Raw genomic sequence first — 576,716 nt, forward strand, 5'->3', positions numbered from 1 at the left:
CTGCACCATAAAATACACAAGTTACAGAGATTCTAGTTTTAATTTCAAAATATTCCAAACATTCAGAAAATAATGAAAAAGACATCTATGAAAATACTGTCTAGATGTAAGAGATGACAATATGCTGCCATACTTGCTTCAGATAGCTCTTTTAAAAAACAAATGAATCCTAATGGTGGAGAAATATTTTAGACAAAGGTTGCATCTGCATGTAACTGTCAGTATTGACTTAGCTTAAATTATCACATGTAGAATGTAGCTGAAATGTTAAAAGTCTCTTCTGTAATGTTTACTTTCCTGAAATGGGTTAAAAATCAATGTTGTTTTCTTTTCCAGAAGCAATTTCCATTTGAATTGTATTTCTTTCTAAAAATGGAATCAGAACACAGGCTCTACCTTTGCAAAGTCAAAATATCTGGTGGTTGATTGAAAAATCTTTTCTTCAAACATCTAGAATGAGCATAACATATCGTCTTATTGCAACAAGACAAGCTGCTCATTGAGACGTTCAATTCTTACTCTACTTGGTGACAAGTTTAGTGTGTGTGACAGATCCCTCATATCTTCCTCCTGACTTTAGAGACAAGAGTGGAAATGATGGCGGCCAAATTGGCTAAAGAGCACCAAGAGTTTGTAATATAAAATAAGTTTGAGGAAAAGAGTATAGCTTCATTACAGGAGAATTTGCACTCTATCACCAATAAGCAGACATTGTGCTGTATTGGTCACAAACCATCCTATCATATTTTAACCTTTTATAGATGTTTTATACTTGATTTTACAAGTCTTGATGATTTTTATACCATAATTAGGAACTTACTAAAATGCACAAATTGTCTTTGACTATAAAGTTTATTGGTAGAGGTCATTTCTACCTCTGAGCTTAATAACTTTAGAACATTTTTAATTGTCAATAAAATATTAATATTCATGTAAAAAAAGTTGTAAAGTCCCACTTACCCTCAACTTTTTCTCCCCTGAAGTAATCACTACCCTAACATTTGTGTTATCATTTTCATACATACTATTATACTTTTATCACAAATGTATATGTAATATTTTAAAATATTTTTATGTATTTTTAAATATTTTCAGTATGGGCATGGTGGCTCATGCTTGTAATCCCAGCACTTTGAGAGGCCAAGGTGGGCAGATTGCTTGAGGCCACAAGTTTGAAACAAGCCAGAGCACCGAAACAAGCCAGAGCACCAAACCAAGGCCTCGAAAAAAAAATTTTTTTAAGTAGCCCAGCATGGTGGCATGCACCTGTAGTCCTAGCTACTCAGGAAGCTGAGGTGGGAGGATTGCTTGAGCCAAGGGGTTCAGGGCTACAGTGAGCTATGACTGCACCACTGCACTCTAGCCTGGGCAACAGAGAGATACTCTGTCTCTAAAAAATAAATATTTTCATAAATATAATCACATCATATATATCATTTTATAACTTGCTTTTGCCAGTCAACTTTACCCTTTTAAGATATATTCACGTTGATACCTGAGATAATACATTTACTTTGCATTAGACTTGCATTTTTCTGTCTTGAATGATTTCTTGATTTCCTGATTTTATCTATTTAATAGATTTTATTAGGTAAATTGCAAGTCACTAGCAGGTCACTTAATCTATAAAGATAGTAGTGTTTAGTTTGTGAAAACACACTCTTTAATAGCAGCAAGGTATTTCTGCTTCCCCAGTTTTTTTGAAAAGTCACTTTCTGGGTCTACCTGACTTGCTTGTAGGGATGAAATCTCTTTCAGTGGCTAACAGTCAGTTCTATTTGAATCACCAAAGTAAAAAATTCCTTCTCTGTGAACTAGAGTTCAGATGCTAGTCTTTCAATTTGTGATAGTTGCGTGTGAATTGGAAAATGAAGCCATGAAGGTCAACTGCAGAGTTCTCAAATAAAAGTACAGGGGTACCACAGGAGGAATAAAAGAGAAAATACAAGATTAAGAGAAAAATATATACAAAGTGATCAGGTTACTAACTCTGATTTGGAGTGAGCATTCAAATCATGTTCATTTTGCCCTGGGTCATTTCTCCATGAACTATAACTGAGGCATCATTTTAGTTTGCCCTGTGCTTCTTTTTCCTTTATCATTTCAATCAACTGACTGAACACTTCCAGCAAGTTCTACAGTTCTCACTCTTCTTGCTTTTCATAAAACTTCCTGTACATGTCCTTTGTATTTCATATTTGTAGAGGAAGTAAAATCCAAATTAAAGTTGGCTTTACTTTGTGATGATGTTCCTTTAATACACTTTTTTCTTTTTTAAAAAATAAAAAGCTCTATTCTGCCTGGAATTGTTAAATTCCAACTTGCTAGAAGATAGAGATGGTTGAGATGAGCAAGAGAACTTCTCTTCAGTAATATGGTTTCCGATATGGTTAGGCTTTGTGTCCTCACCCAAATCTCATCTTAAATTGTAATCCCCATAATCCCCATAATCCCCACGTGTCAAGCGAGAAACAAGGTGCAGGTAATTGAATCACAGGGAAGGTTTCCCCATGCTGTTCTCATGATTAGTGAATGAGTCCTCATGAGATCTGATAGTTTTATAAGGGCCTCTTTCCCCTTTGCTCAGCACTTCTTGTTCCTGCCACTTTGTGAAAAAGATGCCTTGCTTCCCCCTTCACCTTCCACCATGATTGTAAGTTTCCTGAGGCCTCCCCAGCCATGTTGAACTGTGAATCAAGAAAACCCCCTTCCATTATAAAGTCAGCCCAGTCTCGGGCAGTTCTTTATAGCAGTATGAAAACAGACTAATACAGTCCCCTTCCTGAAGTTATATTATTATCACTGTCCAGACATAAAAATTTCATGAACAGAAAAACCAAAATTGAATAAATTTTGAAAAATCAAAATTGAATAATTGGGGTGCCTTTTTATTCTAAGATACAAAACTAATGTTTATTAGCCTACTAATGACCCTCGGCTTTCCTGAAAACTGTTAATCCATAAAATTACTGACTTGGGCATACTGTGTGCACATTTGTATGAAATTCAAAGAGATTATCTTTTACCAAGTCAATATCTCTCATCTTTATATGGTTCTTAATGGTCATCAATGACTTTTCAAATCAGAATTTCATTTAATCCTTACAACCATCAGATAACATAAATGGAAAGGATACCCTTAAGGATTTATAAGGGAATAAATTGATTTTAATCAAAACTAGGTGACTTGCAGGACACAGAGCAAGTGTGAGAATTAGTGATGAAACCACAGCTGCCGACACCTGATAATGTGAGGATTTTTGTCGAGATTTTTTTTTTCATATCATTTGTTATGCCATCTGGATTAGTTTGCTAGGGCTGCCATAACAAACTACTACAGACTGGGTGGCTTAAACAACAAAAATTTATTTTCCACAGTTCTAGGGGCCATAAGTCTAAGATTAGAGTTTTTGGCAGAGTTGGTTTCTTCTGAGGCCTGTTTCCTTAGTTTTTAGATGGCAGTCTTCCTCCTGTGTCTTCACATGGTCTTCCTTCTGTGTGTATGCATTTCCTCTTTTTATAAAGATACCAGTCATATTGGATTAGGGCCTACCCTACTCACCTTATTTTAACTTAATTAAACTTTAAAGATCCTATCTCCAAATACAGTCACATTCTGAGGTTCAAGAGGTTACAATTTCAATATATGAATTTGAGGGAATGCAATTTAACCCATGACACCATCATTGCCAAATTTTAAAATTAAGATAATACTCTTAATTTCTGCCATTTTAGCATAAAGCTTCCATTTTTCAAGTTTCTTTTCTTTGTCTATTTGCACACATATTTTACAAGTAATACACAGTACTGTATTGTGATTTTCTTTTTCTTACTAAATATTCCATGAGGAAAGAGCTGCTATCTCATTTGCTACTTATGTCTACAATATTTAGCAATTTGCCTGTTCAGTTCAATACATTGAATTGAATTGACTGAATGTAAATCAGTTGGTTGAGTTGAAAACAAACAAATACACACACACACACACACACACACAAAGCTTTAGTTATCAATATTCCAATTTAGATTGTTCCAAATATTGCCCCAAAATACTAAGAAGAGAGAGTAATGACTTGCACCCTGTAGGCACTCAATAAATGTTAAATGAGTGAGTGAATGAATGAATTCTCATGTAAGTTAGCAGGATGCTTTAGGTGCCAAAAGAGACAGTAAACACTATGCATCTTTTTGAAGTTGTTAATAATTATTATTTGGCAAATTCCTTAATAAGATAAATGTCTACCTTTATAAGGTGATGAGTATATTAAATTTTTTTCTCTTGATAGATTCAAGCAACTCAAACACATATGATTATCAGGTAAGCTTGTCCTGTAGAATCAGCTATAAGTAGATCATTTTCCAACTGATTCATTCTCATTTCCAAAGGAAGTATTATCTCTAGGGCAAGCAATAAAACCAGCAGACAGTGCAGCAGCAGTAGGAGACACTCTCTGGATATAATATGTGGTGCCTGATCTAGTGGTATGGCCAAATAAAGACAGATGGAAATTGATTGATTTTAATACTACACTGTGCAGGGCACTGTGGTCATTGCAGACTTTCCATGAATATTGTTTTTTTTCCAAAATTCTCATTTATCCACATTAATTAAGTTTTAAGAGCTAAACAGCAGTCTTTTGTTTTTAAAATGGCCTTATACCTTAAGTACTAAAAATTTAACATGCAAGGATTAAAAAGAAACATAAAATCACAATTTTAGGTACGGAAAAATGTACTAGTTCCTTTCCATGTATCACGTTATTTAATTCTTACTATAAATCTTCAAAGTGGTTATTATTTTAAGGGAATTAAAGCTAAAAGACATTGAGTCTGCATGTCATGTTATTTGAACCAAGATTCTTACCTTCCAAAGCCCATTGTCTTTCAAACACATGGGGTGGATCCACTTTTCATGGTATATTATGATCAACCTGTGGATTGCATGAGCACTCATCATTTTCTCACTTTCATTATGAACAACTTCTCAAACTATCCCAGACCATGAAAACAGGGAAGTTCTTGTTGTGAAGAGCTTTCTCAACTAAAGAGGATGAGCTTCTACAACCCAGGAAAAAGCATAAGTAGTTAGCCCTGAAAGAACTCAAGAATCCACATACATTCTCAACATCTAAGATCTGTTCCAATATCAGGCCACATTGAGACTGACTGCTTAACAACAAATTCTGTCTCCCCTTCTCTCATTTCCATCATCTCTAGCTCCTCATTGCCACTACAGGCTGCAGTTGATACTCATTTTATACACTTTTGAGGAAAGCATAAGAAAAAGCCATTACAGATTGATTTGCCTGGATTTTGACATCTTACATTTTGAAGTTATAAATTCTTTTGAGAACATGAAGAGAGTTACTAATCCTCTCCCCCTAAAAATGCACATTCACAGATATACCAAAAACCTCAAATAAAATTTAAATGAGAAGGCTAAAACAATCCCTTTTTGCTTCATACTTATTTTGTATAGACCATGTTTTCATGTCTTTGAATCATTATTGATCTTAGACATCAAGAAAGATAAGATTAATTTGGAGGGACATCATACACACACTTGGAGAATGGTCCAGAGAGTTGAGGACCTCAGAACTAAATATGTAAATTTATCTTATGGAGACAGATGCATTAGGAAATTCTGGGTTTCTTTGGAGGAAGTCAAGTTCTTTTACAGCAAAAAGATGAATACATATAATGTGTCTTACATATCAGTACTTAATATTCATGTGAAAAGTTATGTCAAAATACTGTTTCAACTGAAGTTTCCACTTTTCAACCAGCTTCTATGGTTCTATGGTACTGTGTAGAAAATCTAAATTGCTGGGTTCTAGGTAAATATAGTAAACAAAAACTTGTTTATATATTAAACAGCACAAAGATGATACTGAAGTTCAATATTTTTTAAAATGCCATTATGCCTTAGTATCTAGAAGTATAAAAACATTCACAAATAATATAATCATGGAGGTGATTGCTTCAATTTTATAGTAAATTGTAACTAAAAATCCACTTCAAATAAAAAAGCAGCCCTTATCTAGAACTAACTTCAGGGACATGAAGATATAATCATTAATAGAAATAAACCCATTATACCTACATTTCAATATAAAGTTTAGTTCAAGATCATTTACTCTCAGATGAACAGACAGTTCTCTAGTCAAGGTAAATTTTTCTGTTAAGGTGGTATACTTCTTGAAAATATTACAAGATAACTAACATACTTGAGAGATGCATTTGGGGATTTAAGCTAAATACAACTGAAATGAATTATTTGGGCATGCAGATCCTTACTTATGAGTAGTTTCTAACTGCTTTTTGCAGTGCAGCCCTTTTCAAAAAGAGTCACTAGAGATAAAGAAAAAATGTTACAAGAAGGATTACACTCAATATGAATTACACATGAAAGAAAGACTACCTTCAATGAACTTCATAATAAAAGAAACCAAAAGACATGGCAGAGCAATGGATCACTTGGAAAGAAATGTCACCATATACACATTTGCTGCTTGTGGAATTGATTTCCATAGACCTTGGAGAGCCTTGTGCTGTGTGTCAGATCTCCTTCATGTCAATTCATTTTGACTGCCTCCTAAAGGAAAATGTAGGTTCTTTCATTTCACTGGAAAAAAACAATGATGGAATTAAAATATTCAACCTCGTCTTTTAAAAGTAGGTTATTATTCTATGGAGTCAAAGTGGTTTATTGTGTTAACTCACGTGTTACTGTTTCCAACAGTCCTGTGTTTGAGACACTGCTCTGTCTGTAGAGTCTACTACAATCCAAGCTCCACAAAATCAGGACCTTGTCTGTCTTATTCATTGATGTATCTCTAGCACACAGAACCATGCCTGGCCCAGAAAATAATTGCTGGATACTGGAAGAATTTATTTGACATCTATAAACATAAGTTTCCTTATGTGTATAATAAGCCAGCTTCAAAAAGAGAGCATATGGGTGAAATGTGATTAAAATGTGAAAAGCATCTGACCAATGTAAGCACTCCATAAATACTTGCTAAATTTGTTACCTGAAAACCAAGTCAAAATTCTTATATATGCAGTTAAGCACACACTCTGTCTCATAACTTTAAGGTTTCACAAAGTGTGCTTCATTATTTCCTGAATTAATTGCTTATTACTATTTTAAGAATATTCCATGTTGCCTATTCTAGCCATCAGCCATCTTCCCTGGTCTCCCTACCTCAGACATTTTACCTCTTTAAAGCCAAATTTCTCATTGTATTAAGAATACTGCTAGTGAATAGTAAGCAGCCACATCACTCTACAAAACAAGAAACATCTAGTGCATAGATGTAAGGGTATTCATTTTTTACTATTTTTTTAACTGAAGATTTTTCCTCCCCAATTTTTACTGATGTCAGGGATTTCAGATTAAAATATAATGCTTGCATTTTTGGCCTCTCCTAAATAAATGCCACCGCTTTCATAATTGCTATTATAAAATTTACGGGGTTTTCTTGTTTTTTGTTTTTGAGTCAAGGTCTTACTCTGTCCCCAGGCTGGAGTGCAACAGCGTGATCTCAGCTCACTGCAACCTCTGCATCCTGGGGTCAAATGATCCTCCTGGCTCAGCCTCCCAGGTAGCTGGGAATACAGGCATGCACCACTATGCCTGATTAATTTTCATATTTTTTTGTAGAAATAGGGTTTTGTCATGTTACTCAGACTGGTCTCAAACTCCTGGACTCAAGGCATCTGCCCACCTCAGGCTCCCAAAGTATTGGGATTACAGGCATGAGCTGCCGCATCCGGCCCACAATCTGTTTTCTTAAAAAAAAAGAAATGCTGATTTTATTTGTAAGTTTTGCCTTTATATATTGAATGTAATTTATTTCGCATCCAGGAATATATTAACAATTATTTTTCTACGTCTCAAAGATAGCTTCTACCGCTAATAATGTATCCTCCCCAACTTCCTTCCCAAGGCCATCGAATCACAGAAAATTCAAAATGCAAGGAATGAGATCATCCATTTGTAGAAATGACTCATGGTCAATCAATGTGACCAGAGTACAAGCCTTCAGGAGAGTAGGTCTGCATTACATTTGCAGCTAAGAATAACTGTGTCCAAGTAGAGTTTCATATTAATCTCTACAAAAAAGAAAGAGAAAAACAAATGAAGACTGTCAAGATGGCCCCTCCGAAAGAGGATTCAACATCTGACATTGAAGTATGTCTCCAACACTTTGGGGTCCAGTGATCCCAAAACACAGAGCATCTCAACCCCTCCACTCAGGCCCAAAGATCATACAACCCATTCTCCTGGTCTTATCCCAGGCTCACTGAGCAAACTTCTAATCATAATTTGCCCTTGTGAGATTTCCCACAGATAAAATGTATTGATCAGCAAACACGATTTTTGGATCCTTTCAACACCTTCCGTTCTCAATGTAAATTAATACATTGGCATTCTGGTTTTTATTTACCAATCTGTATTAGTTTGTTCTGTGTAAATCTGTCCCCTGAGGTAGATTTGTTCTTGGTCAGCTGACAAATGATGTTTCTAAGCTTGTCAGGCCAGGGCCAGGGCCAGGCCCAGGAGTGGGTGAATTCTCTAAGGTAACCTGACCTGAGTGTATGCGTTTCCATTCAGGAAAGCAATGGCCCTAGTCATTTTATGTCCAATCTGTTATTTCTTCTGTCTTCTGTCTTCATAGCTTTGACTAAGAATATATCTCTACACATGCTTTTGAGTGTACAGCTTCCCAGGCAGGATGATAAAGGACAATGTTACATGGCAGGATTGATGCTTTCAGGGTGGACAGCTGGGACACAGTGGGCTGAAATGATCTGGCCTGTTGCCACTGGCCACATGCTGCCTCCTCTATTTGCCCTAGAATACCATGTTAATATTATTATTTTGTATGATATAAAAAATATTGGGAAGTGCTTAAAGTATTTCACTGCTAAGTCACTTACTAGATTCAGTGTTTTCAGATCCAGTAATAAACATACAATGACCTTCAAGTCCTTCCACAAGATTTCTCTTTGCCATCCACTCAATGTTATCTCTTGCCAAAATTTAGCCATTCCTCCCAATCTTGTCAAGTAAGCCATACTATAAAATAATACATTTATTTTCTTCCTAATGCTCATCCTGAGTTCAAAACGACTTTCAACTATAATAGCCACACTACATCTGAGACAACTTACTTTGAGAGGTTTTCCTTAATGAATCTAAACCAGAGGCAAATTTACAGCAGAAGTTACCAGTTTGATTGCAATTTGTTCCCAACACACATTCTCCTATTTTTACATAATGATAGAAAGGTATAGGAACATCTCATCTATGCAAAGATCACATTTCCAAGTCTTCTGTGCAGTTAGGTATGGACATTTGGATTTTGCATTCAGGTAATATTTTAGTTACTGAAAACTAAGCACACCCTAAGGGATATCAGTCTCCCCTTCAACACAGCAAGAATTCAAATGTTTTCCAAATTCAAGTTTTTCTTTCAAAGTACAAACCACACTCTTCCTGAGAAAACTGGGAAAATATACTTTTCTCCATCTCATTACAATCTATAAGGTTGTTTCTTATAACTTGGCTATATGAGCACTTTACCCACAATATCTCACCTCAAAAGTACAAAAATGTCTTAAAGTAAATGGTATCAAAGAGTGAAAGGTCTGAGAATTTGCCCTACTTCTAAGGTGACAAGTTAGCCTGCCACAGTTTTATAGATGTTGGCAGAAGACATGAGACTCCTGGGTCAGAGGCAAGGAATTTTGTTATTTATAACACAGCAGGCAGCATGACTTTCATGTTCATATCAGCTCTCCTGTCTCCATGTCTCTTGAGGCAATGTGTAGGGGCCCAGATACATGCTACATATACAATGAGTCTATGTCACATCTGAGGGATACTGAACTTAGTAAACCCCCAATCTTTTATAACGAGCTAAAAGCAAACTTGCCCTTTGCCCCAGAAGGAGACATTATTTTTATTTTACTGGATGGAAAACAAACCTACTCTTGGCTATAGAGAGAGACACTATCTGCTTAAGCTGTTTCTTATAAAAATCCTTGAAAATAATTTGAAAGACATCTATAAGTGCTGCTGCTGATAAAAAATACAGAAATGCAAGAATTCCATGGATAATTATGTCCTAAAAATAGAAACATCAGATTGAAGTACCTACTATTCTCTTTCCCCTCCCCACCAATCCCCTGCTAATGACCAAAGAAAAGAACAAGAGCAGTATTAATTACGCTTAAAGAAAAAACAAACTGTGCAACCAAAGTAGGCATGATCATCAAGTAATTATCCAATGAATTTGAACTAAAGTGTCAATTAATCTTTGCTCTGAGAAATCAACCCCAATCCTTACGCAGGCCTGTCCCTCATGCCTCAATCTCTGGCAAACTAGGGGACAAGGATTTGAAAGTGGTGCTTGGAACAAAAGGATCTTTCAGACAGTTGAATAGAGCAGGCTGGTGAAAGACACCGTTGGGTAACCAACATGAGCACCCAGAGAAACAAACCATCTGAAAAGAGGACTCTTGCTAATTTCTTTCTTTCCATGGTGATTTTTTCTTTATTTTCTCTTCTCCGTTATTCCCCATTCACATTACCCAAGCTCGTGTAACTGATAAGTTGATAGCATTGTACAACCAGCATAGTTTTAAAGTGCTTTGTGTATATTAACTCATTTAATACAACAATCCAATGAGATAGGTTCTAGCACCATCCCTGCTTTATAAAAGAGAAAACTAAAGCATAGAAAAAAAAATTAAAATCTTCCCCAAAGTCATACAGCTAGTAAATTACATAGCCAGGATTTGAACATAAGAATTTTAACTCCAAGGTCCATGTTTCTCATCACTATACAACAACACCTCTAATGTTAGCACCATGTCATGTGACTTCCATAACCTTATCCACACCAGAAGAATAATATACAAAGACATAGCCACCTACATAGAGATTTGGTACATTTTTGGTCAGTGTTTATTCCCTAAAATTGAAACTATTATGCCCATTTTTTAATGTATTCTTGCTCTTCTCATTTGAAAACATTTCCAAGTTAACTGCCAAAGATCCAATCTACACTTTTTAATGAAAAACAATATTCTATTGTAAGGATGTAACAATCTATTTGTGCATTATTCTATTCACAGGCATTCACTTTGTCTCCAGTTTGTTCCCACCACAAATATTCCAGCGATAAACTTCTTTTACATAAATCTTATGCACTCAATGCTTTTATTTCTATGGGCTCAATTCCCAGGAATAAGTTTGCTGATTAAAGGGTATGTGTATCTCTATATTTAGTAGGCAGTTCCAGACTGCATTCTGAGTCACATTTCAACAGCAATATATAAGAACCCCCTGTCTCCTCAACCCCATCAGAGTAGATGTAATTGCTCTTTTTAAATGGCACAATCTGATGGGTATAAAGTGATATCTCACTGCTACTTTAAGTTGCATTTTCTAAGTAGTGAACTTCAGATTCTTGACAAATGTGATTAGCCATTTGGATTTGTTCTATCAATTACAGAGTTAAATCTTTTTGTACATTTTAAATAGAGTTGTTTTTGTTTATTATTCAGGGCTCTGCTTATTATTTAAGGGTTCTGTTTATTTTAAAGATTAGTCCCTTTTTCTGTCATTTGCATTTAATTTTTTCCAAAATCTATATTTTCTATTTAATTTTGTGATGAAAATTTATTTATACAATAGATATTAATTCATAAATACCTGAATGTATGTCTCTTTTCTTTTATAGATTCTGAGTCCTACATTTGATAAGAGCTCTCCATCCCTAACCTTTACATGAAGTAACCTATATTTCCTTCTAAGATTTTCAGTGTTTAAATTTACATTTTATTCTATCTGAAGTCTGCATATATGATGTAAGGCATGCTTCTAAACTTATTTTCTTCCAAATGAATAGACAATTGTGCCAAGATTCTTTGTTAAATAAACCATTATTTTCCTATTGAATTGAATCTCTATCATATATTAAGTTCTCATATTTACTCGGATATATTTCTGGACACTAGTATGCTTCATTAATCCATTTTTATTTTTCTATGCCAAATACCACTGGAATTACTAATTATTTGAAGACTACACGAGAAGGGAAAGGAAATAAGCAGCAATCTGTACCAACTAGTAAAACTAATAATAAACAGGAAAAAAAGAGAAAACAGTAGCATAAATAATAAAATCAGATAGAAGTACACCTGAAAATCAGACAGAGGTATAGCTATTGCAGGACTAAATGCTACCATTTTCTGTCTTTCAAGCTTTGCTGCCGTTGTCCCCAACATTGCTACCACAAGCTATCAAATCACCTGGAGAACGACACTAAAATAATAAATTATCTTATATCATCACTAGAAGGGAATGTTTTCAAAAGAACATGGCTTCCTGCTTTACATAAATATCAAGGCTAATTTTTTGTATTTTTTAAAAACCAGTGCCACAGTAAAGCAAAAACTTGTTTTGCTTAAATGGAAGATACTAAATCAATGTCATTATTTCTATAATATGCCCCAAAGTTTTTATAGTTAACATTATGTTATCTGAAGAATATTAATAGGCAACTATGAACTAAGTGGTAGCTGCTAAGATTTTGGGATGACATTATTTAATCTGAGGAATATTGGTAGGTGAAAATCAAATAAATGGCAGCTGCTCAGGCTACCATTTTGGCCTTGCTAACTTCTCAGCAGCTTTAACAAAGAGATGGGTAAATTTCAACCAATCAGAAAATGGTTTAACCATTGAAACATGTTGTTTCTCTTGCTGTTTTTGTTCCCTGTAGAAGAGCTTACGTTCTACATCTGGCCATCTTTTTGGATGTGTGAAATAGTGCAGTAAATGAAGCTTTTTGCTTTCTCCTTATGGATTTGAGATGCTTTTGTCATTACCATTACGTTGCTATTATTTTAGCAGTGTTATCTTGGGTACTGTACATTGTTTAAGGTAAAGTTATATGAACAACAATGAAAATAATACCTATAGAATTCAGGTATATGTGGTTCACCTGTATTCACCCTCTTTAAACAAGAAAATAATAAGCATCTTGGCAATGTTGGCTTTATTCAAGTAAAACTTTTCCTTCAGTAAGCTCAGTTTCTAAAGTATATATACCCTTTGTTAAGTAAAATGGTTCATTAACAATATGGAGAAAAGTAGAATAATGGGCATTCCTGTCATTTCTTGGCATCTAGTCCTGATTTCAGTTGGAGATTAAATTGCCTGATGTCCTCACTTTAATAATTGCTAAGGCTGATTTTTTACAAGGCTATCATGAAGAAACCTTCAAGTTTTCAAAGGAATGTCATTTAAAAGACAGAAAATTAGATGCTGATATGCCTAAGTAACTGCTAATAATTAATTAAAGTGAGTTTCAATTAGTGAGTTATTTAATATCCCACCCACCCCCTTCCTAAAAATGTTAATAAGGTGGTAGTCAATAGGCATTATTGGGGCATTGTGGTACTAATATATACACAAGTAATGATCAACATTACATGCTTCTTAGTCGATGTTTACTTAAAAAAAAAACAATCAAAAGCATCTACTTCATGCAGAGGAGGTGCTATACTTCTATCACCCTAATGGTGTGAAAATGTAATGATGTTTTCCTACAAAGGAAAACCTCTTTTCTTTGATGTTTGAGCTTGGCTTCCATTACCACAGCTTCCAATAGCTGAGAAGAAAACATACATTACCCACACTATCAAAGATGTCACTGTGCTGCTGAGAAGCATATACTTAATTGTGGGATTTTAAATGATGTGTCTGCTTTTGATTTTCACGGTGACAACTCTTTACTAAAAAAAATATAAGTAGTGCTACCTAAAAACAGAAGATGCAATGTCTTCTTACTTCATAGAGGTATATACAGAAAAAGAATGATAAATCACTGTACTCTGTCATCTTTTTTATTTTATTTCATTCTGGGACATTCAATTTAACATAAACTTCTCAAAACTGCATAAGAATGAAACCCCCATTATACTGAGAAATACAAATTAAAATAGAATCTAAATGATTAGGCACTAAATGCATAAGATATTCTAGTAGATGTTACACTTTTTCAATCCAATTAGAAGGTGGTACTGCAAATTATTAATAAATGCTAGTCTATGAAAATCACTCTGTCTTAAACATACACACAGTCATTCAAACACAAATAGATGGTGGCTTAAAAAGAGGATAACTTAACTTGCAAAGTTGTTGCAAGGATTAAATTAGATAACACACTGCAAAGCACCTAGTTGATTATTAGGTAAATAATAGATTGCATTATTTATAAATTTCAGAGATAAGGACAAATATAAAGTGAAGAACTTGGAGTTTATAATATTTCATGGAAGACAGGAAATAAAAGGAGAGGGGCAAAGAAATAGGGTGAGAAATATAATGAGTTAGAGAAAGAGCTCCATGTGGGAGAAGAGGACAAGAAGACTGGGTAGGGGCAGTGAATAATCTACTCCAATGGAAGCCCCATTCGAGCTCTTTCGACCAGAAACTTTTGCATCTGAGAGGTCCTATTGTTTGTACCAGTGATGCCTAGCAAACTTTTCTGACACTGCCCAAAACAGAACTCCTTGTCAAAGAAGTTGTATAAGCTTTCACAGAAGCAACACAGAAAATGGGTTGATATATTCAGCACTTCAGTGCATATTCTGATACTAGGCATCCTAAATGAATTCTAGCTATAGATAAGAGTCAGTGGTTCTGCAGGTCGGCTGTCTATGCATCATCTACATGCCATGCCTCACATGTCATAATGCACATGTGTTATGTCGTAGGTTCAGTTCTGTTCAATAAATGTACTAATCTAACTTTGTGATGAGGAGGTCTGCCTTGTGTTTTAGTTATTTCCTGAAGTCCGGAGAAGGGCGGGAAATATACCACACTTGTATCCCATGGAATGAAACTTTGAAGAATTCACAAAAATCAGCAAAAGAAGTATTGCTACACAAGAAAATGTAGACAAAGCAACAGAGGAGGATGCTAATTCACTAACTTGATTAGAAATTGCTAATAAATGTTTAGAAATCTATGTTCAGCAAATTAAGGTTAGGTACTTATCAGTTCAATTTGAAATTGAGGCAAAATTTGACTAAAAAGCCCTGTGTGTTCCTATTCACATCTAAACATTGAGAATAGTATTATACAATTCAAGTGCTATTACAAATATTTCAGGACAAAGATTAGCTAGGTTCTTTGACTATATTTGCCAATTTTTTTCAGATAAAGCTCATACTATGAAATTCTGTAATTGTTTGAGCTGATGTTAATGATAAACTTTATGTTATCAATAATATTAAATTTATTCTGCACCCCAAAAGTAAGGGCTATGTTACTATAAGAAAAGAACATTCAAGCCAGGCACAGTGGCTCATGCCTATAATCCCACCACTTAGGGAGGCCGAGGCAGGTGGATCACCTGAGGTCAGGAATTTGAGACCAACCTGGCCAACATAGTGAAACCGTGTCACTACTACAAATACAAAAATTAGCCAGGCATGGTGGCAAGGGCCTGTAATCCTAGCTACTCTGGAGACTGAGACACGAGGATTGCTTGAACCTGTGAGGCGGAGGTTGCAGTGATCCAAGATCATGCCAATGCACTACAGCCTAGGCAACAGAGTAAAAGAACGTTCAGAAAACAAAAAAATGGCTCTTGGAGACTAAAAATGCAATAGCAGAAATCTAAAATTCTACATAAAGAATCTCTCAGAAGAAAAAAAACACAAAAATACAGAAGTGGAAACTATAACAGAAAACATAATTAAAGAAAAAATCCATATTAGATTATGATAGTAGGAGTTTCAGAGATATCACCAAATATGGGCTAAATCATTCAAGAAAATTTTCATAACTGATAGACATGAGTTTCCAAATTGAAAAGGGCTAAGGGCTCAGAGTAATGGATAAAACGGATGGTGATGTACAATACGCTTAAATAACATTGGATACATATTTAAGCATTGCAAAAAACTCCAAGTGAGAAATCTTCAATAAGATGAAATCAATAGAATTTCTCATGATTTTCAACATATGAGAGATTATTTACACATCTGGAGAAGATTTTATGGTTGAATTGGTGATAAATACAAAAAAAATAAGCATATGAAAGTCAAAATAATTATTAACTCCAGGAAAACCAAAGATCATATCCAAAAGAAAAATCAGAGTTTGCTATATGGGTCAGCTATAAATATCAATGACTCTGTCATTTAATGTAAACCCTAATAATTGATCTGAACAAAACCAACATATACACAACAACTACACTGGAAAAGTACATGTATGTGCTAAGGTCAGTGGTGATCCTGTGAAAGAGAGGAACCTTCATTTTCCAAAGTTATCCATTATTTAACAAAATGACAGGAAACATTAAAACATATTTTAAAAGTTGGAACTAGTTGCTTACAGAGAGCAGAAAATGAGGGAGGGTGTCAGTGCAGGAAGAGACTGTTGTCATTCATAACAGCTTAATTTAAGTTTAAAATTATTTTCACATATAACTTTTATAAAAACAAAAATGCCCTTAAAAATCAACCTACTTAGGCCCATTGCAGCCCCCATCAACTCAAACTCAAGACTTTTCATCAAGTAAGTTTGGATTCCTGCCTCCCTAATAGCCCTTATAAACTAAAAAGAGCTAGATGCTTTATTTAGCAAATGTCAGTCCTTGATTATTCTGCCCTTTGTCTTGAGATTAAACCAAAACAAAATTTTAAAAGATAGTCTTTTAGCATTATATGTGTATATATGTATGTGTGTGTGTGTGTGTGTGTGTGTGTGTAATGGCCATTTCAAATATCCTACATGGATCAAAACAATTTACTATACTAACCAACAATGCTGGTACTTGGAAGACTATAAAAAGTCACAATTGAAATATTCTTCCTGTCACCATTTATTAAATTGTATTTAGTGTTGATAGATCACCATTGTTACCATTGAAAATATTAAGCAACTTTCAAACTATCTTTAAAGAACTATATATACACATAGTCTGAGCCAAACACAAAGTTAAATAAACATTAGCAACAAAGCTAAGCTGCATATAAACAAAAATTGAAATGTGATATAAAATATTAATTTAATGTTCCAAAGAACACAGGTTTGAGAGGATACATGACAGAAACTTCTATAGGCATTGCTTGTCTTGAAGGAGGAGAATTCAGAAATGAAAACTTTCTCATGGGTGTCAGCAACACTTTTTCTTTTCCTCTGTATTCTCATGATCATTTATAAAACATGTAGTTTAAAAAAAACATGTAGCTTAGTTTTACCTTATGAAATATGATTATTAAGGCCAAATCTTTAAGCTCTATGTATTTTTCCCATATATGTGTAGTTCAACCAAACCTTGGTTATCAGTTGGGGCCATGAAGACCCAAAGTAACTGTATGCCAGAAAGGTCCCCATTAACTACTTAAATACTGCAGTCCCTTAGGATCTTGAAGTCCAAAGTTGCAGCAAGGGTCAGATCTGGGAATTGAGCAAGGCTAAATGTTTACTTAAAAATTGAGATAACTCACTCTGATGGTAATTGCTTTTGCTGTGCAGAAGCTCCTTAGTTTAATTAGATCCCATTTGTCAATTTTGGCTTATGTTGCCATTGCTTTTGGTGTTTTAGACATGAAGTCCTTGCTCATGCCTATGTCCTGAATGGTATTGCCTAGGTTTTCTTCTAGGGTTTTTATGGTTTTAGGTCTAACATTTAAGTCTTTAATCTACCTTGAATTAATTTTTGTATAAGGTATAAGGAAGGGATCCAGTTTCAGCTTTCTACATATGGCTAGCCAGTTTTCCCAGCACCATTTATTAAATAGAATACAGAAAGGGAGAAAATTTTTGCAACCTACTCATCTGACAAAGGGCTAATATCCAGAATCTACAAAGAACTCAAACAAATTTACAAGAAAAAAACAAACAACCCCATCAACAAGCAGGCGAAGGATATGAACAGACACTTCTCAAAAGAAGACATTTATGCAGCCAACAGACACATGAAAAAATGCTCATCATCACTGGCCATCAGAGAAATGCAAATCAAAACCACAATGAGATACCATCTCACACCAGTTAGAAGGGCAATCATTAAAAAGTCAGGAAACAACAGGTGCTGGAGAGGATGTGGAGAAATAGGAACACTTTTACACTGTTGGTGGGACTGTAAACTAGTTCAACCATTGTGGAAGACAGTGTGGCGATTCTTCAAGGATCTAGAACTAGAAATACCATTTGACCCAGCCATCCCATTACTGGGTATATACCCAAAGGATTATAAATCATGCTGCTATAAAGACACATGCACACATATGTTTATTGCGGCACTATTCACAATAGCAAAGACTTGGAACAAACCCAAATGTCCATCAATGATAGACTGAATTAAGAAAATGTGGCACATATACACCATGGAATACTATGAGGCCATAAAAAAGGATGAGTTCATGTCTTTTGTAGGGACATGGATGAAGCTGGAAACCATTATTCTCAGCAAACTATCGCAAGAACAAAAAACCAAACACCATATGTTCTCACTCATAGGTGGGAATTGAACAATGAGAACACTCGGACACAGGAAGGGGAACATCACACACTGGGGCCTGTTGTGGGGTGGGGGAAACGGGGAGGGAAAGCATTAGGAGATACACCTAATGTAAATGACGAGTTAATGGGTGCGGCACACCAATATGGCACATGCATACATGTGTAACAAACCTGCACGTTGTGCACATGTACCCTAGAACTTAAAAGTATAATAAAAAATAAATAAATAATTGAGATAACTCAACAATCTGGTTTTTACACTTTATAAATTAATTTCTATTTACTTTATCTGGGTAGTTGCCTATTACCTTCACTGCCACTGAAACCTGACCTTTCATTCCTAGGGGAAAAAAAGGTATTTTATGATATATAATATGGTCATATAACTATACTATAAGCATTCATTATTTATTATTATTCTGAGTCAGGAATTGTGGGAGACCCAAACATTTATAAAATACAGATCTCCCTACAGCTCACAATATGGAGGAGGTTAGGAGACAAATTTCTGGGAGTCAAGGCTGTAATTCAGAGCTGTACAAGAGAAAATCAAAGAAATCCTTAGATAATCTGTCCAGAGGTTTCAACCAATAATGAAATTCAGGACTTATGAACTGAACTTTTCTGGGACCTATATCTTAGATCACTTATACCATTTAAATACTTTTTTCTTGTAACAATGACATTTTTTGACTAGATATGTCTTAAGGCTCCTGGCAAAAGATACAGGATATTTCTGATAAGGTTTGGTTTCAGAACTGAACTCTCCTCGGTGGAGACATTTAGGAAAATACAGCCAGAGAATTAAAACTGCAGTGATCAAGGCTTTTATCACACATCCATTTGCTAGGCCCATTTCCCCCGTAAAATCAAGTTTCGTTGGAACGCAGAGCCCCGCTCATTCAAACCTCCACGGTGGAGTTGAGAAGTTGCCACACATTGCTGGGCACTCCTCACTGGACACCTCTGCGGGGCGCTCTACAGACCTCAGGGCCGCGATCACCAACCTGCAGCGTTCCCAGTTCCCTTCCTTAATGCCCACCCCGCTCCTTCCTGGGTCGCCACGGAGGAGTCCAGAATCTGTCCTCTGTCGAGGGTTCCAGGGACTCCGATACCTGCTCCAGCACCCCCAGCACTTACCCCATCTTCACCTGAGCCTTCTCAACTACGCGGCCCACCTTCTTCCCTCGTTCTGACCCCACTACAACAAGGCCCATGGCGGTGCCACCTCACGAGGAGAAGGACGATCACCTTGAGACCCATCGGCCTCTGAGGCCACGGACCACGCTGCCCCATGCTCCAGACGGCCGCTGGCTCCTCCTCACACTCACTCACACTTCAACCCCTGGGAAGACTGGCCTGCGGACCTACCAGCCGCGTCTCAGTAGGACAGAAAAAGTCCAGACAGCAGGAGCGCGACCCTCACACCCTCACAGCTCCGCCGCGTTCACCACGTGGGCAAAGGGGCCGACGGGAAGACGCCCAGTGCACATGCGCAGTGAGGTCGGTGCCTGCTTTGTGGGCTGTGGCGCCCCTCCGCGCCCCTCCTCGCTCTACCCCATCCAGCGCCGCGCAGTCCTCTGCCCTCTCCCAGGTTCCCACTGAAGACTTCGGAATGTGTCTTCTGTGGGCGGTTTCATATGCCTCCGGGACTCAAATACCACAAATGGTTTCCCCCTTCAAAACTCCATGTTCACTCGGCCCTCCTCCCTTCTATGGCCCTTCTTCCTCCCCTGTCTGGAACTCCCACGACAGCAAGGCCATGGCTGCGTCGCCGCCTGTTAGGAGAAGGACAGGGACCTCAAGGCCCTTCCCCCTAGGAGGCCATAGACTGCGCCGCGGGCTTCTCCTCACGCTCTCTCACACTTCAACTCTGGGAGGACTTATCTGCGGACCTAGTGGCTGACTCCTAGTCAGCAACACAGAAAGAAGTCACGATGTCTCCTTGCACAGTTCTGCGGGGACAGAAGGCAGACAGCAAGGCACATGGACAACAAGGGACTTGGGCAGCAAGGGGCATGCACACTGAGTCGGGCACATGCAAGGCCAGCCGCGGTTTTCCCTCTCTCCTCTCACCCCAGACTCGCATCCCTAAGGTGTTTGTAGCAGAAAGAAAGGGACTAAGAGGCTTTGTTCTCTTACCCTACCATTCTCATGCATCCAGAAACACTGGGAACAGACAGTCCCCATGTCACCATTAGTGGAGGATGTGTCTGAGAAAGACCTTTTGTGACAGAAATAAATTATTTTAATATCTTTAAAAAAAGAAAAAAGAAAACCTGAAAAAAGAATATGACAAACTAAAATTAGATGAAAGGAAAGACTGTCATTTTTCCTCATGTTTTATAAAATAGGTATTGCTTTGATGTGTTTTGTGAAATTATACTTTGAAATATCATGCTATTTTCCTTAACTTTGTTTACCAAAAGAAGGGTAAAAATGATAATTGATAAAGATCTTTCTCTTCAATTTAAAAATCCTGAAATTTTGTTATTCTAATAAATCTCTCCATCAAAATGAATATACATTACAATTTACAACTCTGAGAGCCTATTTTGGAAAGTAGGTTTGTCTGATACTATGATATTAAGACATTTGAAAGGGTTTTTTTTCCCTTTAATAACACATTATTTGGCATTATTTTCATTCTTTTTATGTGAAATTTGACCCAAATTTGCCTTCTTATTTGTATAAAATTCTTTTGATACCACACTTGAAAGAAAGAAGATAATGACAGAGTAAAGTAGACTCCCTTTTCCACAATAAACAAGCTACAGACTGACTCTTTTGATTATGTTTTATGATGGGCAAATCTTGATTATACAAAGGTTTTATCTAAATTACAGAATTCCAAAGCCATGACAAAAATTAAAAATAATTATTGTTTGCAAACGGACTCAAATAAGAAAATGTACAATAGTATTCTTTAAATAAGAGCATAAAATTCTTTGAAGAAAAAAAATAAAAGGAAAGTAGCTAATTGGCCAGGATTTGGTAATAATGTTTCTTAAGACAACAAAGAGGAGATAATGATCCTCACACACAGAGCTCTAGGGATGCTTAAATCTTAAAACTATTGAGAATGACATTTCTGCTTCACCTTGGATAGAGTTCTTAAAACAAAACATTTCCTTTTCATTTGTTAAGATGTGATACTGGTTATGTGGCCTTTAAATTGGCTTCATTAAAATCCATTTGCCTTAAAGGTGATTTGGTATCAGAAAATCTATTCATATATCACACCATATTAATAAGCTAGAAGAGAATAAAATAGATCTATATCAATAGATGCCAAATAAGAGCTCTTGGAAAACTTCAACAGTCACAAGAGAAGAATGTCCACTTTTACAATTATTATTTAATAAATATTAATATGTATTATATTTATATTAATATTAATATTTATTAAATAATTCACTCAGTGAAAAGAAATAAGATATATATGTATATATATGAAAGGAAAAGGTAAAATTACCATTACTTGCAGGTGAACTTTTGTATACATAGACTCAAAATTATAATAAAAAATATAAATTATAATAAATAATGTAGAACCAATAAAATTCAATAATGTGGCTAGTTATAAAATTATTACTCAATATCAATCATTTTCCTATGTATAATCAATGAGCAGCTAGAAAATATAATTTAAAAACTGTATCTCATTTACAATAGCAAAAAAAATTTTTAATATGAAGAACTTATGTAAAGAAAACATTTAAAATGTACTGAAATATAAAAGAATTATCTTAGTAATACTCAAAATTCTAAAGATTTAATATATTATGTAGAATTATTTTTTAACTTTACAAAATACTACTAAAGTTCATTTAGAAAAACAATGTGAGAATATCCAGAAAAATCTTGAATAAGAATATTAATGAGAGGTGACTAGTCCTACCAGATATTAAAATATATTTTGAAGCTACAATTAATTAATTTACTTTAGTACTAGGGGAATATTTAACAGACAAAAAATATTGTATGAATATATATCTAAAATAATATGAGGCCAGGTGTAGTGGCTCATGCCTGTAATCCCAGCCCTTTGTGAGGCTGAGGTGGGTGGATCACCTGAGGTCAGGAGTTAAAGACCAGCCTGGCCAACATGGCGAAACTCCTTCTCTATTAAAAATACAAAAATTAGCCGGGCATGATGGCGAGTGCCTGTAATCCCAGCTACTCAGAAGTCTGAGGCAGGAGAATTGCTTGAACCCAGGAGGCAGAGGTTGCAGTGAGCCGAGATCGTGCCACTGCACTCCAGCCTTGGGCGATGGAGTGAGACTCTGTCTCAATAAATAAATAAATAAATAAAATAATATGAAAACATCATTGATATTAAAAATCGTTTCTCAATGAGGAGGGAAAAATATTATTCAATAAATGACACTGAGACAACTGGTTAGCTCTTTCAAAAAACATAAATCTAGATTTCTTGTTTATTTCATTCACCAACATAATGTCCAAAATGCATCAAAGAGTAATAGAAATTTAAAAAGATTAAATGAAAAACATATTTGTAATCTCAGAGTTTAGCAGGTATTTGTTAATAGGAAACATAATTCAGAAGTCATGAGAAAGTGAATTAATAAAGTTAGATAAATTCAACATTTGAGCATGGTGAAAAATATAAAGTCAGATGACAAATTAGGGAAATTTTTTAATACATATGAAAAACTATTATTCTTAACTAAAACAATCCATGAAAATGAATAATAAGCAATGAAGTAATAATAGAACTAAAAAAATAAAATAAAATCAGTGGGACAAAAAAGTAGAAAAGGCAATCCACAGATTAGGGGTAGGAAAAAAATCATTAAAAAAAAGTCCAATCTTACTTCTAATTTTAAAAAGCAGATGAAACTACAATAAAAGGCTGTTTTTCACCTATTCTATTGGCTAATTAAAAAGGGAACATATACCTGTTCTAACCAAGATGTGAGGAAAATAAATAAATTGGTAAAACACTTGTGGAAGGAAATTTGGCAATGTCTCTCAAAATTGTAAATGTACTTTTGACACAACAATTCTGCAGCTACCAAGTTATTCTACAGAAATTATAACATAAGTATCCCAAAATATGTAAAAAGATATTATCACAGCAAAAATAAATAAATAATGAAAAACTAGAAATAACTCAAATGACCTTTCATAATAAAAAACAACTTGTATAAATGAGAACAAATGTATTGGGAATTGGTGTTGGCATTTGACAGAAGTAGATAGTTGCTGTTACAGAATTATGCTCAAATATATCTAGTGAAAAATATAAAGTACAGAATTATAGTAATATTAGTATACTCTTTTTATAAATAAAAAGAGATACATATGTATGTATAAATTTCAATTTTCTAGAATAGTCAAGAAACTGTTCACAGTCATTTCCTTTGGGGAGAACTATAGCTTTTTGTGTCATTTGAACTTTCTAATCATGTGCATGTCCAGTTTATAATTGTCAACAAAAACCTTTATTTTATGGAAATATGATCCACTTTTTTTCTCTGTTAAAAATAATAACTAATTTGTAAAAAGTAATTTGCCTTTTGTTATATGGATGGACAATTACAAGTGTTGGAAAAGATGTAGGGAAAGTATATACCCTGTTGTACTATTGGGGAAATTGTAAATGGGTTCATATTTTTGGTAGTCTGGCAATAGGTGTCAACTAGCAATTCTATCTCTAAGAATTTATCCTAGAATTACACAAAGATAACGAATTCTAGAAAACTGGGTCCCAGAAAAATTAGCAATAATTAGCAATGTTCATAATAGTCAAAAGTTGAAACAACTTAATGGCCTATTAATAAATAAATTTAGGCTTCGTAAATTGTGATGAATCTAAACAATAAATTTAAAAGACAATATATATTTATGATCATTAATATGAAAAATACCGGTATGCCACATTGGCTTTCAAACATTTCTAAAAAGTACATATATATATATATATATATATATATATATGACACAAATAAATTCAAATATTGTAGCCCTTTCCGTAAGATATATAGGAAGAAAATAAAATGGGAGGGAAAAAGAAAATTAAAGAACAAATTCTATACATAATTATGACACAATAAAAGAGTTGCAGATCAACGTGCACAGTCTAATCCCTTTGATTAAAATTACATATGTATTTATCATCATGGAAAAATTAACAGCTGTTGCCTATGAAGAGTGGGAGTATTTTTCATTTTCTTTTGTATACCTGTGTATATTTCTTGAATTTTCTATATCAGTAAATTGTATATTTAAATTAAAAAAATTAATAGCAGTAAATTTTGAATCACATGCTTCACTATTTCAGTAATGAACAGAACAATTCACCCTAAACTATAACAACAGACTACTAAATCTTTCATAGAAGGGATTCTATGAAAATGCTTTTAACATATATTAAAATATAAATACCAGGTTTAGAAGCCTATTCTTTCCCCATTCCCCCTCCAAAGAAAATCCCAAATTTGAAATGGTATTTATTCTACCGGAGACCTCCACATAATTATAATTTCATCTGGGTTCAAATGACACAATGCTAAGGCTAAGACACAATGCCTCTATTCAAGGGGTATATAAAGTCTACATAGAAAGCAAAAGAAAAATACAAATGTAACCACTTTATAGGATAAGACAGAATATAGGTGCCACTGGAGTAATCAAAACAGCAAGCATTAATTTTAGGGAACATCATTTTCTGAGGAAAGAGAAACCAGAGGAAAAGCAGGAAATCTCTTGGAGAAGGAAGCGTTTTACATCCCTTGCATAATTTTCAACCTTTCTTTTCCACCTTGAAGCTTAATAAGTTTTTGGGATTATTGGTGATGTTCCATTATTATCTGGGAAAATGTAGAGGGCTGTTAACCTAGTCAATAAGAGCTTCGAGACATGCTGATTTCCTAGGGAGAAAGTTACTTGCAGATGCCTCATCTCCCAACTCAACTCATCACATTATCACCCCAATACAAACTTCATTAAAAATCAAGGAAAAAGAAAAAAAAAAAGAAAACAATAAATATTGCTTTTTTTATTGTCCAGATTTCATAACTCATCGAAAAAGTTGGCAAAATGTAAACAAGTTTCTCTACATTTTCACCATTCATAGGTTTAAAATTATTTTAGCCAACTTTACTGCTACACAGTAGAGATTTCCAAAAAATTATTCGTCTCAGTTTCACCAATTCCATATTACCCCAGAATTTTTCTAAAAACGGTTCCATTCATCTATCTCTGGATTTCTATCATTATTTCAATCTGAGAATGCAGATAAAAGAAATCGTCAAATGAGGAAGAGATTCACTTACCTTTGATTATTATCAGCTCCAATTTTCTATTTCCTTTACCTAACTCTAATTCAAAGTTTCTGCTTTGTCTGAGAATTTTTTAATTACAAGAAACAAAATAATTAAGGGTTATTTTTAACAACAGTGCGATTTATATTTTAATGCCAGATGCATTATTTATATATATATATATATATATATTTTTTTTTTTTTTTTTTTGACAGAATTTTGCTCTTGTTGCCCAGGCTGGAGTGCAGTGGCGTGATCTCGGCTCACAGCAACTTCTGCCTCCCGGGTTCAAGCAATTCCCCTGCCTCAGCCTCCCGAATAACTGGGATTAGAGGCATGCGCCACCATGCCCAGCTAATTTTGTATTTTTAGTAGAGACGGGGTTTCACCATGTTGGTCAGGCTGGTCTCAAACTCCTGACCTCAGGTGATCCGCCTGCCTCGGCCTCCCAAAGTCCTGGGATTACAGGCATGAGCCAATGCGACCGGCCTTTATATTATATTTCTAACCAGGAAATATACCAATTTTAAACTATTAAAGAATTAAAAGAAAAAATTATAGATTCTCACAAGAAGGAAAACATTCTAGAACCCAATTAATTTATCTCCTATTCCCATCTGAACTGTGTAACTCAGAGCAAGCTAGGGAGAAACAGTAAAAACTAGAGAAATGTTTCTCTGAAATCAGCACCACTTACCAAAAGTCAGGGATCTCAACTGTAGTTTCCTTTGGTCAAACTAGCTTTTTTAAAAGAGGTCAAATTAGCTTTTTTATTTTATTTTATACTAGGGAATTTTTTTTTTTTTTTTTTAGACGGAGTCTCACTCTTTCGCCCAGGCTGGAGTGCAGTGGCGCGATCTCAGCTCACTGCAAGCTCCGCCTCCCGGGTTCACGCCATTCTCCTGCCTCAGCCTCCCGAGTAGCTGGGACTACAGGCACCGGCCACCACGCCCGGCTAATTTTTTTTTTTTTTTTTTTTTTGTATTTTTAGTAGAGACGGGGTTTCATGCATCTGTCTATTGTATCTACATTAACGTCAAAGTTCTTTAACGTTGTCTCTCTCTCCCTTTTTTTTTTTTTTAGATGGCGTCTCGCTTTGTCACCCAGGCTGGAGTACAGTGGCCTGCGATCTCGGCTCACTGCAACCTCCACCTCCTGGGTTCAAGCGATTCTCCTGTCTCAGTCTCCCGAGTAGTTGGGACTACAGGCGCGTGCCACCATGCCCGGCTAATTTTTGTATTTGTTGTAGAGATGGGATTTCACCATGTTGGCCAGGCTGATCTCGAACTCCTGACCTCAGGTGATCCAACCGCCTCAGCCTCCCAAAGTGCTGGGATTACAGGTGTTAGCCAGTGTGCCCAGCCCAACGTTGTCTGTCTTAATTATGCTTTGGGTTAGATTTCCCTTCACTTTCCAGGCCTGGGCCTCCAAGGGGCAAGAGAATTACTTCAATATTTACACAAACCAGCAGTGCTAAATCCTACCCAAAGATTTAGAGGAAGTTAATAGTCATTTCTTAAAGACTGATTCTTTAGAATTCTTTAATTCTAGAAAACCAAGCTTATAAATAACATTTAAGATGGTATTAATAAACATATGTTTCATTGATTATTAATGTGACCATAACAAAGTATTTATTTGGCTCTCAGAAAAAGGCAAAACAACCTAAGAATGGCTCCCAACTTTATAGACCTAAATACATTAGACAGAAATCATATGTATTAGACATCGAAGGCTTGCTGTCAGGTTTGAGGGCAAAGGACATGATGGAGACTTGCCCTAACAACCAGGAATAATGTCTTTCTTATTAATATAGAGGTAAACCCATTAGGACCTCACTGTAAATCCTATCTAAAAATAGGATGAAGAAAGAATTCATTCCTAAACTCAATTGATTTTTTTTTCAAAAAAACTTTCATTAATAAAATAAGCACAAGTGTTACCTTAAAATAAGCATAAATCAGAAACTTCCTGCTTTGGATTTCACTTTTAACTTCTCCCCCAACCACCTCTCTCAGATCTGTCCACCTCTACTGCTCTCTCTCAGGCCTGAACCTAGAATCTGCTCTCTACGTCACTCTACTGAGGCTATCTTCCTTAAATACTCCCAACTCAACCATAATCGTTATAAATACTTCCAATATTTGTATTTCTTGTCCTTTCATTTTATAACTGACCCAGAGAAGATTCCACAAACATGATTTCACCTATCCTTAAAGCCTCAATTACATTCTTACATACTAATAATTTTATAGATCATAACAATAGCTCACTTCATCAAAAATTAAATTCAATAAACTATTTTTGAGTTGCCTAAAATATAATATTAGGCTGTGGAAAAACAAAAATGAATAAGATAAGGTTCTTGTCCTCAAAGAGTTTAGCTTCTATAGGTAAAACAAAATCAAAATAATAATTACAAAATGAAATTTTAAATATAACTACTGTGCCATTTTTAAAAAGGAACCAAACTTTCATTTGTTGAAGATGGGAGTGCTAAATGGTACAGCCACTTTGGAAGACAGCCACTTTGGAAGTTTCTTACAAAACCAAATGTACTCTTACCATGTGATCCAGCAATCATGCTTCTTGGTATTTACTCAAAGGAGTTCAAAACCTAAGCCTGCACAAAAATCCAGACAATGAAATATTATTCAGTGCTAATAAGAAATGAGTTATCCAACCATGAAAGGCATGGAGAAAATTTAAGTGCATATTACTACGTGAAAGAAACTAGTCTGAATATACAGACTGTATGATTCTATACATACTGTATGATTCCAACCATATGACTTTCTGGAAAAGGCAAAACTATGGAGTCAGTCTGACTTGATTTGATCATTACACAGTGAATACCTGCGTTAAAACCTCACATGGTTTCCCACAAAGATGGACAATTATTATGTGCCAATTACACTTTTTAACTTTAAACTTGAGGAAAAAGATCAGTGGTTTCCAGGGGTTAGAAAGAAGAGACGAATGACTAGATAGAGCACAAAGGATTTTTACGGTAGTGAAATTACTCTGTATGGTAACAGAATGGCAGATATGTGTCCTTATAATTTTTTCCAAATCCATAGAACATACAAACCTAAGAGTGAACCCTAATGTAAACTGTGGACTTTGAGTGATAATGAGATATCAGTGTAGATCCCTTTTTTGTAACAAATGTGCCACTCTGCTGTACACCATTGGTGGTGGGAAGAGGCTGTGCACAGATAGAGTCAGGGTACATATAGGAAATATCTGTACCTTCTACTTTATTTTGCTGTGAACCTAAAACTGCCCTAATAAATAAAGTCTATTTTTTAATAGGACTAGAACGAGTGACTACAGAGAATATAGCAATTCATTCTGACTATGGAGAAAAAGATGATGCTATGGATCATGAGGCTAGAAACGACTGATCCTGGCTTAAACTGTGTTGTGTATGCAAGAGGGGCTATCGAATAAAAAATTGTAGGATTCCATCTCTTTTAAAAAGACGATTCTAAGGGAGACAAGAGAAATGAGGAAAGGACTGGAAAAGAGACTAGACTCAAATGCTAGTAAGGTAAGGAGAAAAGTGAAGCTGTGATAGAGTTGAATGACTTGCAGTTTTGATGTGACAGCATCAGGGTGGGTCAAGTATAAACAGAATGAGTTGTCATTCTATTTAAAACTTTTGAAAAGGAATGCCAATTATGGCTGTCCTTGGCTGTAAACCTCTTTTTGGAATTGGCTAAAAATCTACCAATTAAAAATGTATTTGTATTAAAAAACTTAAAAATATAAACACTCATGGTAAAATTAAGAGACTATCAGTAATTTATGACTTAGTCTGAACTAGCTCTGAACCAGATAGCCTTCCATTAATATTCCAGAAGAAATTGTTTGGGGACATTCTAAGGAGAAAGAAATCACAAAATTTTAACAGTAAAGGGAAAACCAAGACTGGCAAGAGCAGGCCTAAATGGCATGTAAAAATAGTGTTTTGGGGCTACAAAGAGCAGCTTGAGGAAACAGAGCACCCATGGTGGGGATGGGGCCATACTTAGCTGGGTGCAACACTTGGTACAAGTCACACATCACATCCTCCATCAATGTGCAATACAAACTGATTCTTCCTTCACAGGCAACAATTATCAAGAACAGGTTTGAAGGGAAAAGATAATCAAAAAATAACGTGCAGCCTCGGAAAACTATGGTAAGTAAAGAGAGTTCTGTCTTAATGCTTAAAGAAAAAAACTGACTTTTTTGGTAAAAAATAGATCACAGAATAATCTTTTGCTGTTCTTTAAGCAATAAATGGCAGAATCATCTTTCCCCCACATTAGACACCAGCCTGGAGTCTCTATTGAGTATAAAATAGTGATAGGTCTATGGAAATAGTCCCAAATTACTATTTGCCAAGAATGACTCAGAGTAAAGTTATCAAAAGTAATTTTACAGCATTTCCAAAGTCCAGCTTCTAATTTAGATTTTTAGTTTTAGAATTCAGAAACCTACACAAATAATTACAGCAGAAAATTTTTTATGGTATTTCTCTAAATAATCCCCTAAATTTTTTTAAACCTATTGAGCTACAATCAGCAACTGTTTCAATACGATTAGCAATCTCATTGGCACTGCAGAAGCATTACTATCATTGAAGCTCCGGGCATCAGTGGTAGTCATCAAAATCTCTAAATGGTTTACATTTATGGAATTTCTTTGCCCATTTTCTCCCTTTATTTAAATTCTTACAGAAAGACTAAAGATTTATGGAGGAAGTTTTTGGATATAAATTATAAATAGCAAATTATGGAGGGAATAATTAAAATATGTCCTATGGAATATTTGTTTCTCCTTCAAGATAATGGCATTCAGTAAAACCTGGTTCTTTACAATTGGTACTAAGGTATTACCTAACTGGAAGTCCAAACATTGGAAGAGGGATTTTTACAAAGAGTTTCTGGCTTAAATATTCCAAGACAATATTAATCCCCCGGTATCCACAGGGGATACGTTGCAAGATTCTCAGTGGATGCGTGAAAACTTGGATAGTATTAGGCACTATATACTGTTTTATCCTATACTTTCATACCTATGATAACATTTGATTTATAAATCAGGCACAGTAAGAGATTAACAACAATAATTAATAATAAAATAGAACAATTATAACAACCTGCCAGCATCTTGCACTTTGGAGACATTATTAAGTAAAATAAGGGTAACTTGAATGCAAGCACTGTGATATTCCAAGGATTCATCTGATAATTAAGCCCCCTACTAAGTTACTAATGAGCAACTTAGTTTTTGAGTCTACAGTGTGGATATGCTGGACCAAGGTGTGATTTATGTCCCAGTCAGGACACAGCAGGATGGTGTGAGATTTCATCAGACTGCTCAGAACAGCACGATTTAAAATTTATGAATTGTTTATTTCTGAAATTTTCCACTTAATATTTTTGGATCTCAGTTGACTGTGGCTAACTGAAATTGTGGACAGTGAAACTGCAAATAAGTGGGAACTACCCTACAGGAAAAGCAAAAAGTTGTGTCAGGTGTTAGACAGTAGGCCATGTTCTTGTTTACTTTTAGTGAAACTTTCCCTGAGTTCTCTAACTGCTTCTGAACCTATGTCAAGTTTTTTGAAATTAATCTTACATCGCATAAGTTTAGATGTGTTTTTGGCTTGTCTCCTTAAATAGATTATAAGCCTCTTTAGCACAATGACAAGCAAGTAGGTATTTGACAAATGTTTATCAGTTTGATTGGTTACCTATTTGTGATTTCTTTCTCTTTGCTAACTCTGGAATGACCAGATCAATTGGGCTATTTAGCTAGGTTGATGGTTTTCCATCTGTGCTTCAAAGAACCCCTCAAAGGTTAAAAGGGGAAAAAGGGAGCCAAGAGAATGAGGCTCTAGTCCCCCATCTACACAAGAAAAACAAAACAAATAAACAAATGAAAAAACTATGGATCATTAACCCAGATAATATATGTAAAAGATAATTATATCACAGAGCAGAGATGGCCAGCTTCTAGGAACCCTTCACTGCCACTAGGGAAATGGGTATGTTATATACGATAATACAACAAACTAAACGAATTAGCAAAGAATACATAGAATTTTGCATATGACTACTTGGGATGAGTCACAATCATCTTTAACTGCCTTTAAATCTGAAGGCTTCACTGAAGTAGAATATCAGTGCTTACTGGTTAACTGACAGTTCACTTTTCTGTTCTTCAGTCCATGAGCCTCTGATTGTTATCCTTCTATGACAGACACAACAGAGATTTTTCTTATGAAATTCATAGACGTGCCTAATGAAGGAAATTAAAATCTGACTTTAATATCATTTAGTAATTAAATACCAGCCTGTTTAAACTAAAATAAACAAACCAGAGATTACGATCTATGGAATTCTTAAGTTTGTATCTCATGATTGTAATTATCAAAAGTTACTCTTTTTAGGTCCAACAATTAGCGTCTACTTTCTTATACCTTTTCTTGATAGTGAGTCTCTATTGCAAGTTAGCTCCTTACTCTAGGCAATATCACTGGTGAAAATAAGGAACATGTCTGCTTTGTTCCTGACAGAGCTTAGCGCAGTGTCCAGTACACAGTAAACATTTAATAAATATGAACTTGTTAAATGGATAGAAAATGTAATATGATGGATATCCTAATTACCCTGAGTTGATCTTTATACATTATATAAATGCATTAAATTGCCACTTGTATCCTAGAAATATGTACATCTATTATGTATCAATAAAAAAATTTAATAAATTAAATTTAATAAATTAATGCCTGAAAATTATTTTCACTAATGTTAACAGCTTTCAACAATAGATTAGTCATATTGCAAATTGCCTCCCTTTAAGCAGCTTCTTATAATTTTCTCTATCACATCTCAGATACCCATACTTCGGCAAAGAAGGCAGAATGATATCCTGGAAAACAGCCTTGACTCCACAGTTACACAGCACTTAGTGCACACCTGACTCTCACGCTTGAACTCAAGCAAATAATCAGATATCTCAGATTCATAGATAGATATCGTCTCCTTACTTGTCTTTGAGGATCGCTGTGCGTATTAAGTAGAAAATATATATGAAAGTCCATGTCACAAAATTTGGCACATCGTAGCCATCAAAAAGTGGTGCATTTTCTTCCTCTCTCTGCAGCACACTTCTCTGTATATCCAGCTTCATTTGGATCTGATATCTACAAAATGGTTACTCTAAAATTCCAGCCCACAGGGCTCTGCCTCTGGAACCCGCAGCTCCTCCCCAGCCAATAGCCAAGCACCATGCCCTTGCCACCAACCGGTACCAACATTACATCTCCTTCACCACACCAGTAAAGAAATTTAAAACTCTTAGGTAACAAAAAAACACAGAAGATTCTAACCTCTCTGCTTCTTTCATTTACTCAAACTCAGATTTTAAGTTCTTTGTATTTAATCAAGTAATGCACTTCTAAGGGTTAATAGAAATTTTTATCTAATTAACACTCACTACTTTCTCTAAAACAGACTTTTAAAGTTAGTGGCTGAAATTTCCTTTCTTGTGTTTTATTACCTTTTGAAATCAAAGTAATTTGAAATCTTGGTACCCATTACTATTTCATTGAACATTTCTTCAAAATCTTAAGTAACTCAATTTCAATATAAAGTATTAATTAGCAATTTATACCTTCTCAATGTCATAAGTGACCTTTATTCAGAGGTTGTTGAGGTAGTTCTGTGAGGTAACCAAATTAAATTTCAGCCTTAGGCACAGGCAATTATTTTAAATCAGGTCCTTTAATAGTGACTAAATAGGCACTTGTATTACTTACAAGGAAACTTATTTCTCCACAGAGAGTTAACAACTGTTGTTCCTTTGTATAGTCATAATGCTTAAGAGTTTTCTATGAAGCCAAATCAAATGTATGCTTGCTCATCCACAAGCAGAAAGTGAGGAAATGCCTGCCTGCTCCCATAACAAAATATTTGATTTCAGTTTTGAAAAAACAGCTACCACTTGTCCCAAGGATATCTTTCTTTTTTTTTTTTTTTTTTGGAAAAGGGGACTTTCTTTTTTTTTCATAATTTCAATTTTCATTTTGGATTCAGAGGGTACATATGCAGGTATGTTTTATGGGTGTACTGTGTGATGCTGAGGTTTGGGATGGGAATGATCCCATCACTCAGGTAGTGAGCATAGTACCCTATAGACAGTTTTTCAACCCTTTCCTTCCTTCCTCCCTCCCACCTCTAGTAGTCCCCAGTGTCCACTGTTGCCATCTTTAGATCCATGAGTACCCAATGTTTAGCTCCCACTTACAAGTGAAAACATGCAGTATTTTGTTTTCTGTTTCTACATTAATTTGCTTAGGATAATGGTCTCTAGCTGTACCCATGTTACTGCAAAAGACATGGTTTTATTCTTTTTTATGGCTGCATAGTATTTCATGGTGTATATGCGCCATATTTTCTTTATCCAATCTACCATTCTTGGGCACCTAGGTTGATTCCATGTATTTGCTATTATGAATAGTGCTACAATAAAAACACAAATACATGTGTCTTTTGGTAGAAAAATATGTTTTCTTTTGAATATATACCTAGTAATGGATTGCTAAGTCAAAAGGTAATTCTGTTTTAAGTTATTGAAGAAATCTCTAAACTGCTTTCCACAGTGGCTGAATTAATATACATTCTCACCAACGTATAAGCATGCTTATATCCCAACAGTGTGTAAGCGTTCCCTTTTTTCCGCAGCCTCACCAACATCTGTTGTTTTTTGGCTTTTTAGTAGTAGCCATTCTGACTGGTGTGAGATGATGTGTCATCGTGGTTTTGATTTCTATTTTCCCAGGAGATCTTCTACAAAACAGTATGTTTTCTGGCTTTGCTTGCCTTCCTTCTCTTTGCCTCTAATTGTATTTTAACCTCCAATCTACACTCTAATACTAACTATACACTTATCTCCCAATCTTATCCACTTTTTCATTGAGACTATTCTGGAATGGTTTTCCCTAGCCCTCTCATTGATGCTTCTTCCTTGATTACTTTGTTTCCCTAAAACAAAAATACAGAAGCAATTTTCACCAAACTGGAACTATCTTGCTAGTATGCTACAGTTCTTAACATCTTATGCCAGATGCTTCACAGAAAGATATTAAATCATTCATCATGCTATAATAATATTCAATGATTTATTTTTCAAAAAATATTAATACCTTTACCATTTCCATGAAAAAAAGTTCAGATTCTATTTCAATCTATCTAGCCCAGAAAACAAGAAAGAAAGCCCTTCTGATTGTCAATAAAACTAGGATGACTTCATGTTCCACTCTTATTTAGCTACATATATATACACACATATATATACATGTATATACATATATATACACACATATATACATGTATATACATATATATACACACATATATACATGTATATACATATATATACACACATATATATACACACATATATACATGTATATACATATATATACACATGTGTATATATATATACACAATTATTTTGAAAAATTTATGACTGCTTGAGCCCAGGGCAATGGTGCATAGCTGTAGTCTCAGCCACTCAGAAGGCTGAGGTTGGGGATAGCTTGAACCCAGGAGTTCAAAGTCAACCTGGGCAACAACATAGTGGGATTTGTCTGTAAATACACCACACACACACACACACACACACACACACACACACACACACCCCTCCAAAAATAACTGGAGTAATAGAATGAGAAAAAAATCTTGCTGACCAGGTGCAGTGGCTAACACCAGTAATCCCAGCACTTTGGGAGTCCAAGGCAGGCAGATCACTTGAGGCCAGGAGTTCAAGACCAGCCTAGCCAACATGACAAAAACCCTGTCTCTACTAAAAATACAAAAAAATCAGCGGGGCACGGTGGCACATGCCTGTAATCGCAGCTACTCAGGATGCTGAGGCATGAGAATTGCTTGAACCCGGGAGATGGAGGTTGCAGTGAGCTGGGATCATGCCACTGCTCTCCAGCCTGGTCAACAGAGTGAGACTCTGTCTCAAAAAAAAAAAAAAAAAATCTTGCTGTTCAATGTGTCTCAGTTCTCTAAGGATGTAAACTAGGCATCACACAGTTGAATTTAATTCCACTTACTCATTCTACAAGTATATATTAAGTACATACTGTGTCCTGTACTTTGTATAAGAGTAAAATGATACATTGGTGAAGAATTAGAATAGTTCCTGCTTGTGTAAAGCTGAAAGTCTTGTACTCTTACAAACTTTGGTAAGTGAAATGGAGGAAAAGCATAGGATGACTTGAGAGAGTTAGAACCAGGTATCCAAGTTTAGATTGGGATATCAGAGAAGTCATCAATGACTAGGATTTGTGGAAATCAAATGAGATAGTAGGTGCAAATGTACAGCCCCAAAATAATGGATAAATGTGAGTAAGTATCAAATGACTATGAGTAAAAGTGAGGGAGGTGTTAAAAAGTAGAAAACTTATATGGTGGAGGAGGATTGCAGAACATGCTTGATGGTTGTATCCCAGAAAATGTCCTGTGTCTGGAAATGGGACATCCATCATTACACACTTACAAGCAATACACAGGTGCTTAAAATGGCTTTCTTCTCACCACAGCCTAGAAAACACCAGTCCTCAAAAATATTAAGTGAGATTTACTCTGAGAAGAGTTCCAAAATCAGGAGTCCCTGAATCCAGCTGAACCTTTCACAATGGTAAATTGTAGTGCCATTGCCATGTTGGTCCAACATTTACAAGGAAAGAATAAAAACTGAAAGAAGCCACTAAGAGGAAAGTTAAAAAGCCTCCTACATTATTAAAATTCCCAAACCCTCCTTTTCTGAATGGTGTCTCAGATTATTATAAGATGAGCGATAATTTGAAGAATATTGGAGAAGATGCTTTCTGGGGAATTCTCATTTACATAAGTTTTAGAAAAAGGTTGCTCAAGTAGTAAGGCAGTGGACAGAATGAACTCCAGGAGTTCTAAAGTATCTTCAGACAAGACACCTATCCTTCACCTTTTCATTGTCCTGGAATCTCAGCCACTAACACAGATTCATGAGTAAAGAACCTGGAACCCCATTGTGATAACAAACATCGCAGGTAATTTTGATTTTTAGCACAATTTTAAAAATACTATTATAGAGAAAGCTGGAGCCAAGTTTTATAATGCTGGACTAAGAAGGTAAAACATGTCTTACTAAGCCCATATTTATTTCTTCTTTTCGATGCTTACTAAATAATTTAGTTACAAATTATTTTTAAAAATTGAAGTTCAGATATTGAATTTTAGAACTTACAGATTGGTTAAATGTTTCTAGGGACTTAATTTCAAATTATCATTTTATCTAGATATTTATTAATATTTCCTGTGTCAGATGAATTTCCACAAACAGATTGCAAATTTTATAAAGATAAGCAGCTACATTCTTTTGAATGCCCCACAATAGTCCCTTCCATAACATATGCACATAAAACACTTGTTAAACAAATACTTGTTAAACCAAATTTAATTACAAAACCAGTTGCTGCCAGTCACATTGTCTCACACACATTAGAAGTTCTTTGGGGTTCCTGAGAAACCAGCAACCTCATTTTTAGTTTTGTTTTCACAAAACAGTTTACTCTTCAGGCTGTCAAGTTTATACCATGAATAGCCTACCTTCTTCAATTCTGTTCTGAAAAACTGTTTGCCATTTCTCTTCCTTGCTTGTCTGGGATTTATTTTTATTTTGTTTTACTTTCTTATCCTTAGTAAAGCATCACCAAACAAAGGACAAAATAAGGGCGATGAAACCATTGTGTGATGCCTTTTATTTCACAGCTCTGCTCATCTGCCGCACAAATAGCAGAACCCATGGTTAATCACTGCATACCCCTGGGTCCCAGGGCACTCGTGGAGCTTTCCATATGGTCTGCTCAAAACGGGGATTTATGTATATATCAAATACAAAATATGCAAAGAGATGTAATCATATAGTGAAACCAGGTCATAAGAGAAAAATACCTGTTCAACAAAAACAGAAACCTACTTAATAAACACTCCACATTTCTGGTTCCCAAGGCAAAGCAATAATGTGCACACTATATAAATCTTCATCCTAACATTAACTGGGATAATCTCTCAGACATACTCAACTGGAAGCTTTCATTTTCACTCATCCAGGCAAAAGAGGAGAAAAAGTTTAATTGATTATTTCCATTTTGTTCTTCCTTAATGTCTTAAGCTTTTTAAGTCTTGCTGCCTATTGGGTGACTTAGTACCTCTACGGTAAAGTCTTTAAGTTTTTTTTTTCCCCTCTAATTTCATCTATAAGCTTTAGTCTGTTCTTTTTCCTGCTGGTTTAAATAGATTATTTTTAGCTTTAGACAGGGTAACCACATAAATAGGGGCACTTTTGAAAGTGACAAGAGGCACTAAACAGAAAGGACACTGCAACGACAGGGAAAAACAGAGACTGCGCTGGGCCAGCTGCGAGGTACACAGTCACCTTGCCTAGGGTTCGCTTTGTGGCCAACAGAAAGATATTCCCCTAACTGGTAAGGTCAGTCCGAAGAGGACTTACATAAGCAGAAACTATTTTGACTGTACTTGGATCCTATTTCCCACACATTTCACATTCCTTATGACAGTCAATGAGAAAGGCAGAAAAATGTCAGAGTTTTCATGAGACATATCCAGTAACAAGAAAGCATGGAAATGAAAATGGAAAAAAAAAAAGCCTTTTGGCACAACTGTATGTCAGGCACCGTATCTATAAAGACAGAGGGAAAGCAAGCTATCATGTCTTCTTAATAATCCTACCACATAAGCATTAGAATTCCCATTTTAAGAAATGAAAAGTCCATATATTGATGGTAAACATGTACACTACTACAACCAGTTTTGGAAAGTAACTGACAATATCTATTCAAAAATTTAAAGTGCCTACTTTTAGACCCCACAATCCTACACTGAAGAATATTTTTAAAAACAAAAGCACCAGTACATAATCGTGTATGTACAAGGAAGTTCATTACTGCAGTGTTTTACAGGCAAAAAAAAAAAAAAAAATGAATCAATCAGAAATCATATCAATAAAAGCATGTTGCAGAATAATACATACAGTCTGATCTTATTTTTATAAAAAGGAAAAACCCCTGTGTATTATATATATATATCTTATTTTATTCACTCAGCATAGATATTTTGAGCTCTCAATATGTGGTAAGATGCTATATTGCTATAAACTTGAAAGTATATAGAGAAAGACAAATGAGGATTCACATCAAAATATTAATTACGTCAGGATGGCCAGAATGACAAGGGGACAGGTAAGAATAACAACTCTTCATACACATCTGTATTTTTTTGACAGTTTATATTTTGTATTTATTAGTTTGTATTTATTAGTTTTGTAACTTTTATAAATTCAGTTAAGAAGGAATTGCGTATTTTACAGCTGTGGAAACAAAAGCTCATTGCTCTTAAGTAAGTTAATGAATTGACCCTCCTGAGACAACTAGGAGGTGGTCAACATGAGCTTAGATTCATGCCTGACTCCAAAACACCACAGCACCGGTCTCCAGAAGAAGCTGTTGCTTTAAAATCAATTTATTTTTTATAGATTTAGTGGTTCACTCAAGATAAAACAAACCTAAAAAGAAATGGAAAGAGATATGAAGTAAGGTAACCTTTTCCACTTCGACAATAACAAAATAAAAGCTAATGTCCAATGCCATACACTCTTAGAAATATGTTCGTTCATTCAACCTTATTACAAATTTAAGATTGTTTCTTCATTTTGCCAACCTTGGTCTTGATTTTCCTAATTTCATAATTTACCTATAAGATTTTCTACAGCAGAGTTTGAGAACTCAAGGATTTTGTTAAGGGCACATAGACATGGTTTTCTAGGATTGTGAAATCAACGTGAGCTCTGGAAAGAGTGATGCTTCTTAAATAAATGGGGACAATCAAGGCACAATTTTAAAAGGAAGATATGTATTCTTTCTATTAAAGTCTAGCTTTAACATTGGGCATTTTGTCAATCACATAATTCACATGGATTCACCAATTGCAGTCTCTTTCGATGAGTCTAAAAGTTATTATGTCAGGAGACTCCATGAAAAACGAAAAGTGGTGGACTGAGAACTTAACAGAATACAGTACAACTCCTGCTTGAGTCAAATCTCTTCCAGTCACAAAGAACAGGGCCAAGGGGGAAGGGCCACATAGAATAGGAAGAAACTGTAAGCTCTTGATCCAAGAATTGAGGCAAAATATAGTCAGGTCTCAGAAAAATAGGAACTAAGATTTGGAAAGTCTTGAACCAAGGCTGTTGTACTTATCCCTCAGCAGCCCCATGGTCCCTGCCTGTGCTTCTCTCTGGAACTTTGCCTGCATCGTCTCTTCTCTCTCAGCAATCCCCTCAGCCAGGCTCCCCCTGAGTAGGGCCCAGGATGGCTGCTGTCCTCAACTGGTTACCATGTACCTCAGCTCCAGCAAACTTTACTGATTAATAATGGTTTCTTACTTCACATTTTTGTGAAAAAAAAAAAGTATCTGATTGGTTCATCCCAGCTGTTTTAATGAAAGCCTTTTGTACTACAGCATGCTGTAACTCCCAAACTATGAATTGTACCAAAATTGACAGCTCAGTCCTGATTCCACATGGACCCTGCCAACTCAACAGGCACTGTGGGTGACATGCCTGATCTAATAGATAAGTCAATAAACCTACTAGATAGACATGTTTCAAAAGTTTATTTGGGAGTCAGTCATGGAATTTTTAGAACTTTTTTCCATAGAAAAAAAATCAAAGAAAAGACAAATAAATAATGATTGCCTACTACATTAAGCACACAGATAAGAACTTCAAATTCATTTTTTAATTTCAATTCATTCATTCACCAATCCCCTAAGCAAGTTATTGATCATAAGGTGGTACATACATTATGATTGGGCTCCAAAAATAGCTATCAAATTCTTATTAAAATCAAAATATAGATTCACAGCATCCAAAATAAAATGGATGATAACCATCACACAAAACATTGTTTCTATAGAAAAGTATATTTCAATTTCCAGCATGGGCTGTTCATAGTACATCTTCCCTCAGTGGAAGCACTAACTACACTTCCTTCCTCTCCCCATGTTTTTTGTAGATCAGTGGGGCAGGTCCAACTCGACACCACAAGTGATATGATGCCCACAGCCTCAGAGAGGATCTGGGGTGAAGTACAGACATGAGAAGTAGGCAGTTGGCAAAAGTAAACTCACTATTTCGGGTTTGTTTTTTTTTTTTAAGTAAAAAGGCATTATAAGGGCCAAGGAAAAGGAAAGGGCTGTAAGAAATAATGTGAGAATGAAGTTTGTATATTTTTTCCCCTTATGTTTCCGCTCTTTTATCCAAGTTATTATTACTTCTAATGTGAGTACCATGTTTAAAATATATATTTTAAAATATATTTTTTTAATGTATTTAAAGATAGTGTGAAGTGTGAAGATAGGGGCAGCAGTAAGAGCCTGACAGGTACAGACCTCTTTGCCATAGCCTCGAAAGTGCTGGACTGATGAATGCAGCAGAAAGAGAAGGGGTGAAAGAAAAGAAGAATTCAGCTGGCCCTCTCTGGAGAACCCATTTGTAAATGCAAGGATGTTTATAAGTCAGGCATATGTAAGTCAGGGACTGTGTGTAATTGGATCGTATAATATGACATTCATCCCTGACTTTTTTCCCCTCACCTAGTCTCCTGGTTTTATATCTTACTATGATGTGAGATAATATGGTTGTACATGAGTGACTTGAGTTAAAAAATAGACGCATAAAATTCTCTCAAGCTAGATACTCAGCCACCTAAACTGTGAGGCACACTTTAACCAGAGACAACTGCATAGAAAAGAGAAATGTGGCACTGTATTCACAAATGGAAAACAGCCTTTATTCCCTTATTAAATTTTCAAAGAGTAGCATGGAGATTTAACCACAAAGCTCACATTATTTAGGGGATTTAATTATTGTTTGTTTCTTTCCTTCATTTTCTGTCTTCAAATAAAAGCATATTTCATTACATGGTGAGCGTTAATGTTTTTAGGAAGGTTCAGAAAAAAAATCAGCTTTTCACAAAAACAGAACCATATTCCTTATTATCTACACAAATTAAGGAAAGCCATGCTGCTCTAGCATTAGAGAGAAAAAAGAGAAGCAATGCTCGGGTGGCACCTTCTCAGATGACTTTCTAGCAGGCAGGCCTTTTTAAATTTTAAAATTTGGGACTGCCAAGGCCTGGTCTCAGAGATGGGGACGCCATAAGACTTAGGACAGTGATTCCTAAACACAATGTGCTCCAGACTCACGTGGCGAAAATCTTTAAAAGTGGAGCTTCCCTGGACTCCAGTCCAGACACTAGAAGCCAACTCCGACAAGTTTTATCTTGAATAAGGGGCTTCCCTCTGAATAGTTTATAGCTTACAGGCTACCTTTTTTTGTTAAACCATTGCCCTGGAGCAGTTTTTTCTCAAAGTGTGGTTCTTGTATTACCTTCAAGTGAAATCACTTAACATGTTTGTGAAAAATGCAGATTTCCGGACTGCACTTTAGATCAGCAGAATCAGATTCTCTGGGAGGTGGGATCCTGAAATCTTCCCTTTTTAACAAACACCCCAGTTAAGTTTTACTCCTACTAAAGTTTGAGAATCACTGTCTTAAGAGGCTTTCAACCAGGCATTCACCCCTTGTCTATTTTTCTATTTCTACTATGCTGTTAATGTCTTTATGAGCACAAAATTTCCCCTTCATATTTTGATTATTAAATTAATAATAAAGAAAAAAATCTCTTCAACATGTTCCCACATGACCTCAAAGTTTTACTAGATGTGCCAGGAAAGCTGAGGTTTATACAGTGGTAGGCAGAGACTTCTGGCCATTTTCCATGTGACCATCCTTCCTTCATCCCTAAGAAAATGAGATCATAGAGCGTCATCTGTGGGCTAGACTTTGGGGTTGTAAGGCCTTAACAACTTCTGCCTACCCACTCAGTTTCCCTTACATTCCGATGTGCTCACTAGTTCTCACCAATAACATAGCAAGAGCGGTGTCTCTTCCAGGCCAGAGATTTTAAGTCAGGCATTTTTTATTTAGTACCTCTCTCCCCATTTTCAGATGAATGTTAAGGACTTCAAGCCCCTAAGGGATGGTGGAGCCACAAGGTAAAGGTTCTTGGGTTCCTGAATCACCAGGTGGAAGAAAGCTGTTCACAGACAAGGGAGATCTACACCAGACTGTTAATAGGCAAGAAATATATTTGTATTGGGTTAAGCTACTAAATATTTAGGATTGATTTGGTACAGAAAATAACACTATTTTACTAGATATCTTGTTTCTTTCTGTTTCTAAATATAGAGTAAGCAAAATTAATTCAAAATATGCATTTTCTGAGTGGAATTGGACAACTCTCAGTCTAAAGTCCAGTTCCTCCACATAATCGTTCTGCAGCCTTACAAAAGCTATTTCACCTCCTTGTGATCAACAAACTTCTGGGGCCTAATTACAATAGAAGGACTAAGACTTCATCTCCCTTTTTAGCAAAGATCATACTTTATATTAGTAGTTAACTTCTCTTAAATTTAACTATTTATGCTCTTCAAGTACAAATCCTTTGGCGTTGCAACTGCTAACCCAAACAAGTACAAAATTAAACAACGACCTTTGACTCCCGACAAGCAATTCACATGCTACTGGAGATCATACTCATATGTTTGGTGCTTTAAAACATACATTCTATGTACCTATAGGTACTGTATATCTACTTCATAGAAAAAACATAGTAAATAGTTGGAATAGATAAAAATGTTCATTAGCAAACCACAGAAAATGGGAATTACTTATTCAATACTATCCCAAAACACAGCAAAAATAGATAATATTTACTTCTTGAACAAGGAAACCAGCAAATAATTTTTAATAATTTTGAAATAAAATTCTCACTTTATGTACAGGAAGGGCTTTTTTTTCTCCTTTGGCAAATCAACATTTAGTCTGTAAAACATGACGCTCACTCATAATGTCATGCATCTCACTCACAATAATTCTTTCTTATTAACTGCTTGGGTACAATTTATTTTCCTCTCAGGCTATGAAGGTGCATGCAAGTGCAGCACACTCTGGCTGGAGCTGATAAGCCAGCCCATGGCAGCAGCACTGCTGGCCTGATGAGATTTGTAAGAAGACAATATTCCACTGGCGAAGAAAACTATGCTGTATATCAAACCTATCAAAAGTAATATCTACAAACAATGCCTTGATGCATTTGCCAACTCTCACAGAAAGCTCTCCAGTGTTCTGAAAATATAGCTTGATTTTTTTTATAGTGAAGACATACAAGCTACTTTTTTAAAAAAGATCTTGCTTTTATTTACTTTTTTTTCACTAAGCATGATAGATCTAAAGGAATGTTTTTAAACCTTGGTTTTGAAATAGACATCACTATAATTCAAGAAGAGGATGGTTTGCCTATCCTTAGGGTTAGGACAATTTATTTTATAGCAGAGCATAGAATAAATCAAGGAATGGCCAAGAGAGAAACATGTCACAATCCCACAGTGAAAATTCTCATTAAGTTTTCCAATGCTTTTAAAATGAAATAGTTATCACTGAGGAAGACAAACACTTTCCCTTCAAAAAAAATTGCTTTTCCTTCTGCTTAGAAAAATTGTTTATTATTTATGTTATTTTAGCACCACAAATTGTTTCAAAGGAAAAAATTATAATATTAAGACAGGTATTATCTTAAATCACTGTGAGGAATTTAAATAGATGATGCAGTGGATAGAATCACAGAATTTAAAGGAAAATAAGCTATAATGATGATATGATATTCAAATAATACTTCACAGTTTATAACACATTGGCATATATTTTTCATAATGCTGTCATATGGATATGGCTAGTACTGGAATTAGCTTCCAATGCCAATTGGCTGTCATTTATTGAGTGTTTACTGTATGTTCTATGCTTTACATACATTACCTCATTTAATCCCCGTAACAACCTCATGAGATTTCCTAGAAGGCAATATTCCACTGGCTGAGATAAATCCCTGCTGTATATTAAATCTATCCAAAAAATCTAAAACAGTGCTTTAATGCATCTTTCAACTTCACACAAAAACTCTCTGCTGTATGTCAAAATACAGGGTGATTTATTTTTTTCCTTTTTTCAAGAAAGAATGAGGAACTTGAGGTATAGGGGGAGTAAATGACTTATCTTAAAGCAAAAGTAAAAAGACAGCTACAGGTTTTGAACACCAACAATGAATGTGCTAAGTGCTTTACATGCACACACACAATTACGCGAGCTCAGTTAATCTTACCAACTGCTACATGGCCTAGTATTATCATACCCCTTTTTGTCTCTGCTAAGTTTTACTTTGCAATTTTCTTTTTTTCAATTGTCATACAGTAAAATTTACTTTTTTTTAGATCTACAGTTCCATCAATTCTGATTCATGTATAGATTCATAGAACCACCACCACAATCAAACACAAAATAGTTCCAACACTCCATTACCCTCCCCTATACTACCCATTTACAGTCACACACATAAACCCCTCACTGCTAAACTCTGGTAATCACTGATCTCTATCTGTCACTACATTTTTGTCTTCTCAAGAATGTCATACAAATGGAATCATATAGGATATATAACCTTTTGAGACTGGATTTTTTCACTCAGTGTGATGACTTTGAAATTCATTTAAGCTTTTGCATCTATCAAAAGTCTATTATCTTTTATTATATATTTTTAAGTACAAAGAAAATAAAACATAAAGTATAAATAACTTGCCCAAAAACATACATGCAGAAACTAGTGGAGCTGGAATTTAAAGCCAGGTGTGACTGTAAAACTCATGAGTTCCTTCAACTAAGATTCAAAAATAAGAGTCAAGAATCACAGAAGAAAATGGGCTTTCTAAAACTATTAAGTACACTGAATGTATTATTATTAAAGGGAGTATAAATGGGTCACCAGTACTTCAAATAGAGAAATTCATCGACACTCAGGAAAAGAAATATTTCTTTGTGAAAATTCTAAATAGAAATACTATTTTATATTTTCATTTTAGAAAATGTAAACTCTCTAGTAATTTATTTATTTATTTATTTTAATTTTATTATTATTATACTTTAAGTTTTAGGGTACATGTGCACAACGTGCAGGTTTGTTACATATGTATACATGTGTCATGTTGGTGTGCTGCACCCATTAACTCATCATTTAGCATTAGGTACATCTCCTAATGCTATCCCTCCCCACTCCTCCCACCCCACAACAGTCCCCGGTGTGTGATGTTCCCCTTCCTGTGTCCATGTGTTCTCATTGTTCAGTTCCCACCTATGAGCGAGAACATGCAGTGTTTGGTTTTTTTGTCCTTGCGATAGTTTGATGAGAATGATGGTTTCCAACTTCATCTGTGTCCCTGCAAAGGACATGAACTCATCATTTTTTATGGCTGCATAGTATACCACATGGTGTATATGTGCCACATTTTCTTAATCCAGTCTATCATTGTTGGACATTTGGGTTGATTCCAAGTCTTTGCTATTGTGAATAGTGCCGCAATAAACATACGTGTGCATGTGTCTTTATAGCAGCATGATTTATAATCCTTTTGGTATATACCCAGTAATGGGATGGCTGGGTCAAATGATATTTCTAGTTCTAGATCCCTGAGGAATCGCCACACCGACTTCCACAATGGTTGAACTGGTTTACAGTCCCACCAACAGTGTAAAAGTGTTCCTATTTCTCCACATCCTCTCCAGCACCTGTTGTTTCCTGACTTTTTAATCATTGCCCTTCTAACTGGTGTGAGATGGTATCTCATTGTGGTTTTGATTTGCATTTCTCTGATGGCCAGTGATGATGAGCATTTTTTCATGTGTCTGTTGGCTGCATAAATGTCTTCTTTTGAGAAGTGTCTGTTCATATCCTTCGCCCACTTTTTGATGGGGTTTTTTCTTCTTGTAAATTTGTTTGTGTTCATTGTAGATTCTGGATATTAGCCCTTTGTCAGATGAGTAGGTTGCAAAAATTTTCTCCCATCCTGTAGGTTGCCTGTTCACTCTGATGGTAGTTTCTTTTGCTGTGCAGAAGCTCTTTAGTTTAATTAGATCCCATTTGTCAAGTTTGGCTTTTGTTGCCATTGCTTTTGGTGTTTTAGACATGAAGTCCTTGCCCATGCCTATGTCCTGAATGGTATTGCCTAGGTTTTCTTCTAGAGTTTTTATGGTTTTAGGTCTAACATTTAAGTCTTTAATCCATCTTGAATTAATTTTTGTATAAGGTGTAAGGAAGGGATCCAGTTTCAACTTTCTACATATGGCTAGCCAGTTTTCCCAGCACCATTTATTAAATAGGGAATCCTTTCCCCATTGCTTGTTTATGTCAGGTTTCTCAAAGATCAGATAGTTGTAGATATGCAGCATTATTTCTGAGGGCTCTGTTCTGTTCCATTGGTCTATATGTCTGTTTTGGTACCAGTACCATGCTGTTTTGGTTACTGTAGCCTTGTAGTATAGTTTGAAGTCAGGTAGTGTGATGCCTCCAGCTTTGTTCTTTTGGCTTAGGATTGACTTGGCGATGCGGGCTCTTTTTTGGTTCCATATGAACTTTAAAGTCGTTTTTTCCAATTCTGTGAAGAAAGTCTTTGGTAGCTTGATGGGAATGGCATTGAATCTATAAATTACCTTGGGCAGTATGGCCATTTTCACGATATTGATTCTTCCTACCCATGAGCATGGAATGTTCTTCCATTTGTTTGTATCCTCTTTTATTTCACTGAGCAGTGATTTGTAGTTCTCCTTGAAGAGGTCCTTCACATCCCTTGTAAGTTGGATTCCTAGGTATTTTATTCTCTTTGAAGCGATTGTGAATGGGAGTTCACTCATGGTTTGGCTCTCTGTTTGTCTGTTATTGGTGTATAAGAATGCTTGTGATTTTTGCACATTGATTTTGTATCCTGAGACTTTGCTGAAGTTGCTTATCAGCTTAAGGAGATTTTGGGCTGAGACTATGGGGTTTTCTAAATATATAATCATGTCATCTACAAACAGGGACAATTTAACTTCCTCTTTTCCTAATTGAATGCCCTTTATTTCCTTCTCCTGCCTGATTTCCCTGGCCAGAACTTCCAACACTATGTTGAATAGGAGTGGTGAGAGAGGGCATCCCTGTCTTATGCCCGTTTTCAAAGGGAATGCTTCCAGTTTTTGTCCATTCAGTATGATATTGGCTGTGGGTTTGTCATATTTAGCTCTTACTACTTTGAGATACGTCCCATCAATACCTAATTTATTGAGAGTTTTTAGCATGAAGGGTTGTTGAATTTTGTCAAAGGGCCTTTCTGCATCTATTGAGATAATCATGTGGTTTTTGTCTTTGGTTCTGTTCATATGCTGGATTATGTTTATTGATTTGCATATGTTGAACCAGGCTTGCATCCCAGGGATGAAGCCCACTTGATCATGGTGGATAAGCTTTTTGATGTGCTGCTGGATTAGGTTTGCCAGTATTTTATTGAGGATTTTTGCATCAATGTTCATCAAGGATATTGGTCTAAAATCCTCTTTTTTGGTTGTGTCTCTGCCAGGCTTTGGTATCAGGATGATGCTGGCCTCATAAAATGAGTTAGGGAGGATTCCCTCTTTTTCTATTGATTGGAATAGTTTCAGAAGGAATGCTACCAGCTCCTCCTTGTACCTCTGGTAGAATTTGGCTGTGAATCCATCTGGTCCTGGACTTTTTTTGGTTGGTAAGCTCTTAATTATTGCCTCAATTTCAGAGCCTGTTATTGGTCTATTCAGAGATTCAACTTCTTTCTGGTTTAGTCTTGGGAGGGTGTATATGTTGAGGAATTTATCCCTTTCTTCTGCATTTTCTAGTTTATTTGCATAGAGGTGTTTATAGTATTCTCTGATGGTAGTTTGTATTTCTGTGGGATCGGTGGTGATATCCCCTTGGTCATTTTTTATTGCGTCTATTTGATTCTTCTCTCTTTTCTTCTTTGTTAGTCTTGCTAGCAGTCTATCAATTTTGTTGAGCTTTTCAAAAAACCAGCTCCTGGATTCATTGATTTTTTGAAGGGTTTTTTGTGTCTCTGTTGCCTTCAGTTCTGCTCTGATCTTAGTTATTTCTTGCCTTCTGCTAGCTTTTGAATGTGTTTGCTCTTGCTTCTCTAGTTCTTTTCATTGTGATGTTAGGGTGTCAATTGTAGATCTTTCCTGCTTTCTCTTGTGGGCATTTAGTGCTATAAATTTCCCTCTACACACTGCTTTGAATGTGTCCCAGAGATTCTGGTATGTTGTGTCTTTGTTCTCATTGGTTTCAAAGAACATCTTTATTTTTGCCTTCATTTCGTTATGTACCCAGTAGTCATTCAGGAGCAGGTTGTTCAGTTTCCACATAGTTGAGCGATTTTGAGCGAGTTTCTTAATCCTGAGTTCTAGTTTGATTGCACTGTGGTCTGAGAGACAGTTTGTTATAATTTCTGTTCTTTCTACATTTGCTGAGGAATGCTTTACTTCCAACTATGTGGTCAATTTTGGAATAGGTGTGGTATGGTGCTGAAAAGAATGTATATTCTGTTGATTTGGGGTGGAGAGTTCTGTAGATGTCTATTAGGTCCGCTTGGTGCAGAGCTGAGTTCAATTCCTGGATATCTTTGTTAACTTTCTGTCTCATTGATCTGTCCACTGTTGACAGTGGGGTGTTAAAGTCTCCCATTATTATTGTGTGGGAGTCTAAGTGTCTTTGTAGGTCACTAAGGACTTGCTTTATGAATCTGGGTGCTCCTGTATTGGGTGCATATATATTTAGGATAGTTAGCTCTTCTTGTTGAATTGATCCCTTTACCATTATGTAATGGCCTTCTTTGTCTCTTTTGATCTTTGTTGGTTTAAAGTCTGTTTTATCTGAGACTAGGATTGCAACCCCTGCCTTTTTTTGTTTTCCATTTGCTTGGTAGATCTTCCTCCATCCCTTTATTTTGAGCCTATGTGTGTCTCTGCACGTGAGATGGGTTTCCTGAATACAGCACACTGATGAGTTTTGACTCTTTATCCATTTTGCCTGTCTGTGACTTTTAATTGGAGCATTTAGCCCATTTACATTTAAGGTTAATATTGTTATGTGTGTATTTGATCCTGTCATTATGATGTTAGCTGGTTATTTTGCTCATTAGTTGATGCAGTTACTTCCTAGCCTTGACGGTCTTTACAATTTGGCATGTTTTTGCAGTGGCTGGTACCAGTTGCTCTTTCCATGTTTAGTGCTTCCTTCAGGAGCTCTTTTAGGGCAGGCCTGGTGGTGACAAAATCTCTCAGCATTTGCTTGTCTCTAAAGGATTTTATTTCTCCTTCACTTATGATGCTTAGTTTGGCTGGATATGAAATTCTGAGTTGAAAGTTCTTTTCTTTAAGAATGTTGAATATTGGCCCCCACTCTCTTCTGGCTTGCAGAGTTTCTGCCGAGAGATCAGCTGTTAGTCTGATGGGCTTCCCTTTGAGGGTAACCCGACCTTTCTCCCTGGCTGCCCTTAACATTTTTTCCTCCATTTCAACTTTGGTGAATCTGACAATTAAGTGTCTTGGAGTTGCTCTTCTTGAGGAGTATCTTTGTGGCGTTCTCTGTATTTCCTGAATTTGAATGTTGGCCTGCCTTGCTAGATTGGGGAAGTTCTCCTGGATAATATCCTGCAGAGTGTTTTCCAACTTGGTTCCATTCTCCCCGTCACTTTCAGGTACACCAATCAGACGTAGATTTGGTCTTTTCACATAGTCCCATATTTCTTGGAGGCTTTGTTTAGTTTCTTTTTATTCTTTTTTCTCTAAACTTCTCTTCTCACTTTATTTCATTCATTTTGACTTCCATCACTGATACCCTTTCTTCCAGTTGATCGCATCAGCTACTCAGGCTTGTGCATTCATCACGTAGTTCTCGTGCCATGGTTTTCAGCTCATCAGGTCCTTTAAGGACTTCTCTGCATTGGTTATTCTAGTTAGACATTCGTCTAATTTTTTTTCAAAGTTTTTAACTTCTTTGCCATTGGTTCGAACTTCCTCCTTTAGCTTGGAGTAGTTTGATCTTCTGAAGCCTTCTTCTCTCAACTCGTCAAAGTCATTCTCCGTCCAGCTTTGTTCCATTGCTTGTGACAAGCTGCATTCCTTTGGAGGAGTAGAGGCACTCTGATTTTTAGTTTCCTGTTTTTCTGCTCTGTTTTTTCCCCATCTTTGTGGTTTTATCTACCTTTGGTGTTTGATGATGGTGATGTACAGATGGGTTTTTGGTGTGGATGTCCTTTCTGTTTGTTAGTTTTCCTTCTAACAGTCAGGACCCTCAGCTGCAGGTCTGTTGGAGTTTGCTGGAGGTCCACTCCAGACGCTGTTTGCCTGGATATCAGCAGCAGTGGCTGCAGAACAGCGGATATTGGTGAACTGCAAACGCTGCTGCCTGATCGTTCCTCTGGAAGTTTTGTCTTAGAGGAGTACCTGGCCGTGTGAGGTGTCTGTCCGCCCCTACTGGGGGGTGCCTCCCATTTAGGCTGCTCGGGGGTCAGGGACCCACCTGAGGAGGCAGTGTGCCCGTTCTCAGATCTCAAACTGCGTGCTGGGAGAACCACTACTCTCTTCAAATTTGTCAGACAGGGACATTTAAGTCTGCAGAGGTTACTGCTGCCTTTTGTTTGTCTATGCCCTACCTCCAGAGGTGGAGCCTACAGAGGCAGGCAGGCCTCCTTGAGCTGTGGTGGGCTCCACCCAGTTCAAGCTTCCCAGCCACTTTGTTTACTACTCAAGCCTGAGCAATGGTGGGTGCCCCTCCCCCAGCCTCGCTGCCGCCTTGCAGTTTGATCTCAGACTGCTGTGATAGCAATGAGCAAGGCTCCATGGGCATAGGACCCTCCAAGCCAGGGGCAGGATATAATCTCCTGGTGCGCCGTTTGTTAAGCCCTTTGGAAAAGCGCAGTATTAGGGTGGGAGTGACCCGATTTTCCAGGTGCCATCTGTCACCCCTTTCTTTGACTAGGAAAGGGAATTCCTTGACCCCTTGAACTTCCCAGGTGAGGCGATGCCTCGCCCTGCTTTGGCTCATGCACAGTGCGCTGCAACCACTGTCCTGCACCCACTGTCCAGCACTCCCCAGTGAGATGAACCTGGTACCTCAGTTGGAAATGCAGAAATCACCTGTCTTCTGCATCGCTCACGCTGGGAGCTGTAGACTGGAGCTGTTCCTATTCTGCCATCTTGGCTCCACCCTCAACTCTCTAGTAATTTAAATATGATTTTTATTACTTATCTATTTCCCATTCAAGTGTTTTGAAAAATATTCAGTTTTAGATCTATGGGGTGCTTTTTCAGTACATTGTATGTCTCCACAAAGAAAAACAAAAGTTCATATTTGGTCAGGTCAAAATACAAAATTTACACTCAAACACAATTCTGGAAGCATGGAGGTTAAATGGTGCTAGTAAAAGAGTTAGTCTGAAGTGGTCCTACCCAGCTTAAATTTAGCAGTTAATTGCCCAGTGCTGGCCACACGTATCTGGCAGCTCCAGTTCCCTCAGGGAATCTTCCAACCAAGAGCCAAGAAGCCACTACTCCCGGCTGATGGTGGGTACTGTGAAGACTTGTAGTTTTCCCAGAGAGAGAAACAACCACTCGACACAAGTGGCATAGGACCTGTGTTCCTGTCACCCCTTTTCTGCCGACATTGAGCTTATCCCTTCTTTGGTCTTCTTTCAGTTCTAGTAATATCTTAAAAGGCCTTTTTATAGTCCCACCATGTTTTTGGTGCCAAGTTTATTCTTCTTAACATGACCTATAGGTATCTGCTAGTTTCATATTCTCTCATGGCTTTCCTCTTTTCACCTTTTGTATATACTCTTTTAAAATTTAGATTTTGTGGCCACGTTGGTATATTTAAATGTTCCCTTGTTTCTACCTTATTGGGATAAAGTGTGATTGTGCTATTGGCATGTGGCATTTTGAAGCTTCCTCATCCGTCAAGATTTTCAGAATTTAGATATAAGTAGCAATGCTAGTTTAATAGACAAGCTTTCAGCAAAACTCCTTAGAAATAAGATATCAACTAATTATCTGGGGATGGTGCAGACAGAGAGTATCCAGTATTGGAAAAGGCACACTACTCAGGAAAAGTCTCAGAACCAAAAGATGATCTGTGCTTATTCTATAAATTTGTTACCTAGGAAAATTTCTTATTACAGTTGTAAATAATTCAGGTGTAAACAAATTAAACATTACTTTAATTAGAACCGCCTGGAAAATCAGGAAAATAGTACTTACTGAAGGGACCCTGCCTATTCATGCCCCTATAAATCTGCCCCTATGCCCCGAGCCTTGCCCCAGAGCACAGAGTAATCTTTTGCAGAAGGCGGCTCTCAAACATGGTTGATTAAATGACCTATTACCAATCTCTCAGGGACATTGCCTTCCTTAATGTTCTAGTGGCTCCTTGAAAAGAAATGTTTCCATTGTCCTAAAAGAGCAGATTTTTATTCCAAATAACATAACCAACAGATGTCTCCAAAATCCTAAGGCTACTAGGATGGTGGCAGTTTGTGGTATTTTCCCATCCCTTATGGTGCATTGGAAATATCTGTGCAGCCACCTGTGTTCTTACCTTTGGCCCATGCAATCAAAGCTGTTTCATAATTGAGCCAAATGAAACAATAAGATGACTCCAAGAAATCAGAAGCATGTCATATACATTACCCTCTCCAGAATAATAAAGAGGTGAATTTTAAGAGCTAAAAAGAGTATAATACATTTTTGATTCCTAAACTGTATTGCCTTGTTACAAATTAACTTGTCATGTATTATTGAAAGTTTTCCATTAACACATAAAAGAAAAATAATCCAGAAGTTATTCCACATTGTATCCAAAATATATTCATCATGATTATAAGGCTCGACACTTTATATCCATGATCTCATTTAATCCTACAATCCTATAACATAGAAGTGCTTGTCTTCATTTCACAGATAAACAAATCGAAACAGTCACACTGGCAGTAAGTGGCAGAGCAATATTGAGAGCTGCATCTGCTCAATGACCAAGTTCATGCTCTTTTCACCTCGACATGCTGCCTCTACTGAACAAAAAAATCACAAATGCCCCCAAATTATTTGTCACCTTTTATTTGTAAATTTGTTTCTAAAATTTAGTAATCCAATAGCAGAACATCAAAAAAGAATTCTGGAACATATAAAGGCTTCATATTTCACTCTACTCTGTGCCAGATCACTATTGTCAGTAAACAATATAAGAATCTCATTTATGTTCAAGGCGAGAAATTTTTTTTGAAAAAAATTACTTCAAAGCTACACTTTTTATTCCCAAAAGGAAAGCTCCTTTTTGCTTTAATTTTCAAAGTAGGCCTACATGCAAGCATTATTTTGCCAATGTATCTACAAAGAAAGATTACTCCTTGGGTACGAAAAGAGGATGTGCTACATTCTTCATCTGTTCCTATGCTAATTTTGGCCTTTTGCATAAAAGGCTTTTCTGAACAGTTGTGCCAAATGTGTGGTAATTTTGTGATATAACCTTTAGGCCACATAAAACTCAGCCAAAGTTACCAAAATAATTTCATCCAACAGAATTTGGATTCGGCCCCTTCATAAATAAAGAAAACTTAGGAACAAGGTCTTTTAAAGTAGGGAAACAAGGCCACACAAGGAAATCAGTATCTAACTTTACAGTGTCAGTGATAGTAAGGCCAGTGTATCTTTTCCTAGTGCACTTCAATACCAAGGAAAGCTTTCTAACTATGGAAACATTGTTAGAGAACTAGTTCACAGTATTGTGTCTTGGGCTCTCTCTTCTTTCCTCTTGCCTTAACCTGTATGCTTTTGCGACTACCAGTCAGCACTATGTGAATAATCCCCAGATCTATATGGGAATCTTTTAGAAATCTTGAGAAGCTCTGTGCCTCTCAAGGGAACAATGGTGTCTAAAGTAAGTTTATTCTTTTTCCTTCCTAACCTATTTTTCCTCTTGTGGTCTCATTTTTTGTTTGTTTCACCACCAGTTACCCAAGACCACACCTTTGGCTCTATCAACTCTTGTCTAAACTCTTGAAATCACCTTCCAATTCCTTTTCTAATTTTTTTTCAATCCATTAAAATCCATTTTGCAAATTACTTCCATTCCCTTCAAAACCCCTGAAATACTTTCTACTGCCAATGAAATGAAAATGTTGATGCTGATTTTTAATTATGGCAAACATGGAAATAGTACTACAGCTAACTACAAGAGAAACTAAGATGATTCACTTTGGTGCTCAAGTCTCTAAAATTTAATGGTTTGATATTAAATACTATGAATTCAGCCAGTTCACTCGGTAACTCTGGAAGATATTTGCCAGCTCTCTAATGGGCATATCAGAAGGCTACCTCTGTCAGAATCAGACATACCCCAGGAAGATTTCTGAGGTTTCTCCTACTTGAAGTGGAAAAGCTTTCCAGGTAAAAATCATCTTTCCTGTACTCTTTACTCTCTGGGAAATTCTAGATTTTCATAAGGCAAATCCAAATACTGGAGCAAACATAAATAGGTTATTGATGAAAATCTCTACTAGCAAAACATATGAGTCTACCTCAATCTGTTATGAAGAATACCAACATGCCACTCCCATACTCCATTCCAAAACCCAGATAAAATAATTATGTGTGGAAAATATTCTACGAGATATGACACTCATTAATTTACTTACTATATTTATTGAGTGCTTGTTATGTGCCTAGCACTCCTCTAGGGCCAGGAAATACATTAGTAAGCAAGATAGACAAAGTCTTCATGGTTCTTAGGGAGAAAGAAGGAGAGAATAAACAAACTGATTATATCATACACAACACTGTGGTAAGTACTATAGGAGAAAATAAATTAGTAGAAGGGAGTAGTGAGTGCCAAGAGGAAAAGGAGTGGCTATTTATATTGGTTGGGCTGGGATTATCTGAGCAGTAATCTGATAGGAGTAAAGAAACAAGCCTTGGCATTGTATTTATTTCCTAGGGCTGCCATAATAAATGAGCACAAACTGTGTGGCTTAAAACCAGATATTCTGAGCGCATTACTCTCTCATGTCCTTTGCACTGCTGCTTGCTCTGCTCGGAACAATCGTTCTCCAGACTTCCACATATGCCTGTAGTTGGTTCAATAGAGTTCTCCCAAAATTCATATCAACCCGGAACTTCAGAATGTGACCTTATTTGGAAATAGGGTCTTTGCAGATGTAATTAGTTAAGGACTTCATGATAAAATAAACCTGGATTTAGAGTGGGCCCTAACTTTAATGACTAGCATTCTTATAAGAGAGAGGACAGAGAGACATAGGGAAGAAGGTGATATAAAGACAGAAGCAGAGATTGGAGTGATGCTCCCACAAGCCCAGGAACATCAGGAACCATCAGAAACTGAAAGAGGCAAGAAAGGAGTGTTCCTAGAGTAACTAAAAGGAGGATGGCTCTGCCGGTGTCTGGATTTCAGGCTTTTGGCCTGCAGAGCTGTGAGAGAATAAATTGAATTGAGTATCTGGCTGACAGCAAGGTGGACAATGTGGCTGGAATACAGTAAATAAGGGAGAGAGTAGAAAAAAGTGATGTCAGAGAGGGAGCCAAGAACCAGAGTATGTACTCAAATATAGAGTCTTATGGGCTATTGAGGAATCTTGGAAAATTTGAGCAGATAACTTATACTCTAACAGGATTTCTCTGGCTGCTGGATGGATGAATATCTCTATTGGGGTTAACAAAGACAGTTTCAAACCCCCCAAATATTTACTTTCTAAATATTTATTTAGAAGACTATATTTATTTATGAAGACTATATATATTTATTTATGAAGACTATAATATTCATCTGATCAGCTGGCCACCTAGAATAAAGACTGCATTTTCCAGCCTCCATTGCACCTATGTGTAGCAACAAAACATCCCTAGGGGTAGAAACTGGAAATGGTAAGTGAAGTTTTCAGAAATTGACTTTTAAAAGAGGAAGCATTTTGTTTTCCTCAACTTTCCTGCCTATGTGCTGAATTAGATATGGAATTTATGTCTCCAGTGTCCAGCTTAGACTATGACCATCTTAGACCTCTTCATTGCAGATCAACAAGGTAGAAAAAGTCTGAGTCACTGATATAGAACAACAAACCAATCCTGAACTATCTCTACCTGGACTATTTTATATGTAAGAAAAATAAAATTCTATCTCATTTAAGGTTCTACTGTTGGTGAAGTTCTTTCATATATAGCAACACAAAATCCTAACTGACACTAGAGGAAGTGAGGAAACAAAAAGACTATTACAAGGCCATTTCAATAATCCAAATGAGGCTGACCCTAGTGGCTAATTCTTATAATCCCAGTACCACAGGAAGTCAAGACAGGAGTATTGCTTGTGGCCAGGAGTTCAAGAATAGCCTGGGCAACATACTGAGACACCATCTCCACAAAAATTAAAAAAATTAAAGCCAGGCATGGTGGCATGTACCTATGGTCGTAACTACTTGGGAGGCTATGACAGGAGGATCCCTTGAGCCCAAGAGTTCAAGGCTGCAGTGAGCTATGATTGCACCATGCACTCAAGCCTAGGCAACAGAGCAAGACTCTGTCTCTAAAAATAATAATTATTACTATTATTATTATCATCATCATGATCCAAGTAAGAGAGGAGAGTGGCTTTCATTAGGTGGCAGTAGTGGAAGTGATAAAAAATACTCAGATTCTAAACTGATTTTCAAAGTAGAACCAACATGATTTGCAAATGGATTAAAATTACTATCTATAATAATGAGAGGAGGTAAGTATATGCCCAAGATTATTGGCCTGAGCAACTAGAAGGCAATTGGCCCTTACTAAAATGGGGAAGAATGGGAAAAGAACAGGTTTGCGGTAGAGATATAGAGAGAAGGTATATCAAGAGTTCAGTTTTAGACATATTGAACTTGAGATGCCTACTGAACATCAAATAGAAACATGAGCCTAGACTCAAGGCAGAAGTCAGAGATGTACATGTAAATTTAGGAATCAACATTTAGAGATACTATTGAAACCTACATGCATGGATGGGATCCCCTAGAGAGGGAGTACAATTGAAGAAAAATAAAGTTTAAAGACTAAATCAAAGTTTAGATGTTGGGGCAATGAAGAGGTGCCAGCAAAGGAGACTGAGAAACTATGAACAGTTAAGTAAGAGGACAAGAAAATAATGTTCTGGAAGCCACATAAATAAAATATTTTAAAAGAAGGAAATGAGTATGTCAAATGCTGCTGATGGTTCCAGTAAGAAGACTAAAAGATTGACGCTAAAGCCATTGATAACATTGACAAAGCAATATCTGGTAGATTAGTAATGAGGGGGAAATGTTATTAGAGTAGATTCAAGAAAGAGTAGAAGAGGTTAAGTGAACAGTAAAATATATGCAATTTTGAGAAATTTTGACGTAACAAGAAGCAAAAAAATCAGATGGTATCTAGAGAATTATATGGTATAAATGGAGGTTTCTGTTTGTTGTTTTTTTTATTCCTTTTTGTCTGTTTATAGAGTCAAGGTCTCACTATGTTACCCAGGCTGGTCTCAAATCCCTAGACTCAACGAATCCTCCCACTTCAGCCACCCAAAGTGCTGGGATTGCAGGCATGAGCCACCATGTCCAGCCAGTTGTTTTGTTTTTAATATGGTATGATTTTATGTTCATGATTCCATATTCATATGGGAGATGACAAGTGCAGGAGACAGTGAAGACAGTTAGTGAGGTGATATCCTTGAGTAGGTCAGAAGGAACGGAATCTAATACATGAGTAGAGGCGTTGATCTTAAATAAGTGTTTATCCTGGTACCAGGAGAAACCAAAGTAAATACATACAGCTGCAAGTCATACATTTATGTGGTTTTGAGGATGTATAGATGTTCTCTTCTGGCTGCTTCTATTTCCTTAGTGAAGTAGGAAGCAGCTTCATCACAGAAGAGGGTAAGAAAATGCTGAAGGTTTGACAGTGGAGGGGAAGATCTAAAATGGTATCTACAAAAGAGAAAATGCGAATGAAGTAGAAAAGAGTAGTAGAATTTCCCCTGAACATTGCTAGTCTTGAATTTTAAATAAGATGATCAGATTGTATTGTGTCCAGCCACACTGAGTTACAGAGCTGCAGGCCCAAGGAAGGTATATGGATAGATATAAGCAAAATTGGGGGATTTACAGGCAAGTATGACAGCATAAACAGGATGTACAGAGTCAGAGGAGTATAAAGCGAGTGAATCATACAGTTTAATCATGGGTAAGAATGATAGTAAGGATATGAACAGGGTAAGTGTTTAGTTTTGCTCCTCCAAGAAGCAGATACAAAATGGGATTGAAAGCACAAAAATTTTATTAGGGGAAATGTCTGTATGAAGGGACATAAAAATGGAGCCACAGAGGGTGAGAACTGCCAGACCATAATGCAAATCTGAACACGAGTGAAAAATTCAAAGGAAAGTAAGTTGAGTGTAAGCATCCTAACCTGTCATGAAATCTAAGGAAAGTTCAACAAGCCACTGGAGAGTCTTTGAGCCAAAGCTGGCAGACAAAGGACTCCCGTGTCTCCCGGGAATGGGTCTTCCTTAGAATGTTCACTACACTGTCATTGGCCTTAGCACAAATGCAGCCACAGGGGTCCTTGGTCAATTCACTCCCTGTAGTAGGAGGTCTGCAAGGTGCATTCTCATGGCCACAAGTAAGCAACAGTTAAAACACGATAGAATCAAAAATTATGGGTCTCAATATGTACAAATAATTTTTTGGAAATAATATATTAGAAAGAGTGCGCTGGATAGATAGGAGGCAAAAAGCCTGAAATTAAGATTTAAGAAAGAAAGTAGTTACTGGTAGTGAAAAAGTCTAAGGTGCAATCATGGGGAGGAATAGCTGAAGTAGGAAGGAGACAAGATCATTGGAGAAGAAAAAAATCAAGAAGACAAGGGTATTAAAGAGATCTTCCACTTGGGATAGTGATCCCCCCAAAAATTCTGGCTGGAGTAATATGGAGAAAATGCCAGCAAGCCACATATTGTAGTCTTCTAAGAATTAAGAGAAGCAACCTGGGGTCTACCGATGACTGTGCATGGGGTGCAGGTGAGTAGTATGATCCAATGGTATGTGTTTTAAAGCTGTGGCTCTTTAGAAGGCTGAAAGAAAAAAATTGATAACAACAATGAAGAGCAAGCAGCATATCTATATGACTTTCCTGCCCAGTAGTTCAAAGAGTATGTGAAAGAAGGTAGTCACTGATCTAGAAGGATGGCGACAAAGTGTTTACAGTATTTGATTTCAGTTATTGACCAAAAGAAATATTAATGGCTCAAGAGAAAAAAAAAGTGAAAGAGATGGAGAAAATATTGAGCTTTAAAGCTGGGGTATTTTTGCTTATAACAAATGCATTCCAGAGAGCAGAAGAGATGTATTTTAAGAAATGAGGAAAGGTGGGTAATGGAATCCAGATTAGAAACTACACAGAGCCATATCAGAATGAGAATTCAAAAACCAATTCAAGTGGGCTTGGAGCTTTCTGTGGTAACTGATAAACAGAGAAGCAGGGCTTGATGTAACTGATACTGTGCCTGGCAGATTTGGGTAGGAAAGGCCTCCTCTAGACAGTCCAACTCTATTTTTTTGTGTAATTAGACCATCAAATTCTACGTACTTAGACGATAGTCTTTAAACATAATTAAATCACCTTTTTTAGAGCCTGTATTTGACTTTTTTTTCAGTTTCTTACAAGAAACGGCTACATGAAATCCTGGGCAACATAGTAAGACCCCATATCTACAAAAATAAAACAATTAAAGCCAGGCATGGTGGTGTGCACCTGTAGTCTGAGTTATTTGGGAGCTGTGGCAGGAGGATCCCTTGAATCCAGGAGTTTGAGCCTACAGTGAGCTATGATTACACCACTGCAGACCAGCCTGGGTGATTGAGCAAGACCCTGTCTCTAAAAATCATCATTATCATCATCATCCAAGTGAGATAGGACAGTGGTTTGGAATAGGTGGCAGTAGTGGAGGTGATAAAATATATATATATTTAGATTCTTAATTGATTTTCAAAGTAGAACCAACATGATTTGCAAAGGGATTGAAATTAGTATCTGTGACAACAAGAGGAGGTAAACATATTATTCAGAAAATATACTTGAAAATATACCTAAATACAATCCAAACCAAAATGATTGTAAATGTGTTAATGAGCTAAACACACTTATTAGAAGGCAGAAGTTATGAGGATGGAAAGAAAGAAAGACCTAACTATAAGTTTTCTGCAAGAGTTCTACCTTAATATAAAGAAACTAAATTGAAAGTATATAGATGGAAAAGAATTGTATTAGGCTATTCTTGCATTGCTATAAAGAAATACCTGAGACTGGGCACTTTATAAAGAAAAGAGGTTTAATTGGCTCATGGTTCTGCAGGCTTTACGCAAAGTATGGTACTGGCATCTGTTCAGCTTCCAGGGAGGCTTAAAGAAGCTTATAGTCATGGTTGAAGGCACAAGGGGAGTAGGCATGTCGCAGGGCCAAAGCAGGAACAAGAAAGTGGGGGGGGGGGGCAGGGGGAGTACTGAACACTTTTAAATGACCACATCTCACAAGAACTTACTATTGTGAAGACAGCACCAAGCCACGAGAGATCGGCCCCATGATCCAAACTCCTCCCACCAAGCCCCACCTCCAATTACAATTCAACGTAAGATTTGGGTGGGGAAAAATATCCAAACTATATCAAAGATTTACCATGCAAACACGAACTGTAGGAAGATTGGAGTTCCTATGGTATTATCACATAAAACAGACTTCAAGGTAAAGAGTTTTATCAGAGATCAAGACAGACAATTCATAATGATAAAAGGGTCATCAGTTAATTTCCCACTTAAGGCACTTGCCTCTCAAGGAAGCCAATAGGCAGCTATAATCTGACTAAAGCTCAATGAAATTGGAAGGAGCACAGTTCATCAAAACTACAAAGCTGCACTGTCTTCCTTCAATTCTCTCCTTTCTATCATGCCCCTGTCCATTAAGCCCTAATCAAATAATACTATTTACTTCATCATGCCTTATTACTCATTTTATTGTAATTAGTACTAAATGTTTCTGATCGCCTGGAGATCAATTCTCCTTGAGAAACTTCTTGGGTAATCCATCACCTTACAACATGTTGTTAGACATGTTTCTACCTGGTTATTTTGTGGAACAACTAATATAAATAGTTTCTCAGTCTCTTTTGACAACATCTAATAGTCTGAAGCTATCAGGATTATTCCATTTTTCTCTATCAATCTTTCCCTACTTTCACAGAAAAAGAATTTTGTCTACACCACATAGGTACAGGCTTAAACAAAAGAAACAGAATGTCCATATAGCTATACAAATGATATTGCATCATGATCTCAGAGGGAGTTATACACTGTCAAAGTGTGGGATTCCTTTTCTTAGAGAGTGAGAAATTCTTTTATAAAGGTGTTCCTTCTATTTCATATTTTTCTGCTATAAATCACTAGTAGACTGCTTTGTAAATTGAATCCCCTTAAAAGATAAATATGGCAAGTTTCTTTCTGCTGTATCCAACAAAAGAGTTGCTAAAAGATAACAATGCTCCCTGGCAAGAAGGTGAAAATACATCTCTAAATTCTTATTACAAGTTATACCAAATTGTAACAAACTTTGTAGAAGAAGGAAAACATCAAAGAGAGGTTATCAAAATAGAATGCTGTCAGATACTATACCTAGGCTAGAAAATATCACAGAAGATGAATAGATAATGCTTCACTTATGTTTGATACAATTTCAAAGAAGTGAATTTTACTCTATTAAAGACATCAGATGAAAAAGTTTTCTTTGCCACGTTACTGATTTCAAATCAATGTTATTTTAGATCACTGTATATATGTACATATATGTGCACATGAACACACACACACACACACACACAATTTCTCCTTAAAAGCATAACATTGGGGCCAGGCATGGTGGCTTATGCCTGTAGCCCCAGCATTTTGGAAGGCTGAGGCAGGCAGGTCACTTGAGGTCAGGAGTTTGAGACCAGCCTGGCCAACATGGTGAAACCCTGTCTCTACTCAAAATACAAAAATTAGCCAGGCATGGTGGCTTATGCCTGTAATCTCAGCTACATAGGTGGCTGAGGCAAGAGAATCTCTTGAACCCAGGAGGCGGAGGCTGCAGTGAGCCAAGATTGCACCACTGCACTCCAGCCTGGGCGACAGAGTGAGACTCTGTCTCAAAAAAAAATAAAAGGATAACACTGGTAAGCAGAATATGAACAAAATTATCCTTACTTCATTCTCCATTGTACATTTTTGTGAAAGCTTAAAATTTTCGAGAGATACTATTTGTTAAAACTTTGTTTGATTTCACTTATATTTATATCAACCTCAATATTTCTAGCTGTATTTCAGGAAACAAAAAGTTTCAAACAACAATCTATCTTGTTTGAACATAAAAAAATTAGAATTAAAGTGGCAAAGTTTATGAAAATGAGAAAATGGACATTGCCTTTTAACATTACCTGCTTCACTGCCAAATTGATTGTTCAAAACAAAAGTAAATCAGTGTTAAGGTAAATGATGTAGACTTGGCTATTCAAATTCATTCATTTTGGTTGCTTTTCTCATTAATTTAACCAGTCCTGCAGCAATCTACATTGATCAGGGTTAAATTAATAAATCAACTAGATTCCAACCTATTATTTTATCAGTGTAGCCAAAAGGAGTATCAATGAAAAAATAAAAATAATAGCCTCTGTTTTATTACTCTTTGTTTGTTTTTTACTTGTGATGAAGATCCTTGGAAGAAACTGAGCTTGCTTTATAATGAAAAGAGGAAGCTGTAGCCAGACCAATCAGGCGAGAGAAAGAAATAAAAGACATTTAAATAGGAAAAAAAGTTGTCAAACTATCCTTCTTCACTGAGGATATGATTCCGTACCTAGAAGACCCTAAAGACTCCTCCAAAAGGCTCCTGGAACTGATAACTTCAGTGATGTTTTGGTTACAATTCAATATACAAAAATAAGTAGGATTTCTATACATTAATAGTGTTCAAGCTGAGAGCCAAATCAAGAATGCAATCCCATTTACGATAGCCACAAAAAAACAAAATACCTAAGAATACATCTAATCAAGGAGAGGAAAGATCTCTACAAAGAGAAATAGAAAACACTGCTTAAAGAAATCACTGATGATACAAATGTTAGAGCGAACTATATATGGCCTGAGAAGGACTCCATACTTCTATATTCGAGTCCTTGTGGGCAAACTGTAACCTAACTTAATAGGTGGACAAGGTTGAAAAGGTAACTTAAGAGTATGTGCCTGTAACAGTAGCTGAGTCTTGGCCAATCCAAGCAGCCATACTTCAACCACTCATATACTGCTGAGTGTTCAGAGTGTGTTCAGATAAGGCAAACACTGAGCTGTAACCAATCCAGTTGTTTCTCTACCTCACTTCTGATTTCTGTACATCACTTCCCTTTTTTGTCTATAAATCTTCTTCCACCATGTGGCTGTGCTGGAGTCTCTCTGAATCTGCTGTGGTTCTGAGGGCTGTCCAATTCACATATCATTTATTGCTCAATTAAACTCCTTTAAATTTAAATCAGATTAAGTTTTTCTTTTAACAGATGGTGTCAGAAGGAGGATACAAAGTAGTGTGTCTAATGACCCCCAGGAGTGCTGAGTGAACAAGCAAGGACTCACTTGTGTCCCTTGATCTCTCAGAGTGGCTGGGGATCTTGGTAAGTTCTCTCTTGTATTGCAGAGCTCCAGGGATTTGTGTTTTGAGCTCTCTGAGTTTTTTTGAGCAAATTTCTGATCCAAACTGGGTTTGGAAGTCACGACAGAAACTGGACTGGGTTCAGGAAAAGATTTGATCTGGTAATTAACTGGCTTGGATTCAGTTAGAGGCCTCTTATATCTGACTGGGTCAGAAAGAAACTGGTAGTAAATGGTAATATTGTAGGGGTTTTAAAATTTTGCTTTTGGAAATTTGTGGGGAATGGAAAAATCTTACTAAAGATAATTTACAGTGGAATATTCCAAATGAACAACAACACACTGAAGTACATTTAAAATAATGGAGCTACCAAATTAGTCTCATCGAGGGATGCCTATTGACATGCAGAAGCTTCTAAAAAAAATTTCAATATTTTTATTTAAAGCACATATATTTTGCTCTGGCTGGAATGGGAAATATTAATTCAGGTCCCCCATGCAGTCAGTTGGGCAACAACTTATAAAACTAAGGCTTTTTCTTGTGGTTCCATAAAAATAGAAAAAAGATGATTTTCCTTTATGTTGCAGCTTGGCCCCCAGGGCTTTGATACAGCTAACAGGGTCACTAAGGCCACTCACAGAAAGAGAACCCAGAAACCTGGCATGCTGGCGAAAGGGCAGGAATTTCTTACCAGTCAGACTTCTGGCCTTGCTCTCTCTGTACAAACTAGTTGAATGAATGGCAAAAATCACTGTTTACATCATGTAAAGTTTGGATTAATGGGAAAAAAAGATTTGTGAGGCTAGTCAAGCTATAGTGAATCTGGTGTGCTTTGTGCTGTGATTTTGTCTTTCTGTATCTTTCTGTCAGAAAGAGGGGTACCTTAGGATAGAACATGGCCTTAGGACCCCATAAGCCCACTGTTCAAGATGGCCCAACAAACTGGTCAGTTATGTCCTTGGGAGCTTGACCTTGTAACCCAGTGGTGGTACTTTCTCTTGGTCTCCCATCCAGTAAACAGAAATTTGGGGGTTTATGTTATAGTTACCTCTAAAAATTATCTCAAGCAGTTAAAAACTATTGCAAGCTCAAAACTGACTGCTCTACACTCCTAGAGCAACGAAATCTTCCTAATTCTGTAGCTCAGTAGCTAAGTCTTCAACATTTTACAATGACAACCCAGGTTTAGGGTTCAATTCTCAGCTGAGAGAATGAGCCAAAAATATTGGGCATTTCGACTAAAGTCAAGTAATAAGAAATTTAAAAGGACTTTTTTAAGAGCACTATGGTTAAAAGTCAGCTTAATTAGAAGTGGATATTCAAGCTCTAATAGCCTGGACTCGTTGGGAAAAACAGAGGAGGTGTCACAGAGCGCTTTTGGGGAGAGACCTCTCTTTTCCTCATGAAACCCCAGGAATTGAAAGCAAATAAGTCCCTCTCAAAATCAAAGGCTATGTTCTGTTTTGCATTGGATTATCTGACATTTTTTACTTTTGGGGGTATCATAAATTACTTCAAATTATGAGAGAGCTTTGATGCGTAATAACTAGGTAGGAAATATACTTTGGGGGATAGCTAATGGCATTTTGGGGGAGTACACAGCTCTTTGCACATTCGGATCAGAGAAGCATGGTCTTGGCCACCTAAAAGGTATGGCAACATCCCTACCCCACTGAGAGATAAGACTCTCATGGGAGATGAGATGGGGGAAATCTGTTTCGCCTTCCAGCTGTGCCTGCTTTAAATTAGGTTGTAGAAACTGCATGCTTTCCTGGCTCTTTTTCTCCAAGGGCTCCATCCTGAAGCCAGTAATCCAATTAAGAAACTTAAAACTGGCAAATGAAAAATCTTACAACTACTGGATCTTCTGTCTGTCTGTCTGTTTAGTTATACATGTGTCGTGTGTGTGATGTTTATATAAAAGAGCTCTAATTAATTGGCTTAAATAAAAAAATAAGCACTTAAATATTTTGAAAGAAAAATAAAAACTGTAATGCCTTTCGGTTCACACGACTTTAGTAATCTTTGTGAAATAAAAACAGCTTTAAAGATTATTAGTAAAATAAAGACATTTAGTCTAAATTAGGCAGATGAGATATTAGCTTTACTAAATGCTTTAAGGTCCATAAACTGCCTCTTTGCCTTTTGAAAACCATTCAACTTGCATATTTTACAGCTAGGTAAGGCCTGGGGACATGTGGAGTTAGCCACACCCATCTCTATGCTGCAAAGAGTCAGAACTTACCTGCACTTTTCAGACTCCTGGCCTCAAGCAGCCCTCCCATCTCGGCCTCCCAAAGTGCTAGGATTGCAGGCATGAGCCACCATGCCCAGCCTCGTATCTCACTTCTGATTTCCTAGGCTCCAAACCTAGTACATAGTTAAAATCACTTACCAGGTTTTTTGACTTAAATGAAAATTGCTGAGAATTACCATTGTAACAGGTAATAAAGACTATTGAAAAAACAGTTTTACATGCAAGGTGTGTGAAGATAATGAAATGTGTTTTTGCTAAAAGATTATAAGAAGGCATGGGAATGTAAATTTTTGCACAGAGTGTTAAAGGATTGTTTTAAATTAGATAAGATAAAGCTAAAAGACTGAGCAAGTTGTAGATTTCTAAAAATCAATCTTGTAAAAGAAATTCTGTCTGTGAACATGACTAAATTTAAAGGGATTTTTTTTCCCACAAATTGAACATTGAAATAAAAGCACAACAGGGTTTTCTTAGAGCACAGATTTGCTCTTTAACAAAAATTTGTAAAGGGTTATAAAAGGTTTATGAGAATCTCACCTTATGGTCAAATTGATTAAGATTGAATCAATTTGTCTATAAAGTTTTATTAAGAATTGGGGTTGGCATTAATGGTACAGTAGTGTAAGGGTGAAATTTGTCTTTTTCTCTTGAATAAGATTTTTATGTAATATTAAAAATAATGCAAGATTTTTGTTTGCTTTTTTAATAAACTAGCAAAGAAGAGAAAGATAAGAGATAGATTGTTTGGGAAGCTGTCTTCCCTCTATCAATGAGTCAAGGTTTTTGCCTTTTTTAAATTTTGGGATCATCATTTTGGCTAAATTAATGACTTATGGTGATCTAGAATTCTATTTTAAAATATCAGTTGTTTTAAACCTTTAACACATTTGATAGGCTTCTCAAAATCAAATTCAGCTTCAAAATTATCTTTTCTGACCTCTAACTTTCAGATGCTACAGAGGGCCCCTGACACATCCAAAAGAGAGGTAAACAGGATTATTTGACGTATTAAGTTACATGGAAAGCATTGTCAAAATAAAAAATAATGTTTAACCTTCCTCAGGTTATTTTTAATGAATGTTATTAATATATCTTTTTAAATTGTATGGGATTCCTAAAATTCTAATATGTCTGAGTATAAGCTATCAATCATAATTATGGTTATTATGTTATTTCAGACCACAGAAATAATCAAATTTTCTTGTCAATTGTGTTTTTAACTTTGACCATTTAAAGTCATTTCCACAATTAATTGTTTAATGCTGATGCAGTTTCTGACAACTTCACAAGCACACAAAATCCTAGAATATGGCATCTTTTAGGAGGTTCGTGAAAGGATAAAAAGGACCCTGACAAGCCCTCTTGAATACAGGTTTCTAATAACTTTAAAATCATATCATTTGTACTGGGTAAGAATTCCTGAAACTTTAATGAAAAGACTGACTGGTTTATAAAACTGCTAAGTCAAGTAGAACAAAAATTAATTGAATACCAAGCAAATATTTTGCCAGATTTGTATGCTAAATCGGCCAATACTGAAATTGTTTAGATATACACTTTGAATGAACTCCATGGTCTAAGTCAAATTACCTATGATAACCCATCAGTTATCAGTGCTATGCACCTAATTTGGAGAAACAACTGGTATTCAGGAGGACATAAGTCTAATGTTAATTAAGAATGGACTCACGGAGAATCAGGATGGCCACCTTGTCCCTCCAGAGTCCTTTAAGCTTTTATTATTAAAGGTTTTGCATTCCATGAGTCATCATGGAAAAGATAAAATGATCCGAATTAAATATATATTGGTGTCATGACTTCTAAATTGCTAAAATAATTTATGACCAACGTTTGCTTTGTCAAACCCATATTCCTGGGAAAACAGTCGAAGCTTCAGGTACATTTGGTTACCTGAGGGACCATTTAAACATTTTTATAAAGGGCTTTCATTCCATTGTGATTTTCAATGCATGTTTTCTGGTTGTATAAAAGCTTTCCAATGCAAAAAGGCTGATGTTATAACAGTAGATTATTATGCTACAGTGTATTTTCACCAGGTAAAGAAAGCTTTTTATGGTTCACTGGCTGAAGACAATCAACCCCTTCATAATCTAGAACCTGAAGACTGGATCTTCTGAGAACATCAGAGAAAGACTGTCCTTGCCATCTACACTACAGCAAAACTTCGGGACATTAAACTTTGGGTTCATAATCTCACAACTGAGAAGGGTCACTCCACACTCTTGGAACTGTACACCCATTGGAACTCTTAAGGTAAAGCTAACCAGGGAAGTTTCTCCCCAGAAGAAGGCAGCATCCTTAATGTGAAAAGCTTTTCCCAAGATCACAGGTCAAGACTTCTCTACTATCATGAGACTCTTGTCTTTAAATATTTTTTTCCTTACTTATACCTCTATGAACAATAGAAGTAAAAAGATGGTCTGTTGTGTGCACTTAACGGGGTATATTTTTATTTGTAAAGGATTTTGTAGCCAGCCTTATGCATGGATAATCTTATATTTTCATAGATAAAAGATGAAGGCCCAATGTAAATGAAAAACTTTAATGGTACATACGTTACCTCATAATCAGTCAGAAATAGAACATTGGTTCACTCCTCTTAACTCACATCATGGGTTAAAGAGAACCATGCCAGGAGGCCTTCACTCTTCTAGAAGGCCATCATTTGTTAGGTCCTTTTTCCATGGTTTGGAGCAAAAGAAGCAATGACTAGAAATGTATTCCTCATGATAAGCTCTGTAGCAGATCCTACTGTAAAGGCTATCGTTACGTAACAGACTTTAAATTCTCTTGTGAAAGTTATGCTAAATAATAGAATTGGCTAAACAGAAGAGTATCTGTGCAATTGCTGGCCTTTGTGGACTATGGAGAAATAAATCAAACATAGATTATAGAAATTCAGTTGTAGGGGATTAATGAAAGACTGCTTAGTTAAGCGAGTAGACTCTTTATCTAGCTCATTCTTTGATCTATTTAATTTTAGGTGGTCTGGTTTATGGGGATGCTGGGTAAGGAGCATACTCCAAATGCTTGGTATTATCCTCCTAATAGTCATAATAGCAGTCTCCCTGGTGTGCCGTATTCCCTCAAAAGTTTTAAATGCTTGCATGCAGCCATCTCTAGAATGTCAAATGGTCTCACTTCAACTGAAATGGCATGAGCTGAAAAAAATGTGTGACCATGAGGACACTGTAACATATGAATCACATGCTAAGACAGGAAACCCAAAATGATGGTAACTGAGAGTGGCACTAAGGCCCTAAATTTTGGTCACATTCTCTCTTAAGTGAAAACCTGACCACAAAGGGGGAATTTTTAAACAAAATTATGGGAGGCCATTGTTTTAGACTGAGCTCATGCATTAGGCCCCAACAGACCAAATCAAATAAAAACGGAGCTGCTCATGCTAAATGTGACATAATCAAACTAAGACTTTAAGGAAGCGCATATATCCTAGAACAGACCAGGTTTTATTTTTCTCCTACAAACAGGATGTTCCAGCATAAGGTACCCTCTACTCAGTCCTTGATCCCATCTTGCAAAACCCACTGTTGCACTGTTTTCCAGAGGGTTTCAAGACCAAAGAAGTATATTTACAATGACGGTAGTGATATCAAAGACTAAAATTTTAGCCAATCTCCCAAAATTGAGAAAACGACCAAAATGGGGGAATTGTTAAACCGAACTAAATACGGCCTGAGAAGGACTCTGTACTTCTATATTTCAGTCTTTGTGGATGAACTGTAACTTAACTTAATAGGTAGACAAAATTGAAAACCTAACTTAATATGTGCCTGTAACAATAGCTGAGTCTTGACCAATCCCAGCAGCCATACTTCAACCACTCATACACTGCTAAGTGTTCAAATAAGGCAAACGCTGAGCTGTAACCAATCCAGTTGTTTCTGTACCTCGCTTCTGGTTTCTGTACCTCATTTCCCTTTTTCTGTCTATAAGTCTTCTTCCACCACATAACTGCACTGGAGTCTCTCTGGATCTGTTGTGATTCTGAGGGATACCTGATTCGTGAATCATTCATTGCTCAGTTAAACTCCTTTAAATTTATTTCAGCTAACGTTTTCTTTTTAACACAAACAAGTGAAAAAACATTCCATGATCTGAATTGGAAGACTCAATATCATTAAAACGATATTCCTATCAAACTACCAAAATTATTTTTCACAGAACTAGAAAAAAATGATTCCAAAATTCATGTGGAACCAAAAGAGAGTCCAAATAGCTAAAGCAATCCTAAGCAAAAAAAAAAAAAAAAGCTGGAGGCGTCACATTGCCTGACTTCAAACTATACTATAAGGTTACAGTAGCCAAAAACACATAGTACTTGTACAAAAGCTGACACATAGACCAATGGAACAGAATAGAGAACCCAGAAATAAAGCTGCACATCTACAGCCATCAGATATTCAACAAAGTTGACAAAAGTAAGCAATGGGGAAAAGACTCCCTGTTTAATAAATGGTGCTATGACAGCCAGCCAGCCACATGAGGATGATTGAAACTGGACACCTGCCTTACACCACATACAAAAAGCAACTCAAAATGAATTAAAAATTTAAATGTAAGACTATAAGAATCCTAGAAGAAAACCTAGGAAACACCAGCCTGGACATTAGTCTTGAGAAAGAATTTATGACTTAGTCTTCAAAAGCAATTGCAACAAAAACAAAAATTGACAAATGGGACCTAATTAAACTTTTTTTTCTTTTCCGAGCTTCTGCACAGCAAAATAACCTATCAAGAGAATAAACATACATCCTACAAAATAGGAGAAAATATTCACAAACTACGCATCCAACAAAGATAAAATGTCCAGAATCTATACGGAATTTAAACAATTCAACACACACACAAAAAACAAATAACTCCGTTTAAAAAAATGTGTAAAAGACATAAACAGGCTGGGCGTTGTGGCTCATGCCTGTAATCCCAGCACTTTGGGAGGCCAAGGCAGGTGGATCACCTGAGCTCAGGAGTTCAAGACCAGCCTGGGCAATATGGCGGAACTCCCTCTCTACTAAAAATACAAAAAATTGGCTGGGTGTGGTGGCACACACCTGTAATCCCAGTTACTTGGGAGGTTGGGGCACCAGAATTGCTTGAACCCAGGAGGCAGAAAGTTGCAGTGAGCCAAGATTGCACCACTGCACTGCACTCCAGCCTGGGCAACAGAGTGAGACTCTGTGAAAAAAACAAAACAAAACAAAAAAACAACAAAAAAAAGACATAAACAGACACTTCTGAAAAGAAGACATTCAGGCTGGGTGCAGTGACTCATGCCTGTAATCCCAGCACTTTGGGAGGCTGAGGCAGGCGGATCACTTGTGGTCAGGAGTTCGAGACCAGCCTGGCCAACCTGTGAAATCCTGTCTCTACTAAAAATACAAAAATTAGCCAAGTGTGATGGCACATGCCTATAATCCCAGCTACTACCCAGGAGGCTAAGGCACAAGAATTGACAACCACTTGAATCCGGGAGGCAGAGGTTTCAGTGAGTCAAGATTGTGCCACTACACTCCAGCCTGGGCAACAGAGCAAGACTCCATCTCAGAAAAAAAAAAAAAAAAAGAAGACATACAAGTAGCCAACAAACATTAAAAAAATGCTCAGCACGACCAATCGTCAGCAAAATCCAAATCAAAACGACAATGAGATACCATCTCACACCAGTGAAAATGGTTGTCATTAAAATACCAAAAGCAGTAGATACTGGCAAGGTTGTGAAGAGAAAATGCTTATACCTTGTTTTTTAAAAAATAATTTTTATTTCCATAGGTTTTTGGGGAACAAGTGGTATTTCGTTACTTGAGTCAGTTCTTTAGTGGTGATTTGTGAGATTTTGTTGCACCCATCACCCGAGCAGTATACACTGAACCCAGTTTGCAGTCTTTTATCCCTCACTCCCTTCCCACCATCTCCTCCCAAGCCCCCAAAGTCCATTGTATCATTCTTATGCCTTTGCATCCTCATAGCTTAGCTCCTACTTATAAGTGAGAACATACAATGTTTGGTTTTTGATCCTGAATTACTTCATTTAGAATAATAGACTCCAATCCCACCCAGGTTGCTGTGAATGCCATTAATTCATTCCTTTTTATGATTGAGTAGTATTCCACCATATGTATATATATATACACGTATATATACACATATATATGTATATATGTATATATATCACAGTTTCTTTATCCACTCGTTGATCGATGGGCATTTGGGCTAGTTCCATATTTTTGCAATTGTGAATTGTGCTGCTATAAACATGCATGTGCAAGTATCTTTTTGTATAATGACTCCTTTTCCTCTAGGTAGATACCCAGTAGTGGAATCACTGGATCAAATGGTAATTCTACTTTTAGTTCTTTAAGGAATTTCCACACTGTTTTCCATAGTGGTTGTACTAGTTTACGTTCTCACTAGCAGTGAAGCAGTGTTCCATTTACACCACATCCATGCCAACATCTATTATTTTTTGAGTATTTGATTATGGTCATTCTTGCAGGAGTAAGTTAGTGTCGCATTGTGGTTTTGATTTGCAGAAAATGCTTATACATTGTTGATGAGAAAGTAAATTTGTTCAGCCACTATGGAAAGCAGTTTGGAGATTTCTCAAAGAACTTAAAACAGAACTACCATTTGACCCAGCAATCCCATTACAGGGTATATATCCAAAGAAAATAAATTGTTCTACCAAAAAGACACACGCATTCGTATTTTCATCAGAGCACTATTCACAATAACAAAGACATGGAACCAATCTAGATGCCCATCAGTATGGATTGGATAAAGAAAGTGTGGTACATATTCACCATGGAATACCATGCAGCCAGAGGAAAAGAACAAAACCATGTCCTTTGCAGCAACATGGATGAAGTTGCAGGCCATTTTCCTAAGTGAATTAATACAAGAACAGAAAAGCAAATACTGCATGTTCTCACTTATAAGTGGGAGCTAAACAATGGGTACTCATGGACATAAAGATGGCAACAATATTCACTGGATACCACTTGGGGGATGGAGAAAGGGGTCAAAAGTTGAAAAACTAACTATTGAGCACTATGCTCAGTACCTGGGAGATGGGATCAATCATACCTCAAGCCTCAGCATCACACAACATAACCATGTAACAAACCGGCACATGTTCCCCTGAATCTAAAAGTTGAAATAATAATGATAATAATAATAGCAATAATGAAAAGAAAATTATGAGCCATGACTCATTTCATGGTCTTCAAAAGAAAGCAATCTACTAATAATCAAATACAGTCTATGTGGATTATTCTTACTCTGTTTCTTATTAACCAAATAACTCCTCCTCCACCCACCACATATCTATAATGAACAGGTTCTTTCAAATAGACATAGTTAATATTAAAGTTTCAAGTGCTGCCAGTACACTGGCTTGCTGGTTTTATTTTTAAAACACACAAAAATAGAATTTCTTGAAGAGTTCCTGCTTATTTTTAATCCTTAAAACACAAACACAAACACACACACACACACCTTTTAAGCATTTCACTTACAGAGTGAACATGGGCATATTTCTTTTCTACTTCCACTACTGAGGAATACTGTCCACTCTTCTGCCACCTTCTTTTCACTCATTCTAAAATACAAAAGTTTGTTGAAGAAGTATTTCTTGAATGTCTATCATATCAGGCATTGGAAATGGCATTACGCTGCATGGATGAATGTTTTCTTAGCCTCTCCTCTTTGTTGTACTCAGCGGAATGGTAAGCAGTTTGCAATCTCCCCCATTTCCTTTGCTATGTAAACTGTGTATGTGGGAACAGCTTTACAATCTTGGTTCTCATCCTGTGCTCTCCCAGAACCTATCTTAGTGTATAGTACACTCAAAATTAGACAAAAATTCAATCCTAAAATTGAAATTTTATCAAGTTTTCATCAGTAGGCAGTAGAAAAGTTATATTATATTACAGAGAAAAAATTTCTCACAACCCCATCAAATCCTGCTACCTCTCCATCTTCTTTTCACACAGAAATTCAAAATTCTCCAGCTGATAGACTCTACTCAGCAAAACAAAAGTCCAGTAGCATTCCAAACAGCTTCCATTAAATGAAGTCCCAGTGGTTAACTAAACCCCATGTAAAGAGTATTTCCATGTCCCTGAAAGGCATAGATAGATAGATGATAGATAGATAGATAGATAGATAGATAGATAGATAGATAGATAGATAGATAGATAGAGAATAGATGACATATACATACATACGTAGGTAGATAGAGGATATATACATACATACGTATATAGACAGATACAGACACAGATATAGATAACAGTTCTCATTTGAACGCTGGCCACTGAACTAATGGCTCATTCAGTCTTGTCACCATATCATTTACCTGAGTAAATGCACCGATGGCCATAAATTCTCAATTTAGAAGAGAATGTCACTCCTGGATTCTTGAGGGCATAGAGTGTACCCAGGTTATAAACAATTCTGGTTCTGCTTTGCTGCTCAGCCTTAAACTAGCTTCATAGCAGAAGTTTACATTGGTACACTGAAATCAGAGTTGTTTGGTTCCATACATAAACACAATGGGACTATCTAAAGACAACTCTATATATGCCTGTAGAGGCTTCTGTCCCCATTACCCCTCCTATCAAAATATGCCCATGCTTCCTCCATCTACTGCCTTTCTCAAGCCAAAACCCAAACACGTTTCCCCAGCTGCATGTTCGGAACGCTCTCTGAGCTCTTAGATGCAGAATAAGGAGAAACAAAAGCTGAACAAATGAGTGGCAGAGGGCAGGAGCATGCTACTTACTTGTCTATCTGAGCAATTTCTCCTCACTTTTTCAAGAGTCATCAAGGTTGAATATGTAATGTTGATATAAAGCAGATAAGTCCTCAATAAGCGTTCATGGCTGTTTTTGTTGTTGTTGCAAACACTGTTTCTATTGATTGAAATAGAACCATGGTTCCTCTGTCAACCATGGGAAAAGACAGCCAAGTCAAGTTATTCTTTAAAAATAGGCACTTGCTCTACAAAGAAATGAGAGGGAAGAGACTATCTTTGCCAAGGACAAGTTTTAATTGATGATGGCTGCAACACTAATGAGGCTGCCTCCCATCAATACCGCTCCTGCTCCAAAGGACTGCTCAAAGGGGCAGCTATAAAGGCAGACAGAAATGACCCACTCCATTGCCAGAACCTCCCATGTGGCAATATCAATAAATAAGTGGCACCGATCATCTCATCTTTAAGTCCATGTTGTCAATTCAGACCACGCTTAGGGAATCAGACTCTCCAGGGAAATATCAGTTAATAAAATAACTAGAGAGAAACCAGGAGTCCCTCTAAGGTGGTTATTATGGCAGTAAACAATGTATTTCATTAGAAAAGACTGTAACAGGTAAAACATTTTATTCAAGGCTTAAGAAAAATAAAATTTCCAATGGTAAATTTAGCAACTATAAAGAAAAATATTTCTATATATATTAATAGTTTCAATTCTCAAAAAAAGCAACTTTTCATAACCTCATCGGAAAGAATGTAAAAATTCTCAACAAATCACAATCAACAAGATGTTTTCAGGATGTGTTAACACATGTATATATATATATCTCTGGTTACCTGTGTCAGCAAATATTTTTCCTTGCCTAGTGGGCAAATTTCTGGGCAAACTTATTGTCTGTCTCAAAAATTGAAAGGTAACCATGTTTTTATGCCAGGAATAAAGACATGTAAGGAATATGCTAAAGCATGAAAATATTGTAGGAAGAGAAATCAGTGAGAAATGTGAAGCAAACTGGTCAAAGTGATACTCAAATCCCAAGGTCTAAGCCTGGTGCCGTGGCACACACTTGCAGTTCCAGCAACTTGAAGGCTGAGGTGGAAAGACTGATAGATCCCAAGCGTTCAAGTCCAGCCTGGGCAACAAAATGAAACTACATCCCTAAAAAAAAAATAATAAATATTGTTTTAAAATTTAATTTCAAGGTCAGAGAAACCTCCTGTGAAAAACCATCAATCGGTCATTTCTACCTAAATTATTGTTGCCTACAATCTAAGACTCTTCTGGGTTCTTGCTTAATGAAACATTTGTTGATTTCTTACTACAGGTATGTACAAAGCAATAGATGTGACTGAAAGTCAAATAATATTGAAATATGGCCCCTGCTCTTTAACTGGTTATAGTCTGCCCATAATCAGTTAAGCACACCATAGCCAACCACTGGCTCAAATATATCCTCCTTATATGTGGCAGGCCCCAGCTGACTTGAACAGACTTATCAACAAGTTCTTCATTGTGATGCTGTATTTCTATATTTCTAAAATCCTTTCACTGCAGGGGAAAAAAAAGTACTATAATTTAGCTGGGCACAGTGGCTCACCCTGTAATTCCAGCACTTTGGGAGGCTGAGGCAGGTGGGTCACTAGAGGCCAGGAGTTCAGAACTAGGCTGGCCAACATGGCGAAACCCCCTCTCTACTGAAAATACAAAAATTAGCCGGATGTGGTGGTGTGTACCTGTAATCCTAGCTACTCGGGAGGTTGAGGCACGAGAATCACTTGAACCTGGGAGGTGGAGGTTGTAGTGAGCCGAAATCATGCCACTGCACTCCAGCCTGAGCAATAGAGAGACTCTGTCTCAAAAAATAAAAAAGTAACTACTGTAATTAATTTGTTCTATCTTACCTGTACATTGCAATTCATTTTGGATATAGAGCAGCATAATACCTGTCATGAACGATGATAGTTTATGTACTGAATCATGTAAACCAAAAGCAAATCCTCTAGACATGATTCCAAATTCCTGACTCTGCCAAAAGTCAGGGACTTGTGTACAAGTATGAATGACAGAATCATGACCTCAGGAAAGAAGAGTAGTTCAAAGTGCTAAATCTGGCTAGCAACTGCAATATCATCTAATGCCCATCTATCGCTTTACCTGACTTCATAAGATTAACCTGATCATAACTTCAGTTTTAACATCAATTTCATGGAAAAATGAAATACTAATGGCAAAAACACTGGAAGGTGGAAATGAAATTTTATTCATTAAGTAATCTACAGAGCATCTAGTTTATACCTTGCTTGCACCCTGACTAGTTTCTCTTTAATTAGACAACATTTACACATCCTTTACTTAAGATATGCCCATACAAGCAAATATATGCCAAACAGAAATATGCAATATAATAAATGACATCTGTTTAATAAAACTTTATTTTACTTTACAAAGAATAGCTCGCCTGCCTTTTATTTTATATAATAAAAATTTGTTTTATTCAGTAGAGTACAGTGAAGTGGAGACACCAAGTTCTTTTTTAAATGTAAGAAAATACAGTGTCTGTTACCTTTACCTTTTATGAGTTGCCTGCTCTCCTGTATTTGGCAAGACAAATAGAATTACATACTGTGAGTGACTCAGAACAGAACTTCACTATCAATCATCTGCCTGGCTCTGCACAAATTCTGTAGGGCATTCAGGACATTTTGCTGCCTATGGATATTTTAGACAAGAAGAATTCCTGAAAGCTTCCTGATGGATTAATATAAGAAAGGAGGACATTTTCATGTTTTACAGCTATTTGCTTAAGTACTATGGCCATTACTACAATCCAATGAAAGGATGCCTCTTTAAAAAGAAAAAAGTGCCCTCATAGAAGATTTCTGGCTCCCTTTATCACAAACTGATTTCAAAGCAATGATATATAATATATAAATATTGCATGCACTCCTCTGCAGAAAATTAAATGCTGTACTGGTGCCAGCACCTTTACACCTAGCAACAACTGTGAAAAAAAGAAAAAGGAGGAAGAAAATCTATGCCAACCATTTAAGAAAATAAGTTTGCTCATGTACCTCTTTAGCTTTGCCAATGAAATAAAATGCAATTTATTAGCTTCTCTATCATTTTATTGTGGGATTCACACCTATAAATAAATAGCAGAGCACTATTCTCAATAGCATTTCACAACTTCTAAAATAAAGCTTATACTTTCTTTTAAAGGTAACAGAAAATTTAGAAAACACAAGAAAATAAACAGAAAAAATTCACTTATTGACCCACTAATATTTATATTTTAAAGTATTTTCTTGCAGTTTTTAATGTATTTTTACATGTAATATTCTGTCTCTTACTTTTCCCCGGTATTTAAACATTTCTCATGTTATAAACTCTTCATAAACATTTTAATGACTACATAACAGTCCATGAATAATATAATATATAACAAAGTTGATATGACATTTGTCCATCATCAGATATTTAGATGTTATACAATTTTTTATTATTATAATATCATTATTTCACATCCCTGTTTATATATGTATATCTTATTTTTGATAACTTGAACTTTTCTATTTCTAAATTAAGCAATATTTCTTCCATCTGGAAATGGTGAGATAATACCCCCCAAAAATGCTTTTTTTAAGCACCTCATCTATTACTAAGGACAATATATGGAAAATTCACATACATCTAGAGAACAAACTAATGACTACCAATTATATAACATGTTTTGCAATTTGCCAACATTATAACAACCACCCTGGGAGTATGTGTAATTATTATCTCAATTTTTAAATTCATAAATTATAGCTAAATGAGTTTAAGTGCCCTACTCAAGTTCAGACAGTTAGAAAGTTATGGGGCTGACATGTCACCTCTTACCTTTCTGACTTCAAAGTCCACCCTCTTCTCGCCATATTGTGCTTGGCAGGAAGCTGGGGGCGCTGGACTCTGCAGTTGTTGTGACCATGAGCACTTGAATCCTACAGCCTTGGCCCAGAACCCACTTCTGACTATTCTCTCTGTGAACTTGTGTAAATTTCTTATCCTCTCTGCACTTCAGTTTTCTAATCATTTGAAACTCTGATAAGGATATTGGATATTAAACCTAGTATAGGTTTGTTCCGAGAAGTAATTGAGAAAGTTCAGTTTATTAAGAACACCGTTAATGTCTGCATTTCTTTTTTACCTGTAAGCTTGTTTCCATACACTGAATTAACATTGTTTTTAATTCAGCAGTTTTCTATATTTCCTCACTCTCAGGTAGAAAATATACATTTCATTATCCATTATGAGTAAATATGAAACAAAGCCACATCTCAAAACCGTTACCCACAATCTAAAAAATTATACAGCAGATTACTTAATCAACCAATACTCAAATTACTAACATTTGCTAAGGACTCAAATGAACTGATCTAGCTAAATGTCCAATAGGAAGTGTGCAGTACAAAACAAATGTTTTATACTGTTCAAATAAGATCATCTGATTATTAACTGATACCACAGCCCAATGTGACTTTACACAAAGTCTTCAGCATGATCAGCTTTAGAAACAGTAGTTAAGGTATAATTATAGTTTTGGTTATGCAGAAAATATACTAGAATTAGAAACTGAATAACTCTAGAAGAATAAATTTAGACTTCTTGTTAATAATGGAAATCAAACTTACATAAGTCAAGAGAGAAGTCTTAAATTTGAAAAAAATATTGTAATTTATAACAGAAGAAAGTGGCAAAGGAAAAGGCATCCGAATAAGTTTCGGCACAAAGAATTTAATCAGTCAACATTTAACCAGGAAGCTGGCCCACCATGAGTTATGGAATAAGGGATGTATTATAGGAATTAGACCTTACGCAATCAGAAAAAGGACTGGGCAAGTTGGGGTCCAGGAGGGAAGTTGGAGAATCAGACCACCAACCAATCTGAGAAACCAAGCACATCAGGCCACTAAAATGGGGCTGTAAAAGGAAAGCTCACGGGGAGGTCTATGGGAAGTGCAGCTACCATTTCAGGAAGCCCACGCCAGAGAGTCTGGGTGTAGGATTAGAGCTATGGTGGCTCAACATGGTCAGCAGTCAGGAAGAAAAGCTGGGTACTGAGTAAAGACCAGCTGAAACCTGCTGGCACCTCTGCATCTTCCTGTCCGCCTAACCAAGCCAGCTTCCAGGGTAATAGTTACTGCCTCGCTTCTGCCTTCCAAATCTTGTCGAAGTGTTTTTTCTGGCCAATGCTAGGCTAAAATTATGCAGGGAACAGTGTTCCAACACACATGGTTTCTTGCATAACTGACACAGTACAAACCACCACAAGAGTTTGGATTAAATGGACAGGTAATCAGCATTGTAACACAGTATGCCTCTTCCAACAACAGTTCTAGCTTTCATAAAAATAAAAAACGTCAAGATGCCAACATCAGGGAAAACTGCAACATTAGTGAGGGGGAAAAAAGGGCAAAAACTTCCTTTGACACCAAAACATGAGAGGTGAAATGGAAATAAGCAAGTAAAATTGTCTAATTTGCATGTCTGGAGGAGAAATGATATAGTAAGATTACTCTTTCAATTGAATAAGAAATTGTTTCCTCATTAATCATCACCACCATTAAACAAGATTCACCTAGAATCTTTGTTGCTCATGTATCATAGCTTACGAAAACAATGCAGAATTTTTCAAAAAAATTTTTCGAATTTGTGAAGGGAAAAACAAAACTTAAGGGCCTGAAACATTAAAAAGGAAGAAGGCAAGAGAAACGCTAAATGATGGTACTCCATCAATCTGAGTGGGACTGATGGAATGTGAAATAAGTTCTAGGACAAAAATGTGCCACGGAACAATAGGAAATGTCAAATATTATTTATTTCCTTAGCATCATAAGGCACAGGTAGGAAAAAAGAAATGGAAAGATGTTTTTCTTAAATAAAATGTCTAAAATATTTTGGGCATTGAAATGTGCCCTATATCCCCTAATGAGAAACAAGGCCGTTGTTATTGTTTTGGAAAAAATACATGATTCTCTAAAGAATAAATTATAATAGTAATTATAGAATTTCACAGTGAGGTCAGTTTACAAAAACAAATTAAAATGAGGCATAATAAGCTAGTAGTACACTGTCTACATGACCAAAATGAAGGGGGCAATTTTTATCTGAATTACTCTAACTTGTTGTTAAAACAATTTTAAAATTCCATTCAGAATTCAGAATTATTTATTACTTCTCTTGTGCTACTACTACTGTATGAGTTGCTAAGTACACAAACATGAATAAGATATATGCAAGTGGAAATCTGCCACTTGCGTTAAGTAATTCAAAATCTGAACTCCCTTACATTTGTGTGGGGGTTCTTCACTCTTCACTTTATTATCTTGGTGGAGGGGTAAAAGCTTCTTTCCTCATCAGAGCTGAAAGTGTTAGTCACTCTGATAGCTAGTCATTCTTGTAGATGGAGAATAATTTTAGGCTCTGGCCATCAGTACAACCATATCTGACTCATGCACGCTAACTGAAGACAGTATCAGCAGTGGAGGATTCAAGGTCAAGGCACAGAAATGATATGAAGTAGCAGTTGTAGGAAGGTGAGGTATTGGCACCAAAGAGGCAGGAGTGCAAGTGTAGCACCTGGTGCTCTGCCGTGGTTTACTCATCAGACCAATTCCAATGTGGAATTTGGAGCTTTGTTTCTAGAAACATTTTCTCATGACTAGTGCTCCAGCCTTCCATTATAGCTGGTAAATACCGAATATATTTTCAATAAACTCCTTTCTGTTCAATTGGAGTCCACACCTCCTGCCTGAAAATAAGAAGTTTGAGTGATACAACATGTTTCCTAGTCTGAAAGAGTTAACATCTCAAAAGAGATGCCAATGATGACACCATGTAAAGGCATAAATATGGTATGTCTAATTACCAATCAACATCTCCACTGTGAGGACTCAAAGATACTTCAAACTTAGAATCTCCAAAACTAGGCCTGGGTCTTCTGTCAATTTTCTCTAAGTCAACAATTGGCACCACTCTTCCACTTGTTCATGACAGAAGCCAGTAAGATATTCTTGACACTGCCCTCCTTCTCACTCCCAATAGCCAATACATCACCAAGTCTTGTCAGTCTTGCCTCCTGAATCTCTCTGTAATCATTCTTCTTTCCAACATCACCACCACTCCTAAGTCTATGCTTCCAAGATTTCTCACTGGATTGCTGCATTAATAGCCTTCTAAAGAATGACCCACATTATGGCTTCCTTCTAAACCACCATTGACAAAGTGATTTCTTAAAAATATGTATCAGATCATACCATTCAACTACTCAAACACTTCAATGGCTTCCCAAAGCTCTACATGCTCTGGCCTCTGCATGTCTTCCCACTCATTTCTGGCCACTTTCTGCCCTTAGAGTTTGCAACCCAAACACATCAGTCTTCTTCCCTATCTTCATTACCCAATGCTTTCTCTTGTTTTGTACCATTAATTTCTACTCAACCTTCAAATTACAGTTAAAATATCACAGCCTCCGGAAAGTCTTTGCTAGAATGCTAGACTATATCTGGTGCTCTTATTATAAGTAATCAAAGCTCCATGTATTTTTAATCATAGCTTTTATCACAGTTTGAAATTTATGTGATTACTTAATTAACATTTGTCTCGCCACTAAAGAGTAAGTTTGGCAAAGGCCAAGACCATGTCTGGTTTTAGTCTTCATTGTGGGGCCCAGGGCCTAGCACATGAAAACATACTGGAAACAGTACATATTTGTTGAATGAAAGAATTAATTATATAAAAGGAAGAAACAGATTAATTAATTCTGTATAGACAGAGAGACAAATGAGGATTTAGAGAAAGGGTGATACTAAAGTTAAAGGGTGAGGCGGACTTGCTCAGGTAAGTCATTGTACCATCATTCACTCACCCTTGCTACTATAGACCCCAGTAGTCATAACGATAATCGGTGACAAAATGCACAATGCCTTCCTGTCCTGTACTCCCCAACTTGCTTTAAACCCCTAACAATTATAAATAAAATATATTTTTAAGCTTCTTTGATATAACCACCCACAAAATCAAGATAAGCATCATTATGGACCAGAAATAGAACAGAAAATTATAGCAGTACTAGAGCCATGAACCTGGTGCATTCAAAGTCCCTCAGAAAACCTGGGGGTTAACAGAGACTAAAGGTTACCCAGGCATAGCCAAGCTCACTCTGTAGAGATAGATGTTGGGGAAGGGCTCCTTATCCAGAAAAGGAAGCTGCAAATCCTGTGATTGCCCAGACCTACTGCCAGTGGTGTGCTGATAAATGTTTAAAAACAATGGGTACACTTGAAAATACAGAGTGGAAGAACAGATATGGGAGACTCCAAAAGGTAAAAGGTAGGTCAGGGGTGAGGAATGAGAAATTACCTATTGGATACAATGTTCACTTTTCAGGTGCTGGGTACACTAGAAGCCCAGATTTCACCACTACACAATATAGCCATATAATAAAACAGCATTTTTACCCCCTAAATCTATTTTTTAATAGTTTTCTGGGGTTAGGGGAGTGTATGCCTATATAAACTTATACATTTATTATAAATTTTATTAATATAAAGGATGTATAGCAATTTATAAATAATAATATATACAATACCCTTTGTTGTAAATTCCATACAGCCAATTGATTCTCACATAATTTTGTTGTTGTTGTTGTTGTTGTTTTATGACAGAGTCTCTGTCACCCAGGCTGCAGTGCAGTGGTGTGATCTTGGCTCTCTGCAACCTCTGCCTCCTGGGTTCAAGTGATTCTCCCACCTCAGCCTCCCAAATAGCTGGGACCACAGGTGTGCACCACCACACCCTGCTAATGTTTTTGTAATTTTTGTAAAGACAAGTTTTCACCACATTGCCAAGGCTGGACTTTTGTTGATTTTTGCTAAAGTCTTGTATGCATAGCCAACCTGTAGTTGCAACTGACAAACCACTATACTCACAACATGCATGTTGGTTGATAGTCCCCTTTACATTAATAAATAAGATAAAATAATGAAGATGTATGTCAAAACTTGACTTACTCATCAATGATGTGAAGAACTCCTTTGAAAGTAGTTTCTTAATACTAGAAGAATATTTCCTCATTTTTGTGCTATTCACTAATGGCTTAACTCAGCACACTTTTAAATTTAATCTGAATTATTAATATGCTCTCCATCACTAACTTAAGTCTAGATGAACAAAAAAACAATAAATCAAGCCCTGATTTACAGCATTTGCCAATTTCTTTGGGAAAATACTTCCACCATGGCCAATTGCGAAGTACCAAAATGTAAGTGAACAGAGAGTTGGGAGAGATGTACAGTATGACAACACTACATAGGAATTTCCACCCTAAAATACAATAGACATAAATAACTCTAACAGCATAGACAATAGTAAAGTAATTAGGAAGTGATGTCTTTAATATGTATTACCTTTGTTTTTAATATAATGTATTTAGTTATTATTTTATATAATTTAGTTTTATAATGGCTGTCTTTTTTTATTATACTTTATATTTTAGGGTACATGTGCACATTGTGCAGGTTAGTTATATATGTATACATGTGTATAATGGCTGTCTTTAACAACTGACTTAAAATATTCCTTGAAACTTTAGCAATTGACTCTTGCAAGCTAGTAAAACTTGACTCCAGCATATTGCGGGCACTACTTGAATGAAGATTCTGTGAACTTGTCATAGCTTGAAGAAAAGGAAATGATTCTCCTGGTTGGAATGAAACAATGACAACATCATATTTCTCTATTTCTTTTAATAACACTGAAGTACTAGTATCAATATTGGTATTTTATTGAATATGTTCACAATTTATTAAACTGATTTATTTCAATAGGTTTTCTGAGGAACAGATGGTGTTTGGCTACATGAATAAGTTATTTAATGGCAATTTCTGAGATTTTGGTGCACCCATCACCGGAGCAGTGTACATTGTACCCAAAGTGTAGTCTTTTGTCCCTCACCCCCTCCCACCCTTTCGCCCTAGTCCCCAAAGTCCATTGTATCATTCTTAGGCCTTTGTGTCCTCATAGCTGAGCTCCCACTTATAAGTGAGAACATATGATGTTTGGTTTTTCATTCCTGAGTTACTTCACTTAGAATCGTGGTCTCCAATTCCATCCAGGTTGCTGCAAATGCCATTATCTCCTTCCTTTTTATGGCTGAGTAGTATACCGTCTTGTATATATACCACATTTTTTTATCCACTCATTGACTGATGGGCATTTGGGCTAATTGCATATTTTCGCAATTGCAAATTGTGCTGCTATAAGCCTGTGTATGCAAGTATCTTTTCATATATGACTTCTTTTCCTCTGCATAGAGACCCAGGACAGGAATTGCTGGATCAAATAGTTGATCTACTTTTAGTTCTTTAAGGAATCTCCACACTGTTTTCCACAGTGGTTGTATTAGTTTACATTCCGACCAGCAGTGTAGAAGTGTTCCCTTTTCACCACATCAATGACAACAACCATTATTTTTTGATTTTTTGATTAGGGACATTCTTGCAGGAGTAAGGTGGTATCGCGTTGTGGTTTTGATTTGCATTTCCCTGATAATTAGTGATATTGAGCATTTTTTCATATGTTTGTTGGCCATTTGTATATCTTCTTTTGAGAACTGTCTATTCATGTCTTTAGCCCACTTTTTCACGGGAGTGTTTTTTTCTTGCTGATTTGTTTGAGTTCATTGTAGATTCTGAATATTAGTCCTTTGTCAGATGTACAGATTGCAAAGATTTTCTCCCACTCTGTGGGCTGTCCACAATTTTAATCCATTTCAAATATTTAAAATATTTACTTTTACAAGATATCAATAAAAATGTAAGTTTATTAAATATACTTCCTATATATTCTTATTCTAATAAAAATTACTGGCACCTAAACTAACAGAAATAAAATATTAATCAAAAATACTGAAATACATTAAAATGACTAAAATTAAATTATATAAAATGGAGAAACATTAATATTATTTAGCTTTGTTTTGTTTGTCTGTTTTCTTGATACAGAGTCCTGCTTTGTCACCCAAGCTGGAGTGCAGTGGCATGATCTCGACCCACTGCAACCTCTGCCTCCCAGGTTCAAGTAATTCTCCTGCCTCAGCCTCCTGAGTAGTGGACTACAGGCATGCGCCACCACACCTGACTGATTTTTGTATTTTTAGTAGAGACAGGGTTTCACTATGTTCACCAGGTTGGTCTTGAGCTCCAACCTCAGATGATCCACCTGCCTCAGCCTCTCAAAGTGCTGGGATTACAGACATGAGCTAGCGCACCTGGCAATATTATTCAGTTTTAAAAGCAAAGTGTGTCATACATCATTAATCATAAATACATTTTTATAAAAATTTTTCCAGCTGTTATACAAGCTCTTTCTGACTCAGCCCTGACCAGAAAAAAAAAATGATAAAGAGATGAGTATAAGCGATAATATTTCTAAGAATTTTTCTCTGATTCTTCTATCTTCAAAAAATTTTATCTTTTTGTAACTTGATAAAAATATCAATAACTTTGGAGAGCTCTTTTTGAAAAGTTTTTGCAGAACTACACTTTTCTTTTTGAGAAGTTTTCGCAGGAACTAGACTTTCTTTCTTTGATAGCAAGGCATAGATTTTTATTCAAATAAAGCATTTCACATTCCACGTCATCACCTTTAGTTTCAAATTGTATAGCTGGAGATCCCTGGACTGAGACACTGATATAATTTCAGTGCTCTCATGTTCATATCTTACTTGTTTGGAAATATTTTTAGGGTATGAATCAGTCTTGCAGAGAAAACTTGGCTTTGTCAAACTGTCATTTGCATCTGCTTCCTAAGAATTGTGAAGGTTTAGAAGAACTCATTTTCTAAAAGAATGTGCCTTTGTTCAGTTCACATTTTTACTATTATGGATACTAGTTAAATTTTTTTAAAAAGTGAAGGAGGTGTCCAGTAAGTTTTTCTTCTCCGCTATGAACTGAATATCTATGTCATTGATCATGATGTCAAAATACAAAAGAGTCAGGTTTCTTCACCCCTCTGGCAACTACTAGTTCTGTTGCCTTTTTGGATTCAGTCCCCTCTAGCCCAAGCCACTCCCAAAACTACTGTTTCTGATGTTGTAGGTGGAGTCAGAACATCAATACATCCCTCCTGAGTGTAGCTACCCCGAGAGATGCTTTGGTACTCACCTCTGTACAACTCCTACTGTCAGACCAGCACTCTGAGTTTTGCAGCAATTCTGATTTATCTCCAGCCAAACCAGATATCACGTATCTGTGATTTAAATCATCTCCTCTGCCTGCCAGTGTTTAATGTCTAGTTTGTTTGATTGTCTCATTGATGGCCAAGGTGGAGCAGAAGAGAGATACAAGACATGAACTGCAAAAAGGGGCTGAGGGAGTGTTGGTAACGGTGTTAGGAGAGGGAAGCGGAGGCAAGAAAGGGAAGGTGAAAGGATGGGAGAGAGAGCCACAACATGTCAATAAAACTGCTGATCAGTACATGAAATAACAGTATTCCCCAATAAGAAATATCACTTTCTCAATATTTAATGTTAGCTTAGGATACAGGTCATTTAAAAAAGAAACAAAAAAAAGTGTTAAAACACCACTACTGACTCAGTGATTGGAGTTGTGATAACACTGACATCAGCAAAGAATAGTGGTCCCAAAACAGATAAAATAAAATATGTTCTGGGCTTAAGGCCTTGTCTGCAAAGGAGCCAGAAAAGATGAGGTGGATACAGAGAGAAAAAAATTTTAAATTAACTTTAAGAATAAGCCTGAAACCTAAAACTCAAAAGCACAGGAAGAAAAATAACACTAAAAGAAACTCAACTAACAAATTCAACATTAGGGAGATACATTTACTCCCTACTCTTTTAAATGGCTTTAATGTAAGTATAGTTAAGATATTCAAGGAGGGATAAAGAAATAACATTCATCAAAGTAATATGACTTTTGGGAACAAAAACAGACCAAAGTGACTCAAGAACAAATTAGAACTACTAAACTACATGTAACCTTTTCAGGATAAAATAATAAATAAATAAAACCATAGTACACTGATAGTGGGGGAAAAGCAGATTTGAAATACAAAAGGCAACTAGATCATCCTCTCAATGCGGTGTGCAGTGAGTCAGTCTCATAACCTGAAAGACAAGTAGGCTACTTTAGAACATTTGAAATGAAACACAACACAATAGTCAAGGTAAATCAAGATGGAAACAATAAAAGAATTTAATTAGAAAGTGGTTTTGAGGAATTCATCTAGAATACATATCATCTTTAAAAAGAAGCCATGAAATATGGAAGATGGGCTGAGGCACCATGATTTGTCTAAAAACACATGCAGAAGTAGAGAACAAATAGAACAATAAAAGCAATATTTCTCAACTGAAGAAAAACCAAGCCCTCAAAATGAGCGCTCACATTGAGTACCAATCAATTAAAGAAAAACAAATCCACACCTGGGTATGTTGAAGCAGTATTGCAGAATAGCAAAGACAGAGTGAAAATTCTTAAAAGATACTAGTGAAAAGCCAGTAAGAAAAAAATAAAAGCGAAAGTCAATAAAAAGAGAGCCAACTTCCCATTAACAACAATCAATGCCAGAAAACAAAGAATGATATTTTCACATTGTTGAAGGAATAAACTGATTTCCTACAATACTCTAAATAACTATCTATCATTCCAGCATGAGTGGGAATATGGAAAAAAACAAAACTGGATCTGTTCCTCACTCCATAGCTACAATATGTCCCCAAATGATGAAAGATTTTCATGTTATAAAACAAAATTACATGAGTAATAGAAGTAAACACTGGAGAATTCCTCTGTAATCTGGAAGCAGAAAAAACTTTACCAAACATGACTCCAAATACAGAAGCAGTAAAGCAAAAAAAAAAAAAAGGTAAATTTTATTATATACAAGCTTTTAAAATTAAATATCAAAAACTTTCATGAGCAAAATAAAAAGACAGTTGGAAAAACTGAGAAAAAATATTTGTAGTATATCACAGTTTAAGTGTTAATATCCCTAATATGTTTTCTTTACATTTTCAAATATAGAAAGGACCAAAAGCCCCTTTTTAAAAGGGTGATAAATATCGACAGATGACAGAAAAAGTATGCATAAATGGCTCGAAAGTATATGAAAAGATGCTCAACTTTTATCAAAAAAAAAAAATGAAAGAAAAGAAAGGCAGGTTAGAAACATGCAGGAATAGCCAGGAAGACTGAAAGAGAGAACTAGCCTAAATCGACGCTAAACATACTCTATGACACTATAGTTAAAATAGTATGGTGTGTTGTATGACTAGACAAGTATACCAGTGGAATGGAATAGAATGTACAGAAATAGACCCAATGTATATGAATATATACCATATGACAATGGTGGCATCCCAAATTACTGGGGTAAAGGTAAATTTTTCAGTACACTGTTCTGGAGAAATGGGATGCCATTTGGAAAAAAATAAAATTAGATCCTTTTTTTATGCTACATACAGAAATGAAATCCTAATGTATGAGGGATACAAATATTTAAAAATGAAACTAAATACTAGAAGAAAACAAGAGTGAATTCCTCATTAATCTTTGGGTAGGGAAAAACATTTCTAGCTATGACTCAATAGTCAGAGGCAATAAAAGAAAATATTGATAAATTTAACTACATAAAAATAATAAAATTTGCATAATGATGAAATTAAAAGTAACTGACAAACTGGCGGGGAGGCGGGTGGAATATTTGTAACATATTCCATAGATAAAGAGCTAATATCTCTAATATATAAAGAACTCCTTAAAGGCCAGGCATGGTGGCTTATGCCTGTAATCCCAGCACTTTGGGAGGCCGAGGCAGGTGGATCAGTTGAGGTCAGGAGTTTGAGATCAGCCTGAACAACATGGTGAAATCCTGTCTCTACTAAAAATATAAAAATTAGCTGGTCATGGTGGCTTACACAGGTAATCCCAGCTAGTCGGGAGGCTGAGGCAGGAGAATCTCTTGAACCTGGGAGGCAGAGGTTGCAGTGAGCAGAGATTGTGCCACTGCACTCCAGCCTGGGAGACAGAGTGAGACTCTGTCTCAAAAAAAAAAAAAAAAGAAGAAAAGAAAATCCTAAAATAGAGAAATAAATAAAATCTAACAGAAAAACAGGGGAAAGACATGACAATTCACAAAGAAAAGGTATAAAAATGTCCCTCAAATAAATGGAAAATACTCAAACTCATTCACAGAGAAATGCAAATTAAAACAACACTAAAACACTGTAAGACTGACAAAAAATTAAAAATAAATATGACAGTGTATTCTGATGCCAATTTATGGGGAAAGAGGCACTCTCATACATTGCTGGTGGGAACTCAGATTGATATACAACAGTTATGGAGGGTAATTTCGCAATACATTTTAAAAAATGCACCCATCTTTTGGTCCAGCAATTCCACTTCTAAGAATCTGCCCTGAAAATAATATCCCTTTAACTATACAAAAATATATATGCAGAGAGTTATTTATTGTTGCTTCACTTGTAAACAGAAACAACCTAAATGCACATACATAGGAGAATGGTTGAATAATATATGTATACACAATGGAGTACTATATAGCTGTATAAAAAGAATGAAGATCTCTATTGAGCTGGTATGGAATGATAGTCAGGACATAGTGCAAGAAGCATTTCTCACCTTCAGGTGAGCAAAAATCTAGAAGTTTGATAACATTGTTTGTTGGTGAGACCATAGGGAAAAGTCATAAAATAATATCTATAGCATACTATCTTTTATGTAAGAAAGGTGAGGATATAAGAAAATGCATATTTATCTGTTCATGTATGCAAAAGAAATATAGGAAAGATAAATTTGAAACTTAAGAGACTGGTAACCTATGGAGATAAGTGAAAAATCAGTAAAAAGAGGAGGAAGAATTGGAATTGGAGTAGCTGAGATGATGAGGAAGTGACACATCTTGAGGATATATATTTTGTGTGTGGCTCAGACTCTCAAAATATAGTAACGTTTTACATACCCCAGAAAATTAAAAAATAAAACAACACCAGTTAGATAGAGTGGTGGTGGTGGTGATGGTGGATGAGGGGGACCCAAAGGGAATACAAATACTAACAAATCACCCTAATGTATTACAAATGGATAGCATCAATACATTGACAGTGATGGAAAATAAAAGAATAACCTACATAACTTTGAAAAATAGTATTTTAACTAGAAACTGTATAGCTAAAGACAAAAAGAAATGTACATAAATGCTGCAATCTAGTTAATAAATATGTTTCTCACAGGGATATGATTTAGTCATTCTGAAACTATGTGCATCCCAGAATTGAATGAATATTGAAATATTTTATAGATAAGGACGGTCAAATTTCTCAGTGTTGGAAAAAGAGACTACAAATATGAAAAGGGAGTAGGCTAAAATAAACCTTGTGGCATTGAACTGAAATCAGAAATATTAGTATAAACTCATGATATGACAGACTAGATAGGTAGGTAGATTAGATGGATATATAAATGATAGAGAGAGAAAGATGATTTCTTACTTCTTTCTTCTAAAAGAGCCTGGAAGTAGGGTTGCCAGATTTAGCAAATAAAAATATAAGACACCAGTAAAATTTGAATTTCAGAAAAAAAACAATTTTTAGTATAAATATGTTTCATGCACTATTTGTGACATACTAAAAAATTATCCAGTAATTAGCTGAAACTTAAATGTAACTGGGGTTTTTATATTTTATCTGGCAACCTTACCTAGAACCAATTACACTCCATTAGCAATGGTTACAACTAGCACCCAGATCTTATTTTCTAAACAACATTCTCCAATAAAAAAAATTTCATAGCTGACACAGAAAAATACACAAGAACATTCTGCAAAAGCTTGTGATGTCAAAAGGCAAGGAAGTTTTCAATGAAGGGATAGAGGTTTGTTTAAAGAATCAGAAGCCAAAATGAAAAAGATGATGAAAACATTCTATCTTAATTAGGCTGTGGTCACCCTGATATACACATTTGTCCAAATTCATTGAACTGTATACTTAAATTATGTACATTTTTAGTATTTGTAAATTATAACTTAATAAACTTGGGTTTTTTAAAAAGAGAAAAGTAAATTAAAACTGCACCATCTCTCACCTTCAGGTAGAAGAAAAATCTAACATTTGATAACATATTTTGTTGGTGAGACCATAGGGAAAAGGCACACAGAAATGACACAAAATAGTACAATCTATAAGAAGACTTGGCAGTACCTAGAAAAATTACATATGCATTTATCCTTTCACCTAGAAATTCCTATCAAAGACTACTAAGGATAGATACAAATGATTCAAGAATCTATTCCAAATATACACTGGTGAAAATACAAAAAAAAAAAAAAAAAAAGAGTAGGCATAATCCAGGTGTGGGGGCTCACACGTGTAATCCCAGCACTTTGAGAGTCCAAGACAGGTGGATTGCCTGAGCTCAGGAGTTGGAGACCAGCCTGGGTAAGATAGTGTGTAACCTGTCTCTACAAAAAAAGTACAAAAATTAGCCGGGTGTGGTGATGCATGCCTGTGGTCCCAATCACTCAGGAGGCTGAGGCAGGAGGATCGCTTGAGCCTGGAGGTAGAGGCTGCAGTGATCCAAGATTGTGCCACTGTATTCCAGCCTGAGTGACAGAGTGAGACACCATCAAAAAAAAAAAAAAAAAAAAGTAGGCATAAAGCTATCCACTGCAGAATTAGAATTATTTGTGATATCTACAGGCTGGAAACAACTAAATCCTCATTAATGCAGGACTAATTGAATAAACAGGATACATTTGCATAATGGAGCATAACATACATATAGAAAGAAATGGGAAATATCTACATTTACTAATATGGAATGATCTCCAAACTACATGATTTTTAAAAAAGCAAGTTGGAGAAAAATGGCAATAGTATGCTAGCACATAACTAATAAAGAGAGAAATACATATTTGCATATACTTTCTTTCAAATGGAAAGATTAAAAATAAAACAAAAAAGAAAATGTTCACCTATAGGGGAAGGGAAGGAACAAGCAAAAGGGGGCAAGAATAAAGCTAGGCTTCTCAGATTATATCTTGCTTTATTTATTTAATTTTGGGACCATAAAAATATTTTACGTAATTATAAAATAAAATTTTTAAAAATCACTAAAAAAATCAAAACCAAAAATAAATTAATAAACCATATAGTGTAACAAGCTAGCAGCAAAACCACACAGTGGCATTAAGTGATCTTAAAACACAATAATTTTGTCCTACATGTCTAGTGAAATATGGTATACACTAAAAGCTTCAAATATACCAGAAAGAGCTTCACAACAAAAATCTTAAATTATGTTCACTAGTCATACCACTGGAGGTAGTGTTGGTATTTTTATTCTGAATTTATTACAAAATAAAGCAAATAAGTAATTCTGTTGGTATGAGAACCAGAATTTTTAACAAGAATATAAAGAGAATCAAATATAAGACTCAAGAGGTTAACTACTCTAGGTTCTTGAATTTGAATTGAAATTAACATAAATTATGATGTATTTTATCTTTTCTTTTTTTTTTTTTCTGAGACAGAGTATCGCTCTGTCACCCAGACTGGAGTGCACTGACGTGATCTCAGTTCACTGCAACCTCCACCTCCCGCGTTCAAGCAATTCTCCTGCCTCAGCCTCCTGAGTAGCTGGGACTACGGGCGCATGCCACCACGCCCAGCTAATTTTTGTATATTTAGTAGAGACGGGGTTTCGCCATGTTGGCCAGGCTGGTCTTGAACTCCTGACCTCAGGTGATCCACCTGCCTCAGCCTCCCAAAGTGCTGGGATTACAGGTGTGAGCCACCGCGCCCAGCCATCTTTATTTTTAATACACACACACACACACACACACAGAGAGAGAGAGAGAGAGAGAGAGAGAGAATGAACAGCAACGATGACCAACGATGGAGCCGAGCCCAGGTGCTGTCGCAGCCTGGCCGGGTGTGTGCACGCTCAGGGCAGCACTGACACACCAGCCCCCTGCTGCGTTGGCCCTCTCCAGACTTTGGGCATCAAGGAGCACAGGAGGGAGGCCGAGGTGTGGCTGAAGACAGCTGGGTGCTGGTCTGCAGGTGCTCCTTGGCATGAACAGCCTGGGCACCATGAACCACCGCAGGAGGTAGACAGACTCCTGGGTGGAAGGGGACAGGTCCCTGGTGAAGCCCCACCTTCAAGCCAGGGAGGGCCTGAAGCCAGGGGGGCCAGGCTGCCGGTCCAGGAGACTGGAGTGGGAATGTGTGGTACTTTTCCCTGGACCTGCCCATGGCCACCCATGAACCAATCAGCATGCACTTCATCCCCTCTGAGGCCCATAAGCCACCCCTCCCCACCCCATCCTTCCCGACCCCAACTCAGCCAAAGAGACGATAGAGAAGGGAAGGGATGACCAGGGGCAGAGAGGAGCTACCTCTCTGCTGAGAGCTGAAAAGACAACAGAATGACCAACTGCAGAAAGAAGCTACCCTCTTTGCTGAGAGCTGAGCATTCTTCGGGACACCCTAGCTACAGAGAAGAGCTGCCCACTGCGGGTCTCCTCTGAGCTATTCTATTGCTCAATAAAGCTCCTCTTTGTCTTGTTTGTCTTCCACTTGTCTGCGCACCTCATTCTTCCTGGATGCAGGACAAGAATTCGGGACCCACCACATGGTGAGGCTAAAAGAGCTGTAACACAAACATGGCTGAAACATGCCGCTTGCTCGCCATATTGCAAGTGAAGAGAGAGAAGAGCTGCGGCCCTCCAGAGAGCCCAGACCTGGGAGTTCCCCAAGCCATGGCTGTGACTCCTCTGCAGGGCACTGCGGTTCCTGGTGTCTCCAAGCTTCCGGGCGCCACCACATTCCCTGGTGCCAGCTGAGGAAGTTGCTTGCAGTGCACCTGGTCCAGCCACAGCGTCGCAGAGAGCCCGCACCCATGTCAACACCTGGAGCTGCCTGCCCTACGGCAGCAGCCGGCATGTCTGTGTGCAGTGGCTGGACCCGACGCTTGCTCACACACCCGCCGCCACTCCACGCCTGACTCGCAGTCTCCCTTGGAGGCGTGGGATCCAGGCCAGTAGCATGAGCCGAGTGCAGCCTGCCAGGCCAAGTGGGCAGAACAAGCCTAACAGGCCCAAGCAAAATTCAGGCAAAGATGCCACTGGCCACAGAGTTTTCCAGCCAGAAAAAGCGACACACCAAAGATCCCGTAGATCAAGATCAAGCCTCTAAATCTAACTACTAATTTATATAAAATAAGGGGGATGCGTTTAAGAAAATCACAGGATGCAATACACAAATCCATACTGTAGAAAAATTTATGGAATAAATTGCAATGGAAAAAGAGAGAAAGGAGAGGGAAATGTAAACTAAATTGTATTTCAAGTATGAGACTTCAATTGATTGCCATACATGGGCCCCATTTGGATACTGATTTGAACAAATAAATTGCAAAAAAAATTAATATATGAGATTAGGAATATTTGGACACTGGATATTGGGTGACATTAAATAAATATTTAGGAGTAAAAATGGCAGTGAGATTATATTTTTTTGAAGTCTTTACCATTTTGAAACAAAGGCTGAAATGGTTACAAAAGGAATGTTATGAAATGGGTAGTATTAATAAAACGGTTGATTGTTTTGTTTTAATTGTAATCATTAAGGCTGGTAACAAGCACAAGAGAGATTATTATACTGGTCTAAAAACAGGTGTGTGTAAAAATTTTCATAATAAAAAGTTTTCTTAAGTGTGATTTAAACAGTATTTTTAGAAATTTAAAATCTAAAGAGTTCTTCAACAACATATTAGCAAAGGGAATATAACTGTGTAACTTTTGTGCCAAAGTGGTAGAATTCTCAGGAGTCCTAATAAATAAGACTGGAAGTGCAATTTATAGTTCCAAAGTAGCTCAGAAGTTTTTGTTTTTTTTTTTTTAAGAGGGGAAAGAGAAGGAATAAGTGAAACTTTATCATTCTAACTAACGGTAAGGAACGGGGGAAAAGAGCAGCGGAACGTAGGAGAACGGAAAACAGAAAGTAAATATTTGGCATAAAGCATAAACTGACAGAGGAATAACTAAGAGGAATTGAGAGATCAACTATAACAGTGGAAGAGATATGAAGTCTATATGCTCTAGAGTGCATCCCCTCACCTCCCCAAATACCACACCCAAGCACATGAGCACACGCACGCATGCACGAACATACACACACACACAGAGGAAGCTGTTTATTCATTTGTTAAAACATCTAACAAGAAGCCACTAAGTCCTTGATCCTGTCTAAGAACTAGTGACATAACAGTAAATGAGACAAATGTGAAGCTTACCGCATGAAGCTTACAGTCTACTGAAAAGATGCCTAAAAGAATAAAGGCAATTCCAATACAGTGTGTGAAATGCTATGATAGAGAAAAAGTCATTTTGTCCAAAATAAGTCTTGTATGTATTGTCTGCATTTCCTTTAAGAATGAGCTATCTTGGCCAGGTGCAGTGGCTCACGCCTGTAATCCCAACAGTTTGGAAGGCCAAGGCAGGCAGATCACCTGAGGTCACGAGTTCAAGACCAGCCTGGCCAACGTGGTGAAACCCCGTCTCTACTAAAAATACAAAAATTATCCGGCCTGGTGGCGCACGCTTGTAATCCCAGCTACTCAGGAGCCTGAGGCAGGAGAATGGCTTGAACCTGGGAGGCGGAGGTTGCAGTGAGCTGAGATCACGCCATTGCACTCCAGCCAGGTCGACAAAAGTGAAACTCCGTCTCAAAAAAAAAAAAGAATGAGCTATATTAAAATATGCAGACCCCAGGAAACGCCAACACATGTTACTGAAATATTACTCACCATCACATCATACTCATTAACAAAGCTACAGTGCACCTCTGATCTCAGGAGCCCAAAACAAATTAACAGCCACACAGATGCAATGAGAATGCCCACTCCAGGCTAAATATGGCCCAGTTTAGAACAGTTTAAGTTAATGCCAGAAAAATACTGTCAGGACAGAATCAGTAAGGTCTCATTGGGAAAACAGAAACCACCTTAAATAGTTCAAGCACAGAGTATTTACTACAAAGAGACTTTATGAAAATGATGGAAGGGCTTAAGTATCAAAAAGGTTGAGGTAAGATGAGGTAAACCAGAGAGTAAGAACCATGGAAGCTGCTACCACCTCTTGGGCTGGAATAACAGATGGGAGAAGGAAATGCTAGAACCTGGAACACAATGACTCTGAAGCTGCTAGAGACTGCTGTGGCCACTGAAACCTCTTTCACCCCTGCCTGCACCGCCAAAAGCCCCTGGGGTTAGTAGTTACCCTTACCCTCAGAGCTTTTACCGTTCAAACCACAGGAGCCACATCTGCCACTGCTGGAACTGCCAAGGGACATTACACTTAGAGCTGTATTCTGCTGTTGGAAATGCCACCAAAGCATAGGCTGCATCTCTCTTCCTGCCTTCAGTCTCCCACAGGTGCCCTCCCATTAGCCAACTCTAACTGGAAGCTACCAGGCCAAAAAGGCTAGAAAATGAAGTTTGCAGGAGTCCAGCTTACTGAGATACAGAGTAAGGCATGGAAGGGCAGGAGTGGAACGAAGCAGCAAATGGACAATGCTATACATCTCTTTAACTATTTAGCATCCATTCTCTTCTATTCATATTAACTTCCTTATAACAACTTGTTATTTGGAGGAATGTAAGTCAGGGATCAAAAACTGAGCAGAAGCCAGCAGATTCAGTGCTGAGCTGACTTCTACCACTTTAGTCTTTCTAACAAAACATAACAGTTCACCTGAAATTGCAGCTCCAGGCAATGGTCAATTCCAATGAACTCTAAACCAGAATTCCTAGTATGAACCAAAATGCCACCGACTGTTGGTTGATAGATATGATTCTATATAATGTGATTTAGCCTTCATAATAACAACAATTTGAGTTTTACTCCCCATGGACAGAAAGTAGCATACTACCAAACTATTTATTTCACTGACACTAACTTAACAATTAACTGTACCTGACATGATTTAAAGACCTTTAAATTATAGGAAGTACACCAATATATTACTATTTGGCTCCAGCAGTTAAACCAGTGATTATTGACATACTCAACAATGATTCAAAAGATGTATAATAAGAAATAAATCATTATATTGCTGAAGGTTTATTTTTAATTGGCCCAGCCAAATAAAATTTGTTAAATGGTAAACGTGTTATAATTTTATTAATCTAGAGTGGTGATCTATAAATTACAACTTTCATATTAGTACAAAGGCTGAGTTTTTTGTTTGTTTGTTTTGAGACGGAGTCTCGCTCTGTTGCCAGGCTGGAGCGCAGTGGCATGATCTTGGCTCACTGCAACCCCCACCTCCCGGGTTCAAGCGATTCTCCTGCTTCAGCCTCCCGAGTAGCTGGGACTACAGGTACATGCCACCACACCCAGCTAATTTTTGTATTTTCAGTAGAGATGGGGTTTCACCATGTTGGCTAGGATGGTCTCGATCTCTTGACCTTGTGATCCGCCCACCTCGACCTCCCAAAGTGCTAGGATTACAGGCATGAGCAAGGATGAGTTTTTTTAGATATTGATACTGATATCATCAATAGCTCATAAAATTACCACTATATTCCAGAAAAATATAATCAAATAATAATAGAAATCCTTTATTCTTTAATGTATGCTAGTGACAAAAATTCAGTTAGTTGACAAAATCATCATATTTGATATATCAGGATGACTTCCAGCATATAAAATGTCAACTACCAGGTGTAAATGTAAAATGATTCCCATTTTCTAAAATCCCCATTCATCCATTGTATAATATATCACGCTTCACGCTGTTTTACATTATGTAAAATAAACAACGAATACAGACTCTGTGTTTTAATGCCTGAGGTGTGAAATTAGTTCTCTGCCAAGTGTGTTTTTGATTGTTAGAGATTTAAAACGTTCAGAAGTGTGTCAATCTGAGACCACATTTCTTCAGTTCAGTTACGAGAAATGAAAAGCAATCTAGTCATTTAAAAGAACAGAATAAGACGGGGTTACAGAATGTACCGTGTTGTGATTTTGCACAGTCTTTGATATTCATTGCATTTTGTGCACACTACTAACTCAGGCAATAAATAATTTGCATAGTCAGTTTTCTTAATTTTTCCTCTGAGGCTCCCTTACGTTGCAGTTATCACAAATCCTCCATTATAACAAGATCATCTTGTTTACAAAAGTATAATCTCAAAAAACATTTGCTTCCTTATGTAATCAAGTACTTGTTCACATGATGGTGTGTCCCACCTAATCTTCTATTTGCACATTTTTATTTCTGCACAAGTAGAAATACTTTTCTGGCTAACAAAAAGCTTTGGGGACTTCTGAGCTGAGATGGTAGAATAAAATAGAATTTCCTCTCCCAACATAAAATTTTTTTTAAAGACAGGAAAGGGGTCATTAGTACAATATAAGGCATGGTTCCCCACACCAAAGATGAAACTCTGTCTCTGAGGAACTAGACAGCAGGTAAAGGAAGAGACCTTGAGAGGAGCAAAGAGTGGGCAGAGAAGGAGAGACAGAGAGAAAGACTGAGATAGAGACACAGAGAGAGGGAGAGACACAGAGGGAGTCAGAGAGAGACAAAGACAGAGACAGATGGAGAAAGAGACAGAGAGATAGAAAGAGATAGAGACAGAGAGAGACAGAGACTGAGAGAGAGGGAGATTCAGAAAGACAGAGACAGACAGAGACAGAGAGCATAAAATTTAGTGGAACAAAAAAAATACCAAAATCCAGGAAAATTTTGACAGCAGCAATTAATCAATCCAATGCCATGAAGCTCAAAAAGTGACAGTCAAGAGGGAAAAAAAAGATGAGATTCTGGAGCAAGGTGGAAGGTATTTAACAGGGAAGCACCTAACCCCTCCCCCATCACTATCGCTCAGAGGCCAAATAGTGAGTCGGGGAATGTGAGTCATCTCCTAATACCCCAAATGTGAGGGAAAAGGAACTGTGTGATGTTCCAATGGGGAAAAGTGGAAAGAGCTACAGGGAAGAAAGAGGTAAAGTTTGGGAAATGAATAATGACACTAAGAATGTGAGTCCCTCTAATGGAAGCAAAGGCCCCCAGGCTACAAATATAATAAGCAAAAGGGCAGATCCATTTCTTTGTTCCCTCAATGAGAATAGGACATGTATTCCAATTACTTTCCAGGAAGCCTAGGATGAGATGTTTAACAAAATCTCAGAAGTGAAAATAGAGCCAAAATATTCTAATAGACACTGCATGGAATTTAGCTCAACTCTTCCTAATTTCCCTCCCCACAGACCTTCACCATTGAAGACATAAGAAATACACAGCAATCCACTGTGATTTGGTGAAGAAATCCAAAAAGTTTCCCATAGAATTAAAAGGGAGTCACCTCGCAAATACAAGTTTTTGTTTTGTTTTGTTTTGTTTTTTGAGATGAAGTCTTGCTCTTATCATCCAGGCTGGAGTGCAGTGGCGTGGACTCAGCTCACTGCAACCTCCGCCTCCCAGGTTCGAGCGATTCTCCTGCCTCAGCCTCGCAAGTAGCTGGGATTACAGGTGCATGCCACCATGCCCAGCCAATTTTTGTATTTTTAGTAAAGACGGGGTTTCACCATGTTGGCCAGGCTGGTCTCCAACTCCTGACCTCAGGTGATTCACCCGCCTCGGCCTCCCAAAGTGCTGGAGTTACAAGCGTGAGCCACCACGCCCGGCTGCAAATGCAAGTTTTGTATGAAGCTACCACAAGTGCATGCATATGTGCGCACGCACACACACATACACAAACACACCCACTACACACTACACAAAAAAGGAGAAAAGGAAGACAGTGAGGGCTACAGGAAGAAAGGGAAGAAATGGAAGGGAAGACTACATGAAAAAATTGTCAAAGAATCCAGCCTAATAAGAACACATAGCCTACAGATGAAAATTCCGAATAATTTTAAAATCAATTTAATAGCCGTCGGTTCAAGACAACAAAAGTTCAAAGATTGGATGACTAAAGAACACAATGAGATAAGAAAAAAAGTGTATTAGTCAGAGTTCTCTAGAGAAACAGAACGAATAGGATGTATGCATATTTATTCAATAGGATGTGCATGTACATAGAGAGAGAGAGAGAAAGACAGAGACAGAGACAGAGAGAAAGAAAGAGATACCAAATTTTATTCTAAGAAACTGGATTCATGATTATGGGACAGGCAAGTCTGAGATTTCTAGGGCATTCTGGAAATTCCTGCAGAAATTAATGTTGCAGTCTTTAGTACAAAGGCAGTGTGGAGGCAGAATCCTTCCTCTTCAGGGGACCCTTGTCTTTTCTCTTAAGACCTTCAACTGATTTGATTAGGCCCACTCAGATTATGAAGGATAATCTGCATTACTCAGAACCTAAGGATTTAAATATTAATCCCATCTAAAAATACCTTCACAGTAACAGCTAGACTTATGTTTTACCAAACATGGAGTGCCATAACCTAGCCAAGTAAATACATAAAATTAACCTTCAGAGAGAAAGAAAGAGAGATGAGAGACAGAGAGATATTGAGGTTGCAAGCTTAAAAAAATAAATTGAGGGTCAAAGCAACATAATTAAGATAATTGGAAGGATTTGCAAAATAAAAAAAATTTAAAAAGATAGTAGCTAAATGAGAAACTAAGAGAAACAGAATAAATGTAGCTAACGGTCAAATTACTAACAGAAAAAAAGCTTGACAAAATTATGTTTTGTCTTTAAAATCCAAGTATAGTAAAGCAACAAAGATAAAGTACATAATATGAAGGACAGCAAAGGATGATCCAAAATAGAAGTAGAAAACTCAAAAAACATAAATTTTCATGGACAAAAACAAAATTATTCTATAAATCAACAAAACATGCTAGATTTCAGGGAAAAAAATTGATGCAGAATGCTAAATATTAAGACATATCCTAGTTAAGTTTTTCAACTTCAAGAACTAAAGAAACAATTCGCCAGATTTTTTAAAAAATCAAGCTGGCCTCAGATTTCTACACACAACATTTTTTAATGCTGTAAGCATAGGAGCAACATCTGCAGAATTCTAAAGGGAAGATAACCTAGCACACAGTCATCATATTAGTCAAATATAAAGACGGCAGGCAGTCATTCCAAAAAAAAAGAATTTGGAGACCACAAAACTCATAAGCCTTTCTTCAAAAACTACTTTTTTAAAATTTCATTTTTTAAAATTTTGTATTTTTAAGTAGAGACAAGATCACACTATGTTGCCCAGGCTAGTCTCCAACTCCTAAGCTCAAGAAATCTTCCCACCTTGGCCTCTCAAAGTGCTGAGATTACCTGTGTAAGCCACCATGCCTGATTTAAGAGACAAATCAAAATGTAAAACGATTTTTATAGGATGAATGAAATTTAAAAAGACCTCAGGAATGGTGAAACAATGTAAAAACAACAAATAACGAGTATTGGCTCCATTTACATATAGTATACTAAGAGACTTGTGTAGATTATGTCTATAGGGTGGTATATAAGTGCTATAAACTTTGACAGTATGAAAATAATAATGTTACTAACAAAAATTAGAAGCTTAAGGAAGAAAAGTAAAAAGAAATGTGGGAGTACTAATGCCCAATCCTGAAAGCAAAAAGTCAATCAACACCATCTTAAAGATGCATATTTTTAAAAGGCTCTAAACTCTAAACTCTTAATATTTTCCATAATCCTTTTATCTAATTTTTTTTTTTTGAGACAGAATCTTACTCTGCTGCCCAGGCTATAGTGCAGAGGTAAGATCTCAGCTCACTGTAACTTCTGCCTCCCAGGTTCAAGCAATCCTCTCGCCTCAGCCTCCCGAGTAGCTGGGATTACAGGCACATGCCATCATGCCCCGATAATTTTTGCATTTTTCGTAGAGACTGGGTTTCACCATGTTGCCAGGCTGGTCTTGAACTCTTCACCTCAGGTGACCTGCCTGCCTCAGCCTCCCAAAGTGCTAGGATTACAGGTGTCAGCCACCGCACCCAGCCCCCTTTTATTGAACTTTTAAAGGATCTTTTAGAAAATAATTCTTGTGGTGAAAAAACATTTTGAGTTTCAGCAGTTTCCTCTATCTTACCTCATTTTTGTTTGTTCCTGCTAATTTGTATAAAATGAAATTTATTTTGTTTTCAAAATATCACTTACAATATGATCCTATTTCATAAAAAATACTTCAAAGATTTCTTTCTAGCCTGTATTTGCATATGTACATAAAAAGATAATGGGAAAATGTTCACTTAATATGATGGTTGTTTTGAGGCAGTGAGATTGGAGATCACTTTTATTACTTTGTTTTCTGTAATTTCTGAATTTCTTAAGTTCTGTATTGCAAAAATAAGAGTAATTTTTCTGTGAAAAAAACTTTGGTGTTATTTGATAAAAATGAGTTCCACAGCCATAATAATGTTTTCTGCATACATAAATTTGAAAGTAACATGTATTGTGATGAACCTTAACTTTCTTAAATCATGTATATCTCATTTTCAGAATTAGATTATTTTTTGAAGAGAAAAATAAAGGTGTATAACTGTTAATATGTCTACCACATCACTAAGCACTTAAAAATTACATATTTGTACATGAAAAAGAAATTATAGGCTTCTTTTTGCACTTTGAGCACTAGGGAATTGTTCTACAGGCAATCAAAAATTATTCTGGTATTCAAATATGTTCATACTGTTTTTTAAAACACACAGAAACATTTAAAACGCATGATGCACAAATAATGCTGTAACATGATACTTTTTTAAGGAAAAAAATTAAATATATTTAAATTTGTTCATATATTTATAAAGAATCTCTAGAAGAATACAGAAAAACAATGTTAGTAATTTTATCTTGAACTTTTAAAATCACATATACTTCCATTATTACTCCCTAATCTTTCTGCAGAGGTTTTTTTCTTAATATCTAAACTGGCCAAAGCAATCTTTTTCAATAATAGTCATTATTCAAACTTCCATGAATCTAAATAGCAACTGCACTAAAACAAAATCCCTCACCACTTTTCCAGACCCTGTTCATTCCCTTGACAATAAAAAGGGTATGAAAAGTGATTAAATGCTCATTTACCCAGGAACCCTCTCAAGTGCTATTTAATTCAAGGTGTGTGGATTATAGCTACTGAAACGACCATGAGGTGGTAGGATCCATACACAAATAAGAAGGGTAGAAAATTATGTATAAGCAAAGTATATATACAAATACTTCCCCTGTGAGCTGAAAGGAGACACAGAAATGCACACCAATAAATAAGTACTTAAATAAAATACTTGATTAATTATGTCTTATTAACTCCCTTGACTTCAAGAAATGGGGTAGCATAAGCATAGTATAACAGAGTTTTTTAATTAAAATGCTAATTTCCGTATTTTTTATAGACCGGGGTCTCACTATGTTGCCCAGGCTGATCTTGAACTCCTGAACTCAAGGGATCCTCCAGCCTCAGCTTCCCAAAGTGCTGGGGTTACACCATGCCCAGCCCAGTATTTTTAATGAGTTTGCAACTGAGGAGAATCAAGGGGAAAGCAAATATTCTTTATGTTTTCTCCTCTTTAGACATAAAGCCTGATTTTATAGACCAGTGCTCCAAAGTTCAGACCCAGAAGAATTATGATAAAAAGAGAGCTGTTATCCAGGCCAGATCTTCTCCCATGCACCCATTCAATATATTACATTTACAGAGAACTGATGTACCCCTGCAAAGGAGCGGGGGCTGAGCCACAACAGGGGCAGCTTCATCCTCTGTCTAACTATCCTTTAAAAGATAGCAGTATTTTTGGTTTTTAATGAATTCATTAAGCAGAGGCAGAGTGAGTCATCGGAGTAAAGCTAGGTCTATTCTCAGAAAATGGGGGGTACCTCAGCAAAGCCATTAATGAGATGACTAGAAAAAAATATAGAGTAATTGATTTGAATCACTAAGAATGTCAAGTTGAATACATTAGTATTTTGTGATCCTATCAGTCAGTCAAAGGTAAACACAGCCTTTTAATCAAATGTAATTAAATTTTTGCTATAAGTCCAAGTCTTTTTTTTAATAATTTCAACTTTCATTTTGGATTCATGGGGAGCATGTGCAGGCTTGTTACATGGGTATATTAAGTGATGCTGAGGTTTGGGATACAAACAATCTCATCACCCAGGTAGTGAGCATAGCACCAAATAGGTAGTTTTTCAACTCTTTCTTCCCTCCTTCCCTCCTGCTTCTAGTACTCTCCAGTGTCTAGTGTTCCCATATTAATGTTCATGAGTATTCAGTGTTTAGCTCCCACTTTTAAGTGAGAACATGCGGTATTTGGTTTTCTGTTTCTGCATTAATTTGCTTAACTGGCCTCCAATTACATCTATGTTGCTGCAAAGGTGTAAATTCAAGTTTTCATAACCACAGCCAAAATGCCAGTTGAGCCACACACACAAAAAAAATCCCTTAAGTGTTTTTAAATATTCTTCAAAACACCATTCTACAAATCAAATTATTTTCATGTTTGTTCCCAAATGATTTGGGGTTAGTATACTTGTGGGTATATATATAAGAAAAGAGAATCTAAAAAAGGATTCATGGATATTTATGGAGATAATATACAGCATATGTATGCCTTAGAAAAAATACAGACAGTCTGAAAATTTATTTATTAGAATATATATACAGGCTGGAAAATGGTTATTTAATCAGTATAGTTGAAATCCTTATTTTATGTTTTATAATTTTGGTTATTTCTAATCTTTACAAATAAAGGGCCGGGCATGGTGTCTCGCACCTGTAATCCTAGCACTTTGGGAGGCTGAGGCAGGTGGATCACTTGAGGTCAGGAGTTCGAGACCGGCCTGGCCAACATGGTGAAACCCCCATCTCTACTGAAAATACAAAAATTAGCCGGACATGGTGTCTCACACCTGTAATTCCAGCTACCCAGGAGGTTGAGGCAGGAAAATCGCTTGAATCCGGGAATCGGAGGTTGCAGTGAGCCAAGATCACATCACTGTACACCAGCCTGGGTGGCAGAGCAAGACTATGTCTCAAAAAAAAAAAAAAAAAAAAAAAAAAAAGAAAGAAAGAAAAGACAAATATACTGTAAAACAGCTTAGTTTTCCATTGTTTTTTAATTAAAGCTGAGCAATAAAAAATCTTTAGGAAAAATAAATTCTAACCAATTATTTTATGTAAACAACTGATTCACATCCTAGGTAAGGATCTTCTAGGTAAGACAATCTCCTGGGTAAGATTTAGAAGCAGCTCACCTATAGTGAATTTTATAGAATCCAGATAAAACATGGGTTACAGATGTTATTATAATATAGCATTCTGTTTGAAGTTTCATATTGTTTGCCCTCTTTTCTTATAATACTTTTCTAGCAATCGTTAGATGCTAATTATGAATTTTGAAAACTCCCAATCATCCAAACAGACAGGTAGACACTAATTTATATTAAAACAGAAATTGTGCACTTTAGGCCTTAATCATATAAGTATACAAATATGATTGCTAGTCTATTCACATTTAAATTGTGTAGATTAATACACTCCTACTGTTACAACTCATGGGTGTTTTGAAAGGTAACCAAATTGAAAACACCACTCCTGCCAACGCAAGGATGCTTTTATTATTGGTGTTAAAGCAGAGTTTTGTCACTAAATATATATAACATAATAATTTAAAAGAGTTGAAATTATACAATGGAGTAATTAGTACTACGTAAATGACCTTCTAAATTACTTTTTAGACAATATTCAATTGTTCATGAGAAACTAGTCATTGAGATATAGGAAAACAAACCTGCAAAATGGAACAATCCCAGTCTAACTTGTGGGTTACCACTCCTCCCTAATCTGCACCAACAAATAACTTTATCTTTAAAGAGCTCATCATTTATATAAAAAGACACTGGTTGAAATGAAAATGTGTAGAAGAAAACAATCCTCATAAGATGAAATAAGCACTGGCTTGCTATAGGGTGACATAACATCTATCAGTGAAATGAAACAGCTGTCTCAGGAAACAAAGATAAAAGCCAAATGCCTTCATAAAGGAAAAGAAAATAAGACCATTCTGTATTATTCAAACTCAGAAGTCCTAGAGACAAAGAAAGGTCATTGACAGGCACATCAGCTCTGATAGTGGTACCTATACTGAACGCTGAGGTCCGGGGGTCAACCCTGTTCGCAATGGTTTCAGTCTAAATGATATCTGTTCGGACATCTTTCCTGGCCAGTCTCTCTAAGTGTTCTCTACTCATTCACCGAAGTCAGCAGCAACATTCTTTATCCTCACACTTGTCATTTCCTTCAAGGCACTTATCGCTTTACTCTCTTGCCTTTGCTGCTCCAGGAGGGCAGAGTTCACTTCAAATATATTCATTACAACATTCCCAGTAACTAACATGGTACCAAGCACATAGTAGGCATCCATAGTGCCAAGAACATAGTGGGTATTTGTTACAGAACAAATTAACAACTGTTCCACTGCCACAGAGAGTACACCTAGGTCAAACCAGTCCCACAAAGGTAAGCTATAACCCTCTAAGGATGGATTCTGCAGCTTTCACTTCATCATCGTAGTGTTCTTCCCAACTGACTTTATAGTGCTACTGAACTCATCATTGTGAAAAATGTTAACAGATCATTAACAGGCTCCCAAAATTAAACCCAGAAATTCTTCCCCTTTTATTGTGAAAAGGCTAGGCTCTGCTACCAAGGGGAAGAGAGAGGTCAAGTCTGTGAGAGAGGTCAGATCTGCAAGTTGTAGAGTTTTTGTGTCATGTTTATGCTACACATTATCATTATGTTATGGAAAGAAACATTCATTTACTGACAAACTTTAGGTACTTTATAGTTGCTGTAGAAACAAAAAGGAAATGGGCTAGGTGATGGTTAATTTTATGTATCAACTTGACTGGGCTAAAGGATGCCCTGATAGCTGAAAAAGTATTATTTCTGGAAGAGATTAGTTTGAATGGGTAGAGCAGATAAAGACTGCCCTCACTTTTACAGATGGGCATCATCCAATCTACTGAGGGCCTGAATAGAACTAAAAGGTGAAGAAAGCGCAATTTGCTTCCTGTTTGAGCTGGGACATCCATCCTGCCCTCGAACATGGGCAATCCTGGTTCTCAGGCCGTTGGACTAGGATAAGACTTAACACCATTGGATGCCCTGCCCCCGCCTCTCAGGCCTTCAGATGTAGGCTGGGAGTTACACCATGGGCTGTCCCGATTCTCAGGCCTTTGGACTCAGGCTGAATTACACCTCTAGCTTTCCCAGTTCCAAGCTTGCAGACAGCAGATTGTGGGACTTCTTGCCCTCTGTAATCATGTCAGCCAATTCCTATAATAAATCTCCATATACATTGTATCCTGTTAGCTCTGTTTCTCTGGAGAACTCTAATACAGGCTACCATCTGTACTTCAAGTGCAGACGTAGTATTTTTAAAACTTCAACATAACAATAATGATTTAAATCCTAATCTTGAAAATGACTAATTTCTCAAAAACATTAAATCTCAATAGAAGCCATAAATTAATATACTTTCACATTTTAAAATGTTTATTATGCCTTTAGTAGATAAAATGCATTAATTCTATTTAGAGTACTATGCCCTAGTAATCTACACCATAGCATAGTAACGATTATCATAAAATGAACACATACTGTCTATTAGGCATTTTATAAGTATTATTTCATTTCAGGAAATAACTATTTATAGCCCTGTTTTACATTTGAGCGACTTGAGGCTCAGAAAGATTAAAAAACTTTCTCTAAAGTCAAGTGGCTACTAATGATAACCACATAAACCTTGCAGTTAAGCGTTACTCTATGGACAATGAAAAGCACAAAGAAATGTTTTGATCAGCCAAGCAATATTCTAATATCAGAAGAAGAATCTTCATCTAGAAAAAAAAAGAAGAAAAATGATCAATCATTTTAAGATATTGAATATATAGGTTCTGCAAAGCCAAAAAATATAATTTCCTTCACACATTGTGCCTTAGGTAAATTTCTTAAAATAATTATTCTAAATCATTCTGAAACCTATCCTATACCTCTCTCTTCTTGAAAGAAAATCTCTTTGGGCCAAGCATGGTGACTCATGCCTGCACTCTGGGAGGACAAGGCAGGAGGATCGATCACTTGAGCCCAGGAATTCAAGACCAGCCTTGGCAACATAGCAAGACCCCTATCTATACAAAAAAAAAAAAAAAATCTAAAAAATTAGCCAGGCATGGTGGCACCTCTAGTCCCAGCTACTTGGAAGGCTCAAGCAGGAGGACCCATTGATCCCAGAAGTCAAGGCTGCAGTGAGCCATGATCTCACCACTGCACTCAAGGCTGGGTAACAGAGCAAGACGCTGAAAAATAAATTCTTCAGCCAGGCATTGCGGTATACACCTGAAGTTGCAACTACTCAGGAAGCTGAGGTAGGAGGACCCCCTGAGCCCAGGAGTTCGAGGCAAGCCTGGCCAACATAATGAGAGCTCATCTCTCTAAAAAAAAATACTTTTAATTTTAAAAAAGGAAACCCTTCTAAGTTACAGGCTTTGTATCTTAAAATATGGTATTAAAAATATGTGGAAGAAGATGATAAGTGATATTATTACCCATAAAACTCCAAATTCCAAAGGTTCCCTATGGTTGCTACTGTTGTTGGAAGTTCACAGCATAGCCTATTAATGCTGTTACATCCCACAGATAATCTCACATTCTGAAGGTGGATCCTGGAATGTGGAAGACAATTCATGCAAAATTTTATTTTCTCTATCCTCCTACCCTGCTTAGATTGAATATAGAATTTTTTTTTGCCAATTTAATTTCTATCCCAAGCAGGATACAAATAGATGCCTTATATCCTGCAACTACTATACGTTCATTCAAGTAGCTTTTTCTTGAATCCAACAAAATAGTTTTTTTCATTTACAATTGTATGTGTCTTGAGTGAGCATTGACTTTGTGTCCTTCCTAACAGATGACCATGAAGTCTGACATAGGTTGCTTAGCAACTGCCTTATGCCCAGAAGTAGAAATAACTCTTTGATATACTCACTATGTGTATTTCTCTTGATTTATTTCATTTGTGTTTAACATGGTAGATCAAACAGAATCATTAGAATCCTACTAACACCTCCAAGGGTAGAAGAGTTCCTGGTCCACTCTAAGTACTCAGAGATCAAAACAGCTTACACATCATCACAGAACAGTCCTGCAGAATTAAAGAACGATAAAATACACTGTGCCTGTTACCAAGGACAAGGTGTGTACGTTCTCATCAGCACTCACACCATTGTATTCTTTGAGACTTGAAAAGAAGTCTCAACATTGTTATTGCAAGTTTCACTTTTTGCTACATGATAAAGGACTGTATCTTTCCTGTTGTATTGTCTGCTAAAAAGTCTTTGATCCTGAAGGACAATCCATTGTTTTAATGCATGATATAGTGTAATTCATCATGCAGCAAGAACAATACTAATCACCCTCTTGTTTGCATCAACCATCACTCTTCAACCCTCATCACATCTGATCTAATCTAAGCTCATTTATATTATTCATGACTTGTTTGTGTAGAAAGAAGTCAACCAAATATGTAGTGGTATTGTACCTCAGAACTATAATCTATGCAGAAAGGTCCTGGATCTAAAATTAGAAAATGAAGAATTGAAAAGCTTTTAAGACATAATTTGGGGTTAGGAATATGAGGTTAATATTAGTATGTAATGAATATGAAAACTTAGAATATCATAAAGGTAAAAATTAAGAAGAACCTTAATAAAGAAAATTTCAGTAAGAGTTTTGTAAGCCTACTGCTTTTATCATAAGTTTAGGAATTTTGATGTTCTGGAAAACTATTCTTTTTTTACACTAAAGAAAATAACAAGTGAAAAACCTTTTGAAATTGTAAAAGGTCCATTTTAAAAACATAAAGTTACAAAAATAATAATATCAAGGTAAAATTCACTGCACTTACAAGATTAATGTTTAAGGGATTATTTTGTTTTAGAAAATAATTTAAAAATCACTGTCTATGAAATGGAGACTATTTTTAAAAATTATAGTAATCTATACAGTGGACTATAGTTAAATAAATTTAACAATCTATACAAGAATCCTGTGCTTCAGTTTCTTCTTCCCTCTTGTTAATGATGTAAATCTCTATGTACTAGTATGGAAACATTCCCAAAATGAATTGAAAGGTGAATAAACTAGAGGGTAGAATAAAGTAAGGGACATGATGCATTTGTGTTCAAAAAGAGGAGTTTTATATATGTATATGAGTATAAATATTGCATGTATATGATATCTTATATACACATACATACATATAAAATATTTCTAGAAGAATACATGAACTGGAAACAATTTTTGCCTTTGGAAACTGGAAGATATGGGTAGACAAGAGACTAATTTTTTTACTGCACATCCAGGCAAACCATCTTAATAGGAAAACTTTGTTTCTCTTTTTGTTCTGCTCATGTGTGATGACAGAGACAGAAAGATATACAGTTTCTTTTACTTATTGATATAGAAAGAGCACATAACACATAGTGCTCACTAGACCCAAGAGTTGCACAGGTTTATATCAAGAAAGACTGATTTACAATAAGAAAGCAAGGAACTAAGGGGAAAAACTTATATTATCTGGTTTATAGTCCAATCTTCTAACCCAAATGCCAGCAAACAGAATTAACAAGATTTCAGAATATTAAAGAATAGTACTTTTCTATGAAATATTATTTCTCTTAGGTCTGAAACCTGGCTTTTTATAGTTCTAACAGCAAAGGAAAATTTAATAAGGAATTATTCTAAATCAATGCAAAAGACCAAAACTTCTCTTAAGTGACCTAATTGTCAGAATGCACAAGCACCATAATTGTATCATGCAGTAAAGAAAGAGAGATACTCTAATGCAATGCATTCCAAAGTGCACTCCACAGAACACTGCCCCTATTAGTAGCTTTAACAAAAAAGAGTCCCATGGTCCAATAAGTTTAGGATGTTGCATACTATATTCCTCTCAAAAAAAAAAAAAAACTAAAAACATTGGTATATTGAAGGCTCTGTGTAATTGGTGTAGTAAAGAAATTTAACTTCTTTGACTACACACAAATGTGAAAGTCATTTTGACACACACAACTATTAAAATTCCCAGGAACTAGTAATTCATTGATCCCATTTTGGGAAACACTGCTCTGACTATATAAAAGCCAAACTGATGACTTTTCCAATGGGGAAAAATATACTTTATCAATGAATTGGTAAGATTAGTAATAAGAGGAAACGATTAAACTGATTGGTCTGCTCTAATTAGAGTTACATTAAGTTACTTGATAAGGCACTGCAATTAATTTTCAAGAATAATTAAGCTACCCTTAATCCAAATCCCGTCACATCATTGTTTTGTTTTTATCATAGTATCTGTCACTGCCTGGTTTTGGTTCATTTATGTGTTTATTTGTTATTGTCTATCCCCACATAGCAACGTAAGCTCCCTAAGAGTTGAGATCTTGTCTGTCTTACTCAATGCTGCATTTCCAGCACTTTGAATAGCATTTGTTCAAATTAGTCTCTCAACAAATGTTCACAGAATACTTGAATAAATCTAGTTTACTTCTCTTTGTTAACTCTCTAAGTCAAAAGAGTACCCTCTACTTTGTCTCCCAAGATGTTAGTGGTTAAAGAAATATTCTGTGCTGATGTACTAGCTATGCTACTATGAATAGGTCACCTATTCCATGCCTCAGTCTCTTTAGCCATACTAAAACTGTTGAGACAGTGAGTGAATACATACCAAGTGCTTAGAAAAATGTCTAGTGTGTGGTAACCAAAAGCATTAGCTATAAAAGTAATAATGATATCATTTAAGAAAAAATTATTAAACTCAAGTAAATTTGAAAAATACCTGACTTACAAGGTTAAACAGGTATTTCACTACATGTTCAGAGCTTTTACCATGCTGCTAATATGCTTATGTGAATCTATGAGAAGTAGATACAGTTGGAACAATTCCAAAACTTGACCTTCAAACTTTCACAGAACACATATTAATATCCCCTAGAATGCCAGCACTCCCAGAAACACAGTTTGGGAAGAACTCAATTAGAAGTTCTTGTCTAAAGCAAACATATGTAGAAGACCTCTCTCCACCCGCCCCAGAACACACACAAATTCCCATGACTGATGAACTGAAAAGTGAGTGGATGCAAAAGGCACTTCTATCATGGCCTAATTTATTACCAATATCTCTTTTACCTTTGGCTCTGGAGGTCAAGAATGGTTTGGATGTTAGTGTTGTCTTTCCTTGAGGTCCCCAATATTCTCATCACTTTAGCTGTTGGCTGGATGGTTTTACATGAGGCCAAATCCTGGACTCCTATCTTCCGACTTTTCTACCCTGGGGCTAGCATAGAACTGTTGCCACTCTTGTTTTTTAGCTACCTTATCTTGCAAAAGATCTAAGCTAACATTCTTTATTATAGCCTTTTCACTCAATGACACCTTGAAGGATAAAAGAGAATTTAATCATGATCAAAAGGCTAAAGTTGTAGTAAAAGAAAGAAAATTTGAAAGTCTTTCACCTAACAAGCCTCTACATAAATGAAAAGGATTAAGGGTTGATTTTTAATGCTATTTAAAGGGAAATCATTTTTACTTAAACATAGATCAAAACAGAATCAGAATCCCAGGGGCCAATAAAGGCACCTCCTGACAAAAGACATGGGAGAAGAACAGAGATGACTCAAAGCAAAGAAGTGTGTGGTGTTGTGAAAACATGGGCTCTGGAGCATAGAACCTGAACTGGAATTTCAGCACTACCGCCTCCCAGCTGTGGATCCTCTCTAAGTTTCCATATTTTCATCTACAAAAATATAAAACCCTATATAGATAATATTCATTGAGCACTTCCTAGGTACCAGGCCCTTTCTAGATGGTTTACATGAATTAACTCATTGATTCCTCATGTTCATGTCCTCTAGATGAGGACCACCAGGAACACACCTATAGTTAAACAAGGTTGGGTTTATTGACTTGTGACAACAAGAAAGATGACACATCTGAAAACTATGTGGCATCTCGGTAAGTGGTTGTTAGAAAGCACTGGGATTCAGGATTGAGTTTAGGTGCTTTAAGGAGAGTATGAAAGTGGAACCTTGCTCTGGATTTACAACAGTCAGAAAGTGAGGGTAATTCTATAATTGGTAAATTAATTGTTATCTAGAATGCAGGAAGAGTAGAATAAGGCTAGATTTATAATTGGGAAAGCAGTTATCATCACTCATTCTAGCCAAGATACGGGGATGCTTGGTCATTTTTGTAGCTCTTGTTTTTGTCTATGTTCAGACATAATTATACAGTGGTCTGGTCTCATTTTTGTCTTCACTCACCACAATCACAGAGTGGCCTTGTCTGATGTTGATGTTCTAAGAGCTTATTTACACTCAGCAGGCAAACATGGCAACCTAGCTGCCAGTGTCTGTCCAGTTTCCAGGAACGCCATGATCTAGATGATAGAGCCAGGCCAGCTCCTGGCTGTCAGGCACTGCTTTCTTTCCCTTCTCACTCACAGCAACCCTATTAGATAGGCATTATTTGTACAGATTTTTAAATTAACAAATAAAAATAGTATATACTTATTGTGTACAACATGATGTTTTAAAATATGTAAACATTGTGGAATGACTAAATTAAGCTAATTAGCATATGTATTACCTCACATGCATAGGGTTTTTGTGGTGAAAACATTTAAACTCTACTCTCTTAGCAATTACACTGCTCTTAACTATAGTCATCATGTTGAATAGGTATCTTTAACTTTTTCCTCCTATCTAACTGAAATTTTATATCTTTTAACCAACATCTCCCCAACTCCACCTTTCCCCCAGCCCCTGACCTCACACCATATCTAGATCTTAAAGATGAAGAAACAGTGCCCACTCAGCTATTTAATGACAAGTGTGGAATTTGAATCCAGATATGTACTAGACACTGACTCCTCACCTCTATGCTATTAGACTTCTAAGTGTTAGCAATCTTCACATTATAGGATGCTTGTGAAGGTTGCAGATGATGCATGCACATGCCTGGCTCATGACAAGACTTTGAACAAAAAAAAAATTGGGCTCCTATTATTATTAATCAGAAAAACTAAAACTTCTTTTTCAACTTTTGTTTTAGGTTCAGGAGGTACACGTGCAGGTTTGTTACCTGGGTAAATTGTGTGTCACAGGTGTTTGGTATACAGATTATTTCATCACCCAAGTAATGAGCATAGTGTCCAATAGGTAGTTTTTTGACCCTCACCCTCCTCCCACCCTCCACCCTCTACCCTCAAGTAGTCCCTGGTGTCTATTGTTCCCTTCTTTGTGTTCACAGGTACTCAATGTTTAGCTTTCACTTAAAGAGAGAACATGCAATATTTTTCTGTTCTTGCATTAATTTGCTTAGGGATATGGCCTCCAACTGCATCCATGTTGCAGCAAAGGACATGATTTCATTCTTTTTTATGGCTGTGTAGTATTCCATGGTATACGTGTACCACATTTTTCTTATCCAGTTCACTGTTGATAGGCATCTAGGTTGATTCCGTGTCTTTGCTATTGTGAATAGTGTGGCAATGAATATTCTACCTTATGGTAGAATGATTTATATTCCTTTGGGTATATACTCAGTAATGGGATTGCTGGGTCAAATGATAGTTCTGTTTTAAGTTCTTTGAGAAATCTCCAAACTGCTTTCCATGGTGGCTGAACTAATTTACATTCCCATCGGCAGTGCATAACTATTTCCTTTTCTCTGCAGTCTCACCAGTATCAGTTGTTTTGACATTTTTTTTACCTTCAAGACAAGCTCAATATTTTGACTTTTTAATAATGGCCATTCTGACTGGTGTGAGATGGTATCACATTGTAGTTTCAATTGGCATTTCTCTAATGATTAATGATGTTGAGCATTTTTTCATATGTTTGTTGGACAATTGTATGTCTTCTTTTAAGAAGTGTCTCTTCATGTCCTTTGGCTACTTTTTAAAGAGGTTGCTTCTTTTTTGCTTGTTAATTTGCTCAAGTTCTTTATAGATTCTGAATATTAGACCTTTGTTGGATGCATAGTCTGCAAACATTTTTTCCATCCTGTGGGTTGTTTGTTTACACTGTTAATAGTTTCTTTTGCTGTGTAGAAGCAATTTTTTAAATTAGATCCCATTTGTCAATTTTTGTTTTTATTGCAATTTCTTCTGGAGTCTTTGTCATGAAATCTTTGAGAGGGCCAATGTCCAGAATGGTATTTCCTATGTTTTCTTCTGGAGTTTTTAATAGTTTTAGGTGTTACAATTAAGTATTTAATCTATCTTGAGTTGATTTTTGTATATGGTGAAAGGAAGGGGTCCAGTTTCGGTTGTCTTCATATGACTAGTCAGTTATCCCAGCATCATTTATTGAATTATAAGTCCTTTCCCCATTGCTTGTTTTTGTCAACATTGTTGAAGATCAGGTGGTTGTAGGTGTGCAGCTTTATTTCTGGGTTATCTAATCTGTTCCATTATGGTCTATGTGTCTGTTTTTATACCAGTACCATGCTGTTTTGGTTACTGCAGCCTTGTAGTATAGTTTGAAGTTGAATAATGTGATGCCTCTGGCTTTGTTGCTTTTGCTTAGGATTGCTTTGGGGACTTGGGCTTTTTTTTTTTTTTTTTGGTTCCATATGAATTTTGGAATAGTTTTTTCTACTTCTCTGAAGAAATGTTGTTGGTAGTTTGGTAGGAATAGCACTGAATCTGTAAATTGCTTGGGCAGTATAGTCATTTTAATGATACTGATTCTTCCAATCCATGAGCATGAAATGCTTTTCCATTTATGTCACCTATGATTTCTTTCAGCAGTGTCTTGTAGTTCTCCATGTAGAAATCTTTCACCTCCTTGGTTAGCTATATTCCTAAGTGTGTCACTCTTTTGTACCTATTGTGACTAGGATTGCATTCCTGATTTGGTTCTCAGCTTGGGCATTATTGGTATATAGAAATGCTACTCAGGACCTGAACTCAGCTCTGGATCAAGTGGACTTGATAGATGTCTGCAGAACTGTCCATCCCAAAGCAACAGAATATACATTCTTCTCATCACCACATAGCACTTACTCTAAAATTGACCACATAATTGAAAGTAAAAACACTCCTCAGCAAATGCAAAAGAGCTGAAATCATAACAGTCTCTCAGACCACAGTGAAATCAAATTAGAATTCAAGATTAAGAAATTCACTCAAAACCATACAATTACATGAAAACTAAACAAACTGCTCCTGAATAATATCTCTTGGTAAATAATGAAATTAAAGCAAAAATCAAGAAGTTCTTTGAAACTGATGAGAACAAAGATACAATGTACCAGACTCTCTGGGATGCAGCTATAGCAGTATTAAGAGGGAAACTTATAGCACTAAATACCCACATTAAAAAAGCTAGAAAGATCTCAAGTTAGCAACCTAACACCACAACGAAAAGAGCTAGAGAACCAAGAGCAAACAAACCCCAAAGCTAGCAGAGACAAGAAACAACCAAGATCAGAGCTGAACTGAAGAAGACAGAGGCATGAAAACCCCTTTAAAAAGTCAACAAACACACGAGCTGGTTTTCTGAAAAAAAATAATAAAATAGATAGATCATGAGCTACACTAACTTAAAAAAAAAGAGAGAAAATTCAAATAAACACAAACAGAAATGATAAGGGGGACTGGGCGAGGTGGCTCATGCCTGTAATCCCAGCACTTTGGGAGGCCAAGGTGGGCAGATCACCTGAGGGGAAGAGTTTGAGACCAGCCTGGCCAACATGGTGAAACCCCGTCTCTCCTAAAAATACAAAAAATTAGCTGGGCGTGGTGGCACATGCCTACAGTTCCAGCTACTTTGGAGGCTGAGGCAGGAGAATCTCTTGAACCTGGGAGGAAGAAGTTGCTGTGAGCCGGGATCACACCATTGCACTCCAGTCTGGGCAACAAGCACAAAACTCTGTCTCAAAAATAAAATAAAATAAAAAAGAAATGATAAGGGGGATATCACTACTGACCCCATAAAAAATAAAACAACCATGACAGAATACTATAAACACCTCTATGCACATAAATTAGAAAATCTAGAAGAAATTGATAAATTCCTGGACACATACACCCTCCCAAACCAGGAAGAAATTCAATCCCTAAATGAACCAACAACAAGTTCTGAAATTGAGGCAGTAATAAATAGCCTACTAACCAAAAATAAAGTCCAGAACCAGATGAATTTACAGTTAAATTCTACCAGAGATACAAAGAAGAGCTGGTACCATTTCTACTGAAACTATTCCCCAAAAATTGAAAAGGAGGGACTCCTCGCTAACTCATTGTATGAGGCCAGCATCATCCTGATGCCAAAATCTGGCAGAGCTACAACAAAAAAAGAAAACTTCAGGCCAATATCTTGATGAACATCGATGCAAAAGTCCTCAATAAAATGCTGGCAAACCAAATCTAGCAGTACATCAAAAAGCTTATCCACCATGATCAAGTAGGCTTCATCCCCTGGATGCAAGCTTGGTTTAACATACACAAATCAATAAATGTGGGTCATACATAAACAGAACTAAAGCCAAAAACCACATAATTATCTCAATAGATGCAGAAAAAACCTTTGATAAAATTCAACATCCCTTCATGTTGAAAACTCTCAATAAACTAGGTATTGAAGAAACATACCTCAAAATAATAAGAGCCATGTATGACAAACCCACAGCCAATATCATCCTGAATGGGGAAAAGGTGGAAGCATTCCCCTTGAAAACTGGCACAAGACAAAGATGCCCTCTTTCACCACTCCTATTCAACGTAGTATTGGAAGTTCTGGCCAGGGCAATCAGTCAAGAGAAAGAAATAGTTTATTTAAATATGAAGGGAAGAAGTCAAACTATCTTTTTTTGCAGATGACATAATCCTATATCTAGAAAACTCCATCATCTCAGCCAAAAGCTTCTTAAGCTGATAAGCAACTTCAGGAAAGTCTCAGGATACAAAATCAATGTGCAAAAATTACAAGCATTCCTATACACCAACAATAGGGAAGCAGAGAGTCAAATCATGAATGAACACCCATTCACAATTGCCACAGAAAGAATAAAATTCCTAGGAATACAGCTAACAAGGGAAATGAAAGACTTCTTCAACGAGAACTACAAACCACTGCTCAAAAAAGTTAGAGAGGACACAAACAAATAGAAAAACAGTCCCATGCTCATGGATAGAAAAATAAATATCATACGTTGAAAGAGTTGAAATTCTGTGACAATGAAGTAATTAAATACTACATAAATGACATTCTAAATTACTTTTTAGGCAATATTCAATTGTTTATGAGAAACTAGTCATTGAGATATAGGAAAACAAACCTGCAAAATGGAACAATCCCACTCTAACTTGTGGATTGCAGCTCCTCTCTGATCTGCACAAACAAATATCCTTATTTTTAAAGAGCTCATCATTTATATAAAAAGACACAGGTTGAAATGAAAATCACACCAGGGCCTGTTGTGGGGTGGGGGGTAGAAGGAGGGATAGCACTGGGAGAAATACCTAATGTAAATGACAGGTTGATGGGTGCAGCGGGCCAGCATGGCACATGTATACCTATGTAATGAGCCAGCACATTGTGCACACGTACCCTAGAACTTAAAGTATAATAAAAAATAAAAATAAGAAACATAAAAAGTTTAAAAAAATATGTAGAAGAAAGCAATCCTCATAAGATGAAATAGGCACTGGCTTGCTATGGGATGACATAACATCTATCAATAAAATGAAACAGCTGTCTCAGAAAACAAAGATAAAAGCCAAATGCCTTCATAAAGGAAAAGAAAATAAGACCACACTGTATTACTCAAACTCAGAAGTCCTAGAGACAAAGAGAGGTCATTGACAGGCACATCACCTGTGATAGTGCTACCCATACTGAACGCTGAGGTCCAGGGGGTGAACTTTGTTCGCAATGGTTTCAGTCTAAATGATATTAGCTCAGACATCTTTCCTGGCTACCCTCTCTAAGTAGTCTCAACTCATTCACCCAAGGTAAGAAGCAACATTCTTTATCCTTACACTCTTCATCTCCTTCAAAGCACTTATCATTTTGCTCTCTTGCCCTTGCTGCTCCAGCTAGGCAGAGTTCACTTCAAATATATTCGTTACAACATTCCCAGTAACTAACATGGTACCAAGCACAAGCCTACAGTAACCAAAACAGCATGGTATTGATACAAGAACAGACACGTAGACCAATGGAACAAAATAGAGAACCCAGAAATAAAACTGCACACCTACAACCATCTGGTCTTCAACAAACCTGACAAAAACAAGCAATGGGGAAAGGATGCCCTATTTAATAAATGGTGCTGGGAGAACTCGCTAGGCATATGCAGAAAATTGAAATTGGACCACTTCCTTACACCGTATACAAAAATCTCAAGATGGATTGAAGACTTATATGTAAAACCTAAAACTATAAAAACCGTAGAAGAAAATCTACACTGGCAAAGATTTCATGATGAAGATGCCAAAAGCAATTGCAACAAAAGCCAAAATTGACAAATGGGATCTGATTAAAGAGCTTCTGCACAGCAAAAGAAACTATTATCAGAATGAACAGAAAACTTACAGAATTAGAGAACATATTTGCAAACTATGCATCTGACAAAGGTCTAATATCCAGAATCTACAAGAAACTTAAATTCATTTAAAAAAAACCCCATTAAAAAGTGAGCAAAGGACATCAACAGACACTTCTCAAAAGAAGACATACATGCGACCACAAATATATGAAAAAAGCTCAACATCACCGATCATTAGAGAAATACAAATCAAAACCATAATGAGATACCATTTCATACCAATTAGAATGGCTATTTTTAAAAAGTCAAAAAACAGCAGATGTTGATGAGGTTGTGAAGAAAAAAGGAACACTTTTATGCTGTTGGTGGGAGTATAAATTAGTTCCACCATAGTGGAAGACAGTGTGTCAATTCCTCAAGGACCTAGAGGAAGAAATACTATTTCACCTAGCAATCTCATTGCTGGGCATATACCCAAAGAAATATAAATTATTCCATTATAAAGATGTATGCACATGTATGTTCATTGCAGCACTACTTACAATAGCAAAGACATGGAATCAACCTACCTGCCCATCAATGATAGACTGGATAAAGAAAATGTGGTGCATATGTTATAGGAGTTATTAAGAAATTATTTTAGGCAGATAGAGAGGAAAAGGGGTCCTTGGGAAGGTTTTTTCTTTTTTTAAAGTGGCTCCAGAAACATTTCTTGTCTAGCAGAAAAGCCCTGGCTCTAAGAGCCAGGCTGGCAAACTTCAATATGCAAATGCCAGCCCTTAGAACTGGGTCCACCCGAACATGGCGATTCCCAAAGTCCTCTTCTTGTCCCAACATGTGCCTAGCAACATGGCTGCCCCCACATATCACTGCATGTGTAGGACATCATGGCGCCCTGCATTTGCATATTAAAAGTCTAGGGGGCGAGAGCCAGTTTTTTTGTGGGCTACTTGAATGACATACCTGGTCAAACGAATCCCCTGGGCCCTATGGAAATATCAGACACCACCTCCTCTAGCCTCCTCATATAACTGGCTGTTTCCACCCCACCCCCTCAGGGTTTCCTCTCTTGGCTTGGAGACCTCTCCCTCTGTCTCTGTAGTGGGGAGCTTCTTCCTTCTTTCTTGCCTATTAAACTCTGCATAACTTAAAACCACTCCACTTGTGTCCGTGTCATTTTATTTAAATTGGCACAAGACCAAGGATCCTGGTGTTCCTCCAGTCATTGGAGCCATATCACATATACACCCAGGAATACTATCCAGCCATAAAAAGAATGAGGTCATGTCCTTTGTAGGGACATGGATGGAGCTGCAAGCCATTATCCTCAGCAAATTAACGCAGAAACAGAAAACCAAATACCACATGTTCTCACTCATAAGTGAGGGCTCGATGATGAGAACACTTGCAGGGGAACGACACACACTGGGGCCTGTTGGAAGATGGGGGCTTGGTGGAGGGAGAGCATCAAGAAGAATAGCTAATGGATGCTAGACTTAATACCTATGTGATGGGACGATCAGTGCAGCAAACCACCATGGCACATGTTTACCTATGTAACAAACCTGCACATCCTGCACATGTATTCCTGAACTTAAAAGTTGTGAAAAAAAAAATTTTAAAGGAAAGCTACTGTTTTTGTACATTGGTTTTGTATCCTGAAACTGTACTGAAGTTGTTTATCAGCTCTAGGATCCTTCGGGTAGAGAATATGAGGTTTTTCCAGCTATAGACTTAACTCATCTGTGAAGAGAGATACTTTGATTTCCTCTCTTCCCATCTGGGTTCCTTTTATGTATTTCTCTTGCTTGATTGCTCTGACAAGGACCTCCAGTACTATGTTGAATAGAAGTGGTGAGAGTAGGCAATCTTGTCTTGTTCTGGTTCTCAAGGGAAATGCTTCCAGCTTTTGCCTATTCAGTAGGACATTGGCTGTGGGCTTGTCATAAATGGCTTTTATTTTAAGGTATATTTCTTCAGTGCCTAGTTTGTTGAGGGTTTTTAACATGAAAGGATGTTGAATTTTATCAAAAGCCTTTTCTGAATCTATTGACATGATTATGTGATTTTTGTTTGTTGTTCTGTTTATGTCATAAATCAGATTTAGTGATTTGTGTATGCTGAACCAGCCTTGCATCTCAGGAATAAAGCCTACTTGATCATAGCAGACTAGCTTTTTTGATGTACTGCTGGATTCAGTTTGCTAGTATTCTGTTGAGGACTTTTGTATCTATGCTCATCAGGAATATTGGCTTGAAATTTTTTTCTTTGTGTCTCTGCCAGGTTTTGTATTAGAATTATGCTGACCTATGTAATGAGTTAGGAAGGAGTCCTTCCTCCTCGATTTTTTGGGAATAGTATCAGCAGGAACGGTATCAGCTTTTCTTTACATGTCTAGTAGAATTCAGCTGTGCATTCATCTATTAAAACATTTTTAACTTTCATTTATTTTCAGTTCCTCAGGAACCTCATACTTAAGAAATGAGCATCTCAGGGGGAACAGGTAATTTGCTTTTGGGCCAGACTTTGCCACTGACCAACTATGCAAGTATGAGCTGCACAATTCTATAAAACCCTACAATGCTCTCTTTCCTAAAGAGGTCTAAGTGTTTTCTAGTCAAAATTATTTGATGTTGTTTTAAAAGGTGATCTCTAAATATTCTCTGGATGCAAACATAAAATATAAATACAATGAATATTTCATGGACTATGGAAGTATTTTTAATTGTTTATCATTAAAAAACATAAAATTGAAATTTCATTTTATTCTAGTGATGACTGCAATATTAAAAGCAAAGTCTAACAGAGATGATTCCACTGCTAAGTCAGTGCTGGAAGCAGGTATAAAAATATGACACTTTCTTTTTTTTCTTTTTTTTTTTTCTTTGACACAGGGTCCCACTTTGACACCCAGGCTGGAGTGCAGTGGTGTGATCACAGCTCACCGCAGCCTCCACCTCCCTGGGCTCAAGTGCTCCTCCCACCTCAGCCTCCCAAGTAGCTGGGACTACAGGTATGCACCACCATGCCCAGCTAATTTTTGTATTTTTTGTAGAGATGAGGTTTCACCATGTTGCCCAGGCTGGACTCAAACTCCTAGGCTCAAGTGATTCTCCTGCCTCGGCCTCATAAAGTTCCAGGATTACAGGCATGAACCCAGCCAAAATAAGGCCCCTTCTTTTTTTTTTTTTTTTTTTTTTTTAGATGGAGTTTCACTCTTGTTGCCCAGGCTGGAGTGCAGTGGCACGATCTCAGCTCACTCACTGCAACCTCCAACTCCTGGGTTCAAGCGATTCTCCTGCCTCAGCCTCCCAAGTAGCTGGGATTACAGGAGCCTGCCACCATGCCTGGCAAATTTTTTTTCTTTTTTTTTATTATTATTATTATACTTTAAGTTTTAGGGTACATGTGCACAATGTGCAGGTTAGTTACATATGTATACATGTGCCATGCTGGTGCGCTGCACCCACTAACTCATCATCTAGCATTAAGTATATCTCCCAATGCTGTCCCTCCCCCCTCCCCCCACCCCACAACAGTCCCCAGAGTGTGATGTTCCCCTTCCTGTGTCCATGTGTTCTCATTGTTCAATTCTCACCTATGAGTGAGAATATGCGGTGTTTGGTTTTTTGTTCTTGTGATAGTTTACTGAGAATGATGATTTCCAATTTCATCCATGTCCCTACAAAGGACATGAACTCATCATTTTTTATGGCTGCATAGAATTCCATGGTGTATATGTGCCACATTTTCTTAATCCAGTCTATCATTGTTGGACATTTGGGTTGGTTCCAAGTCTTTGCTATTGTGAATAGTGCCGCAATAAACATACGTGTGCATGTGTCTTTATAGCAGCATGATTTATAGTCCCTTGGGTATGTACCCAGTAATGGGATGGCTGGGTCAAATGGTATTTCTAGTTCTAGATCCCTGAGGAGTCACCACACTGACTTCCACAATGGTTGAACTAGTTTACAGTCCCACCAACAGTGTAAAAGTGTTCCTATTTCTCCACATCCTCTCCAGCACCTGTTGTTTCCTGACTTTTTAATGATTGCCATTCTAACTGGTGTGAGATGGTATCTCATTGTGGTTTTGATTTGCATTTCTCTGATGGCCTGGCTAATTTTTGTATTTTTAGTAGAGATGGGGTTTCACCATGTTGGCCAACCTGGTCTTGAACCCCTGACCTCAGATAATCCTCCCACCTCAGCCTCCCAAAGTGCTGGGATTACAGGTGTGAGCCACCATGCCCAGGCTTTTTTTTTTTTTTTAATGGAGATGGGGTTTTACCATGTTGGCCAGGGTGGTCTCAAACTCCTGACCTCAGGTGATCCAACCACCTTAGCCTCCCAAAATGCTGGAATTACAGGCGTGAGCCACCGTGGCCAGCCAAAGCCCTTTCAAATAACATTGGTAAAGACTTGGCTTTTCTTAGAATACAAATTCTGCATACAAAATTTTGAATAAGGAAACATTTCTTTCTCTATCATTCTATCATCCCTCCACCAGCCTCATCTTTCTTTAATTTCAACTTCAAGCTCCTGGTACATTCATAATAACTGTCATTGTCATACCTTGTCCCTTGGGTATTCTGAGTTCCATCATCCTTCATCTAACCACTCCTCCAAATTTTCTGTCTTACTTCTAATCCCTACTCTCTGCTAGTTAACTCAGTTAGAATAACTCATATGAACTTGGTTATGCTGATAATACATCATTGTGTTAACCCTCCAAGATGACATGTTCATACATTTTGATCTGAAAAAAAAAAAAAAAAAACCAGAACCTTATTTGAGCCAGATTCTATGGCACACACCTGAAGACCCTGAACCAGGAGGATGACTTGAGCCCAGGAGTTGGAGGCCGTAGTGTGCAATGATCATGCTTGTGAATAGCCACTGCCACTGCCCTCAAGCCTGAACAACTGAGCAAGACCCCATCTCTTAAAATTAAAAAAAAAAAAATATATTGCTACAGACCTTCCAGGAATCACGGCAGGATAGCAGGGGTGGCAAGAGATAGTTTTGGCTGTGTATACACAGGAAGAGAAGAAGAATCAGAGTTGTCTCTGTGAGTAGGAGAAGTAGGTAACGTATACTTGGGTATTTCAGGAGTACTCAAAATTGGTTTCCTCCCTCAACTCTAAAAATGTTATACATGTGTAACATGTTTATGGGCTTGGGCAGGGAGAACTGTGTCTGTAATCAGCAAACACACACACACACACACACATACAATGTTGCTATTTGACTCCTACAGAATTGGAAATTAATGATTTTCTATTTTGCAAGTAAATTAGCATCTAATAAAGTTTAAGTGATGAAATAACAGTCGCACAGGCACGCTGCTAAAACAAAATAACCTCTTGTTTCTTATTCTTGAAGGATTCCAAAAAGAAAACAACAGTAAGACAGATTATCATACCTATTTTCCAGGAAATATCCAGAATTTAGTTCTGTGAATCTGGTACCTGAAATGTCTCCTAAACTTAGATTATTTTCAGTTTAAGTGTCATCTAAGAAAAAACAAACTAAAAAACCAACCTACCCAAATTTCTAGATTCTCCTCTTGACAGAAGTATGAACTTAACTTCAGTCATTACCATCAGCTGTAATGATTAATCCTAAAGAAGAAAGAATACTCAGAATTGCAGATAGAACATTGGACTTGAATCAGTGTGACATTAAACAAGTGATTAAGCTATTCATTGGCAAATTGAGGGAAAAGAAATAGTTTCTCAGAGTCCATAGGAGTCCAGGGCCTATTTTCAATTTTTCCAAACTATAATATAATTAAGACATTTTTTCACAGTGAATCTGCACTAAATGCTAGGATTTTTAAAATTTGGTTGGAATTCATCATCTCAGGATGGTGTTATTGCTAAACCCACGCTAAAAAGATAAGCAGTTATATGTGTTTCAGACTAATTTAAGATGAAAAACCTAATTATAATTTAAGAAATGCTTTTGGTGAAAAAAATAGCCAAAATATTTCAAAATGTTGAATCACTAGAGACAAAAATAATTAAAAGGGCACTTGGCAGTAAAAAGATCAAGGACCACTTGCACTAGATGATGTCTATGATATTGTCTAGCTTTAAAAATCAGTTTGACTGTGCATCACTTTAAATCACATTTTTTAATTTTTTGCATAAAATTAAATGAAAAAGCAGATCAGATTTTATTTCCAAGCAGTTTTAAAGTTGTTTGATATTTTTAAATGTCTGTATTTTACATTTCTCCATGTCTATTCACAAGAAAGTAGTTTATCAAAAAAAAGTTTGTAGTCTAATAACCATAAACAGCCTCTTCAAATTTATCTACTTATTAAATTTTTACATAAAGGTATAAAATTCAAATAGCAATAACTTTCACTTTGAAATAGGTTTTTTTTTTTTTTTTTTTTTGAGACAGAGTCTCGCTGTGTCGCCCAGGCTGGAGTGCAGTGGCACGATCTCGGCTCACTGCAAGCTCCGCCTCCCAGGTTCACGCCATTCTCCTGCCTCAGCCTCTGGAGTAGCTGGGACTACAGGCGCCCGCCATCACGCCCAGCTAATTGTTTTTTGTATTTTTAGTAAAGATGGGGTTTCACCATGTTAGCCAGGATGGTCTCGATCTCCTGACCTCGTGATCCACGCACCTCGGCCTCCCAAAGTGCGGGGATTACAGGCTTGAGCCACCACGCCCGGCCTTGAAATAGGTTTATAAATAAATTTAAAAGAAATTTGAAAACAAAAACAAAAAAAGTTATTTGTAATCATACAGTGATAGTTAGAGAAAAGGAAATAATGAACATTTTGCCAATGTGCTTATCATTATCTACTACTTTAAAATTCAAAAATACAAGCTTTGGTTACAGAAATCTAAACTATCCCTTAGATCCTTTAAATTCTTCCTACCTCCATGACCCAAGGATCAGCAACCAAAAAGTTTAAACTGCAATAACGAGTCTTTTTATATTATCTTACAAATCCTCTGAAGATTTTACGGATATATACTAGTCTATTTAAAAGAGAATCAAAGAATCCTGGGAAATCGTGCTCCTTCTTCTTCCTCTTACATTAATACACAATATGAAACGTCAAATACTCCCCCTTCTGCTCTTCACATGTGTAAAACTAAATGGTGGGATCGCAACGCTGTTAGCCTAGCTGCATTAGGACAATTTGTAGAGACAAAGGAAGGAATGACGCTAGGCTGTTATCTCACTCTGTCTGCACAGTGTTACTGGGTTATAGTTTTGATTAAATAGATCAAACCAATCAATCCAGCCCTGGAATTTCAGACATCTTAGACATTTAAGAATTCATCCAGTCTTCAACTACCTAATTTGTCCATGAGAAACCAGAATCCCAAGTAAGTGGGAGTGACTTGCTCAAGGTCATATAAGTAATTGGTAGATAGACCTAGAATCCAGTTCTCAGGACTCCTAACTAGTGTCCTTTCTACCATCAGAAGTCAGAAACTGTTTTACCAAAATGTTGCCTCTTCCCATAGCTTACGAGCTACCCACTTCCTCACGCGCTGCCCACTTCCCCACGCGCTACCCACTTCCTCACGCTCTACCCACTTCCTCACGCCCTACCCACTTGTTACCCTGACAAGTGGTCCTTTCAATGGAGCGTGTATTCAGAGGATGTCAGAGCCATGTTGTCATGACTCTCTGACAACCCCAGTTCTTGTACAGACATCGTGCTTCCCTAATATGTGTGCTTCAAACTTTACTACAGCTTAATTCTATCCTTTCCTTCAAATGGATAACCTGGTAACCCATGGCTTTTGGCTTATTAAGTTGGTGATGCTTCCAAGTCTTCCTTTGTCTGTTTCAATCCTCCAAAAGGTTTAAGGTAAGTGCCTGTTAAGCACCTAACCCGTTTTAGCAATCTTGTTACTCCTCTATTTTGTTGGCCTCTCAAGTTACTGAATAGAACCTTTATTGCAGACTCCTTGAACCCAAACTTCCGTCTCTGCCCTGAACAGATGGTTCCCCAGACCTGGCAGAGCCTCTTTAGCCTATCGAAGCTAGTGCTCTTCCTGCCAGTTCCTGGCTTCTGCTGCCCTCTAGCATCCATTAGTAGCATGGCAGGACTTGAAACAATAAAGTCATATTTTTACTGAAATGAATTACTTGATGGGTTATTTTTGCTTCATGCAAATACAGATTTAAAAAAAGAAAACCTGTGACATATAATACCGCTACTGTTCTGTGATTCTCCTGCCCCCAGGCCTAAGTCAGAGCCTGGTTTTAAAGGCAGGGCTATAATGCGACTGATAATAATATCTAGGTATTCAATAGATTAGTTCATGCCTCAGTTTACTTGCCCAACTCTGACGCTCATCAAGAGTTCCTTTCAAGACTCAAATTTTTTTTTTTTTTTTTTTTTTAAGACGGAGTCTTGCTCTGTCGCCCGGGCTGGAGTGCAGTGGCGCCATCTCAGCTCACTGCAAGCTCCACCTCCCGGGTTCACGCCATTCTCCTGCTGCAGCCTCCCTAGTAGCTGGGACTACTGGTGCCCACCACCACGCCTGGCTAATTTTTTGTATTTTTAGTAGAGACGGGGTTTCACCGTGTTAGCCAGGATGGCCTCAATCTCCTGACCTCGTGATCCACCCGCCTTGGCCTCCCAGAGTGCTGGGATTACAGGCGTGAGCCACCGCGCCCGGCCTCAAGAGTCAATTCTTTAAGCCTTTCGCCTGCTCATTTGAAATCTTGGCATAGGAACCCTGCAAATAAAGAAGCAATAAAAACAACTTAAATATCTAACAATCAAGGATTACTTAAATAAATTGTGGTACGCCTTACAATAGTCTATTTTGTGACTATTAACTATTAGGTTTAAAAAAAAATCCAAAATTATGTGGAAATGCTTACAATGTAATATTAAATGCAAATAGCTAAACATTAAAAAAAAAAAAAAAGAATTACTGTAGGCCAGGCGTGGTGGCTCACGCCTGTAATCCCAACACCTTGGGAGACCAAGGCAGGTGAATCACCTGAGGTCAGGAGTTCGAGACCAGCCTGGCCAATGTGGTGAAGCCTCGTCTCTACGAAAAATACAAAAAATTAGTGGGGCATGGTGGCGGGCACCTGTAATCCTAGCTACTCGGGAGGCTGAGGCAGGAGAATCACTTGAACCCGGGAGGTTGCAGTGAGCCGAGGTCGTGCCACTGCACTCCAGCCTGGGTGACAAGAGGGAAACTCCGTCTCAAAAAAAAAAAAAAAAAGGAAAGAATTACTGTAAAATCCCAATAATAGAGAAAGAAATGGTCTGAAATGTTACTAGTTGTTGTTTGTATTATCCAATAAGCATGTGTTACATTTTACAGTCATAAAATCTGCACCTGTAAATGCTAAACTGTGGGTCACTCATGCCTGGGTATAAGACTGAGAGAGTAAGATCTCCAAAAAGAACTATTGTGGCCCATACAGCTGGTCATAGTGATGACAGCAGCATCACGATAGCCAAAGACATATTCGTTCGAGTAAGGTAAAATGTTACAATGGCAAGACAAACTAGAGTGTTAGTCACATTCTCTTGCCTCTCTGCCTAGGGTTTGGAAGATGATCCCTTTTAGCAAATTAAGCCCCCTACGTTTTTCAACAGTTTACAGGAGTGTGGCTTCAAAGTGCATTACCAGCTGTTTTTCTATGAGAAGGCAGAATCATGAGCAATTTACATAACTATATGTTTTTTAAACTAAATGTGACTTTTTATATAACCAGGCTGGTGAAATAGGATTTTTCACCATTTACATAAACAACACTGATACTATCATAGAAGGGGAATTGCGGTATCAACTTTCATAAATATGGTGAAGATTTCCTATCTACAGTCAATTTCCTTCTAGAAAGTTTATACCAATTGACACTACAGGTGTGGAGTACATAAGATAGGCTGCAGATTATGTACATCTTGTAGCATACTTGCTGCAAATCTGGTTTCTCTCTTTCAAAAACACAGAAAGGCTGTTATAAGAATAATCATGACATGTGCTCTTAGATTATTTCTTTAAGTAAATTCTACTCAAATTTTGATTCTTCCCCACTGAGGGTAGCAGACTTCTTGCCCCTCAACACATATGCACAATAATACATTGTGTCATGGCAAAGACAAGAAATTTGCTACCCACAATGAGGACCAGATGCCACCAGAGCACGTGCTGCTGCCCTGGAGTGAGTACTTACAGAGTACAATCAGAATCCTTACATTTTCCTTGTTTTCATTTTTAGAAAGTACTTTTGGTAAAAAGAAAACATTTAAAATTGTATTTTGTTGGCATTTCAGAGTTCCTTTCATTGTACTTCCCTCACATTCTATCTGTTAACTAAATACTAGGTTTCCCAATATTTTTCAGTGGTAATTTCTATGGCCATCATTAAAAAGTAAGATGTGAATTTCCCCAAAAACACAAAAACTAGATTTCATCTTTACTTCTTATTATTCATTCACAATTTAACAACCATTTGTTGAATATCTGTTATATGCTAGGCATTATTGTAGGAATTGGGACTATAACAGTAAATGAAAATGACCAAAAAAAAAAAATCCCTGACCTCATTAAGCTTATATTTCATGATTTTTTTCTCTTAAGTATTTGCTATCCATAATAAATTCAGATTTAGACATTTCTGAACCAAAGCTATTTTGTAATGAAATTTCAGGATAAAATTTTACCCACAGCTCTTCATGGTATAATTGTCCTTTTTGCTCCTCCGCTGTTACTTCCAGACCATTCTCCTCTTCCTTTTAAGAAAGAAACCTAACCTTATTCTCTTCATCAAGCCATATCACCCTCTACCCTCCTTGTTGTAGTCATCTGTTCACCTCCAGATCACTTCCTTTAATGCCTTGGATATTTGGGCTTTGGGCCCACTTCTAGTACTGTCTCCAACACTACTTGGGTCATAATTCATGATTATTTTAATGTCCTGATCTGATCAATGGTTCTAATACTCTGCATTCTTAATTACTTGATCTCCTCTTTTCCAATCAATGGTCTTATCCTCTATCCTGTCTCAGGCAATGACTCCCCATAGTCACACCTAAGTATTGTTATTACTGATAATTGCAGCTACCCATAATTTTTATTTCAGACATTCCATTCACTAACCATGATCTTTTTATCTCTCCAGCTCACTCTTTCCAGTTTTCTGACTGTAACAATTCTTTGATCTCATAGAGACCTATAGTCCATTGATCTTATCACCTTTCAGTGTTCCTAACTCAACTGAAATCTTCATTTTCTTATTTTCCCAGATTAATTGCATCGTTGCATCTTTATATTCATCCTTTAAGTATACTATCAACTCCCTTGCTCTTTTCTCACTGTCTCTATACTAGCCTCCACATTCTGCACCTGCATTCACTCAATGGAATGTGAATGGGGAGAAAAAAAATACACACACACCCCAAATCATTCCAATTAGTCTCTTGCTTTGAATTCATAACCACTAAGTAAAGGTGCTTTGCTGCCAAGCAATTATACTTTGTCTCTTCTAGTTTATTCTTTCTCCCTCTCTCATAGACCACTATTTCATGCTTTCTTCTTTCATAAGCATCTATCATCACCTTTTCCACCATCCTCAATCTCAGCTAATGATATTTTTTCCCTATTTCCTTGAAAAAAACTGAAAGCAAATCAGAAGAGAATATCCACAAACTCTTAACCACCATGTATAACCACCTGCCTTCTTCCGTGTCCAATACTCTGCCTTCTGTTTTACTGCTATGAAGGCATTTGCTATGCTCCTAGTTAGGTCAAGTCCTGAACCTATTCCCTGTCACCTACTGATATGGTTTGGCTCTGAGTCCCCACCCAAATCTCATCTCGAATTGTAATCCCCATGTATCGGGGAGGGGCCTGGTGGGAGGTGATTGAATCATGGGGCAGAGTTCCCCTTTGCTGTTCTCGTGATAGTTAGTGAGTTCTCACAAGATCTGGTTGTTTGAAAGTATGTGGCACTTCCCACTTCTCTCTCTCTCTCTCTTTCTCTTTCCTCTCTCTCTCCTCTCTCTCTCTCTCTCTCCTGCAGCCATGTAAGATGTACCTTGCTTCCCCTTCATCTTCTGCCATGATTGTAAGTTTCCTGAGGCTTCCCCAGCCATGCAGAACTGTGAGTCAATTAAACCTCTTTTCTTTATAAATTACCCAGTCTCAGGTAGTTCTTTATAGCAGTGTGAAAGCAAACTAATACATCTACTTAAGGACATAGCTCTAGCTATTTTCTCCTCTCTCATGCATTATCAATTTTCCCTTTCTACTGAGACTTTTCCATCAGCATAAAAATGAACTATAATATTTCTCATCTTGGCAAAATAAACTCTCTTGTTTCAACTTCCTTTACCAGTAACTTCCCCACTTCTCTGCTCTCTTTATATCAGAACTCCCTAAAAGGTTGCCAGTGACTTGCTTAATCCAGTTCTAGTGTTTCTGTTCTCTCTTGCACCTATTTCAATCAGGCTTTTGTTCTCATCACTCCACTGAAACAGCTCTCTTCAGGAATGGCCTCTATGTTCCTATATCTCGGTCCTTACCTTACTTGGTATTTCCCTTCTCCTTGAATATTTTGTTTATTCTGCTTCCAGAACATGTCCCTGGGCTTCCCCTACCTCACTAGTTACTTCTAACCATCTTTTATGCTTTGTTGGTTTTTTTTTTTTTTCATATTGTTGCCATGCCCCAGGGTTCATTCCTTAGTTCTCTTCTATTCATATTTTACACCCTTTCATCTAGCACAAGGCTTTGAATACTCTCTATATGATGAAACTTCCCAAAGTTTTACCTCCAACCCAAGTCTCTCCCCCAGCCTCCAGACACATATATTTAATTACCTATTAAATATGTCCCTTTTGATGTCCAATATACACCCAAACTTAATATGCTTAGCACAAAACTCATAATATTTTTGCTCAAACTTGCTTTTCCCACAGGCTAACCCATTTCAGTGAATGGTAACCATCCTATCAGTCAGCAAAACTTTGGAGCTATCATTGGCTCTTTGGTTTTTACACTCTACATCTAATCCATCAGCAAATCCCATCAGCTCTACCTTCAAAATATGTTCAGAGTCTGACCAATGCTCACCACCTCCACAGCAACCACACTTAGTCTAATTTCTCTTCTAATTATCTCAATAGTATCTTAGCTGTTCCCCTGTTTTCAACTTCCCTCTCCCCTACCTCCTGCCACCCCACACATACACCATCTACTCTCGACACAGGAACCAAAGTAATCCTTTCAAAACACGTGTCAAACTACATCACTCCACTGTTCAAAATCCTCCCATGGTTCTCCAGCTCACTTAAAGAAAAAGCCAAGACTGTACAATGGTCTACAAACCCTACAAAGTCTGATCCCCCAGCACTTCTCTGACCTCATCTACTACTTGGTCCCCCAGCACTTCTCTGACTTCATCTACTACTTTCTTCCTTGCTCACGGTACTCCAATGATGGTGGCCTCTCTACTTTATACATGCAGGCACCTTTGTGCCTCACAGCTCTTGCACATGTTACTCTCTCTGCCAGAATACTCTTCCCTAAATATCCACATGACCCTCCCATGCCTGCATCAACTTCGTATTTTCAGATCTATAATCTCAAATGCCATCTTAGCAAGGTGTTACCCTAGCATTCCATTTAAAATTGTTAACTTCATATTCTTCCTGCCTTCCTAAATAATTTAGTTCAAAGGCCCAGCAAGGTAGTCATTTATGCAGGGTTGGGGTGGGGTGACACACCTGTGCATTGTGCTGCACAAGGCAAGGAGGCCATCAGTACAGGGCGCTCTGGCAGAGGGAGCATGAAGCAGGCTGTCAGTACCTAAACAGGATAAGGTAGAAAGAGGATAAAGAGCTCAGTCCTGTCAAGGAAGGGTGCAAGTAGGAGAATCAGGAAATTGGTTCCATTCAGAAGGGACTCATCTAATGCATAAATATGTTAAGGAGGATGGCAGCCCAGTTTCTCACTGTGGGAAAAGGGAGTTACAATATGGAGAGATAGAAAACTATGATGAGTGGCTCATGCCTGTAATACCAACACTTTGGGAGGCCAAGGCAGGTGGATCACCTGAAGTCAGGAGTTCGAGACCAGCCTGGCCAACACGGTGAAACCCTGTCTCTACTAAAAATACAAAAATTAGCCAGGCATGATGGAGGGTACCTGTAATCCCAGCTACTCAGGAGGATGAGGCAGGAGAATCGCTTGAACCCAAGAGGCAGAGGTTGCAGTAAGCCAGGATCACGCCATTGCACTCCAGCCTGGGTAACAAGAGTGAAATTCCATCTCAAAAAAAAAATAAAGAAAAAAAAAAGATGATGAATCCTGTGGTTTTGGATTAGAATTGGAGGATATAGATATTTATTCATGTTTTCAGCATATATAAATATAAAAATGAAAATGTAAATAAATATGTGCATGTGTATATGTATATGAGCATATATATATACATACATACAAATTAATGTATTTATATGTATATTTATACATATAATTCCAGCTCTGTCCGCTAAAAATTTATGGGAGAAATAAAGGGCATCTAAGTTGGAAAGGAAGAAGTCAAATTATCTATTTTTGCAGATGATATAATTTCATATTTGGAAAAACCTAAAGACTCCACCAAAAAACTGTTAATTAAACAACATGAGTTTAAAACAAAACAAAACTATTAGAACTGATAAACAAATTCAGCAAAGTTGCAGGATACAAAATCAACATACAAAAATCAGTAGCATTTCTACATGCCAATAGTGAAAACTCCGAAAGAGAAATCAAAAAAGCAATCCCATTTACAACAACCACACATAAATTAAATCCCTAGGAACTAACCAAAAAAGTGAAAGGTCTCTACAATGAAAATTATAAAAGACTGATGAAAGAAATTGAAGAGGATACCAGAAAATGGAATGATAGCCCACATTGGTGGGTTGGAAGAATCTATACTGTTATAATGTCCCTGCAACCCAAAGCAATCTATAGATTCAATGCAATCCCTATAAAAATACCAATGACATTCATCACAGAAATAGAAAAAAAAATCCTACAATTTATGTGGAACCACAAAAGACCCAGAATAGCCAAAGCCACCCTGAGCAAAAAGAAGAAAACTGGAGAAATCACATTACCTACCTTCAAATTATACTACAGAGCTGTAGTAACCAACAGCATGGTACTGGCATAAAAACAGACACATAGGCCAATGGAACAGAATGGAGAATCCATAAACAAATCCACACACCTACAGTGAACTCATTTTCAGCAAAGGTGCCAAGAACATACATTGAGGAAAAGACAGTCTCTTCAATAAATGGTGCTAGAAAAACTGGATATCCACAGGCAGAAAAATAAAACTTGACCCCTATCTCTTGCCTTATACAAAAATCAAATCAAATGGATTAAAGACTTAAAATTAAGACTTTGAACTATGAAACTACTAAAAAAAAACACTGGGGAAACTCTTCAGGACATTGGTCTGGGCAAAAATTTCTCAAGTAATACCCCACGAGCACAGGCAATTAAAGCAAAAATGGACAAATTGGATCATATCAAGTTTAAAAGCTTCTGCATGGCAAAGGAAACAATCAACAAAGTTAAAAGACAACCCACAAATTGGGAGAAAATATTTTCAAATTCCCCATCTGACAAAGGATTAATAACCATGGATTAATCCAAAGGGGTAATCAAACATTTCTATAGGAAAAGATCTAATACTCTAGTTTTAAAAATGAGCAAAAGAGGCCCAGTGCGGTGGCTCACGTCTGTAATCCCGGTACTTTGGGAGGCCGAGGCGGGTGGATCACCTGAGGTCAGGAGTTCAAGACCAGCCTGGCCAACATAGTGAAACCCCATCTCTACTAAAAATACAAAAATTAGCCCGGCATGGTGGCGCATGCTGGTAGCTACCTCCAGTTACTAGGGAGGCTGAGGCAGGAGAATCACTTGAACCCAGGAGGTGGAGGTTGTGGTGAGCCGAGATCACACCACTGTACTTCAGCTAGAGCAACAGAGCAAGACTCCCTCTCAAAAAAAAAAAAAAAAAAAGAGCAAAAAATTTGAATACGCATTTCTCAAAATAAAATATACAAACAGCAGACATATGAAAAGATGCTCAACATCCTTGATCATTAGAGAAATGCAAATCAAAACTACAATGAGATAGCATCTCAACCCAGTTGAAGTGGCTTATATCCAAAAGACAAGCAATGAAAAATGTTGGTGAGAAAGGGACACCCTTATACATTGTTGGTGGAAATGTAAATTAGTAAAACCACTACGGAGAACACTTTGGAGGTTCCTCAAAAAACTAAAAATAGAGCTACCTACTGCTTCATATATACCCAAAAGAAAGGAAATCAGTATATTGAAGAGATATCTGCACTCCCATATGTGTTGCAGCACTGCTCACAATAGCCAAGATGTGGAAACAACAGATTAATGGATAAATAAAATGTGACATATATACACAATGGAGTAGTATTCAGCTGTAAAAAAGAATGAGATCCTGTCATCTGCAACAACATGGTGGAACTGGAGGTCATTAAGTGAAGTAAGCCAGGTATAAAAAGACAAGCTTTGCATGTTCTTAGTTATTTGTGTGAGCTAAAAATGAAAACAATTGAATTCATAAAGATAGAGTATAAAAGGATGGTTAACGGAGGCTGGAAAGGGTACTGGGCGATTGGGGAAAGGTTGGGATGATTAATGGGTACAAAAAAAATTTAGAAAAAATGAGTACGACCTAGTATTTACAAAACAACATGGTGACTATAGTCAATAATAATTTAATTGTACTTTATAAAATAATTAAAAGTTGGCTGGTGGCCCATGCCTGTAATCCCAGCACTTTGGGAGGCCAAGGTGGGCCAATCACTTGTGTTCAGGAGTTCAAGGCCAGCATGGTGAACATGGTGAAGCCCTGTCTCTACTAAAAATACAAAAATTAGCAAGGCTTGGTGACGCATGCCTATAATCCCAGCTACTCGGGAGGCTGAGGCATGAGAATCACTTGAAGCCAGGAGGTGGAGATTGCAGGGAGCTGAGATAGCACCACTGCATTCTAGCCTGGGCAACAGAGCAAGACTCTGTCTCAAAAATAAATAAATAAACAAAATAAAATAACTAAAAGTGTATAATTGGATTGTTTGTTACACAAAAGTTAAATGCTTGAGGTGATGAATATCCATTTTCTTTGATGTGATCGTTACTCATTGCATGCCTGTATCAAAGTATCTCATGTACCCCATAAATGTATACACCTATGTACCCACAAAAAATTAAAAAACAATAATAAATAAAAATTTTTTTAAAAAAGTTATGGTAACAGAAATACCCTATTAGCAGCTAGGTGTGGTGGCATGTACCTGTAGCCAAGCATGGTAGCATGAACCTGTAGTCAGCTACGTGAAAGGCTGAAAAGAGAGAAAAAGAGGATCACCTGAGCCCAGGAGTTCAAGATCACCCTAGGCAACATAGGGAGACCCCTATCTCCAAGGGAAAAAAGTAAAGAAAAAGAAATATCTCATTAGAAACAAGCATACCTAGCACTTAAAACTTGGTTTCCAAATATCAAATGCCATTCTCCACTAAAGGGATCCAGGGATTCTTGAGAAATGACTGATTCTAGGACTGGGGCAAAGAAATTACAGATGAGCCTGAATCTTATGCCAGAAAAAAAGGAAGTGCTCAAAGATGGGAGCTTTATCAAAATGTCACATATGTCAGCTTGAAGAGGCCCCCACTGACAAAATCTGAGAAAATTTGAGCATTGAATTTAATAATACTAAAAAAGAACTTATTGAATAAAATAAAACCTATAAATTCACCCTGATATAGATTTTTTGAATAATAAATAACTGAAAAAAGAGATTTTCTCTGTAGCAGAATGATGACACATAAATGTAGTGAACATAATGGACCACAATAGAAATAATCAATCAGGAAACATCCATCAATACTAAAACTAGTGGATGAAAGTCTAAGTGGCATGGAATATTTACATACTCTCAAAATACCTCCCAATAAAATGCTTTTTAATTACAAAGGAAAAAAAGAGAAACTTTACAGTGAAGGTGCCCAATAGATTCCTTCTTAATGAAATGATCAAAGTTACCAGTTATGAAACAAATTGAAATCATCTATCACTTGATAGGATGCAATAAGAACACAACATCACCGATGTGCATCCTTGCCAAAAATGTATAACTGACATCTAACTGTGAGAAACATCAAACAAATCCACGTAGAGAAATATTCTACAAAATAATTGGCTGGTAATCTTCCAAAGTGTCAAGGTTGAAAGTCAAAGAAATACTGAAAAACTGGTTTTGATTGAAGGACATCAAAAAGATAATTAAATGCAATGCATGATGCCAAATAGAATTCTCTTGTTAATAAGAACATTACTAGGGCAACTTTTGAAACTGAATGGGATGGTAGTAAAGAATCAGTACTAATTTCCCGATTTTGATGGTTGCGTTACGGTTATGTAGGAGAAAGTCCTTGATGGTAGCATTCAGGAGTGATAGCAACTTACCTTAAAATGATTAATGAAAACAGAAGTTTTTTGTACTATTCTTGCATTTTTTCATAAGTTTGAAGTTATTTCTAAATAAATAAAATTGCTGGCCCTGGGCAGTGGCTCACACCTGTAATCTCAGCACTTTGGGAGACCAAGGCAGGTGGATCACTTGATGTCAAGAGTTTGAGCCCAGCCTGGCCAACATGGTGAAACCCCATCTCTACTAAAAATACAAAAAAAAAAAAAAAAAAAAAAACTAGCCAAGCACAGTGGCACACGCCTGTAATGCTAGCTACTCAGGAGGCTGAGGTGGGAGAATCACTTGAACCTGGGAGGCGGAGGTTGCAGTGAGCCAAGATTGCACCACTGCACTCTAGCCTGGGTGAGAGAGCGAGACTCCATCTCAAAAAATAATAATAAATAAATAAAGAAAATTGTAAATCCATGCAAGGCCTACCCTATCCCCTTCTCCCCTTAATTTTTCTCCAGAGCACTTATCAACATCTGACATATATTTTACGTATTTGTTATTGTCTGCCTCTCTCTACCAGAATATAAACTATATGGAATTTTCAGCACAGTTTCACTTAATGACATACATGGAGTAGACTCTCTTGTCCAGAGGTAACACTTTCTGCAGAAATGCAATGTGACCACTCCTAGACAAACACAGATTTACTGTAAAGGACAGTTTAGCCCCTTACAGCTCCAGATTTCCAAACTCCTCCAATTTTGTTGGTAGTTGTATGTAATGAAATAGCCCAAAGCAGTTTTCCAGAACAAAAAGAAATAGTGTGCTTCCAAGTCAATTCTGGTTACCCCTCTTTCAAGTCAAGTTTAATATAAAAAAAATCTTCTGAGTTTGAATGGATAATTTTTCTAGCTTCCTCTAATCTTATCAAAGTTTTCAATGTTCTTTGGGCAAATCTAAGACAAGACATTCTTGTTAAATCATCTATTGACATTTTAAAATGTACGCCAGGAAAAAAGTCATAGAATATTTCCATTTGAAAGAGCAGAGCAGAATTAATCCAAAGTAAGTTTTTACTTTTTTGAATCCATTTTATTAGTCATAGAGTTCTCTAGAATTCTGTTAAATTAATATAAAAATGTTATGGGAGGCAGAGGAGTATTCAGCATAAAAGTATGAGTCTTTTTTTTTTTCTTTTTGGAGGCAAGAATCTCTCTGTTGCTCAGGCTGGAGTGCAGTGGCACTATCTCAGCTCACTGCAACCTCTGCCTTTCGGGTTCAAAGGATTCTAGTGCCTCAGCCTCCCATGTAGCTGGGATTACAGGAACCTGCCACCATGCCTGGCTAATTTTTGTATTTTTTTTAGGAAAGACAGGGTTTCACCATGTTGACCAGACTGGTCTCAAACTCCTGACCTCAAGTGATCCACCTGCCTCAGCCTCCCAAAGTGCTGGCCTTACAGGCGTGAGCCACCATGCCCTACCAAGCATGTGAGTTTTATAGTCAGAAAGACAGGTCTTCATTCCAGCTTCACCAATAATTAGCATTATAATGTTGGGCAGTTATTTAACCTATGCTCTTGTTTTCTTATTATAAAACTGGTATAATAATGCTAGTGCCTACCTCATAGGCCAATCATAAAGATAAAAAATAATAATAAAGCACTTGGCACAGGGCCAGCACATAGCGACAAACACATAAATGATAGCCTTTAATTTTTATATGTGTTAACTTAAATTTTAAAAACATATATAAAAAAATCAGGCCGGGAGCAGTGGCTCACACCTGTAATCCCAGAAATTTGGGAGGCCGAGGCGAGTGGATCACCTGAGGTCAGGAGTTCGAGACCAGCCTGACCAACATGGTGAAACCCTGACTTTACTAAAATTACAAAAAAAATTAGCCGGGCGTGGTGGCATGCACCTGTAATCCCAGCTACACTGGAGGCTGAGGCGGGAGAATCGCTTGAACCTGGGAGGCTGAGGTTGCAGTGAGCTGAGATCACACCACTGCACTTCAGTCTAGGTGACAAAGTGAGACTCCATCTCTAAATAAATAAATAAATAAATAAATAAATAAATCAGACTGGTCCGAGTGGTGTTTATAACTAATTGATCACAACCAGTTACAGATTTCTTTGTTCCTTCTCCATTCTCACTGCTTCACTTGACTAGCCTTGAAGAAATTGTAAAATATATGTAAAATATAAATATGTAATAAACCTAACTGAAGGAAATTACACAAAGTTGTGGCTTTTTCTTCCAACTTTCATTCTGGTAAAGTTTTACACAGGAGGTCTCATTTTCTATAATTCATATTAACATATCCTTGAAAAATTATGCCATTGTGTGATATAAATGTAAAAATGTGGCTTTGACTTTGCACTGTTAATGTTTACAGGACAGTCAAATTGTATGTAGAAATTATATTATTTCATATTGAAGTTGATTTGTACAATATGATGTTCTATTTTCATTTGCACACATTTGGCCCTTACTGATTAAATAATTTCCCAAATCAGCTTGAACTTATCATCTCTGTTTATAGCTGAGGGTAACAACCAAATTGTTTTTGAACTAATTTACATAGTAAGTATAGTAGAATTCCTCTTCTGTATAAAGTATCAGATATAAATATTAGTTCTATTAAGTGCTAAAGAATTTAGCAATGTAAATTACTTATGTGATCTGTATACATTTGTATTTAAAACATTTAATTTTAGAATAATAAAAACAAAGCAATTGTTACATGGGCTGCTGTTTTCTCATTTTTAATTATGTTGATAACTTATCCCTAGTTTCATAATGAATCTAGTTTTGTAAAGCTAGCCCCACTTGTTCCTAATTCACTTAACTCTAAAGTTAGGTGGCAAAATGTTTCCAGTTCTCAGACCTTGTTTGTTCTTGTCTTTGTTTTTAAGAAAGGTTCTCCCTCTGTTGCCTAGCTGGAGTGCAGTGGTATGATCATGGTTCACTACAGACTTGACCTCCTGGGCTCAAGTGATCCTCCCACCTCAGCCTCCCAACTAGTTGGGACCACAGGCACATGCCACGATGTCTGGCTAATTTTTCTTACTTTTTGTAGAGATAGAGTCTGGCTATATTGCCCAGGCTGGTCTTACACTCCTGGGTTCAAGCAGTCCTCCCACTGTGGCCTCCCAAACTGCTGGCATTACAGGCATGAGCCACTGTGCCTTGCCCAGGGCTGGTCTTGAGTTTCAGATCTTCTGTCTTATGCTAAACTCAGCCAATGGCAGGACAGCTTACATTGATTGATGATACAAGGATGGTCAGCAAATACCTCAGAAGCTACAACTCACAAGCTCAATGTAATGTTACTTCCATTTTAGCTAAGTTGTCTACCATAGTTTAGACATTTCTGGAGGAACAATTAAGCTTGTAGTAAACTTTAGATCAACTTACCTTATATATTCATATTTTCCAAAAAATTTCCAGAAGCTGCCAAACCAAAGATTGTTGTATCAGTCAGAGTAGGCTAGGTTGTCCTACAATAACAGTAATACTCTCACTACAGTTTATTACAGGTCAGCTTGGGTTGCTGTCCCACCAGCCTGCAGGCAGAAAGAGGCTCCATCTCCATATTACAAGCCAAGAAGAAGAAAGAGTAGCAAGTTACACATTAGCTCTTAAAATTATAACCAGAAATGGCATATTACCACTTACATTTCACTGGTAAAAGCAAGACACATTGTTTCATCTAACTGCAAAGGAACAAGGAAATGTAATCCTACCGTGTACCAAAAAAGGCGTGAACAGGGAAGATTTGGTGAGTAGCAATAATGACCACCATAATATGCCCTACACCTGACCAAATATCCTATTCGTTATTCTTCCACAGGCAAAATATACTTATTACCTCTCCATAGAGACAATCCAAAATGGCATCAAGCTCAGAGTTCAGGATCTCTGGGTCATATGCAAAAGTCTCTTACATCTGGGGTTAATATAAAGCCCTGGCAGTGGCTTCTCTTGATCTTAAGTCTAAGAACTAGAAAAGCAAGTTATCTGTCCCACAAACACATTATACAATAGTGAAGCAGGACAGGATAACCAAGATAACCATTCAGAAGATGGAAAAATGAAAGAAACACTCTAGAAGACATTGATCCTTAGCAATTCTGAAATCTACAGGGCAAAATTATGAGGATCCCATTACATGAGGTGAAAAATGACTTTTGATTAGGCCCTGATTTTACTTCCTGAAAGTAACACCCTTCCCATTTTTCTTCATGGTGCCTGGCTCCACCCTCTGAGAGAGTCTTCCTTTCCCATAGTTTCTTTGGCCACACGTGAAGGGGCACCAAAATATATACCCTCTTTGGAGTTCGAGCTGCTTTCTCCTGCCCATAGATGGCATTATTTTAAGGCTCAAACAGTCACAATTATTTTTACTCCAATCTAATGGTTTACCATTATCACTTTACTACAAACATAACAAACTTTCTGTCTATCTGATTCCACTTATTTCTATGTGCCAATAGCCACAGCCATCATTCATTTCTGGACATACTTCTTTGATTTGTTTTGTTATTTCTTTGTTTTGCTTTCTTGTCACCATGCCACACCCATCTCTAATGTAATTATGTATTCCATGAGCCTATCAAGACTAGAGGATAACTGCTTCAATCTCCTTTTGCTAAGCTACGTTGTTCAATTGAAAAGATTTACTGAATGCTCCCTGAAGTCATTCACGAGTTTTAGCAACAGATAAAATGAGCAAACACTTGGTTTGATCCTTATCATACATACAGTTGAATTTTAATGGCCTTGTCACTTTGTATTTACTAGTTGAGATTGTGAAGCAGCTGCCTTGTCCAGATTTGAACATTTCTGAATTTCCGGACTTACTCTATTCCCTTTAATCCTTGCTTATAAGTAGACTAATTCTTTTCTGAGCTTGTCTCTGTCTTGTAATACCCTGCCAAATGCAATCAATAGAAGCCAGCTTACATTTCTAATACTTTGCTTAAAACCTCTTTCCTAAGAGTTACAAATTCATTTGGATCATAATTCTTCTTCTAAGTCATTGCATGTAATATTTCCCCCAAGAATTGTTTCACAATACATGGATTGCTATCCTTCCAGTCTTCACTAACCATTTTTCGCAGGCTATCTTCAAATCCCTAAGCCAATGCCACAAATTTTAGACTTATGATGTTCCCTACTTCTGGTATCAATTTTCTATTGGATAGACTTGATTATGCTTTGGTAACAAATTTGGTAACAATCAAACCCAGTGTCTTAGAACAACAGTGGTCTGTTACTCATGCTACATGTCCATTATGAGTAAGCTTGGGTGGGAGTTAGGGGGTGAAGTTAGCCCTATATTCTCCTCACTCAGGAATTCCAACTAAGGAAAGTTCATCTGCCTGTTTCCATGTTTCAGGGTAAGAGGAAGAACAAATGGTAAAATGTGCACTGACTCATAGTTTCTGTTTAGAAGTGACTAGCATTACTTCTGTCCATATATCGTTATCCAGTGCAAGTCACCTCAAGGTACAGGAGAGTGCAATCCTACCTGCATCTGGAAATATTTAGTGAGTAGAGCTAATTACTCTCCCAACTGTTATTGAGTTCAATATGTAAGGATGTAAATGCTATATTATTTAGACATCTCCCACTTTACTATCACCTTATCCAGCGCTAATTCCGCCTTATGGAAGGATTCTCCTCTCTCATTCTATGTACCTCCTTTTTAAAGCTGCCTCTCTTAAAAAGGAACATTTATTAAGCAAAAGCAAACCCTTCCTTAGTCTACAATAGCTATGTTCTTCTTCTACATCGATCTCAATTCACTTTTAATATGACCTCCAAAAGAATATTGGCTCTTTAGCCAAAACAACCCTGAAAAAAAAAAAAAAAAGCAGGAGGACTCATACTTTCTGATTTCCAAACGTACTACAAAGCAATGCAGATCAAGACTGTGTAATGAAACAACGATAGACATAAAGGTAAATGGAATAGAGTTGAGAGTCTAGAAATTAGCCTATACATCAATGAATTCACCAATTTTTGACAAAGATGCCAAGACTCTCCAGTAGGGGAAGAAGAGGCTTTTCAACAAATGGTTCTGAGATAACTGGACAGCCACATGCAAAAGAATGAAGCTGGACCCTTCGTATTGTGAGGTATAACATTTCATGTGCTACTTTGACAAGTTTAAGCTTCATAGACAAGTTTAAGTTCCAAAGTTCTAACAACGGGACCCCTCACTCTTATTATGTTCTCCGAACCAACAGCAAAGGCTTCCCACCTGGCTAGTTCCCCTATCAGCTGCACCTGCTACACCCCACGTAGCCCTCAACCTAGTAAGTTTTACTTTCCTGCCACTCCATGAAATTCAAACAAGCCAATCACATCCTCTCATGGGTACCAAGAATTACCTCATCCTTTCATTACTACAAAACCTAACCTCCATGCCCCTGCTTGTTCTTTCTTGTGCAACCCCGATGGTGATGAAAATGTTCTAAAGTTGGCTGTAGTGATAATTGCACATATCTGTGAATATGTGAAACGCCACTGAATTGAACATTTTAAGTAGGTGAAGTATACGCTATAAGAATCATTTTCCAATAAAGCTATCTAAAATTATATATGGGCTACTATCAAGAACAGTATTGCAGTAGATTCAAGAAGATTAACACAAATGCACAGATGACTGATCCATAATAGATTATCCAGAAAAGTTAGCAAATTTGGTTTTAGTCCTTGCTTGAGAAAAATTGCTTTCCTAGAAAATATTTATTGGTGGCAGTATTCAAAGAAGACAGAGCTGAATGATCCAGTGGCCTAAATAAATATGGCACTGTTTTTATATGATAAAAAGAAAAAAAAGATAGTTTTCAGAATTTAATCTCCGAATTAATGAGCCTGCTCATTTTATCAAAATTTTTCTTGGTTCTTCAAGAGACAAGCTATCATCTCTCTTCTGACTTTAACCGTTATTCCACTTCTGATATTACTAGCCTCTTTATAAAACGTAAGCAGAGCTCCCTGAAACAATGCTGTCTTTAATCTTGGAGGTGGCACACTGGGACCTAGATCTACCAGGGCACCACCTGGTCACCTGTGGCAAAAAGCAGCCTTCTCTAGGGCTCCTCTGAGGGCAGCCCAATTGATGCCCACAAGAAGTGATGAGTAACATCTGCTGTCTCCTGTTCTGTCTTAAAATGATGAGAGTAGACAAGGGTGTGTTTTATCATCTGGATGTCCACAAAATCAATGTCAGCATGCAGCCACTGCCCATTACACACAATAAGCCAGGAAGCTGTTGAAGAAGCTTCTGTTCCACGCAGCCGAGTTATAACAGCCCACACTCCAGAAAGCTGGGGGTGAGGAAGTCAGACAGGCAGAGCTGGAGGCTGCATCCTGAAAATCTGTCATTATAAATAATTAATATTCATGGCTAATTTACCCTTTTGGTAGCCACCAAGCTAACTATAAGATGATTCCTCTAACAATGCACATGCATTTAAATGCTTGGTCTGAAAAAGTTTAATTATATGTGAAATCGCCTGATGGAAAAAAAAAAAATTCTAACATTACATTTGTCCACGAAAAGAAAGGAAAAGCTGCTTTTAAAAAGTTTTTGAAACTGATTTCAACTCTTCTAAAATTGAATTGTCCTATAAAATTTGTTTTAATTTTTTTATTACATACTTATGTGAATAACATTTCTTATCAATAATGACTGTTGAGAATTTAAAGGTATTATCATTTAAAAGTCTTGATAAGGAATTGCATATGGTCATCCTAGGGAAGAAATAATGCTGACATTAAAAATGGTATGCAGCCAGGGCCGGGCGCGGTGGCTCACGCCTGTAATCCCAGCACTTTGGGAGGCCGAGGCGGGCGGATCACGAGGTCAGGAGATCGAGACCATCCTGGCTAACACGGTGAAACCCCGTATCTACTAAAAATACAAAAAATTAGCCGGGCGTGGTAGCGGGCGCCTGTAGTCCCAGCTACTCGGGAGGCTGAGGCAGGAGAATGGCGTGAATCCAGGAGGCAGAGCCTGCAGTGAGCCGAGATCGCGCCACTGCACTCCAGCCTGGGCGACAGAGCGAGACTCCGTCTCAAAAAAAAAAAAAAAAAAAAAAAAAAATGGTATGCAGCCAGGCACAGTGACTCATACCTGTAATCCCAGCACTTTGGGAGGCCAAGGTGGGTGGATCACCTGAGGTCAGGAGTTTGAGACCAGGCTTGCCAACATACTGAACCCCCCCATCCTACTAAAAATACAAAAATTAGCCAGGCATGGTGGCATGTACCTGTAGTCCCAGCTACTTGGGAGGCTGAGGCAGGAGAATCGCTTGAACTCAGGATGCGGAGGTTGCAGTGAGCCGAGATTGCACCACTGTACTCCAGCCTGGTGAGAGAGCAAGACTCTGCCTCAACAACAACAACAGCAACAATAAAGTATGCTTATGAAAAGAAACTCAGGTTTTTTTCATTAAAACATTTTAGGCCGGGCGTGGTGGCTCACACCTGTAATCCCAGCACTTTGGGAGGCCAAGGCAGGCGGATCATCTGAGGTCAGGAGTTTGAGACCAGCCTGACGAACATGAAGAAACCCCATCTCTACTAAAAATACAAAAATTAGCCGGGCGTGGTGGTGCATGCCTGTAATCTCAGCTACTCGGGAGGCTGAGGCAGGAGAATTGCTTGAACCCGGGAGGCGGAAGCTGCGGTTAGCCGAGATCGCTCCATTGCACTCCAGCCTGGGCAACAAGAGCAAAACTCCGCCTCAAAAAAAAAAAATAAATAAAGATTTTATTTAGGATAGTATGCAAATTCAATAGTTAATATTAATACAGGAGTTATTAAATAATTATTTTTAGGCAGCTAGAAAAGGTTAAAGTTCTCCGCGCAATTTTGCTTTAATAAAAAGCAACCCCAAACCATTTCTTCTCTAATAGAAAGCGGCCTGATAAGTCAGGCATAGATATGCAAACTAGAAGCTTTTATATGTAAATGCAGGCAGCTGTACCTGGAAGCGAGGTACATTCAATGTGGCATCTCCTGCCCTCTTTTTCTTATCACCACGTGTGCCAGCTGTCATGGCAGCCTCCAGATGACACCACGTGTACAGGCATCATGGCGACCAGCCACGTGGAGGCCACGTTTACATAATAAAAGACTAGGGTGGGAGGGCCAGTCTTTTCGTGGGATGTGTAAATGGCACACCTGGTAAAACCAGTCCCCTGGGCCCCATGTAAATCAATCACCGCCTCCTCAAGCCTCTTTACAAAACCAACTGCATTCCGCTGCAAACGGAAGACCCTCAGGCTACCGACTTTCTCAATATGAGGAAGCTTTTTCTCTCTCTTTTCTTTTTCTGTTAAACTTTCTGCTCCTGAACCCACTCCTCATGTGTGTCAGTGTCCTGAATTCTTTCTCAACCACGACCAAGAGCCAGGATATATACCCCCAGACAATGGAGCCCTTTCAATATCTTACATAATATTTGCTATATTATAGTATATATTCCTAAAAAATAATTTTAAAAAATTTTCCCATCACATCCCATATAGATGCCTCCAGATGCCACAAAAACTATCATATCTATGTCCTTTTCCTGCCGTGACATGAAAAAAGTTAGGAAAGCATTAGTTTAAATCTAATGGCCAACCATTTCAATTATGTCTGTTTCCTATCACTACCCCCACGCTCCCAAACAGTCTTGTCTTTGTCTATCACTCCAATTCCCAATCCTGTTTACCCTGGCATTTTTACAAATTCCCATTCCCAGGATGCCCTGCCTTGCTTGGGACTGTAATACAACTACAATAAATTGATACACAGTCCTTCCATTTCTTATTACCTAAAATTAGTTGGGGATGCATCCTGCCTTTGTAAGACAAGTAAAATCATCTATTATGAACTGAATTGTGTCCCTGCAAAATTCATATGTTGAACCCCTGAACTTCAATATGACTATGTTTCTCAATTCCTCAATATATTGCCTTTAGGGAGGTAATTATGGTTAAGTGAGGTCATAAGGGTGGAGCCTTAATCTGTTAGGATTGGTGTCTTTATAAGAAGAGGAAGAGACACCAGCGATATCTCTATCTCCCTTTCTCTTTCTCTCTCTCTCCACATGCACAAAATGAATGTCCTGTGAGGACACAAGGAGAAGGCGGCAGTCTGCAAGCCAGGAAAGAGGTCTCCCCAAAGGAAGCAAGTTTGCTGACACCTTGATCTTGGACTTCTAGCCTCTATAACTGTGAGGGGGGAAAAATCATGCTGTTTAAGCCTGTGGTTTTCTGTTACAGCTGCCCTAGGTGACAAATACACCATCCTGAAGGAACTCCACACTTAGTCACCTGCTACATATTTTGCTGCATCTGATTACATCTTATAATCTTTACAGGCATCTTAGAAAAAGAAGCTCCTTAAATATATATATATATATATATATGTATGTAAAATGGGATCTTGCTAAGTCACCAGGGCTGTGCTGGCCTCCAACTCCTGGCCTTAAGTCATCCTCTCACCTTGGCCTCCCAAAGTGCTGGGATTACAGGTATGAGCTACCACCGGCCCAACAAAAGCCTCTTATCTCCAAAATAAATCCATTTGTCTGTAGCCTTCCTACCACCTCTTCCCATTTAAAGTCCTCTCTGTTTCTCTTTCCCACTCTTTCCTTTCTTTCTGGTATCAAGTTACTTTAGGACACTGAATTATTAGTGAAAAGGTTGTACAGTAGGCAAGAAATCAAAGTGAAGAGAGATGGAGAGTCTTGAGAAAATTTTTGTTCACACAATACGAAATCTGAAGAATTCTCCTGTTTCATTACCACACAACAAAGTCAGTTGTGTGGTTATGAAAGCAATCTTTCCCTCCAGGTTCATTGTCAAGCTCCTTTTGAGCCCACTGCACCAACAGTACTAGATTCCTGGACTTTGGTCTTTTCTAGGATCTATGTTTATTGTCACCTTCTGTTAATTAATTTTCATCTAGAGATAAGTAATATAATTATAACTGGTAAATTTTCCATTTACTCTAGAATATGAAGTTGCAATTTAATTATGTTACAGCTGTTTACTATCTAATATGATTTATTTATGCCTGGAGACCCTTATCTATACTCATTGTCTCTATTTCCTGATTTTCCACTCATTCCTCAACTCACTCCACAGACATAGCTCTTGTTATAATCTGCACGTTGCAAGGTTTGGTGGTTATTTTCTGTCCTTTGCTTGTTGAACTTTTCAGCAGCAATAGCACAATTACCCACCACCACTTTACCTTCTTTTTTTCTTTTTTTTTCTCCTTTTATTTCGTTCCGTCCAAAATGTCAACCACTTTATCTCCTTAAAGCGGTTTCCCACTTGGTATCCATTACACTACACTATGTCTCTAGCAGCACCTTCTTGGTCTCCTTTTCTGTTCTTCCTTCTCAACAAAAATCTCTAAATGTTGGAGTACTTCCAGATCTGTGCAGGACCTTCTTCTATTCTGTATCTACACTCCCCCTAGGCGACCTTAACCAACCTCCTGCTCTTAAATGCCATCAATATGTGGATGTCTCACTAATGTTTATCTCCATCCCAGCAGCCCCTCCATGGCACCATACCCACATACCAAGTGCTTACTTGGACATCTAACAAGTATATCCAACTACCTCCGAGCAGAATTCTTCATTTTCCCGCTAATCTTGTTCCTTCCAAGTTTTCAATAGGTCAGTAACATGGTACATCCATTCATTCAGTTGCTCAAGCCAGAAACTAAAGAGTGATGGAAAACACCTTTGCAAAATTATAACAGTAAGATAAATCAGACAGTTGACTCCATCTTGTTTCTGACTTCCAAGCTATGCTTGGTCATTCCTGGGTGTAGACCAAGCTAACTTTGGGAAGAATTTAGTTTGGGGTTTACCTTGAAATCAAGGTTAATAACAGTTCCTCCCTAAAACTAACTTCCTCCTTGCTCAAGGACCAAAAACTGCCTTCATAGGACTAATGAAAGGCCACAAGTATAAAATTATGAGAGGTGTCTGAATTATGCTAAGAAGTAGTCATATTTTCTATAACCCCTTACTGCTCAGGAGTTATGTGGCCAGAAGTCACAAGATTTGTGACTTCCCCAATTGTTCCCATAGATAACATCACTATTGTAGAACCTAAGATTGGTTTTTCAAGCTTTCAGACTGACCCCACCTGGATTCATGACTCATGACTCAACTGATTCTGTGGCCCAACCCAGAGGTAGACTTAGCACATGAAGACAGTTTTCCACACCCCTATGATTTCATTCCCAACCAATCAGCAGCACCCATTCCCTAGCCCCCTTCCCACCAAATTGTCCAAAAATAACCCTAACTTCTGAGCCTTCAGGGAGACTTATTTGAGTGAAAACTCTAGTTCACATGGCTGCGGCCAGCTGCATGCCAATTAAACTCTTCTCTGCTACAATGCCATGGTCTCAGTGAATTGATTTTGTGAAGCAGGCAGAAAGAACCAATCAGGCAATTACATCATCATTGATCTTTCTCTTTCTTTCTCCCTTCCATTCATCATCAAGTCCTATTGCTGCTAGTTTCATATTATATCTAAAATCCACCCTCTTCTCTCCACCTCCACTGACATCACCCTAGTCCAAGTGTCATTGTGTAGTCAAGATTGTTAAAAGTGCTCCTAGCTAGTTTCCTTGCTTTCACTCTTGACCTCTCCCATCCATTCTCCAAACAGCAATCAGGTTGTTCTCTGAAAAATAGAGGAGCAGATAATATCACTTCCTGAATACAAAGGTTTTTATTGGCAGCATAAAATTCAAACTCTTTATCCTGGTTTGGGTCCTACTTCCTTTCCCACTTCTTTTTGTTGCAGTTTTCCTTGTGGCTGCTGCATTCTAGTCACATGGGCTTCCTTTGGTTCCTCTTCTTTTTTTTTTTTTTTTTCGTATTTTCAGTAGAGACAAGGTTTCGCCATGTTGGCCAGGCTAATCTCAAACTCCTGGCCTCAAGTGATTCACCTGCCTCAACCTCCCAAAGTGCTAGGATTACAGGTGTGAGCCACCGCACCCAGCCCATTTGGTTCCTCTTCTAAGCTGCAACGTCTTTGCATTTGCTGACACTTGTGGCTATAAAGCTATTCCACCAGCTTTTCCCTTTGCCAGCTAATTTCTGCCCTTTAGGTTTCAGCTTATATGACTCCCTTTACAAAAAATGAACCTTATGACCAAATTCATAAGTCTTCCTACCTCTTCTTTGCCCTCTGTATTGTACTCCATCTTATCATCTTGCACATCTCCTTCACAGTACTTATCACAACCTATAACTATCTGTTTATCTGACTCCCTGAATAACAGGGACATCATGTCTTATCATTGTACATCCCTAGTCTCTATCACAGTGCTTGCCATTCAATAAATATTCATTGACTAAATGAATAGATGAATAAATAAATGAATGCCATTCTGAGCCCAAACCCTTCCAAGTCTGTAACTGACCGACTTGGAAATTCTTAAAGCTCATTCTCACATTCACTAAGTTCAGAGACAGTAATTTCTACTTGTGGCTAATTTGCATTCATTGCCTATATGTTCTTCAAAATTTCATTCTCAGGAAGTAACTTTATCTTATGCATTACCTCTACTACCACATGCACATCTAGATACATATATATACTCACTAAAACCAAGAAGGCATTTGTTGTTAAATGTATAGTTCAAAGGCAGATCCTGTTATCCTTTGGATCTGATTTATTTTCTGGATCTCTTTCCAAACATCTACTTTTATAATTTTTATATTGATTTTGTTTGTTCAACTTTTTCTATGTTTTAGTACCTTAAGCCCCCACAATATCTTTTATAAATGAAAAGTCTGACCAGCTGCTTATAAAACCAGTTTGTCTTCTTAGGCATAGAGCTAGTGTGTCAGTCTTTTGTGGTGTTCATTAAATATTTATGACTCTCTGACTTACAGACACAGGGTCAGTTGCTCTTTCTTGGCACTTTGATTTTAGGCATAGCCATATAACTTGCACTGGCCAATGAAAGAAAGAGGAAGTAGCAGTTGCCATTATTGGGCAGATGCCTTAAGAGTCAAATTTCCTTCCCACTGCTGCAGTGACGGTGTGGGGGCAGGACAGAGAGAGTTCCTGGGACACAGGACTTTCTGTTTTAAAACCAAAACAGTTCCAGGAAAAACTGCCCTGGTTTGATTGGAACTAATGGGGGTTTCTAGGATACAGGGTTTTCAAGAGTAAACCTGGGAAAGATACAAGCAAACTGGAATTATTTATTTACCCTGTGATTCTGGAAAAAGTATTTAGATGAAATTTACAATAGCCTTGATTCCAGAGTGAATATGAAGAGAAACTCTCACTCAACCCACACTAAGCATGTAGCATCAAAGAAAAATAAATTTTGGTTGAGTGAACCACTGAGATCTGGTAGTTTTTGATTCTATATCATAATGTGACCTCCCTTAAGAAATGCATAAATAGGTACTAACTGGACAGGTGCTGCCATAACAACAAAACCTAATACATGTGGCATTAGGTCCAGGCAGCAGGTGATGAGGAAGTCTTTTCAGAGACTGAAAACATGGTTTTTCAATACTATCCCATGGCAAAACTTTGATAATGTTGCTAACTGAAATAACTGAAAGATGATATACCTACTGAACTTGTGGCCTTAAGGGAAAAGGTAGAACAGAGAAGTTTAGCAGTGTGTTGGTTGCAGCTGACTATATTCAATGAGGTATTACAAAAAATGAAAAGCTCATGGAAATAATCGGCTGGTAATAAGTAGGAATATACAATTTAGAGAGAACGCACAAATTCAGTGATTTGTAGGGTCAGAAGAAGTAACTCTCTTCAAATACAAGTTGTGAAAGGTAAAACAGAAAAGATCTTTGAGTAAGAAAGAATGATTGAAACTCAGCCTTTGGAAGAGAGATTGAACCTAAGAGTTGTAAATGATTTTCCCTGACTCAGGGAAAATAAATTAGAAGACTAAAGGGGCTTTTGCCCCTGAAGTCTGATAAATCCAAGGTACTCCAATTAAGTTAAGACACAAAGAGAGAATGATGAGAGTGATAGAGTAATAGAGAGATGGAGAAAAAGCACATATGGATGAGAAAGAAAAGATATATAATACATCTAAGTATGCTTCAAAAGAACTGTGAGTATGTCACTGACACATGGAAATAACTGGAATCTGATTAAAATTCTATTAAGCTTACAAGAGCATTTTTCTGTCAAATAAATTATGAAACAAGACTAGAAATATCTGTGATTATTTGAAACTTAGACTGACCCTTGACCTCCACCTTCTTTGAACAGCAAGCAGGTTAAAAGAAAAACTATTCAGACTCCAAGAAGGGCATGTTCTCCAATGTCAATTTTAGATGAAATCAGGAAGAATAACAGTAAGGAAGAATTTTTTTTTTTTTTTTTGAGACAGAGTCTCACTGTGTCACCCAGGCTGGAGTGCTGTGGCATGGACACAGCTCACTGCAGCCTTGACCACCTAGGCTCAAGATATCCTCCTGCCTTAGCTTCCCAAGTTTCTGGGACTACAGGCATGTGCCACCATGTCTGGCTAATATTTAAATTTTTTTGTAGAGACAGGGTCTCACTTCATTGTCCAGGCTGGTCTCGAAATCCTGGGCTGAAGCAATCCTCTCACCTTGGCCTCCAAAACTTCTGGGATTTGCCTGGCCAGAAAAATCTTTAAAGAGGAAGACCTCTAATGGTCAATGACGTTGAACTTTTTTTCCTGTGACTGTTGGCCACACTTATGTCTTCTTTTGAAAAGTGTCTGTTCGTGTCCTTTGCCCACTTTTTTATGGGATTTTTCTCCTTGTAAATTTGTTTAAGTTCCTTATAGACACTTGATATTAGACCTTTGTTGCTGACGAGGTTGTGGAGAAAAAGGAACAGTTATACACTGTTGGTAGGAGTGTAAATTACTTCAGCCATTGTGGAAGACAGTCTGGCAATTCCTCCAAGACCTAAAGACAGAAATACCATTCGACCCATCAATCCACTGGGTATATACCTAAAGGAGTATAAATCATTCTATTATACAGACACATGTATGGGCTAGGTGCGGTGACTCACACCTGTAATCCCAGCATTTTGGGAGGCCAAGGCAGGTGAATCACATGAGGCCAGCAGATCACTTGAGGCCGTGAGCTCAAGATCAGCCTGGCCAACGTGGTGAAAACACATCTACTAAAAATACAAAAATTAGTCCGGCATGGTGGCACACACCTGTAATCTCAGTTACTTGGGAGGTTGAGGCACAAGAATCTTTTGAACCCAGGAGACGGAGGTTGCAGTGAGCCAAGATTGTGCCACTGCACTCCAGCCTGGGTGACAGAGCAAGACCCTGCCTCAAAAAAAAAAAAAAAAAAGACATGTGTATGTGTATGTTCATTGCAGCATTATTCACAAATTCACAATAGCAAAGACATGGAATCAACCTAAATGCACATAAATGATAGACTGGATAAAGAAAATGTGGTACATATACACCATAGAATACTATGCAGCCATAAAAGAGAATGAGATCATATCCTTTGCAGGGACATGGATGGAGCTGGAAGCCAATATCCTTAGCAAACTAACACAGGAACAGAAAACCAAATGCTGCATGTCCTCATTTATAAGTGGAAGTTAAATGATGAGAACACATGAACACATAGAGGGAAACAACACACACTGGGAAGTGGAGGGTAGGAAGAGGGAGAGGATCAGGAAAAATAACTAATGGGTACTAGGCAATACCTGAGTGATGAAATAATCTGTACAACAAACCCCCATAACACAAGTGTATCTATGTAACAAACCTGTACTTGTACCCCCGAATTTAAAATAAAAACTAAGAAAAAAAAAAAAAGAGACCTGAGAGCCACAGAGAACAAAGAACTGGGCGGCACCTCCTGGAAAGCAGATTGACCTAATCAAGCAACATTAAGCTATGCCTACGGTAAGGAATCTGCTTATCACATGGAGAGATTTCATGGACCAGGGACTACTGTGTGGTCCCATTTTTCCTCTTTCTAAATGGGAATGTTTATTATGGTTATCCTGTCCCTGTCATACCCCTGTATATTGAGTTTATGGGACGTAAACAGCTATTACTATAGTTCTTCAGTCTCTGGATCAAGAGGAACTTTATCTAGACCAAACTTAGAAATTACGGCACATCACTCCCTATAGATAAAATTCTGTTACTGAAGCCAGTGAAGTTTTGTTGTTGCTTTTTACTGTAGCATAACCTAGCCAACTTGACTGATACAACTAAAGAACATATTCCAGTCTCCCTTGCAGTCAGCTTTAGGCATATGAATGAGTTATCGTCTAAGGTGTATGACAGAAGTGATATGAATGAACCAATTTCAGACATGGTCTATAAAACCTCCCATGTAGGGAGGCTGGGCGAGGTGGCTCATGCCTGTAATCCCAGCACTTTGGGAGGCTGAGGCAGGTGGATCATCTGAGGTCAGGAGTTTGAGACCAGCCTGGCCAACATGGCGAAATCCCATATCTACTAAAAATACAAAAATTAGCCAGGCATGGTGACGGGTGCCTGCAATCCCAGCTACTCGGCAGGAGAATAGCTTGAATCTGGGAGGCGGAGGTTGCAGTGTGCTGACATAGCACTATTGCACTCCAGCCTGGGTGACAGAGCGAGACTGTGTCTCAAAAAAACAAACAAAAAACACACACACAAAAAAAACCAACAACAACAAGAAACACCTCCTATGCATGATCTTCCATTCTCTTTAATGAATTGCCAAATTAATGGACAGAATTCTAAGCCCTACAAGAGGGTAGAACCACACCACAGAAAGTTGCCTGAAGAATCCCATATTGAAAGCTTTCTGCCAATCAAAAACACCTGTTTTGAACTTCACTAAATTCTATTGTGTTAAACCATGGAGATTTGGGGGTATTATGGACTGAATGAATTCCCCCAAAATTCATATGTTGAAGCCCTACCCCCCAAAGTTGTGGCAATTAAGATGGAGCATTTGGGGGGTAATTAGGGTAAGATGGAGTCATGAGGGTGTGTCCCTCATGCTGGGATGAGTGCCCTTGTAAAAAGGAACACCAGAGAGTTCTCTCTCTATCTCTATCTCTCTCTGTCATGTGAAAACACATAGAGAAGGTCGCCATCTGCAAGCCAGGAAAAGAGCCCTCACCAGAAACTGAACTTAATCTTGGATTCCAGCCTCCAGAACTGTGAGAAAATAAATTTCTGTTGTTTAAGTCACCCAGTCTATGTATTTTGTTATGCCAACCAAAGCTAACGAACACAGGAAGATTTATTTCTTATAACAATTAATGTTTCCCTAATAAATACACGTAATATAAGTTATTTTTTAAATGGCCTTTCAGTTGGACTTCCTAACTCCTGTGTCTCTTCTGTGCAATTCACCATGTACAACTATGCCAGATGAATCTCCCAAAAGCAAATCTCTGATTGTGTCCATTATAAATATTCCTCTTCAGCTCCCACATAAAATCCCAAAATCCAATCTTATCTTTCATTCCTTTCTTGATCTGTCCTCAACACATACTTTCAGTCTTATCTCTTGCTATCAGATTACATATCCTATGTTACAAACTGTATACCTTATAAACCTTGTATCCCTATTTACCATTATATACCTTTTGTTTTCCCACTTCCCACAACATATGCAGAAAGCAGATGTGAGCCATAAACCAATCACCAAGGTAATGAATTAACTGCATTTGAGTTCCCTTTCCTCTCCACTCCCTCCGTGCCCATTCACATATATACCTCCCCAGCCACTTTTCCACAAGCAACGTAAATCACCAGAAGATAATGAAATCTTTGGTAGGGAGGAAAGATTACATTTCCTCCTCTATGAGGACTGGCATTTTAGCACAGTGGTTAAGTGTTTGTGCTCTGGAGTTACCCTGCCTGATGGTTTCAAATCCTAGTTCAGTAATTTCTGGTCTCTGTAACCATAGGTAATTTACTTAACTCTAACTTTCTCAACTGTTAAAGATGAATAAACATAACCCAAAAGCAAAGAACAAAGCAAGCTACAGTTAAGGCACGCTAAGCCACTCCCATCAGGTTGCAGATTTGTAAAGCTAGATTATTTTGCCAATGACTTTGGGACTCAAAATAATTGACACTTTTTTGTGGTCTGCCCCAACAAGCATTGCTACAAGTAGAGAGGAGCTTGCCAGAGAAGAGGCATAATATAGTGGGAAAAGAATTAATTTGGGAAGCTATGTAGACTTGGATTCAAATACTTGCTCTTAAAGCTAAATAGCATGACTTTGAAAAATTTATTCTGTTTGCCTTCCTGAACCTTATTTTTCTTATATGAAAATGGGGAAAAAATAGAAGCTCAGTAGGACTGATGGGAGGATAAAAACTGAGATAACCCCTGTAAATAGCCTTGCACATTTAAACACAAGTCCTTTCTCTCCCCCTCCCTATTCATTACAGAAGCAAGAGCAAAATTAATCCTTCTAATTCCTTAAGCTTCCTTTTTTATCCCTAGCAATCTGATTATTCAATGTTTCCCCAGGTTCTTTGCTTTCTAAGCATTTCTTTCCTAATACAATCTTTCATTCGGTGTGTGCTTTTAAGAAGCAATATAAATTAGCTAAAATGTGCTTCTGTTTTCTTTCTGGTGAACAAATTCTCACTGCATTCTAATAAATAAATTGCACTGTATTTCCTGCACTTGTTTATGATCTGTGATCATGTCTACATATTGATATGCCAGCAAATACCATACTCATTTCCTTTTCCTGGAAACATTTATTTGAACTCAAAATTATACTTATTTGAAACTTGAGCACAAAACTAGAATTACAATCATTTTTTGTACCAATACAAGCTGATAATATGATCCATTTTGTTTACTTGTTTCTGAATCTGAAAATTAATAATAGGCATCTATTTCTTATTTCTCCATGGCATAACTTATTCTCCTTATCCACTAGGTTCTTTGTTTTATTTGCCTGCAGTAATGAAACTAAAAGAAGAGGACATTTCATGTTCATAGTTATTTTGCTTCATTATGAAAAACAAGTCTATAAATTTATTCATCACTGTTAGGCACTGTGGGATTCTAGTTAAAAAAAAAAGAGGGTGTATATTGCCACTTTATAATGATAAAGTATAAATGCCTACATATATTATTTTTCTAGAATAATTCAAATTAATAGCTTCCATCTAGAAACATCACATAAGGTGTCTACATGGTAAACAATTATCAGTAATTAGGGTTTCTTCAACAGCTATTTTATTGCTGATCATATTTATATATGATCCCTTAGGTGCTTATAAAATAACACTTTACTACATTTTATTTTCATTTTAATAACCTATAAGTACTTCAGTTTCCACTTCTAAACATTCATTCAAAATTCAGTTACCATCTACAAATTAAATTATACTATCACTTAGAAAATGTCTATATATCAAAGCCTCTGCAATTGCTTTATGTTCAATATACTCAATCACTGAATACTTGTAGGCCTATTACATACCAGGTACTGTCAGGCCCTGGTGATACAGTGATAAGCAAAATAGAGACAGACCTTGTCTACATGTATATAGAGAGAACCTAAGTGCTGCACTCAAGATGTGTGTAATAGAGAAATAGGAATTTTTTTTTTTAAGACAGGGTCTCACTCTGTCATCCAGGTTGGAGTGCAGTGGTGCAATCCTGGATCACTGCAACCTCGACTTCCCGGGCTCAGGTGATCTTTCCACCTCAGCCTACAGAGTAGCTAAGACTACAGGCAAGCACCACCACGCCTGGTTAATTTTTATATTTTTTGTAGAGATGGGGTTTCACTTTGTTGGCCAGGCTGGTCTCAAACTCCTGCACTCCAAGAAATCCACTCCCCTCAGCCTCCCAAAGTGTTGGGATTACAGGCATGAGCCACCATGCCTGGCCAGGGAAATAGGATTTACACATAACGTTTTTGGAGACATCATAAACAGTAAATCCATGGCCATGTGTTGTGGGAGGTGCAAGGGAAAAAGGAGTTTGTAGATTGTCTGGAAGTCACACTCCAGATGTTAAAATAGAAACAGAACTACAAATAGATAAAGCACTCCCCCCATAAAAGCAAATAATAAATTCATAAAATATTACCCACTTTATATATTCCCCTCTCCCTGCCACCCCTTCTATGTTTTCACAACACTTGTGAAATTTCTGAGTTGACAGTAGCAATCATTTTCCTCTCTCCTCTGGCCAGATGTCCCAAGATTTGTGTCTTTCTGCCTAAGTACTACTTCTAATCCTAATGGTCTGATGTATCATTGATTATGCCTAACATGGCAGCATGCTTATTCAGATGTACCTTTTTTTCTGATAGAAATTTTTTTATTTATGAAATACGTATGCAAGAATTGTATCATATCTTTTAAAATGGCAATTTTAGCTGAGATTGAATATATAGCAAATATATTAGAATAATATCATATTAACATATTTTAGAATGCTTAAGGAAATTTCAAGATTACAGATTTGCAACAGGATGTAAGAAAAATTTGGAATTCTTGGAGGTTGAAATTATAGGAAACAATCTGTTTTCTCACAGAAAGACAGTATTTATGAGTTAAACTAAGAATAAATTGGACAATTGGTGTGGCAAAGCATGGCCAGTCTTATGTTATAATACTAGAAAACACACACATACACCCACATACTCAGAATATAGACCAGTGAAATTAAGGAAAAGATGAAGGAAAAATCGTTCACTGACTACTCACTGTTATGTGCTTTTTGTCATTTATTAATTCCATCAGAAAACAATTATTGAGTGACCATGTAAGGCAAAATAGAAAATGAGTGTGTCCCCCAGGACAATGGAAAAACAAGTAACAAAGTGCCACAGAATCCAGGACAAGCACCTTTGTAGAAAAAAAAAAAGAGAGCTCTATAGTACCAAATGCAGTGGAGACATTACATAAGACAGGATCCAAAAAATTAGTAATGACCATTCGATTTAGCAATAAGGAGATCAACAATGACCTCAGGGAGGGCAGTATCAGCAGGGTGATGGAGACATAAGCCACATGAGTAGTGAGGAAGAAGAGAAAATACAGGCAACTCTTTCAAGTTTTGCATATATTAATTTACTCAATATTGCCACCACAAATCCGTGAGACAGATATCATTGTACAGATGTAGAGTGAGTCTCAAAACTGTGTAAAATGGTTATATCAGATACCTCTAGCATGCCACTTCAAATTCTCTCAGCTTCATCTCTTATTCCAGCCACTGCTACAGCAACCAATTCTAGGCAGGCTTCAACCAGCTTCATGAAAGTGCACCTGACAGCATCTTGTGCATCTCACCTTGGGCAGGTGCTAAGCACCCCTCACTTCTCTGACTCTGTGATGCACTTGGCACTCATACATGTACAACTCCCAAGTCCAGGGGAGTTAATGCCTGCGACACCATCCTTGACCAATGGAAGACGGGAGCCAAAAGATGAAGATTCCCATCCCCTTCATTATTTAGGCAGAGAGTTCTGTGATGCATTTCATAAGGCTTCTCGGAAGTCTTACAACACGAAACACCAGTCACCCATTGTGATGGACAACACAACAAACCATCTTTGTACTGGCTTGTCTTTCTTCCTTGTTTCACCACTCCTCTTCACCACTCCTGATCCCAAATGAACTACCATGGCTGCAAGACTTTGTCTTAGGCTCTGTGTTCTAGAGAGCTCTGAGTAAGACACTGCCAGGGACAAACACCTAATGAGTGACTGTACAGGGACTCAAACCAAAGTATATGATTCCAAACCCCATGCTCTCTTTTCTACATGATTTTTACTTTTTGATTAAGAAAATTACTCTAGTTCCTGGCCAAAACTTTTTAATCTTATGGGAGCTAAAAAACGTGTACACACAGAAGCAGAGTGTGGAATAATAGACAATGGAGACTCACGGGGGTGGTAGGTGGAGAAGGGGTAGATGATGGGAGGTTGATCGGTGGGTACAATGTGTACTGCTCCAGTGATGGATGCACTGAAGGCCCTGACTTCACCATAATGCAATGTATCAATGCAGCAAAACTGCACTTGTACTCCACAAATATATAGAATTTTAAAAAAAATTAAAACAGAAAAAAGGTCAAAACAGCTTAAACAGAAAAGAAGAAATAAATGTGAAGTTGAGTAGAAAAAGGACAAAGTGGAACCTGAGAAGACAAACCAGAACCCACAAGGATGAAGGTGAACCTGTGTGGGACTCTCAATACCTTCAAGCTTCAAAATGTGATGGGATGTGTAGGTGATCTGCAGAAGCTGGTGCACTCTGTTATGGGAAGCTTGAGAAGCTTAAGAAAGAGGGCTGAAAGGAGATGAAGGAGCTACGGGGCTGCTGCTGCCCCAGGCCACAAGGTAAACTAGGAGATAAGGAACAACGTGGATTATCTGTGGCTTTCTTCAAAGCCAAACTCATCTGTCTCAGGAAAAATTTTCCTGGTGCCCTCCACAGACCTTCCAAGTTTAAACAGATCATGGTTGCTGTCACATTTCTTTTTTTTTTTTTTTCAAATCTCATGTGAAATACCTCTTGTGGCCCACAGTATTCCTGAATATGCAGAATAGGGAGTCCTCAGAAAGCCAGTACCTGCTTAACTAAATTGACGCAATACAAACCCACCATACTATCTCTTTTGTTGTGTCGCCCTTCTCCATAGTAGCACCTGAAACCTGTGTCCACGATATACCCATATACACACACCATAATCTAACAAGACCCCAAACACATGCCTCTATGCTTTTGTATAGACTACTTCTTCAGTCTGGAATTTCTTACCCTTAACCAGGGCCAACTTGATCGGCATGAGATTTGCGTGTAGGCTCTTGTGTTTGCAAGACCCCAAACTTGGTTTAATGCTGTGCTGTCACTGTCTTGTAATTCTTAATATTACAAGGTACTCCAAGTTGCCATTTTGCACTGGGGCCCATAAATTCAATAGCTGATGTTGTCCCAGTCTAGCCCTCGTCTTTCTGGCAGATTTGCTTCTTCAAAGCCAAATTTACCTGTCATTTGCTCAGGGAAAATTTTCCTGCCCAACAACTCTATCACTCTACACACACAGAAACACACACACACATACACACACACACACACACACACCAGTTAAACAAAAAATCCTTCCTCTGAACTGTGGCTTTTAACTACTGCTTTGAACTTATCACTATGAAAGATCATTGTTTATTTTCCCAACTTAACTGTAAGTTCTTAAAGTGGCTCTCATCTTTGTATTCCTGTGCCCAGCACAAAACTCAGCACATTATGTCAGTTGAGTTAAAAACAAAAAAAAAAGTAAAAACTTTAAAAATAAAAATTTATTAAAAAACAGCAGCTTTCTTATTTGTGCAAAAATCTTAAACCATCTTTTGAGGGGATAGGTGTGGTGGCTCATACCTATAATTCCAGCACTTTGGGAGGCCACACCTGGAGGATCATTTCAGGCCAAGAGTTCAAGACAAAACCTAGTCAACATAGTAAGACCTCTGTATCTACAAAAATAAATAAATAATTTTAAAAATTGCTGTAGTCCCAGCTACTTGGGAGGCTGAGTCAGGAGGATCACTTGAGTTGAGGCTGCAGTGAGCTATGATTATGTCACTGCACTCCAGACTGGGCAACAGAGCGAGACATGGACTCCAAAATAAAAATAAAAATAAAATAAACTCATTTTTTCATATTTGTGTAAAAGTCTTAAAGCTGTGATATTATGGCATGTACACACATTGGTTTTTGTCCATAGTTCCTGGCTAATAATTCCCATAGCCCTTGTTACAGTCCTTTGTTATGACATTGGGGCACTTTAAGCCTCAGAAGCAGGCCTCAGAAAACAAACTCTCTCTCTCTTAACTTCCCTGGCCCTTCTTTCACCAGCTCAAGGCAGGACTCTAATCTGATCGCAGGTCCTAAGACCCTCATTTCAGAAGGGGCTATGCCCCATCCCCTGAAGGAAGGAATGATGCACAGAGAAGCCAGTAAGAATGTGAACAGACAGGACTTGCTGGGTTTCCCCACTCAGCCCATTAATATTAGATCATATCTTTTTTGTCCAATCACATTTCTACATGGTTATTAATCATGCCTATCAAATGAAGTCTCCATAAAAGGTCTTAGAGGACTGGTTTCAGGGAGCTTCTGGATAACTGAATACCTGGAGGTTCCTGGAAGATGTCTGCACTTAGCCAAGCCTTAAAGTATTTACAGAACCAGGAAGGAACCATCTATAGCAATATAAGTTAATTTGGACTAAACAAGGTCTTATTAATAGCAAAGGATAATTGAAATCCCAAACTTACAAGGTTTTCAACAAAAGTAAAGTTTGCTAAAAGTTAACAGTGTAACATGTATTATACTAACCTCTAATCTTGTGGCCTTAGACACTAGACCGCAGACATGAAGGAAGTTTGTTTTGGAAAAGAATGGTTATCATCTTTGAAAAAAAAAAAAAAGTGGGGGGAGGGAGAATTTATGTAAAAAGAATGTTATGTGGTAAATTCTTGTCCTGAAGTAAATTAACTGGTTGTTTAAAGAAAGGGATGTTTGCAACAAGTCAGAAAGTTGAGGCATGTCAAAGAATTGTCTGTGAAAGTCATGAAAAAAAAAAGTGTGTTATAAAAGGGAATTTATGCAAGAAATGTTGTATAATTTAAAAGTAATCAGGCCTCCAGAATGTAAAACTATTGAAGAAACAGTTTATGTGCAAAGTGTATAAGGAAAGTAAAATATACTTTTGGTAAAAGGATTATAAGGAGGCATAAGAATGTGTGGATTTTTACCTACATTAAAAGGTTAAAATTTTTTTTGTTGTTTTGAAGGTTTAAGCAAGTTTTGAAATGTTAATTATAAAGGAAATTCTCTGTGTAAACATATTTCTTTAAGTTAGGGTATCATCCAGTTTTTCTGTGAACTGGACATTAAAATAAAAGCACAACGGGTTTTTCTTAAAGCACTAACCTGCTTTTTAACAAAAATCATAAAAAGTTAAAAAGAGTCTATAAAAATCTTACCTTATGGTCAGATGTTAAAATTGGATAAATATGTCTACAAGGTTTTATTAAAATTGAGTTTAATATTAATAACACACTAATATGGCCGGGCGCAGTGACTCACCCCTGTAATCCCAGCACTTTGGGAGGGTGAGGCGGGTGGATCATGAGGTCAGGAGATCGAGACCATCCCGGCTAACACGGTGAAACCCCGTCTCTACTAAAAATACAAAAAATTAGCCGGGCGTAGTGGCAGGCGCCTGTAGTCCCAGCTACTCGGGAGGCTGAGGCAGGACAATGGCATGAACCTGGGAGGCGGAGCTTGCAGTGAGCCGAGATGGCACCACTGCACTCCAGCCTGGGCGACAGAGCAAGACTCTGTCTCAAAAAATAAAAAATAAAATAAAAAAAACCACACTAATATAAAGGTGACATTTAGCTTATCTGGTATAAAAATCATACAGGAAGCATTGTGAAATACAAAATGGTGTTTGGCTTTCTTTGGTCTAAAAACTAATAAAAATAGGTGCTAAAGGAAATTTCTCAGTAAGAAGGCACCAAGAACTATAAAGTCCACTGCTGATGTCCCCACATTTAAAACAAAAGATCAATTTCTTAGAAATTATATACTTGATTTATCTTCCACTTTCCTTTCCCTCAAAACTAAAAGTGTTTTAGCACATGTACCACCCCTAGAATTTCCGGTAAACCAGCACCAGCCTGAGGATCACGTTCTCATCAAAGGATGGAAAGAAGGAAAACTCGAGCCAGCCTGGGAAGGACCCTACCTTGTGCTGCTAACCACCAAGACTACTGTTTGTACAGTGGAAAGGGGATGGACTCATCACACCCGAGTCAAGAAAGCGCCACCCCCTCCAGAGTCGTGGGCCATGGTCCCTGGGAAAAACCCTACCAAACTAAAGCTAAGAAAAATTTAACTCTCTTTCAACTATTCTACTACTCTTTCTTCTTTCCTCGCTCTATTGCTGACCATCTGGTTATAACATAACCAAGTCAATTTCTCCTCAAACTATTGCATTTGATGCTTGCCTTGTTATACCCTGTGGGGACTTGCCAAGTCAAAGACAGCTCTCTACTTCAGAAAAGTACTGCTGTCCCTCCTGACTCTCCTCAGACTGGGCCTTAGTAAATTGGGACCATTTAATCTGGGGAGATTTCGATAAAGACTCCAGTGTCAACCAGGAGTCTTGCCCCCCGATGTAGAGCTTTTATGCTGTAGTTGGTCCAGCAATCAGTGGGCAAGGATGGACTGCCCCAACCAGTTTTTGTAATTTCCGAAAACCATACATTCATTTCCCTAGAGGATCGTAGAAGTTAAAGACTTAAAACAAACTTTGGCAATTAAGATAGGTTACCAAGATTCAAATGCCTGGTTGAAATGGATCAAATATTCCATCCACACGTTAAACAAAAGCAATTGTTATGCTTGTGTGCACAGCAGGCCAGAGGCCCAGATTGTCCCCTTTCTACCAGGGTGGTCCTCCAGTCGATCACATGTGGATTTCCAGGATTCTATGGCCTGGAGTAACAAGTTGTGCCAAGTTCTCTCTCTGCTATATCCCAAAGTCCAGCACCCTGTGGGTCAGCCCCTGAGGGTCATCCAGCTTCCGTCTCCCAACACTCAGTTCACTTCGTGTCTCTCACAACAGGGAGGAAACTTAGCGTTCCTTGGAGACCTGAAGGGATGCAGTGAGCTTAAGAATTTTCAAGAGCTTATCAATCAGTCAGACCTTGTTCATCCCTGAGCGGATGTCTGGTGGTATTGCGGTGGACCTTTACTGGACACTCTGCCAAATAACTGGAGTGGCACTTGTGCTTTAGTCCAGTTGGCTATCCCTTTCACCCTGGCATTTCATCAACCAGAGGAAAGAAAAATAAGACATCATAAGGCGAGAGAAGCCCCTTAAGGGTCTCTAGACTCTCATGTCTATTTAGACACAATTAGAGTCCCACGGGGAATACCAGGTCAATTTAAAGCCCAAAATCAAATAGCTGCAGGATTTGAGTCAATATTTTGGTGGGTGACAATTAATAAAAATGTAAATGGATAAACTGCATCTACTAAAACCAACAGTGATTTATTAACTACACTAGAGAAGCTATTAACGGAATAGCTGAGCAATTAGGGGCCACTAGCCAGATGGCTTGAGAAAACAGGATAGCCTTAGACATGATATTAGCAGAAAGAGGAGATGTTTGCATCATGATTAAAACTCAATGTTGTACCTTCATCCCAAACACCGCCACCCCTGATGGAAGTATAACAAAGACATTGGAAGGTCTGACTGCTCTGTCCAATGAGTTAACCAACAACTCAGGGGTAAATGACCCTTTTACAGGCTAGAAAAGTGGTTCAATAAATGGAAAAGAATAATAGCCTCAATTCTTACTCCCCTCATAGCTGCAATGGGTGTACTTATTCTTGTCAGGTTCTGTGTCACACCATGCATCTGTGGGTTGGTGCAGAGGCTCATAAAAACGGCAGCTACTAAAACTTCCCTTAGCTATCCTCCACCTTATCCAGAGAAGCTTCTTCTTTTGGAAAATCAAGCAAAACAACTAAGCCAAGACATGTTAAAAAAAAGTTTGAAAAGAAAGAGCTGTAAGAAAATGCAAGAGGAAGGGTTGTTAGATATGAGTTCTAAATTCTTTTCAAAGAATCAATATGTCAGTATGTTCAATTCTTTGCCTTCTAGTTTTAAACTTAACTTCCTCATAAAGCAACTTTTTTGATTACCTGCTCCACCCTGGTTCATTCTAATTACCTGTTCCACCCTCATTCTGATTACCTGCTACCTGCCCCGCCCTAACTCATTCTCCACCCTGCATAACCATTTTTCCTGCCAAACCACTCACCCCTATCACTCTCTTTAAGTTAGCCAATCGGAATTAGTTTAGCCTGTGTGGTCTAACCCTAGCCAATAGGGGAACGACACAGCAGCAGGGTCCATGTGCCTCAGGGATAAGAACCCCTTCCACTCCCTTGTCCAAGTGTGCGCTCACCATTGCTCCATCTGTAAGGGCACACCCTTCTGTAGAAGTACCTTGCCTTGCTGAGAATTAAAAAGAAATTTTTTTTAAAAAAAAGGAAATTTAAAAAAAAAGAAAATGCATTTAATACATCTAACCTACCAAACATCATAGTTGAGCCTAAAAACATTTTCAGAACAATTACATTAGCCTACAGTTGGGCAAAATCATCTAACACATCTATATTATAAAATATAGAAGCATATTTTATAATAAAGTGTTGAATATCTCATGTAATTTATTCAATAAATGATCATGTCATAATATGCATATCACTTTTGCACCATTGAAATGTCAAAAAATCATAAGAAGAGCTAACATAAGTTGGGACTGTCTGCATATAACAGGGAAGATTAAATGACTCTTTAGCAAAGTTTTAAAAAGAAGCTTGCAATGTATCTTCACTTAGGATGGAGGTCTGAAAATCTTGTAGAATTAATTCCTTTCTTTTTCTGCTTAGGAACAAACAGAAAAAGGTTATTATAGAGTATACAAGCTGCTGCATTTTACGATTAAAAAACAACAGCAGGGGAAGAGACCTGAGATACATTTTTCCAGATGCTCTTTGTCATTCACATAGCATAAAATAATTCTTTGAACATCAGGCATGGTTTAACTCAGTATCATTTCCAACCTAGGAGAGATGACCTGCATATCAAGATTTTAATTCATTGAGTCACAATGCAAATCAGAGAGGGTAGAACATTATGGCACGCTATGTGGACAGGCATTGCTTTAGCAAACCTAGGGAGAAATATAAATCATCCCACTTCTTAAGACTTACAGCTCTGGTGTAAAAGCCAGTCACCTTGTTCACGTGTTGAAATCAATGATATTTGCAATAAAAAGATTATTTAATCAGATTGTTAACAGCTGAATAAGCTTTTACCAAATAGTCCTTTTCTTTCCAAGTTTTATATAATACGGCTTTTAGAATTTTCCCCGCCAGGCATGGTGGCTCACGCCTGTAATCCCAGTACTTCGGGAGGGCAAGGCAGGAAGATCACGAGGTGAAGAGACTGAGACCATCCTGGCCAATATGGTGAAAAGTCGTCTCTACCAAAAATACAAAAAATTAGCCCGGTGTGGTGGCATGCGCCTGTAGTCCCAGCTACTCGGGAGGCTGAGGCAGGAGAATTGATTGAACCCGGCAGACAGAGGTTGCAGTGAGCCGAGATGGTGCCACTGCACTCCAGCCTGGCAACAGAGCGAGACTCCATCTCAAAAAAAATAAATAAATAAAAATAAAAATAAAAATAAAATTCCCATTAAAGTTTCTAAAGGAAAAGAATAAATGAATTCCAATGTTTATAATAACTAAGTAACATGTATTCTGCCATGATATATACTAATCCCCTTACCTAAAAAAGCTCATTTAGCCAGATGTGGTGGCTCACACCTGTAATCCCAACACTCTGGGAGGCCAAGGCAGGAGAATTGCTTGAGGCTGAGAGTTCCAGACCAACTTGGGCAACATAGTGAGATGCTGTCTCTACAAAAAAATTAACAACTAGCTGGGTGTGGTGGCACACACCTGTAGTCCCAGCTACCTGGGAGGCTGAAGTGGGAGGATGACTTGAGCCTGGGAGGTGGAGGCTGCAGTGAGCCATGAATGTGCCACTGCCTGGGTGAGAGAGAGAGACCCTTTCTAAATAAATAAATGGAACAGAAAATAGCTCAGGAAACAAAGGGGCATGAGCAAGAGACTGACTAGAAAAGCCAGTGATGTAGGTTAACAAAAACAGTATGGTGTTCTAGGGACCCGGGAAGAGTGTTTCAAGGAGGAGCTGTATCAACTGTTAGGTCAAAGTGATACTGATGATCAACTTGAATTTACAAACAGAGGTCACTGATAAAACCTTAACAGAAGCGTTTTTAGTGGAGTGGTAAGGATAAAATCTGACCAGAGTTGGGTAATAAACTTGAAAGAAGTAAAATTTAGTATAATTATTTTTAGCTTTTTTGGGGGCGAACTGCTCTAGTTTGAATGTATGTCCCCTGCAAACCTCATGAAATTTAATCCCCACTGGGCACAGACGCGTGTGTCTGTAATCCCAGCTACTAGGAAGGCTCAATGGGGAGGATTACTTGAGGCCAGGAGGCTGCAGTGTACTGTTTGTGCCTTTGAATAGCCACTGCACTACAGCCTGGGCAACATAGCTGGACTCAGTGTCTAAAAGCAGATTTAAAAAAAAGGAAAAAGAAATTTGATCCCTAATGTTGGAGGTGGTGCTTAATGGGAGGTGTTTGGGTAATAAAACAGATCCCTCATGAATGGTTTCATGTAGTCCTCTCAGTAATGAGTGAGTTCTCACTCTATTTGCTCCCAGAAGAGCTGGTCATTAAAAAGAACCTACCACTTCCCCCTTCTCTCTTGCTTCTTGTCTATGTGATCTCTGCACACACCAGCTACCCTTCGCCTTCTATCATGAGTGGAAGCAGCCTGAGGCTTTCACCAGATGTCCAATCTTCCAGCCAACAGAATCACGAGCAAAATAACCCTTTTTTAATGTATAAATTACCCAGTTTCAGGTATTCATTTATAGCAACAGAGTAAGACAAGTACCTACTGGGAAGCATATATAAATTCTGAAAACTGCAAATTTTCAAATACATGTAAATACTACCCAAGGATATCTGTATTTAAATGCAGCTTTGCCTGCTGACTTCATTAACATGAGAAACAAACGCAGCAGTCTGTTTTCTGAATGAAGCATAGTAGGGCCAGGAGTAGTGACTCTCGCCTGTAATCCCAACACTTGGAGAGGCCAAGGCAGGCGGATCGCTTGTGGTCGGGAGTTTGAGACCAGCCTGGCCAACGTGGCGAAACTGTCTACCAAAAATACAAAAATTAGCCAGGCATTGTGGTGGGCACCTGTAAGCCCAGCTATTCAGGAGGCTGAGGCAGAATAGCTTGAACTCAGGAGGCAGAGGTTGCAGTGAGCAGTGAGCCAAGATCACGCCACTGCACTCCAGCCTGGGCGACAGAACAAGACTCAGTCTCAAAAAAAACAACAACAAAAAAAGCACAAGCACAATTCTAAACATTCAAAGAAAAAAAGTGTGTTATCTTTCGTGGCAGCATTGGTATCTGATGCATTTGTAAATGACAATTTCTTTTAGATTGCCATTGAAGTTTTTAAAATAGCAGTAATAGTTTCTTCATTAAGACATATCCTATTTCATGCCAAACTTCATATGTATTCTTACATTGCGAAGTCCAAGAATAGACACAAAGTAGAAAGATACTACTCAAAAGAATTTTTAAGGATGCATAAAATGATCCTCAATTCTAGAAAATGTCATTACTAATTTCTTAATGTAGCATTTATTTGGAGTTGCTTAATGTTTTTCAATTACATGACACACTGTTTGTTTACACAATTTTAAACTTTGAGGTAATTTGTGCCAAAGGATCTAGAGTAATTCTCAACAGAGGTAGGAATGGAGCAATTTTGCCCACCAATGGACATTTGGTAATGTCTCCATTTTTTTCAAAGGGAATTGGAGGGAAAGAGTGCTTTTTGTCTGTAGCGGCAGAGCCCAGGTTAGCTACTCAACAAGCTGAAACGCATGGGATGGTCTGCTAAACCAAACTGTCTTTGAGAAATAGTCAACAGTGGCAAGGTTGAGAAACCCTGTTCTTAGAGGTTCAAATTATGCCTGACACATACGAGGTAAAAGCATGGAGTCTGGTAACTGAAAACACTCTACACACTCTAAATTCAAAACTACATGGGTTTAAATATCCACCATTTGACTAACAGAATGAATTCAAGTAATTCAACTCGTTTAACAATTTCAAAATTTTTGAGATAATCCACGTAATTCAAATACTTAGTTCAGTTCCTGACATTTAAAATGTGCTTCTACTACCCTGTAAACATTTAATTGTATACTTACATATGAAAATCCAAAATTAATGTCACTGAATTCCTCAAGTTTCTATGATGTGATGACTTACACACACCTATGTGAAAACTTGCTATATTCCCCATCTTAAAATTATGAATATACTTCCTAGCCTTTGAAAACCTGCACCATGGCTGAGTGCAATGGCTCACGTCTGTAATCCCAGCACCCTGGGAGGCTGAGGAGAATGGATCGCTTGAGCTCAAGAGTTTGAGACCAGCCTGGGCAACATGGCAAAACCCTGTCTCTAAAAAAAATTACAAAAATTAACTGGGCATGGTGGCACATACCTGTAGTCCTGGCTACTTAGGGGCTGAGGCAGGAGGATCACTTAAGCCCGGGAGGTCGAGGCTGCAGTGATCCATGTCTGTACCACTGCACTCCAGCATGGGTGACAGAGACTATCTCAAAAGAAAAAACGAAAGAAAACCTGCACCCTGCACCAAGACTCAGCAGCCGAAATTCTCAAGATCTCTTGACTACTAGCACCATGGTTAGCACTGATAAACTCAGATTTCAACTTCAATCCTAGGACCAAAGCAACTTATAACCTTGAAAATCGCAACAAAGAGATGCCAAGTAAAAACCATTGTTAAAAACTGCACACACTTCAACAGCCAGTAAGAGAAACTCAGAGGTTTCCATTTTGCCAATGTCAGATGCTTGAGTATCCTTCCCAATTTACTTTTGTATAATTTCCAGTTCCAGTTGTTATGTATGCTCTAGTGAAGTTACCAACGGTCTATACACAAAATGGAAGTGTTTTATTAAAGCAGCTTAAAGTCGTATTTTCAAACTATAGAAATTCAAGAAATTCTTTAAATTCTAATAGTTAATTTCCTATACTCTAAAGTTCAGAGCATACTTTCAGCATTAAAAAGTGGCACATATCAAGTTTCAGTTATTTATTGATTTAATCAGTGTAACCTCTAATAGAGATTACAATAGAGATCTCCAACATGATTTCATGCATTTAGAGGAGAAATATTTCCTGGTTAAGTGGAAAATTGTGCGGATGTGGCTTCTGGAAGACCTTCATTCTAAAGCAGCGTTATAGTGAAACATTTCATTTAGAAATCTGGACGTTCCTTCTTCAGCTTGCTGTAATCCACATTCACTGAGTAGAACTTGGAACAGAAAAAAAGATATTTTAAGTAATCTCAAATACATAGAGACGGTACAAAGGTTTTAGAATTCTTTGTATTTGGTTTTCTACACTAACAATTACAGGTATGAATTTTTAAAAGAATATTTAACAACATAAAATCATTCACAGAAAAATACTGTACCTAAAATTCCAGCCTTCAATGATAGTTTTGGCAAGGTAAAAATATTCAATTTATTTCAGAAGAGCAGTGTTATAGTACAGTCTACTACTTGGAACCTATAAGGAAAATTCTTCTATTTCAAAGTGAATAATTAAGAATTCCTTCTGATACATACTTCCAATTTGGTAAGTTTTTGCCTTAACTCTACTAAGTACATGGAAGAATCACCAACAGAATAGAGGATTAACAAGAATTACCTTCCCTACTTGCTGAATGAACTGCTGTAATTTAGAGGGAGAGATCCTGCAACAAAAAGAGGCTAGTAATGTAAGGTACTGCTTTGCTTTGTGGTTTACATAACTTCTAAGATATTTTCTCTCTCTCACTAATTTCCTAATCCAGACTATATTCAATATCAAACTGACACTTCAACTCTGGTAATGGCTTTTAAATAATACGGTATTTTTGCTGTTTACATTTCCAACATTTCTTTATAATCAATTAAAATTAATTTTTAGAAATAAATCTTACTGTGATTGCTTTAAAAAAAAAAAAAAACTCCCTCTCTCAGTAACTTAAAAAAAACGACATATTTGAAACTGGTCCAGAGTTTCTACTAAGGACATATTAATGCTGGTACACAAGCCCAAATAAGGCTAAAATCTTGGGTTTACTCATTCTTGTGCCAAAGAATGCTAAAGAGGTTGTGCTATAATTACTTGAAGACTATGTTATTTATCTCCAAAAGAACCACAATTTCAGAATGATAAACATTTTCTTCAGGGTTTTTAAGCATGAAGTTCACAAATCTATATTCATTCTTTCTTCAAACCCCTTTTATTTCTTCAAATATACCCGAACTTATTTATTTCTGAAAAACTCTTAAGTATTTTACTGACAAAAAAAATCCTCAGGTTGTAAAGCTTATTACCAAGTTATCATTGAGATACAGACAGATACAGACTTTTATGGACAGAAAATTATAAATAATCCATAAAGCAGTATTCTTTGTTCTGACAGTGTTCTTTTAAGAAACAATTAACCTAGACAATAAGGTTAAAAAAAAAAAAAAGAAACTACTTGTGCTATCCTCTAACATATTAACAAAATATCAGAAATAATTTACAGAAGGGTCTGCAGGTATATATTAAGGAAAGAAAAATAAACAATTGTTGGGCTCCTGCCCAGGCACTGGGCTAGATGCTTTATGTATATCTTAGTTAATCATCACAATAACCCTTCTGATTCTTGATTTATAAAAGAGGTAATTGAGATCAAGTTCTACGATTTGCAGGATCAAGGCCCTACACCCACGCAGAGTCAAAAGCACATTCATGGCATTGTTGCCAATTTTCTTAAAACTAAGCAGGCTCCTGATTTACTTCCTTCATATCCAAAACTCTCTCTAGAATTTTAAAACCTGCTTTCAACTTCCCTACCTCTATTCTTTCTCTCAGTTTAATGCTGGCTACTTTTAGAGTCTCTGAAACAATAGTTGGGAAGGCACAACATATTCTGATCTTAGCTTTGGGGAGCTTCAACTGTTATTCAGTTGAGAAGTATTGCTGGGCCTTTAATGCTCAAATCTTATTTTGGTCCTGTCTCTTGCTGTTTTATTCATAGCTTTTGCTAGATTATAGCATGGCAACAAATAATCCTCTGCTACGGACTGAATGTTTATGTCCTCCCAAAATTCATGTTGTAACCTCAAACGCCAATGGTGATGGTATTTGGAGGCTGGGCCTTTGAGAGGTAATTAGGTCATGAGGGTGGAACACTCTTAACTAGTGCCTTTACAGGAGGGCTCACTCCTCTCCTTCCATCTTGTGAGGACACAACTGGATTGGGCCCTCATGAGGAACAGAAATGGTTGGCACCTTGATCTGGACTTCCCAGCCTCCAGACTGAGGAATAAATTTGTTGTTTAAGCCACCTGGTCTACAGTATCTTGTTACGGCAGCCCAAATTAACACACTCAAATCTTAGACGCTTACAACGATAAAAGTTCACTTTTCACTCACATTATATGCCATCTGTATGTTGACTGCTCCATATTTTTTTCATTCCAATTCTAAGGTGAATAAGTAGCCCTTACTTGTCAATTTTGGTCTCATGAGAGAAGCAAAAGAACGGAGGGACCACATAATGGTTCAAGAGTGGCAGGTATCATTTCCTCCAACTCATAATTTCCCACAGCAAGTCACAAATCAAATCTGATGTCAGTGGGCCAGAAAAACATATTCTCTTAGGTGAGAGATTGTGAATGATGGAGATAATAATCTAGTCTACCTGAATGGGTTTAGAAAAAGTATTAAGTAGGTTTCATTTACTCCAGGTTCTCAAGTTTCTGGATTTGGTTCCTTTTCATTTCTGTCATTTCATAACATGACACTCTTCATCTTTCCAGACTCTGCTATCAGTGTCATAGCTATTAACAGCTATGTTGTTGCAGCAACATTTCATTTTCAATTCCCAAGGCCTCATATTGGCATGTGTTGTGATATTTCAGAACATTAGTAAACTGGCTGCATTATCGGAATCACCTGTTACACTTTTTGAACTACACATACCCATAGATTCCAATACGCTCTTTGGTGGAAGAAGCAAAGCCTGCTAGTTTTTTTGTTTGTTTGTTTACTTTTTAAAAGTTTCTTGTATGTGGAATTATTTTCTCTGGAATGGACTTAGTTTAAACAAATTCATAAGACATAAAAACAAATCAGGATGCCTGTTTATCTTTTTAGAGGCAAAATATAACACAGATGAGATCGATGTTTCAGCTTAGCCATTGCATTTTTATTTTCTTCTTGTAAGGAGATCTACTGAAGGATTTAGAAGCCAAATTATAATCAGGTTAAGGGGAAAACGTGAAATCCACAAAGGGTGATGTTAAAAGTTGCTATCAGGCTGCGGGCACAGTGGCTCATGTCTGTAATACCAGCACTGGGGGGTTGAGACAGACGGATCAACTTGAAGCCAGGGGTTCAAGACCAGCCTGGCCAACATGGCAAAACCCCATCTCTACTAAAAATACAAAAAATCAGCTGGGTGTGGTGGTGCGTGCCATAGTTCCAGCTACTCAGGAGAGTGAGGCAAGAGAATCACTTGAGCCTGGGAAGTGGAGGCTGCAGTGAGCCAAGATAATGCCACTGCACTCCAGCCTGGGCGACAGAGTGAGACTCTGTCTCCAACAACAACAACAACAAAAAGTTGCTATGAGTAATAATCCATCATAGATGTACACCTGTCAAAGACTGCTGGACACACACTGATCGGGGACCCTGTTCTTCAGAGTGATAAATCAAACAGCCAGTTACTCTCTTTTGATGAAGTGGCTTGATATTATGGAAAATGCATTGAGTGAGTTATAAACTTTAAACACGTAAACTGTATGGTATGTGAATGGTATGGTATCTTAATGAAGCCGCCCTTGGTTTTTTGGGGTTTTTTTTTTAGACAGAGTCTGGTTCCATTGCCCAGGTTGGAGTGCAGTGGCGTGATCTTGGCTCACTGCAACCTCCACCTCCCAGGTTCAAGCGATTCTCCCGCCCCAGCCTCCCGAGCAGCTGTGATTACAGGCACCTACTACCATGCCCAGCTAATTTTTGTATTTTTGGTAGAGATGGGGTTTCACCATATTGGCCAGGCTGATTTCCAGCTCCTGATCTCAAGTGATCTGCCCGCCTCAGCCTCCCAAAGTGCTGGGATTACAGGCATAAGCCACCGTGCCTGGCCTGCCCTTGGTTTTGATGCTGTGCAGGGTCTTTGTATGCAAAATTTTTTACACATAAGGAAGGTTATGTTTGGGGAATCAATAAATGGTCTCAGTCCATGAAATCATTCTCTGGAAGAGTAGTTCCACAGACACTCTAAATTCTCATGCCCCACAAAACACCAGCTGAATCAGAATCTCTGGAGAAAAGGCTGAAGAATCTGTGTTTCAACAAGCTCTATGTATAATGAAGTTTGAGAACACTGTGTTAGACTACCTAAGAACTAAGAAAATGGTAAATGATAGCTATACTATTTTTCCTTCTTTTCTTATACTAGCAATAAAATACCTAGCAAAAAATATTTTAGAGCAATATACCATTTTCATTTCACAGAACTACCTAACAGCTCTTTAAAGTTCAATATAATGGAATTTTACTCGTATATCCAGTTTCAAGAAAACCCACCCCATGACAAAACTTATTACAACACAATTTCTAACAACTTTAAAACAATTTTGTAGTTTACCTTGTATTGATCATTGGGACCCAGTTTGTTCCAGGGCTCTGGGTTATTTCTGTCCCAACTAAAAGAAATAAAACATTATGACTGTTACAATAATAAAGCACTATTTAGTGTTTTGTACTAAGAATACATTTTTGAACAGATCAATCTTATTTTCTATTAGATGAAGTATGGTGTTATTTCATTATGAAGTTGAAACAGGTAGAGGATCTATAATAAGCAATCTCATGTAATCAATTAGAAAAAAGGTAGAACACAGAATCCCTATCACAAGATACTTTTTATCTGGCTTTCACAAAACCTTTCCATTTAATTAATAAAGTGATATACAGAAAAGTGCATAGAATAATGATGAATCAATCTTTTGATTGTCTATTGTTTTTCAACTGCAAATGTGCAAGTGAAGGCAAAACACATTTACATGTGCCGAGAACCATGATTATTTTATAAAAACAATTATTTTTATGTCAATCCTCAAAACATTACAAGATTTGGTATTAGCAGTTCTACTTCACCAAAGAGAAAACGAGACTCAGAGAAATTAGATAATTTCATGAACCAAAAAAAGTAAATGAAAACAGCAGATTTGAGATCTGAACTTATTATATGACTGTAAATGTAACATTCTTTCTACTACCCTGATGTTACCGCCCTACAAAGACTGTGGCTCCTAAACTGCCTTGATCAGCTATCAAAGTTTTAAACATTTTTAAGAACTTACCAAACATCTGGATTGAACAATGCCAGACGCAAGAGATACAGTGTCGCTCCAGTAGCTCCAGTTCCAATAAATACAAAGAGGGGGATCAACTAGAACCAAACACAAAATAGAATAACCATCTTCAAATACTTAAAACACTGGCCAACGAGAGATTACAGTAGTTTCTGCACATTGATTTCCAAGTCTCAAACTGTTATTGGACGGTTTTGTCTTAAAGTTTAAATAAAGTAGATCTTACATTGAGGTAAGATTTCTTATAACTGTGTTCTAAAGAAAGAAATGGAATTGGGAAAGGATGTTAAGATGACTCTGGTTTAAGTGTCTTACTTTTTAATGTGGAGCAAATTATAGGTACATTTTTAAATTTCCAAGAAAATGTATCGAGTCTTCTTCACCTCTCTAATATTTACATGTCATTCCCATTAAATTTTCTGGCTTCCTTTGTCCTGGGGCTTGAAAAACAAATTCTTTGCAAATTATTTAAGGGTGCCTCTATAAAGATGTATGAAAAATAGAGTCTGAATAAGTAAACGTATCTATTACAAATACTGGCTTTAAGCATCATCTCTGAAAACGTAATGCTACCAATGCTTGCTGCGTATTTAGGGAACCGGATTTAAGACAGATTAAAGATTACATAGACTTTTAGCTCTACAGCACGTTGATGTGCTGAGGAAAAATGAGATGCCAAAGAACTTAACTGCAATTTCCGCACTACGAAATTTTCTCAAAAGCAACGACGTCCAGACAAAGTGAGGATTCCAAGATCACGGACCCCTCTTATTTACCTAAAGGCCTGGTGGTGCAATGCGGCGAATACAAGATCCTCCAGAGATGGTATAACACATAGGGAACCTGACCTATGCTAGTCTCTGACCCACACAGCGCACATCTGTCCCTCCTGGACCGCACAACCTGCAAAAGAGAGCGGCCACCAGACTGTTCCAATATTCACTAACTAGGAAAAACTAGGTTTTTTTTCCTAGCAGTGTCCGTCTCCTTCCTCCTGTCAGACAAAACCCCACAATGCATGGCGTAGAGGGTCACAGAGGCCTGGGACAACAAAAATGACAAACACTAGGAGAGGCAGGCAGGGTCTGGTCTGACGGACGGTAAGTGGCTGTAAATGAGGACGCTCCCAGGGAACAGAAAGAGGCGCACCCCGAGGCAAGAAGGACAAGGGAAAACATTAGGAGAGAGGTCACGAACTTACGCTCGGATGCTTCTTGGCCTGACCGATGATCTGGCGGAGCATGTTTGCGGCAGAGGTCTCCGATTGGAAAGGACAGAACCTACCTAGCCACCAGGCCTAAGCTAAAAATTATCTGCAATGAGACACTGCGGACTTCCAAAGTCACCCAGGACCTCCTACCTGAAGGACCCTTGGCTGGGAGGGCAGCTTGCGGTAGGAGGGCCCGGATGCGACTGTCTTTAACAGTGCCTGCTTAGATCTAACCCCTCATATGTTCGTCCTGACCTGGTCGGACCATCATCATTCCACTTCATAGTGAAAACCCCTTCATTGCCGTGCTATGCATATTTCTGAGGGGAACTTTTTTGGTCGAAACGAGGACTCTTCGATTGACCAGACAGGCACTTTCCAAGGGTGCCACGTACTGAGGAATGCGGTCGGCGCTGGGGCCCACGGGCCGCGCGTTCCGTGAGTAGGGGCCTCTTCCGCGGCGCCTGAGAGCTGGGTCCGCGCGCAGAGGCCCTGGGGGCGCGCGTGCCGGGGGCGCGCTGGCCAGCTGTGACTGCCGCTGAGGGAGCTGCGCGGCGCCTCTGGGAGCTGAGCGCCGGGCGCCTGGAGGGCAGGTCGGGTCTCTTGCCGCTAAGGTCAGCGGCTGCGGTTTGAGAAGACTGCAGCTGCTTCCTGTGTTAGGCTGTCGCAGACAAGCAGAAGTTGAAAACGAGTAAATGACTTAAAGGTGATAATAGTCCTGGCAATGTATTTCTAAACCCTCAGATCCTGGCCCTCGGTTGAAAGTTCGTCGCCACAAAGACCTTTCCAACACGCCACTATCCCCCCTCCCTGGTCTCAAATTGCATCCTTAAAATGTGTTTTCAATGGTCGTGTAGCTACAGATAATCTTTCCCACTACCCCAATCGAATTTTCATTTGTCTTTTGTTTTGTTTTCTTCGTTTTTTTTTTTTTTACCCGAAGGTCTTCCATAGGACAGGCTTTGCGGGGGGAGCGGGGTGGGGGGGGGGATAAAATGTACGCTCTGAACCCTCTCCAATCTCATACGTAGCTTAAAGCATGAATCAAATGATCAAGCAAGTATTAATAATTGGGACTAGAAATCATAGGAGAAGGCTCCACCGGAAGTTACACTAGCTCTGAAGGAGGAGCGGACATTAACCAGGTGAAAACTTAGGATGCAGGTGTACAGGGCGGAGGTAATAACACGTGAAGGTCTGAAGCTAGTGAAAACCCAAGGAGCTGTATGAGGTCTAGTGTGGCTGGAAAGTAAAAGGGAGAGCAAGGTGGGGATCAGATCTGCTGGGCTAATAACCGCTTAAACATCATGGGTTTTATGTTGAGAGCTTGGGAAGGGTGTGTTTTTAAATGATTGCTTTGTGAATAATTGATTAGACGGGATAAGCGTGAAAGGGGAAGGACCTATCAAGGGGCCATTGCAATAGTCCATAATCTGTGTGACAGATAATGGTAGCCTGAACTAGTGTAGAGAATGTAATGATGAGAAAAAAAGATTCCAGAGATGTTTAGAAGGTGGCACCAACAGGACTTGGTGGTTGGCTATCCAGGAGTGAGGAGAGAGAAGTTAAGAATAATTTCAGAGGTTCAGTTTTGAGCAGCTCTGTGGTTGTTGGTGCCAGTTACTGAAATAAGCCGTAGAGAATGATGTATAAGTGCCTATGTAAAATTCAAGTGGATCTCTATGGGGCAGAAGAGAACTACACTATCAGTATAAATTTAGGAGTCAGTTTATTGATAAGAAATGAACGCATGTGACTGAATGAGATTACTTAGGGAGAGAAAGTTGACTGAGAATTTAGACAGAGGACACAGAGCCGAGGAATTCCAACATGCAATGCTTAGAAGAGGAGGTATGGCCAGTAGGTAGGAAAAAAAAAAAATAGATGGTAACTGTTAAGGTGATATGTCATGAAGCTTATCAAGACTGGTGTCTTTTTTCATTCATTCAGCAAATGTTTCTTAAGTACCTACTCTCCACTAGGCACTGTTCTAGCCACTAGAGTTATAGCAGTGAACAAGAAAATTACTCTGCGTTGCTAACAGAGCTTACATACTAATTGAGGAAGACAAACAATAAACAAATGAGATAATTTTTAGATAGTGACAAGCCAATAAAATAGAATAATGAGACAGACAATGACATGGAAGAGGTGGAGGAGAGCAGGTTACTTTAAGTAGACAGGACAGGGAAGGTCTGTCTGAGGATTTCTGAGTTGAAACCTAAATGAAAGGAAGGAAGTAACCTAGTAAAGATGTGGGAAGAACACTAAATTGGTAAGAGAAATGGCTTTGAGATTTAAAAAAAGAAGAAGAAGAAGAGTGCTTAAAAAAGTATCAGTGTGGTTGATCCATAACCAAGGAGAAAAAGAGGAAAATGAGAGCAAACAGTGGAGTCTGTAAAGTCTATGTCCAATTCTCTGACATGGACCTTATAGGCTATGGTAAGGAGCATGGCTGTGTTAAAAGATCAGCAGAAAAACATGGAAAATACTTAGAAGTGAACAAAGAAACCTTAGTGACTGTAGATAGGCTTTCAGCAAATAAATTAGAAGAAGGGAGACCTCTTCTTCCAATATTTTATTTTGAATAATAACAGTTGATAATAAGTAGGTATGTAGAAATGCCATTATTAATAAGAAAGTAAAATCCAGTGACTTAACTTTTTTTTTTTTTTGAGACGGAGTCTCACTCTGTCGCCCAGACTGGAATGCAGTGGCGCGAGACTTAACTTTTTTTTGTCATTGACCTAGCTTCTAGAGACAACAATAATATAGATAGCTAAGTGATGCCTTTATTTATTTATTTTTGTTTGTTTATTTTTTTGAGACGGAGTCTCGCTCTGTGGCCCAACCTGGAGTGTGGTGGCACGGTCTCGGCTCACTGCAACCTCTGCCTCCCAGGTTCAAGCGATTCTCCTGCCTCAGCCTCCCCAATAGCTGGGACTACAGGCACATGCCACCACACCCGGTTAATTTTTTGTATTTTTAGTAGAGATGGGGTTTCACCGTGTTAGTCAGGATGGTCTCGATCTCTGGACCTCGTGATCTGCCCACCTCGGCCTCCCAAAGTTCTGGGATTACAGGTGTGAGCCACCGCACCTGGCCTAAGTGATGCCTTTAGAGATGTTAACAAAGCAAGGTTACAAATATAAATTTCATTAAATATTAACCAAAATGTCAAATTGTGAAAGTTTAAATTTTGCACATTGAAGTTAGTGGAAAGAGTATGTCACCTATATTTTAAGTAGGGACAGGTAGAGTTGACAGTCTGGAAAAAGAAGCCATGGTAGAAGAAACAATGCAAAATTCCTGAGCTGCAGAAGTGGAATTGGTATGTGTTGTAGATTAAATTGTATGCAGATAGCTTCAGCCTCTACCTAGAAGGAGATATCACTTGCCTCATTAGGGTCAAGCTTAATAAGAAGACTTGCCTTATTAGCAAATTAGAAGTGAGAAGTAGCACATGCCATGCACAAGCAAAAACTTTAAGAGCCAACATGTGCCATGTTGTCACTTTTCCCTCTGCCACAAGACTAGCAATATTCTAGATACAGCCTGCTTATCAGCTTAGGTGTCAGGGTAAGAACTACTTGGAACAGAGCCACTACTGACCTGCAGTGTACATGTATTAAGAATGAGAAATAGGCTGGGCCTGGTGGCTCATGCCCGTAATCCCAGCACTTTGGGAGGCTGAGGCAGGTGGATCACCTGAGGTCAGGAGTTCAAGACCAGCCTGGCCAACATGGTGAAACTCTGTCTCAACTAAAAACAGAAAAATTAGCTGGGCATGGTGGCGGGTGTCTGTAATCCTAGCTACTTTGGGAGGCTGAGGCAGGAGGATCGCTTGAACCTGGGAGGTGGAGGTTGCAGTGAGCCGAGATCATGCCATTGCACTCCAGCCTGGGCAACAAGAGTGAAACTCTGTCTTAAAAAAAAAAAAATAGAGAAATAAACCTCTATTGTTGCAAGTGACTGGATTTGGGAGTAGTTTGTTAATGTGGCATAACCTAGCCTACCCTGACAAGTAAATAATTTGACACTGAAAGTGTGGTGACATGTTACCATAATAAAAATCCTAAAATATGTGGCATAGGATTTAGGTCCTGGTAGTAGGTGACAAAGTAACTGTTACCAGGGACTAGAAGGATGGCTATCTATATGTAATGCAGTATTGGAACATTTGGTGAAACACTTATTTCAATTAATTGGAAGGCAGTTAATGTTCCCAGTGAGCTGGTAGCTTTCAGTGAAACAGCAGGCAAAGAGTATATTAGCATGTATCAGTTACTATTGGCTACAGTTGACAAGGTAGTACAATAAAGATATGGAATCAAAATAATTGGTCAGTTTGCAAACTGTAATGACAGGGAGTAAAACATTCAGAAATTTAGAGACATGCAGAGTTGGAAGATCTGATTGATTCTCATATCTAGCTGTCTAAAATAAAGATGGGAAGGCATTTGGGCTACAAAGATGAATTAATAGGAAGATAATGGCCCAATCAAGAATGTGGCCATCATACCTTTGTTAAAACATTTCAGTAAATTAAGATGCCTTCAGTAAATCCTTTCAGCTGAACAATTTTAAAGTCTGGACAAGCAGGTAAGGATGTAGCTCTCCAACCAAAGCGTGATAGGATTAAGGTGACTGACATTAAGTCTAAAGAAAGACAGAGGTATGTCTCAAAAAGAATTGTGGCTGTGGCATTGGCACATGGAGTTGACTGAAATCAAATAGAAGTAGAGTAAGTACTGTGAAAAGAATGATCAGCATTGGATTAAAGAAACTTCATGGTTTGAAATGTGAAAAGACACTTGAGCTCCTCCATCTTTTGCAGGTAGGAAGCCGGTAGAGAGACATACTCGTTTTCCGAGGAGGGTCTGTTCTCTAATGGCTTTCTTAAACAGCTCTAAGACAAGACTTCCCACAGTGTGAGGCAAGAGCCACAGAGAAAATTCGACTAGAACTAATCCCAAAAAAATCCCAAATTGGCAAAATCAGGGCCTAAACAAGGACTGTTCCCCACTTTAAGTTAGCAGCAACTTCAAGACAGTGAAATTTCAGGACCATTCTTTACTTTCTGAGTAGTATCATTCATTATAGTTATCCAGTTCCCATTTCACCATTGTATTTTGGGTGTTGTGGGCAAATAACTTGTCTTTGTTCTTCATAGATCTCCAGATCAAGAGGAGATATATCAAGAACAGACATAAAGACTATAGCATTATTCATAGATTGTCGACTTTGAGCAGGAAATAATGACAGTATAGGGCTTTTAAGTTATCTCCAACTTGGTGAGTGTATTTTTAGGGAGGAATAAGACCTGAATGATTGTAATCAGAAGGACAGACTGTGGTAGATTTTCTTTTGCTTGCAAATATTTAATATTTTTACTGGTAAAAGATTATATTTTCTCTCTCTTTTGACACCAGGCTTAACCAAAGTGATTTGATTTGAGTAACGAAGAATACAAAAGTAAAAATATTGATAATACAGAGGCCGGGTGCTGTGGCTCCTGCCTGTAATCCCAGCACTTAGGGAGGCCAAAGTGGGTGGATCACCTGAGGTCAAGGGTTCAAGACCAGCCTGGCCAACATAGTGAAATCCCATCTCTACTAAAAATACAAAAATTAGCCAAGCATGGTGGTGCATGCCTATAGTCCCAGCTACTTGGGAGGCTGAGGCAGAAGAATCACTTGAACCTGGGAGGGGGAGGTTGCAGTGAGCCGAGATCATACCACTGCACTCCAGTCTAGGCAACAGACCAAGACTTTGCCTCAAACAACAACAACAACAACAAAAATTGATAATACAGAAAGAAGTAAGACTGTGGGGCCTGTGAAGAGTTTAATGAAGACTGTGACGTTGTACTGGGCTGTGCAGAATGATCAGGCCAAAAAAGAAGGAGAATTGAATTTCATACAGATGAAACAGTCTGAACAAGGCAGAGAAATGAAAGGTCATAATATAAGTGCATAGTGTGTGGAAGAAATTGAGATGAGTTCAGTGTGATGGGGGTGTGGATTGCATAGGAAGTAGTTGTAAGAAATGAAACTGAAGCCAGGCACAATGGCTCACACCTGTAATCCCAGCACTTTGGGAGGCTGAGGCAGGTGGATCACTTGAGGTCAGGAGTTTGAGACCAGCCTGGCCAACATAGTGAATCCCTGTCTCTACTAAAAATGCAAAAATTAGCCAGGTGTGGTGGCATGCGACTGTAGTCCCAGCTACTCAGGAGGCTGAGGCAGGAGAGTCGCTTGAACTCGGGAGGCAGAGGTTGCGGTGAGCCAAGATCGTGCCACTGCACCCTACCTCTGAGCAACAGAGCAAGACTCGGTCTCAAAAAAAAATAGATTTGGGGCTTTATCCATTAGGCAGCAAAGACTTATAAAACATTTTGCATCTAAGCACAGAATAAAACAACTGCAGGACATAAATTGGAGATATCTTTGCCCCATCTCCTCTGACACTTGGACTTGTGCTCTCTGGATTTCTTCTTCTTGTGTTTGATTTAATTTTGTGAATAATTTTAAAATACAAAAAATATATAAATATTAGTTGTCCAAATTAAATGTAAGACATGGCAAATAGCTCTAAAAATCCTATGCAGTATATCAGTAGCACCCAAGGTAAAGTATTTGTCTTGCATACTTTTCCTTATGTTTCAGGCCTAGAAAATTCTACAAGGTGTGGTGATTATGTGTTATTATCAGTGTGTGACAGTAAAGAATTAGTTTCTGTAGAGAGAAGTCATTTGATAAGTGAATCATGGAGTATAATTATATTAATGCAAATTGAAGACAGTATCTTATATTTTTTATTCTGTTTGCATTTAAGCACTTAATTATTTTTCTAGTAGATAAATTGACAACTGGTTGTTTTACTGTTAACACAAATACAAATTATACCTTCACTTGTTAATAAAGATTCTACAGCTATCCTTAATCTAAAAACAAATATGTTCTTCCACTAGTATTGTGGTTATTTAGCATAAACTGTATTTAATTATAAAATTTCTATTAGAAAAATGAAAACATTTTTTGGTCCGTGGAAGTTTACTTCCACCATCATAAATCTCAAAGCTTCACACATTGTCATGAATTTAAATTAAATACCTGAAGCACTTTATGTACAAAATTCAATGAATACTAAAAAGCATAGAGACTCTAGCAATTTTAAGTAGTGGTACTTCTTTTCACTGAAACCTTCTGGTTAAATAGTATTTTAGGAAAACTGTGTCTATGAATTTTGGAATATTATACCAAAGACCTAGGTCTTCAGTTTATAGGCTTTTTAGATTACCTATGTTCTATTCCTCTTCTATGATGCCACTTGTTATTTCTCTGCAATTTTTATCTTTTTTAAAAAAATCCATCCATTCAGTCATTTGTTCACTTATCTTATTCACTTATTAAACATATATTGAGTGCCTACTATATACTGTTCATTATGTTGAGTGCTCAGGATAAGGAGATTAACTCACTGGTGTCTTCCTTCAACACTTTTCGTCTAGTGGGGAGGTACATAAATATTACCAAGGTTTAGGATAAGCCCTGCAATAGGCACTTGTATATGACTTAGGTTATGGGTATATAGTGGTGCTACTTACCAAGATCAGGAATATGAAGTCATTTTTGGAAATGTTGAGTCTAGGATAGCTGTGGAATATCCTCAATTAGAGATACTCTGAAGGCAGGCAGAAACATCACTCGAGCTCATGAGAGAAGTTTAGGCTGGGGTTACAATTTAAACATAAATAGCATGTAAGTGAGAGTTAATACAATGGAAATTCATGAGCATGTTTGTAAAGAATGTGTAAAATGGAAAGTGTAAGAAGAGAAGAGGCTGAATGCTCAAACCCTAGAGAGAATATGAACAAATGAGGACCAGGCTAGGAAGAGTAAGTAAAGAAAAGTTAGAACAAGTCAGAAGTGTAAGCACTTATATTAGTCAGGGCTCAACCAGAGAAGCAGAGCTCCTAGGATGTATACATATATAATAAGAGATTTATTATAAAGCATTGACATTATGCAATTGTGGGAGATATGTTTCCTTTACAGCCTGCAGTCATTAGGGGACACAGTCAAAAAGGGAAGCAGCACATAAAACAGAGGAGCAAAAACACATCAGAACCTGTGGGGATAGTGGAATCCATGAGGACACAAAGACCCCATTGGTCTCTTGTTACTTTCAAACTCCCAACCTCAATGATGTGGGTGTCCTTCAGGAGAAGCTACAGCTCCTTGTTACAGAACTAAATACAAAACAAGTCCAGAAGTATAGAAATTAAAAGAAGAATTTGGCAAGAACAGGAGTCCTAAGAGGTGTCAAAGGATTTCATGCATTCCAGACATACTCTTTTGAAACCCCATTAAGTTGTATACCCCAAATTCTCCTTAATAATCAGGATCAGTCACCCAAGTTAATGGAATAACCTCTTATTTGCCTATTGATTGACTGACTTGAGGACCCCAAAGTGACCAGTCTCAACTTCTAGTGTAATGGAATCATTGCCATATCTCCTAATAAAAGGATTTCTTCCTTAAAACTAAGATTTCTAGACCAGCAAAGCCCAAAGTTGCTAGGTTGGGAATTTCACCAGTGAATCACTAGAAGTAATAGTAAGAAGTGCACTGCCATATATACTCCTTGATTCTCCTGCTATTTTCATTGAAAATAGCAGCATATATTGCTCATGAATTTAGAGTATACACCATATACTAGAGGATATTATTGCAGCTCTCCAAGGTGTTGCTCTCAACTGGCCCTGTAACTGAGCCTAATAATTCTATTAGGTCAATTGTTCCAGAGCGATGGAGCATGTAATAAGACCAGTGAATGACTATAAGTCCATCACCATATTACATTTGCTAGAAATTGAGTTTGTTAGAAGCAATACTATGTAGAATATTATTATAGTAAAGCATTTTATAAGTCCATGGATGCATTGCAGGCAAGGAAGGCAAATTCATGCCCACAGTGTCTATGCCAATGACAACAAAACATTTTCCCTTCCATGATTATTCATATCCTCCTCTACTGCAACAGCTCTTTGATTAGCATCCATTTGGAATACAAATACCTTCACATGCTGTGCCAACTCAGAAACATCTATCCATATATCTGTTTCTCAGATCTTGTTACCAATTTTCCAATTATATTCCTTCCAAATCCCTGGTCATCCAATGGAAATATTAGCCACACCCACAAGTAAATGTAGAGCCATACCTCTGGCCATCCTTCCTTCCAAACAAACTGAATATCAAGGAGAACTGCTAAAAGTTCCACCTTCTGGGATGATTATCTTTTACTACTGTCTTTCAGGGCCAATCCAGAGTGGGACTATAGTGCTACAACTGTCTACTTTGGGGTATTGATAACATTTCATATAAAACCATCTGTAAACCAACTTCACATATTGGTTCTTCAATTAAATGGGAATGGAGAACACTCCGTGGAATCACACATGCATGTTGAGAGGGGAGGAGGCACTGTTGCAGGAATCTGGACCATAGGCATTTGTGACACTTACTCCTGCAACGTACTTATGCCTTCAGGACCTGCTCAAATCCTAGTTTCTGCTATTTCCAATTGGTGATGTAATGTGGCTGTTCACGTACAATCTTATGGCTTTGTTTGTCAGAAAAGACCCAGTTCATGACGAACTTGCTTCAAGCACCAACAGATATGCTGTGTTATGTATCTCAGCTGAAGAGCAATTTGCATGGCAGCCTAGACTTGTTGCAGATCTTTGTTTTGTTCTGGGTCCCACCCAAAACTAGCAGCTTTTCAGGTTGCTCAGTAAATGGGTAAGAGTAGCACACTCAGTGAAGTAAATGTTGCCTCCCAAATCCAAAGAGGCCTAAATGGTATTATGCCCCTTCATGGTTAAGAGAAGCCAGATGCAGTAACTTATCCTTCACTTTAAAAAGGACATATTGGGCCAGGCACAGTGGCTCATGCCTGCAATTCCAGCACTTTGGGAGACCAAGGCAGGCGAATCACTTGAGGTCAGGAGTTAAAGACCAGCCTGGCCAACATGGTGAAACCCTGTCTCTACTAAAAACACAAAAATTAGTCGGGCGTGGTGGCACATACCTATAATCCCAGTTACTCAGGAGGCCGAAACAGGAAAATCACTTGAACCTGGGAGGTGGAGGTTTCAGTGAGCCAAGATCATGCCACTGCAATCCAGCCTGGGTGACAGAGTGAGACTCTGTCTCAAAAATAAATAAATAAAAATAAAAAGGACATATTGACATGTCCCAGTGAAACAGGTCAGCGTCACTGGTCTCATGTAAGGTGTTATCTGAGCTGGTCATTACATGACCAAGAGAATTAAGGAGCATGGATACACACGGTGAGGCTGGAGCAAAAGTTTAATAAGCAAAAGAAGAAAGCTCTCCACAGCAGAGAGGGGAGCCCAAGTGGGTTGCTGTTTTTACAGTCAAATTCAAAAGCTTTTAAAAGAAACTCCTCTTCTCTCTGTAGCTGTCTGAGTAACTTCTCTTGTCTGAAAAGCTACCTGCACAACTCCTCCTCATCTATATAGTTGTGCATATGACTCTAGGCAAGCACAAAGTGCTACTTCACTTGTTTGTATAACTGCTGGTTTGTTTTAGGTAAGTGCCCCCGATCCCTGTGCAAGTTCCCATTGGAGCCCATGGTGTATATGCCTGAGAAGGGGAGGAAGCTTTTCCTGGGAACCTGCTAATCACACAAAGAACAAAAGGCCTCTGTGTTGGAACTCATCTGCCTTGCCTGCTTATCTGTGCAGGTGCATTCTGAGTTTTCCTCAGGCTGCTCTATTTTTGCCTGTAGCTGTGATTTTTCAGGCAGGCTGCTTCTCCAAGGACCAGCCTTAACTGATGTTTCCTTTTCTTCTCCCTCATCAGACCAATGGGACCCTAGACATTTCACTGAGATGGCAGAAACCTGATTATTTGTCAGATTTGCTTCCCACCACCTGTCCTACATATATCTTACCAACATGTCTAGAGTAGTTGTTAACTTCCTTCTTACTAGGTCCAATTAACATCATAAAGGCATACCCAAGAGTGGGCAATTTACAAAACAAAGAGGTTTAATGGACTTACAGTTCCAGATGGCTGGGGAGGCCTCACAATCATGGTGGAAGGCAAGGAGGAGCAAGTCATGTCTTACATGGATGGCAGCAGGCAGAGAGAGAGAACTTGTGCAGGGAAACTCCCTCGTATAAAACCATCAGATATCGTAAGACTTATTTACTATCATGAGAACACCATGGGAAAGACCTGCCCCCATGGTTCAATTACCTTCCACCGGGTCCCTTCCACAACATGTGGAAATTCAAGATGAGATTTGGGTGGAGACACAGCCAAACCATATTAATGACATCATCCATGTAACTGGCCAGCATGATTTTCTGTGGAATAAAGACACAGTGAAGGCTCTGCAAAAGAGCCTGACTGGCATAGTCCTGAGGCTAGACAGTCAAGGTGTGTTACTAACTAACAGAAAGCAAACTACTTTTGATGGTCCTTAATGACAGCTATAGATAAAAGCCTTTGCCAGTGCAATTATTAAACACCAGAAGCCAGGGTATGTGTTGATTTTCTCCAGCAACGAAACCACATCTAGAATTGCAGCTGCAGGGCTGGGTGCAGTGGCTCATGCCTGTAATCCCAACATTTTGGGAGGCCAAGGCGGGTAGATCACCTGAAGTCAGGAGTTTGAGACCAGCCTGACCAAGACGGTGAAACCGCGTCTCCATTAAAAATACAAAAATTAGCTGGGCTTGGTGGCAGGTGCCTGTAATCCCAGTTACTTGGGAAGCTGAGGCAGGAGAATTGCTTGAACCTGGGAGGTGGAGGTTGCAGTGAGCTGAGATTGCACCATTGCACTCCAGTCTGGATGACAGAGCGAGATGCTGTCTCAAAATTAAAAAAAAAAGAATTGCAGCTGCAATGAAAATTGTCACCTGATTAAGTTTACAGTAATTCACTGTCATTCTCCAAGATCCATGTTTCTTTTTCACAGCCCCAGTAAGAAAGTTAAATGTGGTCGACCTAAGAATTGCTACCCTGTGTCTTTTAAATTCATGATGGCAGCATTAATCCTTTCAGTCTTCCAGTCCTAAAACTTTCTGCTTATACATGAAGATTTTAGTAGGTTTACCGTCTATTTTGGTTCTAGAAACTCCACAATCAACTAGCCAATGCTGTACATTTTGCAGCTACTATTCTTGTTACTGCTTTGGCTCTGTGGCCTAATACAATAACCATGCCTACCTTGTATTTAATAATTTATGTGTCACCACATGGTCCCTACCACCATCTGATCTCATCAACAGGAGTGACTCCTCCACTGAATTCAGAGAGCCTAGTCCAGGGCTTCTCTCACAAATCATATTTCTTAAAACTTTGAGTGCCCTCTGGACCCTCACAGGGGAAATATTCAGTGAATGGGCAAGCAAATCTTACATGTCTTACATGATAAATCCACTTTATCATTCTAATGTTCCTGAGTCTTTTGGTTGCTTTGTTTGTTCTTGAAGATTGAAGGGGTACAAGTACAGTTTTGTTATGTAATAGCAAAGTTTGGGCTTCTAGTGTACCCATCACCCAAATAGTGAACATTGTACTCAATAGGTAATTTTTTAACCTTCATGCCCCCCCCAACTTTACCTTCCCATCCTTCTGAGTCTCCAGAGTCTATTATTTCACTCTCCATGTCCATGTATACACTTATTTAGCTCGCACTTATAAGTGAAAGCATGTGATATTTGGCTTTCTGTTTCTGAGTTATTTACTTGAGACAGTGGCCTCTAGTTCCATCCATGTTGCTGCAAAATATTAATACCTGTGCTCATTTTTTTTAGGGCTGAGTGGAATTCCATGGAGATATACATATATATATATATAATCTCACATTTTCTTTATCCAAGTATCTTTTGATGGACACTTAGGTTGATTCCATATCTTTGCTATTATAAATAGTGCTGCAATAAACATGTAAGTGCAGGTATCTTTTTTTTTCCTTTTGAGACAGAGTTTCACTCTCATCTCCCAGGCTGGAGTGCAATAGCACAATCTCAGCTCACTGCAAGCTCCACCTCTTGGGTTCCAGTGATTCTCCTGCCTCAGCCTCCTGAGGAGCTGGGATTACAGGCACCTGCCACCATGCCTGGCTAATTTTTGTATTTTTAGTACAGAAGGGGTTTCACTATATTGGCCAGGTTGGTCTCAAACTCCTGACCTCAGGTGATTGCCTGCCTTGGCCTCTCATGAGCCACCATGCCTGGCTGCAGGTATCATTTTCATGTAATGATTTCTCTTCCTTTCAGTAAATACCCCATAGTGAGACTACTAGATTGAATTGTAATTCTATGTTTAGTTCTTTGAGAAATCTCCATACTGTTTTCCATAGAGGTTATACTGATTTATATACCCACTAACAGTGTATAAGTGTTCCCTTTTCTCCTCTTTGCCAATGTATGTTATTTTTTTACTTTCTAGTAATAGCCATTCTGACTGGTATAAGATGATATCTCATTGTGGTTTTAATTTGCATTTCTTTGATGATCAGTGGTGTTGAGTATTTTTTCCTATGCTTGTTAGCCATTTGTATGTCTTCTTTTGAAACATGTCTGTTCATGTTTATTGCCCACTGTTTTTTTTTTTTTTTTGAGACAGAATCTCGCTCTGTCGCCCAGGCTGGAATGCAGTAGTGTGATCTCTGCTTACTGCAAGCTCCACCTCCCGGGTTCATGCCATTCTCCTGCCTCCTGAGTAGCCTCCCGAGTATCTGGGACTACAGGCGCCCGCCACCATGCCTGGCTAATTTTTTTGTATTTTTAGTAGAGACGGGGTTTCACTGTGTTAGCCAGGATGGTCTCAATCTCCTGACCTTTTGATTCGCCTGCCTTGGCCTCCCAAAGTGCTGGGATTATAGGCATGAGCCACCGTACCTGGCCTATTGCCCACTTTTTAATGGGACTGTTTATTTCTTTTGTTGTTGAGTTGTTGAGTTCCTTGTAGATTCTAGGTAATATTCCTGAGTCATTTGATACCATCCTTTCTGTGGCACCAGGAAAGTTTTGGCAGTTTGACTCCTTTAAGTGTAGGCTACCTTTTAGCCCAGGTTTTAGTTAATCAACAAATAAACTGTTAGAGTCACTCCCAACCCCTCAGATAAACACACTAAATCTGGAATCTCTGCTAGTGAAGCCATGTTAATAAACTGAGTTTAATGCAAGTTTATATTCCCTCCACCCTGATACCACACTCTTTTTTTTTTTTTTTTTTTTTTGAGACAGGGTCTCGCTCTGTCACCCAGGCTGGAGTGCAGTGGCACGATCTCGGCTGACTGCAAGCTCCACCTCCCGGGTGCCTCAGCCTCCTGAGTAGCTGGGATTACAGGTGCCTGCCACCTCGCCTGGCTAATTTTTTGTATTTTTAGTAGAGACGGGGTTTCACCATGTTAGCCAGGATGGTCTCGATCTCCTGACCTCGTGATCCGCCCACCTCGGCCTCCCAAAGTGCTGGGATTACAGGCGTGAGCCACTGCGCCCAGCTGATATCACATTCTTAAGATCCATCCCTATACAGTTTCACCAGTATCTGTGAAAATTGACAAAATCAGCCAGTTCTTTTGGTGTGTATTGTTCGTCCTAAGTTTGTGTCTCACACATTGGAGTCTACTTTCACCTGAGTCTGATTACAGATTTAGAAGCAATGAGAGGTGGTAAAGGTAGATTGTCAGAAGGAACAGTAGTCCCTTGTAAAGCAACTACCTCAGGGGAGGCTATTACAGTTCTTCAGGCAGGGGTAGACTGACAACTTGCCCAGAATTTCAGCCTCAAAATTATCGCCTTCATCAGAATCTACTCATATGTCCCCATCCCAATTTTCAGGGGTGTCTTAATTTTATTAGGTTGGTGCAAAAGTAATGGCACTAAAATGTTCTGTGACAGCAAATAGTCATTCAATTAAGGCTAAGGAAGACAAGTTACAATAAGGTAAAGGTAATAAAAAATAAAGCTACAGATAAATCTTAATAAAAACTGAGTGTCTGGGCATGGTGGCACATGCCTGTAGCCCAGTTACTGAGGAGGCTGAGGTGGAAGGGTTGCCTAAGCCCAGGAATTCGAATCCAGCCTGGGCAACATAGCAAGACCCTGTCTTAAAAAAACAAACAAATAAATAAGTAAATGAGTCTAATTCATCTATTAAAAAAAAACTAAGGGTGGTATAATAAAAGGCACAGAAGAAATTTTTAAAAGTTATGATGCATCTAATGACATTTTTATAAAATAACACTTTTATAAGAAGATACACATAAACATAGTTGGCCCATGGTGAGGTTAAATAAATTAAATCAATAATGGAAGAAATTGAGAACACTCAAATAATGTTTAAGAGTATTTGTCAAAATGGTTTCATAAGCAAAATGCTGTATCTTCAAGGTATAGATAATTCCTATGCTATTAAATCTATCTCAAAACATTGAAAAAGTAACTTTCCAAATTCACATTACAAAGGTCATAACAAAACTTGACAAGAATAGACAAACTATGCTTTCTTTAATCTCAACCAGATTAGTTGCAGCAGTTTTATCAAATAAATATCAGATCTCTCAAAATGTGAGGCCCTATGAAATACTGTGAGTTAAAATTACTTGATTTTCCATCTGGGAAGTGGGGAGCGCCTCGGCCCAGCTGCTGGCTGCCGTGCAACCCTCTAGGTGTGAAGTGGCAGCTCTGTGTGGGATCTTTCTGCCCTCCCTAAGTTTGCATTTTTGACAGTAAAGTTTACTTTTAAATTAAAAGATTTAATTTGAGGAAGATTTTAAAAAATTACTTGATTTTAAAACTGTGCACGGACTTTCACTTTCAGAATTGACAGGCTAGGTTATTCAAATGGTTCAGACCATGGTTTTTTGTTCAAAGACATTGGGAAAGTGTAATGAGTTGAATAGTGTCCTTCCAAAATTCATGAACACCTAGAACCTCAGAATGTGAACTTATTTGGAAATAGGGTCTTTGCATACGTAATTAATCCGGTGAGTTCATACTGGATTGGGGTGGGCCCTGAATCAAATGACTTGGTATCCTTATAAGAAGAGGGAGGGACACACAGACACAGACACACACAGAGAAAGCCAAGTGAAGACAGAGGCCGAGACTGGAGTTATGCTACCACAAGCCCAGGAACACCAGAAGCCACTAGGAACTGGAAGATAGAAAGAAGAATTCCCCTCGAGCCTTTGGAGGGAGTGTGGTCCTGTTCACGCCTTTGTTTCAGATTTCTGACTTCCAAAACTGGGAAAATAAATTCCTGTTGTTTTAAGCCACCCAGTTTGTAATGATTTTTACAGCAGTCCTAGAAAACAAATGTAGATTTCGGTATCAGAAGTGATTTGCTGCTGTTAACAGATACCTAAACATGAGTTGGTAGAAATATAAATGTTAACATGCATCTGGGAAGGTCTCAGAAATAAATGAACATGTTGTTGGGCGCAAATTTGAAAATAGGCTTAGATTCAAGATAATGCCTCCCCTTAGGTAAGCAAGAGGGGCTCAAGAGAGGCTTCTTTGGTGTTGATGTGGATGGTGTTTATAAGGGTGTTTACTTCATGATGATTATTTGATCTATACATTTACTTATTTGTTTTTCATTTTTTTCTGTTATATTTTCCAATAAATTTCTAAAAACTGTTGTATAGATTTAGGACAATGTTAAGGAGTTTGCTTATGATTTGTCACTTAGAGATCTGATTGATTTAAAAGAGCAGAAGGTATCACTGTGCATTTTTGTTTGTTTGAAAGCTTCTCCACCTTTTCAGTTGATGACATGAAACCTCCTGTTCCTAACTAACCTTATTTGTCTGTCTAATATATAATATTGTATGCTTTACGACGTTGCTCTACTGATGCTGTCTTTGCCCATCTGTTTTGCTTTCTTGGGACTTGCCCCTTGTGAAAAACGTCTCCAAAGCCTGCCATTCATATGCACTGAAACATGAGTAAATACCTCAGCTTGTCTAAGAGATCTGTCTAATAAACTGCTATTGTAGCAAAAATTGAAGTACTCACTTCCCACTTTTGTCTTTTCTCCATGCAGAACAAATACTGATGGCATCTCACAGTATTGTGTTTATTTAAAAACAAGTTGTATTACAACATGGATGAGCCATGGAAACATTACGCTAAGTGAAAGAAACCAGACGCATAAGACCACTTATTTTTTATTCCATTTAAATGAAATATCTACAATACGAAAATTCCTCAAGACAGAACATAGATTAGTGATTATCAAGGTCTACGTGTAGGGGAAATGAGGAGTAACTGCGAATGGATATGGGGTTTCTTTTGAGGTTGATGTAAGTGTTCTGGAATTAGATAGTGGTGATGGTTGTACATTTTTTATATACTAAAAATCACTGAATTGTAAACCATGAAAGGGTAAATTTTATGGTATGTGAATTATATCTCAATAAAGCTGTTATAAAAACTCAGCCCTGAGCCAATCACTTTAAAAAAAAAAAAGCTCATCTTGTTGCTATGTCTAGAGAGATGACTGACTGGCTAGGGCACAAAGGAAGAATGGAAATTTCACTTTCATGGTACTCTTGTGCATTTAAACATTTTATACCATGTATACATATTATCTATAAAAATTAATTAACTTAAAACAATTTTTAATATTATCCATTTGCTAAATATGTGGAAAGTTTTTACTCATGTAATACCAAAGTCAATCCATGCTACCTAAATATTGAAGAAAATTCTGTAGTCTGTATTTTAACATAATTTGAAAACAGATTATCAATGAACTCTTTATTAGAAAATATTGAAATGATTTTAGAAGTTGCCAGCCATCCAGAATTGTAGTTGAGAATTCTGATTCCTATTCCTTTGTAAATATCCTGACTTTTCTTTCTGGGAGTACTTACGATTTTCCTGAAGTTCAGAAATTTCAGCACAATGTTTTCTTGCTTTATCAATACTGTTTTCTCTTGGATATCTCTGAAAATATGAACTACAGCAAGATAAAATGAGCCATTCTCCATAACAAAGGATTTATGATCTCTTTAAGTGATCATAAATGATAGCTGTTTGGCCAACTGCTTACTTCTGTAGTTTTATTTTATTTTCTAGAGACAGGGTCTCATTTTGTCACCCAGGCTGGAGTACAGTGGTACCATTGCATCTCACTGTGGCCTCAAACACCTGGGCTCAAGTGACCTTCTCACCTCAGTCTCCCTAGTAGCTGGGACTTCAGGTGAGCATCACCATGCCCTGCTAACTGATTTTTTTTTCTTTTTTTGTAGAGATGGGGTCTCACTATGTTGCCCAGGGTTACTGCCATACTTGTGGATTGCCAGGTTAGCTCTGCAAGGTAAGAAGGAATTCCTCTGGATGATGTAGGAGTCTTTTTAAAATGCATATCAGTCAAAGTACAGTATAGTAGAAACCAAAACCATGCTTTTTTTGAGCAGAAAAAATTTAGTAGATGGAGTTAGATATAAACTCAATATCTAACCTGGAGAAGAAGTTAGGGAGCTGCTTCCTGAATTTTGGCTCTGAGGCTACACAACTGTATTTGCAATCCAGATGTCAGAAAGCTGATGCTGTTAATGTTTTTGTGGCTGCCCAAACCATAACCACCTAACAGCCACAACACTCATATCTAGACACTGGAACAAGTCAGCTAGTCATTCCATATTGGAACTCATGCCTATTGGAGTTTGTTTGTCCACATCTACACCTGCAGAAAGTTTGCATTACCTCCCTCCTATTTTCTAAATATCACAGGATCCCTTGTGTGTTGCCTCACCAGCTGGAAACCTCTATGGCCAGCAGCGATGCAACTCTGCTTGAGTTTTGTTCATGCCTGCTGGGCTCATTCTGCCCATTCAGCCTGGCAGGCTGCACTCAGCTCATGCTACTGGCTCAGATCCCATGCCCACTGAGGATGAGCCAAGCAGAGTGGTGAGAGGTATGTAAGTGAGTGAGTGTGGGGTCTGGCCACTGCGCATAGCCAGGCACACCAACTGCTGCATGTGGGGTGGGCAGTTCCAGGTGCCAGCACAGGCACCGGCTCTCTGCGAGGCTGTAGCTGGCCCAGGCGTACTGCAAGTGGTTTATGCTGTGGGTACCGGCATCTGGATGAGGGGAACGCGATGGTGCCCCAAAACTTGGAGATGCCAGCAATGGCAGAGCCCCAAGAGTTGGGGAGGGGATATTACAGATCTCTCATTCCTGCCATCCATGGCACAGCGAGCCAGCCAGGAAAGTGGTGTTTCAGCCATTCAGTGAGTCCTGAGTTCTTGTCCCACATCCAGGAAGAATGAGGTTATGTGGACAACTGGAGGGTGAGCAAGGCAGAGAATAGCTTTATTTATTTTTTTAATTTTTATTTTTTAATATACATAGAAAGTTTATCTGGGCCAAGCTTGCAGATTGCAATGCAGGAGCACAGATTCAAGTTGCCCTGAATATACTCCAACAAGCAGTAGTTACAAGTGGATTTTTAAAAAATTATTATTATACTTAAAGTTCTAGGGTACATGTACACAATGTGCAGGTTTGTTACATAGGTATACATGTGCCATGTTGGTTTGCTGCACTCATCAACTCGTCATTTACATTAGGTATTTCTCCCAACACTATCCCTTCCCCAGCACCCCACCCCCCTACAGGCCTCAGTGTGAGATGTTCCCCATCCTGTGTCCATGTGTTCTCCTTGTTCAACTTCCACTTATGACTGAGAACAGGTGGTGTTTGGTTTTCTGTCCTTGTGATAGTTTGCTGAGAATGATGGTTCCAACTTCATCCATGTCCCTGCAAAGGACATGAACTCATCCTTTTTTATGACTGCATAGTATTCCACGGTGTATATGTGCCACATTTTCTTTATCCAGTCTATTATTGATGGACATTTGGGTTGGCTCCAAGTCTTTGCTATTGTGAATAGTGCTGCAATAAACACACATGTGCATGTGTCTTTATAGAATGATTTATAATCCTTTGGGTATATACCCAGTAATGGGATTGCTGTGTCAAATGGTATTTCTAGTTCTAGATCCTTGAAGAATCGCCACACTGTCTTCCACAATGGTTGAACTAGTTTACAGTCTCACCAACAGTATAAAAGCGTTCCTATTTCTCCACATCCTCTCCAGCATCTGTTGTTTCCTGACTTTTTTAATGATTGCCATTGTAACTGGCATGAGGTTGTATCTCCTTGTGGTTTTGATTTTCATTTCTCTGATGACCAGTGATGATGAGCATTTTTTCATGTGTCTGTTGGCTGCATAAATGTCTTCTTTTGAGAAGTGTCTGTTCATATCCTTTGCCCACTTTTTGATGGGTTTTTTTTTCTTGTAAATTTAAGTCCTTTGTAGATTCTGGATATTTGCCCATTGTCAGATGGAAAGATTGAAAAATTTTCTCCCATTTTGTAGATTGCCTGTTTACTCTGATGATAGTTTCTTTTTCTGTGCAGAAGTTCTTCAGTTTAATTATATCCCATTTGTCAATTTTGGCTTTTGTTGCCATTGCTTTTGGTGTTTTAGTCATGAAGTCTTTGCCCATGCCTGGGTCCTGAATGGTATTGCCCATGTTTTCTTCTAAGGTTTTTATGGTTTTAGGTGTTACATTTAAGTCTTTAATCCATCTTGAGTTAATTTTTGTGTAAGTGTAAGGACAGGGTCCAGTATCAGCTTTCTACATATGGCTAGCCAGTTTTCCCAGCAACATTTATTAAATAGGGAATCCTTTTCCCATTGCTTGTTTTTGTCAGGTTTGTCAAAGATCAGATGGTTGTAGATGCATGGTGTTATTTCTGAGGCTTCTGTTCTGTTCCATTGGTCTATTTATCTGTTTTGGTACCAGTACCAAGCTGTTTTGGTTACTGTAGGCTTGTGGTATAGTCTGAAGTCAGGTATGCCTCCATGTTTGTTCTTTTTGCTTAGGATTGTCTTGGCTATGCGGGCTCTTTTTGGTTCCATATGAAATTTAAAGTAGCTTTTTCCAATTCTGTGAAAAAAATCATTGGTAGCTTTATGGGGATAGCATTGAATCTATAAATTACTTTGGGCAGTATGGCCATTTTCACAATATTGATTCTTCCTATCCATGAGCATGGAATGTTCTTCCATTTGTTTGTGTCCTCTTTTATTTTGTTGAGCAGTGGTTTGTAGTTCTCCATGAAGAGGTCCTTCACATCCCTTGTAAGTTGCATTCCTAGGTATTTTATTCTCTTTGTAGTAATTGTGAATGGGAGTTCACTTGTGATTTGGATCTCTGTTTTTCTGTTCTTGGTGTATAGGAATGCTTGTCATTTTTGCACCTTGATTTTGTATCCTGAGACTTTGCTGAAGTTGCTTGTCAGCAAACTTCAGCCCAAAAGGAGATTTTGGGCTGAGACGATGGGGTTTTCTAAATATACAATCATGTCATCTGCAAACAGGGACAATTTGACTTCCTCTTTTCCTAATTGAATAACTTTTATTGCTTTCTCTTGCCTGATTGCCCTGGCCAGAACTTTCAATACTATGTTGAATAGGAGAGGTGAGAGAGGGCATTCTTGTCTTGTGCAGCTTTTCAAAGGGAATGCTTCCAGTTTTTGCCTATTCAGTATGATATTGGGTGTGAGTTTGTCATAAATGGCTTTTATTATTTTGAGATATGTTCCATCAATACCTAGTTTACTGAGAATTTTTAGCATGAAAGGCTGTTGAATTTTGTCAGCCTTTTCTGCATGTATTGAGATAATCATGTGGTTTTTGTCATTGGTTCTGTTTATGTGATGGATTATGTTTATTGATTTGTGTATGTTGAACCAGCCTTGCATCCCAGGGATGAAGCCAACTTGATCATGGTGGATAAGCTTTTCAATGTGCTGCTGGATTCAGTTTGCCGGTATATTATTGAGGATTTTTGCATCAATGTTCATTGGGGATATTGGCCTGAAATTCTTTTTGTTGTATCTCTGCCAGGCTTTGGTATCAGGATGATGCTGGCCTGATAAGATGAGTTAGGGAGGATTCCCTCTTTTTCTATTGATTGGAATAGTTTCAGAAGGAATGGTACCAGCTCCTCTTTGTACCTCTGGTAGAATTTGGCTGTGAATCTGTCTGGTCCTGGACTTTTTTTTGGTTGGTAGTTTATTAATTATTGTGTCAATTTCAGAACCTGTTATTGGTCTATTCAGAGATTCAACTTCTTCCTGGTTTAGTCTTGGGAGGGGTATGTGTCCAGGAATTTATCCATTTCTTCTAGATTTTCTAGTTTATTTGCACAGAGGTGTTTGTAGTATTCTCTGATGGTAGTTTATATTTCTGTGGGATCATTGGTGATATCCCCTTTATAATTTTTTATTGCATCTATTTGATTCTTCCCTCTTTTCTTCTTTAGTAATCTTGCTAGCAGTCTATCTATTTTGTTGATCTTTTAAAAAAAAACCAGCTCCTGGATTCATTGATTTTTTTCTTGAAGAGTTTTTTGTGTCTCTATCTCCTTCAGTTCTGCTCTGATCTTAGTTATTTCTTGTCTTCTGCTAGCTTTTGAGTTTGTTTGCTCTTGCTTCTCTAGTTCTTTTAATTGTGATGTTAGGGTGTCGATATTAGATCTTTTCTGCTTTCTCTTGTGGGCATTTAGGGTTACAAATTTCCCTCTACACACTGCTTTAAATGTGTCCCAGAGATTCTGGTACATTGTGTCTTTGTTCTTATTGGTTTCAAAGAACATCTTTATTTCTGCCTTCATTTTGTTCTTTACCCAGTAGTCATTCAGGAGCAAGTTGTTCAGTCTCCATGTAGTTGTTTTGAGTGAATTTCTTAATCTTGAGCTCTAATTTGATTGCAGTGTGGTCTGAGAGACAGTTTGTTGTGATTTCTATTCTTTCACATTTGCTGAGGAGTGTTTTACTTGCAATTATGTGGTCAATTTACAATAAGTGCAATGTGGTGCTGAGAAGAATGTATATTCTGTTGATTTGGGGTGGAGAGTTCTGTAGATGTGTTTTAGGTTTGCTTGGTCCAGAGCTGAGTCCAAGTCCTGGTTATCCTTGTTAATTTTCTGTCTCCTTGATCTGTTTAATATTGACAGTGCGGTGTTAAAGTCTTGCATTATTATTGTGTAGGACTCTAAGTCTCTTTGTAGGTCTCTAAGGACTTGCTTTATGAATCTGGGTGCTCCTGTATTGTGTGCATATATATTTAGGATAGTTAGCTCTTCTTGTTGAATTGATCCCTTTACCGTTATGTAATGGCCTTTGTCTCTTTTGATCTTTGTTGGTTTAAAGTCTGTATTATCAGAGACAAGGATTGCAACCCCTGCTTTTTTTTTTCTTTCCATTTGCTTGGTAGATCTTCCTCCATCCCTTTATTTTGAGCCTATGTGTGTCTTTGCAAATGAGATGGGTCTCCTGAATACAGCACACTGATAGGTCTTGACTCTTTATCCAATTTTCCAGTCTGTGTTTTTTAATTGGGGCATTTAGCCCATTTACATGTTGGCTAATATTGTTATGTGTGAATGTGATCCTGTCATTATGATGCTAGCTGCTTATTTCACCTGTTAGTTGATGCAGTTTCTTCATACTGTCGATGGTGTTTACCATTTGGCATGTTTTTGCAGTGGCTTGTATCAGTTATTCCTTTCCATGTTTAGTGCTTCCTTCAGGAGCTCTGGTAATGCAGGCCTGGTGGTGACAAAATCTCTCAGCATTTGCTTGTCTGTAAATAATTTTATTTCTCCTTCATTTATGAAGCTTAGTTTGGCTGGATATGAAAATCTGGGTTGAAAATTCTTTTCTTTAAGAATGTTGACTATTGGCCCCCACTCTCTTCTGGCTTGTAGTGTTTCTGTTGAGAGATCCACTCTTGGTCTGATGGGCTTCCCTTTGTGGGTAACCAGACCTTTCTCTCTGGCTGCCCTTAACATTTTTTTCCTTTATTTCAACCTTGGTGAATCTGACAATTATGTGTCTTGGGGTTGCTCTTCTCAAGGACTATCTTTGTGGTGTTCTCTGTATTTCCTGAATTTGAATGTTGGCCTGCCTTGCTAGGTTGGGGAAGATCTACTGAATAAAATTCTGAAGAGTGTTTTCTAACTTGGTTCCATTCTCCCCATCACTCTCAAATACACCAATCAAACATAGATTTGGTCTTTTCACATAGTTCTTGGAGGCTTTGTTCATTTCTTTTCACTCTTTTTTCTCTAATCTTGTCTTCTCTATTTTAACCATTTGATCTACAATCGCTGATATCCTTCCTTCTGCTTGATCGAATTGGTTATTGAAGCTTGTGTATGCTTCACGCAGTTCTTGTGCTGTGGTTTTCAGCTCCATTAGGTCATTTAAGCTCTTCTCTACACTGGATATTCTAGTTAGCCATTCGTCTAACCTTTTTTCTAGGTTTTTACCTTCTTTGCGATGGGTTAGAACATGCTCCTTTAGCTCGGAGAAGTTTGTTATTACCGACCTTCTGAAGCCTTTTTCTGTCAACTCTCAAACTCATTCTCCATCCAGTTTTATACCCTTGCTGGAGAGGAGCTGTGTTCCTTTGGAGGAGAAGAGGTGTTCTGGCTTTTGGAATTTTCAGCCTTTTTGCTGTGGTTTCTCCTCATCTTAGTGGTTTTATCTTCCTTTGTCTTTGATGTTGGTGACCTACGGATGTGGTTTTGGTGTGGATGTCCTTTTTGTTGATGTTGATGCTATTCCTTTCTGTTCTTATTTTACCTTCTAACAGACAGATCCCTCAGCTGCAGGTCTGCTGGAGTTTGCTGGAGGTCCTCTCCAGACCTTGTTTGCCTGGGTATCACCAGCGGAGGCTGCAGAACAGCAAATATTGCTGACTGATCCTTCCTCTAGAAGCTTTGTCCCAGAGGGGCACCCACCTGTATGAGGTGTCTATCGGCCCCTACTGGGAGATGTCTCCCAGTCAGGCTACTGGGGGGTCAGGGACCCACTTGAGGAGGCCGTCTGTCTGTTAATGGATCTCAAACACCATGCTGGGAGAACCACTGCTCTCTTCAGAGCTGTCAGGCAGGATGTTTAAGTCTGTAGAAGTTGTCTGCTGCTGCCTTTTGTTCAGATATGCCCTGCCCTAAGAGGTGGAATCTAGAGAGGTAGTAGGCATTGTTGAGCTGTGGTGGGCTCTGCCTAGTTCGAGCCTCCCTGCCTTTTTGTTTACACTGTGAGCATAGAACTGCCTACTCAAGTCTCAGCAATGGTGGACTCCCTTCCCCCCACCATGCTCCAGCGTCCCAGGTTGATCTCAGACTGCTGCACTAGCAACGAGCAAGGCTCCATGTGTGTTGGCCTCGCCAAGCCAGGCACGGGAGGGAATCTCCTGGTCTGCCTGCTGTGAAGACTGTGGGAAAAGTGCAGTATTTGGGCAGGAGTGTACAGTTCCTCCAGGTACAGTCATTCACAGCTTCCCTTGTTTAGAAAAGGGAAATCCTCTGACCCCTTGAGCTTTCCGGGTGAGGTGACACCCCACCCTGCTTTGGCTTGTCCTCCATGGGCTGCACCCACTGTCCAACCAGTTCCAATGGGATGAACCAGGTACCTCAGTTGGAAATGCAGAAATCACCCATCTTCTGCATCGATCTTGCAGGGAGCTGTAGACCGGAGCTGTTTCTATTGGGCCATCTTGGAACTGCCCCCCAAAGAGCTTTATTGAGAGACAGAACAGCTCTCAGTGAAGAGGAGACCCAAAATACCTAGCTCCCATCCTCAGGCAGGTAGTCCTGAAATGTGTCTGAGTCTGGCTGAGTCTGAGGTTTTTATGGGCTCAGAATGTAGAAAGTGCATGCTGATTGGTCTATGGGTGGGCCCAGAAAAATCACCATCTGATTGGCCGAAAGGCATCAAAGAACTTCTCACTCCTGGTCATGGACTCTACCCAGAACTGGTAGCCTGGCCCACAGGCTTCAGGCCATCCCTGGCTTGAAGGTTGGTCCTCACTGGGGACCTACCCTTTCCTGCGTAGGAACCTGTCTGCCTCCCACCACCATCAAAACCTTGAAAGCCCATCTAATTGGTGGAATCTAAATCATATCTATAATCCTAGTTTTAAGTGAGTCTGAGAAACGTAGTTTTTATTCTAACATGATCTGTAATACAGAGGAAGAGGTGAGAATGAAAGTCACCTGCTAGTGGACAATATCTAGCCCAATTTTATGCTTTGTCTACTCAGCAGCCAGATACACCCTTCTCTCCATAAACCTCCCCACAATAACAATAGCAATAAAACCACTACCACCAAACATAAGTTAACTCTTCCTAATATAGATGAAAACACTGTCTCCTTCAGGGTCAGAATTTGTCCTTGCCCCTTGGAACATACTGGGATCTGATTCCATTTATAGGGATGCAGTGAGAGAGATGGGCATGAGGAGAATCAGCATCCCTTTGCAAAGTAATGAACTCAGTTGAGTCCATTCATTACAGTGTCTTCAACAAGGCAGGTAGCTTCACCAAGAAAGAAGGGTCTAATTCTACTAAGAAAATGATGCTCTGAGATTTTGAGGCTTGGTTTTCAATTCTCAAGGTACCATTCTATCCCAATAAATGCCCTAAATTCTTACAAAGCTGCCTAAAACCTGCAACTTGTGTATTCAGATTTATCGATTGTTAATGATATCAGTCCTATGATGACATGGGATGAAATTAATTTAGAGTAGTAGTTTTCATTGGAGGGCTGAGTGATGGTGGTGCCACTGCTGTTGGTAGTGATTTGGCTGCCCAATGGATATTTGGCAATGTATGTCCATTTTGGGTTGTCACAATTTGGGTTAGGGAGAGCTGTTAGTGGCATCTAGTGGATAGAGTCCAGAGGTACTGAGATATCCTACAATGCATAGGACAGCCATCCTCAGCCTTTTGCCACAGGGCCAAAGAATTATCTGGCCCATCAATAATGACAAAGATAAGAAATCACAGAAGCTCTCTGTGTGTTGGAACAAGTTTTGAGTCAAGCAGTTAACGTCAGCTGGATGTAGTCACTCACACCTGTACCCCCAGCACTTTGAGAGGCTGAGGCAGGAGGATCAGTTGAGCTCAGGAGTTCAAGCCCAGCCTTGGCAACGTAGCGAGGTCCCATGTCACGTTTAGAAATTTTTTAAAAAAGTTAAAACCCTGGGCTTGTCATCATTGTTCTCTAATTTTTCAAAGGCTGTCAGAACTGCCACCTCAGCCCACCCCAGTCCATTTGTTGCTTATTTCCATTTTAGTATTCTATCATAACAAACAATTGCTAACAGATCTTGTGTTCAACAGGCACCTTATTTCAGGTGATGACATATGATAATTTAAGTAAATGTATTACCACTGCATGTCTTGGACTACCAATATCTTATTTTCCACTGGTAATCAAGATATCATTGCCTTTAAATCCAAACTGGGTCAAATAATAAATATCAAATTCCCAGTGTTGAAGTTTTATTTCTTTATTTTTCGAACATCTTTATATACCAACTATTGTATCAGACAAAATTAGTATAGCAAATAGAAAACACTACATATATTTCATGTAGAAAAATATTTTGGTATGTATAAAATCATTTAAAAGACTGAAGGAGTAAAAGTCAGAGATTCAAGGAAATTTTCAGTTTCAAGATCATATAACTGTAGCTATGATCTAGAGGTCAGAAAACTAGTGCAGCTGTTGCTGCTAACCCTCTCCACAACTGCTCCTCCATCTTGCCCTTATACCTTTGAATTAAGCTAGTGAATATGGATTCTATTCTTATAGATGATTGAGCTTCTTTTCTGCTGTTACAGCTACACGAACATGGCCTCTGCCTCCCTTACATTTTCTACATATCAAGATGCCCATGGGATACCTAATACATCTGACTTAAGTAATTGTTTAAAGTTTTTAAAAATTTGGTTTCTCCAATGTTGTTAGTTTTATTTAAATATTTAATGATTCTTGGTTGTCTATATATATTTATGTTCATAGTATATAATACGTAGTGTTGGTGGCCAGAATTGATGTACTTTGTCCAAATAAGAAGCCCTGTTCACCTGGCAGAGAATAAATGCAAGTTTTCATTATAGGCATACTGGTTCTGATGGTTGTGTGTTTGTTTGTAGGGTTGAGGAAGTTGGTGGTATAGGGAGGTTACATGTGAGTAGGCTCTTCTTTATGATTTATGAGTAGTTTCTATGCTGGATCTTCCTATTTCAGCTATTAAGACAACTGAAAGTCAGTGAGGTTACTATCAGTCTCCTTCCTATAAACCTGTTTTCCATTCTGGTAATCTCTGAAGTTAGACTTCCCCCTTAGTAGAGCTGTATTTGAAGTTTTATTCAGGAGAGAAATGCTATTTTCAGCTCCTCTGACAACAGAATTACTATGTAGCTCTTTTCCTTCTAATGAATTATCCAGTCTATTGTCCAAGTCTCAGCCCTTCTCACAACCCTCATTGTCTCTTACCTAAGCGTTATGCAGAGAATGTATTGGAAAAACTCACTTTAGTGATTCTTCTCTTTGATGATTCATCACCTGGATGAATTTATTAGCTCCTTAGTCTGTTGGATTTTGTTGGCAATGTGGACCTACTTCCAGAACTGTCAGAATTCCTCCATAGCCCTCAAAAGTCTGCTGGTGACATTACTCTCAGGTTTATAGCAATGCTATGATTTTATGGATTTATTTCTATTTGTATATTTCTTCTGTGATTTCTGTGTATTTTGGGGAGGGTAGTGAGGTAATTCACATGTTCAATTAGTTTAATTAGTTGTGAACCAGCACTATTATCCTTAGATTTACAGCAAACTAATTTTACTTTCTTGGTTTCTTAAAAAATTAATCAGAATCTGCAGTTTCTCTCTCAACAAAATAAGACAATTCATTTTTTTCTTCATTTATCTTATTTTACTTTCCCTAAGCACTTCATCTCTTTACCCCCTACATCTTGGATTTGGTTACCATAATTTAGAATTATAACCCCTCTAGTTTGCATATCCTTGCTTAATAAAACTGTATTAAATCCCACAATCTCAGTGTTGACAATTATTCACAATTAATTCTAACTGTTATTTTCTTTTTCTCTTACATAATTTTTTCATTGCATGTCCTCTAATTTCTTGGATTGAAAAGACTTTTTTCTTAGAGTAATTTTGGAAATAGGGTACACTGTTATCTGCTTCTCAAAACTTTAAGTAACAGACAGGTTATTAATATTATTTCCAGATTCTGGGTGATGAATCAGAGGCTCAATGTTGACTTTTTTTAAGGTAACACAAATTCAGTGGCAAAGCCTAGACCCAAATTCGGATCTCCAGACTCTTAAGTTTGCTGTCTTTTGTATACATATTTGTTTCTTTTTCTTATAGTAGGTGTCCACAACAAGCTGTTTATTTTACTATCTTTTGTTGGAGTAGTTTGAAAGACCATTTCTGAATATAGATCTCTGCTTTTCATAATTATTACTGATGCTTGTGCAGTCATATTCAGTTTGCTTAATTAGACAGAATTGTGGACATTAAGAATATTATTTGGCAAAATCCTACATTGAGGCAGTTTGTGGTTGCTGTTTTTTGGAAATAATAATTATTATATAATTCTTCTTCTTCTTTGTGTAGTCATGCATAAATATCTTGAATTTGAATACCTGGCAACTAGAATAAAAGAGAAACATGATGGATTACATAACATAAATATTCTACCAAGAAGATGGCAGAGCATTAGGAGACTCAAAATTTTCTGAGTTAAGGCTGGGTGCGGTGGCTCACACTTGTAATCCCAGTACTTTGAGAGGCTGAGGTGGGCGATCAGTTGAGGTCAGGAGTTGAAGGCCAGCCTGGCCAACATGGTGAAACCCTGTCTCTACTAAAATTATAAAACTTAGCCAGGGATGGTAGCAGGCATCTGTAATCCCAGTTACCAGGGAGGCTGAGGCAGGAGAATCACTTGAACCTGGGAGGCGGAGGTTGCAGTGAGCTGAGATTGCTGCCACTACACACTCCAGCCGGGGCAACAAAGCAATACTCCATCCCCCTACAGCTCCCCCAAAAAATTCTGAGTTAAGAATGCCAAGAGTAATTGATCACGTATGCCTTAAAGATGTTCAGCAGAATATTATTGGAGATGCTATTATAGCCAGTTTACAACCAATAAAGACAAATTCTTTATATGACATCAAAATGTAATTTCCTTTATAAATATGGGTGCAAAAATCAACAAAATACTAGCAAACTGAATCTAGCATCTATAAAAAGATTTATACAACATGACTAAGTAGAATTTATACTAGAAATGCAAGGTTGATTAAACAAATAAAAATCAAGCAATATAATAATATACCATATTGAAAAAATAAAGTACAAAAATCACATGATCATCTCAATAGACAGAGAAAGAGTATTTAATAAAATTCGAAGCTCTTTCATGATAAAAACAGTTGGCAAACTAGGAACAGGAAAGTTCCTCCACCTGAAAAAGGGCATCTTTGAAAAACTATAGATAACATAAGACTAAGTGGAAGACTGAAAGTTTTCTTCCTAAAGTCAGAAACAAGACAAAGAAGTCTTTCCCTCACCACATTTATTCAACAATGTTCTGCAGGTTCTAGGCAGAGCAATTAGGCAAGAAAAAGAAATAACAAGCATTCACAAAAGGGAGGGAAAAGTTCAAGCCCCTTCATTTAATGTCATTTCCTGGAAGTTGCACGTACTGTTTCTGCTGACATGCAATTGGCCAGAACTTAACTGCATAACTCCAAGCAACATCAAGAAAGTTGGTATATTATGTCTTTATTCTTTGAAAACTTATGCCCAGTTAAAATTTGGAGCTTCAATTTTTGAAGAAAAAGGAGATAATGGGTATTGGGAAACAACCAGCAGTTCTTTCCATGTTTATTGAATGCAGGTCAAAAAAAGGAATTAGGTAATTTTTTTCCTTTCTTTTTACTCTACTTTTCTTCTTCCTTTTTCCCTCCCTCTCTTCCTTCCCTCCTTTTCTCCTTCTTTCCTTCTCTTACTTTCTTTCAATACATGAATGGCAAAAGATTAATAACCTAAATGCAATATTGTCTTCTGGATTGGATCTTGGAACAGAAAAAAGGACATCAGTAGGAAAATTAGTGAAATATAAATAAAGTGTTTAGTCAACAAAACTGTACTCATGTTAGTTTCTTAGTTTTGATAAATGTATTATGGTTATATAAGATACTGATATTAGTGGTAGCTAGGTGAAGGATGTACAAAAACTCAGTATTATTATTGCACTTTTTGGTAAATCTGAAATTACTTCAAAATTAAAAGTTAAAAAAAAATGATTGCTGATATCCAATGGCCACAGGTTTGGAAAACTAGAAAGAATTCTTATCCACTCTTGGTGGTATATATATTAGTACAGACTTTTTTTTTTTTTTTTTTTTTGAGACGGAGTTTCACTCTTGTCACCCAGGCTGGAATGCAGTGGTGTGATCTCTGCTCACTGCAACCTCTGCCTCCCAGGTTCAAGTGATTGTCCTGCCTCAGCCTCCCAAGTAGCTGGAATTACAGGTATGTGCCACCACGCCCAGCTAATTTTTGTATTTTTAGTAGACACGGGGTTTCATCATGTTGGGCAGGCTGGTCTCGAACTCCCAACCTCAAGTGATCCACCCGCCTCAGCCTCCCAAAGTGTTGGGATTACAGGCGTGAGCCACCGCACCTGGCAGTACAGTTTTTCTAGAGCAACTAGGTGTTATTTATTAAAGTAAATGAATTAATACATTTTGATTCTGAAAATCTCCTTCTAGAAATTAGTTTTACATAAACACGAATGCCAGATTTTGAATTTCTCTTTTAGATAATTCAGCATAATTGCTCCAAATAAATCTAAAAGGCTATTGTCAAACAGTGGAATATTTGGATTTATAATTTCATAGGTAAAACTATCAGTCCATGATATGGTTGGTGTTTAAAGTAGAATGGAAGTGAAATTCCCAGAGTGGAGTTTTTAAAATAACCAAGTTCCTAGGATTTTAACTGGAAGAATAAATATCTGAAAGGCAATGAGGAGTATTAAGGATGGGGTGCCACTTTTGCACCTTGAGAAAATGAAGTATGGAAGGATGAGTGGTTTTCATTTGAGAGGGCTGCAGGGTAACTGTTTCTATTTCAGATGAGGAGGTAAAAAGAATGGTCATTGAAAAGGAAAAATGTTTACTAAGTAGGTTATACATTTTGGAATAGAAGTTTCTATAGCACAATAGAAAAGTTTGAGAGGTCACATGGCAATGATAGTTTGGGTGAGAGTGAGGCAGGAGAATAGGGTGTGGAGGCAGGGAACCTAAGGATGTGTCACTCCGACATCCTAGAACTAAATTGAAAGGAAACCCCTAACTTTCCATGCCTAAGTAACAAAAGGACCAGAGGCTACTCCCTTTGCAAACCCCCACTTTTTCTGCAGGGCAGATGGGAAATTGGCTGTCGGCAGCAAATCAGACTGATTGCAGGCGAGTCTTCCTTTGCATAGAAGTATCACTTTGTAACTTCACCATCTGCAAGAAATCAAACTGATTGCAGGGGAAATCTTCCTTTGCATAGAAGTATATCACTTTGTAACTTCACCCTAGCCTCTGATTGATTGCTTTTTGCACCAATGTTTGCACAGGAGCATGACCTTTGTAACTTCACTTCAGCCTCTGGTTGGCTGCTTTCTGCAACCAATCAGACTGATTGCGCGTTACTTCATTTACATGAGGTGAGCATTAGGTGGCCAATAGGAAGCTTCTAGAGGGTATTTGGACTCAAGATTCTGTATCCGGGCCCTTGAGCCGCTGCTCAGGTCGCTTCCGTACAGAGCATGCTTTAATTTTCAATAAGTCCCTGCTTTTGTTTTGTTGCTTCATTCTTTCTTTGCTTTGCTGGGCGTTTTGTCCAATGCTTTGTTAAAAACGCCGAGAACCTGGACAACTTGCAGTCACGACCCTCTACCGGTGACAATATCATTTAAATATTGGTAGTGGCTTAAGGTAGCAAACATCCCTTTGTGGAACGTTTACTCAGTAAATCCTTAAAAAACAGATCAGAAACAAAAACTGGCCTCCCAGGGATTTGGACTCAGGAGGTGAATTAGGCGCGGAGAGGGCGGAGCCTTTGGGGTTTATGGGCGGAATTGCGCAGGGTTTGGCGGGGATCTCTGCTCCGCCTTGGCACTACTCGGCTCCGCTCGCCTCCGCGCGGCTCCCTGGGCTTTCACTCGGCTCTGTTCGGCTCCTGCTCCGGAAGGGTGCGCGGGGGCGAGTCCTGCGCATGCGCCCTCAATTCCTGCTGCTCTCAGGGCTGCGCTCAGCCTCGTGTTTTCACTTCCTTCTTTTCAGAGCTGTATCCGGGTCGCTGCTTTCCCTATTGTCTGAGGCAGCCGCCCTCGCGCTGTGCAATTTCTGGTCTTTCGTTGCTTCTGGTCCAGGCTAATAAAGTTTTTCTTTCTTTGATTTTTTTTTCTTCTAGTTTTAACGGGAGAAATTAACTCCCCGGGGCCGCCGGGTTGACTGCGCTGCCTGGGCCGGAGGTCTTCTCCGGCCAGGGAGCGCTGTGGGAAGGGGCTCGAGCGGCCAGGGCCAGGCGAGGCCGGGGGGGCGGGGGGTTAGGGGACCGCGGGGCTACTCTTGGGAGCGCCCCTGTCCGGTTGGCTGCGCGCCGGTTTTAAATAGCATCTTTCGGACTTGTCTTCGCGGCCCCAGTCCCCGACCTCGGCGCTGCCTGGGCTCCTGCAGCCTCTCCCTAAGTCTTCTCCAAACGACCACCTCACGGATTCCTTAGTAAGTGTATCCGAGGCCTCTGCGGCGAGAGGTCCATTTCAGCTATTCTAGAAGTCAGGGCCGGTGGGAGCAGGGCAGGGGTGGGAGAGTCCTGCGGGAAAGCTGGATTGGTGGACCCTCGCCCTCCGTGGTCCGCGGGAATGAAGCCCGCTTGTTTTATTCCCTGATTTTTGCCGTTTTTATTGACTGTTACGATGTCTAAGTGGGGGATTACGAGGCAGGTGCAGAAACATCTCGAAAAGATGAGCAAGAGGGTCAGCTTCGATTTTAGCTGGTCTGAGTTGGCGTTGGCAGCATCAGGGCTGGAGCTGCCTTTGAAACTGCCCGTGGAGCTGTCCAGCCCTCCCCACCCCGCTTCTGCACCCCAACCTTCTCCTGACCCCTTTTGCTGAGAACTCAGACAAAAATTCCTTGTGCGAGGTCATCTTTATGTTCTCTTAGCACCACAACTCTCCCCTGTGTTTGGTGTGATTATGAATGACAATGTAATTTTTTTCTCTTCACAGTGGATCGCAGCTCCAAGAGGAGGCAGGTGAAGCCTTTGGCAGCTTCTCTGCTGGAAGCTCTTGATTATGATAGTTCAGATGACAGTGATTTTAAAGTTGGAGATGCCTCAGGTAAATATTTCCTTCTCTCTTCCCCTTTCCCAGCTTTCTGGAGTTAGGCTTATTTTTAGACTTTTTAAATCGGTTTTGATTAAAATGCCAATTTTAAGTGAAAGCACGTAAACTTCATTTATTTTGTCCATTTGATTTCCCATTTTGCCTTTAGATCCTGTCACTAGACCTATAATTGCTTCTGTTTTCCTCAGAGATAATTAGCAGTCAGGGGAAGGACTTTTTCCAAAGATGCAAAAGGATTTCTCTGTTTTACACCTTAAAATATATTTATGCTTATATTATAGAGGAAAAAACTGAAAGATATCCCGAAGTAGAAAAGTATCCTGAGAGGTGTGTGGACCATTAATAGTCCCTGAGCAGGGTTCTTCTTTTTTCAGATCACTTGACAATCTCTTAGGGGAGTTTTGCTTTTTTTGTGTATTAGCTCTTTTACTAGAATAAAATTGACCAGAGTAAGAGTTGCACTTCAAATTATAGTGGGTGCTGGACCTTGTGGATTGGGCCTTTCAGATGTCTCTGAAGTATAAGTCATGCATGCTTGCTCACTATATTTAGTAATTTTAAAAACTTTTTTTAAAGGTCGTATATTCACATTGTACTAAACTGGAAAACAGAAAAGTATGATTTTCCTTTGTATTTTCTGTTCAGTGTACCTTATGTATATATACAGTTTCAATTGAAGGAATCTGAGAAACAAAAATTATGTTTAATTTAAATGTTTTATGGGAAAAATACTGATAAACATGAACAATAAAAATTATGTGTAATTCCACCTCTTTTGAAAATTTTAATAAAGTGAGATGAAAATTTAAATAAAATGAGAAGTAAAAGCCTTTCCAGTTTCATCTCTTCAACAGTTTTTAAATATCCTTCCAGAGAGTTTGCTGTGGTTAGTCACATCTCTCCTTCTTCTGGTTTTCCTTTGTCTTTTTCCTGCTAGGGATAGTAGGAAGGGATGAATGAAATTATATTACTGTTGCTACTTTTAGTAGCATCAACAGCAGAATTTGCATTGTGATTTACTGATAACTTTTTGTTTGCATAATCTCATTTAATTTTCACAGTAACTTAGTGAAGGAGATACCATTTTACAGGTAACAGGGGTATTGAGTTTAAAGAACTGGCATGAGGTCACTCAGGCAGTAACGGATCCAATGGATTTGACTTCAGAATTTAGTCTGTTTATCTGCTTGGATCCCAAGAGTTGATGGACGGAATCTTAAACAGGAACTGACTATTTGGTTACTAATTGAATTCATCGACAGCAATCAAAAATTGATAAGTTTATCTTGATTAACTGTTTTTTTATCCTTTACTTCTCAGCTCTTTATCTCCCATTTAGTTGGTTTGCTGATGTTTGGTATTTCCAAAGAAGGGAAGGGGAGGGGAAAGGAGGTAAAATTTAAATCTTAGTTCTCTTCGTAAAGACCTTGGCAGATAAGAATATTCCTGGCTAGGATGTAGTTTTGGTTTGTTATGGTTGTGGTTGTAAACTTTGACAAACATAGTTGGGTCGTGGAAGTTACGAATTCCTTGAATATGGGAACAATTCTAAAACTTACATTAAGTATTACATAATTATGTGACAATAAATCTTGACTTTATGGACAATTTGTTTCCAAGGTTTGTTCATTGAGATGGAATATTCACAGGTATCACTTCTTTTTCAAGTGGTAAAACAATCTGATACAAACATAAAGTACTTTCTCAAAATATTTTATGATATCGAGCTAAGTAGAGATTTCTGACCTTGTTAAATCCTAATTATAGTTGAAGAGAACTGTTATTTGTGAAAAATGATAGGATGAGTTTTGTTAGGTTGATATATCTATATATCCCTTAAACACACTAAAAATATTTACTTTCTGTTCCCTCTTGTAATATAATGTCTAGTATGCTGCACTCATAATTTACCTTCCTGGCCCCCTGGGGAGCTTAAATTTGTGACCTATGGTCTCAGGTCACAAATTTATATGTATAGTTCTTGGTATTTATTGTAAAAGGGAATTTAGAAGAAAATGATTGTATTTAAAATGATTAGTAGTCAACAGAAATTGAATCATATTTTTGACTCTTGTTTTAGGTGCACTGATGCTCTGCATAGCTGAGATATTGGCTTACTCTAGATTACCATTGTTTTCCGTTTGAATCTTTTCTGTGCCTGAGATAGTATGTATTTAGTTGGAGTCTTGTAGAGAATAAGACATTAGTCCTATCACTGGTTTCCAAACATGTTGAAGTTGTGGATTTCCAGCCCTACTTATGAATAGGAGATTAAATTGGAAGTAGAGAAATGGTAGCTAAACATCTGTCTGATCATATCTTCTTTCAAAACAACTTCTAGAAATGACTCGTTCAATGAACTACGGACTTCCTTAGAACTTAATATTAAAGTGGTTAGATTGGTTGGCCTTAATTTTGGCTAACTGGATTCCGTGGATCAATTTCTTCTTACCTTCATCTTGATATCTGAAATTCTGACTATAAAACTTTTTATATTTCTGTTTGGTTTTAAGAATAAATATAGAAAACATTTGCAGATAAACATAATTTAACTCTATCATAAAATAGAAACAAATCAACATTGGTAAAGAATGACCCACCCGTAAGATTGGCAAGTGATTACGAGCCTGTACCTTTAGAAAATTATGAAACTGAAGATAGTTTATATTTTATTTTTAATGCAAAAGCAAAAGTAAGCTTCTCATTTTTGACTGAAAGCAGTCAATAAAGTTTGAAATGAGTAAGTCCTAAAATAGGATATATATGCATTAGAATTATGGTGATAACCACCAGAAGAACCATATGTAGAAATGTTAGGTTGAAGCATATGGAATTACCAGTTTTGTAGGTCCAAAACACACAGTCAAATATTAGCAATTTCATGGTTTTACCTAGTTAAAGTGTTGATATTTGAGACTTGGGCATAGGGTTGGGAGTATGATAGGAGACTTATTTACATTTAGTTATCTGCTACTTTAATTGAATGTTTTAAAGAATGTTTACATCTTTTTAAAGATGCAGACATGTATTACTTTTATTAACCAGACAGATTAGCCATGCTCTCTACCCCTATCCCCCACCAGGCAAAGTAAAATGGGGTTAACTTTAGATCTTGATCAAAAGTTAGTTTAGTTAGGCCATATTGCCAGGAAATAATTTAATGAGAAGTGTCAGCCTGAGACTTTGGTGGTATTTTGTGCTTAATCTGACTTTGAATAAGTGGACCAAGATGTGTTCATTGATTGTCCGTAGTTTAGCCCTTTGCTAGATGTTTGGTGAATTTACAAAACAGTAGTAATAATATTAGAATAAGTAAGTAAAATAACATGTAAGTAAAATAAAAATTAGAATAATTAAATAAAATAATTGATACAAAGGATGGTTGATCACTTGTGTAGTTCAAGTCTTTCATAGGAAATGAGATTACTTTAGATTGATGTAGAACAATTTCATTGAGGAGAGGAGGTAAGAGTGGAACTATGAACAGAAGGATTTAGATAAACAGCAATCTTGGTGAGGCAAAAATTAAAAGTGTTGAGACTTGGAATTGTTTTTTTATATTTGGGGATCAGTGTTGAGTAAAAGTAGAAGAGATAAGCCTGGAAAAATAGAATAAGGTCAAATTGTGGCTGTATATACAAGTTAACGTTTTCTCAGCCTTGGCGCTATTGGCATTTTGTGTTGGATAATTTTTTGTTGTGGAGGCTTGTCCTGTACCCAGTAGGATGTTTAGCAACAACAACCTTTTCCTCTACTAGATGCCAGTAGCATCTTTCCTACCTGCCCCAGCCTCACCTCCACCTCCACTTCCACTGTTGTGGCAACTATTGTTTCCGGATATTGCCAGTTGTCCTCTGGGGGAAAAAAATGTTCCCATTTGAGTACCACTGGCTCATACAAACCAAGATGACATCGCTCGAACTAGAATCGGAAGTGGAGGATGAGTTGTGTTGACTGATTGGCTGTCTTCAAGACATATACAGTTTTGGTCAAACATAGCCCTGGGATAGCTGTAAATAACTAGTAGAATAGTGATTGATCTGTTATCTATTGTGTATATTTATAGTAGTAACACTGTTGTACCAGATCAGTGAACAGAATTAGATTGATGAAACTGATGAACAAATTTATATTGCATATATTGTATATTAACATAAAAGTAAATTAAATCATATTGATTTTGTTATGGGGAGAACATTGGATGTAATGGTATTGATGGTTGATATTAATTAAATTAATTTTTATTTTATTATTTGATATTGTAAAGGGATTCTTGAAGGTTGGTGTTTTAAATTCTAATTTTAAAATTTATTTTATTTTTTTGTCTGGCCATTACCACTCTGAGGAGTTTTTAAAAATTCTGTAATGGTAAAAAATTTCTTAACTGTCTGTTAGTTGAAATAGCTGTTGCTTGGAGAGATTCTGATATATTGTATGTTTGAGAAAGGTTATCTTTTATTTAACCAAATGGGAAGTAGGATTTCAATTTTAAAGACATAATTTTTTCAAACGTAAGAAAGGTTTATTGTAGACTTGAAATTAACTCTTTCTGCCTAAGATAATTTCTCCAGCATATTTCTTTTTTTCCTTTCCTTTCTCTCTGTTTTTTTTTTTTTTTTTTTTTTTTTGGAACATAGCACAGAGTCATTCTTTGATGACTAGGAAATTTTGTCTTTGCAGCCTATGGAAAAAATAGACAGCCAAGGACCTTGATTTTTCTCATTGTCATTATTACCCAGCTATGCTTGTAAATAAATATGGTTTATCTCCATTCCTCCAGTGCATATGTACAAAAAAGAAATAGTGACTAATCAGATGAAGAAGTTATTTTTCAGATATCAGAGAAAGATAAGATTTGATATATTGCTGATCCCTATAGAAAGATAAAATTTGATATATTGCTGATCCCTGTAGTTGGAGTCTGACTAATGTGCTATATTTGGAGAATGAGGGGTTGGGTAAGCTATTAGGAGTTGGTTTTGTGGAAAAATGTCCATTCTTCTAATAATAGTTAACAAACATAAAACATTAAAAATTTTTTTTAAAATTGCTTTCTATTCAGGCATGGTTATAAATCAAAAACAGAATCAAGGAGTCTCAATTTACCTCTCATTTGAAAAAATAATTAATTAATTGGCATTGGCAACTACCAAAACAAAATCACAAAAATCTCTGACATTTTGTAAAATTTACCAAGTAATAGCAAAGTTGGATTGGTCTCAATTTTGATCAGCTACCCACACTTCTGCCCCAGTTAATCTTACTTTTGCGTCTATCATGAAGTTTTGATTGGTAAAAAGCCTTCTAGAAGGTTGATCCAGAAGAAAAGTACCTTTTCTTTCATCTTCATCTCCTAGCTCTCTTAATTATGGTATTGCTTCCATTCTAGAGCCTAAGGTGTTTCAGTTTTCTTTAGTCAGTGTGCATAAAAAATCTTTCTGTGTCTTAGAAGTGTTGAGTCAACTCTGGTTATTATTTATTAAATCATAATTTTAAAATGTCAAGAGATTACTATTATTGTTATTTTTACCAGATGTGATTTTTCTTGGTAGGTTGGCTTTAATTGCTGTGAGTGGCTTACAAAATCATAATTTTCTTAATGCTTTAGAGACTGAAAAGAAGTCACTTGTTTGTGAGTAATATTGGGTCCACACTCTTGAAATCCAAGAAGCTTAAAAATCCAAGTGTTTTGTAAGGTTCACACAAACTTACTTGATGGCAAAGCCTAACGGAACTGATAGGAGTTTATTTGTAGTATTTATTTCTCATACTCTGTAAATATTTATACTTTTCTCCGCAGAAATAATGTTTGATTATAGGATAATACCATAGACTTCACTGGGGGTATTAGTGTAATATATGGTGCATGTTCCATGTTACCCTTGAAAATCTGAGAAATTATGAATTCTGAAACACATCTGGTTCTTAAAGTTTCAGATAGGGAATTGCTGACCCGTATGATATTGCTGTTGTATCCTATGCAAGGTTGTTTAGGATAAGAGTGTTTTTTTCAGAACAGTCCCAAGTAAGCTATGGATACCTACATGACAGTTGTGAGATTGATAATGATTTCATAGGGTCAGTCAGTATCTGTTAAATGTTAGTGTTTATTTTTTATGCAATTTTGCTTGCAGGATGTTTTTGTTAGCAGTCATTTGTATGTGACTTGTGGGGTTCACTAGATACCAGATACTAATTACAGACAGCTTCCTTCAATTTTAGTGCTTAGTTAATTACAGAGGTTAAGCCTAGTTGAGTTAATAGAAATTAAAATGATGTGGAAACACTTTACTTTTTCCACCGTTTTATCATTACCTTTTTCTTGGCTATAGGTGCAAAAAAATTCATCATCCTGTGGATTTTACTGGCTAAGACTTGACTGGTTTCTTCCCCATCTCCTACTGCTCCCTGTCCTCTTTCCCTCCTCCCATTTATTTCTCGCTTCAAAGATTTTAGATTGTTATTTACTTAATTGGGTACAAAAAGAATGGTTACTGAGTACTTACTGAGTAATCATTACTGAGTTACTAAGTAGTGTTGGGTTGAGAGGGACTGGGCTGCCCTAGGCAGGAGTGGAAGAAACCTGCTAGAAAGCTTACTGTCCTGTGAGCTCTTTAATGTCTTCAGCCTAACTTTTTAGTAACCTCTGTGACTGCTCATTTTCAGGATGGACTGCTTTATTCATCAATTTCTTCCATTCTAGAGCATATAGTAGTTACTGCGTAGAAGTTTTGAAAGTGTAGTGACTCTTCTTTTATTGATATGAACAGTGTCCTAATAAACAGGAAGATTGATAATTTCTCTTGCAACTTCCTTTTTCTGTGCCATTGCTCTTGTCTCTTTTCACCTGTGTTCTTGGTATTCCTAAAATTTGTTTGGTATATTAGAGTTGTAGTATAAGTTGACTATCATAAATATCTATGCTTATTTTACTGGGTAAAGAGTAAAATAAATGAAGCAGTTTTATGGGTTAGATTTATCTTGTTTTGGTTTTGACTCAATACTTACAAGTCCATATAGTTTATAAAAGATGTTTAAGGGAGGAAGAATTTTGTCTGTATTATCAGTAAAATTAAAATCAAGTGCCCAATCTTAAAAGAAGCACATTTACTTTAAAAAATAATTGCTTTTTCAGTACCAAATATTGCCAAATGACACAAATTAGTGCTTCTCTTTTTAAAGCATATTTTAATTTAGGGTTATCTATAGTCATCTTCATTAGCACTATACTGAACTAAAACCATTGTATCAACTTCATTGATTTATTATTTGATCAGGTTGGGAATGTCTACCATTCTTTGACTTAAATTTGTTTATATTGTTTTGCAAGTTATTCACAAATTTTGGTGGTTTCATTTGTGTCAGCGTTGTGTGTGTGTGTGTGTATGTATATACATATGTGTGGTTTTTTTTTTCTCATATTTTCAACAGATTCTGAAGGGAGTGGTAATGGAAGTGAAGATGCTTCAAAGGACAGTGGAGAAGGTTCCTGTAGTGATTCTGAAGAAAATATTTTAGAAGAAGAACTGAATGAAGATATTAAAGTAAAAGAAGAACAACTTAAAAATTCTGCAGAGGAAGAAGTACTATCATCAGAAAAACAATTAATTAAAATGGAAAAGAAGGAGGAAGAAGAAAATGGAGAAAGACCTAGAAAGAAAAAGGAAAAAGAAAAGGAAAAGGAGAAAGAGAAGGAAAGAGAGAAGGAAAAAGAAAAAGCAACAGTGTCTGAGAATGTGGCTGCTTCTGCTGCTGCCACCACACCAGCCACAAGTCCTCCTGCTGTTAACACATCCCCTTCTGTTCCCACTACGACAACCGCTACAGAGGAACAAGTCAGCGAGCCAAAAAAATGGAACCTTCGACGAAACCGACCACTTCTGGATTTTGTGTCCATGGAAGAGCTGAATGACATGGATGACTATGACAGTGAGGATGACAATGATTGGCGACCTACTGTAGTAAAGAGAAAAGGGAGATCTGCATCTCAGAAAGAGGGAAGTGATGGAGACAATGAGGATGATGAAGATGAGGGAAGCGGGAGTGATGAAGACGAGAATGATGAAGGCAATGATGAAGATCATAGTAGCCCTGCCAGTGAAGGGGGTTGCAAGAAGAAGAAGAGTAAAGTTCTTAGCAGAAACAGTGCTGATGATGAGGAACTGACCAATGATAGCCTGACCCTATCTCAAAGCAAGAGTAATGAGGTAGATCAACCCAATTTTTATATCTGTCTGTCTGGGGAAAAGGGAATTCTTCTCTAAATCACTCTACACATTGTATTAAGTGGCTTCCTTGAAATCCTATTTATAGACGGCTGTGGGATGAATGAGCACCCTAACTGTAACATTTTTTTCATTTGGCCAACAGACTTTTATTAAATATCTACTATTTGTCACCGTTCTCAAGGAGCTCACAATCTCTGTCCTCAAGGAGAAATATTTAGAGAAATATTTTTATATCCATAGACTTGGGAAATGACAAAGTTTTCCATTCTCCTTTTTATCCCTTTACTCCTTTGTTCACAGGACTGCTGAATGGTGCTGAGTGGATTATGAAAACAAAGGTCACCTTTCTTTCAACTTAGTTATGTCCATATCCATATTAAAATATAGGCCTTTAGAATACCTTAGAGCAGGGCAACAGTCTAATGATTTTCTGAAACCTTTAGAGATTCCTTTTAAATATTAATTCCTTTACCAGTTGTAGCACTCATCATCTTTTTAGTCACCAAATCTTTGCTTTATGTGTATGGGACATACACATAAGTATGAACTATTTTTACATATATTTAGTAAATAAATTCTCTCTACAAAGAAATGGAATAAAAACCCAAACATTTCCATCATAAAACAGACATTTTTGTCACAAAACTGCAGTAATGGCTCAGTGCTTCTACTTGAAGTTCTACTACTGAAAGTTAGGTTTATCCATTGATCTCAGAGATGCATCATTCAAGACTCTTCAGTCAAACACATTTGTGTCTCTTTGTCTGTGTGTTTTTGTATATGTTTTTCTTCAAAAGAAAGATTGAGTTGTTGTCTTACATGTAGATGTATCTGTTACATCACATGTAGAACTGTAATAATTCTGTCATTTCTGTTAATGTGTTTATATTCACCAAAATTTATTTCTTTACCAAACACTTATTTTTTTCCATATCACTGAAGTAAGTTAAACTGGTAGAAAGATTTTTCCTCTTATGCTTTATTTGTTCTTTCACATTTTTCTGCCTACAAGTTTTACATAGCAGTGATTATCTATTTTAATTGCTTTGCTTAAAAATTTGGTGATTTCGTTACCAAAATAATCTATAGCAGGCTGTGAGGTTATCAGTGGAGATGAGACAGCAGTTTATATTTGGATTATAAACATTGGTTAACTTCTGAAACCAATATTTTGTATGAAAAAATATTGCCTGCCTTCAATGTCATTCTAATTCTTACCTTTAAAGGAAAGTTGTCATTTGGGAAATAGTGTAATATTTTTCATGATATAGCACAGGCAGTTCCATATTATCAATGCTATCTTAAACAGGCATGGAAAAATCTTAATTGTTTGTATTTAATTTAGGCATGCATGCAGTTTATGTTATAGCAGTTAATACTCTATATCTAATGAATAAGTTTACTTTTGACCACATCACTTTCTTCATTTTTATTAGGTTGATATTCTTAGAAGTAGTCTAGCTAATGATAGAGGCAGTGTGGATTAGATTTATGCTAAAATGTGGGGGACACCTGCATGTCTTTAGGAATTTGCCACGTAAAATGTGTGTAGTATCTGTTTATTAAACCTGTACTTCATAAATACTGCCTAAGAGGTTGTAGACTAACATTTATGATGCATTTAAAGTCCATGTGTTGGTTGTTTAGTTTTTTTTCCCCACTAGAAGACACTTTAGTAAATAAAGGGACCTTTTATGTTTAGGTTAATAGTCCCAAACACAAACACATTCCAGGAATGAGATTCCAAAGTGCTTCTTCGAAAAGTGCCCATGTAGAAGAGATTATAAAAAGTTACTTTTTCTCCAGAATAATTCTCCTTAAAAGCTTGAGTCATTTTCCCCTCAATTCTATTATTCAAGCTCTACAGTAGTTTTTTGATGATTTTAGTTTATTTAAATTATGTCCCTCAAATTAGATAATTACATTTTAATTAAAAAACTAATCAATTGTGATTATTAGTTATATTTCTAGTTTTCTTATTTGTATGATCTTAATTTTGTGAAAAGATGATTAAAGCTAGTCCTTGTTGCCTGTGGCCAATGTTTGGGTCTTAATCTTCCTGGTTATTTTAGCTAGTGATAATTTCTGTGTCCAATACATAGTTAAGTATATATTTGATTATATTTGAAGTTTGATTTTCCCCGCTTTTACTTTGTTTTCAGAAACTACTTTGTAGTAGAGTTAGGTGAAAATGTAGCTTTAGAAATACATAATAGAAATATATAATTATACCGTATTTAGTTTATAAGCAGGCAGACATTTTTCTTAGCTGCTAAGTTCATTTGTAGCAAAATAATGACCTGAAACTTTCATAATTTTGAAGTTTCTTATGGGAACTTGATATTTATTTTAGCAGGGCCCTTTTATAATTACTGCTCTTAATGGCCTTAACATATGCTTAATGGCCTTAACAACATGCTGCAGACCCTGAAATACTCTCTAGCAGTGATTCTCAAACTGTTTTTTTTTTTTTTTTTTGGAGACAGGGTCTCACTCTATTGCCCAGGCTGGAGTACAGTGGCATGATCTCGGCTCACTGCAACCTCCGCCTCATGGGTTCAAGCAATTCTTCTGCCTCAGTCTCCCAAGTAGCTGGGACTACAGGTGCATGCCACCATGCCCAGCACATTTTTGTATTTTTAGTAGAGATGGGGTTTCACCATGTTGGCCAGGCTGTTCTCCAACTCCTGACCTCAAGTGATCCACCTGCCTTGGCCTCCCAAAGTGCTGGGATTACAGACATGAGCCACCACACCTGGTCTCATTTTAAAATTTTTTAAATGTTTATTTTTTTTGAGACAGAGTCTCGCTTTGTTGCCCGGACTGGGGTGCAGTGGTGTGATCATGGCTAACTGCAGCTTTGATCTCCCAGGCTCAGGCAATTCTCCCACCTCAGCCTTTGGAGTAGCTGAGACTACAGGTGTACGACAACGACTGGCTAATGCTTTTATTTTTGATTATTATTTTTTTTTTGTAGAGATGGTATATCACTATGTTGCCCAGGTTGGTGTCAAATTCTTGACCACAAGCAGTCCTCCTGCTTCTGCCTTCCAAAGTGTTGGGATTACAGGTGTGAGCCACCACACATAGCCCCTTTACAGTTTTAAAAATTATTGAGGACAACCATTAATATTTGTGTAGATTATATCTGTTGATATTTACCACTTCAAATTAAAACTGAGGAAGCACACAAGTTATCAGATCCCATTTCATGTAGTGTCTGGAAAACTTCATGGTACTCCCATGAGAGAAAGAGTGAAAAAGAGAAATAATGTCTTAGTATCATTATGAAAACTGCCTTTACCTTTTATACCTGCTGAAAGAGAGTTCACTGGACCACACCTTGAGAACTGCTGCTCTAGAACTGGGCATTAGATAAACTGCATTTTCCGCAAACGGACACCTGTTTTTGTCAATAACCTTATGGCATTTTTTTAATTTAGTGCAGTCTGAAGAATCCCCTTGAAATGTGATTGTATGTCTTTTTCAGCCGTTAATCTTGCAGCTTTGAGATTCCTTAAGATTATCTTGCCCTTTAGTTTTCTGAGGTAAGTTTTTTGGGGACGGCAGTGTACTATTTTCAGAAATGGTTCCCATTTTCAAGATTTTGAAACTAAAGTTTTGCATGAGAATTAATCCATGACCGTAAATTATATCAATAGAATTGGCATTTTTGTTTTGTAAAAGAAAGAAGAGCTCTGTTCTCACAGAAAATATTTAAAATTAGAGACAGTTTGGATTTTGGATTACTGCTTTATAAATGTAACTTTATGTTCTTTGCTGAGTAGAATTTTTTTTCCATAAAAGGCTCCGTTAAGTATATTAGATGTCATGTTGAGAAATGGCAATTGTCACCTGATTTTTGTGAATTAAAATGTAAATGTTTTGCCAAAATTTATAAATATCCACTTCTATTTGGGACTTCTAACTTATTAATCAGTTGTCTTTTTACACATTGCAAAATGAAACAAATTGCTCTGAGTCCTAAAAAAAGGTCCGTTCTGTAACATTTATAAATATTGAGATTCATGAGAATTTAACCTTTTCTAAAAATGTAGAGGAAGTATGATTGGTCAAGCTTTTTGTTGTAATAATTTTTTCTTATCTTCAGGGCAGTAGGATTCTTTTAATTCTAATTTTACAGGAAATGTGCTGGAATTTCCTTGTATTAAACACATGTGATTTAGATAAAATTTAGCCTATTGTATATATCATTTACAGTCATATGTGGAATATATATATATATATATAAATGAACAGTAAGTATATTTTAGAGCCTGTGGAGAACATTGATCAGTATTATCATTTTGGGGGTAAGTTTTAAATCCTGATGGAAAGAATGAAATAATTTACTATAAGTAGTGATTGATTTATTCATATACTGTCATTTATTCTTCCTATAATTACATTGGATTCCATTAAATTATTCCATCATAATAAAGTTATTTTCTAGGTAGTACTTTTTTGCCATTCAAAACCTATTTTCCTGATGTCTATTTTTATGTAAAACCATATTTTAGAAATTTTATGTTAAAAGCTTCAGCTTAACTACTTTCTCTGAAACCTTGAAAGATGATATACGTCTTCAGAAATATACTAACAACAGTTGATAATAAATCAGGTTTTGTATTGATCTAATCATAAGTGTGCTTAAACTTGTGTTTGATCTGTTAAAACAGATCTAGCTGGGCGTGGTGGTACATACCTGTAATCCCAGCTACTCGGGAGGCTGAGGCAGGAGAATCGCTTGAACCCGGGAGGTGGAGGTTGCGGTGAGCCGAGATCCCACCATTGCACTCCAGCCTGGGCAACAAGAGCGAAACTCCTTCTCAAAAAAAAAAAAAAAGAAAAAAGAAAACTGAGATCCTAATTTTTTTTAAGGAGGATGTGTTACTTAGATTTTCCAGTTGAAACATTGTCTGCTAGCCATTTGGTTAGGGAAATATTTTATCTCTAGTTTTCCCTATTTCCCTCTTTGCGTTACATTTCTATTAAGAGCCTCAAGTCATGAGGATCAGAGGGCCAGAAACATTAGTTAATGTTGTTTTCTCTGCCTCTAAATGATAATAGATGTGGAGAGAAATTGGCGTAGAGATATGATTTAGGCATTTATGGTTTTTCTGAGCAAAATGGAAAAATAGGAAAATAGAGGAATTAGAACTGCATTTTGATACAACTTTTTCTGACCTTTAGAAATTTACTTGTTTCCCATATGGGTAAACCTTTTTTCCAGGGCTGATTAATTTTAATTCCACCAGAGAAATTACCACACAGTCCATAAAGACATGTAGCATCCTAATTTTCAAACTGTGATTGTTTGCTAAATTAGTTTCTAGTCTGTTTTTTTTTTTTTTTTTTTTTTAACCTAGATGTGGTATTCTAAGGAAAGTCTTTTTTGGACTTACCGTGGGGATGATATTTAAAGTAGTAGTGCTCATTGGAGCTTGCAAGTTTTCTTTTGGGGGTACAAGGAAGATCCTCAGTGTAATAAATTATGAGTTCATGTTCCTCTTTTTGAACCACCTTAACAAGAGATACAGCGGAAAGGAAAAGGCATTGACCATTTATTGAGTGTCTAGTTTGTGCCAGGAACATTCTTGCCATATATTGTTAATTCTTACAACCTCCTGAGGTAGATATTATTTTTATCGCCGTTTTGCAGATAAAGAAATTACAGCTTCGAGGTTCAGTAGGGAATAAGCGAGAGGTGAGAAAGAAACTTACGAATGTTTGATTTCAAGTCAACTTTGAAGCAAGGCTAGTAGTATGAAAATCTGGGCAGATTTTTGTTTGCTTACTCTGGTACTGTAAAACCAGATGAGTTTTCTTTAGGATGTTTTCAGTTTTATTTGCCAGCCATTTGTCAGCCCCAGACCTATTTTATTTGGTTTTATAACCCAGAGAAGCAAAATACAGAACTTAGAAATACTAGAATTCTAAAGAGAAATGATACTATATTCTTGTTGATGTTTGCATTCTTTTCTGATTGTTTTACAAATCTGCCGCAATTTTAGATGTTATACACAAAGTATATTGGAAGAATTATTAATTGTGACCTTCAGGTGTATTCAAGTGTCAATTACAAATTGCTGTTGAAATGATGGCTCCAATTGTTACTTTTGGATATTGGTTGAGTTTAAAAGAATATAAAAATTAATAAAATATATTTATGAAAAATATATATTGTGTATTGTATGAAACTAATTTATTAAATTTATTTCTGCATATTGTTAGGTTCATAAATAAAAATGTATGGACCCAAGTGCCTTCTTTTATTATATGTAATGTTAAGCACAGTATTAAATATGCAAGAATCATTTTCTTAACTTATTTAAAGTTTAAATGTATAACGCAGAAGGTTTAAATGAAAACAAGCAGACCCTCTTCTGAAATTTTATCTTTTAAATATTAGTTTATTAATACGTCTTCCTATACTTTTTCTTTTTGAGACAGGGTCTTGTGCTGTCCCCCAGGCTGAAGTACAGTGGCGAGATAATAGCTTGCTGCAGCATTGAATTCCTGGGCTCAAGTGATCTTCCCGCCTCAGCCGCCTGAGTACCTGGGACTAAGGGCATGCATCACCACGCCCAGCTAATTTTAAAATATTTTGTAGAGACAGGATCTCACTGTGTTGCCCAGGCTGGTCTCTAACTCCTGGCCTCAAGTGATCCTCCTGCTTCAGCCTCCCACGGTATTTGGGATTACCGGTGTGAGCCACTGTGCCCATCCTCTCTTTTTATAGTATCACTAGCTAGATGTCTTTATTACCAGTTTACACTGGGTATTTCTTGATAGAGACCTAATTAATAGAGTTCTCTGACCCTTCTAGCAGCTAGTCAATCTGGATCCTTTTTTAGATTATTTTCTGTATCTCTGTGTATTCATATACCTACGCAGGCTTTCATGGATCTGTCTTACAGTAGTTTGATAATGCTGGAATTTCTGAATTTCCCGGTACTTAAGGAGTATAGAGTCCTTAAGTGTGCCATCACATACATACTTGCTTATATGTTATTTTGAATTGATTTTTTCCTATTTTGTATATGTGCGTCTTGTCTTCTCTAGGTAGGATTATAAGCTCCTAAAGTGTAAGAATCATGTCTTGTGCTTTTAAAACACATGTATAGCATCAATGATTACTTTGATTACTTGTGGATTCATTTTTCGTTTTTCCTAGTTTAAGGGGCAAAGCAGAATAGCAAAGCAGATCAAGAGTTGTTAGTTGCATGCGTGCTTTTTCATTTCCTAGAGGAGAGAGAATACGAAGCTTGCAGAGAAGTGAAAAATTAAATAAGAGGGTGCTTATAGGGGTTCTTTGATAAAGAGGTCAAGTATATATTTCTCAAATATAATGTACTTTGAAGTTAATAAAAGAATGGAAAATGGGGCATACATTTGGAAATGCATATAATAATGTTTAAGTAATAAAGAATTTTAGTGATTAAGTTTTTTTTTACTTTAAATGTGATTTTCTGATATATGTTAATATTTTAATATTAGGACTCGCTGATTCTTGAGAAGAGTCAAAACTGGAGCTCTCAAAAAATGGACCATATTCTGATTTGCTGTGTTTGTCTGGGAGATAATAGTGAGGACGCTGATGAAATAATTCAGTGTGACAATTGTGGCATTACAGTCCATGAAGGTAATGTTGCTTTCTTTTCTCTCTTTTTAGAAATGGCTGACTGTGGCTCTTTTACATTTGTACTAAGGTGGTTCTACAATATTTCATGGTGTTTCGGTTGAAATAATGCTAAATCATCAAAGTATGGATGCTATTTTTCAGGTTATCTTTTCTTTTATTTTGAGATGGAGTCTCACTGTGTCGCCCAGGCTGGAGTGCAGTGGCACAATCTCGGTTCACTGCAACCTCCACCTCCCAGGTTCAAGCGATTCTGCTGCCTCAGCCTCCTGGGTAGCTGGGACTACAGGCGCCCACCACCACACCTAACTAATTTTTGTGTTCTTTTTTATTTTATTTTTATTTATTATTTTTGAGATGATGTCTCGCACTGTTGCCCAGGCTGGAGTGCAGTGGTGCTATCTCAGCTCACTTCAACCTCCGCCTCCTGGGTTCAAACTATTCTGCCTCAGCCTCTTAAGTAGCTGGGATTACAGGCACGAGCCACCACGCCTGGCTAATTTTTGTATTTTTAGTAGAGATGGAGTTTCACCATATTGGTCAGGCTGGTCTTGAACTCCTGACCTCGTGATCCACCTGCCTTGGCCACCCAAGGTGTTGGATTACAGGCATGAACTACCACGCCTGGCCAATTTTTGTGTTCTTAGTAGAGATGGGGTTTCACCATATTGGCCAGGCTGGTCTCAAACTCCTGACTTTAAGTGATCCGCCTGCCTCAGCCTCCCAAAGTGCTGGGATTACAGGCGTGAGCCACCACACCTGGTCCCCCGGTCATCTTAATTAAAAAAATTTTTTTAAATAATGAAAATAGGAATGCTATATGAAAATCAGTATTTCTTTAAAGGTCAGTGTTCTGGTATTGTATTTTATGGTACTATTTCTTGTTTGTTTTTTTTTTAATTTTTTAATTTTTTAATTTTTTTTTTTTTTTTGGTAGAGACAGGGTTTTGCTATGTTGCCCAGGCTGATCTTGAACTCCTGGCCTCAAGCAATCTGCCTGCCTCGGCCTCTCAAAGTGCTGAGATCACAGGCATGAACCAGTGTGCCAGGCCTTATTTCCAGTTTTTTTTTTTAATTTTAAATTTTTAAAAATGATTTCTAGTTTTTAAATAAAATTCAGAAGTAGAAAAAAGTTGACTATTTTAGTCTGATAGAAAGCATTCTTAAAAAACTTATATTCTATCAATTTTTTGTAGCTTCTTCTTTCATAGTTGTATTTTTATTTTTGAGACAGAGTCTTGCTCTTGTCCAGGCTGGAGTGCAGCGACACAATCTCAGGTCACTGCAACCTCTGCCTCCCAGGTTCAAGCGATTCTCCTGACTCAGCCTCCCGAGTAGCTGGGATTACAGGTGCCTGCCACCATGCCTGGCTAATTTTTGTATTTTTAGTAGAGATGGGGTTTCACCATGTTGGCCAGGCTGGTCTCGAATTCCTGGCCTCAAGTGATCCACCCGACTCAGCTTCCCAAAGTGCTGGGATTACAGACATGAGCCACCGTGCCTGGCTGACAGTATATATTTCTTAAGAGCAAAGGGCCGGGTGCAGTGGCTCACGCCTGTAATCCCAGCACTTTGGGAGGCCGAGGCGGGCGGATCACCTGAGGTCAGGAGTTTGAGACCAGCCTGGCCAGCATGGCGAAACCCCATCTCTACTAAAAATACAAAAATTAGCCGGGCGTGGTGGCTTATACCTGTAATCCCAGTTACTCGAGAGGCTGAGGCAGGAGAATCACTGGAACCCAGGAGGCGGAGGTTGCAGTGAGCCGAGATGGTGCCACTGTACTCCAGCCTGGGCGACAGAGGAAGACTGTCTCAAAATTTAAACAAACAAACAAAAAAAGGCATTCTCTTACATAACCACGTAATTATCAAAGTCAGGAAGTTAGCATTGATGAAATGCTGTTTTATCTAATTTATATAGATTGTATTCAAATGTTGCCAGTTGTCCCAACAATGTCATTTCTAACAAAATCAAAGCCAGGATCATGTATTGCATTTAATCGTCATGTCTGTTTAGTCACCTTTAATGTAGAACAGTCCTTGAGTTTCTGTCTCATAGACATTTTTAAATATATAGACCAGTTTTTTTTATTTTGGTTTGTTTTTACAGAATGTTCCTAATATGATTAGATTTGGGTTATATGCTTTTGGCCAGAATACCACGGAAGTTATATAGTGTTCTTAGTGCATCGTATTAGGAAGCATATGATATTTATTTGTGCAGTTACTGGTGATATTACTATTACTTTTTTTTCTCAGTTTTATTGCATAAGCCCACCAATTTAGAATACTGGTGATATTTTGATCACTTGGTTGAGAGGGTGTCTTTCTGGTTTATCTGTGGTAAAGTTATTTTTTCTTACCAATTAATTATTATTATTATTATTATTTTTTAATCAGGGCTGTGACTACCACAAAACAGTATTTCTATGGCCTTTCTCTTACCTGCTTTTCTGGTCTTACAGCCCTTGTCCCAAGTAATTCTGGGAGTCTGCTGGACTTGTGGGACTTTGCATGATCTGTGATTCTCTAGCTAATGCTCTGATCTTCATGTGGAGCTCCCCTTTTTTGCTGCTAACACTCACTGTGGGAATATCTCCAGTTACTGTTATTCATTTATATTTTTGGTAATGTTTGTTGAGTACCTTCTATGTGCTTGGTATTCTGTAAATTTTAGGCATATGAAATAGAATGTACACATTGTTGACCTGGTGGAACTTAATGTCTGGACAGACAGGCAGTAAACAAACCAATAAATATCTCTTAGTTGGTGGCCCAGATTCTGAAGAAAAATGAAGTAGGACAAGGAGTATAGGAATGCTATGTGTGAGGGTGGTTGGGTGAGTTGCAGAAGTCTGTATTTGTAAAAATTGATAAGGGGCTGGGTACGGTGGCTCACGCCTGTAAATCCCAGCACTTTGGGAGGCCAAGGCAAGCGGATCACCTGAGGTCAGGAGTTTGATATCAGCCTGGCCAAAATGGTGAAACCACGTCTCTGCTAAAAATACAAAAATTAATCCGGCATGGTGGCACGTGCCTGTAATCCCAGCTACTCTGGAGGCTAAGGCAGGAGATTTGCTGGAACCTAGAAGGTGGAGGCTGCAGTGAGCCAAGATTGCGCCAGTGCACTTTGACCTGGGTGACAGAGGGAGACTCTGTCTCAAAAAAAAAAAAAAGTTGTTAAGGGAAATCCACTCTGATAAGAGGATATTTGAGCAGTGACCTGAAGGAAGTAAAAGAGCAAGTCACTTAAATATATTGGGAAAGAGCACTGCAAGCGGAGGGAGTAGTGAATGTAAAGATCTCAGCCAAGCACAATGGCTCACGCCTGTAATCCCAGCACTTTGGGAGGCCGAGGCAGTGAATCACTTGAGGTCAGAAGTTTAAGGCCAGCCTGTCCAACATGGTGAAACCGCATCTCTACTAAAAATACAAAAAATTAGCTGGGCATGGTGGCATGTGCCTGTAGTCCTAGTTACTCAGGAGTCTGAGGCAGGAGAATGGCTTGAACCCAGGAGGCAGAGGTTGCAGTGAGCTGAGGTCGAGCCACTGCACTCCAGTCTGGGCAACAGAGTGAGACTCCGTCTCAAAAAAAAAGATCTTGAAGTGGTAGCATGCTTAAGAGTGTTTGTATAATGGCACAGAAGTTTGTATGGCTAGAACTGGGTGAGCAAGCTGGTTAGTGGTGGGAGTAGAGATGGGAGTAATCCAGCTGGGGTCTCGCAGATTCTGGTACTGATTTTAGATTTTATTATTGTGTCCGGAATTGGTGGGTTCTTGGTCTCACTAACTTCAAGAATGAAGCCGTGGATCCTCGCGGTGAGTGTTAACAGTTCTTAAAGGTGGCGTGTCCGGAGTTTGCTCCTTCTGATGTTTGGATGTGTTCGGAGTTTCTTCTTTCTGGTGGGTTCGTGGTCTCGCTGGCTCAGGAGTGAAGCTGCAGACCTTCGCGGTGAGTGTTACAGCTCATAAAGGCAGCGCGTACCCGAAGAGTGAGCAGCAGCAAGATTTATTGCAAAGAGCGAAAAAAGAACAAAGCTTCCACAGTGTGGAAGGGGACCCGAGCGGGTTGCCATTGCTGGCTGGGGCAGCTTGCTTTTATCCCCTTCTCTGGCCCCACCCACATCCTGCTGATTGGTCCATTTTACAGAGAGCTGATTGGTCTGTTTTGACAGGGTGCTGATTGGTGTGTTTACAATCCCTGAGATAGACACAAAAGTTCTCCAAGTCCGCACAGAGCACTGATTGGTGCATTTACAAACCTTGAGCTAGACACAGGTTGCTGATTGGTGTGTTACAAACCTTGAGCTAGACACAGAGTGCTGATTGGTGTATTTACAATCCCTTAGCTAGACATAAAGGTTCTCCAAGTCCCCACCAGATTAGCTAGATACAGAGTGCTGATTGGTGCATTTACAAGCCTTGCGCTAGACACAGAGTGCTGATTGGTGTATTTACAATCCCTTAGCTAGACATAAAGGTTCTCCAAGTCCCCACTAGACTCAGGAGCCTAGCTGGCTTCACCCAGTGGATCCCGCACCAGGGCCACAGGTGGAGCTGCCCGCCAGTCCCATGCCGTGCGCCCGCATTCCTCAGCCCTTGGGTGGTCGATGGGACCGCGCCACAGAGCGGGGGCAGCGCTCATCAGGGAGGCTCAGGCCACGCAGGAGCCCACGGCGGGGCGGGTAAAGCTCAGGCATGGTGGGCTGCAGGTCCCGAGCCCTGCCCCACAGGGAGGCAGCTGAGGCCCGGCGAGAATTTGAGAGCCGCGCCGGCGGGCCAGCACTGCTGGGGGACCCGGTGCACCCTCCACAGCTGCTGACCCAGGTGCTAAGCCCCTCACTGCCCGGGGCTGGCAGTGCCCGCCAAGCCCATGCCCACCCGGAACTCGCGCTGGCCCGCAAGCACCTTGCACAGCCCCGGTTCCTGCCCGTGCCTCTCCCTCCACACCTCCCCGCAAGCTGAGGGAGCTGGCTCCACCCTCGGCCAGCCCAGAGAGGGGCTCCCACAGTGCAGCTGCAGGCTGAAGGCTCCTCAAGTGCAGCCAGAGTGGGCGCCAAGGCCGAGGAGGTGCCAAGAGTGAGCGAGGGCTGTGAGGGCTGCCAGCACGCTGTCACCTATCATTATGATGGATGTGGGAAGCCATAACGTGGCTTTTCAGCAGAGGATTAATATGGTTTGATTCATGTTTTGGAAGGATCACTCAGACTGCTGGGTTGGGAGTAGACTGAAGTGAATCTAAGGTGGGAAACTAGGAAAATATTTAGGAGACCATTGCAATTATCTAAGAGAGGAATTGGTTTTGAGGTAGATAGTAAAAGTTTGGTTTTAAACTCTGTTTATGTAAGATGTTAGGACTAGAAATTTAAATTTGGGACTTATCAGCCTGAAGATGTTATGCAAAGATATAAGACTAAATGCTTGTAACAAAGTCATCCTAGTACTTTAGAGGAGATGGGGAACACATGGCCAGTGAGATATGAGAACCATGGGTGATGACCCAGAGAAAACTGTTTCAAAAAGAGAGTCAGTAAATGTGTCAAATAATGTTTTTAAGAGTGGGAAATCACCCTAATTCAATGCTGGACTTCAAGTACACCACCAGGCAAGCTATCCCAGAGGTTATTGAAAAAAAAAAAACTAATTGATAAAATGTTTATATCACATAATTCATTAAATAAATATAAAATACACAGAAGCAAGGGGAAAGATAGAGGATAAGTTAACACATTTAGGCTGGGGTTTAAGTAGGATAGAAGGACCACACTACCTAAATAAATCCTGGGGTACGTAGTGTTGATATGTTTTGGCTTATCAACCTTCTTTGCTAATGCTGCGGTTGTGAGAACCAGAGCCCACAAGATAGGTGCCCAGGGCCAAAGATAGGCACACTCTCAGGAAGATACAGGAACAAGTATGCCTGGTCATGGCGTTAGCTCTCCAGTTAATCTACTCAACAGCCATAGGTTTTATTTTTATTTGTTAGTGGACAGAGTAGGTATCACCAATGGGTGGCCAAATTAAGGCCTCAGGAATATTGAGTTCTAAGTGTCGCATGTATATTTAATGTATTCTGACTCTTTGGTGCCTTTTGCATATTTGCCTCAAGAATATTAGATACATCTTGGTCCTTCTATCCCTTTCTGTCTGTATTTAATGCATACATGCTTTACTTACTTTTTATCTATACATACACATATAAGTTTTATTGATCTCATTTTGTTTCTGTATAGTAGAGTTTAATATCCTCAAGCAGAGCAAAAACACATTATTACTGAGAATATATCACTGAATTTATTAACATGAGGGTCATTGGCCATCTTGACCTGAGAGAGTTCAAAGTGAGAATAAAAGAAGGGAAAGTGCAAAAAGTGACCAAATGCAATTCCTGTGATGAGTTTTTATATAGAGAAGCCAGGAGATGGGACAAGGGATGTGAAATTGAGGGAGGGTTTTTTTCTTTCTTATTTTAGATGCCGTATTGATTATCTGCTGCAGTGGAACAAATTATCCCAAAACATAGCAGCTTAAAACAACAAACATTTATTATTTCACATGATTTCTAAGGGGTAAGAAGCTGGGAGCAGTTGGTTGGGTTGTTCTGGCTTAGAGTCTCTCATGAAGTTGCAGGTCAAACCATAGCCTGGGCTGTAGTCATTTTAAGATTTGGCTGGACCTGGAGGATTTGCTTCTAAGCTAAGTCAAATAGTTGTTGGTAGGCTTCAGTTCTTTGATGGCTGTTGGCCAGAGACCTCAGTTTCCTACTGCATGGACCTCCCTCATAAGCTGCATGAATGTCTTCATGAAGGGCAGCTGGCTTCAGAGTAAGTGATCAAAGAGAGAAAGAGACGGAAGCAGTTGTATCAGAGTGCTAGTATATTTTATAATCTAATATTGGTAGTGCATACAACCATTTCTGCCATATTCTGCTGTTCACACAAGCCAACCCTAGTCAGATGTAGGTGGGGGCATTCTAAGAGTGTAAATACCAGGAGGCACTGATTATTAAGGGCTATCTTAGAGGCTGCCTACCACATGTGCAGAGATTATATAGCATGTTGTGTGCTCATGGAAGTGACCCAGTGGAAAGGGAGAATTGGTGATATAAGGAAAATAGTGAGTAAAGAAGGGGGAACAATTGCTGGAACAAAGGTTTTGAGTGCAAGATTAGAGGGGATGAGATCCAGTACCAAGTAGAGAGATTGAGTAGATAAGAGTAACCATAGTAATTTGGGAAAAAAGGATATATGGGTCCAGATGTAGCTAGGTTGTTAGATGTGGTAGTTGGAGCATGTGTAAGTTATTTTTAAAATGTTTCTTGTTTTCTCAGTGAAATAGGAAGCAAAGCCATTAGCAGAGAGTGGGACAGTGGGGAGTTAGAGATTTGGGGAGGCAGAGTTGTATAAATTTATTTGGGAGAATAAACTGAATAAGGAAACATATACCTAAAATATGTATGTATACACACACACACACATATATGTATATATACACACACATACACAGCAATAAGACCACTTGATATTAGTGGTAATGAATATAAAGGGCTCATTAATATAAATATCATATTCATATGAATATGATATTAGTGGTAATGAATACTGTTACTGAGAAAAGTAAACATGGTTGAATATATGTGTATTTTTCTTCTCCAGGTGTGGTTCAGATTCCTGGGAGTAGGTAAAGAATATGTTAACTCAGGAGTAGCAGCTACTTTGGCAGTGTTTGTTACATTGATCACTGATGATCACAAACATGTTACTGCTGCTTATATCCATGAATGTCATTGCTGATGTGTGATACAGTCATGATGAGTTCTGTCAGTTTTGGTGATTCTCTTATGATGCTGAGGGCACTATCTCTATTTTTCTCTGCTTCATTATAATGCTGAGTACCATCTCTACTTCTTAAGTCGTTCCTAGGTCTACTTCTTAGATTGTGGTCATTGACTATGGATGTATTTTTTTAGGCCAGCACAGTAGTTTTGAGTAATTGAATTGGTTGCTAACATTTAGACATTGGGAAATGGTACACATTTAGGATTTCAAGCTTCTTTTGCAAAGTTCTGGCGGCACTAGGGTTTTTTGCTGTTGTTGTTGTTGTTAAGTGATGGAGTGCCCCAGGCTTGCCTCAAACTCCTGGGCTCAAACAATCTTCTTGTTTCAGCTTCCTGAGTAGCTGTGACTAAAGGCATTAAAGGCATATGCCTGCCCTTGCAGTACTTTTCACTTTCTTCTAGCACAATCTGCTGGAGCTGAATAAGGCTGCCCCCTGCTAGTAAGGCCTGTGGTCTCCAGTTCACTACAGTCCTCTCTCAAACCACTTACTCATTTTTGTTAGTTGCCTAGTCCCTGGAGATATTTGAATATATAGTTCCTTATCTGCTTTGAGGGTACTGTCTCGTTGCTGATATTTGGGCTGCTGATGCCTTGTGGTCTCAATGTCTCACATCTATAATAGTAAAGCAACTCTTTTACTATAGCTTTTACTTTAGGACACAAGCTTGAGTCCACTGGGGACTAGTTCCATGTACATTTCAGAATGAACCTCACTCTCTATTTTGTTGTTTTTGAGTCATGTTTTGCTCCTTGGACTCTTAACTTAGGATGAGTTCTTTCCCAGTAGATTCATTGTTCAGATAAACATAGATTTCTGTAAGGGCACAACATTAGTTCCACTGACATGCTTACAGCTATTAAAAGTTCATAATACGACCCTTGCTTCAGATGAATAGCCTCGGTACTGGAAAATCTACCTTCTTTCCAAAGTAGCTTTGATTTTCAGAAACATTTAAAAAGTCTGAATCAAGGCAGACAAATGAGATGATCAAGCTGAGTGGTAATGCCAATTAAGTCAACAGGATGTTGTGTCTATATAAAGTCATGTAACAACTCTTCTTGTGTAATTGATTTAACTGACTTTGATGGCAGTCCAAGTTATAAATATTTTTGAGACTTTGCTAATGATAACTCATTTAATTCCTAAAACTAATTCATTAGAATTGGAGACCTATTTTTGTTACAGAGAAGGAAGAAAGTAGAGAAGGAGAGGGAAATTGATGCATAAATAGGGAAGCTGAATAGTCTTTGACCACTTTAGGTGAATCTTTATTTTGTATAATTAATTTATTGGTAGTAATTTGAATTCTGTGAACTTTATATATGTTCCAAGTAAAGATGCAAAAGATGCAAAAAGGTCAAAAATACGTTTTGACTTAAAAAATTACGCTACTACTTTCATCCTCTAGTTTAAATAATTTCCCATTTCCCTTTTTAATTTTGGAGTTTCTGTTGTATGATTGATTTTGTATGTTGTATTATTGGACTTTCTGTTGTATGATGTGGAGTATCTTTTCATATGCTTATTTGCCTTTTTTTTTTTTTTTTTTTGAGATGGAGTCTTGCTCTGTTGTTCTGGCTGGAGTGCAGTGGTGGGATCTTGGCTCACTGCAACCTCTGTCTCCCAGGTTCCTGCAATTCTCGTGCCTCAGCTTCCTGTGTAGCTGGGATTACAGGCACACACCACTACACCTGACTAATTTTTTATTTTTAGTAGAGATGGGGTTTGCCATGTTGGCCAGGCTGGTCTCAAACTCCAGACCTCAAGTGATCCACCTGCCTTGGCCTCCCAAAGTGCTGGGATTACAGGCGTGAGCCACCACACCCACCCTTATTTACCTTTTGTATATCTTCTTGGATGAGGTGTCTATTCAGATCTTTTGCCCATTTTTAAAAATTGGTTTGTTTTCTTATTGTTAAGTTTTAAGAGTTCCTTGTATATTTTGGATAACAGTTCTTTATCAGATAGGTCTTTTGCAAATACTTTCTCCCAGTCTGTAGCTTGTCTTTTTATTCTCTTGAAGGTATCTCTCACAGAGCAGAAGTTTTACATTTTAATGGAGTGCAACTTATAAATTATTTCTCTTGTTTATTACGCTTTTGGTCTTGTATCTAAAAAGTCGTTACTATGCCTGAGGTTATCTAGATTTTCTCCCGTGTTATTTTCTAGTTTTATAATTTTTTAATTATAAATTTTCTTAATTAAAAATTTAAAAATTTTTATAATTTTGCATTTCACATTTGGGTCTGAATTTATTTTTGTTACGAGTATATGGTCTGTCTCAGAATTCATTATTTTGCATGTGTGTGTTCAGTTTTTCTATCACCATTTGTTAAAAAAGCTGTCTGTGCTCCCTTATATTGCCTTTGCTCCTTTGTCAAAGATCAGTTGACTATATTTCTTTGGGTCTTTTTCTGGGCTCAGTTTGTTCATCAACTGACCTATATATCTATTCTTTGATTAATACCACACTGTCTTGATTACTGCAGCTTCATAGTAAGTCTTGAAGTTGAGTAGTGTTACTCCTTTGACTTGTTTTTTTTCCTTCAATATTATGTTAGCTCTTCTGGGTTTTTTGCCTCTCCATGTAAACTTTAGAGTCAGTTTGCAGTATCTACAAAATTACATCCTGGAATTTTGATTGGGATTTTATTGAATCTATAGGTCAAGTTGGGAAGAAATGACATCTTGACAATATTGAGCTTTTTTATTCATGAACATAATAAACATTTATTTATTTAGTTTGATTTCTTTCATCAGAGTTTTGCAGTTTTCTTCATAGAGATCTTGGCAATATTTTGTTAGATTTATATCTAAGTATTTTATTTTTTGGGGGGTGCTAATGTAAATGGAATTTTGTTTTTAATTTCAATTCTACTTGTTCATTGCTTTCATAAGAAAGCAATTGGCTTTTGTATATTAAGTTTGTATGCTGCAGTCTTGCTATAATTGCTTTTTAGTTCCAGGAAATTTTTGGCTACTCTTCCAGATTTTCTACTTAGACAGTCATGTCATCTGAAAGCAAAGATAATTTTATTTCTTTCTTTCCAGTGTGTATATTTTTATTTCCCTTTCTTGTCTTATTACCTGATGTTGAAAGCAGTACTGACAGAGAACATCCTTGCCTCATACCTCATCTTTGTGGGCAAGCTTCTAGTTTCTCATCGTTAAGTATGATGTTAGCGATAGGTTTTTTTTGTAGTTTCTTTATGCTCTAGTTGAGGAAATTACTCCTTATTTCTGTTTGTGTTGTTTTTTACTTGTTTGTTTTGAGACAGAGTCTCACTCTGCTGCCCAGGCTGGAGTGCAGTGGCGCAATTTCGGCTCACTGCAACCTCTACCTCCTGAGTTCAAGTGATTCTCCTGCCTCAGCCTCCCCTAATGTGTATAATTTTAAAAGGTGCCTCAAGATTCCTCATGCAGGAGATGGGAAGGATCATCCTTTGAGAGACATTGGTTTAGAAGAAAGTAAAAATGGGGGGATAAAAGGAACTCTACAATGTGGACGATGTCATGCTGGAGCTTAGACAGCCACAGGTGTAGGTCAAGGGGGAAGCCAGAGCAATGTAGAATGAAGTATGGTTCCTGGTATAAGGCAAGTATCAGGTTGACAGTGAGGTTTCTAAAAATTAAGACTTTTTATTTTATTTATTTATTTATTTTTGAGACGGAGTTTTGCTCTTGTTGTCCAGGCTGGAAGTGCAATGGAGCAATCTCGACTCACTGCAACCTCCACCTCCTGGGTTCAAGCAATTCTCCTGTCTCAGCCTCCCAGAGTAGCTGGGACTACAGGCATGCGCCACCACGCCCAGCTAATTTTTTGTATTTTTATTAGAGACGGGATTTCTCCATGTTGGTCAGGCTGGTCTTGAACTCCCCTGCCTCTGGTAATCCACTCGCCTCTGCCTCCCAAAGTGCTGGGATTACAGGCGTGAGCCACCACGCCCAGCCAAAAATTAAGACTTTTTAATCCTCTTAATAATGGTTAGGGCAAACACAGGAAAGAAGAGGCAAAAATGAAATGCTGATGACAAAAATTAATGGTGTGAGCACCAATAGAAGGTTGAGGGTCAATGCAGATGGAAGCTTGGGTAGTATCTGCTAAAGACATGTGCCACCTCTTGCTCCAGCTCTTCTACTGTCTTCAGGGTGATTTTTCTTTCTTTTTTTTTTGAGATGGAGTCTCGCTCTGTCACCAGGCTGGAGTGCAGTGGCATGATCTCCGCTCACTGTCGCCTCCCAGCTTCAAGCAATTCTCCTGCCTCAGCCTCCCAAGTAGCTGGGATTACAGGCGTGTGCCACCACACCCAGCTAATTTCTGTATTTTTAGTAGAGATGGGGTTTCACCATGTTGGCCAGGATGGTCTTGATCTCCTGACCTCGTGGTCCGCCCGCCTTGGCCTCCCAAAGTGCTGGTGCATATCTGTTCATATTATTTTCTGCTTAAAATCAGTCCCTTAAAATAAAGTTCACGCTAATAGCAGGACTCTCTGAGATCCCATACCCTGACCATTTGAATGACTTGTCTTTTTCTCCAGTGTTTGGGGGCTTTCATATATGCTTTTCCTTTTACCCAGATTCCTCTTGTTCCACAAATATAACCTAAATACATAGGTGTTAAGCCAGTGTTTACCATTTGTCTTCCTGTTATTTGGAGATTTGAAAAATCTTTTTAATTTTATTTTTAAAGATTTTATTGTGTATATTTAAGGTATACAATATGTTGTTATGGGATACATATAGATAGTAAAAAGGTTACTGTAGTGAAGGAAATGAACATATCCATCATCTCACATAATTACCCAATTTTTAAAAAGTTTACCAAGTCCATCCTTCTGCAGAAATTACCTATTTTTTGTTTTTGTGACAAGAACAGCTAAAATTTACATTTAGCATGAATCCCATACACAGTACAAGTTTATTACCTTGAAAAATCTTAATTCATTAAAATATTCTTAATTATAAGTGACATATGAGTAGATATGTAAAAATAGTTATGCTGTCTGTCTCAACTCGACTTCTCTTTGCATAGGGAATCACTGTTAACAATTTGGTATGTATCTACCCCATCTGTTGTACCTTGTGTACCAGGGGTTTTTTAACTTTATTTTATTATGTAGATATATGTCCATTGTGGAAAACATCAGTAGAAATAAGCTAAGAAAACATCTCCCAGTTGGGCTTGGTGGCTCATGCTTGTAATCCCAGCACTCTGGGAGGTTGAGGTGGGTGGATCGCTTGAGCTCAGGAGTTTGAGACCAGCCTGGGCAATGTGGTGAAACCCTGTCTCTACAAAATACAGAAAAATCAGCCAGGTGTGGTGGCTTGCGCCTGTAGTCCCAACTACTTGAGGGGCTGAGGCAGAGGATCGCTTGAGCCAGGGAGTTCACGGCTGCAGTGAACCAAGATTGCACCACTGCATTCCAGTATGGGCTACAGAGGAAGACTTTGTCTCAAAAAAAAAAAAAAAAAAAAGAAAAGAAAAAGAAAACATCTCTCATAATCATACCACCTAGAGGTAAATATGCTTAAAACTTTAGTGTTTGTTCTTCCAGGCTTTTTTTTTTTTTTGGTTGCTTGCTCATACATATACACAAATATATATTTTTAATTTAATAGCCAATAATATGCACACTCTTCTTATAATCTGTATACCTCTATTGTCACTATGGTTTCTCCACACCCCACAGGATCCATTCAGGTACCATGAGTTGCACTTGTGTTATATCTCTTTAGTCTCCATTAATCTAGAACAATTTTTCTGCCATTTTGTGGTGTTCATGATGTTGACATATTGAAGAATCTTAGTGTTTATAATGTCATATTGAATATCTCTCAGTCTGGATATATCTGATTGTTTTCTTGTGATTAGATTCAGTTTACTTTTTTTTTTTTGTAAGAGTATTGTGCTGGTGTTTAGTTCCCATTATATCACATCAAAAGACGTATAATTATACGTATAACGTATAATCCCAGCACTTTGGGAGGCCGAGGTGGGTGGATCACTTGAAGTCAGGAGTTCGAGACCAGCTTGGTCAACATGGTGAAATCCCGTCTCTACTAAAAATACAAAAATTAGCCTGTAATCCCAGCTGGTTGGGAGGCTGAGGCACAAGAATAGCTTGAACCTGGTAGGCGGAGGCTACAGTAAGCCAAGATTCTGTCACTGCACTCCAGCTTGGGCAATAGAGCGAGATTCCGTCTCAAAAAAAAAAATGTATAATGTCAATTTATTGCATTATTGGTGATAGTTTAGGTGGTGTCAACCACAGACCTCTTAATTTTAAAGGTTTTTTTTTCTATTTGTAATTAATGATAAATCTGTGGGGTAATAACTTTGAGACTCTGTTAATATGCCATTCTCTAGCAACTTTCCACTTAATAGTTTTAGCATCCTTGTCAAAGTCACTGATTACAATTACACTGATTACATATGTAGGCTGCAAGATGGAAATTTGCTAATTCCAATTCTAATTCCTCCTACATTTATTAGGAAGCATTTACTGTGTAAAGAAATTCTCTTCCCCTTTTTTCCTTTTCAGTATTACTGTGAGCTCATATGTTATAATCTATTAACTGATTGCTGTTTCTGTTACTTATTACATTGTCCAAATTTGACCAGTGAGAGTCCTTTAAGCAGGCCCTTGTGTATACACAAACACTTCTCTCTCTTTCTCTCACTCTTTCTCTGTTTTGTCCACCACTTTTCTGTCTCTACCTCTAAATAAACTGGATAAATCCCAAAGATATTTCTCTACAACTTGCTTTGTTTCACTCATCTGTTAATTCTGTAATTCTTCTCATGTCAGTGTATATGGGATATTTCATTCTTTTTAATGACGCATAGAATGGCTCAACCATAATGTACTTATTTTTTTGTTTCAAGTTTTTCACTTATATATAGTGCTGACAAACATGTGCCATGTATATATATGTAATAATTTCTGTGGGATAGATACCTAGAAGTAAAAATTCTTTTTTTTTTTTTTTTTTTTGAGACGGAGTCTCGTTCTTTTGCCAGGCTAGAGTGCAAAGGCGAGATCTCGGCTCACTGCAACCTCTGCCTCCTGGGTTCAAGCGATTCTCCCGCCTCAGCCTCCTGAGTAGCTGGGACTACAGGCATGCGCCACCTCACCCGGCTATATTTTTGTATTGTGAGTAGAGACGGGGTTTCACCATGTTGGCCAGGTTGGTCTCGATCTCCAGACCTCATGATCTGCCCACCTCGGCCTCCCAAAGTGCTGGGATTACAGGGAAGTAAAATTTCTTAGTCAAAAGATAAGTGTATTTAAACTTCTAAAAACCATTTCCAGATTGACTACCAAAAAGACTGTACTAATTACCAACAACGCACAAACTACTTGATAACATTGCATATTTGTAAATTTTCTTTTATTCTTTTGGATATAATCTCTTTATTACAATGTGCATTCACCTTATTAAGAATGAAGTTTGGCATCTTGTGGCCATTTGCCACATTTTGTTTTCTGTTACTTGCCTGTCATTTTCTTAGTCATTTCTTTTCTTTTTTTTTCTGGTGAAAACATACACATATATTTAGAATTAGCCAGCTGGACTCAGTTTAGATGATCCCAATTTTGTTGGCAACATTCAAAGCATTGTAATCAGGAGCCAGTCGAACATATGCCTTCTTTTCTCCATCAGGCCGAATTAGGGTGTTGACACCTTGGCCACATCGATGTCACAGAGCTCCTTCACAGCCTGTTTGATCTGGTGCTTGTTGGCTTTAACTTCCTCAGTGAACACAAGCATGTTGTTGTCTTCTATCTTCTTCATGGCAGACTCAGTGGTCAGCAGAAACTTGATGATGGTATAGTAGTCAAGCTTGTTTCTCCTGGGGGTGCTCTTCCGAGGATATCTGGGCTGCCTCCAGAGTCTCAGTGTCTTGGGCTGCTGGAAGGTGGGTGACGTGTGGATCTTTTTTTTGGTGGCTGTGGACACCTTTCAACACTGCCTTCTTGGCCTTGAAAGCCTTCGGTTTGGCTTCAGCTTTAGGAGGGACAGGAGCTTCCTTCACTTTCGGCACTGTCTTGTGAAAAGCATAGTCATTTCTTGTCCTGGCGCGGTGGCTCACACCTTTAATCCCAGCACGTTGGGAGGCCGAGGCATGTGGATCACCTGAAGTCAGGAGTTTGATACCAGCCTGGTTAATGTGGTGAAACTCCCTTCTCTACAAAAAATACAAAAAATTTGCCAGGTGTGGTAGTGGGCACCTGTAATCCCAGCTACTTGGGAGGCTGAGGCAGGAGAATCGCTTGAACCCAGGAGGGCTTGAACCCAGGAGGCGGAGATTGCAGTGAGCCGAGATCGCGCCATTGCACTCCAGCCCGGGTAACAAGAGCGAAACTCCGTCTCACAAAAAAAAAAAGAAAGAAAAGAAAAGCCTAGTTATTAGGTTCTCTTTTTTTCTCATTGACTTATTGGAATTCTTTTTTTAATGGTCTTTGTCTGTTATATGTGTTGCAAATATTTTCCATCCTTGCAAATGTTTTTTATGTTCTCCATCCTGTTCTGTATCCTTTAACTTTGTGATTTTTTTTATTGTTTACAATTTTCTGTACAGTTAACACCTGTAGATTTTTTTTTCCCCCTTAACTCTTTTGGGACTAGTTTTTAAGTTTCAAAATGAATTTTTATCTAAAACTCAATCCAAAGAAAGGGACATTTTAAAAGTGTAATAAGTAGCTAGTGTTGCTAGAGTCTTTTGTTTTTAAATACGGGTGCTTACAGTGACAGACTTCCATATTGTAATTCAGCCATGCAATTTTTAAAAAACATCTCATGGTTAAATATGAACTTCATGAATACTTTATTTAGAGAAAACTATTTGCCTATCATAATACATGAATATTAAATAAAATGTGGAAAATATAGAACAGAGAGAAGAAAAAAACATTTCTAATTGTCCTGATATCCAGACAGCCATAGTATTTTGTTGCATTTCTTTTATCTTCTTTTTTTTTGAGAAATATGCTTATTCTCAAGTAATTGCATAAAGATTTTTAAGTTGAGATTTTGCTAAAAGATAGTATGCCAAATTTCGCTTATTGAATTTATAATTGTTTACTGTAATTACTTTTCAGAGTGCTCACTTCATCTAAATCTCTTTTCTTTTTGAAATTTGAGGGCTGCAATGTGTCACTTAGTATAAATGTCTTTGTGGGAAGATCTTCTAATATTAGGGTACCTCTGACCGTGATGTCACTTATCCTGATATCCTGATTGTAGTGTGTCTGAAGGAGAATGTCAGGTATATGTTAGTACTTGACAGAAGTTAGGTAGTGTACTTACTAGCAGTTGCCCTCAGGTTTAGTTGCTATTCATTAAATGAGATAAGGCTTACTAAGAGATGTTTCCCCCTATTTATTTTTCAGTTTACTGTTAGCCTAGCCCAAGGCCATTTTTGTTTTTTAGTGTATGCAAAAAGATATCCTTAGGAGTGTTTACTGGATAGTAGAATATGTTCAAGTTATAACCATTTGGTACTTTACTTCTTTTGTGCTTTAGGACAGGGGTCCCCAACCAGGTGGTACTGGTCCTTGGCCTGTTAGGAACTGGGCCTCACAGCAGGGGGTGAGCGGCTGGTGAGGGAGCATTACTGCCTGAGCTCCATCTCCTGTCGGATCAGTGGCAGCATTGGATTCTCCTGGAAGCACGAACACTATTGTGAACTGCACATATGAGGGATCTAGGTTTCATACTTCTTATGAGAATGTGATGCCTGATGATCTGAGGTGGAACAGTTTCATCCAAAATAATCCCCCTGTCCCATCCATGGAAAAATTGGTTTCCACGAAACCAGTCCCTGGTACCAAAAAGGTTGGGGACCAATGCTTTGGGATATATTTCTGACAAGTATTATGCATGTTGTAGGTATTGTCTTTCTCGTAAACAATATTACTCATTTTAAAATCTTTTTTGGCCGGGCGCGGTGGCTCATGCCTGTAATCCCAGCACTTTGGGAGGCTGAGGTGGGTGGATCACGAGGTCAGGAGATCGAGACCATCCTGACTAACATGGTGAAACCCCGTCTCTACTAAAAATACAAAATAATTAGCCGGGCATGGTGGTGGGCGCCTGTAGTCCCAGCTACTCGGGAGGCTGAGGCAGGAGAATGGCTTGAACCTGGGAGGTGGAGCTTGCAGTGAGCTGAGATCACGCCACTGTACTCCAGCCTGGTCGACAGAGTGAGACTCTGTCTCAAAAAAAAAAAAAAGTCTTTTTTATTGATGAGTTTCATAGTCAAAAGTCTAATGATATATTAAGTACAAAAAAAGTGTTTTAAGTTTTTAAATGGCAACTTTTATATACCTGTTTTATATATACTGAAATATAATTAGGATAGATATTATTAAACACATACTGCAGGTGAAATAACTAAGCTTCAGAGATTTGGTTTGTTCAAAGTTACACAGCTAGAAGATGGAAGACTGAAAGTCCACTGGCACCTGTGTGAAAAGCTGAATGGGGAACATTTCCACTGATTTGAATTATCCATACCTTTGTACAACTCAAAACAATTGTAAACACGTATTTTTATTTTCTTAAATATGAGTTGTGTACATTGCATATATTAGTCAAAGATTGATCCTAATTAAGTGGCCATAGAAACATGTCTTCTGTATTACCCATTGGAAACACATTGAGCACATATGAAATGAGTTTTATGTGTTTATACATTGTTTATTTTGTTTACCCATATGAAAAAGAAAATATGTTTCCCATACTCATGTTTTATATGGAAGAGAGAAAGATTTTAGAACGTATTTAGTCACTAATTAAAATGAATTGGAGCAGATGTACAGTGCTAGAACTTTGGTCTAGAGCTCAGTAAACCCAACAGGTATGACAGAGAAATATGGGATAAGTGGCAGGTAAAAGTGGCAAGTAAAGAACTCTATAAAGATAATGACACAGTATGGATCATTTTTCAGGGACAGTGAAGCTGAAGAAAAAATACATACAGACTTGCTGGTTGTTCTTTGAGCTTGCACAACACCATTCTTCCAGATTACAAAGGAAGAATTTCCTGGGAATGGATTTCAGAATCGTTCCTAAGATTGTTTGTAGGAGGTTTAAAACTCTGTGCAAATGTGCACGTTTGCTATGTGTGTGGAATATTCTTTAAAAATATAATTGAAAATTTTCTTTATTCTGAAAAAGTGAACTGCTGTGATTTACCTTGATTTGGCTGAATGAAGTTAATAAATTGGATAGCTCCTTAAGGGCTTTATTCTCTTGGTAATTGCCTACTTGTGTGAGTGCAGATTTTATCTAGTTTGAATTTGTTTCAAAGGAACATTATTTTGTAAATAAAATATATATTTTTTCCCATGTGGTATTGCATAGCACATTGAGAAAATAGATTGATGATATTGTTTCATTTTATGATTTTTCTTTGAATATAATGTTTTATTCTTTTATTGGAAATAAAACTGATCGCAAGAATAAAATTATATTTCCTTTTAATTTTATGATAGTGCATTTAAAGTAATGTATATCTACCCAAGGTGATGAAGATGATGATTGCCAACCACAATTTGATGACATTAAAGAAATTAATGAGTTTTGATTCCTTTGCTTATCTTGTGTGTTATAGTCTAACTCCTTTTAAATCTCTTCTTTGACATTTTATATGACTTTCAGATTGTGTGCGTATATATGATACATATAATTATGTATTAAAGTATATTAATTAAAAATATTAATTAAATGAAATTAATTATATAGTTTAATTTATAACTATTAATATTAACTATATTTAGCATAACTATTAACATAGTATATATGAAATCCATATATACATATATACACACACACATGCATAATCTGAAAAAATATATATACTTTTTTGAGACGAGATTTTGCTCTGTTGCCCAGGCTGGTTCACTGGCACCCTCCACATCCCAGGCTCAAGTGATTCTCCCACCTCAGCCTTTCTAGCACCTGAGACTACCGTGTGTGCCACCATGCTTGGCTAAACTCTTTTTTGTATTTTTTGTAGAGACAGGGCCTTACTATGTTGCCCAGGCTGATGTGAAACTCCTGGGCTCAAGCGATCATCCTGCCTCAGCCTCCCAAAGCATTGGGATTGCAGGCATGAACTACACGCCTTGGCTGACTTTCAGATTTTATTAAAATTCACTGTTATAAAACCTTTGAATAGCATAAGGATAACAATTAAACAGTTGCTTGAAGCAGCTTGTGTAAGTCATAGCTGCAAACCAACTTTTTAGTTTTTTGCTATTAGGCTATTTTAATTATGATCTATATTTGGTAAGTAGTGTTTTAATGAAATACTTACGTGTAACCACTGACATATAATGACGTCTAGTTAATTAATGTTGGTAATTTAAAAATATTTACTAATTGTATATGGCTCTTTTCCTTTCTCGTGGGTGATTTAACTCAGTATTCATTCATTTATATACTGTAGTTATTTATTTTAGTTTGAATTTCTTTGATGGTTGTGAGAGGTCACGCTCCAATTTAGGCTCCTGGTTGTCTGGTTGTCATGTCAAATAATCACATGATCTTACATTGGATATATATAAACTTACCCATATGGTGAAGTCTTTTAGGAGACGATCATGTTAAATATTTCTCATTGTGGCTTATTTAATGTCATCAGTTTATTGCGTGTTACTTTGGGTGCCCCTTAGAACTTGGCACCAAGACCTACCCTCTTAGAATAAACCTGGTCAAAAGGATGTTGGGATGGTTGCTATTTTATCTTTAGAAATGACCTATTTTGAGATGTAATAAATGTGTCTCAGGAGACTGGAGAAATGCCCAAACCTAAAGGTGATACTTCAGGACAAGAATTAAGTTGCAATGTATTCATTATTATATATGCTTTAAATTGTTTCTTTGAAGGATGTTTTACATTAGGGCAGTGCCTTCCTTTTTAGAGGAAGGGAAATTTGATAATAAGTTAGTGTATGTCCATTACCATTTGGGAAAAAGAAATCTATTTAGGAGTCATGACTATCATCAGTAGAGAAGTGTACTTCATTGTTGGTTATCAGTAAGTAGTTCAGCATGGTTTTTTATAGTCTGAATGAAATACTCTCTCAGAACTTTTCAATTTCCATTTATCAGATTCCATGTTTATTATACTTTGGTGGTAGTAATAACAAACTTTTAGGCATCTCGATGCTGAGAAAGTTATTTATGATTATGGATGTGACATTGCTTACTAGCAGATTTTGTTGGTTTCTAAGGTACCGACAGCCTCATCAATGCTGACTGAGTTCACAGACAAAATTGAGTTGTAGGAATTTTAATGATCAAAACCTGATTTACCAAGATATTGTCAATGAAGTCCTGCCTGAACTTCTTATTGCAGCTTTGATAAATAATCTACTCTTTTAAACTCAAAATCAGGGAAAATACTTTAAAAATTTTAGGCAGATCTGGAAGCCTAAATAGTAACTTTAAATATACAGTCACCCCTCAGTATACCTAGGGAATTGGTTCCAGGACCCCTGCAGATACCAAAATTAGCACATATTCAAGTCCCACAGTCGGACCTGGGGAACTTCGGTTTATGAAAAGTTGATGCTTTGTTTATGTGAGTTTTGTATCCCACAAGTGTATTTTCACTCTGTGTTGTGTTGAAAGAAATCTGCATATAAGTGCACCTGACCAGTTCAAACCTGTGTTGTTCCATTGTCAACTGTAACTTGTAATTCCAGAGATGTATCTAAGGCAACTTTGCTTTTGATAATTGGAGGGCAATTGAATTGAAGTATGACATGTCCTACTCTAAAGTGTAAAGAGCATTGCCAAGGTATCTTGTTTGTTGGGTGTGTTCATGAGAATCTTTAAGGATTTTTATTGCATTGGCTGCCTAAATAATATGATGAACTCCTCTCAGAATGTTGAGTTTTGTGATAAGAGGAAAAAAGAGAATGACATATTGTTTTCATCCATTTCAGTTATAGACAAATTTTCACAGAAAGAATAATTTAAAGTTTTTGAACAGATTAAATACATCATAGAGTTAGAGATTGGCTCAGTTGTGCATGGAACTCAGTCTGTCTAATGTTACTACTCTGAACTTTTCAAACTGTTCTATAGCTTTAGGTGCATAACTTTGCTTTTACAATTGTATTATACCTGTTTGTATTATAATCTGCCACCTCCAAAATTAGATCAAAGACTTTTTGGTTTGTATCTTTGTTTTGTATGAGTTTGATCTTTTATGTATATATTTTAGTACCGGGTACAAAGGGACCTCAATAAGTGTTTGCCAACCAATAATTAATCTAAATTATTTAATGACAACTTGTATTTTTTATATTTTATATTTTTATTTTTTATGAGATGGAATTTTGCTCTTGGCACCCAGGCTGGAGTACAGTGGCGCAGTCTTGGCTCACTGCAACCTTTGCCTCCAGGGTTCAAGTGATTCTCCTGCCTCAGCTTCTCGAGTAGCTGGGATTCTGGGCGCCTGCCACCACGCCTGGATAATTTTTGTGTTTTTAGTAGAGATGAGGTTTCACCGTGTTGGCCAGGCTGGTCTCGAACTCCTCACCTCAGGTGATCTGCCCACCTCGGCCTCCCAAAGTGCTGGGAATACAGGCATGAGCCACTGCACCCAGCCTAATTTTTATATTTTTTAAATTAAAAATTTATTGTTTTCCCACCTTTAATGCTTTTACAGTAGGACTGAAACTATTTTTAAAATGTCTTTTATTTCATTGTGTATACTACATTAGGTGAAAAAGTATATAAAATGAGTTTATTTCTGTATTTTAATACATTTCTTATAAATCATTGGTGTTTCATATCTTTTTCCTCATCTCTTTGCTATTCTTTTTCTTTTGTGATTTTATGTGACTTTAACAAAATAAACCCTATTTAATCATAGTGTTTTTGTTTTTTTTAGGTTGTTATGGAGTTGATGGAGAGAGTGACTCTATTATGAGTTCAGCTTCTGAAAACTCCACTGAACCTTGGTTTTGTGATGCCTGTAAATGTGGTGTTTCTCCTAGCTGTGAACTGTGTCCTAATCAGGATGGAATTTTCAAGGAGACAGATGCTGGAAGGTTAATGTCCTAATTATGTTGGTTCATATGTTTGCTTTATAATGTGTCTGCCTTTGACTTCCCTGTTCTTCTGTTTATGATTATCCAGGTTACACACTTTCATTTGATTGCTTCTTTGTATCTTCTTGGCATAGAATAAATGACCAGTGGGATACAGATGGAGAAGGGTGAGAGGAAAGACCATTTATTGAGTACCTGCATTTGCCTTTACATCCATAATCTTATTTAATCTTAATAATTGACCCTATGATGAGGCAAGTGGTAACGTTTCTCATTTTATAGGTGTATAGTACCCAGGGCTCCGATTATTTAAATAACTTATTAGTTCAACACCACAAACTGGTGAATGGTCAATTTTGAACCTAGATCTGTATAATTTTATATCAGGAGATAGAACTTAATACAGTGATTTAAAAAGAAGTTTAGTATAAAGAATTTTTAAGCTGTGATAAAAGAGTCACTATAAGGTATAAAAAAACTCTAAAGGATGCTCTGGGCCTGAGGGAGATTATCCAAGGAATGACAAAATTGGAATGATGACCTCCTACCCTAGGTTGGGGTTCAGGCTTTGTTGGAGAAATTATAGTTAAACCCTACTGGATGGAGAGAAGTATGCTGGTTATAGCCTAGGCCAAATTTTGTCTTCAGTTCGTGGCAAGTAGGTGGCTGGGTACAGTCTGCAGGGAGAACTGGGACACTGGTTTGAAACCTGGAGAGTATGCTATCTGTGTTGAGAGGGCCATGGAAAAATGATCTTCATGTTGGGCCAGGGCTGTGAGGTCACTGAGGGACTGTGTATATAGCTGGGTCAGAGCACAGGAGGAAGTACTCCACCCATACCTGCTGAAAAGCCCCTCCGTTCTACGAGACCTCCTGCCATTGAGTTTATAGCTCCCTCTACCATTGAGCTTAGTGTTATGCTCACTCTGAGAAGAAATGCTGAAGAAATTCTGTCCATTATTGCAGAGTAGGTATCGAAGCATGCGTGAGAGGCAATTAAATCAATAAGTGGCACAAAGACCTGTGTTCTTTTTACTACATTCACACTCATGTTTGTTAACACATTTGAGCACTTGTCATCATAATGGTGTTGCCATCTTCCATGTTTTTTTTTTTTACAGGAGACTACCATCTAGGGTTGGTGACTAAAATTAAGAGTAATTTTCAACCTTTTGTATTTCGTGGAGATCACGCTCTGCCTCTTCCTCTCCAATATAAGGGGGGGGGGGTACTTAAATTTTTATTTTGTCACATAAGGATGTTTTAGTATTTTATTAAACATGCTTTATATTAAAAACAAGATTAACAGCAAAGCAACCTATATAAATTATCACCATCATTTCCTGTATTTTAACATAAAAAAACTAGGGTACATTATGTCCTAAAATAAAGGATAGGCTTTTAAATTTAATAAATTTTACTTTAGTAAAGTAAAACAAATTTTCTCTTATTTTTATCATTTTTGCCTCAATTGGTGGACTGATCCTTGAGAAATGTTGCCATACAAGATTGCTGGGATAGCGTAGAATCTACCATTGAATCTTGGAGAATCCCATGTGTTGATGTTCAGGACAAATGACCAAAGAATCTTACCTCTCCTTCCTTATTGTCTATCCAAAAATAAAATATATAACAAATGATTTGATGTATTGACATGAATCTGTGGTCTGTATCATAGGCATAGGCATTACTCTAAGTTGGGCCTGACAGTGGCCTAGTATTAGGGAGTTTAGTAAGCATTAAGTGCACCTTCAAGTTGGACTGTCTATTTTTGGATTCTAGTCTTTTTTTTTTTAATAGCTATAATTTTAGGCAAGTGATGTAACCTTTTTATGCCTCAGTTTCCTTAGCAGTGTTGAGAAGACTAAATGAGATGATCCATGAGAAACAACTAGCAGTTTCTGTAACATAATAAGTGGTCAGTAAATGTCTCCTTACTCTTACTACTGCCGTTACTGCTGCTACTAGTGCTTTCTTATTACCATTATTGCTCCACTTATTTTAGGTAATCATGGAGTATTAGCTCATGCATAGATTTTTTTTTTTTTTTTGGTAACTCTTCCAGTCCTGAGAATTGAAATTTTTGGTGATAAATTGTGGTGAATAAGTAAGGCAGTTTTGGAAAGACAGAACTTCCTTTTAGGGAAGAGAATTTATTTTACTGTTTTTCTTGTTAATAATTTAAAAGTTCTGTTAGGACACTGTCAAGTAGTGGTTACTTCATGCTATCATAATAGACAAAACAACTGGCAAAGTTGTTTCTGAATGAAGAAAACTGAGGCCTCTTTACCATTTAGGTTTACTGAGGGATTTTTTTTGGATACTGTGGACGTTACATAAGTAGACACTTCCTGTGATGGTGCAATCTGGCAAAAATTGTTTTATATACTATTTGAACACTTGTGCTAATGTCTACACTCGCCTGTAGGCTGTACTGGAAATTATAGGCCTTCACAGTATTTCCAAGGACGTAATACTAGTTTGATTAAAGGTATAAAAAGCCAAGAAAATTCAACAAGCCTTTTAGTATATGAGCTTCAAATGGAAAACAGGGAAAAAGAAAGAATATTGTATATAAAGAATAAAAAAGGTTTTGAAGTTCACTATCACATGAGATTAATTAGACTTTTTTCCTTCTATTCTTGATGGGAGCCACAAGTTCTACATAGAAAATGATGTGATTTAATGTAAGAAAACCAGTACATTCTTGTCATTAAATTTTTATTTTATATCTTATGGAGAGTAAGACTTATAAACCTGGCTGTGGGAAATTTTTTGGCATGCTCTCCTTTTTTATTTTTTATTTATAGTTTTACTATTTGTGGGTACATAGTAGATATGTATATTCGTGGGGTACATGAGATGTTTTGATACAGGCATGCAATGTGAAATAAGCACATCATGGAGAATGGGGTATCCATTTCTCAAACACTTGTCTTTTGAGTTACAAACAATCCAGTTACCCTCTTTAAGTTATTTTTAAGTGTACAATTTAGTTTTTCTTGACTGTAGTCACCCTGTTGTGCTATTAAACAGTAGGTCTTAGTCTTTCCACTTTTTCAACTCATTAACCATCTCCCACCTCCCCCCGCCATTTCGCCCTTTCCCTGCACTATCCTTCCCAATGTCTAGTAACCATCCTTCTCCTGTCTGTGTCCATGAGTTCAGTTGTTTGGTTTTTAGATCCCACAAATAAGTGAGAACATGTGATGTTTGTCTTGCTGTGCCTGGCTTATTTCACCTAACATAATGATCTCTAGTTCCACCCAAGTCGTTGCAAATGACTGGCTGTCATTCTTTTTTATGGCTTAGTACTCCATTGTGTATTGTGTACCACAATTTCTTTATCGGATTCATCTGTTGATGGAAACTTAGGTTGCTTCCAAATCTTAGCTATTGTAAACAGTGCTGCGACAAATATAGGAGTGCAGATATCTCTTTAATGTACTGATTTCCTTTCTTTCGGATGTATACCCAACAGTGCAATTGCTGGATTATATGGCAGCTCAATTTTTAGGAACCTCCAAAGTTTTCTTCATCATGGTTGTACTAATTTACATTTCATGCAACAGTGTACAAGGGTTCCCTTTTCTCCACATTCTTGCCAACATTTGTTATTGCCTGTCTTTTGGGTATAAGCTATTTTAACTGGGGTGAGATGATATTTCATGATAGTTTTGATTTGCATTTCTCTGACGATCAAGGATTTTGAGTCCCTTTTCATATGCTTGTTTTAGCATATGAGCTTCTTTTTATATGTCTTCTTTTGAGAAATGTCTATTCAAATCTTTTGTCTATTTTTAATCAGATTATTAGATTTTTTCCTGTGGAGTTATTTGAACTCCTTATATATTCTGGTTATTTATCCCATGTTAGTTGGGTAATTTGCAAATATTTTCTCCCATTCTGTGGGTTGTCTCTTCAGTTTGATGATGTATCCTTTGCCCAGCTTGTTGTGATCTTGCTTTTTAAAAAACCTGATATGATATCTTTTGTCTATTTTTGCTTTGGTTGCTTGTGCTTGTGGAGTCTCACTCAAGAAATTTTACCCAGAGCAATGTCCTGGAGTCCCCAATGTTTTCTTGTAGTATTTTCATAGTTTGAGGTCTTAGATTTAAGTCTTTAATCCATTTTGGTTTGATTTTTGTATATGGCAAGTGATGGGGTCTAGTTTCCTTCTTCTGCATATGGATATGCAGTTTTTCCAGCACCATTTGTTGAAGAAACTGTCTTTTCCCATATATATGTTCCTGGCACCTTTGTTAGGCACTAAGTTCACTTAGGTGCGTGGATTTGTTTCTCAATTCTGTATTCTGTTCCTTTGTTCTGTGTATTTGTTTTATGACAGTACCATGCTGTTTTGGTTACTGTAGGTTTGTGGTATAATTTGAAGTCAGGTAGTATGATTCTTCTTTGCTTAGGGTAGCTTTGGCTCTCCTGGGTCTTTTGTGGTTCCGTATACATTTTAGGATTATTTTTTCTATTTCTGTGAAGAATGTCATTGGTATTTTGATAGGGATTGCATTGAATCTGTAGATTGCTTTGGGTAGTATGGGCATTTTAACAATATTGATTCTTCCAGTTTGTGAACATGGAATATTTTTCCATTTTTTGGTGTCGTCTTCAATTTCTTTCATCAGTGTTTTATAGTTGTTATTATAGAAATCTTTTACTTCTTTAAGTTAATTCCTAGGTATTTAATCTTATGTGTGGCTATTGTAAATGCCATTACTTTTAAACTTTCTTTTTCAGATTATTCACTGTTGTCACATAGACATGCTCCTGATTTTTGTATGTTGCTTTTGTCTTTTGCAACTTTACTGAATTTATCGGTTCTAATAGTTTTCTTATGGAGTCTTTAGGTTTTTCCAAATACAACATTATATTACCTGCAAACAAGAATAATTTGACTTCTTTTTTTCCAATTTGGATGCCCTTTTTATCTTTCTGTTGTCTGATTGCCGGAAGCTAGGGCTTCCAGTACTATGTTGAATAACAGTGGTGACAGTGGGCATGCTTGTCGTGTTCCAGATCTTAGAGGAAAAGCTTACAGTTTTTCCCATTCAGTATGATACTAGCTGTGGGTCTGTCATATATCGCTTTTATTATGTTGAGGTATGTCTTTCTATCCCCTGTTTTTGGGGAGTTTTTATGATGAAGGGATGTTGAATTTTATTAAATGCTTTTTCAGCTTCAGTTGAAGTGATCATATGGTTTTTATCCTTCATCCTGTTGATGTGATGTATCATGTTGATTGATTTGCTTATGTTGAACCATCCTTGCAACCCAGGGATAAATCCTACTTGGTCATAATGATCTTTCTAATGTATTGTTAAATTAGGTTTGCTGGTATTTTGTTGAGGATCTTTGCGTCAATGTTCATCAGAGATACTGGCCTGTAGTTTTCTTTTTTTGATGTGCCTTTGGCTGGTTTTGGTATCAGAGTAACACTGGCCTCGTAGAATGAGTTTGGAAATACTCCCTCTTCCTCTATTTTTTGGAATAGTTTGAGTAAGATTGGTATTAGTTCTTTTTTAAGTATTTGGTAAAATTCAGCAGCGAAGCCATCAGGTCAAGCAGTCCCAGGCTTTTCTTTACTGGGAGACTTTATTATGGCTTCAATCTCGTTACTTGTTATTGGTCTGTACAGGCTTTGGATTTCTTCATGGTTCAATCTTGGTAGGTTGTATGTGTCTAGGAGTTCATCCATTTCTTTTAGATTTTCTAATTTATTGGCATATAGTTGCTCATAGTAGCTGCTAATGATCCTTTGAATTTCTGCAATATCAGTTATAATGTCTCCTTTTGTATTTCTAATTTTATTTACTTGTATCTTCTCTCTTTTTTCCTCAGCCTGGCTAAAGGTTTGTCAGTGTTGTTTACCTTTTCAAAATACTAACATTTTGTTTCATTGATCTTTTGTATATATTTTTTATTTCAATTTTATTTATTTCTGCTCTGATCTTTATTAATCTACTAATTTTGGGTTTGGTTTGCTCTTGCTTTCCTAGTTCTTTAAGATACATCATTGGATTGTTTATTTGAAGTTTTTTCTCTTTTGATGTAGGTACTTATAGCTATAAACCTCCCTCTTAGTAGGGCTTTTGCTCTATCCCATAGATTTTGGTATGTTGTGTTTCCATTACTATTCATCATACTCTTCTTCTTTATGTCCTTTGTTGGGTGTCCTCCCAGCTGTTCTGAAATGAAATATGGCTTTGAACTAAATTCCTTAATTTTTAAAAATAAGCTTTATGTTGCAATAAAAGGCAGCATTGACATCTTTATGTCTCAGTTCTTTCTTTTTTTTTTTTCCGATCAGACAGGCTAAAGTGTTCCCCAGGCTAAAGTGCAGTGGCACGATATTGGCTCACTGCAACCTCTGCCTCCTGGGCTCAGGTGATCCTCCCACTGAAGCTTCCTGAGTAGTGCAGGTTATAGGTGTGTGCCACCACACCAGGCTAATGTTTGTATTTTTCTGTAGAGACGAGGTTTCAACCTGCTGCCCAGGCTGGTCTTGAACTCCTGGGCTCAAGCAGTCCTCCCACCTCAGCCTTCCAAACTGTTAGGATTACTGTACCTGGCCAATTTTTTCTTTTTTTCTTGAGAGAACGTCTGGCTTTGTCACCCTGACTGGAGTGCAGTGGCATGATCTTGGCTCATTGTAAACCCCCGCCTCCTAGGCTCAAGCAGTCCTCCTACCTCAGCCTCCCAAGTAGCTGGGACTACAGGGGCATGCCACGACACCTGGCTAAATTTTTTATTTTTTGTAGCGATGGGGTTTCACCATGTTGCGCAGGCTGGTCTCAAACTCCTGAGCTTAAGTGATCCTCCTACCTCTGCCTCCCAAAGTGCTGGGATTACAGGCATGAGCCACTGTGCCCGACCACTTCTTTCTTTTTTTTTTCTTTAAAATTCTAGACTTAGTAAGTCTTAGTTCTGTCCCTTGCTAGACTTGTTATATTTGAAAATCAGTTAATCTTTCTGAAACCAATTCTTCATATGTAAATGAACAACCTCCTACTCAACAGAAGCTTTTAGGCTTTTTTTTCCTTGTAGTTACATTTCTTGAGTGAAGACAGTGAGCCACACTCTGCTGTAAGCACTTCACATACATCTTTATAACTTCCAAACTACCTTTATGGTGCTCTGTGCCTAGTAGACACTTATAATTGATTACTGAATGAAGGAATGAAAATAACGTACTTGACGTGAATTTGTTTTACATGCTGTAAAGGCATTACTGATACAGAGCACTTTAAACTCCAATTTTATTGATTAATATAGTTTTCATTCTTAAATGAGTCTTTTGAGAAGTATCATTCTACTTAGTCTGCTTTATTAAAATATATGAATTTACAATAATCTGTTAATAGTTTGTGCTAGGATGACAATTCTGACTGTTTTTTGGTGGTTTTATGTGATGCTTATTTCCTGTTCCTTTCCCCAGTCAACATCTGTCATAATAGCTTCAAGCAAAATTAATGGTAAAGTAACAAGGAAGATTTTTTTTAAATTGTAGATTTGTCTTAATTACAAAGTTATAAATAATGTGCATCTAAACAGATGAACAAGAAACTGTTTACAGCTGGTATTAAAAGGGACCATAGTTGTCTCGGCCGTGATTTTCATTGACTTTGATAGGTATTTTAATGAGGACTCAAGTTGGTATCCTCACATGAGTGGTTGGGAGAATGATATCCTTGTATGCCAGTCACATTGAAATGGCAGTTTAAATCTGTAGTACTTGTGTACTATATTTTAAGAAGGTCAGTATGAAGCAAGCAGCCAGCTGTTAGGTTTATCAAAGATAAACTCCTACAGAGTATAGCGACATTTATTACATCAGTGGAGCATGAAAAAACTGAACAAATTAAATTGAGAAAGCAGCTGCTTGTTGAAGATGTGTATCTTTATATTGAACTCCATAGGATGTATTTGGGAGGTTGGATTAAAACATTCTATCAAGAAAATCTCAAAACCTTGGCTTTTTTCCCCAATAAAAAAGATAATTTTTAAAAAAGATTTAGAACTATTTTTCCCAGTGCCTCTAGAGAATAATTTTTGGTCTTAGTCCTCTAAAACTCATAATGCACCACAAAACCCAGAACCATGTAGCATGCATAGCCTCTTAAGTTGTGATAAAGCAGAATTTGTTGTTAATATATTCACAGGGTTAATAGAGATTTGCTGCTGTGACCCTCTTTCTTACAAAAGTGCTAAGATCTACTGTTTAAATTTCAAAGTCAGTGATCCCACATTTTGTTTTGTTGTAAGCAAGCAGAAAGAGTGCCTAATATATTAAAAAAGGTTCAGAGCAGTTTTTAAAAAATGAAATTAGAAACAACTGCAATTTTTTTCAGTGTACTGAAACTCTGAGCATTCTTTGTTTTAGTCTTATAGCATCATTCAAACTTTAATAAATATTTATATTTGGGGCATATAAATTTTAGTATATAGATTGTATGGTAAACAGATAAGATGAATAAAAATGTGAATTGCTTATTCTGTACCTTTTCCCAGCAGTTTTAATCTGGAAAGGAAGTTAAAACTGTATACAAAAATTGTAAAATATGTCCTTAAAGATTATTACCCCAGCAGCTTTTGGAAAAGAATAATAAGAGAAATTTTACCTAATTACTGCAGAGTAAATTCACAGTTATTAAATTAGTATCCTTAATTCTCAAAGGGCTTGAAATAATGAATGTGACTACCTTTCCTTGCATATGAAAATGATGTTTTGTTTCATTTGAATAGTAGTTTTATGCAAATATTTAAGAATAGATAAGTGCAAAGTGCAGTGAGTGAATTTTAAGTGAAAGGCAATTATAGTTGTTAGCTCTCAGTTTTGGCTACGCTGCTGGAAAAGTAATTTCAGTCCCCTTTTTTGTAACTAAGTGTTATTCTGTAGGTGTTTCATATTTTTTAATGATGTGCCTGAGATTGGGAGATTTTAACATTTGATTACAGAATTCTCTTGGTAGTATTTTGAGATGGCAAGTGTTTTATATGTTTGTTTTGTGTGTGGGAATTTTATTAAAAGATTTGATAGCAAAATCATATCTTCTCTTCTTAGATGGGTTCATATTGTTTGTGCCCTGTATGTTCCTGGAGTAGCCTTTGGAGATATTGACAAATTACGACCAGTAACACTAACGGAAATGAACTATTCCAAATATGGTGCCAAGGTGAGACACAAAGCATTTTTGATTGCTTGAAAGAGAAAGGTTTTACTTGTTAGTTTACCTGGCTTTTTATTTGTATTATGTTGACTGCAGAAATGCTTACTAGGAATCATTCTATTTAGCACTAAATCATTTATTATTGATAGTAGTTTTCCTAGAAAGCCAATAATGTATAAATTCTTCTATACATTCTTAATTTAGAATAACGTATGAGGTAAAATGATAATTGGTACTACTACCATTTCCCTGGCACTGTTCACAATGCCTAATACATAGACCAAAACCTTATTTACAATTAGTTGGATCAAATATAAGCCTAATTTCTGACTTTACTTTTGAAGTGGAATTTGTCAAAATTATGAAAAAGAATATTAGAAGTGATCTTTGATGCTGTTATTGTAATTGTTTTGGGGCGTGCCGTTAACATGCCCTTAATAGATGGTGAACTTAATTGATATATGTTATGTGTGTTCTGACTGCTTCACCAACCTGGTGTTCCCCTATCTTTCTCCCTGACTTGGTTGGGGCCTCTCTGTTCGCTGAGACACAGTGAAATTGAAATTTGGCCAATTAGGGCTGGGTGTGGTGGCTCACACCTGTTATCCCAGCACTTCGGGAGGCCAAGGTGGGCAGATCACCTGAGGTTAGGAGTTCGAGACCAGCCTGGCCAACATGGCGAAACCTCGTCTCTACTAAAAATACAAAAAATTAGCTGGGCGTGGTGGCGCGTGCCTGTAATCCCAGCCACTCAGGAGGCTGAGGCAGGAGAATCGCTTGAACCCAGGAGGTGGAGGTTGCAGTGAGCTGAGATTGTGCCACGGCACTCCAGCCTGGGCGACAGAGTGAGACTCCATCTCAAAAAAACAGAAAAAGAAATTTGGCCAATTAATAATTCTACAGTGGCCTCTAAGTGTTCAAGTGAAAGGAAGAGTCATACATCTGTCACTTTAAATTAAAAGCTAGAAATGATTAAGCTTAGTGAGGAAGGCATGTCGAAAGCCTAGGTAGGCCAAAAGCTGGGCCTCTTCTGCCAAATAGCCAGTATGTCAGTGCAAAGGAAAAGCTCTTGAAGGAAATTAAAAGTGCTACTCCAGCAAACACATGAATGATAAGAAAGTGAAGCTGCCTTATTGCTGATAATGGAGAAAATTTTAATAGTAGGGATAGATCATAGCAGCCACAACATTCCCTTAAGCCAAAACCTCATCCAGAGCATGACCCTAACTGTTCAATATTGTGAAGGCTGAGAGAGGTGAGGAAGCTGCAGAAGAAAGGTTGAAAGGTAGCAGAGGTTGGTTCATGAGGTTTAAGGAAAGAAGCCATCTCCGTAATATAAAAGATGAAGAAGATGCAGCAGGTCCTGATGGAGAAGTTGCAGCAAGTTATTCAGAAGATTTAGCTAAGACAAGTGATGAAGATTCGTACATTCAACAAAGATTTTCAATGTAGGTGAAACAGTCTTCTATTGGAAGAAGATGCCATCTAGGACTTACCATAGCTAGAGAGGAGAAGTCACTGTCTGGCTTCTAAGGGCAGGCTGTCTCTCTTGTTTAGAGGTGAATGCAGCTGGTGACTTTAAGTTGAAGCCGGTGCTCCTTTAGTATTGTGAAAATCCTAGAGCCCTTAAGTATTATGTTAAATCTTCTCTGCCTGTGCTCTGTAAATGGAACAACAAAGCCTGTACACAGCACATCTGTGTACAGCATGGTTTACTGGATATTTTAAGCCCCTTGTTGAGACTTACTGCTCAGAAAAAAGATTCCTTTCAAAAGATTACTGCTTATCGACAGTGCACCTGGTCACCCAAGAGCTCTGATGAAGTACAAGGAGATTAATGTGTTTTCCTGCCTGCTGTCACAACAGCCATTCTGAAGCCCATGGATGAAGGAGTCATTTTGACTTTAAAGTCTGATTATTTAAGAAATACATTTCATAAGGCTATAGCTGCCATACGTAGTGATTCCTCTGATGGATCTGGGCAAAGTAAATTGAAAACCTTCTAGAAAGGAGTCACTTTTTTAGATGTCATTAAGAATATTTATGATTCATGGGAGGAGGTCAAAATATCCATATTAACAGGAGTTTGGAAGAATTTGATTGCAGCCTTCATGGATAACTTTGAAGGGGTTGAAGAATTCAGTGGAGGAAGTCACTGCAGATGTGGCAGAAATAACAAGATAACTAGAATTAGAAGTGTAGCCAAAGGTGACTGAACTGCTGCGATCTCATGATAAAAATTTGAACAGATGAGGAGTTACTTCTCATGGATGAGTGAAGAAAGTGGTTTCTCGAGTTGGAATCTACTCCTGGTGAAGATGCTATGAACATTGTTAAAATTACAACAAAAGACTTAGGATATTACATAAACTTGATTGATTAAGCAGCAAGAGGGTTTGAGAGGATTGACTCCAATTTTGAAGGAAGTTTTACCATGGGTAAAATGCTGTCAAATAGCATCACGTGCCACAGAGAAATCTTTCATAAAAGGAAGGATGAATCTATGCAGCAAACTTCATTGTTTTATTTTAAGAACTTGCCAGCCGGGCACGGTGGCTCACGCCTGTAATCCCAGCACTTTGGGAAGCCGAGGTGGGCGGATCATGAGGTCAGGAGATCAAGACCATCCCAGCTAACACGGTGAAACCCCGTCTCTACTAAAAAAATACAAAAAATTAGCCGGGCATGGTAGCAGGTGCCTGTAGTCTCAGCTACTTGGGAGGCTGAGGCAGGAGAATGGCGTGAACCCGGGAGGCAGAGCTTGCAGTGAGCCGAGATCGTGCCATTGCCCTCCAGCCTAGGTGACAGAGTGAGACTCCGTCTCAAAAAAAAAAAAAAAAGAAAAAGAAATTGCCAGGCTGGGTGCGGTGGCTCACGCCTGTAATCCTGACACTTTGGGAGGCCGAGTTGGGTGGGTCACCTGAGGTCAGGAGTTCGAGACCAGCCTGGCCAACGTGGCAAAACCCTGTATCTACTAAAAATAGAAAAATTAGCTGGGCGTGGTGGCACGTGCCTGTAACCCCAGCTACTCAGGAAGCTGAGGCAGGAGAATCACTTGAACACAGGAGGTGGAGGTTGCAGTGAGCCGAGATTGCACCACTGTACTCCAGCCTGGGTGACAGTGTGAGACTCCATCAAAAAAAAAAAAAAAAAAGAAGAGAAATTGCCACAGCCACTCCAACTTTCAGCAACCACCACCACCCCCATCCGTCAGTGGCCATCCACATCAAAGCAACATCTTTCACCAGCAAAAAGATTATGACTTGCTGAAGGCTCAAGTGATCATTAACATTTTTTAGCAATAAAGTATTTTTAAATTAATGTACTTAACATTTTAAAAATACATAATGTTATTATACATTTAACAGACTACAGGTAGTGTAAACCTAACTTGAAAATACATGGAGAAACTAAAAAATTGTCGTGATTTGTTTTATTGTGATACTTTATTGAAGTGGTCTGGAGCTGAACTTGGGTTATCTCTGATGTATGCTTGTAAATTTAACAGAGGTTATTTGAGCATTAACAGATGTATTTATTGGGCAGCACTTACAACTAGAAAAGGCTCAGAGATGCCCACTTCAATAGTGTGAGCAGTGGGCTTCTATTGGCTGAATGTGGAACCAAAGTAAGGAAATTACTTAATTGACTACAGCTGTGTTGTTTTTCTGTATGGGTATGATTTAGTAGAAAGTGTCCAGTTACATTATCTGATGTCTAGTTGGCTGTTGTGGTTAGTTGAAGCTTGTTTTTTTTTTTTTAAATTTAATTTATTACAAGGAATTTTTCTAAATTAAATTTCACCTTGTGTAAAGTTCCATGTACAGAAACAGGTCCAGGCTAATTTCCTCTTGCTTATTTTGCTTTAAGAAAACATCACTAGGAAACTGAGTTGAAAATTAGGTACTCTCTGGCTTCTCTGCAAAATCAGATACAATGTTGTAAATCATGACTGGGACAGCCTTCTAGACCACATTGTCTACTCATTTTCCAGTCTGAATTATGTTCTCCTGTGTTCTCAGTTGCTTAGTTCACTAGCATTTTAAATGATTCAGGCGACTGAGGAAGATTCTGTTTTCTTTGATAGATTGTTTTATAGTCTAAAAACGCTGTCAGGAATATTTTCCTTATATTCACTCTGAAATCCCGTGCTCAATTTCAACATATTACATGAAATTATCCAGATAATTATTCTAAACAGTATGTCTCTGTTCACAGTGTGGACATCCTTTAAATAATTTAATTTCTCTTTATCTCTCTCGCTCAATCTCATGTTTAGATTGCTATTTGCCAGTATATTATACCATTTATGTTCTACTGTTATTAGAGAAATTATATTAACTAGGCAGTAGGATGTCAGGATTTGACTATTGAAATTTTAAAATTTTCCTTGTATTTGTTTCCTTCTTATGTAGTTCACTTTGAATACTTATATTAAACAATTCTTTAATTGTTCATTGTCAGTCTTTCATAATTTAACATCTTTTTCTTTTATGAAGATTTCTGTTACCAGAGTAGTTTAAACTTTTAGACTAGCTAATTCCCCCTTTTTCTTTTAAGAGATAGTTAAAGGAATAAGAAAAAAATAAATCTGAGAGGACTTGGGGTAATTTCAACAGTTCATACCTTGGTTTTATAAATTTTCTCTTTTTATACAGAAAGAATGTACATAATTGACTGTGTTGTATATTACTACCAATTTCACCTGATTATTAACCTAAAATTACTTTTAGTTGTCTTAAAGATATTTAAAACATGCATGATTTCTAGGTTGTAATGCCTAGATTTTTTGTTGGATTTTCTCTGGTCTCTTGTTTCCTTTTCCAAGCAATTTTATATTGGTTAAGAATTAGTATAGCTTGATGGTGGGCTTTAAAGTAAGATTGTCCTGGTTTGAAGCTTTACATTTACTTTCTTTGTTATTTTTGGCAAGCAGATTTCTTAACTTGTCTTTAATTTCCTCATGTGTAAAATGGGAATAGTTATAGTACCTCTTCTTCATAGTAGTTGTGTTCAATGATTACATATATTTATACATATAGTCCTTGACTTATGATGGGTTTACATCCTGATAAATCCATTGTAAGTTTAAAATATTTTAAGTTGAAATTAATTTAATACACCTAACTTACTGAGCACAGCTTAGTGTTGCCTACCTTTAATATGCTTGGAACACTTACATTAGCCTACACTTGAACACAATCATCTGACACAAAACTTTATTTTATAATGAAATGTTAACTATCTCATGTAATTTATTGAATACTCTACTGAAAATGGAAAACAGAATGGTCGTATGGGTACTGAAAGTGTGGATTCTGCTGAGCGTGTATTGTTTTTGCAACATTGTAAAGTTAAAAAATTAGAAGTGGAACTATTGTAAACTGGGGACTGTCTGTATATGTAAAGTGCTTGGAATAGTGACTGGCACATAGTAAGTCCTCAAATAATTTTAATTATGGTTGTATTATTATTTATTATCATTAAATTAGTTGAATTTTAATTTATTTGAACCATATAGATAATTACTTTTTTTCATATAAACTCTTGGCTCGCCTATGATTATTGTTTGTACTGGTACATAATTGGTTCATTATTTGTATTTAGCATTTTAAATATTTAGTGGACACTTTGTATGAGAATGCAGTCTTTAGTCTGGAAATAAGTTTGCTTTGAGAATTTTTCTGTTACTTTGTTGTAGGAGTGTAGCTTTTGTGAAGACCCTCGCTTTGCTAGAACTGGGGTTTGCATTAGCTGTGATGCAGGGATGTGCAGAGCCTATTTCCATGTGACCTGTGCTCAAAAGGAAGGTCTGCTTTCAGAGGCAGCAGCGGAAGAGGTAGGTTTATTTAAACCCATAGTTGGTGAACATGTTCACAAGATATCTTTTGACTCTATGTCCTATAATAAGTGTAAATAATAAAAGAAAATTTAACATTTATTCTTAAAGTTCTTGCCAAGATCACTGTTCTAAAACTTTAAGAGTAAATGTCTATGAGTTTTGTCAGTTTTAAAGCTAGTCAGACGTTTAGAAAACATAATTTTTATAGTAAGATCTGACAGATAAAATGAAAGATAATCCAAGTTGTCTTAAAGCATTAAAATGTCGGCATTTCAGCCCCATGAATTATAGTTAAAAAAAAATAGCATATTTTATACAAGAATCGGAAACTGTATTTGGGTAACCTTGCTCTATTTTTCTTTAAATAAAATCATTACTGTGTCTTTAGTTACTATCTCTGTTACTATCTCTTTACTGTTACTTTTAATTCCATAATATTCCTTTCAGATTTATTGGCTTTACGTTAAAAAATCAGTTGTTTTCAGTGTTTGGGGACTGGTTAAGATTCGTTCAAGTATTCTGAGTTTAAAACTATTTTCATTACACTATAAAAATGTTACTTACTTTTCTGAACTCTGTTCTTTCATGAGTATTAGTGGAGACTTCCAGAGATTACATGCAGTATAATAGAACCCACCGAATATAGAAACAATTTTGAGAATCCAGCTACCTTTTTTTTATGTCAGTTATCTAGACATTAGTATGTAAAATGTAAAACAGTGCCACTCTCCTCACTCAATTTTTGTGTGTATGTGAATTGTATTTAGTAAAAGTGTATACTTCGGTAATGGACCCATTATTTAAAATAAATTAATGAATATTGCAAAAAATTTTCAGTTTTAATTTTTAATACGGTAACTGTCTGAAATATAACTCACATAAACCCTTTAGAGTCCTCAGTAATTTTTAAGAATGTTAACAAATTGTGAGCAGGTTCAGTTCATTCCTTAAGCTTACATAGTAATGAATGTTTATTTAGTAATTTTTATTGCATATTCATGATGGCTTTATGGTAATAGTCTAAGCCTCTCCTTGTTATGTTTTTTCTTTTATTGGGTAAATTTTGTTTATTGTGCTGAGATTTTATCTTAGTACATTTATTTCATTTCCAGAAAGTGAGCAAAGATAGTCTGATGAAGAAAATTTGTAGAAAAAAATTTGAAGGATATATTTTATGAATAAACAGATCTTATAGGAATTGTATTTTTGATACATGTAGCTGTTTTTGATACATATAGCTGTTCCAATCTCTTCATTTATATAGCTGTTCCAGTCTCTTGATTTTAAGGAGTTGTACTTTGATGAAGGCTACTGGATGAACAGTGAGCATCTTCTCAGCTACTAGGTAGACATAGAGTTATAATTATACGGTAAAGGTAGTCTGGATTCCTCATAGCTACAACTCAGGATGGTGGGCAAAAGTACGAGAGGGCAATCCAGGTAAGAGTTAGAGGACCAGATAAATACTACGTAAACACTTGGATCAGGGAATCTATAGGATAAGGTTAGTTGTCTACTTCTGGAAAACTTTGAGCTTTGCAGTTGGTAGGGTTCTTTTGGACCCAGTGGAGAGCTTTCTTTTTTACTATGGTAATTTGGATTCCTTTGCACAGCATCATATGTCATCATTTTTGGCAAGATGGCAGCTAATTAACAAAAATGTGTGAAGCAGCCATGTTTGGGACAGTGGGGTGTAATGGAGTTATGGGATTTGGAGAGTGCATCTCCGTCTAAAGGCATGCAAATTAAATGAAACTAAACATAATATTAAGCTACATAGTTTACATTCTGTGGTCTGTGTATCTTACCTATAAGCTAATTTGAGGAAATTTACAGGGAAACAGATACATTAGGATGTGAGAATTAGCCCTGAGGCATCTTCCTTGCCTTGCTGTGTCCCTTGATTAATTAGGTGGGAGCCCTGGATGCTGGAATAATAAAATGCAACTTTTCTCCCTATTCACTACCTTATTCAGTGTGCTGTTGTTTTGGGGGGAAATGATTTAAAGCATATTTACATATATATGTTACTGGTTTCTTGTTATAAACAGAATTAGAAAATTCTAAATGTTTTCTGAACGATATTTCAAAACCCAGGATATTGCATGAATCAATATTAATGAAGTTTGCATTTGACAGTAATCATTCTGTCTTGTCTATTTCTAGATGGTTGTACTTATGTACATAAGGATTTATGTAATGTAATAGCATTTAAAATTAAGAAACACATTTTAAACTAAAATAGATCTATGTTTGTGAGCATATCGTGCCTTCTATTTCCATTTTATACTCTTTAGACATTCTAGGGAACTTTTCAAAAGACTATATCAAGTTGGATTTACTACTTTTTCATGGTGGTTTTATATAGGCTGTTAAAAAAAAAGGTTGAAAAATAGAATAAACATATCAGTTTCATCTAATGACATTGTATACCTTTCTGTATTTTTTATGACTTTGTATAGCCTTCTGACATAGTCCTTTATCTCATTGGTGAGAATCCATATGACATTTCTATTCTTTTTCATCTACTTTGTGAATATTCCAGATTTATTAAGAATAGTCAGAGCATGTTATGACACAACATGCTTTATTAGAAGGATATTTAAAACCATGTTATGACACAACATCTTATTTTTAAAACTGAACTATAGGGCTGGGTGCAGTGGCTCATGCCTGTAATCTCAACACTTTGGGAGGCCAAGGCCAGAGGATTGCTTGAGGCCAGGAGTTTGAGGCCAGTTTGGGCAACATAGCAGGACCCCATCTCTACCAAAAAAAAAAAAAAAATTAGCTGGGTGTGATGGTGCCTGTAGTCTGAGCTACTAGAGAGGCCGAGGTGAGAGGATCACATATACCCGGGAGTTTGAGGCTGCACTGAACTATGTTCTCACCACTGCACTCAGCCTGGAGAACAGAGTGAAACCCTACCTCTAAAAATTTTAAATAAATAAGTAAAAAAATACTGAGCTATAACTGTGCAGGCTCAGTTATGCTGACTACAACTTATGTTACTATGTTTTACATTATATAGTCTAAAGTTACTTATAGTCCAAGTAAGCCATATGGTAGTTTCTTCAGTAATTAAAGTATAATTTGGTGCTATTGAACATTGCTGTACTCTGTTCTGTAGAAAATTATATTTGAAACAATATAAAACCGGGTGTGGTGGCACACACCTGTAATCCCAGTACTTTGGGAGGCCAAGCCAAGGAGGATCTCTTGAGGCTGGCCTCAAGAGGATTTTGAGATGAGCCTGGGCAACATAGCAAGACCCAATCTCTACACAAAATGTAAAAATTAGCCAGGTGTGGTGGTGTGTGCCTATAGTCCTAACTGCTCAGGAGGCTGAGGTGGGAGGATTGCTGAGCCCAGAAGTTCAAGATTTCATTCTGTTAGAGCATATATGGCTGAGGTGGGGTGGACAAGAATATTGATAGTGCATAATTAAGAAGATAAGTTTGATATGCCATTAGGTTATTATTGTATTTAAATGTTTCTGGTTTCAGTAAACACATCAATTTTACTATTAAGATACCAATAAAGCGTATGTACGTTCTTCAAATACACTGTTTTTACAAGTGCCAGGTAAGGTTCTCAATGTACAAGACTGAAGTTGTGTCTTCTTTCAGTTTATATAACTTTGATCTGCTATGTCAGTTTTACCCAGGGAGCTTTGTTTAAAAAAAAAAAAAAAAGATTTTAAGATTCTAGACCAAATCATGCCATCTAGAGGACCACAAGCTAAACTTAATCCATAGATGGATTTTGTTTGTTAGGAGTAGAGTTAAAAAAGAAAACCTTGAATTTAAATGACTTTAGATGGGGCATTCCAGTTTGCCACAGGCTCTAAGTTCTCACAGGCCCCAGAATTTACTAACTGCCTCTCATCATTCATTTTTGTCTTATATTTTTCTGGCATCTTTTAGGTCTCCTTCACCCATTTATGTTGACTGTTACTGCTTCTCAAGGCATTTGCATTTAAGGCCCTTGCCTCAGCTCTGCTAAGTCAGAATTTGCAGAGTTGGGCTCTAGTAACCTCTATTTAGAAATCTCTTTAAATGAATCTGATGACAGTCAGGTAATGGTTAAGGAAGATGGATCTTACATAGTGGACATAGGTCTTGGTTCAGCAACTTAACCTCTCTGGCTTTCAGTTTTCTATCCATAAAATTGATATTAAAATGGTAGAACCCACCTCATGTGGTAGTGGTGAAGGTTAAAGAGATAGCATATACAAAAGCACATGTGCCTATTTCATGGTAGATATTCAGAAACATGTTTTTCCCTTTCTGTCTTCCATTGGGAGTAGGATCTTGAAAGCTCCATTTCTCTAAGCAGGTTGAAGGGATATTCCATGTCAACCAATGCATTAATTAGGACACTATTTTGACTGGTTTAACAAAACCAAGTAACGAGTTGCTTAAACGAAGAAGAAGTTGAATTCACTCTAATATACAATTCCAGGCTGATTGGATACTGAGGAGAGTTTGGTTCCAGGGATCAGTTCCCTTCTTTCTTCTTGCTTCACCTTCCTGTAGTCTATTGCACTCTCCTACACAGTCAAAGATGGTTTATCACCATCTTGACTGGATTCTTCCTCATTGGAAGTAGCAAAGAGGACGTTAAGAGTAGGCAGCTTCCTTTCAAGGGCATGGTCTGGGCATTTCATACAACTTATTGGCCAGAACTTAAATCACATGGCCACATCTAGCTGTGGGGAGGCTGGATCAGATAGTTTCTAGCAGGGTAGCCATATGCCCAGTAAAAACTCATAGGGTTCTAGTACTAATGGGAAGAATGGATATTGTAAGACAGTTAGTAGTTTCTGCCATAGTAAGTATTGGTGTTTTTCTTAAGTCAGAGTCTTGGTCCAAATGCTTAACTCACTTATGCAAGCATGAATCCTATCTCTAATGACTCAATTTCAACCTCATTTACTTTGAAACATTAGAATAATTATCTAGATCTGGGTATTTGGGCTGAGGTTCGGTATAATCTTTATTTCCATTTAACATCTCTGTCACCAAGATTTAGAGCATGTCATGAGAAAGCAGCTGTTTGTATGTGTTAATGTAGTCTCCTAACTAAATTTTTGTATTTAATTTTTAAAGCTGTATGAAGTAATTGTAAGTAAACCCTGTTTTACTAATGTGGTAACTGAGGCCCAGATATGTTAAGCAATTTTTTGAAGTCCCATAGCCAGTAAATGACAGAGCCAAGATTTGTATCCAGGTTTTTATGTCTTCAAATTCTGTGATACACATTGCTGTACTGTGACATCTATAGATATCATACTACAGAATTGCCTCATATGCTTTTTTTTTTTAATATTAAGGACACACTAGATTTTTTTTTCTTTCTGTTCTTATATGTCTCTCCTCGGTAGTGTTGTCATTTCTCTTTGGGTTGTAAAACTCTACTTAGAGACACTTTTGACATAACTTAGAGAAAAACTAATAGCTTATGTTTACTGTTCCTTTTTGGGACAGACATAAAGAATGAACAGCCTGTTGTTTTGTTAGCAATTACATTGTAAATTACTTTTTTGTACTACATCTTTACAAGTTGTTTTTGATAGAATAAATATTCTTTTTTGTACCCTACTTTTTATGAATGAAAATGTACTGTTAGGCTATGAGAGAGCTGTAATTCCACTTGAGTTTTTAGGGAAAGAGTTAGGGGCATAACTTAAATTTTTTTATTGACAGGGCTTAGAATTTCTTAGTTCTATTTTTTTTTTTTTTTTTTTTTTTTTTTGAGACAGACTGTCGCTCTGTCACCCAGGCTGGAGTGCAGTGGCGCGATCTCGGTTAATTACAACATCTCCCTCCTGTATTCAAGCAATTCTCCTACCTCAGCCTCCTGAGTAGCTGGGATTACAGGCACATGCCACTGTGCCTGGCTAATTTTTGTACTTTTAGTAGAGACAGGGTTTTGCCATGTTGGCCAGGCTAGTCTCGAACTCCCAACCTCAAGTGATCTGCTTGCCTCGGTCTCCCAAAGTGCTGGGATTACAGGCATGTGCCACCACGCCTGGCCCTTAATTCTATTTTTATCCTCAGTAGAATCTGTCCATTGTTAGCCAGTTAGAAATGCCACACTTATCTTGTTGGCTAGTCGAATATTGTTGTTTTGCAGTATTAGTTTATGTATGCATAACTTTAATATTTAATGATTATTTCTACTTAAGATTATTAAAATCCTATTTGTTTTAAACAGCGACTTTTTAAAAAAATACAGCCGGCCTCCGTGTCTGTGGATTACACATTCTTAGATTCAACCAACTGCAGATCGAAAATGTTCGAAAAAAAAAAAGCGTAATAAAAAAGAATACAAATATAAAACCAATACAGTGTAACAACTATTTGCTCATTTACATTTGTGTATTAGGTATTATAAGTAATGTAGAGATTGCTTAAAATATGTGGGAGAATGCATGTAAACTAGATGCAAATACCACACCATTTAACATAAGACACTTGAGCATCCACAGATTTTGGTATCCTTGGGGGGTCCTGGAACCAGTCCCCCATGGATATTGAAGGGCTACTATACAAGTACACCCAAATAATACATTATATTTGATTTCAATATCTTTAAACCCGCAGGCCCTTTAAAGAAAAAAGTTGTTGGTAATTTGAAGTTGACATACAAGATCAAGTTTCTAAAGAAGTAATTTTCATCATTATGTACAAAAATTATTTTTGTAATTTATTAGATGTAACTAGCACTAGTAGATTCTTTGAAAAGGAAGTAATATTCTTTTGTGTTAGGTCTTTTATGACTCTTTGGAGTACAAATGTTCACTATTTTTCTGTGCTTTTTTTGTATAGGATATAGCAGATCCATTCTTTGCTTATTGTAAGCAACATGCAGATAGATTAGACAGAAAGTGGAAGAGAAAAAACTACTTGGCTCTACAGTCCTATTGTAAAATGTCTTTGCAAGAGAGAGAGAAGCAACTATCACCAGAAGCACAGGTATGGGATTCATGTCAAAACCCGTATGTTTTTGTTTTAAGGTTATGTAAGGATTTTACGTCTCGTGTGGTTTCCAGTGACATGTGACGTATAATAGGAAGTTTGGTTAGTTACCTAGGAAATGGATTGTGATTAAGGTAAATAGTGAGTATAATTTTTGGCTGAATACAGTACTCCTCATTTAGTCAAACAGAGCAGTCCTTTATAAAGTAAATTTTCACATTGAAAAATGTGACTGTGAGGAAATTACTCTATCAGTGCAATATATTTATTACATCTTGTTTCAGTCTGTTCAAAGGATTTAGTCAGTTTGCCTATATTTAAAATATAATTTTATATACATTAAACCTATGGAGACAATAGCAGTTATTAAGAAGAGAAACTTCAGCTTAATTAGTTTCTCAAAACTCTCATTATAAGTTAGGACAGTTGTTACTAGGGGCAGATATAGTTTATTGTAACTCAAAAATTATACAGTATACCTTAAGGATCATTCATACCTATAATTTGCTTTGGTGTGAGAAGTTCTGATTATCTTTCTGCGAACGTGGGAATAAAAATCAATGTAAAAATCTTAAGGAACATGTTTCATTTTATTATCTTTTAAAATTTGAATACATTTCTTTTATAGGCAAGGATCAATGCCCGGCTTCAGCAGTATCGTGCCAAAGCAGAACTAGCTCGATCTACCAGACCCCAGGCCTGGGTTCCAAGGGAAAAATTGCCCAGACCACTCACCAGCAGTGCTTCAGCTATTCGTAAACTTATGCGGAAAGCAGAACTCATGGGGATCAGTACAGATATCTTTCCAGTGGACAATTCAGATACTAGTTCTAGTGTGGATGGAAGGAGAAAACATAAGCAACCAGCTCTCACTGCAGATTTTGTGAATTATTATTTTGGTCAGTATAGACACTGATACATGCACATTTTCACTGAGAACAATTTGTTAATGAAAATGTTTGATATACTGTTAATTTTTAGAAATTTATTAGCCATGCTGCATATATCATAGAGGGATGTTTATTTTCCTAATATGTTGTGGGTTTTTACAAAATGCTAGGTTCATTTATTTGTAAATATACTTAAAAGTTTTAAACTATGTAGGTTTATCAGTGTGATCATCTTTATAGCTAGTTTCTTCCTATGTCAGTTTTTACTTCCTACTAAAGTAAAATTCGATATTTCATTTAAATAGAGAGAAATATGCGCATGATTCAAATTCAGGAAAATATGGCTGAACAAAAGAATATAAAAGATAAATTAGAGAATGAACAAGAAAAGCTTCACGTAGAATATAATAAGGTAAGTTAGCTACAAAATATGCAACATAATGTGATAGATCTTACTGATGATTTCTTTTGCGAATGTATGGCATTTCTTTTATGTTTTGTTTTTAATTTCTTCTGGAGCTCTTTGGCTCTTCCCTATAACTCCTACTCCTCATTAGCTTCATTATCATCACTGTCTCTTACTGAGCACTTTCTGTGCCAGGCATAATTTTGATCTCTTTACATGTATTATTTAATTCCCAGCTTAACTTTATAGTGTAGGTTATAATCATTGCTTCCATTTTCAGGGAGAAAACTGAATCCTGAAGAAGTTAAATAATTTGCCCAGGTTCACAAAAGTAGTCAAGTCACAGACTTGACAAATGAAGTCAGTTGGTGTGAGGCCAACTCATCTGACTCTGTTCTCTATTTCTAACCAATAAACATTGCTATAGAGCTTCACTTTCTAAGTTTGTAGAAAATTTAGAAACTTTTCTTTAAATTATTATTTATCTTGAATTATATTATAATGTTTGGAATAAAAATTTCCAAATTTGAATTTTCATGTACCTCTTCATCCTAATGAGAAAAGATTCAAAAAGAAATATCTTATAAAAGCAAAATGTGGTTAAAATGTCATACCAAGTATAACTTGACATATAAAACGGGTATTGACTTATTGTTAGAAAACATTTTAAGTCATAAAAAAATAGTAGGAAGTACGTTTCCAATAATCAGCTACACTGTGTAGTAAAAAGAGTACTTGGAATTAGATTCAGAGGACCTGGGGATTCTTGCTAGTTCTGTGATCTTGGCCAACTCACAAAAACTCTATGATCCTTAGTTTTTTTCATTGGGAAAATAGTGGAAATACATCTTGAGAGAGTCACAAGGATTAGTTAGCAGAACATGATGTTATATAACAAACTGTAAAAGAAGGTATAAACGTAGTTACCATTATTAGTAAAAATGCCAGCAGAAAACAAAATGCTTACAGCAACAAAGACTGCTGAATAATTGGATAGCCTTGTCTCTCAGTGGTATTGTGGCTTGAATATATTAAAAATATTTGGAGGCCGAGCGCAGTGGCTCATGCCTGTAATCCCAGCACTTTGGGAGGCCAAGGCAGGTGGATCACGAGGTCAAGAGATCGAGACCATCCTAGGAGTTTGAGACCAGCCTGGCCAACATGGCAAAACCCCGTCTCTACTAAAAATACAAAAGTTAGCTGGGCATGGTGGAGGGTGCCTGTAATCCCAGCTACTTGAGAGGCTGAGGCAGGAGAATTGCTTGAACCAAGGAGGTGGTGGTTGCAGTGACACAAGATCGTGCTGCTGCACTCTAGCCTGGGCGACAGAGTGAGACTCCATCTCAAAAAAAAAAAAAAAAAAATAGATCGAGACCATCCTGGCCAACATGGTGAAACCCTGTCTCTACTAAAAATACAAAAATTAGCTGGGTGTGGTGGTGCACACCTGTAGTCCCACCTACTCGGGAAACTGCAGCAGGAGAATCGCTTGAACCCCAGAGGCGGAGGTTGTAGTGAGCCGAAATCGTGTCACCACACTCCAGCCTGGTGACAGAGTGAGACTCTGTCTCAAAAAAAAAAAAATTATATGTGTGGAATAGAAATGTAGATATTTCTTAAATTGTCAGATATTTTAATGAAGTTTACTAATTTGACTTGCTTTGTAGCTATGTGAATCTTTAGAAGAACTACAAAACCTGAATGGAAAACTTCGAAGTGAAGGACAAGGAATATGGGCTTTACTAGGCAGAATCACAGGGCAGGTTAGTTTCTTTCCAATTGCTGTCTCCTTCAGTTCTTGCTCCCTATATGATTTTCAAAGAACAGATTTTTGATACAACTGTCATTTGACTAACCGAGGAATTCTGTTTGATCAGGGCCTAATCCTTTGGGATAATGATTTCTGCTTGAAATACACCTAGAGCATTGGAAGCTGCCTACTGAGAACCTCTAGTTTAATTTGGTTGTTTCAACAGCTATCTTGTGTGCAAAATTTTTTCATTTGCTCTAACTGATTGACCTGTCATTTGTGATGAAGCTTAAGACTTGAAGCATGAGTTTTTCCTACTACATTCTTCTTTCCTTTAATTTAGCAGTTTTAGATTCCTTGCCACATTTTTTTCTTTCCTGTCCTTATGCTGTATTTTTTTTTTCTATTCTTTGGATGTATAATTTAAAATTTAAAAAGGCAAACTAGAGATATTCATTTTTATGTTAATTTGGTTTTCAGCTGTATAAGAGATGGTTTTTTAAACTTTAATGTTAAAATGTATTTTTTCCCCTTTAACAGTAGCTGTGATCGTAGTTATTAAAAAAACTTTATTCATGAACACCTTTAGTCTGTTAAAGTTTTTGGTGTTGAATAATTATTGTTAGATGGATTTCTTTGAATGCCTTTTTTAGTACTGTGTATATAATTGATAAATTACGTTTTTCACAAATATTTTTTATTTTTTAAGGTTGATGGAGACCCACTGTTTGTGGTCCTTTCACTAAAAAGTAGTTTTATTTGTGAAGGAGCTTTTCGAACAGATATTTTTCATTATACTTGTTTTAGAGGTTTATGGAGAGTCGAATTCATCACACAGCTTATTTAGATATTTTAAGAAGTGATACATACTGATTTGTACTGTGCTATACCAGCTTTGAAGATGCTTTATGGGAAAAGAATGTGTGTGGCTTGTATCCTAAAGAATGTTTTAAAAGGTGAGAATTAGTAGTCGCCTCTGGGAGGATCAGCCTTTGTTCCTGTTAATAGGTTGGTTGATGGATTTTTGGAAGATTATGTTTTATACTTAATATTTAGAGGAGTTAATGTTGAGTATAAGGCTTTAGTTTATTTGCCAAGCTAGCATTATCTTTTGGCTTGATTTGCAAGTTTTTCTCATAAGAATCTCCTGTTTAAAATACTATCTACCATAAAAGACATTTTCATTTATTAAAAGACTTTTAACAGAGGTTTGCAAATTTCCTTTTGCAAATGTAAAATACACAGCAGAAGTAGAATTCATTTATACTGCTTGCATGACACTTTTCTTTTCAGTTGGTTGAACAGATGTGGGCCCACCAGGCCACTGAGAAATGACTTTGATGGATGGTTGCTGTCTGAGGAGCCAGCATACTACAGATTAGTAGAAACCCAAAGAGAATCTCACTTGCTTTGTTGGAGAGTTTGGTCCAATAAGATAATTTTTCTAATTAACCTATGGAACACCAATATAGCTGGGGTGCTGAAGAAAATAAACGGCTTCAATATTCTTTTTGTCAAGTGTACTGTGTTTTGTTTTTTTTAAACCTCCTACGTATGTGTCTTTGTCTTTGGAAGCTGAAATAGAAGTTTAATTTTTATGTTTTAGTGTACCACTGAAAATTGATGAAAGTCTGTAATTATAGATTTCTGATGGAAATAACTATTAGAGAAAAGCTCATTTTAATCCTTTTTGCCAATGTAAAATCTGATAAAGCAGATTTCCCCCTAACAATCCTACTATATTTACTTGGCTTGAGTGGCAATTAGAGGAAAATGTTGCTTTTATTTCTTTCTTAAAACAATATATACTACATTTGTTCAAATCAATAGAAGTTGAATATACCGGCAATTTTGCGAGCACCCAAGGAGAGAAAACCAAGTAAAAAAGAAGGAGGCACGCAAAAGACATCTACTCTTCCTGCAGTACTTTATAGGCAAGTAATGAAATTAATAATGATAGAATAATGTGTATTTTTTTAAACTGATACTTATTAGAAAGAAGATCCTGCAAATATTTGAGAATGAATTATGTCCATACCAGAATTTAATTTAAGTGCATTTGAAGTTCATTTTGTCAAAAGATGCATTCCAGTTTGAATGATAGAGGAGATTTTTGTTGCTGTTTTAACCTAAACTCTATGGAAATGAGCAGTACTCTTTGGGGAACTGGAAAATTACTTTAGATAACATTATAGTTATTGTCTTAAATAATTAAAACAATATAACAGATGAGCATTTATATTTTATTTTACTTGAATGAATTGTAGAGTTTGTTTTTTAGATAGTGATGGGTATCATATATGTATATATATAGAATGAATCTATTGCCTTTGTAGACAGTGGATAATGAAGATAAGTTTTAGTTGTGAGTTTCTACGCTTTTTTTTCTTGATGCTCAGTTGCAATCACTTTATTCGCATAAGTATTTTTGTTTTTTACTTTCTTTGCTCAATATTTTCAGTGTTCACCATTATAGTAATTTTATTTTAGTCAAGACTTCTTTCCATAAATAAATAGGTTACGATCTCACTTTTTCCCAAATAATTTATATTAAGTGAGAGAAGTTTAGAAGATGCTGGTGTTTGTGTGTGTGTGTGTGTGTATGCATGTGTGTGTATATTTATCTATGTATATGCATACATATATGTTATGCATGTATAAATACATAAATATTCTTCTCAAAATTTCTTTATCAGAAATAGTAGCAATAACAACAATATCAATCTCCATAACTACCTTCTGTTTTTTTGTTGGAGGCTCCCTCTACAAGTAATAGCAAATAACTTCCTTGAAGTGTGGGAAAAGCCTACATTGTCTTAGTGTACAATGTGAACATTAGCACAATCTCAGGCCAGCTTTTTCAAACATGGTTGGTTCATTTGGAACCATCAGGCAATATCACTTATGCTTCTGACTTTTATGACTACAATTCATTTTTGTTTCAGAATATATTTTAAGTGATTTTTCTTTTTTACTGAGACCAGGTACTGGTTATTTATTTATTTATTTTGGCTTTTTAAGTGTGTGTGTGTGTGACTTTTTTCTAGGAGTATTTAAAAAAAAAACCTAACCATCATTGCTTTCTGTACTTTCCAAATATAAATATACTTTAGATTTTCAGGTGATGGTGCTTGTGTACGCAGGTGTAGATAAATTGCCTTTTTGCATAAGAGAAGTTAGATTTCTGAGAAACCAAAAAATCCTAAAATAATAGTAGCAATCACAAAATTCCACAATCTTTGCAATAAATATCAATTGATGTGTGCGTTTTTAATTTTTTTACTTTTGAATTTAATTAGTATATTTTTAAAACGCAAAATTCAGTATTGAAAAGAGACTCATGTATACTTGTAGTATATCTACATGTTGAAGACTGTTTGAAAGGTTTACAACTAATGGTAGGAAATAAACTACATTCTGTTTGTGAAGTAATTTTTTTATAGTTTTAGAAAATTGGAAAATTACTTTGTTCTATAATTTATGTGTCTAGAGAAAAAGTGAACTAATGTGAAATGGGTTTTAAGTAATAACTAAAATTAAAATGAATATGATGTTGAGGATAAATACCTTATATATGTAATTCTTTAGAAGGTTTGACTCTAGTAGTATTTAAATTTATACCAGATCCAAGCTATTTTTAACATTCTCAAAAGTATTTAGAACTAACAGTTACTGACATTGTAAAAAGATGTGTTAATGAAAGAAATTGTCTATCTCAACAGAAGAAATAGTAAGTTAAATCAAGATGAAATTTTATAATTTGAAAAATATGCTGTAAGTAAACTGTTTCACTATGATAATTATTATTGAAATCTTTACTTGCTGCCTTTATTAAAAGTTGTGGGATTTGTAAGAAGAACCATGATCAGCATCTTCTTTTATTGTGTGATACCTGTAAACTACATTACCATCTTGGATGTCTGGATCCTCCTCTTACAAGGATGCCAAGAAAGACCAAAAACAGTTATTGGTGAGTAAAATAGAGGAGATTTAGATGTTTGAATTGATTTACTCTTAGTTTCAGCAGTATAAGATGAAATACTATATTTGTTCATAATAAAGTATTTGGCACATTTTAAAATTGACTGTCATCAATATTTATTATAGCATTATGTGACTAAATCTATAACAGCTTTTTTGAGAAATGAGTTTTTCATTAATTGTGGCTATTATCTTAGCAATAGATTCTTCTTTAAGGCATGAATTCTGTCCATTGCTTATGATTCTCTTGTTTTATTGTTAAGAATTTCTCAAATGCTTTATTGTTATTTTGAAATTGAATTTATCTAAAATTTGCCATCATATTATGCTTTTACTTGCAATTTAATATTTTATTTTTGGATTAGAGTCAAAGGCTTTACTTCTGGTATTTGGTATTTGTGCTAGTCATTTAAATTCAACCATTCTTTGACATCTAGAAACATTTGATAAACATTTCTGATTTTTTTAAATTAACTTAGGCATATCAAATCACTACATTTGATAAAGGTTATAGTATCTATAATGAGTTTTATCCTTTTCTTAATTTTACTCCAAGAAAGGGACAGATGTTCAGATTTTAATAGAATGATTTCTCATAGGAAGGAGAACATAGGAAAAGGAAAACTTTGGAATGAACATGAATATTCTTTTTATACAAGTTACCTTTCCAGTTTTAGAAAAGAGTGAACCCCAAATTTTTAAATGGTAATCTCTACAAGAGGTTGTGTGTGTTCCTCAAATACATTAGGCATATTTTTTGACCTCATTGTTTTATCACTTAAGGCTACCTCTGTTCATTTGATTAGGAAGCTGAAATTTTTTCACTATTTTCACGATTGCTTTTTTATAGTGTTCTTTGTATCAGTTTGTTTTGAGATATTCATACTGGCCTGTTCTTTTGAAGTGCAGTGGAATGTATTTATTATGGTTTTTATGTGCTTCAGAAACTGCTATAGCATATTCAAATCCCAACAATGTTAATAAGCATCCTGGGTGAGTTTTTAAATTGAAAGCTAGTTTGATAGTCTCCAGAGCCAGGATGTTTTGCCATGTACTTATATAGAGATATGCAGTTCTCTCCTTAAATGAAGTTATGGACCCTCCTGATACTGCTCAGCCTGCAGAGCTCTGGTTTCCAGCGTGTGAGAGTTTCTGCAGCTAAAAAAAAACACACACAAAAAAAGGGAAATCATGTTCTTTGTAGCAACAAGGAGGCAGCTGGAGGCCATTATACTCAGTGAATTAACCCAGGAAAAGAAAACCAAATACTGCATGTTCTCACTTATAGGTGGAAGCTAAACACTGGATATTCATGGACATAAAGATGGGGCCTACTAGAATGGGGAGGGAGGGGAGCAAGGCTTGAAAAACTGTTGGGTACTATACTCACTACCTGGGTGATAGGGATCATTCATATTCCAAACCTCAGTATCATGCAGTATACCCATGTAACAAACCTGTGCATATACCCCCTGATCTAAAATAAAAGTTGAAATTTAAAAAAAAAGAAAAGAAAAGAAATAATGTACATAGCCTGAGGTGTTTTAGTGAGAGCACTTCTAAAAGGGCCTAAACAACTTAGAGCCTTTTCATTGGTGTTAGTGGTTTTTAAGTAAAAGTAGAAGTTAATGTTGTAGCACAGTGAAGCCTTTAATTTCTCCTTGTTTCTAGTGATAACATTTCCTTTGGCCTCTAAGATCAACTTAGCTTTGGTTAGCAGTTAACTGGGTGTATTAATTTTGGAGTGTGCAAGATTCAGAGAATTGTTTTTTCTTTAGTGTACCTCAAATGTGGGAGGCAGTTTTTACTTTTTGCTTTTTAACATTTTCAGTTTATTTTTGAAGTTATACTAAAGATAATAAATACTCAAAACTTAACACTTTCTAAATATTTTGTCACATTTTACTATTATCTATGCTCTAGAGGTTATTTAAGTCTATTGCATCTGGATGGTAGAAAAAAAATGATAAACGCAGGTTGAGTATCCCTTATCCAAAGTGCTGGGGACCAGAAGTGATTTGGATTTTGTTTTTGTTTTTATTTTGGAATATTTGCATTGTACCTACTGGTCGAGTATCCCAGATCTGAAAATCTGAAATCTGCAATGCTCCAATGAACATTTTCTTTGACTGTAATGTCAGTGCTCAAAAAACATTTGGATTTTGGAGCACTTCAGATTTTGGATTTTTGGATTTGGGATGCTCAACCTATGATAGTTGCTACTACACACCCTTTTCCCCATCCTACATTCTGTGATGCCATGTTGATAATTTGAAATTGAAATTGCCATAGTTAGGAGTATTTGTACTGTAGAAATTACTAAATACTACATAACAGGGCTTTCCCCCAGAGGGTCAAGTGTTAGACATTTACTAGCATATCACTGACTGACGTCTGCTTTAGACTCTACCTTGTTCTTACTAGTCCTTTCATTAGGGAAAGGGTCCTTTAATTTCTCCTTGTTTCTAGTGATCAAATTTCCTTTGATCACTAGGGTCCTGTTACTGGACTCTTATTTGATGACTGTGCCTTAGTCTGCAGCTTAAACTTCCACAGGTCCCTCTGGTATAATATTTCTGAATGGCCGGTTTATTTTTGCTGTCTTTATGTTTTGCAAGCCTGTGGTAGCACCCTTACTACTAAATACCCTGTAAACAAACTGTACCTAGAATTAATTACTATACAATCTGTTGCCTTCTCAGATATCATATTCTACTCTAATAACTATTTTAAGCACTTGCTATCCAGCCTTTTCTTCCAGTACCAGCACTGTTTTCAAGGAGACACTAGTTCTAGATTTGGATGCTTTCTTCAGTCCATCCCAGAGTTCTGTGGACTGTGCTGGGCAGGTTAAGACATGTGACATCAAAGAAAAGATGGATACAGATACAGAAGTAATTATTGGTAGAAGGTAGGGAAGTTGAGTGAATTCACCTTGGACAGGCTCAGATATTTCAGTGATATAGGAGTCTATTGAGAGGGAAGAGACCTGGGATGATGATGGGCTCTTGAGAAGACAGCAGATGGTTGGTAACAACTTACTGTGGAAAAATCAAACTGACTTGCCGAGGCTGTGTAGCAAGAATGTTTAGTGCATAAGTAAATGTGATTATTTGATTTTGCTTGAATTATGCTCTGCTGCCCAGGAGAAGGAGAGGGGAAAACCTAGGGGCTTCTTAAGTTGGGCCAGGGATGTGAAAAGCTAGTAAAAAATATTATTAATAGGTGGGTGAAGAATTCCACAGAGAATAGAGAGGCTAGTGATGGTGTGATCTAGGTTCTATTTTGTTTGTACCTCTTTCTAGTATTTAAAATGCATTTTGTCTCATTTTTAGTTTATGTTATTTTGGTTTTTGTTGTTGTTTTTAAAAATGTACAATCTCCACACTGCCTTAAATTCTAAGACACATTTGGTAGGATACAAATGGTAAGGGCTTGATTTATTAGAGTAGTTCAAATAGTTAATCATCTCTTAATTTTAGAAGACTAATGTTATATTTCTGCCTCCACTCATCTGATTGGAACTTGTGTTGCCTTTTCCAATTGTTTGAAGAATATTCTGAAACACATTATTTAACAGAGAATTGAGTAATATATCCTTTTATTCCTTGGATATGTCTTTATTTTATGATGAAAAGAAAACTCAAACCCTTCTAGGAATAGTTTACAGAGGGTTTTTTCCTTTGTTTTTCTTGATAATTTGTTCATTTACATTTTTTTATTGCCTCTTCTTCCCATTAACCGCTAGTAGGAATTCCAGCATTAGAATGGGACATTTACTGTATATGAAATAACAGGTATATATCTGCTATTAAAGTTTTATACAGGTATTATAACTACAAAAAGAATAAAATTTACAAGTTGAGTTAAATGTTGTTTTCTGCCCTTCAAAGAGATACCCATAATGCAGAAGTAGGAGGGACTGAGGTATTACTTGTCTGAGAAGAATGATATTTGAGCCACCTCTTAAAGTTTTATGTAGGCACCTGTCAAGACTTTCCTCTAAATACAGGAGAAAACATGGCTAACGGCTTAGACATAAGAAAAAAAAAAACTCTGATGTGGGATCCTGAGTTCTTGATGACTGAAAAAGATAAATTGTGGAGGAGAAAAAAGTAAATCATGAATTATTTGGAATATGGAATGTTAACTGGATTTATTTATTGCATTATTGCATTTAAAGATTCATAAAATCCTTTTTTTTTTTTAACTTACACGAATAAAATTCTCTAAATTGGTACACTTTCTTTTTTTTTTCTTTTTTTGAGATGGAGTCTCGCTCTGTCACCCAGGCTGGGGTGCAGTGGCACGATCGCGACTCACCGCAACTTCTGCCTCCTGGGTGCAAGCAATTCTCCTGCCTTAGCCTCCCGAGTAGCTGGGACTACAGGCGCGTGCCACCACGCCCAGCTAATTTTTTGTATTTTTAGTAGAGATGGGGTTTCACCGTGTTAGCCAGAATGGTCTCGATCTCCTGACCTCATGATCCGCCTGCCTTGGCCTCCCAAAGTGCTGGATTACAGGCGTGAGCTACTGTGCCTGGCTTAAATTAGTACACTTTCTTGTCTAAGCACTATTAAACATTTTTCTTTAGTAACTAAGATTCTGAAATCCCATTGGGTCATCATTCTGATTATAGGTTGTAGTTGTATGGTGCTAGAAACATATAGAAGGTATGGAAAATGGAGAAAAGGCCAGACGCAGTGGCTCATGTCTGTAATCCCAGCACTTTGGGAGGCTGAGGCAGGTGGATCACTTGAGGTCAGGAGTTCAAGACCAACATGATGAAACCCTGTCTCTACTAAAAATACAAAAATTAGCTAGGAATGGTGGTGGGGATTCCTAATCCCTGCTACTCAGGAGGCTGAGGTAGAGAATTGCTTAAACCTGGGAGGCTGAGGCTACAATGAGCTGAGATTGCGCCAGTGCTCTCCAGTCTGGGTGACAGAGTGAGACTCTGTCTCACAAAAAGACAGAAGAAGAGGAGGGAGGGCAGGAGGGAGGGAAAGAAGGAAGGAAAGAAGAGAGGGAGGGAGGGCGGGAAAAAGAGAGGAAGGAAGGGAGGAAAGAAGGGAGGGAGGAAGGAAGGAAAGGAAGGGAAGGGAGAGGGAGGGGGAGGGAGAGGGAGGGAGGGGGAGGGAGGAAGGGAAAAGAGAAAAACCTCTTGGTATTTCAACATGAAAGTTATTCTGTTGCATAAGTTCCTGACATGGATTTTTATTATACTTTAAATTTTTAATTGGCTTGGATCAATTAAAAGGTTAAGATTATCTTCAGTATTGTCCATGGGAATTATAAATTTTAGGACTCTATTCTCATACAGTGTGCTAAGTAAAAATATATAGAATTAAGGTGAGTTTAGCTAAATTAATAGATAATAGCAGTTTAGTGGATTATTGAAAGAAGCCAGGTATGTATTTGACTTTAGGAAAGATAATCATGATTTTCCTTAAAATATTATTTGATTTCAGCTGGGCGTGGTGGCTCACGCCTGAAATCTCAGCACTTTGGGAGGGCGGGGCAGGTGGATCACGAGGTCAGGAGTTCAAGACCAGCCTGGCCAACATGGTGAAACCCCATCTGTACTAAAAATACAAAAATTAGCCAGGCGTGGTGGCAGGCACCTGTAATCCCAGCTGCTCGGGAGGCTGAGGAAGAGAATTGCTTGAACCCGGGAGATGGAGGTTACAGTGAGCCTTAGATCATGCCACTGCACTTGGCAATAGAGCAAGACTCTGTCTGAAAACAAAGAAAAAATAATTATTTGATTTCATTGAATTAGACAGGCCATGGCTTTATTCTAAGTTATTATTTCTTAGCATCTTATGTACCAATTAATGTAGCAGAAACATTTTTTACATATCTTAAAGGGTATTTATAAGATGAAGACTATAGTGTTTAATAGATTGTTGAAGAATGGCTAAGAAGTATTATGTCCATAATACTCTTGTAGTCTACTCAGTGTGGACTCTATCTACTGCAACAATCATGTGGCGGTTTTCTTGAAATAGGAATGGATATATTCTGCATTGGCAGTTACATTTGTTTTGATTTTTTGAGTTGTTCCGTGTTTTGTGGTGTTCAGGGTGTAACATTTCTATTTTCTGGGAATTAGCCAAATTTCTTTGTCACCTAACTATTATTTATAGTGGGGATGGAAGTGAACATAAGAATAAAGAATGTCCTGACAAGGGTAATTGCTACCAAAAGAGAAGCAAAGGGGAAATATTTCAGTTTTTTAAAAAAACAAAACAATGATTTATCTGAAAAGGTACCTGCTTCTATACCTAGGGGATTTAGATAACATTATGTTTGCCTGTTATTTAAATAGACAAACAACATATTTTAAAAGTAAATTAGAGCCTGGCGTGGTGGCTCACACCTGTAATCCCAGCACTTTGGAAGGCTGAGGCGGGAGGATCACCTGAGGTCAGGAGTTTGAGACCAGCTTGGCCAACATATAGTGAAACCCTGTCTCTACTAAAAAATCCAAAATTAACTGTGCGTGGTGGCACACACCTGTAGTCCCAGCTACTTAGGAAGCTGAGGCAGGAGAATCGCTTGAATGGGGAAGGTGGAGGTTGCAGTGAGCCGAGATCGTGCCACTGGACTCCAGCCTGGGCGACTTAGCAAGACTGTCTCTCAAAAAAAAAAAAAAAAATGTAAATTAGAACTGTTTGAGAAACTGACTACATTTCACTCAACTGATAGAAATGATCAGTTAGCATTAAGATTACAATTTAATGCTGAAAAGTGAAGCAATGTGCCTTTTTGTAATATAATTTGATAATTTCTCTAGTCATCTGTTTTGAAGGCTGTTGCATTTATTATTAGTTAACTAACAATATCTAACATTTCTGGGGTTTTCACAGTTCTGCTAATAAAGTCAGAATATACTTATCATTTCAATTCTGAGATTCTGTAAGGTGTGTGTTTTCTTTTGCCAGTCCTTGATGTTTTCATATGGGACAAATGCAGGAGCAATTTAGTATATTCGTTTAGTTGTGTCTTTGTTAATGATGGTAATCTGACAATCTAGGGGATAACCTGCTAGCTATATTTACATGAAGTGTAGCAATAGATACATAAAAGTTTTCTGAGTAATACATGATTATGTACATTTTTGTTTTGCTTTCACTGATCAGTATTTCTAGTGCTAAAAGTTTTGCTAACCTATTCTTAAATAATTGGAAATTTTAAGATATTTAAATTAATACGCTAAGGATTAATTTGTATTTTAGGAATAATATGTTTGCATTAACAAAACAAATGGTACTTGGTATTTAACTCTTGTTGGAGTTCAAAATTTAAAGCTGTTACTTTGACAATTAAATATTAGTTTAATAAGTTCACAGTATTAGTGAAAGATGTGAATTTTGATGGAACGAAATCAAATCATAAATCTTTGAAAATACTTGCTATGAGAATTATAAGCTACATTCAAAGATACTGATATAAACATAAACTAAATATCAAATACCATTTTACAGATTATAATCATTTTTATTGAGAGAATACTATCAAACTTCTGGAGAATTTGCTTTTGATCATTCTTTTACATTTGAAGAAAATATGAGTAAAAATTTATTTTTAAAAACTGGTTTTAACTTTTTGAAATGGTCCTTTATGATTGACAATATAAAGATTTCCAGCAGTTGTTGTTTAGATTTCTGCTGTCTAAATGTTAGCCACTAGCCACATATGGCTATTTAAATTTAAATCAATTAATATTAAAATGAGAAATTTTCTCAGTGGTATTTGCCACATTTCAAGTGCTCAGTAACCATCTATGGCTAGTGGCCACTGTTCTGGACAGCACAGATATGTAGATAATCCTAATATTATAAAAAGTTCTGTTGGATACCACTTGTCTAAAGTTTTCGTTTCAATAAATTTTTAATATTACCCATATTAAAATTCTTTATAAATGCTACTTTAACAAATTCCTTTGATAAATAAATGTATATTTCTTCTTTTAGAAGTAGTAGGGGCCACCAACTAATATGACCTTTTTTTTTTCCCCCAACACTTCTTGGAGTCTGTTTCTATAGTTTCTTTAAGTAGTATATTCAGCACAAGTTGTCACTGACTACAATTAAAAGATATGATAACTGTGACAAGGAGTAGTGTTAGGGTCCTTGAAGGACTTTGATTTTCAGGTATCACAGTATATGTCATTTAAAGAAAAGTCATGCTTTCCAAAGGTAAATTATTATTATTATTTAAGACAGGGTCTTGCTTGTGTTACCCAGGCTGGAGTGCAGTGTTGAGATCATGGCTCACTGCGGCCTCCACCTCCTGGGCTCAAGTGACTCTTTCACTTCAGCTTCCTGAGTAGCTGGGATTATAGGCGTGTGCCACCAAGCCTAGTTAATTTTCTGTTTTTTTTGTGAAGACAGTCTCTCACTATGTTGTGAGCAGTCATCCTGCCTCAGTCTCCTGAGGTGCTGGGATTATCGGTGTGAGCCACTGCAGCTGGCAAAACCACCTTTTTAATCAGTGTTGAATCTCATGTTGGTTCACTTAAACATATAGCATTGTTAAATGTGTTCTTATACTTACAGGATACATTAAATTGCCTTAAATATTATATTCATGGTAGTCACTCTTAGAGGAGTATTTCTGAATGTTTTTTCATTACGTACCCTATAATCACATTACCTGTGTATATTTTTATATATTATTCTTATATACCTGGATTTTATATTTATAAAAAGTATAGCTAAAGCCAGAAGATAATAATAAATGCATGACTTAAATTTTTCCCCTTTATGTAGGCAGTGCTCGGAATGTGACCAGGCAGGGAGCAGTGACATGGAAGCAGACATGGCCATGGAAACCCTACCAGATGGAACCAAACGATCAAGGAGGCAGATTAAGGAACCAGTGAAATTTGTTCCACAGGATGTGCCACCAGAACCCAAGAAGATTCCGATAAGAAACACGGTAGTTTATTTTTTATTTATCATAAGCATCATACAATTCTGAGGCCAAAATTTAAGAGAGTGAGAAAGACACAGGGCAAACATATACTCAGAAGTCAAAGAAAAAGACATCTATTGGTTATTCTTAACAATTTTTTTTTCTATATTATGAAATATACCACATGCTTACCTGAGTGTTTGTAGTTTATATTTTGTTGGAGGCATAATATAAGGAACACACCAGAGCATCCATCACCCACCTTAAAAGACAGACCATTCCCAAAGCTTTAGAAGTTTCCTGTAAACCCCTCGACAATCTCATCTTTATCTGTCTAGCCCAGAGGCCACCTCTTTACTCAGCTTTACTTTTCTCATTCACTTCTTTTTCTTTATAGAAGAGATTTACACTCTAAATCTCTGTACTTATAAATAATACATGGTTTATTTTTGTAGGTTTTGAATTTCATATGAATGGAATCAAATGTTTTTCTCTGGTAATTTGATATTTTGACCAAAATTATGTTGATTTGATTCAGACATGCTGATCCATGTAGTTGTAGTTTATTTATTGTCACTAATGTATAGTTTTCTATGGAAAGAATAGATTATTACCTAGTTTTTCTTTTGCTTTGTTGATGGGCAGTTAGGTTTTTTTCATGTTTTTCTATTCTATACAGCTTTGTTTAAAATATTCCTATAAATATCTGCTGCAGCATGGTAACAAGGAGTTTGTGTATGTATTAAGGTGTAGATTTGCTAAGTTACAGACTGTCTGCGTCTTGCAGTTTTGCTAGATAACTGCAATTGTTTTCCAAACCAGTTCACACTCATACCAGCAATGGATAATGTTTCTGTTGCTTCACAAAGTTTTGTCCAGTGTTTTAATGCTTTCCAGTGTGGTACAGGGAAAATAGTATCTTGACATTTTATGTTGCATTTCTCTCAGTACTAATGATTTTGTTCATCTATTTACATATTTTTGGTAAATTGTATTTCCTTTGCTGGGAAATGTGTATGCAAGCCTTTCACCAGTTTTTCTGTTGGGGTGTTTACCTTTTTCTCATTGCAAATTCTCTGAGGCCAGGTTTTAAAGAGTTTCTTCTGGGGAAATCATTTATGTTCATGTTTACCAGGTACCTTGGAGGGGCCTCTACCAACTTGAGAATATTTTAAATAAAAGTTTGGTGTGTATGTTTTCTATTACATCAGGAGTGTAAAGTTCAAACCTTTAAGTGCTGGCTTACAGTTATGAATTCTTAGGGCATACTTTCCTTGCTTGAGCTGAGGCAGGCACTTTTCAAAAATCTTCCTTTCCACAAGCGAGATACAAAGATATTTTTAGGGTTAGTTGTCATCATTTGTTTTGTTACCTGTTTCATTTTAAAGAGTCTTTCATTTTTTCCTTAAAGTAACAGTTTTCTCAAAAAAAATTTTCTTGATCTGTATTAACCTCCTATATTATAATCACTTAAAAGATCTTATTTAGGAGATTCAGCTTGATTTTTTAAATCAGTTTTGTGTTATGGGGTCATATAAAATTTATGAGGCAAATCTGAGAATTGTTATCTCTTAGATAATTGAAACAGTTTATTTTGGGTGCTCTAAGTAGATCAACTTGAAATAGTTTTTATTTGTAGTTTCAACTGTTTATAACTCTTTTTTTAGGCTTCAAAAATATATTTTGTTTATAAGGGAACTAGAGAGACTTTTCCTTTGTTAAATAAGCCGGCTAGTTTCTATTTCTAAAATATTTTCTATAATTGTTTGAAAATGGTAGCTAGTTATTCTTAAGATCTTAGAGAAGAGTTATTACTTCATATGTCTGTCTACAAAGATTATCCTCTTATGAAACATTATTTTTCCAGTTTCTTTATTGTTTCAAGAAAGCCTTTTGACTAGTATTATCATCCTTAACTTTGGAGTTATCATATAGAGGGAAATTATGTATATTACAGTGATATTTTTGTGCCCACAGTTCAGTATTACTTGAGATAAAAGAGAACTCTTTAACATTAAAGGATCCTTCTATTTTTTTCTCACATTTACTGGTCTGCTTTTTTTATCCTAGAATTATAAGGAAGCTTTAAAATTTGCTAATATAATCCCATTCCTTTCATCTTGTTCTTTGTCTCTAGTTTTCTTGTTTAAAAGTTTTAGACTTCTTACAGATTTTGGTCAGTGAAACACCAGGGAAAGAGTCCATGACCAGTAATTTCAGGAAATGCAGTGTGATTATTTTCTTACTTGTAGAAATTCCAATGCATGTTGAAGCTCCAAAAAAAAAAAAAATCCTAATATTTAGAAACAGGATTACTTTTATCTATTCTTTTTCTTAACTTGTTTTTATCAAAAAAGCATTTTTTAAGACACTTTTTTTTTTGGTAGCATAGAGTACTGTGGTGCTAAGTTTGGAAATGATGCTCCGGAGACCATGGATTACTTGCATTAGGACCATCTTGGATATTTGTTGAAATGTAGACTTTGGACCCACCCTAGAGCTAGTATAGACTTTGTACCCATTCTGGAATTAATCAATTAGAATTTATGGGGTTTGACTAAGCAGATTTCTTAGGTGCTACGCTTATACTAAATAAAAGTTGAAAATAACTACTAATGGTGATTACCTTTCCTTTTTCCCTCTCATCTTTTCTGCCTGCCTTCCAACAATCCATTCAGAAAACCAGACAATTGGTGCGAGGTATCATACTAAACTGTTCAAGGAATGTAGGAATGAGAGATACAGAAGAGAGTGATCAGTCATTTTGGTCTTGATCTTACCATTTATGCTGAGTTCCTGTTGTTACCTTAAGTTTTTACTTATTTCTATTTGAGTTGTATTTATCTTTTTTAATCAATAGGTGGTGTGGTGAAAAATGAGGTGTTCTAATTGTGTTTCTTAGAACACTGTTAATTATGAGAGACCAGGCATACAACAGCTTACTAACTTGTATAAATACCTTTTGCAATATATAACTAATTTTTCTCTCCCATTGTTACATTTTTAAACTATTGCTCCCAATATCCTCCTACTTACACTTTTATTTCAGCACATGTATTACAATTGGGAACATTCTGTCTTGAAATACATTATTATAGTATTTTTATTTTTGTCAGTTTTTCATTTTTCCTGCCATAAATTGATCAAAGTATAATTTGTTTTCATGTTAGTCTTATTATTCTGTCATGATTTTGAAGAAAATTTTACCTTCATGACATACATAGGGCAATCATGACATACCCCAAGCTCATGGACCTGAACTCCTGGCAGACAGCAACTGCCCTGTTTACCACAGAAGAATGGGTCCCATTCTTCTTACGTTTCATCAGTGAAACTATAGAATTATTGTAAAGGCAGCCTAAGATAGTTCTGTTTAAGTACTTTGTTATTTAGACATTTTCTCTGCATTATTTTCTATGTGGAAACTTTTACTTACTTTTAGGCAAGGAAATTAATTTTGAAGAAAACATAAATTAGCTTACCCATATCCCTTTTGAAGTTACTTTAAAATTGGTGTTTATACTTGTGGACATATTTTCTAATACTCTAATGTAACTTGAAAGCTTTCAGATTTTCTTTTTGCTTTCTTTGCACTCTAAGTCATGTAGTGACTTTTCATCTTTTGTAGAAGTGCCAAAGGACTTGTTGGGACCTCTCTTTCCATTGTTTTTACACACACGCATGCATCATCTACTCTCTTTGAAGTTCTGAGATCTTTCTTCCTGACTTAGAAATTCTGGTTGTGTTTTATATATTTTCTTTTTTGCAAAATAAATGCAATAAATAGGCAAAATACTTTTTTAGCAGCTTTGACTGAAAACCATATTGTTTTTCAGGATGCATTATTTCTTTTAGATCATTATTTTAGAAGGGGATTTAAACACATCTAATCGTTTTTCCATCGCACTTAACAATGTGAGCCACTAGCCAGTTCTAAGTGGCAGTCTTTATTTGAGAGATAATCAAATATCCTAGAGCCTACTTTTATTACATTTATGTTTTAACTAATTTTACGCATATACAAAGTACCTATTTAATAATGTTTAAGCTTAAGTCTTGAGAATCTGAAAATATGAAATATGTTTCATATAAATATTTTTTAGATGTTAGTTTAGGAAAAATGTTGAAGCATTTGGATTCAGTTCTATTGAAGTGACTAAAGGTTACTGTACATTATGTTCATATTTATTTTACTTATTCTTATACTAACTGTTTGAATTACTACAGTTCTGGGAAAGAAGAGTTATTTGTGGGGGCTTTACATACCAGAGTTTTCTGTTATCAGACTCAAGGTGACCTCTGAGGTACGAGTCAGATTATAAAACCTCTATCTGTCATAGATTCTTAGAAGAAACCCTGGCAAACAGTTTTTGTAGTGAACTAGAACTCACTTTGGCTACTTGGAAGAGATCTACTCTGTGGGTGTCCTTAGCTCAAGTAATCTTATTCAGAACCCTGAGACTCCTGTTTTGCTTTTTGCCTCTTGGAAATCCATCACTTTTATTTATTCCCAGGAGTATGAAATAAAGATAAGAATAGGTGGAGCTTTCAAGACTTTCCTTATTTTGTATATACCATTATCTCTGAGAAGGTTTTTATAGCAGCACTTACTTGTCATGTAGAATACATATTTTATTATATATCATTAGACCCATAGTTATTTCAGTTTATAGTAGTTAACACAAATTGGTTATGATTTTCTTTTTATTCTCCCATATATTTTCATAACCCTGTTAACATAAGCTAAATTAGATAAAAAGAAACTCTACAGTCAATTGACCAAAGGGAAAGCACTCACTTTTGGTGACTGCCATTCCATTGGTTGTTTATTGGTAGCCAACAGAAACAGATGACACCTTGTTCATAATTTGTTTTTTGTATATAGCAATTTTCTTTGAATATTTCATGAACTTTAACTTGTTTTCAATGTAGTTTCATAATTGAAAGACAAATATTTTTAGGAATTATGTATATGTATAATTTTATATTTTTTAGAAATTATATTTTTATTATATATTGCTACATATATGCTATACATATAATTTTATATTCTTAGGAATTAAATATATTTTATATTTATATATATTAGAATAAATTTTATATTGAAGCATTTTTGAATAGCTGCCAGAAAGCTACTGGCATTTATTCCCCAGCATAAATCTAATGCTATTTAGCTTAACAGAGGTTTTCAAAGTTTGACTTAATTGTCCTAATTAACATTGATTTTGGAATTTTGCCCATGAATAAGTATGTTCTATTTTTACATATAAGTTACAGAGGGAAGCATTTCTTACGATTCATCTAACCATATGTGACTTACTTTAATTATTAATTTGTGTAAATATTGATATGTCAACAAAAACACAAGTGTTAAATTTAGTGACCTGGTCACAAGTGAATATGTGAAGCCTAGTTTACTGATATCAAAGATGTTAAGGTACTGACTCTTTTAGTTTTAAATTTAGTTCATTTGCCAAATGAATCATGCATTTGACTTGATTGCAAATTAAAATAACCTCAGCTCTAAAGAATTAATTAAAATACATCACATGTTTTTTAGTCCAAATGATAGAAAAGTTAGAGAAATGTTTAATTATTTGTTTTAGATGAATAAACTATTTATTTACTTATTTTTGTTTTTATTTTTTTGAGACGGAGTCTTGCTCTGTCGCCCAGGCTGGAGTGCAGTGGTGTGATCTTGGCTCACTGCAACCTCCGCCTCCCAGGATCGAGCGATTCTCATGCCTCAGCCTCCTGGGTAGCTGGGATTACAGGTGTGCACCACCACGTCCGGCTGAGTTTTGTATTTTAGTAGAGATGAGATTTCGCCATGTTGGCCAGGCTGGTTTCAAACTCGTTACCTCAGGTGATCCACCCGCCTCGGCCTCCCAAAGTACTAAGATCACAGGCCTGAGCCACTGTGCCCGGCCTGAATAAACTATTTAAAAGTTGCCTGCTAGATAAGATAATTTTACACCTTTTCAGTTTAAATACATTGTCTCTAATACCATGCCAATCTCTTCTATGGCTTTTTAAATCACCTCTTTTCAAGTAAGTTGATCACGGACAGATTACGAGCAAGGTGATTTAAGCAGCTCAGGTTGTAATTGTTCCCTAGCTAAATCAAGTTCTTAAAAAAAAAAGAAAAACAGAAAAAATTGGAATGTGTCAAGATTTGGAATGAGTTTTAAACTTTCATTTACTTTTAATAGCTTAACTAATTACTGTCAAAATTAATCAGTTTGGAATTGCACCCTTGCTTGATTAATCATGTGGAATTTCCAGGTAACGTATCTGTGTTACATTCTAAAGCACATTCTTGAAAAGTAAAATTCTTCCTTCTTCCACATATTATTTTCATCCTACAGTTTTATTGTTGCTAAAATAGTTTCAGCCTCAAAATGTATCAGAAAAGGACCACCCAGTTATATATACTTCTATTCATCTGAGATGGGACAAGCTCTTTGGTAACTGAAATTTGTCAGATAGGCCCAACTTATTTTCGTTTTTCTTGCTTTTGTGTACCATTTCTCCCTCTTTTAAATTCTACTTATGTTTTGGGATTCATTCAAGTACACTACTTTCAAGATAACTTGTCTGTTGTGATCTTAAGCAGTTATGAATTTTCATAGTTATAGTTGCTGCCACTTCATTAAAACTAGAAAAAAAAATCCCATAGCTTTCAACATTTTCTTGGTTGGAGGACTTGGTATTTTGTATAGTTATATTTGGATCAAATTCTCTTTTATTTTTTTCTTTGGAAATATTAGTAATGTGATAAATGCTAAATAAGAATGCTGTAATTACTTTGGTAATGAATCAAGTTAGTATGTAGTATGGAGCTACCAAATTATGTAGACTATAGTGCCAGTTTGAATTTACTCTTTATTGGGTATAATTCTCTAACTTCATTTGAAATGTAAGAAATCTTCATTGGGCATCACAATGTTACAGTTTAAGTATTTACGTGCAATAAGAGATTTGCATTCTGAATGATTTAGCTCATTTCTATTTGGGATTAAAGTATTAATCTTGGATTAGCCATGCAAGAAAAGTCACTGAAGTGACAGTTGAGATAACTGAGTTTCAGGTTTACCTCAGAAACTTACCAGCTGTGTGACATCAGCAAGTCATTTCTCTGGATTGCTTTCTCAGAGCTCTAAGATAATATTATTTTATATTTTTATAATAAGTTTATTTTTGTAGATGGAAATTGTTTATGTGTCTTGTGTTATTTTAAATTATTACATGAATATATCAGCGATTACCATTTGGTAATAAATGTACTTAAAGTGACTATTTTAGATAATTACAAATACACCTAAAATATGAGAAGAAATTTATAAATATAGAGAGAAATGGAGCTATACCATTGTGTGATTGAATCACTAATTGGCATTATACCATATGATGCTAATTGCAATCTGGTATGAAGAGAGTTTCAATTGATGGAGTCATACCAGATATTTGAAGATTTAAGTTATTATCAAAATGGTAAATAAACATCCTTAAAAGAATTGAAAACATGAACTTGCAGCATTAAAATACATACTTGAAAAATTCAAAACTAGATGATACATTTGCTAGTTCATTACCTAAAAGATGAGTTGGATGAAGAAAAATGTGAAAATGTATGGAAGTCTTTTGCACATTCTGTTTAGAAGTTTGTAGAGCTCAAATGAGTAATTTGAATATTTTCCACTTGATATTGGTTACTAATTTGGAGCATCTTATTGAAATGCCCTGTAGGCCAGGTGCAGTGGTTCACACCTGTAATCTGAGTACTTTGGGAGGCCAAGGCAGGTGGATCGCTTTAGGTCAGGAGTTCGAGACCAGCCTGGCCAACATGGCAACCCATTCTCTAGTAAAAATGAAAAGATTAGCCAGGTGTGGTGGTGCACACCTGTAAACCCAGCTACTTGCAAGGCTGAGGTGTGAGAATCGCTTGAACCTTGGAGGCGGAAGCTACAGTGAGCTGAGATTGCTGCCACTGCACTCCAGTCTGAGCAACAGAGGGAGAGTCTGTCTAAAAAAAGAAAAAAGCCCTGTAAATATACATTATGCAAATTAGATAATGGAGTACCAAATTAGGGAAAAATAATTTAAACTTTTTGTCAAATTTTTATTTTATTTTATTTTATTGAGACAAAGTCTCGTCCTGTTGCTCAGGCTTGGAATGCAGTGACTTGATCATGTCTCACTGCAGCCTAGATCTCCTGGGCTCAAGTTATCTTCCCACCACAGCCTCCTGAGTAGCTGGGACTACCAGCACTCACAACCATGCCTAGCTGATTTTTTCATTTTTATTGTTAGTAGAGATAAGGTCTCTCTGTGTTGCCCAGGCTGGTCTTGAACTTTTAAGCTCAAGCAGTCTTCCCTGCTTAGCCTCTCAAAGTGTTGAGATTATGGCCGTGAGCCATGGTGCCTGGCCTGTCAGTCAGATCTTTTAGTTTGTATTATATGGTATCATCATTCATTAGTTTTGATTTAACCACTTATAAATTTATTTTATTAAAACAAGTTAATTGAGTCTTTATGTCATAAGCATTGTGTTAAGTTTAATTGGGTGTAGAAAGATGAATATGATATGGTCCTTACCAATTTGGGAATGAATTTTTTGAGGGGACAGAAAATAAAGCATTAAAGGGCAAGAGTGGCACAGAAGGAAAAGAGATGAATGTAGAAATTACTAGCCATAAGTTTTCAGTTAGAACCTGAATAAGTGTTGTTAAGGACCTTTCTACACTGGTGTCCTTAAACTTATGTGTATTTGACCTACTTAGGATTCTTGTTAAAAGATAGCTTCTAATTCAGTGTGTCGGAGTAAGCCTGACATTCTGCATTTCTAATAGACACTCAGGTGATGCCAGTGCTTATGGGTCATGATTGATACCTTGAGAAGCAAGTCTCAGTATTGTTCTTTGGAAGTCAGAATTGTAGATGCAGGGTCTGCATTTAAAGGCCTTTCCTGGATATAGTCTTCATTTTTCTGCCTAATTACTTCCATAATATAATTAAAACAGACTGATTGGCAATATAAATGTAAACAGATTCATAGTTTATAAATTTACTTTTTTTGAATGACTAATTTAGTTGACTCTTGGTTATCTAGGAACAGATTAAATGGTAAGTAGTTAGCCATGGTATTAAATAACAGTGTACTTGATATCATGAAGAATTGAAATTAATGTAAGAAAATATTAATATATTTATGCTATAATGTAATTCTGTTTAGAATTATTTGGTACCTACTCTAGCTTGGGAATGTTCCTTGATCTCAGCTGTCAAAGTAATTTTTGGAAGCAGTGCCTGCATTCTCTTCCAGTCTCTAAGGAACAGTGGTCTGCATATGGGGCTGTGCTGTGATTGGTGGAGATTTCTAACATATTGGCTGCAAATACTAATGTAGTTACGGTTCTTTTAAACGTTTGTATGCGTTCTTTCAAATGGTAAATGTATTCTGAAATATAGGATGTGAATTTTAGCTAAATTAGTTTAAAATGTCATTTTATGTGGCATTTTAATTAGTTTTATGTTAACTAGGATTTTGGATATGTGAGAACTTTTCCTTCTACTTTTTTTGGCTGCTTAAGAATTATTTCTTTACATAAACATATATGCACATGCATATATGTAGGCAAACAATGTGTGTAGTATGATCCCAGGTTTAGCATTTCAGCTATATAAGTCATGTGATAAGTTATGAAAATTTAAATGCTCTGAGTAAATCATAATTATGGACAATTATGAAGTGTGGAGAAAATCCTTTAAAATAATTTTGGAGAATTCATTTTTTTCTATCAGATACATGTTTATTTAAAAGTAAAGTACTATAAAGTATATTTAATTTGTTACTTTTTATTTCCTATGGCATAAATGGTAACAAAATGCAGTAGTCCAATGTAGTATTAATTAGAAATAACTAATTTTGCAAGTGCGTAACCTAAGCAATAACATTTAACAGAGGAAATTTATATTTATTATTAATTAAACATTAGATATACTGTGGATTTTTGTTTTTTGGTTTTTTTTTTGTTTTTTTCCAGAGAACCAGAGGACGAAAACGAAGCTTCGTTCCTGAGGAAGAAAAACATGAGGTTGGAATAAGTTAAGCACTTTTACACAGTCTTAACTTTGAGAAATTTTCTTGCTTAAAATTGTTTCCCTCATATCCTTATTTTGTTTGTTATGTTTTATTTTATTATCCCTTGTATGGCAGGAAAGAGTTCCTAGAGAGAGAAGACAAAGACAGTCTGTGTTGCAAAAGAAGCCCAAGGCTGAAGATTTAAGAACTGAATGTGCAACTTGCAAGGGAACTGGAGACAATGAAAATCTTGTCAGGTAAGTTGGATGCTAAAACCTTGTCTTTAGGGGATGAAAGCTCTATATTTATTTTCTCATCACAGAAAAAATAAAAAAACAATTGCAGGATAAGACCTTTCTTAAAATATTATATAGTGGAAACAGTACTTTAGAAACAGATTTCATCCACTTCTTAACCTCTCACACATGGTTATACTCTGGATTTAAATGTAAATAAGAGTGATAATCTGCATGTTTAACACAGGGAATTATTTTTCTCTTGACAAGAGAAATTAACAGTGCTCTCTATTTAGAGGCCATGAAAGTAATTTGATCTAAACACTGTGTACTAAGATTATTATGTTTTATGTCAGAAAACAATAAAGTTACTAAGCTCTGTTAGCATATTCTAAATGTTTGAAATTTAGAAGCAATGGTGAGAAGACAGACTTTTTATTGACAAGAACTTAATTAGCACTTTCTTATTGCTTATCAAAACAAATGTGTTAAATGCTTCTCCCTTACGAAATAAAGAAAGGTGAAAAGATGGCCTAGGTTGATTTTATTTTTTGTTTTGTCTTTGTTTCTTTGTTTCGTTTTGGTACTTTATTTTTTTTTAATCAGACATAATGCTAATCAGAAATCTTAGCTGATGCTGCACATTGGCTTTTCCCAACGGTCCAGAGGCTGCTAATTTTAGCGGAAATGAAGAAATTGATCAAAGCTCTGGTGAGATGGGGGAGTGAGTGGGTGAACAAAAAGAGCTAATTTAAAAGAGGCATCAGACTTTCAAAGGACAGTGTCACAAAAGTTCTTAGAGTTCTTACAGGGACTTTGTAAGGGAATCCATTCTTACTTCTTTAAAAAATTGTCTTCTGGTAAAGCCCTGTTAAATTAACTGAGGACACAGAAATTAAACATTTCAAAAAGAATAAACATATTGATAAAAACAAATATATTAGTGTTGTATGTTTTTAAATACTTACTTTCAAATGATTTAATCTATTTTGGTCATTAAAATATGTCTTTATTTCTCAAAGAAAGGCATGAAGTCTTAAATTTTATGAATTTTTTATGCTATCAATGAGAAAGATAAAGTAAAAATTACAGTAGAAAAAGACAAAGTCCTTCAACAAAGTTAAGAAAGTTTATAATAATTGGCTAATTTTTTTGAGGTAGTTCATGTAGAGTGTGTTGGGAGCTATCCTGAAGGTTAAGTTTATTAAAATTTAGGGTAAAGTAGTAAGTAGTTCCAAGTTCAGGAGATACACCTGAATAATTCTGACCACAGTATAAATTTTGCAATTTGTCGAAAATGAAATCCCAAGCATAAGCGTAACATAATGGAGTAAATGAAACAATAAAAATAAAGAAAAAAAATAACAATCTTATATAATGAACAAAAATTTAATTCAGGAAAATTCCCTTGGGGTTGAGGATGGAGTTGAGGACTATGATTGATTTGAAACAGTAGTTAAAAACTTATAGAGCTGGTGATCCTTTTATTAATTATTTGAACCTGTATGAGTATCTCCTGTGTCTTACTAATTTTTTTTTTTAATATGAGATTGATTGAGGCCTTTTTGCTGTAGGACTTAGAGGTTTTTATTAGGTTTTTTGTTTTGCTTTTGTCATATATTGGAAATTAGGAACCTGAGAAATGCAATTTTTATTTTAAAAATCAGTTTATGATAGATTTCCAACCCATCATATTTTAGTCGTTTAATAAAAAAAGTGCCATCTTCTAATTTTGATAAGATTTTTGAATAGTATTACTCTATGTTATTTATTTCTTTAGTTTCTGTTATGAAATTTTTATTTCTAATTGCATTATTACAATATGCAAATGTCTGGAATTTTGTGAAAGTCTTCTGGAAGGTAAAGATATTTTTATTACTCTAAAATAATGGATATGCAAAGTCCCCTTCCTTCGTTTTGCCTTATTAAGAAGATAATATCGTAAATTGTCTGCAAAGTTTTAAAGAGGTAATGTAGAGGAAATTAAATGTTTTATTGGTACTATATTTTAATATTTCTTAGGACAAGATAAACTGGATATAAAGCAATGCCATAAAATATTTTTGGTTATAATGTGATCTTTAAAAAAAATATATTGTTTATGCACTATTCTTCTTGGGTTAAAGAATTTTTATATAAAATTTCATATGTTTGATAAAAGTAATCTCATAAGCTAATATCTGCCATTTTCCCTGGCATCTCATATTTTGGAATTGGCACTGTTATTGTTTGAAAATCACCCCCCAAAAGTCTACACTTTTTTATTACATTGCATCTTAAATACTATCTTTACATGCTATTTTTTTAACTTTCAAATAAGATATTTTAAATAAGGATTTATTTTCTCTACAGATATATTTCAGCGCTTACTCAGACATATGTGTATGTCTGTTAGGTTCTCTTTTAAAATTAAACTTCATGGGTCACAATTAGTCTTTTATTTAATATACTGTCTTTACTTTCTCAAGTTCTTTTAAACTGATGTTTATATCTCACTAGAATCTGCTCTTCAGCAGTTTTGATTTTTTAAACCACACTTCTCTATGTAATTCAGGCTATATAGAAAATTCCTTCTTAATTGTCCTTTTTTAGTTATTTGTATGTGTTTACTTGTGAATTTATATGTATAATTTTTTATATCATTGAACAATTGCATGCAATTTGTCAGTACATTGTAATTAGTAAGTTTCAACTGTTATTTTCTGCTTTGCCTGTTTTTCTTGGGACTTGGGCAAGTAATTTAGCATTTCTGTGTCTTGGTTTTCCCCCCGTTGTACATGATCACAATCATACTTGCTTCATTAGGTACCTTATGGATAATTGCTGAGTGATAGTAAGGTTCTTTCCATATAAAATGTTAGAACAGTAGTATTATTTAGTAACACAAAGAATACATGTATGTGTGCATTGAAATAAAGGTCACAATTGGTAAATATGTTTCCAGTTATAATAAATACTTATTTGTTATGTCAGAAAATGTACATGTCCTGTTGTATATAATTTTGTCTAGAATCTAGGAGACAAAAGGAAATTTGTCATTACATGTTTTCTAAAATGATTAGATCGAAGGTTTACAGCATCTCAGGCAATTTTATTTTTTTAAGTGCTGGTTTTTTGCCATCTACTTTTAAAATTTAATTAGAAATTATCTGAGAAGTTCTCAACTAAATATATATTTCTTTATGCTATTTAATGTAATCTAAATGCTAAAGGTCAAGTTGAAACTATTTCATGGAATTGGGAAGTCTTAAAGGCTTTGTCTGTGATAGGTCGTTCTTTGTTGGAAGTAGTTATGGAACTACTTAGTGATACCTTATTTATTTTTGTTTCCACGGTTCATGGCACATTTAATGATCAGAAAATGCTTGGTAAATGAACTCTACATAAGTAATGACTGAGTATTCTTTTGCTGAATTAATAAAAACTGTCACTATTATAATTTAATTCTAGAGCAAATTGAGTCACAAAATATAATGTTTGATGAAGATATTTAAAGGGCTTGATAAAGGACAATTGATTTTTTGTCACTAAAATGTAGTGGATAGTTTTTCCTCTGCTGTATTTTAAGTAAGGAAATAGATTTGAGAATAAATGATTAATCTATGAAAAGTAGAGATGAAGTGATTCCTCTCCTTGAGCCTATATGAAAAGGAAGTGGGCCTGTCTTTCAGTCTTTATCGAACTATCAAATTAGGAATAACACCAAACTTCTAAACCTCAAATTTTATCTTAACTTTATAGACTCAATGTGGCACATTTATTACTTAATCAGAGATAGGAGAGAGAGAAGAAAGGTTTCCTAAAGCTAAGAACCCTGGAATCCATGAGCCCTCTTAAATAGCATCTTTAATTTTATTTTGTATTGTGGCCATTTTTCAGAAGCATTGAGGGTAGGAAATGATCTATTAAGCTATTTCACTTTTATAGCTAATTCTACACTATTAAATGCTTGCCAGATTCTCCCCTTTATTTGAGTATATGGCAAATTATATAGGTATTGAACCATTTTGATTACAAGGGTAGGGTGTCAATTTGGTCTCTAAACATTGTTGTTCGCACTTTTATTTATTTTACATTTAAAAATCTGGCTTGTCAGTGCATCCTCCCCAACTAAATTTGTTTGTGTCATAAATTATTAGGAAAACCAGCAAGAATTCATATGTATTACATTTTATTTTCAAATATTAGTCTCTCGTTATTCTGATTATAATTTTTTTGTTGTTTGTTTTCGTTGTCACTCAGGCTAGAGTGCAGTGGCACTTTCTTGACGCAGTACAGCCTCTGCCTCCTGGGCTCAAGCAATCCTCTCACCTCAGCCTCCCGAGTAGCTGAGACTTGATTTTTTATTTTTAATTAACTTTTCTGTTCTAACTAGTATGGAGGCTTATAGACTTCCTGGGTCATAATTGAAGGGTTTTTCCCTCTGAGATTTGATTAGACTGAGAGTAAAGCTAAAATTGCTTATAAGTTTAGTTACTATTTTTCATAAAACGTTAGGTCACTAAAAATGGATTATTTTAAATTTAACAAAATGAAAGCAGTCTTGTCCCTCTTAAGATTAGTTAGGATTGCATTTGTTCAATTAATTTCTTTCTTTCTTTCTTTCTTTCTTTTTTTTTTTTTTTTTTTTTGAGATAGAGTCTTGTTGTTGCCCAGGCTGGAGTGCAGTGGTGCAATCTTTGCTCTCTGCAACCTCCACCTCTTGAGTTCAAATGATTCTCCTGCCTTAGCCTCCCGAGTAGCTGGGATTACAGGCATGCACCACCATGCCTGGGTAATTTTTTGTATTTTTAATAGAGACAGTGTTTCACCATGTTGGCCAGGCTGGTCTCGAACTCCTAACTCCAGATGATCTGCCCACCTCGGCCTCTCAAAGTGCTGGGATTACAAGGATGAGCCACTGTGCCAAGCCTGGTCGATTTCTTAAAACAAATTTAGTTATTTTAATTTGATTATAGACTTGCTAAATTAGTGTTTCTTGTGTAGTTTATCATATAGTAATCACTCTTAATAGTGATAAAATATGCATTTTCAATAGCATGATTTTGAAGTGATGATGCAAATGTATGTTATTTATAATACTTAAAAACTAAAACTAAGAAACAAATATAGGTTCTTAAAATGATTTGTGTCTTCTAATTTTAAATGCATTAAAAACATATTTCCTGCATAAGGACATTTTTAGATAAACTTCCATTTCTCTTCTTGGAAAAGTTTTTTTTTTTTTTTTTATTTCTAAGTCATTGATTAGTATTATGCAATAATTATTTTTAAAGGATTGTTTCCAGAGCTTGTATTTCTAGTATTTTTTTCAATTAAGTATGGCAAAGTGTATTCATTCATGTCACCCTGACAACTTGTGTGATATACCTTTTTCTTCCAATTCGACTACTATTATTTCTGGTATAGGTTGTTTAAGTTGGCTTTCCTCCTTCAAGTATCTTAAAAGAATAATTATTGTTTTACTAATCTTTGTGTAGCTCTATCTTTGCCCCAAGTCACTAAACAAAAAGCACTTCCACAGTCGTTAGTCACATTAAGGAATCTTTGGCAAGATATTCAATCTTTTTAATTTTCATGTTAGATTTAATATAAAGGGCAGAGATAAAGTACTATAGCAAGATGTCTCTGAAGACATATGGGCTTTCTAAAATTCTTAGCCTAAAGAATTTGCCACTTCAAGGATATTGGTCTAAAATTCTCTTTTTTGGTTGTGTCTCTGCCAGGCTTTGGTATCAGAATGATGCTGGCCTCATAAAATGAGTTAGGGAGGATTCCCTCTTTTTCTATTGATTGGAATAGTTTCAGAAGGAATGGTACCAGTTCCTCCTTGTACCTCTGGTAGAATTCGGCTGTGAATCCATCTGGTCCTGGACTCTCTTTGGTTGGTAAACTATTGATTATTGCCACAATTTCAGCTCCTGTTATTGGTCTATTCAGAGATTCAACTTCTTCCTGGTTTAGTCTTGGGAGAGTGTATGTGTCGAGGAATGTATCCATTTCTTCTAGATTTTCTAGTTTATTTGCGTAGAGGTGTTTGTAGTATTCTCTGATGGTAGTTTGTATTTCTGTGGGATCGGTGGTGATATCCCCTTTATCATTTTTTATTGCGTCTATTTGATTCTTATTTCATCCATGTCCCTACAAAGGATATGAACTCATCATTTTTTATGGCTGCATAGTATTCCATGGTGTATATGTGCCACATTTTCTTAATCCAGTCTATCATTGTTGGACATTTGGGTTGGTTCCAAGTCTTTGCTATTGTGAATAATGCCGCAATAAACATATGTGTGCATGTGTCTTTATAGCAGCATGATTTATAGTCATTTGGGTATATACCCAGTAATGGGATGGCTGGGTCAAATGGTATTTCTAGTTCTAGATCCCTGAGGAATCGCCACACTGACTTCCACAATGTTTGAACTAGTTTACAGTCCCACCAACAGTGTAAAAGTGTTCCTATTTCTCCACATCCTCTCCAGCACCTGTTGTTTCCTGACTTTTGAATGATTGCACAGTAAACTATCGCAAGAACAAAAAACCAAACACTGCATATTCTCACTCATAGGTGGGAATTGAACAATGAGATCACATGGACACAGGAAGGGGAATACCATACTCTGGGGACTGTGGTGGGGAGGGGGGAGGGGGGAGGGATAGCATTGGGAGATATACCTAATGCTAGATGACGAGTTAGTGGGTGCAGCGCACCAGCATGGCACATGTATACATATGTAACTAACCTGCACAATGTGCACATGTACCCTAAAACTTAAAGTATAATAAAAAAAAATAAATAAATAAATAAATAAAAAAAAAGAATTTGCCACTTAACTCTTTTAACAGGATTTACATGAAAAGGGAAGACAAGCCTGGCATTCTAACTCCAAATTGATGAAGCATTGGGAATTATTTGAAAATTTTAAACAAAGGAATATAATTATGACCTTTTTAAAACTTTATTTTCGTAGCTTTTTAACTGTCCTTTTGATTTTTACATTTATTTTTAAAATAACTGTTTTCGAAGCAGTTGCTTTTCAGGGAAATTCTGATATGATTACCAAATAATAGTGTCATCCAATAGGTAAGTAAAATTGAAACTCAATAAAATTAGTAACATCTATTTCTGCTACATTCTGTAGTGTTTAACATAATTACCTTACTATTCTGAGAAAATATTCACAAATATCTATTTTGTTCAGTGAACAGTTTTTTTTTTTTGAGACGGAGTTTCACTCCTGACACCCAGGCTGGAGTGCAGTGGTGTGATATCGGCTCACTGCAACCTCCGCCTCTCAGGTTCAAGTGATTCTTCTGCCTCAGCCTCCCAAGTAGCTAGGATTACAGGTGCATGCCACCACGCCTGGCTAATTTTTGTATTTTTAGTAGACACAGCGTTTCACCATATTGGTCAGGCTGGTCTCAAACTCCTGACCTCAGGTGATCTGCCTGCCTTGGCCTCCCAAAGTTCTGGAATTACAGGCATGAGCCACTGTGCCTGTCCCATGAACAGTTATTTTTTAAGCTTTTTGATATCGTTAAAAAAAGAGATTACTTGATTGTGGTATCCTTAAGTTTTGAAAGTTTTATTTTATTATTGTTTTTGAAAACCTTTTTATTTCAATGATATTAGCTTTTAAAAAACTACACTTTTTAGTTGAATCAGCTTAATAATAGAAGTAGAGCTCTTTAAAGATGTCAATATTTAATATATGAATAGTGCTAGAATGTATAAAGAAAGCAGCCTGAGCAGTGATTAACAAAGATATTTTTCTTTCCTTTTTAAATTAAAGTTAAGTAGACAAAAAGAGCAAATGTTACCACTATTTAAACTTCTTTAATACATCATCTTTGCTGATATATATTTTTTTGAATATACATTTCAATGAACCACAGTCTTAGTAATTTAGATGTAGGCAACAAAAAATTAAAAGGCTGAAAAAATGACTGTAACTATGTAGAAACCTCATTATAAATGCCTTATTTTACAGATCTTAAATCTAGACTATGTAAACTAGATAAACAATAAACTTCCCTAAAGTTGAAAATTTTGTAATGATGAAATGATGAAACAAACATAAACAGAAACAGTATTTCTTAGAAATAGTGTTTATAAATTGTTTCATCCAATGGTTTGCTAACTTTTAGGCCTCAGCTTAAAATCAAGCTTAAAATATGCAGAAAGTAGTTTCAGAATTGCCAACCCAAACCACTGTAAAACAAGGTAAATCTAACCAAGTTTAGTAGTTGTTTGGCCTGTGTGTGTGGGTTGGGGGTGGTAAAAGTTACATACAATGAAATGCATATGTATTATGTGAATAAATTGGTGAATTTTGACAGAAGCATACAATCATGTAACCCCCATTTCTATCAAGATACAGAACATTTTCATTGCTCCAGAAAGGTCAAAGATGACGACTCTTCTATGTTTTTTCACCATAGATTAGTTTTGTCTCTTCTAGAGTTTTATACAAATGGCATTTTTCTCTTTTATTTGATTTTAGCCATTATAATGAATGTGTAGAGGTATCCCATTGTTGTTTTAGTTCTCATTACTCTGATAAGTAATGATGTTGAGCATATTTTCTTTTCTTTTCTTTTTATTTTTTTTGAGACAGAGTCTCACTCTGTTGCACAGGATGGAGTGCAGTGGCACAACATGACACACTACAGCTTCAACCTCCCAGTCTCAAGTGATCTTCCCACCTTAGCCTCCCAGGTAGCTGGGACTACAGGTGCCGCCATCAGACCCAGCTAGTTTTTTATTTTTTTTTTCGTAGAGACAGGCATTCGCCATGTTGCCCATGCTGGTCTTGAACTCCTGGGCTCAAGCAGTCATCCCACTTTGGCTTTCCAAAGTGCTGAGATTATAGGTGTGAGCCACCACCCCTGGCTTATTGAGCACCTTTTTATTTGCTCACTGGTAGTATGTCTTTCTTTGTGAACTAATTCTTTTGCCTATCTTTTAAGAAATTGAGTTGTTTAGTATTGAGTGGTAGGAATTACTAATATAATTGGGATGTAATTTCTTTTTCAGATATGTATTTTGCATACATACTCTTTTTTATTTGTGGCTTGCCTATTCATTTTCTTTAATGGTATTATTTAAGGAGTAGAAGTTGCTAATTTTGCAGATATCCAGCATAGCAATGTTTTGTTTTATGGTTATTGTTATTTCCTATCTAATAATTCTTTGCTTAGGTCCAGGTGACAAAAACTTTCTTCTTTGTTTTCTTCTAGAAGCTTTGTAGTTTTGGCTTTTATATTTTATATGAGCTATCTGAAATTAATTTTTGTATATGGTTTCAGGTAGAGTTAAGGAAGGTTTGTTTATTATCTGCCCCATGTGGATTTCCAGTATCATTTGTTGAAAATACTTGCCTTTCCACATTAAATTACTTTGGTGCCACTTTTAAATGCCAGTTGGCTTTTTCAATGTGGGCTTATTTCTAGACTTTCTATTGTATTCCATTGAGTTATGTATTTATTCCTGTGCCAAGACCAACTCTTGATTACTCAGGCTGTGGAGTAAGCTGTTTCGTTTTTCTGGATCCTTTGCATTTTCATGTAAATGTTAGAAACAGCTTGTCCATTTTCATTTTAAAAAGGAAAGCCTGGACATAACACCAAAAGCATAGGTAATAACAGCAACAAAAGATTAGCTAAGTTGGACTAAATTCAAAGTTAAAAACTTTTGTGTGTGAAAGGACACCATCACCAGATGGTAAAAAGGTTAACCCATAGGATAGGGGGAAATATTTGCAAGTCATGTATCTGTTAAGGGATTGAGAATATATAAAGAACTTGGACAACTCAGCAATAAGAAACAACCCCATTAAAAATGGGCATAGGACTTGAAAATATTTCTCCAAAGAAGATATACAATAGCCAACAAGCATATGAAAAGATGCTCAACATCACGAATCATTCAGGAAAAGTAAATCGAAACCACAGTGAGATACCACCTCACACCCATTGGGCTAGTTATCATTAAAATAAATAAATAAACAGAAAATAACAGGTGTTGGCAAGGATGTGGAGAAACTGGAGTTCTTGTACAATTGCCCTTGGGAATATAAAATTGTGCAGCTACTATGGAAAACAGTATTTTAATTCCTCAAAAAATTAAAGACAGAATTACTATTTGATCTGTTAATACTGCTTCTAGCTGTACACCCAAAGCAGAAACTCAAACAGATAATTGAACACCTGTTTTCATAGCAACATTATTCACAATAGCCAAAAGGTGGAAGCAACCCAAGTTCCACTGATGGATTAAAGGATAAACAAAAGGTAGTGTATATATGTATATTCTCTTAGTCCATTTTATGTTGCTAAGAAGAAATACCTGAGGCTGGATAATTGATAAAGAAGGAAATGTTTATTTGGCTCACAGTTCTCATTGTTGGGAAGCTCAAGATTGGGCATCTGCATCTGGTGAGGACCTCAGGGTGCTTTCACTCATGGTGGAAGGTAAAGGAGAACTGGTATGATCAGGGATCACATGATAAGAGAGGAATCAAGAGAGGGGGAGATGCCAGGCTCTTTTTAATATCCAACTATCAAAGGAACTAATAGAGTTAGAACACACCCCTGAGGAGGTCATTAATCTCTTCATGAAGGATTCATCTTCATGACGTAAACACCTCCCATTAGGACCCCCCTAAATTGGGATCACATTTCAACATTAGGTTTGTAGGTGACAGGTATCCAAACCATAGCATACATACAGTAGAATATTATCCAGCCTTAAAAAGGAATGAAATTCTGGGCCGGGTGCGGTGGCTCACGCCTGTAATCCCAGCACTTCGGAAGGCCAAGGCAGGTGAATCACGAGGTCAGGAGATCGAGACCATCCTGGCTAACACAGTGAAACCCCGTGTCTACTAAAAAATACAAAAAATTAGTCTGGCATGGTGGTGGGCACCAGTAGTCCCAGCTACTTGGGAGGCTGAGGCAGGAGAATGGCATGAACCCGGAGGCAGAGCTTGCAGTGAGCCAAGATCGCGCCACTGCACTCCAGCCTGGGTGACAGAGCGAGACTCCGTCTCAAAAAAAAAAAAATAAATAAATAAATCTGATACTGCAACATAGATGAACCTTGAGAACATTATGCTAAGTAAAATAAACCAGTTACAGAAGGGGACAAATAATGTATGATTCCACTTACATGAGATTCCTAGAGTAGTCAGATTTATAGAGACAAAAGTAAAAATGGTGGTTTCCAGGGGGAAGGAGGAATGGGCGGTTAGTGTTTAAGGCGTACAGAGTTTCAGCTGGGAAAGATGAAAAAGTTCTGGAGATGGATGGTGGGGATGGTTGCACAACAGTGTGAATGTGAATGCCACAGAGCTGTACACTTAAAAATGGTTAAGATGGTCAATGCTATGTATATTTTACCACACTTGATTTTTAAAAAGAACCTGAAGAACAAAAGTCTACAGGGATTATAATAGGCTTTATGTTGAATACATGGGATTTAGTGGCAGGGAAAGGGGCTGGGGCAGGGGGACATTAACATTTTAACCATGTTGCATCTTTCAATTTATGATCATGGTATACCTCTCCATTTATTCAGATACTCAGATAGTCTTTATTTTTTCTCACTGATGTAGTTTCGAGTTTAGGAATCTTGCATGTCTTTTATTACATGCATTTTTAAGAATGTAATGTTTTTGATGCTATTGTATAGGTTATCTTTAAAGTTTTCTGTTTTCTGTTAGAGTTTAGAGCTGCCAGGTGGTCAGTTAGGAAAACAAGCAAAGTTCAAAGTAACAAAACTTTATTTTCTTATTCTGGTAGCATCAGGAAGAAGCCAGTCAGGAAAGGTTGCTGGCTCCTGAGTATTACATTGTTTCCCACTGAACAGCAGTGGGCAAGAGTCAGGAAGATAAGTGCAGATACACCCCCCACCCCAACCAGCACCCCACACCACACATACCCTTGTACTTAGAGGAGAAATTTAGTCTTACTGCTAAAGGATTCCCAAACAAAGGTTCCTGCTGTTTTATGGACCCAGGGGCTTCTGGAAGGGAGATGGGGAAGGGGTAGGAGGTAGAAAAGTACTGAGTCCGCATGGAGAAGTGCCTTCAAGTCTCCTTAATAAGGAGGACAATAAGGCACAGGTATTTGAACAGTGTTTGCTGGGCTCTTCCATCCCCTCTCTCCCAGGGAGGCTTCAAAATCAACCTTGCAAATCTGGGATAAACCCTTCTGGTCTGATGTATTGCCTCTTTTATGTATTTTTAAAATTTTGTTTGCTAATATTTTGATAAGGGTTATACATTCTCTATGAACGTATTCCCTCCCTCCCTCCCTTCCTCCCTTCTTTCCTTCCCCTCCCCTCCCCTCCTCTCCCCTCCCTTTCCGTCCCCTCCCTTTCCCTTCCTTCCTTCCTTCCTTCTTGCTTGTCTTTCCTTTTTTTTTGATTGGTTGGTTGTTGCCCAGGCTTGGTCTCAAACTCCTGGGCTTAAGTGATCCTCCTGAGTAGCTGGAATTACCACCATGGCTTGGTATTACCACCACACCACCATGCCCAGCTGTTCTATTATTTATTTATTTTTTTTTTTCTGGTAGAAGTATCACATTTTATTAGATAATACTGGCCTTCTGAATGGAGTTGGAAAAAGTGTTCCTTTATTCTTTGTTTTTAAAGCATTTGTTTAAGATACTGTTTGTTCATTAAATTTTGATAGAATTCTCCGGTGATACCATCTGAACCTAGAGTTTTCATTGTGGAAATGTTTTTGATAATAAATTCAGTTTTTAGAACAAATACTTCCTTTCATCTTGTGTCATTTTTGGTAAGCTGTGTTTCTCTTTTTGTTTGAGACAAGGTCTCATGATCACAGCTCACTGCAGCCTGAACTCTTAGGCTCAGGTGATCTTCCCACCTCAGCCTCCTTAGTAGCTGTGACTACAAGTGCGCGCCACCATGCCCAGCTGATTTTTTAATCGTTTGTAGAAATGGGGTCTGACTATTTTGCCCAGGCTGGTGTAGAACTTGTGAACTCAAACAATCCTCTATCCTCAGCCTCCCAAAGTGGTGGGATTACAGGCATGAGCCGCTGTACCCAGCTAAGCTGTGTTTTTCAAGGAATGTATTGATTTCATCTCATTTGCCAGTTGCTTCTTTCTTATGTGTCAGCACCATGGTATTTTCTTTAGTCATGCTGGCCTTTTCAGTGTTCACTGTAACTATTTGCATAGGACTTTCCTGCTTTCTGTAATGTATTTGGGCATATTTTCTTCTTCCTTCTAAGCCTACATCAGTATTTACTTCTTTCATATATTCTTCCTAACTTATGTGGCCCCATATTGATCGTCTTACATTGATTGTCCTTGGAACCCTCATAAAATCCCATGTCATGCTGTGATCCATTTTGCTTGTAAGTTGTGTCATTATTGTCTGTCAATTAATTTACTTTGTCCGCGAGGTGAGTATAGCATCTGGGCCTTCCATTTATTTCTAATGACCGTGATAGTCTAATGCAATATGGCTCAGGCAGTTAATTCAGAATAAATGCTTGTTAATTTACTGATACACTGCCATATCTGTATATTTTTGCAACTCTATACAATTAAAATAGTTTATAATTTGTTTTTGGGCAGGGACATTTCTTTACATAGTTCCTGATTTGTTTTATTTTTGAAAATATAAAAACTTTTAAAATTACTGAGTACAAACTTAAAAATCGTGTATGCTTCTTGAAGCTAAAATAATAGGTGACAAATAGTGGTTTTTGATTAACTGATAATCTTTATTTTTGTGATAGTTGTTTACTGCACTGAGAGTTAGGAGATCTCAACTAGTTTAAGCTTGTCACTTGCCAGCTTTGTAATTTTAAGCGAGTCACTTAATCTCTTTCAATCTCACTTTTCTTATTTTAGGAGAATACCTTAGGCTGTAACCTCTCTGAAGCCTAGTACACTAGCTCTGATATTCAAAGATTATATATTCCATGTTCCCAAGTCCATGTTACCTGTTTATTTACATTTGATCACAAGCTCCTGTGTAACATACTCAGTAGCATCTTCTTCCAAGCTACTCTGTGATTATGTAGACTATGATTATTTTTCTTGCTTAAATATCTTAGAATGGAAGCCAGTTTTCCAGTTGCATTTTCTCTCATTTACCTAGAGGAGTAGAAAATAAGTCAGTTTAAAACACCCACTTCCTTTGATAAATAGCAGATATTTCCTTTTTTAAAAACAACTCTAGTGGTATCTAATTTTCGTCCCATTAAATTTTACCCATTATAAGTATAGAGCTTAATGATTTTTAGTACATTTGTCATTGTTCAACGATCATTACAGTCCAGTTTTTAGAGTATTTCCATCACCTCAAAAATTACTATGCCTGTTTATAGTCATCCATAGCCCCCATTTCCAGCGTCAGGCAACCACTGCAAATGTTCTTTTGTCACTGGTTTCTCATAGCCCTGAGACATGTTTCTGATTATGTATAAATTAGATTTTGTTTCCACAACTAATTTAATGCAATAAGACAACTTCTAATTAAAGAAATGTTAAAGTGACTCTCATATGAAAAAATTACACCATTTTATTCATTCTTCAACTCAGTACTTTTAATTTTGGATATTAAAAAAGTAAGCCTGCTGAATTTATATTAAGAGCCTAGATTCTATTACATTTCAAAGTGTCTATTATTTTGAGAGGCAGTACTGTAAAATGAATGATTAAGTATGAGGATTTATAACCATTCTGCTGAGTTGTATTAGTCCATTCTTGCATAGCTGTAAAGAAATACCCAAGACTGGTAATTTACTAAGAAAAGATATTTAATTGACTTACGGCTCTGCAGGCTGTAAGGGAAGCATAGTGGTTTCTGCTTCTGGGGAGGCCTCAGGAAACTTCTAATCATGGCAGAAGGCAAAGGAGATAAAGGCATCTTATGTGGCAGGGGCCAGGGGCAAAGAGAGAGATGTGAGAGATGCTGTATACTTTTAAACAGCCAGATCTTTTGAGAACTCACCATCATGAGAACAGCACCAAGAGGATGGTATAAACCATTCATGAGAAATCTACCCCCGTGATCCAGTCACCTCCCATCAGGTCCCATTTCCAACACTGGGGACTATAATTCAACATGAGATTTGAGTGGGACACGTATCCAAACTATATCAAGGTTTTAAACCTTCTTTTGTTATTTGTGAACTCTGCTTTTATCTTGCCTGTGTTTTACCTTCCTTATCTATAAAATAGCAATAAACAATAGTACCTACTCCATAGATTGTCTGGATGATTAAGTAATACCGTACAAGTAAAGGGCTTGGCACAGTGGACAAAAAATGGTAAAGGCTATATATATGCAAATAACAGCAACTCTGATATAACATATATAGTGCTTATTGTGTTTGTCAGTCTGTTTACATTGCTCTAAAGAAATACCTGAGGCTAGCTAATTTATAAAGAAAGTAAGTTTATTTGGCTCATAGTTCTGCAGGCTGTTCAAGCAGCATGGCACTGACATCTGCTTCTGGTGAGGTCTCAGGAAACTTACAGTCATGGTGGAAGGCAAAGGGTGAGCCAGTACATCACATAGAGTGAACAACAGAGAAAAGAGGAGGTGTCAGGCTCCTTTAAACAACCATCTTTCATGTGAACTAACAGCAAGAATTTGCTTATTCCCATGGGTTTAGTGCCAAGCATTCATGAGGGATCTGCCCCTGTGGTCCAAACACCTCCCACCAGGCCCACCTCCAATATTGGAGATCACATTTCAGCATGTTATTTGAATGGGAGAAACATCCAAACTATATACTTTCACTCCTTGCCCCCCCTCCCCAGTTTTATGTTCTCCACATTGCAAAATACAATTGTCCTTTATTAATAGTCCTCCAAAGTCTTTACTCACTCCATGGTTGATTCAAAAGTCCAAAATCCAGTGTCTTACTGGGGACTCAAGGCAAGTTCCTTCCATCTATGAGCCTGTAAAATCAAAAACAAGTTATTTACTTCCAAGATACAATGGTGGTACAGACATTGGGTAAACATTCCCATGTCAAAAATGAGAAATTAACCAAAAGAAACAGGCAGTAGGCCCCCACATATTTCTAAAACCCAGCCAGGCAGACCTTAAACCTTAAAAGCTTCAAAATAATGTCCTTCGATACCATATCCTGCATCCTGGGCACACTAGTACAATGGGTGGGCTCCAAATGCTTTGGGCAGCTCTGCTGCTGTGGCTTTCCAGGGTTCAGCCCCCTTGGCTGCTCTCATGGGTTGGAGTTAAATGCCTGTGGCTTTTCTAGGCTCAGGGTGCAAGCTGCTGGTGGCTCTACCATTCTAAGGTCTGGAAGGCAGCAGCGCCCTTCCCACAGCTCCACCAGGTAGTTCCCTGGTAGGGATTCTGTGTGAGGGTTCCAACTCCACATTTCCCTTCCGCACTGCACTAGTAGAGGCTTTCTGTGAAGGCTCTGTCTCTGTGACAGGCTTTTCTGCCTGGACACCTGGGTTCCTCTGAAACCTAGGTGGAGGCTGCCAAGATTTTTTCCCTCTCACATTCTGTGCACCTGGAGGCTTAACAGCATGTGGAAAACACCAAGGCCATATTGGTGGCCCGAGCTAGCTGTACCTGGTGATGTGAGCTGTACCTGGGGCTCTTTGTGCATCAGCTGGAGCTGGAGCAGCCAGGATTCTGGGAGCAGTGTCCTGAGGCTGAGCAAGGAAGCAGAGCCCCAGGCATGGCCTCTGAAAATGTTATTTTCTCTTAGACCTCTGGGCCTGTGATGGGCTGCACTTCCTGGAAGATCTCCAAAATGCATTCAATGCCTTTCCCCCATGTCTTGGCTATTATCATTTGTCTCTTTTTTAGTCATGCTAATCACTTTAGCAAATGGTTGCTCCACAACCACCTTGAATTCCTCTCCTGAAAATGCCTTTCCTTTTTTTTTTTTTTTTTTTTTTTGAGACAGAGTCTTGCTCTGTTGCCCAGGCTGGAGTGCAGTGGCACGATCTCAGCTCACTTCATACCATTCTCCTGCCTCAGCCTCCTGAGTAGCTGGGACTACAGGCGCCTGCCACCACGCCCAGCCAATTTTTTGTATTTTTAATAGAGGCAGGGTTTCGCCATGTTAGCCAGGATGGTCTCGATCTCCTGACCTCGTGATCCACCTGCTTCAGCCTCCCAAAGTGCTGGGATTACAGGCATGAGCCACCGTGCCTGGCCCCATTAGTTCCAACTTTAAGTCATTTCCTTGCTCCTGTATCGATTCATAGGCTGTTATAAGCAGCCAGGCCACATCTTAACTGCTTCACTGCTTAGAAATTTCTTCTACCAGAAACCTGTGTTATCACTCTTAAGTTCAAACTTCCATAGATCCCACGAGCATGGACAAAATATAGCCAAGTTCTTTGCTAGGGCATAATATGGGTGACCTTTACTCCAGTTCCCAATAAGTTCTTCATTTCCATCTGAGGCCTCATCAGTCTGGCCTTTGGTGTCAGTTTCTATCAGCATTCGGCCACAACCACTTAACAATACTCTAAGAAGTTCCAAAATTTCCCTTGTCTTCCTGTCTTCTTCTCAGCCCTCTAAACTCTTCCAACCTCTGCCCATTACCCAGTTCCCAAGCTGCTTCCATATTTTCAGATATCTTTTTTTTTTTTTTTTAGATGGAGTCTTGATCTGTCACCCATGCTGGAGTGCAGTGGCATGATCTTGGTTTACTGCAACCCCCATCTCCCAGGTTCAAGCAATTTTCCTGCCTCAGCCTCCTGAGTAGCTGGGACTACAGGCACATGCCATCACACCTGGCTAATTTTTTGTATTTTTAGAAGAGACGGAGTTTCACCGTGTTGCCCAGGCTGGTCTCAAACTCCTGAGCTCAGGCAATCCTTCTGCCTCAGCCTCCCAAAGTGCTGGGATTACAGGTGTGGGCCACTGCACCTGGCCTTTCAGACATCTTTATAGCAACACTACACTTCTTGGTACCAATTTTCTGTTAGTTGATGTTGCCATAAAGAAGTACCAAAGGCTTGCTAATTTATAAAGAAAAGAGGTTTATTTGGCCCACGGATCTGCCAGCTGTACAAGCAGCATGGCACTAGCATCTGCTTCTGGCAAGGCCTCAGTAAACTTACAATCATGGCAGAAGGCAAAGGGGGAGCTGGCATATCACATAGAGCAAGCAAGAGAAAGGAGGAAGCACCAGATTCTTAACTAGCATTTGTGTGAATTAACAAGAACTCACTCATTCCCATGGGAAGGAAAGAGGTTATTTTTTTTATTATTATTATGCCATTCATGAGGGTTCTGTTCCCATGACCCAAACACCTCCCACCAGGCCCACCTCCAACACTGGAAGTCACATTTCAACCTGAGATTTGGAGGAGACATATATTCAAACTATATCAATATGTATCAGGCATCTTATATACATGTATTAAGTCATTTAGATACCCTATGAAATAAGTATTAATATCTCCTTTGAATTGATGAGGAAACTGAAGAATAGAGCTTAAGTAACTGCTTAAAAGTTGCATAGCTAGGCCGGGCGCAGTGACTCATGCCTGTAATCCCAGCACTTTGGGAGGCTGAGGCGGGTGGATCACGAGGTCAGAAGATCGAGAGCATCCTGCCTAATACGATGAAACCCCGTCTCTACCAAAAAAAATAAAAAAGTAAAAATTAGCCGGGCATGGTGGCGGGTGCCTGTAGTTCCAGCTACTCGGGAGGCTGAGGCAGGAGAATGGTGTGAACCCGGGAGGTGGAGCTTGCAGTGAGCCAAGATTGTGCCGCTGCACTCCAGCCTGGGCAACAGAGCGAGAAAGTCGAGAAAGTTGCGTAACTAGAAAGTGTTGGAACTGAGATTCAGAGTTAGGCAGTCTGGCTACAGAGTCCATGGTTTTAACCTCTATAGTCTCAGCATAATTTACATTTGAACAGTGTGGTTGGTAAAACTTTCTTTGATAAATGTAATTTGTTAAAGGCTAAATGGTGGCATCCCTTCCGTGATCATACCTGCTGTTTTATTTTCTTTATTTTATGGTTTTCAGTGATATATTTGTTGTTCTTTGAGGCTTCAGTGCTATAACCTCTATTCTTATAAGTATGCTGTTTAGTTGTATTTAATATTATTTTTTAAAAATGTACTGTCTGCTTTTTAACTTTAGATGTCATTGGATTTTTTATATTTTATTTTGAATGAAGACCATCGCACAGATTGGGAACTGAATCTTCTTTAGAGATGCTTATCTTGGATATGTTTTTTCTTTTTCTTTTTTTTTTTTTTTTGAGGCAGAGTCTCACTGTGTAGCCCAGGCTGGAGTGCAGTGGCGTGATCTCAGCTCACTGCAACCTCTACCTCCGGGGTTCAAGCAATTCTCCTGCCTCAGCCTCCTGAGTAGCTGAGATTACAGGTGCACACCACCACACCCGACTAATTTTTGTATTTTTGGTAGAGATGGGGTTTTGCAATGTTGTCCAGGCTCGTCTCTAACTCCTGTTCTCAAGCAATCCACCTGCCTTGGCCTCCCAAAGTGCTGGGATTACAGGCATGAGTCACTGTGCCTAGCCTTCAAATATGGTTTTTTTTTTTTGGCAAAATTACACCTTTTTCAGATAATTCTAAGATATGTTAGTATCTCAATGGTATATTAATATAATACTAATATATATGTTGTACTTATGTTGTATGTGCACATATTAAAATGCCATGTGTCATATTTAATTCATATATACTACATTTAATACTATCTATATTTATGAAAGTTGCTTCTTAGGAAATTCATAGTATGTTACCATCTACACTTTTACTCTTTTGATCGTTAGTAATGTTCATTATGGTCATCTATTTACTAAATGCTTTTGTAGTCCCTTTGTCTTGTCTTAAAGATCAACACATATTATTGCTCTAATTATAAATTGAAGAAACCTCTGAATATATAGGCATAATTATGTAAAAATGTTAGAAACGTAAGCATTTGAATTAACCAGTAGTGCAAAGAAAAAAAAAAGCCAGATTCAGCCGGGCGCAGTGGGGCTCATGCCTGAATCTCAGCACTTTGGGAGGCTGAGGTGGGCAGATCACAAGGTCAAGAGATGAAGACCATCCTGGCCAACGTGGTAAAACCCCGTCTCTACTACAAATACAAAAATTAGCCGGGTGTGGTGGCACGCGCCTGTAGTCCCAGCTACTCAGGAGGCTGAGGCAGGAGAATCACTTGAACCCAGGAGGCAAAGGTTGTAGTGAGCCCAGATCGCGCCACTGCACTCCGGCCTGGCAACAGAGCGAGACTCTGTCTTAAAAAAAAAAAAAAAAAAAAAAAAAAAGACAGATTCAAGCACAATCTATTTGCATTTTGTGAGTATGATTTGGAGAACAGATATACCTCGTACATAGTCTCTTGTTTGCCTGTGAGCTTAGAGGTTGTTTTTATTATCATTATTACTATTACTATATTTTGAGAGGAAGGATCAGTTAAATGAGTGGAGCAATACAAGGTAATAGACAAAGAATTGCAGTCCCTTGAAATTTAGTAAGCTTAGCAAGTAAGAACATTATCTATTTCAGAATCTTCATAAAATAAATGTCAGTTTGTTCCTCAGTTGAGAAGTTTTGCACCGTTAAGTTGCTTCTCTCTTCAGTGTGCATGAAACTGAGGCTTAAATTTCAGGAAGATATAACCTCAGAATTACATAACCTTAGACTGACCTTTTTCAAGTATTAAAATGCCTGAGTATATGTGGCATGTGGGTATTTTAGTTAACACTGCGATATTTGAATAGAAATGCTTTCACATTTTTGTTTTCTGACGAAAGAGAAGAGAAGCTATCTAACCTCATTTTTTCCCCTTATTTATCCTTATTCACTTATTCTCTAGGTGGCATGTGTGTCATTAGCTTAACCCTTATTTTCCCCTTAATATTGTTGACATACATGGAGAGGTTTGTTAACTAGGAAAACCAGGATGATTATCCTGCCTCTTTTCTGGGCAGTGATAGTGCATTTAATATTTATCTTAGTGAATAACAGAGAATGAACCTCACTTGAAAATTCGGTCAATAACTAACTAGGAAAAATGGTGGGGAGAGGGCATAGAGCTAAAATTAAGAGGTTGAAATTTTGGTTAAGTCTCTGCCAGGGAGAGGCTGTATAACCATGAGAAATGCACATAACCTCTCTGCGAGCCAGTTACCTCATTCATAGAATGAGCAATGCATTAGATTGATTTAAAAATCCCTTTTAATTTTCAAATTTCATGATTTTGTAATGCTTCAGAAGTTAAGAAGAGAAAGAAATTCAGAAATGCAAAGTATTATTCAGGTGTAAGGAATCTGAGTCATTTATAGAATAAGCCTCTCACCCAACAGTGCTATTTTTATTTGTATTATTGACCCATCGTATTTTTAAAGTTTTGATCTTATTTATATATTTTTTAGACTATAGCTATGAAAAACATGGGAATTAATTATAAGGCAGTCACTTTTCATTTATTACTAATTGAGATAAGTTTGTAAGAAACATTTTGTAGTAGAAAATGTTCTAATCTGAAAAATTTGTCTTTTCCTTTCTGTAAAACAAAGTAAATTGAGCTTTTAAATGGACTAAAATATGTAGATTAATATGAATTATATTATCTACATAAGTATTTTTAGCATTTCTCATATTTATTATCTATGTAGCTACTAATGTATGATATATGGTTGCTTTTTATTTTAATTCTTAAGTGCCTAAATTCCGTCTGTGAAAGTTTCAAGGAGCAATTACATTTATCCTAAACTAAGATGAATTAAGGTTATCAGTTTTTGAATGAGCTCTAACTATTACAATGAACTTAAAAGGATTTAATCTAAACATACCTATATATATAGTATGTGCCCTTTCAAAAGGAGCTTCTTCTAATTCTGCTCTCTGTCTCTAGACTGACCTCATGTATTATTAATAAAATATCCAGAATTAGGTTGTCTTTGTGAGATGGCTCGGTAGCTGGCTTTTGCCATGGCATATAAGCCGAGCGGTTATTCTAAATCACATCATTACTTTCAGCCAGATAACTGCTAAAATCACCACATTGTGGTTTCCTGAAAATGCCATAATCTTTCAAATGCCACATTAAACCTAGAGGAAAAAGCCATTCGTAGTACCTGCACAGTTATGTAGAAGAATGAACCATGAACCAAGTGAAAAGATGTTCTGGAATAATAGTAACATTTCCCTTGATGTGTGTATTTCCTATTACTTTTTTTGACATAAAATTTTGCAAAATGATTTAATGTTGGCATTTTGTTTTGCTGACTTTCTTTTTCTTCATTAAAAAGAAACCAAAGTTAGGATAGAAGTGTAGGGGAAGAGTGACCAAGCACTAAATTCTATAATATGACTCTCTGTTTTCAAAATAAATTAATTAAATATGTTAGGAACATGGCTTTTCCCCTTTTACATTGTATGCTAACTGTGATATACAAAATCATTTAGCTGTATTATCAAAAATGATTTTGTTTGTTCTTTACAGTTAATTTTTTTTTCTCCATTGTCATCATCCTGTTTTTTCTTCTTAGTAACCTTTGATCATAAATGACATGTCAATAATCAGGAAAGCTTTATGACATAGAAATTACCAATTGCATGTAACTCAAAAAGTGCCATACTGTTGATTGTCACTTTTGTTGCATATTACTAGAGCTGATTATACAAGGAAACAAAATATGAATAGACTCAGTGGTCTAAAAGATGAATTCTTGTCAACTTTAAAAGGATACATTTTTACCAAGAATGAATGTCATAAAGTTTTTCCACGTAAAATGAGTTCAAAGTTTATTTGCACCTGTGAGAACATACCAAGTGTAGTTGGATAGAGGAAGTAACTTGCCAAAATAGACTTTGTAAGAATTTTGTAGCATTAGATTTTCAGTTTTAGCTTTGATGTGGAGTACCTAGGTGTAGGCCCTGTCACATTGTTATTTAAAAAACAATAAAATTTAAAAAAAACTTGATAACTTATATTACACGTGCATACTTGTTAACATCTCACTTTAAAAAATGTATTGGGTAGTGATTGACTAAACACTACTTGGTGTTTTTTTCCCCCCTCAGAATTATGGAATTTTTCATAAAAGTTGCAATTTCAATTAAGGGAATGGAAATTGGGTTGAAGTTTCTCAGTCAGTATGGCATCAGTAGTTCCTTTTCACTCAACTAAGTAACTTTTTCGGTAGATTTTATTGCTCTTTATGGAACTCTGCAGGTATATATTAGATTCAGTTTTTTAATAAACATTAACTCTGCTGGTTTTTCTCCCTGATGTCTCAAAATAGAAGGGTTTACATTTAGTCAGCAATTCTTTGTGTTCATTTTATCTTATTTAATTTTTTGCAAACAACTCTTTTGTAGATCAAAAGTACTATTCAGGACATTCTGCAGTGCGGATATATATCCTAATGGTTTCAACCAAAAATGACTGAAGGACTTTGTTAGTGATGTGATTAAAGCATGCCCTAATGAGCAAATGCATTAGAGGGCCATCAAGCACAAAGTCTTGAATTTTGAATATAGCAGAAACAGCTGGTTAATATTACTAATCCATGTGTTAATTGTGCTACAGCAGTAATGAAGATAATGTCTAAGACACTGTTGTCATTCCTAGAGTGTTGCTGGTGATTTGGCCTAAGGTGATAGACTAAAATCAAAGACTTCACCATTATACAATTCATTTATGTAACCAAAAGCCATTTATACCACAAAAGCTATTGAAATTAAATATATATGTATATATGTGTGTGTATTTATATGTATATATATGTGAGTGTGTGTATATAAATATATGTATGAAACTATAAAAGAAGTACTTGCAAGAAATGTGTCATTCTAGTTTGGAAAACGAGATAAGCACAGAGAAAGTTAAAATCCCTTTTACCCTGGTAGTAGAAAATCAAAGTAGTAAAACTTTTCTGGGGAATAATTTAGCAATGTGAATCAAAGGCATTAAGCATGACAATACTATTTGTAAAGTAACAGCACTTGGAGGACTCTTTCCAGAGGAATATTCTGAAATTAGCTCAATTTTTATATAAGAATATTCTTTATGGTGCTCATTATAATAGTGAAAAATATTTGGAACCAACACAAATGCCTGGTATTACAAGAATGGTTAAATAAATTAATAATATACCATAAATTTTTTTCCTCTTATTTGACCCCTTATTCAGCCATTTTTTAAAAAGAGTATTTCCTGTGTGGGAAAACATTTAAGTTTAAGTTAGAATCGTCCCATATTTGTTTAAGATTTATCTTGGTGACCCACAACTGTAATCCCAGCACTTTGGGAGGCTGAGGTGGGCGGATCATGAAGTCAGGAGATCGAGACCATCCCGGCTAACAGGATGAAACCCTGTCTCTAGTAAAAATACAAAAAATTAGCCGGGTGTGGTGGCACGTGGCTGTAGTCCCAGCTACTTGGGAGGCTGAGGCAGGAGAATCACTTGAACCCCGGAGGCAGAGGTTGCAGTGAGCTGAGATCGTGCCACTACACTCCAGCCTGGGCAACAGAGTAAGACTCCGTCTCAAAAAAAAAAAAAGAGATTTATGATCTTAATTTTTTATAAATATTTTTATTTCATTTTAAAGCTTTTCTCTATCTTCATAGGTTTTTGATAGTGAAAGTATCTTACTTTTATACCAGAAAACTGGTTTTTAAAAGCTAATAGTGTACGTAGAATTCTAATAGAAGACTCTGGATATTAGATATCTCTTGACTGCCTTAGAAAATCAATTTGAGTGCAGTGGCTCACGCTTGTAATCCCAGCACTTTGGGAGGCCGAGGTGGGAGGATTGCTTGAGCTCAAGAGTTAAAGAGTAGCCTAGGCAATGTATCGAGACCTTGTCTCTACTAAAATTTTTAAAAAATCAGCTGGGCATAGTGACACGTGCCTATAGTCCTAGCTACTTAGGAGGCTGAGGTGGGAGGATTGATTGAGCTTGGGACATATTGAGGCTGCAGTGAGCCATGATCATGTCACTGTACTCCAGCCTGGGCAACAGAACAAGACCCTGTCTCAAAAAACAAAGCAAACAAAAACATCAATTTAATGAAACCATTATGGAAAGGCATGAAACAAAGTGAATTCTCTTTTTGTTTGTCTATCCTAAATTAGCATAACAAATTTATAAATTTTCTTCCCTCACAGTTTCAATGTTTATTTTGCATTATTTTCAGATAAGCTGAATTTTCCCTTGTTATTCAATCATTTATGCTTTCTGATTTATAAATTCAGCGTTCAGTGCCTTTCTGATTTAATGACAATGAATTGTTGACTTGTACTTCCCAGTCTTCCTTATATCACAATTACTAGAAGATAAAGAGTTGGGGATAACTAAACATACTCAGTTTATGCTGACCAAATAGATATTTCTCCATTTCCTGCTTTATCACACATAGTACTTCCACTCAGCTATGTCAGGAGCCTCTCTTTAGTCTCAGCCTTCACACTCAGTAGAATTTTGGTTTCATTTTTTTGTTCCGTGTGGGATATGACAAGATTTCTCTTCAAATAGCCTATTAATCCTTTATTCTTTAATCCACAGTACCCCTCCCCTTCCCTTTTCTTCTCTTTTTCTTTCTTTCTGCCTTTACTACATGCCCAGGCATGCCACAGCACCAATGGCTTATCAGTACCAGCTCACATTCCTTTCCTTATTTGGGAAGAAAACTAGCTCTCTAGCTTATCACAGATGACTTCTACCCCCTCTCCCCTCTCTCCCTTATGTGCCCACCTTATCTAAGAAAAAGTTCAAATGTTCAGAGAATCGGGTCTAGCTTAGATTGTGCGGTCCAACCCCAGCCAATGGGGAAAGGGCACAGGGGCAGGATTTGCGTCAGGGATAAAAACTTTAACTCCCCTTTTGGCGACTGGCCAAAGAGAAGCACCCCTCTGTGCAGAAGTAAATTTGCTTTGCTGAGAAATCCTTTGTCTGAGTGCTTGTTTTCCTTAAGACTCCAAGCTTTATTTCTGACATTCTGGAATTATAGTTTGGAGTCTTATTCCTCACGTATATTCTGCTTTACCTTCTAGGTGTGTGCACACTGTCTCTCTTTCTCCCCGCACTCCCACCCCGTATCATCGTGACTGGAAAGCCACAGGAAGTTGCTACATAGAAATATTCTGCTTTCCCTATTTTTTTTTTTTTTTTTTTGATACAGAGCCCTTGCTCTGTCGCCCAGGCTGCAGTGCAGTCTCGGCTCACTGGAACCTCCGCCTCCCAGGTTCAAGCAGTTCTCCTGCCTCAGCCTCCCGAGTAGCTGGGATTACAGGTGCTCACCACTACGCCCGGCTAACTTCTTTGTATTTTTAGTAGAGACAGGGTTTCACCATCTTGGCCTGGCTGGTCTCAAACTCCTGACCTCATGATCCACCCCCTTGGCCTCCCAAAGTGCTAGGATTACAGGTGTGAGTCACCACACCTGGCCTGCTTTCCCTAATGTTACCTAATGAGAATTCTTATTTGGGATAGAATCACTTAGTAAGATAATTGTAAAAATGAGTGGTTGCCAGTAAAACCAGTGGGGCTGTACAAAAATTGGCTAGATTTAAGCTAGGAGAAAATAAATAATGGAGGAAGGCATTCCAGAGGAGAAGATGGGATGCCCGTCTGGGGCAATAGGTAGATTCAAGCAAAGTTTATGGAGAACTTTATCTGAAACAGCACAATTTGTGGTGGTTTTTATTGGAGTATAACGTTACATAAGGATATGAGAAGATACGTTAAAGACACTATTTTTACAAGCATTACTATCTGTTTAAAATGTAGTAAAAATAATTACAGAACTTAAACTTCAAAGTATTTACAACCATTACTATTTGTTTAAAATAGAGTAAAAATAATTACAGAACTTAAACTTCAAAATATGTACACACACACAATCTGAAAAAATGTTAGAAAAGCAAATGTTTCAGCATACACAGATAGCCATTTATTTTGAAGATAATAGCAATTAGAACATAAGTATTAATTTATTGGATTTATTTTTAAAGGACCAAGTGTTATTTTCTTCTTACATCCTCTAAACCTGTCCCTTTGAGGGCACAGAATTAGTATATCATCATCCATACTTCTTTCCTCTAAGTACAAACAAAATATTCAGGGCCTACTGGTGGCCTCCTCTTTTCATTCCCATTCTAGCTATTATAGGGTTTACTCTTGTGTTTTGTTTTTTTTTTTAACTTCACAATGCATAATGGACTTTTTCTCAGTAAATATAGAACTAAGCCAGTTTTTAAGTAGCTACAAAATATAATTTGGATGTGTCATAATTTACTGTAATATTTCCCTATTGAAAATTTATTTTTTCCTGTTTAATTTCTATCCCAAAGTAAGTGTGCTAGGCCAAAATTATATGCATATTTTACATGTTAATGGATAATATTATCTTGTTACCCACTGGACATGAATGTGTAATGATGTTATAGCAGAGATTTTTGTCAATTTGATGGTTGAAAATTGGCATTTTGATTGTATTTTGTAACAATCAGTTTCAATGTTTATTCACTCATATATTGATGAACCATTTGGATTTTCATATCTGTGAATTGCCTTTCCATATCCTTTGCCACTTTATCTTTGGAGATTTTTTTTTCTTTTTTAAAAATGAGTTTATTACATATCTTTGTATAAGTTGCAAATATTTTCTTTAAGGTTGTCGGGTTTTTTGTTTGTTTTTGCTTTATTGCTAATGGTATGTTTTGCTGAATTGAAATTTACATTTTTCTGTGTTGTGATATTTATGTCTGAAAAACTAAAACCTAATTTGATATGTTATGAAATAGACAACAGATATATATTATTTAGGCAGGAAATGCAAATTATCTGTCTTTGCCCTTTAGATGATCTATGTACAGTTTTGCTTGACATGTTTTAAAGATTTACTGAGATACTGTGTCATCTATAAATAATTTTTTAATTACACATTGTGACATTAGCTTAATATAAAAATACTGTTTTGCTTTACCAGAATGTCATATTCTTCTGTTGATTTAAAACAATTTATTAGTTTTCAGAGGCTCTATTTTGTTAATTTTTGAATATCAGGACTGCTGATTTTAAAACATGTTGAAGCTATCATTGATGTAACCTTTTGTGTAATGTATTGGATCTTAATGGTGTTGGATACATGTTTGGTGATTAATTCTAAAGGCAGAAATTATTGTTTCTATTGTAGATGTCAGGTAATTAAATTTAGCAATGAATTGCTAAATTTAATCGTTTTTTAATTTTCTAAATACTCATCCTATTTGGCCTCATTTCAACATTTAACATTGGTGACCAACCTTCCTCCTTAAAACACTATCTTTTCTTGGTTTTGTTTTTTCCCTTTTTTTTGAGACAGTGTCTCACTGTGTTACCCAGGCTGGAGTGCGGGAACTGCAGCTGTGTGCCTGGCTAATTTTTGTGTTTTTTTAAGAGACAGGGTCTCACTATATTGTCCAGGCTAGTCTTCAACTCCTAGGTTCAGTCCTTCCACCTTGGCCTCCCAAAGTGCTGGGATTTGCTACTGATAAGTACAGTTTTTTTTAACCCTAGTTTTTATCGGTAGCAAAACATAATAGTTTTAAAAAAAAAAAACTGTGGTTAAATGCTTGAATTCTGGAGCCTAGTTATTTGGGTTCAGATTTTCACCCAGCATTTATTAGTTGTAACTTGTCTAGTTACATAATCTTTGTGCTTTAGTTTCCTCATCTGTAAACTGAGGATAATAATCCTTTTTACCTCTAGAATTGCTATGAGGATTAAATGAATAAAAATATGTAGTGCTTATTCTCCTTCATCAACTCTCTCCTGGACCATTGCAATAACCATCACCTTCTCTAGTTTGAGTACCTCTAGTCTGTATCCAGTTGTCTTACTAAAACATGAATTTGTTACTGTTGTACTCAAATTTGTCCAGAGGCTTCCCATTTCTTGCAAGGTAAATCTAGACTGTATAGCATGGCTTATAAGGCCCTCCAAACCCAGCCTCAGTCTGTCTTTTTGTTTTCATTTCCAGCTGTTCACAGCTCCAGGTGACCTAAATTTAGATCATCGCAGGTCATTTTTTCTTTCTAAAACTAACCTGTTGCTTTTATGCCATCTTGCTTTTATTATACTTTATGTTATACCTTCTCTCTGAAATAACCTCGTCTTTTTCTCTGGGATGAGGGCTTCTCAATCACTTATACTTAGTCCATATGTCTTGGTCAGTCTATGATTCTTAGGGTATAAGCACCATTTTTTAATAATTAAATTAATTTTAATATTCCAGGTCCGAAGCCAATGCTTATCACATAGTATGCCCCCGGTACATAACCAGATTGAAAAAACAATCTGTGGATTTTAATTAGTGGTACTTATTTAATATTTTAAAAGTTATAATTATCAGATATTAATGGGATCTTGGCTTAGTTATGTTATTTTTATATACAAAACATTGAAATTTTGGTTAGATTGGAATGGTAGTTTTTGTCATCCTTCATTTTAATATAATTTGTATAGTAATTTAATTCATTGTTTTCATGGCTTTTATTGTTCTATGTGTATGATACCTGTTAAATTCTTACTTGAGTTTTATTACCCTTAGTCCTCTTGGGTTTCTATGGATAGTACCTATTTCACTGAAATCTCTGCGTTATCTTTAATCTAAAAATATGTATGTACTATTAGTTTTTGCTAATTTTTACATGGGGTAATATCAAGTCAGTTAAATTAGATCTCACTACATCTTAATCCAGTTTTGGGTAGCATAAAATAAATAAGGGTATACTTTGTTTTGTAAAGTCCCTGGGTTCCCTTTTCATTCTATTCTGAAAGAAATTTGTTAACAAATTGAGAACTCCTAATTTAGCTTCCTGGAGTGATTTTATGGTAATAGAAAGCACTCCCCTTCTTTTCTTTTCTTTTCTTTTCTTTTCTTTTCTTTTCTTTTCTTTTCTTTTCTTTTCTTTTTTTAAGATGGAGTCTCGCTCTGTCATCCAGGCTGGAGTGCAATGGCACGATCTTGGCTTACTGCAACCTCTGCCTCCTGAGTTCAAGCGATTTTTCTGCCCCAGCCTCCCGAGTAGCTGGGACTACAGGCGCACACCACCATGCCCAGCTAATTTTTATATTTTTAGTAGAGACGGGGTATCACCATGTTGGCCAGACTGGTCTCGAACTCCTGACCTTGTGATCTGCCTGCCTCGGCCTCCCAAAGTGCTGGGGTTACAGGCATGAGCCACTGCGCCTGGCCAGCACTGTTCTTCTTTCTTGACCTGGTTTTTTTGTTGTTGTTTTAGATATAGGTACTATGATATTGGGCCATAATCTTTGGCTTTGCTCCAATGATTGACTTCTAAGCAATCTTTACTCACACAATTATTCCTTTTACTGACTATTGCTAATTATATTGTGGATTATAACCACAACTGTATTTGACTCCCAGTGGTCTTCTCACTTAATAATCTCTGTGTGTTTTCATTTGGCCCATGCGTCATCTGTGTGTGTGGTGTGTGTGTGATACATATGGACACATGTATGAGACTCTGTCACTCTTTTCTGGCATTGGATAAACATTTTGAAATATGCAATAAGAAATAAATAATTTAGGAACATTATGATTAAGAAGTCGAATGGGGGCAAAAAGATTTTTAAAGTGTATAACTTGAAACTAACATAACAATTAAAAGTTACCCAGGGCAATTATTTATAAAACATAATTTTACAAGTTCTAATTTATAGAATAGTCCACTTTTTAAAATTCAGTATAAAATATAACTTTGCAGAGTTATCATTATTACAGTCATCCCTCCATATCCGTGGGGCATTGATTCCAGGACCACTCTCGGATATCAAAATCTGAAGATGCTCAAGTCCCTTATGTAAAATGCCATCATGTTTGCATATAACCTATGCATATGTTCCTGTATGCTTTCAGTTATCTCTAGATACTTATTATAATACCTAATACAATGTAAATGCTATGTAAATAGTTGTTATACCATGTTTTTTTTATTGTTGTATTGCTATTTTTTATTGGGTTTATTTTTCCCAAATATTTTCCATCCATGGTTGGTTGAATCCATTGATGCAGAACCTGCAGATATGGAGGGCAGACTGTATTAACTTCAGAAGGTAATGTGTGTTGTTCACATACACACACACACACACACGCACACACGCACACAGTCCTATTTCCCAACATGAGAAATTGTCAAATTTTTATGCATTAATAACTAATGAAAATAACAGTATTTTTGGTTTTCATCCATTTTTAAATGTCTTTTATAAATGTATTTCATTTATAATCCTGCTTTTTCATTTTAATGAAGAATTTCATTTTCTTACTGTTTTGGTTTTGTTAGTCATGAAATTTTTTTTAATCATAATAACCCTCCTGGGAATTTATCATAAGGAAATAGTCAAAGAAAGAAATGCTAATATAAAAAGACATTTATAGCTATAGTTATAGTAGGAAAATTATTCCCACTGTAAATATATAACTCCCCAAATTAAAACAACTGAAAACATTGTATAGGAGGGGAGTGATAAACTATAACAAATCAGTATTAAAAAATTATGTATCTCCTATAGATTTATAGATTATAAGATATTTACATAGGAATTAAGAAACCTGTTTTATGTCATAAGTATATGCTACTAAATTGTTACATATAAGTGGCTAAAGATTAGAAGGGAACAAAAAAATGAGCATGGTATTATTTTAGAATGGTAGGAGTCTGAGTAAAATAAAATCTTCAACAACATTTTAAGGACATTAATCTCATGAATGTAACATTTAAGTAGAGCCTCATTTTGAGCACAGACAGACACAAAGATTAAGTAGATATATAAAAAAAAAACGTAGCCCTGATCAGTTAACCGCAGCAAATAAAAACCTAAGACAAACCTTTTATCAGGAGCAACCATTGAGTAGGGCAACTCATATTCAAATGAAATAAACATCAAATCTCTTCCTCAAAACAACATTAAAGTTATCAGCTTTTTGCATATGTAATTTCAATTAGTTATGCAGTATACTAAATAAGGTGTAAGGATATGTTCATTGAGGCACAAACAATTCATTGACTTTTATATATGTATATCTTTTAAAGCTTGGATCGTATTTGAACACAGCATGGTTTCTCTAAAAGGTGAAATTCAGCTGGGCATGGTGGCTCATACCTGTAATCCCAGCACCTAGGGAGGCAGAGGTGGGAGGATGGCTTGAGCCCAGGAGTTCAAGACCTGCCTGGGCAATAAAGTGAGACTCCATTCTCCACACAAAGGAAAAAAAGGACAAAAAAGGTGTAATAAGTAAAATTCAGAACTCTGGAAAGATTTTTTAATGAGATACTTAACATGTCTATATTCTTCAAATACTCAGGCAAGTTTGAGCAAAGTATTATGAGTAGAAGAGGAGAAAGTTAGAATGGTTGATTATTGCCTCATGAATATACTATTAAAAGTGTGACTTTATGATGTGACTTTAGTGTAGAATTGTTCATGCATTCTTTTTTTTTTTTTTTTTTTTTGAGATGGAGTCTCACTCTTGTTGCCCAGGCTGGAGTGCATTGGCGTGATCTTGGCTCACCACAAACTCCACCTCCTGGGTTCAAGCGATTCTCCTGCCTCAGCCTCCCAAGTAAACTGGGATTACAGGCATGTGCTGTCACGTCCGGCTAATTTTGTATTTTTAGTAAAGACGGGGTTTCTCCATGTTGGTCAGGCTGGTCTCGAACTCCTGACCTCAGGTGATTCGCCCGCCTTAGCCTCCCAAAGTGCTGGGATTACAGGCGTGAGCCACCTCACTTGGCCTGTTCATGCCTTCTTTATGTGTGTACGTGTGTCTTTTTTTATACTTAAGATTATGCATGAAGCCTCAAGTGTGATTTAATTCATAAATAGGCAACCAGTTGAGCTCTGTGAGAAGTGATTGGTCAAAGTACATGAAAGTAATTCTTTAAGTATATTCTCTATGAATTGTAGCAAGAGGAGGAGAAGTTCTGCTTTGAATGAAACTGGTAGGCACTCCCTGTAATTGCCCAGTGAATCAGGTTGACAAAGATAGCTACACAAGGAAGACAGGCCTACAGAGGACTAAATCAATGGGATTCAGTCACAAGCAAGTGAAATTATATCAGTCAATAACTTTCCTTATAAGTGACTGAAATCTTCCAGACCCATATTTTCCTTTTCAGGTTACTCATTTATGTCAATTATTAAAGAACTGCAAAATTGCCTGATTATATCAAGGACCTTGTTGTGACATGGTCTGTAAATGTAGATCTTTTTTTAAAAGAAAGTTGAGTTTCATGTAGAGCATTGAGCACGTTGACTGAAGATTTGACTTTTTCCAAAGCTTGTAACTGTAAAGAAATTGTGGAATCTTGTTTTTCCCTTTAAAAATAAGATTCCTGTGTTTGTTTCTTCTCACCAGATTTACTTTTGAATCTATTTCATATTAAAGATACTGAAAGGCATTCACTTATTTATACATTAGATTTTTATGTAGAGGGTTTATAAGAGACAGAAGAATTCATAGGATAATGGGATCATTCCTAAAAGGATAAAGAAGTCTTCATATAAACCAAGGTGACAGGTGAATTGAATCTTGAAGTATGAGTAGGTTTTAGGAGATTGGGTCAGGAGGTAGCAGTCATTCAAGGGAATAAACAGACATGAATAAAGACAAAGTGGGACCATATGAGTCATGTGTGATGTAGGTTTAAGAGAATAGGTAGATTGGGGCCTTGAGTGCAAGCTAATGATGTTAAGGGGTCTAATGGGGATTTATTGAAGACAAGGGATGATACAAAGGAGAGGATTGTAAAAGGTTGATATTGTGGTGACATACCTGATGAACACATGGGCAGCTGGAGGAAGACCAGTTTGAGGGCTGTGAACCTAGATTGATGGAAGTAGAAATGCAAAGGATTAGAAAGATCTCGGAAACATAACATCACACTAGGGTTGTAGCAGATAATTAATGAAAAATGGAAAGGCAAGGAAGAAAGGGAAGTGTTTAAAGCAAACTGGATGACTTTAAGCTGAATAATGGGAGAGAATGGTGAGAGTAGAAACAGAAAAAAGATGAGTTGGCTGTATTTATTTTTTGGAGAAAAATACAATAGGTGAATAGAGGGTTTTTTTTTAAAGGTCTATTGAATTAGACATTTTCAGAAAGCATTTAAAGTTATGGGATTATAAATATAAAGAGGAGCTGCTTGCCGTTGCTCACGCCTGTAACCCCAGCACTTTGGGCGGCCAAGGTAGGCAGATCAGTTGAGCCCAGGAGTTCAAGACCAGCCTGGGCAAAATGGTGAAACCCGTCTCTACTAAAAATACAAGAATTAGCCGAGTGTAGTGGTGCATGCCTGTAGTTCCAGCTACTCCGGAGGCTGAGGTGGAAGAATCACCTGAACCCAGGAGGCAGAGGTTGCAGTGAGCTGAGATCATGCCACTGCACTCCAGCCTGGGTGACGGAGCGAGACCCTTTCTCGAAAATAAAATAAAAGTGAATATAAAGAGGATTAGAACTCTGGAAATAAACTTGATAACTGTTAAACACTTATTCTTTACCCCTTAAGTATTCAATTCTAATTTTCCGACCTTTGCTTTAAGTAAATGACTGTGTCTTTCAGTGGATATTGAAGGTACAGCAGGAAATCATGCTCTGTAAGAATGGAACACCTGAAAGAATTAGGTAGGTGTCCTTGGTTTAGTTGAGTCACAGGCTAACTCCAGAGAAATTTAATTACCATGTAGCAGAGCCTCAAGATGAGATTTTAATACTCTGCCGTTTTTAAGCTTTGTTTTGCTGACTGAAATACCTCTGTGTATAAATAATACTTATCTCTGCTTAGTTGTATGTCAGCTGATTCACTTTAACGTTGTGGAATATTTGTAATTTGTCTTTTACCCCCTTTATCTGTTTTGTATTTGCGTCTATTCCTTTTTCTTTGTGGTTACCTTCATCCCAGCTGAATTTGCTCTATTTTAAGACAGTGGTCCTTAAACATTAGGGTGCATTTGAAGCACCTGAAAGGCTTGTTAAAAGGGTTTCTGTTTTAAAATTCTGAAGTGGTGACCAAGAATTTGTATTTCTAACAGGTTCCCAAGTGATACAGATATTACTGATCTGGAGACTATACTATGGCAATCACTGCTTTATGCATGAAGCCCTTATGCTAAAGTCCTAAGATAGTGGTTCTCAATTGGCTAGAGATACAAAAATATCACCTATAGAAGGAATTACAGAAAAATAAGCAAAAACAGGCCTGGATCTCACTCTTGAAGATTCCAAATCAGTAGGTGAACAATTTAGCAATGGTACCTCAGAGTTTAAGTTTAAGAAGTTTAAGAGTTTAAGGGCATATGCCTTTTTTGCATATGCCCACATATCACTCATCTAAACCCAGTGAATTGCCTTTTTGAAGTCTCTTTTTGTTTTGTTCTAATGTGAGGATGTCATGAGACCAAGAGCTCCATTCTTTACTCGCTGAACCTGATCATTGACTCTTAGGGCTTTTAGGGAGGAGATGCAGTTGTCTTGGCCAAAATGGTATTATAAAATGTTGAAGCCAGGTGCTGATAAACTCAGAATTATTAAAAGCTCTTTTTGTAAAGTAACAGACCAGTTAAAGGGTGTTTTTTTCCCCCTAATAGTGACCCTTGAATCAGATTGGCATGGCAACGTTCTAGATTGCTCTGAAATAGCACTCTATCTGTTGTCTCCCTGAGACAGTGATCTGTTTTCACTATAGTCAGAAAGTGTGATACAGCCCTGCCAAGCAAAACTAGCTTTCAGGCTTTAGATTCTAAACTTCTAATTTCCCTTAGGACTTTCTCTTTAACCCATGGGTTATTTAGAAGTGTATTTTATTTCCAAATATTCGGAGGATTTTCCATATATATTTCTGCTAATGATTTCTAGTTTAATTGCATCTCTAATATCTCCATCATCCCAGAGTTTGTTCTGCTGATTGCTTTGTTTCTTGACAGTGGATTTTCTTTTTCATTTTATGTGCCTCATAACTTTTGATTGAATGTTGGACATCATGAGTTGAACAGTAGAATACTTAGCCTGAAAAGGGCACACCTGTTCTTTTTCAAGGCTGTTAGTGTGGGGGAGTTGAATCAGTTTAATCTGGAGTTGAGCTGGGCTTGTATTTTCTTGTTGCTCTGCTTACCTCAGTGTACCACAAGGCTTCAGATTTCTTTGGATTTCTTTACTATTTCCTGTGTTTCTGGTTGAGGTTGTAATGCCAGAGTGCTTTTTGTCATTTGTACTCCCCTGTTAAATTTCACCTTTCTCTGTATGCCTGTGCTACTGAAGAAGCCCCATTGCACTGTCTTTCCTCTTACTTAGCAGTAGACTGTTGTCACATATTACTCAGTGCTTGCTGGTCTGGTGGTATTAGCCAAAGGAGTTCTTAATTTTCCTCATTCAAACTCAGCCTTCAGCCTCCAAAGAACCACAAGCTTGGTTCTTGAGTGTAGGCGTTTTTCATTGTTCTCTGCCCTTTTTCCTATGGCAGCCTTATTCTGGCTTGTGTCTTTGGCACATCTTGTGAGGGAGTTTCCTTCTGACTCTCAGGGGTAGGAGACCTTTAAAAGTACAAGGGTAGTACACTGGGCCCAGAAATGTTTCCTGTCACTCCTGTAGGAGTAGAGGATTTTTTTTTCCTCTTATATTTTTTTCTCTTCACAGTGAGATTACTCTGTTCCCTGTGTGGCAGCAGGGTTTACAGCCTTTCTTTTAATGACATTATGGCTTTTATTCCTTAAAGGAGAAGGGTCTGGGTGAGACTTTGGGTCTTTCCCACTGTGGTGGCTGCTCCACTTCTCCAGGTCTACACTGCCAACCAGTGAATGGTCTTTCTAATGGCCCAAATTGTCTGAATCTTTTTCTTGAGTACCTGGTGGAGGTGTCTGTTAGTTTTCTCTGGCTGTTAGAACAAATTACTACAAATTTGGTAGCTTAAAACAACACAAAATTTTTTCATAATTTTGGAAGACATAAGTCCAAAACCAGTTTCATTTGGTCAAGGTGTTCAGCAAGGCTGGTTTCTTCTAGAGTATTTGGGGGTAGAACCCATTTTCTTGCCTTTTCTAGCACTAGAGTTGTTCTGCACTCCTTGGTTCATGACCCCCAACTTCTTGCAGTTATAGTCACATCTATTTATCTCTCTGATTCTGACTCCTCCTACTTCTCTCTTATAGGAACTCTTTCCTGTGATTATATCAGGCCCCTCTTCTCAAAATTCTTAATCATATTTGCAAAATCCCTTTTACCATACAAGGTAACATATTCACAGATTCAGGGCATTAGAACATGGACTCTTTTGTATTGTTATTCAGCCTACCACAGGGTTCCTGGAAAAAAGTTTGTGAATGAAGGTAACTGTCCCTGGGGCTGTGGCTCCCAAGGCTTCTGTACTCTGATATTAGCCAACATTTGACCTTTAGCAAACCTTTAAAATTTATAACTGAATTCTTACTCGTGTAGTGTTGAGCAGCTCTTCCTCTCATGCTCTGCCACAGGTGATCCAGACCCCATCCTTCTTTTATGGGGTCTATCTTTCTTGTATTTCAGGCCACTTGGTTGCCCTCTGACATCAGCTCTCTGATGGCTTGAAAAGTTATAATTTTGTAGTTTATCTTGTTTTTTCTTGCTAAGATAGAAGGAGTGTTATTTCCAGTTGTTGTTGTTGTTATTGTTTTTCCATTCTAGCCAGAGGCAGTTCAAAGAAACTTCAGAAACTTTACTGAGCCTGAGGGAACACAAGTCAACTGCCAGTAATCACTATCTTCAGCTTTATAGTAATAGCAGTAGTAGTAAACTAGAACAAATTGTAGTGATAGTAAGAGTGGTTGAGTTGAACTCATAGTGAAGGTAAGTAAGCACTTACCACAACCATATGCCAAACATTATTTAATTATTTTATACACTTATTTAATCCTTAAACTCTATAAGGTGGTTACTGTTTTTATTTACATTTATAAGTGAGAAAACTGAGGCAAGTGGAGATTAAGTCATTTTCTCAAGGTGTCAGGCTGATACTGACAGAGCTGGGATTTTAGTCCAGGAGCTACTTCTCCAGAATCTGTACTTTTAAGCATGAGGCTGTGCTGCTTCTCAAAAAATAATTTGCTCTGAGGATATGATGGGTCTTTATTCTGTAATTAACTCAATTTCCTCTGTGAACTTTTTGCTGAACTATTTCCCAATTTTTTTTGAGAGTCAAGGGCATTTCATTTAATCCTATATCCCTAGAAGTAAATGGAAATAAGATCAGGTTTTCTCAACCTGGGTTTCCTGGGAGAATTAATTCTTAATACTCTCAGGCATCCATTAAATGTAGAGAATAAATTTTTTTCAGTGGATTTTAAATTGTATTCGTTATCTACTAAATTGGGAGAAGTAAAAAAAGTCAAATAATTTTCTATTTTCTGTGTTTCAAATGAGAAGCTCCTATAATCACCTACAAAATGATAATCCCTGCATGATGTAAGTATCAAGCATCATCACGGACATCTCAGCTAGAGTATGAGATAAAACCTCAACTGGATTCTGTAGATTTTTTTTTTTACCCTACTCTCATCACCTTTGAAATTGGAGACTGATCTTTTTCTAGTAGTTCTCTAGTCAGGGGATATATCTCTACCTGTATATAGAAGGTCAGCTTTGGGGCTATACTCTGAATTCATAACTAGTAATTCTATTTCAAGGTGCTGTGAGGTTTAGTCCACTGAGAATCCCAAGAGATTTATATCTTTGTCAGAATGCTAACTTTTAAAGGTTTATTTTAAATAAGGAATAAAGAGGTCTTCCTTAATCACATGGTTTTCCCAGTCATGCAACGTTCATTTTGGTTCTTTTATTCTTTTTCGGTGTCTGAGTATATGCATGCATGGATATTTGCATGTAAACTTCAACTGGGATTAAAACCATTTAGGGCCATCCATGTATTTTGTAAAGAAGATCATCCTGCATAATTACTCTTTATCAGTAACTATCATCAAAAAATTTTTCACTGTAGGATATTCTTATCCTAAAGTTTTTGAATGCTCATACAGACCTGACAATTTCACTTATAGGAGAAAGGGAATTTTGTAAAGAAGATCATCCTCCACAATTATTCCTCATCAGTAACTAGCATCAAATATATTTTTACTTTAGGATGTTCTTATCCTAAAGTTTTTGAATGCTAATACAGACCTGACAGTTCCATCTTACAGGAGAAAGGGAACTGGATGCCATTTTCCAGTTCATTTACAGGTATTTCATATCGTATGTTGCTTTAGCCTGGGACAGAACCCAGCAGCCTTTTAACACTTTATTAAAAGCTCTATTTGGTTGTTGCCAATTATAAAGCAGATGTGAAAAGAAAAAGAAAAAGATAAAGCAGATTTGAAAAGTAGACCTTTAAGAACTGTTTGGATATATCGAGTTTTTATAGCCATTCAAAAAGAACTCAAGATAATCTTCCCACAGGACAGTCATGGTGATTAATAAGGAACTACATAGGAAGTAAAGTTGTTTCTTGAGTTTACCAATTTCTGTTGGTGTTTTTCTGGAATTTTGACTTATCACTATATACTGGAAAAAAAAAACTTATCTTCAAATGATTTCAGCCAATTCAGTACATTTAATCTTAGTACCTATTTACTTCATTGATAGTATTTTGCCCCAACGATAGTAGACTAGAACTTTTTTTTTTTTTTTTTTTGAGACGGAGTTTTGCTCTTGTTGCCCCGGCTGGAGTGCAATGGCTTGATCTCGGCTCACTGCAACCTCCGCCTCCCAGGTTCAGGTGATTCTCGCGCCTCAGCCTCCCGAGTAGCTGGGATTATAGGCATGCACCACCATGCCCGGCTAATTTTATATCTGTAGTAGAGATGGGGTTTCACCGTGTTGGTCCGGCTGGTCTCGAACTCCCGATCTCAGGTGATCCGCCTGCCTCAGTCTCCCGAAGTGCTGGGATTACAGGCGCGAGCCACCGTGCCCAGCCAGGACTAGAACTTTTTAATGTATTTTATTCATATTGCCACAATGGAGAATTATTATGACACCTAAAATAGATAATATTTTATCAATAAAAGCTAATGTTGATAGATTTAAGGTGACTAATCTATCATAGGTATTGATATCAGAGTCTCCTCAGTTTTCTAAATTATGACTAGGGATTATCATTAGGCATAGTAGTAGGCCTTTATCATTTGAAATCACAATTTAATTTCTTGGTGAATTAGGATTCAACGGTAGGAGGAATTTGAGATATTGAGCTCTTCAAAAATTTACCTGACTTTTGAACTTCATCAGCAGTATCCCCACCATGTTGTTATGCAGCTATTGTTTGAATACTTTCCCTTACCACAGTTAGTGCTAGAGGCAGAGTTCAGGCTAGTTCAATCCTCATCTGAAAGTTTGCCTTCCCTTCACATTCTCAAAGTTCATTGTTGATACCCATTTATCTAACTCAGCATCTTGTTTAATATCATTGTACTACATAAGAATCAATAAAGTGCACACTCTTCCAAATCTTGTTTGTCCCTTCCTCTATTCTATCTTCTCCTTCATCTTTTCTCTAGCTGTCAAACAGCCCATGGTGGGAAAATGAAGACTTTAACATTTAAATTTACAGGAAGGGGTGTGTGTATGTGTGTGTGTAGATAAGAGGGAGTGTATTTGAATCTATATATTACCTGATTTTTCTGTAAATCTATCATATTCCTTTAAAAAAGTCTTTTTTAAAAAGTTAAAGGACTGTGAGTAGAAAAATTAATATTTTTCTTTTAAAAGCTTTTGTTAATTATAAAAATTTATATACAAAAATATAAAAAGTAATTTTAAATCACCTATAATCTTACACTATCTCAATGTATTTACTTCTATTCAGACATTTTAATGATTCTGTTCAAAACATTTAAAAAACTTTAGCCATGTATATAATTTGAAAGCTGAAAATATCAGAATATTTTGGGAACAGTTTTCTATTAAAACATTTCTTGATCCATTCTTTTCCTTTCCCATTCCTATGGCTTCCTTGAGACCTTTCGCAGTGTCTAGCCTCTGTTTTCTGCCATGTTATTCTGTTCACCTTAGCTTCTTTGCTGTTTTCTCTTGCCTTCTTTCTCTGTTCCTCACTTCTGATTATCTCTCCCTTGGATCCCTGTCTGCCTTGCCTCTCCTCATTTTTATTGCTAGTGTATGATTGGGTTCTGCAGCTCTACTATGTCTCACTTCCCCCAACCTTCTGGCTCGTTTCCTCACCTGATAAAATGGCCAGAACTTGAACTCCAGTTCTTGTGGAAAGTGCACCATTGTCCTCACTAATATCCAGAGCAGGGCATATGTTGTCTTCCTTCTTTAATCCCCACTGCACCCTGCTGTTCTTTACCTCTTTCTCTAAATACCATAATTCCAAGGCTGTCTTGGACATTTACTGAACAATTTAGGGTAACAGAGGCCTTACACACACAACAGTGTAAGATTTAAAATTAAATGCTTTGTATTCTTGTTCATAAAAGTTACTTGGCCATCCTTGCCACTAAGAATGTTTCCTTTTTGCCTTAGACCAGGTTTTATAAAAAGCAGTGATCAGTGACTTAAGATAAATGTCTTTAGACTTAAAATGATGCTTCATTGTATGTCACGAAGAGATTAGATTCTAAGGAAGGAATTAGAAAATTAAGTAAATTTTGTGCTATAATTTTTAAAAGTTCTTTTCAAAAATGCTTTTCTATTAGTAAAAATCAGGGAAGAGAGGTTTAATTTAAAAAATATTCATATTTGGATAATGAGTCTAGCCCAGCTGCCACTGAATTTTTCTTATTAAGGTGGTATTCTGATGAAATTTAAATTAAAAAATGTTTACTTGGTATATTTTTTCTATAATTAAGTTGATTTGCTGATCTTGTTAGACACATGGAATGGCTAACCTGTCTAACACATTTAGTATTTATTGTATCACATTCTTTGACTTAAAATCTGTATTATAACATCAGACCTTTAAGTGTCTTTGTATTATTCATAAATATTTTTTGTTTATGTTATAAATGTTTGGATTTTAAAATTTTTAACAAATTTTTAATAGATGCAGTATAGTCAGGTAATTTGTATTTAAAGAAAACAGAAGCCTGAACATGGTATATATTACATAGTGAAGTGTGGTATTTCTGGGGTACACAATTTTAGAGTAATAAACATTATAATTTCAAGCACCTACAGCAGTGAAGTAGTTCTCATTTTACACATTTATATTTCTGTAAGATTTGTTTTTGCAGTTTTAATTTATCCTCCATTGCAGCGTGTTAATATTGTTAAATTATACAAGGGAAGGATTATATATTACATACTTAATCATTTGGAAAGACTAAGACTCTTACCACAGTTCTGCTGTTGACTAGATGAATGACCTTGAATCAAGTTACCTCTAAGATCATTGTCTTATCTTTAAAACGAAGACATTAACTTCATTTTGTCTTAAGTTATGTAACTTTTATAACTGAAAGATTTCAAAACAAATATACAGTTTCAAAAAAGATCCTAAAGTCTGTAATCTCACCATTCATCTGACACTTGATTTATCTGCCTAGCATCACTAGTAAGCAGCAGGGAATGAGCTTTGTCAAGGATAGAGCTGTGAGCCCCTTCCTCCCTCTTGGCAGGAACTATTGACAATTGACTATTGACAATTTCTCTAAATGAGCTGATGATATGTCTTTACTAAAAATTTAAACACTTGGAGTCATACAAAACAAGTATAATCCAACTTCTAGTTGAAAAGCCAACTATATTGTTTTTGATTTTTCTTTCATTTTTAAATTAAGCATTCTGTTTCATCTGTTACTCCTGTATCAAGGTTTTCATTTGTATTGATTTTATATTTCTTTGGACATATGAAATAGACATTTGAAATAGACATAATAATGAAACGAGGTGAAATGAATTTGAAAATAGGACTGGACACAAATTTTGAAATTTGATTGATTTCCCCAGCAAAATGTTATTTTAAAGTCATTTTGGCCTGGGAATTATAGTAATGATAATGTTAGATGCTTACTGTATCCCAGACTATGTTTTCTGGTCTTTGACTCTACTATCACATTCAGTTCTTACAACAGTCCTATGAGGTATATATATCTCCATTTTAGAAGAGAGGTAACTGGGGTACATAGACACTAAGCAGTGTGAAATAGAAATTATTCCAGTTATATATTTAAATGATATTATGTAAATTAAGTTATGTATTAGAATATAATTTCTTCCCTTCCAGAAAAATACTACCATAGTGTATGATAAAATCTACTGACCTTCACATTAGTTGCCAAGATTTATTGAGGGCTTATATGCCAGTCAGTGTGCTAGTGCCTTCCACATTTGATCTCATTTAATCCTCATAACAACTGCATGAGATAGATACTGATTTCATTACTATTTTATGGGTGAGGAAAATGAGAAGAATTACTTGCCCAAGATTATACAACTGGAAAATGGTGGAATTATAATTTGAGTCTAGGCAGCCTTAACCATACAGTTCATGCACTAATTAGGCATACTGCCTCACCGCACTACACTGCTTTAGCATATTTGACTTTGTTGGGACAAAAAAAGTAGATACTTCCTCTTAACAGGCAATTCTAACTATATAAGATACAGAATATATTGATAGTTACTGGTATGTGCATCAGTGAAGCCCTTTGAAAACAATTTTTTCTACATTAATTTGTTTACTAGTTGCATATGAAATAAATACAAAGCCCAAACTTGATCTTTGATTTAAAATACTGCACAGTTTTTTGTCCTGGGAAGATAGGAGCCAAGAGAAGTCACATTGCTTATTCTAGCTTATTTTAGTGAAATTTAGGATGTAGGGATATTAGCAATAGCTTTTTAGTTTTTATCAAACTTATCAACTTGAATTTAATTGGGGGTTAAAGCAGATTTCCATATCTAATGTGTCTATATTTGGATGCATTTCAAAGTGAAATACAAATACATATTTTCAGTTGTCTTCTCATCTCTATTATTTGTGCATGTAATTAAGAGTTAATTGTATTTCTATTATAAATGATTTGGTTGCTTCCTCTTGCATTATACTTTTCCAGTAGTAAACTACAGACAAAGTAGTTCTCAGAGTATCAGATTCAGAATGTGCTCAAAAGCTCTTCACTTAGAGACTGAAGCACTGAAAAAAGGTAGCACGTGTGATCTTACTATTTAACAAGCGAATTGACCTCTATTATTTCTTATATGTTGATAAATACAACATGTCTTTGAAAATTATGTTTCACATTGTATTCTTTTGGGGGGATGTTTACAGTTTTGTTTTTACTTTCTTTGGAGGTTATTCAGTTTGGCATGATAGCTCTCCTCAGTAACGCTTTGTCTGTGTGCCACTTTTCACTTTCTTTTTCTCAATGGAACCTAGAAGCATTAAACACATCTCTTAATTGTTAATATAAAAAAGTGAACTTTTTCTGCGATGTGTGACTACTTGGCATTTTTACCTCATCTTCACAGATCTAAATGTTTGAAGGAAATGATAACTTTTTATGTTTACCCCAGTCAAAAAATTTTACTTCTAATCACTAAAATTTCTGCACTGAAAATAAAGACAAAAAGGTAACAAATAATTGTAACCAAACATATTTCTAATATAGTCTTTTTAAAAGAAAGTCAGCTTAGGCACAGGATAAGAATCATTTGAAAATTTCTTCCCCGAGTCTCTGTATTTGAGTATAACCAGCACTGTAACATACTGATCAGATGTGCTTGTTTTCAGCACAGTTGCATGTTTTCTCAAGCAATGTTAAATTGCCATATTTGATGAAAAAATAGCAAATTGAAATTTTTCAAAATATTTATTGATTAAATATTTCCTTTTATAAATACAAGCCCTTCATCATTTTAATATTATTTTCTTTTTTGCTTTAGAAAGATAGGTTTATTTTGACAACCAAAAGTAATAATAATAATACAAGAGGAGGCAACTCAATGTTTCAAATGATAAAATAGTTCAATTTTAACCAATAGGAACCTACACAAGATCATGGCATTTAGGTTTAGAGTTATCTATCTCTTTGGACCAGATCATATGTTATTTGAATCTACTGTGGTTTGTTAGTATGTTTCATAAGACATAGTACAGAGCTGCTATGATCTTTAAATGTTAATGTTCTTTTCTTATCACTTTACTGTGTAGATACCCTTCATGAGACCCAACTCTGCCACAGCTCATCCTCGGAGGCAATCCCGGAAACCTCTTTTATAAGTGTGATTTTAAAAATGTGGATTAAACTCTCGATAGAGTACATAAAGTAAAGGAGAACAGCTATATTGTCCTTTCTATAAGCTTGTCACTGCAAAAAGTTGCCTTTTGCTTGTCAGGTTTGGATAGAATATAATTGATTGGTTTGTTACTTGGACTAACAAGGCAGTAGATTTGCCTGTGTGGAATTTTTTTTCCTATTTTTCTTCTTTTTGCTTTTTTTGCACTAATCAGAAATATTTGATGTGTGCGTTGTTGAAAAATACTGGATACATGTCTTGTCAGAATTGTCGTATTAAGTAATGTCTTTCCCACTTGCTTCTTTGGCAAATGTTGATACACAGTGTTTGGACTTACTGAAGAGTTACTGAAGCCTGTGGGATTTAATAAATACAATATGCTACTCCCTGTTGTGATTGAACAATACAAATAACAAACAAGAAAGACAATGCATTCCATTAGTCTGCTATTCTGTTTCCTTCAACTTCATACATAGATTCATATATGAAGTACTGCATTGTAAAACAACTATAGACTCATATTAAATGTTATTTCTATTTATAATATTCAGCAAAAGTGAAAGACTTGTGAAGCATATGACATTCTATTTTTGACTTATTAGTCCTAGTGTGAAAGCATTAATATTATTAGCATGAAATTTTTACTTCAGATTTTAAGCTCATGAATAAAGATATATCTGTGTTGATCTCTAGATATTTTTAGTAATACCCAAATATATTCAGTCCTTATTGTTTTAATATAAACTTTTTGTGTTCAGTATAATTTTATTTTTCTCAACCTTAAATATGAACTTAGGAAATAAGGAGGGAAGTACAAAGATTATTGACTATACAACCTACCAGCTGAAAGAAAGATCTTCATCAACATCTGTATCTTTCCAGAGGTATACAGAATTAAAATTTGATCTTCAAGCTTTAATGATCCAGTTTTAAGTCAACGGCAGAAATATGTTGAATATTTCATCACTCAGTCTTGAACTGATTTAGAAGAGACTCTTTGCTGAAATTGAATTGCACTTATACATGTAAATTGTCAACATGTAATTTGGAATTTTCTGATTAATAAATGTGGTTTTGGACATCTTTTCGGGTATAGTGACAATGGAAAATAGTTTAAACTTTAGGAATAGAGTAGGTAATGTTATAGATAATCAAAAGCAATTGTAATTGTAAAGCTGCTGTAATCTAGTGATCTCTAGTTATAGTGAGGAACGCTATGATTGGATGAGATGTTTGATAAAAGTAAAATGTGTATGAAATTACATATAAACAGATTATTAGCTTATTGAAAGATCTCATAACATTGGAGGAAAAATATTCATAATCTTTAGCAAAACTAGTAGACTTTTGTTTAAAAGAATAAGATAGGACTAGTTGTCACTATATTAGCTTAAGGAAATGTTGGTAATTATTACTGTTGCTGAACTCTGGCTGCTTTTAAGCAAAATGACAGATTGCCATTTTCTAAGTGGAATATACTAATCCATTAGACCATGGCCCTCTTTTAATATTTAGTGAGAAATTACTTGCAGTTGCTTTATTTTAGGTTTTTTGAGAAACTCTTAGGCCTTGTTTTGGTATCACTGTTAATCAAAATCCTTTTCACTTTGATTCCAATTACAATACTATATTATCATCATTTTCCATCTTGCATTTTCAGTGGTGGTGGATATTCTATTCCACATTTGGTGCTAGTCCTAAGAATCTTTGTCACATGTTATACATATAGACTGCAAAATTCATAAGATATAAGTCCTGCAAAAAGTATAGTTGAAGAAAACTTGAAGTAACTAGAGTAGAATACTTTCTCCTAATAATCTCTTAAATGCTCTCATATCCACAGTATAAAATTATTCCGTGTCCATAATCGGTCCAACTACTATAAGGAGAAAATTGATGTGTGCTTAAGAAAATATGTACTAAATGATTCATATTTCACAGACCTACATAAGAAAAAAATGGCACATCAGGTAAATGATAGTTGTTTATCACACAGTAGGGAAAGGAAGAAACATTAAAATATCAGGAAGGAGATGAAATGTCTCTGAAATACAAGAAGAATGACATAATAGCAAGTAGTGGTTCTCAAACGTTGTGCATTGGAATCACAGGAAGGATTTGTAAAAACACAGGTGACTACCCTATTCCTCTCCTCACCTGCCCTCTGCCCACTTTACCCCCTCCCCCTTCACCCTGGAGTTTCTGATTTAGTAGAAAATTTGCATTTCTAACAAGTTCCCAGGTGATGCTGATGCTACTGGCCTGGAACACCACATTAAGAACTATTCATAGGTAGTATTTTTTTTAAAACATCATTGTGTTGTGCTTAACATTGATTGATAAAGGAATGTGCTTTTAACATCTCCTTAAAAGGGCCCTTAGATTTCCTCTAGATAAAAGAATTAGTAATTTCATCTGCAACACATACAATTTTTTTAAATTTTATAAAATTTAGTTAAATGTTTGTTTTACACTGACTATGGAAACAGCACTATTTTAGATACAGAAAGAAATCAATAAACATAGCCTGTGTTCACAATTCACTCATCCTTTTGTTATAAAAAGACTTGAAATTAGGGTTATGTTTTAACATGAAAACAAAATTTAGCCTTAACTTTTATCCATCTTCACTTTAGAAATTATATTTATGCATTGTTTATAGATCATTGTCATTAGTTGTTGCTTGAGTGTTCATCTGATTTTATATTTATGATGTTAAAAATAGACTGCTGACCAATAAATAATAAAATATTTACACTCCATTCTATTTCCCTGTATTCACATCCTATTAATGAAAACCACTGGTTTTAAACAAAGTTACTTATTTCATAAAACTCACCACTATTTTACTTGATTCTCAATATGAGAATATTTCATGAATATTTCACCAAAATTTATTCAAGGAATTCAGAAGGACTCTCCAGCAGAGCAGAATATTTACATCATTAAATTTTTTAAAAAATTTAAAAATGGCAATTTAAACTTGTTTAAGAGACTCAACTTGGAGTTTCCTGACATACGAAGGCAGAATCATTTTTTCTACCTGTCTGAATCAGCACTTTGTAAGTTTACATAAAATTAAGGATTGTGATTTCTAAGATAGGCATGCTTTGCAAATATTTCTCTATAACAGTGGAAGCCTCTTTCCCATAGTGCTCACTTTAAGGCTTTCTGTAGGCCTGCCGATAAGATTCACTGCTGTTCAGGTACATAAGATGTAATGTAATTGGATGCACATGCTGGGCTTTGTAAATAAAATGAGATTGACACCCAGCAATTATCTCATTTATCTGATTTACATTGTAAAATCAGGATCTACACTGTGGATTAGAGCATAATTAGTTAATTATGAACAGGGAAATACAAAGTTACATGGAGCTTGAGCTCAGCAAAATTTCCAAGGGCATGAGCAGATGGAAATCAGTTTATTAAAGAACAAAGCAGACATGTTTCAGGTATGGAAATGTCTAATTCTTCTCTCATGCTGTGAAGAGTTGCTTGACCTTATTGTGTACTTTCATATGAATTGTTTTGTCTCATCTTTCATTTTCTTGTTTCACATTTAATCTTGTAATCTGGCTGCCACAGATATAGCTAACTGAATTGATCCCACTCTTTAAGTGACTATTAAATACAGTTTTGGATTTGGATATTTTTCTAATTTTTTAAAATTAATTTTTATGTGTAAAGAATATTTTTGTCTTTCTTACTACCCATTCATTCATTATTGGCTGATACAGAAGTCTGTAGTGGTGTTAATGAAATAGGTTCAAGTCCTCCACATTAGTCTTATATTTGTGAAATGATTAAAAAACATTTTCTAATTATTTTGTATAGAAACTGCTCATGTAGGTAATTTGCACTAAAATTGTTGTAAATTACAAGGAATAAAATATTGTACTTATTGATACTAAATGTTATTCAGTATTGGTAGAATGCAGAATTTTGTGCAAGCTTGTATTATTTGTAAAGTGATTTAACTCATTGACCACAATTTGTATTTTCTCCATCTGTTAAGATGTTTAATCGAAATAATTGGCCACTATTCAATGAAAGAACTCATCACTACCTGTTAATAGATTTGCGTAGATGTTTGAGCTGCTAGTGAGATTTTTATTTAAGTAATGACAGTATTCAAGACTAATTTTTTTGAACATTCTTGTGATGGAATTTTTACACAGAAATGAAAAAGTTGGAAAATCCAACCCATCAGTTCTCTGGATATTTAGTTTTTTTTAAGTGGACACTAATAGTCTGTATTTTCAGAGTCCAGTTTTTGTTTTGCTTTATATAAACTTATAGGGGCTACAAGTAAAATGTTCCATTGGCATAAAAGATAATGTGATTATCACAATCAACTTGATCATAAAAATGTACATCCTTGTTCAAGTCTATGTTATGGATTTTGCTTCTTTCTAAAGTTTAGCTTACAAATGGCTATAAATTATTTGCATAGGAGGTGCACTTAATTGTTTCAGTTAGGTTTTAAAAAGTAGTTTTAGTTTACTCCTCCAATGAAATTATCCCTTAGAAATTAGAGATGTTAAACCCTTTGGAACACTGACTTTTGGCCTCTTAGGCATTCGATGAAATAAATCAGCTGCTTCTTTTTACTTGTTTGCATATTCTCAGTCAGGTAAACACCTGACTAATTGCTTGTTATATGGATCATAGCACATATGAAGGTAAATCATTTTTTTCCCTCTTCTTTGTTTAGGGTGCTATTCTTAATCATATACTAAGTAAGTATTTTACATACATATAGACTATGTTTATTTGGTCACTACATTTTGTTAATGGGTAAAAGACCATATATTAAGCTACTTTGTTATTTACATCTATATCTGTTATTAATCTGATAGCTAGGAAGTTGTATTTAGTAAGAATCTAATTAGGTTTGCTTTTATCTTATAATTGGGATTCCTTTATGCTCTATAGTGTTAATGTGTACAGTGTTTATTAGAGGCTTAAATACTTCTTTAAGCATCCAGTTTTTATTTTATTAAAAAATCTTAGTGTTTCTTTACAGGTTAGTTTTGTATTCTTTTTTAATATTTTAAGACATTGCCTTCCTATTTAATAATGTGCTATTCCTATAATAATCTGTTTTTATTACATAGACATTTGTGTTATTTAATAAAGTATACTGTGTTATATCCCTATACTTTTGTGGGTCAATGACTGCTTTTGAAAAAGTTTTTTAAAACATTTTATTCACTATTTATTTTGGTAAATTTTGTCCTATATTATGTGCTGCATGTGTTTCCAAGTTTATGTAAGAAATAAAGGTAGAAACCATAAATAGGTCAATAACTACTTTAACTCCACTGCAGCTTTTAGGTAGCAGATGATTATAGACCCTTACGAGTTTTTTAAATGGTCTAAATTTGCAACATAGCTCAGGGTTTGTTGGGTGACAGGATTTGATAAAGATTACAAAGTGGTATTTGTGTGTAAAATTAATAAGCCACTATTTTGGCCATCCACATTGTTCTTTGATTTCTTCGGTTCTTAATGGTATCTCTTATATTTGTCCACAGTTTATTAATTCTTGAAAGTTCTGCTAGAATTCACTTGTGTCCAGTAAGATGTTTCCGTGATTAGCACATAAAGCTATGGATTTTTTCAATTCAATATTCTAAGATAGAAACAACAGATTTTTTTCACATTGAAACAATTTGGGACATCTTTACAAAGATCTTATATTTGTGTATTTATTTATCACCAAAACTATTGTCTTCAAGATTGGATTCTTTTCTTTTTTTCCCCTTTTGTTTTTTGGATTTTGGCAGTTCCTAAGGGTACTACTACTTTTTGCTACTTGGTCTTGAAGCTGAAGCTTTTATTTACTTTTGAGTGAGCTAGAACTTCAGAGAACTTCCCTATCACCCCTAATTCTGACAAGCAAATTCTTTTTCCTTTGGAATGCATCACAAATACATGAGAGTTCCACATGTCGACTTAAGTAATTCTGAAAGGTATTACTAATGAAGGAATCAAACAGCAAGGATTAGGTCATTTTTAAATGGCATGTATTTGTTATCTTCTGATAAGCTAGCATATAAAATCTTTCTCTTCCTCTTTTCATTAGTTCTTGAGCTGAAAGATAATTTGATTGTACGAGTAGTTGAAATCAGCAACAGATTGGAACTGTATTAGTGTAGCAAACTTGTTCTTGGTTTATTAGCTGGAATTTCATAGCTATATCAACAAGAATTATTTATGTACATTAAGGTGATAAATAATGAATTATGATACACATGCATCATGATAGTTGCCTCAAGTTATACACTAGAAATCATAATTTGAAAATTATTATGACACAGTTATAAAGTAAATATGCAGTAATTAGGTAATAAATTGATGTGAACTAGGAAAATGTTAATACTTCATCAAGAACTTTGATTATTAGCAATCTGAACTCTGGCGCACTACCCAAAAACCTAAAGTTAAGGAAAAAAAAGACTATAGTTAACAAACAAAATTGAGCCCATTTACTTAAATCAGTAGAAATTATCATTTTCATGTATTTTTACTGTCAGTTTACATAGCCTCAGTAAGTTTTAGTGGTCTGGTTTCTGAATCCATAACAGATTGTTGTTGGGGAATTTATGCTTAAGCAAACACACTGACAATATCAGGAAGCAGTGGCTGATAGTTTTCAGGCAAGTGAGGACCCTGAAAATCTACAAAAATTGAATACAAGAATTCAAATAGAACAGCTGACTCCTGGTCCTCATTGCAAGGACAAAAGGCTGACACACTGCTAGACCTGTAGCAGCATATGTTATTCTTACTGATGACCTGAGATGACAAATATTAATTATATTTAATATGTTTATTTGATGAAACAAGCAATGTGATTTTTAAATTTTGCATCAAAGATGATTAAAACTCTAGCTTTTATGTATGAAGGAGTATGCTCTCAGTTATTTAGAAATCTCAGCCTTCTCATAAACTCAGAAGTACTTATACTTTGAAGGTTTCTATATCCATAGGTTTAATCGAAATTTTGGCTAATGAAAGGTAAATATGTTGTATTGAGAAAGAGCATAAAATTATGTGGGCTTGCCAGTTAGTCTCTTTATGTCACATTTGAACTTAGCTTATATTATTTATTATTCTTTCTTAATGCCAGAACAACAGGTATTTGAACATTTTAACTGCTTTTAAATATATTTTTAGATGTGTGATATTGTCATAGTAAGTAACGTACTGTTGGTCCTATTGGTCCTATTTGATTTTATCTATTCCTGTAGCTAGAACTGTCATAGTAAGCATTTTTTAAAGTCTTGAATCTACAAGGTTTTTGGAAAAGTACATAAGCTTATTTTATTCATAAGGAGAAAGTTGTAGAGGAAGAAATGCATAAACTTAGGACATTCAATTGTGTTTTAAACTTCTTTATATCTGAGTAACTTAATTAAGTTGCTTAACTTTTCTGCAACTCTTGATTCCCCAAATGAGTTTTTGGAAGATTGGATTTTTGTATCATAATATGAAATTTCTGCTAAAAATGTAGATTTACAGTCCCTTTTATTATGATGGTTTCTTAAAGTCAATTGTTTTTCTTTGTGTGTTGTTTATGTAAGAAGAGCTTCTTCCCCCCTTTTTCCTAAAAGCTTATTGAATAGTAGTTTTTAACTTTAATCAAGTAATATATGTTCTGTAAATTTTCCCCTTGGTTTCTTAATTGCAGATTTCTTGACATTTGAAGTTTTAAATCAGTGAAAGATAAACAATAAAGAAAATCTGACAGATTGGTTGAGAAAGTATTATTGTTTAATTTTTTTTAAACTATGAAATGAGGAATGCAATCCCTTCTATAAGATGTATACTCTTTGTTATTTGTTGTTAAATTTTGGTCTTGTTATTCCAACTGATGCAAAATTCTTTTTACAAAGCACTGAAATAATACAGATTTTTCTTCATTGTCAGCAGGATGAGATTGTCTGAAACGAAGAATAGGTATGATAGTTTTCTTAGATTTTGTACATCATAGGTGGCAAAGACACTATCAAAACATAAGTTTTTAAATGTACTAGGAAGTACTTTGTAAAACCAAATGGTCTGAAGAAAGTGACAGGTAAATTTGAGAGAATAAAACTAAATTATTGGGGTAGTGTCTTACCTCTTTGTATATTTAAATGTTCTGTTTTTTAACATGTAAAGGTTATTTTTATTTGTTGTAGATTGTGTTAGCATGCTATAAATGTTAGAAAGTTCACGTACAATCTACTTTAACTTGAAGAAAGAGAGAAATCGGGTCCAAATTGTATAGCATTGATTGCAACCTAGTGTAGCCTAGTAGAATTTCTGAGTTTTAAAATTTTTTAAATAATCAAAATGTATTTTATTGAATTCATATCCTTGAATTATATATGTATCTTATTAAATACTTTAAAATGATTTAATGGGCAAATGATTAATTCTTTAAGTTCACAATTGAAATTGTTGTGGTTGTTTTGAACACATGATTATACATATACGTTCATTCATATGCTCTTAATATTTCTCCTGTCAGTGTTCTAAATATTTGTTTTGTTTGTTGATTTTATTGCTGTTGTATTTTGTTTTTGCTAAAACATTTATTTCAGGTTTAGTTTGCCTTTATCATCATCATTAATTTAATGATCTTGTGAGCCAAGGATAAAATTAACAGTGTTGAAGTTGAAATATACAGTAGTTTGTCTTTTTGTCTTTTCATGAAGTAGATGGTTTTTATATTATTTAGATACACCTACCTATAAATCTGTTTACCCTGCAGGTGTGATGAATGCAGACTCTGCTACCATTTTGGCTGTTTGGATCCTCCTTTGAAAAAGTCTCCTAAACAGACAGGCTACGGATGGATATGTCAGGAATGTGATTCTTCATCTTCCAAGGTAAGGGGAGAAGTCTATAAGAAAAGGGATTGGTGTCCTTCCGTTTGATAGCTTTCCTATGTCACACAATTAGCCTCTTTAAAGATAATTGGAATATGAAGAACCAACATTTTAACCAATACACCTTAAGAATATATTGCAATGGTTATTTTCTTGCTCTTAAATTAAGGAAAAAACAACTCTACTAAATTATGTGAATTTTCTCTATGGAATATTTAGTTGTTTTACGTATTCTCTATTATTGTAACATATTAAATAGTGTTCCGAAAGCCCAAACAGATCACTCTCTGCTAACTTAACACACTTGAGAATGGCAGGAAAATTCCACCCTGAGTCATAATAAATTATGTTAGCTAACAGAATAACCAATTAAATAGAATTTTATAGATGTTTTATTTAAAAATATAATATATTGTAATATAGAATCTGTTCCTCTAAAAAAAAAAAAGCAAAATAGTTTTCATATCCTAAATCTTATTTCTGATATTTATTTTAGCTGAGTAGAATGAAATTTCTAATAAGGTTGTTTAATAGATTATACCCCCAAATCAATTTGAAAATTACATCTTTTTAATATTAACATTCTAAACTTACATTGTAGTAATCCATAGTTTATTTTGTGGTTCGTTAAAGTGAGTAAGTAAATAGCCAGACTCCTAATGTTTTGACTCATTTGGCAGAAATACTGAATACATTTGAATGAAGACATTCTGGTCAACTGTAGATTAATCCGATTTTTCTTTCTCAAAAAAGATGACGAAAACTAACTGTCTGTTGTATTATGGACATCCAGCCATCTTTCTTCAATGCTACTTAAATGATTTTTTTGGTCCTAGAGTGAATTAAAATTGATGATGTAATCAAAAACATTCTTTTATCATTAACTAAAATGATTTGCTTCAGCTTACCACAGAAGCCTTCTGCAAAAGTTTATTTATTAAAAACTGCAAAAAGACATTTGGTTATAGAAAGAAACTAAACTTTTTTTAAATATCAGAATTTATTTAAAATTATACATATTTTTTGCCAGGTGGCTCACACCTGTAATCCCAGCACTTTGGGAGGTTGAGGGAGGTGGATCATGAGGTCAGGAGTTTGAGACCAGCCTGGCCAACATGGTGAAACCCCATCTCTACTAAAGATACAAAAAATTAGCCAGACATAGTGGCGAGTGCCTGTAATCCCAGCTACTTGGGAGGCTGAGGCAGGAGAATCACTTGAACCCGGGAGGCAGAGGTTGCAGTGAACCGAGATCACGCCATTGCATGCCAACCTGGGCGACAGGGCGAGACTCCATCTCAAAAAAAAAAAAATTATAAATATCTGTATGAGGATTATTAAGATATAATATTTGCATATATTTTATTTAATAATCAAGCATTTTAACCTAAAATTGTAAACTATATAGTAGCAAGAATTATTTTCCAGGCATTTTATTAAGGCCTAGATTTAAGAGAACATATTTAATTTTAAAGATTTTATTGCATAGTTCAAAAATGTATTCCCAAAATTTTATTTAAATGTAAAAATAATGAAACACTATGGAGTTTAAATAGTTGTCTTATGAGTCTCTTTAATAAGTTTTTTTAAGTGCATTTTTTGTTTGGGATTTTCTCCTACCCCCAGCAAACAAGTTAGGAAAGCAATTTTTGAAATAGGATTTCCCACCTTTTTTAAATATACCTTTTTGCATATATTCTTTTGAGAAGGCTCAATAATACTTTAAATATGTAGTATTATGTTAAATGTTAAGTTATACAGTAATGTTGTTAATGAACATTGAAAAGGCAAGGGGGCATGTTTTAGATTTGTTTGAAACATTGCATACATTTTGTACATGCCATAGGTGCCAGTAGCCATTGGATAAGGTTTTAGTTTTGTTTTCTTCTCTACCACAGAATGGGTCTTTGGACTCTGAGTGGAAATGCGTTAGGAAGGCACATTGTTAGAAAACTTGCTTTATATTTGCTGTGCTCTGTTTGACCTGTGGTTGAATACCAATATAAATAACTAACATTTTCAAAATTTTATAAAATATGGTTTCTAATATTGGAATGTCACAACAGTTTACTGTAAGGAATGAAACAACAGTGAAATGGATTTGTATTTTCGTTATACTTATATGACTATTAATATACTACTATTTTCCAATGAAAAATGAAATTTAATATAATATTTAAGCTGAAACTTACGGAGACTTAATTGATGCCCTTGAATATTTGTGCTGCATCGGTGGTTTTTCTTACTTTGGAAGACTTCCGTTCATGACCAGTGGGTAGTAAATTTCTGTTGGCATTTTCTTCTGAAAGATGTTTGCTAGTATTACAGCCTAAGAAGAAAGCATTGATAGATAATGTCATGCTTTATAATTCAGTGAATGCTGCAGAAGCTTTTACATTCGGAAGCTGTATATTATTAACATCCAAGTCAAGAAAATTAGTGACATCTTAGGGCTTAAAAGAAACCCAGAATGAAAGTTCATATGCTTTGCTTTATCCTTTATTCTCCTACATTTGCTTAGGTGGAATATTATTTGCTAGGTAGCACTGGGTATATTTGCCATGTTCATATATTTTAATGAAATGAAAAGCTAAAGGAGAAATACTTATTGCCATAAGAAAGGAAGTAATCAATTGCAAATAAATTTAGATGGTAAAATGTCTCCAACTTCTTTCTCTGCGGTAGTCATGTTGTTAAGTCCTACAAGTCTTCACTTTTATTTGAAATTTTGACTCCCTATTTGTTTTGCCTAGAAGTTTAGATAATACAAAGCAAGGGTGTATAGTTGAATATTTGCTGGAAAAATGAATTGCACTTTAACATTTTGTCTAAATTCTGTGGACCAGGGGAAACTCTAAAATATTGCTATTTATACTGTCAGCAGCTATTTATATATTACTTTGTCTTTCAAGTAACAAGTTTTTGATATGGGGTTGTATGAGGGCAAAAATTTCTATCTTTACCCCTGTCTATTACTTTTATAGAAATTCCGTAAGTCTAATAAGATTCATCATATCTGAATTCATAATTTTTTGTTTTAGCACATGAAAGCTGAAATACACCTAAATATTTAGTTTTAATAATATTGATTTAATAACAATTCAACTGAAAGTAGAAGAATGACTATTTATTCTACCCATACCCATGAAGTATAGCATGATAAGACTTTCTCTGTCTCATCAACTCTTCATAAACCTAAGTAGTCATTTTGAGTTTCATAAAAAATAGCCAGTTACATGGACACAAACATATCCACATGTATTTACATACATGGAGGCACTAATATACACACATACAAATACACAGAGACACATACACTCATACACAAAACATACCTTCTCGCATAGGCTATGCTTCAAAGCCATTGATTAAGACAGCAGCCACCCAGACAGTGCACTATGCTTATATTCGGTGGAGCTAGTTCATTGCTACCTGTCACCCTGCATTAGGGCTTTTTTTTCTTGCTCTTTACTGTGTTGTGAAAATCCTGTTGTTAATAAATGCCACATGCCTGGAAAAGAAATGTGTTTTCTTCTTTCTTAACCTCAACTTTTCTCTTATTTTTCCCTCATTTCTTCTTCCATCCATTCACCCAAGTCACATATCTGGAATCATCCTCAAGCCTTCCCCATCCTTATCTCACATAGCAAATCACTTCCTGAGTCCTATAAAAGTTTTCTTCTTTAAATATTTCTCCAGTCTGCTCTTTGCTCCTTTTTTCCACTACTACTGTCTTGATTTAGTGCCTCACTTCTTCTCATTCTGTTATGGTTCTTCCTGTTTGAGAAGCTATCTGAATAGATGGGCCAGACTTATCCCCTTTTTAACCATTCTGCTTACTAGAGCCCTCTAAATGAAGTGTTTGCCCCACAGTAGATATACAAAATGACTCATTAAATTAATTCTATATAACATCTTTTTAAATTTTCATATTTGAGTCTATTTTCATGATTTAAATAAGCTAGTACTATAGAACAGGTACATAAAACATCACACATACATATTTATGTTGAGGTGCATACTTAAGATGTTTTTTCTATTGATTTGCATCATCAAAAATAGCTTTCTGAAAATGTAGTTATCATACCTCTGCTTGAAATCTGTCAGTGTTTTTTCATTCTTCTTCATATCCAAAATAAAATCAGCCAGATCAGGAAATTAACATTGCTATATTATTACTGTCTGATCCTCAGATTTCATTCAGGTTTGGCTATTAATCCCAGTAAGGTCATTTATGGCAAAAGGATTCGGTATAGAATCACAGTTTACATTTAGTTTTCATATTTCTTTTGTCTTGAATCTGGACAGTTCCTTAGTCTTTCCTTAACTTTCATTAGCTTGTGACTTTTGAAAATTACAGAGCAGTTATTTTGTAGAATGTATTTCACTGTGCATTTTTCAAATATTTTCTTGTGGTTTAGATTCATTATGCATCTTTGATAAGAATACCACAGATGTGATGCTGTGTGCATCCTACACAAAATTTTGATTTGAATTATAGATAATGATGTTATATCTTAGGAGTTGTCTGCTAGTTTTCTAATTAATTAGTGATTTCTGGGGAAGAACCTTGAGACTATGTAAAAATATCCTATTCCTCATCAAACCTTCATTTTCTGTTTTATTCAGTGGGGTTATATTGAATGTTATTATTTATTTTTATTTTCAAATTACTACAAATTCAGCTAATGAAAGCCACTTCAAGCTGCCTTCTATATCCTTTTGACATGATTTCACCAATCTTCAGGTACTTTCCTGCCGAAGGGCTTCCAGGCTCAGCTTATACTGTCTCTATCTCCATTCCTGGAATCAGCTGTTTCTCCAAGGAGCCCAGGTTCCTTTTAGTGGAAAATGATATTTAGAAACCAAGATCTGGTGTGGTCATTGTTACTGGGATATTGCTTTTCCTGGTTCTTCTCAGTAGAAAAAGCCAAGGACTGGATGTAGGTATACGTATTCATACACAGCCACACTTACATCTATATTTTTGCTTTCATAGACATTGAAAACTAATTTTCTTCCTTTTCATCTTTGTAAATAACTCCTTTGTAAATAACTCTCTGACAGAAAACTGGCTCCCATTTTCCTTAATGTATACTCTTGAATCATTACTCTCCTGATATGAAACCAATCTCTTATCACCCTCTACTCCTGCCCACATGGATACCTACTTTGCTTGTCATCTGATAACTTTTAAACTGAATTGTTCAGGAAGAGGAGAGAAGGGATGAGGACTGACATTTGTATTTTTTACAAGTTCCACAGGTGATTTTATGAGATTTTATGAGCAGTTAGGAATAAGAACTACTGTTATACCTAGTTTTTAAAAACTTCAGTTTTTACAAAGTTTTGAAGCTAAAAATTAACTTTTTGGAATTTTAAATTTTAAAACAGTGTGTATAACCCAAGTCAAATGTCAACAAATTGACATTTTAATATTATATTGTATATTGCCATATAAGATATAAAGTAGACTTAGTATTGTAATTTAAAAAATAGGACATAGTTCATGCTTCAGTCTTTTCCAGGATATTCTTGATAAAGATCTCAACAACTTGTATCTGCTGAAACACTTAAAATGATGATAACTTGTCTTAATATGGTTACATGAACAGGTATAAGTATTTCTTTTAAAAGTGGTTCCTCCAGGTCATATGTATTCACAGACGCCACTGAGGATTTAAATATCCATCATGTACTTTATCGTGACTATGTCAGTTACTTTTGTAGCTTTTCATCTTTGTTTAAAGCTATGTTTTGTGAGAAGCCATGGAGTGTACATGACAGGTCATTATCTGACTACTACAAGGTGAGCTGTCTTAGCTTGGAGACTTCTGTTTGGTTCAGTCTTATTTGATCTTTCTAGTATGCTACATTTTTTGAGTAGTAATAATTTGTGAATTCATATGCATAGGAATTTCATCCAGGTCCTTATAGGAGATTTTCTAGAACTACAAATGCGTGACAGACTAGCAAAGGCAAGTGATATTTCTCAATAATCATTTGTATTAAAAATCTTTAAGTAGAGGACATATGATATTTTTAATTTTGGTTTTATTTTTTATCTTTTCTGCATTGAAATAAATTCTATAACTATGTCAAAACAATATATAAAAATATGTATTTATATGTATAAATACAAATATGTATTTATGTATAAATATGTATAAATATATATTTTCAAGTAAAACAGTCATTGAGAATTTTGTCTCTTTAAGAACGGAACAATCTCTTCAGGAGTATCTTGCCACAATACATTAAACAAGCACATTTAATTGAACTTGGTAATATCGGAAATTGAATGTCTGAATTTTATGCATTGAGAAGACTTATGAAAAATATAAAATTAAAATGAATTATCCTTTAAAGTTCTTTAAAATTTGAAGCATATAACTGACACATAAAAAAGAGACTTTTAAATATTTTAACTATTCATTTGACCTCTGGGATTTTATCTGACATTAGATTGAATTTTAAGTTTCTGGATTTTATATGGCTGACAGAGACATCATTTTTAGGTAAGATGTATACCACTCAGCTGTCTAAATTCAGTACTCTTCTAGCGTTTGTGGGACAAGCTTACAAAAGCTTACAAAAATGTGCTTCATGGAGCTTTACTGAGTTTTGGTTTGCCTTTTTACTAATACAGATATGTAAAAAGTCTGGAAAAAAAGTTGTTTCTATTGTGTCCTATATTAGAATTAAATAGAACAAATCTGCGGTGTTTTGTAGACTTACTAAAAGTCTGAGAATTAAAACTGTGGTATGTGGTTATCCTCAAAGATGGTTTTAGTTTTGTATTAAACTTTAGATTTCCTCTTTCCTGGTGGGTGGGATAAAGCCCACAGATTTCCAGTTGATCCTCTACTGTAGAACAAGGTCCTCAACTAAGTTCAGGCAGTTGCTAATTGCTTCTAGTATGTTCCTTGGCAAGTGAAATTGTTTGTATAAATGTCTTTTAATCCCTTAGTTTCTAATTGAGTGCTGTACTTTGGGACTATTAATAATTATTTGCTTAACAATCCCAATAATTATAGTTGGTACTTTGCTTTAAAAAAAAAAAAAGAGTGTTTTATTGTTGATACTGAACACTTATGTCCTGAATTGAACTTATTAGTCATCATTATTGCCTGGTCAAGTAGGTGGTTTTATTAATACTTTATTGTCCTAGACGTGTTTTCTGAAACCTATTTCTAGACAATGTTTTTATCAAGTAATCATTTTCAGTAAAACATAGATTGTTTATTAGTCATTCTTAATAGTATTAATAGAATTGGAATCAGTATTGATCTGTTTGGTTCTTTAACCTAAGGTAGTTTTCATGGGAATCAGATAATATATATTAAACGTATATACTTCAGTAAATTATTCCTTAAGCATCATTTTGAAAATATGATTTATTAAGATAAGTTTGTCAGTGTTTATGATACACATATTTTGATATATTTAAATATCAAATTCACAGAGAAACGAAAATGGTTAGAACATCTAAAAATTGACCATCTTTCGCTATATTAATAATTTACAAAATTGAAAAACTAAGCCACTTTCTAAATTACGCTTACTACAAACTTGAAAAACTAAGCCATTTTCTAAGTGGCATGTGGCCTGGTGCATTTACATAGCTTGCTGTGGAATACCATATGTGATGAGAAACTAAATCATAACTGAGATAATTAATCAAAGTACAGTAGGTTGCCATACATATAAATGTCTTTTAAAAGTCGCAAACCTCATACTGTCCTTTAGTTTAAAATTTTTTTGTGTGTTTTTATTTTTTGTTATTTCAGCTACTAAAATGCTGAGAGTTAAGATAAAGGACATTTTATTACGGCTTTACAAAAGTTAATAAAAGTATTTTTACCTTATTAACCCAGCATTTGAAATATTAAAATTAGGTTATATAATCAACCAATATATCATAGATCATACTGTTATAAAATTCAGAAGTGGTGTGGAATATATTAATTATGTAAATTTTTATTCCAGTTTTTATTTGTCGTGTGAGTGTGAGAGACATGTTCATTGTGAAAAGATACTCCTAGTGGAATTAAACTAGTCTATTCTCACAATTGTGAAAATATCACCTAAATAATAGAAAAGGCTTAAATCCTGGCTTCAAAAAAACAAAGTGAGATTGCATGCATTGTAGATGTAGATATAGTGAAGAGTAATTTGGTTCCTCTAATTTATTAAACATTTTAATTAGTTCATAATTTTATAAAATTATCTGTTAAAAAATATTGTTTCCAACCTACATATTGTGGTTTAAGAAGTGCTCTTTTGCTTATGACTAAGAGACTTCTTCAAGAAAACTTTCAAATCTAAGCCAAGAAAATTCGAAAAATGAACTCTGGTAGTTAATGGAATTGAGTTCTTTGAAATCAAATATAGTTAAGCGTTCTAATTTTGATTTTCTGATGGAATCTTTCCTAGGTGTGATAAGTTGTAAATTAGAGGTTAGAAACATAAAGTGCATCATGCCATGTTAATTGCCTTTTAATATATTCATTTTTGACATTTCTGAAATTAGATTGTGTATCTATAAGCAGTTTTTATCTTTAAGTGATAATAGTTATTTTTCCCAAAAAATTGCCATTAAATTGGCGGAGTTCTTATAATTGGATGCATCGTATAGTAGGAAGATAGAGTAATTTAAATTATATAGAAAGTTAAGTATGCAATTTGGTGTAGATGAAAGTGTTTTTCTGAGCTTTGGAAAGAAACAAACTGGGCTCAAGTCTTAACTATTTATAGTACTTGTGAACTTCAGCAAGTTGTTTCACCTAACCTTTAGGTTGCTCATTTGTAGAAGGTTGAATGGCAATACTGAGAAGTATAGAGGTGCTCAGTAAGTGACAAGCATTTTAGGCACAGAGAGAAAAGTTCAAAATTAGTGATAATACTCTGATTTTCAAATGTTAAGAAATGTTTTTTAAAAGTAACCTGAAGAGTAATTTTCTGTTTCATTTTCTGCCTTCACACACATCAAATGAAAATCTTTCCTGTCTCAGAGTTTCACACTAAACAGGGGAAGGTCATGTCTAACTTTTTCATGCAGAAAAATGTCCATTTGTTATAATTTCTTGGTAGCAATGAAAGCTATCTTTATAATTAATGTATTTTTAAACCATGGCATTCATGGCTCCCTAAATTTTTTAAAGTATATGCTATCCTATCAGATTTTCTAAATGTACTGTAGTTAGTACTTTTAATATTGATGGTAATTCATATTTCACTTTAAATATAGGATTATGGTCCTCTGTGAATCATGCACTAATATATTTATTTTATAAGTAGAGAGAGTGATATTTAGAAACAAAAGGTTTGTTTTGTTTAAGCCATATTTAAGCCACTGACTCTGCCTGGTATGAATAATAGGAAAAGATCTAACTCATACGGAAACTTGTTTTTTACTGACGACATATTTTAGTAACAAGTGAAGAAATATCCAAGAAATTTTTCTTAGACTATAAAGGCATATTTTTTTCTTTGTCAAGGTCATTAAAACTGTAAACTTGAAACTGAAATGAAAATACAAAGTAAATAAAGTAAAATGTAAATGTAACAAACCACTGAAGACAGTTGTAAGACAATTTATAAGTCCACTTTGTCAAGGTGTATGCAGTTTCTGATAACAAAAGTTTCATCATCCCTAAAGAATGACTTTTTAACAGGTAAATATCAGCAACACACCCTTTTTATTATATACATGTGGGATCTTTTAAGGATGGATATGTTGGAAAATCTGGGCTAGCACTTTCACATTCCTTGTTGAGTCTGGAAGTTAAGGTTTTTAACTTTTAGAGCATATTGTATAAACACATTTAGAATTTCAGAGCATGATTATGTGCCATCAATATGCCTTACAGCATTTATGCAAAAGAAAACCTTACACTTAAGTAAGGAAATGTGTACTAATTCTCCGATGCTACTAATTCTTTTCTTTTAGAAAGGTAGACTCTCAGTACAGTAGCCTCCCCCCACTGCCTACTTAATTGCAGGGGTTATGTTCCAAGACCCCTAGAAGATGCCTTAAACCAGTTATTTTTTCCTAGACATGTCTTTTCAGTGAAAGGAAATATCTTATGGCTTCTCTTTGGCATATCAAAATTGTTAACATCACTACTCTTGCACTTCGGGGTTGTTACTAAGTAAAATAAGGGTTACTTGGACACAAGCCCTGCAGTACTGTGATAGTCGATCTAGTCACTGAGACAGCCAAGTGACTAACGAGCAGGTAGCACATACAGTATGGACATATTCTGGGCAAAGGGATGATTCATGTCCCAAGTGGGAACAAGTGGGACAACATGAGATTTCATCATGCTCTTCAGAATGGTATGCAATTTAAAACTTCCAAACTGTTTATTTCTGGAATTTTTTTTTTCTATAAGTTCTGGGGTACATGTCCAGAACGTACAGGTTTGTTCCGTAGGTATACATGTGCCATGGTGGTTTGCTGCACCTGTCAACCCGTCAGACGTTTTAAGCCCTGCATGCATTAGGTATTTGTCCTAATGCACTTCCTCCCCTTGCCCCACCCCCCGACAGGCCTCTGGTGTGTGTTGCTTCTCTCCCTGTGTCCATGTGTTCTCATTATTCCACTCTCACTTATGAGTGAGAACATGGGGTGTTTGGTTTTCTGTTTCTGTGTTAGTTTGCTGAGAATGATGACTTCCGGCTTCATCCATGTCCCTGCAAAGGACATGAACTCATTCTTTTTTATGGCTGCATAGTGTTCCATGGTATTTCTGGAACTTTTTATTTACTATTTCCAGATCACAGTTTACCATGGGTAACTGAAACCTGGGAAAGCAAAACCACAGTTAAGGGGAGATTACTGTTTGTACTTTATATATATATATATATATATATATATATATATACACACACACATATACACACACACACACATATATACACACACATATATACACACATATATACATATATACATATATATACACATATATATACATATATACACATATATATACATATATACACATATATACACATATATATACATATATATATAGTGTGTGTGTGTGTGTGTCAAAGGGTAGTGATTCATACATATAAATTCTTCAGAACCCTATCTTTATGCCCTACAATTATTTCCCTTTCTACCCCCTGCTGTCCTGATTCCCAGTAGAGGGAACCATTAATGATATACTTCCTTAATCATAGCATATGTTTCTTTCTTTGTTTCCCTTCATGTTACTTTAAAAATTGAATTATCTTTTTCTGGGAATATCAGATATGCTGTTGTTAACACGTTTCTCGTTGGCAAAATGCCATTAACAAATAAGGCAAATTATAAGAGTATGGTCCACATTGTCCTTCCACTGCTCTATAGTTCCAGCTTAGTCCAGTCCTGCTGTATATTAAATTAGTAGTAGCTTCAGTAGTGTTTTCTTGGTCACCAATAAAACATACTCCCTTTCTCTTTTCCAAGTTCTGAAATTGCCCAGCTGCATGTCCAGGAACTTCTCTGAGCTGTAAATTCAGTTTGTCAAAATCAAGAATCTTCCTCTATTATTCTGTGTCATGTTTCATCCACCTTGTTGGTAATTTCCTCCTTTTAAAAATACTTCTTTCTCGCCTTCAGTGAACTTCTTCTCTCCTGCGTTTGCCTTTTCTTAGCGGACCATTTCTTTGGTTTTTTTGATAGGCTTCTCTAGGTTGGTTTCACAGTCTTTTTTTCTCGCTGCAGTTGATAGCATCTATACCCAAAGCTCAATACCACACCCATTTTGCAACAGGAAGTCTTGGGATTTAGGATTTAAGTGATCCATCTGCTTTCTCTGAGTTAATGTCCCTCAAGAGAGACTTTTTTGCCTTTTAAAATATCCTTTTGTCTAGTGATTAAGACAATATAGCAATAAATTTACATACATGGTTTAATTGGCCGTTTCCTCTTATAGTCTCCTTTTACTAAGTAGTTTAACTGACATTTACTTAAGTAGGCGAATGTATATTAATTTGATCTTCAAATTAAATATTCTGAAGATATGATTAAATATGCTATAATTAAAGTGTTGGACTCTTGAATTTTGATTAACTTTAAAGCTAGAAAGTTGGCTGGGCGCAGTGGCTCACACCTGTATTCCCGGTTCTTTGGGAGGCCGAGACAGGCGGATCACGAGGTCAGGAGTTCGAGACCAGCCTAGTCAATATGGTGAAACCCCATCTCTACTAAAAATACAAAAATTAGCTGGGTGCAGTGGTGCGCACCTTTAGTCCCACCTACTCGGGAGGCTGAGACAGGAGAATCACTTGAACCCAGGAGGCAGAGGCTGCAGTGAACCCAGATCACACCACTACACTCCAGCCTGGGTGAATCACTTGAACCCAGGAAGCGGAGGCCGGAATGAGCAGAGATCGTGCCACTACACTCCAGCCTGGGTGAATCGCTTGAACCCAGGAGGCGGAAGTTGCAGTGAGTCGAGATCGTGCCACTACACTCCACCCTGGGTGACAGAGCGAGACTCCATCTCAAAAAAAAAAAAATCTAGAAAATAATAATTCAAAATAGGAATTTTGTTTAATATAGTAAAATTGATATCCTTTATTTAAAATATTGCTTTTAAAAAATACATGCCTCTCACTGTTTTTCTCCTTACTTTTTCCTTTTCTTTTTTCTAACTCCACTTTTCTGAAGAAAGTTGGTATCAGGAAAAAAAAATACACTTTGGGGTTTTAAAAATATTGTAAAAGTAGTAAATGGTCATTGTTGAATATTGGAAAAAAATTTTAAACATAAAGAAGTATTTTAAATTATCTGCAATTTAGTACCTAAAGATACTACATTTCTGCTCACGTTTTGGTAGTATGTCCTACTACAACCTACTTTAAAAAAAATTACAGTTAGATCATACTTTCTGTTATATAATGGTATTTTAAAAAATATAATTGCATGTACGGCAGTTTACCATGTTGTTAAATACTCTTACATAATCTATTTTTAAGTGCTGTACAATTTTTTATACAAATATACTTTTAATGTAATGACTAGATCAAACAATATAAACATTTTTAAAATAAGAAAGTATCATACTAATAATAATAATAGAAGTTAACATTTTGTTGAGCACCACTATGTGCCTGGCATTATCTAAGCATTTAAAATGTGTAATTCTATTTAATCCTCACCACAACGTTTAAGGTGGTTATTGTTTTTTTTAATCTCCTTTCTGCAGATGAAAGAAGGAAATGAGATTCAGAGAAGTTAAGGATTACACAGCTAATAAGTGATATAACAGTAATTCAAGCCCAGATCTCCCTGACTCTAGAGCCTGTGTTTTAGAAACTAGATTTTATATATTAAAATAGGTATTTTCTATTTCTTACTGTAAGAGATTCTCAAATTAGATTTTGTCCTAAAGCCATTTTAGATTTTCATCATGTAAAACTCAGATAATTTTTCTATTATAAATAAACATGACTTCTAATCGGAAAGGGAAAAATATTATTAAGTGGGATCTGCTTTTGTCTTTCTAATGGATAGGGGAATAAAACACAAAGATATTTTAAAACAAATAAGTTGATTAAAGATGGTGCTATGGTATGGTGTGGGAAGATGAATGTGGAAGATGAGATAACTCAACTCCTCAGGGCCCTTTCTTCATGAAATTCAATTAAATAAGATCTGTGTTAGGGGAGGTACCATTGACAATATGGATGATTTATGTAGACACAGCAGAAACTAATCTATTGAACTTGGGGGGAGGTAAAGGAAAGGGATCTAAAGGTGATTTTTTTTAATTAGACACTAAGCACCGTATTTTAGCTGAGTCAAATCTTAGTTTTTAATGTTTGTCATGAGTTGTGAAGTTTGAAAACCAGTACTGTGAAAAGTAACTACAGCCAGCCACACTCAATCCCTTTGCAAAGATAGTTTAAGAATATTCTCATTTGTGTAGTGTCAGCTGTTATACTTTGTGTACACTGGCAGTTTTTGTATGTTTTTATCCTAGTATCAGCATTCTTTTGCAGTACAAGTTTCTCTTTTTCAAAAGAATACTTGCTTCTAAGTGTATTAAGTATAAATACAATTCAGTTTACACTCATTTGTGTTAATTCTTTTGCTGACAATTCTTTTGTTAATTCTTTTGATTATTAAACAAGGAGTACAAAATTATTACCTCACCTATAAAAGGTTTAGAAATGGTTCCTGCCTCATTGACAGATAAAGGTCTGTATGTAACTGTTTTTATTCTACTATATTTCCACCTGTGACCTAGCTCTGCCACCTCTTTTTGTGATTTCAGACTTTTACAAGTTGTTTTATGTTTAATATATTGTTCTCTTTTTTTCCTCTGGACTATATTCATATGTTAAATCTAATCTCTGGTCACCTAAGATACAACCTATTTTAATATTTTCTCTGAAGGTTTCTTAAAGGTTTATGTTGTAGTGTTATACCTTCATTGAAGTTAAGTCGGTTTTTTGTTAAGGGTACCTTCAATAATGGCTGCAAATGATTATGTGCTTCACTGCTTTGAAAACTCTTTAAAGTATGCTTATAGAGGTTAACATTTTAAGAATCACTTTGAAAAGTTCAAGCTGTATCAAAGCACTTGTCAGCAATGTGTTCACTTTCGTGTTCTTGAGGGCTGGACCATTCTCTCAATTTTTAAAGACCAATAGTATTCTTTATATTCTGTTTCTAAAATCAGAGTTCAAAATTTAGATGATTAGTTATTTCTAAACCATTTTTCCAAAGCACAGATGTATTGGTAGCTTAATGCAGGTAATAAGTATAAGGTATTTCAGCATTATTTCTTTATTTTAATGCAGCAATTTCAACAACCAACAGCAAATCATCTTAATGACTCAATTTAAAATTTATCCTAGTATCCAGTCATTTGCTTAATTATTAATTTTTACCACTTAAAACAATTTTCAGAGTGTGAATGAAGTGCATATTTTTAGGATACATTATTTACTCTTTTATAAGCAGGCTAAGTGCTGTAAAGGATAGATATTTCTTCACCTTTCCTTGTGACAATGTTGAAGCTTTAACCTGTTTACAGCATAAAGACTCTGTTAAGTACAATCTTAATCTTTATTTTTTAGTATTCTTAAATCTACTACATATGAATCTAATTTTTGCAGTGAAATAAACTTTCTTTCTTCATTATTTAGCTGTTTCAAAATCCCTAACTTTTCTCTTCCTGTCTACTCCTTCCTTTCTCCTTCACATTTCCAAGCAGTATTTGGAAACATGACAATATATTTGTCAAGTATGTTTATGTTCTTTTATCAATGAAAAGCTTCCCTAAGATAGCAATGTCCCTAATAGGGTAAAATACAGTTAGCTGTATTTTTTTAACCTCCTCATAGCAATAGGATGAAAAAAAAAAAAAAAAGCTAGTCTGAATTTGACATCATTAAACAAAAACTCTTCAAATTAAACAGTATAAAAAGAGACAAAAAAGTGGTTTTATTTGTTCTTCATATTAAATGCCTTAAGGATTCTCAAGTGAGCTATTTTTAACAGACTACTCTTCCGTTTTTATTGTGATTTAAGTAAATTTTGCTCTTAATTCCAAGACAAAGTACAAACAGAAATGAGCTCGATTCCTTCCATCCCAGTGCCTTTAAACATGCTCTGTTGGAGCTTCCTTTTTCCCCCAGTTACTCTCAGACAAATCTTACAGCTTTTCCAGTTACCTTTAGGTATTAATAGTCTTTTTTTTAAATATCAAAGTCCAGTCCAGTTTAATGTCAGAGCTTCAATTCTCAAGCAGCTCAGACCTCCTTTAAACTGGGAAACCTGTAGTTTGGAAGTGGGGCATTCTAGATTTTGATTCTTGCCCCTCCTTTTTTTTTTTTTTGACTCATTGCTAGAGCTTTTCTATGTAGAGGTGCCTTGATATGAGAGATGCCTTCTGTGGGTTACTTGTGACTTCCTTTTCAGAACTTAGTTCCATTTATCTCTTTTTTGATTGGCATTATCCCCATCACACCAACACTGTCCTCTTTGGCTAGATTCCTTTCTAGAGTCTTGCTCTTTAACGGGCCCACATTTTGTCCTAGGGGAAACACACAACCCCTTGCCTTAACAAGCTCAGAAAGAACAGCCATTCCCACTGCAGCCATGCATCCTTGCTTTGCTACTACAGACAGGCAGGCATGTATCATCACCTAGTCCTTGTCCTCCAAACTCCCAGGGGACAAACTCTCTGAGTAATTTTTAGAAAATTCCTCTTCTGAGAGGGACTTCCTTTAAAGTACCTCTTCTAAAGAAATCCTTACTCTCCAGTTTCACCTTTCCTCATTCTTCAGACTTCTCCTTTAATGAGTTACCATACCAAATTTTGTGTAAGACTTGGAAGAAAATATTTTCTGAAGTATTTTATCAGTGCGTATCTTTAAAAATGAATAGCTTAGACCATTTATGAGAGATTGAGAGAGAAAATTTCACTCACCCATGAGTCCTAAATCAAATATCCTATCACCATGACTTAAATCATGATTTTTTTTTTCATAATTATCACTTCTTTCACTTCCTCAAACACTTTATACCAGTTCTTGAACTCCTCTCAAGACCTCCAGGCCACCATTTACTCTCCTCCACCTTTTTAAAGTTGTAACTTGACATTTGAATGTGCACTTTTTAAAACCATTAGAGTCCTCCATTGTAACTGCCCAACTTCTCTAGATCCACTGTATTGGTTTATCTCAACTGTTTCTTTTTTGGCCAGAAATAACATAAAATTTATGTACTTGAGTTCACTACAAATTCATGCCTTCTAATTTAAACCAGACCTCATTGCTATCTTTTGTGATCTCCTTATCAGATTTCTTATAGCAATTATTTCAAATCTTTGACACATACATCAAGTCTTCAGTTTTATTCCCAGCAGACTTACTTTTTCAAGATGATCTTGTCTCTTATTTTCACTGAGGAAAGGGGGGTGATATTTTTATCTTTCTCCTCTCAGCCTTAAAAAAAGTCTTTGTTACTTTCCCTACTTCATTCTATTTCCTGTCTCAGAAAATAAAAGTGCCACTACCTCCTCTGTTCTTTATTCCAAACATCTCCTTTCTCTTCAGTACTTGTTTCTGTTCTCATTAAGCCATTCTACACACTTTTTCCCAGTCACTCTTTTGGAAAGATCACTTTTCAAATTTCCAGGTCAGAAAATCCAAGAAAAAAGTAAGGAGCTTTCCATTGTCTATACTATAGGATAGACATCAGGGTTTTATCCCTGACATTCAAGGCCATATATAATCTAGACTCATGCTAGTATTTTAGATGTAAATCAGTCTCTCTCTCTCTCTCCCCCCCGCCCCCACTGCTTTCCTCCCGTTCTCCTTCTGTCTGTCCCATTCTCCCTCCTCTCTCCCTCTCTTTTTCTCTCCCCCTCCTTCTTTCTCACTACTCTTTTGCAAAAAGCCTCATATATCATCAGGTTTTTTTTTCTTAATTAAATGTCCAGTTTAAATTCTAGTTTTCTAGTTTCCCTACAGTCCTTAGGCCTAGATTCAATTTCTTTTGCACTTTTTTTGCTAGACTGTTCATTTGACATTTGGTAGATGTTTTTTGTCATGCTATTGATCTTTTTATATCTGGGTTATTTTTACCAGCTAGATTACAAACTCTCTTACAACAGAGGATATTTCTGTCATACTTTCTTAAAGCAAGGAACCTGGATGTTGCATATTTTTTCTAAGATAGATTTAAGATTGTTCCTGGTAGTTCTCCACTGCTAGCCTATTTTCTATTAGTTGTTACTGAAATTATTTTTAAAACTTTTATTTTGCCAAATGGCAGTAGAGGTGGTGCAGGTTCTAGTTTTTGCCTTAGAGGCCCAAGGCTGTTTATTGAAACAACAAATGATGTTTGGAACATAAATTTCTGGCAGCCATGACCCAAATATGCAAAAAAGACCAAGAATATACCTGTTCAGCAAGTTTAAAATCATATTCTTTCTTAGATTATTTTCTTATCTAGTTCACTCAGCATTTCTGTTAACATTTAATAGTACCTGTTAACAGATTTCTTTGGAATAGACACAGTTTTAAATTAAAAGGAAAGTAAGTTGTCTGCTTCAGAATAAAGAACACTGGCATTGTCTAAGGGTGTAAAACTAATCCAAATGAAAATGCCTATTTTGTGTGTGTGTGTTTCTTTTTTTTTCGCCTTTACATAAAATTTAAGAGACAGTAAACCCTTTATTTACCAAGATATTTTCTTTCTCTTGATGGACCTACCAATATATTAGCAATAGGAGTCTCATTTTTATTGGATAAAAATCTGTATAGTATTCAGAAGGTGTGCCACATACTTCACTAGGTGCTTCAGATGTAGTAAGATGAGACATAAATCTTTCCCTTAAAAAACTTAGATGCTAGTAGGATAGATAAAGCATGTATGCATTTAATTATGATATCAAATTTAAAGTGTTAAATGCCATTAAGAAGTATAGGTAAGGTACAGTGGGAATTTTGGGAGTAGGATGATTGCTTTCAGCACCAAGCAAAAAGAGATTGGCAAAAAATACAACATTTCAATAGAATTATAAAGGCTAGTAGGATTTGACAGAAGTATTAATTAGGATATGCTAAGTTATGCAGCAAAAAAAAGAATCCCAAATTTTTAGTTGATTAATATAAGTTGATTTCTCATTCATGTAACGTATCAGTACAGGTTGACAGAGCAGCTCTGCTCATTATAGTCACTTGGGGACCCGAGCTGATGGAGGTTTTATTTCAACATATGTGGTCCACAGCATAGTAGCAGGAAATACCACAAATGTCACACTGGCTTTTAAAATCATATCTGGAATTTGATACATATCACTCCAGGCAACATTCCTCAGATGACGCAGTCAAACCTAACTTTAAGAAGCCAGTAAGTGTAATGCTACCAGCATGTGCTACCATACTTCCAAGACCTTTCTGGGATTCATTCCAGGATTCAAGGAAATCCTTGGAGAGAGAGAGAACATATATACAATTTATATGGGGGAAACTGCATAATAGTGTGAAATGTGGTAATGGTAGTAGTAATAGCTGCTAATATGTTCTCTTGATTTTTTTTCTTTGCTTTTTTAAAAATAGCCTTTTGGTGGTATTTTTGATTTTTTGTTTCTTTTTGAGCAGTTTTAGGTTTATAGAAAAATGGAGTTAAAACTACAGATTTCCCATATGCCCCCTCATCCCTTCCTCCTTCCCCTAGTTTCCTCTGTTACCATCTTGCATTCATGTGGTACATTTGTTAAAAATTGATGAGCCAGTATTGATACATTATTATTAACTAAAGTTTGTAGTTTACATTATAACTTATTTTTTGTGTGGTACATTCTGTGGGTTTTGACAGTTGTAATAATGACACATGTCCACCATTACAGTGTCACACAGAATAGTTCACTGCCCTAAAGATCTCCTGTGCTCTGCCTATTCACCACTCCCTCTCTACCATCAAACCACTGGCAACCACAGATCCTTTTGCTGTCTCCATAGTCTTGCCTTTTCTGAATGTCATATAGTATGTAGCCTGTTCAGTTTGGCTTCTTTCCGTAAGCAATACGCATTTAGGGGTTTGTCATGTCTTTTCATGACTTGAGAGCTTTTTTTTTTTAATCACTGAGTAATGTTCTATTGTATGGATATGCTCCTATTAAAGGTAAGAGAGAGTACGTGTAAAATTTGTTTGTTTTGTACACAACAGTCTTGCTTGTTTCCAAGTTTTGGCAGTTATGAATAAAGCTACTATAAACATTCAGGTACAAGTTTTTAAGTGGGCACCAGTCAACTTAGTCAGGAAATACCAAGGAGTTCCATTATGGGATCGTATGGTAAGAGTGTGTTTGGCTGCCAAACTGTCTTCCAAAATGGCAGTACCATTTTGCATTTCATCCCACAACAAATGAGAGTTGTTGTTCCATATCTTTGCCAGCATTGATGCTGTCAGTGTTTTAGATTTTAGCCATTCTAGCATGTGGGAAGTAGTTTTCATTTGCAGTTTCATAAGGACATGTAGTGTTGAGCATCTTTTCATATGCTTATTTGCCATATATATATCTTTTATGAGATACCTATTCAGATCTTTGGCCTGTTTTTTAAATTGGGTTGTAAAATTATTGTTTAATTTTAAAGAGTTATTTGTATATTTTGAACGCCAGTCCTTTATCAGATATGTGGTTTGCAAATATTTTCTCCAATTTGCAAAATATTATCACTGTTCTTTGCAGAGTAGAAGTTTTTAATGTTAATGAAGTCCAGCTTAATTTTTTTCTCTTATGGATTATATTTTTGGTATTGTATCATCAAATTTGTGGTCACCTAGATTTTCTACTATGTTATCTTCTGGGAGTTTTATAGTTTTGCATTTTACATTTATGTCTGTGATTCATTGTGAGTTAATTTTTGTGAAAGGTGTTAGACCTGTGCCTACGTTCTCTCTCTGTCTCTTTCTCTCATTCTTTCTTTTTGACATTTGGAGGTCCATATGGTCCAGCACTATTTGTTAATATTCAAAAGCCAATTGCTTTCTTATGTTACAGCAGTGGACTACTGGAATTTTTTCTTGTTGGGTTTTTTGGGTTCTTTTTAAAAATTTTTTATTGTGTATATTTAAGGTATACAACATGGTGTTCTGGGATACAGATATATGGTAAAAAGTTACTATAGTTCAAGTTAGCATATCCATCATGTCACATAATTACCATTTTTTTGGGAGGGAAGGTTTTGGCAAGAATAGCTAAAATCTACTCATTTTGCATGAATTCCAAATACAGTACAATTGCATACCTGTAGCCCTCATGTTGTATATTTTATCTCTAGACCTTTTTCATCTTATATATCTGCTGCTTTACATCCTCTGACCTCTACTTGACCATTTTCTTCCCACTGATAACCAGGGTTTTGTTCTGTCTGTGTAATTGAGATTTTTTTTTTTTTTAGATTCCACATAAAAGTGAGACCATTTAATATTTTTCTTTTTGTGCCTGGCTTGTTTCACTTAGTCTTGTGTCCTCCAGGTCCATCCATGTTGTGGCAGATGGCAAGATCTCATTCTTTTTTAGGGATAAATAACATCTCATTTATATACCACAATTTCTTTACCCATTTGTCTGTTAATGGGCGGTTAGGTTGTTTTTGTATCTTGGCTATTGTGAATAATGCTGCAGTGAACATGAGAGTGCAAGTATCTTTATGAGGTGGTGATTTCATTTCCTTTGAGTATATTCCTAGAAGAGGGATTCTGGGTCATATGGTCTTTCTATTTTTAATTTATTTAGAAACCTTTATAGTGTTTTTTTATAATGGTATAATGGTAATACCAACTTACATTCCTACTAACAGTGTACATGAGTTCCCCTTTTCTCCACCCCCTCACCAACATTTGTTATCTTTTGACTTTTTGATAATTAGCCATCCTAATGAGTATGAGATGGTATCTCATAGTGGTTTGGATTTGCATCTCCCTGATGATTAGTGATGTTGAGCACCTTTTCATATACCTATTGATGATGTTTATCTGTTCTTTGGAGAAATGTCTATTCAAGTCTGAAATTTAAAACATAATACCATTTGATTTGGCACCAGAAAACCCGTGAAATTCTTAGGTATGAATCTAACAAAATATACACAAAACCTGTATGAGAGAAACTACAAAATTCTAATAAAAGAAATAAAGAACTAAATAAATAGAAAGCTATTCCATGTTCATTGACAGGAGAAATCAATATTTTCAAGATGTCAGTTCTTTTCAACTTAAACTATAGATTCAGTGCAATCCCAATCGAACTCTCAGCAAGTGATTTTGTGGATTTTGACAAACTGATTCTCAAGTTTATATGGAAAGGTAGAAAACCCAGAATAGCCAACATAATATTAAAGGAGAACAAAGTCAGAGGACTGACACTACCCAACTTTAAAACTTACTATAAAGCTACAGTAATCAAGACAGTGTTGTATTTGTAAAAGACAAATAGGTCAATGAAACAGATTAGAGAGCCCAGAGATAGACCCACATAAGTATAGTTAACTGATATTTGACAATGCAGCAAAGGCAATTCAGTAAAGAAAATATAGTCTTTTCAGTTAATATATTTTTAATGCAAAATGGTTGGGCATTAGATTGAGACCATATCATAAAGGGTGGTAAATATTATGTCATGAGTTTATAGCCACTGAAAATCTATTTGGAGCCCATTAGAGGAAGTTAGGGATCAGAAGAGGACAGGAAAAGCTAATCTCCAGAGTACTTCCCCTAGCAAGACACTCTTTTTTCAAAATAGAACATGCAATATGGAGTTTAGGGCAGTGTCCTTACTGCACTTTTCATCTGCTCACAGTTCTGCTAATTATACATTTGGATTATCCTCAACCACAAACACATCTTTATATTATATTGCACATACTACATCATAAAACGATTCCTCCTGGATGCTTATCTACTAAACACAACAATTGCAGTATGCAGTGATAGAAAAGGAAGTTTTAGTTTATAGAAGAGTTTGTAGGAAATAATTTTGGAGTTTGAACTTTTATTAAGGTAAGGACTAACCTGGATCAGGTGACCCAAGTGAGGAATTTAAGGATATTAATCACTTAAGTAGAAAGCTACTAAGTAGTAAGAGGAGTTGACAAATTAGCCTTCCCACTTTAATCGTTTATCAAAGACTATCCAGTGCCTGGGAAATTTTTCTTGTCTTGTCAGGAGTCAGAATTTGAAATAGGCCTTGTGGTGGGGCTGTAACCCATTAAAAGATTTTTTTGGGCAACGTTCTAAGTTTAAAATGATGAACTTTCCAGTAGGCTTGTAGAATCTAACTTGTTTAGAAACTGAGTACTGCCTGTATTTTCAATTCAAAAAAGACCTTAAAATCTGAAGTTTGTGAGTGAACATTTTGCCGCTTTTAAAAGATATATCTTTAAATATATTAGAATTATAGAATTTAATAGCTAATATGGACCTGAAATATTTAGAGAGACTTGCAAACTTTTTAAACAAAAGATTCATTTTATGTTGTTTGCTATATAATTTAAAGATTTCATGGAGTAAAGCATGCTGATAATTTTTGCTCTTTTATTTTTAGATTTAAAAAGTTAATCAGTATCCACTAAATTGATTTTACTGCCACTTGTATGGTTAAATAATTTGAAAAATATTGATCTCGTCCAAGCGCTTTATTTTACAGATGAGGAAAGTGAGACTTGGAGAGGTAACCTCAGAGTAGCCACAGGGTCACACAACTTTTTGACAGCTAGTTAATGACAGAGCTATGACCAGGTCAGTTCTGGTCAGTGTTCTTTCTGCCATCATTTATTGGTTCAGTCTATCATTAAGCACTTCAGAAATTATCGTAATCTTGTCATTAAATCTGTTCAGTACTTAAAAACAAGTTTAGTGCTGAAAAGTAATACCTAAAATAATTTTGCAAAAAAACATGAGTAAACTCAAACTATAGAAGGATACACAATGAATAATTCGGTAGAGCAACATATAGACCACCAAGTAAATTTTTGTCCAAAGACTGAATGCATTCTTATGTGTGTGTAATATGAATACTTGCACATAAACATGCTGATATCTTTGTCCTCTGGCAATGAAACTCACCTTTTTCTTCACTTGACAGACCCTTCTAAGGTCTCTAACTTCCTCTCAGCAATATCCCTCATTGCATCTGTTATAAAATGTTTCCTGAGAAGTTAGTTTCTTAGATGTACTCAATGTCCCTGTACTTTTAGTCAAATAGTCTCCTTCAAGAATGCAGACTTGGAATCAAATTATTTAGGTAACTGTGTAAAGTTGGGCAAGTGGCATAATGGCTCTGTGCCTCAGTTTCCTCATGTTAAAATGGAGACAATAATAATACCTACTTATCAGGGCTTTTGAGGGGGGGTTCTTTTGTTACTTTCTTAGAATCTAGTGATGATGACAGTGAACCTGACCAATACCTACTTCATTCTTCTGTTTAGTTGCACATGTCCACAGGGAAAAGAAATGGTTTTCATTAAGATAAAGGTGAAAAATATATTTGTAAATAGATTAATACTTCTGAAGCAGTGGAAATAGCACATCTATTGTGTTTTTCATTTCTTTATTTGAAGACCATTTAAAATTATTTTGATACTATGCTGGCTGAACTATAATTTTTGGAAATGCTCTTTATTTTAAATTTAATTTTAATCAGTGTTAATTTTTGTGTATTTTTTTACAGTAAAGAAATGTTCTTTTTTTCCCATTGAAACTCCATCTTCGTTAAGAAGCAACAATTTCCTGCACTGGCAATGTTAAATGTAACTATAGCTTTCAATCCATTGCCGTGGTTATATTTCCACAGCCTGCTGTAAGAGATAAACCCATTGCAAATGAAGACAGCCTTCATTTTCCTTCTACCTCAGGCCACACAGAATTGATTGGGGTAATAAAATGACAGCACCTTGTAATATACGGAAGGCTCTTTAATTTGAAAACCAGTTCTAACCTGATTCAAAGCTTGTTTAAAGCTAATTTATAGCTTACATAATTTTCAGCTGGCTGACCAAGGTAAAGGATGATGTATGAAAACTGATAAAGAATTAATATTCAGACGTTCCTCGTTAAAGTTAACTGGTATTAAAAAAAGAAAGAGAAGAAAATGTAGAAAAAAATTGGTAAGCTTTTGGTATACATAAGTAACATTGTTGAAAATAGTTTACACTTCTGTCATCTTTCAAACTTAGCTTCTTGTCCTTTCTTCTATTTGCATTTCTTACATGGTAAAATCCTTCATTTCTCATCACATATTAAGGTCAGTGTAAGGCTGTAAGGTCAATGTGGTCACTGTTGTGACTTCCACAGTGCCAAATCTATTGTATGCCATGGTGGGATGCTGTTAAATAGTTCTGGTCTGTCAGAATTTTAATTATAATTTTTTTTCAAGATGCAAACTGAAGGAATTTAGAACGTTTCATTTTTATTTGAGCTGAAAAATCAGTATTAGGCCTTTTGCCTCTGCCTGTTTTTATCTCTTTATTTTAGCATATTTAATCATTTAACCCACAAATAATATAATTACCAGAGTAAAGTATCTGTACTATGAATGAATCCAGATTTTCAGAAATTTCATTTCAGCATTCACAAGTAAAAACTGAATTACATTTTCCTTTTTTATGTTTAAGTCTTTTGCATAGTTATTACTTTTTATCTTAAAAAAGTGGAGGTTGAGCATGTCTTTTGCCATGTTCTATTCTAACATCCTAGAAAGTATCAAAATTTTAAGAAATGCATTTATAATTCTTAATCATGTGTAGTTCACTTTGTACACTACAAATGTTTTGAATATGTAGGATAAAGAAAAAGGTGAATAAACAAATGTATATAAACATAAGATTAGATATATGAGACCAAGAAATTCTGTAGTTTCAAAAAGACTTGTCTAGATATTTAGTTAGACATTAAGACCAAACATTTGTGGTCTAATTATGATGTCTATGGTCAACATGGTCATAATTATTTTAATTACTTAAAAAAAATTATGAGCTAGCACATGCTTATTATAGAAAACTTGGAGAACAATTAATATGTAAAGATAAAAAATATTCAAGAAATAACCACTACTAACATTTTGTTAGGACCTTAATATATAAGACATATGCTACGCGTTTTCAGTGGGGACAAACATTGGTTCTTATGGGGGCAAAAATGCAAAATTAAAGTGGTTTGTGACTCCACAGCTAAACCCTTCCCAAGAAAATTTTGTTCTTAATATTTAATCTCTCAGGTTTTCTTGGGTATCACACAAGCATTACTGACATTGAGTTCATGGAAAATACAGAAAATATATACAAAATTAATGCCACAAAACATGACAAATGGCTGTGAGGGGAGGACTTTTGATCAATTGCTTGATCTTAAACTTACTTTAGAAGAGGTGGCCAGTGCCTGCCAATTGGCTGCCTTGTGGATACTTCTTATGCTTGATCTTAAGTGCTTTTGTGTGTGACAACTCTACACATTTCCCTAGTTAAGAGTTACTTCTCACCAACCAAAGTTTTAAAAAGTTAAAGTTCACCAAGAATGATTTTTAAGACATTTATTTAATTTTTTTCATTTACTTTAGCTGGAACTACAGTTTTAATAGTTTTGAATGGTTTTTTTAAAACTTGATTTAACTTTAATATTAATATAGTTCTAAAGTTAAACATTAATCACTTTTACATTTTAACTTAAAAATTCTTTTTTTTTTTTTTTTTTTGAGATGGAGTTTTGCTCTTGTTGCCCAGGCTAGAGTGCAATGGCACAATCTCGGCTCCCTGTACCCAGGTTCAAGTGATTCTCCTGCCTCAGCCTCCCGAGTAGGTGGGATTACAGGCACCTGCCACCATGCCTGGCTAATTTTTGTATTTTTAGTAGAGACGGGGTTTTGCCATCTTGTCCAGGCTGGTCTCGAACTCCTGACCTCAGGTAATCTGCCCACCTCGGCCTCCCAAAGTGTTGGGATTACAGGCATGAGCCACTGCGCCCGGCCCTGTTGAGTCATTCTTAATCTTGTATTAAATAAAAAGGTAACCTTTATACCTAGCTCTTTCCTTGTATAAAGTACAGCTATGCATATAAACATAAACAGACCAGCAGTATATCTGTGGCATTAAAATTTCATGAGGAAACAGGGAAAAATACTTTTTTTTTTTTTTTGAGACGGAGTCTTTGCTCTGTCACCCAGGCTGGAGTGCAGTGGCACGATCTCGGCTCACTGCAGGCTCTGCCTCCTGGATTCACACCATTCTCCTGCCTCAGCCTCCCGAGTAGCTGGGACTACAGGCGCTCGCCACCACACCTGGCTAATTTTTTGTATTTTTTAGTAGAGGCAGGGTTTCAGCGCGTTAGCCAGGATGGTCTCGATCTCCTGACCTCGTGATCCACCCGCCTCGGCCCCCCAAAGTGCTGGGATTACAGGCGTGAGCCACTGCGCCTGGCCGGAAAAATATTTCTAAAGAGACTCCTTAGAAGGTGATAATGAAAAAAAAAACACAGTTGAGAAACACTGGCATAATCAACTTTTACCCACTTTATCCCTTATTATTACATAGTAAACATTAAAAATTATTTTTAAGCAAAGCCAGTTTTGTGCCCTGCACACAATTACCATACTACTAAATTAGGAAGTAAACAGTAGATTCACTTGTGTTAACAGCATCAATTGTGATAATTAAGCTAAACAAGGAAATATTGGGCAGAATAAAATAAAACAATAACATATAAATCATATACTTAACAAATATTTTAATTTCTGATATTTATCTCACTTGCATATCATTTGTGCAAGTTCTTTAAAGAGAAAAGAGATCGTGAGAGATAAGTACTCAAAGTCTTAACGTGAGGAGTGGGAATAATGTATTTTTAATTGTATTTTCCTTGTTTTTACAATTTGAAGACTTCTGTTATTTTATACTCAACTTCAGTGTCATTTGCTTCACTGTCGTTTGCTTCACTGTGTTACTTGGAACTCAAGTAACCTATCTGAATACCAGCAGATGGTTGTTACATTTTTTTCCTATGTTGGTAGCTTGGGGAAGATGATATTTCTAAAACAAATATTTTCTTTTTTCCCCTGAATGAGTTTTAAAATATCTAATACAAGCTAAGGCCGTGGAGATATTATAAAAATCTAAGGGAGCAAGGAGGTCTGCAAATGATATTGTTGTTTTCATATTCACAATATTTATATACATATGAAAAATTTTGTTATGTTCTAGTTTCACTGAAATTGACAGTAGAAAGCAATTTTGGGTAATTTAACACAAAATTTGCCACTATCATAGAAGTGAATTATTTATAATTTGTTTTAAAATTTACAGATTTATTGCAAAACATATTGAGAGAAAATGTTTAAATAATTTTGTTTGTTGTTTCTAAAAATTAGGCATTCATCTATCTTTCACCATCCAGAATCACTGTATTTATTTTGATTGTATTCTCACCTGTTTCTTCTGCTATTTGGAGAGTGTTTGATACATGACTTAGTGTCATTTGCATTATATAAGAAGATTAATTTTACAAGTTCTGTTCTCAATTTGAATAACTTTACATATTGACCTATGCAGGAACATAATCAAGTTAGCCTAATGGAGTTAACTAATTGTCACACTTTGATGAATTTTATATTGTGAGAAATTAAAGACAAACAGAAATCATCAGCCTTTGCTTTGAAATCAAATTTAAAGGATTTTACCAAGTTGTATTATATTTAAATGAAGAATGTATCTATTTCACACTAACCCTAAAGTACTGGAGGTTTAAAAGGGAAGTCAAGTGTGTATTGTGTGTCAGTCATTTACCTTGGTTTCTGAAATATGTGAAAAATAAATTACAAAAACTAGAAAATATAAGACAGATAACTTTTGGTACTCTCTAAGGTACAAAAAGTAAAAAGGTAAATGTTTATAGAATTGATGAAAATTGAGTAAAATTTTCCATAGGGTATGACTTAGTGTACTATTCCTAATAATATACTAATGCATCATTGTGACCAGCAAGTCCATATAATAATGATATTGACTTTGAGGTTCTTGTTAGACTAGTGGGAATGACCCAGCCTAACAGGCTGGTTTGTTGGAGCAGTAACTTCCAGAGGTCTTTGACTAGAACTCACAGTAAGAAATACATGTTACCCTGTAACATCTTACACGTTCCTACACACTATTCTGTACACATCCCTACATACACCTCTATACACATTTCTGTACGTGACTACACATCCTTCTATACATAAACCTTCTCATACCCCTGCACACACCTGTACATACATCTCTACAAACAACTCTACACATACCCATACACACAGCCCTACATAGCCCATTATACAACCCTACCGTATATACACATGCATACACCCCCACACGGAAATAAAACTTTTTTTATCCTTACTATGTGCGATATACCCTATTTTATTCTACCTATTCAATTTCACCTTTAAAACAAATGTTGTTCACAGCTCAGTAAATCTACATTTTGTTTAAACTAGTGTGCACTGGCCATTATAGTACATTAGGGCTGATATGTAGGTCTATATGTTGTTTGCTAGGTATCTAGATATATGAATGCAGTTATAGAAGCAAATATATACAGTATAGGAGAAAGTAATATTTTGCCTATACTGCTAATTTTGTGTAGGGTTTTTTCAGGCTTTTGTGATAAGGTCTTTCATTGTTCAGCAATAATGAGCTATGGATTTATAAATTTCTTGTTTTTCTTATACAAAGAAATAATATAATCCATAACTGCAAGAATATACTATACAGAAATATTTAAAGAGACTACCATTTCAAGCAAGGAAGTTGAAATAATAGGATTTTAAACATGGTCAAATAATAGGATTGAAATTTCTATACTATTTATGATAAAATAAAGAGCTTTATGTCAGTAGAATGCAAATGCTGGCATTATCTGAAATTGTTCCCAAGTACTTACTGACACTGAGAAATGTTTAATTCCTGGGAAGCGTCTTTGATATATGATCAGTTTCTTCATGTAAATGTCCAAAAACCAATACTGTTTCCTGTTTGTTACATTTATTATGTTTTAGGTAACTTCCTTTTTCATGTCTGTTTCCATAAAATTGAAATTAAGTAAAATATGTTCTGAGGAACATAAGACAGACCTGGATTTGAATATCTACTTCTCCACTTAGCTGTGCCACTCTGGGAAAATTCCTTAACCCTCCTGAGTTTACATTTCCTCATCAGGGAATGAATTGGTTCTCCAAGGTTGTTTTAGGAAAATACCAATCCAGTTACAGCTTAAGTTTTACTTGTATTTCTCATTCATTTAGCATAGTTGAGATTGTATAATTTAAATATAGAGCAACTGGCCAAATTCTTTTAGATCTTGTTTCTGTCAGGGTTATCTCTGTAATTAAGAAATCCAGAGTTCAGAAGGATTGTTAATGAATTGTCTGAAGATATGTAATAAGTAGGAGCAGGCCCAGATGAGGACTTTGACTTTCTGTCTCCAAGTCTAATGGTCTTTCCCCTGTATAGTATAGAATCTGGTGCTCATTTTGTGATTAAATCTCTTACAGTGCCTACACAATTCCCAAAAAGTATATATATCTCACAGTATGATTATGCTAGTTGGGTTTATTGTTTGTTATATGCAGAAAAAGTAAAAATATTTTCTCATTGTTTTGATATAAATTATTTAAAAATGTTCCTGGCATTGTGTTATATAATAGCCTAAGTTGCATCAAGAGTATAATTTGGTAGCTGTTTCCCACAGGGAAGTTTTATCTTATTTACAGATTTCATTCCTTGAAATTATTAATAGTTTCGTGTTGCATCAGTGACAGTATGTAAATCTCTACGTGATTATTGGTATTTTTGGGTTTCATTTTTTAAAGCTAGTCTGAACGTGTGTCTAACAGCTGTAAGTTTTTCATACTTATATAACTTTATTATTGATATAGATTTTTTTATTCCTACTTGATACTGCCTTTTTCTTACTGTCTTATCTGTCACAATTGAAAATTAATACTGCTTCTGTGAGAGAAAAATACTAGCATATCTTCCTCAAATTATCAAAATATGAGAAATATTTACCTAGAAAATTTCAAATGGCCATATTTTGAATATCTAGAAATCAGAAAAATAAGCAAATAGCTTCAATGCTTATTTTTAGATTGGGATTTTTTAAATTTCTTAGGGGTTTTTGTTGTTGTTAGTTTTGCTGCTGCATATGCTTCTCAGTAAAAGCAAATAGTTTTATTGAGCTTTCTCCAAAATGTAGACAACAATGTTAAATTTATTATCAATGAAAAATTATGAACCACAAACACATATTATCCCAACATATAAAATTACAGATTTTTTATTTTCTCAGCAAACTCAGGTATCTTCACATTTAAAGCTGGTAGAAATACATGATGCCCTTTTCTGTTCTTATAGTGATACACATAGCAATTATTCACTGCGCCATAATGGATCATTTTTATCTGCATCATGTGCCTGTTCTGTTTATATAGAATAAATATTTATGTTTTATCATTTTCCTGGACTAGGAAATACAAATAGAATAAGTTTGAAGTATCAGCTATAATTCATTGCTTGAAAAGAAATGCCTTATTCTGATATCATGTAGAAAACTATCTAAATCATTTCAGCAGCAAGCTTATAACCAAGATAACATCAGCATTTTCCTTCTTGAAAATGTGTCTTCCATATATTAAACTAAAAAAGCAGTATTTTATTAAAAATGCTTGTGACAACTTTAACCTATCATCATCATAAACTTTAGTATAAAGAAGATCCTGTTAGGTTTCATAGGGGAAAAAATGATGGTAAGATTTTGCTTTAGTCACTTGTTCACTATCCAAGATTTTCACAAAACTCCTAAGATGCAATAAAATACAAATGAAATAGTTCCTGTGTTACTAGATTACAGTTTTCTACTGTAAGTTTTCAGAAACAAATTGTTATTCTAAGTATACATTGATAAAACTCCGTTAATGACTTAATGGTTAATTGGCTAATATACAACCTCTCAGTTTAAAAAATCTAGAATTTTCTTCCCACACAGAAATTGTAGCCTTATAATTTACTACTGCTTATATCTTGTTGTACAGTGAAATGTTTGCATAGAATAGGAAAAAGTTATCTATTTGATCCACATCACTTAGAAATTAGGAATATGAAGCATTTTAGTTTTGTCAGAAATATTTGCCTTACTTTGGGTATCTATATTTCTTGAATTTGGCTTGATAATTGGCTTTTTCAACGATGGAAAAACAAAATTGTATTGAACTATGGTTTATAGTACTAAAATGTGTACCTAAATAATTTTTTGAAGATAATATGCTATAATAATTTGTAAATAAAATATATAAACTTCATTTAGCATAAATGTTTTCTATCAATAACCATGAAACATTATTTTTATTTTTTGTAGTGACTAGGTCTCATTATGTTGTCCAGGCTGATCTCAAGCCCCTGGGGTCAAGTGATTCTTCCGCCTCTGCCTCCGAAAACGCTAGGATTATAGGCATGAGCCACCATGCCCAGCCAATTTTTTTTTATATTGTTCCTTATCTGTGATTTATTTAATAAGGAATTAAGTGACAGATCACTTCAAGAAATAATACATTTTTGACTGTATTATTTTGTTTTCATTATGGAAATAATACACGTTTATTACAGATTATTTGGAAAATGCAGAAAAATAAAGAAAAGATAAAGAAAATAAAAGTCATGACCTACCTTCGAGAGATTACTGCTGCTTGCATATTGGTGTATGTTTTTCTAGCTTTTCTTTTTACCATTATTTAACAAATATCTACTAAGCATCTTGTAAGTGTAACACCCACTAATAGTACAGGGGAATACTCTGGTATTCTTGCAGGTCATAACCTTTATCCTCTTGATGTTTATGGCCTATAAAATGTATCTAGACAAGTGACATGAAAACTGGAAGAAAAACCCAAGGTGCTCTTAAAACAGGTACCAAAACCAAAAATTGACAAATGGAACTATATCAAACTAAAACGCTTCTGTACAGCAAAGGAAACAATCAACAGAGTAAAGAGACAACCTATAAAATGGGGAAAAAAAGTAATTGCAAAGTATTCACCCAGTAAGTGCTCTGTAGAACATACCTGGAACTCTAACAACTCAACAGCAAAAAAACCCCAAATAGTCAGATTTTAAAAAGGATCTGAGTAGAAATTTCTCAAGAGTCATACAAGCAGTCAATAAGTATATGAAAAAATGCTCAAAATCACTAATCATCAGGGAATTGCAAATCAAACCATGATGAGATTTCTCATCCCAGTTAGAATGGCCATAATCAAAAAGACAAAAAATAGCAAATGGTAGCAAGCATGCAAAGGAAAGGGAAATCTTGTATACTGTTGGTGGTAATGTAAATTCATGCAGCCATTATGGAAAACAGTATGGATGTTTCTCAAAAAACTAAAGGTAGAACTAACTTATAACCCAGCAGTCACACTACTGGGTATTTATCTAAAGGAAAATAAATTAGTATATTGAAGAGATACCTGCACCCCCATGTTTATTGCAGCACTGTAATATGTAATTATAAATTATGTACCTATACCCCATGTTTATTGCAGAGATACCTACACCCCCATGCTTATTGCAGCATTATAATTAATAAACTATGTACCTGCACCCCATGTTTATTGTAGCACTATAATTTATAATATTATATAAAATATAATTAAATGTAATGTAATATATTTATATAATAATATATAATTATATTTACTAATGTTCCTAATGTTTTTATATCACTGTAGGTTGAATATGGTTAACAGTAATTTAGTGTATATTCTTAAAAAGTTAGAAGAGAGGATTCTGAATGTTCGTAACACAAATGATAAATGTTTGTGGTGATGTGGGGGAAAAAAAGGAAGGAAAATCTGAGATGTACTACAACATATATGAACCTTAAGAACATTTTGCCAAGTAAAATAGCCAGTCACAAAAAGACAGATACTGTGATTACACTTGTAAGAAGTAGTAAGAGTAGTAAAAAATCATAGAGACAGGGAGTAGAATAATGGTTGCTAGGAGGTAAGGAAAGGAGAGAATGAGGTATTTTGTGTGGTATAAACGGGAACAGAGTTTTAGTTTTATAAGATAGAGTTATAGAGATGAATGATGGTGATGGTTTCACAACAATATAAATATTTAATACCACTGAACTGTATACTTAAAATGGTTAAGATGGTAATTTTTATGTCTATTTTATACCACAATTATAAAAATGATTTAAAAAAACCCTCAGGGGAGGGGTTCAGGTGGCAGGGGAACTCACCTGGTTTGAAAGGTCCCAGCAAAATATTCCTGATATTTTTAAAATGTGGTAGAAGTTTTTCCTTCATTTCAGTACTATTATAGGTGTATGTCCTCACTTGCTCTCTTTTTCTCTCTTATTTTTTAAAATCCCATTGGCAATTTCAGTGAGGCTCTAGGAGGAAAAACAGTTCTTCCTAGAATGTGCATATATCCTTCATATCTGAAAAATTCACATTTTTAAAAAAGTCCCTGTGCTATAATTATTGTTGCTAAAACTTATATAGACTGAAAATGAGCAAATCTCCAAATTCATTAGGCAGTTACTTCACTATAAGCAGAAAAGAATTGAGCATTTTCAAATTCTTATAATATAAAGGTGCTGATTCACTTTTTATAATTATGAAAGCATTTTTCCAGTTTTAACACTGCCATTGCCCTAAAGCAGCAATTCAATAGCAACTTTATTTAAAAATTATATTAATATACTTCATCAAACTATTTAAAGAACTACTTTTCTGATCAAATAACTATGCTTTGTTTGTACCACAAGGAAATATACTAATGAGCATAAAAAGTAACATGCATTATAGATACATGGAATATTATTATCTTAATTTATTAAAACAGTAAATTAACATCATAGATGCCTAAACCTTTTAATTTTTTGCTCTTTTACTTCTATCGTATACATTATACATTACCATATGTTATACTTGTTGGATTAGCATCAGAAAGTAAACTGAGGAAAATGTAAAAGCATAATTTATATTCTCATTAATTTTTTTAAAGCAATGGCAGATAACTCTTGAATATGCTGAGCCTAAATTTATCACAAACTATTAATTAAATTACATTATTATATTTAAATGTCTTATTGGAAAATCTGTGGTCAAGACATTCTATTTTTTGACAGTTTCTAGTGCTTTACAGTGAAAATGTCAGAATTCCTTCAATAGAATATTTCACATATATTTATATACACTACAAATATATTCACATTACTTACAAATTAAAAAATTATATTTTGAAATACAATTTTTATATGATTTAAGACTTTACTTTTGAAAATATGCCACAGGAATATCAGATGGGCTATATCTGCCACAGGAATATCAGATGGGAAATATCTTTGTTCCTTCAAGAGGAATTTCTTTTTCAATATTTTCATTGACAAATGTTTTAACAGCTTCTATTCTTCAGAGACTCTAACCTTATCCTCATCCCTTCTCCAGCTGTTGCCCCATTTCTGGACTATGGCAAAATTTCTAAATAGTTGTCTAGACTCAGGACCTCCATTTCTTCACCTCCATGTCTCTCTTTTTCACCAGAGTTGGAAATGTTTTAAGAAATAAGTGAAAGACTACAAAATATTATATACCCCCGACTACAATCATGTAGAGATAATTCTCAGGACACTGAATTGAAATTGAGAGATTTGAATTTGAGTATCTATCTATGGTTGGGGGTATAGGGCAACATATATGTACATTTTTACAAAAGCATTTAGAGAACTCTACTATGTTTGAGATTTTCCTTTCATACATACATTCAGCTCCACATGGTCATTTCCAGCAGAACTAGGACATGTAAATATAAAATAAGATGATGAAACATGTTCTGTTTACAATAAATGCAATTGACTCACTTTTGTGCAAATCAACGATGCAGCTTTTTTGGTTTTTATTTACTTATGTATTTATTTAGAGACAGAGTCTCACTCTGATACCCAGGCTGGAGTCCAGTGGTGCGATCACAGCTCACTGCAGCCTCAACTTCCTGGGCCCAAGCAATTCTCCCTTCTCAGCCTTCTGAGTAGCTGGGAATACAGGTGTGTGCCACGACACCTGGCTAATTTTGTATTTTTTAGTAGAGACTGGATTTTGCAATGTTGCCCAGGCTGGTCTCGAACTCCTTGAGCTCAAGAGATCTGCCCACCTCGGCTTCCCAAAGTGCTGGGATTACGGGCATAAGCCGCCACACCCAGCCTATTTTTTATTCAAACTGAAAGCTGAGAAACTAGGTTACAGAGCCATATGTGTTGTTTGGTTGTACAGGATATATTTTTATGCTTCAAGAAAGGTTTCATTAAATATAGGACATATAAAATATAACACTTAAGAAGTCCAGAGATAGCAGCTCAAGGCCGTCAGGAGTGATTTTTACTATGATTCTTTTGGTCTTTCCATTATGATTCGAAGATGGCTGCTACAACTCCAGTTATTATCCATGTTCCTGAAATTAAGAGTAAGGGTGAAGTGCAAAATAGCATCTCTCATTCCCTCTTTAAGCTATTTTGAACAGTCTTTGGTCCCCATTACTCTGCTACAATGACTCTTGTTAATGTCACTTACAGTCTCTTTCTTGTCAGACCCAGTAGTTATGCTGCTGTCTGAATCTTACTTGACCTCTCAATGTTATTTAACAATGTCAACCATTCTGTCTTTCTTGAAACATTTTCTTTCCTTGGTTTCATGACTTCTAATTTTCTTTGTTTGTAACTGGCAGACCCTTCTCAGTTTTCTTAACTGAATTCTCCATTTGTGCTCAAGTTGTATTACTAAGGCTTGGTCATTGTGTCCCTTCTCTATTTGTGTGTCCCTGAGTGATTGCATGCAGTTTTACCTGTATTTGGGGGACTTTTAAATGTGTAATACCATCCACAAACCCTTCTTCCAAGATCTAAATTCATATATTCAAATGTTTGCCTGACATTCCCACTAGATAACTAAAGATTGGCTCAAACTTAATGTTACCAAAATAGAATTATTGGTTTCTTGATTCTTCTCTATTCCCATCACAATTTACTTCTCCCACAGTCTTTCCTACCTCAGTCTCATCATTTTTGACAACCAGCAGCAGTGTAATCATTCCTAATTACTTTCTTTTGTTTAATTCCAAAGCATGTCATACTTCTTTCCATTCTGACTACATTACAGTACTCCAAGTTACCATCATTCCTGATCTGTTTGCAATAGACTGCTTCCTTATCTCTGTATTTGTGTTCTTTCCTAATTTCTACCCATCTTTCTCTATACTACAACCAGAATAAGCTTAAAACCCAAAAGCAAATCATATTATTTAAATTCTTAAACCCTCCAGTGGCTTCTCACTGCAAATCAAATAACCGTTATGGACTATGTAGTCAACTTAACTTTTCATCTTATGCTGGATTTCCTGTCCTTTCTGCTGCTAATACATGCTGTGCTCATTTCTACTTTAGGACCCTTGCCCTTGTTCCCTGTGCCTGTACATTCTCTTCTCACAGATCAGTACATGACTGTTTCCTTCAAGTCATTCAGGTCTCTGCTCAAATGTCAGCTCTTTTGTACAGGGGCTTCCTTGACTACCTTGCCTAAGAGAACATGTGCTCCCATACTTTCTGTCCCTTTACCCTGTTTCTTTCACTGTATCAAAATATGAAATTATTTATCTGTTAACAGTTTGTTGCCTGTCTCTGTTGAAATTGAAGGCCATGAGGACGATACGCTGTTGTTCACCACTATTACCCCATCTCCTAGAACAGAACCTGACACATAATAGACACAGATTTCTAGGTTAATAGACAAACATTTATATAAGTTTAATTCTTAAAATATAACAACTTTTAGAAAAGGAAGCAAAAATGTTTATTTCAATTCTAGTTAGAAGAAAAAGCGCTTTCACCAACTGTGCATCTGAGCTCAACTTTGAACCACAATTTTTGGAAATATATTTTAAACTTTATAATAACTGTAGCTAACATTGTTTTGAATATCTACTTTTATTGTGTTATAAACATTTTACTAGCATAATTTGCATACATAATCATTTTTGTTTATTTAAACCCAAAGTCATTCCTTGAAATAGGGTTTTTGTTTTGTTTTGTTTTGTTTTCATTTTACAGGTAAGAAAACTGAGAATGAGGGGTCATATGCCTTTCACAGAGTCAAACCAATAGTAAGTGCCAAAGCAGGATTCAAAATAAGATTTGTCTGACACCAAAGCCTGTGCATTTTCTGCTGTGCTCATGTAGATGTTTTAGGTAAGGCCATCACAGTTGTTTTAAAAAGATGTATTCATAGGATGCACACACACACATTTTTTTAACATGCTTGATTTGCCATCATTTAATCTAAAGTCATGTTGACTCATTATGGTCAGTACTGACTCATCATGGCAAACAATTCCTGACTACAACTTAGGAGACATAAATTCAGATTCTAACTCTACCAATTGGCTATGGGACTCTGGGGAAGTTCATTATGTATTCTGGGAATGGCTTTTCTATCTACAGACTAAAAAAATGGATGAAATGATTTTTAAATAAGATACCTTCTAGCTCTCAAATCTTATGGCCCTTTAAAGAAAAATAATGTAGAAATCTGTTGACAATCTATTGCAACTTGACTTGGCATCTGATTTATCTTTTGAATGCAAATTACTTATTTAATATATCAGTTTGCTCTTCCTAGAACTACACTTGGTGGGCAATATTCCTTTTAATCAGTCTTGAAATTTAGGGAGATAAATAAAAGAATGCTGATACAGAATTTAAAAGTTGTCTTGAATAATCTGTAGTTTTATTTTTTGTTATCTACTGATGATTTTCCTCATGAATGAATAGAGATTCTCACTGAATTATCTTGTTTATAATAGTGTTTCAGTTGATTTTTTTTTATATTTCTAAGTATACAGCAGGTAAGGATAGTTTCACCTCTTTTATGATTTTTATACTTCATATCTTTCTCTTTTCTGCTTGTGTTGGCTAACATCTCTAAAACAAGATTAAATAATAGTGATATATTTATTTTTACTTTAACTTGAATGTTTCTAGTGTGTGAGGCTAGCTTTTGAGATGAAAAGCATATATGTTAATATTGAGTATAACATGGATAAATATATACATGTAATGTTGAAAATACATTGCAAGTCACGGAAGATTTACATAGCATCATACATTCATATGAAATGTTGAGGTATAACAATATGCCAGGGAGTGATTAATATTCAATTCACTGTATTGGTCACATCTGGTAAGAAGGAAGGGAGGAGAATGGGATGGGGAAAGAACATCCAAGAGAGCTACAATACACATTAGAATGCTTATGGTTATTGTTACTGGTTATAGTTATGGTTATTGTTGTGCAGGAAACATTTTATAACAAAATAATTTGATATGCTAAAGAAACATGAAGGTTTCTGTGTTTGCTGGTTATAAAGAAGAACAGAGGCATAAATTGAACACAGGTTTGCCTTTCAAGTGTATAATTTTCTTAAGAATGGAAATCACCTCTATTCTCCTCCCTGTCCTGAACATATGGCACATTATAAGAATTCACGACGTAACTAATGAATGAATAAAAGAAGAAAGAAGGAAAGGAAAGAGCGAGGAAGTGGGAATTTTTATTTCTTTCTTCTCATTCTTTCATTTGCATCATTAAATTTTTAAGTAAAGCTTACTTTAAATAATGCATAGAGATTTATTTGTTTGTATATTAGAATCCTCTATTTTTTCCAGAAAGCAGAATGTTACCAAGTTTTCTATACAGCTTTCTAGAAATCAGCATACTATTAGATATTTATTGTGCTGTTTGTGGTGTGTGTGAAATATGTAACAAATTAATTATGGGGTATATCATTTCTGTGACAATGATTCAGGCTATTTAGATTCTAAGAGTTCAAACTGGTATCAAAGTCTCAAATGTCTACTGTGGTTCACTTGTATTCCTGTTTTAATCAGTCTTTTGAAATTCAGTATGTTAATAAGGTTTCAAACAATCCTGAAAGTTTGAAATGTACAAACATTCAAGTACAGTTTATTTTCTACTTTAAAAGAAAAGTAAAAGAACTACACTGTCTTAATGGGTTTTCTGTTTACAATAAAAGATATATCAATGATTTTAAAAATAAGAAAAGCAAAATAGAATCTTAGACAAAAAAACCCTGTCATAATGCAATGGTGAAATATAAATTTAAATTTTCTGAGTAATTGTTGAACATGTATATTATGAGAAATAGCACTTTGTAAACATTTAAAATATTTTTATTGAACAATGTGGTTGCCACATAATGTCACTATGAAGTCACTGACTTCTATGTATTTTCTCATTTTTATATATTTAAATTTATAACTTCAGGCCAGGCACAGTGTTTCTCACCTGTAATCCGAACACTTTGGGAAGCTGAGGTGGGAGGGTCGCTTGAGGCCAGGAGTTTGAGACCAGCCTAGGCAACATAGTGAGACCACCATCTCTATAAAAAATAAAAACAAATTAGCTGGTTGTGGTGGTGCACACCTATAGTTCCAACTACTTAGGGGGCTGAGGCCAGAGGATCATTTGAGCCCAGGAGGTTGAGACTGAAGTGAGCCATGATCACACCACTGCCCTCCAGCCTGGGCGACAGCAAGACCCTGTCTCAAAATAAATAAATTTATAACTTCATTTTTGTTGTTGTTGTTCTTAACTGTAGCATTGTGTCAAGAGTTTTGTAGTCAATTTAATAGTATTCTGAGATTTTCCTTTAAGACTCTTGAGTTTGAGCTATCAATGTTCCCAAGAGCCCCAAGAGTCCTGCATGGCCCTGGCTCTGTAGAGGGTTGTGATTCATCTTCTTGCAAATAAAGGCCATTTTTTTCTTGCTTGGAAAATAACTTATTTTGTAAGTAGCTGTTAAAGTATTGAGAAAGCCACTGTATGAGTGTATTTTAAGACATAAGAACAGTCATTCCAAGGTAATGACAGAATTTTATGTTCCTCAGAAGCTGATCCTTGTACATTTTTCCAATATACATTTTTCCTCTTCTATTTCTGTATCCTCATGAGATTTAAGAAGTATACCACAATAAATCCTAAATATTTTCAGAATAGTAGAAAAACTAGAAGGAGAGTTAATATGTTTACCAAAATTTTCATAAATAATCTTCAGGTAGCAGAACTGTCAAGCTGTTTTGGATTTGAAAATTGCTTTTGATCAGTACTACAAGATAGACTTAGGACCTTTTAAAATAACTGAATAATAATCTGGTCAGTATCCATTGAGCAAAAATTGGATTGTGTTGGAAAAGTATGTGAAGCTTTTAAAATTTATTGATCATGAGCAATTCTAACTGTACATATGGTATATTGAAAAGGGAATACTTTTTATAGTCAGAGCTGAGTTTGGAATCCTAGCTCCTCTAATATTTTTGGATATGTGACCAAGGGCAGTTCCTGAGTGTCACCAATCTTCAATTTCCTCATTGGAACATAGGAACAATAATATTTATCTTGCCTGGCTTTTGTGAGGATTATAAATAACGAATGTAAATACAAGCCTTTAATAATATACAATAATATATTTGTAATATATTTTGTATATAGGAAGTACTCAAAAAGTCAAAATTATTATTTACTTGATTCCCATGCTTCTATATAGTAAGGAATTCATTCATATATCCAATAACTATTCATAAGAACTATTCATTTATAAGTGATTTGATACTTGCCAAGTGGCCTGTTTTGTGAATCATTTAAGTACATACCAGTGGTGGTTTTCATTATGGTAACAGTTCAAAACAGTTTTAAACATTTAATCATTCTTTAATAAAAGCGAAGTAGTAGCTAAGACATAACCAGTAAATCCAAGATGTGGAAATAATGAAAATAGGGACGTTATTTTTGACACTGATAATAAAGTGCCACTACTGAGGAATTTTTTTGTGTGAAATTTTCTAAAATAGATTTTAAATTTTTCTTGAAGCAAATTCAATTTCTTTTTAATCCATGAAAAATTAACGTGCCATGGGAGAAGTGTTACTTAGATATCTAATGAGCTATTACGTTCCAATAAAACTGAAGATTAATGGGTTCACTCTGGGGAAAATAACATTCCATTTGAAATAAGGATATTTGAGGCAACTTAATCTGTTCACTTTGTAGTAAAGTTTTAGAAATTCACTTTCTGGCCAGGCGTGGTGGCTCATGCCTGTAATCTCAGCACTGTGGGAGGCCGAGGCGGCGGATCACCTAAGGTCGGGAGTTCGAGACCAGCCTGACCAACGTGGTGAAACCCTATCTCTACTAAAAAATACAAAAATTAGCCGGGTGTAGTGGCAGGCGCCTGTAATCCCAGCTACTCGGGAGGCTGAGGCAGGAGAATCGCTGAATCCAGGAGGCAGAGGTTGCAGTGAGCAGAAGTCGTGCCATTGCATTCCAGCTTGGGTATAGAGCAAGACTGTCTCAGGAAAAAAAAAAAAAGAAAAAAGAAAAGAAATTCACTTTGTACACTTAAGTTTATTTCCAAAGCATATAGTCCTTGATGTTGAGTTTACGTTAAAAGAGCAGTATAAGTTACATTGAGAAGTATTTGTTTTAAAGATTCACAATACTCACCTTTGGGCATGAGGAAGGGTATATTATTTTGATATCATAACTGAACTCTGTAGCATAGTAATCATAAAAATAGTGTCCTTATATGTTGTCATGGTTCAGTTATCTTTATCACCTCCCTGTATACCTGATGCACTTTATTATATACTTTCTCCATTGCATTGTGATTATTTGCATGCCTCTCTACCACACTGGAGCATGAGATCCTCTAGGCAATAAAACATCTCATTCATATTTTTCTGCAACACCTTGCTTAGTATCTGGCACACAATCATTGTTCAATAAATTTTTGAGGGAGGAAGAAAGGAAGGATTCTAGGAATAGACGTGACTTCAAGAGTTAATATCATCTTAAAAAGACAAAATGTCTAATATGAGTCAAAGGACTAAATGTATTCCAAACTCTTCTAAAATGAGAACATTATTTGATCAATACAATAAAGTCTGTCAGTGGGTTACCAAAAAAAAAATAGGTGTTGATTGCCAAATATTTTTACTTTGTTTTGACATTTTATTCTTAATTCAGTGTGTCCTAGATCAAATGATGCTTCTATGGAGAAATTTCTTAAGTACCTCTTTTTCCCTATATAGTAGACATTGTTTTGAAACCCTTGATTAAATGTACTGAGATAAAATGTCAGTATTAATAAGGACATCCACCTCCCAAAGAAACTACAGTTGAAGAAATAAAAATGGATCATATTACATTTTTACCATATTACAGTTGAATAATTTTCTAATGGTTCTTAAACTGCAAGCGTTTAAAAACATGACAATGAATTTCATGTGTTAGACATCACTCAGTGTTACTGAATGACTGTACGATTCTACTAGCTGGCAGTAAATACTCATTTATAGTGTGGAGTCTGTAATGAGCTGAAATCATAGAAATACTGAAACCCCATTTTCCATAACTCTGATTGCCTCTGCACATTATTTTGGCAGGTAACTTTATAGTACCTGAAATCAAATGTACTTCTAAATCATCTAACAAAAATTAGATGTTTGTCTGGTTTTATTTTTTGTTGAGATAACTTTAGATTTAAAAGAGTTGTAAAAATAGGATGGAGTGTTCTGATATACCCTTTACCCAACTTCTCTTTAGGTTAACATCTTATATAAGCATAGAACAATTCTCAAACCTAAGAAATTAATCTTAATACAATACTGTTAAACTGTAGAATTTATTTGTATTTTACCAGTTTTGCCACTAGTGTTCTTTCTCTGGACCAAGATTCAATCCAGGATCTCCTGTTTCATTTTGTCATTATGTCTCCTCAATCTCTTCCAGTCTGTGGCAATTCTTTACTTTTTCCTTGCCTTTCATGATCTTGACACTTTTGAAGAGTACTCTTCAGTTATTTTGTAGAATGTCCCACAAGTTGGGTTTGCTTAATATTTTCTCATGATTAGATTGAGTTTGTGCCTTAATGGGAAGGCTACCATAGATCATAGGTGATGTCGCTTCTCTGTGCATCAGAGCAGGGGAACATGATGTCAGTATACATACTATACGTTACCAGTCAAGGTAGTATTTGTCAGCTTTCTCCACTATGAAGTTACTTTTTTTATTTTGCTTTAACAAAGTAGTTTTAAATCATTTGAGTTTGGAAGACAGCTTGGGGAGTTGTTTTATTTTTAAGTCACTAAGCAGTTTTAAAATCTGGTGAAGAAATTGATTTCATATTTTTGTCAATCTAGTATTTTCATACAAACAATGGAGATTTAAATAAGCTATCTTAGGACTCTTTCACCTTTAATATTCTGTGACTTGATGTCTCTAAGGAGAAATATAAGAGAATAAGAGAGATGTTCCATGTATGTCATAGTTGCTTACAGATTAGCCTGAAGTCCATCTATGAATTTGACTGGCTTTTGAAATGAATACCTTGACATCATTCTGCTTAACAAGGGTATTGTACACTGAAGACATATTAAACAGTTTCTAAATTTCCTAACTGAAAATCTGTTATCTAGATATTTTGTTATTTAGATACTGAGTTGTTTCTTAGTCTCAAAATTGTCAGTTTAAACTATTTACAGTTTATCTGGCCTCAGAAGTAATAATATTAAAAGATTTTAAGTATTGAAATATTTAAATCAGGCTATTTTATATCTTAATGCAAATTATAGTTTTCACTCTGAATCTGATAAACTTGAGTCAGTGAAATCAAGTTCTTATGTAGGTAATATTATTTTCCTTAAGAAAATTTGTTACCTTTCATTTTTTGAATATCTGTTATTTATTCTAAAGTGATGTTAAGATTGTTATAATGCCATTTATATAAATTCTATTTGTTTTTGGTTTTTGACATGATGTGATCTATAACTATTTTTTTTTAAGTTCTGGGGTGCAGAATGTGCAGGTTTGTTACATAGGTAAACGTGTGCCATGGTTTGCCTAGAACATCAAGACTCAGCAAAGGAAGTATAAAATTATATTTTTAGTATTTTCTCCTACTTTTTATTGTGATGTCAATTAAATGGCCAAAGATGATGATTGTTATTTTTCTGTTTTTTTTCTGAGAGAAAAATATATATTTAATTCTTATGAAATGATTTTCTTAATTTTCAAAGAAAATATTCAAGCCAATCATAATAAAGATGATTACCACAATAGAAAAGTGGGCAAAAATTAGGAAAACTACATTCTTGACTTTATCAATGTGGGTATCTTGGTTATAAGATTACACTACAGCTTTGCAAGATGTTACCATTGAGGGAAACAGAGTAAAAGGTACAAGAGATCTCTGTATTATTTCTTTCAACTGCATGTGAACTACAATGATCTTAAAATTAAAAGTTCGACTTAATTTTTGAAAGTACAGAAAATTTAGGAAAGGCAATTTATAGAAAGAAAAAATTCTAATAATAGATGAAAAGATATTCCTTTTTATTCAAAATGCAAATAAAAAGGGAATGAGAAGCAATTTTCCTCTTCTATCAACTTAATAAAAAGGTTTTCAACTTTTATTTTAGATTCAAGAGGTACATGGGCAGGTTTGTTACATAGGTATATTGTGTGATGCTGAGTTTTGGGGTGTGATTCATCCCATCACCCAGGTAATGAGCCTAGTACCCAGTAGTTAGTTTTTCAACCCTTATTCCCTCCTTCCCTCCCCATTCTAGTAGTCTCCAGTGTCTATTATTGCCATCTTTATGTCCCTGTGTACCCAATGTGCTCCCACTTATGAGTAAGAACATGTGACATTTGATTTTCTGTTCCTGAGTTAATACACTTAGGCCTCCAGCTGCATCCATGTTGCTGCAAAGGACATGATTTCATTCTTCTTAAGGGTTGCATAGTATTTCATGGTATATATGTACATTTTCTTTATCCAGTCCACCATTAATGGGCACCTAGGTTGATTCCATGTCTTCGCTATTATGAACAGTGCTGCAGTGAACATACAAATGTGTGTGTCTTTTTGGTAGAATGATTTATTTTCTTCTGGCTATATACCCAGTAATGGGATTGATGGATCTAATAGTAGTTCTGTTCTTAGATAAATCTCCAAACTACTTTTCACAGTGGCTGAAAAAATTTACATTCCCACCAATAGTGTATAAGCATTCCTTTTTCTCTGCAGCCTTCCCAGCATGGTTGTTTTTTGACTTTTTAATAATAGCCATTCTGACTGGTATTGGATGGTATCAATGAGATGCCATCACAAAAGAGATAATATCTTTTTGATTTGCATTTCGCTGACAATTAGCGATGTTGAGCATTTTTTCATATGTTTGTTGGCTGTTTGTATGTCTTCTGAGAAGTGTCTGTTCATGTCTTTTGCGCACTTTTTAATTGAGTCATTTGTTTTTTGCTTTTTGAATTAAGTTTCTTGTAGATTCTGGATGTTAGATCTTTGTCAGATGCATAGTTTGTGAGTACCTTCTCCCATTCTGTAGGTTGTCTGTTTACTCTGTTTATAGTTTCTTTTGCTGTACAGATGCTCTTGAGTTTAATTAGGTTCCATTTGTCAATTTTTGGTTTTGTCGCAATTGCTTTTGAGGACATAGTCATAAATTCTTTCCACAGGCAGATGTCCAGAATGGTGTTTCCTAGGTTTTGCTCTAAGATTCTTATAGTTTGAGGTCTTACATTTAAATCTTTAACACAACTTGAGTTAATTTTTGCATATGGTGAAATGTAGGGCTCCAGTTTCATTCTTCTGCATATGGCTAGCCAGTTGCCAGCACCATTTATTGAATAGAGATATTATGACTTTTTTTTAATGGCAGTATAGAAGTTTGGTAAAACTTAATTTTAGGGCCTGAGCAAAAAAAATATTTTTCTCTCAATACAAGTTTTAAGTTTGATACAATGAGCTGAGTGTTGTATTAAAATTTTCATTGTCCAGTGAGAAGGATAAACAAAATGCTGTCATATTCTGTTAAAGAAGGCATTGTTTCCACAATGGCCAATCCTAAACAATTCATGATTATTGCTTATTTTAATGAATAAATAATATACTTGTTTTTTTGTGTGTGTATGACAAACTTAGTTATTGCTGAGTAATTTTAGTCATTTATGTCTTTGAAAATTTTAATGGGCCAATCACTGATTTTTATTCAATCTGAAAAATCTGAGTATGGAACTGTAATTTGACTAGTGATCTTGCCTATCTTGAACATTTTTAGATATTATTTTTAGATTTTAGATAACATTTTTAGATATTATTTTTGCCTAAATATTTCAAAAGCAGGTAAAAACTTTAAATAAAAATATTATATTTTATTTAAATAAAATATAATATTTTATTTAAATAAAATATTATGTTTTATTTAAATAAAATATTATGTTTTATTTAAATAAAATATTATGTTTTATTTAAATAAAATATTATGTTTTATTTAAATAAAAATATTATATTTTATTTAAATAAAATATTATGTTTTATTTAAATAAAAATATTATATTTTATTTAAATAAAAATATTTAGATTTTAGATAACATTTTTAGATATTATTTTTGCCTAAATATTTCAAAAGCAGGTAATAACTTTTAAATAAAAATATTATAAATGAAGGAAAGTTACCAATGTAGGAGCCTCTTAATATAGATTTCTAGCATACACTTCATGCGTATTTCCCAGATAGTAGTAGTTTACTACCTGAAGGAAAATTTTCTGTTGTCAAGACCATAAGTTCGTCAGGGTTATCAAACATACTCACCATAAAAGAATTCACCTGTCAGAAAAGGCTGTTTACAGTATTCTTAGCCCCTTCAGATTAGCACCATATCTTAAAAATATGTCTTTTTTTTTTTTTTTTTTGAGACAGAGCCTTGCTCTGTCTCCCAGGCTGGAGTGCAGTGGTGCAATCTTGGCTCACTGCAACCTCCACCTCCCAGGTTCAAGCGATTCTTGTGCCTCAGCCTCCCAAGTAGCTGGGACTACAGGCAAACGCCACCATACCCGGCTAATTTTTTGTATTTTTAGTGGAGACGGGGTTTCTCCTTGCTGGCCAGGCTGGTCTCAAACTCCTGGCCTCAGATGATCCACCCACCTCGGCCTCCCAAAGTGCCGGGATTACAGGTGTGAGCCATGGCACCTGGCCAGATGTCTTAAACACCTACAAATATTCATTATAAAAGTTGTAGCTTTTCAAGTTTATGGAAATATATAAATTTATAGAATTGGGATTGTGCCCATTAAGAGTCTACCCTAACTCATACTTATCATCCATCATTCCTTTCCTTTCCTTTCTTTATCCTAGTTTGCCACTGTCACTTGTCACTCACTGATCTTTGTTGCCTTTAGTGTAAATAAGCCCTCTTCAGATGGCTGTGCCAATCCTTAGGGCCTTTTTTTCCCCAGATCAGAGGGAGTCCCTCTTGATCCCAGGTCATACATGGGAAATCCAAAGTCTTTTTTTTTTTTTTTTTTTGAGACGGAGTTTCGGTCTTGTCGCCCAGGCTGGAGTGCATTGGCGCAACCTCCGCTTCCTGGGTTCAAGTGATTCTCCTGCCTCAGCCTCCCAAGTGGCCGGGATTACAGGCACACACCACCACTGCCCTATTTCTTTGCTACGAAAAGCTGCCACAAAGAAGTAAAAAGTTACAGGAGGAGCTAAAAACTTAGTCTACTCAATCTGCTCCAGAATCATGAATTGGAGAGAGAAGTGATTGCTCAAGAAAAGAAATAGTTATTTATGTATTCCCATACATGAAATTAGAAATTTGTTACTGCCCTTTTTCTATCTTGCTATTTAAAAAATATTTGCTATTAATAAATAATGAATGAAATGTTGCAGTATTAAATAAAGGGAGATCTCTTTGATTATCTTTTGTTTGCATCACTAAATAGAGAAAAAAGGTAAGGTTTTTAAAAAGAGCACTATTCTACTTAATGATATATGTGTTTGAGCTGAGTTTACCAAGAACATCCCAAGTTACTTTAATTTCATAATATAGCCTTAGAATTTCTAATTAAATATGCAACTTGTATCATACAAAAAATTCTTATGCTTTTTACAGTAAATTTAAGCATTTCTTGTAAGTTCATTTCAGTATCTGTCATGGCTCACTAAAGTTGGAATTCAGTTGTAAAATGGTATATTAATTGCCTTTTGTATTAAATGAAATAAGAATCTCAAATATGCAAAGTCAGGAAATTTAATTGTGGTGTTCAATTGCTCATTCAATGCATTGGAAAACTGAATGCAGAAGTATAGAAAAAAAAGGCCAAAGGTTGTTAAATGTAGCGTATCACACACATTTCGCACTTTACTTAATGATCCAAGTGTTTATTACTATGAGGTAAATGCACCATTTAAAGAATTATGGTGGAATTGTAAAACGTTAAAAACTCTAATTAATTTCAGTCTGAAGCATGCAGTGTGCTCATTTTGCCTAAAACATTTTCATTATTGTCAGTATTTTTCCAGTTATTAAGATAAATCCTTTCTTCATTGTGCAGCACTAGCATATTTTCTGTATTAAAAACACAGTTTTAAATGCTGTTGAGAGTTATATATCTAGCATATGTTTTTAAATGAATAAAACAATATAGTTTTTTGACCACAGATGGAAGCGATGCAGTGTATCTGTTTTTCTACACTTGTTCCGTAGCTACCAACAGTTAGAACAGGTTGAGTGTCTACATGTTTTTTCCCTAAAAGCTATATATGTATTCTTACACTTTTAAAAGAAACATTATTAAAGTATAGAGATAATTCTGACTATTAATTTGGATCCAGTTATAATAACTGTTCCTTCTCTGGTTAGTAAAAGGAATATTTAAAATCTAAAGAAAATATCATAAGAATATAGAAACATTTTAAGTTAGTGCCTGTCTGCACCGTCTCACTTCATTTTACTGTTGTACCGCCATGTATGTTTGCCTGCTATGAAGAACATATTTGGTAAAATAAAAACAAGTGACATCTTCTCTTTGTATTCATAGAGTCTTGTAACTCTTAACTTATTTCTGGAAATAGTTTGTTCATATGGCCAAATTATAAAGGGACTTAGTAAAAGAAAGCTATGTTTTCTGATTACGAAGGAAATCTATGCTCACAGTGGGAAAGCAAGAAAATGTGGCAAAGCACAGATAAGAAAATAAAAATCAATAATATCAACATTATGAACATTTTAGGTACTTAGGAATTTGGGGTAGAATGATGGAAAGCAAACTATTAATTATAGCTGTATATTTCAGTGTAGAGGCTACAGGTGCCTTGCATTTGTTTTCTCATAAAATCTGTGCCCATACATTTTACTTACTTTATTTGAATTTAGGAAACTTTCATTAGGTAGCCATTTTTATTTTCTGTTTCTTTAATCATTTTACTTTGAAATAATTTTAAATTTACAGAAAATTTGCAAAAATAGTGTAGAAATTTCCCATTTGCCTTTTATCCAGCTTCCTGTAGTGTTGCCATTTTATGTAACCATAGTATAATTATTGAAACCAAGACATTAACTTTGAGAGGCTGCTACTACTCTAAGAACCATTTTTAAATTTTACCAGTTTTCTCACTAATGTCGTTTTTATGTAGTCCAGGATTCCTCACTGCATTCAGTCATCATGTCCCCATAGTCTCCTGTGGTCTGTGATAGTTCCAAGTCTTGTCATTCATAACCTTGACATTTTTTTTTTTTTTTTTGAGACGGAGTCTCGCTCAATTGCCCAGGCTGGAGTGCAGTGGCGCGATCTCCGCTCACTGCAACCTCCACCTCCTGGGTTCAAGCGATTCTCCTGCCTCAGCCTCCCGAGTAGCTGGGACTATAGGCGCCCGCCACCACACCCAGCGAATAATTGTATTTTTAGTAGAGACGGGGTTTCACCATGTTGGCCAGGATAGTCTCGGTCTCTTGACCTTGTGATCCGCCTGCCTCGGCCTCCCAAAGTGCTGGGATTACAGGCGTGAGCCACTGTAGCCGGCCGACCTTGACATTTTGAAGACTACTGTTTAATTATATTGTAGAGGGTTTATCTGATGTTTTCTCAGATTAGAATTAGGTTATACCCTGTTGGGAAGGATACCACAAACCAGAGGTGATGTGCCGTTTTTAATACATCGTATCAGGGTGTTAATATATATTATTGGTGATATTAACTTTGACCATTTGGTTAAGGTGGTGTTTGCCATGTTTCTCCATTATAAAGGTACTTACATCAACATCTATAAAGATATAAAGAAGTAATAGGGAGAGTTGCCCCTTTGTATAATCCTTTTATATAAAGGATTACAAGAGTTTAAGAAATCTTTTAAACTTGGCAGTCTACAAGGTAAACATAAAGTTATCTGTACTCATAGAGTGTAATTTGTATCCAGGTATTACCTGAGTGATATAAATTCCAGATGCTAAAATAGTTGGCCATTGTTAGGAGTTGGTTACGTCCTAAGAGGAAGGAAAAGAATGGATAGGTTTTATTAATTGGCATCAATTATTTGAACTATCATGAGAACTAAATCACATTTATAAATAAAGAAAAACTGAGGGTCTCCTCTATCACAAATTGATAGTGCAAGCTGACTAACATTTAAACAAAATCTTGCAAGTTTTATTTAGTGATAAGATAAACATGGCAGTGTGTTTACTTAATTTCTCTGTTAGAATAAGTCAGTCTCATATTGCCACCTGGAGTATCAGCCCATTATTACATGGTCCATCTGTGCCTAGAAATTACCATTCTCACTACAGTTCTGTCAATGTAAAAAGAGCAAGGCTAAGGAACCAAATTTTGTCATTTGATATTACAGGTGTTACTGTTAATTGAGTGCACATTCTTGAAATTTCACGTATAACTAGCAGATCTGCAAAGTTGTTATAGTCAGTGTATTTTTTTAGAGTATGAATTAACAAGTTTAAACATTAAGAGGTAAGCCTGTCTACTTTCCAGTAGCCTCAAAGGGTACATTTTCTTTACGATTGTTTCAGAACACTTCATGAAACAAATGTCAAGCTTGTCAGGGCTGTCACTAAGAAAATGATCCATGTAGCCAGGGTCTTCTTTCATTGGGAAACAAACAGATGTCTTATCTCAGCAGAGAGAAAAAAAAAACCCTGCTGTATATCAGAAAAAATTTTTGCTTACCTATAATATCCAGTAGTAAAGAAATGCTTTGGTAAAAAGCTTCCTTTGCAATTTTATTATGCAGTCATTTATCAATTATATTTTATTTGCTGTCTGAGTTACTTTAATGATTTTTATTAATCTAGAACTGCGTATAAATTCTTACAAAAATTGACCTGCAATGTGAAAAACATAAATTAGCACTTCCAAAAAGACTTCCCTAGGCTTTATTAGATCAAATTTTAATGTTATTTATGATAAAATCTATTACTATTATTTTGATAATGTTATAGCAATTTTAATATTATACTCTAGCAATTAGAGTGGAATGCCTTTTTCACCCCTTCATAATCCTTTTCTGCACCTAGGTTACAGCTATCCTTCTAAAAGGAAGAAAGAGATTGGCTCTTATTTGTTATATAAGTGACTTAACAGCATAAAAGGCAAGACGTTTTAAGACAAATCCTCAGCACAAAGAAAGGTGTGAAACAGTTATGTACCTGTCCTGAACAGCAGGCAGTGTTAGAAGGCATGCATTTATAAACTGTACTTTATTACTAAGAAAAGTTCAACAACAAAAAGACAAACATTATATTAAGAATGTTACTTAACTGGCATATCTATATATATCTTATCCATATATTTAAAACATATTCAAATTAATGGAAGTTGCAAATTTTTATTTCATTTAACCATGTTCCAATAGCTTATATCCATAGTTAAATATGAAAATAAAGTATATAAGTACCTCCTAGTCCTTGGGGTTATTAAGTCTTTACATTTGTGTTTTGACTTAGGGCAGCAAGGTTGCTAGAGAAAACTAGATAGCCAAGCATGTTAAACCGGGAAGTCATACGGTGCAGAAACTTAGTAGACTGTCCGTGTGATAAAGGCTCCATCTTTCTTTTATAAATTAAAGGGTATGAGCTTGATAATGGCTGTTTTGGCTCATGTTGCTTCAAACATTTTTGCTTATTTTTATTTTCAGTGTTGTTATATAGTAAGTTAAGATTGCTAGAAGTGTGAGTACTAGCAATCTTAATTTACGATAGTTAAGAACAATATTGTGCTTTTCCAAATTATGTATTAATTCAGGCATACCTTTTATTCATTCATTATTCCACTGTTTCACATAGTTCAGAAAATATTGATTGGACTACAACTATATACTAAGGATGTCCTGTTAGATGGTAGGAATGTATAAGATACAGAAGATAAAACCTTCCTTTGAGGAACAGATGGACAAATTCAGTGCTACATATCAAAAATTTCTTGCCATCCGTACCTGCTGATTTAACACTTTCTAACACTGTCTCTCCTGAAGAAGACAGGGGAAAGTGTAGAGTAAGATTTACTTTTTATTATAATGTAGTTAAAATGTAATCTCTAGGCTGGGCGCAGTGGCTCACGCCTGTAATCCCGGCACTTTGGGAGGCTGAGGCGGGGCAGATCACGAGGTCAGGAGATCGAGACCATCCTGGCTAACACGGTGAAACCCCGTCTCTACTAAAAATACAAAAAATTAGCCGGGCGTTGTGGCGGGCGCCTGTAGTCCCAGCTACTCGGGAGGCTGAGGCAGGAGAATGGCGTGAACCCGGGAGGCGGAGCTTGCAGTGAGCCGAGATCGCGCCACTGCACTCCAGCCTGGGCGACAGAGTCCATCTCAAAAAAAAAAAAAAAAAGAAATGTCATCTGTAGGAACTTTTGTCTAAAAGTGGAAACCACATGTTCATTAATAAATTTTCAAGAATCAAACTTAATGTATCTATTCACTGGAGATAAAATAGGGAAAAAATGAAATGACAAACAGTGGCTATCATACTTGGAAAAATATATCAAAGTTACATTGCCAAAATGATATTCAAAACCCCATTCCTGAATCAACCAATGATTCAGATTGGTTGATAATATTGATAATTTCTCTACTTTCCCAGTGTTAACAAAGTCTAAATCACAGATTCTGTTGAGTTTAGAGAAACAAAGTATATAAAAAAGCTTTTTTCACCCGCCTTAGTCATTACTGGCAAGTGTGTAGTTTGTCACAGAAAACAAATATGCATACCTTGGTTTGCTTTTACTTAATAAAGTCAATTCACAAAGTAGAGTTCAACAATTATTTAATTCAATGATTTAATTTGGTTTCATCAGATACAGAGATAGAGTGGTATGTTTGATGATATTGATGATTATTACTGTTGTCTAGAAATACTTAAATTGATGTTTATGCTTTAATTAACTCAGAAGAGTACCTTTATGTCAGTTAATAAAAATAAATAATCTTAAATGATAAATCAGAAATATTAGGAAAGCAAGACTGTTTTGTACTTGGGTGTTGTTGAAAGAACATGTATGATGAGATGGGTTACAAATCGTAAGATGAAATATTTTTCCTGACTCTCATTGCTTATACTTTGAAGGTTACCATTTAATACTGAACACAAGATGCACTTCATTTCTATGGAAGCAGACATTACGATGTCATTTCATCTATTCACCATGTTCCACAGGAACCTGCTATGAATTATGAGGCCACCACTTAGAATTGAAACTGTAGAAGATTGTAAGCATTCTAAGCCTGACATGCACATGCTTCCTATTTTAGACCTCACTGATCTTCAGATAACATATGGTGGTACAAGTAATTGGAAAATTGGCACACCTGTCAAGAAAGTATACTAGATGGGACAAAAAAATGCCATGCTGGAGCACATGAAGTGTCTTAGAAATAAAATTTATTGTTTTTTATCACGCAGTGAAGTAAAAATATCTAGCTCATCCCGTGCAAAGAACACTTTTCAGTGGCAGGTGTTTCCAAAGTAATTTTTAGGGCGTTGTTAAAATTGGTTGCTTTTAAAAACATACAGAAAATTTTAATGTGTTCTATAAAACAGCACCTATTGCAAATATTTAAATGTTTCATAATTTTACCATTTGTGTTTAGGATTATTAGAATCACAGTAGTTCATAGTTCTACAGACGCAGTTCAAATGTGTCAAGTATAGCTGATAAATGCCCTAAAGTTTATATTTTAATGTTTTCTAAAATTTATTTCACAGGAAGATGAAAATGAAGCTGAAAGAAAAAATATATCTCAGGAGCTCAACATGGAACAGAAAAATCCAAAGAAATAAAAGATTTTCTGTAGTGTTTTTGAAAAGTTTGCAGCTTATGTAATAGCAGATAAAATTTCTAATTGTAAAATGTTAAATTGTAAAATCTAATTTGCAAAATGTTCTCAATAAAGTCATTCAAAATGAAATAGGAGCTTGTATTTGGAATTCGTATATTTTAGAGTAATTTTGACTTTTTTATTCAAAAGCTGGACCTTTAAAAGTTTTTAAAAGGAGAAAAATTCTTAACTCAAATTTGAGAACAGAGACAGAATGTTATTTTTTTGTAACCTAACTGTTAACACATTTAAATGACCTAAAAAAAAAAAAACTCTGAAAGTCTTTTTTCTTCTTACTAGACTCTGTGTTCTTCTTTAAGGGCCTTAACATAATTCTGATTATCAATATAAAGAAAAACCAACATAGTTCAAAAATGAACAGGGAATGCTTGCACATGAAAATGGTTAAAACCAGTCAATGCCACAAGGAGAAATACTGTTTCCTGATTTCATCTATTTGTGTATTACACGATACTCTAGGACTGCAGGGAAAGACTAAAAAGAAATGATAATTTGACACTCTCTGGCAGAAGTAATGCCATGATTTATAATTTATAAAACATTTACTAAGGACCTGCTGTGTGCAAGGTCCCACACACTATTCCTGGACATTTCAAGAATAGTTCTTTTATGTATCTCTTTGGCTTAGAAATTTTTCAAAATTCATCTCTCCCCTATCTTTATCAGAGTTCTCAGTAACCAGCCTCTTTACTTTCCCCGGTTCTAATTTCCAAGCTGTCATTTGCCAACGACAGGAAGAGCAATGAATCTGCTTGCTATTTGCAGATCCAAGTGTTTTTGGCAGATGTCTTTGTTTGATTATTTAAGGCAGAGTTTCTTAAAATGAGAGGCAGAGCTTTGGGAGGCTTGCAAGAGAATGTGAGAATGGAATCAGTGTATTTGCCTTGAGGCCATATTATATGCATTCAACAAGCCCAATAAATGTGTGACAGCAGGACACGCTGGCAGCTATGATACATTGGGCTGAGGTGGAGGAAACTGCAAGTAGTTAAGACAGAAAAATCAAAAGGATAGTCTCAAATAATCTCAGTACGCATGTCAGGAAAACAGCTAGAGCCCGCAGATGGGATCCCTGGACTAATGAATTCCCTGGATGAATTTTGGAGCAAAGACTTTAAGCCAAAGGAAAGGTTGAGATGGCAGTTCAGAGTCTGCAGGGAGCCTTTGCAATAAGCAAATATAAAAATTAATTTGACATTTTTCCCACATCAATTTATTTCACAATACCCACATTCACATAGATTTGGGTCATATCAGTAGTTTTACTTTTAAAAAGAAGAAATAATACAGGATTCACATAAAAGCTAACATGTTGCAGTTACTTTGCTAAATGTTTAACGTGTCATGCCACTGAATTATCAACTTACAGGTTAGGTACTGTTGCTTTTACCATTTTACCAAAGATCAATCCAAGGCTTAGACAGGGGAAATAGATTAACAAAGGTTATGTAACTTGTAATTGGCAGAGTAAGAGTTTCAGACTCAAGAGTGTTACCACAGAATATGACACTTAATCATTGTGTAATACTAATACCATATGTCATTTGTTCCACTGTCTTTCCTAAAAATGTACAGTCTTATTAGCACTTCATTCATCACCTGCTTCCTCTTTAGTTATTTCTCTTCTCCAGTCTCTTAGTTGCGCTTTAGTTTATTTTGAAGACTTTGATTTAAGTAAAATAAGTGAAAGCATTGTAACCACTATTGTGTGTGCTCCGTAACATGCTAATCCTGCTTTATGTTTTTTTTTTTAACATCAAGTTATGATGGAACAAGGATGGAAGCACCTATTTCTTCTCTAAGATTTTTCAAGAAATTTTTGGCCATATTTTTCAGCAGATTGTTCAGTTATTAGTATGCTGTTACCTCATCATTTCACACTTGCATTTATGAAATGAGACTGTTAGTGTGAGTCACAGTGACACTTAGCCACCTTGCAGGCATTTTAAATATTAAATTTAAATGGTGTCTTTGATCATTTAAAACCCAGTTTTCCTTTTCAGAAAGTTTTTCAAAAATATATACCCCTTGGTTTAGGATGGTCAGTAATAAAGTAAAATCAATTTACATTTCCTTTAGGAAATATTTCTGTATGAATCACTCAGATTTTTAGGGCTCATACCATTATGTTGTGTATATACACAAATAAGTCTTAGAATGCTACAAGATTATGTGACTGTGATTAAGCCAGTCGCTTTATTTGAGTCAAATGTTGCATATTTTATATAGAATGTTTTACATATTAATCGGCTCAGGCTGCCATAACAAAATGCCTGAGTGGGTGGCTTAAACAACAGAAAATTTTTTTCTCACAGTTCTGGAAGGTGGAAGTTCCAGATCAAAATCCAGCAGGGTTCAGTTTCTGTTGAGGACTGTCTTCTGGCTTGCAGATGGCCTGCATCCTACACGGCCTTTCCTTTGTGCACGCACAGAGAGAGGGAGGAAGTGAGTGAGCCTCTGGCATCTTCCTGTAGGGACATTAATCCTATCAGATCAGGATTATGATCTCTTAACCTTAATTCCATCCTTACTGCAAATACAGCTACCCTGGGAGTTACGGCTTCAACATAGGAATTTCGATGGGGTGGGGGAGGAGGGACACATTCAGTTCATAATACATTTAAATAAAGTCCAAGTACCTCTGTTATAATAATTCTGAGCTATGTTAAGGAGCACTGGAGCAAAATCCCAATGAAATGTCTGTGGCAATATAGATTAGATGTATTTAGGGAGAGTCCTTATAAACGTTGATAACTGGGATATCTATAAGTCGATTTCTAAAGAAGACAAACCACTAAAAAAAAATGTAGCTGTTTTGTTTACCTCTTTATCCCTATTACCTAGCTCATTTTTTGGCCTATACTAGGTGTAACACTGCGACTGTAAGTCAGCCTGTAACTTGCACTGTAGAATACCCTAAGAACAAGAATTTTATGATACCTGTATAATTTTTACTTACTGAACCGAACTATCTTCTCTTCATGCTAGTTATTTGAGTTGTATTTCTTCATACCTTCCAAGAATTTAAAAATAAAAGAACTTTAAATGAGTATTTGTTTCTATCATATTTAGGAAAAGCATGGTTTTTAAAATTGTATCCAGTATCATACTCTTTCCTCCAGTCTAGGGAACAAATAGCAGAAGCGGGAAGGGATATTATGCTACTCTTGAATGGAAATTGCTGGGCACTAAGATGCTCAAGTTTTTAAAATCATTCAACAAAGCTTTAGTAGGACCTACTATACGATACATTGTTGTGCTTATCACTGGGGATTCAATGACAGACAAGCTTACTGTGCTGTTATGGTCTTGAAATTCTTAGCTTTTGAAAAAGAGACCCCATGGTTTTATTTTTCACTGACCTCACAGATTACGTAGTAGATACCACTAATGTTTATACTCTTTAAGTCAATTTTATTGGAGTATATTTTACATAAAATTCACTCATTTTGTATGTGCAATTCAGTAAGTTTCAACAAATAACATATATTCATGTAACCACCTCTCCAAGATATAAAGCATTTCCATCACCCGAAAAAGTTCTGTCCTTCAGTTTTGCAATCATTTACACACCCCCACTGTAGCCACCGATCTACTTTCTTTATTTGTTTTCCCTTCTCTAAGACTTTATACAAATGGAATTATATCATACACATCTTTTGTGCCTGGCTTTCTTCACTCAGCATAAAGTTTTGACATTCATCCAAGTTATTGCATGACTTCATTTCTTTTTATTGCTGAGTACTTTTCATTGTATGAATGTACTACAATTATACTGTATGAATACTACTACAATGGAATATATACAAGTGGCCAAAAAGCACATGAAAATATACTCAACATCATTAGTTATCAGGAAAATGCAAATTAAAACCGCAATGAGTTACCACTGTATACCCGCTGAAATGTCTATAGCTCTGTTATCAGCTATATAAACAGCAGCTATTAAAAATGTGTAGCTATTGAATACTTGAAATATGACTAGTCCCAATTGAGATGTGTTGTAAACATATACATCAGATTTTGGAGCTAGAGTGCAAAAAATATCCATAATTTTTATTCTGATTACATGTTGAAATGATAATATTTTGAATAGATTTGATTAAAATTTTAAAATAAATTTCAACTATTCTTTTTAAATTGTGGCTACTAGAAAATTTGAATTTATATATTATAGTTTCCATTGTTTTCCCACTGGACGGGCCTCCTGGGCTATAATTTGAAGGCCGATAATGAAATGTTGGTAAGGTTATGAAGCAACTGGAACTCTTATACATTGTTGGTAGAAGTGTAAAATGATACATTATTTTGGCAAAGAGTTTGGAAATTTCTTATGAAGTTAAACATACCCTTAATATACGACCCAGTAATTCCACTAATAGATATTACAAAAAGAAATGAAAGCATGTGCCCTCACAAAGATTTGTACATGAATTTTTTTAAAGATCTTGCTATGTTGCCCAGGCTGGATTTCAACTCCTGATCCTCCTATGTTGGCCTCCCAAAATGCTGAGAGTACAGGCGTGAGCCACTGTACTCAGCCTTGTACATGAATATTTTTAACAGCTTTATTTATAGTAGCCCAAAACTGGAGCTAATTTCTTTTTCTTTTCAAGTAAAAGTCACACTTCATACTGGTTATTCTTTTCAGAAACCATTTGTCACACTAAGCTGTGTGGTGTAGTTCACAAAATTAGGGTTTGACCCTTGATATTTTAGGGGGGAAATTTGATGTGTAATATTTATAGCAACAGTGTAAATGTTAGAAAGAATCACTGTCTATTAAACATGTTAATGAAAGATCTAAAAAAACTAAACAATATACAAAATTTTTTACAAATCCAACATTCAAAAACTAGTCAGTTCATATCTAGAGGCAAAAAATAAAAATAGTGTATATCTTATTTGAAAACATTTAATGTAGTTAAAGTCTTTCAATGATTTCACATTGTTTTAGTGGTTTTTGAATGACCCTTCCAGTTAGAAATACATTTAAACTCAATTTTAAAATTATAAAATTATAGCTATATCTTCTGATAAATTGCATCTACTTTCCTGGGGATTAGAAAGCTTGAATGAGGGGAAAAGCAGAGGTGTGTGCCCAGTTGCTCCAATTTTAAGTCTATGAACAATTTTGAGTCTATGAACTGCTTTAGGTTTCATTTTTATACATACCATACCAAATAGGACATACTCTACTGAGGATATAGTCATTTTTCATTTGTGACTTTCTAATCATCCAGATAGAATGAGGTGAGTCTGAGTAGTTTTGTTCCTCTAATATTTTTTGAAAGGAGATAATGATATTCTTATTGCTCACTTTATATATGTATATTCTTTCTGTAAAATGTTCTTAAGATTTTTTACAAATGAAATTATGTTATATATACCTTTTGTGTCTGCCTTTCTTCACTCAGCATAAAGTTTTGAGATTCATCCAAGTTATTGCATGAATGTAATTATTCCTTACACTAATGATTTTCCTCTAAGCTTAAACAGTTGGAGGCATTTGATATGTCTGTACTCTCCTACATTCATTATAAATTTGTCTAGTTTTTCCCAGGTGCAATAAACTATTCCTCTTTAAATTGAATGTATACCAAACAAAAAAGGGGAATCTTTCCTACAACTGCTTCTTTCACATGGCTACATCAGATTTATTTTGAAGCCCGTTGAGAAAGAAGAAGTAAGTTCATTTCATTGCTTCGGCATTTCCCCAGTGCCTGGAGTCCTTGAGGCCTGCACATATTTCTACTGGTTGTGTGCTAACACTGCTTGGGACTGAAACAACGTACTTCTGACATTAGGCTCAACAAGATTCACTTTGAATAGTGAAAGTTGATTAGAAAACTACTCCATTTCTCATTACCTCAAGAAAACAATTTTTACATAGCCATGAATGAGCAAATTTCACCCCCATCCAAGACTATCCTGAGCATTTATAGCAGGTAATAAATGTCTTCCCATGGTGAATTCAATGTGAAGTCCAAGGCTTTGTTATCTAGAGAGGAAGTTAAGTGCTAACAGCAACAGCATGAAAACGCATGCAGCTATGGTATAATTCTGATTTGTTTTAGAAAAACTATTAATTTCCTTGTTACAAAGCCAAGTAAGAATAACCCTTTAAAACTCTTGAACCATGAAAGCCATTTTCCTTAAGGGTTTTAAATTTGGGAACAGACTCATGAAATTTATAGCTTTGATGAGATATTCTTTGCCTGCAGTCAAGATGAGAGCTAGATCATTGGTTTCCCAGCATGACACCTATGTGTTCTTGTGTGCACTAGATATCATTAAGCTCATAATAACACAGCCAGCATCACATTTAACGTTTGAAAGGTTCACTTTTGTCTCGTAGTTTACATCTTTCATTTGCACCTATTGCATGCTAAATATTCCACTCTAGAAAATGAGATACACTCTACCTATATTGATACCGTCGATGGAGTAAAAAAAAAATTACTATTTTCATATCCATGACTTTCAAGCTGCAAAGAGTCAATAGATAATGACTTCTAGAAACAATAGATAATTGAATCAGATATTACATGTGTAAGTCTGAATATGAAAACCTTCCCTGACATATAAGGAGCAGAAAATGTGAATCTCCATGATGCATGTCAGTTCCAACTGTTATCATTTTTAATATTATGTTTAATTCTAAAGGTAATGCAAGATTATTATTTCTTTTAAAGATAGATGAGCTTTTTCAGGATATTCTGATTTTAAGGCAATGAGAAAGGCAGCTTATTAGGTAGTACCTAATGATCAGAAACAGATAATAAACACTGCAGGAATCCATCATTGTATGTTATATGATGAAATAACATGAAAAAATTCTGAAGAAAAGAAAACTATTGTTTTCAAAATTCATTATTTTCTGACATTAGGCAATGAAATTGTGATTAAGGAACCTATTTCTGCAAGCTGTTTCCTTAAATTTGTGCAAATGTTTGAAGGTATTTTATCTGTAAGTTTACAATTCCTTTACCATTTATTATTATCAACAATTTCAAACATATACAAGACTTGAGAGAAGAGTACAGTGAATCCCCATGTACTCAGGACCCAGATGAACAACTATTAAGATTTTTGCCATGCTTGCCTTATCTGTCCCTTCTTTCCCTTTCTACCAAATTGTCTTAAAGCAGATCCCAGATGGCCATGCTTTTTAACATGCATGTTTTTCTCCTCTCAACAATTCTTTTTTTATTAAATATGTTTAATATATACATATTTTTCCATGGCAGATGCATATTTTGTTTTTGAATAATGTAAGATGGTCAATAGATTAATATATAATGGAAGATTGGATGACAGTACATTCTGCCTAATGCACTTCAGACTATGTTTTTAGTGAGATTCAAAAGAAGATTTCTGTTTTGATCTTTTTAATGGTGATGATGTAAGAAGCAGAAATTATACAGACTCTTAGTTCACATTTGCATTTTTTGCACCTTAAGCAGAAAAACAGAACTAATCAGAGCTACAAATCATAAAGGAGAACACATTTCAACCTCCAGAGCATTGTGGAACTGAGATATCTTACTGATGATACTAACAAGAGACAAAACTAGCACATTCAGCAATGCCTTCAAAAATGTTACCTTGTGAGTAAAAATCAAATTAACAAATTGAACATCTGTTCAGGGTTATGATTATTTCTCCTAGGGAATGCTTTTTTTGAGACTATATATTTTTGGCAAGTATTGATTTGGGATTTATGTATTTGATTATATCTAACTCTACAAGTCAGGAATAGTCAGTCTTACAGAAAATGTTTTAGTAGACTTCCTTCATTGTCCCTAGACACATCACATTTGGGAGTTTCTTATTCCCTCATCCTAGTTCTAGTCTACCTTTCCTGGGGAACAATTTCTGCTCAAGACCTTTCCTTCACAACTGCATCTTTCCTAGACCCCTCTAAAATCAACCTCTTTTTCCTTCTCCCCTCAAAACCCAGAATCTCTTTCCCACGGATTCCACATCCTCCTTTCAGTTATAACACAAGAAAATAGTTGAAAAATATGGTGAGCAAATTCTTCATGAGTATATTAGTCAGGCTAGACTAGGATATGCTATGAAAACAATCCCTGACATCTCGGTGGCTTAAACAAACAAAAGTGTCACTTCTCACTCACACCACTGCCTGATGTGAATCAGGTGGCTCTTCTTGGAGAAGAACTGCCTCATGGATTCATGTGTTCATGTTGCAACTTCACCATTTGAGTGTTCTTCGTGGACAGCAGTAGGGTGCGGGCTGGGGTGAGATTGAGAGAATGAAGAATCAACTCATACTTCATTCCTTCAGACTCTGCTGCATCACTTCCATCCACATATCTAGTGGCAAGAACTGAGTGCCATGGTTCCAACCTAAGGATAAGGGAAGCTGAGAAAGGTAAGGTGGTCTTGGATGTGCGCCCGATAAGAGGCAACACTGCTAACTAAACACAGAGCATTGAATATATCTCAATTCCTTTTCTTGTCATTTGAAAACTGTCTTAACATATTTCCCCCTCTACCCAGAAGCACTGTAACATATGGCATGACTCTTAAGAGCATTGGGTTTTTATTTTATTTTATTTTTATTTTTATTTTTTGAGACAGAGTCTCACTCTGTTGCCCAGGCTGGAGTGCAATGGCGCGATCTCGGCTCACTGCAAGCCCTGCCTCCTGGGTTCAAGCGATTCTCCCACCTCAGCCTCTCGAGTAGCTGGGATTACAAGCACCCGCCATCACACCCAACTAATTTTTGTATTTTCAGTTCAGACGGGGTTTCACCATGTTGGCCAGGCTGGTCTTGAACTCCTGACCTCAGGTGATCCACCTGCTTTGGCATCCCAAAGTGCCGGGATTACAGGTGTGAGTCGCTGCGCCCAGCCTAGGGCATAGGTTTTGAATTAGACCAGCCTGATTTCCAATCCCAACTTCAACACTTCTTGTGTTACCCTGTGCAAGTAACTTAACCTGTCTAAGCCTTAGTTTTCTAGGCTGTGAAATAGAGATAATATCCAGGTTTCATGCTTTTCTACTTATATTGTGGTAAAAAACACATAACATTTACCATCTTTACCATTTTTAAGTGTTCAGTACTGTCATGTTAAGTATATGCATATTATTATACAACAGATCTCTATAAGTTTTCATCCTGCAAAACTGAAACTCTGTGGCCACTGAACAAAAGTCTTCTTTCTTCTCGCCCCTCAGTCCCTGGCTACCACCATTCTCCTTTCTGTTTCTAAAAAGTTTGACTACTTTAAATACCTCATATAAATGAAATCGCACAATGTTTGCCTTTTGTGACTGGCTTATTTCACTTAGTGTAATGTCTTCAAGGTTGATCCATGTTATAGCATATGATAATAATCTCTTTTTAAGGCTGAAAAATATTCTATTTTCGCACAAACACACACTATTTTTTTTTATTCGTTCATCAATGGACATTTAGTTTGCTTCTACATTTTGGCTATTGCAAATTGTGAATAATGCTGCAATGAATATGAGTGTATTCAATTATTTCATCTACAGACCCAGAAGTGACATTGCTGGATTATATAGTAATTTTATTTTTAATTTTCTGATGAACCTCCATGCTGTTTTTCATAGCAGCTGCACCATTTACATTCCCATCAACAGTGCATAGGGGTTTCAATTTTTCCACATCCTTGTCAACACTTATTATTCTCTGTTTTTTGGGGTAGAGGCCATCCTAACAGGTGTAAGATGATGTCTCGTCATGGTTTTGATTTGCGTTTCCCAATGATTAGGGATGCTGAGCACATTTTCATATGTTTTTGGCCATTTCTTCTTTTGAGGAATATCTATGCAAGTCCTTGGCCCATCTTTTAATTAGATTGTTTTTTATTGTTGTTGAATTGTAGGAGTTCTTTATATACTCAAGATATTAGTCTGTTATCAGATATGTGGTTTGAAAACATATAATATACAATGTCATGTTATATAATATGTATTATATATTATATGTATGTTATATATGTATATTATATATGTCATATTATGTATTATATATTATATAAACAAATATATAAGCATATACACATATATTACATAATATATAATGTATAATATATTGTATATGACATATTATATATTATGTATTATACATAATATATAATATATAATGATATATATTTATATATCATTATATATTGTATATTATATTATATATAATATAATATATAATATAATATGACATATATATTATATAATATATATAACATATTATATATTATATAATATATGACATATTATATATTATCTTCCATTCTGTAGGTTGCCTTTCACTCTGTTGATTGTTTCCTTTGATGTGCAGAAGTTCCTAAGTTTGATGTAGTCCCGTTTATCTCTTTTTGCTTTTGTTGCCTGTGCTTTTGGTGTCATATCCAGAAAATCATAGCCAAATTCAATGGCATAAAGTTTTTCTCCTATGTTACTTCTGGGAGTTTTATAGTTTCAGGTTTTGTGTTTGAATCTTTGGTTCATTTTTACTTGATTTTATATATGTTGTAAGGTAACATTTTTGCATGTAGATATTCAGATTCATAGCATCATTTGTTTAAAGCATGCTTTTCTTCTTTACCCTGTTTTTCTGTCTTGGTTCATGAAACAGGAACTTCTTTAAATTCTTTTAAACTGTCACCCTTTCGGGCAGTAATTGAGGAAAGGACTTCCACCTTTCTCTTTGCCTATTCCTAGCTGCATTCCATTGTAGGAGAGACTTTTTGGATTACTGTTTATGTTTCACATCCCTTGCTTCACTCCTCGGCCATGTGATAGCCTCATATCAGAAACCAGGTGAGTGAGTCAGTACAATTTAGTGGCAAAATTGTATATAGCCTATTTTCAAGTACAATCCAGCTTTACCAAAAATAGGCTGATGTCATATTTTAAATTTCCACTTGGCTTCTTTGTATGCTTCTCAACTGGTTCAGAATCCAGGGAGAATAAGCAGTGACGTAGTAACCAGGCTTGCTCAGAACCTCAAACATAATTTTTAATAAAGATTAGAAGAGATGATATATATAAAGCACTTAGCACGACCTGTTCCATCATGCATATTCAATAAGAGTACTGACTATTTGGGGTCTGTCAACTGCCCTTCTTCTTTCACTGACACATTCTCCAGAGACTGGATCACTACTTTAGTTTTATTGCTGCTCCCCAAATTATACCATCCATTGTGACCATTCTTCTGCTTTAATATTGATGATTGTTTCTTAACTCATTCATCAAACAGTCTCTATTATAAGACACACACTGTGTGGAGCACTGTCTCCGCCCACAAACAGCTCATGGTCTGGTAGGAGCGACATACAGACACAGAAAGTTGTCATGAGTAAGCGCTCGACAGAGCTTGATAAAGGGTGCCCTAGAACGCAGAGGTGAGGAAGCTACATAAACCTGGGGGTGGGAAAAACTTTCCGTAAAAACGATACTTGAGTCTACCTTTGAAGGCAAGGGATTTCATCAGATGTAAATAGTGGGAATACTGTTTCAAAGGGACAAAATAGCAACGTGCAATGTTAAAGGGTTTTCAAAGGTTAAAGATGCTTCTGTGTGTCTGGATCCAAGAAAATGCCAGGCAGAAAGTGCTAGGCGCGGAGTCTGGGAATATAGGATGAGACTTTCCTGCGAAAGGCTTTGAGGGTTTGCTTGAAGCACTTGGATTTAGTTCTGCAGAATTGGATACATATTAAAATCACATGGGGCTAAGGAAATAGCTATGATGGCTACATAACTTTGTAAACGTAACTAATGCCACAGACCTGTACACATAAAATGATTAAAATGGCAAGTTTTATGTTGTATATATTTACTACAATTTTAAAAATTAATAATGGAATATGCCAAAAAACATTGAATTGTATACTTTAAATGGGTGAATTATGTGGTATGTGAATCACATCTCAATAATTCTGTTTGAAAAAAACATTTATAACCTAGGCAACATAGCGACACCTCATCTCTACAAAAAGTAATTTTTAAAAAATTAGCTGGGCGTGGTGGTGCATGCCTGTTGTTCCACCTACTTGAGAGGCTGAGACAAGACGATCCCTCGAGCTCAGGAGTTCGAGGCTCCCGTGAGTTGTGATTGCGCCACTGCACTCCAGCCTAGGTGACAGAAAAGGATTCTGTCTCGGAAAAATAATTAAAAAAGAAAAGATTTAAGCTTTAAAATAATAAAATCACATGAGGAGCTACAAAAACAAACGAACGAACGAACAAACAGAAAAACCTGACCCTTGACCAATTGGAGGTGGGCCGAGCATCTGGCACCTTGAAAAGTACTCCAGGTGATTCTAATGTGCAGTCTTGGTGCAGAATCACTGCTATAGACAATGGAGAACCAGTGACAAATTTTAATTTGGAGAACAAGGTGATCAGGCTTGCATTTTAGGCAATCCGGTCTGTCAATTGTGTGAATCATAGATCCCTGGCCTTTCTGCTCAGATCTTTCAGGAGCCACAGGAATGCTCAGAGATGTTATACATGGCAGCCAGAACATGGAAACAACTCGAATGCTCAACTGGCAACTAGACAAATAGACTCTGGTATATTCATATAATGGAAAGCAACTCATCAATAAAAACTCCCACTACCTTGGCCATATTAACCCTATGTATTTCTAGTGCCTCAAACTATTTGCCAAGGCAGAATCTGCATTGTTTTTTTGGCTGCCCTGCCAAGCCTATCTCTATTATTATTATTTGAGATAGGAACTTGCTTTGTTGCCTAGGCTGGAGTGCAGTGGTGTGGTCATAGCTCACTACAGCCTTAAACTCCTGTGCTCAAGCAATCCTCCCACCTCAGCCTCCTGAGTAGCTGGGACTACAGGCACACATCACCAAAACTGGCTGATGTTTTATTCTTTTGTAGAGATGAGGTCTCACTATGTTGTCAGGGTTGGTCTCAAACTCCTGGCCTCAAGTGATCCTCCCCGCTTGGCATCCCAAAATGCAAGGGTTAGAGGCATGAGCCACAGCTTCTGGCCCCAAGCTTTTCTATTCACCTCAGCAATATCACTCTCCAATTGTCACCCAAGCCAGAATCCTCATTCCTTTTTCCTTAATTTATAAAAGTTATGATTTACATATAATAAAATTTACACTTCTAATTGCAGTTCTGTGTGTTTTCACAAAATGCACAGTTGTGTAACCATTACCACAATTAAGAGAGAGAAGAATTCCATCACACTCAAAAATTCCCTCGTGCCCCTGTGTAGTCAACTGTCAATGCCTCCTCTGTGCCCCAACCACAGACAACCACTAGTCTATTTTCTGTCTCATACTATTGCCTTTTTCAAAATAGGGTATAAATGAAATCATACAATATGTAGCCTTTTGAGTGGGCTTCCTTCACTTCAACTAAATCATTCATGTTGTTACATCAGACGCTTATTCCTTTTTATTGCTGAGTGATGTTCTGTTGTATGGAGGTACCACAGTTTGTTTACCCATTCACCAGCTGAGAGGCATTTGAATGGTTTCCGGTTTTTAGTGATTATGAATAAAATTGCTGTAAACATTTGTGTAAGGATCTTTGTAATGGCGTAGTTTTTATTTCTCTTGTAAGAAGTATACATTCAAATTCATAAGATTCTGTAACAGCTTACATTCCCACCAGCAATGAAAATTGTTACAGTTGCTTCATATCTGTACATCTCAGTAGCACTTGGGATTGCCAGTTTTTTGTTTTTGATTTGCTTTCCTTTGTCTTGTTTTTATCCATTCAAATGAGTCTGTGGTGGTATTTCATTGTGGTTTTAATTTGTATTTCCCTAATGACTAATGATGTTGAATAGTTTTTATGTGCCTATTTGCCATCTACATATAATCTCTGCTGAAATGTTTGTTCCAATATTTTGTCCCTTTTTCTATTGGGTCGTTTGCTTTCAAAGTCATTTTTTAATGTCCCTGAGTGCTTTTCTCTATGACTGAGGCAGTCAGTTGCTCTTTCATGGTAATAATCTAATTTTCTTTTTCCCTCATGTTTTCTAGAACTAGTAGCATCCTTTTGTTATGTTCATTTGCCTTTCTTTCTTTCTTTGAGACTATTCTCTCGTAAAGTCAATGTCTTCAAACACCCCTCTTCATCTAATGAAGCTTTGAACTCTGGCCTTTAACTTCTTCCTCTAGATAATTCAGACTTCCTCATTAATCCACATGGCTCCAACCCTACATTTAACTGAGGTTATCTTGCACTGTCTTCTCTCCTCTATTCTCCCAAATATACTTTCCTCCCTCTTTCTCTCCCTTTGAAGGGCTTTAGTAGGGAGTAATGGTGTGTTACTCAACTCCAGCTACTTCTCTCTTCCAGTAAGGCTGAGACTTTTTTTCTGCTAACGTGCCTAAAGGTAACCTCATTTCACCACCAAAGGAATTCATGTCTACCACCTTAACCACCTAGGCTAGTCTATGCGTCAGGGCCAGACCCACAACCTGGACTATGCTTCCTTGCCTGTAGTTCTCCACCTGTAGTTCTTTTCAATAGCAGAGTCCCCTAGGGCTTTACTCTTTATTAATTTATTTAAAAATACCTATGACTTTCAGGAGCATGTCTATTATGAGAGAGAAATCCCAAACCACTTTATAAACACATAATCCACAAATGCTCATTGAGGCTTTAGTTTTGCTACACTACTTGTGTCGGAATGGAGAGCAAAATGATACCGAAAGCTCTACGTGAGTCAGAGAAACTCTTAAGATTGCCCCTGTCAAAAAGAAAGAGAGGAAGACATTTGTCAAAGGTGGCAAGATAGATTTTATTTAAGCTAGTACAGCAGCGGAGAGAGACTCCACTACGCTACGACAGAAAGCAGGAGGCCTTTTTAACTCTGGAATGTGCTAAAGAAAACATACTGAAGGACGTTATGAGGCAAGGTCTGTCAATGTGATTAAGCCATCCAGTCTGCCAACTGCTGCTATTTAAATTAGGTTCCTACCCTCCTACAGAGACTGGGAGCTAGGGACCCTATCTGTCTTGATGGTTACATTTCAAAGGGATGACTCCTAGGTCCTTGAGAAAGACATTTCTGGTTGTAGAAGATTTACATCTCAAAGGAGCTGAGAAAGAATTTACAATTACAAGTTTTCTAAAGTAAACGCTCTAAGAGAAGGGAGGTCAGGGGCCAGGTTCTAGTTGGAAGAAACAGTAAATTCTTCTGGCAGTGTTGAGGTTTCTCAGACAAACATTATAGGGGGCCTGATATCATCATCCTACGGACATAGCCTTCAGTGGACAGAAGCCATGCTAGAATTTGTTCAAGTCTCCTACTCTGGGTGATAGCAAAGTCATCTGTGTCAAGAGTTTTACAGTCCTCACCCCCACGTTCCCTACCTCCTGATATTTATACCTTTGTTTAATCTTCTCTCTCTGAGTGCAGCTGAGACTTATGACTTTCTTCTATCTAAGTGATTATGATAAATATGACAGGATGAACGTGAATCACATATGTAATTATGTTACATAAAATGGTAATGCCTGGCTAGGCATGGCGGCTCATGCCTATAATTCCAGCACTTTGGGAGGCTGAGGCAGGCAGATCACTTGAGGTCGGGAGTTCGAGACCAGCCTGGCCAACATGGTGAAACCCCATCTCCCCTAAAATTACCAAAAAATTAGCCGGGTGTAGTGGTGCATGCCTATAGTCCCAGCTACTTGGGAGGCTGAGGCATGAGAATTATTTGAACCCGGGAGCCAGAGGTTGCAGTGGGCCGAGATTGCGCCACTGCACTCCAGCCTGGGTGACAGAGTAAGACGCTGTCTCAAAACAAAACAAAACAGATAGTAATGCCTGTCTTGTGAAGACACTTGTTATGGTCTGAATATTTGTGTCCTCCCAAAATTCATAGGTTGAAATCCTAACCCCCAAGGTGATGGTAGGTGGGGACTCTGGGAGATGATTAGGTCATGAGAATGGAGCCCTCGTGAACAGGATTAGTGTCCTTATAAAACAGTCCCAGAAAGCTGCATGATTCCTTCTACCTTGTGAGGACACAGCAAGAAGGCACCATCCATGAACCAGAAAGCAGGCTCTCACCAGACACTGAGTCTGCAGGCACCTTGATCCTCATCTTCCCAGCTTCCAGAACTGTGAGAAAAAATTTACCATTGTTTATAAGCCACCAATTTATGGTATTTTGTTATAACAGCTTGAACAAACTAAGCCAAGACTCTCTGCTCATTTGCTGACTTTAATGAAAGGACACCCAAGTGGCAAGAACTGAAGGAGGCTTGTAGGAATTGGGGATGGCCTCCAGCCAGCAACCTGCAAGATCATGAGGCTGTCAGTCCTACAACTATAAGGAAGTAAATCCTGCTGACAACCTGAGTGAGTTTGGAATGCATCCTTTCCCAGTGGAACAGTTGGATGAGATGCATCCTTGGACAACACTTTGATTACAGTCTTGTAGATGACCAAGCTAAGTTGTGCTCAGACTCCTGACCCACAGAAACCATGAGATAATAAATGTGTGTTGTGTTTAGCTAAGTTTGTGGTAATTTGTTATACAGCAACAGATAGCTAAAACAGTTGATGTTTCCAAAAGCAGTTTCAGTTGAACATATTCCCACATCACCATGTACCATGAGAGAAAAAAAAAAAGTTTTCACATCTTTCCACATCAGTTTGGGAAATGTTGCATTCTGTATCCTCTACCCCCTTAGAAAGGCACAGTGTATTCTGAGAAGTACAATGAAGAAACCTTGTTACATTGGAGTTGTTCCAATATTTTTCCATTATGAAGCCCTATTCAGTTTTTTTTTTTAACTTCTAGTAACATCCTATAAAACTGCTTTTCAAATTATCTCACCACAAAGTGGAGGTTGGAAAAAGCAAGTCTTCAAGCTGGGGAATGCATTTCCCTGAGGTACATTAAGACCTGCAAAACACACTTGCCCATTGTAGTTTTAAGGTAATCAATTTCCAGATTCTCAACTTCCTTATATTTTCTTTTCCAAACTGACCTACCAAGAATACTCCACAGTAGTCTTCAAATCAGTTTTCCATTCCTACTTTACAAAAAAGTCATCCCTCCCATCCATCCCTAATAAATCTATAAATGACAATCAAAAGGGCAATTTGAAACATTGGTTCCATATTGAGAAAGTGAATGACTTGAAGCCTGGGTATTGAATTTTTTCACAGACCAGATTCTCTCTCTCTCTCTCTTTTTTTTTTTAATCCATTTTTATTTTAGATCCAGTGGGTACATGTGCAGGTTTGTTACAAGGGTAACAAACTGTAATGCTGAGGTTTGGGCTTGTACTTATCCTGTCACCCGGATAGTGAACGTAGTAACTTTTAGTGTCCCCAGTATCTACTGTTCCCATCTTTATGTCCATGTGTACCCAAGATTTAGCTCCCCCTTATAAGTAAGAAAATGCAATGTTTGGTTTTCTGTTCCTGCGTTAATTCACTTCGGATAGTGGCCTCCAGCTGCATCCATATTGCTGCAAAGAACATTTTTTCATTCTTTTTCATGGCTTCATAGTATTCCATGGCATATACGTATTACATTTTCTTTATCCAATCCACCATTGATGGGCACCTACTTGATTCTATGTGAATAGTGTTGCAATGAACATGTGAGTGCATGTGTCTTTTTGGAAGGACATTTATTATAATTTCCCTTTAGTATATATCCAGTAATGAGATTGCTGTGTCAAATGGTAGTTTTCTTTTAAGTTCTTCGATAAATCTCCAACTGCTTTCCACAGTGGCTGAATGAATCCCATCAACAGTGTATAGCATTTATTTCATTTTTTGCAGCCTTGCCAAAATCTGTAATTTTTTGACTTTGTAATAATATCCATTTTGACTGGTGTGAGAGGGTAGCTTATGGTGGTTTTGATTTTCATTTTTCTGACAATTAGTGATGTTGAGCATTTCTTCGTGTTTTTGGGCTGCTTGTATGTCTTCTTTGGAGAAGTGTCTGTTCATGTCCTTTGCCCACTTTTTAATGGGTTTCTTTTTCTTATTTGTTTAAATTCCTTATAAATTCTGTATATTAGTTCTTTTTTGGATGCATAGACAAACCAGATTTCCTATTCTTTACTTTCACTTTGCAGAAGAGCTCATAGCGTGGGAGGAGTTGATGTGGATCATTGGAAAATACAGTCTGCCACAAATGGACAGAAACGAAAGTCTCCTCATAGATAGTTAAGGTAAAATGAACTGTGTCCAAGGATATGTCTAGGCACATCACTCATGACAGAGTAAAACCGAAAGCTCTGAGCTTCTCTTGCTAAAGGCTGCCTGAGTGTGGCCATCAGTCATGAGGAAAAAAAGAAGCTGAGTAAGTGCTGGGGTTCATGTATACCCTGAGTTAACTCTTACTGCAAAGCAGGGAGGGAGCAGGTAATGAGGGAACCTAGCTCCATGCCAAACCTCTTGACATTGAATCCTCACAGCCACTCTAAAGGTGAGGTGGATTATTATACATGTTTTATAAGTGTAGGAAATTACATTTTGATAATTTGCAAAACCAGAACTTGAACCTAGATTTGGGGCTTCATATCCAGTGTGCTTTTAATACCGTCACGTGAGCTTTCCCCACTTCAGCAGGAAGGCAGCAAACCAACCTATTTCCTTTTCCTTTGTAAGGCAACTCCTTAGCTTCCTTTTAGGGAGGTTTTCCTTCTCCAAGGGATCTGGAGGGCACTGGGCTCCCAGCGTGATTTAGGTGCAACTTAAGCCCCTGAGCTGTAAACCTGTTCAGTTACATACTTAACTCGTAAGCATAACGGCAGGCCATTTTTTTTTTTTAACCCCATGAGAAGTTTATAGAAAGACTGATGGGATTCTGGTGATCAGAAAGTACTTTTCTCTTTCTCCGTCTCTCCTTCCTTCCTTCCTTCTTTCTTTCTTTTTCTTTCTTGACAGAGTCTCACTTTCTCACCCAGGCTGGAGTGCAGTGGCGTGATCTTGGCTCACTGCAACCTCTGCCTCCTGGGTTCAAGCGATTCTCCTGCCTCAGCCTCCCGAGTAGCTGGGACTACAGGTGCATGCCACCACATCCAGCTAATTTTTTGTATTTTTTTTTTTTTTTTGAGACGGAGTCTTGCTCTGTTGCCCAGGCTGGAGTGCAGTAGCACAATCTCCGCTCACTGCAAGCTCCGCCTCCTGGGGGTTCAAGCAATTCTCCTGCCTCAGCCTCCTGAGTAGCTGGGACTACAGGCACCCGCTGCCACGCCTGGCTAATTTTTTTTTTTTTTTGTATTTTTTAGTAGAGATGGGGTATCACAGTGTTGTCCAGGCTGGTTTTGAACTCCTGAGTTCAGGCAATCCTCCCGCCTCGGCCTCCCAAAGTGCTAGAATTACAAGCGTGAGCCACCACACCCGGCCTAATTTTTTGTATTTTTAGCAGAGATGGGGTTTCACCATATTGGCCAGGCTGGTCTCGAACCTTGACGTCGTGATTTGCCCGCTCGTCCTCCCAAAGTGCTGGGATTCCAGGCATGAGCCATCGCGCCTGGCCAGGAAATACTTTTCTTTTCTTTTTTTTTTTTTTTTTGAGACGGAGTCTCCCTGTTGCCCAGGCTGGAGTGCAGTGGCGCGATCTCGGCTCACCGCAGGCTCCGCCTCCCGGGTTCACGCCATTCTCCTGCCTCAGCCTCCCGCGTAGCTGGGACTACAGGCGCCCGCCACCTCGCCCGGCTAATTTTTTGTATTTTTAGTAGAGACGGGATTTCACCGTGTTAGCCAGGATGGTCTCGATCTGCTGACCTCGTGATCCGCCCGCCTCGGCCTCCCAAAGTGCCGGGATTACAGGTGTGAGCCGCCGCGCCCGGCCCAGGAAGTACTTTTCTAATAAATGAAGGTATGGCTGAGAAATATTTACAGAAACTGAAAAATACAACATTATTTAAATGATGTAAGTCACTGTAAGAACTGAAACACACCAGCTTAATTTACCATGACTTTGTTTATCCATTCCTAAAGTATATTCAGTAGTTACATAGCACATGAACAAGTTAAATAAGATACCCAAGTGCGGGTGCTTCATTGTCTCCGAATGAAATATACCAGGAAAAAACAATGACAAAAGACGTGATTTTCTCTGGAATTTCTCATGTAAGATGAAATACAGAGGCATATATGATCTACTTGTATAAATTTATTTCTCTATAGCTGGCCTATTCCCCAAAGAAGGATACATGGCTTATAAAATGCACAAAATACAATAGAAGAAAATAAACATAAGTAAGTAAAATCAGGAACAGGTAAAATATAAATTTGAATCCAAGGTTAAGACTGGAGAAAAGTAGAATGCAGACAGGTATGTCCTACTGAGTTATTAAAGTCAAGTTGCAAATTTGGCTCTGGGCTTCCTGGAGGCTAAACAGCTAGAAATTAATGGATAGACTAACAGATTTTGATGTTATCAGTGGGAAAAATGTACTTTCCATTAGCCGTCTAATTCTTTAATACTTCACACTAAATATCCTTTGCAGATAAAGTTTAAATATGGAAATTTTGTGCAAAATAAAGGGTTTGCTAATTAGAAGGAAATGTATAAAGAAGCATGTTTACAAAAGTGTTTCTCATTATGAAAACTGATGGTTTCAAAAAACATGTTATGATAAGGAAGAGAGTTTCAAAGTGTTCCCAGGTTAATCTGGGGAAAAGTAACCAAAAGCCTGCTGCTTTGAAGGTTTAATCCAAGATGCTTATCCAACCTGTTTGTTGAACAAATCTTGCAAATAAGGCCTTCTCAGAAGATTCACAGCATATTCTGTGGGAGCTTGAAATGTCATCAGAACAGGCTTTCTGATGATATTATGCAGGCATAACATCCTAACAGTTGGGGTGAGGGTGGAAGAGGAAGATAGCAAGATTGTTTCATTGCCTGATTCTTCTGCTGTGCTGCATAACAGCTTTTCTGGCAATGACGATAGGCATAACTTAAAGAGAAAACAAAACAAATAAACAAAAGAAAGAAAACAAGAAAGCTTGACAAGAGCCCTCCACACAAATCCTTAACAGAAATTCTTGACAATTATGGGTGTTAACAAAGCATTTCAAAAGACGATAGAATTATGACTCTCATACAGATAAAAAACAAATGCATGTTAAAGATTTTATTTAACTCCTTGTTAAGGAAAGAACCAGAGAAATGTTACCATCCGTTCAAAGGAGAATCCAAAGAGCAGATACATTTATAGATCAGTAATACCGAAATGAATTTTAAAATGGACCTATAAGTGGCTTTTCCATGGAGGAGGAGGGCTGTTCCTCCACCAGACAATTCAGCTATATGTCCACAGACATTATGATTTGCTTTGTCATCAATTATACAATAGCTCAAAGATAATGAAAGGCTAGAATTAGGTAACCCTGGAAAGGTATCTCTAAATGAGGCACCGTTTTCCATTGGAAATACCTAGTAATCTTACTTGTTTGCTCTGAATTTCCTTATTCTGGTAAGTAAATCTGACCTCCATCCTGGACACCCCACTGGTACTAGAGAGACAGCCAGGTGGGAGGGGGTCCCTGGAGAAACTCCAACTAGCCTGCCCACTGGGGTGGAGCCTCGGGAAGTTCCCTGTTTGCAGCAGGGAGGAGCCTGGCCCCTCCTCTTTCTGTGTGGAATTTGGGATTCAAACTGCTGGGCGGGAAGAATTCTAGCAGAGGGACTCTGGCCTTATGAGAGTTCCTGTTTACCCCTTTTTTCCCTTTTCACCCAATAAAATCCTGCTTTACTTGCCCTTTAAACCATCTGCAAGCCTAAATTTTCATGCCCGTGGGACAGACAAGAACCCCGACTTTGGCTGAACTAAGGAAAAGTTCTGCAACATTTTTTTTTGAACACTTAAAAGCAAGTTTTTATTTGTTTATTTACTTATTTTTAGAGACAGGATCTCACTATGTTGCCAAGGCTGGCCTCAAACTCCTGGCCTCAAGGATCCTCCTCATCCTCTCGAGTACTGAGACTGTAGATGGCCACCACTGTGTTGGGCCTTTTTAAACTGAAAATTTTAAGGGAAGCACAAAGTTTATTAGTTTCAGAGAAAGTCAAATGATGTACATGGGGGACAGTCATGAGTTATCCCATGAACATACAAAAATAAATGCCATTTTACCTCCTTTTTAAACTTAAACAGCTATAGGGAGTTGCATTCTTGGTTTTTTTCAAACGTACAATTCAGTTATTACTGACTGTAGTCACCCTGTTGTGCTATCAAATAGCAAGTCTTATTCATTCTTTCTGTGACGGAACGCTTTACTGTCTGCTATCCCACAGTGATATTCACCCTGTTGTAACTCATCTTTTCCAAACCAGGCTTTCTCAATTTCACCATCCTCACCTCCCCACAGCACAGCTGAGGCCCATCTGAAGAATGGTTACCAGAGGCTGGGAAGGGTAGTGGGGGATTGAGAGGAGGTGGGGATGGTTGAACTCTCATGAGTTCAGTTGTGTTCGTTTTTAGAGCCCACAAATAACTAAGAACATGCAATGTTTGTCTCTCTGTTCCTGGCTTATTTCGCTTTAACATAATGATCTTCAGCTTCATCCATGGAGTCCTGCAACATTTTTGGTGCCCAATGTGGGGCTCAAAAAGCGGTGAGTGAAATGGGGAATCAAAACTGTTGCTTCTAAGCCTTTTCATCCTGGGACTTCTGAGGGTGGGGAAACCATGCCCCCATCCCCCGTCGCTCCCAGGTCTTTTCATGGCCTTTTCCTTCCTTTTTAAAGGTCCTTTTCCTTCCTTTTTCAGGACCCACTGGTAAGCAGCAGCTCCCCACTCCCAGCCGGGGCTGGGACACAGAGCGCAAGGGTCCCGCACCGCAGGCTGGCTGGTTTCCAGCCACGCGCGGCTGCGCAGTCTTCCCCTTCCCTCGCCAAGGGGTTTAACTCTATTAGACAGTAATTAAGCTTAAACTTTTCTCCCTGGTGGAGGAACCACTTGCATGAGCATAAGAGGTTGTTCCCCAGGTATGTTTACACCTTTTTTTCCCCCTCTTCTCCGCCCCATCGGCAGCAAAACCTTTAAAGTTTTTTTCTCCCCTTTGCTAGGTTAGCCTCCCCAACTATCACCGTTTATATTTTCTGTAAAGCTTTAATTGTGAGAAAGGATTTGTGAGGCTAGTCTTGGGCTGTGGCCAATCTGGTGTGCTTTGCATCTTTTTGTTTGCACTGCAAGCCTCCAGCATGTTTTACATCCTGGGGGCATGGCCAGTAACCACTTGGCAAGGCTTTGTTTAGCAACCGTGCCTTAGGGAGTGAGCCCTCTCTGGTTCAGTATCAGCATGTTTTCCTAGCCCTGTCTCCTAAAGGGCCCCGCACAGCGACTGGGTTTTCTCTTGTCTGTGTGTGTGTTGTGTGTAATGTCTGTAAAAAGAGCTCTAATTAATTTGGCTTAAAGAAAGACAAGTGCTTGGATCATGTATTTTTTTAAGGGAAGTTAAAATCTGTGGTACCTTTCAGTTCACATGACTTTAATCTTTGAGAAATAAAAACAGCCCTAAAGACTACTGGTAAAATGCAGGTCAGATAAAAGGTTTGCTAAGTGTTTTGAGGTTACAAACTGCTGCTCTTTGGGTTTTGGGAGCTATTTGACTTGCTGGCTTCACAACTGGTAAGGGCTGGGGTCATGTGGAACTAAACACGCTCTTAACTTAAGAAGGCAAACCTTGGCTGCAGTTAGCACACAATTAAAGCAATTTGCCAACTTTTACTTTAAAGTTAAAAATTGCAAGGAGTTACCATTATAACATGTAACTGAGACTACTGGAAATAGATTTACAATCAACGTGTGTAAAAACAGCAAAATTTTTACTGTGTTTGTGTGTGTGTGTGTTTTGGTAAAAGGTTATAAGAAGGCATGGAAATGTAAACTTTGGCCTAGGGTTAAAGGATTGTTTTGAGTTAGATAGGAAAAGCTGAAGGTTCAAAGAAGTGGTGGAAGAATTGTGGAAATAAATCTTGCAGAAGAGTTTCCCTGTGTGAACATATTGACTAAATTCAAAAGAGGATATTATTACATTGTTTTTCTGTAAGTTGAGCATCGGACCAAAAGGACGACAAGGTTTTCCTAAGGCGCTAGTCTGCTCTTTGGCAAAATTTGTAAAGGGTTATAAAAGGTTTTTGCTTCTTTAAAATTTCTGAGTAATCATTTTGGCACAATAAATAACTCATGGTAATCTGGAATTCTATTTCATAATATCAAGTGTTTTGAACCTTGAACATTTAACAGCCTTCCCCAAATCAAACTTTAGTTACAAAATTGTCTTCCTTGGCACCTGGCTTTTTGAATGCTTCAGAGGGCCTCTGAAGTGTCCAGGAAAGAGAGGTAAACAGGATTATTTGACATGTTTAGGTACATGGGAATGCCAAAATGATGCTCAGTCTTCTTTAAGTTATATCTCGGTGAATAATTCTAATATATGTTCCAAAATTGTATGGGATTTCTAAATTTCTAATGTCTGAGTATATGCTGTCAATCGTAATTAAGGTAGTTATGTTAAGTTATTGAAACCACGGAGATAACCAAACTTCTTTGTCAATTGTGTTTCTAACTGTAACTAAACTGGACATTTTGCATTCACAGACAACTGTCTTGTTTTAATCCTTTTCAAAGATGGTCTATAATGAGCTATAGAACTTTAAAATGTGCTCTCAAATATAGGCTTCTGATAACTTTAGAGATTGTAACATTGGAATAAAGGAAAATGTACAGGACTCATAAAGAGCTGAAATGTTTATGAATATCAAGCAAAACAAGAGTTAACTAAATGAACTGAACTCAGAAAGCTGAAGCAATCTTTTTAACCTTTGCTTGGAATATTGCAGATCCTTGTTTTGTTTTTCAGAGTTAAGGAAAGTTATTTTGAGCAATTTATGGCTTTTAATTATTAGGCAAGGTATACTCCTATGATCAAAATTTGGAGCATGTTTGTTTCTCTCTGCCTGGTTCCTCTAAGAATTTGGAAACTATCTGTGAGCATTCTTAACTTACGGCAATATAGGTGTTTGCATCAGTGCAGTAAGAATCCATTTTGCTTTTGCAACAGGACATGATTGGAGAAAATGGTTATTTTACCAAGGCTTTGATTGGAAGGGTATGTTTCCTTTTAAGGAGTCAATCTTAACTTGCAGAGCCAATAAAAGCCCCATGGGGAAACTGGCCTCATACCCTTGTCTTTGCAGTCCCTGTACAGGGTTCCTGGCTTGTGGTCAGTAAAGAATGTCACTTTCTAACAGGTCTAGGAGCTCCAAGTTTATCTTGGGACCTTAAGAGGAAAGGATTACCCAACTCACAGGTGCCTGAGAATACAAACTCATGGTTGGGCTTGGCTTTAAAAGGTCTTATCGGAGATTCCTTGTGGAACAAATTTCCATCAAAGCCAATCCAAAAGGCCTATGTAGAAACAATTATTCTTGCTGCACTTTATGCAAATAATCAGGCCAAGAATAAGACTATAAAGCCTGTTTTGCAAACCATTAAGTCCTATGATGATTTTTTTTTTTTTTTTTAACAAAAATGAGGACTGGAGAGAGATCATGTTTTAAAACTTATACATTTGTCATTAAATTCTAAACTCATTAGTTTTTAAGTTTTTGCCTACATTTTAGAGTAACCCTACTTGTTCCTGTGAACCAGCCAGCAATCTTCAGCTGCAGCTCAGAAAGAACAAGAGGGGTGGGTAATGTAGAAATCTGGATCAATATTCTAGTTCCGAGCAATTATCCTGCAGATCCTGCCAGGTGAGGGAATAAATAGGGTGCCCATCACCTGGCAGTTTTCTTTTTGGGAAAGTAAAACCAAGGGAGCTAATTGAAGCCAAGCATCATGCACCCAAATCCTGGCAAGCATAACTATAGCCGCCAGTTATATGGGTATGTCACGAGACATCCTTTCTCTTTCTTGTTGGAGGTGGACTCTGTGCCACAGTTTCACTTTAGCATTCAGCTTATAATAAGGAGTCCATGCAACCCCCTGAGACACACTTTTGTCCCTGACTCAATTCCAAGCTTCAGGTCAGAGCCCTAGAAAAGAAAACTGGATCTGAGGGATCCAGAGGCAGACAATAATGGAAGTTAAAAAGGCACAGAGCAGGTGAGCATGGCCGATTCCTGCTGATTAAGCCAAGCCCAAGCTTCCTGTTTCATGGATAAAGGCCACGTTAATATCCATGGCATAAATGGGGTATAGGGAACTCCCAGGCTACTGAAAGTAGGTTGGAAAGAGCCATAGGTGAGAGCAGATAATTCCTATTCTCTAGGACCTCCCTGCTTCATGGGTGCAAGTTGCTTTGACACCCATGGCGGCACCTGCCAAGGTCACCGGGACTCAGGGATGCAAGGATGGAAGAGGGAATGAGGATGCTCTTCCTTCTCTCCCTCACATACCCTGAGTATCTGCGAGGAAGACAAGGGAACCAGGGATGCCTGCTCCCCTCTTTCAAGATGGGTAGCCATTCATCTTCAGTCTGCACTCCTTTCGAATGCATCTTGAACCCTTGGGACTCTTTTAAAAAAAAAAAAGTCTTCTTTTTTCTTTCTTCTCCTCGGTTCTCGCTTCACTAATAGGTAATTGTGACTCCATACTATGGGACAGCCCCCTCAGCTGCATCCTCCAAACTAGAAAGAGTTAATTTCCCAAACTTTAAACTACTTGGCTTGGGATTGGATTGAGAGGAAGGGAGCTCAGAAGCCCAACATGCCTGCAAAAGGGTAAAGTATTTTTGCCAGGCAGGCTTGTCACCTCCCCTTCCCTGTGCAAACTGGTAAAAGGCCTTGGAATTTTTTGAGCTGTCCTTATGAAAAGAGCCAGGCACATTCCTCAGCCCCGGGCTCAAAACAAACAAGCCCAGTACAAACACATCCCATCCTCCCATCCCACCACATATCACCATATATCTCTTAAACTTCCCCCGGGCTCAAAACAAACAAGCCCAGTACAAACACCACCAGGAAAGTCTCCGATAAGGGGACAGATGAGGGGACAGCCATTCAAAGTTTTACTGAAAGAGCGGGAACCAAAAGAATTCCTTTGTTCCCCTGTAAATTTCAGGCTATAAAAAAGCAAACACTCGCATTGTTCGGGGCCCTCTTGTATGCGGTGGAATGGAGGGACCAGGTTCGAACTTGTAGTAAAGATCCTTGCCGTTTGGCTTTGACTCTGGACTCTGGTGGTCTTCTTTGGGGAACAAACGGTCTGGGCATAACACTTACCCCTCCCCTTATTTTGTTTTGACACAGGTTTTCTAATAACCTGGTTTGTCTGCTCTTGTCTTCAGGCCATCAGACTCCAAACAGTCATGCAACTGGAGCCTTTGAGGATGACCCCTTCTGCCGGGGACCCTTAGGTCAGCCTCTAGAGAAGCTTTGACTGCTGTTTCCCCAAAACAGCGCCCCCTGCCATCAGGAAGCAGTTAAGATTGGCCTTCATCCTTATCCTTAATCTACTTCTTTAGAGAAGGGAATGAGACAGCCAGGTGGGAGGGGGTCCCTGGAGAAACCCCAACCAGCTGCCCACTGAGGTGGAGCCTTGGGGAGTTCATGCTGTTTGCAGCAGGGAGGAGCCTGGCCCCTCCTTTTCCTATGTGGAGCTTGGGATTCAAACTGCCAGGTGGGAAGTGCTCTAGCGGAGGGACTGTGACCTAGTAAGAGTCCCTGTTTTGCCCTTTTTTCCCTTTTCACCCCATAAAACTGTGCTTTATTCACCCTTTAAACCATCTGCGAGCCTAAATTTTTGTGGCTGTGGGATAGACAAGAACCCTGTCTTTAGCTGAACTAAGGAAAATCCTGGAACACTAGCAGTGCTGACCTTTGGGGCATTTTGAAGACTATTGTATTCTTTTTTTGTTTGTTTTTGAAATGGAGTCTTGCTCCATCTCCCAGGCTGGAGTGCAGTGCACTGCTACCTCTGCCTCCCAGGTTCAAGCAATTCTCCTGCCTCAGCCTCCCAGGTAGGTGGGATTACAGGCATGCGCTACCATGCCCAGCTAATTTTTGTATTTTTAGTAGAGATGGGGTTTCGCCATGTTGGCCAGGCTGGTCTTGAACTCCTGACCTCAGGTGATCTACTCGCCTTGGCCTCCCAAAGTCCTAGGATTACAGGCGTGAGCTGCCAATTGTGTTCTTTATCATACTTCCTGGGATTCATAAATGAAGCAGCAGCCTTCAGTCTTGAAGGAAACAAAATAGGGGGTCCTGGTCAGAGTCCTAATGTCCGTGGAACCTCATGATCTGCCCTAATAACACATCTTTTGATGTGTTTCTGGCTTTAACCTAAGACTTAGGTGTTTGATGAAGGGATGGGATTCGAGAATGTGCAGATCTCATCAACGTCAATAAGTCTGTCTTGTTTTAAGCCCTGTTGTGTAAGTGTCAGTTTGCCCCACAAGAACAGTTACTGAATGCCACAGTTTCAAAACAATGCTCTAGTCATAACTTTAAGAACTCAGCAAACAAAATTAATCAGACCTTTTTTCTTTCCCTCCCTCCCTCTCTTCCTTCCTTCGTTCGTTCCTTCCTTCCTTCCTTCCCTCCTTCTTTCTTTCCTTCCCTCCCTCCTTCCCTCCCTCCTTCCCTCCCTCCTTCCCTCCCTCCCTCCTTCCCTCCCTCCCTCCTTCCCTCCCTCCCTCCTTCCCTCCTTCCCCCCTTCCCCCCTTCCCTCCTTCCCCCCTTTCCCTTTCCCTTTCTTCTGATGTCAGAGACTGGCTACCTGTCTTCCTGGTTTCCTTTGTAGTGAGGTGTAGTCATGTGGCTGAATTCTGGCCAAAGCCTTCCAGGCCCATTTCTCCTTCCCCCTCCCTGCCAGCTGGATGCAGAGGACTCCAAGATACATGGGAGAATGGAGACCTATTTTGATAGAGCTTGGGTCCCTGAATGATTATGGGCTTTTGGCCTGAGTGAGAAGTGAACATATATTATATTAAGCCTTTGATTTTTGTGATTTATTTTCAATAGCATCTAGCATTACCTTAATGAATAAACATCCTCAATTTCTGTTGAATTTAAAATTTGAAAAATAGGCAGTATAGTCCCATTGTTCAAAAATCAAAACAATATAAAAGCCGCACATTGACACTCTCACTTCCACTCTATTCTGTCCACCGTGCTCCATGCTCTCGTTTCCCAGCCCTATGGTGAACTACTTTAACAGTTTCTTGGATCTCTTTCCAATGTTTGTTTATGCATATAATACAAAAAGTACATGTCAATGATGTATATGAATATATTCTTTTCTTCCCTTCATAGCTCAAAGGTAGCGTACTATTCAGACTGTTTTGTATTTTGCTTCTTTTGCATGACTAAATCTCCTGATGACCTTTCCATTGTGGTGTATAAAAGACTTCTCACTCTTTCATAGTTGCATAGTATTTCATTGGGTAAAGCATATATTATTTACTAGTCATCTATTCATGGACATTTGTCAACCCATCTCCTTGAAAGTAGTTATGTAATTGGAATAAATCAGTTTCAGTTTAGGATTTAAGCCCAGGCCTAGCTCACTGCAGATCCTAGGCACTACCCCACCTTCTTTAGGAAGAGACAGGCACTTGGAAGAGTCTTTTCCTTATTCACAAAAGGCAACAATATAAGGCATGAAGTGGGAGTCAGCTAACCAAAATAAAGTGAGGGTGAGGTTGAGTGGACTTGCCCTTATCACATCAGATGGCAGGAGAAAGACACGGCCACCTCTTTCAGCTGTCTCCACATAGTATCTGTGTCAACAGAACACTACAATTGTATTTGTACTCCAAGGCCCTGTTTATCCTGTCTCTAGTGAAACACCACTTTTGAGACCATCACTAATTTACATGTCAGAACCAACTCTTTCAGCCTCTATCCCTCACTGGTGAAGAAACAAACAGTATACTGATTTTATTGCCAGTTTAAGAATTTACGCTGCGCACAGTGGCTCACACCTGTAATCCCAGCACTTTGGGAGACCGAGGTGGGTGGATCATGAGGTCAGGAGTTCAATACCAGCCTGGCCAACATGGTGAAACTCTGTCTCTACTAAAAATACAAAAAATTAGCTGGGTGTGGTGGCACACACCTGTAGTCCCAGGTCTTCAGGAGGCTGAGGCAGGAGAATCGCTTGAATCCAGGAGATGGAGCTTGCAGTGAGCCGAGATCATGCCACTGCACTCCAGCCTGGGTGACAAAGCAAGACTCTGTCTCAAAAAAAAAAAAAAAAAAAAAAAAAAAAAAAGAATGTATAGCTCAGGGCCTCCACTCTGTCTTCTCTCTCTGCCTCTTCCACATTTTCTCTAGGATGTCTAAAACTAGACTTTGCATCCTCATCTTCCTATATCTTCCAGAATCAAAGTCAAGGAGCCACTGTTGAGTGTCCTATACGCTAAAGGCCAGAAACAAGTCTTACAGATTCTTTCTTCACAATGTTCCTCACGTGGCGGAGGAGGAGGCATGATCTGAACATAGCTTTGTGTGATTCCAAGTGCTGAATGCTCTTCTATGCTGTATAAATTAGTTATTGCAGATGGTTTAGCACATAGACGCTGTTCCCACACCAGTGTTCCCACCATTCTCACAAATAACAAAACACACTGAGAACACATTAAGGCATCCATCCTGGAAAAGGTTAGGAATTGTGTAGTCCGGTGGAATCCTAGATCTTTCAACAATAAAAGATCCCTAGAGATGAACTTGTCTCACAGGCTGCTTTCACAAATGAAGAGACAGTATCAAAGAGGCTGGGCCTTGGTCAAGGGTGACACAGATGAGCAATGGGATTTTAGTCTTCTGATGTCCCTTGCATTTTTGATTATGTTTCAAGCCTCACTTTCAAAAGTTTGTATTATTAGCCATGCTTTTAACTGCTCTTAATTTAAAACTTTATTAATAGGCTCTTGTTGACCTGCATAAGTAGTCCTTAGTTTAATTTAGGCTAAAAGAAATCATTCATCATTGTAAAACCATTGACCTTTGCAGCTGTGAGTACTGCAGGTTCCTGTGTTGTTTTGAAAGCAGTGCTGAGCTTCGTGAGTAGGGGTAAGGGAAGGCCGGCTCCCTAGGCTGAGATGTGGAGAATGACTGCGTATTAGGCCATTCTCAAATTGCTACAAAGAAATGCCTAAGACTGGGTAATTTATAAGAAAAGAGGTTTAATTGGCTCACAGTTCTACAGGCTGTACAAGAAGCATAGTGCCAGAATCTACTTCTGGGAAGGCCTCAGGAAGCTTTAACTCATGGAGGAAGGTGAAGCAGGAGCAGGCACTTCACATGGCAAAAGCAGGAGTAAGAGAGTGTGGGCAGGAGGTGCTACACACTTTTAAATGACCAGATCTCATGTGAACTCAGATTGAGAGATCACTTATCACTGAGGGGATGGCCCAAGCCATTCATGAGGGATCTGCCCCCAGGATCCAAACACCTCCTGCCAGGCCCATCTCCAGCTTTGGGAGGTTACATTTCAACATGAGATTTGGGTGGGGACAAATATCTAAACTCTATCAGACTGCATATGCTTTGAGCATGCCAGTCCTCTTCCTACTGTTTCCCCTGAACATCTAGAATGTTGCTGATCCCAAAGCTTCTTTGTCAATGTTGCAGGGCACATGAGTGCATCCCCAAGAAAACAACATAGATAAAGACACCCATTTTTTGTTATCCTTTGATGCTCAGCCAGATTTTTCCACCCCGGTGTAAATTTAATACGCTACTCACAGGGTTGACCTATACAGACTTAATCCATGACCTGTCAGAAAGCTTGTTCAACTTGTATTGTCACAAATTATGACTTAAAGAAATGCAGTGCCAGAGTAAAAATTGTTGGGCTGCTCCATCCTTAGGAGAAGAGGGGAGCAGGGAAGGCAGATCCATGTATAGTCCCCTACTTTGTAGGTTCGGACTCAGTTTCACCCATTATCCTTGGGACCATTGGGCATTAAGCATAATTGGTTCAAGATAAACAAAGGTGGTGATGCTGATTTTCTCTGTTGAAGGAGGTACCCCCATCCTCCCAAACTTTGAAACAGGATTCTTACCCATCTCTGACCACCTGAGCCCACACTAGACTAATCATTGTATTTCATCCCCTTGGCATTTCTCACAAATGAGCATATAATCCAAATCTGAACAATAGGAAGTATTCTTTAAGATTTCCTTTGTTGGAATGAGCAGAATCACTTTTTTTCCATCTTCCTTGTGAGCTATCAACTATGATCTCAGAGCTGCCAGCATCTTTCCACACATAGAAAAGCCCCAAACAATGACAAGAATGTGGAATGCTAGGTTCCCTAGCCTGCAGGCCTCAAAGCAGCCCTGGTTCCTGATATTCCTCCTTTGCAAGCCAAACTGATCATTTTCCAGACAACCTCTTTGCTTAGCATAGGTTGGGTTCATGTAAAATAAAGAGTGCTGGCTATGCACTGTATTCCCAAGAGTTTGTTTTATAAACTAGGCTGTCAATTTTAAAAATTTATGCTAAGAAATAACTGCCAAGAAGATTGGGGTATTACTGTAGGCTGGGTAGCTCATTCTCTTCCCTAGAGGACAGCCTATGTGGGAAACCAAATAATGATGAAAAGGTTGCTTCGCAAGTGCAATGTTGGGATAAAAGGAGTCGGACAATCTCAAGGGGGCACTTTTGACAATCTGTGGTGCTTTGGGGACATAATGCCTGCTAAGTAGGGCAGAACAATTCTGCCAACTAAACAAGGCCCTGCTCCCTTGCGTAGTTCTTACAGGAACACTGACAGTTCTTTCCAACTTTCCTCTTTAATATTTCTTATCAATCACCAAATGGTGTATACCTCTGGGACTTTGCCCATTGCCATCACCATCCTCCCCCAACCCAAAGCCTCTCACTGCCACCCACCCCTTTTCTCTTCTCTGATTGTAGAAATTCATCTTCTTGAACCTGACAGCCCACACCAACTCCTCTGCGAGGCATTCCTGTTTCTGCCCAAATCAGACTTTAATCCCGCCCTCTCCTGTGCTTCCCTTTTGGAGCAAATTGTGCCCATTTTGCAGTGTTGCAAGCTGTGGCTGTGTTATGTCGTCTAGAATATGAGTTCTTTGAGGACAGGGATAATGAGTTCAATCTTACCCATTCTTTGTGACCCCCAGTTTCTAATGTAATTTATTGCAAATAGTAGATGCACAAAATACATGTTGGGTGTTGCATATGGTAACATAAATTAGTGAAGTTTATTATTTGTTTCATTCATTACAGAGAATTGGGTTGCCCAGGACTTTTTGAGTAACAAGGGACAGAAAAGCAAACTAACTTGAAAGAGTTTGGGGTGAAGACCTCAGAAGCGGGCTTGAGCAACCCAATAACAGGAAGGGCAGGGACATGGTTGAGGCTGGAGGACAGCTGGTCCCAGGATTGTGGACATGCTGAGACTTTCTGTCTTTTGTCTCTGTATCGCTCTCCAGTACCAAGGCAGACTGTCTTCCTCCTCACACGGGGGAATGTGGATGCTGACAGGCTTAGAGCTTCACATCTCATAATGTTTGCTACCCACAGGAACTGAAAAATTCCCCAGCTTGAGATGAGAAATTCCTGTAGGATTAGAGGGGATATGAGGTAGATTGTGGCATTGGCCCCAAATCTTTATTTCTCCCTGAATCTTTATTCTTTGATTTTCACTGTGAAAGTTCTCCCCAGAAGATAGGCTACATTTCCCACCTCTTGACTTCATGTTTGGATGAAGTGGAGATAGCAGAGTGTCCGGCCTCAAAGGCCTCTTCTGCTTCCGCCTTGCGTTTGTTCTTTGGCTATTTCATGAGAAGGACATGCCCAGGCCAGCTCTCAGGTCCCAGGATGGGATAAGAGGCATGTGGAGCAGAGCCACCCAGCTTGGTCCAGGCTGCAGATGCTGACCCCCAGCTCACCCTAATTGCATGAGCGAGCTCAGCCAAGATCATCAGAGCTGCACAGCTGAGCCCAGCTGCCACTCATGTGACACCCAGACCAGGGAAAATAAATGATTGTTGTTTTTAGCCACTGAGTTGTAAACCTAGAATTTTTGAGGCAATAGTTAATTGATACAAACTAAGTCTCAGGTTTGTGACTTCCTAGCTACCTGACCTTGGGGGAGGTACCTACCCATCTGTATTTCCCTCTCTACCTCTGTAAAATGGGGACGGTAACAGCATAGAATTGTTGTGAGAATAAAAGTTGTTAAATATACAATGTCTGGCACATAAAAAACACGAATATATTTTAGTTATGATGGTGATGATGATGATTACTCTTTCACACGCCCACTCACAAACAGTTGTTGCTAGGGAGGTGGGAGGGGTCCTAGGAAGTGACCTTGCTCGGGGAGGTGTTCATCCCTGGATGAATCCAGTGAGGACAGAGGAGTGGAGAGTCTGTAGAAACATTGCGGCTGGTTGGATGTGGTGGAAGAAATATTCCCCAGAAGACATGAATGCTGATGCTAAATTAAGATGAGAGGAAGTTTGGGCAGACAAAACAAAAAAAGGTGCACTTTGAACATTTTAGTTACTTCTAAAATCATAGTTTCATTGGAAACTCTGGATCGCAACAAATGACTTCAGACACACAACATAGAGCAAGGAGCATGAGTGCATCCCATCTCCTCTGTTTACTAGGCATTAATCTTAGGGAAGCTTGAATGAAAATAATAATTCCCATCTCCCAATGTGGTGTTAGGAATTAAATGAGATAATGTATGTAAAACAAGTGGGCTAGTCCATGACGTATGGCAGGCACTCAGTAAGTGGTAGCTGTTGTTGTGGCTGGTATCCTTGGCCCCTCTGTGATGGGCTATTTCTCATTAGCTTCCACTGAAGGAGGGGAGCCTTCAGGACCTTGCCTCTTGCATTTCTGGAGTTCCCTCCACTGACTGCAGCCTAAAGCACATGCTGTTAAAGTCATGTTTGTGAAATCTGAACATGAGCAAGGTGCATCAATTCTAGCGCAATTAATGTTGAACATGTCCATGCCTCTAGTTTTTCAAAGGTGACAGCCTCAGAAGAAACCCTGTGATATCTGACCTGGAAATCCTTTTTGGTGCAGAATCTGAATTGCAAAGCTGTTATTAAAACCTGCAAATGATCAGCAATGGTAAATGGGAGACGTTAACTGCCTGTAACTCTCTTTGTGTCTCCTTGGCTGACACTCCTGACTGATGCTGGGAAAATGGCGAGCAGCTTGCTATGCTGGGCTGTAATTAGTGTATGCCTGGAAGTGCAGACCTTTTCATAAATAGAACTTTGTGGGGAATTGCTCATTATTCCCGTGATTTTAGGAAATAAAGAAAGACCCTAATTAGTTTTCAATCTCAAGAAAGAAAAAGAAGCAACAAGCAGTTTTGCTCTGGCAACAAAGAGAGAGAGAGAGAACCTGGTCATACCCAGGGTTATGTCTACAGGAATCACAATCTGATGGAGTGGATTTTTCCCCTCTCGTCCCCATGCATGGCAGCAAATAGACACAATCTCTATCTTGCCCAGAGAAAGATGAAGATGTGTCTTAATAGGCTGGCATTTCTGAGCACTAAAAGCAATCACCCTTTGTCATAACATGTGCTGCCATCAGGAAACTGGAGAGAACAGTTCATAGTGTTTGAATGAAAAGCTTTACCTTGAAGAGGAGATGAACAAAGAAAATGTATGATGTCACTATGTGGAGTTAAACTGCCATTCATAATTGTAAATACATTGTTTGGATAAATTAAAAAGTTTTCATCATGGTAAGTGTATGTTTGAACATGGGGTGTGTTGTAGTACTGGCAGAGAGGTGGGAGGGTTGTAAGTGGAGCTCAGTGGGCTAGAATGTTCTAATACATTGCTGAATTTCAGAAAAGTGGAATTGTGCACGATGGGTTGTTCTGGTGCTTGGCCACTAGTTCATAAGAGGCGACAGAAAGACATCAGCAGGCTCAGGCATCTCAGCATATCCACAGAAATGTCACTGCACTTGCTGTCCTTCAGAATAATTGGTTAATTCTCAGCCTGGGAAGGGGCTTCAGTGAACTACAGAGATGCTGTGATCACACAGCACCAGTGGTCCCGGCACACAGGAGTTTATTCCAGTGGCTTTGCAGGGAGGACATGATCAATGGCTGTTTTTGAAAGATCTTGATTTGGGGTAAATTTACTTTCCCATCATGAATGCCATGCTATCAGAAAGACAAATTAATTTAACATGAGTGACTTACTGCTCCCTTATGAATTACTTTCCAATTGTTTTTAATAGCATCTCTTTATCTCTAGCACAAGAAAACACAGTTGACCTTTAACAGCCTCTTTTATAAATGAACCCAATTGCAGTTCAGCTTTCCCACTTTCAGATCTTTATCTCCTGGCACCTTGAATCCAAACTTATCTGGATGCAGGTCCAGCTGTCTCTCTAATGGTATCTATCCATTAATTAAACACTCTGTGCTTAACAGCTTGCACACCAGCAGCGTAAAGGATGAGAAGGCAGTTCTCCTTTAATCTACAAATATTTATTTTCTTTTGGGAGGATTGGTTGGGAAAAGATTAAGTGTATAGGAGGATAACCAGCTTATGGAGAATATGTGTGTTTTGGTGGAAGTTTCCTGCCGAGTCACATCAGGTGCAGTTCGTAAACAGGAAGGCTGGCTTCTATTCCCTGCAATCATAAATTATGAAATACCAGTTAAAACAAGCATCTGGGCTGAGGAATGTGTCTTTGTCCTCTCAGTATTTTAATGAATGCATGTGAATGAGTTTACAGGGAAGAGTGAATATAACTCAAATGGAATTGGACTCTGATATTTATGGGCTCCTGTCTGCACAGGAGCCGGGTCATGGCTTGTATATTCTTATCTTGCCACAGTGCATTATGGGGGAATCCTTAGTCCATTTACCTTTTTCTGTGTTTCTCAGATTCATTCATCACTGAATTGTATAAAAACTTCCCTGGAATAGCAAAATAACAAGTTGAAAGTTAGGCACAGCATTAGCTTTTTAAAAATATAATTTTTAAATACAGAAGGAGTATACGAGTGTGGTAGAATATTAGAAAACACAGAAAAGTAAAACTAGCAGAATAAATAGACTATATTGCAAATGCCTAAAGACTGAACAGTAGATACATCTTCCCAGATAACTTTTTATGTCTTTGGGATATATATATGTATATAATGTTGGGGGTAATCTGCTTCTTTAGTTAATAATGTCTATTTTTCAATTCAGTATTATTTTATCTCATCAAATACCAGAGTATATTCACATTTTTATAATTGTCTCAAAAATGTTCCTTATTGCATTTAATTGTTATACCTCTAAGATCTCTTTCAGTCTGGTGTGGTACATTGTTTCATGCACTAACGTGTCAGAAAGAATGGACCAGTCATCCGGGGGATGACTAAATTAAACTAAGCTCCATGGCTTAGTTTAGTTTCCCTGGTTAGCAGAGCCTGAGATAAGGACTTGGCACCAAGTAGTTTTGGGAATGTGATCCCATGAAGCAGAAGTTAAGGAGCAGGAAAACAAACAGGAAGAAGGAAATGTTAATGGAGAGATAGATGTGTTATTAAAGTTGCCATTGTAAGCAATGGGGTTCAATTCCGCCAGGATCTCTGAGAAAGATCCAGAATGCCCCTGGAATTGCCCACCTGGAAGACAGGAGTCTGAGGTATTTCACTATCTCCTTTGGGAAGCAAGACATTAACTCCTCTCTGCTTTGAGCTGTGCTTGTACAGGCCTGGAGCTTATCGGATATCAGAGAACATCTTGGGCAAGAACATGGAAACACTCACCCAGCATCTCTCCGCTGTAGCTGCAATCAGAGGTAGGCCAAGGGCATGTGATGTGGGCACTGGAGCCCGTGTTATAGATTTGTCTGATTTTTTCCCCTCATTTTTCTCGATTTATTGCAGTATTCATCTTATTTTTCTATGGAGGAATTATCTACAAACAAAAAAGTTAACTAAAGCTTGATATAGCTAAATTAACCATTTTTGAAAAAAGAATGAATTGATTACTATTATCTACATATCCCTACGAAGATGTGCTGATACCTTTGATTTTATTTTCAAGAGACTAATTCATCAAATAAACTTTTATTGAATACCACTGTTACAGTTTGGCTGTGTCCCCACCCAAATCTCATCTTGAATTGTAGCTCCCGTATTTCCCACATGTTGTGGGAGAGAGCCAGTGGGAGGTAACTGAAGCATGAGGGCAGTTTCCCCCATACTGTTCTTGTAGTAGTGAATAAGTCTCACAAGAACTGATGGTTTTATAAGGGGAAATCCCTTTTGCTTGGTTCTCATTCTCTTTCTTACCTGCCACCATGTAAGACGTGTCTGTCATCTTCTGCCATGATTGTGAGGCCTCCCCAACCATGTGGAACTGTGAGTCCATTAAACGTCTTTTTCTTATAAATTACCCAGTCTTGGGTATGTCTTTATCAGCGGAGTGAAAACAGACTAATACAACCATATTTTGAGGTTTGAGGTAGGCGCTGATGAAATAACCCCACCTTTAAGTTTAGCAAGTTTTGTAAAATAAACTGTGGTGGTGATGTAATAGAAGTACCTGTGGGGTGTGGGGCTGGCTCAGTGGAGGAAGTGACCGATTCTTTCAGGATAGCAAGGGAGCGAGGAAAGTCTGCATTGCTGCAGTGATGCTTGCCTGGGTTTTGAACTGTGGTTAGATAGGGAGAAATGTCTTCTAGGCTGAGTTACATAAAGGCAGGGTTATAAGCATGAAAAACAGAAACATATTTGGGGAACTGAAAGTCATTCATTGTGACTGGCCAGTGAGTAGGAAGAGGTGGAGCCGGAACTGGAAAAAGAGGGAGGGACAGATCATGAAGCTCTTGTACCTCAGACTAGATATTGTCTTCATTGCTGAATTTACAGGGAAGATTCCTGTTAGGAACACAGCATGCTCAACTGTGTTCAAATTTGTGAATTTTAGAATACACAAAACTGCTATTAAAAACAACTCTGTCTAGAAGGCAACTCCAGAAGGTTGTTACTATTTAGTAAAGACTTACTGCATAAGCCTATCTTTCACATGATTTACAGAATGCAGCTATGCATGTAACTTCTTTTTGGTGTCATGGAATTGCATTAGACATCAAATGAGTGATATAGAAGCAACTTAGGAGGAGGACTGTTGAGTCAGTAGGGTTGGAGCCCCCTCAGCCTCTGTTTGCAAGAGTTGATGGGCCTGAGTGGAAGTAAACTTCAGGAAAGCCAGAAACAGGAGCGGAGAAGTCCAAGCCAGGTTTGCTGCTTCTGGGGGGACTTATGTCGAGTTCTTTAAAGAGGGACTAGAGGCTGAGACTGGTGCAGCTGTTTCTGGGAGGGAATGTGGGGCGAGGGGCATGGACAAAGTTGCCCTTGTGCCTGGGTGCTGCATGGAGAGGAGCATGCTTCTGCTTCCTCAAGGGACACAGGGCCACACTAGCTCCTTAAAAGTTAGGAAAAATCAAGAAATTGATCCTGGAAACAGACCTTCAAGTTCTCATAGACAACATGGCTAGGAGGGCATCATCTTCAAGTGCCTTTGCAGGTAGCAGTTACAAAGGAGCAGACCGAAGAGAACATGGCGGGTGCTGCAGTGTAACTCTGGAGTGATCTGACAACTGGCTACGGGAGCACATTAGGGTGACCCCCTGCAGACTCCCCAAAATAAGTGAATCAGACTTTACAGGGTATTGCATAAGTAGATGGAATCAATGCCATTGAAATCAGTGTTCACGTAGATACCGTGAATCTCATTTCTTTCCACGTAAGAGTAAGGCCTAGGAGATACGGGTTACAAATAAATCATGATAGAACCAGAAGCACACCTCATTGGGCCTGGTGGCTCAGGGCCCTTCACCTGTACCGTAAAGCCTCTCTGGCATGTGTTTATAACACTATCACAATAGTGTCTAGCTTGTGATCATATCCTCCTAAAATGTGGAGTATTATTACGGATTACACTGTGGAGGTTAGGAACCCCTCAAATGTGACACTTAATTATGGAAAGAGCCAGTCCTATTGCTCTCACCCACCCTTTGTTGGCTGGCTTATCTCTGCATGGGTATTGATCACTGCTGGGAGAAAGGTTGTATATTCAACCCCTCTGCCAAAGCAAGGAGATTTATCTGAGTACAAGTAATGGAAGGTGACAAGAAGAGGGAAAATATGGCCAGGAATCAGCTACATTTGATGAGACAGTGATGTCTGGAGGAGTCGGTGACAAAAAAAGAGGAAAATCAGAGCACTGTCACTCTGCAGAGCACGGCCAGCAGCACCTGCAGGTGATGTATGATGATACAGGCCCCCGTGAGCTACCTTCCTAAACTGGGCTATGCCAGCCTCTCATGAACAAGCAGATTTATTGTATTGTCACTGCTGCATCAACGAGCAAGGAAGTTGTAAGGATTGTGGGTAACAGAGTTTTATTTTTTTCTGGTTAAAGCCAACAGCCTACCTCCTTTGTCTCAGCAAGCAGGGGACTCACAGACAGAACAAATTGGAGTTTATACATACACTGATTATATTCCTATCCTTCCATGTTTTGTTATCATATGTTTTTGATTTTTGTTGTTACAAAAATAATGAAAATAACACAAATTATAGTAATATATGTGAAGAATAAGCTTTATCTTCTGTGTTTCCTGCTGTTCCTATATTTTTACAAATTATCTATGATTATTTATATTTTTAGTTATTGTGAGCTAATAATAAAATACACCTGGGGAGAGAGTTTGTCAAGGTGCAGAGGGGAGTGTTTGTATACTCTTGGTGGCAAAGTCATTTGGTGCATTGTTTTAGGAGACAGTTTGGAAATATGTAGTTGAATTTAAAATGTGAACTCCCTTTGATCATGCAATTTCACTACTAGGAAAACTCTCCTACTGATATGCTTGTATAAACATGCAAAGGTAGATAGAAGCATGATCACAAAAGTGCCCTTTAGAAATGAGAAATTGAAAACAAACTAAACATTGGTCAGTAAAAGAATTGATTAAATAAATTATAGTGCAACTTCATGATGAAATATTACTCAGTATTAAAACAAGTAGTGTGCATTGAAAAAAGCAAGCCCTAGAACAGTCTGTGGTGTATAATTCCATTTTAAAATATATATACAAGTGTGGATCCCAGTAATGAGCACCTGCAGTCCCAGCTACTCGGGAGGCTGAGACGAGAGGATCCCTTGAGCCCAGGCATTCGAATCCAGCCTTGTCAACATAGTAAGGCCCTGTCTCTAAAGAAGAACAAAACATTACACACACACACACACACACACACACACACGTATGTATGTGTATATTATTATATATACCTGTGACATTTCTGGAAAGGAATAAAAAGTTGGAACTATCACTCTGGAAAATGTAACTGAGGGGTGGTTGTAGAGGTGAAAATTAGATACTATTGTACAAGGTGAAAACATAGTACCAGCATCTTTTACTTATGTAAATTTTAAACACTCAAAAAGCGAAAGGGACTATAATTATCTTTCAGGATTTGTTTTGAACACAGACTGCCTCAAGATAGGTAGGTGACCCAAATGACTAACTGAGGAACATCCTTTCATGTGATCTTATCCCCACTGAGTAGGTGTTTCCTTTCCTCTTTTTACATTCAGTATAATTTTCAGCAACTGCAAAATATGTCAAGAAGGGGGAGAAGTAAATTGAGTAAAAATGGTTGTATGGAATTAGAAGAAAACACCTATAAATGGTAGGGAAAAAAGCCTTGTTGACATTCATCAACCAAGAGGAGCGTACCATCTACTTTGAAATTTTTTCATTTTATTTTAAATTAAAAAATTTTTTTTGAATGGCTGGAGTTCTAGCAGCCAACTCTCTACTCTTGACTGCCTTTTCTGACTATTTTTGTCTGAAGCTACTGACAATGCTATTTTGACTGAACTCATGGTCATTTCAACCACATTTAATTCTCAAGAAGTAGAAGTTCTTGTTAATATTCTTTCCCATGTATAGCTGTTGCTGATGTTCTCTCAGGTGAGGGGGGAGCCAAATTGTTTAGAAAGAATAGTATCTCCAGTTCTTGGAAGGATTTTGAGCTGAGAGACCACCAGAGATGTCACCACTGTTTGATGTTACTTGCAAAAAAAAAAAAAAAAACTTTTCAAGAAGCCTATACATAACTGGTTAAAGTGAACTTTTTGATTGAATGAACATTTTATTAAATTGACTACTTCACTGGTATTGTGAAGTATTTTCTATGTGTTAGGTCCTGCCAGACACTGGGGGTATAAAGATAAAAGTATGTATTCTTATGAACTTTACAATATAGTTGGAGAAGTAAAGACATGATCCACAAATTACAATATAACATGTTAATTGCAAGGAAGTGAGTGGGTACAAGCTGTAGTCAGCAGGAAACACACACGCTGATATTTATAACTGAAAAACACATGGTCACTTTAGCTTATTAATTAGGCTGGAAAGAATCTACTATGTAGAAACCATCCTAAGCATTTTCTAACAGGAGCTATACGTTGTTGTAAAATCAAAACCTAATGGTGGGGATGGTGATCCTGGAGGGGAAAAAAAACATAGAATGTCATGACTGTCCATTTATGGCACTCATCCTGTTTTCATTCTTGGAAGGTCCTCTTTTTCTCCAGCTAATGTTGCTATTAAAAACTCAGTGTCCTTTTGTGTAGTTTTACAACTTAGGTAATTGAGAAATATTTTCCTTCTGAATTTTGTACAAGAAACAGACAATTAGATTTGCACTGCTTGCAAAAACTTAGGAAATTTTGAGGCAAAAGTAGTAGTTATTAATGAATAAACAAGAGAGCTTTTGACATCATTAAAGACCACTAGATTCCTCCTTCCTATTTTAAAGCCTTCCACACTTCTCAGTTCCATTAACTTTTAATTATATGATTATGAATAAATCACATAAAAATAATAGATCTGGGTACATTAATTATGTATTGAAAGACAAGTAGATCCAACAGATTAAACAGAATAGAATAAGTGTGTGTATTTAGTGATTTTTGTTTGGCTGTCTGCTCTAACAAGCACCACCCAAATTTACTGTTGTGTGCAGAAAAAAGAGAGAAGAAGGAATGTGATAGGTAATTCTAGGACTGTGTTGAACTGAAAAAAAATTATATAATTAAATAGCTCCAAGGTGTACTGTATAACAGTTCTTATTAGTTCTCTAGTTTGATTTTTGGGGCCCTTCAGAATGAATGCGTTCTAGCTTTCTAGAAGGCTTTGGAGTTAGCCTTGCGCCATCTGCTGGATCATGTTAGTATTTGCATCTGCACTAGAATGGGGTGTTGGAAAGACATTCAGATTCACATTTTAATGTCGTTTGCTACTAGCCATGGCAGAGGATCCCCCACCATTTTTTTTCCCCAGCTTATAGCATTTTCCTCTGAATGTGCTTTATCTTCTCTCTGTCTTTGCTGCCAGAAAGATGCACCTAATTAAGCAAATTCCATTTGTTTTTCAGATACGGTGTGTCTAAAATATGGCCTCTGCAAACAAATGAGATGTAGAGGACAGTGGGCGGGTGCACAGATCTGAGCCTCCTCCCATGTGCTTGCTTGGATGCTTATGTCTGTAGGCAGGGGACAAAAAACATAGTCAGATAAGCTGAACTACTAATGTCTTATTTTATTCTTTCTGTTTTTATAAAACATCTTGTAAATAAAGATGTCCTCATTAGGTTTTATTCGGTAAATGAACTTTGTCTGATATAAGAAACAGGGAAATGTTCTGGTAAAGAAAAAAGGAATTGCTAGAACAATGAACATTTAAATTATTAGGTTTACGGAAAGATCAACACTTGAAATTATGACTGATAATTTCTTATTATTCTCTGATAACTAGACTGCTTTTGAAAACAAATCATTGGCTAAACATTTCATGAAATTCTCTCACGGACTGGGATGAATTCCAAGATGGCTTCATTGTTATATGTAAACAAAGGCAAATAAGCAAAGCTGCAGAAAAATGCCCAAAGGACATTTTCTCATTGGATAAACACATGAGGTCTTACTGGTCATGGGTTAGCTACTTCACATATTTTAGATTTTTAAATTGCTGGAGCCCTCACATGGGAAACAAGTATAGCCACTGTTTTTATGATGAAGATTTTGCCATAATTTCTTTCTTTATCCTTTTGTCATTTTGTGTGCATTGTGGTACTCGTGGATGAGTGTTATTGGTATTTCTAACTGCACTGTAAGCCTAAAAAACTGCAGTATTCCCCATTTGACTCACCAGTCCCCATTTAACAAGTTAGGAAAAGAAATGAATTTGAGACACTGAGTTCCTGTCTTACAAATTGTGGGATCTCATGGAAAATACCAAGTCAGACAGCAAGTTAGCATTTTACGCTTTTAGGATAATAGGTCAGCAGGAATGCAGCACAGGAGAAGGTGCAAAGGTCCAGAGACTAGGGACATAAGGATCTGACAGCTTGCTGCAGTCTTGTTACGCAAGCTCAGCTGTTCAAGAGCAAATCTGTTAAATCTCACATTTACTTCTTGTCTGTCACTGGGGTTGGCCACTCAGCAGATGCAGATGACAAGAGGAAGGCAACTGTAACAAAACAGAGCCTTGCATGTCAGGGAAACTTCTGTCATGGCCCGTTTTCATTTAACCTCAGCACTGAGTCCCATTAGAGGAGCCCTCTAAACACCTCTCTGAGCTGCTTTGATCTGAAAAGATTGAGTTTCATGAAACTTGGGGAAGAAATAGAAAGTATGTATATGAATAACTATGGGTGAAAAGTCTTGGATGAGGCCACTTTCAGAAGACATTTGTTATTCCAAGAGTGTTTGACTTATGTAGGAGAGTAATAGAATAGAATAATAGCGACGTAAGTATATAGGAAGTAAACTCCATCATTACTAAGTAAACAGCTGCCATCAGCAACTTTTCTATATAGTCACAGCACCTTTGAGGGCTCTCTTTGCAGCAACAAATGATAGGAATGGAAATTGGTCCCTTCCTTCACCATATATGTACAGGTGATCCTTATTATTTGCGGATTCTGTGAATGTTGCGTATTTGCGACTGTTGGGGAACATGGAAATCTACAGTTTAGACGAAGTTCCTAGGTGATTCCTACATTATAACATTTGCAAACATAATTGTAGGCTCCAAAAACAGAAGCTTAGTCATTGACAAGCTGTGGTCACATGGGAAGCTCAGTACAGCCTTCTTTGTCTTCCCCTACCCCTCACTCCAATGGTAGTTACTTATAATGTCTGGAACTTGGTGGGTTTATGGACCTTTGAGGCAAAAAGCAGACAAAACACTGGTGAGTTCTCTTCTTAGGAGTTGTTATGGATGTCCTAGATCTTGTCTTTGGGAAGGCCTAGAAAGTCAGAGATCTGAAGCAGACACAGTAAAGTCACTGAGAGCTCCAGTCCCCTCTACCCGATTTGAGATCATGGTCTTTATGCCTCCACAGCTCTGCTTCATGAAGACAGATGGGGAACAACCCCAGTGCATTCAGTTCAACCATCACCCTGTGCCTGGCCCTTCCAGATGTACCCTCAATCCTTTACCTCTAGCCTTCTCTTCCACCAGTCTCCTCTCACTTACTTTGCTCTAGCTGGACAGGCCTGCTAATTGGTCCATGAACACAGCGCACTCATTCCTGCCACAGGGCCTTTGCACTTAAACTTCCCTGGGACTTCACATGCCTGGTGAGACTCTCACTAGGTTTAGCTCTGTGCTCATACGTTACCACTCAAGAGGCCTTTCCTGAATGCTCTGTCACTCTTCCTGTTACACTGTTTTATCCTTTTTTTTCCTATCTCTCACTAATATTACGTGGTTATTTTAAAATGTCTTTCTTCCCCACCACCCTTCTCTTCAGAATGTAAACTTCATGAGGAAACTGTCTTGTTCAACTCTTTATTCTTTACCTGCTCCCAAAAATGCTTGGCATGTGGTAAATCCTTAATAAAATAACAGACTGACCAAATAAATATTTGTCCATAAAGTGTTCTTTGGAAATCCCTTGGCCCATTATCATTCCTGTTCACCTAGGTAAAGGAATCCGGAATTTGATTAAACAAATCAGTTTATGTTGCACTAACACATGTTCACGTTTAGAACACATTATATTTAAAATTAATAGAAAGATACTAACACAAAATAAAGACAGTGCAGGGCACATCTGTGAATGCCTCCAGGGAAAACATCCTGTTACAGAGGGTCTTGTAGAATGTAGAGTAACTCCATATATACATTTGGGGGTTCTGTAAATGGTCACAGGGCACCAGGAAGCAGGAACAACATGAACAAAAGCAGTATGTTTTAGGAAACTGGGAGTAACTTCAGGTGATGAGAGATAAGGACACATGGGGAGAAGTGGCAAGAAATGAAGGTCCAAAGGTAGAGGAAAGTTAAGAATAGTTTTGCCTAGTGTGCAAAGTACTCTACTCAATTTAATTTTGAAGAAATGAAAAAAAATCAAAAGTTTTTAAATGCAATCATGACTGTGTTTTAGAATGATAGTGCCAGCAGTGGGTGGTAATAGATCAGAACAATTATGTTAGAATTAGCGAGGAGAGTTAGGAAGCATCATGGAAATACACACAGAGTACGGAGCTGGTAGCAATGAAGGAGGAGAGGGAGAAATCATGCTGAAGCAGAATCAGTAGGATTTGGAGATAGTTTGGATGTGAAAAAGAATGGTCGTAAGCAACCCATTCAATAGTTGTTCTTTCCTTTGGGTATGAGATGAGTGGAGTGCCCTACCAAACAAGGAAATGCTTCAGAATCACCAAAGAAGGAGGAAACCACAGTTTTTAGTCTTGAAGAGTAAATAGTGGAACTAAAGAAAACCAATTGTTAACATATCAGGGCCAAAGATATAGAACATACGATTATTCAGGTACCTGATAGTTTCTCTGGAACAGATCCATGATAACATGTGTATTGAGCAGAGATTTATAGGAAAATGTCAGATGATAATTAATGTGAATGCAATAAGAAAGGTTTGAAACCAATAACAGCTAACAGGAAAAGCTGATTTAAAATATGCATTTAAAATGAGCTGGGCATGGTGGCGCACACCACTTGCACTCCGGCCTAACGACAGAGTGAGACTCCGTCTCAAAAAAAAAAAATGCATTTATGTTATAACAAAAGTACCTTAGAGAAAGAAATATGCATTTATACCAATTAACAATATACTCCCATTCCACTTTCATTAAGTTAATTATTGTTAGGAGTACCTCTGCTGATCTAGCCAGAGTTTTATAGCTTCTGCCTTACGCACTCAGGTGTAGCAATAGAACTGAGCATTCAATTCTAGGCACTTAAAAAATAAAAAAGGAATAGAGACTTATTTGGTAAATAGTGGCAGCCACTGCCTGCCTTCACTCCCTGTCCCATGGCCAGACACTCTGCATTCAAGGCAGTTTCCACTGGAATGAATGAGGCTGGCAAAGGATGCAGGCTTAAAAGTACCTCCTTGACTGAGACTCAACAGCAGTAGGTGCCAAGGATCCTATTCATGAGGGAAAGGGCGGGGCATAGAGGAGCAGAGCTGGGTTTCTGGACACATGTATATAGCATGTTAATTGCAATAAATTCAGTCTTCAATCTTCTAAAATGCTCACCTTCTCAGCTTCTGAATATCAGACGTGGGTTTATCTCTCAACAGTTCATTCATTCTTAAGAGCTACTCAGAGAAAAGAAGATTCAACTGATTTATCTTGTTGAGGAGGACAAAGAGTTAGGTACCTTGTGCTCACCATTTTTTTATGGCTAGGTTGTGCTCATTGTTCCAAACTATCTGAGGTTCACCATACATTTTTAAACAAAAATAAACTCAATATCCAGAACAAAATATGTTTAATATGACCTTCCCGTGCCTTTTGTATCTTTCATGGTGAGGTAATTGCATCAATTCTTTTAGAAAATTCTTCTCCATAATTAGGCTGATTCCAACTTTCCTTTTCTCACTTTCCCAGTGGAGATCACCAACAATAAAATCTTGAGAACCTCCATGTACAATTATTAACTATTACTTGCATCTTTGAGAGGCCAAATACAGTATTTGGAGTGGTGAACTGGAGCTTTCCACTTCAGTTTTTACACCAAAGTTTTCTCAGAAAACTTGTTTGTTCATATCACCTGACCTTTACAAAGTACATGCATGCTCAATTAACTCTTAGGTTCAGTGATTTCCAAGCCAGTCTCATTCATCTTTGGCTTCATAAAAAATATGCTCAAGTTGCCAGATAGCAATCAAATAAATCTTCAGGAATTGCTCTTCTTTATTTGATTGTTTCCATAATTAGGTTTTAAGCTTCTTCTCTGAAACGTTAGTTTATAAATGTTGAAAAACGTTCTACCTGCGTGCATATGAGCATATCTGTAGTTCCCCATTTTCATAATGATCTAGTGCATACGTTAGAGTCAGTACAATTACGACTGCTAACAGAATTCCAAATGTATGAACATAAATTTGGCTTTAAATTATATAGGAAGTTTGTTTTGAAGGGCTTGGGGAGCATTAGATTGCCGGTAGAACTATAACTTAGAAAAATAAAGGATTGAGTTAGGTCAATAGTATGATAGCTTATGTTTGTCTAATTGGAGTCTGATCATATCGGTAAATCAAAATCATTTTATAAATGATTCATTTGCTAGAAGTCTTGAACTATACAGAATTTAGAAAAATGAATACCATGTGCAAGAGGCAAAGTGGGATAAGGCCCATTTGCTACCTTGTGAATCTTACTATCCAGAGGGGCAATAGACTTAGACATAGCAGACTCTAGTAAGGATTGCGGGATTATTATTTTTCCTAAAGGAGGGATAAACAAAGGGCTATGAAAAGGTAGTAACAATTCTGATCAGGGTCATTAGGAAAGGCTTTATGGAGAAAGTGGCATTGGAACAAGGCTTTGAAAGACAAGGAAGTACTAACTAAGGATGATGGCGCAGCACAGCTATCATATTCAAGTCAGAGATAACGAAGGGCTTTAAGAGGCCACAAGGAATTCAGTAATCATCACAAGTGTACTCAGGAAATATTCGTAGTTGTATGTGGTTGGTGTTTGTGGTATTTATGACTAGACATTTTATCTTATTTGAGAGGAAATTAGAAGCCACTTCTGGGTGCCAAGAATGGCAAAGACAGGATAAAAAGCATGACTTTATGTAATTCTATTTAGCTTTATATTTTACAGTTTCTTATGTCAAGACAGGAAGTTCTGCTTGATGACACTGAATAATTTTCTGGCCCCCAGTGATTCTGTAAGAAAGTATTGTTTCACATAATTGTGTGGCATTCATTATGAATCATTACGAACATTCATTTCCTTCATTTTTTTTTATTGAGTGGCTGTTAATTGCTCTCTTCACACCAAGGTCCCAGGTATAACCATTAAGGATTGTTCTCAGTCATCAATAATGCTCACTGTGTTGCAGTGAATTAGTCCACGAACATTTTCTGAAGCTCTTTATTAGGTTACTCTTATTGCATTGGGAAGACCAAAGCCAAGAATAGGTGTTTTGCCTAAAATGCAATCATTAATTTTCTCTTATTGCTGGATTTCTGACTCTTACTTTGTAAATTCCCTACATGTTACCTTCGATCTAACCATGTCTGAGAAGACATTCAAAAGATCAGTATCTACAATTTGGAGGGATCCATATGCTCTCAGTGTTATTCTTTGTAAGAATGATAGACAAGATGGTCATCCCTTACTATCAGAAATCAGGGTCTGTTTAATAAATATGTTGAAATTATACATGGCAGTGGGAGTAGAAGCAGAAAATAAAACTGTTCCTCACCAAAGCCATGTGGCCATTGTGATATAGTGTCAGAGAAAAGAACAAATTTAGGGTATCGCTAAAAAAGACACTCAGGTCAAGACTAAGGGTGAGGGTAAAGACTAAGTCAAAACTGGTTGAAAGGCCTTTAAGCCAAGGCTTTTGAAACAATTAAGGTGTCTACTAGATACTTTTATGTGCACAAAAGGATTTCTAAAAATATTAAAATCTTGATTTTATAGAACCTGGAAACCTCCAAAGTATCTGTGATTGAGTATCTAGAGAGAGACATCTCAAAAGTAAGTATGAGTATGGCTTTTGGGGCTTACCATGTTTGGAAGTTACAATGCTTTGGAAAAAGCTGTATTAGAGGAAGCATTGCCAGGCTGTTCTAAAAGCCTGAAATCATTTGAGATATGAAAAAATCTCAGAACTCCCAGCTTTCCTCAGGCAGGGATCAAGGTGGGAAAACTGCTCAATATCCAAAAATGGTGTATTCTCCAATGCTATCTCCTGAGGTGGCCAAGGAGAATGATAGAAAAGGAAGACAATTCCAGAAGGCAGAGCTGTGGAAACTAACCAAATCACTTCCAGGAGCAGAAGCAGGGCCACATCAAGAAACATTTCCTACCCTCAGAGGAGGGTGATCTGGCAACATTTGAGCAGCAGGAGTTCACCTTATCTACAAGGCAGCCACTGTTGTGTGACTCCTATACTTCCCCTTTTTCTAATGGGAGTATTTATTACTTTTATCCTATTCCTGTTCCACTTTTGTATGTTCAGTTTGTGTTGGGCAGATAACTTGTCCTTTAATTAAGAGGTCTCTGGATTAAGACGAATTACATTCGGACCTGATGTAAATCACAAGATCCTAAAACATGAGGCTATGATTAGATGAGACTTTGGTGGGTCTTTAACTGGGGATGAATGAGTTTTGCATATGAGGAGGATATGAATAAATAGAAACAAGATTGTTGTTTGTAGTAGTTCGCATGATCGTTTAGCAGATACTCCTTTCCCCCTCCCACTTCTTTGTCCCATTGATGCCGGACTTGGTCATGTGATTTGCTTGAGCCAATAGGGTGGTAGTGGACATAAAAAGAAAATACTTGAAAGGTACTTGTGTCGTGGTGCTTGTGTCATTGCTCTGAGAAGAACACACCCCAGAGACCCTGCTGGTCCCAGGATAAAAAGATATGTGGGTCACCCCGTCTGTACTAAAAATACAAAAAAAAAAAAAATATCTGGGCGTGGTGGTGGATGCCTGTAGTCCCAACTACTCGGGAGGCTGAGGCAGGAGAATGGCGTGAACCTGGGAAGCGGAGCTTGCAGTGAGCCAAGATCGCGCCACTGCACTCCAGCCTGGGCGACAGAGCGAGACTCCGTCTCAAAAAAAAAAAAAAAAAAAAAAAAAAAAGACGTGTGTCAGAGCCTCCTCAGCTTCCCTACACACCTGCAACTTGATGTTTTCACCCTAGGCAGCTCTAGACCTGTAAGTAGGAGAATAAAAGCTTATTGCTGTCATGCCAGTGAATTTTGGGGTTGTTTGTTATATACCTCAATAGCTGTCTGATAGAATGCTATATCCTAAGCACTATGCTCTGCACTTAATTATTCCATCATTATGCTCTGGATCCTAGTGTCTTAGTCCATTTAGGCTGCTATAACAAAATACCAGAAATGGGTGGCTTATAAACTACAAATACTTATTTCTCACAGTTCTGGAAGCTAGGAAGTCTCACAGCAAGGCACCAGCAAGTTCAATGTCTGTTTCCTCACTGATGGCCATCTCCTCACTGTTTCCTCACGTGGCAGAAAGGGCAAGGAATCTCTCTGGGGTTTCTTTCATAAGGACACTAATCCCATCCGTGAGGGCTCTGTCCCCATGATCTAATCACCCACCAAAGGCCCTAGTTCCAAATACCCTCATAATTGGGGATATGGTTTCAACATGTGAATTTGGGGCACACAAACATTAATACCACAGCATCTAGTTACTTGCATTTTAATCTTCAAATATGGAATTTTGGCCAGGTGCAGTGGCTCAGTTACAAGTGCTGCAATCCCAGCACTTTTGGAGGCCAAGGCAGGAGGATTGCTTGAGCCCAGGGATTTGAAACCAGCCTGGGCAACATGGTGAAACCCCGTCTCTACAAAAAATATGAAAATTAGCTAGGCATGGTGGTGTGTGCCTGTAGTCCCAGTTACTGGAGAGGCTGAGGTGGGAGGATTGATTGAGCAGGGCAGGTTGAGGCTTCAGTGAGCTGAGATCACACCACTGCACTCCAGCCTGGGTGACAGAATGGAAAAAAAACTGTGGAATTTTCGGGGTTGTATTCTCTTAAATACATTTGAGACTGATGAGAGCAGGTTGGGAAGACTGTAGGAGCCTGGAGAGAACCTCTAGATTCCTGAAATACTGTCATAAATAAGTCTAGCTCTAATGGGCAGGAAGGAAAGATAAGAAAGAGGAAAGGTAAATAAAACAAAAGAAAGGACAAAATGTGGATATCAGCTCACACTAAGTGACAGACACTTCACCTGTGTTCTGGTGTAGAGTGTAGCCCACCCACACAGAAAACATCCCGCTCAAGGACTTCAAGAGGTGGCACATACCATTTCATCTACTCTGGAAAGTTGAATTTTGGCTGAAATAGACAAGGGTCTCTCTCATGAAACCCCCTTTAAGAGGAGAAAATGGCTTGCAGCCATTCTTGAATAGTCTTTCAATTTGTTACAAAGCAAATTATGCCTTATATTGAATGGGTTTTAAATTTCTGGGTTTTTCTTCATTAAGGAAATGTAAAAATCTTTAACCAAGGAAAAAATTTCACCAAACTTTGTTTGGGACAGAATCTTTTTGTGCAAATATAATTCATGACTTCCTTCTAGGAAGATATTAGCAGAGCTAAAAAATGCTAAGCATTTTTCAGGTAAACTTCATGGAAATTAATGGGACTAAAATTTGTTCTTGGAAAATCTGTTATCCATTCTTTCAGGACTCTAGTTTTCTTTGCATTTTTTTCTTCTTTTTGTATTTGGTTTAACAAGGGTTCTTCAACCTTTCTCTGTTTCTAAAAATGTCATTACCAAGACTAAAATTTTCAGTTGGCCTCTAAACGATGAAATAGTGAAATAGTAACCAAACATTTTCTTGTATGCGTCAACAGCAAGATTATAACCAAAAATATACATATAACTAAATTTCTAGTATCAGAAGAAGATTTTAACATTCGTCTGGACCAATTCCTCCTCCCGTTGTGCGGTGGAAGGTTCCTCCCCTCTTTAGCAGTTCACACTCTTTTTGCAGGCTGGCAACTTGGGGTGTGGTGTGCTCAGTTCAGCCTTAATGGACTCAGTGTTACACGATGATATTTGCAAAATGCCTGGCATGAAGAGTTAATTGATGTTTTTCCTTCCTTATTTTCTCTTCCTTTTATTTCTTCCTTTTTCACTCCCACCGTTCAGAGCAAACGTGTCAAATGGTTTCAGGTCAAGAAACTTTCCCTCCAAACATCAGGCATGTCCTAATTCTCTGCTCGTGACTTTCCATGATTTCTACTTTAATAACTCCCTTTACAAATTATTTCTTAACAGAAATTTACTCTTTCAATGTATACATTAATCACAGAATGACTTACTTTCTCTCTGTCCATGTGGCTGACACTGCCGGTTGTTCTTTCTTGAAATGGAGCATGCTTTTTCCCATTCTATGTGTGGAGTGTGTGTCTGTGTGGGGATGAGACAGGTGTGGGTGTTTTGTTCTAATGCCTTCAACTCAAAGAACTTCATGGCTGAGGTCAAAGCTGAGAATAGAGCCCTTTCCACTGGGCAGAGACGTGGGTGCCAGGACACTTCCTGTCCCACGTCTTTAAAGCTTATCCCTGACAGCAGAAGCCCAGGGTTGTCCTTTCTGTTTCATGCCTCCTATGGTCTGTGCAGGCTAAAAATCACACTAATAACTGCAGGAAATCAGAAGCATGGGGACTAAGATCTCTATTTTGTTGAAAGAAAAGCTGGTTCTCAAAGAGATTAGGTCAGTTTTCCCAAGGTCATCTGGCCAGTGAGTGGTGGAGGAAGACTCCCACATTGTCTGGCTGTGGAGAGCATGTGCTCGTCACTATTCATCTCTGTACCTCCATGCCTAACGTGCTACCTAGGACCTTGCTCTGCAAAGTACAGTCTACAGGCCGGCAGCATTGGCATTTCTTGGAAACTTGTTAGCAATGTGGAGCTCAGGCCCCACCCCATGATATTGAATCAGAATCTTCATTTTTAATAAGATGGTCAGGTGATTTGTATGCACGTTAAAGTTTGAGAAGCACAGATATAGGACACACACTGTAGTTAATAGATAAAGGCATGGAGAATATAAAAGAAAATTAAAAATATATGTAATACGTCAGGAAGTTCCAATATCAGTCAATTAGGAGATCTAGAAAAGACCAGAGAGAACAGAGGGATGGCAGCATGCAAAGAATAAGAGAACAATTTCTTGGCATTAAATGTCAGATTGAAAGGGCTCATTGAGTACTAAGCAGGGTAAAGGGAACAATAACAGCAACTCATACCTAGATAAATGGCAGACACATTTCAGAATACTTGGAATAAGGAAAAAACCTGTTAAGACTTCTAGAGAGAAGGAATAGATTAACTTTGCAATGAGAAACAGATATACAAGTGCAAGAAGAAAATGGAATAATGTGAAAATCCTGAAGGAAAATGTACCTGAACCTCTTATTTCATACCCAGTGAATCTATTATTCAAAGACAAGGGCAATGTAAACACATTTTCAAACATAAAAGTTGATTCAGTGAGGATTCTTAGTGACAGAGCATAGATAACCTTGTATCTATCAAGGTTAAGCAGAAAGGGATTTATAAAAGGACTTTAGAAAGCTCACAGAACCTCTTGGAGGGCCAGAGAATGAGGTTAACAGGCTGTACAGCTGGAACAACATAGTCAGAGGCAGGGGCACTTACCCAAATCACTGCACAGGTCCACGAAGGCCCTACAATTGTATCCGCTTGCTGCTTATCACCTACGATGCTAAGAACTACATACACTGAATTCTGCCACAGCCCCCAGAGGAATTTGGTACCCCTTTCATTGTGCTTGCCCAAACATCACCTCTTTGCACTTGGCCTTCCCTTGTGATTGCACATTGCTGTCCTGAGCCTCATGTGGGAGCATCTGCTTGGTAGAGCTGAGGTCCCATGTAAATATCCAGCTTCTGGGAGGTTGGGAACACAGTTTCCAGGGTGACAAACTCTATAGAACAGGAAGGCAAGCTAGAGGAGGGATGGAAGCAGAGTTCAGTGAGCCAGACTACAGTATCTAGAGCAATCCAACAAAAGATAGATAATTAAAAAGAATCATGGAAAATTGGATGCACAAAATAAGAGAGGAATAAATCTAAACATATTAGTAATTGCAATACATGATAGTATGTTAAGTTTATTAAACAACAGATTTGCAGACTTAAAAATTTAGCCTCAGAAGTTTCCAGAAAAGTAGATATTTATGTATGAGGCAACTGTTTATAAAAAGAAAGCATGTATAGTAATTGAGATGATAGATACAATAAATTCAAGACGAAAATCACTAAAAGTGCAAAAAAGGACAGCTCATATTGATAACAGAAATAATATATCAAAAGTATCTGAGCCTTTATATTCAATATTGTTAACTAATTACTTAACTAGCTAGTTCTTAAACTGGGAAGACTTTATAGAAAATTATAGCACTGAGGGCTCAAATGAAAAAATGGAACTTATGTCTAGCATTGCAGAATTTTTTTTTTCTGTTTAGGGGAATGTGTAATTATTGGGCAGACATGCAGAGCATTAAGGCAGGAAGAAAAAGGCATAAAGCAAACAGAACAAGATCATATGTAGAAACTGACTGTGGACTCTTACAAAAAAGTTCAAACTGCAGCTGACCTGACCCAAGCAAACTGAATTTCCCAGAAGAGATCAACATAACTTGAGCAGAAAAAGAAGAAGCAGGATTATTCAGTGAGGAGAACAAGAAGTTTATACAAAAACTTTGTTGTATGGGATTTATGCCATACTATCTCTATTTATGCTTCAAGCTACTGTATAGAAAATATATTTAGTTTATATTCCAGAATGTAACTTCGTTTTTCTCAATCAGTAAATAAAGCTATCCTTAAAATTGAACAGTGTTTTTTTAACCCATCCAAATACTAATTACCAATTACATGATTGAATAAGTTTTTTTTTTCTACAAAAAAGGCTGTAGTGTAGTCAGACTTAATTTTCTTTTTATTTGAAACTTCTTGCTTCACAAATGTCACTAAACACCCTAGGGTCAAGCTGGAATTTACAATCATTTTAGCAGTTTAATATTTTGGTAGGAAAAAATAATATTTCTCCAAAAATTGTCATGTTATACTTGGGAAGTTCAGAGACTGTTTCTGTGCCCCCAGTTCTCAGAGCATCCTTGTCACCTGGTGGAATGCTCTCCTGCTTGCTGTTGATAAACTGCAGGGCGTCAGTTGGGCCTCTTCCCTTTAGGTTACTGTTTGAAGGTCCGCCTTGTAGGGAGTCACTGTGATCAAGGGACACAATTTAGCATCTGATAAAAATCAGAGCATGGTAAAAGTTCAAATTTCCGTTCCCTTCATTTGAAGGCATCTGTGTTTTACAAGTCCCTTGTCAAATGTGGCAGGTAGCAGTTGAAAGGATGTCTTCCCTTCCCGCTGCCAGTTTTATTAAGGTAGAGTTGACAAATAAATATTGCATATATTTACAGCAGACGATGTGATATTTTGATATATGTTTACATTGAGAAACAATTGAATCAAGCTAAAGAACATATCCATCACCTCACATACTTATTTTTTTAAGATCTAGTCTGCTAGCAAATTTCAAGTATACAGTCCATTGCCATTAATGATAGTCACCACGCTAAACAATAGGTCTCCAGAATTTTTCATCAAGAGGATGGGTTTTAAAATAACATATACTAGCATTTTAATCTAGGCTCTGCTACTTTGTGGCTATATAAATTTAAGCAAGTCATTTACTCTCTCTGAGCCTCAGCTCCTAGTCTGTAAAGTAGACATAATAACAACATTCAGTTGTCAGGATCAGATAATGAGATAATGAGTGTAGAGTACTTGACGCAGTAGCTATTAAAATGAAATAGCTATAGAAGTCCTTGAAAATAATTTCTTACACAGTTAGCTGGGAGACCTCCTAAATATCTTTATAGTTGTTTATCTGTTGATGGTGAGTGGAGCCTCAGGGACCCAATGAGAGAAAAAATAAAATTGAGGATTAGAGAAGTAAATTGGAGCCATTCACCTACAAGGACCTTACCACTGATTTCAGGTCTCATTTTGAGTATTTTGACAATATGAATTTAAGCGTTAAAGCTGAGCCTTTAGGGGTAGCAATTCCCCTTCCAAGAACTTTTTCAAATGAGTTAATTATTTGCTATGAACCAGGTACCCTCTATACGCTTGGGACATATCAATATATAACTTAAGCCAGCTAAATTGCAAAGATGTATTACAGTCATCCTTGTAGTATAATTTAAGTTATGAGTCCAGCCTGAAGTACAAATAAAACACAGCTCTTATTTTTCAAATACAGTCTGATTTGATCACTTCTATGATTAAATTAGCAGCAAATGCAGTACATCTTTGGTGGGGATGAGGCTGGTAGGAGAGTCCCTCTTTCTTCTAAAATGTTTATGAAAGCTATAGGTTTAGTCAGTCCAAAAGGGCTTTTATAACTTCCAAAAACTTTGTAGAGAAAGAACCAGAAAACATGTTCTGTTTACAGACATCTTTAAGCTGCTATTGTTACTGTTTGTTTCCTGTGGTTATTCCAAAATCTTCTCCTGAAAGGCGTAGTATCAGTCCGCACAGCTGTGATGATGATGATGACATCGGTGGTGTCAGTTCAAAACTCTGTGTATGCCTGATGGATCTTCAAACAGGGCATCAGTTCACACAGCATTATTCACGGTGAATAGCACTCCATGTCAAAGCATTAGTAACAATTTATCTCTAGGCCCTGGGATTATGGATAGTTTCATTTTTTTCTCTTTGCTTATCTGAAATTTCTCATTTTTCTATAACAGCATGGATTACTTTGTATTAATATTTTAAGTCAAGAAAAGCCTATTTTAAAGTGAACTTTATCAGTTACATTTAATGTGAAATTCCTCTTCTAGAGCTGATCAAGGAGAGAAGATTAGGCATGGATATTCAGTTTAAAATGGTGAGATTAAACTTTTCCTTTATGTGCTAGTCTTTTATTCAATAAGTAATTTGGAGCACAGCTTTTGTCATGGGGAAAATAGCTGATGGGGAGACATGGATAGAAAAGGGACATGACCCTATCCTCATAGATTTACAGACTGGTCACTGGATGCTGGTGACACATGGGGACGTTTTCATTTGCTAAAGTAAGGTGGAATGATGACTTTATACTCTGTGTGTGGTGGCTCTGCCATTAGACAGTAAGTTTCAAATGGCACTAAGTCAGGCATAGAGGAATCCCTCAACATTCATGGGTGTTAGGGAGAGGGAGAGAGTCTTGGTGGATAGATGCAAGATGAGGGTCAGACCTTCCTGGGCTCTGAGTCTCTGCTCCTTCTGTCAGTTCATTGCCAAGTGACCTTGGATTAGTTACTTAATTCTCTCTTCATGGCTCTGTTTTCTCATCCCCAGGTAGAGAACCATAATAATACCTACCTTGAAGTGATGATATAAACTACATGACACAGAGTACTTGCTTCACACAGTGTTGGAACACACAGAGCTGCCACCTGGAAATCCCTGCTCATCTAAGGGTTGCATCTAGACTCTGGTAGATTTGGGGAGGGTGGCATTTGAGTTATGTCCTTTCCCGAGCTGTCCCATGCCACAGCTTGCTGCTCTGTTGTCTCCTGACAATTGGTCTCCTTGCTGCTATTTCCAGAAAGCTTCACACACTCCTCTCACTCCTCAGACCATCTTTCACATAATACTGCTGTGTCTAACAGACATGTACACATGATGGGAGTAACATACCGGGAACCCAGCAATACAGCAGAATTTCAATATGCGACAACACTTTTCTTAAAAATTCCCAGATCTCACTGGTAGCAGGGATTTGTCTCTGTTACCTTTTTCTATGGTCTTTTTTGCCTCCATGTTCCTAGGCTTCTTTTCAGCCATTACCCTTTTCCTGTTTCCCCAGCTGCCTCGGAGCAAATTTGGTTGCTTTATTATACAAAACAATTTGGTCTTAATTGAGATTAAACTCCTGGTCTATCTTCACACGTCTAAAAAACCCTAATGACTTTTACTCAACAAAATAGTCAATCCTTAAGTCAATTCTTCATTTCTCCCAGAATGTGAAAGTGGAGGCAGAAATTCTTTTCTTTTTTTAATCTAATTTCTCTCGTCCGTTAAACTTGCTATTGCTGTTGTTAGTTCTGACACACTGAAACTGGATTCTCAGAGCAGGCAACTTGAAAACAAGTCAGTAGACTGGCTGCATTCCTCCTAAGCCATTTCTCTAACTATGCTTACACTTTGAGGTGAAACTATAAACTGCTTAATTTAATTGAGCTTAAATGTTTGTTTCCCCATTATTATTTCTCCATTGATTTTTGTCCAATGGCTTGCAGTGCTTCCACAAAAGAACTTCATAAATTTGGTTTGATTGATAACTTCTATAGGCCTCATAGGCACCAGGGCTGGAAGATAAATAAACCTCAACACAGAATGGAAGCTGTGTTTCAAAGGACAGTGGTGGTGGGGAAGAGGAGGGAGAGATTACTTTGAATGGTATTGCCAAGTTTATTTCAACAGCTTGAAAACAGCCGATAAACACTGTAAAAAAAAAAAAAAGAAATTGAAGTCCTTCGTTTAGTGAGAACTGCTTGTCCAGATAGGGTTGGGTGGCTGCCAGCTGGTGAATCAAATGTCAATTGGGTTTACACCATAGGAGACAATCTGTTCTAGCAGTGCTTGGACTGGAAAAAGGGAATGAATTGGTAAAGAGCTGTTCTACAGGATGCCAGTCTTTTAAGGAGCTGAGGAAAGCCCGCAGAACACCAAATTATTACAGGGTCAGGACTGTGTCATTTATCTATTTGCAGGCACAAGAGTAATTATTTTCTCAGCATTAGGCATAAGCTTTTCAGAAGAATACTGCCAGGATGAAAAAATGCATGAAACAGATATATGTGTTGAAAACTCAGTGACAAGATTTGTGTAAAATTCATTGCTTCTGGGTTTCTGGTATGAACCTAGGGGAATATTGGAAAATAACCAGTAGATTCCTTAGTTTACCTATTTCAGATTACCTTTTAAGCCTTAAAGATTCTGATTTCTTTGTGAATGAGACTTTCCAATTGTAATAACTTCAAAAAAATAAACATAACTTTATATTTTGTAAATATCCAAGTAAACACTCATATTTGAAAAAAGTTTTCACAAGAAAAAATCTTAAAGTAGAAAAATTACTCATAACCCATCATCCAATAAAATTACTTTCAGTTTTACTTTATAATGTGTATCTTTCCAAGTGTGTGTGTGTGTCTGTATAGAGGGGGAGGTGTTTGTGTGTGCATTTTTCTGTACTTACAAAATGAGATCCCATCATACATGTTGCTTTGAAACATGTCTGTTTTTCTCTCACTGTATCATGTCATCTTTTGATGTTAATAAATACACATGCAAGTACTTTTATTTAATGGCTGAATAGCATTCCATGTGCAAATATACAGTCATGCAATTAATTTCCTATTGGCAAATATTTGGGTTATTTCTAAGTTTTGCCCATTATAAACAAGGTAAAGACTTTTTGTTGTGGAAATATTTATACCTTTGGGTGATGATTTTATAAGGATAAATCCCATAAACATAAGATAAATACACATTAAAATTTTTTTAAAAAAATTGTAGTCAAATACTTATAACATAAAATTTAACACTTAATACTTTTTAACTGTACAGTTCAGTGGCCCTAAATAAATTTTTGTGCTACCATCACCACCATCCATCCACAGGATTCTTCATCTTGCAATACTGAACCTGTCTCCATTAAACACTAGCTGCCCCTTCCCCGCTCTCCAACCCCCGACAACCATCATTCTACTTTCTGCCTCTATGAATTCGTTGACTATTCTAGGTACCTCATATAAGTGGAATCATACCATTTGTGTCGTTTTGTGACTGGCTTATTTCTCCTAGCATCATGTCCTCAAGGTTCATCCATGTTCCAGCATATGTTAGAATTTCTTGTCTTCTAAAAGCTGAAATAATATTCTGTTTGATGTATATGCTATATTTTGTTTATCTATCAGTGGACACTTGGGTTGCTTCCACCTTTGGGCTATTGCCAGTTCTGCCACTATAAATGTGGATGGACAACATTGCTTCCAGTCTCTTCTCATAATTCTTTTGGATATATCCAGAAATAAAATCACTGGATCATATGATGATTCTATTTTTGATGTTTTGAAGAACCACCACACTGTTTTCCACAGTGGCTCTACATTCTCAGCAACATTGTACACGTTTTCTAATTTCTGTACATCCTCACCAATACTTGCTATTTTCTGCTTCTTTTTTTAATGGTAGCCATCCTAATGAATGTGTGGTGGTATCACATTGTGGTTTTGATTAGCATTTTCTTAATGGTTAATGATATTGAGCATCTAATATGCAGATTTTTAAAGTTTATGATTTACATTGCCACATTGTTCTCTAGAAATATTCTACCAATGTAATCTCAGTAAATAGTGCTCATTTACCTTCTCTGACATCCACTGGTAATGTTTATCATGTAATTTTTAAACAACAGCGCTCATAGACATAGAAAATGTTGCTGTAAGCTCTTTGATTTAAGTTAGAAGGTGCTATATTTCTTCAAGGTTACTCATGGCGTTAGCAGGCTAGGCAGTAAAAATACATTTACTGACTTGAAAGCTATATTTTTAAACATATAATTGATCTTTAGGAAGATTACATAAGGTTAAGTAACTTTCGATTCTTTTATATCTCTATTCTCTCCCACTCCTTAGCAGGACTCCTATGCTAAGTCCTGCCACCTCTAATTGCAGCCTTCCATTTCCCTAAGGATTCCTTGATGATACTGAAGTTTACTTACCTAATCTATGGTTCATTTTACTATCCTTCTGTCATCATAATCAATAAACAACAGTTATCCTTTTATGAAAAAGAAAAGAAAGGAGAATAGGAAAGTACATTCTTCTTAATTGAGTAAGCTCACATTTCTTGAACTGTGGCCCAAGAATTAATCGACACAGCACCCTTTCGTCATATTTAACATTTCCCTTCCTCTAGCCATTAACTCTGAGGGTGTCAAATCTGCTTATGAAAGTGTTTCCCTGCTAATATACCCTTCAGTTACTGGGGAGATGCAGCTGAGCCTCTTGCTTGTGTATTGCCTCCTCAATGTAGATTTTAGTGACTCTTTTGCTATTTCTGTGGCTTGTTGATAAACACAATTGATAGAAGAGGAAAACATCCAGATATAGACCTTATCTGAGAAAATGTCTTGGTTTGTGTGGAAAATGCTTAGAAATTTCCTTCTCACTGAACCCTATGTCCCACCCTGACTTTTTGTGCTTTTCTAATCAAAACAAGGAAGACTCATTTAGTTTCTTCCTTTTTCAGGAATATAAAACAAATTAAAAGTACTCATGTTCTACTGGGACAAACAGGAGGCCATAAAATTGCTTAGCCTGCAGTCAAACATAAAAACATAAAAAATACAACAGCAAACAAACAAAAGCTAGCCTTAGAGAGGGCATTTAGACAATAATCCCTGGCCACTTTCCCACAGGAAAGAAAAGGAAAACTTTCAGAAAGAAACTTGGAGCGTATTTTTTTTTTTTTTTGCAAAGAGTATATAGTACCTGTTGATACTATATCTAATTATGTGCTAAATACAATATAATTTCAGTTATTAATATTAATATATTAATATATATTATTAGTAGTACAATATATACTCAGCATCAGTGAACATATATTGATATTGCAACCGGGGCGAATAAAACACATTTCTTGTCAGTAAAGAACTGATTTAGTAACGGAAACAGGCATATAAAGAGATCAGTTTAGTATAATGTCAGAAGTGCAGACAGAAAGCTGTACTGGCTGTTATTAGGAGGGGCTTTGCTGAGAAGTTTATCAAAGGATGGAGGGTGTCAGGCAGAGGCCCAGTAGGAGCAAAAAGCACAGGGGACTACAGCATTGTGTGTGGAGGGGCAACCACAAACGACAGTTGGATGTAGTTTGTTGGTTACATGAAAGCAGACAAGGAGTAAGTTAGCAGAAGCTAGATCACCTTCAGTGTGTGTAGGCACTTCTGAACCACATGATGGAGTTTGGCTTTTGTAATGTAGGGATGGATGCTCCCTAAAGCCATTTAATCTGTGCAGTGCTACAATCATTTCTGGTATCACACGTATCACTTGGTGGGATTTGAGGGAATGGATTTGCAGGGGTGGGGTGAGATGGGAGCTGGAGGTAGATATCCTGCCAGGAGTCCATGGGAATGGTCCAGGGGAGAGAATGTGAGGGCATGAGCAGAGACCATGGAAGAAGGGATGGAGAGAAGATACAGCTGAGAAATTTTTAGGAAAAATTGCATATGAAAGAGAAGGTGGAGGAGGGGAGTCTCCTGGCTTTTGTTTTTGCAACTAATTCCTATATCCTTCTGGAGGACACTGAAAAATGTAGGTGTTTTCTCATGCAACTCTGGGGAAAAGGAAGCTTAGTGGTAGGGCTACTTCTAAGTTCAATCTGCTTCTGAAATCCTAGGCAGTCATCTCTAGACTATTCCCATGCCAGGATGACTCACACCTACAAGACATCTATCTCCAGGGATCCAGACAAGAAGTACCGCACAGATCTTCATTGCTCTTGTATTTAATTTTGTTGTATCATTCTCCCTCTCCCCTACTGAGGAGGCTGGGGTACCTGGCTTCATAGCAAGCCACACTACCATAGAGTTCCCAGGAGCCATGGGCAACACTTAACGATTGGCAACTTTCAGAGGCACTCTAGCCTGGGCCACAGAGCAAGACTCTGTCTCAAAAAAAAAAAAAAAAAGAAAGCAATATGATCACACTTGTAGATTCTCTGAGCCTTCCTTCTCTAGGGTTTCTTCCACAGATTGATGACAAGAGACAGGCCTGGGAGGCACCATGGGACTATTAAAAACTTGATTCTACCTAAGATTTGATAGATTAAATTTGTGGGAAAGTTGATAGGCAAGTACCAAACAGATACTCTTGAGTTCATGGGCTCAGTTTTTCTTAAAATGTATATAGAAGAAACCCTTTCCTTTCCTGTATGATCTCATTGTCCTTTCCAGAAATTACGCCTTAACTACAAGTCCCTTGCTGACCAAAACATTGCTTGCTTTCTGAATCATATTTATCTAGTGATATTTATTCAACATGATAGTGCTCAAGACATGCTACCGCACAATGTGGTACCTTGGCATTTGAGAAAAGAGTAGAAGCAGCACAGTCTCTCTGACTCCCCATCCTCTCTCCCCTGGTGTAGACCATAGAAGACTTCTCTGACCTTCCTCAGAAGTAGGTCATTACAGAGATACTCTCCCTATACGTTCTTATCTCTGAAGACACTGGGACACAGAAACGAATCTGAACACACAGGCCTCGCTAAGTTCCTCCAAGTTTATTACAATTAGATCTTATGCTGTTTGTCTAATTATACTTCTGCACTACTGTCCACTTCATCAGACTAGCATAAAAATATACAGGTTGTCCTGATTCTTTGGGTCTGTATTTTTGAAAGCTCTTGTGTCAAGTTTATTATTGTCGACGAAAAGAGTCAAACTCTGTAAAATATTTGACTGTTCAGTCAAATATTCATTCTGAGCCAAATACGAGTGACCCTGGCCCATGACACAGCCCCAGGGGATCCTGACAACATGGGCCTGAGGTGGTCAGGCTACAATTCGTTTTTATGTATTATTGGGAGACATAAGACATCAATTGAAACATGTAAGATGTACATTGGTTTGGTCAAAAGCTAAAAGCCCCACACGAAGTGGGGGCTTCGAGGTCATAGGTGGATTCAAAGATTTTTCTGATTGGTAATTGGTTGAAAGAGTTTATCTAAAGACCTGGAATCAATAGAAGGCAGTGTCTGGGTGAAGATAAGGAGTTGTGGAGACCAAGATCCTTATTATGCAGATGAAGCCTCCAGTTAGCAGGCTTTAGAGAGAATAGATTGTAAAGGTTTCTTATCAGACTTTAAAAGGCACCAGACTCTTAGTCAATTCTCTCCTGGATCAGGAAAAGACCTGGAAAGGGAAGGAATTCTCTAAAGAATGTAGATTTTTCCCACGAGAGATAGCTTTGCAGGGCCATTTCAAAACATGTAAAAGAAATATATTTTGGGTTAAAATACTTTGATTTCTTTTAGGGCCTGCTATCCATCATGTTGGTATCCTATTGCTACAAAGAGTCTGTTTTGTTAGTCTGAAGGTTTCTGTTTTAATGTTAATGCCAGTCAGCTGTGCTGAATTCTGGAGGGAGGAAGGTATAATGAGGCATGTCTGACCACCCTTCTCCATCATGGCCTGAACTAGGGTTTCAGGTTTACTGTGGAATTCCCTTGCCAGAAAGGAGGGGTTCATTCAGTTGGCTGGGGGGCTTAGAATTCTATTTTTGGTTTATATTCATAAATATCTCAGTCATGAATCCAGCAGTGAGAAAATGAGTTTTTTTCCTTCTGAATTCATCTGCTTTTACCATAGAGCAGAAGTTCCGACAACATATTACTCATTCTGTTAGCAGTGGTAAATCTGTACAGGTCTGCAGCAACCTGAATTCTTGGGCATGAGGCAGAAGGAGAGACTGAGGCAAGTTTTAGAGCAGGAGTAAACATTTATTCAAAAGCTTTAGAGCAGGAACGAAAGGAAGTAAAGTACACTTGGAAGAGGGCCAAGCAGGCGACTTGAGAGATCAAGTGCATAGTCTGACCTTTGACTTGGGGGTTTCATATGTTGGCATGCTTTCAGGGTCTTGCATCCCTTCTCCCCTGATTCTTCCCTTAGGGTGGGCTGTTTGCATGAGCAGTGGCCTGCTAGCACTGGGGAGGGAACATGCACAGTGTGTTTACTGGAGTTGTATGCATGCTCACTTGAGGCATTCTTCCCCTACCAGCCAAATAGTTCCCAGAAGGTCATACACCAGTTAAACTACACCATTTTGTCTCTTAATGTGCATACTTGAGTTCACTTGCCCAACTCGTGAGACCTTATCCAGAAGTGCTGATCACCAGTTTCAGGTTTTTTCTATCTGTTGGGAGGCTGACTTTCCTTGGCGCTGGCTGAGACCAATTACTATTTGAGAGAGATAGTTACTAACTGCCTGACCCATCACCTGATGGTTGCCTGACATTCCTGGTGTGTGCGTAAACGAGGTAAATGCGGGCATTGGAGGAGGGGGACTGGGGGGCTGGGGGGAGGGTAATCTCCTGCCTTGCTCATGTCTGGCTAGCTACCATTTCTTCCTTGTATAAAAAATTTTCCTCCTGATAGTACCACCCATCCCCTCCTCAACATGTGTTACATGTGTCTTTTTACAATGTTATCTCACTATACATGGAGCTAACATGTGAATCTTTCTATATCCTTCTCTCCTGACTAGAAGTATTCATGAACACCAACATGCACATACCACTACCACTGTAAACTCAACGGAAATCCTGACAGTCTATTGCATGGATTGCGAGTTGATAAGATTTGGCTGTGCTCTCCGACCCAAAATCTTCTATTGAATTGTAATCCCCATAATCTCCATAGTCCCCACCTGTCAAGGGAGAGACCAGGTGGAAGTAATTGAATCAAGGGGCAGTTTCCCGCATGCTGTTCTCGTGATAGCGAGTGAGCTCTCCCTAGGGCTGATGGTTTTACCAGTGTTAGGCGGTTACTCCAGCATTCACTTCTCCTTCCCGCAGCCTTGTGAAGAAAGTGCCTTGCTTCCTCTTCACCTTCTGCCGTAAGTTTCTTGAGGCCTCCCCAGCCATGTTGAACCATTAGTCAATTAAACCTCTTTCCTTTATAAATTACCCTGTCTCAAGAAGTTCTTTATAGCAGTATGAAAACAGACTAATACATAGTTACTCTTCCTTATAGTCAATATCATTGACAGTTTTTACTAAGTTAAAGTTTCCCTGTGAGGTTGTCTCTTTGAGAAATTAAGAAGAAAAAAAATGGAAAAAAAAATTGGGGCAGTGAACTGTGGGAGAACAGTAGAAAGGGTCAGAGAGTTTAAACTTGTTTGATACAACAGACCTAACAAACAAAACATCAAATTCAAAAATGGCATGAATGTGTATTAGAGGGTGTTGAGGAGAAGAAAGAGGCCAAGAAAACAAATCTATAGGAAAAAATATGTTTCTGACGGACTCAGGTGAGTTAGGACAATAAGCAAAGCTTAGTTGCAACATTGGCAGGTGGGTAGATATAAAAGGGCAGTCTATAGATTAAAAAAAAAAGATGAATACTTCAGGTACTTTATGCTATTGTGTACAGTTTCTTATAGTACTAATCTATTTTAATGGTCAAATTTTATAAAATATTAAAATTAAGATGTTTGAACTAAAAAAATTCTCTATGCAGCAGATTTATAGAGTGTCAAGCCATAATTATTTGCAAGGAGATATATTTAGCTGTATTATTGGAAACAATAGCATTATTGGATTATTGGTTGCTATATGAGAATGTTCATAATGAGTTGAAGCTGCTGGCAGCGTTTAATGAGGTTTCCTATTTTTCTTTCGTTTGTTCAGCTTTTAGTAATACCAATAAGGCTCATTGCTTATTTCAGGGAGCTGGCAACAAACGGTTGTTAGAAAAGAAGAATGCTGCAAGGCTGCTCCAGTCCTAAAGTGCTGCTACAAATTGTCATAAGCATTTTAGGATCATTTGTTTATTCACTCTGATTCTTGTATCATGGTGTGTGCTTGGTCATAAATGATAACATTGAATTTCTTTTTGTTTGCTGACAACTTGCCAGCTAAGCACTGTGGAGTGTTCCAGGGAAAACATGTAGTTTCTTTGAAGTATTTGCTTCACAATTTTTCAAAGCTTAATCTTGTTGCTGGCTGCCTCTTTTACCTCTCAACTTTGTATATATAGAGTCTCGGATTAGAGAATTAAAAAAAAAAAAAACAACGATTACTATCTGGGCACCAATTGAGATCCATATATCCATCTATCCTGCTAAGACAATAAACTAAGTTTATAACACATTTTCATTATCCTTTAAGATTTCTGAGCCATTTGTGTGTGAGCATGTATAGGTTCTCAGTTACTGACTACATTAAATATAAGGTAAAGAAAATGGTGTTTATTTTTGACGTCCAAGAGTTTAATGTTTCATGGAAACTATGAGCTAAGCCTAATGAATTTAAAGCAACATTCTGAGTAAAATGTCTAATTATTGCAAATAAACTCTGAGAACCCTGTGATTGTTTGCTGTGGTTAACACCATAAAGCAAATTACCCTATCTTTTGTTGTACACAGTTTGCATCACAAATTATAAGGTAATTGCATGCTATAGTCCCTCTCTAGAACAATTAATATTACCACTAATAGTAGTAGTTTACATGGCTGTAATTGTCTCCATCTTTTATACAGTTTTTCTTATTAAGTATTTTGATCGTGACTTCACCGATTTTAGTCTTCTGTTGAAGATGAGAGGAAAATGAAGTTGTCTCCTTTGGCATTCCTTAGAGCCTTTGGGGATTTGATTTCTCAGCTATGTTAAAGATAGTTCATTTGTTTTAAATTCCATGATTTGCATGTAAAAGTTTTCCCTCGGCCCCTTTTGAAATTTGCATTAGATTTTCAAGGAGAAAATTGAGGTAAATGCTGTCAGTAGAATGATAGTTTTAAGTACTTTTCTCCCATGCTGTAAATCTGTCTTTTTTGAGATGGACTCCTGCTCTGTTGCCCTGGCTGGAGTGCAGTGGCACAGTCTCGGCTCACTGCAACGTCCGCCTCCCGGGATTCAAGCGATTTTCCTGCCTCAGCCTCCAGAGTAGCTGGGACTACAGGTGCGCGCTGCCATGCCTATCTAATGTAAATCTGTCCTGAACCCAACTCAGCCTGTCTGTCTTGCCACACTGCATCTGCCAATGCACTAGCAGATATTTCTTCCGGAGCCATGACTACAGCCTCCTACCTGGTGTTGCTCCCTAAGTTTCACTTTCAGTTATCTGTTCAAATGTCACCTCTTCAGAGAGGAATTCCCTAGTCTCCCAATGGAAAACAGCACCCCATGACTTTTCCCCATTACCTTGCCTTATTTTTCTTCAAAACATGTATCTGTCAATATTTGAAAATATGTTTATTGACTCTCTCCCCCTTAGAATATAAATTACATTGTTTCATGGGTTTTGTTTTTTGCTGTATCTATAGCATCTAGAAAATTCCCTGGCATATAATAGTTGATTAATATACATTTGTAGTTAAAAAAAAAATACTGGTAGGTACCAATGGCTTAACAAATTTTTATTTTTAAGTGAAAATTTATATTGTGTATAGTTCTAATAACACACAAAACAAGAAAACTTTTGTTAGATAGTTGATTTATCTGTGTTATCAAATGACAGAGGCCCACATAGTGAAAGGCATATTTACAATACAGGTAATAATTTTCATTTTAGTAAACATTTTTATTAGTCCAGATAAGAGTGTTTTATGTGTAGGTTTATGCCTGTAGTTCTATATTAATTTTCTTGGTACTGAAATATTGATTGAGCTTGCTAATTCATATAGTGCTCTGCTAAGTATATGGCACAGTCATCTTATGTTGTTTACCAATTTCATTGTCATGAATAAGGGGAGATGTCTTTTCTTTCCTTTTTTTTTTTTTTTTTTTTTTTTGAGACAGGGTCTTGCTCTGTTGCTCAGGTTGGAGCTCACTGCAGCTTTGAACTGCTGAGATCACAGGACCGTCCTGCTTCAGCCTCCCAAAGAGCTGTGATTACAGGCACACATCACCATGCCCAGCGAATTTCTGTTTTTTATTCCTAGAATTTAATTTTTTTTTTACTGTTTAAGATATTTATTAAAATAATGCTTTAAGGCTATCACAGTTTTGCTGAGTCCCTACATATTGTTTCAGTTCACTTCTCTACTAAATTATATGGCCTTTTACCATAACAATAATTTCTTTATCTTTTACATCAATTTTCCCATCCATAGGCCTCTTTATGTTTTATGATTACATCTATGAGATTTCTCACAAAGATCATTAGGCATTATCACTTAGTTTTTTGTAGCATCCTTTACTGATAATTCAGACATATTTTGGTGAAAAACTTATGTGTTAAGAAAAATTACTCCTTTTGTTATTCATATAAGTTTACTCTTTATTTTCTAGTTACAATTTATTGCAGTTTTTAACTTCTAGCTGCCCTTAGAATTCCTGACAACTTTTTTTTTAAAAGGATGTCTATCCAAATAAGATGTTTTTGAAAACTGAATCTATCTAACTCAGTGTAAAAGATTACTTAGAACAATATAAATGTAAGTACTTTCCATTAGGAATTTCACCCAAAACATTTTTCCAATGAATAAAAGCTAGTGAAGAGATACTGTAAGGAAGAAACTGGTAATGCAATACATTCTTCCCATGCGTGATGTCATTACTTATTTAGTCATAAATTTATTTCTCAGTCTTTAAATACTTTATTTGCAGTGTTATCTTGCCAAATGAAAGTTGTTTTTTTTTTTTTTTTTTTCTTTTGAGATGCAGCTTCATTCATTCTTGTTGCTCAGGCTGGAGTGCAATGGCGTGATCCTGGCTCACGGCAACTTCCGGCTCTGGGGTTCAGGCAATTCTTCTGCCTCAGCCTCCCAAGTAGCTGGGATTATAGGTGTCCGCCACCGCACCCACCTAATTTTTGTATTTTTAGTAGAGATGGGGTTTCTCCATGTTGGCCAGGCTGGTCTCGAACTCCTGACCTCAGGTGATCTACCCACTTTAGTCTTCTAAAGTGCTGAGATTATAGGTGTGAGCCACCACGCCCAGCTCCAAATTAAAGTTTTAGTGAGATATGATGTGATTGTTTCTGTACTTAGGGCTGTTATTTGCCCTGTCATTCCTGTCCTTCATTTCATTGTGAGTCAAATCATGATTCCCACTTATATCCAAAGTAATGCAAATTGAGTTACTGGAAAAAATGCCACACTACATGAATATCTTCTAATATTGCAACCGTGGCTGACAGAGAGCTTTCTTGGGCATTTACCCATAATTCTAAATTCAAAGTTAGCATCATAAGAGTTAGGTACTCTGAATTAAATACTTTTGTGTTAATCACGTTTTAGCTAGATATTTAACAATAAAATCCAATCCTAAATCATTTTGTGTTTATTCAATAAAGCAAAGGCAGCACTAATGTGAATTCATGGATGCTTATTTTACAGTTCAATTTTCTTCCTAATTTGTCAACTCCTGGCCTGCTTTGTCCCCAGTTATTCTGCTTTGTCCTGCAAAAATCAATGAGAATGTTTTCTGCTTACAATTCAATTGACTTTTGGGATGACAGCAATGCTTTTCTGAGAAAAGTGATCTGATGACAGTTTTACTAGCCTGGTTTTATTTGTGAAACAGAAAAATAGCAAGTTTCCATCCTCCTTTAATTTTTCATTGGATAGGTGAGAATGCTAAGTGATAGCTGTGTGGATTAGGTTCAGCTTTTCACATTGGGAAAAATGACTGATGGGCCCTCAGATGAGAGTGTTGCTACCATGTCAACATCACAATAGTTTCCCTCCTCCAAAAAGCACCACAACAAGCATGAGCCACAAGACACTGGGAACAAAAGGAATCTTTGTTATTTTATTCAACAGGTAAATTAACTTCAAATTTTAAAATATTTAACAACTGAAATAAAAAAGGAAAGTATCAGAATCTAAAAGTTAGACTTGAAAATAGAGTTTATAAACAACTGTAGCTATAATCTAAGGTACTGTTTATATCCTCACAATCATAATTTTTCTCAATATATCCCATTATCAATGATGACTAGTAATAATAAATAGTAATAATTCTTAAATATCTACCTCATACCAGGTATACTTCAGAATACTTTCAACATGCTTACATGAAACTTATAACATGCAATAGATATTATCCCTTTTTACTAATGAATGTGCTGGGTCTTGCAGAAGTTAAGAAACTGCTTCTGATCACACAGCCAGTAAAGTGTGGAGCTGATGACCCAACTATAGTTAATCTGAGTTATCTTAACAATTATATATATCAATATAATATTTATCTTGTACTAAAGAGCTGTCTGAAACTTAAAATCTATAAAATCAGGTTGGAATTTTCTTTTATTTGATAATATATTTATTTTTACCTCCATTAAGTTTTTTTGTATCTGTTTCAATGATAATACTTGAAGATTCAAGGGAATGAAATAAAGGAGATGTACAAGTTGAATGTGCAAGTGAAAAATCCTGTTTTTTGTGGAGATCTTGGCAAACATTAAAAAACGAAAAACAAAAAACCTGATATTCTTCATGAGATCAGGCGCGGTGGCTCATGCCTGTAATCCCAGCACTTTGGGAGGCTGAGGTGGGCGGATCACGAGGTCAGGAGTTTGAGACCAGCCTGGCCAATATGGTGAAACCTCATCTCTACTAAAAATACAAAAATTAGCTGGGCATGGTGGCATGTGCCTGTAGTCCCAGCTACTTGGGAGGCTGAGGCAGGAGAATCACTTGAACCCGGGAGGTGGAGGTTGCAGTGAGCTGAGATCGCACCACTTCACTCCAGCCTGGGTGATAGAGCAAGACTCCATCTCAAAAAAAACCAAAAACAAAACAAAAAACCCCCGATATTCTTCATGAAAAACAAAGGCAAGGTATATTATTGAGTCCATCGAGTGAAAGTCCATTCCTGTACCTGGGATGTGTGCTAGTGCTGGAGATGGGTGCTTCAGTGGAGCATACAAGGATCCTTTGTCCACTGCTAGAGCCAATCTATGAAGTGGTTAAAAGAGTACTAATCATTCTGTGTCCATCTCCAAAATCTCAATTGTCTTTCTTAGAGATGCCCAATTGCCTTCTAGAACATATATGCCAGTTGTCTCTTTCTAGTAGGGTAGAGGAACAATGCCAAAAACAATCACCAAAATAAATCTAAATATGTTACATTAACCATACTTTTACTATTTGTTTTAAAGTTGTGATCAAATGACTGTGATTCTAGGACAGTAAACTAAAAAGACTGAGATCCACAGATCTTGCTCTAATCACATGAAAGCTTACAACAGAAGCACTCCAACACATATTTAGGGGTATACGTGAGTATTGTTCGGCCCATGGTAATTAGGCATAAATGTAAGACGGTTCGCAGAAATAAGTCTTGTGCTTCTTTCATGTAACCAAATCAAGATTTCTCAGTCTGTGAGGCCAACTTTTCAGTATATATATTTAAAGCTTTCAGTGTTGATGCATATCATTATACTAGTTATTGTTATGCATATAGTTTCTTTGCTTATCGTTATACTAGTTAACAATCTTTGACCACCTAGGACACTTGTTCACTTTAGAACGCTAGACGTCAGCTTCCAAGAGTGAGAATTTCTTTCCCCTAACTTGGAAGTTCTTTGTGGTTTACTGTTGAATATTTCAACTCCACCACTTGTATTTTTCCCTAGCTCGGAATTCCAAAATCTCACATTCTGAAGTGATATATCCACAGGTTCTGCATTAGCATCAGTGTCACCTGAGGTATTGTGTATTAACATGTAGGCTTGGGTCCCACTCCTGAACTACAGAATTAAAATCTCTATGTATGGGGGAAATGTTAAACCAGCTCTCAGGTGTTTCTGATGCAGACCAGAGTTTCTGAATCAACTGTGTTGTGTTGGAGGTCTTGAATGCACAGACAAATTATAACGTGATCCTGAGATTTTGAATATATTATAAGATATTGTAGGAAGAGGGATACCCAGACCAATGAGGAAGACAGTGAAAAACCTCAGAATTTAATGTTCTCTAAATCACACATTCCTAAATTTATAATAAATATGAGGGCTGTTGGGTATCAAGTTAATGGGTATTAAATGTGGTAGTGGACACAAAGCACATAACATGTGGTATTACCAATAGGAAGTGCTCATTAGTTGTTGCCTTGTGTATTCATTTATTCAACTAATTTTAAGTGCCTACAATGGTCAAGCCCTATGTTAAGCACTAGAAATACCAAGATGAGCAAAAACAGCCATGGCTTTCCTTCAAGGGGAATACAGAGCCATGGTAAAGACAGACATTAATCATATCAATATAAAATTAATATAAAAGAACATCGAAGATAAACACTGGAAGGAAAGGGGAGAGAGGTGGTGTTATGGGAACATACATACAAGGGAAATTTGACCTAAGCAAAGAAAAGGAACAGGAAATGTTTTCCACGGAAATCTGAAGGAAGACTAGAAGGGTTGGAGAATTGAAGTATTTTAGGCAAAGAGAACACCATGTGCTTTAGAACCCTGTGGTTACTATGAGTGCCTACTGTGTTCAGTGACTTTTACCTCGTAAGTCTGTAGATAAATATCAATCATCCTTTCATAGAGGAAAAAACTGAAGCTTAGAGAAATTAAGTAATGTGGGCAAAGTCTCACAAGATTCAGGAAGCGATAGGTTTACAATTAGAAATTCTGTTTGTTATATTTGAAGCTTATGATCTTTCTTTTTTATTTGGACATTAATATGTTTCAGAGGGCAAATGATAGAACTCAGGATTTGCTTATAGAAGGGTGTTAGAAATCAGGCATTAAGACTATAAAGTTTGGAGTAAGGCGCAGAAGGGAAAGAAAAAAGAACTATAAGGATATTTTATTGCATCGCAATTTTGCTGTAGGTTGAAGACCACTGGGTGTAAATCCCATTATGGTAGGAATGCTAAAATGGAAGCCTTTGGAATTTCCTTTCTCTTCCATAGAGTAAGTCAAAGTCAGCTCTGTATCCTTGCAGAAATTGTAGATATTAATACTGCCATGAAAGCCTTGAAAGATGAAGATTAATGATTCTTATCACATCCCTAGTTAGATTAATGCAGAAGACAGATGTATTTTGGAGAATGATGGTGGATTATTTTAAGCTTAATCAGGTGGCGAATTCAATTATATTTGATTTTCTTGATAAGGTCTCCTTACTAGAGAAAATCATTACAGCCCTTTGAATCTGTTATGTAGCAATTAAACAGGTGAATATTTCCATCCTTTATTCTGTAAATAAAAAATAGCGAAGGTGGTTTGTTCTTACCTGGAAGGGAAAATAGTACACCCTTACTGTTCTGCCTCAGGATCCAATCAGTTGTCCAACTCTGTGTCATTTTGTCTGAAGGAAATTTGTCCATGTCACTGTTTCACAGAAAGCCATGTTGGTTCACCACATGTATCGCATCCTGATAATGTGAAGTGAAAAAGTAGAGGCTGGAAGCCTTTGTAAGATGACTGTGCCAGAGGAGGAAGATAAATATCTCGATGCTATGGAGGCCTGTCAGCTCTTTGAAGTATCTGGGCAATATCAAGATTTCTACTTCAGATGAAAAAACAAATAGTTATTCATTGACCCTGTTGCTGCCAAGAAAGAGGTACAATCCTTTGGAACTTTTTTTTTTTTTTTTGGTATATGTCTGTTTTAGAGTTGACATATTTCATATCTGTGTGTGTTCCATGACCCAGAAGGTTTCCAGAATGAGAGGGGAGCTCTTTAGCTGGCCAGGCAAGCAGCAGTGCCACTCTGCTTTAATGACCTAGCGCATCTAGTGATGATGAAAGTATCTGTGGCAGACTGGGAGGCTGACAAAACCTAAATCAAGCTACAAGAGGAGAATCTGCAACAGAAGGCCCTGAATGTTAGAAAAATAATTCTCTCTTTGGCAAGTAACTGTACCATTTTGAAAAGCAGCTTTTACTTGTAACTGGCTCAGTAGAGACCATAGGACTGTGGGATGAAGTGAGCTGAGTCACCCCTCAAAAACTGTGCTATCTTATCTGTCTAGCAATTCAAATGAGGAAAGTAATGAGGTGATATTTTAGATATTGTTCAGGGAATCTGACAACAATACAGGGTGAATGCATTGCAGACAATTTGGAATAGATGGCAGAAACATGCTTGTTCTGTTCAAGAAGCAGCAAGGAAGCAAATTTGACAGCAACCAGGGGAACAAGTGGAAGAGGCAGTTGCCCAGTCATGTAGGGTCTTATAGACTGTGGTAAAGACTGGATTTCATTCTCAGCGAAATGGGAAGTAAGTTTTGTTGGAAGAGTAACATGATAGAACTTATGTCTTAAAAGGGTCATTTGGAATGCTGTGGGGGAACAGACCATAGGGAGTGAGTGGGAAAGAAGAAAACAGGCTAGGAAACCATTAATTGCTTCAGGAAAAGAAATGATGGATGAGACTGTAGTGGTTGTGGGGAAGGTGGTAAGAAGTGGTTGAATTCTGGATATGCTTTGCAGGTAGAGCTGACAGAATTTGCTAATGGATTGGATATGGATATGAGAAAAAGAATGGTGTCAAGGATAGCTCCAAAGATTTTGGTCTGAGCAATGGGAAGGATAAAGTGGGCGTTTACCGAGATGTGGAGTACTTTATGAGAAGCAGACTGTGGGATAAGAAGAAATAATTTTTTGGCTATATTAGTTTTGAGAGTCCTATTAGATAAATGGAGATATTGAGTAGGTAGTTATATGGGTGTGGAATCTAGGGAGGAGGTCTGGGGTGGTAACATAAAGGTGAGGATCCCTAGCATATAGAGGACATTTAAAGGCAAGAGATTGGATGATATCATCTCTAAAGGGAGTGTAGGTAGGGAAGAAATATCTAAGGACAGAGCCCTAGGGAACTTCAGTGATTAGAAGCTGGAAGAGGAGAAAGATCTAACAAAGGTGACAGGAGGAGTGAAGTAGGGAGAAATTGGAGAAAGGAGGGGTCCCAGAGGCTAAAATAAGAAAAGTTTCAAGGAAGGAGTTGAAGAGGGTTGACCAGGTTGTGGATTGATTACTGACCATTGGATTTGGCCAAATGGAGGTTTTTAATTACCTTAAAAAGGGCTCTTTAAGACCAGTGGTGAGTATGAATGCCAGACTGGATCAGAGTAAACTGGAGGCAAGGAAGTGAAAATAACTAATACTGAAAGCTCTTTTGAAAAGACTAAACAGGCTAACGAAGAAAGTGATGATGATGTGAGGGTTGGGGACTAGGCATGAGCCCAACAACGTGTACGTTTTCTTACTGTAACTAGGAACCTGAGTACCAAAATCATTTAGTGCCCTCCTGTGATTAGAGGGTCCAACACTAAGTCCCTGATTTGATACTGACCAAGGAGGGACCTGGCATTTACCTTGTAACAGTCTGATTTTATTGGAAGCCTTCCATCTTGGAGAAGGCACCAGTTTGCCCTCATTGGGATAGATACATACTCCGGGTTCAGGTGGGTTTTTCTCCTGCATCAAGCTCTTGCCAGCTCCACACCCGCCACACCTCCTTCTCCCCACAAACTCTTCTAAGGAATTACCGAATATCGTTGAGAGCATCACATTCTACACAAGATTGTTTCTTCCTAAGGAACTCAGGTGAGAGTGAAAGAAGTAGGGAGCTGGGATGCTGCCATGGGATTTGCTGGTATTATTACATACTCTATCACCCAAAAGCAACTGGAGTACTCAAAACAGTAGGATGCCATGTAGGATAAAATCCTTTCTTACACTATACAACATACATTCTGAATCAACTACCGACATATGGTGCTGCTTCTTACATAACTGAAATTCATGGATCTAATATCAAAGACATAGCTGCTTTCACATTTTAACTGACTCACAAAATTTTTACTTTTATACTGGTTTCTGAGTTTAGCTTGAAGTGGGGCAATGCTTCTAGAGATACCAATTGATTTATTTAATTAGAAGTAGATGCTGTCACCTGCCCATTTCATGCTACTCGGGTAACGAGGAGAGGGATTACAATATTTGGCTAGGGTGATTGATTCTGACCAGGAAGAGGAAAGAAGGTTGCTCCTACTCAGTGTGGAAATCCTAGGGGGTACTCCTTGTATGAGCAATGTCAGTGGTAAAATTAACATGATGACTAGGACAACCCGATACAGGCGGAATTATAAGGTTCCTCTGGAATAAACATTTAGATTATGACACTGGGTAAATCCCAAAGTGGAAATAATTTTTTTCTCTCAGGCATATTTTCATTAAAAATCCCAATTCTAAAGATTTTAAAGCATTGCATATTGCCTAAATTTGTTGAAAACAACATATTTTTTACTGCTTTAGAAGGGAGAATATTAATTATTTTTTAAATTATAGTTTAGGGAGCAATGATACTTTTTAAAAAGAAAATAGTTTTTCTAATGGAGAATGAAACAGGGTTTTCTGAAATTGTACTTGTAATATATCAAAAAGCAAGGGGGAAATTATAAAGAAATCTATGATTTATTTTTCTATGTTAGAGTTAGAGAAATGTCTGATTTGTTGAGTTGAAACAGATGGGCCAGAATTTTAATCCTGATTCAGATTTTTTTTAGATATTGGGACATAGCCTGAATGAGATCTCAAAACTGAAGCATGAACTTTTTTTGTGCTTTAATTTTCCATAATTAAAACAAGGATAAAGCTTTATCTTCCTTATTTATCATGCCCACAATTACATGCATTAGCTTAAATAGTTTATTTAATCCAAATTTCACAATTGAAAGAAAGTTTTGATATTATGACAAGGAATATCTAACACAAAATCAATCAACTACAGGTTTTCTTTGAGACAGTGATGAACACATAAGTCAACAAAATTAAACGTTATCTTTTCAAATTTCACATTAAAAGTCTTTTTATAGGCTTTTCTGCAACACTTTCAGTGGTAGAAATGTTGCATCTTTTGTTATGACTGGAAGGATTAGAATAGAGATGACTGGATAAGTATACCCAACCATAGCGTGATTGTATCATTGGTTTTCCCTTCTAATTTCACTGCCTCTTAAGAGAGCTTCACTATACCAGTTAGATAGACAGTTTAGAAATTGATTTAGAATACAAAGTATGCTTTGGAATATTTTATTTTATTTTTACTAAACTATTTAGAGATATTAGATGGTGAGGTAGAAGGGAGGTGAGGATGAAGTGGTAGAATAAAGGGAAGTAGCATCTGTGGAGTCCTTCCTGTTAATGAGTTGTACTAGTTCTGTATTACAAATGTTCTCATTTAATCTCAGGAGTACTCTGCAAGAGAAATATCACTACTCTCAGTTTATAGGTAAGGAAATGGGGACTAACAAAGGTTAAATAAGTTGCACAACTTACGAAGTAAGTGGTAACTACAGAAGTTGAATTTAGTTCTTTGTCTCAAATAATCAAAGGGAAAGAAAGATGCTGAAAGACAGCATGAGTTTTAAGCACACTGTGGAATCTTACAGAGCCAATTGTCCAGTTAGTAATTCTTCGTGCATTAATTAGGTGAAAGGTGAGCCCCCAACCCACGGAAAGATCCAGCCAAGTAAGGAACTGCAAAATATTGAATGACTAATTCTCCAAACAAGGTAAAGTTTACTGATCTCTGTGTGTGTGTGTATGTGTGTGTGTGTACACAGTGTGTGCTTAGGACTGAGTTAAAATGCCATGCTTATTTGACACATGGGTCCTTAATTATAAGGGCTTTGGGAACATTTAAGTCATCAGCCACGGATTTGAAAGAAAGACTTTACTTGTCAAATATGATTCTACAAAGATACATTTTCTATAGAAGTATAGATGTTCAAAAGCATAGGCTATTTCATCATGGTGGTGCACAAAGATGGGAAAATATAATGAACATACCTTAGAGGTTTCTATTTATACAATTGTGTGCATTGAAAAGTATCTGAGCAGTCTGAACAAAGAAACTGATGTAATTATCCTGGATCCATTTTTTTTCTAGTCTATTTGATCAAAGAACCCATTTAACATCAAGGGTATATAGGCATTTCAGGAAAAGCAAATCAATGGAGTGCGGTTCAAGGAATACTCTCCTAGGCCCGTGGCTTATTTCAAATGCTTTAAGAACATCCTATTAGTATGTAAAGCGAAGTTCGTATAGGAAACTAGGTACTTAATATAACAGCCAGAGAGGCAATCATGAGACGGTCTCTTTTCCAATGTGGACTACAGTCTTTAGTATAGTAGTCTATTTTGCAGTCTCTTTTTTTCTCCATTATTATCTCCTTATGTCTCACTTCTGCTTATTTTGTTGCAGTCAGTGATCAATACATCAAAGGAAAAAAGAATTTTCAGTATAGATTTCTACATAAAATGATGAGTTTTTTGAATCTTATGCTTGGTATCAGATTTCTCTGACCTGTTATCTATTATCTCTAAGTCTGGATTCTGGACAGTGAGGAAGACATGAGGGGTGGTGGGGAATTTGTGTATAATAGGCAACTGAATTTCTTCCTGTGCACTCAGGGCCTTCTGTTCAGGATGCTGTAGGGTGCTCATGCAGGCTACAGGACATAGTACCAAATGGTTAAACAGCATGGGGGAGATCAGAAGAATACTTGTGCAATTGATACCAACAAGCTATTTCTTGGGCAACATACATGGCCAGAATTTTGAGAGTACGTTGACAGAAATTAGCAATTGATAATGACTATGTTTGAATTTTGCAGACCAGGAACTCAAAGGTTTTTAAAATATGCATCAACATTAAAAAATTAATAAAAGCACTTTCTAGTTTAGATGTTATGAGTCAGATTGATAAGTCAGAAGAAATGGAAAACTTGAATTTTATTCATTTGCTCCACAAATATTTATTAAGCATTAATTATGTTGCTGTCATGTTGCTGGATGTTAGTGTGATCTCTGCCCCACAGGAACTTACCAAGAATAACAGACAAAACAGAAAAGACCAGATAGGCCAGGAACATTTTCTTCAAGGCACACATTACTGAAAGAACTGGAAATTAAAACTAGACAGGAATTGTGTAATTGTAGATTATTGTGCATATTTATTCATACTGAAAAACAACAAAGTCTTCACATGTATTGCAATGGTTTAGATTGACAGAGGTTAAGTGTACAGACGTTGTAGCCAGAATGTCTATTTCCAGTCTCTTGTTTACTACTTAACAGCTGTGTGCCCTTGGGCAATTTATTCAACCTCTTGGTTCCTCAGTTACCTTGTCAGTCAAATGGAGATAGTATTCGTACCTACCTTAAAAGGCTGTCCTGAGGATTAAATGAGCTAGTACCTGTTAAACGTCAGAATGATACCTTGTACATAGAAAACGTGTGATATGTTTTGCTACCATTGCAATTTTAATGTATTGTATTTGCTATTGGACAGTCCAGTTACTTTAATCCTTTGTTGTCATTTTAAGAGCTTTATTTAAAGAACTTCCTAGGTTCCATTATATGCTCAATTTTTTGAGTGATTTTTGAGGTTTGAAGGGATTTTTGAAACGCTGTGTGTCTTTTTTTAGGCAGAAGCCTTTGCAAACCAGTGTACTAGTTGTCATTGTCACATCCTTTCTCCTGACTTGGGAATTGTGGAATCAAGCGTTGACATGGTGCTCTGTCAGCCCCAGCTGGCTCCCAATGGCCATAAAACGTGAGGCAGAAAAAAGTCTTTGCTGTTTGATTGAAGTGTCTGAGATTTCAGGGCTGTATTTGTAGCATTAACTCACATAACCTGACTAATATATGTGGTATAGCCCAGCACAGAAGCAATGTATATAACATGATGATGATAATATATGGTGCATTGTAAATGCCTAAAATTGTATTATTTTATGGTTATTATCATGATTCTGTTATTTGATCTGAAGAATTTCTCATGAAGAAAAAATGGCTCAAATTTTCTTGTACAATTATTGAGTAAAATATTATGTATGGTCTCTTTCTCTCTCTCTCCCTGCAGAATTGATCAGTCAGTGTCTATCAGGCCCTGTGCCTGTGTTGTAAAATGTTTGTGAACCACAATATCTTTGCTCTTAATCTGCTGAAAATTGTTATAATTAGATCAGTTAAAAAGCCATTGATTGAGCACATGTTATGTCCAGGGACTAAGTTAGGTGACAATTAGAAAAACCTTCTGGTATTAACGAAATCCTTCTTAGGAAGCTTGTGATGAGGTACATTTTTTTGGACTCAGAAGAATAATGTGCAAAATGCTTGATGTTTACCCCATACCATGGAATTATTAATCATGGGGTGTGACTACACCCTGGAAATCTGGGATAGAGGACTGGAGAGGAGGCACAGAGACCTGGAGAATCCACTTGCGGTAAGCTGTGGAGTATCGGCAGCAAAAGAGGAGCTTGGGGTTGAGAGTTTGCCTGAGGTTGGGAATGAAGCGAGCAAGATAAAACTTTGCTGATTTTCAGTTGCAGGCCTTGTTGAAGGGAAGAGAAAAAAAAAATCCCTGTAGAATACATATTTTATAAACCGTTATTTTAACCACCTTTTATATTTCAGTTATAAGTTTTAAGATGAAGGGCATAAGGATATAGGAAAAATATCATGATACATTGCTTTTCTTTTCTGCCATTTCTGGTCCCATTTGGAAGTCATGATAGTCCTTTTCTAAAAGCTGATAAGTCCTTTAAAAATGTTTAAATTGCAGTTGATTGCACTGACCTAGGAATCTCCTAATATCTAATTCTTGCATGAAAATGTAACTAGCAAGATGACTCCTGCTGGCTTATAATATGCTTATTACAAAAAAGCCCACTTGTCAGACACAGATATTTGAACATTATGAAAATGAATTCATAAGCCAAATCTGTCTGTCAGATGTCTTTAATTTAAATGTTCTGATGGGTGATGAGACTCAGCATGATGACATCCAAAATTGTCGTGTGAAATTAAAAAAAAAATGTCAGCGAAGAAGAAGGCTAGAAAAAAATTTGACATTTAGTTCAAATTAGTTCACTTGACATTTGGAATTTAAAGTTTCTGGTCAAGAACAGTTTTGATTTGTCAAATTTGGACTTTACCACTTATGAATCAAGTGTCATTCCATTGGTGTTTTCTCTTAAATGACTGAGGTTATGTATTTTACCGCAGATCACCTGTGGAATGCTGGCGAGGTTAATTCAGTAACTATAGAAATACTCTTTCCAGAGCTTCTGGGGTGAACAGTGCTACAGATTTCACTTTCTAAATAAATACAGGTAGTTACAGGTCATTCTAAGTGGGATATTAAACAATTTTGTTTTTCCGGTGAATGTTGAACTTCTTGTGTGGCACAATACTCTAGTGTGCGACCTTCTACTTGACAGCTGTGCCTTACCCTAGCTCCTGCATAGACTCATTATGCAGGCTTCTTGCTCCTGCCCGAGTGGTCCACAGCTGTTTGGAGGCCCATAGCCAGATGACTGTTAACTGTGGCCCACCTGCCTCAGTTCAAGGCTTAGAGAAGCTCTGTGTTGCTGCTTTTCTAATTCCTGAAGTTCAACTGTGCTGTCACCATGACAGTTACATCCTTCTTAAGACCAAGTAGGCACACTAGAGAAGTAAGTAATTTGTTGAAGGTGGTGAGGATGATAATGATGCAGGCTGCTTTCAGATTAGGCAGTATCAGTGTGCAGCACAGATTCAGAAATCAGATCTAGAGATGGGTTCTCAGTGATTGTTTCATTTTGGATCTTTCTCTAGCCCTCTGAGTTTAGCCTTATTCTTAACTTTCAGACATTACCCAATTTCTCAAGAAGCCTTTCCTTGATCATAGGCTTTCATAAACATGAGAGATAACCTCTTTCCTTTCTTTTTGTTTTGTTTCTCAAAATATGTTGAAGTTTTATTCAATGAGATTTTTATAGAACTGTCACTCTGCAAAACTAGGCACTGAATGAATTGTAGGATTAATGAAGCATAATCTAGTTGGGGCTATTAGATTTACATGTTTGAAACATTGAAGTAGCATGGCAGTGTCAAGAACTGTGAAGGGTTTTATATTTTACCTTATTTGTAAGCTTACAAGTAGGCTTGTCACAGTTTCTCATACCCTGGCAGAAGACACAAGACAGCTGAGATTTTCTTACTTACAGAACAGCATGCTAAATGAGTGTTAGCATATTTAAGTCACTTCCCCTTTCCTCTGAGTTCCACAGAAGTGATGCAGGAGGCCAGATAAATGCCAGCTCACTTTCTGGATTTTGCTACAAAAGAGAACACCGTGTGTAGGGAACCTGAATTTTTTGTAATAGGCAGTAAACATGCCTGCCCTTTGGCCTGTAAAGAGACACTATATCTTCCAGGGCTTTTTGCTGTGTAAACATCCTTGAAAAGACAGCCTTGAACAAAGGGCAGCCAATAGTTCTACTCATAAGACATGGAGAAATGCAAAAGACCCGTGGAGATTTGTCTTCTAATAGGCAGCATCTTGCAAGGTAAGTTGCATAGGCAGTACTAGCTAGAGAAATTCAGTTAAAGGAACTATAAACTTGATCTTCAATTCCAAACACCCTAATTTAGTTATTTAAGAAAGGTTTTTATAGAGAAAATTAAAATTAAGAAGTCTTTGGAAGATGGGAAATATCTGAAGGGATAAAGGAGAGGATAATGGGCATTCCTTTTGTGGAAGGTAGTATGAGTTGGGATGTACTCATAGCTGCGATGTTATGAGGATGCATTGGTTCAGCCTCTCACTTGTTGACCATCTTCATCCACCCCGATTGTTCAGTATCCTTGCTGCACTGTTTGTTTAGGATTTTGAATAGTAATTATGGCATTTGTATGGTTTGGAAGTAGTATGGTTTTACTGTTGCAGTTGGTTACTCTTCAATCAAGGTTGCCAGATAAAGTCCTCTGTTTTTATTTGCTAAGTCTGGCAACCCTATCTTTGGTACAGTAGGGCTAAATCTCTACAGCGAAGGAGCTCAAATCTGAACTGGCATCTATTCTTGTAGGTAAGGGAAGCCATTAAAGGCAGTTGACCAAAGGGTTATGTAAAAAGAATTGTGTTTTAGCAGAACAAAAATGATAATGGTGTGCTAGGATAGATGATGAATCAGATCTTCCTGATCATCAGGATAATTCCCATATCTCTGGCTTTGAGAAGCAGTGGAGAAAATTTAGAAGATAAGCTTACATTTAGAAGACAAGCAACTTGGTCGGTGCGGTGGCTCACGCCTGTAATCCTGGCACTTTGGGAGGCTGAGGCGGGTGGATCACAAGGTCAGGAGTTTGAAACCAGCCTGGCCACCATAGTGAAACCTCGTCTCTACTACAAAAAAAAAAAAAAGATACAAAAATTAGCTGGGCATGGGGCGGGCACCTGTAGTCCCAGCTACTCAGGAAGCTGAGGCAGGATAATTGCTTGAATCTGGGAGGCAGAGTTTGCAGTGAGCCAAGATCATGCCACTGCACTCCACCCTGGGCGACACTAGACTAGTCACTTGGTCTCAAAAAAAGAAAAAAAAAAGCAACTTAAGATTGGGCTTCATGAAGACAGAGACTAGATTCTGTGGATATAGGATAAATAACACATGGGCAGCTGTGACTCAGAGCATGGGTATGACATGAGTGACCTGTAATTGTTCTATGTGGAATGGGTGCACTAGTCACCCAATTAAGCCATGGAGAAGGACAGAGATGCTTGGCTCTCACTCACTAGTCTCTGAGTCAAAAGGGGCAGAGGAAGGGAAACTTTATTAGGCCAGTAAGGAACAAATGATGTGAATGCATAGTTTAATGTATGTTACTATGTGAACAAAAAATTGGGGTAGAGAAGAGTTTTCACACATTAGGATGCAGATTAGGATGAGATTTCATTTATGGAAGAGTAGTGGGTTTTGGCACCATGGGATTGATAAGGACAAGTACGATGGATAAAGCAGTGGGTTGGCAGCTCGGCAGGGGGATACATTAACAGAGGGGGTATTAGGGTTGGGAGAGGAGTGTTGAGAAACTAGGATGGGATGTCTGACCTGGTGGGAGTAATTTACAGAGTAGTAGGTCAGGAATACTGAGGGATGAGGAATCAGAAGGCAAGTGGGCAGGTCCTCCTTGGTAATCTAAAAGGAAAGTTGATGGGGCTTCATTGAAACAAAATTGTCTTCCCTGGGTTTCAACGAGGACCCTTCAGATGGAATTTAGGCTCTTTGTTGACACCATTTGGAGAAAGTAGATGATTCTTTGTGGTAAGTAGAAGATAAATACTAAGTCAATGTTGTTTTTCTGATTTGGTTTTTCACTTGACAGAGACAGCAGGTGCTATAAATTATACTAATGACTAACATTGGGGAATTCTAGTGGACCCTCTAAAGGTTATGGGCATAAGAAGAGGAAGGGAAACATTTGAAAAGGATGTTGTCATGGAAGCTTTAGTTGAAGTGCTGAGAAAATGGATAACATATTTCAAAGTGAGATACAAAATCACGATACAAAAGTTTGAAAGGAGATATCTGTTCTAAATTTAATGCAAGACTGAATTTTGACCATTGCACAGGACTAAATAATTACTGAGACTGTCATGAGACTTGAATGAATTATGGGTATTTTTATTACCCTAGAAGTACCAGAAACATCAAGGATATCAAGAAAGATCTAGCCTATTAGAGTGGATTCTAAGATATTGAAATAAATTTTATTTGTGATTGTATTATGCAAGTCATGATTGTTAAACATAATATTTACACAAAATAAAAACGGCAGGCTGAGAAGTAGAATCTATGGAAGAGAGTTGGAAGGGTTTTGGAATTTGGCAGATAAAACGTGGGATAGGAATAACATTTGTAGAGACGAGTTCATCTAAAAGCAGACTAAAAGGAAAGCAGCAATTTCCTAGCACTGCACTATTCTCTGCGATGGACTGAATGTTTATGTACCCTCCCCCTCCAAGTTTATAGGCTGAAATCTTAACTCCTAATGTGAAGGTATTAGGAGGCAGAAACTTTGGGGGTAATTAGGTAATAAAGAGACTCTAGAGAGCTCTCTCACCCTCTTTGTGCCATACAATTAAAGACAGCAGTCTGCACCTTGGAAGGTGACCCTCACCAGTACCCAATCATGCTGGCACCCTGATCCTGGACTGGTAGCCTCCAGAAATATGAGAAATAAATTTGTATTGTTCATAAGCCACCCAGCATATGATACTTTGGCATAGCAGCCTGAACTGACTGAGACATTCTCCAAAGGTATCAATAGGTGAAGCTTAATTTTTATAAAGAAAAATAATTTATAAAATTGGCTATTTTGTATGACCTTGGCATTCGGGGTTTAAAATATGTTAGAGTGAACTCAAAAATACGTGTTAAACAAAATGAAAAATCTAAGAATATTAGTGGCCATCATTTATTCCAGGCATATAAGGTATAAACTTAAGGTAAAATTGTTCCTTTTTCTCTATGCATGATACATACTGAGGACTTCTACCAAATATAGGGCATGGAGAACTCTTTGAAAAGAATTCATTGAACAGAATGGAAAATGTATTCTGACTATTTTCTTCTTAAAAATATTCTGTATGTCTAGCTTTTCTAAAATGTAAATGTATTACTTTTAAAATAAACATGAAAACATTCTAGGTGTCTTCTCTAGCAATGAGGAATGAGGAAGTTTATGGGGAGCTAGGAGCATGGATTGACACGATAGCTGGTCACTTTTGAGGCTGTGACTAATCTCAAAGAGGCAAAGGACTCTCTGTGCATGGTCAGTGCTTTCTTTGTCTGAAGGATACCTTGTCTGGCTTCTAGAGAAAGGAATGGAGGAAAAATTGTCTGGTATGGATCCCCTTTCTCCTGTGTGTCTTGATGGGTGGTGACAAATAAGACTGTGCTTTAGCTACAGGGAAAGAAGGAGAAGACCAGCAGAAGGAACGGCAAGCTGGGGAAATCAGAAAACTAGGCTAAGTCACAGTGGTTTGCCCAAACAGGTGGCAAGCAAGTCACCCACCAAGTAATGTGGCCTCTGCTGCGGGGGAATCTTCAGAGTAGAACACCAGCATCATGCCCAGAACACAGAGGCTTTTTCAGTTGGAGTCCAAATGCAGAGCATCTGTCACTGAGTCGCTTATAATTAATTCTGCCTTTAAATTAGCAGCTGTCTTAGGACACTTTGCTGGTGGGTGGGTTGGGGACGAAGATACATTTACAGTGTAATGGATTTGAGCTTGTCAGTTTTAGGATGGCCACAGCATCCAAGGTTGCTCCCTTCTGAGGGCTGTTCATGTTGATAGCAGTGGTAATGATCCACTTTTGACATCTTTAATATTTCATTGGCAAAGATGAGAGAGATAGCTATTTTATTTCAGAATTTGCCCCATCGAATTCTCCTAATTCCTCTTTCCTTTTCTCCTGCAGCTTGTATTAATGTAATTTGATGGAAATCTGATTTGATTTACAAAAGTTGTTGTCCAATAATTCCACCAATTTTTGAAGTAATAGATGCTTATTTTCTTTTCCACATACACCATTTGATCCACCGTAAAGCAGAGATAGCAGAGCACTATTTAATGCAGGGGTTTGCAGCTGCAGAGTGGAAGAATCTGGTGGTCATGGTGAGAAAGGGCAACTTTTTAGTTTTTATTTATTTATGTTGTTAAAATTCTGAGTTTATTTCACATGTATATTTTTGTCTCCCCATCATTTCCATGTCTGACCACCACTACTACTATGTGCTATCATAACATTCCATATATGCTTAAAACCATGCACAGGCTGGAGTTTCATCTTTAAAAACCGACATTTTGGACAACACATTTTTGGCAATGGAAGCTAGACAACATTTATCAACACAGTAGGGAAAGTTCTCACTCTGCATTATGAAAAGGACAGCCAGATATCAACTGTTACAGAAATGAAATAAGATAAAAATTTTAACAAACCGTTTAAACTATCTTCCTTAAAGAGACTTCATCTACTGCCAGATACCTTGAACAGCTTCCTGGTCGGTCATCCAGAAGCAGTCCTTCACATGATTGATAAATTTGGCTTCCACTTTGGGAAGAGAGGTCCCTTTTTCTACAGTTGCTTGCATTTTTGCTCTAATGTCTTCTTCCACAGAACAAGGTCCTTTTGGTGTTTTAGTTTTTTTTTTCCCTGTTTTTTTTTTTTTTTTGAATGATTCTTGACCTTCTGATGTTGGTGCTGATGGTGTTGAGTCTTTTTCCTTCTGGTTTGATGTTTGTGTATTTTTGGCTGGAGTATCTCATATAGACTTCTTCACTGGATGTGTTTTTTCAGTTTCATCATAATTAAAATCATCATCTTCATCGTCATCATCTCTATTATTATCATCTTCATCAGCAGCATGTTTTCCTTTTTTTCTGTGGAACCTCACTACCATTTCTAGGGGCGGATTGCTTTCCAGGTATACTTAAGAGCCTCATATTCTCCTCCTCTTCATCTTCTCACTCTGCCTCTTCCTCCACAGCTACTAAGTGCTGTCCACTAATATGCCCTGGCCCTGAACCACGCTTCAACCATAAGACCACGGGTGGTGGTATTTCAAAGCCCCTAAGGGAAACCACTGGCTGTACAGACATTTTCAAAGTGCCAGTGTTATTTCAATTGGACCACCTTTGTAATTCACTGCCTCTGCTTCAGCAATGTGCGATTCATCCTATGTATCAGCCCCTAAACTGACTGTTCTTAAAGAAAACTGTAGTTTTTTCATCATTATTTACATTAAAGTGACAAACTTTGTCAGTGTTTAGCTCATAACCAAAAAGATAGTTCTGGGGCTTTAGGGGGTTCATGTCAAATCTTCCACTGGGGTGGTGGCAAGGACTTAGGTGGGAGAAAAGGTGGACAGAGATAATGACTACTGCTCCAGAGAACAGTCATGCAGGATGGAATCACACCAGCACGAGGGGGCCACTTTTGCAAACCTTCATAGTGAGGAGGTGATGCTAGTGGCCTCCATTGCCCTTTGCTTCTGACTGTCCCTCCTTTCCCAATACAAATTATTTCTAATATTATATGTTTAGATATAATTTGCTGGATTAATATTTGGTGGCTTGAGTTTCATCATTGGGTATTTCTCATTTTATTTATTCTTTAGAACATGATTTGAAACTTCAGCACAGTAATACCTCATTTATTCAGTGACAATAAATAGTTGTTTTGTGAATTTTCCAAATGATAATAGTTATAGGGGCTAGCATATATTGAGCCCTTATGTGCTGGCACTTTGCTACCTACAATTGTAGTCAGCATCCTTTAAGATGGCCCCCATGACCTCCACCTTGTGTAATTCATGCTTTGTGTAGTTCTACCCCTTGGAGTGTTGGCTGGATTTAGTAACTCTGAGATGATAAATGTTTGCTTTTTTAAACCACTAACTTGTGGGGCAATTTGTTACACAGCAATCAACAATGAATACAACTTCAGATACATCATTTAATCCTTACAACAATCCAATGAAGAAGGTATTACTGTACTCTCATGGGGTTCCATGGCATTGCCTCAACTCTCAGGTCCTCTGCTTCTCTCTCTGCTCCCTCCCAAGGCTACACACTTTTGTGGCCCTTCCTATTTCTGGCTGTCCTTTGGAATACTTAGCCGCCTTCTCTCTGTATCTATCCTGCCGCCATCTTGTAAATTAGCCCCTTCTTGCTGTTGACTCTCCCTAGCACTCAGAAATTTAGCAGAAATCATTTTCTCCCTCTTGTTGAGTTGTAAAATAACCAACTCATCTTTATGATGATGCCAGCTTAAGATGTTCCCTGGAGGTATCTCTATGCTTCGAGATATATTTTCCCCACAACAAAGGCATTAGACTGTTGCTTTTAGAATAGTTGACTGCTTTCATGTGTTTTTTAAAAATTCTCCTTCTTCTTGAACCATTTGTCTTACAACCTGGGATGGATTGCATGATTTGTATGCAAAATGGAAATCGATAGACTCTAAGTAAGGGCTGAGGGCCACTTTCTGTGTCTGTGCATTGTGGCCATTTTTTCCTAGCACGGGTTCCCAGCTTTGTTTTGGGTAATTAGGGCTGATAAAATTTCATTTCTACCTAAATTAGGTATTATTATTTTTTTTATTTCATTTCTTATTTGCAAAACTGGACATATCCTTATTTTATTCCTGGTTAACTTCGGTAACCTTATAACTTATGCATTCCACCAACATTCCATTCCTCTCCAGTCTGGCCCCTCCTTGGCTGGCTGACAAGTATTTCTGAAACCCCGCTTACATTGGGGTGTGACCTGATGATCGCCTCCTCGCCTCCAGCATATCTGCATTAAACAATCTGGGGACTCTTTCTCGGTTTAAATACTGATTGTTTCAAAAGATGAAAATTGAATGTTTAGAGTGAGAAATTGGCTAATTAAAGCTGTACTTTGTCTATTAAAAATTATCAAATAAGTTTATGATGATTAAACCAGTAATCCTGATTTATATTAAATTAAATTCAAGTATGAATATGGGTGGGAAAAAAAGCATGATTTCTAATTGAATGGTAACCTCTAATATAATGAAAGTCATTTAATTGCAACTTAGATACTTCTGATTAATATATTGCTTGAGATATATTAGTAGTGATGGAAGTAACACTGGTAGCGGTGATAGTAGGTAGCATGTTAGGAAGGGTGTTGGAATACCTACAGTGTGACATGGATGCTGACAAGCACCTCATATACGTTGTCTCTTTTAATCCTTCAAAACCCCTATACTGTAGGTACTAATATCATCCCACAACTTATAGCCTTATCTTCATTTCCCAAATTAGCTTGCTCCCTTCCCCCCCACAAATCTTAACTATCAGTCCTGTTTTTATCAGTCAATAAAATTTCATGTTTCATGTTCTTCTCTTATAGGCATGTGCAATACAGCAGTTTAGGGAAATGAAATATTTTCTATCATGAAATATTATATTTCTCCAAATCAAAATTTATTATAGCTCTTTGAAGCTTCCACCTGGGGGAATTTTCTGTCATACAAGTCAAATAGGTTCTATTTGTTCTGCCCAGTTTAGTTTTTCTCTCTACTTTGCTGGATAAAACAAAAAGATGTGACAAAAGGAGACATAATATCCACAAATCCATCTCCTTACAAGTTAAAATCGGTAGCTTTTATAATTTATTTGGCAAGGAAATCCTTTTAGAAGGGGGTAGTAATTATAAATAATACTAATAGCTGCTAGCTGTAGTAATAGTAGTCCATTTGTCTTAGAACTCTTTTATGCACTTGTATTTTTCCAAGTGAATCAAGCTAGAATAAAGTTTGTAGCGTCTCTATTATACTTGTGGTCTAGAGATGTGTTAGAAAAAAAAGTAAGTAATTTTCTTGTATATTATAATGTACTATAAGGAGTTATCAAGCATTAATCCAGCTATGATGCTCTTAAAATTCCCAAATCTCTATGTTCAAACTTGTTTAATTTAGAGGAATGACTTTGGTGGGCAGGGTGGCTCATGCCAGCTACTTGGGAGGTTGAGGTGGGAGGATCACTTGAGGCCAGGAGTTCGAGACCAGCCTGGGGAATATAGTGATATTTCATCTCTAAAAAAATTAAAAATAAAAAGAACAATGAACTTAGTAGACAATTTTAGATAGCAAACAGCAAAACAGAAAAAAAAAGATAAATATACTTCAATCTGTTATAAGTGGTTACTTTTTAGTATGTGGTCAAATAAAAGCCAATCCTCCCAAATGCATTCTTAAAAATCAAGTCCTTATGTATTTCTTATTGGAGGATTATGTGTTTAAAATAATTGGGAGAGAACTCAACAATTGTAGTGTGACAAGTCTCCCACCAGGTTACTTAATGAAGACTGGGCAGTGAGCCAAGGCCATGGTGCCCAGTCAAAGAGTGGATGTCCCTGAGAACCCAAACATCCTGGGGCATAGCTGGGAACATGCCAAGGAAAACAGCCTCATTACACATACACAGTAGGCAAAGAGCCACAAAATTAGCTTAAAGGTAGCTTAGATAAGAGGTGAATCTCTAGAGCTGCCCTGCTGCCGTCAGCAGCCCTATATGTAAGTCCTGATAAACTCATCTGGTCAAGCTGGAATTGTCTGAGTCATTCTTTGGTCTCTTGGCTCTTTCCCAGCTTGTGGGGGTAGGGGGATTTTATAGTCCCAGGTTTTTCTTTTTCTTTTTTCTTTTTCTTTTTTGAGATGTAGTTTCGTTCTTTTTGCCCAGGCTAGAGTACAGTGGTGTGATCTCGGCTCACTGCTACCTCTGCCTCCCCAGTTTAAGCGATTCTCCTGCCTCAGCCTCCTGAGTAGCTGGGATTACAGGTGCCTGCCACCAAGCCGGACAAATTTTTGTGTTTGTATTAGAGACGGGGTTTCGCCATGCTGGCCAGGCTGGTCTCAAACTCCTGATCTCAGGTGATCCACCCGCCTCAATCTCTGAAAGTGCTGGGATTACAGGTGTGAGCCACTGTACCTGGCCCAGGTTTTTCTCATAACAATAATTTTGGTTAAATGTATAAATTATTTTAAAGGAACCAACAAATTCTGCACCAGTCACTGTGCTATTGGTTCACTCAGTTTCTATGTTTGGGTACACCATATAAAAATAACATGGAATAAGAATGGAGTTTTGGAGAACCGCTGATTACATTTTTAAAAAGTCAAGATCAAGGTGAATCATACCTATCAAAAGAAATTATGTCTAATCAAAGGATGCATTCCAATAAATGAGAACAAAATAAAACAACTAGTTCAGGTGTTTTATTATAAAAATAAAAATGCATATCTGCTAAGGATAAATGCCTCTAGTAGTAGTCTCTTTGCTTTGGCATATTTTCATTTGCCCAATTACTTGGAATATTTGTGATCACCTCTGAATAATCACTTCATAGTAAGTTATTTAAGCTAAAATCAGGCAGTGATTCAAGGTAATAAATAGTTCCAATAAATAATAAGCAACTTTTCAATGATTTTGACTGTCCATACTGCTCTAATGCCTTAATACATGTGGTAAAGTTAGCAAATCAGAAAACTCAAACTCCACAACCCTTTACACAGTCTTGATGTCTTGTTAATACTGTTATCAACTTAGCAATGGAATTTAGCATTTGATTCTTTCAGATTGGTTTTCTCTTGCAATATCCATATTAATTGTATTTTTGTTCATACTGAAGTCCTTCTAAATTTCCAGGCCTGGTACCTTCATTCCAATTCAGATTCAACCCTCATCCTTAATCCTCAACTAGAGCCACCATTTTGCTAGTGCTTGCTTTATTGTGTATTTTATATCCTCTTTTCCTCCCTTTGATTTCATTAGCTCAGAATCTTATCAAACCAGTATATTCTCATCATTTTACATAAAATTATTGAATATTACCTCATAGCAGATAGGATAATATCCAGAGTCTTCAGCTTGGCATTCAAGGTATTTCACAACATAAACTAAGGCACAGATATTTGATCTGATTTTCCTTTCATTTATTTTACATTGTACTCCAACCAACTTTAGCTGTCTTGCAAAATGCTATTCTCTTCCTTGCCTCTAATTTGCACTTCTGAGGTTCACTTCTCAATGCCTATCCCTGTCGAAGGCCTCTTAACCTCCTCAGATCATTTCAGTTCATGGTAATCTTTCCTGCACTTCAAGTCAGAGTGTCTCTTATTCTCAACCTCACTGTCTGCGCACTTCTTTAGGATATATGTTTCTTATGTCTCTCCTTTGAGCATATTTTAGAGCCCTTTAGATAGCATCTAGTTTATTTTTTAAAGTACTCAAATGAAGCTACTTAGAAGAATTGAATACACTCAATTTTATTATGACAAAAGATGTGCTGTGACACCACTTCTACCTTTCTCAGACCCTAGTTCTTTCAACTTCCTGGGGTATATGGGTTATGGCAGTCAGGTTGTGAAGATTTTTGTTAAAAGAACATTTCAACAAAGGCCTTGATTGTACAGGTCTCTCTCACTATTGCTTCTATAGTCACCACAGAATGAATAAAAAGGCTAATACTGTTTGGATAAATATGTATATGGAACAGATTAATCTGAATTTGGCAAAAGTTCAGAGGCTATGAAGAACAAGATTTGGGGAGAAAATCTGTTATGAAAGCTAAATTAACAAACCTATTTTGTTTATTTTGCAACTATAAATAGTATTAATTTTTTTTCCTGGACTTTTATGGTTTTATTTGCTCTGGATATTTTATTTACTAAAAAGAAATCTTTCCAGATGGTCTCATAAATTATCAATATGTTCCAGAAATTTCAACATATCAGAAATTAAAAATATATCTCCTAAGTATAAATTAGTTCAACCATTGTGAAAGACAGTGTGGCAATTCCTTAAAGACCAAGAGGCAGAAATACCATTTGACCCAGCAATCCCATCACTGGGTATATAGTCAAAAGATTATAAATCCTTCTTTTATAAAGATATATACATGCATATGTTCACTGCAGCATTATTTACAATAGCAAAGACATGGAATCAACCCAAATACCCATCAATGATGGACTGGATAAAGAAAATGTTCCACAGTATGTGTGTATACATATACACACACACACACACACACACACACACATACACACATACACACATACACACACACACTGTGGAATACTATGCAGCCATAAAAAGGAACGAGATCATGTCCTTTCCCCGGGCATGGATGAAGCTGGAAGCTGTTATTCTCAGCAAACTAACACAGGAACAGAAAACTAAATACTGTATATTCTCATTTATAAGTGGAAGCTGAACAATGAGAACACATGGACACATAGGGATAGCTACGCATATTGTGACCTGTTGGTGAGGGTTGGGGGAGGGAGAGCATGGGGAAGAATACCTAATTGCTGCTGGGTTGAATACCTAGGTGATGGGATAATCTGTGCAGCAAACCACCATAGCACACATTTAACTATGTAACATACTGCACTTCCTGCACATATACCACTGAACTTAAAATAAAAAGTAGAAGAAAAAAATATATATCTCTTACACTACCACTTACATATGGAAAATTATTTGACCACCGGCATATATTCTTGAAATAAAAAATAAAGTCATTGTCTATACTGGTTCAAAGGGTCCCAAATGGACCAGCTAATCGGTTGATTAAAATACAGAGTTAAAAATATCTATGTTTTAAAATAGGTCTAAGTTCACTTGGAGCTGAGGAGCTAGACCTCACATGAAGATGTAATAGAGAGTTGCTTTCAGTTCAGAAATTGTATTGGCTAAGAATATCTCATAAGTTTAAGTTCCCATTAGTTATGGAATTGGGACAGTCCGAAACAGTAAACCATAAAATAATTTATGGAAAAGGCCATAATTTTCTGAAAGAAAAATAGGGGAATGTGATACACAGATTAAAACAAAGAGTTTTTGTTGCTCCATGGGCTGTCAATTTATTTTGGAAGCTTTCCTCTGAATGGCTAATGGGTTGAGGGCCAGAGCGAAAGAGGTGTCACCACACAGGGTAATGGGAAACGAGTTCTTGGAAGATAAACTAATCTATGTTCCTGGCCTGGTCTTGCCATGTAATAGATATATTACCTTGGGAAAGCTACCTAACTTCTTAGTATATCTCCTCATTTACATCTCCTCATTTTAATATTTCCTTCAGTGAGATAATGAGGATTAGGTGAATTACATAGCATGGTGCCTGGCACCTATGCACTTAATAGCCATTAGCTCCTTTCCCTTCCATTGGTAATAAACAATGATCTAGTTATAAAATTATATTGTGGAAAATAAGAATTTTTTTTTAAGAACTAGGTATTTGGATTATTAACAGAATAATAATGTAATATAATATATAAATGTATGACCACATGTTCCCTCATGTTTTTACAATAGAAGTATAATATAAGCCATATGCATAATTTTTAATTTTCTAGTAGCTGCATTAAAGTAAAAAGAAAAGGGAAATTAATTTTAATTTTTGTTTAACCCACTATTTCCAAAATGTCATTTCAACATGTAATTAATATAAAACATGATTAAGGAGATATTCCACATTCTTTTTTTTTTTCCTTACTAAATCTTTGAAATTCAGCGTGCATTTCACACTTACAGCACATCTCAATTCAGAATAGCCAGATTTCGAATGCTCAATAGCCACTTAGGATTAGTAGCTGTTCTGTTGGACTATGGAGAGCTAGATACATTTTGTGGAAGCAAAAAAAAGGAGGGCAGAACTATGAAAGAGTGAGGACTTACCTAAAAAGCCTTGTTTTTCTTTTTTAGTTTTTATTTTAGAATCAGGGTATACATGCAGGTTTTTTTTAAGGATGTATTATGTGATGCTGAGGTTGGGGGTATGAATGGACCTGTCACTCAAGTAGTGAGCATAGTACCCAATAGGTAGTTTTTCAGCCCTCTCTCCCACCTCTGTTAGTCCATAGTGTCTATTGTTTCCATCTTTACATCCATGTTTACCTACTGTTTACCTCACACTTATAAGTGAGAACTTGCAGTATTTGGTTTTCTGTTCCTGTGTTCTTTGCTTAGGATAATGGCCTCCAGCTGTGTCCATGTTGCAGCTAAGGACTTGATTTTGTTCTTTTTCATGGCTGTGTAGTATTCTGTGGTGTCTAGGAACTACATTTTCTTTAAACCATTGATGGACACCTGGGTTGATTCCATGTCATTGCTATTTTGAATAGTGCTGTGGTGAACCTACGAGTGTCTGTATCTTTTTGATAGAATGATTTATTCTCCTTTAAGTATATACTCAGTAATGGAATTGCTGGGTAAATCTCCAAACTGCTCTCCACAGTGGTTGGTCTAATTTACATCCTCACCAGCAGTGTGTAAGTGTCCCTTTTTCTCTGTAGCCTTGCTGACATCTGTTATTTTTTGACATTTTAATAAAAACTGTTCTGACCAGTGTGAGATGGTATCTCACTGTGATTTTGATTTGTATTTCTGTGCATCTTCTTTTGAGAAGTCTCTGTTCATATCCTTTGCCCACATTTTAACAGAGTTATTTGCTTTTTGCTTGCTGATTTGTTTAAATTGCTTATAGATTCTGGATATTAGACCTCTGTCAGATGGATAGTTTGCATATATTTTCCCCTTTTCTATAGGTTGTTTATTTATTCTTCAGATAGTTTCTTTTGCTGTGCAGATGCTCTTTAACTTAACCTCTGTTTTTGTTGCAATTGCTTTTGAGGACTTAGTCATAAATTATTTGTTAAGGCGGATATTCAGAAGTCTATTAGCTTAGTTTTATTCTAGAATTTTTATAGTTTGAAGACTTACATTTAAATCTTTAGTCCATCTTGAGTTAATTTTTGTAGATAGCGATAGGAGTGATACATAGGGATCCAATTTCATTCTGCTGCATATGGTTAGCCAGTTATCCCAGCATCATTTATTGAATAGGGAGCCTTTTCCCCATTGCTTGTTTTTGTTGAGTTTGTTGAAGATCAGATGGCTGTAGATTTGTGGGCTTTATTAGTGTTGTGTTAAACTGATAGGAGGGTATTCATACTGGCAGAAGCTGAGATAGTGTTATTGAACAAGGTATTCATCAAGATTCTTACCTTCAAGCAATAGAACGTTTGGTTAATTTAAGCAGAAATGAGATTTTAAAAGGCTATTTCATGGTTCACAATCTCTGGGACTGCTGGAAAACTGGACTTGGAGGCTATATAGGCAGAGAAAAAGTACAAATCATTCTGCAGAACTTGTCCATTAAGGCAGCGCTACTGAGAATGTGTATTGCCCTTGGAGGTGCCCCAGAGCTCAACTCTGGACAATAGAGACAATGCTAGAACTCCTTCAGTTGTTGCCACCTTTGAAAAATGGATGCAACCACTGCCCTTATGGCCAATGTTGACAGAGTGGATTCTGCACACCCCGTGCTTCTTTGCATCCCAGCTTCCAAGCCCAGGCTAGTGTGGGTGCATCTTATTAGAAGAATCTAGGTCATGTGATGCAGCTGCAAAAAAAAAAATTTGGAAAAAAATTTTACTTCCCAGAGGGGGAAGTAATGAGAGGCTCTGCCTCTCATCAAGATTCATGGAGTAGGGAATTCCCCACATATGGCACTGGGTAGGGTGGTTGTGACAGTCCAAAAAGAAGACAATGTTCAACTAACAAGGCTGGGTTTTCTAACTATCCAGTGGGATGGGATGGGCCTCCTGATGATTTAAAAATCTAAAAAGAATTTAAATTAATTAGAAAAACTTTAATTTATATATGTAATGTTTCCTTCCCAACATAAGTATAATAATCATGAAATAGTGACTTTGTTTCATGCCAGATATATAACAAGGGAATTTTATAAAAGCTCTGAAAATATATTTAGTTGACCTTCATTTTTTCTGGAAAGATAAAGTTCTAAAATAGGATTTAGAAACCAAAGGATATTCCAAGACCAAATACATAAGTGTGAATGTTCCCATTTTGATATTTAAAATAATTTAAGTACCAGGATAATTACAATGTATAGGAATTTGAGTAGGCTAATAAATAACACCCTTATTCTCTGCTTGAGTATAGAACTATTTGAGAAATAGTTACATAAGTCAAGCAGATGAAGATGAAAATATCATTTCTTTTATTGATGGTTTGAAGAATATGGCTTAAATAAGAGGAACAAATGAGGTTGCTAATGTTTCCCTGCTATCTAGTATCACTGCCTCCCACTTACTGGTTTGGATGGCTAGGGAAGACTAAGTCCTCATTGTTTAAGAGACCTATAAGGAAACTCCGCCTGGTTTGGAAATCTGATGTAATAATTTCCCCCACCAAATAGTGGGTGAGTAGGGGGTGGTGAGCAGTGATGAAGTGGTGATGCAAAAGTGATACGGTTTGGCTCTGTATCCCTACCCAAATCTCGTCTCTAACTATAATCCCCACGTGTTGTGGGAGGGAGGTGTTTGGATCATGAGGGTGGTTTTCCCCATGCTGTTCTTGTGATTGTGAGTGAGTTCTCATGAGAGCTGATGATGTTATAAAGCAGTTTTCCTGCTCTTGTTAACTCGCTCGCTGTCTCCTGCCAGCATGTAATATGTGCCTGCTTCCCCTTCCACCATGATTGTGCATTTCCTGAGGCATCCCCAGCCATGTGAAACTGTGAGTCAATTAAACCTCTTTCCTTTATAAATTTCCCAGTCTCAGGTATTTCTTTATAGCAGTGTGAGAATGGACTAATACAAAATGCCTTGCTCTACTTGGAACCTCTCCACAGGGAATCATGCAGAGTTCCTCATCACATACTCAACTTTTTGTGTCTATAAATTGTTTAGCTTAACAATTGGTCTACAGCTCTGCAGGCCTGTAGGTATAGGTCCAACTTATCATGATAGTACTCTTACCCTCATGGCACCATTCTCTTAATTCCAACAAGGCACTACTGTGGAGCATTCAGGGTCTGCTGGTGAACTGTGTAGGCTTTGATACAGAAGGCCTCTAGAAATGAGTGAGAATGGTATGTTATCTAAATTAATTCCAAGATTTTGCTTAGAGGTCACTTTATTTCTCCTCTCACATTATATTGAGACATATGGTCTACTAGAGCTCACCAGAGGATATGCAGTGAGATTAGATGACAACAGAAAGCTATTCCAAGAACAAAATGCCACCAATATAGAGGTGCCCCACATTCGAATATCTGTACTATTAACAAATTGTCAGGGACTGACTAAAGTTCAAAAATTAAAATCACAAAGAAATTAAATTCCAGAAATCTTAAGTTAAACACCAAGACATTTAAAGTCCCAAATCAAATTATCTTATCCCTGTGAGTTATAAAACTAAATAATTAAATTTTGTGTTTTTTTTTTCTCAACCAGTTTGTATACAATAGAATTATTTTAAAAAACATTACCTTACGGCCCACTTGGTGGATATCTGTTTATACATCTGTTTCAGGTCCAGAAACACTGGCCCAACACAAAGTCATGAACTTCTTTCAGGAGAGAATGTATGGTCAGTGACATGAGGAACAGTAAGTGAGATCAAACAACTCAACTCCTTATGAATAAGTCTTGTAAATGGCACATTGTTACATTTTTCTGAGGAACTGGGAATCTCTTCCCAGTTGAAGTGAGAAGTCAATCTCTCATCTAAAACAATGGCAGTGCCACCTCTCTAGGGTAGAGTCTGCAGCCTCATGCTCCAGAATTTGCCTCACATATCCAAGGGTGCTTGAACCACTCGCAGTACCCCTGGTGCAGCACACATCAGCTGCTGGACTGAAATTCCAGCCTGAGCTTTCTTAAGCAATGGTTATGTTACAGGCAATATCACACACAAAAATGGTACAAACCCAGTAAAATTTCCCAGGCTCCATGTATCTGGAGGATGTTTGGTAAATTGCTCTCCTCAAATTCTAGGTCTTCTTTTATATATCCTAATATCTACCATTGAATTTAAGGGATTATTGAAATCAACTCTTCCTCAATGCAGTGATCTTGACCCTTTGAATCAAATTCTTACATGGCATTGTTTAAGAGCATCCCATTGCACCTCTGTGCAGGTTCACACACCTAAAGGAAACCAAAAATATTTACCCTAAAATATACCTCTTTGACATCTTTTGAGACAGCTATGCAAAGGGCCTGCAGACCAGACTAGTGCTGCCAAGCTGCCTTCTGTGGAGGAGACTTGCATCTATAGAGGAAAATCCAAGTTAGGGAAATAAAAAGGCTTTATTTGAGGCCACTTGCTTGTCCAGATGTAGGAAAGATTAACTCAACCACAGGCTACCATCTATTCCTTCTGAGAGCTACCAATGAGATTTTATCTATATAATAAGACTGCCCTTGCTAGCCATGCCTTTCCTCTTCTCTCCCTCCCATAAACTGTCTTGCCACACTCCAAGCCCCCATTCTTTCTGTAATCTCAAGATGGCATAAAATAGTCAACCATCTGTCCCTTCCTTTGAGTTTTCACATTTTGCATGACTCCTGTGCACACATGTGGATATTAACAAATTTGTATGCCTCTTCTCCTATGAATCTGCCTTTTGTCAGTTGATTTTCAGCAAACCTTCAGAGGGTGAAGGGGAAGGTTTCCATTTCCCTTGGCCTCTACATGCCCCAAGCCACTTGTAAATCTCATGGAGTGCTTTGATGTAAGACACATACTGGATCATTCGAGTGGCTCCCATACTTTGTATAATTGTACATTCTTTTGTAGTCCAATACATTTTCATGGCTGCAGTTCAATATATGATCAAACTGTTTTTGAAAAACATAGTTCATAATATTTAGATATTCCCTTTTTCCTTTTAGTAGTGGTAGAGATGAAATTCTGCAATACTTGAAATATTAATTTTATGATAACCAAACTAATGAACATTACAGAACTCATTCCCCGCTGAGTTGTGGTTCTCGTTCTAAAGACAGAAAGAAATGTCAGTTACCATTTTCCCCCATATATTTGATACAAAAACAGCTGATGAGCTCACAGTACACATACTATCAAAAAGTATACCTATCTCCAGAGGAGACCAAGTTTAAGGCCCTGAAGATTTGAATCTCTTCTCTGAACAGGTGTCAACCAATCTGGGGGCACATTTACAAATGGCATCCTGCTGTCAGCTCATGACGCCTGGTTGTTTTCTCTAATCTTCATGGGAAAGGTTTCATCCATGGGGATAATTGTAGCTTTTTAACACATTTCACTATAATTAGTGAATCTGCATGTCAGTATTTTCTAGCTTATTCCCTGATTGAATTGGAGACCGTTTTAGTTCTCCCCATGACCCGTCAAAGATAAAGAATTTGTTTACTGTAAATTGCACACCACTCACTCCTATATGCCATCTGCCACACTTAACTGCACACTGCTACAATTTTCTAATAGCTCTTTGAACTTAAGAAAAATAGTCAGAGGTGTTAATCATATATGCTTGGGGAATATTTACCTCTCTATACCAACCTTTTTCTTCTTGATGGGATTTTCATTTTAGTGTATTAAGATGATATTGTACTTCTATCAAATAATGTACAGCAAAGCAGGGTTTAGAGATTTCCCCTAGTGGCTGTCATCTAACATATTTCTGAGAGGTGCACTTGCAAGAAATGGTAGAAAGTTTTATTATACTTCAAAGGAATTTAGATTTTTAACATGGCTCTTTATGGTCAGGTCACAGGTTATTTCTGTGCAGTTTACCTCTAGAGCCATCTCACCTCCTTGTTTACTGTTTTCTCCTCTTTCCTTCCTCTTTTATAAAAACTCTGGGTGAAGAGAAAGTCTGTATGCCATATTCTTGACTTATTCCTCACACCGTTTATTATTCCAAATGGTAGTTCTTAGCTGACATTTTGGAAAGGGTAATAAAGTTACTTTAATGCACTATTAACCAGTAGACCTTGAATGTTAATTGAATGTTCATATAGAACAAGGCCTTCCTTCACAGAAAAGAATTGCTGAAATTTACCTACCAGTGGTGACTCTGGATAAGTGGTAGATGGCCTCATTGGTTAGAAGTGCTCAGTGGCCCTAATACTGTAATAGCTGCCTTCAAATGAGGTATCTGTTCTTGTGGAGTCAGAACGATTCATTTTTTCTTTTTAAAATAAAACAATAAAACCACTACTCTTCAACAAAGTACTGCACTCCATTGCTCCTTGAGAGTTTTGTTTTTTTCATTAGGATAATCTTAGAGGACACTGCATGATGGAGGAAAGCCAGCTGGCTAGACTTGAAGGACAGGTTGAATCTCTTTTTCATCATTGAATATTTATGTTCTCACATATATACCCAAACATTTGAGGATATCAATGTTACAACTTTCGGTTGTTATCTCTGAGTCATTGCACTGCCAGAGCCCTCATTTAACTAACTGTGATGAAAGAGCATCATAGATCGTCTGCCCTGCAGAGGACAAGCTGTAAACTTTTCTTCTGAAATTTATCTTTTGTACTTTGATATTTTTGTTACCAAATGTCCCCTGTGTTTTATAAGCTTGTGGATATAATGGAATTGCATTTGTATTTATGACCAGATTTCAATGACTTTAAAACCTCACCCAGTTTACTTGCAAGGTTCCTTTTCCCAATTTTTTTCTGAGACTCACTGGGACCTGCTTACAAATAACTGTGAGTCAGTTATTTTAGAAGAAACAGAAATTCATACCTTTGGTGTGGATCCTACTGAAGCTGATACCCAGATAACTTTATCTGTCAGGTACATCCAGTCAGGTGCTTACCAGTTCATTGAAGCCCAATCTCCGTAAGTCACTGTGAGCAGCCTCAAGTGCCCCAGGAGATTCACAGAGATAAGGCTTACTTAAAATTTGTTTCTCCCAGTCCTTTTGCTTCCCTTGCTGATTTCATCACTATCACCACTATCTTTTGCACTAGTTTTGTCCACCCATGAGGTTTCATCTCAGTGACGAGGAGAACATGTCTTTCCTCAGTGTAACACTCAGGAGGGAGAGACCTAGGATAAAACTACTTGGGCCCTAATTTTTAATCAGTTACAATAGTTTAACTCTCTGGATACTATTGTAGTCAGTTCAGGATGCTATAACAAAGTACCATAGACTGATGGCTTATAAACAACAGAAATTTATTTCTTACACTCCTGGAGGCTGGAATTTCAAGTTCAGGGTTCCAGCGTGGTTGAGTTCTGTTGAGGGTCCTCTTCAGGTCTGCAAGCTGCAGACTTCCAACTTCTTGATCCATCCTCATGTGGTGGAAAGAGGACTAGAGAGCTCTCTGGGGTCCCTTTTATCACTAATCCTATTCATGAGGGCTCTACCCTCGTAACCAAATTACCTCCCAAAGGCCCCACCTCCTAATACCATCACCTTGGTGGCTAGGACTTCAACATATGAATTTTGGGGGAACACAAACATTTAGTCTATTGCAAATGCAAGTACATAGAGCCATTTCTCCAGACATACAGTGCAAGAGTGATTTAATAAGGATAAGTTTCAAGTCTGACCAAATATGAGATCCAGAAGCAACATGCCTGTCTGCAACACAGGTCAAAACTCTTTCTTTATTATGGCAAACTTTCGGCTGGAAGCCCTCATTGTCCTTTTTGGTAAAAAGACATATATATATATATTTATTTTTTATTTTTTATTTTTTTGAGACGGAGTCTTGTTCTGTCACCCATGCTGGAGTGCAATGGTGTGATCTTGGTTTACTGCAACCTCTGCCTCCCGGGGTTCAAGTGATTCTGCTGCCTCAGCCTCCTGAGTATCTGAGATTACACGTGCCTGCCATCACACCTGGCTAATTTTTGCATTTTTAGTAGAGAAGGGGTTTCATCATTTTGGCCAGGCTGGTCTCGAACTCCTGACCTCAAGTGATCCACCCACCTCAGCCTTCCAAAGTGCTGGGATTACAGGCATGAGCCACTGCACCCAGCTGGACATAGTTTTATATTTTGAACTTTAATGTTGTTGGTGGTTTGGTAAGTGGAGAAGAAGAGTCATAGTTCATGTTCTTTATCTTCCACGAGACTCCTGTTTCCCTATGTAAGCATGTGGCATTAAACATATATATGTTGAAAGAGGGTTTTTCCCCCACTTCCTCTTGAGCCACGCCAAGCCATTTGGGGAAGGAATGGCATCTCATTTCTATCACTGATTACATATAAGCTCAGATTTTTACTCAAGCAAAACCCTGTGTAAATTTTTATGTTATGTGTGATAAAATATTGGAGATACTGAGAATTAATGCATTCATTTTGCTGATGTATGTCAAATTAAATTTCTGATATGAAAATAGAATGACAATATGAAAGTTGGGGTTGAGATTGTACTTGTCATGTGAAGAATATATATGGACAATAGTTTTTTTCAAACTTGAAACAATAGCATTAATTCACCTTAATGAAAAGGTGCATGAATTTGAGTAATAAAAAGATCTGAAAATTATGCTGTGGTATTCCCTGGCTCCTTTTCCTCTTCTTTAACTACCTGTGTTCTCATATTTTTATTCAGCTAACATCTATTTTAATTAGGTTGGGTATTGAATATACCCGGATGAATTAGATACAATCCTTCCTCTTGAGAAGGTCATGGTCAGAAGAAACCAGATATGTTAAACACACACAGACACCCATGCCCCATACAAACACAACATACTGCACCTTATCAAAACCTCTAAAGTGTCTGAGATTTCACCCTATTTGAAGGCTTTAAAAGTGAGCCTGCTATAGTTTCATGGATGCTGGCAGAAGACATGAGATTCCTGGGTCAGAGAAAAGAACTTTATTACTTATGGCACAGCAGACAACATAAGCTTCAATATTGCCATAGGTTTCTTTTCAGACCCCACCAAGTTCCATGGGGGCGATATAAAGAGGACCAGGTGGATACGCACACCATAGGTTTGTATTCCTGTTGAGAGGCCCCAAGCTTAAGAAGTTTCTGGTATTATAAAGGAGGCTGTTATCAATTTTGCTTAAGGTTCACCTTGGAGGGAAACATTATCTTTATTAAGATAGGTTAGGAAAAAACTTGCTTTCTCCTTTCTCAGATAGATACAGTATCCCTCTCTTCTAAGGCAGTTTTCCATACAAACATCCTTAAAAAATTTTTTGAAGACAAAAGCTGCCAATGTCCTCATTCAAATAATAAAAAATATGAGAGACTCATGGAGAATTGTTTCCCAGCATTTATATAATGAAATTAATAGCATTAGACTATGATACATTCTGTAGATGAAATATAGGTATGCCACAGAGGAGGACACAACCACATCTGCTTTGGGGACACAACCCTGCTGCTCTAGGACTGCCCTCTAGTTGGTGGAAAGCCTTCATATCTTTGGCATTCAACTCCGGCGACTTTTTGCAGAATGGGAGGGTGATCTGTGATCCAAGCTTCCTTGGTCACTGTTGCCTTGGACCCAAATTCCAAGTACAGCACCAGGGGATCTATTTCTCTTGGTAATCCTAAACATTTATACTACTACAAGTTTTCCTCATTTTAAAGCTTCCTTGATGCCTTTATTTGATGGGGTTAAGGGAACACTTTCTCTTGGGGTTGAGGAACAGAAGAATAGCTGTTGGTTTTGACAATTTACCCCTCACTCCCTGTAGATTGCATGTTTATGACATGGAAGCCTGGCCTGAATAAATGTAATCATGGAAACAGAACTTTAGAACTAAAAAGTTCCTAGAGTCAACTAATTGGTACTGTCTTTTTAAAATTTTCCTATTTGCCTTCTTTCTCAAACATTTGGATTGCTTACTGTGTGTGTTTCAAGCAGGGCATGCAAAAATGTAGAACAGCCTGTTTGCTTCAGTTGTTCACAGAATGGTGGAGATGAAGAGAAATATTCAGTCAATTACAACTTACAAGGATAAGTTCTAAGACAGAATAAACTACAAGGTGCTGTGGTTAGCAAACCTGATTCAGATAAGGTTATCGTTAGTGAATTTTGAGAGGAGATAATTCTTAAATTGGGTCTTGAAGGGTAAACATGGGGTATTTTGGAAAAGAATCGGTAGGAAGGAGGTGGTGTAAGTCAGACCATTCAAGACCTTTATATGCATGCTAAAGAGTCTGGATTTTATTCCAGTTGGTGACAGAGAACTTCTGCAGGAAGTTTATCAAGGAATGATACGACTAGATTTGCATTTTGGAATGATTACCTTGGCAGCAACTTGGAGAACAGGTTGAAAGGAGAAAAGCTGGAGACACAGAGGTCAATGAAGACATTGTTACTGTGACCTTAGCAGGAGATTGATGAGGCTCTGCCTTGTATCATTAGCATACAGACAGAAGAAGTGCCTGGAGAACATCAGGGAAATCAGTAGTATTGGTGAAAGATGGGGAAAAGTGGGAGCGAGCATGGATGCAAAAGAGACTCTCAGATCTGTGGGTGGGCGACTGGGTAGATGTGCTGTCATAAAATCAGATGTGGAGAAAGAAAATTTGGTAACAGAGTTGAGATTAATTCAAGTCTTGACATGCTGTAACTTAATTATCTCTGGATCACCTATGCAGACATGATATCTGGATTTGGACATATAGAGATGGGAACTCTATTTTATTCAGCCTTTTCATTGCTGGATCAGCATTTATTCCAATTTTCCATTTCCTTCTGTGGCTTCTTTTGAAGTCATCATGCTCTAGTGATGGACAGAATACTTCAAAGCATTTTAGGCTCTCTACTTCACTGAGCACATCTTTCTCATCTGAATGCTCATACACCTAATGTGAGTTCTATCATGTAAATCTTTGCTTTATATTAATGTGGCTTGAAATTATTGTAAGGTTCACATCTTTATTTGAAAATCATTTAATTCAGTGGTTCTATATCATGAAAATGTTTTTCATACATCTGCTTTTCTTTTCTCCTCTCTGTTGGAAGTGGTTTGATTGTTTGGCAAATGTGCATAGCATTCTCAGAACTCTATTCAGTTTGCTCAATCTGTTATACCTGGAAATTGTAGATTCATATGATGACAAAAAAATAGTTTCAATCTATGTTACTACTTGCTGTTTGCAGAATTTGGTTCCACATTATTTTTATTCAGCATGAATTATTTAAGAATAGGACATATCAATGAAAACATTTTACACACTTACAAAAAGGAATGATTTTTGCTTTTCATTTCATGTTCACCCTTTGCTCCATGCTGTACAATTCAGCTTTTTAACAATTGTACCTTAATGTTACTGGTAACTTAGGGTCTACTTCATCCCTTGTATTATGCTGATTAGTGAGTACAGATTTATTTATTTACTTACTTTCATCTTTTTGCAAACAGAGTGACTCTATATAGACATAGAAAAAGGATTTATTTCCATCAGAGAAATGAAACTTGATGCCTCAGTTTTGATTTTGAATCAAATAAAACGTAAGTCACAATTCATAGAAAGTCAGGCTAACAGGGATTATTAAATCAAATTACCTCCATTTACAGAAGAAAGATTTAGGAAATTTAAGCCTCCTCCCCAAGACCCCAGGATTAACTGTTTTACCTTATTTTATCATCGAATTTGGGTAAAGTATCTCCTTTCTATCTGTTTCTGTGCCTTTTTGCAAATCGCACTAAGTACAGATCAAGTGGCCAATACATATGATGCCCAATTCTCACAAAGCACCAATCATTAATACCTTTTATATTTGCCTTGGGCATAAATCTAGCCAACATCTTCCCTCCTATTTCTCCCAAGTCTTAAAAAGCTTGAAAAGCTCCACTTATTTTCTGAAGGTTGGGAAATACTTGTTCTACACAGTTAAACAAGTCATCTCTAAGACAGAGTTTTCTCATCTGGAAACATGAAACATCTCTCCATTTATTTAGTTTTTTATGTTTTAAATTTTTCTTCATCTAGGTCCTACACTTCTTGTTGTGTTTTCCTTATAAATGGAATAATTTGGGAGTCACATTTCAAATTGGTTTTGCTAATATATGAGAAAACAATTGAGTTTTGTATTTTGATCTACCCCTCTTAAAACCTTATTTTATTACTTATTAAAATTGATACTCTTGAATTTCTGAGGTAGAAAGTAGTGTTGTTTTGACTAGGTGTATTAGTTCGTTTTCATGCTGCTAATACAGACATACCCAAGACTGGGTAATTATAAAGAAAAAGAGGTTTAATGGACTCACAGTTCCACATGGCTGGCGAGGCCTCACAATCATGGCTGAAGGCAAAGGAGGAGCAAAGGCACGACTTACATGATGGCAGGCAAGAGAGCATGTGCAGGGGAACTGCCCTTTATAAAACCATCGGATCTTGTGAGACTTACTCACTATCACCAGAACAGCACAGGAAAAACCTGCCCACATGATTCAATTATCTCCTACACGGTCCCTCCCATGACATGTGGGGATTATTACAATTCAAGGTGAGATTTGGGTGAGGAATAGCACCAAACCATATCATGAGGAAAGTTTGAGTTTTTCTTTACGTTTTAAATTTCTAGTCCAATATTGTAGGGCAGCAATGGTGGTGGGCATACTTGCCTTTTCCCTGATGTTAGTAGAAAAGTTTCTGATGTTTCATATATAGTATGTATGATATCTTCTCTGGGATTCTGACTGATACTTATTATCATGTAAAGGAAGATTTTTTTTCTGAGATTACCAGAGAGGAATTTTATTAAAAATATTGAAAAATTATTTCATTATATCATTTTGAGACAGTTATTGAGTCATAGAATAATTATTTTGATTTTCTTTTTAAACCAATAATTATTTATATAATTTAAAATTTTCTCATGTGTTTAAATTTTTGTGGCTATTTTATTGTTTTGTGTTTATTTTTGCTGCTCTGTACTACAGCATTTAGCCTGTATGATTTCTACTTTTTGATTTTGTTAACATAACTATGTGGTCAATGTTTGTCAGTGTGAGCTTTTTGTTTGAAAGGAATAGGTATCCTCTGTTAGGTAGAGGGTTCTTTATATATATGTTGATTAGATTAAGACAGTTAAATGCATTATTCAAAACTATTACATCCATATTTAGTGTCTGCTTAACCTCTTGATTAGTTAGAGGTAGTTTCCCACTGTGTTTGTAGATTTTATATTTTTCTCCATGTTTCTATTAAGTTTTAATTTTATATTTTGAAGCCAATTACCAGGTTTACAAAATGCTTCTTAGTAAAAGCATACGTTTTGTCAGTGTGAAACACTTCTCTTCATTTACATAATCAGTTTTATTTTAAATTATTCTTTGTTTGGTGTTAATATTGCTGTATTTATTTTTATGGGAGAATTGACATTTTGAAATGGTAAGACCTCTTATCTAACAATGAACTATGCCTTTCCCTTTTTTCAAATTTTGCCTTATGTTATTTAAAATAATTGCATAATTTTAAAATTTATATATGGGCCCATATATTACTTACTGATTTTTATTAAATGTTTGTTAAATATTACTTGATACAAACTTTTGTCATTTAGAAACTACTGTTTCTAAAACTAAATATTTCTCCACATTTTTATTTCTAGTTTGCTAGACTCAGGAAAGATTGATTTTTGTTTATATATCTAGAATCTAACCAATTTATCAGATTATCTTGATTCTTGAATTATTTTTATTTTTTAACTAAAGTGTCTCTGGATTTCTAGGTATAAAATCATATAATCAAATGCAAGAGATAGCTTTATGTATTCTGTGTTTATGAGTATTAATTTTCATGTCTTATTGATTTTTTTAGAACCTTACAGAAAACGATGAATAATTATAATTTTAAGACATTTTTATCCAGTTCCTAATTTTAGTTGATTTTATTATTTTATCATTTAGATTTTAGTAAATAGTTTTAATTATATTTCAACTCTTCTTTCTATTCCTTTTATTATGAGTGGTTGTTTACTTTTTTAATGTAATGCTGAAATAGATTTTATTAACACACTTACTGATTTTGAAATGTCCCTTGCATTTCTGGAATAACTTAACTTGGTCTTAATGTATTGTTTTTGTGACATGTGGCTAGATTCTTTTTGCTAATATTTTATTTAAAATGTTTATTTCTGTATCATGAGTTTATATTAAAATGTTTATTTCTATATCTAAAAAATTCATAAGTATCTTTTTAATATCTTTTTTACTTATTAATTCTTTTACTATATTTAACAACTTTTGGTTGTTAAAGTATCCTGAGTTCATAAAATAAATTTAGAAGTTTTTTTTTTTATTATACTTTAAGTTCTGGGATACATGTGCAGAACTTGCAAGTTTGTTATATAGGTATACACGTGCCATGGTTTGCTGCACCCATCAACCCGTCATCTACATTAGGTATTTCTCCTAATGCTATCCCTCCCCTAGCCCCCCACCCCACAAAGGCCCCGGTGTGTGATGTTCCCCTCCATGTGTCCATGTGTTCTCATTGTTAAACTCCCACCTATGAGTGAGAACATGCGGTGTTTGGTTTTCTGTTCCTGTGTTAGTTTACTCAGAATGATGGTTTCCAGCTTCATCCATGTCCCTACAAAGGACATGAACTTGTACTTTTTTATGGCTGCATAGTATTCCATGGTGTTTATGTGCCACATTTTCTTTATCCAGTCTATCATTGTTGGGCATTTGGGTTGGTTCCAAGTCATTGCTATTGTGAAGAGTGCCACAGTAAACATACATGTGCATGTGTCTTTATAGTAGAATGATTTATAATCCTTTGGGTACATACCCAGTAATGGGATTGCTGGGTCAAATGGTATTTCTGGTTCTAGATCCTTGAGGAATCGCCACACTGTCTTCCACAATGGTTGAACTAATTTACACTCCCACCGACAGTGTAAAAGCATTTCTATTTCTCCACATCCTCTCCAGCATCTGTTGTTTCCTGACTTTTTAATGATCGCCATTCTAACTGGTGTGAGATGGTATATCTCTGTGGTTTTGATTTGCATTTCTTTAAATGACCAGTGATGCATTTTTTTTCATATGTTTGTTGGCTGCATAAATGTCTTCTTTTGAGAAGTGTCTGTTCATATCCTTTGCCCACTTTTTGATGGGGTTGTTTTTTTCTTGTAAATTTGTTTAAGTTCTTTGTAGATTCTGGATATTTTTAAAAATCTTTTTCTATGGTCTAGATCTAGAGCAATTTTTTTTAAGTTTAGTAAAACTAAGAATCAACATATAGCAAAGTTGAAAGATGTTTACTGAGAACTTCATATAACTAAAATTGAATCCTACCATTCACTTTTTACCATAATTGCTTTGTCATATATCAATCTATACCTCTCTTCACCCACCAATCTTTATGTTGTCACTTGATGCATTTAAAAATAAATTTCAATTTCTTGTCATTTTCCCTAAATAGTTTGTTATGCCTTTCACTAACTATAGTTCAATTTTGTTTATGGTTTTATTCTTTTGGAATTTATGATGAAATTTATGATGAAATGCATAACTTCTAAGTATACATTCCTTCACTTTTGGATGTATACACTGATATAACTCACACCCCTATGAAGATTAAAATAGATGATCATAACTCAGGAAGTTTCCCTCAGTTTATCCCTGTTTCCAACCTATGCAATTAGCCACTATTCTGATTTTGTCCCCCCACAGATTAATTTGTCAGTTCTAGAACTTAATATAAATGGAATCATCAGCGTATACTGTTTATGTAAAGTTTTTTTCAGTGAACACAATTTTTTTTTAGATGCGTCTATTTTGTTGTATCAGTTTTTATTCATGAGTGGTATACCATTGCGTGAATATATCACAGCTTGCTTATCCATTCTCCTATTAATGAACATCTAGACTGTTTCCATTCTTTGGCTATTATGAGTAAAATGGCTATGAATTTACTTGTACTAGTCTTTGGATATACGTTTTCATTCCTCTTAGGTCAATATCTAGGAGTGGAATTGCTGAATCATGGGTATGGTTTATGCTTAGTTAGATAAGAAACTGTCATGCTTTTGCCCAGTGTGGTTGTGTGGTTTTACATTCAACAGCAACAAAAAATAGAATGTTGGTTTTTCCCATTTCTCCATGGCTAACCTTTCTTCATTGGTTTATTTTAAAATGTGTTTTATCTAAAAAGCAGAGAGATGAAAATCTTTTAATGAGAGAAGTCAGTCAATGTATAGTTGGTGAAATCACTTATATACCAGATTTTATTCTTTTTGGATTTATGCCTTATATAATTTTTAAATTCTCAACGATTTTCTCTTTTCCTTATTTTTACTGACATTTGCAAATGGCTTTTTATTTCCTTCTCATTTTAAATTGGAAATTCGATTTTACATTTTAAATTCATTAATAGTTAATTTTCCCCTCCCAGAACTCACTCAAATATATTTTGATTTATTTGAAAACAAATCAAATTTAACAATTTTTTTTTCCACCATGGTGCTCTATTTCTCCCTGGCTCTATCCCCACAATTAAAATCTTCAAAATGCTTTTATTCTCTCATTTTTAACTCCCATTGCCTCCTCTATCAACTTCTAGATTTTGAGGATTTAATTTAGTAAACAACTATTTTTTGCTCCTGATAATTATTAGGATTTACCTTGAAATGTATAACTCATGTTTCATAAAACACTTTTCTATTCAGTCTTTATACTTTTAGATCTCTCTCTCTGTCTCTTTCTCTCACACACACTTGAAATTTCGTTGTTTCTTATGCTTTAATTTTCTTTCCCTTTTTAAAAAAATATTTATTTCTCATTTTGGTCCATGTGTTGTTTGGTAAGAGTTTTTTTCTTGAGTGTTTCTTCAGATGTAGAAGATATAATCTGCATTTTTGCATGTTTTCAAATCTTCCTTTTTTTTCTGGCAGGTGAATGATATTCTGGTACAGTGTTAAATTTTTGGATAGGGGTCCTTTTCTCTCAGAGTTTATAGATGTTTTTCTACTCTCTTCTAGCTTTCTGGTGTGAATGAGAAGTTTATTGCAGTCTTGAGATTGTAAGATTTCTCTTTATCCTTTGAAATTAGAAATTTTTGAAATTTACCTAGTTCACATATTTTTTATTAATCTCACTGGTAATTGTTGCAGTTTATCAATCTGTAGGATTTTACCATCATTAGGAAATTTCTTCTATTTGTTTAATTAATGCCTCTCTTCCATCTGTTCCCATGTCCACAGTGCCCAAGGCTTTACTCTACTTCATTCACAGTGGAACTTGCAGATTGGCTATAAAGAGGCCAAGAGGCCAGAGCTTTATTTATTTATTTATTTATTTTTATTTTATACTTTAAGTTCTGGGGTACATGTGCAGAACGTGCAGGTTTGTTACATAGGTATACACGTACCATGGTGGTTTGCTGCACCCATCAACCCGTCATCTACATTAGGTATTTCTCCTAATGCTATCCCTCCCCTAGCCCCCCACCCTACAAAGGCCCCGGTGTGTGATGTTCCCCTCCATGTGTCCATGTGTTTTCATTGTTAAACTCCCACCTATGAGTGAGAACATGCGGTGTTTGGTTTTCTGTTCTTGTGTTAGTTTACTCAGAATGATGGTTTCCAGCTTCATCCATGTCCCTACAAAAGACATGAACTTGTACTTTTTTATGGCTGCATAGTATTCCATGGTGTTTATGTGCCACATTTTCTTTATCCAGTCTATCATTGATGGGCATTTGGGTTGGTTCCAAGTCTTTGCTATTGTGAAGAGTGCCACAGTAAACATACATGTGCATGTGTCTTTATAGTAGAATGATTTATGATCCTTTGGGTACATACCCAGTAATGGGATTGCTGGGTCAAATGGTATTTCTGGTTCTAGATCCTTGAGGAATCGCCACACTGTCTTCCACAATGGTTGAACTAATTTACACCCCCACCAACAATGTAGAAGTGTTCCTATTTCTCCACATCCTCTCCAGCATCTGTTGTTTGCTGACTTTTTAATGATCACCATCACCATTCTAACTGGTGTGAGATGGTATCTCATTGTGGTTTGATTTGATTTGCATTTCTCTAAAGACCAGTAATGATGATCTTTTTTTCATGTTTGTTGGCTTCATAAATGTCTTCTTTTGAGAAGTGTCTGTTCCTATCCTTCACCCACTTTTTGATGGGGTTGTTGTTTTTTTCTTGTAAATTTAAGTTCTTTGTAGATTCTGGATATTAGTCCTTTGTCAGATGGATAGATTGCAGACATCTTCTCCCATTCCGTAGGTTGCCTGTTCACTCTGATCATAGTTTCTTTTGCTGTGCAGAAGCTCTTTAGTTTAATTAGATCCCATTTGTCAATTTTGGCTTTTGTTGCCATTGCTTTTGGTGTTTTAGTCATGAAGTCTTTGCCCATGCCTATGTCCTGAATGGTATTGCCTAGGTTTTCTTCAAGAGTTCTTATGGTTTTAGGTCTGACGTTTAAGCCTTTAAACCATCTTGAGTTCATTTTTGTATAAGGTGTAAGGAAGGGGTCCAGTTTTAGGTTTCTGCATATGGCTAGCCAGTTTTCCCAGCACCATTTATTAAATAGGGAATTCTTTCCTCATTCCTTGTTTTTGTCAGGTTTGTCAAGGATCAGATGGTTGTAGATGTGTAGTGTTTTTTCTGAGGTCTCTGTTCTGTTCCATTGGTCTATATCTCTGTTTTGGTACCAGTACCATGCTGTTTTGGTTACTGTAGCCTTGTAGTGTAGTTTGAAGTCAGGGAGCGTGATGCCTCCAGCTTTCTTCTTTTGGCTTAGGATTGTCTTGGCTATGCAGGCTCTTTTTTGGTTCCATATGAAGTTTAAAGTAGTTTTTCTAATTCTGTGAAGAAAGTCTATGGTAGGTTGATGGGGATAGCACTGAGTCTATAAATTACTTTGCGCAGTATGGACATTTTTATGATATTGATTCTTCCTATCCATGAGCATGGAATGTGTTTCCATTTGTTCATGTCCTCTCTGATTTCCTTGAGCAGTGGTTTGTAGTTCTCCTTGAAGAGGTCCTTCATATCCCTTGTAAGTTGTATTCCTAGGTATTTTATTCTGTTTCTAGCAATTGTGAATGGGAGTTGACTCATGATTTGGCTCTCTGTCTATTATTGGTGAATAGAGGAGGAACAAGTCACAGTGGAGTTACCATGTTTCCCACATAGCCTGTCTTCCTTCCACCTATATTAATTATATTTCTTTTAAAGTTTTATTTTTAATGTGGTACTATTTATGTTCCCAAGTTTTTTTTTTTTTTCTGTTGAATTGAGCATCTCTTTTTCTTGGTGTTGGTTCTCTCACATGTCTGGTGATGTAGGGTTTTAGGCTCCTTTTTGTATTTGAGATTCCTTTTTCACTTAATTTTGCTGTAGCCTGTCTTCCAGTGTAGGAGAGAGGAGCTATGTGTATCAGGTGGGCTTGTCAGAAAGTTGACTTCTAAATTTTTGGGCTTCTCTATCCTGCCTTGGGGTAAGTGACTGTGTGGGGCAATGGCTTGTTTTCTTGGTCATGGAGCACTTCTTTGCTGCAATAGTGGGATAGAGCTGACAGTACTTACTCCCTAGAGCTGATTATTAAAAATTCAGGAATTTTTCAAGCACATCTGTTTGTTGTTTAAAATTGAAATATTAGAAATATTACACCATGGAAATAATCAAACACCACAAATCAAGGCTTTTTTTCCTTCCCTCCCTCTTTCTGTATTCCCTTCCCTTCTCTTCCCTTCTTTTCCCTTCCCTTCCCTTCCCTTCCCTCCCCTTCCCTCCCATCCCCTCCCCTCACCCCCCTCCCCTCTCCCCCCACCCCCCTCCCCTCTCCCCCTTCCCCTTCCCCCTCCCTCCCTCCCTTTCCTCTTTCCTTCCCTCTCTCCTTCCCTTCCTCCTTTCCTTTTTCTGGAGAGTCACTTTACCAGCCCACCACTGAAAAAGCTGCTAGAATGTGTTCTGTGGCACACATGAGGTTGGGGGGGGAGGGATCACTTGGCCCAGCTGCTGGCACTAAACTCCTCTGATTAGTCTTCTTCACAGTGTCCCAAAGCCACTTCCCATTGCTACTTTATTGATTTTGAGAATTATTTTAAGTGGAAGTGCTTGCATCCTGGGATCACAGTTATTTAAAAAATTTGGATCTCACTCTTCCTTTGCATAAGCTTTTCAGATATGTCCCCTTACTGCTGATACCTGTCCTGCCTAAGCACAGAATCGCTTTCTTCTACTGTCAGCCCATACTTGAACTGTTCATTGCTGTCCTGCATCATCAATTTCTCATTATTGACTAGGCTGTATTGATGAGTACATATACTACTCTAGGGTCTTCCTTTTGATAAATAAGAAGTACAGAACTACTCCTGTCTTGATCCATCATCTCTGGCTACCATCCAATTTCTGCTCCTTGTCTCTATTTTCATACCTCCTACTTATGTTTAATCCCACTCTGTCACTTCAATGAAACTGGTCTTGTCAGTCACCAATGATCTTCATTTTTCTGAATCCCATGGAGTGCTAAATGTTGGATTGCTTTAGAGCGTGTTCCTAATGTATCTTATTCTATCTATTTCATTCTTCTAGACCTATTTTTAAAATACAACATATATACTAATGATTCTCAAATGTATTTATGTAAATGTGACCTCTTCTCTGAGTATCTCATATAGACAAATATTTAATTGATGCCTTCATTTAGAAGTCTAATAAGCTTTTCAAATTCTGCACATTCAAAATGGAACTCTAGATTTCCTTCCCAAACCTATTCCTTTCTTAGGCTGTCTCAGATTAATCATCTTCCTAGTGGCTCAAATAAAAAATTAAGGAGTTGTTATTATTTCCCTTTTTCTTTTGTTTCCCATTTGCAAATCACAAGGAACCAGTCTCCATTCCTGTAAAACATATTTCAAATCCATATACATCTATTCTTTTCACTGCCACCATGTTCTTCACAGCCTCTACTATTTCTTACCTGGAGTGCTGCAATAGTATCCTAATAGGTCCCTCTGTAATTCCTTCTTTACAAACCAGTCTTTACAGAACACTATTAAATCACACCACTTTCATGCCCAGAGCCTTCAGTGGCTTCCCAGTGCACTTAGAATAAGGTCCCATCTCTTGAGTATGGCCTAGCAGTTGGTACCTACTGTTTTCTTCTCAAACTTCATTGCGTATTGCCCTCTTCCTTCTCTCTAATCATGTCTTTTTCTGACTCAGGACCTTGGGACTTACTTTTTTTCTTCCTGAAATTTTCTCATATTACTGTCCCTTTTATATCCCTTGGTTCTCAGTCCAAAAGTCATTGAGCATCCTGTCATCCCTTATAAATACTTGTGCTTTAATAAGGAGTGCTTTAAATGCTTTAAGTAACTTACCGCTATCTGAAATAATCTGCCTTGATCATGTATTTACTTAAAAAAATCGTCTTCGGAATTGAATACAATTTCTTCGAGGTCAAGAACTTTGTCTTTTTCACTGCTTTATCTCTAGCTCTAGAATGATAGATAGTATTGGCCTTTAAGGTGAAGTAAAAATAGTCCAAGGGGGACATAAACATTGAGAGTTTTAAGAGATATTCACTTCCAGTTCACCTTCCATTATGTACTCTTTTCTGAAATTGATCCGCTTGAGAATCCATCATTCAGATTATTTCCCAATTCCCCTTTAACAATAGTTTCTATACCTTTTTTTTCCCAGCAAACCCTATTTCCTGATTATCTTAATATCGTGCATTTCTCTAAGGTATCAAAACTTCTGGTGGACCAAAAAATGGATCAACTGGAAATATTAGTAATGAAATTGAGAAAGTGAAACACTCTGTTGTCTGGGTAACAAGTAGTCTTGTGATTCAGTTGGTTTCCAATTAAAAGCTTTCATTGTAAGGAAAGACTGATTGCAATTTAAAAATTATGAATCTATATACATTTTTTTTTTGCCATATAACTCAGACACCATTCAAAGAATTGAGTGGCTTTGTTATAACAAATTCTTTTTATTCACCTCTACTCTTTGACTTTCGGATTATTCGTTAGTTTTACCATTATTTTAGAAACAAGACTGAATCAACTTTAAAAATCTCTAAAATTGAAAACAAATGGAAACCAGTTGATTTAAAAGTAGATCTTGTTTGTGAGAAGTGTGTATCTAGCTAATTTACTTAGCTAATGACTTTGGGCAATGCCATTTGTTGGATGCATGTGGTAGCCCAGACATCTAGTTAGATGGGAAGTGGGTCTCAATTTCCGGAGTCTGAGGGTAGCATGTGTCAAAAACACAGGACAAGTAGGAGAGGGAAAAGAAGTTAGTTTAGAAAGCAGAATTGGAGAAGTAAAACAGTTTGTATAAAAGTGAATTTTCACAAACTCAGATATAAAAAATGCTTTACTTAATTGTATCTTAGTATCTGTCTTGAACCCACCATGCCTAAAAACAGGAAATTTTACCTGCCATTCTCAAGTAAACTGAATAAAGCTCAGAGATTTTACATCACTTCCGATAGTAAGGATGTATTTTGAGGTTCAGCCTCCCTTCTCTTGAGTTATAGTTATATTTCAGGGTGCTTAGATTTATTTTACATCTTGGGGTTGGAGTTTGGAGAGGAATATCTGGTTTCCACTGTCCTCTGTCCATTGGGACCTGTTTGTTTTATGGAACCTGGCATCTGTCCCACCACCATCTACTGCTGCTGTTTGCAGTCCCAGCATGGTCCCTGTCACTACCTACACTGCCTTTGCTGACAGTACCCCTTTGTCAAAACCATGGGACCCCTTTAAGTTTTTCTGTCTTCTCTGAGTCATTGTTGTGTTCATCTTGGGTAACCAGGAAATAGTAGATGCTCTCATACCCTCTGTGGTCACGGCTAATTGGGAAGCTGCCTCAGTTATTTTCTTCTGCCATCATTTCTGTTTCTGGCTGCAGCACTATGTTGGGGCAGGAAAGAATTCAGAATACCTTGTGTTCTGTGTTCAGGTCACTCAAATTTTAAATAGAATTTCTATGTATGCTGGGCTTCCAATGCATTGAGATGAGTTCGTGTGTATGCTGATTCTTCCTGATCATTAGAAAATAAAGTTACATTGGTTAAGGGATTGAATAGCAGATGGAGAAGAGAGCGATGAAATAAACTGCCAGTGGGAACCTCAACACAGGGAACTTACACACACACATGCACATGCGATTGAAAGCCCTGACTTTAAAATAATTCTATCTGTGGCTTTCAAGATCCAAGAATGTGATTCTTTATTCTTGTCTGTATCATTCCGGAGGGAGAGAGGGTCTCTAGAATTCTGCACCCTGATTGACGGAAAAAGATAAAGAGTCCAAGGAAATTAGTAGAGAGTGTCCATTAATTATCAACAAGAGGGCAGATGACTGGCCAGTCTCTGAGAGGCAAGAGTAGTTTCCAAATGAAATCGCTAGTTTTAGTTACAAGAAATGTAGACCAGGTAGAAAAGGTCAGGTACAAAGAAGAGTGACCTAAGTTTTCAAAAGAAGGCTGACAGGTCTGGGATGCGTTTCAGAAGAATAAGGTATAGAATGGAAGCTGTACAGGGCAGAGAGTCCTAGAACAGCACCATTGGGTTTTGAGTGTTGACACCATGGTAGGCATGAATTGTCCTCAGCCCTGCTTTGATCCCTCTTCTCCTCAGGGCAGGTGGGAAGAGGTTTGAAGAAATGGGATGCTTCTCAGAGTGGATCCCATAGGTGCCTATGGCTGGGAATTGCAGTCTAGGCAGAGAACTAGGGTCTAACAAAGTTCTTGTTTTCAATTTCCTTATTTCAAGAGAATTTGAATTCCCTGAACACATGGAGCAAAATGGGTTCCTAAATGAACTCTCTGCTACAGTTCACTCCTCTTATCTGAGTTGTTATTTTTTATACTAACTCAGAGCCCTGGGATACTCACTGAGAGTTCAACTACACTAAGGACTTACCACATACATCCTAAAGATTACATGATACGATTCGGGACTGGTAACAAATAGGTAATACACTTCTTTTTACCCTGTTGTTAAGGATATATATGGTTATATGTATAGGATTGTATAGCTGCATATTGGGTGTGTACATTAGCAGGAAAATCCAGATCTATCGTCTTTCCCTACTTTTTGACCTTCTCTTTTATCATCTGACTCCCCAAATATTTTTAAAGACTTATCTTCTGCTTTCATCTCTGTGGCTTGCAAGAGACAAGAAGAATTAAGAGTTGGCACAGCATGTTGGAAAAGCTGTACCCAGCCCCTGGCCCTCTTAATGGTGGGTTATAAGTTTTCATCTATTGTACCCATATCTCTTGTCTATATCCTTAAATAGTACCTGGCTTATTTTTCTACACTGAAATTAAGCATTCTGTTGTTCACAGTTACATTCTATAATTTTTTTCATGTGATGTGAGTTGTCTGCTCTTGGATGACTGAAATTTTTAAAAACCAAGAAGGAAAAAATATAGGTGCATATGTTATATCAAATGGTTTTTTTTTAGTAGTAACTGAAAATAAATATTGGATAATTTTAGTTATTGACAGTCTAAGTAGATGTTTATATCCCCAAAGTAGGGCCATGATGGCTGAATATTTTGTAAATATCTATATACATGCTTAAACCTTTAAGATAAATCATAATCTCTGTGTTGCAGAAGTGGGGACACAGCAGCTATACTACTTTTATTCTATCTTACTACGAAGTATTTCCTTCTTCTCTCAGCCCCTATGTTTATGTGACATGACATCCTCTGACTACTTTCCCTACCACCCACAATCAGTCCGTTATATTTAATTTTTCTAGGCACTTTAAGCACTATTCATTTTCCCTAATTTCTTCCACTCACTGGGAATTATTCATTGTTCTCCTTCACTCCCTTGCTCAGGCATGTGTCCCATGTCACCCCAGGGGAGGCTGTCATGTCACAAGACGTTGTTACTGATGATCTTGGAATTATTTCCCTGCCCCCAGCCTGGGACTAATGTAATTATTATTTCAATGTGCTTTTTCTTAAGCCATAGCAATGCAATTTATCTTCAACATTATCATTTTTAAACATCTGTTAATTATTAACAATTTACTGCTCCTCTTGCACAAAATGCTATTCAGTAACATTTATTAATTAGTTATGTACACATACCAAAGATTTTACAGGCTTGTAAAATAGCAGGCCATTTCAAGGATTTCTCTCTTGGTAGAGACATTTGTAGGGAACAGAGTTATATAATCACTAAATTACATTCATATCAAGAACACTTTTCCTGAGTGAAATTAGTCTAGGTTTGCTTAAGTGTCTCTTTTTTATTTAACTAAGAAAATATCATGCCATATCTGTCTTATATTGCTATTATCTCTCCCTTCCGAGGACCACATCTTCTGTTACAAGAGGGAGACTGTGCTTCAAGGGAGTAGAAGAGATGGTTTCAGTATATTTAAAAACTGCTCAGTTTTAGTATTCTGGATTTGAGGACTTGTCCTGGAGAAGAGCAACAATGAAATGGTTTTGGATAAAATCACAGAAGCTCGAGAACAAGAAATAGCCAAAGTATCAGCTATATTATTAACCAGAATGATAGTATCTTATAACTACTATAGGACTGTTACTTTTATAGAAGTGAGAAATTTCCTATTTTTTTGTTTGCTTGCTATAATTGTTTACAGCTATGAAATAGACAGAAGCAGCTCTAAAGTCAATAAATCTTTTTAACAGTACGCATATGCAGCAGTTAGGCAAAACCCTGTGCCATCTGGGTAGACCATGAAGAAAACAAAAATATTTTTGTACAGCCTCATATTGAAGACAGTCTGTATACTTAATGGCCATTTTTCTTTGTGAACTACCAGTGCTCATTTTTCTATTGTACAGAGCTTCTTTTCAAATTTAATCTTAATACCTTTAAGTATTTTATTTCAAATATACAGACTTATACTACACAATAATAATCTGACATTACTTAGGCTTACACATTAGTATTGAGATGTAATTATGCTTATCAAGCATGTTTTAAGGCAACATTTTACTCTATTAATTTCATCCTTTTAAAATGAATATTAAGAAAAACAAATGTGTTTATAAGTAAACAAGAGTATGTAAAAAAAATAATTGTATTGAAACTATTGGTAGTACCCTTGCTTTCCAAGTGTTACATCCTCTGTTGCAAGGACAGGTTTCTATTTAATTACTTAAACATTTCCAAACCTCAGGTCTTAAGGTTAATTAAGTCTGAAGTCTTAAAGTTAATTAAGAGTCTTAAAATACAATTTAAGTTGACACTAAAAAACAATAAATCTACTTGGTATTAAATACTTATCCCCAAAATTTTACTCACATAAAGATAATTATGTTGGTTTAGTAATTTGTAGCACTGCTTGAAGTTTACAATAATGTTAAAAGATGTTGATTATTTTAACTCAATATAGTTCTATATTTATATCTCTGCAATCTTAAAATTTCAGTATAATTAATAATCACTTATCTGATCTATAAGACAAATGTAAGTTGTCTCCAATTAGTTAGGCTCCTTGTCAGAACATAAATTAAAGTCATACATGAACTAAAATGTTTTCATTTTCTCCTACACTGTGAAAATGTTTAATTTGTTCAAGTATTTACCATAATTAGGAGTGTTAAATATTGTAGCTTTATATAAAATATTTATAAATTATTTCCTTATCAATGATTAAAATATTTATATACTAGGGTTAAAAATTTTCTTTTAATAAAATGGTAAAATCTCAGTAAAGAAAGGTTTTTAAAGGATGGCTTGTCATCAATTTTTTTAAATCTTTTTTTATGATGTTAATCAGCAAGACTCTATCCATTAACCGAAATTCAATTCTTTCCTCTTTGGAGACTTTCCTTTTTTCTGTGAGGAAAACATAATTATTTTTAGAGCCAACTGTGGAAAACTTCCCTGAAATACAATTGATGTAGAAATTATTGTTTCTATGTAAGCATTTATTTTTTCAGTGATCTATTTCTTTGCAAATATTAAGGTGAATGTAAAGGGTCTGAAATGTATTGGGGATTTTGAAATGAATTTGGATCAATTCAGGCATCTCTGAGATCTCTGTATTTGTATGGGTTATCTTAACTGCTACATTTATCAATCCATTTATTTTTGTAGATTTCTTATTGTCTTTAAGAGGTTATGTTGGCAATGTTCTGATGTAGCCTGAATCCCCTCCAAAATGGCTCCAATTAACTTCAGCTTTTCACTAAGCTTCTGATTTCAGAATTCAGTCCATTAAAAAGTAGCAGCTAAAATGCGCCTATCATTTTATTAGGATCTCTGAAACCACTATGTTATATAAATAACTGATACAGCCAGACTAGGTAATTTGCTACTGACTCTCCAGAGTTTTGTGTACAAGTTTATATTTTGGTTCATGGTAAGATAACTTAGAGTCAGTAACAGCAACAGTAATTTACAAAACAGTAAGTTGTAACAGTAATTTACAAAATTAATCTTTTTATTTTAAAATTATTTCAGACTTACAGAAAAGCTGTAAAAATCATATGAAGGTATAATTTTCATATACCTTTAACACAGATGCTGCAAATGTTAACATTTCAATCACATTTGCATTATTATTCTTTCTATATATAAACATATACCTAAGTATTATTATTTTTTGAAGCATTTGAGAACAAGTTGAGGACTTGTTGCCTGATTGCCCATAAATACTTCAGTGTATATTTCCTATAAATGAGGGCATTCATTTATATAACCAAAGAACGAATATCAAAATCAAGAAATTAACACCAATACAACATTATTAACTAATCTACAGACCTTATTCAAATTTCACTAGTTGTCCTACTGTCCTTCAGAATGCACAAGAAAATAGCACTTTTGTTTTTTTCTAGTACAGGATCCAATCCAGGAACACACAAGTTGTGTTTAGTTGTCATGTCTTTTTAGTCTCCTTTAATCTGAAAAAAGTTCCTCAGTCATTCTTTTTCTTTTGTGCCCTTGATATTTTTGACTTGATATTCAGTCATGTGGTAGAATCTTCCTCAATTTAGGATTGTCTGAAGTTTCATCTTGGTTAGATTTGGGCTATGCAATTTGTCAAGAATGCCAAGGAAGTGATGTTGTGTTCTCCCAGTGCATCCTGTCAGGAGCCACATGATATTTAGTTTTCCTTTTACTGGTAAAGTTTATTTTGCTCACTTGGTTAAACGAGTTTAACCAGGTTTACTTGTAAACATGTTGGCCAGGTTTCTTCCCTGAAAACTTTCAGTTTCCTTTCTGTAGTTAAAAAAGTCTTTGAGGGGGATTTACTCTGAGATGACATAAATATCTTTTTTTTTTCCATCAAGCTTACACTCACTAGTTTTAGCACATATTGATGATTTTTGCCTGAAGGAATTACTAATAGAGCGCAGCCAAATGATGATTTTTCTAATTCCAGTGTTTCTTCTATTTTTATTACTTGGCATTCTATTGTAAGGAAGAGCAATCTTCCCCTGACCTGCATTTGTTTATTTATTCATAGCAGTATGAACTCATGTATTCTTATTTAATGGTTCATAATCCATTACTATCATTATTTATTTTGATGCTCAAATTGTCCCTTCTTTGGCCAGTGAGAACTCTTATGCTCTTTTGCTATGTCTCCATTCATCTTTCGGCACTTCCTTATAATACAGTTGAATTAAAGTATTTTAAACAGACTTCACAAGAGACTTGTGCCATCTTTTGAGGAATACCTTATCCCCATCTTATAGAGCAGGCACGATGAGAAATTTTGTCGCTGTTTGAATTAAGGACTTCTCTAAGATGATTTGTTTTGGTCATATTAAAAAAGACTTTCAGTGGCCATTTGTGATGGATTAAATATGGCCGTAGAGTCTTTGCAGGCCCTTCCATCAAGCTTTGTGACTTGCTTTGATTGGCAGAATGTGCAACCTCTACTTTCACCTTCTTGGAATTTGGCCCTGAGATTGTCATGTAAAGAAGCCAGGCTAGCCTTTGAAGGATGAAATTCTACCTGGAGGAATACCAACATACACAGTGACCACAAGTTCCAACTGTTCGACATGAGAGTAAAGCCATTCTGGATCTTCGAACACAGCTGCCCTCCAACTGAATGGGCTGCATGAGTGAGCTCAGGCAAAATCAGCAGAAGAACCATTTGGCAAACACACTGCACTGTGAAAAAGAATAATTAATATTTAAAAAAAATCCTTTAAATTTTGGGATCATTTGTTACCCAGCAATAGTTAACTAATGTACCATTGTAAATTCAAATTATTTCTAGTTTAATAGTACCATTTTCTTAAGTTATTGAGAGCTTTTCTCGATAATGCATAAATAGGTAGAATATTCTCTCGAGTCTCCTTATCTGGCCAATCTATTTGTTTTGAGTTAGATAGCCTTACGGTCACAAAAAGGATAAAGCCTGAAGTGTTACTCTTGATTTTTGGAGATGTTCTGGGCTAAATGATTTCAATGTGGGCCGTACACCTCTGGAGTTCTATCTAAAAGGGCAAAACTATTTTTAAAATAATATTAAACTATTTGCCTTTTTCACTGAGATGGCATGAGGCAAAAGCAATGGAGGATAAAATTGCTCCACCAAACTGTTCCAGTGCTTGTGTTGCTGGATTTTATTCATAGTAAAACAAAAAATGTGTTTCACTTAAGAATATTCTTAATGAGGCAGTACAAATGATTACTATTATTAAATATCGACCTTGAATATTCATCTTTTTAATACTATATGTGACAAAGTGGGAAATATATGTATAGCACTTCTGCTGCATATGAAAATATGATGGCTGTCTTAGCAAAATGCACATTAGAAATAGTTTGAAAGGTAAGCTCAACTAGTGGTGTTTTTTATGGAACAGTATTTTTACTTGAAATAACAAGATTATTTAGAGTTGGGCAATTGGCCAACACTCTTTGAAAATAATGAAACATATCTTTCACTTCAAGAAAAACATCTGCTGGTATTTGTTGCCAGTAACATATTTGAACTTTCAAGTAAAAGATTAGAATTTTGGAAAACTTGTATCTGCCAATAGGAGGTTCATAGGTTCATGACACTCATTTGATGAGAGATCAGTGATGATATTGGGTGAAGTTTTTTTGTTGTTATTATTTTATAAATGAAATTTGTCAGCATTTGGAATGTCTTCATAACTCAATAAATCAGTATTTTCCAAGTGATAAATGCATGATATTACAAAATCAGGTGTCTAAAAAATCTATTCAAGCAAATTAGAGCAATGGATTTTAATGTACATACGGTATTAGATTCCACATGCCAACTAACCTCTTAAAAACTACCACTTGTTGAATTTTGGTGTGAAAAAAGAATATTCACAATGATCTGAAATAATATTTTTAAATTTCTCTGTGTTTCAACTATATATCTTTGTGAGGCCAGATTTTCTTCATTTCTTAAACCAAACAACATGTTCAACAGATTGAATGCAGAGGCAGGTATGAGAGTATAGCTATCTACCATTAAGGCAGACTGAAGAGTTTTGTAAAAAAGTAAAACAATGCTATTCTTTTTACTAAATATAATTTTATTCAGAAAATTTTAGTTCTTTTCTGATGAACTATTTATGTTAATATGACTTTATTAGTTTTAAAATGATACAATTTTTCTTAGTTTTAATTTGCAATATGTTAAATATCAATGGAGATACTCCCATAAAAATGCCATTTGGGGTCCTCAATTATTTTTAAGACTCATAAAGGAATCCTAAGACCAAAAGCTTGAAAACTGCTGCTCTCAGTAAATAGGCAACTGTGTATATCCAAGGTTCTAATAGACTCTCACTATGTATAAACACAAAGGCCTACAACTAGATTTTTAAACATTTTTTTTTCTAAATTTTGTTTTTTGTATTTTTTATAGAGGCGGGGTCTCTCTATGTTGCCTAGGCTGGTCTTGAACTCCTGGCCTCAAGCAATCCTCCCTCATTTGCCTCCCAAAGTGCTGCATTTACAGGTGTGAGCCACTGTGCCTGGCCAGCAACTTCTTAAATTTATACACAAACATACAGAAAATCCTGAATGAAATATTATATTCTAGGCAATGTGACAAATGTGTCCCAAAATAAATGCTTCGGGCAGAAGACAATATATAGTCATGATTCCTCAAACATTCCTAGAATTCCTTAACATCAAGCATTGACCAGATCCATATGGTACCATTTCTAGTTCCCCTTCTTGGGAGAATCTGACACCGCCTACATATCAAATCACCGTTGCAGGCGCTTTCTTTGAAGGAGGTCACTGAGGACCCAAACTGCAGACCGGAACTTCCTCTCTAAGCTTTTACCTCGGATGGAGAGATGTCTCAAAAGCAATCATCTTTTAAAATGGCTGATGCACAGTCATCTTTTAAAATGGCCAAATAATAGCCCCTGAAAGATGCCTACTCCCTAATGCCTGGAGTCTGTGAATATGTAATGTTACATGGCAAAAGGAACTTTACAGATATAATTAAGATTATAGCCCTTAAAATGAAGATTATTCTGGCTTTCCTGGATGATAAAATCATATGAACTCTTAAAGGTAGAAAGTTTTCTCTGACTGGAGATGGAAGAGATGTGGCTGAAGGGGAACCCAGAGAGATGAAAGCCTAGGAAGGACTTGATACACTGTTGCTGTTTTCAAGATACAGAGAGCAATAGAATGGAAGAGGTTCAAGCAGAATTAAAGAGCTGAGAGAAGCCTCCAGCTGACAGCTAGCCTAGAAAGCCAGTTCCATAACCACAAAGAACTGAATCTGGCCAACAAACTAAATGAGCTGAGAAGGAGATTCATCCCTAAAGCCTCCCTCCAGGAAAGAATGTGGCCTGGCTGGCACTTTGATTTTGGCCTTGTGAGCTGAGGAACCAGCTGAGCCACACTGTGATACAGGAGGTAAGAAGAAATTACTTAGGCAGATGGAAGGGTATGGGAGTCCTCAGTAAGGGTTTTCTTTTTAATGAAAAGCAGCCCCAAATCATTTTCTAACAAAGAGCAGCCTGTAAAAGTCGAGCTGCAGACATAAACAAGCAAGCTGGGAGCTTGCGCAGGTGAATGCCCGCAGGAACTAAGGACTAGACATGTTCAAGATGGTGGCTCCATCTCCCCTTCTCTTTGTGGGTCACTTGTACAGTAAGAAGCAGATAAGATGGCACCGATCAACTGGAAAGCTCATTTGCATAAGATCAGGGTGGGGCGACCAGCCTTCCCACGCACTATGTAAATGTTATACCTAATGGTACCAATCTGTGAGCCCTATGTAAATCAGACACCGCCTCCTCAAACCTGACTCTAAAATTCGTAGCATCTGCCACCTGCCAGTCTTTTCCACTCAGAGGCCTCTTTCTCTATAGAGACAGCTGTTTCTCTTTCTCTTCTCTTCCGCCTATTAAACCTCAGTTCCTAAACTCCTCATGTGTGTCCGTGTCCTAAATTTAACTGGTGTACGATGACGAGTCCCAGGGTATATACCCCAGACAACGTAGCCGCTTCAGTTGTACCTGGACTTCTGATCTAAAGAATCCTGAAATAATAAGTTTGTGTTGTTTTAAGAGGTGAATTTATGATCATTTGTGACAGTAGCAATAGAAAACGAATACATTGGCCATTGGCATTTGACATAAGAACCCTCTGAGAATGAAACCCATTTTTCACATGTCAGTGAAGACTTCCAGTAGAAGCTCAGGTCCTGGAAGACTGGGGCAACACAAAGGGTCTTAGCATGTTACTGTGCTGTTCTTTGATCCCTTCCACTCTGGTAGATCCTTGTGAAAAAAACTAATCCTGATGAGTCCTCCAAAACTGCAGGGTAAACTTTCCTGACAATAATTATGAGTTCATGTCAACATTTTAATGTAATTTTGTTACAATTGAAAAGCCTCTCGCAGGCAATTCAGAGATTTCTCTCAGTAAGTGATATTTATAGAAAAAAAAAAACCAGGTGATTCAATAATCATGGATGGACAACAGGGAAAGAGAAATGAACATCTGGTTAAAGGTCAACTGACAGTCATCTGGCTTACAAGTTTCCCAAAGAACCCTAAAACCAAATAAAATCTATCAGAATATTGGGTGTCTTATCAGGCATGCTATTCCTTCCCAGATATAAATTGTAAATTACATTACACTAAAAGTTCTGTGCAAGCCAATCAAGTATGGGACTTTTTATTTTCAATGTTTCCCCCTTTAATGAGTTAACTCCTATTCACACTTTATATCTCATATGATGTACTGCCTCCCTACAGACACCTTACATGACCTTTACAATAATTCCTTGCCCTCTATTATGTACCTACAATGTACTTAAATCCCCCTTATCTCTCAATAACTCTTATCACACTTGCAGTGTTACATTTGTTTCATTGGTTACTTAAATAATGTGTCTCTAACTTACTAGACTTTAAGCTCTCTATGGACAAGGACCATGACTATTTTTGTTGATTATTAGCTTCTCAGAGTTTAGTAGTCCTGGTAATACAGTAAGTGTTTGGTAAATATTTTTAAATAAATAGATAAGTACTATATCATTTAAATGAGGTAAAATAGATGAATATTCTTAATAGAAAAATTGTAGAGCTTCCTTCTTACACAATGGTTTACAGCCATATAGGAGGACTGGTGAGATGTATAGTGTCAATGTTTGAGAACCATTGCTCTAGTCATAGTATTAAAATGGAATTTTGGCCTGATTTAGAGAAACTTTGTTCTGGTTAGAAACTGGCTCATTTTACGGTTGAGGAAAATTTGGACTTCAGCAAGTTTACTAAAATCAGATAGAAAATCAAAGGTGAGAGAATATTCTTAGGTTTCTCGTCTATTATTTTAATGAATAGAAAAGCATCCCTAGGAAAAGACAGAACTTTTTACAGAAAGTAGCAACTGCACGATGGTAATAGCAATGGGAGTATGTCTGTAAACTGAAAATCTAGTTTCTGTGACCACAAATAAGGTAACATACATAGCTGTTCTACAAAACTCATATATGCAGGGAGATTTTCTGAAGTTCTTTGTTTCAGTGGGTTTCTATTCAGGATATAAAATATTCATCAAGCCCACCATGGCTTCTTTCTTTCTTCTCCACACTTCATTCTCCTGGACACCTACTTAGTGTCTTTTAGTGAATAGCTGTAAAATATCATGGTGCTTAGAAAAATCTGTAAATGTTTTTCTTTGCTTCTTTAGCCAGAAGCCAAAAATATCATGTGCTTCTGTTTTCAGAGTGTAACAAAAAGAGCTGAAAATACGGTTGGCATTGCTGAGACAGGATGGCAGTATTTTTTAGAAACACGTTTTTATAGTACCAGATGGTCTAGTATATTCTCAAAAAAATATGTCACCTATAATTTGATGAATACCTTCCAAGGTAAAATAATTTTTTTTTCAGTAGATAACAGATGGCATCAGTCAAAAGCATATCAAGACACTTTAAGAAAAAGTTGATAGCTCAGGCGCTTTAACCAACAAGATTTTCTCCAATGTACCGTGCATGTTTTTGGGTCTAAAATTTGTCATCTGCAAATACTTCAGCCTCATTTTCATACTTCACTCCATAGAGAATTGAATGCAACATGTTTTATATGCTGCCTATAAAAATAATAAGAATTCCAAAGTTGCTTTCTGGCTCTTTTTTTTTCAAGTATCTTTTATATTATGCTTGAAGAAAAGTACATTTCTAAATGTCTTAAAACAATAAGCCATTTATGTTAAAATGTAAAAGTATTTGGATGGACTTAAACCAAATTTTACCTATGTTGGTGTAAGGTTATATCAATAGTGAACTTTTGTTAGTGCTTTTCTTAAAGCTGTAAACAGATGAACATAATAGAAAAAAAAAGAATTCTAAAGCTGCAGTGTGAGTTATTAAGGAATATTTAAAATATGAGTCATTATTTTTGCTCTTGTTTTTGGAAAATGATACTGTAACAGGGCCATGGTTTAGAAACCCCAACATACTGTTATACTGATAGTAAGATCTAATGATATACACAAGCATGAGTGGTGAGAAGGTATAACGAAAATAAAAAGGTTTTCTTCCTGCATGCATTCATATTCATTTATAAACTGAGGTGGAACCCCATAATTTGTCATTTAACCTGGGATATGTTTGTAAAAGGGGCACTGCTTATAGCTATGGAATAATTGTAAATATAGACTGAGAGTGTCCTGGGAAAATTGGAATAAACGTTCACCCCAGGTATACACAACTAGTGCCATGATAAATGCATATAATGCTTTCTCAGTGGCATGTTTTGGAGAGTGGCCACATCTTGGTCACTTTGGACGTGAGTGGGTAGGTAATGCCAATGATTTTGTGTTTTCTAGAGTATCACTATTATTTTCAGACTTTAGTTCCAACATTATAGGCCAAAGACTTGTTTTAAAGATTATTTACAATTCTCCTTCTTAACACAGACCTCAAATAATTAAATATATGTTTGTTTAAATGTAATGGGATTAAAATTCTGCCTGCAAGTATGATGTAATAGATCATGGGAAGGCAAGGAGTCCACAACCCCCCTGTAACAAATTAAAAAAACAAGATAAATTGAAAAATTATTTTAAAAGATATTGGAGAACTTCATAAATAAGAAAAGATGAAATAAAATTCCAGAGACCAAAGAGCCTTTCTTGGATGAGTTCATGTTTGCCAGCTATATTCTTCTCAGGCAGCATTTGCCTGCATAGTCTGGAAAAAGATGGGCCTTAGTCTAAAGACAGAATCCTACTGAAAACATGTTGGAGCTTTTGATAATTGTACAGGCCAGTATGATTGATTGATCCAGAGGAAACTCAAAAGTATAGTTCATTTTTCCTATGGGACATAAGGTTGGGGACCGGTCCAAACTTTAAAAGGTAAGGTGAAGTTACTTTGTTTCCTTCTGCCTAGAGATAAGGTCCTGCTACAGGGATGAGGATTGACATGCCCAATTTCCCCACTAAAGTATTTGATACATCAATATATTTGTATTTAAAGCAGGAAACTCAAAATCTTAAAGAACTAAAAGAGCTAAACTCAAAATCTATAAAGATCAGAAATGAATCACCCATAGCTTTTAAGAAACAAAGAGAGATCTTTCAGGGTCTAAAGCAAAAGTCCAAGGTTCCCATGCCCAAGAAACATTTGAACAAATGGTGAGCTACCTTTTACTAAAACTGCTATCTAGAGCTGACTCAGCTAAATCTATGATTGGATTTAAGTAACCAACTTTTCACTTTAACTGCCTAAGGGGGAAAAGAATAACCTTCATTTGGGGAAAATAACACCACAAGCAGGTGTTAAAATTATTTTTTGCACAATGTCTAACATGTAATACAAATTATGGGAGTATGAAATATAGGATAATATGAATAATAGCAAAAACAGCCAATAAAAGCAGACCTCCAAATAATCTAGGTATTGGACATAACGAAGACTTTAAATATTTAAAATGTATTAAAACATTTTTTAAAAAATGTTAAAAATTTTCACTAGTGTTTTTTTAAATTTAAAAATTAAAAATTTAAATTAAAAAATTAAATACTAGTGAAAAGACTCAGTATTTTGACATAGGAATAGAATCCATTAAAGAGAATAAAATAGACATTTATAAGTAAACATATAAAATCTGACATTCAGAACACTTTGGGAGGCTTATCAGCAAACTGGATGAAATGGAAGACAGTATTTGTGAACTTGAAGATGGGTCAACAAAAGCTATTAAAATTGAAGTGAAGAGAGAAAAAAATGGAAAGAACAAATCAGAGCACAAGAAGCACAAGACAAAAGAAAACCTCTCACATACATATGCTTGGTGTATCAGAAGCGGGGTATAGAGAAAATTGGGCAGAAGCATCATTTGTAGACATAGTATTTGGGGATTTTCCAAAATTGAAGGGAGATATTCACCCATAGGCACAAGAAACTCAGTGAACTCCAATCAAAATATGTGTAAAGAAAACTAGGCACATGATATTAAAACAGCTCAAAACCACAGTAAAAGAAAAAAAATCTTAAAAATCAATCAGAAGTAGAAAACACACATTATCTTTAAAGGAGCAGCGAGCAATAAGGCTGACGGCTAAATCTGCAGGAGGAACTACGGAATCCTGAAGACAACAGAATCATATCTTTAAAGGGCTGAAAGGAAAACAATTACCAATAGAGAATTTTATACACAGCAAAAATATCTTTCAAAAATGAAGAAGCTAGATGCAGTGCATTATCTCAGATTGGATCCTGGGACAGAAAAAAAATCTGTAGAAAATACAGTAAAATATGAGCAAACTCTAGTTCAGTCAATCAATAGCAGTGTTCGTGTTTTGGTTTTTAAGTTTACCGTGGGTATATAAAGGGTTAACATTAGGGGACTCTGGGTGAAGCTATACAGAAACTCTCAGTACTGTCTTTGTAAGTGTGATATAAATATAAAATTTTTCAAAAAAAGGTTTGTTTAAAAAAGGTGAAGTAAAGAAGTTATATTTGTTACCAGTAGAAGCAGATTATAGAGTATGCTAAAGGAAATTCTTCATATGCAAGAAAAATGATCCATACAAAAGCTTAGAATTACAGAAAGAAATAAAAGGCAATGGAAAGTGTAAATATATGAGTAAATATGAAAGGATATTGGTGTTTTAAACAACAATAGAAATATCTTTGGGGTTTATACACAGGTAGATGTAAAATATGTGACTAAAATGGCACAAATGTCAAGAGATCTGTAAATGGAATTAAATCGTAAGATTTTTGTGCTGTTTGAAAGTGATAAAATAATTTTAGGAGGATTGTATGATGGCATAAATGCATATGATAATCTTCAGGGTAATCACTAAAATTAATACAAAAATGAAAAACAAGTTAAAATGAGAAATAAAAGGGAGTAAATTTAAAAAATTGATTAATTCTAAAGAACGCAGGGAAGGATGAAAATAGGAACAGGCCAAATATGGTGGCTCACGCCTGTAATCCCAGCACTTTGGGAGGCTGAGGTGGGTGGATCATCTGAGGCCAGGAGTTCAAGACCAGTCTGATCAACATGGTGAAACCCCGTCTCTACTAAAAATACAAAAATTAGTCAGGCATGGTGGTGGCCTCCAGTAATCCCAGCTACTCTGGAGGCTGAGGCAGGAGAATTACCTGAACCCAGAAGACAGAGGTTGCAGCGAGCCGAGATTGTGCCACTGCACTCCAGCCTGGGAGACACAGTAAGACTGTTTCCAAAAAAAAAAAAAAAAAAAAAAAAGACCAGATGGTGCAAAGAGAAACAATTATTGAGAAGTTCTTAAATGCAACTACATTAGCTATTACATAAAAATGGATAAAACATGATTTAAAAGACAAATGGATTTTAGAAAATAAAATATATGCTCTTGAAAGAGACAAACTTTATAGATACAGATTGCAAATAAAAAGAATAAAGAAGATATACTATACAAATACTAACACAAAGAAATTCAGGGAGGGCAGGGTGGCCCAGGCCTGTAATCTCAGCACTTTGGGAGGCTGAGGCAGGTGGATCGCTTGAGTCCAGGAGTTTGAGATCAGTCCTGGCAATGTAGTAAAACCCCATCTGTTAAAAAAAAAATACAAAAATTATCCGGGTGTTGTGACACACATCTGTGGGCCCAGCTACTCAGGAGACTGAGGTGGGAAGATCATCTGAGCCTTAGGAGGTCAAGGCTGCAGTGAGCTGTGGTTGCGGCACTGCACTCCAGCCAGGGCAACAGAATGAAACCCTGTCTAAAAAAAGAAGGAGAGAAATGTGGCTATAAAAATATAAGGCAAAGAAGAATTTACTGCAAGAAATATTGCTAGATATAAAAAAGATATTTTACAATGAAAAAGAGGAGTCCATTTAATAAGAAACCAAGGCAATCCTAACTTTGCACTTAATAACATCATTTAAAAATATATATATAAATTGACAAGATTAAAATGAGAAATAGACAAATCCACAATCACAGTTAAAGATTTTAACATCATCTAAACAGTTGATGAAACAAGCAGACAAAAATTAGGAAAGATACAAGGGATGTGAGCAACATAGAATATCGTTAACTTCTGGTTGGGAGCATTGTCCTGAAGGGAAATGAGAGAGACTTCTTGGATGCTGGAAATATTCTAGATCTTGATCTGGGTGGTGATTGCATTTAACACCTGTGTGCATAAATATGTTACACCTCAGTAAAAAAGCATATAAAATCTGTTATTGGCCAAATACTTAGGTAAAAATGTTTAATATAGTATATTTCTTTTATATTTTACCAAATCCTTGAGGCTGAGTAATAAATTATCCTATATTCGAGGTTGTTAGCATGTTTAAATGATATTTGATGGAGAGGAAATGTCACAAAACTCATCATAGTTACAAAGACATTGTGACACTCAGTAGAGGTAAAGGTTCCAGTATTTTAAAAACATGAGAAATATGGGTTAAACTGTGTTATAAGATATGCATCAGGAAATACATTGTCTTTTTAATAAAAATTATGAAAACAGGATATTATTGTAAATATTGCTGGATCTAGGAAGACCAATAAGTAGTCGCTAAACTTTGAGGATCTTTCAAAAAGTACATTCTGAAATTACTATTTATTTATTTTCTGGAGCTGTGTTAGACAATGCTACCAGGATAGGATATTCTAGTATACATTATGTTCTTTAAGACCCCTCAATTTCATTCAATTCTCTTACCAACTTTCTAACTTATTAATAATCCATATTTTTCATGTGAAGCAGACTCACATTTCTGCTAGTTAATAGCAACCACATGCTTTTTTGTGGTTGTTGCTAGTGATAATAGCTATTATTTAGACAAGAATTTGGAAAACCACTATAGAGAAATGTTTGCAATATGGACTTTGTTCTAAGAGCTCTATATAGTGATTTTAAGCATTAGACACTTCAAAATCTGCAGATAATTTTTGTTTAACGTATTTTGCAACAATTTTTACATATTCAGGAAGCAACTAAGATACACATTAATGCTGTCATAGTTGAGGCATTTGCAGGATTAGAGCTGGACTGAGAGGGTAGATAGGCTTTGTAGGAAGAGAATGAGAAAGTTACCTAGTACTACAGGGTGTGTTGCTGACAGACAACTCAGCTGTCAGCTGATTTTGGGATTGTTTCATCTCAAGAGAATTGTCAAGCTCAAAGTCATGTCCCCTTCTGGGGTAACCTATATCAAATGACTTGATGAATTTATATAAAGGCTTGGCCTCCTTGTCCGAGATTTGGACTTTGAGAGGTTATCCCAGCTCTAGAACACACTGTGGGATGAATGACATCTTCATTGAGACTGCTTTACATCTAAATTTCCCTTTCTGTCTAGTCCTTCTTTCCTTTTCCCCAAGAATGTTGCTTCCAAGAGCAAAGCTAATGTCAGTCTCAGAAATTTTTCTGCCTGAATATAGAACTAGAAGAAGGCTGTTTATTGCTTGGGACAGAGAAGAAAACTGGAGAATTGTATCTCTACCTGGAGGTGAGAGTAGCTGCTACTGGGGCCATTAAAAGTCATTGAAGGCCATTCACGGCAGGGCAAGGGACACCAAAGCTTAAAAAGAAGGACAGAAAAAAGAGGAACAAGGGAGCTGCTTTGCACATGTACATCTGTAATTCTTAGAAGACATTGGTAGATGCTTTGAGTTCCTGTGGGAGTCTGGGGTGTACTGTAACCTTATGTTCACAGAATAGTGAGGCCTGGGATTCAAGTTCATGGAATTCTTCACAGGGACATAGGTTTAGAAGATAAGAGGAAGTGAAGAATAATAAACATTATGTTAAAAGTTTCATGAAACATATGGAAAAGATCCACAGTGTTAATTTTTTCATTCCTTAAATAGTTGCTTTTTGGCAGTGGACTGAGAAGGGAGATATACAGACAACATCACACACCAGCATCACAAGGGAGGCAAGAGTGAGGAGAAAGAGTGGTCTGGATCTCTGGATGAGGTCCCCTCTCCAACACTGATGGCGGGAGGAGGGATGGGCTAGGAGTGTTGAGGTGCATGAAGGGAATACATTTTATGAATAATCTTAAAAAAGAATTATAGTAACTAGATGTAGGAGATGACTTGAGAAATTAAAAGGAGAAGGTTGGGAGCCTCATTATAAAAATGAACCATGCCCCACAGATTAATTGTGGCTTTTTAAACAAAAATTTTGTGATTCAAACATGATATGGAGCATCTTAGGGCTGACCACAAACTTTAATAAGAGTCCAGTTAGTGTTTCTTATAGAGAGGAAGTATAAGCCATAGTCTTTGTCTTTGAGAGTAGACACACTTTTCTTTTACAGAAACAGTTATAGAAAAACACAACCCAAGGCAATGCACTTATTGAAAGATAAACAGAATGGTGATGTGTTCTTGTAAGTTCCCAGACACTTAAATTGGAGATTAAATGGTGGTATATCATTGCTCATAAATTTGTATGCTTATTTCTGTCTAGAATTCAGAAGAGCTGTAAGATTGGCATTAGTAGTTTGAGCCCTTGCTCAAAATATCTGAAAATCCAATATCTGTTTGGTTGTAATCTTATTTTTCTGCAAGTATGCCGTGGGAAATTATTCTTTCTCAAGAAAAATACAGAGATGCAGAGTTGATATCTTCTCATTTTGAAGAGACATGTTAAGGCCACGTGATTCCTGAAGGCCATTGCCTAGGAAGTTTTCCTTGGTCTTTACCAGTTTCCTTGGTGCTGTGTCACACTTTGAGATTTGCAAATCAATGGCTTTGGTCTAGCGTCCTACAGAGCTTGGTGTTCCTGTTCTCCATCTTCTCCTCTAAGATGCTGATTCCTACTCTTGAAATCTGTTTCCTTTTTATTGTTTTGTCTTTAAAGGGTTATCCCTCTAGTAGCAGTAGTATTAAACATTTTCTATACATTTAGTTTTATAAGAATCTACCGAGCTGTCTTCAATTCTCTAGAGAAGCAAGGTTCTATATGTCCCACTGTGTCGTGTACATTGGGCACTGTATCAAAACTCTGGACTACTTTCCATAGGTCCGGATGCCTCTCTAGGGTTTAAAGGCTATGCTCTACTATTATTTTCTAGAAGTCTTCCAGGTTTAGTATCTTGTTGGCTTGACAGCCACCACCCAATAGTTTTCTGTTGATACTCATTGATTGGAGGAGTACGTGTGTATTGGGATCTAGAAATAAGCCTAAGCAACTCATCTCTTTCTAGGTGGAGTGTGCAACCTGAAATACAGGATAAAAAGGAAACCTACCTTACTGATTGTAATAAAAATAACTTGGAAACTTAAAACAGCTCAGGGCTGGACGCGGTGGCTTACGCATGTAATCCCAGCACTTTGCAAGGCCGAAACAGGCAGATCACCTGTGGTCAGGAGTTCGAGATCAGCCTGGCAAACATGGTGAAACCCCATCTCTACTAAAAATACACAAAATTAGCCAGGCGTGGTAGCACATGCTTGTAGTCGCGGCTACTTGGGAGGCTGAGGCAGGAGAATTGCTTGAACCCGGGAAGGGAAGGTTGCAGTAAGCCTACATGGTGCCACTGCACTCCAACCTGGGCAACAGAGCAAGACTCTATCTCAAAGACAAACAAACAAAAAAACCCAGCTCAGGATAACGTTGTAAGCCTATTTGCTTTTTCCCGTTACTTCATATAATATCTTAAATTTTTTGTAGTTTCTTGTCCATGATTCCTAGTGTAGGATCATTCTCCTGGTAGTCAATAATTTCCACATTGCCTTGAGGAGAGTTAAAATTGTTATAATTAGAATGCAAAAAGAATCAATAGCTCTTCAGTTTTTGACTTTCAAAATAGACTCTTGAAATTCACATCAAAATCACTATTTTAAAAAGCCAAAGATTTTGCTTTTTCAGAACAAATTTGATTGGCGGGGAGGGGGAGAAAAAAACCCGGAAAGAAGCAGGCGCATAATAGAATAGAAAAAGAACAGAAAGATCCAACTGTTTTCTTTCTGTCCCCTCCCTCTAGGACATTAGATGAGCCACAGTTGGTATATTAGTTAGGAATTACATTTGCGTGTAATGGAAACCAGCCATACGTGCCTTAACCAAGCACAGGTTAATTTTAAAAGCCTAGGAAAAGTCATTCTAGACTGGCATAGCAGTTCCATGATGGCAATATTCTGGACTTGGTCTTTCTGCTCAGTTATCCAGTTACCTTTCTTTGGTTCTCATTGGCATGGTGATTGCATGATCGCAAGATGGGTGCTCCAGCCCCATGTCTGTGTTCTGACTAGACAGAAAAGAGGAGGCAAGCAATAAGGAGGATGGGGGAAAGTAAAACACATTGAGAAGTATGCTAAGTTTTTATAAGTCAAAGTTGGCTCTGCCACACCTAGTTACAAAGGAGTCTGGGAAATGTTTTATTTTGTTTATTTTATTTTAGTGTAGCTTTCCCAAGGAAAGAAAGAGCAACATCACCTTGGGGGTGGAGGGACAGAGGGTTAGAGGGATTGCTATTCAGCCTTTTGGCTAAGATCAAGTGTGAAGGTTAGATGGAAAATAAGAGGAGGTTGGTGAGACTTGAGACATGTGGTACCCTCTCCCTGAGGGTATGGAGAGAAGCTCACTGAATATCATTGTGCGAGTGCCATGAGCTTCATGTAGTCTTTGCAAGGAATCCTCATGAATTGCTCTTTTTAGGCCAAGGGAGAGCCTTCCGTTGACACCTGCCTGAAGCTTTTATGGAATGTATTTGAATTGTCCCCTCTGTTTTTATTTCTTCTACTTTTACTTTAGGTTCTAGGGGTACATGTGCAGGTTTTTTTACATAGGTAAATTGCATGTCACTGAGGCTTGGTGTATGAATGATCCCATCACCCAGATAGTGAGCATACTACCCAACAGGTAGCCTCCCATCCCACGCCTCCCACCCCCTCAAGCAGTCCCCAGAGTCTGTTGTTCCCATCTTTGTGTAAATGTGTATTCAATGTTCAGCTGCCACTTATAAGTGAGAAAATGAAGTATTTGGTTTTCTGTTCCTGTGTTAGTTTGCTTACAATAATGGCCTCTAGCTCCATCCCTGTTGCTGCAAAGGACATGATTTCATTCTTTTTTATGGAGTGTAGAATTCCGTGGTGTATATGTACCATATTTTCTTTATCCAATCCACTATGGTTAGGCATCTTGGTTGATCACATACATTTGCTATTATGAATAGTGCTGCTATGAACATATGCATGCATGTATCTTTTTGGTAGAATGCTTTATTTTCCTTTGGGTATGTACCCAGTAGTAGGATCGCAGGGTCGAATGGTAATTCTGTTTTAAGTTCTTTGAGAAATCTCCACAATGTTTTTCATAGTGGCTGAACTAATTCGCTTTCCCATCAGCAGTGTGTAAGTGTTCCTTTTTCTCCACAGCATCACCGGCATCTTTTTTTTTTTTTTTTTTGAGATGGAGTCTCGCTCTGTCACTCAGGCTGGAGTGCAGTGGCACGATCTTTGCTCACTGCAAGCTCTGCCTCCCGGGTTCACGCCATACTCCTGCCTCAGCCTCCCGTGTAGCTGGGACTACAGCCGCCCACCACCACACCCGGCTAATTTTTTGTATTTTTATTGGAGACGGGGTTTCACCGTGTTAGCCAGGATGGTCTCGATCTCCTGACCTCATGATCCACCTGCCTTGGCCTCCCAAAGTGTTGGAATTACAGGCGTTAGCCACTGCACCCGGCCCATCTGTTGTTTTTTGACTTTTTAATAATAGCCATTCTGACTGGTGTGAGGTGGTATCTCATTGTGGTTTTGATTTTGAATTGTCCCCTTTGGAATTGGCCTTTCAAGGGTCAAAAACTCATAGTCAGTGGGTTTTATAGCACGTAAAGGTGCAGGAAGAGTAGAAAGGAGAACTTTTACCCTTGAGGAAGAGTTACAGGGTAAAAATTTCTCCCATTCACCTCTCTGCTAATAACCTATGCACAAATGTTAAAGACTATCTCTTCTGTGATGAAACGTGTTTTCTTAAATTCTTTATATCTTCAATTTCAGTTTTAAGAAATTTCAAAGATGAAACAATTTGGGGAAGAAATGGGGAAGAAAAACACGCATTTTTAAATAAAGCTGTGCTTGAGGTAAATACGGCAGTACATTCAAGAGACTTCCACCAACTTCTGTCACTGTAAAAGCACTTAGAAATATTTTTGGACAACTTTCAGGAATGACCTTCATCATTGCTTTTAACCTTTGTGTCTGTGTGTGTGTTTCCCATTACCCTTATTTGATTTGTATTGTTACCAAAGTTGTTGCACTTTTGTTGTGGGGGCATGCAATAATTGATGTTTATGTGCTCACCATTTCTTTGACTGTTGGGCAAGCAAGACGTTGCCTGTCCCAGACTTTCCTAGGGAGAGCACATTGTAAATGAGTAATGCCCCCTATAAAAAGAAGGGACGAAAAGAAGTGCACATTTGTATAAATAAAACCCCTTTTTATTTTACATGCATAGTTTCAGAAGAGAGAGACTAGATATTCTTTCTCCCCCTAAAATGCATTAGATGGATACTTCCAGAGGTGTGCGCTTTTATTATGCTATTCATTTGATTCATGATTCATAAAGCACCTTTGTAATGAAAGCTGGCCAGTGTCTAAGCCAACACACTGACTTTAAAGATAGGCTTCGGCCATAATTCTCTGTGCTCTGGCTAGAGCAGCAGGGAACACCAACAGAATTTAAACTCATAGTCTTTCAAAGTAAAATTTGATAAAGAGAAGCTTACCTAAAATATTGCTGGTAAAAATAAAAGGAAGGCAGTAACTTGGAAAAAAAAGGAAACAGAATTGTTCCTTTTGGAGCTATATTTTCAAAGAAAAACTGTTAGTCTTTTCATTCATGCCATTAAAGTTTTTCCTCCACCTTCAGAAAAAAATAGCATTATTACTACAGAAGAAAGGAGTAGTCAGATGTTTTATTTTTAGGTGAAACCAAATAGCGTGACTCTGATTAGTTGTTGCAAGTTTCAAATTCTGATAACCTCATTCGAACCAGGGACTCATGTGGGCTTTTGGTGGATGGGGAATCTGGCTGTTTATATTCTTCTTGACACAATCCGCGAGTGCTGGATTCCAACAATCACAGACAATTCTGCTCTCCATTTATTTTGATAAGTAGAGCAGTTTATACAATGCCAATACATTCTATAAATGGTTTTTCCTATATAATGGGCTTTTACTCTTTTTGGTGACATAATCAGATAGGTAAATAATAGCAGTTAGAGCAGAATGAAATGGTGTAGCCAAGGGCAGAACTTACTATTACTCTTAGCATTCTATCCCACTCGAGTTAAAAAGCTTTAAAACAAGTGGTTTTTTGTTTTTGTTTTTCTTTTTGCACTTATTTAAAATTCTTCTAGTAACAAAAAAAGTCATGTTAAGGTGCATAAGTTTATGTTTTGCATATATTCAAGAGCCTTAAATATATACTAAGAGGCGAATGAGGGAGGGAATATTTTGTGTTCAGTATAAGCAAAATTCTTAGTGTTCTGTATCTGGAGTCTTGGTTAGTAGTTGACATTTCTGATGAAGGGCAGGAAATTGGAATCTAATAGATCTACTCTACTTTGCTACAACCTGTTAGGAAATGTTGCCTCAGCCTATCTGTCTGTCATTTGCTTTTTCTCTCCTTAACTTGGGCATTAGGTATATGTAAATCATAGTCTCAGGCCCCTCTTAATAATGTGGCAATGGCTCTTTTCTTTATTCGTGTTTTTCTTCAAAAATAATAACCACTTTTCTTTTTCTTTTCTTTTTTTTTTGAGACAGTCTCACTTTGTCATCCAGGCTGGAGTGTAGTGGCACGATATCAGCTCACTGCAACCTCCACCTCCCAGGTTCAAGCGATTCTCCCACTTCAACCTCCTGAGTAGCTGGCATTACAGGTGTGCACCACCATGCCCAGCTGATTCTTATATTTTTAGTAGAGACAGGGTTTCACTGTGTTGGCCAGGCTGGTCTTGAACTCCTGACCTCAAGTGATCCACTCACCTTGGCCTCCCAAAGTGCTGTGATTACAGTCGTGAGCTATGGCGCCTGGCTCGCTTTTCAGTATGTAACACTTTTGTCCTTTAATTGTCACAACAATAGCTTATGGTGATCATTGTATGTGATACAGTTGTCCCCCCTTATCCACAGGGGATGTGTTCTGAATCTCCCAGTGGAGTGGATACCTGAAACTGCCAATAATGCCAAACCCTTTTGTCTTCACAATTTCACAGATAGAAGGCTGGTTCTTACCATAAATCTTAGCCACCTCAGCATGCGATTTTTGTCTTTCCTTATTAAGTCGAGAACTTTCACCTTTTACCTTAAAGGAAACACTTTATGGCTTCTCTTTGAAAGATCTAAATAGCCAGCATCACTACTCCTGTGCTTTGGGACCATTATGAAGTAAAGCACTGCAATACTGAGACAGTCGATCTGATCATCAATAGGGCTACTAAGTAACTCACAGCTGGGTAGCATACACAGTGAGGAGACGCTGCACACAGCAATGATTCCCATCCCCAGTGGGATGGGGTGGGATCCAGCATGCTACTCAGAATGGCGGGCAAAGTACAACTTAGACATTATCTCTGAAATTTTCCATTTAGTATTTTCGGGCCAGGAATATTGTCCACAAAAGTTAACCATAAGTAACTGAAACCGCAGAAAGGGAAACCATAGATAAGGAGAGCCCGCTGTATTATTCCCATTTTGCAGAGGTTTAGGAACTTTTAAGATTTGAAGCCTAGAATGTCCAACACTAGAGTGCCCTAAAATCTGTAAGCTCTTTTTGCTGTTGTTAATATTGCATGGCTCTCTGTGCCAGCCAGATTGAATGACCTCCAGAAATTAAGTGAGCCAATGCCCAAGATGCCAGGCCAATTGGCTTGGTTTCCAGACTTGGTTGAGCCCAGCTGCTCACCCTCCACCCTGGGGGTGGCGGACAATAACTAAAAGAGAAACATCTGATTCCTGTCTGGAGCTCTCTCCCTCTTTCCTATAGCATTGGCTGTTTAGGAATAGGGATTCTATCTTCTGGTGTAGTTTTATGTCTGGCACAGTGTTCTGGTAACTATTGAATGCAATATTTGTAGAAAAAGAGGAAGAACAATTTACCTATCTGTAGTGCTCATATCATTCAGCCAAGAGTAAGTAATGCCTAATTGCATGAAGACTGCCACAAGGAAGAACTAAATCACATACACACATGATGCCAAAGAGTAAAGATAGTAGCAACACATAATATTCAATTAAATGCACCATTCAGTGTTTTTGCCAGCCCTGCCCTAAAGTTTATGTGTTGATAAAAATGACTTTCTGATATTGGGAGTTCATTTCAGAAAATACTCTGTATTTTGAGTATATTTTCCATTTGGTTAATGAGGTGCTAATACATGTAAAAGAAATTAAGAAAACCTCATTAAGGGATCCAAAAGAGTAATATTTTACAAAGAGTAATACCATCAAATAGTATCATCTCAGCGTTGAACATCTCAGATGTTTCAGTGTCCTCCCCTATGTGTGAATTCCCTCTACAACATCCTGAATGCACTATCTCCAGCCTCTACCCTGATCCAAACATGGACAAAAACAATTTTTTTTACAACCACAAGTTAAAGTCTTGGACAGCTGTAATTCTTACACCCTTTTCTAATACTGAATTGAAATATGCTTTCTCTAGTTTTCACCATGCTGGTAGTCCTCTTTTTTCTTTTCTCTACTTTTCTCGCTCTTGCTCTCTCTCTGTCTCTCTCTCTCGTAAAACTGCTCTAAATTTGCTGGGTTGGAATCTAAAGTTGAATTGAAAAATTGATAAGTAGTGTAAGACATAGCATTTAAACATACTCTATGAGTGGTCGTTTAAATTGGACCTTTTAAAAAATGCAAAAAGGGATAAAGAATAAAAACACTTAATTTTCTCTTGTTTGTTTTATTTTTAAGCATCTCCATTGCACTATTTCACTCATCTAAGTGAAATCAAGATCTTGGTTTTGGACTAAACTGGAATTCAAATGTGTATGAGCATCTTTGCGTGGGTTCATGAGGAGTTTATTTTGATTTTTAAAAAATTGAGGGGCTCTGGATTTTTTCTGTGCACCTGAAACAAGAATTGAGATGAAGAGGGCAGCGTGTGTCTGCCCACCACACTGTCTCTGCTTGAGGCTATAGACTTGCAGCCAGAAAGCAGAGGAACACTTCACAAAGAGCTCCGTGAGATATGAGAAAAGTGAGAGTCCTCTGGCTTTACTGCAGGTTATAAGCTGTAACCTGAGTCAGGGAGAGAGACATTCTCCCAGGAGTCTCTGTGAGTCTCTAAGGGTTTGTTGTCCTGGGAAGATTTTGGCAGTGAGGCTTTTGATGTGAAAAATTTGCACTGAAGGGAGGGAAACAGGCAAAGAAGACTTCATTTAAGACTCTTGCAATAGGAAGAGAGATAGAATACAATTCTGCTGAAACAAGAGGTGGGAAGACTTAAATGCCAGGCTGGGCTAGTAGAAAAGTTCTTAAAAAGTTATTAGGGGAGAGGCTGGTCATGTGATTAGGCCATCTGTTTTGGCTAATTGACACTTACGGAAGTTAGGTTTCTACCCTCCCACAGAGACTGGGAGAAAAGAGTGCTATCTTTCTTGATGATTGCATTTCAAAGAGATGGCTCTCAGGTCCTTGAGACAGACATCACTGGACTGTGAAGCAAGAGACTAGAAGATTGACATCTCAAAGGGAAAGAGTAAAAATTTGCAACTGTAAGCTTTGTAAAGTAAATGTTCTAAAAAAGGGGAGGTCAGGGGCTTATACATTCTGGAAGAAGCCTGTCAAAAATTTAGTCAAGCTGAAGGGAAACTTAAGAAGGTCTTGATCAAACAAGGGTATTCTCCTGTGGCTGTAGCAGTGGCACTGAGAGGCACAGTCTTCGAGTGTTTTGGAAGAAGTGGGTGTCACTGAAAAGCTAAGACACTGTGAGAAAATAACTCACGAGATACTTCAGGATCTCCTGGAAGCTCTTGGAGAGGTTTGCAAAAGTCTGAAAGTGTGTGCAATATAGGTAGGGGCAAGACCAGTGAAATTTGGGTCATTACCACTAATGTGATCCCATAGCCAGCCAGTGACTGGCAAGACTGAAGAAATACAGAGTATGGAGGTGAACTATTTCAACCTGACTTTGAACATGTTATACCCTTCAGTCCACGGGTGCACGTACTGTGACATTTTGCTGCTTTGTCCTTCATAAAAACAAGTGCTGTGGTAGCGTGAAAATAACACTAGACAGACAGCTAAAAGACCTGAGTTTGTTTTTCTTTCTACCGGTTACCAGCTAAACTGACTTGGATGAGGCACTCATCCCTCCTGGACTTCCTTATGGGGAATTGGGATAATACATCTACTTCACAGGGTTGTTTTCAGGATTAAATCAATATACATGCCATCCTTTGCAAAGCACTATGAATGACAGATTAGAGGCTTTTCTTTTGATTTTTCTTTTGATTTTTACCCATTACTTAACCAGTAGCCTTAATGTGACCTCATTTGTGTCTCTTTAGGACGGTGGTAACTTTTCATATTCAGATTATTCCTTCTGTGTACTTTTTGGGAAACTTTATTCCAGTTCCCATTCATTTAAATGGTATATAATGTTTTAAATTGAACTTTTATCTCTATTTCATCTGTCTTTTTTTTTTTTTTTTGTCTTGGACTTGGACTTCCTTTCTACAACTCTATCTCTTGGAGAACTTTTGTGATAAAATGGAGGTCAGTAGGAACCTTGACCCCACGCTTCTGTCTGAATACACATGTAACTGCTGCATTTGCTCACCACCACCAAAATGCTTCAGTGTTTGGTCAGTGGCTTTTAAGTTCGAAATGTATGCATCTGTTCAAATCTGTGTAAATTGTACTCTCTAGCCGTAAGTTGCTTGATATCAGTATCTACCTATATATAATCAACCAATTAGGTTTGTAGAATATCTAAAGAAGATGCCAGAAAAATTTTGTACTCTTTGATAGAAAGTGTGGGTGTTGATTAAAAAAAGAAGAAGAAATAAATCCACATTTAATGGGACAGTTAAACATTTGTTTACCAGAAAAAAATTAATTTCTAACTCTAAAGGAATTGCTTATTTTTCCATTAAATCCTCAGAACAAAAAAATAACAATTTTGAGAGGGCAATCTAAAGATGCAGTCGTGGTTACTTTGGTATTTGGCCCTTTTTCTGTAGTAATTTAGTCTGAACAAGACCGAAGTGTGTGCTGTTCTTTGGCTTTATAGCCCTCTAACCATAGGCGCTGATGGCATTCACGATTATGGATTAAATAGGGCCAACCCTTGTCAGTAATTTGTTAAAAAATTCCCACAGAGATACCTATGGTGCTGCTGAACAAGGATGTTGGTAGTGTGTTATTTTGCTTTAGGAAAAGCTACTGCATTCCAACATGGGGTTCAATGGCTGGTCCTGGAAACCTCGTCTCTGTTTGATATAAATTAAACCTTGAGTACACTCTGCCTGGTACTGAAATTAACATCTGGGTCCTGACCAAATTCTAACTTGTGAAATTGCAGATTACTTTACGACTGGATAAGAAATGTACTCCATCCTATCTTAGCTTTGTTATTTAATTTTGCCTGGGGTTGTTAAATCACTGTAGCATTTTGCCACTGTGTGCAACCAGTGGGCTTTTAGAAATTTTAGCATGAAAGGCTCTCAAGAAAACATGAAACTCTTTTAACATAAGGTTATCTCCAGGAGGCTACTTTTTGGTTTAGTTATGTGATTGTATTTGAACAAATACATTTTCTTTAGTTCTACTTAGTGTTCTTTTTTAAACTGATGGACTTTCACAATAGGTTTTCAGGTCTTGGCTTTTCAGTTTCATTTTTGGGGGTGTGGAAGTTTCAGAGTGAGATACAAAGTGATTTGTGAGATGAAAAATATTAAAGATATGATCATTTGACAGTAATTCGGTGATCTGATTTTTTTTGGAAATAACAAAGCTAATATTCTTAAGTGAGCGAAAAAATTTTTGAGGACAGCTACTGGATAGTTGAATATTTTATCCATTAATGAAATTGTTCACATTTTGAAGAGATTATTAACTGTGGTGCAATTGGATTCTTTGTGAAGTGGCAGCAAAAGGCTTCTTGGTTTACACCAGGGTCAGCAAACTACACCTTGCAGGCGACATCAGGTCTACCACTTGTTTTGTAAATAAAGTTTTACCGGGGCATAGTCATGCCCATTTGTTTATGTGTTTTCTGTGTCTGCTTTTGTAAGAGAGTATATGGACTTTAAAGCCTAAAATATTTAGTATCTGTCCCTTTCTAGAAAAAGTTTGCTTACCTCTCCTTTACATCATTAACTTGATCCTGTGCAGTTGGAGCTGGCTGTGCACATCCTCTAAACCAAGGGAGAAACAAACTACATATTTGAGAAACAATCCTAAGGTTTTTCCATCCCTTGGACTCTGGCTAGACATTTGTGGCAACCACAAGCTTCACTTTCTCTTTTCTCCCTTTCTCAAGGTGCTTTTATCTGTGACTGCGGCACCAGAAGTTTGGGTTTGGTAGACTATAATATTGGATTGATGGTGTGTATTTTTACGTAAAGCCTTGGAGTTATTTTATTTTATTTTTTTCCAGCGATGGCTTCACATTTTAGACTACATGTTTATAACTGCCCTTGTGCTATAGTTGCTCTTATGCTGTAAAACATGACAGCATACTTTTATCTTTTAACATTGGCCCAAACTGATCACACAACCATTACTAAACCATTATTGTAGATTAATAAGAATCTGTATCTAGGTTTAAAAATTTACATTTTTGAGATGGGATCTCTCTGTGTTCCCTGGGCTGGTGTTGAACTCCTGGGCTCCTGCAATCCTCTTGCCTAAGCCTCCCAAGTAGTTGGGATTACAGGTCTTCACCACCATGCCTAGTTTACACCTGAATTTTGGAATGGAGTTATTTACTCTTGCATTGCTTGGGAGAAGGATGGACACCTGGATTGGTTACTTTCTTTTTACTACTCTAGAGCTACCCATTCTCTGCCTCTTTTATCATGGGTCTCCCCAAAAAGAAGAGCCAGAGAAAAGGGATGGATGCAGATAGATAGCTTATTTGAGGGAGTGATCTCAGGGAACAGGAGTCAGAGGATTCAACGGTGATGTTGGTAGTGTGTTATTTTGCTTCAGGGAAAGCTACGGCATTCTGTCTTGGGGTTCAACGGCCGGTATTGGAAGCCTCTTCTCTATTTGATACACATTAAACCTTGAGTACTAGGACTAGTGAAATGGAGAAAATATAAAGATAATCCAAGAGTCGAGTTATTAAGACTGAATGTTAGTTATTACTATGGGCAACTGGGGTTCAATTTCGTTGAAAACCCTCTGAAGAATGGTATAGATCCTTCCTCAGACTTGTTTACTCAAGACATGGAAAAGGGTATATTTATCTACTTGCTTCCAACTCCAGTTGGTCAAGGCTTGCCCTTGGGGCTACTAACTTCCTTGGATGTACAGTCAGAGTATGATGCAGAATGAGTAAGCAGGCTAGTCTTGTGTAGGTATCTCATGCTGTGGAGACAAAGAATTCCTGAAGCACAAGAAACATTTGTGGAGCTAAGTTAAGGTTCTATTGCTTCAGCTGGTTGCTAAAGCAATAGTCTGAACAAAATGCTGAGCAAAGAGGATGTGAGACAGGGCATTGAAAATGTATGTCTGCCTGTCCTTCTCAACCTGCTTCATACCTCAGGGAGCTGACCTCTGTAGCATAGATCACCTGAATTCCCTTTCCATCTGGCTTCTCACTGAGTCTTGGTACCAGAAGAAATGGTAGGAAATCTGAAAGCAGGAGAATAGAATGGTTGAGAGTATTTGTTTCCCCTATCTTCTGTCCTCCCTGCATTGCCACAGTTTGTTCCTCTTGGCTGCCACTCCTATTGGGTGAACCTGCTTCCATGACTCCACCCCTCTTTGGGTTTGGTAATATCATTCTCTCTCTACCAAAGGCCACAGCTCCTGCTAGGAGGCCTTTTCCTGTAGTTATAGCTCTGCCATAGATTGAATAACTGCTTATCTCTCTTTTCTTTCAGACTTGGAGTAGGTTTTAGTTTTCTGTTGTTGCTGATCTTTGGACCCAGCTCAAATCTTTTGCTGAGCTTTTACCTATTAAATCTTTTGATTGTGGCTTAATTTACTGCCCAAACAAAATTGGAGTTTTGTTAGCAGCGAATAAGGGAGAAATTTTATGGGTTGACATATAAAGGTGTCTGCTATTCCTGTTATGGGGCCAGGACCAAGTGAAAGCTTGCCACCAGTGGAATGGCTTCAACACACTTAGAAAAATGGCATAGAGATGAAGTTCCTCTTTTGAATAACTTTCAACTTTAGTGGCCTACTACTCCCATATTTTGGGTTGTTAAACTGGTAATGCTATATTTTAAATTTCTATTGCATTTTTTTCTTAGACATTAAAACCTTTTCAGTTACAGGATTTAAGCAATATAAAAGGCATCAGCATAAAAGTGAAAATCTCCCTTGATTCAGTTACTCATAGATAAATATTGTTAACATTTTGAATTTCTTCAGACTTTATCGGTTGTCTATAAAGGCGATCAGCACCTCAGTTTTGTTTGGAAGGAAGACACTAACTGTAAAAATGTGGATGGGATGAGAGGAAACAAGGATAATTAAGTCATTCTATTGTAAGGTCAGCACAACTTCTGGATATATCTCCTGTTATTCAAAGATGATACTCAAACAAGATTAAAAGGAAAAGTAAATGGAAGAAACATAGAAAACAAAAAACAAATGTCTACAACCCACCCACTCACCCTTAAACATAACTAAAGAATAAAAGAACACCATGCTTTTCAAAAATTCCCAGTGGTTAAGTACTTGTAACAACTTAAGTGTCTATCATGAGGTAGTAGAAAAATGTATTATTGTGAATTCATTTAGCAGAATTCTATGTTGTTAGTAGAATGTATAGAATATTATATGCTTCTATAAAATTATCTTCAAGATATTTTTAAAAAATCAAGGCTGCTATGATATGATTTATATTAAAAACAGCACAGATGAATATACATTTACATGCTCAAGTATAAATAAAATGTTTCTGAAAGGAAATAAGTAACTATTAACAATGTTTTATTACCGAAAACGGTTCCATATTTGGGGGTAAAAGGGAGATTTGCTTTTCATTACATTTGTTTTTGTCATATTTAATTGTTTTTCCATCCACATATTATTCAATTGGAAAAGATTTACTAGAGGGAAGGTAATTACATCTTAATTATGCACTCAACTTCAAAACAACATCAGAATCCCTGAAATAGGGGAAGAAAGGTGACATTAAAAAAGTCAAAAGTGGTTTTCTACATAGTTGTAAGTACAAAGTGAATTGGCAAGAAAAATTTACATTGTAAAGGATTTAAAAATGTAATTAGGAAATTAAAGTCTGCGTTGGAAGCAGTTATTGATAAGAATCATCTCTTTAGAGATGTAACCAATAACTTCGAAGATATTTTCAACAATTCTCCCAGAATTCATAGCATAATAACAAATAGAAGAAATTAACAAAAAGAAGAGGATAGAAACAAAAGGCAAAGAACAGAAGTTCAGCCTACAGAAAATTGGTAAAGAGGAGAGAGCAAATTGAACAGAGCAAGCATCATGAACTAATAGTAGAAAACTTTCCTGAGATGAATAATCTCCTAAGGCAGCACATGAGACAAACTGGTCAACAGGAAAACAACACCTAAACGTATCCTAGTGAAAATTTTGAATTTCAATAGTAAACAAAGAATCCTCTGATCATCTAGAAAGACAAGGTAGAGAGATCAGGCTGGTCTCAATCTTTTTCTCCATAATGTTGAACATTAGATGCTAATGGTGGAGCAACATTTATAGAATTTTGAAGTAAGTAAAAATAATTTGAGATTAACCAGAAATTCTCTGTTTAATCATATGTTATCATTCTTATGTAAAGGAATCAGAGAAGCTTTGCATTTACTATCTATTGATAGATTTATATGAGCTATAAAATTTATATACTCCACATATTACTCTTTATAAAAAATTACACTTTAACTTTTTTTTATTTTTGTTTTTAAAGAAACTCAGGAATTCTGCTCTTGGGAAGATGGATTAGATGTATTATTCTTTACTCTTCCCACTAACTACAACTAAAACCTCAGACTTACATATAAAACAAGCATAAGGAGACTCTGAAAGGTGAAGAGAAGAAGGTGGACTTACTGGAGATCTTAAGACCCAAGAAATAATGGAGAAGTAAGTTCCTTGGATTTTCTTTTTTGCCTAATATACCCCAGACTTGGAGCTGAAGAAGTTGGCAGCCCAGAAAAACCAAAAGGCACACATTTTCAGAAGTCTTAATAAAAGCCTCCTTCCTCTAGCCAAAGGACCAAGAAATGGGCAGCCCAGAAAGACAAAACAACAACAATAAAACCCTAAAAACCCTCTTAGATGAAAAAAAACAGCACCCTAGCCAAACACCACAGAAATTTTGTGATCCCAACCCTCATCCACAATAACAAGGATTAAATGTGAATCTAGACTTCTATCCTCACCAGAATGTGACAAGGTGCATCATCTCCGCTCTCAGGGTCATCTTAGGGAAAGATAAGTAGGGAGCCAAGACTTTGATAACTACCAGGAAGTTATGAGGATCCACCCACTCTGTGGTATCAGTGGATACCACATGGGGATCTTGAACTCTCAATCTCACCTGGAAGTAATCAGGCACCTCTGTCTCTCCTGGATGGAGGCCTAGAGGAGTGTTGGGACTTTCCTGACTTCCCTTTTGTGGAAAGACCACTCACTCTCCCCATATGTTAGTAGAGGCCACAAGAAATGATTTCACACACAAATTTGACACCTTAGACGAATGGGCCAAATCCTCAAAAAAACACAAATTACTACAACTCACCCAATATAAAACATGTAATTCAAATAGCCCTGTAACTATTAAAAAAATTGATCTTATTACTTAAACACTCCCAAGATAGTAATATCCAAGCCCAGAAGGTTTTCCTTGAGAATTCTAGCAAACATGTAAAAAAGAATGAACATCAACTGTACATCAAGTCATCCAGAAATTAGAAGAGAAGAAAATGCTTCTCAATTCATTTCATGATGCTAGTATTACCAAAAAATGAAAGTACAAAAAAGCTGACTATAGACCAATATCCCTCATAAACATAGATGTAAAAATCCTCAGTAAAACACTATCAAATATAATTCAGCTAAAAAGAATTAGACACCATGAACAAATGGGATTTATTCAGAGAAGGCAAGTCTAGCTCAATATTTGAAAATAAATTAATGCAACCTACCATTTTAGCATGGTAGAGAAGAAAGTCTTACGCTTATAGCAAGCAATGCAGAAAAAGCACTGGACATTCACCCATTCATCACAAAGACTTTCAGAACAAATAGAAATAAAGGGGAATGTTCTCAATCTGTAAAAGATCATCTACAAAAACTCCACAGTTAATATTTTACTTAATAGTGAAAGATTAAATATTTTCCCCTAGGATTGGCAACAAGATAAGGGTATCTGCTCTTATTCAACATAGTACTAGAAGTTCTAGTCAGTAGAGTAAGACAAGAAAGGGAACTAAAAGGCATATTGGTTGGAAAGGAAGAAAAAAACCTGTTCCTACCTTAAGATGGTATAATTGTTCATGTATAAATTCCAAGGAATCTATACAAAAATTCCTGGAATGAATAAGTAAGTTCAGCAAAGTTGCAAGATTCAAGATAGGCCTACAAAAATCTATTTTATTTCTATACATCAGCAATAAACATGTAGAAAAGCCATAATTAAAAATAAAATACCATTTAAATTTGCTCCAAAAAAGAGAAAGAAATACTGAGGTGTAAATATATCAAAACATAAATAGGACTTGGAGACAGAAACTACAAATACTGATGAAAGAAATCAAAGAAGATCTAAATAACTGGTGAGACATACCATGTTCATAGATTGGAAGAATCAACATAGTAAAGATGTCAATTCTCCAAAAATTGATACACAGGCTGAATGCAACTCCTATAGTTCCAGAAATATTTTTTGTGTATATATATATAAAGATTATTCTAATATTTAAATGGAAAGTCAAAGAAACTAGAGTAGCTAAAACTATTTGAAAAAGAATAAATTGGGAGGAACCAGTCTACCGAATTTCTACAGTAATTGAGACTGTGTTATTGGTGGAGGGATAGACACATAGATCAGCGGACAGGATAGAAAACCCAGAAGCAGGTCCTCAGAATTATGCCTGATAGATTTTTTTTCAAAGATGCAAAAGCAATTTGATGGATGAAAGCTAGCATTTTCAACAAACTATATTGGAGCAAATGGGCATCCATAGACAAACACTGACGCAAGTCTCATACTTCGTATAAAAATTAATTCAAATTGGACCATGGACTTAAATGTAAAACTATAAAATTTTGGAAAAAAAATAGGAGAAAATCTTTGAGATCTAGGGTTAAACTTGACACCAAAAGTATGATCCAGAAAAGGAAAATTGATAAATTGAGCTTTATAAAATTAAAAAAAAACCCTTTTCTCTGTGAAAAACCCTTTTAAGTGGATGACAAGGTAAGATACTGACTAGGAGAAAATATTTGCTAACTACATGTCTGATGAAGGATTAGTGTCTAGAATATGCAAAAAACTCTCAAAACTCAACAGTAAAACAAAAACAAGAAAATGGGCAAATGTCAAGAAGAGATACTTTACTGAATGAGAAAAGCGGATGTGAAAAGATTTCCAACGTCATAAGCATTAGGAAAATCAAATTAAAATATCAGTATACACCTATCAGAATGGCTAAAATAAGAAACAATGGCCAACACCAAAGTAACTGTGAATTTGTATCTCATTACAGCTTGAATAATATGCCATTAATTTTCTTAATATTTTCCTTGCTATTGTTTTTCTTAATAACTGACTTGAATATCTCTTTTACTTAATAGTTTATGAGAAGCTGGCTTGTGTTGGTATTTAATATAAAATGGTTAGAGATATTTTGCTTCTTCAAAAACAATGAATTAGCTCAAGAAATGATTAAAAGTATAATCAAATAACATGATGTTAAGCAGATAATTAAATTTATATATGAGAACATAAACCTTTTGTGCTGTTTTCAGAGCTGTGAGCCCAGGGCTGTGTCATTAGGCTAGGACAGGCAATCAGTAAACTTTTGTTAAATGGGTATGTGAAAGATCAAATAAGGAGATGAATAAAAACTGAACTTGTGGAATAAGAAGAATATTAATAGAACTGAAAATTGTAAGACTTCCTAAGGATGCTCGGGGCTAAATTTTTTTTTTTGTTTTTTTTTTTAGGCGGAGTTTCATGTTTTGTTGCCCAGGCTGGAGTGCAATGGGGCGATCTTGGCTCACTGCAACCTCTGCCTCCCGGGTTCAAGTGATTTTCCTGTCTCAGCCTCCTGAGTAGCTGGGATTACAGGTGCCCGCCACCACACGTGGCTAACTTTTTTGTATTTTTAGTAGAGACGGGGTTTCTCCATGTTGGCCAGGCTAGTCTTGAACTCCTGACCTCAGGTGATGCGCCCACCTCGGCCTCCCAAAGCGCTGGGATTACAGGTGTGAGCCACTGCGCCTGGCCAGGGCTACATTCTTAAAGAGAATTGTACTCTTTGTCACCCAGAGCTGTGAAAATGGACAGACCAGTGCAAGTACATGTTTCCAGGGAAACCTATGAGCTGAACCAAGTATGGTCTTAGAATGTACTGGTAGAGACAGATGGATCTGCCTAATTGTTCATTTCTGGGACATTGGGCGCTTTCTGAGAGCAAAATTCATCATAGGAAGGAAGCTTGCCTCTGTGACAAGTTAGTAGCATTGCAAAAAAAAAAAAAAACAAAAACAACAACAACAAAAAACAACTTACTGTTTATCCTTGAAATCCTTTTAACATGTGCCATAGCCTTCCATTTCAACTCCAAAATAAAACCTTTGCAGTAAAAAGTGATGTTGGTTTATTTCGAGGTGTGTTACAGGTAGCAAAACCTTTCCTGAATGCACAATTTTATATAGGAAAGGATTGCTGTGCTGTTGGGCACTGAGAAACTGAGGAGAGGGAGGGTTTCATTGCTACAAGGAAGAATGTGGGATTGTTAAAGACTCATTTTGGTGACTTCATACATTTTCCCAATATTAATTTCCTGGAAAAGAAAGAATAACAAATAGAATTTCAAGTTAGGGACACAGTGTTGGATAGATTGACTGTAGAGAAAGTCACTTTTTGTGAGTCCTGTTTCAGGTGGCTCTGATGGGCTTCCTTCACTTCTATGTGTGCTACAATCTGAATGTTTGTGCCTCTCCAAAATTCATGTGTTGTAACCTAATCAGCAATGAGATGGTATTAGGAGGTGGGGTTTTGGAAGGTGATTAGATCATTAGAATGGGACTAGTGTCTTTATAATAGAGGCTCCAGGGACCTGTCTTGTCCCTTCGACCATGTGAGGACACAGTGAGAAGGCACCATCTATGAACCAAAAGTGAGCGCTCACTAGACACCAAATCTACTGACGCCTTGATCTTGGACTTTCCAGCTTCCAGAACTGTGAGAAATGAATTTCTGTTGTTTATAAACCACCCAGTTTCTATTATTTGGTTATAGCAGCCCAAACAGACTAAGACAATGTGCAACATCCCCAAGTCTTCTAATGCTGAAATGACATGAAATGATATTTCTTTCTCCATTGTCAGTCTTCAGTCCTCAAAATATTCCCATTTTTTTATGACCTGTGAAGAGATTAGCAGAATTGAAATAGAAGCCTTCAAATTTATATATTGAATACAGATAATTAATATTTCCTGTCATGGCTTAGGCTAAAGTCCCACACACTCTGGCCTTCTGCTTAAAACAATCCAACATGCTCCTTTTTAATCAGATAGCAATTCCCAAGATCCTGTTAAGAATCTCAGCCAATAATGGGATGGCTGGGTCAGATGGTATTTCTAGTTCTAGATCCCTGAAGAATTGCCACACTGACTTCCACAATGGTTGAACTAGTTTACAGTCCCACCAACAGTGTAGAAGTGTTCCTATTTCTCCACATCCTCTCCAGCACCTGTTGTTTCCTGACTTTTTAATGATTGCCATTCTAACTGGTGTGAGATGATATCTCATAGTGGTTTTGATTTGCATTTCTCTGATGGCCAGTGATGATGAGCATTTTTTCATGTGTTTTTTGGCTGCATAAATGTCTTCTTTTGAGAAGTGTCTGTTCATGTCCTTCGCCCACTTTTTGATGGGGTTGTTTGTTTTTTTCTTGTAAATTTGTTTGAGTTCATTGTAGATTCTGGATATTAGCCCTTTGTCAGATGAGTAGGTTGCGAAAATTTTCTCCCATGTTGTAGGTTGCCTGTTCACTCTGATGGTAGTTTCTTTTGCTGTGCAGAAGCTCTTTAGTTTAATTAGATCCCATTTGTCAATTTTGTCTTTTATTGCCATTGCTTTTGGTGTTTTGGACATGAAGTCCTTGCCCATGCCTATGTCCTGAATGGTAATGCCTAGGCTTTCTTCAAGGGTTTTTATGATTTTAGGTCTAACGTTTAAATCTTTAATCCATCTTGAATTGATTTTTGTATAAGGTGTAAGGAAGGGATCCAGTTTCAGCTTTCTACATATGGCTAGCCAGTTTTCCCAGCACCATTTATGAAATAGGGAATCCTTTCCCCATTGCTTGTTTTCCCATTACTGGGTATATACCCAAAGGACTATAAATCATGCTGCTATAAAGACACATGCACACGTATGTTTATTGCGGCATTATTCACAATAGCAAAGACTTGGAACCAACCCAAATGTCCAACAATGATAGACTGGATTAAGAAAATGTGACACATATACACCATGGAATACTATGCAGCCATAAAAAATGATGAGTTCATGTCCTTTGTAGGGACATGGATGAAATTGGAAATCATCATTCTCAGTAAACTATCGCAAGAACAAAAAACCAAACACCGCATATTCTCACTCATAGGTGGGAATTGAACAATGAGATCACATGGACACAGGAAGGGGAATATCACACTCTGGGGACTGTTGTGGGGTGGGGGGAGGGGGGAGGGATAGCATTGGGAGATATACCTAATGCTAGATGACGAGTTAGTGGGTGCAGCGCACCAGCATGGCACATGTATACATATGTAACTAACCTGCACAATGTGCACATGTACCCTAAAACTTAAAGTATAATTAAAATAAAAAAAAAGAGAGAAAAGGCAAAAAAAAAAAAAAAAAAAAAGAATCTCAGCCAAACCTCCTAACCATTCAGGTGCCTCACACGAAAGACTGGTTTGCTTTTTTGCTTTTGTTTGGAAGGTCACCTTTGTCAGGGCTGTAATTAATTCTTGCCAGGTTAATAGTGTTCCCTGTCAATCACACAGGTCTTGGGGGGAGAAAATTGATAATGTAATAACCATGGCAAAGTGAGATATCGTCACCTTCCAGACCAGGTATCTGGCTTTTTTTTTTTTTCCTTTTTGGCGGATACAAATTGGTCTGTACTTATGATTGCCGCTAACTATAGAGAAAATTGAAAAATGAAACGCAGTTTCTTTGACTTTCTTTGGGGTAGCTGTATCTTCTGCCCCTGGTTTCAAGTACAAAGGCAGATTCTGAGTCAGCCCATCCCCTCACCTGGAAGCAGACTTCTCATGCAATAAGATACAACAGCTTAGCTTGCATGAGGTTTTGGGAAAAGGCCAAATATTCAAAAAACCATCTGCTTGCACTGCTCATAAATCACAGAAATGATTGCCCTTGATCTGCAGCCATTCTCCATTATAGAGGATATTGGTTTCCAAAAGATGTCACAGCGTATTGAAATGAGATGGTCTCTTCCAAGCAGAAAATTCCTCTTCACCATTACATTATTATAGTTGAGTAGAATTATGTCATGTTAGTCCTCAAAGGCAGATAGGATCTCAGAGAAGATGCAAGTGGAGGGGTGGTTGTAAATTTTGCAACTAGCATAAAGGACAAGCCACTAAAACTTTTTTATGCTTTGCTCCAGTCAAATACTGTGAGAGTTTGACATGAATGGGAGCAAGGAGTTCTATTTCTGAAGATGTCTTTTAACCAGATGTCCATCTTATCACCCGTAACACTTTTTCTCACCAAGAGCAGAGACAATGGCAGTTAATAGAATGAATATAAAGAATGACTGTACAGCAAATAGCCCATGAAAGTTAGACACTTGTGGAACTATCTGCAGTATACTTGGCATTGTACAAAGTACAGGGCATGACAGGACGTCTGGCCAATGGCTTTGATGATCTAAGTGAGACACAACCTTCTGAGGAGCTAGCCTGGAAAATACAGACTCTGCTCACTTAGCCTCTGTTGTAAGAGCCAGTGAAGTGTCAGGTCTGAAATCCACAAAGCACTGGGAAATTCCCAGAACATTCTTTGACACCCAGGGTTCATTCCAGCTGGGCTGATCTGACAGCATGTTGCCGGCTGACCTACAGGGAGTTGGTTGCAGTTACAGGCTCATATGCGGTGTCTTTGTTCAGAAAATGATTACAGTGAGGGCTCTTTCATTCTGAGTTTACTTTACCATCTGTTTGAAATCACAAAAGGGCAAACTTGGTGAGGGGTGGACAGGAATTGTCTGTACTGTGTTAGCAAATGTTCTACAAATCTAAAACTCTTCTAAAACAAAACACTTATTAAAAACACATTTACTGACAACCTGCTATCTGGCCAGGTTCTGCCGTAGGTGTGTGGGTAAAATCTGCACTTATGAAGTTATATTTTAGCTAACATGTAGCCTAGAAATGTGCATCAAATGATGAAAGTCTTGCACCACTGTTACTAGGTGGATGGATGGTGGGATGATGGCAGGGAGGGTAGGGTATAAAGGAGAATATGGTGATGAAGTAAAAGATTTTGGTGTTTTACAGACCTGGGTTTGTATTCCAGTTCTACTTTCAAAATATATTATTTTGGGCACATTATCTAACTTCATTAAGACTAATTTTCTTTGTTGATAATAATACTACTATCTCATAGAATCTTGTTAGAACTAAAAATATATATATATTTCGTATATATGCATACAAACATGTTTGTATACATGTATATATGTGTGTATATTTGTATATATGTGTGTATATATGTATATATGTTTGTATATGTGTGTATCTGTATCTACAAATTTTGGATACTTGTTCAGGACAAAGCCTGAAAGAGTGCTCAATAAAAGATAGCTATTATTACTTCTACTCAATAAAGTAACAATTCCAAAACACTTCGGTAGAATAAAGAAGTTAGTGCTGATACAGTATTGAACAACTAAAATGAAGGGTGATCCCATAAGACTGGGCAGGCCATTTCCCTTAGCCTCAGCTGGCTGTGGGTTTCACCAGATCCTGGGAGGGACAGATGGAAAGTACACACTGAACCAATACCAAGCATTGTGTGTATGTGTGTGCCTGCACGTGTGTGTGTGTGTGTGTGTGTGTGTGTGTGTGTGTGTGCATACTTTGGTTTGCAAGAAAAAGAAATAGGCTCAGCTACCTCAGGGATGATGACTTATTTCAAGGAACATAAGAAGTATAGAAATACAAGGAACTCTTTGCAGCTGCATTAGGCTTCAAAGCCTAGAGTGAAGTTCTCAGCTGCTTAGGTTACAGCAGCAGCTCCAGTGACTGCTGCATATAAGAAGACTCAAACATCTTTTTACCCCTCGGAAAGAGATGCCCATTACTCACCACCATCCCTACTCTAGTGAACACAATGGTCTCAGCTAAAGTTAGACTTTCCCTGCTTCTCTTAACTTTTGAAATATCTTGTTTTCTGCCTTCTATTGCGTCTCTCCAAAGGCTGCATCTCCAGTGTGTATGGCAAGGTCTTGCCTCCCTGGTATAGCTGGTTGATCCAGGGGTAGATATGTAACCTTAGAGGGAGCAGTATTATTCTTTTTCACAGGAATTATAAAATCAGAACAGATAGCTAGGGAGGAGCAACTGGGCTTTGCTAATGGCCACGCTCTAGAGCAGGGTTTCTCAACCTTGGCACTATTGACATTTTTGGGTGGATAATTCCTTGTTGTGGAAGGCTGTCCGGTGTCTTATAGAAGGTTTAGCTGTATCCCTGGCCTCTACGTGCTAGGTGCCAGTAGCACTCTCCATCTGCCCTCCTCTCTCATTTGCCCCAGTGTGACAATAAAAAATGTATCCAGATCTTTCCAAGTGTCCCCTCAGGGGAAGAATCTTTTCTGGTTTAGATTCAGTGCTCTAGAGCAGTGCTATGAAAAGTCTGGTTTACGGACTGGCAGCATCAGCATCATCTGAGAGCTGCTTGAATCAGAATCTGGTGATGGAATTCAGGAATCTGTGTTTTCACAAAGTTTGCAATGACTGCTATGCATGCATGCTAAAGTTTGAGGGCCACTGCTATAGAATTTTGCTAGGCTATGTGTGATTTCAGGATCAGCAGCCTCAGAACACCAGAACTGTTAGGATTGCAGTAGCTCAGACCCCACCCAGACCCAGGTGCAGCGTCACCTGGAACTTTTTATGAATGCAAATTATTTCTAACTGATTTTATGTAAATCACGAACACTGAGATTTAACAAGCCCTCCAGGTGATGCGAATGCAGCTTAAATTTCAACCATGGCTACTAACCGAAATCACCTCTGAGATATTAAAGGCTATTGAGGCCTGGGTCCCATTCCAAAACATTTTTATTTTAGATTATCTAGGGTAAGAACTGTGCATTAGCAACAAAACTTTCATAATGCCCATGTGATTCCAATGTGCAGCCAAACTCCAGAAACTGCCAGAGTGTTAGTCTCGAATCTCTGCTGCAAATGTCCCTGGAGATTTTGTGGTTTCTTCACATTTCAAATCTTCACTGTTCAACTCTTATTTTAATTTGCAAGCCACTCCTATAATCTTACAATAATGTTTTAAATTAGGCTAACTAGAGTTCATTTCTGTTGCTCACAACCCTAATAACCTAAACAAATACAGTCATATTGGGAAGAGATTGCAGACAGTAGACTCTCAGGAAACGTGGGAAGCTAGGTATTTGAAATTGGTCTTTGGGGTGCGTGTTTGTGTGTGTGCCGGTGAGGCGCATCCCTCTATATTATAGGATGGAAAACTATCAGCTTGTTGGTCCCTAAATTGGCCATTAGGAACCCTGCTCAAAAAGTCTCTTCGTCATGTAGCCCTGAGCAAAAGGCTATAGCTATGAGTCATTAACAAACAACACTTAAAGCATCTGGAGTCTGGTGCATAGTTTGAGCAAACCCGAGTTTGTATTATATGGGTTTTATTGTACTATTGATGATGTCAAGATGATGGACCTGGAAAAACAGGAAATGGGAGTTACCCTAGACATTTTGTTTCGAGGGGTAGCACATAACTTCTAAAATAATTGAGGTTTGATACCATGAAGTTTCCAAGATTTTAATGGTTTAGAGTATGTTGAGATATTATTTCCAAATTAAAAGATAAGTTTCTATATCTGGTGTCCCTTATGAAAAAGGAGGCATAACACATGGCAAAGTGGTCCTATTCAGATGGCAAAGACAGTTTATAACACACTGTGAATAAGCATGTTACGCAGTGTCTCTGACCTGTTTACTTTGACATATGTGTCTACTTCCATTAGGTTTTGCTGTAACAACCTCAAGAATCTCAGTAGCTTACAAAAACAAGCATTTATTTCTTCTTCACTTGCATTGTACATTGCCACTGGAGCTCTAATTCAGGCTGCAGGTAGGGTTCAAGTCTGCTTCAGATGTCTTCTCTTTCTACAGTCCAAGTTGAAGGAGCGCCACCTACTTGAGATATGAGTTTCTCTCCATGGAAGGCAGGGATGCAAGGGGGCAGCTAGAAACACACATCACCTCTCAAAGTCTCTTTCAGGAATAGGAATACTGATATATATCCTCCAACACTTCATTGATAAAAGCAAGCCATATGGTGGTGAAGCCCAAAGTCTGTGGGACAGGGAAATAGGCTCTATCCACAGTGAACCGTGCCAAGAGAGAGGAGGGAAAGAATTATGAACCTATCACCTCTGGGTATCCGAAAATCTACCAGAGCAAGAGAAGCATCTTTAGCAGTTCTGTAAGAAAATTTACATTACTCTTTACTCAGCCGTTATGACCAGCAGTTCGAAAGATGCTGTATGGAGAATAGGAAGTACTGTGTAGTTTGTGACAAGCTCTCATAGGACAATTGAGTGTAAGTCCGAGTTTGAGAGCAGAGCCATCCTCTTTTTCCATGTAACTCCCCTTCATCTCAGAATGAGTCTCAGCTTTCTAACTGACTCTGGTAAAGACAGAACATCTGGTCTTGGACAGCTACAGGCTTTGAGCTACTCAAAAGCAACTTATGCTATATGTTATTTTTAAAGCTGCATATAACTAGTAATATTCTCTCATCAAACTAGATCATGAATATACAAATTATTTGCATAATCAGGTCACATTCACTTCCATGGTTTACATTGCAATAAATTCCTCAATTAATACCTAGGATGGCCTCATGGGTAGTTTCCCATGGCCACTTAACTAAAGATAAATTACTCATGCCTGGTTCTCTGTAAAATGCTGACATGAACTGGAAATGGTCTGCGGTGTTACAGTTCCAGTTATGAGTGGCCCTGAAAGACAGTAGAGAAGGTTAAGTCTCTTTGTGACCAGAACACAAAGCATAACAATTTACTGTTTATTTTGCTAAAAGGAAATGTGGCCTGAAATCATGATCTATACTAATTTCTAGGCAACAGTTATTGTCTAGTTCTAGTTGGGGAAGATCAAAATTGGAATATTGGTGACAAGAAGGTTAAGAGATGTGTTGGTGTGGATGGATCTCTCAGAACGCATTTAGAGGATGAAAAGTGTTGTATCTTATGTACGCTTTTCAGAAGACTTTCACTATAGAAGAGGCCGTTAGTAAATCAGGTAGACAAAATGACCCATAGTTGTCAGTCATTTCCCTTTATTAGACAGTAAGGTATTTAATCAGTGGGCTCATGAACAAGGCAGACATGGTACAAAGATAGATGTTAGGCTTGTTGTAGGCTCAACTGCATGAATGTCTCCTCACTGGGCCTGACTTGCCTACTATCATTGCTAAGTGCAGGATTTTTTAAGCAAAATAACCCAATTCTGAACACCAATCTAACATCAAACCTCAAGGGTGCTTTTTAGGTACCAGGTAATTCAGTTAACTAAATTGGGTAATTCTCGTCAGTGAAAAAATCAGAATTTTTTTTCCATATTAGAATAGTTATGCATAGTCTGGATTTGGATTTTCTTTATCTTCTATTTATTCCTCTGTATCACCATGTGTGAGTTTACTGAAGGTTGTATACACTGTCGGAATAAACTTATTACCTCCAAGTTCACTTCACAGCAAAAGTGGCAAGGCAATGGGATCATACCCAAGGGATTAATGCAAACAATCATATACCCCATCATTCAGAAAATGCTGGCCTTATAGGATGATTCAGTGACCTAATAAAAATCCAGCTGTGACATGAGCTGGCAGTTATCACCTTGCAATTTTAGAGTGTTATTTTATAAAATGTACTGTGTAGTCTGTACCTGTTATTGACAGATTGGTAGAGAAAAAATCCACAATGTCTCTGGAGCAGCCCTACTTTCTTTTCTTTCTGAGAGTAGTTTTTCAAACTTTTCTTCATTTTATAAAATTCTTTGGTATATGTCCAAGAATCTCCCCCTTTTCTGTTGGAGTTTGTCCGTTGGTTGAGTTGCTGCAACCAAAAGAATCTCAATTTATGTTCTTGGTCTGCTTTTTAATGTGGTTGTTTGTTTTTTCTTATAAATTTGCTTAAGTTCCTTATAGATATTGAATATTAGACTTCTGTCAGATACACAGTTTGCAAAAATTTTCTCCCATTCTGTAGGTTGTCTCTATACTCTGTCGATAGTTTCTTTTGCTGTGTACAAGCTCTTTAATTAGATTGCATTGGTCAATTTTTCCTTTTATTGCAATTGCTTTTGGCATCTTCCTTATGAAATATTTGCCCGTACCTATGACCTGAGTGCTATTGCATATGCTGTCTTCCAGGTTTTTTATAGTTTTA

The 576,716-nt window shown here is 36.8% G+C and overlaps 2 protein-coding genes and 1 long non-coding RNA gene across 15 annotated transcripts in view; 2 read left to right on the plus strand and 1 right to left on the minus strand.

The window, feature by feature from the left end:
• Nucleotides 1-173,779: 173,779 nt before the first annotated feature.
• NDUFA4 (NDUFA4 mitochondrial complex associated) lies at nucleotides 173,780-180,503 on the minus strand. The gene is made up of 4 exons (XM_003824994.7): nucleotides 180,328-180,503; nucleotides 179,115-179,203; nucleotides 178,397-178,454; nucleotides 173,780-174,016 (listed from the first exon to the last, which is right to left on the minus strand). Exons 1-4 carry the CDS (start codon nucleotides 180,367-180,369, stop codon nucleotides 173,960-173,962), a joined length of 246 nt encoding a protein of 81 aa, XP_003825042.1. The 5' UTR covers nucleotides 180,370-180,503; the 3' UTR covers nucleotides 173,780-173,959.
• A 139-nt stretch (nucleotides 180,504-180,642) lies between these two features.
• PHF14 (PHD finger protein 14) lies at nucleotides 180,643-410,816 on the plus strand. Of its 13 annotated transcripts, none has more exons than XM_055115707.1 (21): nucleotides 197,654-197,697; nucleotides 198,649-198,716; nucleotides 211,722-211,844; nucleotides 214,597-214,707; nucleotides 222,145-222,920; nucleotides 230,442-230,586; nucleotides 253,337-253,496; nucleotides 262,573-262,684; nucleotides 268,380-268,517; nucleotides 275,354-275,500; nucleotides 276,132-276,402; nucleotides 276,699-276,805; nucleotides 278,467-278,562; nucleotides 280,380-280,483; nucleotides 282,388-282,519; nucleotides 291,308-291,476; nucleotides 301,499-301,549; nucleotides 301,672-301,793; nucleotides 354,981-355,010; nucleotides 355,810-355,927; nucleotides 410,614-410,816. In XM_055115707.1, the coding sequence occupies exons 1-21, from the start codon at nucleotides 197,669-197,671 to the stop codon at nucleotides 410,686-410,688; spliced, it is 3,084 nt and encodes a 1,027-aa protein (XP_054971682.1). In that variant the 5' UTR covers nucleotides 197,654-197,668; the 3' UTR covers nucleotides 410,689-410,816. The 13 variants fall into 13 exon arrangements, with proteins under 13 accessions (XP_054971687.1, XP_054971688.1, XP_054971682.1 ...); XM_055115709.2 differs by lacking the exon at nucleotides 410,614-410,816 and adding an exon at nucleotides 387,822-389,056; XM_055115712.1 differs by lacking the exons at nucleotides 197,654-197,697; nucleotides 211,722-211,844 and adding an exon at nucleotides 180,643-181,042.
• An 83,625-nt stretch (nucleotides 410,817-494,441) lies between these two features.
• The window catches only part of LOC130541685 (uncharacterized), a 140,109-nt gene continuing 57,834 nt past the window's right edge, over nucleotides 494,442-576,716 (plus strand). The window contains exon 1 of the long non-coding RNA XR_008955769.2: nucleotides 494,442-494,893. This is a non-coding gene — a long non-coding RNA (uncharacterized LOC130541685). The remainder of the gene's footprint in view (nucleotides 494,894-576,716) is intronic.

The sequence above is a fragment of the Pan paniscus genome, chromosome 6 (assembly GCF_029289425.2).
Source record: "Pan paniscus chromosome 6, NHGRI_mPanPan1-v2.0_pri, whole genome shotgun sequence".
In the NCBI taxonomy this organism is placed as follows: Eukaryota; Metazoa; Chordata; class Mammalia; order Primates; family Hominidae; genus Pan; species Pan paniscus.

What these genes read in the sequence shown, in the direction of transcription:
- NDUFA4 (XM_003824994.7), bottom strand. Translation starts at nt 180,369, where the DNA reads ATGCTCCGCCAGATCATCGGTCAGGCCAAGAAGCATCCGAGC. An exon ending in TTGTTCAATCCAGATGTTTG is followed by an intron (nt 178,455 to 179,114) that starts GTAAGTTCTTAA and finishes TATTTCTTTTAG; the next exon opens with TTGGGACAGAAATAACCCAG. An exon ending in GTCCCAATGATCAATACAAG is followed by an intron (nt 174,017 to 178,396) that starts GTAAACTACAAA and finishes TTCTGTTCCAAG; the next exon opens with TTCTACTCAGTGAATGTGGA.
- PHF14 (XM_055115707.1), top strand. Translation starts at nt 197,669, where the DNA reads ATGGATATGGGGTTTCTTTTGAGGTTGAT. An exon ending in AAGACCAAAAACAGTTATTG is followed by an intron (nt 282,520 to 291,307) that starts GTGAGTAAAATA and finishes CCCTTTATGTAG; the next exon opens with GCAGTGCTCGGAATGTGACC. An exon ending in GACAATGAAAATCTTGTCAG is followed by an intron (nt 301,794 to 354,980) that starts GTAAGTTGGATG and finishes CTTCATTGTCAG; the next exon opens with CAGGATGAGATTGTCTGAAA.